This window comes from Bombus terrestris, chromosome 5 (assembly GCF_910591885.1).
Source record: "Bombus terrestris chromosome 5, iyBomTerr1.2, whole genome shotgun sequence".
Lineage (NCBI taxonomy): Eukaryota > Metazoa > Arthropoda > Insecta > Hymenoptera > Apidae > Bombus > Bombus terrestris.
The window spans coordinates 5,152,151-5,680,261 of NC_063273.1; the positions used below are offsets into that span (position 1 = coordinate 5,152,151).

At 42.0% G+C, this 528,111-nt stretch overlaps 52 protein-coding genes and 5 long non-coding RNA genes across 147 annotated transcripts; 31 read left to right on the forward strand and 26 right to left on the reverse strand.

Annotated features, from left to right (window-relative positions):
- Positions 1-3,922: 3,922 nt before the first annotated feature.
- LOC100643569 (nephrin) lies at positions 3,923-103,697 on the forward strand. Of its 4 annotated transcripts, none has more exons than XR_007224202.1 (15): positions 3,923-4,612; positions 8,537-8,753; positions 22,270-22,402; positions 33,276-33,481; positions 52,636-52,746; positions 58,218-58,445; positions 65,956-66,107; positions 72,918-73,059; positions 93,166-93,296; positions 98,615-98,774; positions 99,118-99,465; positions 100,988-101,254; positions 102,232-102,471; positions 103,112-103,220; positions 103,376-103,697. XR_007224202.1 is itself a non-coding variant. In XM_012308772.3 (15 exons), exons 2-15 carry the CDS (start codon positions 8,636-8,638, stop codon positions 103,454-103,456), a joined length of 2,430 nt encoding a protein of 809 aa, XP_012164162.1. In that variant the 5' UTR covers positions 3,925-4,612; positions 8,537-8,635; the 3' UTR covers positions 103,457-103,697. The 4 variants fall into 4 exon arrangements, 3 of the variants coding, with proteins under 3 accessions (XP_012164162.1, XP_048262153.1, XP_048262152.1); XM_012308772.3 differs by having other exon boundaries at positions 3,925-4,612; positions 103,108-103,220; XM_048406196.1 differs by lacking the exon at positions 8,537-8,753 and having other exon boundaries at positions 3,925-4,612; positions 103,108-103,220.
- A 6,833-nt stretch (positions 103,698-110,530) lies between these two features.
- On the forward strand, positions 110,531-115,072 carry LOC100643445 (translin-associated protein X). Of its 3 annotated transcripts, none has more exons than XM_012308769.3 (2): positions 110,531-110,690; positions 110,901-115,072. In XM_012308769.3, the coding sequence occupies exon 2, from the start codon at positions 110,962-110,964 to the stop codon at positions 111,718-111,720; it is 759 nt and encodes a 252-aa protein (XP_012164159.1). In that variant the 5' UTR covers positions 110,531-110,690; positions 110,901-110,961; the 3' UTR covers positions 111,721-115,072. The 3 variants fall into 3 exon arrangements, with proteins under 3 accessions (XP_012164159.1, XP_003395664.1, XP_048262160.1); XM_003395616.4 differs by having other exon boundaries at positions 110,534-110,690; positions 110,898-115,072; XM_048406203.1 differs by lacking the exon at positions 110,531-110,690 and having other exon boundaries at positions 110,714-115,072.
- Positions 111,787-113,719, reverse strand: LOC100643195 (aprataxin and PNK-like factor). Of its 3 annotated transcripts, none has more exons than XM_048406201.1 (5): positions 113,586-113,719; positions 113,245-113,319; positions 112,974-113,153; positions 112,409-112,905; positions 111,787-112,348 (listed from the first exon to the last, which is right to left on the reverse strand). In XM_048406201.1, the coding sequence occupies exons 1-5, from the start codon at positions 113,682-113,684 to the stop codon at positions 112,009-112,011; spliced, it is 1,191 nt and encodes a 396-aa protein (XP_048262158.1). In that variant the 5' UTR covers positions 113,685-113,719; the 3' UTR covers positions 111,787-112,008. The 3 variants fall into 3 exon arrangements, with proteins under 3 accessions (XP_048262158.1, XP_048262156.1, XP_048262159.1); XM_048406199.1 differs by having other exon boundaries at positions 112,974-113,159; XM_048406202.1 differs by lacking the exon at positions 112,974-113,153.
- A 1,753-nt stretch (positions 115,073-116,825) lies between the features above and the next one.
- LOC100643075 (WD repeat-containing protein 20) lies at positions 116,826-122,327 on the reverse strand. Of its 3 annotated transcripts, XM_048406197.1 has the most exons (6): positions 122,204-122,327; positions 121,764-122,143; positions 120,939-121,121; positions 118,985-120,373; positions 117,384-117,455; positions 116,826-117,112 (listed from the first exon to the last, which is right to left on the reverse strand). In XM_048406197.1, exons 2-6 carry the CDS (start codon positions 122,031-122,033, stop codon positions 117,041-117,043), a joined length of 1,986 nt encoding a protein of 661 aa, XP_048262154.1. In that variant the 5' UTR covers positions 122,034-122,143; positions 122,204-122,327; the 3' UTR covers positions 116,826-117,040. The 3 variants fall into 3 exon arrangements, with proteins under 3 accessions (XP_048262154.1, XP_003395662.1, XP_048262155.1); XM_003395614.4 differs by lacking the exon at positions 117,384-117,455 and having other exon boundaries at positions 121,764-122,287; XM_048406198.1 differs by lacking the exon at positions 116,826-117,112 and having other exon boundaries at positions 117,403-117,539; positions 121,764-122,287.
- Positions 122,328-123,662: 1,335 nt separating this feature from the next.
- On the forward strand, positions 123,663-126,366 carry LOC100642634 (U3 small nucleolar RNA-associated protein 25 homolog). Its single transcript, XM_003395610.4, has one exon. It carries the CDS (start codon positions 123,852-123,854, stop codon positions 126,129-126,131), a length of 2,280 nt encoding a protein of 759 aa, XP_003395658.2. The 5' UTR covers positions 123,663-123,851; the 3' UTR covers positions 126,132-126,366.
- On the reverse strand, positions 126,270-131,079 carry LOC105665757. 3 transcript variants are annotated; one of them, XR_007224039.1, is made up of 3 exons: positions 127,375-128,177; positions 127,122-127,301; positions 126,649-126,840 (listed from the first exon to the last, which is right to left on the reverse strand). XR_007224039.1 is itself a non-coding variant. In XM_012308755.3 (2 exons), the coding sequence occupies exons 1-2, from the start codon at positions 130,648-130,650 to the stop codon at positions 126,617-126,619; spliced, it is 1,356 nt and encodes a 451-aa protein (XP_012164145.2). In that variant the 5' UTR covers positions 130,651-131,079; the 3' UTR covers positions 126,270-126,616. The 3 variants fall into 3 exon arrangements, 1 of the variants encoding a protein (XP_012164145.2); XM_012308755.3 differs by lacking the exons at positions 127,122-127,301; positions 127,375-128,177 and adding an exon at positions 129,519-131,079 and having other exon boundaries at positions 126,270-126,840; XR_007224040.1 differs by having other exon boundaries at positions 127,252-129,512.
- Positions 131,080-131,254: 175 nt separating this feature from the next.
- LOC100649170 lies at positions 131,255-134,543 on the reverse strand. Its single transcript, XM_048405793.1, has 7 exons — positions 133,473-134,543; positions 133,184-133,390; positions 132,947-133,123; positions 132,772-132,876; positions 132,122-132,654; positions 131,775-132,036; positions 131,255-131,692 (listed from the first exon to the last, which is right to left on the reverse strand). Exons 1-7 carry the CDS (start codon positions 133,566-133,568, stop codon positions 131,288-131,290), a joined length of 1,785 nt encoding a protein of 594 aa, XP_048261750.1. The 5' UTR covers positions 133,569-134,543; the 3' UTR covers positions 131,255-131,287.
- A 159-nt stretch (positions 134,544-134,702) lies between these two features.
- LOC100642753 (transmembrane protein 192) lies at positions 134,703-136,588 on the forward strand. 4 transcript variants are annotated; one of them, XM_003395611.4, is made up of 4 exons: positions 134,703-134,978; positions 135,230-135,361; positions 135,451-135,847; positions 135,925-136,588. In XM_003395611.4, exons 1-4 carry the CDS (start codon positions 134,940-134,942, stop codon positions 136,167-136,169), a joined length of 813 nt encoding a protein of 270 aa, XP_003395659.2. In that variant the 5' UTR covers positions 134,703-134,939; the 3' UTR covers positions 136,170-136,588. The 4 variants fall into 4 exon arrangements, with proteins under 4 accessions (XP_003395659.2, XP_003395660.2, XP_012164150.2 ...); XM_003395612.4 differs by having other exon boundaries at positions 134,717-134,978; positions 135,148-135,361; XM_012308760.3 differs by having other exon boundaries at positions 134,717-134,973; positions 135,148-135,361.
- On the reverse strand, positions 136,556-142,349 carry LOC100642958. Of its 2 annotated transcripts, none has more exons than XM_003395613.4 (3): positions 142,088-142,349; positions 139,761-139,821; positions 136,556-138,635 (listed from the first exon to the last, which is right to left on the reverse strand). In XM_003395613.4, exons 1-3 carry the CDS (start codon positions 142,095-142,097, stop codon positions 138,347-138,349), a joined length of 360 nt encoding a protein of 119 aa, XP_003395661.1. In that variant the 5' UTR covers positions 142,098-142,349; the 3' UTR covers positions 136,556-138,346. The 2 variants fall into 2 exon arrangements, with proteins under 2 accessions (XP_003395661.1, XP_012164156.1); XM_012308766.3 differs by having other exon boundaries at positions 139,761-139,834.
- Positions 140,835-141,874, forward strand: LOC125385087. The gene is made up of 2 exons (XR_007224048.1): positions 140,835-141,415; positions 141,501-141,874. It is a non-coding gene; the product is annotated as an uncharacterized LOC125385087 (long non-coding RNA).
- Positions 142,350-149,870: 7,521 nt separating the features above from the next.
- On the reverse strand, positions 149,871-165,049 carry LOC100642449 (titin). Of its 3 annotated transcripts, XM_003395609.4 has the most exons (12): positions 164,728-165,049; positions 158,261-158,299; positions 157,384-157,608; positions 156,748-156,836; positions 156,297-156,589; positions 153,796-153,834; positions 153,660-153,704; positions 152,743-153,582; positions 152,355-152,424; positions 151,876-152,091; positions 151,547-151,790; positions 149,871-151,121 (listed from the first exon to the last, which is right to left on the reverse strand). In XM_003395609.4, exons 1-12 carry the CDS (start codon positions 164,800-164,802, stop codon positions 150,939-150,941), a joined length of 2,358 nt encoding a protein of 785 aa, XP_003395657.2. In that variant the 5' UTR covers positions 164,803-165,049; the 3' UTR covers positions 149,871-150,938. The 3 variants fall into 3 exon arrangements, with proteins under 3 accessions (XP_003395657.2, XP_012164144.2, XP_020718754.2); XM_012308754.3 differs by lacking the exon at positions 157,384-157,608; XM_020863095.2 differs by lacking the exons at positions 157,384-157,608; positions 158,261-158,299.
- Positions 165,050-166,861: 1,812 nt separating this feature from the next.
- On the forward strand, positions 166,862-168,662 carry LOC100642246 (ataxin-7-like protein 3). Its single transcript, XM_003395608.4, has 2 exons — positions 166,862-167,583; positions 167,772-168,662. Exons 1-2 carry the CDS (start codon positions 167,367-167,369, stop codon positions 168,542-168,544), a joined length of 990 nt encoding a protein of 329 aa, XP_003395656.1. The 5' UTR covers positions 166,862-167,366; the 3' UTR covers positions 168,545-168,662.
- A 203-nt stretch (positions 168,663-168,865) lies between these two features.
- LOC105665754 (replication stress response regulator SDE2) lies at positions 168,866-170,526 on the forward strand. The gene is made up of 2 exons (XM_048405797.1): positions 168,866-169,101; positions 169,197-170,526. Exons 1-2 carry the CDS (start codon positions 168,997-168,999, stop codon positions 169,752-169,754), a joined length of 663 nt encoding a protein of 220 aa, XP_048261754.1. The 5' UTR covers positions 168,866-168,996; the 3' UTR covers positions 169,755-170,526.
- Positions 170,329-171,125, reverse strand: LOC110119302. The gene is made up of 2 exons (XR_007224046.1): positions 170,710-171,125; positions 170,329-170,615 (listed from the first exon to the last, which is right to left on the reverse strand). It is a non-coding gene; the product is annotated as an uncharacterized LOC110119302 (long non-coding RNA).
- Positions 171,126-171,437: 312 nt separating this feature from the next.
- LOC100652073 lies at positions 171,438-176,544 on the forward strand. The gene is made up of 8 exons (XM_020863097.2): positions 171,438-171,682; positions 172,110-172,535; positions 172,619-173,328; positions 174,319-174,433; positions 174,907-175,082; positions 175,171-175,480; positions 175,553-175,824; positions 175,906-176,544. Exons 1-8 carry the CDS (start codon positions 171,625-171,627, stop codon positions 176,251-176,253), a joined length of 2,415 nt encoding a protein of 804 aa, XP_020718756.2. The 5' UTR covers positions 171,438-171,624; the 3' UTR covers positions 176,254-176,544.
- On the reverse strand, positions 176,340-185,418 carry LOC100648936. Its single transcript, XM_020863186.2, has 15 exons — positions 185,072-185,418; positions 184,714-185,012; positions 184,461-184,646; positions 184,117-184,402; positions 183,669-184,046; positions 182,057-183,592; positions 181,617-181,787; positions 179,426-179,982; positions 179,155-179,352; positions 178,911-179,075; positions 178,051-178,272; positions 177,723-177,986; positions 177,513-177,635; positions 177,250-177,394; positions 176,340-177,104 (listed from the first exon to the last, which is right to left on the reverse strand). Exons 1-15 carry the CDS (start codon positions 185,177-185,179, stop codon positions 176,655-176,657), a joined length of 5,088 nt encoding a protein of 1,695 aa, XP_020718845.1. The 5' UTR covers positions 185,180-185,418; the 3' UTR covers positions 176,340-176,654.
- On the forward strand, positions 181,119-181,904 carry LOC125385085 (ubiquinone biosynthesis monooxygenase COQ6, mitochondrial-like). Its single transcript, XM_048405798.1, has 3 exons — positions 181,119-181,383; positions 181,491-181,681; positions 181,763-181,904. Exons 1-3 carry the CDS (start codon positions 181,161-181,163, stop codon positions 181,763-181,765), a joined length of 417 nt encoding a protein of 138 aa, XP_048261755.1. The 5' UTR covers positions 181,119-181,160; the 3' UTR covers positions 181,766-181,904.
- A 389-nt stretch (positions 185,419-185,807) lies between the features above and the next one.
- Positions 185,808-187,163, forward strand: LOC105665756 (ubiquinone biosynthesis monooxygenase COQ6, mitochondrial). Its single transcript, XM_020863187.1, has 6 exons — positions 185,808-185,843; positions 185,996-186,103; positions 186,183-186,245; positions 186,323-186,633; positions 186,753-187,035; positions 187,119-187,163. The coding sequence occupies exons 1-6, from the start codon at positions 185,808-185,810 to the stop codon at positions 187,161-187,163; spliced, it is 846 nt and encodes a 281-aa protein (XP_020718846.1).
- Positions 187,164-187,452: 289 nt separating this feature from the next.
- Positions 187,453-190,185, forward strand: LOC100651953 (aarF domain-containing kinase 1). Its single transcript, XM_003395604.4, has 2 exons — positions 187,453-187,953; positions 188,044-190,185. The coding sequence occupies exon 2, from the start codon at positions 188,104-188,106 to the stop codon at positions 189,670-189,672; it is 1,569 nt and encodes a 522-aa protein (XP_003395652.1). The 5' UTR covers positions 187,453-187,953; positions 188,044-188,103; the 3' UTR covers positions 189,673-190,185.
- A 1,402-nt stretch (positions 190,186-191,587) lies between these two features.
- LOC105665753 lies at positions 191,588-197,307 on the forward strand. 7 transcript variants are annotated; one of them, XR_001098721.3, is made up of 5 exons: positions 191,588-191,745; positions 192,518-195,381; positions 195,492-195,584; positions 195,797-196,700; positions 196,776-197,307. It is a non-coding gene; the product is annotated as an uncharacterized LOC105665753 (long non-coding RNA). The 7 variants fall into 7 exon arrangements; XR_001098720.3 differs by having other exon boundaries at positions 192,518-195,584; XR_007224043.1 differs by having other exon boundaries at positions 195,492-196,700.
- On the forward strand, positions 191,752-192,560 carry LOC105665752. 2 transcript variants are annotated; one of them, XM_012308745.2, is made up of 2 exons: positions 191,752-192,129; positions 192,196-192,560. In XM_012308745.2, the coding sequence occupies exons 1-2, from the start codon at positions 191,884-191,886 to the stop codon at positions 192,289-192,291; spliced, it is 342 nt and encodes a 113-aa protein (XP_012164135.1). In that variant the 5' UTR covers positions 191,752-191,883; the 3' UTR covers positions 192,292-192,560. The 2 variants fall into 2 exon arrangements, with proteins under 2 accessions (XP_012164135.1, XP_020718959.1); XM_020863300.2 differs by having other exon boundaries at positions 191,752-192,560.
- Positions 197,308-198,404: 1,097 nt separating the features above from the next.
- On the reverse strand, positions 198,405-201,937 carry LOC100651757 (conserved oligomeric Golgi complex subunit 4). Its single transcript, XM_012308744.3, has 10 exons — positions 201,786-201,937; positions 201,500-201,697; positions 201,022-201,396; positions 200,749-200,957; positions 200,470-200,665; positions 200,123-200,370; positions 199,830-200,052; positions 199,490-199,756; positions 199,225-199,410; positions 198,405-199,158 (listed from the first exon to the last, which is right to left on the reverse strand). The coding sequence occupies exons 1-10, from the start codon at positions 201,855-201,857 to the stop codon at positions 198,901-198,903; spliced, it is 2,232 nt and encodes a 743-aa protein (XP_012164134.2). The 5' UTR covers positions 201,858-201,937; the 3' UTR covers positions 198,405-198,900.
- Positions 201,938-202,470: 533 nt separating this feature from the next.
- On the forward strand, positions 202,471-224,520 carry LOC100651127 (broad-complex core protein isoforms 1/2/3/4/5). 8 transcript variants are annotated; one of them, XR_007224038.1, is made up of 7 exons: positions 202,475-202,990; positions 203,152-203,346; positions 203,422-203,619; positions 203,710-204,220; positions 204,294-204,353; positions 219,271-221,954; positions 224,254-224,334. XR_007224038.1 is itself a non-coding variant. In XM_012308741.3 (6 exons), the coding sequence occupies exons 2-6, from the start codon at positions 203,161-203,163 to the stop codon at positions 215,354-215,356; spliced, it is 1,491 nt and encodes a 496-aa protein (XP_012164131.1). In that variant the 5' UTR covers positions 202,471-202,990; positions 203,152-203,160; the 3' UTR covers positions 215,357-216,842. The 8 variants fall into 8 exon arrangements, 7 of the variants coding, with proteins under 7 accessions (XP_012164131.1, XP_003395647.1, XP_012164132.1 ...); XM_012308741.3 differs by lacking the exons at positions 219,271-221,954; positions 224,254-224,334 and adding an exon at positions 214,821-216,842 and having other exon boundaries at positions 202,471-202,990; XM_003395599.4 differs by lacking the exons at positions 219,271-221,954; positions 224,254-224,334 and adding an exon at positions 212,622-213,814 and having other exon boundaries at positions 202,472-202,990.
- LOC100651561 (NEDD8) lies at positions 222,335-225,286 on the reverse strand. Its single transcript, XM_012308743.3, has 4 exons — positions 225,145-225,286; positions 225,050-225,067; positions 224,569-224,681; positions 222,335-224,060 (listed from the first exon to the last, which is right to left on the reverse strand). The coding sequence occupies exons 1-4, from the start codon at positions 225,160-225,162 to the stop codon at positions 223,976-223,978; spliced, it is 234 nt and encodes a 77-aa protein (XP_012164133.1). The 5' UTR covers positions 225,163-225,286; the 3' UTR covers positions 222,335-223,975.
- Positions 225,287-225,748: 462 nt separating this feature from the next.
- LOC105665751 (transcription and mRNA export factor ENY2) lies at positions 225,749-226,908 on the reverse strand. Its single transcript, XM_012308740.3, has 3 exons — positions 226,771-226,908; positions 226,028-226,665; positions 225,749-225,944 (listed from the first exon to the last, which is right to left on the reverse strand). Exons 1-2 carry the CDS (start codon positions 226,818-226,820, stop codon positions 226,437-226,439), a joined length of 279 nt encoding a protein of 92 aa, XP_012164130.1. The 5' UTR covers positions 226,821-226,908; the 3' UTR covers positions 225,749-225,944; positions 226,028-226,436.
- On the forward strand, positions 226,188-228,473 carry LOC100651321 (mitochondrial import inner membrane translocase subunit Tim21). 4 transcript variants are annotated; one of them, XM_012308735.2, is made up of 5 exons: positions 226,188-226,328; positions 227,482-227,686; positions 227,761-227,995; positions 228,070-228,169; positions 228,244-228,473. In XM_012308735.2, the coding sequence occupies exons 2-5, from the start codon at positions 227,485-227,487 to the stop codon at positions 228,376-228,378; spliced, it is 672 nt and encodes a 223-aa protein (XP_012164125.2). In that variant the 5' UTR covers positions 226,188-226,328; positions 227,482-227,484; the 3' UTR covers positions 228,379-228,473. The 4 variants fall into 4 exon arrangements, with proteins under 4 accessions (XP_012164125.2, XP_012164128.2, XP_012164126.2 ...); XM_012308738.2 differs by lacking the exon at positions 226,188-226,328 and adding an exon at positions 226,534-226,671; XM_012308736.2 differs by lacking the exon at positions 226,188-226,328 and adding an exon at positions 227,003-227,142.
- Positions 228,474-228,944: 471 nt separating this feature from the next.
- On the forward strand, positions 228,945-237,274 carry LOC100650808 (annulin). Of its 2 annotated transcripts, none has more exons than XM_003395595.4 (10): positions 228,945-229,653; positions 234,299-234,648; positions 234,737-234,869; positions 234,946-235,175; positions 235,256-235,569; positions 235,672-235,941; positions 236,053-236,132; positions 236,221-236,365; positions 236,452-236,758; positions 236,841-237,274. In XM_003395595.4, the coding sequence occupies exons 1-10, from the start codon at positions 229,521-229,523 to the stop codon at positions 237,144-237,146; spliced, it is 2,268 nt and encodes a 755-aa protein (XP_003395643.1). In that variant the 5' UTR covers positions 228,945-229,520; the 3' UTR covers positions 237,147-237,274. The 2 variants fall into 2 exon arrangements, with proteins under 2 accessions (XP_003395643.1, XP_003395644.1); XM_003395596.4 differs by lacking the exon at positions 228,945-229,653 and adding an exon at positions 233,778-234,002.
- On the reverse strand, positions 229,476-231,397 carry LOC125385086. Its single transcript, XR_007224047.1, has 2 exons — positions 229,821-231,397; positions 229,476-229,754 (listed from the first exon to the last, which is right to left on the reverse strand). It is a non-coding gene; the product is annotated as an uncharacterized LOC125385086 (long non-coding RNA).
- A 143-nt stretch (positions 237,275-237,417) lies between the features above and the next one.
- On the forward strand, positions 237,418-279,387 carry LOC100648418 (T-box transcription factor TBX20). Of its 2 annotated transcripts, none has more exons than XM_048405795.1 (6): positions 237,418-249,036; positions 255,948-256,341; positions 262,227-262,500; positions 268,646-268,813; positions 269,051-269,127; positions 278,118-279,387. In XM_048405795.1, the coding sequence occupies exons 1-6, from the start codon at positions 249,003-249,005 to the stop codon at positions 278,659-278,661; spliced, it is 1,491 nt and encodes a 496-aa protein (XP_048261752.1). In that variant the 5' UTR covers positions 237,418-249,002; the 3' UTR covers positions 278,662-279,387. The 2 variants fall into 2 exon arrangements, with proteins under 2 accessions (XP_048261752.1, XP_048261751.1); XM_048405794.1 differs by lacking the exon at positions 237,418-249,036 and adding an exon at positions 249,778-251,031.
- Positions 279,388-301,025: 21,638 nt separating this feature from the next.
- Positions 301,026-318,696, reverse strand: LOC100650682 (T-box protein H15). 2 transcript variants are annotated; one of them, XM_012308733.3, is made up of 6 exons: positions 317,327-318,696; positions 311,268-311,520; positions 309,429-309,702; positions 308,545-308,709; positions 302,477-302,553; positions 301,026-302,395 (listed from the first exon to the last, which is right to left on the reverse strand). In XM_012308733.3, the coding sequence occupies exons 1-6, from the start codon at positions 317,901-317,903 to the stop codon at positions 301,759-301,761; spliced, it is 1,983 nt and encodes a 660-aa protein (XP_012164123.1). In that variant the 5' UTR covers positions 317,904-318,696; the 3' UTR covers positions 301,026-301,758. The 2 variants fall into 2 exon arrangements, with proteins under 2 accessions (XP_012164123.1, XP_012164124.3); XM_012308734.3 differs by having other exon boundaries at positions 301,026-302,383; positions 317,327-318,693.
- Positions 318,697-340,446: 21,750 nt separating this feature from the next.
- LOC105665750 (cdc42 homolog) lies at positions 340,447-343,452 on the reverse strand. 3 transcript variants are annotated; one of them, XM_012308731.3, is made up of 5 exons: positions 343,183-343,452; positions 342,549-342,755; positions 342,373-342,482; positions 342,073-342,270; positions 340,447-341,988 (listed from the first exon to the last, which is right to left on the reverse strand). In XM_012308731.3, the coding sequence occupies exons 2-5, from the start codon at positions 342,724-342,726 to the stop codon at positions 341,899-341,901; spliced, it is 576 nt and encodes a 191-aa protein (XP_012164121.1). In that variant the 5' UTR covers positions 342,727-342,755; positions 343,183-343,452; the 3' UTR covers positions 340,447-341,898. The 3 variants fall into 3 exon arrangements, with proteins under 3 accessions (XP_012164121.1, XP_012164119.1, XP_048261720.1); XM_012308729.3 differs by having other exon boundaries at positions 343,179-343,448; XM_048405763.1 differs by lacking the exon at positions 343,183-343,452 and adding an exon at positions 342,914-343,009.
- Positions 343,453-343,614: 162 nt separating this feature from the next.
- LOC100650558 (AKT-interacting protein) lies at positions 343,615-345,934 on the reverse strand. The gene is made up of 7 exons (XM_012308728.3): positions 345,579-345,934; positions 345,302-345,483; positions 345,154-345,218; positions 344,803-344,903; positions 344,512-344,699; positions 344,254-344,422; positions 343,615-343,977 (listed from the first exon to the last, which is right to left on the reverse strand). The coding sequence occupies exons 1-7, from the start codon at positions 345,591-345,593 to the stop codon at positions 343,894-343,896; spliced, it is 804 nt and encodes a 267-aa protein (XP_012164118.1). The 5' UTR covers positions 345,594-345,934; the 3' UTR covers positions 343,615-343,893.
- A 6,620-nt stretch (positions 345,935-352,554) lies between these two features.
- Positions 352,555-356,988, forward strand: LOC100650438 (WD repeat and FYVE domain-containing protein 2). The gene is made up of 7 exons (XM_003395592.4): positions 352,555-353,187; positions 353,311-353,452; positions 353,528-353,733; positions 353,844-354,083; positions 354,170-354,308; positions 354,441-354,640; positions 354,727-356,988. The coding sequence occupies exons 1-7, from the start codon at positions 353,027-353,029 to the stop codon at positions 354,863-354,865; spliced, it is 1,227 nt and encodes a 408-aa protein (XP_003395640.1). The 5' UTR covers positions 352,555-353,026; the 3' UTR covers positions 354,866-356,988.
- A 243-nt stretch (positions 356,989-357,231) lies between these two features.
- Positions 357,232-371,407, forward strand: LOC100650199 (myosin-VIIa). 4 transcript variants are annotated; one of them, XM_003395590.4, is made up of 21 exons: positions 357,232-357,761; positions 359,881-359,927; positions 362,270-362,383; positions 362,553-362,699; positions 362,816-363,000; positions 363,118-363,239; positions 363,322-363,578; positions 363,653-363,818; positions 363,896-364,026; positions 364,155-367,307; positions 367,419-367,663; positions 367,732-368,092; positions 368,199-368,317; positions 368,400-368,796; positions 368,878-369,060; positions 369,161-369,362; positions 369,443-369,571; positions 369,682-369,778; positions 369,873-369,970; positions 370,080-370,249; positions 370,331-371,407. In XM_003395590.4, exons 2-21 carry the CDS (start codon positions 359,910-359,912, stop codon positions 370,535-370,537), a joined length of 6,501 nt encoding a protein of 2,166 aa, XP_003395638.1. In that variant the 5' UTR covers positions 357,232-357,761; positions 359,881-359,909; the 3' UTR covers positions 370,538-371,407. The 4 variants fall into 4 exon arrangements, with proteins under 4 accessions (XP_003395638.1, XP_012164117.1, XP_048262183.1 ...); XM_012308727.3 differs by having other exon boundaries at positions 357,232-357,423; XM_048406226.1 differs by lacking the exon at positions 359,881-359,927.
- Positions 371,029-377,118, reverse strand: LOC100650320 (suppressor of hairless protein). 3 transcript variants are annotated; one of them, XM_048406253.1, is made up of 2 exons: positions 376,986-377,118; positions 371,029-375,009 (listed from the first exon to the last, which is right to left on the reverse strand). In XM_048406253.1, exon 2 carries the CDS (start codon positions 374,902-374,904, stop codon positions 373,384-373,386), a length of 1,521 nt encoding a protein of 506 aa, XP_048262210.1. In that variant the 5' UTR covers positions 374,905-375,009; positions 376,986-377,118; the 3' UTR covers positions 371,029-373,383. The 3 variants fall into 3 exon arrangements, with proteins under 3 accessions (XP_048262210.1, XP_003395639.1, XP_048262209.1); XM_003395591.4 differs by lacking the exon at positions 376,986-377,118 and adding an exon at positions 376,160-376,749; XM_048406252.1 differs by lacking the exon at positions 376,986-377,118 and adding an exon at positions 376,105-376,129.
- Positions 377,119-377,349: 231 nt separating this feature from the next.
- LOC100648708 (DNA excision repair protein ERCC-5 homolog) lies at positions 377,350-382,612 on the forward strand. 4 transcript variants are annotated; one of them, XM_012308724.3, is made up of 10 exons: positions 377,350-377,492; positions 378,344-378,451; positions 378,562-378,737; positions 379,022-379,453; positions 379,528-379,744; positions 379,815-381,022; positions 381,116-381,214; positions 381,293-381,506; positions 381,582-381,818; positions 381,886-382,612. In XM_012308724.3, exons 2-10 carry the CDS (start codon positions 378,364-378,366, stop codon positions 382,527-382,529), a joined length of 3,315 nt encoding a protein of 1,104 aa, XP_012164114.2. In that variant the 5' UTR covers positions 377,350-377,492; positions 378,344-378,363; the 3' UTR covers positions 382,530-382,612. The 4 variants fall into 4 exon arrangements, with proteins under 4 accessions (XP_012164114.2, XP_048262206.1, XP_048262204.1 ...); XM_048406249.1 differs by lacking the exon at positions 377,350-377,492 and adding an exon at positions 377,719-378,086; XM_048406247.1 differs by lacking the exon at positions 377,350-377,492 and adding an exon at positions 377,719-378,082.
- Positions 382,613-382,747: 135 nt separating this feature from the next.
- Positions 382,748-387,759, reverse strand: LOC100650075 (glutathione hydrolase 1 proenzyme). Of its 2 annotated transcripts, none has more exons than XM_048406250.1 (11): positions 387,382-387,759; positions 385,694-385,847; positions 385,375-385,499; positions 385,147-385,286; positions 384,828-385,060; positions 384,582-384,742; positions 384,284-384,504; positions 383,770-383,965; positions 383,493-383,658; positions 383,271-383,417; positions 382,748-383,195 (listed from the first exon to the last, which is right to left on the reverse strand). In XM_048406250.1, exons 3-11 carry the CDS (start codon positions 385,449-385,451, stop codon positions 383,007-383,009), a joined length of 1,530 nt encoding a protein of 509 aa, XP_048262207.1. In that variant the 5' UTR covers positions 385,452-385,499; positions 385,694-385,847; positions 387,382-387,759; the 3' UTR covers positions 382,748-383,006. The 2 variants fall into 2 exon arrangements, with proteins under 2 accessions (XP_048262207.1, XP_003395637.2); XM_003395589.4 differs by lacking the exon at positions 387,382-387,759 and adding an exon at positions 387,007-387,115.
- A 1,186-nt stretch (positions 387,760-388,945) lies between these two features.
- Positions 388,946-390,673, forward strand: LOC105665749 (proteasome subunit alpha type-7-1). The gene is made up of 6 exons (XM_012308723.3): positions 388,946-389,189; positions 389,448-389,574; positions 389,663-389,776; positions 389,855-389,988; positions 390,063-390,245; positions 390,319-390,673. The coding sequence occupies exons 1-6, from the start codon at positions 389,088-389,090 to the stop codon at positions 390,406-390,408; spliced, it is 750 nt and encodes a 249-aa protein (XP_012164113.1). The 5' UTR covers positions 388,946-389,087; the 3' UTR covers positions 390,409-390,673.
- On the reverse strand, positions 390,481-391,363 carry LOC100649924 (ER membrane protein complex subunit 5). Its single transcript, XM_003395588.4, has 3 exons — positions 391,181-391,363; positions 391,017-391,069; positions 390,481-390,941 (listed from the first exon to the last, which is right to left on the reverse strand). Exons 1-3 carry the CDS (start codon positions 391,260-391,262, stop codon positions 390,765-390,767), a joined length of 312 nt encoding a protein of 103 aa, XP_003395636.1. The 5' UTR covers positions 391,263-391,363; the 3' UTR covers positions 390,481-390,764.
- Positions 391,364-391,560: 197 nt separating this feature from the next.
- On the forward strand, positions 391,561-409,315 carry LOC100649329 (inverted formin-2). Of its 6 annotated transcripts, XM_020863222.2 has the most exons (25): positions 398,586-398,686; positions 398,776-398,891; positions 399,411-399,570; positions 399,694-399,727; positions 401,524-401,665; positions 401,769-401,948; positions 402,066-402,461; positions 402,545-402,733; positions 402,846-402,907; positions 402,980-403,168; positions 403,264-403,435; positions 403,531-403,638; positions 403,716-403,786; positions 403,885-404,011; positions 404,135-404,387; positions 404,508-404,632; positions 404,700-404,841; positions 404,940-405,074; positions 405,196-405,346; positions 405,422-405,549; positions 405,634-405,759; positions 405,868-406,022; positions 406,120-406,477; positions 406,548-408,136; positions 408,210-409,315. In XM_020863222.2, the coding sequence occupies exons 1-25, from the start codon at positions 398,620-398,622 to the stop codon at positions 408,474-408,476; spliced, it is 5,442 nt and encodes a 1,813-aa protein (XP_020718881.2). In that variant the 5' UTR covers positions 398,586-398,619; the 3' UTR covers positions 408,477-409,315. The 6 variants fall into 6 exon arrangements, 3 of the variants coding, with proteins under 3 accessions (XP_020718881.2, XP_048262197.1, XP_048262196.1); XR_007224217.1 differs by lacking the exons at positions 399,411-399,570; positions 399,694-399,727; positions 401,524-401,665; ... (18 more) ...; positions 406,548-408,136; positions 408,210-409,315 and adding exons at positions 391,561-391,664; positions 391,733-391,890; positions 392,240-392,342; ... (7 more) ...; positions 393,823-393,928; positions 393,993-394,935; XR_007224215.1 differs by lacking the exons at positions 399,411-399,570; positions 399,694-399,727; positions 401,524-401,665; ... (18 more) ...; positions 406,548-408,136; positions 408,210-409,315 and adding exons at positions 391,733-391,890; positions 392,240-392,342; positions 392,441-392,551; ... (7 more) ...; positions 393,993-394,292; positions 394,382-394,935.
- Positions 408,688-415,398, reverse strand: LOC100649449 (ecdysone 20-monooxygenase). Of its 2 annotated transcripts, none has more exons than XM_048406251.1 (11): positions 415,222-415,398; positions 412,516-412,646; positions 411,907-412,053; positions 411,574-411,772; positions 411,163-411,350; positions 410,882-411,080; positions 410,638-410,800; positions 410,377-410,543; positions 410,214-410,292; positions 409,866-410,063; positions 408,688-409,785 (listed from the first exon to the last, which is right to left on the reverse strand). In XM_048406251.1, the coding sequence occupies exons 1-11, from the start codon at positions 415,257-415,259 to the stop codon at positions 409,678-409,680; spliced, it is 1,617 nt and encodes a 538-aa protein (XP_048262208.1). In that variant the 5' UTR covers positions 415,260-415,398; the 3' UTR covers positions 408,688-409,677. The 2 variants fall into 2 exon arrangements, with proteins under 2 accessions (XP_048262208.1, XP_012164110.1); XM_012308720.3 differs by lacking the exon at positions 415,222-415,398 and adding an exon at positions 413,297-413,412.
- Positions 415,399-415,855: 457 nt separating this feature from the next.
- LOC100648433 (uncharacterized aarF domain-containing protein kinase 2) lies at positions 415,856-418,720 on the reverse strand. Its single transcript, XM_048406261.1, is given in 10 exon segments — positions 415,856-416,177; positions 416,260-416,508; positions 416,511-416,807; positions 416,893-417,010; positions 417,097-417,208; positions 417,279-417,320; positions 417,495-417,570; positions 417,660-417,892; positions 417,948-418,355; positions 418,632-418,720. Coding segments are annotated over 9 exon segments (1,746 nt in total). The 5' UTR covers positions 418,324-418,355; positions 418,632-418,720; the 3' UTR covers positions 415,856-415,934.
- On the forward strand, positions 418,667-419,818 carry LOC100649209 (transmembrane protein 216). Its single transcript, XM_012308713.3, has one exon. It carries the CDS (start codon positions 419,301-419,303, stop codon positions 419,727-419,729), a length of 429 nt encoding a protein of 142 aa, XP_012164103.3. The 5' UTR covers positions 418,667-419,300; the 3' UTR covers positions 419,730-419,818.
- A 421-nt stretch (positions 419,819-420,239) lies between these two features.
- LOC100649089 (adenosine 3'-phospho 5'-phosphosulfate transporter 1) lies at positions 420,240-422,972 on the reverse strand. Its single transcript, XM_003395581.4, has 8 exons — positions 422,641-422,972; positions 422,260-422,468; positions 421,976-422,184; positions 421,293-421,517; positions 421,049-421,199; positions 420,764-420,975; positions 420,566-420,691; positions 420,240-420,490 (listed from the first exon to the last, which is right to left on the reverse strand). The coding sequence occupies exons 1-8, from the start codon at positions 422,670-422,672 to the stop codon at positions 420,332-420,334; spliced, it is 1,323 nt and encodes a 440-aa protein (XP_003395629.1). The 5' UTR covers positions 422,673-422,972; the 3' UTR covers positions 420,240-420,331.
- A 120-nt stretch (positions 422,973-423,092) lies between these two features.
- On the forward strand, positions 423,093-425,455 carry LOC100648317 (deoxynucleoside kinase). 2 transcript variants are annotated; one of them, XM_048406260.1, is made up of 5 exons: positions 423,093-423,542; positions 423,856-424,052; positions 424,138-424,387; positions 424,469-424,755; positions 424,917-425,455. In XM_048406260.1, the coding sequence occupies exons 1-4, from the start codon at positions 423,530-423,532 to the stop codon at positions 424,723-424,725; spliced, it is 717 nt and encodes a 238-aa protein (XP_048262217.1). In that variant the 5' UTR covers positions 423,093-423,529; the 3' UTR covers positions 424,726-424,755; positions 424,917-425,455. The 2 variants fall into 2 exon arrangements, with proteins under 2 accessions (XP_048262217.1, XP_020718888.2); XM_020863229.2 differs by having other exon boundaries at positions 424,469-424,751.
- Positions 425,395-427,804, reverse strand: LOC100648975 (protein immune deficiency). Of its 10 annotated transcripts, none has more exons than XM_012308705.3 (5): positions 427,669-427,804; positions 427,007-427,114; positions 426,261-426,667; positions 425,846-426,171; positions 425,395-425,760 (listed from the first exon to the last, which is right to left on the reverse strand). In XM_012308705.3, exons 3-5 carry the CDS (start codon positions 426,610-426,612, stop codon positions 425,620-425,622), a joined length of 819 nt encoding a protein of 272 aa, XP_012164095.2. In that variant the 5' UTR covers positions 426,613-426,667; positions 427,007-427,114; positions 427,669-427,804; the 3' UTR covers positions 425,395-425,619. The 10 variants fall into 10 exon arrangements, with proteins under 10 accessions (XP_012164095.2, XP_003395628.2, XP_012164094.2 ...); XM_003395580.4 differs by having other exon boundaries at positions 426,261-426,750; XM_012308704.3 differs by having other exon boundaries at positions 426,261-426,750; positions 426,939-427,114.
- Positions 427,805-427,949: 145 nt separating this feature from the next.
- LOC105665748 lies at positions 427,950-429,636 on the forward strand. Of its 2 annotated transcripts, XM_012308707.3 has the most exons (5): positions 427,950-428,194; positions 428,273-428,668; positions 428,762-428,946; positions 429,028-429,295; positions 429,396-429,636. In XM_012308707.3, the coding sequence occupies exons 1-5, from the start codon at positions 428,063-428,065 to the stop codon at positions 429,423-429,425; spliced, it is 1,011 nt and encodes a 336-aa protein (XP_012164097.1). In that variant the 5' UTR covers positions 427,950-428,062; the 3' UTR covers positions 429,426-429,636. The 2 variants fall into 2 exon arrangements, with proteins under 2 accessions (XP_012164097.1, XP_048262211.1); XM_048406254.1 differs by lacking the exon at positions 429,396-429,636 and having other exon boundaries at positions 429,028-429,366.
- Positions 429,478-433,642, forward strand: LOC100648202 (protein C1orf43 homolog). 3 transcript variants are annotated; one of them, XR_007224220.1, is made up of 5 exons: positions 429,478-429,636; positions 429,842-429,998; positions 430,066-430,285; positions 430,391-430,665; positions 433,402-433,642. XR_007224220.1 is itself a non-coding variant. In XM_012308708.3 (4 exons), exons 1-4 carry the CDS (start codon positions 429,478-429,480, stop codon positions 430,581-430,583), a joined length of 729 nt encoding a protein of 242 aa, XP_012164098.2. In that variant the 3' UTR covers positions 430,584-431,256. The 3 variants fall into 3 exon arrangements, 1 of the variants encoding a protein (XP_012164098.2); XR_007224219.1 differs by lacking the exon at positions 433,402-433,642 and adding an exon at positions 430,751-431,256; XM_012308708.3 differs by lacking the exon at positions 433,402-433,642 and having other exon boundaries at positions 430,391-431,256.
- On the reverse strand, positions 429,906-435,186 carry LOC100648746. 2 transcript variants are annotated; one of them, XM_020863224.2, is made up of 9 exons: positions 435,045-435,186; positions 434,883-434,951; positions 434,612-434,766; positions 434,330-434,527; positions 433,761-434,209; positions 431,482-433,663; positions 431,084-431,399; positions 430,738-430,934; positions 429,906-430,446 (listed from the first exon to the last, which is right to left on the reverse strand). In XM_020863224.2, the coding sequence occupies exons 1-8, from the start codon at positions 435,099-435,101 to the stop codon at positions 430,782-430,784; spliced, it is 3,579 nt and encodes a 1,192-aa protein (XP_020718883.2). In that variant the 5' UTR covers positions 435,102-435,186; the 3' UTR covers positions 429,906-430,446; positions 430,738-430,781. The 2 variants fall into 2 exon arrangements, with proteins under 2 accessions (XP_020718883.2, XP_020718882.2); XM_020863223.2 differs by lacking the exon at positions 429,906-430,446 and having other exon boundaries at positions 430,579-430,934.
- Positions 435,187-435,773: 587 nt separating this feature from the next.
- Positions 435,774-468,161, reverse strand: LOC100648629 (zinc finger protein 608). Of its 13 annotated transcripts, none has more exons than XM_048406231.1 (6): positions 467,852-468,161; positions 460,593-461,366; positions 446,731-450,386; positions 444,208-444,331; positions 441,014-444,151; positions 435,774-439,507 (listed from the first exon to the last, which is right to left on the reverse strand). In XM_048406231.1, the coding sequence occupies exons 3-6, from the start codon at positions 449,422-449,424 to the stop codon at positions 439,437-439,439; spliced, it is 6,027 nt and encodes a 2,008-aa protein (XP_048262188.1). In that variant the 5' UTR covers positions 449,425-450,386; positions 460,593-461,366; positions 467,852-468,161; the 3' UTR covers positions 435,774-439,436. The 13 variants fall into 13 exon arrangements, with proteins under 13 accessions (XP_048262188.1, XP_048262195.1, XP_048262185.1 ...); XM_048406238.1 differs by lacking the exons at positions 460,593-461,366; positions 467,852-468,161 and adding exons at positions 462,764-462,865; positions 462,944-463,012; XM_048406228.1 differs by lacking the exon at positions 467,852-468,161 and adding an exon at positions 462,224-462,408.
- Positions 468,162-468,342: 181 nt separating this feature from the next.
- Positions 468,343-469,969, forward strand: LOC100631066 (ribosomal protein S5a). 2 transcript variants are annotated; one of them, XM_012308701.3, is made up of 3 exons: positions 468,343-468,460; positions 469,118-469,490; positions 469,636-469,969. In XM_012308701.3, the coding sequence occupies exons 2-3, from the start codon at positions 469,125-469,127 to the stop codon at positions 469,918-469,920; spliced, it is 651 nt and encodes a 216-aa protein (XP_012164091.1). In that variant the 5' UTR covers positions 468,343-468,460; positions 469,118-469,124; the 3' UTR covers positions 469,921-469,969. The 2 variants fall into 2 exon arrangements, with proteins under 2 accessions (XP_012164091.1, XP_012164092.1); XM_012308702.3 differs by having other exon boundaries at positions 468,417-468,550.
- Positions 469,970-470,307: 338 nt separating this feature from the next.
- Positions 470,308-471,157, forward strand: LOC105665747 (NADH dehydrogenase [ubiquinone] 1 alpha subcomplex subunit 5). The gene is made up of 3 exons (XM_012308700.3): positions 470,308-470,418; positions 470,614-470,775; positions 470,890-471,157. The coding sequence occupies exons 1-3, from the start codon at positions 470,398-470,400 to the stop codon at positions 471,061-471,063; spliced, it is 357 nt and encodes a 118-aa protein (XP_012164090.1). The 5' UTR covers positions 470,308-470,397; the 3' UTR covers positions 471,064-471,157.
- LOC125385196 lies at positions 470,689-481,515 on the reverse strand. Its single transcript, XR_007224221.1, has 2 exons — positions 481,399-481,515; positions 470,689-474,167 (listed from the first exon to the last, which is right to left on the reverse strand). It is a non-coding gene; the product is annotated as an uncharacterized LOC125385196 (long non-coding RNA).
- Positions 472,030-484,375, forward strand: LOC105665746. 3 transcript variants are annotated; one of them, XM_012308697.3, is made up of 11 exons: positions 472,030-472,163; positions 477,222-477,575; positions 477,658-479,087; positions 479,188-479,374; positions 479,449-479,607; positions 479,720-481,329; positions 481,444-481,815; positions 481,928-482,056; positions 482,617-483,258; positions 483,339-484,130; positions 484,215-484,375. In XM_012308697.3, exons 2-9 carry the CDS (start codon positions 477,300-477,302, stop codon positions 482,810-482,812), a joined length of 4,359 nt encoding a protein of 1,452 aa, XP_012164087.2. In that variant the 5' UTR covers positions 472,030-472,163; positions 477,222-477,299; the 3' UTR covers positions 482,813-483,258; positions 483,339-484,130; positions 484,215-484,375. The 3 variants fall into 3 exon arrangements, with proteins under 3 accessions (XP_012164087.2, XP_012164089.2, XP_048262198.1); XM_012308699.3 differs by having other exon boundaries at positions 481,447-481,815; XM_048406241.1 differs by lacking the exon at positions 472,030-472,163 and adding an exon at positions 474,161-474,411.
- A 107-nt stretch (positions 484,376-484,482) lies between these two features.
- On the forward strand, positions 484,483-487,548 carry LOC100647843 (mutS protein homolog 5). The gene is made up of 7 exons (XM_020863170.2): positions 484,483-484,682; positions 484,793-484,994; positions 485,070-485,309; positions 485,386-485,524; positions 485,599-485,962; positions 486,021-486,233; positions 486,678-487,548. The coding sequence occupies exons 2-7, from the start codon at positions 484,889-484,891 to the stop codon at positions 486,798-486,800; spliced, it is 1,185 nt and encodes a 394-aa protein (XP_020718829.2). The 5' UTR covers positions 484,483-484,682; positions 484,793-484,888; the 3' UTR covers positions 486,801-487,548.
- Positions 487,176-501,832, forward strand: LOC100648161 (kinesin-like protein KIF2A). Of its 7 annotated transcripts, XM_048406245.1 has the most exons (13): positions 487,184-487,928; positions 490,579-490,673; positions 490,751-490,855; positions 491,497-491,637; positions 492,895-492,925; positions 493,860-494,268; positions 494,335-494,908; positions 494,978-495,227; positions 495,309-495,463; positions 495,547-495,753; positions 495,851-496,025; positions 498,347-498,439; positions 499,446-501,832. In XM_048406245.1, the coding sequence occupies exons 1-13, from the start codon at positions 487,862-487,864 to the stop codon at positions 499,595-499,597; spliced, it is 2,454 nt and encodes an 817-aa protein (XP_048262202.1). In that variant the 5' UTR covers positions 487,184-487,861; the 3' UTR covers positions 499,598-501,832. The 7 variants fall into 7 exon arrangements, with proteins under 7 accessions (XP_048262199.1, XP_048262200.1, XP_012164085.1 ...); XM_048406242.1 differs by lacking the exons at positions 498,347-498,439; positions 499,446-501,832 and adding an exon at positions 496,637-498,245 and having other exon boundaries at positions 487,176-487,928; XM_048406243.1 differs by lacking the exons at positions 498,347-498,439; positions 499,446-501,832 and adding an exon at positions 496,637-498,245 and having other exon boundaries at positions 487,176-487,928; positions 491,497-491,613.
- A 441-nt stretch (positions 501,833-502,273) lies between these two features.
- On the reverse strand, positions 502,274-504,809 carry LOC100648359 (protein adenylyltransferase Fic). 2 transcript variants are annotated; one of them, XM_012308694.3, is made up of 3 exons: positions 504,414-504,809; positions 503,421-504,315; positions 502,274-503,322 (listed from the first exon to the last, which is right to left on the reverse strand). In XM_012308694.3, the coding sequence occupies exons 1-3, from the start codon at positions 504,628-504,630 to the stop codon at positions 502,947-502,949; spliced, it is 1,488 nt and encodes a 495-aa protein (XP_012164084.2). In that variant the 5' UTR covers positions 504,631-504,809; the 3' UTR covers positions 502,274-502,946. The 2 variants fall into 2 exon arrangements, with proteins under 2 accessions (XP_012164084.2, XP_003395623.2); XM_003395575.4 differs by having other exon boundaries at positions 503,421-504,303; positions 504,414-504,807.
- Positions 504,810-528,111: the final 23,302 nt, after the last annotated feature.

Sequence of the window (528,111 nt, forward strand, 5' to 3'; positions counted from 1 at the left end):
TTTCCTTACAATCTATGTTTCTCGTTCCTCTCGAGTCGTGTGTATAGGTTACGCTTGGCCAGCATCCTAATAAACGACCAAATCACCGAATCATTCGATTCGATCATTTTCCTCGAACGATACAACAAACGACATAGATATCGGTCAGATCTTTCAACGTGGAAAACCGATCGGTGCACCTGCCGACTACGTTTTTTCTTTAAAGATATAAAGACGAAGGAAATCATTTTCGAAAGGCGACTAATTTGCTAATTCGTATTGATAAAATGCCATTCTCGTAGAGATTAGTGGAATTCGGAAGGTCGAATAATTGCACGCGGTGGAAATATCTCGTCAAGCTAGAATCGAATTCCAGGATTTCCTTGGATTTGGTCTTCTTCGTGGGATAACGCAGCCACCTGACAATGAAAAGTAATAGCTATCAGCAAACTGTCAACGCGAACCAAAGCTAGTGACGGTGTTGAGAAAGCATTCGATAGATTCTGGAAAGCTTCCGGCGTTAGTCTCTCCTTTTCTAGCTTCGTGCTCCGCAAAAATCCCCGCCGTTCTCCGCAACCCAGAGTTGCCCCTCTTTTTCTTCCATTCCCTTCCAAACCGAAAAGTGGACTGCCGTATCGAGCGTTTCCGACTCGCTGGCTTTACTTGCTTCCGGATTCCAATCGCTTTCCGCTTTACGAGAAGGACTTTGGAAACGTTTACGAAGTCGGCAGCTTCAGGGTAAATTTAGAGGACCTCGTCTCCTTTTCGTATAGATTTCTTCACAGAAATACTTCACATACGCCGTTAAAATTCAACCGATATCAAACTCGTCGTGCAATTTGCTTTACCAATCTCTTTTGCATCGCTCGTTTTCGATTACTTTTAATCTCTCATCTTTGTATCTTCATTACGTGCCGTAGTTCGACACGGTAAGCGAAAGCAAAAGCTTTGTAATCGTAGAACGATAAAGCTAACGTGCCGCTATTGTTATGCCATACGGTGTTTGCCATACAATCGTATGTTCGCATATGAATCTGTCTCGTGGGTGTTCTCTAAGGTGGCACGATATTCCACGCATAAGTTTAGCACGCATAAGCAAATGTTGTACGCATAATTACTCCCAACTATGAATATGTTACGGCAGAAGAGGCAGCGTTATGTTATCTCGTCTCTTTGGTTGGTCTAGCGTGGCATACCCCTACACCTATATGTACACCTATGTGTTTACTTACGTAAGTACGACGGACGATGACGGTACGTGTTATTCCATAACCGATCGATTAGCTCGTTTTACTCGTAATTTACTGTAGGCTAGCCTATGGAAGATACGAGTTACGTTCGTCGTTGTGTTCCTAAAAGACGAACGACGTCGCAGTCTTGCAAACAAAAAGGGTAATTCCATTTATGCAATGTACGATGCAGCCTCTAGACATCGATAGCTACGTCCTTGCTAAAACGTTCTCTCCTTTCGTTTCTTTTCATAAGCGAAGCACACAGCCAATAATATAAATGCGCGTGTCACGACGTTTTCTGGAAATATTTATAACTCTCGATAATTCTATGCCGCTTTTTCGTACCTTAAAAATTGCAAATGTGCATCGCATCACGATGGGAAGGTTATTCCGTGGGAATTTTTGCATCGCGAGGGCCATGCCAGCAAACATTTCCGCTTTCGCGAATCCTTTCTCGAATTTGAAACGTTCGAACGTATGCAACGCCTTCGATTCCGCATAAATTTGCTTCACATTTTCCTGATGCGGCATGCAACGGGATTATCATTTTGATTTAATGCAAATGTTCGGGACGTTTTTCGTTTTTTCAGTTTCGATGAAACGAATTTCACGAAATTTTGCAAATAAACTTCCCATTTCACGCAAATTATAATGCCTGGCCCACGGACTCAATGCAAAATTCTACGCGATCGTAATACCGCTAGCGAGTTCTCCTGTGCGTTACGATAAATAGCATGGGACTCGTTTCAAAGCGTGTTTCTTTCTCAGCGGATTAGCTTGTTCAACATCTCTTCCGTCGTGCAAAGCTTCGTTTTACGTCGTGACTCTTTTAATAAAAATACTAATTTTCATCCATTTCATTTTGATAGAAATATTAAATTCCATCCGTTTTAATATTCGTTCGTAACATTTTGCTGAAAAAACTAAGATAGCGCAATGTAAACTGTCTTTCACTAATATAAAGCATTATTCGCGTATACACGAATCTGATCAGAAACGCGATAGATCTACGTAATTATTACCAACTGTTGTCACGTGCTTCCGCCACACATCTATAATTATACCGTTCGATCAAACGGATATCGAACTTCAAATATCGCGATAATTAGATTGGCTCGGTGTCAAGACGTTTGGAATGATAATTTTCGGATGGCCCCAGATACATGTACGTACGTATTTACAAAACGATGTTTCGAGTCGCGAATGAACTTTCCCCGTTGATCCGATGAACACTGAAACTGCACGAATCACATTGCTGATCGGTTTATTTCAAAATCGTGACCGGAATTCCGGTTCTGTTAAATTGCAAACTCGACGATAGACTTACCCAACACGGTAGGGTACATGAATATTCTCACTCATGGCGACAAATATCTGCTTACCAGCTTCGATGAACTTCGCCTTCTTAAACGTTAACTTACGATACCAATTGTTGGACGTTCCTAGGAAACTAAGGATTCAAATAAAGAAGAGAACAGCAAAATCGCTAACGAACGACGAATACGAAACCTACGCGCGCAATTTTGCGATTCTTCCGCATGAAAGGGGAGCTTTTAACGCATTCAATGCATCGACTGCTCGTTTATGGCGATTTTCTCGCATTTATTAGCGTACGAATATGCCGTTCGAACAACGCTGCAAACGTTTCTCTGTTTGAACATAACGAGGTAAATTCTGCTGGACGCGATATTCGTTCCAAAACCGACAACATTTTTAAAGCTTATTAACGAATGTTGTAGCGTTTCAGGGGTTACAGATTAACATTGTTACATGGCACGCGTCATGCAATTACACCGCTAATACGACCGACGAAAAACGTTTGCAATAAAAAATTACCTCGTTTTCATGACGAATCGACGCCGGTTCGTACCCTACCCATTTGACACGCAGTAAGCTATTTACACATCGCCTCGTTACCAGTTACTGGATGTCGTTCGTCCACATACTTTTACCTCGGTTCGTTATATATGCGAATCAACGAAATTAGATCGTAACATCTACGTAACGCGTAACGTAACATATCCGATATAAACCGTAAGGTACGAACGATTCTGATTCGCATGGAAAAGCAACGACGAGACGAAACTCATCGATCGTGGTAACGATGTGCCGTTGAATCCCAAGAAATCTCGAATAATCCTACTACTTGATAAATGTATGCGTAAACGTATTCGGATGACTTTTTTTTCGAGAAAGAAAGTTCTCGCTTCTAATTCGCAGCCCCATTAAGTCCGATCAGCGCGATGCAATCAATATCGGTTAATTAATTACCGCGCGAAAGAGCCACAGTATCGAGTCTCAGGCTCATTAATATTGACTTTGTAGCATCCCGCGCTCGTATATCGCGCGCTTTTTCGACGTTCTTGCCCGGAACGGTGAATGGAAAAGCACGTTTTCCCAATCTCCCCGTGTCTTGGCTATCCCGTCATCCCCTCTCCGTGTCCAGTCCTCTCGTCTGACTCTCGCTCACGGTCTTCTCTTTATCTCTGGAACGGAGGTTGCGAGCTCGCACGAAGATTATCGAGCTTGCACGAAGCGGGGGTGTTGGAAAAGTGGGTTGTGTGGGTACAGGTCTGGACGTACGCTAGAGACTTGCCGGGCGAAGGGGGTGGTGGTTGGAGAGATGGGGGTGGAGAGACGGAGTGGGAAGGGGGTGAAGAACGGGGAGAGCGGCGGTAGGGTGAGTTTGGGGCGCAGGTTGGAACGAGAATGGTATCCGTGCGCGAAAGCTCATTGGCAGCATCCAGTGTCATCGCGGAGCTCGAGACGCGCGCTTCGTTTTTCGCGAGGGAGGTTTCAACGTTTCCTTCGATCGGTCTATTCGACGTATCGCGATTACCAACTCGGTTCGCGTCCCACAGTTTGGGTACAAACTCATCGACTATCGGGTCCTTGGTCGTTTCCTTTTCGAATGCCTGCCGCGAGTTGATATATTATTTTCGCTTAAAGATAACAACGGAAATTCGGTGATCGTTAGATTTTTTGTTTACGTGGATGCCGATCGTTGCAAGTGAACGCGCGATGTTCAAGTTTGTTGGTCCTTGGTGAAGTTTTTCACATTATCGGGAAGACGACGGAACAAAGTTGTGGACGAAATCATCGCGAGGATCGATGGAAGTAGTGCGCGAGAGTACGACAGGAACTCGAAAACGGCAGGGAATAGAGATGTCGATCGGAGTTTCGAGTGACTGAGTAACGCGAGCAAGTGGCCTTCGGACAACCGATGACAGCAGATAGTAGCACGTGTTCCCGGCGTACTTTGGCCAGGACTTGAATTCACCCTGAGAGAATTTCTTCAAGACGATGTTGTGAAAAGTGTGCAAACAGCCGTGCAACGCTCGGAATATAAATAACGTGGCTCCGTTGGGAAAGAAAGTCGAAGGATTACCACCGTGACCCGGGTAAGCCGACGTTTAGTTTCTCCGAAACATTCTGCGAGGCCGTTGTTCCCGCTATAATTTCCTCGTGGAACGTCGAGCGACGGTTTATCGAACGATAAATTTGCCCGCGGCTCCGTAGCTTATATTACAAATTCCATTCCCGATAACGCATCGATTTGACTGCAGAAATGTTTAGTAAAATCGACAAGGTAAACGAGGAAGATTCACGATAACGCGCTGGCTGACCTGTATTTCATATTATCCCACCGGGTAGCTACCGCTGGATACGATGCAAGCGTCGAATCAGAGGCGAACCTGTTATTTATCCCGATCAAAGCGACACAATAAAAAGATCAAAGATATCTACGTCGGATTGCGCGCAACCTTTCCCTTCGATCGTGAACCAAATGAAACCAACTATGTACTCGTTTTTGTACGATGCGTGCGACACCACATCCTTCCAGAGGCTATACGTATAGCTCGTTAAAATCGAAACCCGTATTTCTGATAATTTTTGAATCCCTTCGATTTCTCGTCGCCGGAGGCAGTTGGTCTTTTTTTTCGAAACGTTGACGAATGTCGACCATTTATCAGTACTGCGCTGGATCCTTGTCAACGAGCAGGACAGAAACGATATCGCGAATTACGCTTGCTCGATTTTATTTCTATTTTTGTTTGCGTCGATTGCGCAGCGTGGGTGTTGCCAATGAACGCAGTGAGAGATTCGTCGGTCGCTGGTCGATAAAAAATAATACGTTTCGGTCGGCGATGCGCGAAGCGACAATCATCGTACCACTTGTTCGTCGTTCGTTGAATAGCTCGGATACCTACGTTTCCCCCGACTTTCTCTTTGTCCGCTATCTATCGGAATGGTCCTGCTCGGGCACAGGTTCCGCGAAAAATACAAGACGATCCTTTAACGATATCGTTACGTAATACGCGGTTCGCTTCGCGTCTACATCTTTCCTCGTTCCTGTTTTCACCCAACAACGTTACTCGTTACGTTGTCGGTACAAAATTGCAACTAATTTCTCTTTTGCTTGTCACGAGTCGAGGTTGAGGTTTCGCAAACTTTGCGTCTATGTAAAAGTATTAATAAAGCAAGTTTGTCGAATACGCGTTTTGCACGACGTAAGTATCAGCATGGTAGGAACGGAGCACAAAATTGCACGGGAAAGAAGTTTGACTCTTAAAACGGGGTCTCTTCGGGAATGGCTTTATGGTGGCAAACTTGGAGAATGGAGTGCGCTTGATGAACGAAAGTACAAGTAACTGCCTATTTCAAACTTCCGAAATATGCTGCGTTGCACGGTTCTCGTCGTACAACCAAGGTTCACCCAAGGAAAAACGCAGTATGTAGTCTACATGTACTCGAGCGAATTAAGCTCTTCATTATAATTTACGATAGTTTGCATAGCCCTCACCCTCGCTAAATCGTCATAAACAACTGACCGAGTTGTTTACGAATAATTTCTATAGAATTCCTTTGACGTCGAAAACACTGGCGACGCGACAACAGCTTCGGCGACTCTTTCGAAGGTTAATTTCTCGGCTTTCGCAAAACTCTCTCGTTACGTCGCGTCGGACGCTTCGTTAGGAAACGAGAACCGATCGTTAGGAGGGCGAAGTCCAGCGCTGTCGGTTTTTCTTGAGATTTTCTAAACGAGATTAAAGACAAATTCGTTACGTTCGCGCTTCTAAATCGAAACGTTTCTTTTGGATCGGTCTCGAGAAAATTAGCCCCGCCTTAAAAGCGTTAACTCGGATAATCGTCGCCTCTTTGACGTCGCGTCTTTGACGACGAACCTTCAGAAATCCCGCATCTATTCTACGACTTCTTTTTCGTATTCGAGCTCGACAGTGGTCACTTAACAGCTTTGCAAAGAGACGTAAATTATTATTCAGTCGATTGAACGACGCGACATATCGTAGTCACGATCGAACGCGAAACGATATCTGAGAAAGAAGTTTACGAAAAGAAGAGGTAGCGTGTTTCTCGAGAAAGTTCGAGCTGGAATCGTAACACGAATCAAGTGGACAATAAAGTCTCCCTATTTTGTCGAACATGCATTTCCAGTGGACAGATCCCGAGTCACGTATTTGGTGTACGATAGTTCAGCTCGGAAGTAGAGAGAAGTAACTTCGTGCGTCCGATGTGGAACACATCAGAAAGACAACTCCTCTTCCCGTTGGTGATACCAACACAGCCACGTTTCTCTCCTCTTACGTTTCCCCGAAGCATCCCGGGAGAAAGGGTGGACGAGTAAAAAGTACTTACAAAGTGTCGTAGACAGTGAACGTGTTCCGTAATGTCGGCCAAACGGTGGCAGTAGCAACAGCAGCAACGGCAGCAGTATACCGATAATGCCGATCACGGAAATCGAATTCGAGCCGACACACCGGTTGTTCGCCGTCCTTCCCGTTTCGTTGGTGAACGCGTGCCACGATTTAAACTATCGCTTCGTAAATCATAAACTCGAGTGTTCCAGAAATCCTCCAACCGTTTACGATCTATTTGCTCGCGAATATGTTTACGTAGCTTTAAATCCCGATCGCGTGGGTGAGCGTCGTTCAAAGCGTCCGCAGCTCATAGCTCGATATTACCTTCTGCGTGGTGGCTCTCTTTATACGATCGTTCGTGTGGCAACATATCGGCGATAAAACCAATCTTTATAAACTAGTATCGGTATCGATCTAGATCTCCTTTTCGCCAGAAAGAATCACGGTGAGCGCAATTTTTGCTCTTCCAAGCAATCGACTAAAGGGGAAAAAATTGATTCAGCCAGAGGAAACGCGTGAAAAATAAAAAAAAAAAAAAGATAAAATAGAAATCGCTTATTATTTGGTATCATCTTCGAATGTGATTTCAACGAATAGTGCCAACGGCGCCAAGTGACGATGTTATATGCACATACGATGTGCGTTAGTTGCGATATCACTTCGAAGGAAGAACGAAGTTATTCGAACGAACTGTGTAATTCGATCGCGGAAAATGATAAACGTTGGAGGAAAAGGAGTTTCGTTTACTAGCAACTTTCTCAGAGTTAAACGGAGCACGAGCATCGTTACCGACAGAAGTTCTAGCTACGATTTCAGATCGTCAAAAATAGTCCGATGGGATATTCCATTCGCATTTACCGAGCAAACACGAAAACGGTCAACGTTGAATCAGATAACGATCTGGAAGAAGTCGACGAGTAAAAACGAATCTTTGATCAAATCTTCCAACGTCGATGATGAGCAGCAGTCGATGGCTAACCAGCCGGAAGAAATTCGATTCGGTTATTTTCTTCGTTGCCACGTTCCGATTCTCATCGAAATCGCTTCTGTAACCGCGTCGTTATTAATTTCAACAGCATTTTAGATCTCTGGCTTTAAGGCCGATGTATAATTTATACTACACGACACGGATCGTCACGCGACGTTAACGTCGCGTATTAATCGCTGACGAATAGTGCGAACGGTCTCGTTTAGGCTGAATGCACACAAACGACGTTTTACAGCGCGATCCCACTGCGATCATACGTCTTTCTTTGTTTTCCCATTAAAAGAGACAGTTTCAGCTAAAAACAACGAAGACAGACATATGACGCAGCGAGGGCGCAGCGATAAAAGATCGTTCGTCTGCATGGGGCCTTAAAACGCATGTTTCAATGTCCTGTCATGCCGATGGATGCCATGTCATATCGGCTAGCTTGTTACTCATGAGAATGTTTATCGGAATTCAACCGTGTCGATTGCTCCAGCTGATTTACTTCTCGATGAAAGTCGCGCTGTAAAAAAGCGACGACACGTCACTGACCCGATTCCTATCTGTAACCTGGAAAGAAAACGATTATCTTTCTGTAAAAAGTATCTATTCTCTCGCGTTAGTCGAGATCGCCGTAAAGACCAATCCCCGTCGACGGGCAACGTCTAAATAACTTTATGGTATTTTGTTGATAGACAAGAGCGTCTGAGATCCCGCGAGCCTAGCTCGAAGTACAAGACGTTAACGTCGTTAGGATGGTTCGAGGGTGAAATTGTCAAGAGACGCTCATCAGTATGCTGTGGATATTGATCGCAGTGACGTGCATCGAGCTATCGACCTTTGCCAACGCACAGTCGAAAAAAACTACGTCTATGCAAGAAGATGCGAACAACACCGAACCAGATCATCCGAGTAAGTACTTTTCTTACTCTTCTTTAGTTTTATTTCGAGTTGTTTTGCGTCCGGAACACATAAAACGGGAACGTCGACTGTCGAGTAAACGTATCGTTGCCACTTTAAAGAAAACCGCGGTACTTGATTCGTAAATGTGTACCCGTATTTTCGATTTGCCAAACGAAACTCCGAAATAATGCTTACAGTGTCTCTCTTATAAGTGTACCAACATGTATACGTACGTACCACTCTCGTGTAGCAAGAAAAACAATTTGTTAAAATGGTTGCATGAACGTGCTTCGGCTGGACGATGTTCTCTTCTGCTCATCGTGCCACTGCATCGTGGCAAACGAACAGAGGGTACGTTACCGGGAAACAGAGAAACTACTCGCACAAATTACAGCGTGAAACTTTTTCTCTAATTTATTTGCGCATTTCCGTACAGCCGGCAAGGTATCAAAATTAACGTGTAATGGATACGTATCTCGAGACTGAATCCACCGGAACTCGTCATATCCGCAACTTTTTCCGATACGCGTGTGAAATCGTTGGCTTCGCTCGGCCAGCAAAATGTGTTTTCCCGAGAACGATCGAGTATATCGTAGGCGACGAAAATTGGAAGGATTAGGTTTAGATTCACAGAGACTCTCGTCGATCCTTGTAAGGCAAACGTTAAGGTTCCGCGATCGTGAGAGGAGCAAGGAGAAAGCACGTGGTAAGAGGGCCGCTGAATTGTGAGAGTTTGCAACGGGGATTTAACAGATTAGTCAGGGTCTATAGAGCGTGCACTTTATAAGTCCTGGATGAAACCAAACTAATTAGATATGTATGGTCGGAGCGTCGCTGTGGGACATATAATTAATGCGGTGCACCGGCTAAATGAGAAATTAATTACGATATGGAAATCAGAAGGATCCCACGGCCTGGTTTACCATCGTTACCTGGGGACTAGAGTCCCGACGGATCTACGTTTCTTTGACCCGGACGCACGTGCGGAACGTGAGCTGCAACGAGGCACGTGTTACCAGAACAGGACGATGCACATGTGCCGGGTAAAACTGTGATTCCACTCTTCTCGTTGAGAGGATACAGTTCGTCGATCGCGGAACGTACCGTCACGTCGCGTCGGGACGACTTCGATTCGCTTTCGTGCCACCTCCCAAACACGATCGCCCTTTACCTCCGACACGAGCGTGGGCGTATTGCCTTCTCTAGTCGACGAAATACTCGACTACTCGCCCGTCCCCTCTAGCCGCTAGTTGCTCCGTGATAGTAACCGCGTCTCGAAAAGAGGTTTCGACCAAAACGCGTTCCCCTAGATGGTTAAATATTAGGGTTAAGAGTTAAGGATCGAGTTAACTCTGTCGTTGAACCGAGGCCAACGAAACTACACAGTTTGCTCTACACCCTACACGATCTACGTGCCGGTTTCCATGAACTTGCTCCCTGTTAATCTCGTTGAAAACCGAAACCCACGGACATTCGCGTCTGTCCAGGATTAGTTTCCGAAATTTGGATTTCCGTTGGTTGGACAATGGCTTTGCCTGTCTAACTCCTACCTCGGAAAACAGCGAGCATCGATTCGATACATTAGCGCACGCTATTTAAACAATGCCCCTGTTGCCGAGGAATCTACATAGATAGGAAGATGCCTCTGATAATTAGAATATTCTGAAAGGTTGGTCGAGATGAACTTCTCGGTTATCCGTAGCCTCGTTGATTAACAAAGACCCAGAGTGTGTTGGTAGATTTTATAAAACGAACTTTGAGCCAATTAAACGAAGCACTCCGGATATTAACGAATTGAAAAGAACGTTTTCTCGTCGGTCCAAGCGTCGGGAAATTTTATCGCTTCATCGGAGAACCGATTAAATTTCCCCATGTTTCTTCTTCTTTCTGCTCGGACATCTTACTTTTCAAACAGTAATTCGCAAGAAAGGCTCGGTTTCTCCAAGGTTTGAATTTTGTTTAGTGGCAAATATCGGCGCAACGTGTACAACAAACGATTCGGAACGTTGTAGCTTGTCGGCTATCCTTTTGAAAGGAGTGCGAGCGGGGCACCGTGCCGAACGTGTCGGTTCCTCAACAGCGACCTTTGATTTCTAAAATTTCCGCGTCGGTATCGGCTACGCTAACGAGTTTACGAGTTTACTAAAGTATTTTCTTTAGTGGACTCAACAAAGAATTCTAGGATCTGAGAGACTTTTTAGTAGACTCGGGTATATTGGAACGCAATCTGCTTCCATGGTTATTGGATTTCAGTCTTCGCAAACAAACGAGAGTAACGCGTAAATTCGAGGCATGAGTGCGCGGTTAAAAATCGATTCCAGGATAAATATATCGAAGCAGCGATCGAAATTTTCCATGTAATCTACCAGCAGAGGATAAAAGCTCGTTTCCTCGCGTAAAACATTGTTTCTCTTAACCTTTTTAAACAGATAAAAAGAGCAACGGGCAAAGTAACGCGGACCGACGCATTTAAAGGTCTTACACTTTGTCCCTGGAACGCTTAGACGGGAGATGGTAGAAAAATCTACGGTAAATATACCTTTAAGTATCCTTTCAAAGGGTGGAGGGTGCTCGTTCGTCGAGAAGAGTTCGGTGCGAGGGGAAAAAAAAAGAAGCGAAATATCGCGGAAAAATTACCTTCCCAAAGGGACGCCCAAATAGAGAGAGTTTAGATAAAAATTTCCTACGTTTGTCACGGTCCTTCCTAATTAAAGGTTCCGAGATTAATGCCGGTAATTTTCCACCGCTCCGGGCAATCGATACCTTCTCGCTAGGACGTTCAGCAACGAATCTCCGTCCGATTTTCTAATGCCCATTTTCCAACTAATGGAAACTGATCTCGTATGGAACGCATACTTTTATGTATATCTTCGGACACGTCTCTCAAGTATCCTTGCAAAGATGTGCGTTAATTTAGCAAATTTTGACGTCGCGGCAAAAGAGGTTGCAGATTCGAATTTGCGAGTCTAGGGTTTTAGAAGAAACGAACGATATATCAGTTGGCGAGATTTTAAACCATTATGGAGTGTGTTCGGCGAACTACGTACTCATTTCGGATATAAGCTGCTTTCAGCCGCGAGCGCCTCTTCTTGCTAGCGCGGCGGCAGCGTATCGCGAGACTCAGCTGGTTACACGAAACAACGATCAAGCCGCTCTAACGAGTGTTTAAACTAAGCTTGTTAACCATCGCGAACGAACAAGAAGCGTCCAAGTGAAACGAACGCGCGTACTACACCCGTCGAAGCTTTACCCCCTCCAAAACCAGCTGTCATCCCTTCGAGTTTCTTTTACATCCGCGTTCGGTGCAAGTTCTTCGAACTTAACGCGTTGCCGGAGGAAAACCTAAATTGAACGGGAGGTACTACTTTCGTTCGCGAACCGGATATTAACATCATATTCGAAACAGCCACCCGTAACCCACTTAATCGAACGAAATTTGTTACTCGCGAAATTTTAATTTGTCCTCGTTAATTATCCTGTTGGCCATGTTAAAGGCAGCAAGTCGATAAGGGAGAACTGTCCCAAGAGCCGATATTTCGCTACAGCATGCTAAGCTTCTCTGCGACACGAACCTCGAAATGAACGTGAAATAATAATTACCTAATTACGTACTACTCACAGGGGTGTATTAAGAGGATTCCGCATTCTCACGGTACATGTAATCCCCGATGAAATTTACACGCGCTCTATCCAGAGTATCGGACCGATGAGAACGACTTTCCGATCCTGTTTCGCTCGAACAATTCACTCTTCCTCCTCTTCTCCCCTAACCCCTTTCTCTCTTTCCTTCTTTCTTTCTTACCGAACCGACAAAAGATTTGTACAAAAATTATACTGAATTTTTCACGCGTACGAACGTTGTATCACAACCTATTCGTATGTCGAACAATATGGTCGTATCCTCTTATAACTAAAATCAAGCACTTAAGCCAGAATCGATGAACACCACTGACCCGGTTTCCCAGAAAATGTGTTGCACCGTAGCTAGATGAATTCAGCAAGATCGTTTCGTATGAAAGAGATCAATTTCCGTTTCTGCAAATTGTTCGCGTGCCTTTCGTTTCTGCGACAGCCTCGATGAAAGACGTTCAAAAGTTCGTTTCTCTTATTCTTTTCCTCTTTCTTTTTCCTTCTTCTTGTATTAATGCAAGCGTAACACGTGTGCGATTGAATGTTAGAGCAATGCCGGCGATGCAAGATCTTTCGATCGTAATCAAACGAAAACATGTATGCGCCACACATTTCGCTGTATCGATTTTCCTTGTATTGTTACCTCTAAGGGACATACATTGCTGAGTTTAATAATGTTTCATTAAAGGCTCCAAAGGAAGGATGATATTAAAACTTGTACGCTATTAGAATTTCGGATTTAACCTCGACGCTGTAGCCGCGTTCTTTCTCTGGCTAATATTTTCCCCTTATTTTCAGAACAATTGCGTTTAAACGTAACGACCAATTTTTAAAACTGCAACGGAAATCTAACTATAATCAAAAGCCCACGAACGAAATTTCGGTTTTATATATTGCGCGTGTGTTTTAAAAAGTAATTGTTTTTACCATTTGGAGGAAAAATTTGAACTTTAATTTCCATTGTACTTACTCTGTCCGAAGAACGATAATCACGCAGCGTATCTTTACGATTTGAAACAGGAAATTACGCGCAGCTGTATGGTTATGTTTTGTATAGGTACCGCACATCTGCGGTTGATATCACAAAATCCTTTGGTCAATGAAAAGCCGTTATTAAATAATTATTATAATCATCAGCCACTAATATTACGCGAACATGCGTAAGTAGAGTAAATATGTGCATAGCTGTCGGTCGCTCGATACGATATCGAAATTATAATTTTACCATTCGTAGCGCAACAGACGTGCTGGTTCTTTTTCTTTCGAAAACTGGTCGATTCATCGCGGAGGAGATTTTGTTTCATTTCGTTTCGTTTTATATTTTCTTGATAACGTCGACCAACTTTACCATAGAACCAACTGGAAACGTGGTTCGTAAGTTACGGCGCGCAAGTTACGCGTAACCAAAATGCGAATTCGAGAGTAATGACGACGCAGTTGATCAAAGGAAGTAAACTAGTTAGTAATTAATCAAGTTGCACTCGTGAGCGAACCAAATATTCCAGGAGATTGGTTTTCTGCCATCAGTTTTCGTATCCTGTATCTCGAATTTTCCAAATCGTGTTAGCCTTACGTCTCTTATACTCCGTGCGTATGGTGTTCGTTAGCGTGGTCCAGTCAAAGCGTTGCTGACTTTGTGTATTGATAAAACTCGAAGCTTTTATTCGATATTTTTGGCGAAACGAGGTATCGTAATTTCTTTCGTTAACGTAGATTATCTTGGCATAGACGTTGCGCGAAATTTCCATAAACGCGCCATGATAACGAGAACACTGCCGTATTTCTACCGAAAGGCAAAACCGACCCGACTTAAAGTAAAACTTGTTACGCTATTGAAAACTTCGTTTTCCTTACGCTTCTCACTTTCTATATTCTACGTCGAATACCAGTCATTTGCATCAACTACGAATTCACTGAAACGCGTATACCAACAGTTTTGCTCGCGTTATCGTCCAAAATTCAAACACCTTTCGAACTCTTGTTCTGTCGCACGCTCTAATTGCTAATTTCGTTTTAAACGCTGTTATTCCAAACATACATAGCGGATTAACGCGACCTATTTTTGTCATATCCACGCAACTTTTCATCCAAACGTACGTCCGTTTCGAATATTTCCAATTAACCTGTGTTTTACGATAATTACGTTTCTTTCTACGTATCGTCAATTCGTCCGTTCACGCAACCGAATCTATCCATTCGCGTTCTCCGTTTGTTCCTATAACGTTTGAAAGTACGTACTTTACGGCAACGTACTTACGCTTTGCGAACCCTCGTACCGAGGAACATGGGTCGTTGAATGAATTTTAAGCGGGCATTTATCCAATTTAGAATAATTAAAGCAAAACTATCGGAAGCGGAATTTAACCTCGAGAAGGAAGGCTCGATGAGACGTAGGAGCTGGTAGCCGCGTTATAATATTATGTAGTTAACGTTTTCGCAAAGAAGCGCGCTTATCAGCCATAAAACAAGACGCTTACAAAGTGGACCAGTTGAAAATGGTAGAAGAGAAAAGTGGTGTAGGTTGACCGATGAATTCCCTCGAGGCGGTTGAAATTTTAATTAATCGGGAGTACGAAGCGCAAGACATTTTTATAAATTTATCTTTGCTTCTTCTTTTATTCAACCAATTTCTTCGCGGTTCTCCAGAATCAACACGATACTCGTATCGTCGCGCCGATCTTAAAACGTCTCACGATCGCACAACGCTTCGATTACGTTTATCCGACGTCTATGCCGAAATTCGTTGCGCTCACGTCTCTTAACGGAAAGCGATTATCGAACGCGATCGTACAAATAAATATCATTGGTATTAGCGAATTTCTAGGAAACTCGTAAAAACACTCGTTCTCTCTTCCCTCCTCCTATTTTATCTCGCATCGTTCCTTCTGCTTCGATCCTTTAAAAACGACATCGTCCATCGATAATCGATCTCAATTACGACGAGTCTGACGCTCGGAGAATCGAATCGGGCACCGAGAACGGTGAAGCAGCGTCGTCCGCTCCAAGGTATACCGGTTAACGACGTGGATGTCGACGTCGGGTCCGATAATCCGCAGTCAATTAGCACGGTAACCGATTTCCAACCACGATCACCGCGTCACTCCTCTGTACGCATCGAGACGTACGGTTTTCCATCCTCTGAACGCAAAATCCGCATTCTACTCTGTTCCTGCAGGTACACTGACCGGACACACCGACCACCGGATCCCCTACGACGTCCTCTTCGTCGATCCACGAATCCTGCTGAATACAGCATCGATGTTTACCCCGGCGGCTAAATCGTCTAGCTACTAGCATATACGGCAAATGCATCGGATGGATGCCACTTCCGATAAGGGTTCGATGCACCCTGCCTACAACGGTTACGACCTTTGCTCTAACGACAACGTCTAGTTCCGTCCACGGATATCTCGCCTCGATTACCACCGGAACCAGTATCCTTTCGTTCCACGATTCCCGTGAAACCTTCGAATTAGTGGCTTTTTCAATAGCTCGGTCTCAATTGCTTTCTTCTCCTGCCAAGAATACGTACGTCGTGTATTTTTCGTTCGAAGAGAAACGTCCAGTACAAACAACAAGCACGAAACGATAGAAGCTTTGACAATCGGCTACTACGTTTATAGCGTTATGTGCATCAGCGTTAATGAAATTCTGCTTATTACATCGATACTTTTTCGTTAACGCCATGAATACGCCCGGTCAATTACATTTTCGAACCAACTAATCATACTGTACGGATGAATAATTACAATCGCGTTGTGTTTAATCACCGTTCCATGATTTACGTTCGTTTCGGGTGAAACGAGGACAGAAATCTGAATCCAGACCGAATATATCGGGGAAAAAAGAAGATATTTGAAAACCGAGCATCGGTCTCGCTGTTGGCCAAATTTTCATTGGCTTAGCAGAGCTTCTGGCGCATGGATAATTTGCGTACGCAATATCCCTTACCAACGATCTGTGCTATCGTAACCCTATGAATTATTCTAACGGTATTCCGATATCGTTCGATACCGTACGTTATTATATCCTGTAATAAACAAGAACGTAACACCGACGGGAAAGAAGTTAAATCGCAACCACGGACGTTATCTCGTAGCCTTAGAAACGTAGAAGAATAAATTGAAGGTAAGACGAGGGAGTATCGTCGTCGAGTTGCAGTGGTAACGGGTCGAGACAGGCCAGACACCGTAAATCGCGGTAAGAGGTTTCTGGAGGGAAAAAAGTCGTGGCACGAGAGTTCCATTCCGATATGATTTTAAGACGAACCGCGTCTCTCGAGGAAGAACAAAAACGATGCAGTTCGGATACCTAGAAAGGGAGCCGAGGATACGGAAACGGAGAACAGAGAAAAGAGCGGAGGTCAATGGAAGAAAGATGAAAGAAAGAACGAAAGGAGAGATAGAGCGCTTTCGATTTCAAACTGAATAATGCACTCGGTGCCGTGATCTTTGCCATTTTCGCGAATACAATTTCTCTGTTGGAAACGGGACGGCGGGCTTCTTGGGAAAGTCTTCGTTCCTACGTCAATTACATCGATTCCTTTCTGTTTGTACTTTATAACCAATCTCGGAAATGTACACGCCTTTTCCTCTTTGCTCGAGTCACGGTTACTAAAAGAAAAAAGTGGAACGAGTCGACTGGGAGACGACGCGGCGGCTGGGGGGAAAAAATGAAACGGAACGAAGAGAGACGATGACGAGTCGATAACAAAGCAAAGACGAACTTCCATTTTAATAGCACCTAAGTTTGCGTGGAGATCGCAGCAAATCTCAAAGGTGGTGACAAAGAGCGAAATCGCGTGACCGGATATCTCGTTTAGTTTCATAGATCGCGGGTTGCGTTTGGGGCCGTAGGAAATCGCGAAACCGTAAGTGGCTTTCGTTATTCTTTATCCTGTAAACCAGGCAGTTAGTAAACAGCGAACTGGGCGGGAACATTCGAACGGCAAGCAGCTCTGGCGAGCGGCCAACATCTCGTTTGTCGATGGATTTGACGTTCGCTCGTGAGACATTTCTCATCGAGGCTGTCGTCGCGCCAACGTACAAGCATAGTTTTTTCTTTTTTTATTCGCGGACAAATCAAGATTAAGCAGGAAAGCGATAGATTTATCGACGCGGTCCGATCACAATTACTTGATTCTTTGTCAAACGTGTACGTACGTTCGTAAATCACGAGCGATTAAAACGAAAGCGAAATTGATCCGTGCCCGAAAAAAGAATACGAGCACTTTCCACTATAAACAACGTTATAAAATTAAGCTGCGTATACTCCAAGCATGTAGCGTTTACAGGCCCATGTCGTAAACTTGAATGTAAACAGCGAGTTTGTGTACACGCAACGCTTTACGGGTGCACTTTGTGCAGATTTCGATCCGTGTAAAATCAACGTCCCTCCAGCGTATGTAGCAAATTGAAGTCGCGTAACGCGGTTAAAAGGTGAGCACGTGGTAACGTTAGCCGCATACGATTGTTTGCGAATTACTCAGCCGTCAGCTTCGTTCTCCGTTCCACGAGAACACGCTACTATCCACAATGATCACCACCCGCCATTGTCCTCGTAATTCTCCTACCGTTTGACACGTTTCTATAGTATCAAAGCGATACTTTCAAGACTATTCTCTTTCCTGAATCGAAAATTTCGGATTTTCAACCTGCTCCCGTTTAGTCCAACGCGCCACGTAAATCACGCACCCGCATTTTTCGGTAAACGAACCATCGAGTCGCGTGAAAGGTCGCTGCCATCTCGATACCGTACACCTACGCTTAGAACCAGATGCGACAGAAAAAAGACAAAGGACCTCCTAACTTTACGATCGATTAAAAACCCATACCCGCTTCGCCATTACTTTCGACTGCCTTTTCCTAAGATGCTGCACGAAAAGAAGAAAGTCTCATCATTTTCAGCGATACGTTTCTCACTATTATTTAACGCTACTTACATTTGGTTTAAACAGGATCGCAACAGGCTGTCCCATTTACCATCCGAGCGTGAAAATATGCTGTGCGTTCTGGTACACTTTATAGCTGGCGAAATGTTTCAACGCTCGAGCGAAGATTCGCCGCGCATAATACCTGCTCATGGTTAAAATGGTACAAAAGAATTGCGTAAGCTTTTTCGCTAGTAAAGCAGGTCGATTTTCCGGAAAGAATCCAAACAAATACTCATTTTCCGCGGTAATTATTATATAACCGAGCTAACGTTGTTCGAAATTTCACGATACAATACAAGATATTTTGTTCGCAAAGTAATATTTTTCTTTTTTACCCGAGTTTGTTCAAAGGGAAAGTTTATCTTCTGCTCTTGAGCGTTCACCGTGTTTGTCGAGTATCGATGTTTTAATTTCCTTCTCCGCTAACGTTGACTCGTACCACTCGGTTCGTTCTTTCGTTCTTCGCAATTCGAATCATGGTCGATTACCTTTTGCTACTTTTCTTTGAAAAGTTTCCGCATCTCTCATTAAGAAGGACCCGGTGCATTAGAACTATCGAACGGTATTCGGCACTGCTAGCCGTCCATAGTCCTACATACTCCTTATACGAATGTTTGTTGAACCGATTCATCGTTTACGGCGCTAGGTTTTCCTTGTAGCCATCTTTCAAAACTTTCACTTCCCCTCGGCCGTTCCATTTTCCTTTCCTGCGGAATAAAGGCTCATAATGTATGGCGAGCCAGCTGCACCGAAACCTTTACGACCCGTTTTCCGCCGGCCCGGTATTCCATCTCGGCGACCGGACATAAAGAAGCAGAAAGATATTCTGCTTGGCCTATTCTTTTTGGCCAAGCTCGCTGCTGAGTAGAAGGTATTTGCTAAATACGGAATTTCGCCTTGGAAACGATTTCTCGTTTATATCTCAGCCTTCTTTTCCTTTGCCATCCAAATTACTTCCGGCCGAAAGGATCGACTGTCGTCATTCTCCCGCGCAAAAAGCATTACATTGCCGCGCAGCCGCATGCCGCCTCCTCTGCTCGCACCTTCACGACACTCTTCTACCGACAAAGAAAGCCAAAATTCGCGCGATATCGCTTCGTCTCACCCATAGTTCTGGCTCGTACTTTCGAAGGAAGCGATATTTTCCGTGGTCGTTCATGGGATAGAAAATAAAACGATTTCTAATTCGACTAACGCAAATTGACCGAAACACGGCTCTAGCTACGCTAAATTGCCGTGAAACTGAAAGGAAGGAAATCGCGTAGCAAAAATTTACTGAATACGGGACAGATTGGGTACCGAGGGGAGGAAAGGGTGGACGAAGTGAACGGAGAGGGGAGCAGGTTGCCTCAAAATTCTGGTCCGAGTTTAGCGTCGCAGTAATTATACTCATCAACAGAAGTGTCACAAGCAGACTCGCTTTATTATATGACCGCTTGACAGTGCCGCGCGACATCATTGTTTTCTAAAGAATTTAAATTAAATTCCGAGTCGGCAAAAGTCCCGGTACACAATACGACATTGCTTCACCTAATAGTTTTCGATCTACATTAATTAGTTCTCGTTATGCTGGCCAGCAACGAACACCAAACAGACAGAAATTCCTAATTAATCAGCCTCCCCATTATTGCATACTTTAAATTGATGAGTCCGTTTAACAGATATAATCGAACGAAATATACATATAATACATACATATGTACGTACGCTATGCACGCAATGGACGCGCGTTTCATCGATAAGCGAGGGTTAGAAGGTCATTCATATAAAGGCATTCGCGATATAGTCGACGTTACTCAGAAACGATCGACCCTCGGTCGTACGAGCGTTTGATCGGTTAACAATCTATGAAACAATTTCGACGACAATTTCAGAGCGTACATTTCTCTAACGTAGTTAATTGACCGAAGAGCTAATGCCGTGGTATTTCTTTCCCGATTAAAGCGGGTAAAACGAATTTCGACATTACCGCGTAACGATTTGCGGAAGCACGTACTTACTAGCAGAAAGTCGTTGTAATGCGGACGTAAATGCAATACGTGTTTCCGCGCCAAACGCATAGAGAGTCGGAACGTCCTCCCGTCGCGCGATACGACGACGAGTACCAAGGCGACATCGACTTAAATGAATTTCACCGACAAACTCCACGGTGATGTCGTCATTTTCTCGCGAAACTCATTTTACGCGACCGCAAGAGAATACTCCCGTTGAATTCGTACCGCATCGGAAGATTTCAACGACTCGGCTCCATCTCGTCCGTATCTTTTGTTCCATGATCGCGTTCGTTCCGATGCGATCAAGAAGATACACGAATGTTACGTGTTTCCGATGAAAGAATAGCAGCGGCATGATGCATTTCGATAAATAACACGGCAACGAGGATTCCTTGCGAAGCAGGATTTACTTACGAGGCCGATCATATTGGGTTGGCAACTAGATGATCGTCATTACCAACTAATGACAAAATCCGCAATCACTTACTTGCCAACCCAACAGATATTGACGAGTCACCGACGTTAACTTACGATTCGCATTTGAGCGATTAATGCGCCTGGCTAATTACGAGCTTAGAGAGGAAGAACGCATGAAAACTTGACGCGTTTCAGTCGAAGGTAAACCTTCTCGAGAGGCTCGGGAAGCTCGAAAAACCCGAAAAGCTCGAAAAGCTCGGAAAGCTCGGAAAGCTCGGAAAGCTCGGAGAGCTCGAAAAGCTCGAAAATCTAAAAAAGCCGTTCAAAAAACCGAATACGGAAGGATTATTCATGAACCTTGACGGCAACGACGCCGGGGCCAAGTTGCTCGATAAAAATCTGCATTATTACCGGAAGTGCTCGTCGTCGGTACGGACGAGGGACTGAACAGTGAGTGTCGTGAACCGTACTTAAGTACCCACTTTGCGTCGATCCGCCGACAACCGATTTGCTTTACCCGGGACCAACGTTTATTTATTGCTCGCGAACTTTTCGTCCATCGAAATACGTATATAGCTGTACGTTCTGTGTCCTGTGTATATCTACGTACACTGTATCTACATGTACGTCTATCGTATCGCCATATATTAACGCACTAGTCCGACATTTATACCCCTTTTGTTTCATCTCTTTTTCTCGGGTCAGTTCGGTGGCTTATTTACATGTACACAGGCTAAAAATGTTTTCGCTCGCAAAGAAACGAACATTTCGGTATCGGATTTGGTTTGCTTACGAAGCAAACGTTGCGATCTCGTTCGCCTGCTCGCGTACGAAATATTTCACGATTTAAAAAATAATTTATTTCACACGCGATTTTTCGCCGTCGGTTTAACGCCAAAAGAGATTTAATGAATCGTAGGTGCACGTGCAATTTCTAGCCGAGTGTTAAAGTATATTTCATGAGTCGCGAGAAACATAACGTTAGCCGCCTCGAATATGGTAAAGACCGAATACGTGAAACCGATAAATTATTTCCACCCTATTAACGTAACCGTCGATACTTTCCATTCCGTAGTAATGGATCACGGAGAATTTTCCTTTTTCGTGGAAAATATCCATAACTCCAAGCTCGCCATAATTCTTAATTTCGAAGGTGCTCGAGGCTCGTTCCCGGTGGTCCCGATAAAAGGTTTTTAAACGAAACGTCGATACGTTTCGTTTCGCGAACAAAAAGAAAAAAGAAGAGAAAGCTAACCAGAATTAATTACGAGTTTCCTCGCATAAAAGCATTATTACTGAAACTTTCGTTCGCGCGAGTCGTTTCTGTTCTGGTCCCAACTTCGAATCATTTCCCTTACTCCTTTCGCCATCTCCATGCACTCTCCGCTAACGTTCTCTACCGCATCCGTGTTTTCGCATTCACATCTATCTCTTTCTGAAATAATCGCGTCCTTTTTGTATTCGCGCCGTAATTAATAATTGTTCGTTGAAGTCGTTCGAAACTCGAACGCGCGACGAAAAGGTTTCAACGCGTTGTCACTGTGTGTTACAGTACCCATGGAGTCGATACAGGGAGTGGCAGGGCAGAAAGCAACTTTGCCCTGTAATATACAACCCCGTGAGCCCAACGACGCCGTCTCTATGGTACTCTGGTTTAAAGAGGACAGCGGCGAGCCTCTCTACAGGTAAGCCATCATTGTTATTTACGAGAGATATCGTTCAAATCTCCGCACCCCTCTGTTTGCAATATTTTTAGTAATACTATCGTTGCTATGCCACTTCGTAATCGCGATGCTCCGTAGAAAATTGTTTCTCGCTCGGATCTCGAATCCGATACATATTCCGATGGTAGACAACGTGTTTCTCAGATTCCTCGAGGCACCGTTGAAAAATGTTCTTCTCTCGACGTGGTTTAAGCTTTGATAGAAAGATAGATTTTTGCCGATTACGCGAAACAACGCGGATTCGCGGCAATTTCCATGATCGCGAAGTCGTCTAGCCGGGGATTTCCCAGCGATCCGGCACGCGCAAGACCAAAACGAAACTGGGATTTCGTTAAGCCACGAATCACCTTTGTCTTCCATTCTTTATATGCTAGTTCCATCGGCCACCGATTCCGTCCTCGTAAATATCGTCTTTATGGAGAGACCCATAAAACGAGGATAACAGGTATACCTCTTTGGTAACGAGTGCCGGAAGATGCGCCATCGCTTTCCAGGATCGCGCACACGTTCGAGCCTGCATTTTCCACGCTTCCATCTCTGCGTAATTTAATGCGTATTTTTTTTTCTTTTCTACACGGTTTTTTCGTGGAAATCCGTTTCGATGATATTCCGCGTGCGGAAGTCAGAGTTTCGATAAAACCGGAGAAAAGGGTTTCTTTGTTTGTTTAGAGCTATTACGAAATTCTAGGTGGAATTGCGGTCGCGTGACCGGCGAAACGGTAATTTCCAACTGAAACGTAGCGCGATCGAGCACTAAACAATCCCTGACGACTCAGAGCAGAGGCGCGAACGACGTTCCTTCGGAACGACCAGCAACGTAATACGTAGTAGCTTTCCGGCTTGGCATTATCGCGTCTCATAAAAAGTCTTATTTCACAGCGAGAAGAATACATAAAGCCGGTAGAAACTGCTTTTTATTCTCCCTGCGAACCGTTCAACCGCTCCGTTCGTATACTTGCTACTCGTACCGCTACTCGTACGCGTGATAAAAACTTTCGAAATGTCTTTCTCCGAAGCTGAAGCCGGCGCTGATATTCGACAGTCAAGAGAGCGAAATTCAATATTAATATTTAATTTCTGTCGCGGGTGGCAACGATGAACAGGAAATTTCAAGAAATACGAGCGGAATAAATTTTGCGCAGGATGAGACACGGTTTTGGATGCCATACCATGCACTACAGACGGAATCGAAATGAAATTCATACGAATTCGTATTCGGTTTACGAGGATATGAGTACGTCGCAAGAAATTCCTATAGAGACGATTTACGAGACACGCACGCTCCATTCCGATAGAGCGTCGCTAATTAGTTTGAGAGAGATAGAATTTCCGATCGTTTTGTTCCCAGACTTTGCGATACTTCGCGAGAAAGGAAGGATCAATGATATACGCTCCTTTCCGAGGCTCGAGGAGGCAATAACGTTGCACGGCTTGCTTCCTCCAGCGGATAGTACGAGTTTCAAGATGGCTGTCGATCAATCTCCTTGTTATCCATGCATTGGTACAGCTGTGTGTACATGCATAAATGGAGTTATACAGGATACGCGAGTACCATCGGAGCTACGAATAGCACCGTCTGCGCGATATACACTCGCATCAAGGCCTGTCACTAATTAATGTGTTCCACCCTCGTAAGGTAAATGAACGTCGCTTATGAAATGCAAATTCAAACGAACAGCTTAATTAGAAAGTATCCGAATTATTACGGCATTATTTCCAAGCTGGCAACCTTCACGCCATTTGAAAACAGGCGGAGATTGAAACGTTACGAAACGTCGTTAGTCTCTGCTCTTTCGCGGTCGTTAGATTGCGCAAGATTAAGTCATTCCGGCGTTTTCATAATTTTCGTGACGAGATATATCGCGTTCAAGCCGAACGCGCGTCTTTGCGTGCTGGACAGAAGTAACGATAAAGCGAAAAGCTTTGGTCGTTATAGCAACAACTTTTTAAAATTTTTACGTCCAGCAAGAAACGAGTTATTCCGAGCAGCAACGTCAACCACCTGCCCAGCTGATAATGGATAATACCGTGCTTATTAAACACGTGCCAGGATTAAAAAGAGGCTACTTTCGCATTCAGAAACGTAATGCTTTTCTCCCAGCTGTGGACTTCTACGGTGCAAAAATATACCGGTATAATCAGAGAAAAAGTTAATTGTCGGAGCACTGTTCGAAACACGGACACCGAGCCGCGCGAATCATCAAACTCGGAACGTGTGTACGTCGAGCGCGAGTGTAAGAGCGATGCACGTGCGAGAAGAGTCGGCTGCGAGCGGCGACGTGGCGACGCGTCGACGAAACGCTAGTGGAACTCGAGAAACTCGAGGAACCCTCGTCCGAAGATCAAACGTCATAACCAGTGTAATCGTACACTCGCCGTCAGACGCATCGACTAACCAGAGTGCGCCACTTGGCATTTCCGTTTAACCGTGTAGGATCGTTGACACGGACACAAACGCATGGTCTGATGCGATCCCTTAAACGCGCACGACGTGATATTACGCTGCCGTCGCTATTAAACTGCCTTCCATCCTTCACCTTCTCCTCCTCGTTCACGTTTCTCGTTCAACGTTCGCTTACCCACCGGCTTACCCGTTTTCCTTTCCATTTGTCTTCCTTACTGTGCTCGCTCGACCTCCTTCGTCACGCCGATCGCCCCCGTTCCTTTCTACCAATCACCGTCGCGTGAACCTTCTTCTTTCGTTAGGCTATGCAAAACTTTTCGCTATCCTTTCTGTTGTCTCTAAACAGTTTTCCGTAATCGCAACCTGACAGTTCTAATTCTAATGCGGCCGAATTCTCGTTCGATGGAGAACCAGGTAACGATTCAGCGATGGATGTCGCGAAAGCAGTCTTCGACTTAACAATCGATGAATATCGCCGTCTACACCGCTGCGATCGCTTAATCGATCGTATTCGTACATGCACAAGCACGAGACAACGCGAAACGGAGCAAGGATCATCAAACTCACATACAAACTTTAATTACTTCTCACGATGAATTGCCGGATTGTGCGGCAAACTTTGCGAATACGAACGCACACCTGCGAACGGTTTTCGGCCTCTACCCGGCCGATCGTGCTGACGTCAGGTGCTGCTCCGTCGAGTATCGTTGCGCGCTTGGTTCAACCGCAACCTCTTCGCCCTTCCAACCTCGACCGTCCGATTACGTATTTCCCAGCAAACTAATACTCTCCCTATCACGTATCGCGCTTCTTCCATCTGTATTTTTGGCTTGATCGTCATACTTTTGCGTTATACCGTTCTAAGATTAGTAGAGAAAAACGATCGTTTATACAGAACGGTAATGTCGGAACGAACGGATAAACGCGTCGTTAGGAATTTCGCGTCGGAAATAGAAAAACTCGGCAGACGCGTAACCAGGAGATGACGTTTAACCAGACGAGACGTCACAACGCAACGCGTTGAAACGTTCTCGATCGAGAAGTCGATTGACCTGTTTTCGTGCTGGCATTGTGGTCGACTTACGTGTACGACGTTACGTGTGTCGTGACAGGTCGGATGCACGTTTCACCGGCTCGAATTATCACACCATTGTCCATGCTGTGTTACACAACACACACCGTTGCTGCGGACTTCTCGTACGTGGAATGCGACGAACGAGCCGGCAAACCGTACCATCCGTTATTACGGCCTATTGTTACGGACTGTCCGCTTCGCGATTAACACTTATCACGCCGTTCACTGGCGTTTAACTAAAAACGCCAATGTCCCATGCTTCCTATTTTTCCCCGTTTCTCTCAAACACTGCCGCCCTTTTTCCCTTTCGAAGAAAGAACGGTTCACGAAGCTGTTTCTCGTCTATGAAACGTCGACTAACGGACAGACAGCTCCATTCAAACGATACCTTAAATCGCTCCCCGATTTTTCGACGTTCCGCGCATCAGACGTTACATCGGCCTATCGAATATCGATCGTAATCGGTTCGTCGATAGAATATTTCGAGTTCCGTCGAATCGCTGGCCATTTCGTCGGATCGTCTGACTATATTCGTACGATGACCACTGTCGGACACAATGATCGAGTAATCACCGCAGCCTAACCGCATACCGTTTCTCGACTACTGCGTCTAGGCTCTGGCCGACGAAACCAGTAGTAGCCTATTCGACGTGGCGATATTATCCGTTATCTTCTATCGGGAAACCATCCTCGTCCCGGATCACGATACGAAGAATAATTTTCGAATATAATGGGATTAATATCTGTTTGAAGGGGCGTCGACGAAGGCATCGATCGCAGAGCGTTCGACCAAAGACGTTTGGCTGAACGCAACCGCGTATGAAGCAAATAGGATCGAGTTACAGAGTTATCCGCGCCGCCTAACCACAATCGAACGTCGAGTGCGACCAAAACGATGGAGATTTAATGATAACTCGAAAGGATATCACCGCTGCACCAAAATTGCCGCTGATGATCACCGCCGTGGCCATTGATACATAAATGGTGAAATGATCCGATCACGGATCAACGACCTCGTTTATATTTTGTAGCCACGATATCACGCACAGTGTCGCTTTTATCTTGCGTACGCGTTCGTATCTAGATTTCCTGGTCTCGATAACGGATATCGTTGTACATACATATCTACTATGTTTGATGTCGGTGCCGATAAACCTCGTCTCTTGCTGCGGTCATTGACAATCGCTAATTCACTACGATCTAATAAACGCGAATTCGACTTTTCCTGATAAATATATCGCGGTCACGAATCGGTCGCCTCGTCAGCCTCTTGAAAAACGATCGTTCCAATTCTACAACGAATCAATGGATAAAAGAGTGAGTGCGCTTCGTTTTGCGTACGAGAGTATCGCCTTTTTTGAAATTTCTTTTTGCGGTTGTAACTCGCACACAGACTGGCCATGCGCATCTCGATCCAAAGCGTGCATACCTCGGGTTTACTATCGGTAATGTTGCATGTATATGTATACGTACGAGAGCGATATAAATAGCTGGCACCGCTTCAAACGCGTTGTTCCACGATCCAACAATTTCATCGCTACCGCTTTAACTCGTACGAGCCGATTGCCGGGGATAAGAGAAAAAAGTAAACGGTAGTCTGGTGCAAATCGCGAATATCGAGGAAATCGTGCGCGTCCTATCATCTAGTCACCTGCAATACGCAGCTCTTCGTCGGAGCTAAGCTCGGGATGATCACGTGCTCTTCAAACGTGACCATTCTTCTTGCTGAGTATTTTCGCGCATTGTTACGGACTGTCAAAAATTCCGTAATTAACGTAACGCCTTCTTTTAATTTCATTTCCCTCGCGTCATCGTTGCTGTGCCGTGTACGTCCGATAACGATCCAATTTCCTACGATGACTCGGAAGGGCTGACTTTCGAGGATGCGCCGTCGTGCTATTCCTCCACTTTTCTCTGCCACCGGTCATTTGCGATTTTTCTTTTTTCCTATCTCTCTCTCTCTCTCTCTCTCTCTGCTTGCCTGTCTTATCAAATTCGAATTAGTTCTTCCTACTATGCTGCTTTTCATTCGTCGCGCAAGACGCTGACAGGAATTAGCTATACGCGTCGATCGATTTTCTGCAATTCCGACCATCGAAGGAAAAATCGAGAAGTAAAAATACTTTTCGTGTGAAGTTAATTACTCGGTTTTACGAGTAATTATGGATAAGCAACACGATGATTACGTGTTTGCCACTGATCGCAAAGGGAAAAAGTTTGTTCAGCAAAATGGATTTTTGCCCTACGACCCGTTTCATTCTACCAGTTAATTAATTAGCGTATGATGGAACTTCCTTTCCATCTTTTGCCTAGCCTCCGCTCTGCGATCCAACCTCTTCATTTCCCCCTCTATCTCTCTCATTCACGCTCTGTCCCCTTATGTTTCGCCGAGCAGAAACTCGTCTCTCGGTAACTCATTAATTTGACGCTACTTTGCAGCGAGAGATTCATTCGAGGTTTCTCGCCTTTTCGAGATTTTAACGGAACCGCGATATCTTGCGTCTCAAAAATCGGTCGTCGAGCTTTCCAGCGACTACCTCGCAACCATTTCGGCTGCCGCTACTTTCTTGAAATGTTCTCGTCGATTATCGATCGTAACGGTATTACGGGAACGCTCCTAAAGATACGCGTATATACTTATACATATCTACGTCCAACTAATCACTATTTTCCAATTTCGAATAGCATTCGTCCGTCTACTTTCGGGAACCGCAGAATTATAGCAGACCTTTTTCTTTTATTTAAAATTGTTAAGGATAAGATCAACTCCGCGTCTCTTTCGCTATAAATAAACCTGTATGCACCGCACATATGTATTGGTAAGAGATGGACGTCGTTGCCGTCGACCACCTAAACACGATATGGTTTCCGGGATCCGTTAAGTAGAATTACTAAATTAGCAAATCGATACGTTGGAAATATCGACTATTTTCTCCGGACGCTTATCCACTCTTAAAATGAAGCTGTACGATATCCTCTTATGTGATATATTCCCTAATAATATCTTTCTTCTTTCTATTTCTTTCTTCTACTTTTCTTATCGTAGATATTTACTATTGTATTCTTTTATATACTTATTATTGGGTTCGATCCGTATATAATAATAATAAAGACGACGACAACGATGACGATGATAATAACGATTCTTGGCTCACGTATGGTCTCTGGTTTCAATTTTATGTTAAACATCTTAAAACCTTACAAATCCCTTTTGCTCGTTAAAACGACAGCAAGATCGAAGTATAAGAATGGAAGGATCGTAACGGGGTTAAAACGTGATTAAACACGCTGGAAACTGTGTCGACTGGATATCGAGCGCGATCGAGGATCGATCGATGTTTCGGTTTGAGAAAATACGATCGCGCGATCCAAGTAAGGCGAAACAAGGGAAACAACAAGGTACGAGGTAGCCAAGCCATCAACGCCAATTGCTATTCGTCGAGCTAGTCCGTTGGGGAAGAAGAGAAGCGAAAAACCGAACAAAAACCGCGTCGGTGGTGTGGACAACGAAGCCTTTTATCTGCTTACGCTTTATTTGCATTCGCGCGAACACGAAGGATCCGTCGCAGTATGTGAACTCACGTTTGGCTACATGGGCACGTATCCGTAAACGGGGAACCGAGCGATAAATGTAAAAATGTCGCAACCGCGTCACAGGATGTTCCTTTTGTTTTTGTCATCCATTTATGCATGAAGGCAGCCCCTGCTTAATCCACCCAGCTCTAGCTCTACTCGTTCAAACTGCGTCGTCGCTATACGTATGCATCGGTTCCTTTCATCGGTTCTGTAGGGCTGTTCTTCCCCCTCTCTCTACCCTTCCTCTCTACTACCCATTTTCCATGGCGTTCTCCGTCTTTCAACTTGTCACGAAATCGAGCGTGTTCGACGCTGATTTTCGCGCCTTGCACGCGCGATAGCGGCGAAACGAACCGCGAAATCCTGTCAAAATATGACATTTCCCCCTTCCTCCGCTCGAACCGCACTCGCACCGCGGAGATATAAATCGACCGAATCACCGCAACCATTTTTCTTCCCACTGCATAGCACGCCGCGTATATGAATAAGAAACCTCGAAACCTTCCTAAATTGTCTGCGATCGGTCCATCGCGTTCTCGATGCTTCCGCGAAACAGGACAATGCTCGTCATACATCTCACACTCCGTCATCAATTCTGATACAATAATCCTGCCAGTCACACTTGCATTTCTCGACGTCGTAAATACGGTACGCCATTATCTAGTACAGCCATTGTCGCCTCGATAAAAATCCGATTCCGTTGTTTTCGTTCGATGCCGCGTTACGATCGGTTCGTGTACAGGGTTATCGCGCTCAAGTATGTTCCGCGACACGGCGAAGCACTCGTTCTTCCTTGATGCAAAGATAAACGAAAAAACGATGAATCTGGACAATCGAACTTTACGAGAGGTATATAGCTTATGTATGTATATCTATATCGGAGTGGAATATGGGTTCACGCATCCGGGAGACATTTAATGTTCCCGAGAGGAACGAAGAGACGTTTCCCATGGTGAATGTCGTCGACCATCGTGTAATCGGATATTATATTCACCGATCGGATTGATATCTCTGTCCTATTATGCCGTGGCATGAATTCCATTTTGAAGAATGCCCGCCTGCGGTTTCACAGTGATATTTGAATAAAGACTGGGTAGAAGAGAGAGCGTAGGTGAGTGAAATCGGGCATCGACGCAAAGTGGCAGCTGGGAACGATACGGACTGATACCGCTATCGTCGCGCTGTACCAAGCGAGAATCGACGATTTCGGATACGGAAACCGACATCGAACCGGTAACCAGTCGCGCGCGAATCAAGAACACCAGTCAATGAGAGTAGCGCAACCTCGATTTCCATGCATATCGGGATTTTACATTCGCGTGGAAATGTTCTCAACTGTAGTTCACACGTTCCGGTCCGTTAATTAAGAATCTTTCCAAAAGCGCTTTAATCAAGAGATTCGTTTAACTTCGTCAAAAGTTACTGTTCGCCTTTTGTGAGCAGAAACGCCTTATTACGACGATAACATACTCACGAGTTTCTGTAGTATTTTCCGTACAAAGCGAGCATTTTTACGCGGTACGCGTTCCTTTAAATTTCCAGCCGGCAAAGTTGCCCGTGAAAGTAGGAGTCGAACGGATTTGCGGAGTAGCGCTTGCGAAAATTACTCGTGATCGTGCTTAATCCGGACTGTTATTCGAAATTCACTCGAATCACGGTTAAAGCTGCTCGCTTAAATTCATGAGAGGAACTTTGGCTGTCGTGGGACAACGATTCCGGCTTACGTCTAATCCCAATTAAAAATCATTTTATCACTGTTCCGCTTGTCGGTCGGTCGAACGATCTGCTTCCAGGGGACGAAAGTTAGTAACTCGGGCAAATTATATTTTCCGGTCGAGCGGAAACGGAAGAAAAGGAGAAAGGTGTCGGCCTAGAGGAAGAGTGGACCGGGTGCGGAAACGGGTACGAGGACAGGAACGAGAGGGACGGTTGAACGAAGAGAAAGAAATGTGCTGCCGCAGTGGCGACGCCGCGCCGTCTGCAATTACAATGCCTTAATTTTATGCGCGAAGTTAAGCTCCTTTTAAGAGTCCCGGGAGTGGTTAAGTCTCCTTCGTAGCCCTGTCTGCTGGCTCCCGTGCCCCTTCGGGTTTTGGCCCTCCCCTCCTTCTCCGTGGAGCACTCGTTTTACCGACACTAACGTATTCATGGGAAACGTTCTTTTAACTCGCGAGTCCGGCACGATCTTCCGACGAGTCGTGGCAATTATTTTAATTTGTTTAGAGACCATTCTCTTCTATCTCCGGCTTTTCTCCCTTCCTACCCGCCCGGAGAATTCTTCCGCGTATACCATCGTTCATTCTCGTCTTTGCCTTTTTTCATCCGATATAGTCCTCCTTTGTCCTTTTCTTCGATCGTTCCCCAGTTATTCCTCGTTTAAATGCTCGTTTTCCCCTCGACGCAACGACCTCTTCAGCAAGCTTATCGTATCGATCAACAGAGCGATCGTTATTCTATTAGAACCACTAGATCGTGTTCCATTTATCATCGAACTTTCCTAAAGCTCTCTGTGTATGATGAACAAAAGCAATTCCTCTCTTCTATTTTTTAATCGTGTTCTCCTCCTTTCTGTTGCGCGCGTGTTTCACTCCGCTCACATATACACCTGTCTCTTCTTCGGAATCGTACTTACATTCTTTTCCTTGCGTTTCAAAGCTAGAAAAAACGAAGAAATACGAAAGGGACACAGTCGCGACTACATTTCCATGCTCTGTATAGCGCGATATCCTTGTAACAGATTTCATCGACATTAAAGGTACGCGCAAAGAAACGAGCAGGTAATTAATAGGTTGTCACAAGTTGCGGAATCTTGATGCCTCTTTAATTTCTGGTAAATCAGCCGAGTTGGAAAGTAAACGAGCGACGCTGTTCGTGAGAGGCAAAGCGGCACGATGAGTCTGAGGTGGCTCCCTCGGGAAACTCTCTCCAGTCATCGTGCTCGTTAAAAACCAATCCAATTTGTCTTATGGCCGCGGACAAAGTACGCCAGATGAGAGCGCGCGACTGTCGAAACTTCCTAGGACGAGTCAACGGTGCTCGCGATCAACGGTTCTCTCGTTGATCGACCATGCGACGTCTTATCACTGAAACTCGCTAAAACTTTGGCGCTCGATTAGACTTACGCGAACATCGTTCGCCGGTCGCCGGGCCGCACCCGATAATCGACGGCTCGACGCGAAAACTTCGCCGACAGTCCGTAGCTGGTCGGCTTATCTACAGAGAAGAGAACGTTACGCGAACGCGGTTGTGATAGCTTCGCTACGAGCCACGCGATCGTAACGGTCGAAGCGTATTAAAAACACGCTGCCGCAGTGCCGCAGTGCAAAAAGAAACGCCTGAGATACGTCTCGTTTGTAAGTCGCTGCTGCCGCTGTCGCTGATCCACGGGAGGAACGCCTCCGTCGCGTCGACCATTTGAATCTCCGATTCTCCAACATATTCCCTAATGCCGTCTCGGAAAGCTCGATCACCGAAGTGCTTAAAAGGTTATCTGACTCTCTCGGTCGAGTGCACTTCTGTCGGCCTGTATTGAGTTTCAAGCTTGGGACTTGGAGAGTAAGCAAACTCCTCCTGCACTCGGACCTCCCGACTATGACGAATTGCGAAAGTTGAGTGAAAAATTGGTTCGAGCTAGATAAGACCGGCGCTACGTACACGTCATTCGTGAACTATGGCGCGTCATTCTCGCCCTGTTCCTATGATTTAGATTCTTATTACGCGAGTATCAAGCCGATTTCACCCCTAATATAAATAACCGAATTTATTCCGTGTTTTTTCAGCTACGACGCGAGAAACCGACAATTTGGCAAAGCAAAGCTGTGGAGCGCCCCTCATTTTTGGGGAGAGAGGGCGTCTTTCAGAGCAAGCCCGCCCGCTCAGCTGACTATTCGAGATCTGCGGGAAAGCGACCAGGCAGTTTACAGGTGCAGGGTGGATTTTCGTAACTCGCCAACCAGAAATCTCAAGGTCAACTTCACCGTCATCGGTAAGCCATTCAATGCTACAGCGCGCGATCTTCACGTCGACTCTCTGCGAGAAGCCCAAGGCGTAGACACGTTAAATAAGTTTCGATCGACGCGATGATACCGCTGGAAAATCAAGTCGAGAGAGACGCCACGTTAAAATTGCGTATCGTAAGCATCAAAATTTAAAAGCGTCACCCGGCCTGGCCTCTCTTTCTCGACGAACTTTGCCACTTCCACGCCAAACTACTTCGAAACTTATCACGATTCCTGGAAACTGCGATACCGGGGCGAATCGTGGTGAATCGAGAGCGCAAGGAAATCGCGACGACGATTGACGGTTAGTTTGAAACACGATCGAGAGGAACAACCGATCCTTCCGACAATCGGTCGCGCATTGAAAGGGAGCATTTGCACACGACTGTCGGTCCGGAGTGCGGTGATTTGCGGTCGATTAGTTCGCGCACTGATTCGTCGGTCCCTCGAACCGATCGGTCCAATTGCTTGTTCGTTCGTCACTCGAGTAGTTACAGCCAGATTTTATTTGTCGATCAAGGTTAATCAGCCTCTGGCGAACTCCGCTCGGTCTCGATTCCAGCGTGACCGTGCGAATCGATAGCGGTGAAACTTTTTCAAGAATATTCCTCGTTTCCACCGAACGCTTCTTAATCGAAATTTACCTATCCTGCTATCTTACGATCCTACTATCTAACGCTGGCGTACAATTTGCGCGTTCCATCGTTCGAGAAACGAAGAGAAAGTGTAAGAAACGACAGATGCTCTTATCAAGGAAAAGATCTCTCTTGATTGTAAAAAGGAGAAAGATGGAGAGACGTGTACGAAGAATGAAGACGGTGGCTAAAGAAATGCGCGAAATAATCGTTAGACAATTAGGTGGGAAAATGGACAAAGACGTGCAATTGGCGCAGCGTTCGACCGATGTACTCGACACGATGTTACGTACTACGGTTTCTCTGTTACGCTCGGGTTTCTTGATACTTTCTCAGAAGTCTAAGACAGGCCCAAAGGACGTCTCTCTTGTCTCTTAACAGGATCGAACCGGTATCGTGGCCCATTCTCCTCAAGGAGAGCGCGTTTCGTGCTGGGAACGCGGCTCGGAAGCCCAAACTCCTTTTAGGAAACCTCTAACCCAATTTACTCATCGATCGGCTATTAAACTGAGTTAAAGCGCGGACTGCCGATCCCGCTTGGTGGAGTACCCACGGAAACTTTAAGACGTTCCTGAAAATCTACCGAGACGTGGAACGGGAACAAAGGAAGGCTCGCCCTGTCCCACCGCTTTGACCTTTGTGATCGTGGTCGCGATAACGAGACCGTGTTCCGTCTGCCGTTCTTCGCGAACTTCCTCAAACACCATCGGTCGAAAATATCGCAAGAAGTTTCTTTCATACGAGCAAAACGCGACATAAGGCGAGACGCGTTTAATTCCGCACCGCGTCGCTTTCTATCTTCGCGAGACTTGGGAGAAGAAACGAAGAAAGTGATGTCCGTGAGAATCTTGAAACTTTCAAGGGTGTTTCGCGTAACGCGAAAATGCTTCTCGTACAAACGAGTAGCCGTCTTTGCTTCGGAGCGAAACGAACGCGAGCGAATTCCGAATTTATTCTCGAGACGATCGTAACGTTTCCGACCAGCTAGTCCAAAAAGAAGTTTGGAAAAATAGAAATTGTCCTGCCAGAAGACGGAAATTCGCAGCGAAGGTTAATACCCGAGTAAGTTTCGAGCTTATCCCGGTCGAGGATTCAGAGAGCGCTCGGTCTGCCTCGGAGGAAAGCAATCGAATAGACGGTAGATCTTGCAGTCGAGAGGCCATCGGTGTTGGACTGCCGCGGTGGTGGCTCGTTTTACGCCTCGACGCACCTGAACATCGGAGAAGATCGGTGCCCCGAGTTAATTCGAAATTACGAGAAACGTCCTCTATAGACGATAGAGTAAACGCAAATCAGCCAAAACGGAAGCTCCGAACGAACGAATTTCTGACTTTCCAATCTTGCTTTCCAAGCCGAAAAGAATACGAAGACAGAGAATATATTTCCGTAAATAACGCATAAACAGCGCCCGCTCGCCGTCTTTTTCCTTTCCAATTCACCGACCGACCTCCGTAGTCCCTGAATATTACCCATTCCCTTTCCATTAACTTTATTATTTATTTATTCTTTGTACAGCAAAGAATTCCCATTAGAGTACAAACAGAAAGCAAATAATACATAAAGGTCATACGCGCGAAAAGAGCAAGAAAATACGGAAAGTAGAAACTGAACAAGAAAAAGCTCGGTCAACAACTATTTACGAGACCTTGTAAATTTGTACTTTGAAAGAAAAAATAGAATTGGACGATGAATCGAAATCATTGCTGAAAGAATTCGCAGCATCGCATATCCGGTTAACAGGGTCAGACACAGACAAGTTCCGAGTGTATCTCTGTACCAGGAAAAGTTGCGAGAGCTTTAACGGCTTAATGGTTGTGTACAGGTTGATTAGATCGAGATGCTGCGGACAACGGATGGAAACGCTGGCAACAATCTCGAAAAGAAACAACAAATCCAAAGAGATTCTACGAGTTTCCAAAGATCTAAAGTTGAGCTTATTCACGACAGAATGGCAGAAAGTCGCGACCGGCGCAGCAAACCCACGGAAGTTGCGCGATAGCGGCTCTGTTTGGCTCTGTTTGGCTCTGTGAGGCGACCAAATAACTGTAGCGTATTCTAAACACGATCTGACCAAAACGCGATGCAGCAACCTCGGGGTATCAGAATTTATAAAGTTAGCCATGCATCGTCTAAGAGAGCCGACTGTACCAAACGCTTTTGCGAACGTAAGAGGCGAAGTTAAGGAGGGGCGTGAAATTAATCTTAGCGTCCGCCTTAATCGATCGGTCGCGATAGTCCGTCTTTGTTGTCGTTCCCACAGCAAAGATACTTCCGACTTAATATCGAGCGTGTTTGTTCATTTTGTAGCGTTCCTTTCATACGTACGTCTCGTAAGTGAAAATCGCGAATCCAAATCGAGTACTTCGCCGAGGAGGAGAATCGCCACTCGAAGGAACTGAGGTTGAACCGTGTTGGAAACTTGGGAAAGGAAGCTGCTGAAGCGTCGAGTCGGTGAACGTTAATCCGATTAGGATTTAGTTTAGATTTTGACAAGGAACTACCCACACTCTGCACTCTGCGCTCTGCATTTCAAGGATATCTAATCGCCGATTACGGATAAATTAATTTTGTCTTATCCCGATTTCCGCTCGGCCCACCACTATTCGTCGTCTGCTATCGGTTTAACCATCTCTAACCACGTATCGCCTTGGATATCTATTCCATCCGCTCTATCTATTCATCCGCCAACGTTAAATGCCACTCTATTCGTTATCTCCTCTTACACTACGCTTCCAATACTTCCGGGCTAACGATCTTCTATCTCTCTTCGTTTACGTTCAAAACTTTTCGCATCGTTGAGAACCAGATACTTAACCGCATGGTTATGCGCTTATTGAACGGCCGTCGAGCTTGCGCTCTGGCCACTCGTGCGTTCAGTTTCATCGTTCGCTGACAAAAATTCGTTGCCGACGCTCCACCGAATCGGTTTCACACCACGTCTCAACGACTCGTATCGAGACAAACCTACACTGTTAAAGCGCGTCGCGTCGGTCGTCTACTTTCTCTGCTAGACTATTAGGTGCTCTAATCTGTTTCTAGACGCATCGCATCGAAATCGCTGGAATCACGAACCATTGGGAAACGCGTTATTCACTGAAATAGACGCTTAATGCTGAATATCCCTCTTGTTGTTAAAGCCTCTTATCGGTGATTACCTATTAGCCTCATTGAACGAAGACCGATACGTTAAGCCTTTAGAGGATAGTAACGTAGGTCTCTTTGGAAAGAGATACGGTTCTCACAACGCGGCGTGGCGCGACGCGACACGACAACCTGACCATCGTCGCTGCAAGATCGTGTCATTACCAGACACGAGGTTTCCCCTGCTCTTTTTCCCCTTCTCTTTTATTCCGTCGAATGCCGTCTAATACTTCAGAGTCGATACCCGACGGCGAGCATCTCCGCTTAAGCCTCTTATCTGTAATTACTTAGAGACCCAAAAGACAGGAAAAGGAAAGGACTCGCTCCGACGAAATAAGCCCAGCATCAAACACTTTGGTTATAACCCGGAATTTACCAGCTTTCCCTCCATAGAAGCATCGACGTCCCGCCGTTCGGCCGAGTTGCCGCCGACTCGCAACTTTTTTCGCGAAAATTAAATATTCTACCGAAGAGAACGTTGCGTCTTCCTTGACGAAGAGGATTCCGGTCCCCTTTTGCCGGAGAAGAAATACGAACCTAAAGGACAGGCTTGCGAGAAAGATAAGGAGGAAATTATGCGTGAAATACGAACGTGAAACGCGACGAGCAAGGAAATCTGAAATTTCAGCGCGGAAACGGCCATACTTGTATTTCACCGTTAACGAATTCGAAGGAAAATTCAAAGAGACATCTTACGGTAGTTCGTGGGTCAAACGGTCTGACCGGTAGCCACGCCTTTTGTCTTGGATATTTTCCGTTTCCTTCGCTCTCCGATCTCTCCTTTAAACTACCTCTTTTCCCGAGACTGTTTCTCTTTTTGCTCGAATAACTGTCGCGACGCCTGCAAAGCAACATTCCTTGGAAAAAATTGTTACGCGAAGCTTTCCGCCGAATACGGTCTATTTTGGAAAATTGAAAAGATCTCTTCTCGCCACTCTGTAGTATGTAACTCGACGTCAGAATTGAATCGGTGCACCCTCGGTAAAATCTCATCTTATATCCCGGAAGATACGTTGAAAGGCGCGCGCGGCGCCAGGCGAACGAAGAAGGAGAAAGAAAGTCGAAGAGAGAGAAGAAAGAGCGGTTGGATTTCGATCTTGGCGAAATTTACCGCGGCTTAGCAACATCGTACCCGTAAGTTGAGAACCGTATTATATCGTGCATCGAAGATTTTTTCCCCGAGTACTTGTCGAATAATTTATCGTCCGACGAATAATGTATCGCTCGCGTAACTTTTCCTTATCCAGCGAATAGTTTCCGCTGTAGGTAATGGAAACGCATGTCCCGAAAGTGAACCGGAAGCGAAACGTACGCTGACGAAGGTCCGGCTCCCTTCTGCCCAAGAATTTCTGGAAAAATACAGGGAAGCGAACGAGTACGGGAGAGCAAACGAGGAATCTGACGTCATAAAGTTACTTTCGCGGACACCTATCTTTCAAAGACATCACGAATCGGATAAAAAGAATCTGGAAGGAATAACGACGTACAGTGCGATCGAACTTGGTGGAAGGTCGGTCGAACGCTCGATTTCTCTGGCCAACGAGAAGACCGAGAATGGACGTCGTTGGTGGATATATCGTTTGCTACGACGGTTGGATTTCTAATGGCGGAGTTCCAGAGTCGAGCGCGATAACGAAATACGTCTTACGACCGATTGGAAGAGCGTTGGTCGAAAAAATATAATTCAAGAATTCAGTGTGTGTTCGTTGTTCTCGTGTTACTTTTATCGTATACCGAAATTTTTGCTCTTTTTTTCTCTCGTTCGTTCTTCGGTAAAAGTTCGGTAGTGGCCGGAGGATAGTTACGAAAACACGATGGTACTCGTTAGCCGGAAGGACGACGTCTGCGGGAATTTTAAAGCATCCTGTTTTCGAAGGAAACTGCAGGATCGATTCTCGAGTTTGGTCCAGCGAACGAAGCGTCGACGAGCCACGATGCTGTTTCGATGACAACGAGAAGGAAAACCGACTTCCTTCTGCGATTCTCGTCCATTTTTTCTTCTTTTTTTTTATTTTCTAGTCGCTTAATTTTTCGGATGTCGCGGTGGATAGGATGAAATAACGAGAGAGAGGAAAAAAGAAGAAAAGGAGAACGAAAGAATGCTGTTAACCGAACGCTGGTCAGTAAATGGAACGGGGTGCGCTTTTGTTCTATCGCCACTGACAATGAGACACGCGATACGAGAGAACGTGGAAACGTTCCGGTAACGGAAAGCTTTGATATAGCGCGTAAAAAATTGTAGATCGATGAGACGACGCGTCATGAATCATACGGGAGTTTCACGGCGCCCAGCTCGTGCCCTTTCGATTCACGTCCGTTGACGTAAAGACAGATCCGTGGAACGACAGAGAGGAAACCGATGGAAAGATCCGCAGATGGTCCGGCTGCCATATTTTTCTACCTCAAAAGGCTCATTCGTCTTTACCGTCGTTCGCGGCAATTCCTTTCCAGCCGGAGAACGACCGTTCTCTTCTTCTTATCTTATGCAACACGCTAGTTGAAAAGAATTCCTGCCCCTATTCTCCGTTCCACGCGATTGCCGGCCGACCTTCGACGTTTGCTGCGGTAAAACAGACAAGAATTATTCCTCCGCGAAAGAACGGTGCAAAGGATCGTTTTCATCTATACCCGTTATCGAGCATCCGTCTTCTTACCCGCTGAGAATAGCAACGGTGGGTAGGATGTAAATTTGGTGACGTAATTTATAATATCCAATTCAGCCGGTGCTTCGAGCTCGTATCAGGCGAGTCGTCTTCCAACTATTGTCCGGTATCGAGACAGACGAAAAAAAATTGAAAACCTATCCTGTTTGGCGAAGTCGAGCGTTGCGTCCGGAATCGGAAAGCTGAAAGTAAGGATCCGAAGCAAGGATCGTCGATTCCCCGGGAATCATTGATTACAACTCGGAAAGAGATCCCGTGGAGTTTTGAGACTGTGTCCTCCAACGTCGAGAGAGCGCCGGGGATTATTCGAGTCACGCGTAGAATTCACCGTCGTTCCCGATATTCCTGCTCCTCTACCATATCCTCTGTCCGTTGGTGGCTCTCGAACGTATACCGTTTCGAGCACCTCGGCATTCTCTCCTCTGACGTGCCCGCGTCTCGCATTCCGTCTTCCTCAAAGACGCTCCCGTCCCTCCTTGAGCCAGTGAAGCCGAGATCAGACGTAATCAACATACGCGTGCTACTTCATAAATCGAATTTCAGGCCAATTTTCCGTGATTTTTTCGGCTATCGATCCATCATCCGAGTCCGGATCACCACTTCGGACACGATGCTCCGGGACCTCGCGATAAAACGGAGCAAAGCGTAATTTTCTTTCTATTCGTTGATCAGAGAGGCGTCGAAACAAGAGCAGCGAACAGTTGATTGGTAGTTGTGAAAAGCTCGTCGAACGGCTGGAAGGAAAGAACAACGGTTCACGATGCAACGGGTGCGCGCGCGAGCGCGCGCGCTAGTTAACGCATGCAGCAATGTACAGTCTCTTGAAACTCGTCGGCGCGGCGCGACGGTTCGCTTTTTCCGCTCCACAACCGAATTAATTAACGACGCACTTACCGCGTAGAGAATGCGACCTCGTTAAACGGGCGAAGCATACTTAGCCCTCGAGCCGATACTTTCGCACGGCAACGGAATAATTAATACAACGCTAGCAATTCGGACTTGCGTCCATTATCGCAAATCTGCCGGCAGAGTTTCTTGTCCTTGGTCGACTCTGCTTTTCCGATATTTCGTTTTCCGTAAGTGCTCCCATCGGAACGAACTTGCGCAGAGTGCCGTACAGGATTCTCGAAATCTGGATCAGGGCACAACTGGGCTAAAGACGAGAGCCAAGTTTTCATAAGAAACTCGATGGATAAGAAAGACGAAGCTAACGAGACCACGGAAAGAGAGAGCGCGGATATGACTGCTCGTCGTCCTTGATAGCACTCTACTCCTTCTCTCCTTACGATCTCTTGGTATCCGTTTGACGAACCGACCGCGTCGGAACACATTTGAGGGAGAAACCGAGCGCGAAAATCACGTTCCTTTCGCGAGGAAACCACGACCGTTTCACGATCGAAACGTTCGCGATTAAAAGAGTGAAAGCAATTTAGGGAAAAGCACGAGCATCGGCCCAGCTGCTTTCTTTTATCCAAGACACGCATGCTAAAATGGCAATAAGGAAAAAGGAATTTTTGCGATTCTGAAGCGCACGGGATTCCTTTGAAAGAGTTCAGGATTGGAAGGTACGTACGCGGCTCGCCTCGGAAAAGGGCTACGTTGCAAAGGGTTCCGCGAGAAATTACGAGAGAAACGGAACAAGTAAACGCGGAAAGACAGGGAAAAATACGTACTTATGAGTTCCCGAGGTACGTACGAATGGTAATTGCTCAGCGTCTCGTTATAGCTGTTCTTTCTCGTCGAAAAGGTAGACACGTCGTACTCGGTAGTTTACGATCGCAGAATGAAAACGCTCGCTAAGAGAAACGAAGGAGCACGCGGAGAACAACGTTGAGGGAAAATGAGTACCCGGAAAGAAGAAAGGAGAAAGGAGAAAGGAAAAGGGAAAAGAGAAGAGGGGAAAAAGGAACGAAGCGAAGCACGAATAAGAGAAGAAAGGGTCGTTTTGTGCGTAGTTCCTGGATCGTAACCGATAATAACGCCGTGCCTCGTATTTCAACGCGTTCCTCATCCGCGCTGTCCATTGTCGTGATCGTTTTATCGCGTCCACTTCACCGACGCGACGAGTTCCAAAGACTAATAAAAACTTTTCGGAGTCGTTGTTTCCTTCGATTTGATAATAGAAGAAAAGAGCACCGTGATCGGTCGATATTAAAATCATGTCGTGACGATAAAATCCGTCTTATGATGGAAATATAAAAAAAAAAGTATCTTGGACGCGAACGATGGTCGGTCTTTCGACGGATATGGATCTCGCAAAAATTCTCCGGAGAATTCTTAACAGCATCCCGAAACGATATTACGTATCTACTTAATACTACTGGCACAGCTGCTGCTTCTGCTGCTTCTGCTCCTTCTGCTCCTCATCTGGATCTATAGAGACTCAAACATTCGTCATATGGGAACGCCTTGACGGTTTCCATCATACCGGGCGCTTCGCGTTCTCGTCGTTATTTTTTCTTATTCCTCGAAAAACTGGAATGGTTATCTTTCTCAAACGTTGCCGTCTCTCCTATTTTCAATTTTAGATAGAGATTCTATCACAAAAGTCTTTCGACATTTTTCAAGCGTCGTCGGCTCAAAGCACAAAATCGACTGGCGTAAAGCGGCTGAACCGTTTGGTTCTTTTTCCGTAATAGGAGAAAGGCAGTCGCGTGTTCTCTGCCGCGACGTAAGGCGAGTGTAAGTACGCTACTGCGACACAGTATATGCTAGTTGTGCACGAGATCGAAATACGTTACGAAACAAACATCTTTGAAGTTGCACCGGTATTGCAACGACAACTCGATTTCAGAAACGTGTCGTCGGGTCGTTTCTCCCGGGGGGATATACCAGGATATTTTCCTACGATCTGAATACGATCTGCAACAGTTCCGATGCACTAGCCGACTCTCTGTCGAGAGTTTTACCAGATTCGTCGCTTTGTCAATCTTTTTGGTTACCAAGTTTTCTGGAAAGTTGGTGTTTCGCCATACCTTTGAAAGAGCATCCTCGTAGCCGTCGCCGGCCCGCGTCGAGTCGATTTCACCGGCGTATTGTCGCCTCGCGAGACTACTCCCCTACGACCCACGCGAGGCCATATTTTTCTCCATTTCAAACGAATACCGCCACGTTCTTGCTCCAGTTCTGTGCTCGATTTCCTTATTCTCCGATTCTTCCAGTTTCTTCTCCGATAACCAACTTCGTAAAAGCCGACCGTCTACGCCTACATAGACAGCGTAAACAGCCTCGAATTTTTACCACGCGCTCCACTCGGAGTTTGCGTACAACTTTCGGAAAATGTTGCCCCGGGACCTGAAGCGATCGTTGATGCCTTGGACGTCGCCTAACTCCGCCTAACGTCTCGAAAATGTCTCCTTTATCGGACGAACGAGCGTGAAATGACTTCCGTGGGGAAACGCAAAAATTTATCCACGAACAATTTCTGCGAAAGGGCAACGAGAATTATGTTCGCGCAACACACGCGTTCCTGATGAAGAATGGCAAATTTTACGAGCTCGTAAACGAGTCCGACGACCTCGTAACTCAACGCCGGCTCTGTTCCCGCTATTGCTTCTCGTATGCCTCCGTGCTACCGACTCAGGAATTCCCCCTTGACATTGTTTCTGTTCCTTTTTGGCTTGCGCGTCCTTCCGGTAATACGTTCCTCGTTAGTTTCCTATATTTCGTGAAAATTCTCTCAACACGTTGAATACCACGGGGGTCACCGGTGACCGGCACTCAACTTGTCGGTAACGCCGTAGAAGCTACCGATAACCGGTGTGTCAAGATTAGTACAAATACATCATTCGAACAAACGTTAGTAGTTATAAATTTTTCATTATTACCATCGTTACAACAATGGTGTGACGAAATTAATGCGGTATAATATTTCAACATTATATGTATCGGGTAATAAATAATTCACCGTGACACCACGGGCAATCTCTGTAAAACTAGCATGGCGTTCAACGTGTTAACCCTTCGTCAATTTTCAGGTTCCATACATCAAGGTTCGAAATGAAACAATCCCTCCATGTTTATCGGGCATTGGATACATCGTTAACGCGCATAATCGTCCGGATGAGTCCTCTCCGAGTTCGAAAGCCCCAAAGTACGAGGATCGCCTCCGAGATATTCAAACAACCGAATTAAACAAATTGCAGAGCTCGACCATTCGTTGCCCCGTTCGTTAGAACCATTCCTCCGGGATTACGCAAATATTTTCCCTCTACCTCATTGGTTTTTCTTTTCCTTCCACGGTCTTCCGGTCTCGACGTTCCCATTTGTTTTCGTACATCGAACTCGACTCTATGCGAGGTTCGTTCCTTTTATACGCGCGCGTTAGTTTCGCTCTACCCGGAACAGTAACGTCGACGTTAACGAGACAAACGAATACGTTGGCTTCTTCCTCGCTTTCCAAGCTGTTTCCCGCGTCGATATACGTATGTAAGTACACGTATTACGATTCAAAATCTGCTTATTGCTAGCTACAGGACTACAGTGTCGAACGTGTTTCACTTTTCCAACGAGTCGCGACTATCTCTTTTACTTTTCCACTTCTTTGAAAGATCGCTGTCGCAAGCTTCTAAAAATCATTTCGTAGATTCGGAGAGTATATAGATCATAGCAACGTTTCTGGTGGTAGATCCTATTTGCGGTAGAGAATTTATCGTCGTGCGAGAAACAGCGTGATTCTCCAACGCCGAGTAAATTCTGTTTTGGTTAAATCGCCGCGAAATCGAAAGCCGTCTCTCGATCCGACCAAACCTGTGGAGAATTCGCGTTACAGATAAGGAAGGCCGCGTTGTTTTCGCTAGCTCAGGCAAACGTTCGACCTATTTGCAAAATTTCCATCGTAAATTCGAGACGTTGCGAGGTGTCTTATTCCCACTCCAAACCGATCGTTGGCCACGCTCGTATCGACGTAGATCGAATATATCGGAGCAGAAGCAAATTTCGACATAATTTGACGCGACTTTGTCGAAAGACGATATCGCAAGACGAAACGAGATATTCGATGGAAGCGACTAACTGCGAAACCGCGAATCGCCGTCTATCCGATGTATCTCGATATCGCGCTGAATCGTTTAGCTTTAACGTCGCGTCAGTCGGATACGCCGCCTACAACTTCGGCTGTAACGGACTTTATTGTCTTGTAAACTTGTATCGTTGACATTTTTGCGGAAAGAAGCACGAACCGACCAACATCGATCACAAGGATAACCATAAAACTGATATTCGCGTTAATCGTTGCTATGAAATAAATCTGCGGATAATCCATAAAACGAACCGACCATTTAACGAAAGCTCTCCGTTCAATTTCCCTTTGGCATCGTTACTTTCAACCACAGAAAAGAGGAAGAGAAAGTGGATTTTTCGGTGTTTCGAATGGACGTGTTTCCGTATGGATATAAATCCGGTCGCTAAATCGGTGTGCAATATGCGGCTATTATCTACAGACGTTGCACGAATCGAGCCGCAAACGTTGCAACGTAGAGGCATTCTCCGCGAACGAAAAGCGGCGGCGTTCCTACGCTCGATATCGCTTTTGTTTTTTGCATCTGTGTCGAGAGCCTCTTCTGTCGGCTGTGCGAAGAAGAAAGGGAGGAAGAAAGAAAGGAAGAAAGAAAGAAAGAAAGAAAGAGAAAAAGTAGACGAAGCTCGCCGTCTTCGAAAGCGGAAGAAGCATTTCACGCGGGATTGAGAATTCAAAGCGGTCGGATAATCCGTTCGCCGTTCACCGGCATCTATTTTTTCTCGCTCTTCTCGCCACCCTCTCCTCGTTTCTCTTCTTTTTTGTCTCGTTTCGTTGATCGCACGATAGGAAGTTGCGCGGAATGCTGCTGCTTACGGATCGTGCTGGCTGAGAAATTCCCTCTAAAGAATCCACAAAGAAGAAACCGAAAGAACGTTCGAGGAAAAGTAATGCTTCGTAGCAGCTCTGTACGGACCAGCTACGCCAACTTCCGAGATCTCTACCGATCTCTTTCGAAAACGCTAAGAGAAAAGCCTGAGAGAACGGATCGGAACGCTATCCCTTTTCCGAAGAGCTTGGCCACCACTCGCTCCATGTATCCGTGGTAGCCGTGCGTCTTCCCTTCGATTTAAAGCTGCGGAACGCGCGTGTCGCGTTTGCAAAAATAAGAAGAATAAAGATAGAAACGCGCGATACCAAAGATTCCTTCTTGACCTGGGAAACGTCGGAATAATTTACGTGAACAAAGAAGGGCGCGCGCGTACAACGAATGGCGTGGGAACACGCTGCATGTTGCGCGAAACGTATCGTGCTTCGGGACCGGAAATTATCTCGATGAGACCGTACCTGGTTGCTAGGACAAGGGTAGCCATTACCTACGACAAGAAAAGCAAACGATCACGGGCTTCCGGACTTCCCCGGTGAAACGTTACGGACCGTCGTCGGTCTCTTTCGTTCTGGATACGAGCTCGAGGATTGCTTGTCAAACGTAAACGTTTGACGTTGCGACAAGAAAAATGGACGACGAAAGGCGGAAGGAAAACAAGAGGTATGAGAAACGAGAAGAAGTATCGAGAGCAGGGAGAAGAGGATAGAGAGCAGCGAGAAAAGCGATGAACTCTCGCACGGTATTTTTCGATTCGTCTTCCTCGGTCACGTTCATCTCGAGTCCGCGGCGTTCGTAAAACATCCAATTTCCGTAGAAGGTGCAAACCATAAAACGCCCATGGTGTTTCCATTCCGAGCCGGCAGAGAAAGACTCATGCAGGAATTTTTATCCCACGACTTTTATTTATATATACCGTCGCCTGACAAAAATGAACGTTCCAAAGTGAAGCTGCTTTTTAGAAGAGAACGCAACGGAAGCAGTGTATATATCCGCCGTTCCACGGACATTAGACAGAGTCGATTCATGTTCATTTCCGACGAGTTAATTACTTTCGCGGAAGTTGTCGGTCGGCAGAAGCAAGACAAACAAGATTGTCAGTGTCCTCGCATTGGATTTTTTTCTCGGTATCATTTTTTAATGACACGCCCCATGTATTAGCTGGTCCCAAAAGTTTCTTTCGTTTTATAAGGAAATAATAGATGCACGACGCTTCTTGTTGTATAATATTTTATACGAATTACGTACGATCCATTTTGTTCTAATGGAACAAAAATAATATAAAAGAAGAAACGTTGTGCATTTATTATTTCCTTATAAAACGAAAGAAATTTTTGGGACAACCTGATACGATACTCGTCCTTTTTGTCCACTGCTAAATTCCTCAACCGGCGATTGTCTCATTGCTTCAGCAGGAAAACAGGGAACATTGACGACACGTAAACGTAACGTATCTGGATGGAAGAAAGTGGAAATTCCAGAACAAAAAGACGTATGTATGTACGGACACAAAGGCGTGATGCAGTGGCGTTAAATAATTTGTCCAGCGAAATTGTACGGGTTCTTTGTCGGACTGGCTGCCTTACCGGCAAAATTATTAATTCTCGCACAGAAAGCGGAAGGTCGTTTCTCTTGCTTCGTATAAATTATTTCATCGGTGCGACATCGGCGTCGAGAAACGGACTTTTGTGACGCACACTCCTCCGTAACGAATGTACGACGGCCAACTTAACAAAGTACGACTGCAGAGGAAACTCTGGAAACGTAATTCGTCGCCAGACAGTCGGTGCAACGTTTTTTCGTCCAACGTGTACGCGAATCGCTCTCGTTCTCTGAACTCTCGACGCGCTTGTAAATAAGCTTCACAGACCTCTTTAATTAAAATATAGACCTGAATCGTCACTTCGCCGTCAGCCGAGACTCCGGTTACAAAAGTCAAAAATTTATGAATCGATGAACGTGAGAAAGAATGCCAACAATTTTCGAGCCGTGGTTGCGTTCTTTCAAACTCCCAGGTGAAACCTGAATACCCTGTTTGTAGGTCGCTAAAGCGACTGCGATCCTCCCTGCAGAATATAAGAATCCTTGCGTGGCGAATGTAAAGTGAACGACGAATACGATTACTCGTCGACGATGGACGTTTGTTGTCGCACGTTTGGGTCGCGCGTGTAGACTCGTCGCAAGTTATTGCTGAAAAATCCAACGGAAAGTAGAATTTCGGCGAACAGGAACGTTTCGAAGAATACACAAAGTGATACGTGCGGCGCATATACGAGCGTATATAGCATATAACGGGCACCATGACTGCGGCATGCTCGCATAAAAACAATATTGCTTCCACCTACGACAGAGGAATTTTCCTAAATTTTTAACGGTAATCGTTACGTGGCCGCCGTATGGTACGGTGGTGTGTTCCTCGACCAACCTCTATGGCTCGACCTAACACACGTCTGCCTACCTGCTACCGCTGCTAAACACTTGCGCTACCGAGTCCCGAGGATAGCGTACAAAGAGAACGCCGCCGCGAGAAATTCAATAGATTCGAGTCGTTCAAATACTTTCCATGTTCGTAAGCTTAGCACGCTTTCGGTCAAATGTAAAATATTCTTCGAGCTTCCGTGTTATCTGGCAATCTACCCTCGCTTGGCCGCCGACGATTTGCTTAACGTAACCAAATTGTATTCCCGACGGATTGGCATTTGTTTAAAGTGCCGCGGACAAGAAACGTGTGGCCCAGAATCGAGCGTCAAATTGAATTCATCAACCTTGAAAACGACCATCTGTCCACCCTCCGATAATGGATAATAGATAATAAACAAAAGCCATAACACGTATAAATATATTCGAAACTGATGATTGCTATTTTTACGACTCTTATTAACGGAGAGGCTATTTAAATCTCAGCACCGTGTTTTATCGCGAGTTCAAAAATTCCATGGCCAGGTTTATTCAGAGCGCTGCGTGCTTGTGACGCGCAACCGACGCGAAATTAAATAAAAATTGCCGAACCGTTCGACTCGAAACATTGCAAAATATTTGTAGGGACAAAAAAATTTGTCTCGATTACCATAACAGGTATCGAATCACGGTGTTATATATCGCTGACTCTCGCAACATTTGATCAATACACGACGAAGCCAAAAAAAAAAAGAGATGGTTACCAGGCGATGGCAACGCAATCGATAGAAATATCGTTCTTGATATATGACAGTGGCACGGTAATATTCGTAATTCTTAAAATATCGCGAGCATTACGTCACACTGTCGATAACTTTTCCAGGATAATACCGTTAATACGCTAATACACTAACTTGCGACCACATTATTTATCGGTGATTCGAATTTTCCACGACTGATCAAGGTGTGTATCGTTTATAAACTGCGAATCAGTAATTTCCGAGCATTTACGACCATCGATTCTCCCTTTTGTTTGCCGTATCGTAACTAATCGCGATAGATAATTGTCCGTGAAACGGAAAGAATTTGATATTTCCGAACATCGTACGATCGAAGGAAAATCGAACGAAGAAAGAAGATCAAAACTTTTTAGACAGCAAAATACCCGAATGAAAAAGAGGTAGAAAAAAGTCGCTGTAATTCAGATATATATAAAAAGTCAAAGAAACGTAACTTCGATGCGAGAACAAATGGCAAATTTAAATCTATAGGCACGTACCTGCCCACGAAGGGGAAAAGAGGAAGTACGTGGCCGAGCACGTCGCGGCCCGATAGCGTCGGAGAATATCCTGCAAATGGTGCATCCGGATCGTGGCAAGGAAGGTGATAGCTGCTCTCTGTCGGTTATACCTTTACCTATATCTATATCGATGTAGCTACACATAACGGTTTGCACGCAGCCTCCGTTGAAAACGTATAGCAGTATAGCCATATACATACACACGACTGAATATTCGCTCACACAGAGATGGACAAACACGCATGGGTAAACAAATGGTAGTCGGATGGTGTGGAACGACAGCTCGACGCGACGCGACGCGATGCGACGCTTCGACTATACGACGATGGCGCGCATCGTTTCGATGCACTCTCCGACCAAAAGAGACAAACCATCCTGGACGAATATAGGAACGAGACGAGGTGTTAGCGATACCAAAATCGACGAACGCATCGAACGTGACGAGATTGAAACTGCACTTTGAAATTCTCGCTTCTTCTCGAGCGTCGCGTGTCCAATCGCGGAACATCGAATCACCGTATACGATTCAAAGTGAAACGACAGTGGCGAGCATGGAATCGCTGGGTCGAGCCAGTCGCGAGTTTTAAGACTTTTTTATACTGTTCGCAGATTGCCCAAGGAAAAATGTACGAGAATCGGGAGAACATCGGCGATCCTTTGGGTATTTAGTCGTGGGATTAGCAGCGTAATTCGTCGTTTTTCTTATCTCTTGGAGGCCACGATGCGCGGTTTCAACGTAATTCCCCCGACACCGTGATATAAAAGTTTACGATCGAAATTCGCCAGAGGGTCTGTGCCGCGATATACACGGACGTAAAACCGAGAGCCGTTCCCCGTTTTATGGTACTCCACCGATACGATGAGATTCGGACGAATCATCGGCGTCTCGTGACTCGCGTCTTCCGGTTCCAGTCGACTAGAATTTGGGTAAAAGTTTTCCAGGTTGCTTGCGCGAACACAAGCTATGACCGAGCTTCGCATGCGTTATTTCCCCCTCGTTTTACCTTTACCTTTCGCCTTTCACCTTTCACCTTTCCTTCTTGACCCAGCTACCGCTAGCGCGGTGGCTAAGGCAAGGATTGGCGAAAGGATTCAGTCAAGAGCAAGCGAACATCTTATATCGCGACCGCGCGAACCGCGTCTAACCTTCCGCCTCTGCAAAACCAGCAACACACGAAACAGTGTAAATCGAGCTCTCCGGAGTTTTGCTTATTTACGCGCTGCTTTGCAGACAGCGGAAAGCCTTCTCAAGAGAACCGACTATGTTGCAATGTTACGAGAGAGCCGTGAGCAACATTCTTATAAGATTTCGTGGATAGAGAAAAATTTGCATCCAAGGACAAGAAATTACGATCCCGCGGAATACGATGTACAATTACGAGTTGTTTCACGGTAAATTATGGTTGCTAACCAATCTGCAAAACACGTAACGACTATTTTGCGAAAATATCACGTACATAGAGGAAAACATCTACCTCGTCTACGTTCACCTTACAAGCCACTTGTCGGTTAAGAAGTGCGAATACACCGATATCAAAAAATAGAAAATGTGGAGACCTACGAGAGATATTATAGGATTTGACAACTGGAGTTTGTTCGAAGAGCCAGATATTCCCTCGGAAAATTCAACATTCGATTCGAAACAATAAGGGCAGAATGCTGTTTTCCTGGGAGAACGAAACGGTTGGCGGAAGAACAATGGCCAGTGGAAGGAACACTACGCTTTAAGGAACGGCAAGACCAGCTAGAAGATGTCAAAGCGGCGAGTAAACGCGCTATAAAGGGTCGCGCTATGAATGCCGGTATTAGTGCCGCTAAGCCGCCGTCTTGGGCAGCCCGAATGTAATCTCGGTCGAGATTACGACGTACGTCTTTGGAGCACCTTTAAGAGATCGGCGACTCGTTCGCTTCTTTCTTCGCTTTAGAACTTTTGTACCGTGACTGGCTCGCATCCGCGCCGAAATGGTAATCGTTCCGAAAGAGAAGATGCAAAAAGGAAAACTCGTTGGTAATCGCTTCGCAAATTCAGCGACGCAGTTTTGCGATTGTAGTTCAATCTGGACGATTAGGAAGGTGTTTCTCGATCGTCGATAGGAAAAAATAGACGGACGGGTACAATTTGGAAACAACGACGTAGCGAAAAACGTTCCAAGCATCCATACCTGTCTGGGAAACAATCTACTTGGCACCGTGAAGAGACAAATATATACCCGTGCGCTGCCCACTACAATTAAAAGATGAAAGTGCAAAGAAGAGCATTTGTTCGTCGTTCGGAGGATGTTAGAAGAGTTCTTCCAAAACGCCTCGATTATTTTCATTGCGGAAAGAGTGAGATAGTTTCACAATTACGGCCTGCATAAAGGGAAGCAATTATCTCACTAAAAGTGACACTATGCAGCGGACAAACGCCGTAGCAAACAGGTAAAACGAACGAACTTTCGTTTGCACCTTCATTTTTTAATTTCACTAGATCGAGAAACCCACGAACAGCGTTCTCTCGCCTGTTATAAATCTACGATGTAAAGTGACACGTACGTGACAATCAGAACGCGACGTTCGCTGTGGCTACACGTGACGTCGACTCCCAGCGATGATTTATCGAGTTTATATTCGCAGAAGTCTTTTCCAGCGTTTTACAATAGCGAATCTCTCTACTCCTGACGTCGCGAATCTCGCTTCCTCTTCGTCTCGTTCCGTTGAAAAAAGGACAAAGACTCGGTTGTTCGGTGCCTGTTTGCAACAGAAGGACGGCGGAAAGCGTGGATGTACGCTTCGAGTTGACATGGTCGCGGCGATAGCCAGAGGCAATTTCCATCAAGTATCGAGCGAAATACGCCGTCAGGATGAAACTCGGCCTGTTTGCGTTTACTTGGGCTGTATCGAGGACCAAGTCGATCGACGGAAGAATCCTAGAGATAAAAGGAAGCGAGAGAGAAAAAGGTCCTCGCTTCGAGAGTCAGGTAGAAGTGATTTTCCTTGTCTCGTTCCACTGTGACGCGATCGCACGTTGTTCCATTTTCGTTTTACCCTTATTATCAGTCGCCTTTTTCCGACCCCTGGACCCTTCGATTCACCCAAATTATCTTCCAATTCGATTCTATCGGTCTAGGTTGAGAAAAGGGAACGCGTCGCCGCTCACCTGGTCTCCCTTTCTGTTCACAGTGCCGCCAGCGAAGCCGATAATCTACGACGCGAAGAGAAGAGACATGAGCAAACTTCTCGAGGCCTATCCCGAAGGAGCTGACCTGTTCCTTGTCTGCGAGGTTCACGGAGGTAAGCGTCGAGTGTAAATTTTTCGTGTGCGAGATTAACGACCGAACGGCTTCCGAAACAATCTTGCAAAACGGTGTATCCCTCTGTTTGCACTCTCGTGTCGGAGCTGTCATTTATTTCGCGAGAAAATAATCTGTCGCCATGTTCCGCCCCTGTGGATTAATTGGCCGGAACTCCGTTGACTAAAGTCCGCCTCCTTTCTAATACCAGGAATAATGGATCGCTGCCAGAAATTGCTTCCAGCCGATTAGAGGGATGAATTATTATAAGTGGCTGCGCATCGTTTATAAAAACCTGGCGGACAGTAACCGAGCATCCGTCATACTCGATCAAATTGCTCGACGACAGCGCTAAAACTGGGTTTCTTCTTCGAGAGGACTCGTTCCTTGGCAAAATTTAATAGAGAAATGGTACAACGTGCCGTCTCGTTTCGCGTTCATCGATACGTCAGTCATACGAATAGTCTCCCAGGGCCTGTTTCTCGAAAAAATAGCAACGGAGATAAAATACGACAGCGGAATATCAATGGGATACGTCCCGAGGTATGTAAGTCGCGTTAAGACGAAACCGCGACATGACGCGAGCGACGTCTACCATGAGAAGGGAAATCTGCACGTATATGTAATCGCGCGTAAAACGCAGCACGAAGGGTGACGAATGCGCAAACGTCTTTCGAATCTTGCGCGCCGGACGAAAAATCCTATTTCCTTGAACCGCGAGTATTCACTGGAGCGAAGCCAATTCCATTTACAGCCAGCATTCGCTTATTCGAAGAAAATACGAAGTGAAATAGGCGAAAAGTCCAAGGAGGAAGGAAAAGAAGAAGAAAGGAAAAAGAAGAGTCCAGCGCGATTTTTCCAAGATTCGTCGCCTGATAGGTGTCACGTTGCGCGACAAATTCTCTGGATCGACGCCAATTTTAATCTTCGACGCGGTACTCTCTTTCGCGGTACAGCCTCGTGTCTCGAGTTTGCAAACCCTTCTTAACTCATTCGACGATGCATCTATCGTTAGCGAAAAAGAAGTCCGTTTACATTATCGTCTCTTGGTTCGCGCAACGCTTCCAAACGTGAACGATCCAGAGACTAACCGTTACGAAATTATTCGAATTCGAGACTGTTTTTCTACCGAACGATTTCCGACGATAATGATGCAAGATGAAAATTGAAAAAAGCCCTCGAGCGGCGATATGCCAATCGCAAACGTATTATTAAACATTATTTAATCGAGGTAAATTTCCGAGAGACTCGCTATCGACATTGTTCTGCACATAAAAGTTCAGAAATATTCCATCGTTCGTGAAACCAAAATGTTTTAATTTCATTATACATTCGATATTACATCGAGCAATGGAATCTGAAAGATTAACGAGAAACTGCCTCTGCCGGAACTTTTTCCTTAATTCAACAACGAATTTTTTCGTTCTCTCTTCCCGTGCTCTTTCCTCTGGTCCTTGAGGAAGATTACACGACTTACAGCTCACAGCCAACCAGTCGTCGGGCCAGCCAACCGTTCACCCTGCAGTCCTTCGGACGAGCGATTTGTCACTCCAAGGAGAAAACGAATTTCCAACTTACTCTGAGAGTTTTCTCTTTCCATGTGCACGGACAGGTGACCCACGACTTCCGGAAGGTTCGCATTGTCGACCAAACTTCATGGTATCCGAACGAGATACGAGTAACCAACGAGAACTGTCAAACACCGGTCTATGCAGCGACTTACGACAAATTTATATTTTCTCCTTACTTCACGATCGTCCCTGAGTCACGGCAGTTCGCAACCACTGCCGCTGTTCCGACTCTCCTTTTGAAATTGCCAATTCCGTACAAAGAAGTTCGAAACTTACGTCTGCTTGATGGATTACGATCGAGCAAACCAATGCGCGAGTTGTTTATCGCTAAAGATAATAACGGCTCGAGTCCGCAAAGCGATTTAGCGCAAAGTATAATCCATATCAAGACCAACTGTACAAAAACCATGCGTACCAAAGGTGAACAGTCATAGATATATGATAAAGTACTCGCAGTGTGTTCAAAATTCAAGGTAAGAGTTTAACTTGGCATAAGACGTGAATAATCGTCGGGATCGTTTTCAACGGCAGATTTGGGTTCGCGATGGCAAGGTATTGCTGCCAAAGTAGCGATTATTATTTGGCTGCGAGCTTAAAACCAGTTGGATGAACTTGAACGAAATGTCGACCGACCGACCGACCGACCATCCTTTAAAGCTTACGACTTTTCTTCCACCCTGTGATTCCACGAATCGTGAAAACGAGGCAAAAACGAGCATTCACCGTGTCGAGAGAAATATTTACGAAAAACTTTTGTAGAATAGTTGAAATATTTTTTATAAGTGCTTCGCGAACAAAGGTGCATCCATAAAAAACCAGCGAGCCGTCGCGTCGCGTCGCGTCGTCGACCGTTGAGGTTCCAAAAATTCCAGCGGCTCTATTTCTACGAGTGTGTTTTCTCCGATGTACGTCATGGTCGTTGGTTAAAAGAGGATTCATGAAGTAAAGAAGATCGGAATTTCGGAATTTTATCAACTCGAGACCTAAGTTCCGTAGATTCTTTCTCAGACTTACCGCCTTTACCGTCTTTGATAAAACAACAGAAAATGGGAGGTCACTGCGCGACCGAACGTTCCTTTCTTCCAATTAAGGTCGGACATCGAGGGCGGTGGTGAAGCGCTGTTGCAAAGAGACGAGTATTCAAAAACTGAGACAAAATAGACACGAGTATAGTTCTCTATATGCAAACCGAAACTCTTCTATCATCCATGAAACAAAAAGAAACCCCGATAATCTCTTACAAATAAGGATTTTGATTTACTTTATCTCGTTTGGAGCGAGTTTTTGCTTCGGCAATTTACAATACACGCGAAATATGAAAAACAGGATCGTGACGATGCGCGATCGAGATGTTTAACACACCTTGGCGAGATGTCCATTGTGGCACGCATTGTTGTCGCACAATGTGTAGATACCACACGTATATACTATCTTCAGCCTTTGCCACGCATCACCTTCCTCGACTGCTGCGCGTTGCTTCGGCATTGTTAAAACGTCCGCACGAAAGTAATTCTACAGCAGGTCAGAGTAAAGTGTTTGTTTTAACGTGACTCGCGGCTAACGGTATTCCTTGCTTTAACCTCGCGGACCAACACTCGCGAATCCTGCAGTTTTTCTCTTTCATTGTTTGCTCGATCTTTACTTTCCCGGCGTTTTTAAAGTTCCTAGCGTTCCACTGCAAAGACGGGAAGGAAAATAAAATCAGTACAAACTATGAAATTTCCCGACGAATCGCGGCGGTAATTGATTTCCAGCAAATTCCGCCGGTGTGAATGGGACAGACTCGCTTAAGGACACTTATTCAGGCAAAAACGTTATCGAAAAGTCAAAAACCCAGCTTAAAGGGGCGGGGATCGATCGCTATTCGTAACAAGACTAATTACCGCGGAAAGGCTGCCTCGTTGACGAATCTTGAAACTTGAATCGTATAAATGGCATCGTTTAAGTGGCAGCTAAACTTAGCTGCGTTATTAGGAACCTCTCAACGTAACACCATGCGCTCTATTGTTCGTGAAACGTTCCAGTTTCAAGCTGCGTCCACGAGCAAACAGTCGCGCCAGGCTTTTCTGAAATTTCCAACTTTGCCTCTGTCGAGAATCAAAATTACAGAAAAATCAAGTATCAATGTATATCTAACGAAATTCGTACAGAGTAAACGAAACGATCGGGACTTGTCGGGGCTACAAATGTAGCGAATGCGGTCGAAAGCCACTAAAATTCGCCTTCTATTGTACTTCCTTCGCTGTCGCGTAGCATTATTACGAGCAAGTCGTACTCAGCTCGCGAATCTCGTGATATATACCTGTGTACCATCCATGATACCAGGTGGAAACCTGGAGAGCAATAAACATCCTTCTCCTCCTATCCCCAGAAATCCCCGGCCCCTTACTTCCACCTTTTCTAGTTCCGTTCTCGTAGAAGCAATGAAATAATTCCCCATCTCGCCTACCGGAAAGTCGAGAGCGTGTGACACTCACCCTCGATTTCTCCCTCCACCGGTTTCCTCCTTCAACTATACAAGCCACGATTTCTGTCACTGTTAGCTCTCCGGCCGCGTAATTCACCTTCGAAACGAACCGATCTATCCAGAGATACTTGTAGGTCCGCGATCGCGTTCGTCTTTACTACGTGTATACAGTAGGTATACATATTTTCGATCTAATCAAGGAAATACAGGAAGTACACCATCGTTTACGTGATAAAATACGCCGACTCTATCGCATCGGGATCCTTCTATACTCGCGATTCAAGGAGACAAATTTGCACGGATAATTAACTCGGAGAATTAGGTGACCATATAACCGGTACATCGAGACTATCGAGATCGCTAATGTTGTGGCCGAGTAAGACCCGTCGAGCGACGTGATTGACGACTAGCTCGGAGTCTCTGATACACATTCGTAAACATGGACACAGTTTCGATACGTCGTCTACTCGGATTAGTCGAGTTACTCGAATTGTCCTAACCAACGATCAACCTGCTTGTTACGAGTAAGCGATAGAGAACACTCCGTCAGATATGGATCAACGATATTGCGGGATTGCCAAGTAAAACATCAAACAGCGATAGATCAAGCATCGACGCCGTTAGATTCTCCCACGAGTGACGGAGCGTGTCCGAAGCTTTCTTACGCTACCAACAACCAGCTCTTGGTCGAGTATCCAACGGTCCATTTACCCTGCTCGGTCAGTGGTTACTAATAGTCACTTTCTCGAAAATCATTTCTATCGACTATTTCGCTACGGTAAACGTTTCTCAGAGTTTGCTTCCGGTTTCAACTACTTTCGTGTGTGATCATCCCGGATCAAGGCTAGAAAATGCCGTATCATTGAGGCTCAGTCGACGGGCTTTCCTTCGGCGATACCTTTTTAAAGTACAACCTACCCTGATGAAATTGCAACTGGGAAAAATTCTTACATTCGAGAAAAGAATTCTACCAGAGGTAAAAGAAGTTGCAGAGGGAATTCTAACAACTAGGAAACTTAACCTTCCGAAGAATCAAGAATTCCGGCAATAGGGAAAAAGCGTAACGACGACATAAATGAAATTTCAGCGATAAGACTGGGACGCAAAGACACCGGAATACCAACTAGATGTAAGAAACAACGGGAAAACTTTATACGACTAACGTGTAAAGTAACGATACGTTATCGATATCGTATATACGTCCTTCAGGGGAATAAGAATTATAAATTCTGTACGGAGGAACTCGACACATTGTGATTCTAATAATTCTCGAAATAGCTTGCGATACCTGAGATTTCCTATAAGATTTCCATGAATGTAATTTTGTTTGCATTTTCATTCGGTTGTCACGTTCGCTGATGACTAAAGCGGCATGCAAATGCATAAGTCACGTCATTTGTGTACGTTCTAAGATGACTTGTCTGTTCGATTTAGGTAAACCAAGACCCCGAGTCACGTGGTTTCTGGAGTCGCAGACAATCGATGCGCCGTCGGAGATTCGGGAGACCCAAGGGCCAGGAGGCGAAACCAACGTCGTAACCATAAGCAATGTGACGCTGAAGGGTCTCACGAGAAGTCACTACCACGCCAAACTGTTCTGCAAAGCAAGCAATACTCATTTAGCACCGCCACCCACTACTGCCGTTATCATCGAACTTCACAGTAAGTGGAATGACTCGAATTCCCCCATTCTCGTTAATTCTTTATCGCGATTCCTCCTATCCCTTCTTCCCGTTTTCGAAAGATCGAGTACGCACGTTTAGAATACCGGCGATAACTAAAAACATTATTCAAAAAATCGATGGTACGAACGAAATACCAGGGGATCGCAATTAAGACAATTAAGTCGTCTACAAAAGACAGAAGATTTCAATAACGTCGTTTTATCTGCCTAAAAGAACAGTAGGTAATTTGCCCCTTCGTTAGCCGCGAAAGCCAACCCAGTTATGTTAATGAAATGATTAATAATTAACGGCGCTAATTACCCGTGATGCAGGAAATCGCTTGGTTCGAAACTCGAGTGTTTGTCCCGTCGGCACAGAGGTTTCGTCGTGCCCATTCACCCGACGCGTACACGTCCAAGTATTCTCTCTCGCTCTATTTTTCTTTCTTTTTATCTTTTATTTCCTCTTTTACTTTTTTGCAAGTTCCACGCGCGCGGTCGCACATAGCATAAAAGCGAACAAAGTTCTTCGGACGAGAGGAACGAATATCGAGTGTTTGTGCGTGTATTTTTTTATCCGAATCGAGAAACGGTTGAACGTTTAACCATCGCGCGTCCAACTTCTCTACGACGGATTTTTTCCCATAAAATCTGACCGAAATGAACGAACTTCGAAAACGGCGATATCAATGGCAGCAGTTAGATTCGACGAGCTGAAATTGAAACATTTTTCAAACGATTATAACGGAAAGAGAGGTATGTGTAGTATGTTCGACAACCAACGGCCGCGCAACACTGGAAATCACGTTTGAAAGGCAATCAGGACTCTGATGTCATTAATAACGTTACTTCTGAAATCGCCTGGCAAACCGCTACGTGCGCCAGTACGAATCGGTATACCTGTAACCATGTCCAATTAAATTTTATGAAATGCGTACACATATGTATGTATACATTACAAGAGGAACCGTTTACCCAACACACGCGAATCATTGCTGCGCGTTTCGACGATAATCGAGAAGAAACGCGTATTCGCATCTTGGATGAAACAGAAAAACGTCATCGAATAAATACATCGTAATAATTGCCTCCTTTCGACGCAGCTGACCCGTTAGCGATTTGAATGGTCGAAAGGAACGACTTATTGCTTTCTGTTTATCGGGCGAAAACGTCGATGATATAGTGAATAGAAAAAATCAGACGAAAGCGAATTAATCCCAGCAAAGCGACCGATTGATAATCATCGAAAAAGAAGAGAAACACAAGCGACGATATATCCCGACGCTTCTTTGACGACCGATATTAAAGTCCCTACGAATCGTTTTACGATATCGACTTCGATTCGTTCTCCTTGATATTCGCGCGCTCTAAACCGCCAGCGGTTTCGAACCCAACTTTCATCAGGGGCCGATCAACGTTTTCTTTAAAATTCGCAATTGCCCTGGTATCCAAAAGGGTTTCTCGCGCGAAAAGAAGGGCAAGTTTCGACGCGACGCGACGCGGAACGTCCACGCTGACTCTTTTCGTATTCTCTGCGCGTATTAAGAGCTCCGGTAGTTCGTGATCCGATTAAAAACTCTCCGGTTGGTTCGGCGAACAGAACCGCGATTGCAGATGTCAGTCGATGCAGGAAATTAATATTAATAATTTCATAAGCACCGGGTTGCTGGCCGACTCGTCGGTACGCTCGAGATTCATCCCGCGAGAAACTTTTCCATCGGACAAACAACTTTAAATTAAATTGCGCGCCGCGGACGGTCTTACCGCTCGTCGGATACAAGAAGAAACCGAATCGAGTAATTCTGAGCGATGATGGTGTAAAAGACTCGCTTGGGAAATACGCGCTAGGGAAATACGCGCTAAATGAAAACCATCTTTAGACCATGGCGTCATAAATATCGTTAAAAATGGGAAATTCGACGAAACAGAGAAATCTTTCGTCGCCTTTCGCTTTCCATTTTCCTCTACGTTGTTTTACGTATAGATCCCTTAAATCGGTTTTCCCACGAGGAATACGTATCTATTATCCTATTACTCGAAGAATCGAGCTGAGCGAGACTGGATATTAACACTGATCGCCTCTTCAATACAACACTAACGCAACTCTTTAAACTCCACTCGCTAAACTTTCCATTATCCTACACCCTTCAATATCTTCATCCCCAGTCACACTTACGGACTACGCTTTAACGTTCACTTACGGACTCAACGAGTAATCGACTTGGCCACGACTCTCTTCAACTCTAACATCTAACCCTGGCAAACTCGAACACTTGCAAAGCACACTAACCAATTACTCAAAACTTTCAAAACTTTAATTGCTTGCACGCTCGTTTACAATTCTAGCACGTGCCCATTCTCGTCAGCGCCAAGTAACACGCCAACAATCGCCATTCACCCGAGTTATCCGTTAAAGCAGTCAGCAATTTGCAAAGAAACACGATACTAGATCGACTTTGCGATACTTGGCTCGTACACGGGATAGCAAACATCAAACCGCTTGTCGACTAAAGCGTAAGCAATAACAAAGTGGAATGGTTAATCGGACCAAGATTACCTTGCATTTTTCTTCCACGATGCCTAACGACCCAGCTGAATCGTTCGTACGGAGTTGGTAACTGGGATGCTCGATTATTCGTTGATTGGACTGAGTTAGATGAAGCACGCGGCGAATGATCGACAAGCACTCCGTTCAACTACTCGAAAGTCTAACGAGTTGAAGAGACGACTTGACGACAGACGTGGGCACGAATCGATCGTACCTTCGCCTCGCCTTGGTCGAACGCCTCGCGTTCACGTGTTTTCATCAGTGATAAGAAACGCGTAAACTTACGTAGAAACTTCACGCAAATATATATCTCACGAACTATTCTACAAGTACGGATATTCGAGCAAACGTCGCGTTAAGATTCGATACTAATAACATCGTTAGGAAGTTGCGCTATTAGCTAGAAATAAAATCAAAGAAACGAGATAAATTATTTCAAGATTGCATCCTTTGAACCAAGATTCACTGATTCAAGATTCGCTGATATATATACATACGTGCTATATGCATGCTATATAAAACCGTAGAAGAAACAGATACATACTCGGAAATTAGCTGCCTTCGATATGAATCGAACAACGGTTTTATTATTCTTTCGAGAGAAGGGCAGCTGAGATAAAAATGAAGTCTTTCTGCTTCCATTAATCTCAGACTAATTGGAGGCACGACCGATGAAGCGTACATCGGATAATTGGAGGATTCTTGATCGATACAGTTGAAATTCTAACGAGCCGAAGAGCTAGCCGGCATGCGTCTCTCTCCGACCAAAAATGCACCTGGCTCGGCCGAGTCTTTATCATTTGCATCGAATATATCTGCATATTTCGGAATTATCGGAATATCGTCATGTAAGATTCGAGGGTGACGGTCACATCTGGAGGTATACTCTCGCAAGTTCGACGTCCTTTTCCGATATACATACATATGTATATAGAATATACGTATATCTGATATATACATAAATCCGCAAGCACTGTGATAGTTTACCAATTTAACAAGTAACGAGTGACGCGAAGATGACACGAACGCTACGTGACCGCGACATGGCCAAAGATTTTCTCTCTGTGGTTCATTTTCATTAGCGCGTGGAATTGGGGAACGCCGCTCAAGAAAATTGCTCGACTTCGTTAACCAGTCGGGAAATCTCACGTTTCTACTTCTACGTCCAATGACAACAAAGAACTCACATTTGACAAAAGTCCACCGACCAATCCACCGTCATCGAGTTCCCGTTAATTAGTAAGAAAACTACCGAACCTCTCTTCGTTTGCTCGTTAGTCTTTCATAGGAAGGAATATCAACGAAAGCGATAAGAGTGAAGCAAGAATCGAGCTGCTAATCGATCACTCGGTTCGTGGTAATAATCGACCATCGATAATAATCAGACGTACGATTCAACTTTTCCTGCTCCGTCGTCTTCGGGCGCTCATCGAACGTTTGTTCGGCGATGCATAAAACAAAATAGAAGAAGATGAAGGACCGTCGTGTAAAAGCCGCGCGGGTAGAGATCGTTCGATTGTTCGTACCGCGTGACAGGAACGCGAGGAAAATTTTACTAAAAGAACGAAACTCGAGACGTGCGTAGACCCACGAAGTAGTGAATCTTGCAACCGCGAATCCTCGCAGATGTACCTTTGGATCGAGAGACAACTAAGAACAGGAGCGTTGCAAACGCTCGCAAAGATGAACGAACTTAATCAACTTTTAGCTCCTAATACCTTACCGAGCTCGCGGCAAGTTAATAACTTCCTGTTTTCGTACGATTATCATTGCGAAACGTGTATTTCCCCGATGAGTCAAAAGTATAACACGATCCAATTTCGGTTCCGCTACCGATTCGACGAGACGGTGAGAATAACAAAGTTTGCATCGATAGGAACGAAACTAAAACCTAACCCCTACCATTGATATTACGTTGGAACAGTCGCGCGAAACCAAGGAAAGTTTGGTTAATTTCGACAGAAAGGTTGAGTTTCGCGAAGTCGCAAATGCGATCGTATCGTATTTGGGCGTGGTCTGCTGGAAAAGCTTATTAAACAGACCCAGCGACTCGTTTAAGCGAAGAGCGAGAAGAGGTTAGCGGTAGCTTTGGTGAAAACGATACGAGTTGCGGTTTTGCCAAATTATGACAATAATATCACTTAAAATCGTGGCCGATCTGGCTAAAATTTCACTTAAGTCGACAATTCGCAGAATCGGCGCATACGGACCGTTCTTTAATGTTCGCTCGTTCCACAGCTAACCGACTTAATCGACAAACGAGCCATTTAAACTTCTCTCCAATTCCTTTTTCTCCTTTTTCGTTCCCCATGCCCTTCTTTTTTTTTCAACCTCTGCAAGGTTCCTCCTTAGCCCGACTCTGGCTTTTTCCCCAGCGTGAGACGCATTATTCCCTCGTCAGTAATAAGCCCGCGAACCGTGAAACATATTAAACGCATAAATACGCTGGCAAGACGTCGAAATAAACTGTCGCGGGCGGCTGGCGAAATTCCACATCCTTGTCTGTAGCCCGATTTCGTATTTCTCTCGTCCTGTCGCTGTACAAAGAGTTTTGAATGAATTTAAAGCGAGAATTACCGGAAACACGGTAGCCAAGAGGTAATGTCGAGAGAGGCGGCAAGAAAAATGTAAAGATTATCTCGTAGTTGAGGTGTGGGTATTAAAAAGCAGCGAGTCAAATTCAGAGGAGCCGTTCTCGGCTGCCCTTCCACCCGACGACATGAATTTTGATTTACAAATTAAACACTCCGCAGTTTTACCCACACTAATTTCCGTCTGTTTTTGTTTTCGTTCGCTCCTACGAGTTCTATTTACACAGACGTTCCTTTCTTACCTCTGTACGCCATTGCACAGAGTCCTACTCCATGCTCCACTCTTTTTACAACCTATTCCCGACACTTCTCATCGATCTTTGTTTCTGCCCTGTTCATTTCCAAAAACTTGCCTTGAAACGGCAATAGCGAAACATCGCGTCGTCATAAGGAATAATACTTTTCGATTCATCTTTTCCGCGATCTATTAACGCTTATCCTCCGTTTACGCGACAGTTTCCTTTGATCGTTGAAGAGGAGTTCCTCAACGGTGAAACATAATACGATATATCTGTGGTATCTTGACATGTTTAGAGTCGTGATAGACGAAAGGAAAAAAAAGCGAGCAATCGACAAAAGTCTTGGTTTAATTTCCGGCGAGACGAGCACGAGATGGGAAAACTTTTTGTTCGGACAGCGAACAAAGCTGGTGTTTCGAAACATACTGTCAGGATCAGTAAGTGCATCAAAATTGTGGACAGAGGCGAACAAAAAAGTTGTTGGTCGCGTAGCCTGACTCTGACACAGTTTTCAACTAGCTAGAGTGACGGTCCGGTTCTCTGCATAACGTGTCGTTTCCCCTTCCTTTTTCTCCGCTTTTTTTTGTTTACTGCACCGCTAAACGAAAATTTCGTCCGCCAAAATTGTCTCGTGCGCGGAAAATACGTAGAAATAAATTTTACGACCCGCAAACTAGCAAATAATCGCTTAAACGTCAACTACCGGAGATCTAGATTTTCTACGTAGCACTTGATCAACGCGAGTAGGTAAACGTTCGTTCAGCGAACGAAGCGTTCATTCGTGTTTAAGCGGTCGATGCGTTCAATTAGAAACTGTACGATACGGAGAAAAGGTCCGGTTTAAAGTAAGCGCTAGAACTGGATAAATGTAAAAAAGGAAGGGAACGAAAAAGAAAAATAACGGAAGAATGTGCTAGAAGAGAGAAGAAATAACGATGATTATTCAACCGGTCCGGAGCGTAGAGTCTGGTCGTACGGTAAATTTACGTCTCGAGGAAGTTTCTCTCAGGTCTTGCAGAAATCAGTGGAAAGTTGGAAAATCTTTGGCGGTGCCGCGATGCGCGGTCGCCTTCTACTGTATTTATCTCCGCGGGCTGTAAAGTCGAAGAAGTTGCAAAGCGATCAAAATCTTTCTAACGGCAAAACGAACCGTAGAGCTCGGTAACGAGCTGAAGGGAGAAAGTTTTGAAAGTCGGAAACGAAGATTCCACGATCGTTAATCGACTCGGTTAAAAGATTCAGCTTACCGACCGCGAACTTGCAGACGACGAGAACGCGTAGACACCAAGTAACGAACGCTTTAACGGCCGCGAACAATGGCAGATAATTACAGGCCGGTAACGAGGAATAGCTATGCTGCGCTGTGCCGTGCCACGCCGCACCACGCCACGCCGTTCCTGGTTTGCGTCAGCGCACGGTTTTCGAGCGTGCGGACCGAGCAGAACGTTTAATTAATGCTCGGTTATTTTCCCGTTTGCCAGCCGCGCGCGGTCGCAATCTCGTCATCTAATTAATAACAAGCCAAGACCTCGCTGTGAAAGGCATCTGTCAACTCGATCTACGATGAAACTCTCTGACGCCTGCAACGTTTTATTTCTCCTTCGGCCCACCGGTGAAACCGAGCTTCGCAATCAAGCAGAAATTTGTAATGTAATCGTTATTAATTACGCTAAAACGTTAAAACGCCATGTCCTATCTAGTCTCAAATGCGTTACTTTTTTTTTGTTTTTTTGAAACCGTTTTATTTCTCGATTCAATCGAGGGATAACGGGACGTGTACGAAACAGAAAGCGCTTAGGCGCGCGCTCGCGTCCCTGAAAATTGGCCTCTTCGAAATCTTTCGTAGAATGCTGTCCCGATAACCGAGTCGAAAAGTTTCGCAAATAACATTTTCTTTACGCTTACTCGACGCGCTCTTGTACGTTTCATTGTCCCGTTTCACTTCACGTACTGTACTTCTACAACTTCTTACTGTTTCCACTCTGTTTTTAAAGATAGAATGAAATCACGACGACGACTATCGCGTTCCAGAATTATCAAAGAAATTTTGCCACGTGTATCTTGTAAAATTTTCGACTTTTGTTCGTTAAGAATATCTTTTGATACTTTCTGTGTCTGCCGATAATTTCAGTGAAACCATTGAAAGTGGAAATTATGGGCAAAGACAAAATCCTATCAGCGGGGAAGAAATACGAAACAAGATGTCAGAGCACGGGATCGAAACCACCGGCTGTTTTAACCTGGTGGAAGGCTTCTAAACAACTCAAGAGGACCATTAAAAACGTGAGTAGAAGACAGATTATAATCTTTCAGATACAATTATAATATTATGCGCTCGAAATAAAACAAAACGTTGCGAATGGCGAAATAAACGGAACAGGAGAAAATCGTGGCAAGCTATGGTAATGGCGCGGAACGAAATGGAACGATTTTTGATATTCCCTCTGGGAGACGAAACGTTTCCATCGATCGATGCACACCTTGTCAACTTGCTTGCGAAATCGTTCTCTCGAACTTGAAAGAAATAAAAATAACGACATCTCGATAACGATATTCCGTACTAACGATACTAAGAAGGAGAATAAACTTTAGATGAGACAAGGCGTAAAAAGGTCTCTAAAAATAAAATCGTTTCTATCGTATCCCACGTTCTTCCTGCCTTTATTTTCATTTCCCTTACATTGCCTCCGTATATCTTGTTTCTACTTTCTCCGACACTTTGCTATCGTCAACCCTCCGTCGATCTTGCAGTTTCTATCGACGACCCAATTTATTATTTCTGCGCTCTGACTGCAACGCGATAAATACAAGCGCCATTTATAACAACGTTGAGAAAACCACGCTACCGCGAGGGAGAAAGAAAGCGAAAGATATGGCTCGAGCAATGGTATTTAATTGGTAATTCATAGACTAACGCGTTGGCTCGTTTAACGTTGCTTCACCCCTTTTAGCCGAGGTCATTACGATAGTCGACGACCATATCGGCATTGAATGTCATCGAGCAACAGTTGAAACGACGCCAACCCGATAGTCGTTTAACGACCATTATCGAACAAACGTGTTTTTCTATCAATCTTCCGCTAGAATAATCATCCTCCACTTATCGTTCGTGTGATCCACGATGACAACAAGATGACAAGATGGAGGAGGAAGGCAGATTTCGATCTCGAAGGGTCTGGGTTTGGTGAAACTTGTGTTTCTGGTTTTTCTCGTCTAAATAGAGGAACAAAGGAGGAGAAGGTTAGAAAAGTTCAAACAAGGGTAGATCGTTGCGGAAGTTGAGCCTGAAGGATCAAACGCGTAACGAGAAATCCTTTGGAAAGCTTACTCGACTCATGGCCGGCACTTCCGCTGAGATTAGACGACTCGTTGTCTCGATAGAATTAATCCCCAGGTCACATGATGGGTTGACTAAGTGGATTTCCGATAAAAAGTGTATCTAACGATATTACTTGGTCCCGCAGACAGCACAGTTAATCGAAGAGATTGAAACGTCAAACAATCCTGTATCTGGCGCTGGCTCGCTCGGCAATTTAATAACTTGAAACTATAGCCTATACGACTATAAAATGGAGCGACAAAACGACGGCCAAACTTTAGTTACCAAAAATCAATTATACCTCGTTCCGCGATGAAACATCGCTTGGGCAAAATTTCGCGCGAAATTAGCCACGAAACATCGTTTCGAAACGTTGGAAATTTCTTGGGTTGGCGAATAACGAACAGAACGCTCGACGCTGGTTTTCAACGAGGTAATCGATCCCGGTAGTTTCACCATATATTACACCGGAGATTCGTGACGATAGTTAGATATCATTGAAGATGGGCCATGGATACGCCTGAACACGATCGATTTTCATTAAGAAAATATCCGCTAAGTTACTCGGAGAACGGCGGCATTTTTCCCTGCAACTTTTCCGATCGCAAGTTAGATCCAATCGACAAGTTGCGAACCCCGCGCCATCGGGTAAGGGAAACTAAACTCTGTGAGCTCGCGTAATCCTAGTCAGAGGCGTACTTGTTCCCGGAAAGTGGCAAACAGTTGGACGGGACGTAATTGATGTTTAAGGGAAACGAATGTTTCTTCGGGTCTTGGTTTTAGGATGGATCATTGATTCGTTGGCCGTCGCTCTGAAAAGGCAGAAGCTCGCGTACGCGTGCTATTCGCCGAATAGGAAAACACCGACACAAAGAGGAATGGGAAGAGGAAAAGGAGAACAAAATACGGGAGTCACAATGCGGCAGCTACGGTGAAATGGTAGCCCGTGTGGCATGCCAACGACACGGCCGCCCACTCTCTGTACGTTTTATATTTTTCTACGAATTAATCTCTTTGTTCCCAATAAATTAGCATGATTTCAACTTTTCGCAATTCGATCGCTTCGAAACAGTCGTCTTTGTCTTCGACGTGCAACTATGCGATTGAAAATATAAAAATTACAGCGAAAATGCAAAGAGCTCGTACAGCCGATAAAGCTCCGCATAAAGATAGTTTACGTTATCGCCGGTAAAAGAGGAAAAACGTAAAGAAGGGAAAACGTAAAAAAAAGAAAAAGCTAGCTGCGATTTATTTTTCGCTTGCCATAAACGCGAGATGATCTCGTAAATTATAGTATAAAATAAATTGAGATACGTATTATTCTAATTAACGTGGTTATACTCGCTTCGAAATAAATGCTTCGGTCAGTTCGGTGCTTATTTTTATTGAACGAGATCTTTCGCTCAACCATAACCGGTGGTCCATGGTATACGTGAAAACGACAAAGCGCGTAACAATATACGAAAACTCGTTTGTTGTTTATCACGAAAAAAGTAAATGTTTATCGCGGTGCGGCAGTTAAAGATCAAATATTTTCTTCAAGCAATATCGTCTAGAATTTTTTAGATATTTGCTTGTTCTTTAAACGTGTAATATAACTATGCGAACAATCGTAATCAATATGATCGGCTGGCTGGTAGAGAACACACGGGTGTAGAGATTACTGCAATTAATTCGTTTTATGTAACTACAGTATTGTTAATAATTTTGTACGCTCGATAACGCTACCATGCTTTTCCCGTGATTGACCGTGCTTCGCGTCGCTGCGATTTATCTAAATTCCAATCAGATATCACATGGAGCGCGTTATATTTTTAATCGTTTCGCTGTATCTGCATCGAGATGATCGATGAAAACGGACTTTTGCGTTTTTTACTCGGCATAGCGGTCCGTGGTGTGAACGAATTACGGTAATGGTAGAAAATCACGTCGATTGTTCTTGACTATCGCGATATTAAAAGTTCCATCGACTTACCTTCCTTTGAAAGATCGCGCAGAGGATAATCTCTGTATAAGCGAACTCGTGCTTGTCGAAATATAGAGAAAACGAAATATTATGGAACGAAACAAAGAGAAATCTAAAGATTCGTCTAAGGAAAAATTATCCGTGTATGAAAGAGATTAGAGAAACTAGCTACTTAGGAACCACGTCCGATCACTTTTGTTCGACCATTTTTGGGAAACTTTGCAACAAAACTATACCCCGCAGCTGTATCTCGAAGACAGTTAACAACATAGTTTCGCCAGGCTTCTAAAAAATCAATAGCTAACGCGGTTGTCGTGCAATAAAAGTCGATGGAACGACAAAAATTCTGATTTTTTCGTTTGATAGGTTTTTCATCAATGTCCGAACGTCATTTTTCTTCTAGATCTTGTTCGTCTAATTTGTTCAGGCGTCGAGGAGAACGAGCGTTCTATCCCGATGAACAAATACCTTTTTCGGCAATTGCTCGTTCGCATCCGTAACTCGTAGTGACAAAAGCAGCAACGAAATAACCGTGAACTGTGTACGAATCGATCGACGAAAGCGTTGACGGGTCAGCTCGCACACGGAATATGTAAAGTTCGACTTGCCTCTTCGTCAAGAAGATAAGGATATTTGTAAAAAGTATAACGTTCGAAGTGGAAACGTTTAACGAGAGCGACGTAGGGACGTAAAGGGAATTTTAAAAATCAAACAAAGAAAAGGAAAATTATCCGCGAAAAACTGGAAAAAAGAGGAGACGACACAAAATATCGCGGCACAAGGGAACAAGGTGATTCACGTATTGTTTCGCATTTTGTTCGACACTGAACGCAGAAATTAATATCGAACGTCAGAGTAGCCATATTCATAGAAAATACAAGACTCCGATGATTTATCGTCACGTCAATGTTATCAGTACGCCTAGATTAATAGTTTCATGGATATGACAGACGGTTTGATAATAATTTACCGGGTGCATCCATGTAATTGCTATCGATCCATCTAGGAACATCTGGATTGATAGCAAAGCCATCAGTGACCGTCACTGAATCCACACGTATAATGATGTTCGAACAAATGTAACCTGGAAACGAACGTGTCGAAGCCGTGGACAATTCAATAGTCGTACGTGACCCGTTATTAGGGCGTGTCGCCAAAGATAATTAATAATACGTATCAAGAACTTCGATTCGGTTCAAAGATCCATAGCAAAATCATTAAGAGTGTAGTAGGAGAATGTAGACGCAAGGTTTAACGATCCTCCAAACGACGGGGGATAACTGTCGACGACTTACGAGGGCGTTTTGGCAGGCTGAAGCGAAACCGTTGGTCGTAGTGCTGCGTCGGCGAAAACGGAACGATATCTTTGTGTAGGCTGCTGTATTTCCGCCATTGAAACGTCCGCGACTCGAAAGCTCGTAACGCGAGCAGAAAGAGTGCTTCGAAAACATAGCAGCGGATCAAAGCGTTAACGAGCAGAATTTCCAGCGATTATGAATGACGATGACGTTTCCCGACCGTCTCCTTCTCTTCTCAAAGAGCTTTGGCGCTTTTGCTTACTCGAACTACGCCACGACTATTCGAATCGGAACCGATTTACGACGAGTTGTACGTCGAACGCCCAACTATCCAGAAGGTAGCGAAGGAAATCTCGACGAAAGCAGATACGTATCGCGTTTAATTGCCGCACCACTTTGTACCTGTCGAGAGAGCGAACTTGCCGAGAACGTTAGCAACCAAGTGCGCGGTGACCGGAGTGACACCACCTGATTCGTAGAATCCATTAGTCGAAACGAGGAAGATCGTTACACGTCGTACGTTCCGTTCGAGATGGTGACAACAAGAATAATAGCTAAGCTGCGACGATAATAGCCGGTGTCGCGTCACGTTACCTCGCCTCTCGTCTCCTCCTCTCGTCATGCCTCGCCTCGCCTAACTTTACGCCAGTACGCGATGCAATTCGCGAATCGTCACCTTGTAACTCTCGTTACCATTTGTCATTGGAAAGCCGCGCAAACCTAATTAATACTCCCGATTCAACGCCAACTCCTAACGAGATTTCAGCGTCCCTCTCCAAGATACGTTGTTGACTTTTCAAATATCTCAATCAGGCAAACGTCGAACGATAGAAAAGCAAGACAATGTACGAGAGAATATCGCGCTAAAAAATTACTGAAATGTTCATGCCGCTGTAGGAACGTAAATTGAATTAAATGTTGAAAGAACAGATATACTCCGTTAACGCACGACTGTATCGCGAAAAAACGGGAACGGTCGGGGAAAATGAAGCCACAAAGGAGCAAGGAAGCTGTGCTCGGAAAAGGAGAAGGAAAAACAGCAATCTACCTGGCGTCGCGTCGTTTTTGCGGCGAAACGAATGCAAGGGTGCATAGAAGAAGCGTTACTAGGTCATACGATCCAACTCGAGTCGACCGTGACCGTTTTATACTTGCCATGATATTTTATCACCTTTTTTTCGGAAACCCGTCAATCCAGTACCATTAGCAGACTAATTTTCATGGCACACAAAGAAAGGACGAAGATCGTAGACGGATTGAACGATCCGATAACGAATCGCAGATTTTTTCGCCCTCTTTCCCGCTATAGTAGCTGCACATTCACAAATCCCCGGAAGGCAGGGAACGCGACTAGATGCATCTCCGAGGACCGATTTTCGAGTAATACAACGACACAACTGGCTTTTCCCCGTGGATCTACGCTTTAAGCTTAAATTTGTCGCGTATTATTAGTTTCCTGGATTTTATCCAGGACTAGTTATTAAGCATAGAGTTTTATCGTGCAAGCGTACACCAGTTCGCGAAAATTTCTCCCGTGTTTCTATTCCCTCATCGCCTGCGGAAATTGTCAACGAAAATTATAGCGGAACTACCCTTTACTCTTCCTTCTTTATCTATTTTTCTTCTCCTCGGAGTTGTCCGAGTACCGTTTTCGTTATCACGAATCTATCAACTTTTCGAAGCAAGGAGAAGGAAAAAGGAAAAGAGTTAAAAAATATATTGCAACTAGGTGGATTACTCATTAACTAGGCAGATAAAAGTGTAAAGGACGCACACGCTAGCGGTTCTACCCTCGAAACTTACAAGCGAATGGCCATTCCAAAATTTCGCCGATATTACTCGCTATAAATCCGACGGGTAAACATTTTAGCTTGTGTTAAAAAATATATCGAATTTTTTTCTTTTTTTTTTTTTTTGTACAATCGCGAATTCACGTTGCTCGTTTTTGTCCGACGTGGCCCCTGTTCGTTTTGGTCGATACACCTCTCGTCTTGCCACCGATGCAACATTTGAATTTGAGATTTTCCAGATTTTCGAGTTTTTCGATGCCGCTCGTCTCACGTAGCGTCACGGTTCTTCCGTTCTTTTCTCTCTCGATTTCCGAGCGACAAACAAAACCATAGGAATCGATGTGGCTACTGACACTAGAAAGGAAATGATGCAAGATCGAGCAAGGACATCCTACAAAAGGGAGAAAAAGAACAAAAAGAAAAAAGACAATATTCCATCGAACGAATACGGTTGTCATGGAGATTTAATTCTGAAATTCAGCGCAATTCTAAAATTTCCATCGTCAGAGACCGCATTGTAATTATTAGGACGGATTTCTCAGAGTATAGCCAATATCGCGGTGATTCGAGACTTGGCTTGGCAAATTCTATCGCGACGTTCGCATAGAAAAGTTTTATTCGCCTTCCCGACTTCTACGTTACGTTACGTACGTTGCAGGAGGTTGATCGTTCGTTCGACTAGTTATCTATAAAATACGTCTATATCGGAATTCCGATCAGTTTCAGGAAGATGGAACAAGCGTCAGCGTGTTACAATGGACACCGTCGATCGAAGACGAAGGAAAATTTCTCGTGTGCAGGGCAACGAATCCAAAGTTACAAGACGCCGGCATCGAAGAACGATGGAAGCTAAAAGTACACTGTAAGTAGACCGGCGATTCTCTTGGTATTTTCCGTTACCGTTGAAATTACGAAACGTAAAGATTCCAGGCACACAAATAACAAATAACAAAGCATACCTTTGATCGTTTACGATTCAATTATTTCAATAAATTTGAAAAGCTCGTTATTCGAATTTTTAACCAGGACAAAAGAGGGTTCATGGTATACGATCGGAATTTAGAAGAAATTGATACCCGTACGGTGAGAGGTCTAGCTAGAACCAAGAAAGTTAAATGTCTCCGGCTTAGAGGGGTCCGTAAGATAGGTGACTTCTCGTCTAACAATCGTTTCTCGCGGAAACGTACCACCCCCGTTATTGTTTCGCCTCAAGTACTTTTGCTAAGATGTTAATTACATCAAAACAAGCGAAATATTTGTCGCGATATGTTTACGTTATACACCGTATAAATTGAACAAATTTATCTCGAGGAAAGTCTGCAAACGAATAAACCAAAATATGCATTAATCCATGTTCGCTACACGCGAGTATATTCCGTTGCGAGCTAACAAAGGCACAATATCGGTTCTCCTTGATTTGTCTCCTAATGGAATAATTGGACTCGTAGCAAGGATCTTCTAATGGTATGATTCTCAGTTAATTCGATTCCGATAGATTTCCCTGACGTACTGGCATACACGCAATCGCGAGAACGGCATTGGTATAGAGAGAGAGCCTTACTACGAAATTACATGCCAGCCAATCTGTCCTGCCAACGTTTACCTGCATAACGTAAGCCAGATACGAGCTATCGTTATCCGTTTATTTACGACTACGTGTCTGATCGGCCACTCGATGCATCCGCTATTATCCTTGTTTCCAGGATATACATACATATATGTGGGAATTTGGCATTAATAGGACGAATCATATGGCGTGTGGTTACGCGATATCTTTGCGAAACCTACACGACAATTTCGTTACGAACACACTTCACGTCGCCAGGCTTTCGCCTTCATTTCCATTTTGCATCGTCCGATTTTCAAATGTATTGGTTATTTATCAGCGACAACACCGACGAACAAACGATCGAATGAAACACGATAATTTCTCAATTGTCGGATAAAAAATGTATCCCACGATGGTACAACGAAATTATTTCACCATCAAAGAACGCGAAATTACGTTAAATTCTTACGTTCAACTCTGCTAATAAACCTTTGGTCGAGCCTCGGTGGAATCGATACGCCAATTCCAATAGCGACTTCCCAGTGGAATTCCTCACGGCGAAGAATCAATTCGGAGAATATGGAATGATGGTCACGATCGGAATAATCCTGTAATAACGTTACAAACTAGCGGTAGATTAAGGTTCGAATGCTTTCCATTTAGCAAAGACGTGCGCGCGTTATATCGAAAAAGTTAATGGCAGAAAACGTCCGGAATGTTGATAACAATTCTAGGAAAATTCCAGAAAGCTGGCCGCTATATTTGTTACGGTTCAACCACGTCGGTGTCTACCGGTAATAATCGACGTAACTCTGTAAACAGCTTTCGACTTATTTACGAGAGCATAGCCAACGATCCTATCGATGCTGGTTAGTTCTTTCAAACCGCGTAAACACCTGAATAAAATTTCACGTTCGCGGGAAATAAACGGAGGCTATTGGCCTTGGTAAATACGAATAAGAATTCGCGCATGCATATGTAAATATCGTTAGCGGCGCGGCAAGCCACCGCGCCGAAACAAAAAGAATCGTCGCGTAAATCGTTTCCATATTTTTGCATAATCCGCGCGCAGGAACGGGAACGGGAGATGTTCCTTGTAAAATCGAGCATTTCGTCGAGAAAATGGCTGGCCATTATTGTTATAAAGTGGCCCATAACTGTACAGTTTACCGTAGCTAACGATACAGAGACGTATCTATCAACGTCAACCTCGAGCTGTCAGTGGTAACGATACGTGCTTCATCAGACATAGCTCGCATCTCCACCCTACCGGTGGATTTCGCTGGTGACATCGTAACGATTGGAAAATCTCGTTACGGGTTATTCTCGAAAAGCGTGCGAGCGATGCGAAAAAAGACATCGATCGATTTAGGCTGCGATTAAACCAACCTTCAGTGCCGTTTCGATCAGTCAGGCCGGAGCACAATGATGCAGAAATCCAGCGTTTTCGATAATAATCGAAAGCAAGAGATATAAAGTCACGGTGAATTAGTTGGAAAATTCGCGACCGAAGAATCAACTCTGTCCATAAACTGGTATAAATCCGGAGAACGTTAAGAGAAAATCGTAATTGGCGGGAGGAGGTAAAGGAGAATGGGTCAATGGCATCGTTTGTGTCACGTGGTTAACGATCTGTTCGGTCACGCGAAAACCGTCGTCCCGAGTGGAATGCGAGGCATAGCGCGTGTTCATTTGCCGGAAAGCTATTTCCTGCCTTCCATTACCGGACGATGCTGTATCGCATATTTGTGTCCGTACGGAAGCGCGGGTACACGCGCACTCTCATGCACGCGAGCAATCGAATCTCCAACGCGATCGCGCCTCCGTACCACGGTAAACCTTGTGCATGCTACTATGCAAAGTACATATATACAAAACGCATATGCGTACACGCGACGAGAAATGTAAAGGCTTGCGCATAAAACGGATATCTACGTCAATATCCACTGTTTGTCTACTGATACGCGTTTCGGCAACGCGATCAGTCCGCTACTTCTCTGTCGTTCGTAGATCACCAGGGTCTTCGGAAATTCGCAACTTCCAGGGAAATTTGAGGAATATGGTGCAGAAAATTGCTAACATTGTCCGATTAATTTATCCGATACGTTCTCGAAGGCGTAGGAATTGTTTTTAATTCCAGTTGCTTTTAGTTTTTGTTGTTTTTAGCTTCCAAACCGATTATTCCGTTTGTATAAGTTTACGCAATTTCACGGCAGTCGAATACAACGTTCCCTCGATCGATCGTTTCCATCTGTAAAAAGAGACTCTATCGCAACAGGATCTCGTCGCAATCAGACGAAAAAATAGGCAAGAAAGAAAAATGACTTCCCGCTGCTCAATTACGAGGCGATAGCAGCGGTCTCTGTTAGTCCATTGTACCCGAAATTATTGCGCGCGATAAACGTTCGCCATTGATTTTACTTGCCAAAACTAATTACAATCTCACGGTTACATGCTTACGTATAGATACTCGGCTATCTCTGCATATCGTTCTATCCTTTACGACAGTCTCTTGCATTTTACCATTTTCGTACACTATTTTTCTTCCTTTTTTCAGATGTTTCATTAAACACCCGCTAGCTGCATTGGTTGTTGTAAAAACAATAAAACTCGTTATAAATAGTTATAATTGGCAAGTTGACGATTTAGAAAACGACTCGAACCAGTAACGAGTTCGACTAAACAACGTCGTATGGAACCTCGCAAACTAATAATAATTTTCGTTTCCTGTAGTAAACACGCTGTAGATGCAACGCTACTCACCAATTATGTCGCTCCTACTGGCGCAAAATAGACAAAGTTTTGAAACGCGTCTCTCGGAAATTGTGAACTCGGGTCAACAGCGCGACCCGTCTAGAGTGACAGAACCAACGTAGCACAGAGACGAGATATAAGCCATGTTGCATCTAATTAATATCTACGGCATAACTGCGTGACAAACCGAAACAAGAAACGGACGTTTGAATGCGTACTCCGAAAGGACATTCCTTGTCTTTGTTTATTGCGTTCTACTCGCTGCTTTGCCCTCTCTGTACGATATTGTTAAAATACATCAAACAGAGAAACTTGTCTTTCGCATATATTCTGTTCACTCGTGCTCGAAGAATGTGCATTGTAGTCGCAAGGGGGCTTCGCAAAAATAGAGGTACGTCGCTACACGAACGAATGCCGATTCAAAATTAATATTGTAAAGTTTAAAGTGCCTAGGCGCAGCAGGCCATCGCTAGTCAGCAACCTTATCGCTTTGCACTAAATGTACACTAAATCTATTATCGTAATAGAACATTGTTCGCTATGTTGCGTCTGCCACTTCGCTTTCGTTAACTTTATTATATCGGTGAACTTTGACAAAAGAGAGGGTCGAAAGTAAAATTAGTCTGCCCGAAGCAAACTTAAATATTTCGGGAAAAAGGAAACGAGTTTCTCGATAGAACTTCCTCTCTGACTGAAATACGATAGCATACGATAACGAAATCAAACGTCTGCCTATCGAAGGCAACATTTCGTTGAAAGCTCGATATGTATCTACGGCAGAGAAAGCACATAGTTTGTTATTCCGTTATATAACGCGATAAGTTCGTCGGAGTGTGCTTAACGACGCGACGTCCTACAACTTTGATTGGCTACGCAGACTTTGACGGTCGACAACTTTCGGTTTGCCGCCAATACCGGAGCTGCGTGTTGTTCAAACAAAGAGAGAGAAAGAGAGAGAGAGAATGATTCTGTGAGTGTTCCTTCCATAACTCGCGTACGCGACTATGTATATATATCGCGGGAATCAAGAATGAAATACGCGTCTGTGTTAGCGTTTATTCCAGTTGCCGTTATCCTGTTCGTTAGAGTTTCCCCTTGTTGGCGACGCAATAATAAACCGTCCTGTCGAAGGAATTTGCTAACTGGACATTGGTATACGTCAAACAGCAAACAGTTATGGGGACACGACACAACAGCCACCGAATATGTATGCGTATGTCGTCGAAGAGAGTTTCATCAAAGCGAATCGAATATGTGCTTTCTTCTTCGGCGGTAGTTTATGGAAAAACTTAAGCTCGTGTTACAGCCGCGTATCTAACAAACTTATCAAAAAGCTTCGTGCAAGGATGAAAGATCATTGCGTTGAAAATATATAAAGATATTTCTTCAACGTCATCTTAGTATGGAAATTATAAAATCGCCGGCCACTTTCTATCTGACTATCACAACACGACGTTCTTGTCTTGCGAGAATGAAACATCTAGCTACCTTTCGGGAAACTCGTTCCATGATCTGACTGATCCAACCGAGTTTATCATCTTTCGCGATATCGTGCACATCTCACGGATACAGCGGAAATGAGAAACAAGATTTTCTCGACCAGTTTTCGTCGTCCCGTCGAACCGGTTCATTTCCTGCGTTTGGAGGTCCTTTAATCATTTAATGCATCCTCTCTCTCTCTTTCTTTCTTTCTCCCATTTTTTACACGCAACGCGTTTGCACAAAGGTTACTAGTCGATTAACCGTGGCTTTACATTTCGATGTGAAATCTGAAACATCAGAAAATGTTAATTATTAACGTGTCCAAACGTACAGCCAAACGTTCGTAATTACGAATGTTTCGAGACAAGAGAAACAAAAAACTATCTACATTGCATAACGAAATTTACGAAGCACAACGTTGTTATCATCGTCATCGTTAATAATTATTCGACACGGCAGCCAATGTATCATCATTGTTTCGAATTAAGCTCGGCTTAAATATACCGACCATCGTACGAAGACGATTTACAAGCGATAATTAACGTGAGTTTAATTCTACTTTAAATATTAATCTTCATAGACGACCTCTATTATTGATCACAGATAAAAACTCAGGAAATGGGGAATGAATTTTCCAACCCGGCATTCTTTATCTCTATCTCTGCGTTGTATTTCATGCGCGTTACAGAAGATTTTTTCTTTTCTTACGATCGATTGCAATCAACGAGCGAAATACAAGCATCTGTAAAATTATGAAACAAACGAAACGGAAAGTACGTTGAAACGAAGATGGTAAAATGTACTTATCGATTGTATTTTTTTAGCGCCTTTCGCTTCACCGAGAATTTTTAATTCCATTTTACAATTATCCGATTCCTACGTACCACGTCGTGTTCGATGCTTCAGATCTTTTCTTCATTTATCCCGTTCTTCGTACATTTCTCGAGATCGTTATCACCTTTCGTTATTCAGGTTTAGCAACTTGCGAATATTCTCCACGATAAATCTGCCGATACAGATTATACGGAAATAGTAAAGTACATAAAATACATTACTAAAAGATATTTCATCCGAACAGCGATATTTGTGAACGATAACGAAATGGAAGTTGCATAATAAAGGTTCGTTCACTGCTGTCCATCGTATGTCATAGAAAATTAAATATCTATCAAACGACGAAAAGGAACAATTTATGCAAAAATGCAGCAATTAGCGCAATGGATATAACGTGTTTCGTCAAAAGACGTCTTTTACTCTTTGCGATACATTATTCCCGGTCGGCAACCATTTCGAATATTAAACAGAAAAAATTCGTACACGATCTGAACGCGGAGTAGTTGATAAAGTGATCGATGAATAAGCAAAAAGTTCGAGATGGGATCACGTCCAGTCGCAATCCGATCTTTCGATTCTTTTTAGTTGTGGGAAGCATCGGCTGATATCCAAATATCTGCTTTGCATATTTTTCTATCGACTCGGCCTCCGATAGAAATTTCCCAACAATGAATACCATCTCTGGCAGTGGAATCTCGAGAATGGAGACTACAAATGTATCGCGATACCTCGCATGTTTGCCGGGTTTTGGGTGTATGTAGAAAGAGTATATTTTTTTACGAAACATAGTGTGTCGCATACTTAATTTTCTTCCTCGCGACTATTAACGTTCGTTCAGGAAAAAAGTTCTATGCAGACGTTCGCTTAAATAAGTCGACCGCGGCGCCTCAATTTCCACGATTTTTACGCTATCGTAAGAGGCAAATACAACGTCTGACATTAGCAGCTCTTGCGCTTAAAATGAAAACTGCCTCGTACCTAGTGAATTTTTAATTCCATGATAAACATAATCTCGCACAACTGGTTTAAAAGTCAACGTTATGTGCGCGTTATATTCACGTTCCTCGACCGAAGCAATTTCCAGCTGCGTGTCCAGGATCCCCGAATCCCCGCCGATTGTCAAGCGGCCAAAGGCTATCCGAAAGTGTCGTCCCGCTTGAAAAGTAATTTCTGGCCGAGCCGGTCGGATATATTTCGGGTGTCGCGCGAAACCGTAAAAATTTAATGCTCGTCTAGCTCGAAATCCGTGAAAAAGAACTGTCGCTGTCACAAACCATTCCATTAAAACGAGAATAGTTGATACCGATGAATTTGAAAGCCGAAAACAAACACAAGAGAACACGAGAAGCAATCTCGACAACACGCGAGATTTCGACCGTGCGAATGAAAAATCCGATGCGACCGGTTGACGAGAAGCAGCGATTGTCGATGTCTAATTCAGCTGATAAACTACCGTGGCAAGAACACGACCAGATGGTAATCCGCCCAAGCTATCGTTATATTCCTCTAATCGAGGAATGCAAATTCAACTAGCTTGATAATCCAATGGTACGGCTACGATGACGCGACCGCGGTCTCGCGAAAATATTGCCCTGAAATTCGAACCGATCGCTACGGTCGCTCATCAATCACGTTTATCACGATCTCGCTCCGATTTTTCTTTCCCCTGGGCGGTTTTTCATTCCTTCTTGTCAACGCCACGTCGAACAAATACCGGCCGACAAGAAATCAATAAGCGGACAAACGACAAGAGGACGAGCAATAATATATTCGAAATGAAAACCTCAAACGAGAAACATTCGATCAACGAATTTTAGAGGCAAGCTTCGACGTACGACTTTTCGCTGCATCGCGATCGACCAGACGTCGATGTAGCGAAGCCCGTGGTTAAACGCGAAACCAAATTAAACTTCGGCTGCGTGATCATTTCTTTTATCGTTTCATTAGCGTGTTGTTCGAGTATTAGGTCATAGTCGGGTCCTTTGATTTTCCAACGTTTGGGAGAAAAGTTTCGAAAGAATACATAGATATAGTATTTAAGTATTAAACGCATTTTTTATACTTTTAAACATATAACGCGTTCCGGTCCAATTTTAATCTAAAACGTATAAGAAAAATTGATACGATACCGATTATTAATCTGTTCTGAAATGAAATGCCATTTGCATTGTGCTTATCAGCTAACCTATCATTTGCTCTAGATTGACGCAAATAAATTGAATTAAACGCGATCGAACGAAACCTCATTTAATCGACTGGTACGTAGGAAAGAGAATTCACTGACCCCGCTTTAACCGGTCAATTTCTGTATGAAAAAGTATTTTCGATGACCGCTTTAATAATCATCCAAACGAATTACGGTTCGATTATCTCGAAATGAACAAAGCGTTAGGCAACGATTCACGATCGATCGGATTCTCTAATTCCGCGATTCAGCCAAACAGAATTACGGTTCGCGGAACGAACGACTAAAGTTTATTGTAAAAGATGTGCAAATTCGGACGGAATCGTGCGCGTAAATACCGAGGTCGGCCATTTAGCCGAACGAAACGACGCAACGCGACGATTCGAATAGAGAGCGTCCAATCGGGCAAGTCGTAAGCAAACGTGACTCGTACCGGCATGCTACGCCGAATCCAACACAAACGTCCAACCTTCCAATTCCAATCCGAGAATCGACAACAAATCCAACGTTTTTTTCAACTACTGGGCTTTCTTCGTTCGAACATTTCGCCGAGATGAGAAAGAAAAAAAAACGAAATGAAAGATCTGTCGTCGCTCGAGAATGAGCGATAAAATTTCTTTGACATTTACCCAGCCCAAGAAGTGTGTACGTACGAGTCGTCGAGCGATTTCGACGATGAATTTGAGAATCGTAAAACAAGGCATCCACTGGAAAAGGGAAACTCCTGTAGATTCCTTTAATTTAATAAATTTCAGTTCGGAATCGGGAAAAACCGAAAGAGATAAAAAGTAAGAGCTCAAGGAGAAACGGTGGTGCGCCAAACAAAGGTGGCATTTTCTCTTAGGAAGACAAAGATTCCATCCGATCTTTATCGTTCTCTCCTGGTAACTTGCGTGTCGAAATGCCGGCTGCCACTACTTCAGCTATCGCGACTGCTAAATTGCGCGCGACGGTTAGCAACAACGATATAACGCGGTTATAAAATTGGGCGAGTGATGTCTAAACGAGATGCTTGACGAGTGAATCGACAGACACGCGAAAAAGCGAATATCGAACGAGATAGAAAATTACTGCGATTCTCGCGTATTATGGTGTCGATCGGCGCCGCTATTCGATACTTTAATTTGCAATCTGCTGACTGCTACGACTGCTGAATATTATACATTACATTACTCGTTGATTTACGTGAAGAAACTAGCAAGGCGATGATCATCGTGTGGAAATGAAGGAACGAAAAGGAATACAATCTTCGGTGTCTCTCATGATGCGACAGTGTGTTGAATTCCAAAGGCAATTTAAAGCATTTCTGATAAATATTTAACTCGACTCTGCACACCGAGCCATTTCGTTTCAAGTACGATTATCGCTAAAAACTCAAGCTAAAGTGTCTTTTAAAGGCGAAATTATGCGAGAACCATGCGCCTAGATTCTTAAGCTAAAACGTACAATTCTCCGTTTCTCTGAACAAAACCTGCCGCATTTGCAATGTTTCTGTCGTTTTATACTTATCTATAAAGCAAGTACATATACTACGAACGAGTCGTAGTATCCTTTACCAAATTGTTTGAATTGAATTGCTGAAACTACAGATGCCAAGACCAAAGAAATCTTAACAAGTGCAATACGAGTTCGCAGTATTACATATGGGATTCGCAAATTCAGAATTAACCAGCGAGAATAAATAGCGATGTAAGACCGTTTGAAGCTAAATGACTTGGGATTGCGAGGATAAAGATTCAACGATTCAAGCAGTTGAGGGCAATGAATAACGCTATAAATAATCTTAAACAGAAACGGCAAATCCGCCACGATTTTCCTTGATTCAAGAGATCCGTAGTAGCAAGGACATAATTGGATGTAATCGTGCTCAGTAATAGGCATACTCAAACTCAACTTATAAGCCACAAACCTAGTAAATCCATGCTACATCCTCTCAGCGAGCTGTTTATATTTTAACTGGTTGGCGAGTGATTTCGTCGATTAAATATTCGGGCTACTTTGCTTTCGATCACGGAAGAACGGTGTATTCACCTTGGAGAGATATCTGCTAATCACGGAGTAATCTTGGAACCGTCTGTCGCGTGGATGTGCGGTCAATATGCGTTACTAAACGTCGGGAGGTAAACAACGCATGTTGCAGAGTGTGCTCGAGCGCATCTCAGCATTTCCATACATATGCATGCGAATACGAGTATGCGCGCGTGTCCCTTGCATCGATGTACATACGCGGACGTCCACAGAGCAGGCAAGTAGCAGTGATGAATGAGGAAACGGAGCTGCTAGTCGGAGGGAGCAGCCATGCCGCTGACTATAGAGGGTTTCCGAACTCGCAAGGAGCTTCAGGGGTATAGCTGACGCGCGTCTCTTGAAATATATTACGACAGCCAAGCTGGGCGGTGGTTGTCAGCCACGACAAATTCCTTCGACATTCCTTGCTCCTTCCATCGGTACTTACCCCCTTCTCGGGTAGCCGTTCCTTTCTAAGTGCTCCCTCTTTCACCAGACTCTTTCCATTTTCTGTAAGGGATTAACCCAACGATCTGGACAGGAGTTATTGTGTTTCGGATCCAAAGCTGGCAACGAGCTGCTTCGTGCAGTTAAGATATACCTACTGTTATGTATTTCACTTAGAAAACTAAGATCTTTCTCCGGGAATTCCGACGATTTCGTGCATAAAGTTCTTTACTTATCATCCTGTTTATTTTTCTAGAATCGAACGGTGCGAACCCATTGTTTCTTGCTCTTCTTTCAACGCGTTAAATAGAATTAAACTCGAAGGTATTCGGCGTATGTGTTATCTAGATATACGACAAATACGACGAACGGAGGAGAAAACAGTAGATTTGCAACAGCTCGTTCAATCGACGCGTCCCGACGAAGGATGGATCCATCGACGAGATTTAAATGGATACGGAATAATTGTTTCAACCCGAGAAAATAGAATATTGCTCCCTATTTCTCCATCCTATCTTGGAAAAAAGAAGGACGATTCTGGAGCTGATTCCACTGATTTTGAAATTTTATTTTAAAACGCGTTAAACTATCTATCGTATAACTCGTGCTTAGTGCTATCCACGAATAAACAATCTCTGACTCGAATAACTGTGCACAAACATAACGTGGCTGATACGCGTGTTGGTTCACGAAAGAGTATTTCCCCTTTGAGATACGAAAGTGGAAGGGACAAGACATTCTAATGATGACAACGCGTAGAAATACGGCTCGTTAAAAGCATTGTCAGCATAATTAATGTACAGCGCATGATTTGATGCGACTTGCGCACAGGAACGACGATTATTAGCGATCTAATGCGTAATATTCGATTGTCGTGATTACTACTAGAATGTAAATGTTTTAGTGTAGATGCTTGTTACGCGTAGTTCGTACCCCCGTAAATCAATAGCCTCGATATCGTTAAAAGCGATGACGCGTGTACGAAGCGGCTACATTTTTAATTTGCGATAAAAAATGATGAACGAGATCAGCTCGCTTTAGGAAAAGATAAACGGTTACAGCAGAAAAACGTGCAAAAAAATTACATGCCAAATATATTGGCAAAAATATAGGATTATGAGCAACGACGATCCTCCTGTTGCTTGAAAAATATCGAAACTCTGAATAAAAATCGGAAGATACGGAAACTTTACGATACCTCTCGTATGTACTCGAAAGCGAAATTTCTAAGATTACACAAAAATATAAAAAGGCGTTTCACATATTATTATACGTATATCTAAATTACATGCAATTTCATCCTGCAGGCATTTATTTTCATTGTACGTTTATTACATATCTGTATTTCGTTGCATTTTTGATAAAATTCGATTCTCAAAAGCTTGAAACGAATACCCTGTGAAATCGTATTCGCGCAATGGTATATAAAACTTTTAAAAAATTTCGCAAAAATTGAGGAGCATATTATTAAGTGCAACACTGGAGACCGAAATGCTATATCTCACAACTTCTCCGTGGCTTCTTTCCCAGCTCGCATGTTAATTGCCTTAATTACTTGAGGGAGACTGCATTCTCTCTCGAGAAACTATAACGAATTCCGGGAAAACTCTTATGAATATTTACGAATAGTTTATTTGTGGACTGAATTTCGATCTTCTGCTAACGCCCGAATCAACTACTCTCCGGTTCTTCCTTTCTATTTCTGTCCCCCTCTCTCTGTCCCTCTTTCTCTGTCCCTTACGATATGTGTACCTCGAGCAAGATCTTTAAAGTTCTATTCGTTATTGGTCGTGTAGTCGATTTACATACTTGGAAATTCGTCGTTGAAAGTTTACGAGAGGATAACGATCTTATTCAATGGTTAGAAGTGAATGTATGGCAACTTCGGAGATCGTTTTCAGCGTGACGTTCTGCACCGAACTTGCGAGGATTGGTAATAAAAAAACATGGAGAGAATGAAACCTCGAAGAACTACCGGAAAGTCTGACAATTCCGACAGACGAAATCGGTCGATAAATTCGGTGAATGATGGATTATTCGATACAGCCAGTTCAACGAATATCCAGAGAGACAAAAGTCTATTTTACGATCGATGGAAGGTAAAGGAAACGCTACAAAAAATTGCGATACATCTATTATGGAGATCGCATGTGACAAATTCAATCATCTTATACGTGGATGTGTCTCGTACGTTTGAACTGGTCTTTCAAAGTACAAATCCGAGAATTCGATTTACGATTTCATCGTAGCCCAATATTTTTCATAAATAAACAATAAAACGTCACTGTATGGAAGTTCCCTCTGACCATTTTTCATTGTCTTCCGATTCATTCGTCCTAATAAATCTTCCGATTGAGAATTGTAAAGCCACCAACGTACACCATGGTAAATATCTCGATACTCTGTCGATTACGACTACAATACAATGGAACGTTAGCTCTGAATATCCCTGCCACGAACTTGGCTTGGTGGTCTCTTGGTTTTGTTTATAGTTGTTGCACCATGACGCTATAACTGTACGCCACTTTTGTTCACACACAGTCAGCAACGTCATTACGAATGCTTTTACGGAAATGCGTAAAATCGATCGATACGAGCTTCCCATATCCTCGGTCGTCCACCTCACCCCTTCTTTGTCTACACGCTTTATCACGTTCCGCCATTCACTTCCATCATCGAATGACGATCCTGTTGCCAGCCGCAAAGCGAAACAACCATCCCTGCTTTGACGTTGATCGAATTATTTACTCAACATGTTTTCAAGGTACTCTTCACGCTGGTTTCTGCGCTTCATTCCGTTCAAGGATTCTTTGCATCCAACGAAATGGGAAAAGACCGAAGGCATATGCGTAAAGCAGCTTTCCCAACAATTGAGCGGTTTCAAGGAAAAGACCAAAGAACGGATGAAAACTCATCGAGAACAGTCGAGAGATCGAAATAACAACACGGAAATTTAATAAACTGCAAATGTCAGTATATCTCGCGACAAGTATAAAACACGCCTGGCTGGCCGCACTTGAATAGGAGAGAAATTTGACAGGTGCTACAGTACCGGAAGTTCTCTTGTCGGGAAGTAACTTTACGGGACTTTCACGAGGCATCCGATGTAGCGTTTTACAAGCAATAAGAACGACTAGGTAGCTTTTAGGCTTGATACTACGATCTCAAGATGACTTCTTGATGTCTCTGCTCGTATCGCTCGTAAGTACCGTCCAAAGTGGTAAGTTTATTTTAGCTCAAGAATCTCTGCTGTCTAGTAGCGAGAGCAAGAGTTAGAGGCTACCGCAAAACGTATGCTATAAAAACTACAAGTTTTCTACATTCTTCATGCTCTTACAACTTGGTAAATTCCCCATTATCTGCTGACTAGATAATCCCGCGCGTAAATAATCGTTTCTAAAATCCGCTTTATTTAGCAACTGATTAAGGAGAAAGGCGATAAATCGAGCGCGTAAATTGTGCAGAAATATCGATAATGGTGTAAACAGAAATTAGAATTTAACGACAGCTACGTTGCTAGTAAGTTGTCCGAGGATCTTAGAAATACGTTTACATTGGTACTGCTTTTCCATCGTGATTAATTAATTAATTAATGCATAGTTCGTAAACGATATCTGTCGAATCGTTATCTGCACCAATGCGGCTCGTTGCAAATCTGCTACCTGGTTTGGCAATTTTGCGGTCCGAGCTTGCTCGTGCTTCGACTTCGTAGTATCGATATTGCGGTCGAGTGGCCAATTTACGAATACCTACGAATCTAGTGATTTACGACCGATAGTACCGAGGGCCAAAGCAGTAACCCAAACCAACGTAACTCGTCCAGATAATCCAACCTGCCGGACAAGAACTTACAGGAAGTGCTCAACTTTCGATGAACAAAAAGAAAACGGATTTAACAAGATCATTGCGATCCACCGGTTAGAATTTACTCTTATATCCAATCATAACGATCCACCAAAGGCAAACAGGAAAATTAACTATATTCTCCCGGGTATTATGTGTATAATCCAAATCCAATACGTCTTCGGCCTTCGAAATATAACTTGGAAAAATATTACCTGATCGTCGTTCGTTAACGTATTTGCTTACACGATTTACTCGCTTCTTCATCTCTTGTTCGAAAGTTACCCGATCATTCGTTCCAGCTTGCTTCTATCGTAACTTGTTACTTCTATAACAAGGAACGTTAATTAACTTCGTCTACGAGCAAGCTTCGTTAAAATCTGAACGAAACTAAAAATACAATCTTTCCCTCTGCAGCTCCATATTTGAATCTCTGAAATTCAGAATTCTTGAATTTACAAGTTTCGAATTTTCGAACATGCCAATTGCAAATTTAAAAAGTGTTGAGTTCACGGTTGAAACGTAATCATTTCAGCCGGTAACTGTACCGTAAAAGAAGAAATGTTGAAACCCCACGTTGACGTCGTCGAGGACGAGAATGCCGACTAGGAACGATAAATCGTGGCATTGTCTCCGTACGTTGAAAAGCCATTATCGAATCCCATTATTCGCACAGCTAAATGGCTTCGTTTCGGATCGTCCCGCTATCTGACGATTCGATACCTGCAAAATACCGCCGAGGAAATTTCGCGTTCCCTGAATCGTTAAGCTTCGCCGTTCACCCCGATCGACCAAACTCTAAATTCCGACTCTGTCAATTTCACGATATCGGCGGACATTAACGGCCTGCGTTCCTAGTGCAACCGAGATTCGAAATTTAATTAAAATTCATAGTATCGTTGCCGAGAACAGCAATATTTTCATTTTACAATCTTCTCAAATGAAAGAGCGCGATTCACGCTGCTTTCATTTCTCCCAATGACTGTTCAAGGTGGAGGCAATCTCTACGTCACGTCGGTACGTGTAGTCGAATCGAATTTCGTTAAAGAATTCCACTTAATTCGAGAATTCTAAAAACGCTACTAATTCGACAGATGTCGCACTGTGCTTGCGTAACTAATAGACGTGCCTAGACCAATTCCATACGTATTGCAAAGTTTCAAAAGTTTCATAGGAGGTTCTATGCGTGCCATGACCGATGAGATGACTGATGGCTCGGCCGTAACGAACCACGAAGCGTCAACAGGGAACCGGGCATCATTCTAGATATGTGGCGGCACTCGACAACAAATACCGTCACTCGACGCTAACTAATAACGGACAACGGTAGCGCGGTGGTTAGCGCCTTAGGTTACGAACGTTCGGGATCCGGCTTCAAATCCCGGCGCCCGTAATCCGATTTTTCTTCTACGCGTCAAAAATGGAAGAAAAACAGCAGTACCCCATCAACGACATCTACATCCAACAGTTACAACAATTATCATGGGCAACACATAACCACCTCAAATTGATGACCTCGACGTGAGGGTGATGATGCCCATACCTCACGACACCTCACTTCCGATCGACGCGCAAGCAGATGACACAGAATACGAGATGATGACCAAGCCAGGAGTGATGTGGCCACTGCAAAGTTCATGGGCATCACCCACCACCATCACGTCGGGACCCCCAACTTGAAGTGGTATATGTGTTGTTCGTGATAATTGTTGTAGCTGTTGGATGTAGATGTCGCTGATGGGGTATTGCTGTTTTTCTTCCATTTTTGATGCGTAGAAGAAAAATCGGACTACGGGCGCCGGGAATCGAACCCGAGTTCCGAACGTTCGTAACATAAGGCGCTAACCACCGCGCTACCGTGTCCGTTGCTTAGTTAGTGTCGAGTGAAGGTATTTGTTATCGAGTGCCGCCACAGATAGAAAAAGTAACGAGCGTAATGACCGATGCTTCGCGTCTATGTGCATATACGCAACTTCATTTATAATCCAAAACTCCGCGTTAATACTTTGATGAAACAACATCTTTTTAAAATCGGTGCATAAACTATGGTGCAATTTTCTACGAGTCTCGAGTTAGAAATTTACGGCTGAGACGGTCAGAAGACGACCCAATTAACCAAGACAACTACATGGATTACGTTGGTTTTTATGTACCGTACCGTAATGACGCGTTCCAAAAGCACTGGAGCCGTTAAAGCACGGCTTTAAAACCCATGCTTACATTGCACGCGAGTATCTTCTTTAACGCGTTGCATTTTGCTCGTGTACGTTACTCTCTATTCACCGTTCCGCCAGGTGGATTTTAATCGAATGTTGTTTAATTAATGCAGGAAGTCAAGTAGAACAGATGCGAACAAATACATATTTCAAGAAGATTCACCGGTGAAATCTCCTCGTTTGGCAGCCCGATTCAACTTGATACTTTCTGCCGATGACCTGCGATCCTTCCACTCGTCGACACTCGGCCGACACGTAATCTTCCCCTACGGGATAGAGTCTTAAGGAAAGACAGAATTTTTCTTTCTTTGCGAATCGATTCGATCCGATTCGAACCATTGAAACATTCTCCGTTTTCTTAAGATCATCTCGACGCAAAGAAATTCAATATCGTGCCTCGTTCTAATCGATCCGTAACCATCTAGGCTTCGACGCGATATTACAATTTATTTATTTATTTTTTTTTTTTCATCGAACGAAAACGAAAGAACCGTACCATACAAAATTACACTCGTTGTTATCAGTGGAATATCAGCAATTTCGTCGGCGGCTGGTTTCCACACGTTTTCCGAGGATCACGAGAGGATCCGTTGGATCTGCAGGACACGTAGTCTCGGTCTAGCTTTCATGGCCACGTACCCATTCCCGATCGGATAACGCGTGTTCCATCGAGCAGACTTTTCGAAAATTTCACAAAGCACACTAAGGCGCCAATATCAATCAGATTCATCGCGTGATGAGACAACCGAGCAACCAAGAGAATTCCGGTCGACGGTATCAAGTCCATCCATCGGCGAACGCTGCAGAATTCATATCGCGAAGTGACCTCTCGTACAGGCCGATAGTTCGGGACCAATCCGTGCCTGTCTGCCCGCGTCCTATCTCGCATTTTTGTTTTCTTCTTTCATTCGAGCGGTTGCTTCTTCTCATCTCTCGTTTCGTTATAGGTAAGGCGAGTGTAACATGCGAAACGTTACTCACGACTCTCGACATTTAGCAAAGGAAATAGAGGAAATGTAAATGCGTATGTACGTATAATATTCGCAATCGCAACAATTACAATACCCACGAAACTTTACAGAATAACTCGTCGCATCAACTGTTGCTAAACTTCTCCCTCCGAGAATTCGTCCAGGACGCTTCTTCGAGTCTCTCTCGATGACATTCGGCCCGTTGTTTATTCGGGAGGCTAAAAGAGCAAAACTGTGTCAGCCACGAATACATGCATGTAACCACGGTATATATCATTGGCACGATCGAAACTTTGGATCAAACACACGCGACGACCAGCAACTTTGTCTGCATTTCGTCCGATACATCGATTTGTCTACGATATGAACGATCTATTTCACTTCTTTGAAACGCGTTTACTACTCTCCGCGTTTCTTATGTCTCTTCTTCCCTTCTTCGACTTTACTTCTCTCGCTGCGAAATCCTATTTCCCTTCAGTTCCTTGCACATACTCTTTATCAGAACGTTTCGTCTGGCACCGGCTTTGATGAATCGAATCCGGCCAAGAGGAACCTTCGCAAACTCTGCAGGGTGTTAAGACGAATAATGACTACATTTCGAGTGCCAAGCTTGCCTCTGTGACAGCCGTTTGCAATAAACCATTGTCTTTACTTTCTCTCTCTCTCTCTCTCTCTCTCTCTCTCTCTTCCTTCTCTCGTTCTCTCTGCCTCGCATCTTCAATATCTAGCCAATAAAAACGAGAGAAGCGTAAAACGTGGCAAACTCTTGGCGTCGAAACTACCGAAGATGTCGTTGGTGGACGCATCTAAAGCCGCGCATGCAGCAACTCGTACGAAAACCACATCTCTGTATTCTTTCGATTGTACGTTATAATCCCTTTACAATCGTAGCTTGGATTAAAATTAAACCTCCGAGAATAGATCGATCCTGTCATTACGTAGGATCAAACAAATAAATACGAGTATTAATTTTGAAAAGAGAATGACAAGCGGGAATAACGGATTTCAATTTTACGCCATCAGTTTTCATAGTCTGTCGACAAAAATATGACGAAATATTTTTATCCGCAAAAATACGCATAATCGCGGCTTATCGTGTCACCCGGAATAACCAACCACCACGTTACATCTGTCTCGTATAAAATCAATGATATCGCAATAAAAATGTAACTTTTGTTATTTGATTCTCTGTAAAATCCCAAGGCTTCGTTATACTTGAAAATATACAGTCGCAACGACATCAGGTAACTTTTCGACAACGCTCGTTCACTCCAAGCAAGTAATTGAGAAGGGAGATAACAATTTCGGATTCCCTTCGTTTGTTCTCTAATTGCGCGTGTCATCAAAGGACGGTCACTGTCGTAGAGTTGACTTTTTTGCGCTCACGTAAACGAACCCTGCTCAATGAATTTCCGTAAGATACGTGTGCTTAATGAAAATTAACCCGAGACTGGCCTCGTAGTTCGTTTACGATAGAACCACGCGGGTTGAATTTGCGTAACAAGCAACGCGTTACGTACACCTGGCTGTGTTTTTTATGTTATCCAACTATACCTACATATACGTACGTACGTTCGTAGCGGATAAAAAAATTGTACGCGATTATAAGAATAATTCGAACTATTAGCTCTACCCCTGTGATCATTATGATTCGAGCTATAGTTGAGTGACGGCTCGTTCGGAGTAACCGCAACCAAATAGGTGCATTTGTTTAATGGGTACACGACCGATTCTCTCCGGGACTGTAGAGACACGGAACAAGATTCGCGGAACCAAGATTAGCGTAAACTTTAAATGCGTGGTTGTGCACACGTCGTTCGTAGAGGATGTCAGAGTTATATGCATCTGCACGTATTCTGTGAATCTGAAATCGTGCTGCTGGAGCTGCGACACTGAAGTACATATTGTGTCTCGCCGCGTGTATGCGTAAGGTAAATGCATGCGAAACAGCTTCCTACAAGCGCGCCGATCTACGATTTATTACATGACCGAATTACTGATCACGTGAAAGATATAAGACGTCGTCGGCTCGTTGCTTCTAGTCCCGTAGTTTCTTCCAATCGATATTAAACTTTCTCGTTGAACCGTTGGTATTCCTAAAAAAAGAATAAAATATTCACAAGATGCGCGTACATGAATTTTCGATAAATCATCGCCGAAGGAAGAAGATGAAAATGATCTTCTTTGATATTTACTACGTTCGTTACTGTCGTACCCTCGATATGCGCCCATCAACATGGTAGAACCGATTAAGCGCAGTATCGATGCATGCGGGGAATCGTGAGTCACGCAAAGTTCAATAACGGTTTTCATCGAGCTGGGAACTACGCGCGATAAAACGTTTCCCGTAATTCGAGTGTGACGTTATTAACTACGCGGTAGTTTCGAGTTTCGATTCCGCTCCGGCGCGACTCGATGTTCACTTGGACGTATTTCGCGTGAACGAAAATGCAAATTTCATTAAACGAGCCCCGCTAATGCCCGAATATTATTGCACTGTGGCTTCGATGAACTCTTGATTTATAAATACCATAGCGACAGATGCGCGACAAACGTAGATTTTCAGTTACCATGGTTGCGGTTGCGATCAATCGCTCTCTTCTTTCTTTGCGATGATCTCGAAAAAAGATAACCGTTCCAATTTTCGTTTCACTCTAACGTTCACGTTCCTGTTTTTTAGTTGCCCCTGTCGTCGCTCTGAAGATGGGCTCCTCGTTGAATCCAAAGAACATCAAGGAAGGCGACGACGTTTACTTCGAGTGCAACGTTAGGGCGAATCCTAGAGCTTACAGATTGACATGGTTTCACGAGGTACGTCCAAACAATCGTTGTTTCTCGTTCTTGCGTTATTACATCCGCGATATTCTCCAGAGAGGAAACCGAAAAAGCTAAGAAACTCGTGAACTTGACGACGGTCCGCCAAGACTTTGATTGTTCGCTCGAGAACGTACACTTCGAGCTGCGCTGCCGTGCCAAAAATAAAAACAAAGAGTCGAGAAATATTGTAAAAAAGCTATTCGATGAATCGACACGGAAGTGAAATTAAACCGATCGACAGAAAGTACTCTTCGCATTTGCTTTCTATGGTGTTGTCGTAAAAAGGCGATATGTATGCGAGAACGTAAAACAACGCAATAATTTTGTCGCGCAATAAAGTTTGTAAAATCGAGAGGATCGTGGTATAACGGAAGGCAAAAGAATGACCCGACCTACAGTTCGAATAGAAATGTCGGATACGTTGTTGGTCCTAGTTTGCATACGGAGTGACGCGTAAATTCGTAGCGACGCGACGCAACGTTACGTGTTAAAGCGTGTGTAAGTAACGCGTCGAGAGGAAACATGGCCGCAAGAAAGCGACGCGACGGCGCTTATGCGGCCTGGCCGTTCCTTTTCGTCTTGACTCGCGAAAAATATCCTGAAAAACTCGTGACTCGCACCTGGAAAGCTCGGGCGTTATCTCCGGTCACTCGAGGATCGTCGAGTTAAGCCTCTTAAGGGGGATTATGCTTTCCATCATTTTCTCTGCCGGGTCGGAGCTTTCCCAAGAGGTCGGCGAATCCTGGAAGCATCGTACTAAACCCCTCCCTTCCGACGACGGCATTTCGAGCTTGCGACGCCAGTTCCGGTGATCTCGCGCGAGCCTGTTTGCGTCGAACGTCGAGAACCACGCGGAATTAAACTAAATAGGAAAACTAACTGTGTCGGATCAACCAGTCACGCTAATCCTTGTCAAAGTCGACTGCACGATATTTCTCGAGTCGTTTTTTCTGCCGTTTCTCTGTTAAAGCAAAAGAAAGAGGAAAGAGAGGAAAAGAAACTCTCTGACGCGTGCGATATCGCGATCCTGTTCCGCTCGTCTAAAGAACAATTTTTTATTTGAAGAAGTAAGTTAAGAGAATCCGTGACCAGTATGAAAACAGAAATTTCTTAAAAATATACCAAATATTCGTTTTACTCGCGTGTAATTTCGAAACATGACGATACTCGAAGTAATACGACTTCCTAATTTAACGTTACGCGTGCGGTTCTCCCTTAATATTCTCGAACACTAATAGCAAGAATTACGATCGAATGAACTCGGATAATCGAAAGTTCGTGAAGTCGGATAACAGAGGGAAAAAGTTTTAATAATAGGACGTCTTTCCAAGGAATATGATTCAATGCTGGGTCGAAGAAGAAAGTAAGAGAAAAATTCGGTGAATAAGTAACAGAGTTTAAAAGTCTCGGAAAAGAGTTTTCGTCGGAGAAGAATACTCGCGAATGGCAATGATAATTTCAAACGTCTCGAAGCGTTCGGGCTCCGTATGTGCATTCGTGTGCACTCTGTCGAAATTATTGTAAATTTACGAGCTGCCGTTGTCACTTCCCGTCCATTCGGTAACCCTCCACCCTCGCACAGTCCGAAAACCAAACCAATAAATTGCCCACGAATCACCGGGCAGAACCGGTTTACCAATCCGTAAAAATGTTCGCGTAAAAACGTCCGTGCGATGAAAATTTCCCATCGAATGAACGACACGTATCTAGCATTGCCGCAAGTGTTATCAAAATTTCAGACTTTTCATCAAAATATTCGATGGACGCGACAAAAGCTTTTATCTGACGTCGAAAATACAAGCACGGTTATAAGCCCTCGTTGGAATTAACAACGCCTCGAGTTCCCAACGTAAAAGTGTGAATCAGCCATCTACATAAATACACCGCGCTTCTGCGAACAACGCTCGCGATCTGCAATCGATTTACGCTCATCTTTTCAAGAGGAAATTGAGAAAGAAGAGAGACGCGAAACCTGACTAGTTCGGATGTTGATCGGATGTGCGTGCTTCTCATTGTCAGTGATATGTTCAACGGCAGATCAGACCGAGCTGTGATGCGCGGCTGAAACTAAATCCGTCGGACGTGTTATACCAAGGCAAACCTTCCACCGATTTACCTATGCTACATTGCGGTGTGATGCTCGTATTATCGCAATGCTACGCGTTAAATGTCATTACGCGCACAATGTCACCGCACGTTACCGTGCTTGTTCCGCGATGACTTTTCATCGGTCGGTCGCAGTAACATCGCGTCGTGAAACGAACGATAGCGACGTTTCTAGACTTTCCTAAAGCCACATTTTGAAAATAACGTTAACCATGTTTTTTTTTTATTTACTACGTTCACAGTATACGCGAGTTTCACAGGTGTCAAACTCAACAATATTTGATCGTGTTTCATGTATATATGCATGCGTGTATGTATGTGTACAAATATGTAACTTCATAAAGTCGATCGGTATACTGCGTATCCTCGCTGGATCTAAATAACAAGGGCGCGATATACGCGATTTTTTAAAATCATTTCCATGTTTCTTAAACCCGAATTCTCTTAAATGGATTTGAAAAATTCCCATAGCATCGAAATCGATCGCGAACCCTTCATCGCGATATACGAATCTATATACGTAAAGGTGTATCACACGAGATGCTGTAAAATCCGATGGCTGTTTTAAATATTAGTACGTCGCAATTATCCTAGCTTGACTAGATCTGGATCGACGGATTACCGTTGTACCGTGTTCCGTTTCCGAAGAAATACTCAGTGCATCTGTATGCATACGTCGCAAAATTCTTTAAGATTAGTAAAGGTATCACCGAGAAAGGAATCAAAGGATGAGGAAAGCTTGCTTATGCTTTATGCATAATCTGACAGATAAGAATACGGTAGGTAAGTTGGCCGGAAGACGCACGTGCCGAGATATTCCACGAGAATAGGAGTTATCGCTCTTGTCTACCGCTTTTCTGGCATCCGTTTGTAATGCAAGGAAGCAAATGTATTCCTTGCTTGCCACGAATACGTATTATTGTTCTGACATGAATGCGAATATTTAACATCTAATGCAGTCACGTTACGTTATATGAAAATACAGGAATTCGAGGTAAAATGAAGGCATACCGTGAAGAAAGGAATTGTTTCGAATATGTACCTTGCAAACCAGCACGATACTTCTTTGCTCGTAAAGCAGCTTTACTATATTGTTTTTACGATGTTTCGACAAGGGATAAAAGGGAAACGTTACAAATATTGAACGTATATAAAGCGCGAGGTAGCATAAAACGTTGTGCGTTCGACGGTGCATACTCCGTTTCGATGCACAAACGCTTGTGATAACTGTTACGTGTAAAGGCATATTGCTTTCCAATTCAAGATAGTTTCGAGTTGTTCTTCCGCAAGTTCTTGCGTCGAAAGCGAGGCGTACAATTGGCACGTGCAAGTTTCCGCATATTCCTACGAAACCGAATGAAACGGGTACGTCGCTCGTCATATTACATTTCTGACAACGTCACACCGTCTTGGTCTTCTATCTCTGCCAACATCGTCTCGCATCTTTATTTGTTCTTCCAATCAAATCTTGAAAGTATGCTAATACGAAGATAAAGTCCCGGGTTACCCCAATTCTACGCGAATACGTTTCCACGCTGTTTGAATACATCCAAAGTTGTCGATCTAGTTGCCTTTTTATTCGCGTGAACTAAACACGATTAATGACGAGTTGCAATTCGGAACTTACAATTAGTTAAAACCGATAACAGGAACAAGCGTACACGCCGAATTAGTTTCGACGCTACTCGGATAGAGTATGTATTAATTCCAAGGTGATTTGCATGGAAACCTGTCAAATTTACAACCAGAGTTTACTACGCTTCGTCTCTCTCTCTCTCTCTCTCTCTCTCACTCTATCTCCCTTCTCCCTCTCTCTCACTCACTCTATCTCCCTTCTCCCTTTCTCTGCTGGAATGCCTTTGCTGGAATTTAGCAATGAGTAATAACGAGAAATACGATTTATCGGATACAGGAATTCAGAAAGTTTTTTCCTTAGGAAGGGGAAAAATCAATCGAGTCGAACGAGTTATGATTTTAGCGATGCTTCGTCGAAATATTCAAATAGTCTACTTGCCATGAGACATCCGTGGGTATATACAACATATACATATAAAGTTCCCGAGGCAACAGGAATAATCGAGTTTCCGAAATTTCCACCCATCTACGGCCTCCATTTTGCGTGACACGCCTTGGGCCGCAATCTGTGTGCAAAGCCTTTGCTAGAAAGTTAAGGGGAAATTATAATATCGCGCGTGGCCATGTGCATATATGTGTACATGTGTACGTGTGTGTATAAATACGTTTGCATAAACGAAGATTCGAAGAAGAGTACAGGACGAAGAGGTGCGAAAATCTGCCCGCTAGTGGGTGTATACAAGAGCGTATGATTCGTAGACGCGTGGTAGAGTGTATTCGTAAACCAGTGGTTAGAGATGAGTGTAACGACAAGAGGTTAGACAGAGAGAGAGGCGCGCGCGCCTGTTTCAACGAACGTAAAATAACGAGCAAGTACGAAAGGAGAATGAAGACGGAAAATAGTACCCGAGTAGTATAAATCGTAAATTCCCTTTGACCAAGTCCACGAAGCAAGCGACAATTTGCAAACAGAACTACGTTGTCTCGTTAGCAACGTTTTCTTCGGTCACGGCGAAGAAATTCAAAACGCGCAAGAACAAAGTTCAACGTGTTAAACTTTCTCCGTTACTTTGATCCTTGTGAACCTTCATCTTTCGTACGCAATCTGTAAACAGAGCGAGAAGAAATTGCTCGACTGTGGTGGGAAAGTACACGCGGAGCGGAGATTTAGCCAGCGTACGTATCGTATAGAATTTCGTTCCTATTTGAAAAACTCCCACATTCGCGAGAGATTTGGTAAGCAAAGTTCGAGCGAGTTTCGAGTGTGTTTTTGCTACGAGGTAAATTTTGAATCTTTCGCGCGTATGACAGGCTTTATGGTTGGATAGGAACCGGAGAATGTACCAAACACTGTACTAACTTTTCGAAGCTCCACCGACCACGTCGCTAACTTTTCCCTGTAACCGTGGCTGAGAAGACTTAACTATGTATGACATACGCAACAAACCGTGAACCGTCTATTCGTCGACTATCTGCTCCTCCTATCCTTTCTCGTCATTTCAATCTCTCTGAAACATTTTCGAAAAATCTCGTCGTTAAAGACGAAAGTAATGGATGCCGACTAAATCGAACGAAATCTCAACCGACGTAGCGATTCTTTGACGCAGGATATTCTCCCTTTGTTTATTCAGGAAGAAGAGCTCCATTACAACGTCACCGCCGGCATAGTACTCTCGGACCACTCTCTGGTACTTCAGAGTATAACTCGAGAATCCGCTGGAAGGTACACCTGCATGGCCGTCAATGTCGAGGGTCGTGCTAGTTCTAACGTAGTGAACCTCGAGGTTATGTGTAAGTATATTTTGCCGCTGTTACATTGCCCAATCATGAGCCAGAAAAAGATATTTTATCTGGCGAGAGTTTGGCGATAAAACTCGGCTGGTATACACATTTCTTTGCTAGTTGCCCGGATAAGTCAGCTTTTATTTTCCTTTATGTTAATGCACGCACTCTATTCCCTTCGAGATAAACGCAGCGCGAAATAAATATTTTACGCCAGTCTCGCAGTGATCCTTCGTTTTTATTAACGGGCAATATATCGCCGCAAGTGTAAGTGAACGGTGTAAAACGTGAACGGTGTAAAACACCTAAGATACATCGAGCATATTATTCATAGTTATTGTTTTTATTGCAGTCGCTCCTGTGTGCAAACACGTTTTAAACTCGGCTGGTTGGAGGTATCAGAACGCAACGCCACCACCCCTCAACGTTCCCGAAGAGGTCCACGGTGCCTTAAAGCACGAAACCATCAGCTTAGTTTGCGAGGTTGACGCAAGCCCAACCTCCGTTTCCTTCCACTGGACGTTTAACAGTAGCGGTGATCTCAGCGACATTCCGTCCACAAAGTATTCCAACGAAGGCACCTTGAGTAGACTCAATTATACCCCATCATCCGATATGGATTACGGAACATTGGGTTGTTGGGCTAGCAACATCGTGGGTCCCTCGAAACAACCATGCATCTACCAAGTGATCGCAGCAGGTTCGTCAGAACTCGTTTACCATTTGTCACATCGCGTCCACGCGTATACGCCGATCCTGTCGTAGATAACGTTTTGCTGGAAATTTTATACGCAGTCTCCGCTAGAATATACTCGTTTACGACGAGTGCGCAATGCACTGACATTCGAATTACAGTCGATGAAAAACATACTGATCGAAAACCGATCGGAACGATGGAAAAGCAGGTAAAATTACTGCCGAACTTAGCCGAGTTCACGAAATTAATTTAGTCCGTATCGCACCTGTAGAAAGATCGATAGAGAGGTCTGCTAAACTCGGTCAATAGTTCCCCGACGATTCAATTTTAACTCAACTTTAACGTGCACTGCTTGCGATAATTGGACGCATAATTTATTTTCGGTGGAGAAGCAACGTATTTCTTACGTTAGTAATTATCGGGTAATCTTTTATCATACGGCGACCAGTATACGCCCCGTGTGAAACAGCACGACTCGCTGGGTCCACCTCGCCGGCCGAGAGTAATTAAATCGTTAATTGTAACGATAATGCAAGGCGGTAAGTGGAAACGCCAACCTAGTCGCGTTCGAGCGTCGAGCATTTTCTTCCCCTGACTAAGTTGTTACGTTTGCCGAGAAACGGAAGCAAACGGCAACAATTATGATTCTGATACGAGTACGCGTAAATATACAATACATTGTACCTACATTATGTATATTAGATACATATAATATAACGTTACACGAAAGCTAACGATTTTCGAGGTAAATTATCGAAACAATTTGCGAATACTCGCTCTCGACCAAACAAAGCATGACGCGCGTTAGAAATATGCTCTTAAATAATTTACAAGGTGCGTACAAAGCTAGAAAATGAAAATGAAAACGCGTAAAAATAAAAATACGCTCAAAAAAGGTAAGGGTTTTAAAAACGCAGGAAATCTGCTTTATCGTGGCTCCTCTAATTTACACTGCTGCAAAGGATTATTTTCGTTGCGCGTTATACGGAGAAATAAAAAATGAACTACAACGACCGAACTGTCCGACGCCTGCGCAAGCTTTTTCAAACTCCTATTTGCATACAAGTGATCTCGTTAATGCAACACCATCGCCGATAATGACGATCGTGCGATATAATTTCATTGGTCGTGAAACGATGAAGCATCGCGTTCCTATTCTCGTTGCGAAATAAAATGAAGTTGCGCGAACCGCAACGCGACTATGCCACTGTTTTTCCCTTTCCATTGCCGTACCGCACCGCACCGGGTCGTGCAAAATTTTGCTGTATGCAGTAAACAATCCTCTGTCAACACACGTGCTCGTTCTTTTCAAATAAAAGACATTTATATATCCCGCTGTATATTTATATGTCCCCGCGGTAACTCATGTTGTTGCTATAATCGTATTCATCGTAAATACTCGTGATTTCATTCGAAACGTTAAGTTACGCGCGATCGTTCGTCTCGATACGTATAGTATCCTTTATCTATAAATATTATCTATAAATTGTACGTCGTATGATCGGAAATGATGTCTCGCCCGCAGGCAGACCGTACCCGTTGCAAAACTGCACGGCGTACAATCAGACCGGTTCACGGATCAGAATATCTTGCGTGGAAGGATACGACGGTGGTTTGCCGCAAAAATTTGTCGCGATTGTGGACAAGCAACGACTGGAATCGCCAAATCCTTACTGGGAGTTGGAACTTCGCAAGCCAACGACGGTCGCTCTTTACGCGGTCAATATGAAGGGCTCCAGTGATCCAGTGATCATGGAAGGAGAAGCTCTAAAAGGAGTGGCCAAGTTCACCGGTGCGTAAGTACCTCTAACGCGAATTGAACAGGTTATATGTACAAAGAGATAGGAACACAGCTATCGGTATCTGTTTTATAAGCCACGGGTGCTTCAAAGGATACGACTCGCCAAAACTTATCTCTCGTTCAGAGATGAACAGGTCTCTCTCACTATTGCCACGCATCCCACCAATCAAGATGTGTCCATTTACTATCCCTTTCCATTTGTTAATTAACGTGTACAAAGTTCGCTTGTTTACCAAACAAAAACTTTCCATTAGTTACGATCGAGACGTTTTCAAATTTAATCAATCTTAATATTCAATGGATGTAACACGGTCTTCGTAGAAAAAGGAAAGACATACGTGCATACATATATATGAGAAAGAGGGCGAAAACGAAGGAAAGAAAAATAAAATTCAGAATAGTAGTCAAATGAAAATTGGACACAGTTCTATTTTGCCATTTTCGCGTATCGTTTGGTAATACATTCGTTGTTTCCGCTCTACTATTCCGTTAGCTCGTTCAAAAGTGCCATATCACGAGTAAAGACCGTAAATAAAATATTCGCCAATTCTTTTATTTACATCCATTAATTCGTCGAAACGAACATTTAATTAATTACACAATTGCATACACGTACATAGTTTCGATGTACACCCACCAAATAAAATTACTCTTTAAATTTTATATTGACTTACAATTTATTTCCAGTAATGTATTTCCAATGATCATTTATCATTGCAAATAGTGTAATTAAGAATCGATCGATATAAGTAATTAAGAATTAATTCAGCTTTCACGAAAGAAACGCAATATAGGATTATTCCAAAATTAATAAATACGTACTTACGTCGTTGATGAAATTTTCATCCAACTGTGCATAATGAATATAAAAATGTACGTATGAAATTTGAGAAAGAGAACGAGAGAAAAGATAAAAGTAATTTAGCCACGTAGATACGTTGTAGGATTGAGGATGATTTGGTTTATAGGCGAATCGACATCTTCCGTGGATATGTCACCGATCCTGATTGGCCTAGGAGGTACCGCAACCGGTTTGGGTCTAATCGTGACCGGAGTATTAATGGCGCTTTGGAGGAAACACGCGGCCACTCCGGCAAAGCCAAAACCACCCCAACAACCAAGTATCGCGACTTTTGCTACCAAAGGCGAAGAGGAAGATGGGAATCCAGATCTCATACCAACTACAGCCTTGACCAATCATTTCACAGGTGAGTTACGTTATACGCTCTGTATACGCTTCTGTTTCGCATAAGTTGAAATTTAGAATACGCTTGAACATTCTGTCACACACACACACAAGATTAGTTTCTCTATCGCGCGAAATCTACAGGTGAATTCGAACGGAAAAACATATTCTATCTTTATTCACATTCGATGAGATCGGCGAAAAATAACCCACCATCTCATCTGGTAAATTTCTACTCAGACTGATGAAAGTGCTCCGTTTAAGCGAAGAATCGCAAATATATCGAGTCTCGTCCTAAACGACGACCATGGTTAACGATACTTTCAAGAAAATTGCTCGTGGAAAATGCGTACGTTACGTCGACCTATTCGACGTAGATGCATCGATTCAGAAATCGAATATTTGTTTTCGTGAATACTGCTGTACGAAAAATCCGCACAAACAATGGATACGACGTGGTTATCTTATGAAACGTCTTTCCCTTCGATCTCGTCAATTTGTCTCTCGTAAATGATCGCTGTACGTAATACACCGCTTTTCAAGTTTAAAAAGGGCTTGTCAAAAAAAAAAGAAGCCACATCCAATTATATCGATGATAGACTTTCGATAAACCAAATTACACCATAGTGTATAGAATGCTACGATGAAATTTTTCCAGATAGGAAGCTTCTACATTACGGTTCCTTACCACGGAGGCCACGACAGCTAGAAGGCCGAGAAATATCCCACGATGTTATAGAAGACTCAGATTATCCTCGAGCATCGCCGAACGTAAGTAACTTCATTTCTGCTTCGTCGTTTTTTAAAGGATGAAGCGTAATAACGCGAATAATCGTGTCTTTTGATTAGAAAGGCTCGTTCTATAAATCTATCGAACGTTGCCGTGAAAAACATTCAGTTAAAAAAAGGAATAACTCTGTTTGCAGACATTTTATAGTCTTCAGAGGCCACATCGATATTCGGAAACGGCAATCAGAAGCGCCGTGATCCAAGAAAGCTGCATCTAAAGATCGGCGAACAAAGGAAACAGTGTTGTAATTACAAGGAAAAGAGCATAGTCACGGACTTGACACTTGACACACTCCGAATAGGCTACGTTCTGTCGCAACACATGAAAATCAAAAAGACTAAAGCCATGCTTATGCAACATTGTACACGTTTAAGCGTACGAAGATATTTATTAGCTACTCGATAACAGTATGCCTTTGTAAATATTGTATATAAATAAAACACATCGATTTCGTGTTACGCGATTGCATTACGATACTTTCAACGGTCCTCGATCTCAGGTAAACGTTCTTAATGACTAAATATGTCAAATAAGAATTCGTAGATACGAAAATGAGAAACTTTGAACGCGATAAGAAGAATGAACGAGAAAACAGTGTTTCTATCAATTTGTTCTTACAGCTGACCCAAACTACGTCTTCCATAGGTAGATTTTTACGTAAAATACTCGCAAACTAAAAGGAAGAAGTCATTGGACTCGGATCGAGCTCTGGACTATTTCCGCAAGAGATTTAATGCACCCATGGACGTTAAATGCACTCTGCAAAAAGGGAATGGCGCTATCTCGTATAGTAGTCGAGAACAAAGCTCGAGAACGTATATCTTCGAAACAGACCAAAAGGTGATCGCATAAACTCTGCTCGGTTGCTGTTGAAATTTAGGTCAAGGAAAGGACGCGATTTATCGTGGCCCCGTTTCCAGATAATCTTTGTTTCAAGACGCGAGAAACTCAGATACCTAATGAGAATCTTCTTCTATCTGTTTTCTCTGTTTCACGTCGCAATCTTGGTGTCTTTTATCACGGCTAAATATATCGAACTGACCTAGTCAAGCAGATTACTTACGGTAGAAATCTCTTCGATCGAGCATATAATTTCTTGTAACGTTCTTTCCAACACCCTCGTAAGTAAAGATTTTCGAACGAGAATCTCAATAGCCTATTCTTCCATGCGAAATCCGAGAGTGGATATACGTATTGTACCTTTAGATACAAAAACCAACAAAAGCAAGCTTTCGCTAGAAAATTCCACGCTTTCGATTACCTTAACGTTTTAAAAACAATTTACCTTTATATTTCTGTAAAAAAAATAAATAATTAATACAAATTATACAAAATACAATTGCAATCATAATAAATCTCTCCTGGTTGATATTTGCCAGAAGTTGGTACTGATTAAAGAAAAAAAAAAAAGAAAGGTAATTTTAAATTGTTGAAATTTCATCATAATTTTTAATTTTATCTTACTAATATTATCTTTCGCGTAATTTTTATGTTTCGCGATACGCTCGATTTGATGCTTATCTCTGTTCGAATAATCCAACAGAAGGACAAAATGTACAGCACTATATTTGCCATTTTACCGAGAATTGTACCTTTATTCGTTATATGTAATGCTATATAGTGAATAGTGAGAATTAGAAATTATAACAAAATTTGTAGAACGTGAGTGCTGTGGCAATTTTAATTTTACACTAGTAAATGATGAAAATATGCACTCAGTGTAATCGGACAACCCGTGAATAGAATATTCATTCTATTTAGCAACTATAATTTAATACATATATGTAGCCATAAAATAGAAAATTCTCAAAGCAAATCGCGATGACTACATTATCATTTTGTTAATATTAATTAATCTTTAATATCGATAGGAAAAAAACAAAAAGAAAAGATAGAAAATTCATTTACACTAATAATTATTAATCTATGCATTCAGATCAATATGTTCGCAACACTAATAAAGTAATAGCGGTCCAATGTAACCATATATATGGCTAGTGATGAAGCTGCGTCAGATGATCCAGGAATAGAAACGTGCTTCCACGGTTCGGTGGAAGAAGATTGGGCATAATATAGGCGCAACACTATTTTAAAGACGCGATCATTGATCAACGCAACTCTAACTAGAAAACTAATTAAAAGAATCGCGATGAAAGACCGCAAGACATATCTTAAAACAAAAATAAAATAAATAATTATATATCAAATAAAAACTAAATATTTATGTTAAATAGTAATGAAACATTAACATTTATATATCTTTAAACGAAGGAAGAAACTTTAAAGGAACCAAAAAAGACTTTACTATGTATTACTCTAAGAAATTCTGACAATTCATAATAAAGATTGCTAAAGGCAATCGCGATGTCATAATTCGCAACACTAAAATATACGCGATTATCATTTTTTCGCAACTCTAATTCACAGACCGCGATTAGCCCAACATGACGATAGGCCGACGTGCACGTCAGCAAATAAACAAATCACAACTAATACTACTACAAATACTAAAAGCGAGTACAATGACAAAGTAGTAACGAGAATGACTTTCCATTCTCTGGATGATCCAGAAGATGGGAAGCCATTAGTAGTTGCCCTCTTGCGTGGCAGTTTGCCGGGCCTCTTCGGCTCATAGCCTCTTCTTTCTTCGAGCGCGATGCCCGCTGAAACTTACATCTAAGCTCGAGACTTTCTAAATCGCAAAACAAAAAATAACGTACAGAGGTGAAATAAAAACATAAATCGCGAAAGCTGATCCAAATACACATGGATAAACAACGATCATATAGAGATCGCTGTCCGTTCGCATGTGCATGCTCGAGCAATATTAACGTTCGTGCCGAAACCCAATCGCGATCACGACCGCGAAATTAAAAAAATCGATGGGCAAAGTCAAAGACGATGGCATGTTCCATTCGTGCCAGCTTCACCGTCGATTTTTCGAATGAAATTTCCTGAAACAGGTTGGACACGCGAAAACGCGCCTACCCGACCAGAGACTGTGCCAACCTGCCCGGCCCTACCTACTTATACTCAACAGGCATGCCAGAAAGTATGCTACCTGACCTACCTAGCCCTATATTTAAAAATGGCAAAACAGGCACACCAACACGCTCACTCCACGATTCTCACACGTAACACTCGGGCGCAAGGACCTACACTAGAGAGAACGTCCCGGGACGCCTCCGACACCCGAGTTTGGCACACAACATGCACACTCTAATATTACGTACCATTTTCCTGAAATCGACTGACAAAGGCTAGCGACCATTGCGTACAACACAATAAAAGTAAATCTCAGTTTTAATTAAAAATATTCATAATTCAAAGAATGTATCTATTTCTCAAAGAAATTATAGATGGTACGAAATTTGGTAGCATATATTATAATTTAACAAGAAAATTAATAATACTAACACCTGTGATTCGCCGTATTTAATAACGAATCTTTGTTTTTACAGATTGTAATTGAAATGATATTTGTGTGAATATATGTTTTATAACGACGCAATTCCACAGCCTAACCACACACACTATGTGGAAAGTGCGTCGTGCACGATACACTAACGCATCGTCAGTCGCTTACAAATTATTATAAAATCAATGATCATCGTACCCATTGCCTTTCTCTCACCCAAGTAGCACCTGGGCACGTGAGTGAGGTCCTGGCAATAAACACGGAAAGGGTAAAACCTGAAAATCCTAATTTAAAAAAAGGTATTAGTGCATCTATTTCGTCTTTAGCGGGCTGACCTTTCTTCATTTTGCATTTTCGTATTTTATCTCAATTATTAACACTCTATGCTCTACTTTATTAATTTAATAAATTACCAAAATGTCAATATTGAACTTATTTAAAATAAACAGTACAAATAGCATCGATGCAATATAATGATTCGTCCAAATAATTGACACTATGAATCATTGAAATCACATTACAAAAAAGACAAACTGATATTGAATAAGAAATTTATTTAATACTTGACTCAAAGTTAAATATTAATACAAACAATCTCAGGCAATCCCTTCGTCAAAGCACATTTTCGAAAGTATGAAAACAGTGTTCAAAACTTGCTTTGACTCCAAAATTTGCCTGTCGCGAAATTTCTTCTTGCACATAAAATTCAATACATTTTTTTACGGCAGGATTAAGCTTTAATATCTCTATATGTATATATTAAATCAATACCCAAATTAAAAAATGAAGGGCAAACAATTAAATCCTTTGAAATAATGTCATCAGAAAACAGAAGGTGAAATAAAAGAAACTTATTATTATCATTATCATTAGATATGCAATAATTGCAATGTTGAATGCAACGAAGTCGGAGGGTATCCGACTTCATTACTACGAAATATTTAATTAAGTCACTTCAGTTCTCAGTAAATATACATTTCAACTTTAAAAGTAATTATAGTGAGCATATCTTCAATCACAAAATTCAAATTAATTGTTAATATATCGTTTGTATTAGTTAGTTCCATTGTCGATATTATTAATATAAAATTTGTCAATATCATGCAATTGATATAAAAAAACGCGATGTGCAAGAAGACCTATCCTGAACTAATAAATAATACATAGAGCAAATGTTACTACTCATGGATATAACAAATATCCGCGGTCACTGTACTCGCAAAAAATTCAACGTAAATTACAACCAGTCACCCGTGTCGATTCGAACCTTTCGTCCTACGGCATGATTGAGTGACCGGAGGAACAAAAATGCATGCAACTCACGATTAAACGCGAAGAATGTTATTATGGATGTTGTGGCCCAAGCAAGTTACCGCGAAGCCTATTATCAAAGAAGAATCCTCGAATCCCGTAGAAGAACTTCAGACTGCAAGAAATCTGTAACAAAACACAAAATATTCTTCTCAATAATAGTGTTAATTATTTTAAAAGTTTGAAATAATAAAATATTGACCTCTATTATATAAAAAATTTTGCTGATAATATTCAATTCAAGAATGGACAGTTTAAACCTGTTTTTCAATCAGATTTTATTTTTTAATTAATAATAATTAATAATAAGCGAAAATAGCCAATATACAAAACAGATAAAATTAATCGAAATATCATGTGCAAAGATTCTTACATATTTTAAACTGAAGCACCGCTATACATCCTTCCCAGAGAAGAGGAAAAAGTTAAAGTTGTGAAAAATCTGGAACAAAATATATAAAATATAATTTGTTCTTAAAAACATATTATCGATTGTTAGGAAGTTTGATATAATGAAAAATAAAACAACTCCAAACTCTAGCCAAATTTGAAATTTTAATAACAAAATGAATTAAAATTTGAATAAAGTTTAATTACTACAGAAATTGTATATCCTAAATGTACATTGTAAAATCTTCATTAAATTATAATAAATTATTAAATAAAAACGTACATTAATTAAACGAAGTTAACAGTGGCGTGAGTTTGAGTGGTGAAATAATAACTACGCGTGTAAATATATACATATATATACAAATATATACATATTTATGTATATATACATATATATACAAATATATACATATTTATGTACTACGTAGTAGGAAAGGAACATCTGTCACGGAGTAATACACACACCTAATCGCTCCGATTTTCGTCGATGGAATGACCCCGCGCCAAAGTTCGGTTGGCAGAGAGTGGGGAGACTTAACAACAAATCGAGAGTGCACAAACAAGAGTCGTCAAATTTTTGGAAAGGATATGTTTTCAATACGTTAGACTGAAACACAACGCGGAGAATGGAAACACACAGGAGCTAATATATGTAATTTAGACGAACAAAATTAAAATAAAAGAAAACGAAATTATTTTTGCCGTAAAATCGAATGATTATCGAACTACATTTCGTTCATGATCATAGTTGAATGTATGACAAAAAGAGAAAAGAAAGCAAAAAGATAGGAAAGAGAAAAGAAGAGAACGAATAAAATTAAGAAGAGTGAAAACAATTTCACTCTAACAATACGTGATTTGTGCTTCTCGGTGTATGTATACAGTGACTTTGATCGGAAACTAACAACCGTCTATTTACATTCATATAAAAAAACGACAAATTACTATAAATTGTATTAGATTATGAATACAAAATGAACCAAATTAAGATTCTCACCATTTTGAAGCAATGACTTGGTGTTATATATTAAATTTTTCACATTTATGACGAGCTCTCGACAGTTGCTTTCTTTTTCAAGATGACGCCGCGCGAAATGGTGTAATTTTAAATTTTTATTTCAAAATTGACCATAAGAGTGCGCTTGGTTCAGGAACGTATCACGTTCTATTAGTAACCCGTTATTAGCCGGATTTTCTTGAAATTTATTTCAATATCCATTTATTTATATGGAAATACGATAAATCGCTATTAATTGTGTTAGAATATTGTAGACTAATCGTTTTATTACTAGCTGTATTTAGAGTATAGTTAATTGTTTCTCTCTAAATCATAACGATAAAAATACAAAAATTTTCGTAACCGGCCTCAAGTATTAGAATAACCACGAGAATTTTCACGAACGTGATGTGTCCGCAATATGTTAATATCTGTGCATATAAAACGATTCAAAGTAGGATTCTTACCATTTTGAAGTAATGACATGTCGATATGTATTAAATTTTCCACATTTCTAACGAAGACTCTTCAGTTACTTCCTCCTTTCAATATGACAACGCGCGAAATGGTATGATTTCAAAGTTTAATTCCTATTTCTGTCACCAGAGCGCAAATTACTCAGGTACGTATTATGTTCTATTAGTACCCTAATACTGCATTTTCTCGACATTTATTTTAATACAAAAATCTATAATTCATGAAAGAATTTTACCTTTGTACGTAAGTTATTCAATTCTTTCTGATAAATTATATATTATATTATAGTAAAATACAAGATTTGTAGTAGTATACATAAATATATCTTATCGATAAATAGTATTAATTTATGACGTAATTGGGATCGCGTTTCCCAAACATTAATGTTCTAAAATATTACTATATAAAAAGCGATAGAAATATTTTACATTTCCGAATACTGCTATTTGAAAAATGATATTAACCTAAGAACTGTGCAATCTGCCGGTCCAAAGCCTATTGCATATTGCAATCTGTACACATTTTGTACATACATATATACATATATAATCTTTTATTATATATTTTCCCAAACTTCTTCTTTCTTTCCTTAGGCAACAAATACATTAATTACACCCACCATTGAATATTGCGGGACAGTTGAACATCTCTTGTTAGATAACTCATCGACTAAAGTTAGGTGACTCCCAAAACGTGGAACACGAAAAAGCACTGAATGTCAGATCTATCTTGTACTTAATCAATGCTATTGTTATTACATATATAAATAGAGGACAATTCTATTCATTTGTAATTGTATTTATAATCTAACATAATAACATTGTATCAGTAAAAAAATTATATCACAAATCGAAGGTATATTAATGAAATTATAAAATATTTTAAAAACTACTTTGCATCATTCATATTATCAGTTTCTTATAAATCACTTTTGTTTATAATATTTACTAAATCCGTGTGATGCAATTTTAAATCAGAATGTACTTCATTAAACCAAACATACCGACAATTTTAGCAAAGAATATTAAAATTTTAATTTTCTTATTTTATGATTGGACAAAGAAGAGAAAATCGTGGACATTGCTGTACTAAGAAGATTAACGTCGATGATAAGAGAAAAGAGATCATGGATATTACAGAACAAAGCAGTGAAATTTTACAACAATTTCGAGTATATGCAACTAAATTAGATGACAAACATGATCGTTTTGAAAGAATTGTAAAATTTGGCAGAGATATTACTATAGAAAGTAAAAGAATAATTTTTCTTTTGCACACCATAGATAAAAAAAGCAAAGAGGAAAGTGTGCTACGTGAAGCTGATATGAGATTGCAAAAAGTTGCAAGAACCCTTTTTAAATCTATTGCGCATGAATTAGAAGATCAAGATCCATATCTCTATCTTAAAGCTTATCGTAACGGTTTGGAAGAATATGTAGAAGCTGTTACATTTTATCAGTATCTAAAATGTGATAATATGAAAAGTTGGTTAGAAATAGAAAAAACACTTACTTATAATAATCCTGAGATTAGTAATGTTAAAACCATACAGGTTTTAGTCAATCCGTATGAATATATCTTGGGCATTGCAGATCTGACTGGAGAACTAATGCGTCTGTGCATCAATAACTTGACAGCAGGAGACAGAACTAGTTGTTACCAAACACGCAATTTTGTTAGAGATATGTATACATGTTTTCTTGGTTGTACAAATACTTCAAATAGGTTAATGAATAGAAAGCTTTGCACACTTGAACAAAACCTCCACAAAATAGAAAATGTTTGCTATACGATTAAAGTAAGAGGTTCAGAAATACCAAAACACATACTTGTGGATCTAATTAATGAAGAATATGCAGACAGTGATGAAAATTATGCCTATTAAAAAACTTATAAACTTCAAAGAAAAACATAAATAATAACTTTGAAGATAACCATAAATATTCCATAATTATTTTTAAATAGTTTATTCAATATTGTTTTTATACATTTATAATAAATGTGACAATGTTTGTATCATTTTACTTAGTTATCGACTTTAATATTGTAAAAATATTTATAAAATATATCATTTCCATACTCTCATTTTTCTTATATTAATGTATATTTTTATATAGATATAAAGATTTTATATCTATAATCTTGGTCAGCTATATCATTTCTCAGCTCACTTTCAATTTTTGTCAGAGTACATTTCATCATCATCTGAACTTTCATCATTGCTAGAAGGCTCATACTCAGATTCATCAACAGATTCCTCAGCAGACTCCTCTACGGATGAATCCTCCATTCCACTTATAGTATCCAAAGATTTTTGTATCTGTGTTTGTTTAGAATTCTGCTTCTTACGCTTATTATTTGCAATATTTGTACCAATATGTTTGAACTTCATTTTATGCTGAGGGTTTTTACGATAGCATCGAGTGCCATAGGGACATTCTTCTCTATTATCAGGTATATCATAATCAGAATCTTCAGGATGGCAAAATTTATCTCTATGCTGTGAATTTTTCCTGCCAAAGGATTTTTTCATGAAACTCTATAATAAGAAAAAAAGAAACATATAAAATTACCTATAACATTCCTCTCCATATCTGCATTTATCTCTTCTGAAAACATTTCCTGTTGCATTAGCAGATATTTTTGATCTATGTACATTTTTTGAAACAGGGGATTGTATATCTTCTACCACCACTTTTTCATGGTCTTCGCTTATAGAGGGTAAATCTAAATTTTTTTTAAGGCTTAAAGTCTTTTCATTTACATAAGATTCACTATTCTCTTTATTCATATTTTGAACTTCATAAGCAGATCTCTCAATTGCAGATGACTGATCTATGTTGTGATAATCACATATTAATGTAGAATTTGCATCTTGTGCTTTATTTTCATTGTTATTATATGTTATATTATCTTCATTTGTAACACTTTCTTCAACATTTACTTTATTTACATTGTGATCATTATTTAATATTTTATGCAATGCATTGCATGAAGAACGTGAATTATCTCCTTCTCCTGAACAGAGTCTTTTATCACGTACACTATTAGAATCTAAATCTTCATTAACCTATAATGGGATTATTAAGAAATGTTAGAAAATTAATTTCTCTATCATTTAAGACATTAATTTAATACTTTTCGTTTCAACGTATAGTCCTCATTATTTTCCATTTTATCAGGTACTGATATAATTTTAAACCAACATTTATCCGGTACCAGAGTACAAACATCTCCAGGTTTTACCGGTACTGCAACACCCAATTTAAGAAGTTGCCATCGCGACGATTCGATAGACTTCATATAACATGGAGCAACCTGATACTAGAAAATAATTCCTATAGGACACTAATAAATGGTGCATTCGATGTATCTACATCATTATAAATAATCACGAATTCCTTCTTACCGGTGTTATTGTCATTTCATTGTCAGATGTTAAATTTATTATTGCGGCATATTTTATAATTCGATCATCATCACACTGAAATACAAATTATGCACACTAAATTTTCACAATTCACAGTAGTTTTAGATTGAAAAGATGCAAACGTTTTTAAATGTGGAGGGAATATATGAAAAAAAGCTTTCCCGTAATGAAACATACTCATCACACATACATAAGAATGTGTACATATATATGATATAAGTACATAATACATCTACAATTTTAAAATAGATAATCGACAATTCAGAAATAATTCAAGATTATTTTGTTATATTTTTCCTTTGCGTAATTAATATACTTACTCCAGTTTCAACATTTCGGCCAATGATGTTATTACCTATTTGTAAGTCCATTTTTTGCACCACGTCGTTATCTACTCGAAGTATTTGTAATTTTTTCATTTCTTCTATTTATTATATTTACAGAAAGTTTTCTGAGTATATTATGTATAAAATTTTTCATATTGTAAAATCAGTTACAAAATAAAATTTTGTTGCACTAGTAAAGACACGTTATACAAATGTTAAAAAAAGAAATGAAAACAGAAAAGAACAAATCGAACATAATCGTAGTCGGCTAAGCAGGTGGCGTCATAAAAAAAATTGATTGCCTGTAAACTTTTTACGAATCGTGTAAAAAAACAAAACTTAACTAGCTACGGTTTTGGAAATAATAATATTCATATGTATCGGGTAAATATGTTAGAAAGAAAAGTACACGACGGTAATAACAATTAAATTTTTTTCATTTATAATTACAAAGAATGTACACTTTTATAAATAAATGAAGTAAAATGCGAAAAGAATTAAAAATTTAATACGATTTAATCGTAAAATTTAATCGTAAAACTGCGTTGAAAAATGTTTCATAGAAAAGTCAACAAATAGGAAAAGATCGGACATTTTTATGTGCATCTGTACGGATGTAATCAGCCAGACTAGTTAACCAGTTCGCAATAAAATATTCCTTTGTATCGTTGTATCAATTATTATATTAATAATAATATTATGCAAATTGCAACTACAGATTTCTTCGATATAAAGGAATCTTATTCGCTTCATGAAACGAAAAATATTTTTGAATAATAGTAACTAATACATGAAAAATAAAACTTTAAAATAGAGCAATTCAAGAAATATATTTATGGTCGTCGAATAAAATAATTTTATAAGTTAACTAATAAATTCGATACTGCGATTTCTGGTCAGTACTAATCAAATAAAACATATTATTTATTGGACTCGTTATTTAGTTTACAATGTAGGAACATTATAAATCTCCGATTCGGTAAATCAAATATAGTTTAATATTTAACAGGCCAGCCTTCGTTAGTTTTCGGCTTAATAACGCATACCGATATGAAGAAATGTTCGATCAACAGTTTGAAAATTAATCATTCGCCTTAACACACGATATTAGCATAATTCTTACTTTCGTTACTTACAATTAGGTAATTAGTCAATGTCAGCATACGCATGTATCACAGTACACCTCGAAGAGCTTAAATGAAAAAGAGCAATGTTACATAGATATTTATTGTTTATCAAAAAGTAGACGGTATCAAGCGTTATGTAACTTTCAAATTTCAAGTAATACAACAAAAACTTGTCGATTCTTGCCTGGAATACCGACAATTATCACGAAAGCTGCGATGCTGTTATTATTGCAATAATACTTTTATGTTTATTAATTTAACATAAAAATATAGTTGTTATTGTTTTCTTTTGCACATGATATTAAAACATACCTTTCAAAACAGAATTACCTCTGTCTGTCCATTATTTTTATCTGCGTAAAAACAGAATTTATTAATATATACATAATACGCATTTGTATCGAGAATAATTCATTTACTTATAACATAAAATATGAATATGCATGAAAATATCCTTGGAAATACTTTTAATAATTTTACAAAAAAGATTTCAGAAAAGGTATACTATCGCCAAGACCAGTGATTCTCAATGACTCAAATATAAATTAAGTCTATAATATGTTTAACAATCATAAAATATTTATGACTATTTGAATGCATGCCATGACAGATATTATTGTCCAAGAAACACTGGTTCACACACAATTATCTAAATCATATAGTTTACTTATTAACTTTGTATGATAATGAATAAATACGTTTTATACAATTACGATTCTGTACTTCGTCTGCATCTCATCGCTAAATTAATAATATTTTGAAAGAAATGCCCATGATAGGTGAAAAAATGTGTCATCGTTCCCAAACTGTTTAAAAATTACAACAATACAAATCGTTTTTACATTTTGACGTTAATACTTTAACGTGTGTATATATATGTATATATATATATTTCTGTAATTATTTATTTTTATAAAGTAATAAATAGTATCGCCGTGTGGAATATGCAATATGAAATACTGTTTATCATTAGAATATTCAATAACTATTTGTTCATACATTTATAATTATTTGTTTACTGTGATAGACTTTCGTATCTGAGAACTATATAAAAATATTTATTTATTCGTTGTAAAAATGATTCATTGTTATGTTGTAATAATACATAAAATCTTTGTAAATAGAATTAAGAAATACAATACTTACGACAAGTTGTTTCAAAGACTCCATGCAGAGTTATAATCAAATAGAAATTTAAAACAACTATTCTAACAATATACAGGTTACTTTTTTAGTCGGATTTTTAATTAATTATTTACGACCAATGCTTTGTAGCTCTCAGATATAAAGTCATCTTTTACACTTCGTTTTCAACTGATCGTACATCGACGATGCACTCATTATAGATTTTCAATAAAGCGAACAAGTTTCTTAGAAACATATTCGTGTAACCACATTATAGAACAAATAAAAATTTTCTTTATTTAGCTTACAATCTTATTAAGGCAATTTAGTTATCGATAACCCGACTATATTCCTGAACTGCATTAACAAGAAGTGAAACATAAAGGAGGAACATTATAACATATCTTTTCAGTAAATATTTCTTAAAGTTAACGATATAAAAAAATAATATTTGGTATAATTAAATTTAAAAAATGAAATAACATAAATTCTGTTTTACATACTATCTAATTCGCTTTTTTCGTACATAATATTACTCAAGATAAAAACAATTAATCCCTAGTAACAATACACAAATTAAAATACTTTATATGTACATATTGCTCTGACTGATTACAATAGTTGCACTGCTTGTTAATCTAAGCCACAAGAAGCTAACTATTTAAAATCATGTTTCTAAATAATTACAAGTATATGTTGGTAATATAAAATTCTTTGACAATATACATAAGCATTTAGTATTAACACCATTCAATTCAAATTTATTTTCCTAAGCGGACCTTATTGGAATGATTTAGTACAGTATGTAAGATCAAACATACATATGTATACATATATACATGTACACACAATTTACTTATTACTTTCGCTGGGTTCTTTTATAAAATTTGTATAACATTATGAAATTTTAATATCTTCTCACGTTTAAAAAAAGAAAAAATTAAGAAGGAAGGGCAATTGGTATTCACTAGAAATAACTTACCAAATAAAAATGTATTTTTTAGCAATCAATTGTTAGATGCTCTTGGAATCACCCATTTTTCAAAGAATACTGGAATAATTTTCACTTGGCCATACATAATACAAGTGGCAATAGTGGATATATGGTTGAAACTGCATTTTTGAAGATTGCAACGTATGCATTAGTGGGACGTATTTTTCTTCGTGCTTTGAAGATGTGTTAATATCTGGTTCTGGCTATACTATGGTGCCTCCACCTTCCGTGGGACTGATCACGTGGAGAGCATTTCCAACCTGTCCTATTCCTGCCTGTAATTGAAAAATGCATAAAAATTTATTATCAAAAATAATTTTGATTTTTTTTACAAAAATTCTGCAAATGTTGGAAGCATTTGGAACACAGATATAATCTCTATAAGTGCATTAAAGAACAGTGCAATAATAGCGTAGAAGTATGATCAATGACAATTTAAAAATGCCTTAGCAAGGTACATTCTACCACACGAGCATATAAAAAACATAATATACTACTTTGTTTGATCAAGCAATAAACAAGTTGGAAACAAATTATTATACGTACCATGCGATAAACTCTGGGAAGACTCATCCATGATTCTCTTGCATCAGCCAAAGCATGGTACAGAACATTAATCTTTCCAATCAAAGTAAAAAATTAATGTCCCAACGGCTTAAGAAACAAGCACAAGCATCTTCCGATAAAACTATAAGACTGTCACTATAAAAGAAGCAATGCATACTATATGAAAATTATCACAAAAATTTTAACTGGTTAAACCACTATAACATAAAGGAGCATAGGGTATTTTGATGATAGAAATGCTTTATGCATAACACCAGGAAACTGAATCTGACATTTTAAATTCTCATATTTCAGAATAAATTACAACTAATGGAATTAAAATAAATTGTAAACATTTGTATAAACATATCTGATTCAATTTTTCTTCTGGAGCTTCTGCATTGCATTTTGTATAAAACTCAAGCAGGAAGCAAGCAGCAATATTTCATTCAAAGTTTTGCTTTATTGTACAACAAGGCAATTCATTGTTTTCAACAAAGGATTAAATGTCACATCATTATAATCCAGGACAATAGTTTAACTAAATAATTCATTGTTTTTCTATCATTTGCTAAGCTAAGCTCATAACACTTTACAGGAAAGAAAGAAGGGTTTAAGGGGCCTGCCCTGTTACAAAATCTTATGGGGGCGCAAACAATATTACTCTCAATGATGGAAATCAAATATAAATATATTCTAATTATAATCATACTAATATATTCTTTTAATATTTATATTGAATATATTTTGACCAGATGATCATTAGGCACAAATATAAATGCTGGTTTACACTATGAATGAACCTTATATTATTTATATTTATGATTTTCTTGATTTCTGTTATTCAATTAATATCAAAATTTTACAGAATAAATTTTGAAAAATTTCCTTAGAAATTCATATTTTTTATAATTGAAAAAATTGAAAAATATAAAGATAGAATGTGAAATCTTATATTTCATATATCATGCAATAAGAAAGACTAGAAATTTTGTTAAAATAGAATATAGATCGATATATTAAATTTTTCCATTCATAGTATCATCCATCCATGTATTTCTGTAATTGATATACAATACGGACTAAAAAATATTACTAAATCTTTAATGTATTCCAATGGCACCTTTTAATATAATGTATACTGCTTTGGATAAAATGTGAACTAGTATTTATGTTTGTAAATATAAGACAAGAAATACATTCATTCTGAAATAAAAATTTTGCATGTATATGTATGATGCCACAAGAACAATGTTTATTACAATACTAAAGATAAAAAATAACAAAATCATCCTTTCATATTTTTCACATTTAATAAAGTTATGTGTCCAAAAGAACATGTTTTGCCTGATATAATTCAACAATGATAACAGAAAAATTGTCCAAGGTATTATTGTGTTCAATAACAGTAATGATTTTAAGTTTTATCTCTATATACAAATCAGAATTCATTACTAAAAAATCCTACTTCACAAAATTGCAACAAAGATTGAAGATGAGTTACATCATAGATCGTTAGATCGCAGGGAATTAATGTTGGTGTAAGGATTGCTATGATGATGTGGCCTGTGCAGAGTGCTGCTGATGGTGAGAGGACCTACCATGTGACCAGGCCTTGCCCATGTGTAGACATATCCATCTTGACATGCTGTTACGAAGCAATCTTCCCTAAACACTAATTCAGTCAATCTCTCGTGTGCCAACTTCTTGCACACTAGTGGTTCTAGCACTGGGCACTCATCAAACCTAGGGCACCAGGCAGTCCCTATCAACCTCATAGGATCGTCCATCACAGAACTAACCTTTTTATTTGCACCTACTAAACTTCCACTGACACTGTTCAAATTACTATTTGTATTTAAATTAGTAGTAGCTTTATCACCACTACTGTTCTGTATTATTGTGCTATTAGATGCACCACTACCTCTCATAGTGAGGCTAAAGTTCCTTTTATGATTATCACCCTTACGATCACCAAAACCAAGGCCTGCTAACCTCTGTGTCAAGGAATTTACAGTTGACACTGCTGTATTTGTACTCATGCTATTATTACTACTTTCATTATTACCACTCGCGTTTTCTTTGTAATTAACATTATTCAGATTATTATGTTTAGAATTGTTCAAATGATGATTCGTTGTTGAACCATTCCCACTGTTGACTGTTGATGTAGGAAGAGTACTAGAACCTGCTGTAGATGGCCTTTGTTTTGCACACATTGGTTGTCTCAACACATCTTCTGTAATATCCCACAAACACAACTGTGTATCTTGCGACACACTACCTAACCTGTAGCATGTACCACCCGACACTCTTAATTCTGAACCACAAGAGTTTCTGTTTGAATGAATTCCTTGCGATGTTGTAGACAAACGGTTGGCCTTCTCATGATAATGATTATGATTATTATGTGGTAATGTTTCATCATCTGAACCACTGAAGTCTGGGTCATGATCTTCATAAGATGTAGTATAAGGATCAAAAGCTACTACGCTTACCCAGCTATGATGACCTTGACCTCGAGCCACCACTCTTTTTTCATGAAAGCTCCAAATTGTCACAAGATCATCTTCGCCGCCCACAACAACATATCTTCCATCTGGAGACCAACATACACATAAAAATCCACCAAAATAACTTCTAGCTGAACCCACTAACTCCATTGTATTATACTGAAATACTCGCAAGAATCCATCTTGGGAAACAACTGCTAAGTTTGAGCCACATGGGCTAAAGGCAAATTCATTTATACAACATCCTTCTGCACCTATTACCCATCTATATAATGGGTTTCTTGTAGATTTTGTTTTACAAGTATATATGGCATAACCATCCCCTGATTTAAAAGACTGATAGTTAGGGGCTGTGGTTCCACATAAAAGTTCTTCATTATATAAATATAGTTGCCCAGAACTGTGCGATACCAAGAAGAGATTGTTTGATCCAGGAACCCATTTTATACATGTTACTTTGCTTTTGTCAATCAATCTCTGAAACATTAAAAGATATATATCTTTTTATTTATTGAACAAATAATAAGTATAATCTTAAAAAATAGGCTATTGCAGCTATCTAATAAGTTAACAAAAAAATTACATAATTACTGATTAAATTTATTTACTTCCATCATAAAATCTAAATAAGACTTATAAAATTAAATATTATAATATGATTAGTAGTAATATCATATTACTACTAATAATCATTATTAATAATATGAATAGTAATAAATATATGTTACTACAACAAAGAGTATTATGAATCATTAAACTATCATACTAACATCTTTGTATATCATGTTACAACAAGATAAGACATTGATGTCACAGAGATTGGATAAAGTGGTAACAATCTTTATACAAATTTTTTGATAATAAAATATTATACAATCTATTTGTACCTATACACAATAAATGTATTCCCAAAATTTTAGGATTGTACCAGAGATATTTTACAATCTTCTTACATCTTCAAAAAATTTAGTTCAATATGTATATCAAAGTATATTCATACATCTATATGATTTTCTATTTTTTAACATAACAAATTACTTACATCTTCATTATATAATTTGCTGAGTTCTTTCTGTATTGGATCTATCAGTTGAATTTGACCTGTAGAAAAACCAACTAATAGCGGAGCACTATCTGCAGTTGCTGTTGTTTGATTAAAATTATGGCATGTTGGATTAGTTCCCTTATATAACTTCTTGTCCACTGGTTTATTTAAGTCCACAGCCTAAAATATTTTCATATAACATTGACTCATTGTAAATTTTAATAACATATTAAAATTAATATATTGTAAAAATATATTGTAATTAATAAATTTTATTTATTTTATTTGTCTATATAAAATCATTAATATTTCTCAGTTACATTTATTTAAAAGATATAAAATTTTATCAAATTTCAAAAATATTAATTTCTTGTATCTGCATATATCAAATATTTGCATCAGATTTATAAACATGGCTTATAGAATTGTTAAATATATTAACTAATATTTTGTCAATTAGTATACATCGTATGTATTAATAAAAAGTTAAAAGTTTAGCTAGTAAGACCTGAAGGAAGGAAGAGAAATATAGATAACATATATGTTATAATTTAAATGAAGTTAAATAAACAAGTTATCATTCTAAATAAAGTGACTGATGTATCTGTTGTTAAAATAATCACCTAATTAGAGATAAATTTAATAAATATAAGTTTACATGCAGTAATATACAAAGTAAAAGGATTCTCTATGTTAGGTGTGGTGATAGTGCAAAGATGGAGTCTTGATATGCGTTTTCGAGGTTAGGTTTCAATAAATCCACGCTCAATTAGATCTAAATATAATAACAAATATAATAACTATGGGGGAAGTTTAGATTACCTTTTTAACTCCTCGATAGACATAAACATAAAGCTCCTTGCCAAAATTGAAACACATTCGGTCTCCAAGTCCTTGTGTACCCGTAGGATCCGCTGGATCCGGTAAAGTTACGAAAGACACCCTAACGGATGCACTTCCTTGACCATTCGTGTAACCGACCCTATTTGGCCTTGAATACTCCGACAAAGTCATTAGTTTATAAGTTCCTTCCCGCGTGACAAACTGTGTTTTCAAGTCCTCCTTCCCTCCTCCATCCAACTGCACAGCCATCTTACCACCAGCGGTGCGACGGAGGAGCTCATCAGACACGAAAAAACCTGTGTTGGTTTCTGCCTTTCTATACGTCTGTCGATAATTTCTTCTTCGACAGCTTGTAAAAACTGTCAAACACCAACTATGCAGCTCCTTGTATTAAAAATCTTCCAAATATCAGAGCTTACCGGTTCTGCATGTAACCTTTGCTAAGGGCGCCCCAAGTACTATATCGAAACTGCCCGTCGTGCATTTATGATCCGCAGCTCATACTCTCAACCTCGTATAGAATAATTCCGTCCCCACCATACCCCTGATACTCCCTTTACCTCCATGTGATAAGCAATGTGTAACGTAAAAATGAATTCGTATATATTAAATAAGCAGCTTAATAAAGAAATTTCAAATATTTATTGTCGTAAACATTCAAATACTTAAAATAAAGATTTCAGATAAGAAAAGAAAAAATACATTTACGCATATTCTATTGAAAATATTAATAATATTGTGTGTTTGTGTATAATATTTTCAATATATTTTTAATGATATTAAAACAATAGAATCATACAGAATAATTTATAAAATAATAATATGACGTAATACCTAATACAATTGGATGTCTTGTACGGTCTATCAAAATATGTATAATTATTCTGAATATTTTTAAATCTTTGTAATTCAACGTTGCAATGAAGAAATTAAATAAAATTACAGAATACACGGCACTGTTAGCGCCGTGTTATTACTGCGCGCGCAGCATTGCCTGAATTCGTTGGTTCTGACAGCCTGTCAGGGACCGGATATTTTGTAAACAACCGAGCGAAGGGTTAATTAATTTTGCCCACTTTTTTCCACTTCCTCTGTTTCTTTGCTGGTTTAGCTTATCAAGAACACATATTCAATTATCATGGACTACTTTATACTACAGATATTAATCATGACCCAGATAACCAGTAATAAAAAGATGCTATAAGTATTTCTCTAATATGATAAGCTAATATTCATTTAAATATATTATCATATTATGAATTTAAAAATCTTATATATCATTAATTTTTCACAATTTGACAAATAACGACTTTTTAGATTCCTGATTCGTGTAGTTGTAGATAAGAAAAATAAAGATTACAAAATTCAATTAGGCATGATAATTTCATCTATTAAAATTATTAGTCACGTGATCTAGATACAGAGAATTTGCTTCAAATTTCTTCCGATTTTCCGAATGTTAATTGTAAATAAATTCAAATTCTGATACGTATATTATTTTATGCATATACAACTATTATTTCATAATATTTTGCTTAAAAACAACGGTTATAATTATGTGCTACATATAATAATTATTATATGTAGAATCTTACTACATATCTTTGTAATTTGTAAAATATTTATAACTAATTATAATAATATAATATACAATAATATTGGGAAACACATACATACACATTAGATATACATAAAAAGGACAAAATACTATTTTATTTTGAATATTGATATTTCTCCTATAGTACATACTTACAATATTGTAATAAGTGTTTCTCTAAACGAATAAATGATATAAAATCGTGATCGTGTATAATTAAAAATTGTAATACCAGTATATTTTATTATAAATTAAAATTTTATGTACTTGTTTTCTTTTTAATATATATTATTTTTTGATTTAGTTATATAATTTACATAATTATGAATATACATATTCATAACTCGAAACATAAATACATATTCGTACATCTGAAAATCATCGACAAAGACACGTGGGTGTATTTCACTTCATAACTTTTTTTTTTATTATTATGGATTGTTAATTAATGTACATAACATTTGATAATAATGGCACGTGGTAAAAGATCAATTCGCGGTGGGAAAAGGAAATTTCACCGGTCCGATGATCGTCCGAAACCCAAAAAGAGTAAATTTAACCTAAAAGAGGCTTCGTATGTCAAAGATCGTGACATTAAAAATAGGGAAATCGAGAAACGTAGGCAAATGTTGGAAGAAGAAAAGTTACAACAACGAGACATAGAAAGCGACAATTCTGGCGATGAACAAGAGAATCCATTGCAAAACTTATTATCCTCTTTTGTAAACACAACTAGTTTACAAATTACTGCTATTGAATCTAATTCAGAAAGTGATGATTTTAGTGATAAGGATGACGTTGAGGAGAGTAATGAAATTAGAGACAAGCTAACAATGGAATCTAACAATATGGATGAGGAGGCAGATTTACCAAGTGATAGTGATGAAATAAAAATGAAAGACGCTGATGAAGAAGATCCTGAAACTACTCAAGAAGATGCTGGTTATTTGAAGGATCCATTCTCAATTCATCTTCATGACGATTTAAGCGATAAACTTTATGAAGCAGTTTCTATTGTTCCACAAACTGTAGAAACACAAAAGATAATATGGCCTGTTTTAGGCAATCTTACATGTCAAATACCAAAATTTTTAGATGATGCTAAAGACACAATGAAAGAACCTAACGTTTCTGTTTTAGAATATAAACAGTTTGCTAAGTGTGGCACTGTTCCTCAATTAATTGATAATGTAAATTGGGATAAATTATATGTTAAGTCTCAAATTCATGGCAATCTTACTCAAGCAAATTATTCAAATACAAAGGATAATGCGAATACAACTCCATCATCTATGACTCCTTTACAAAGGGAGCTATTTTCAATAATAAATAATTATCAAGATTTATACTATCCTGAAAGGACTTTTTCTAATGCGGATCAAATAAGATTTGTGTACTGCTTACATATAATTAATCATGTGTTGAAAACACGAACGAAGATATTGCACCATAATGCAAAGATAACAAAATCAAAATGTGCAAACATGACAGAAATCCCAGATGAATATAGAGATCAAGGTTTAGTAAGACCAAAAATTTTAATAATCGTTCCTTTTAAGCATTCATGTCTAAAAATTGTTGAATTATTAATATCTATTTTAATTGGAGAAGATAAAGGTGGTTCTGTAATGAATAAGACAAGATTTATGGAAGATTTTAGTGGCAATGAATTAGCAATGTCAAAAAAAAATCCAAAACCTGAAGATTATGAATTGACATTTCAAGGAAATACGGATGATACTTTTAAAATAGGAATTGCTATTACGAAAAAGACTTTAAAATTATATTCAGAGTTTTACTCCTCTGACATAATAATTTCATCTCTACTAGGTTTAAGAATATTAATAGGTGCAGAAGGTGAAGCAGATAGAGATTATGATTTCTTAGCATCAATAGAATTATTGATTCTTGATCAAGCAGAATTGTTTTTAATGCAAAATTGGGATCATATGATACATATATTAAATCATTTGCATTTACAACCAAAAGATTCTCATGGAACAGATTTTTCTAGAGTAAGAAGTTGGTGTGTGAATGGATGGACTAAATACTATAGACAGACGTTAATATTTTCAAGCATTCATGTGCCTGAAATTTATGGAATATTTAATAAGAAATGTTACAATTATGCAGGGAAAGTAAAAATAATAAATCCTATTTCTCCTGGATCTATTTGTCAAGTAGCTGTACAAATTCCACAAGTGTTTCACAGATTTGACGCTTCAAGTCATTCTCAAGCCTTGGAATATAGAATGGAGTTCTTTATAACAAAGATACTTCCTCAGTATAAAGATAGAATAATGAATCATACATTGATTTTTATACCATCTTACTTTGATTTTGTGAAATTACGGAATTATTTTAAAAAAGAAGAATATAGTTTTGTGCAAATTTGTGAATATTCTAAAGATGCAAAAGTGGCAAGAGCAAGAGATATGTTCTTCCATAGTGATGCACATTTTCTCCTATATTCAGAAAGATTTCATTTTTTCCGTAGAATAAGAGTAAAAGGTATAAGGCATATTATATTTTACGCACCACCAATCTTTCCTCAGTTTTACGTAGAAATGTGTAACTTAATGCAGGAAGCTAATCAAAATCCACGTTCAGGTTCTGGAAGTAATATGACAATTACTATTTTATATTGTAAATATGATATTATGCAGCTTTCTGCAATTGTAGGAGCTGAAAGGGTAAATAAAATGTTTGGATCAGAAAAATCCATCCACATGCTTATGACTGGTGAATAGGAAATAAAAAGTACGTCAAATTCTTTTATATAATAGCATCGGTATCGGATGTTATCGATATTGTGACTGTTAATATTATTAAATATGTAAAAATGTATCATTAACGTTTGTAGTTTGCATTATTATTAACAGGAAACATTTTTATCTTCATCGTTTTGTTTAATTTCTTTATTATATTACTATACAATTTTTAAATGCATTGAAATAAATACAATCTTAATTACAATCATCCAAACGATTTTGTTCACAGAATTATTTTTACGTATCAATAGTATAATTCCGCAATATTACGATTATTCCAGCAAAGAAACAATTTGATCTAGAAAGTATTCGTTTAGCATTTTATAATTATTTGGATGTAAAGATTATTAAATCGTTTTTGTCGTTATTAACTAAATAATTGTTATATAAGCATTATAACAAATCTAAAAGTTTTGACAGTAAAATCTAATTCTTCTTTTAATTAATTTTAATATTCTAACATATTAATTAATGTTAGAATGCATTTTGGTCGATATTTCTTTGGTTTCTGTACTTGGACTAGTTTGTAAATCCTCGAGTGTTATTAGCGAGGGAGCAGTCGATGATTCAGCAATCTCTGTCAAGATAGTTAATAAATCCTTCTGTCGTGGAGTGGTTATGATTTCCGACATACTTCGTTCACTCGCCATGGTCGTTAATTTTGTCGTCATTTTTTCTGTCTGCGTATCTGAAAAAAGAAAAAGTAATTTTAGTTTTATCGCATCTAAATTAGCATTTACAGCGATCAGCGATTTCAAGATAACGAATTCCATATTGATAAGTCATGACAAGAGTATAATTACACGATATATTTACACGATAATTGGCTAGTTCATAATTCGAACAAAAAATCGGTTTTTAAAGTTTTTAAAACGAATAAATAACATCGCAGCGATTGGAGGATTTGAAATCTGTTTTTATCGTTCATAATAGAGCGATCGGTGATATAATTTGATAATTATGTATTACCACATTCTGATTTTGTATTTGACTTGCTAAAGACGTCTTTCGGATCCCACAAGAAGGTATAATACAACGATAGTAGGATAGCTGCCATGCTAACAAATATAACATAGGCAACCACCGTCAATACCCGTACCAACTTTTGTTTATGTTTTGGTTCGTAGAGCTTGTCTTTCCTTTCGTCTCCTGCAAATCGAATTTCATTGCCTGCTGGTTTATGTTCGCGATTTCCCAATGTACGACTAATGCTTGCCATTACGTTTTGAGCGCTCATTTTGCGCGGCAACTGCATTCTCGACGTGCTGATGCTTCAAGGAAATTCGTTTTATTCAATTTTCGATTGTGAGATCATTAAGTTTATAAATGAGTCTTATGTTTCAGTTTTGATATAAAATTTCAATATAACATTATAACATTTTAGTTTCTATAATATTAAGTCATCGTACAAAAATCGTAATTGTAATCATAGTAATTCGATGTAAAGTTTCGAGGGAAATATCAAAGAAAACATTGTTTTCATCGAATGTTACGTATTTATAACTTCGTTGATCATTAATATTTATGAACGCTCAGTAAACTTTATAAGTTTATTACTGTAAGCTTTGTAGCTTAAATATATCTTATGTGGAAGACTGTTACGCAGAATGCTTTTGCGTTCGACAGGTTACGTACATATGTTTGGCTGAATGTTTTCTACGATTTACCACCAATGTTTTTGTAATCCTCGCGTTATCAATATGAATTCGAATCCACTTTTGTTGATTTTCGAATTCCCCAATTTAGTAGACAGTTTGGTTTACTGATAGGGCGTTCCCGAGCGAATACTGCGAGTATCGGGAACAGTGGTAGGGAGGTGTTTAAACTTCACGATAATTTGTCAAGAGGGAGATAAATTTTCGAGAATGCAATATGTAGAGGGTTTATATTGACGTTTTCATTATTCTACAACTATTTCTGTCTCCTGACTATTGGATCAACGTTTCTCACAGATACAGCTGGTAAGGCACACTCGTCTAATGATATGTATCAACGAGTTTTCACTGCGCAAGTCTCAGAATCTTGACTCATTGTGCTTCGTTCTGCAAACTCCAAGGGCTGCTCGATTTTACGGAATTCATCGTGGAAAATGCCCTTAAACCGTATAATGGACACCGTCTCATTGTATTTCCAAAATTTATCCACACAAAACTATCTCGTATGTTTTTCGATAAATATACGTGCTTAACATATTATATATTGATCGAATCATTGTTTCTGTTTACGACTAGAGTAACATTTTGATTTTATTTATTTTAAGCCTTTTTTAAGTAAAAAATTCAAAAGCAATAATGCTTAATGTCAGAAACAATAAGAATCTGTCTGTTTCATCCATATTGTATAAAATAAGTAATATACCGAATTAAAAGAATGTTCGTTAAGACATAGGTATAGGTACTACATCGGTTTCGAATTGAAGTGCTTCTGTAGAAGTGACAAAGAAATGATTAAAAATGTTACATAATCATTTTACGTAAGACTGAGCTTATGTATTGCTTCAAAGTTAATACTTGCACGTACAGGTCACGCAAAATAGGATACATTGTCGTTCCATACAGGATGCTATTTACGTAAACGTAATCATTCCAATGGATATAATTCGAAAGTTACAAGTGTCAAGAATAGAAGCTGCTAATACAAGAGCCCATAAACTTTAGTCAAAGCTGATAGGGTTTTCGTTTCGAGAGTAAAGTGACTTTTACGACATTCTCGTTTTACATAAGAGGCGCGCCTTTATTTTAATAGCATTTAGTAGCATTGTTCTTCGATCTCGGATAAAGATAGTAGTACGATAGGTAATCATTATTCAACGGATATTTCATATACTTAAGAAGAAATAAAAAAGGGAAGAAAAGGAGTGGATATATCTTTCCTTTAGTTTGATTCGCGTATACCTTCGTTTAAATATTATACTTCAGCATGTTATTTGAGAAGATGAAATAAAATAAAGTTGTTTAAATCAAATAAAGATTAAACAAGTTTGTTCATAGGTGTAGTAAGATTTTTGTACTGATGCAACGTTAAAGAAGCCATAATGGATCGACCTGACCCTGTTCTGGTCATTACGTGAACAATACAGATAATCATCGTAGGTCAATTCACCGACTATCTTCTTTCTAAGGTTTTAATCATGACTTTTCATTGGAGTTATATATATGAAATATTTTTGTGCTTTGCCTTTACTGAAATATAATTGTATGTACCTAACTACGCACGCGTGTAAAAAATATATTTGTACAAAAAATAAATGATGATCACGTTCATCGCTTAAGTGAACAGCAAAATATGTGTAATGTCGCACATTTAATAAGGTGGCTTACAGGTGAGTCAAGTGGAAAAAAATCAAATTATAGAAAATTTATTTACCTTTGAACTTCGACGCAATGTTTGCCAGTTTTCCAGGTAATTTGTTGGACTGTTCAGGATATTTTAGACGATTTTCAAGTTCCAAATTACGAGAAGAATCTAGAGTTGTTTGTTTATTTAAATTAATTGCTTGTTTTATATTGTTGATATTATACGCACGATCTTCTCTGCTATTTTGAATATCAAAATTTTCTTTATCATTTATCGCCATAATTGTCATTATAGTATCTATAAATCTTCCATTGGACAAATATATTTCAGGATACTGGGGCGTTTCAACTTTCACGCTTTTTTTATTAAACGTTTCAGCCTCCGATTTAAAGCTTGATAGAACATTATTTTTATCTTCGTTTCGATTGGTAACTGTATTTTTCGTAAAATTGTGATTTAATGGAAAAATATTTTGAGGTGATTCAGAATAGTTTCTGGTATTTGTAAAATGATCATTATTCGTCTCATTTCCAAAAATAGTCGAAGAATCTAGTATCTGGAATGTACCATTATTACCGAACATACGATTCGTAATTTTAGATGAATCTTTTGTACCTCTTCCAATTAATTTTCTTGTTAAGTTCAGCGTCTTTCCTTTTTCGAATGAAGTATAATTAAAAAAATTAGATGTCCCATTTTCTAGAGAGGAATCTTGAACAAAAGAGTTCGGATTATTGATTCTATTTTTCCAAGATTCAATTAAAGAATTTGGTAATAGAAACAATGATTCGTTTAATTTTTCACGATGCTCTTTTACATGATCGTAATTATTGACAGGTTTTTCTATGTCAACAATAGGATCCAAGAACAAAACATTCGTAGCGTTAGTGTGTTGTGCGGGTTTGTTGGGGTCATCTTGCACAGTCATTTTATCGCCTTGTAAGTATTGTACTTCGGGTTCGGAAGATAATTGAACTGGTCTTCGTATAAGCCTTGGATTAGGTGGTTCCCAAAGAAATAAATAATACGCACTTAAGACAATGGCTACGAAACTTACAGAGAACATGTAAGCCATCACAGTGACTAATCGTATTATTTTTTTGGTCCTTCGATTTTCATAGATATCCGTCTCCTTTCTCGAGCTTTCACCACCGCCAGCTCCTTCTTGAGGAGCCCCATCACTGTTTTCTTCCTTGCTCATCGTAATTTGAATTTTATTTGTATTATTGTATTAAACAGCGATTGAGAATTTATACTTCCCAGTGGATTTCTATCAGTTTCATATCCATTTTCCTAATTTTTCTTTTTATCTCCATTTTTATTACAATTCTTCTTGCGTATCGTTGCCATCTTGTAGAAATATAAATTTACATTTCACAGTGGTTGTGGGGAAAAAGTTCACCGAATCAAACACATGTGCAACCAAACAAAAATGTATTAGGAAATCTTCCGTTAGTACTTTATATTTTTCAGTAATTTTTAATGTTTCATTTTAAGTACGTGAACGTAGACTCTGTAGCCGGTGTTTATTTCTCAATATATACGAATTATTTGATATTTTACTCTTACACCTTCTACTATGGTGGAAATGAGAAAAGGAAGGCAATGTATCGTAGGACACGCTTCGGTAGCGAAAGCACGTAAGACTGCAGTTCTGAATAAGCGTTCGTAGAAAAGCACCTTCCTTCGCCACGTGTTCGAACCACGCGCAAGCGTTCTTAAGTCGGTACGTATTGTACACGAGATTATTTTTTGCTTGCAATTTATTAGACGCTCGTTCAGTACTTCAGTAGTATCGAAAGATATTTTTATTGTAGTACGATGGACTTTGTATTTGATCAACATTTCCAAATATTTGTAAACTTAGATTTTGGATCATCCCAACTTTCATCATCCCAACCGGTAATGTCATCTTGCATTAACAAAGCTTCAGAGAATTCAGGATCTTCTTGTTCCTTTTTCGAAACTTCTTCCTTGTTTTGTTCGGATTGTAGCACTGATTTTTCTAATACTACTGTTTCTGACGATTTTGACTTTTTGTTTGTCCATGTATACATCAACCTTTCATTTTCTTCTATTTGATCGCGTGAAGTATTTTTACTGCAACGCGAAGATGATTGTTTCATATTATTACAGTTACATATTTCTAAAGAAGTATTTACAGCAACTGAATTTTTTTCAAACTGGCTGTTTTCAAAAGTTTTCACGCTACAAGCATCATCTCCAAGTTGCTTCGAAGGATTCTAAAAACATTTTAATCTTTGTAATTAGATTAAACGCGGTTTATAGCTATGATTATTTACGCAGGATAGAGAATCATTATACCTCAGGAAGCGAATTTGATCGCGACGACAAATTATGTGAATTCGATTCTCGAAATTGTCGTGAGTTTTCGTTGATTCGAGGATTTGCTACGTACGATAAATTTGGGACACATTGCTGACTGCTCAAAATTGTAAAAATTTGCGTCAACAAGTCATTTGAACCTTCGGAGCAAGGTATTGGAATCGTCGTTTGAATACTCTGTCGGGCAATCAACGAATTTAATGCCGGCATCAATGCCGGAGCATAAAGTAATACCGCAAGTCTGTCAAAAAGGAACCAAAATATCAAAGAATATCAAAGGAAAGAAATCAAAAATTTCATTTCTTATTTTAATGTTTATTCCATACCTCAACAATTGAATGGTAAAACTATTGGGATCTAACAAAGGATTCCACGTAGGAGATTGCACCATAGGAGTGTAAGCGGTATGAACGTTGCTACGTGGAGTTGGTATTTTCTTATGTATTTCTTTTTTCTGTCTCTGGATCATACGCGTAAATTGTCTGGATGAATCGTTTGTACAATGTGTTCCTTCATACGATAACTTCTTCGCATGATTGTTCCAATAGTTGCGATTGCCTTGAGGTGTTTGAACACGAATATCAAAATTATCTTTTCGATGAACATCCGTATTTTCGAAAAATTTAGTTCTTTTGAACATACACTTCTCCTCGCATTTGGTATTTTGTTGCTGACAATGAAGTGTAGATTGATCGGAAATATCGCTGTTAAACTTTGATCCCATTATAGGTCGAAATTCTGGTGTATATACAGCAGGTTTAGTCTGCGTATGATCTTCATGTTTAACATCGAAGTCAGTATAGTAGGACGTTTCCGGCTCATGTTTCTTGTCCAAGCTTTGGCATACTTCCATCGACGCCTTTATACATCGTTGATAATTATATTAGTTCCGAATGGTTTATAAAATAAAATTATGTATTTTGTAACATTTAATTAACTTTAGCGCGATAAAGAGCCTGTTATACGATCTTAATACCTTTCGTGTTTTAGGGGGACCGAAATGTTTCCTCGATTTACCAAAAATGATTTTCGAATGATCAGAATCATATTTATCTACAGCTTTATGAATCTCGCTATTTGCCTATAAAGAGATATATTAGTAATATAATATTTCAAATTATTAAACTTTTTATATATCTTGATACGCATACTTTAGAATTTGTTGTTTTGTATCTCGACGAATCAATCAATTGAGTTGAATCCTGTGGAAGTATCATAGCAATATTGTGCATCGAACAAACTGCTGTTGAATTGTTGTTAATTAGTATTCTTGATTGAAATGAGTCGCTATCAGGCTCCTTTATAGGATATATATCATTCTGTAAATTCTAAAAGAACATACAAGTGCAAACAATCATGTTTCAACTTGTTGAATTTTAGACGAATACCTGTGAAGATTTTCTGTATTTCTTCCAATCTGGATCATCAAAGGTTTCATTAATCGAATCTTTATCTTTTTTCATAGTGTGACGTTTCCTTCGTGATGAAACGCTAACTTGTTCTTGATTCTTTTTGTACTGATTTCTTGGAAGAGTTCCAAAAAAGTGTCCGTACTTTGTAAGGGAACGATGTTTCCAATTTACATCTGTTTGCGACTTTAAAAGAAGAATGAGATTAAACACGAACGAAAGAATATTAAGTTAAAAAAATTAGTAAAATGGTAGATGATGAAAATACCGATTGATGTACGGCATTGGTATTTCGTGTTATTATAGGGATTAATGTTTTCATTCTTGTTAATTCTCTTTCCATAATTAGATATCTTTCTTTCATTTGTCTGATATATTCCAATAAATATCGATTAGGTATATTCTCAGTATTACTAAAGCATAATTAACAAGTTATTTTATGTTTCCTCTTGACAATTCATTTCACTTAAGAAATTCAATTTCTTGTTTGTACTAACGTTCGGAAACATAAATTATTCGGCTGGCCATGGTCATTATCTTCGAGAAGAATAAAGTTTAAATCAAACAAGTGTCCATCGTTCCTTAAAGATGGTATATTTACTAATTCATTAAATGATATCCCATGTCCTTGATTTGCAAAAAGTCGTCGAATAAATTCATTACGTCTTTGATTACGTTGATTATCCATAAGTTCCAAAAATATTTGTCGTCCAAACATACTTGTTAATTTTGTGTAAAGAAATTCACAACAAATTTTGACGAATTTGTACTATAATTACAATTATTTTGTATAATCTTTCATATAGGTTGTGTTTTCCATTGTATGTTCATCTTTTTTGGGGCAGGGGGGGGGGGAGAATAGAATAAATTCTATTTGAGAAACTTGAATATCGATTTAAAATTGAGTCGTTACTACAAATTGCTATATTTGTATTTTTATTCATTCTATAAAATCGTCTCTCTAAAATGGTATCAATAAATTGACACTTGTGTTTAACACAGTGTTTTGCACAATATCTACTTTAATACAAATGCATATGACGTTTAACGAAATGATAGTACAAATGTATGAAGATTTATTCTCCGTATTTTTAAAATAAAGTTTGACGTTTCCTGTGTATATTTGTTCAGTATCTTCTGATGAATGTTAGCATGCATATAGAAATTTAGTATTCCGTATTTATTACTTGTTACTAGCGATTGTTTTATCACACCTTATTTTTACAAACTTTGTTTAACATTTTTTCGTTTGTATATTATTTTTTTACTTATTATTATTCTATCTATTTCCAATTTTGTATTTGAAAATAAACTAACATATTTATTAAAGAGACGCTTATTAATATAAGTACACTTTGTAAGCACAAGGTTATTACTGTGTTAAATAATATAAATCATAATTTTTGTCAATTTATTTTTTGATGTTTGTTATATCCACACATATAACTCTTGCCAAGTTTCACGTATATCGTATGTATATGCACTACAGCAGGCATTTTGATCTTACGTTTTACGTTATATGTTGCAACTATGATTTGTTGTACGTAAATTGAACGATACGTTGTAGAACCTAAATGATTTGTGGCATGTATCATTTTACGGCTTAAGGAATTCCGAGTATGTTTCTGGAAAACGTGCTATATATGATTAACGTTGTAAACAAAGATGTTGGTTTAGTCCTGGTAATGAGAAGTATATGTAATTTTCTTGTTTTGTATCATCTTTTTATGGTGGAATGGTCAGTCTTAACAGAGATTTAAATACGTCAGGTAGTGTGAGTATAATAGAAATTATATCACCCATTATATTATTGTCTTGTATTCGTTTTTATTGGTATTGATATAATATAAACATAACCTCTATCTTTATAATCTTTTGCCATTCATGTTTTGACTTATATAATTTATATTATATTAACATCATAATTATAATAAATATTACAGACTTCCTCAAAATGTGATTCTCATACATATTGACTAAAAATTTATTGAATGAAGCAATTACTTATAAATATACATTTATTAGGGAGCTGTATTTTTTGATTCGCCTTATAACATGGATGAAGAAGACCCTCATCTACACGTATTAACTTCTGAAGAAGTATATTTTAAAAAATTGGATACTATACCAATTGTGTCTGTTTCCCTTATATTTAGCGTAAGTGGCTACTTCTTTAAATTATTTAGAGGATTATATAAAAGAAATTGTTTATCATGCAAATACTATGTGTTTATTTCAAATTTTAGGTGTGTCTAGAAATTATTGGGATTATATTTATATCTGTGTGGCCTGAAGAAAAAAATAAATGTGATACATATTTTATATACTTGTATCTTCACTGTGCATACTGGCTGATAATTATGTTGACAGATCATTTTGTAAAAGCAAAGCATCATAAACTCCGTATTTATGGGTATCTTGATTTTTATCGATCTACATATCAACAGATAAGAACACCTCTTTTCATAGCGTCATTATGGATAACATGTTATCTATTATTGGCTGTGATTTTGCATCACACGCATAAAGTTAATTACGAACAATACTGTCATGCTTCGGAATGGTTCACTCCCCTAAATTACATAGTGTTGTTGACCACAGTAGAACTTACAATTATTATATCAGTTTATATACATTACATTAGTAAGTATACGAAAAATTATTGAAGAATTTATAATATATAGGAAGTTGTAAGACTATAAACATTGTTTTTCTTACAGAAAAAGTTTCGCGATTCAATCGATTACGTCCTCCAGCTGATGTTGCTAGAGAAGAATGGTCATCTTCTTTTACTCAAGATACATATGCCGGTAGCAGTGAAGTAGGTTGCTATCATAGGAGATCTAATTTGGAAGAATTGCTTGAAATGCAGGCTGATTTAATAAGATATTTAAGAGATCGTAATGATAAATTCGGTCATGCAATAATGTTGTTCGCAGCTCAACGTAGTTTGCCTGAAACATAGGGTTGTGACCTATATAAAATACAAGCTCAAAGTAAAGCTTTCTCATTTTTATTCGGGGACTATAATTGAAAGAAACATATTTATATTTTATGGAATTCAACTTGTTTTTATTGTTGATATCTCTTTCTTCTTTCTTTATATATATAGTTCTTTCATTATATATACAATATGTATTGAATACACTAATTTTTAATAGCAATCATAACCTGTTACATTTTTACTTGCATCTAAGGTGTGTACTATGTATTAATATTTAGAAGTTCTCATACACTTTTGCATTAATTTACATTAATTTGAATTGAAGTTATATTTTATATTGTTACGATTAAAAGAGATATCGTATAACAAGAAATCAAAAATAATTTCTGTGATAAAAAATGTATATCTCCAATTCAATAAAGTATATTTTTTTTTCAATATACAATTCTTATAATTCTAATTACACTTTACAGTTCTTATAATACGTATATGTTTGTATGATGTTTCTACAATTAGGCTAGCAATATCTTCAATACATAATGTTTATTTTCTAAGATTTTACTACAAACGTTATTATTACAGACTATTATATGATAACAGAAACAGTAATCGTCTGTTTATTTTGCATTCTTTGAAATATTGTTCCATTTTTTCATTATCAAGTTGAACAAATATATACTCTTGATTCGAAAACTAATTTTTAAAAATTAGAAAATAACATTATCGGGAAAAAGAGCGAGATTATATATTTTTTACATTGCGTGCTCGATTTATTATATTGAAGGAGTTCTTAATAATAGCGAGATTAACATATATGCCGAATATCTCTATTTATATACTTTTTTACATATGTATATGTGCATATTTCTATAAATGCCTAATTATACCTAATTTATCTCAATAAAAACTTGATGCAGTGTGCACGTGAAAACAAGAAAGATCATACTCGTGATTTGTTGGTCCGTATTTAACTCGAACCTTTAGTATTTTATAAGATACCGCGAAACAAGGTTCTCATAACGATTTTTTTTACTGTATAACTGCATTGTAAGGCTTCTTGTGGATAAACACCTTAGACGATGAGATGTATCGTATTAAAAAAGAAATCTATTTACAGAAAGTTTACGTGTGTTACGGCAGGCTTAGAGTCCTATGCTATCATATGTATGTATGTTTATGGTATATAAAATTATTTACTTATACATATGGAACACTCAAATATACAATGCTATAAAATGTAGAAGCTTGTACTTGATCAAGACGTACTACGTAGTTATGATTTCGACGTTTTTCTTGGAAATGAAAATATCCTATAAATGATTGCGTATTAAAATCAGTGCTAAAACCGAAGATTCTCGCTATTCAGGTTAGTACTATACCTCGTTCCTTGTTTTCTGAAAGTTTGTACTACACTTTTAGGCCAGCCATTTTTGCTGCGTATCTTCATACATCGGATACATCTCATAGTTACAAGAATGTATACCGATTGTTTTTTATTATTGTCTTATAGAAGAAGTTTTTCAGACTTCATGATAAACGCAAATCGAGATAATCTTCTCGAACTAATTAATTTTGAACATTGTGCCAAATTCTTCTAGTGTAATGAGCAATATAACCAAGTTTCGATTGATCGTTTTTACTTTTATAAATCTGTTGTTTGCAAAGTAGAAGTTTCCTTTTTACGAAGTAAAAACGAACGTGGAAACGTCGCGACGCTTCGGATGTAATTAAAGCGAGGCGCAATAACTTCGTTTCACATTTAAGGACTGAACCATCGCGCCAAGATTTTCCTCATGGCTATAAAGTTCTAACCAAATTTTCTAAGGGTAAGCAGTTGTTGATCAAGAATTTTGCTCCTAATTTTCGTATAATTTTGATCGCTTTTATTCAAAGCAACATTTCGCATTGCAAATGGTTGTTCAAAAATAATTCCCATAAATTTCATTTTGTAGAAATTAATAACCTTTATACCATAGAAATATGCTTGTTTAAAAAATAGTTTTCTCTTACATTTTAACATTGCTGTATTTTCTGTTCAATCGTGGTATTATCAGTATCGCAAAAAAGTATTTTTAATCTCACGCAACATTTTTCGGAAAATTTTGTAATTTGCCATTGCACTTAAAGAATCGACGCGCATCGCAAAGGCGCGGTGGTCCCAATCATACAACTGCTTTACGCGACCAATAATGATAGAATCACGCGTGCGTAGCTCCCACTACGTTTCCGGTTGCTGAGAGTTGCTCTTCGGCCTCCATCATTTTTAACTTTCTCACTACTTGAGCATGTTCTTCGAGTAGCCTCGCGAATTCTCCTCTTCTAGTTTCGGCTTCCACTTGCATTTGTTTAATTTTTTCTCGAGGTCCGCCTGGACTGTCCAGTGGAGTTTGAGGCGATGAATTCTGCGAGCTGTTTACATTCGATAAACCATCCAAATCCGAGTTCTCGCTTGATATCGAATGAGAATCGACGTCATCCACAATTAAACTGTAAATTAAAAAGAACATTGAAATCTACAATATCTCTTTTATCGACAACTTAACAATTAATATTTTTATCGACTATTGGTATGATTTTTAATTCGGGAGATGCACAGTCTTCGTCTTAATTTTAAGTAAAAAAAGGGAAACAATTAAGACATGAATTCGAGGCTCGATTCAAGCACGAGATATTTTCAGAAAAGATTATTGTGGTTGGATACATAGATATTACTATTCATCATGATTAATAGTAACGAAGTAATCGTAATGAGTAATGATAATCAAGACGTCAATTCTGTATTTTGAATTTCAATTTTCAGAGCGCAATTTGCTGGCAGAGAGGACGTGATTTTTATAGTTGGTCTAAACTATCGACGTTCTGCCCTGCAGCATTCTAGTGGCAACAATTGTCGCTTGCGTCAATGTTACGTCATTGGTACTGAAGCACGTAGTCTAGGCTATGGATAACGAATTGATTTTACGTAAAACACTGTATTAGAACCCTAAAAATATTTCAGTAATATCGAAGGAGGAAACGATATGTACGAGAATTTTTATTATTGAAACGAAAGTGTTGGTTTAATTATACCGGAAGAACATTCTGTTGAGGGGAAAAGGGGAAAGGAAGAGAGTCTACTCATTTGCGTCATGATCTATTATGCTGGCTGAATGCCGGCTGCGATATAGTGATCTTGATAGAAACATGGCAATTTTCGTAATATATGAATTATTATCGTTAATCTACAAATCATGAGATTTCGAAATTGGAAAAAGTATTTAAATAAATAGACTTGTTTGTTATTAGATTATAGGGTGATCAACGAAGCCAAAATCGACGTATTATTTGTATACTAAACTAAATTTATGTTTTTCATTCACATATCATTTTTTATTACTACAGGCTTTCGAGTACGCATTTAAAGATGTGTGCTTGATTCGATCGAGATAACTGAGTATATTCTTAAGTACACTGCGATCAAGGATTAACATTGACTCTACCGTTCTCCTATTTCCGTCACACGATACTTTATACGTATTTCTTTTTTGTTTCTTGCTTTTTATCGTACAATGTCGATAAAAATCAGTTGATTTTTGTAAGATTTTGATTTTATAAAGATTTACTATCGCTTACCTGAATGCACCGTAAATTTCTCTTCCTGATGCCATCGTCACTGCGATATCAGGCAACGACCCTGAAACAGAGTCCTATGTCTGTGACGCAAATTCATTAATTCCGAAGGAATATAGAAACACGTGAACGAGCAAAGATTTATGATAGGATAATTTTACGGATAACGTAATATGTAGTGACGTTGATTGGTTTTTAAAAATCATCCTATTTTTCTCATCGAGTGACAAATAACTAGGCTCACAGCTCTGACGCGATCATTGTATTCTTTATGTCGAGCTAAGAATATTATTAAATACTATTTAATTTTAAGACAGCATAGCACGGATAACGTTTCGTTCGCTTTGCCAGACAATGAGATTCTCGTACGTACAGAACACATATCGAAATCAGTAAATAATTTTTGAGCATTTTGGCAATTGAGTCAAGATGGTTGACTCGATTGTCCAAAGAAATATATAGTCGCGTTGCGTTTTATATCGTAGCACACTTTTCTGGCAAGGGCACGATGCGTAAAAGAAGCTTCATTTATTTCAAGACAACGGACATACATATCGGAAAGTACAACTATTCAGACTCGATATAGCATAAGACAATGCTTATCTTGGATCGCTTGTGGAAAAAGATTTTTCCCAGAACAGATTAAAACAGCTATAAACGATTCAATGATAGTTACTTTATTTGTGGTTTGTAATTCTTGTTTCCTGTTTGCGCGAAAAGAGCAAAACCAATTTTCGATCGAAACGAAATCAATTGTCTTCGCGTTGGACGAAAATATATTATCTAATATTAGCATTGACACGCTATCATCTACGTTTATCATTTATAAGGCCAACAATATGATTTCCAGTGATTTTCTTACGTAAATTGCATTGCATCGTTTTATTTAACGAAGATCGATTGGCATGCCATTGATGTATTGGTCGTTATCATCGATCATAGAGCAAACGATAAAGATCCTATAAAATATGCTTTCGTTCGAAGAAGTTGTTAGGTCAAAAAGAAATTGAATCTCTGGTAAAAAATATTATTCGTCATAATAAGCCAATAAATAGCCGACTATTTTCTGTGAACGACGTGTACAAATTTATCTGATGGAAGCGAACCAAATCGGGTGCATTTACACGTGTACGCTTCACACGTCATATCCTACGTTACGAACCACGCGAATTTCAATTATACTTTACTGAATGCATTTCGCCCTTGCTAGTAATAGCAGCGTTTAAAAGTTCGACGATGAGGTCAGAAAATGAAAGTGAATCGAGAGAGAGAAGGTGCATTATCTGCGATAGCTAATTGCTGAGAAATTGTGATTATCGACGGCTAGCGCGAATTCGCCAGAATAATCGATGATGTATAAGGAAGGTGGTATCCCGATCTGTCTAAAATAGAATCACGAACGCGAATACGACGAGATCGAAACCTTGGCCCCATAGAGCAAAGCTTACGTCTGTTTCGTTGATAAAATGATTAATTAAGCACCGCGTGAACTAAATATCTCCTGCTATTCAAGCATCGAGATCTTAACGAGCAATCACCTTGGAAACACATTTGACCAACGATGCTACATTGTGTGTGAAGGATGTTAATTACAGTAAAAAAGATGCGCGAAAAGAAAGTACCTATATGTAATATTTCGTTACTAAGTGTTACTAATTGTACGTTCGGTTATACGTATAGCCGTGAAACAGCTAAACACACAGCTTTACAAGCTATACAGAAGGAATTTTCTTTATTTGGTAGAAGCTGAGAATCGACCTTCGTAACCACACGGGAAGGAGGATCGAGCTCGAGCGAGGAGTGCTTCGCGACCTTAGACAATGCGACCTGCACACGAAATATCCACGAACCGTGACCACTTCTGCGAGCTAAACGCAAGAGAAACGAAGAAGGTAAGAAAGTCACGAGCCGACAGAGAGGAAAGTATCCTCTCGTATTATTACACCGGATAAACGTCAATGCCGTTTAGAACCAGTTGTAACGTTTCTACTCGAGATTCCTGTGTCGATCTCGAGCTGAACATTTCCATGGCGGTCTGTTAAAAGCACTTCGCTCTAATTGCATACCGGAATCTTTGACTCAAATGTACGCGTAAAATACACAAGTTAATACATAAATGTCTGGACCATGCCTGCACGAGCGTCAGTTTCGAATGTCAGCAATTTCTTTTCACTCTCTTTTTGTTTCTTCAAATAAATTTCAAACGAATGCGGACGAATTCTAGCGAGACGAAATGACTAGACAACGAACTTTTTATATTTTGCGAAGGCGGCATCTAACAACAGTAGGAAATTTTGATGCAAGACGAAGGGATAAATGTAATTACTTACCTCTGACCATCTGTGTTCGACAAGTTCCTACTGTATGAGCAACTTCTCACGTCTCTTCTTCCTCCTTTGAATAAAAGTTAAGGAAGAGTTTGGCAAATTTTCTATGCTTGATAACGAACAGTATGAGGGGAAAAGAACAAAAGATCCTTAAGCAAAAGAATACGTTTCAATAGATAGGGCAGTGAACGCATCCAAAGACACGACACGCCAGAAAGCACAACGTTCACTACTCGAGAGACTCGCGCAGACTGATCTGCTTGGCCTCTATCGCCGCGCTACAACCTCAACAGCAGGTTACCGCTTTACCGGAGAAGGGGGATGCAATCGACAAATTTTATTTCATGCTACCCCGCCTTTTCCTTCTTATATTCCTTCTTTTTTCAATACATTCAAAAAGCTTCCGTTTCCATTTCGTTCATAGATATGCTTATTACTGATCGAGTGCCAAGAGAATCAAGACAATGGAATACGCGCCGTTGATACTTTTACAAAATTACTAACCGTGAAACGATGTTTTGTCCCAAAATGTAGCAATTTTTCAATGAAAATTATGAAATCGACGTAATACACTTCTAAAATTGGCTGTATTTCTATTCTCGCGCGTCTCATTTTTAACTCCGTTCATCTATTTTTAAACGATCGATCGTTATTGTTGTTAAATGATTTCATAAAGCGTCGTCGAGTATTCGTGCACAGGCAATTAACAATTGTCCGTAATTGTTTTTCTTCGCGATTCTATTCGTTAATGGACCGTCGAAACAAAAGCCAGCGAAGGAGAAAGCAATTTATGATAGAAAATCGGATTGCGCTTGAGGGAACCGTACGAACGAGAAAAATCTTTTTAAAGTGACAAACTGGCGACAAAAGAAAGGTAACTGACTATATTCCAATCGATGTTTCTTAGAAGCGGATATTGACAGCTTATTTAACTAACAGATGAATCATTCGTAATGACGTTCATACTTCTCTCTGAATTTCGATTTATATCTTCTGCGTAATAAAATTGTATGTTGCACGTAAAACCAAAAAACAGGAAGATAGCTGAATTCACGGAAATCTCATTGAATCAGACGTCTAGAGGATATATATATTTATATAAGGAAATGAATATTTCACGAGCATTTTAGGGTTCTCTTTGAAATTGATTCATCTATTTGTTAATAAAAGCAATTTTTGCTCGTACAAAAGTTCAATAGTCGATGTTTCTATGAAGTGAATAACAAACTCTTAAATCGCTAGTTCTCGGTTATAATCCGGGTGTCCCGTTGTTAGTCGATGCACGTGATGCTACGTGCTAGTCGATGCTGTAAATGGATCGTCCATTAATATCACGTACAATGTATTCCGAACGAAAGGGAATCTTTGATTGGATGCCCGTGAGAAGTATCTGGGTGATAATGAGCGCGGATGCGCCAGGAACGCGAGCGATCTATGTCGGATTTCAGGGTCACCACGAGACGAAGACCATACAACTCTTCGAGGAGTCCAGTGGTAAATTATTTCGGTTGGTCGCTAATTTTGTCGCGGTATGCCATACCGCGCAGAGAGCGCGGTGGTTAACCATTGCTACGTAGAGCGAAACAGCTTACTCGTTGTCTGCGTCCTTCCACGCTTATCTCCCCGTTCTTTGCTTTCTTCTCCCGCACCCTCCTTTTCTATTTCTTTGTCTAGGTTTCTTTCAGGACATTTGCTGGACGATTGACTCCCTATTTTGGCTTGTTAAAGTTAGCTAATCAGTCAACATTTTCCTCTAGCTTGAGAAAAGCTTATAGTTTCAATGAGAGACGCGAATTGCCCTGGAAATGTGGAGATTTCTACAAGAAATGTATGTGACGTATCGCACAACAGATTATCAAAGACGTATTAACTTTCTAATGGAAATAACGTGAGCCCCCAAAAAAATTGATCCAAGCATAGCGAATTAATCGATAAAAGAGTTAATTACGTGACGAGGTAGAAAATAAATAACGCGGTGACTACCCAAACTGTACTTAAAACACGCTGTGAAATCGTGAGAAGTTATTAAACGCAAGTGCGTCAGCGATAGCAATCGTCGAACATACTTGTATGTGTGTGTCAAATCAGGAACGAAACGAGAAGAAATTGTAAGGTATTCGATAAAGATGAAAATGAACTGTCTCTGAGATAAGTATGTGCGTCAATACTGATACTGTATCTTATCGAGCTGTCCCGTTTTTGCATAGATCGTAATCTTTGATCGCTGCGAAAGTCATTGTTAATGATGCAAGAGACATATGCGTTAAGTCTTCGATAATTTTGTTCTCAGTGATATTTTGCTATTAAAGGAAGATAATCATTTTGACCATCGTTGAATATATACCTACCGTGGAATATATTTACATATTCCGTTTTTGCTTTATGATTTAATTACGTGCAAGAAAAGTCCGAATAATCTGATAACGAAAAGACTTTATTTTGAAGCATGTCAACGTCATTTTCCGTCAAGGTTAGTGTTAATACCTTGCCGAATTGTTTTATAGAAAACACATTTGTTTCTGTGTAAAGATCAATCGCAAACATCGTAGAGACGCGCATCTATCGATTTATTTAGAAGGAAAATTTTGAATTTCTACAATAAAAAAGCTCTGGCGTATTAGACAAACGAAAGGGGATTAAGACCTTGGCTACCAGACCTTGGATTCAGAACCTGAGTTAACGCATCAGACATTTGATATCGAGGTTAAATGTTCCTCTTCGGTAGGAAAGAAGAAGAAAAAACGAACAGTTTGTTTCTCTTAGCAAAAATTGCGAGGGCGTCGAGATTCCATGCATACTGATTCAAGTTGATAAATTCAAATTTTTTCATCCGGAATTCCATGCGTTCGTCTATTCTAATCACTGAAATTCGTTTTCTCTCGAATTAAATACTTCCTGGGCAAGTTTTACCAAAAATCGCAACTATGTTATAGTTATGTACCTTGAGCCGTAACGCAAGTGGAATGCTTGTGTTTTCTTTTTATTTCGGTCATCGGAGAAAACGAATGCAAGGAAAGTATTTACAGCGTTTATCGAGGCGCCAATGATTCAAGATCGTCTAAATATTTCGATGCGTAGATCACGATTAAGCTTACATCATAAATATTTTTCAACAAGAATAAGTTATATATGAAAATCTTTTCCGGCAGATTGGAACGTCCGGTCATGCCGCGACGTACGCTGAAAGTCTATAAGCTGCTGAAGAGTATTTTTGTCCGTGGATATTATCGATTGCATATACCCCTGATTCGTCCTCCCTTTCTCTTGCACATCGAACGTATAATTTGAACATATAGATTCTTCTCCTTATTTTATTTTCCGTCTATGTACGAGTTCTCCTATTCCAAAGCTGATAGACGTTTTATGCGTATCGTTTTAAGTTTACAAACATAGATCGCGTTTTGTTTCAACTTCACGCAGACTGACATAACATGACGTAAACAAAGTAGAGAAAATTATGCAAAGTAGGAGAAATCATGTTTTTTCACAAGTCTTAACACCTCTGTAAATATTTTGTTCTTAATAGCTTTAACAGAGGGCTACTTTGTAGATTTGCTTCTAGAAAGAAATTATCGATTCTATGTACATACAGGATTGCGAGACGAGAATCAAGATATTTTCAAGCGGATCTAAATCGATTTCGGTATAATTCACAGATCAAATCGTATTAGAGAGGAAGAGTTTGACACGGTGGAACACGAGGTCGGTTCACAGTTTGTAAATTCAACGATGAGTGACGTGTCTCAATTGTGATTCACTGCAATGCGTCACAGTGAATAGAGAATCTTATTCTTGGTTCATCGTGGCTTATTGTTCGCAGTCACCTACTTTCATTTGCCCAATTGTATCGTTTGCTTCGCGCAACACTCTATGAACTATGTGTCTGTATGTATTTTAAAGCAGGAAATTTCACTCGGTTCCCGCAGCGTTCGAGAAAACATTTATTTTTCACCTACGACACGTTCACATTCCTAAAAGCCTTTCTCATCCTCCTAGCGTATCTAATAAACAGATGGACTTTTTAAAAAACTACGCTATCATCGATTTGATGGAAAGTTCCTGCTCGTGATTGGCGGAATTTTACCAGTTTACTCCTATTTGACCGTATCACGTACTATAAATAGGTTTAAATAATCACGTGAGGCTTGCATACTGACGTAAACGTATGTAGTATTGTATAGAGTATTCATTTCCTAATATTAAACTGATCTTAAGCGTAATCGAGTTTATCGACGATAACTCGATGTAACCAAATAATCGGAACTACTTCGTTGTAATAAGGTAAGGGGGGGCAGAAGATATAGAAGAAAGTGATAAAGTTATCTCAAATTTACGTCTTCTCTACTTTGATTCAGGCTTTCTTACGCGAGAGCCTTTTAAATCTTTCGATTTTAAGCGCTGGTGTGAGAATTCAATGGCACTCGTTGTTTTGGCCTTGCTCTCAGAGAAATTGTAAATTTCGTAAATCGCCCACTTCGTTTAACGAGCTACGAAAGAACAGCTAAAAACACTCCGATTCTTTTTTTCCTTATGTTTCGCCAGATTTACGAGAAGTTACGAATACGCGGCTCTCGTTGATCGAACGAGTACCCGTAAAAATATCCTTTCGGAAGACACAATAAAACATGAAATAAAAAAATTTATCGCTGTTGATTACGGTAGAGTATAGCTTATGTCATTTGTTTATTGTTTACCTTTCACTTTTACGATTTGCCTTTATGTGACTCGGTGCTTACGCCACTGATTTCGCGTTAAAGAATCGGTAAAATAACGTAGACTTGTAAGAGGAAGGTTGGAGTAGTACGAAGTGAGATTACATGAACGAGAGAGGATGAGAGACCCAACTTCAACACCAAAATGGCGGAGACCTGGAGGGTTGAATGTGGCACGTGTTTGACAGCCTAACCCAGTGGCGTAACAATAAATTTACACCTTTTCAAGCGTTTGCTAATAACTATCTCATAACTCTGATTCGTGGCACGAAGATCAATCGATTTACGACGTTGCGAAATAAAATGGTTAAAAGTAGATAGTTGCTCGTACGTATGTAGTTTCTTATTCGATCGACCAACTTGGTTCACGCTGCCAAAAAGGAAAAAGAATAGGACATCGGAGTTTAAACTGAACGTTATTTTATCGATTGATGATCGAGTTAAACGGCCCCTCGTTCGTTCTAAATAAAATTTCGATAGATACAAAATAAGAATACAATCGCAATGGGATTCGGGTACAGATACAGATATGCGTCTCTTTTATTTGTTAAATATGCTTAGACTAGGAGAGCGAAAAATACTAACGAATAACCATTAGGATGTGGATAACATTTTTTTAATCAGTATGAACTAAGCATTCTATTTCGATATTCGGGATTATCGGGAAAATTCTTATCGCTGTTTTCTGAATTCTACGCCTCTGAAGCCCGACCACCCCCGCGTGCCACCCCAAGTACACCCCTAATGACGTCATAGGACAGTGGCGCCAACAACTCTGTACTGACGTCAGTCCTGTACATTGGGCAACTAAGTTTCCTTCGCGCTATGAATTCCACATTTTCCCCTTTCGTTTCGTACGAAAGGTGAAAGCAACAAACAATACTATCACGATATTGCGTCCCTTTCCCATTATCAGTTGATCTCTCGCGGTCTTTTTTATTTCATTTATTAGGAAACGAAGCGTCGCGCGCGCTTAGAATAGAGTAGAGTTTTACATATATCGTGCTATTATCGAGTCGGCGTAAAGCAGTACCTCTGTCATCGATTCATCATGACGACAGCAATGACGATCTCACTCGTCGCTAGTTATACGAGTTATAGTTGTAGTTATTTTACGTCAAACCAATTGGTTGGTTCAATTTATTTTTCAATTTAAACTATGGCGTTACATATCGGTACCAGAACCACAGGCCTTCTAATCTTTCGCATTGTTTCATAATCGCGATGAACCATCCATACAATAATCGATACGTGTTGTTCCTTACTTTTTTCACCATTTTTTCCATCTTTTACTTTTCTTTTTTTTTTGCCGATTTTCCGTTTCGTGAAATTCGGAGATTGTTGAATGGTGGAAGAGAAGGAGCCGTTGTACTCGTATATTTCACAAGAGAGCACGGTTCCATCGGTGAATCGACTTTTCTAAGGTCCCGTTTGTGCTTACGTTCGCGCCGCACTACTCACACAATTCATTGTCAATGTCGTACACACAGAACGGGGTGATACTACGAAGATGGCTGTTTAAAATCTTTCAGTTTTACGGATATAACTCGCTTTAGAAATATTAGTGCTGCATATATCATTTATCATGCGAGACGACGTAAATGCGCTGTTTATAAAGACTTCCATAAATATCCCTTGAATGTTTATTACGATTGACGTTTGCGTGATGGAGGAAGAAGAACAAAGATGTACATATTTAGTGGTGAAACGATCGAAATTCCTAAATATTTGAACGAGTAAGGGAAAATCAAGATATCCAATATTCCGAGAAAATTTATTAAAAGATCTTGACGTTTGCCATTGACGTCCCTTAATTGAAAAATAATGCGTTCAACCGCAACGTTTTCAATGTGTAACTGCGAATTTATGTATATGTATATATATATATATATCCATACATGCATATTTGTGCTTACGTTGCATCCCGCTTTCTCGACGATTCATTGCCGACGACGATTCAGTGATATGTATACACATCGTTCTTTGCGAACGGACGGACGCGAATCCCTCTTTTTATTGTCGCGACGATGACGTCAATTCTCTCTAATCTCGGCGCTCATTTCTGAAAATTATGATAGTACCGGTAGGCCAACGTACCGTCGACGGACGTTTAGGACGATCATCGGTTTCCTGATTACGACCCTCCTGCCTTGTACAAACGATTTTGCCTTGTCGCTTACGGTTTTTCGTTTTGAAAATCAACCAATCGATACAATTAATCGTATGGCATTTAATTCAACGTCATTCATCATTTGTATCTTAGTTAGAACGCTATGAATATTTTTTCTTTTAATTAAATACCATTTTTCCTTGATGTTTGACGTTTTGACGTGATTCTAGAGTCGCATATAAATATGATAACGTTCGGTTATCGTATCTTGCGTTCCGCTCTCTGGCTAGCGTTAATTCTGAAGAAATTATGATCCGCTATCATAATATTAACGAAGGTCGAGATATACGCGATTGTTCTTCCTATGAAAGCAACCTTATAATTGTGGCATTTATTTTTTTAACACCTATTAAATGAATAATAATATTGGAGATGAAGTTTAGGTAAAGATAAGGATAGGGAGGCGCAAACTAGTACTATAAACGTTGGCATTTAGTATAGGACTTGGAGTTACAAAAGAAAAGGTTCTGGCTTCGGAGCTTTATTATAAAGTAACGCTGCGAGGGTGCGGACTTGGACTTGTACTAGCGTACATTGTACTTATACTTACTTAAATATATTTCTATTATACATTCATCCACTGGTCCCTCCCTATTCTATTCCAAGTATAAAACAGATATAAAACGGTTTAACGAATTATCCTAATTCGCATACTTTGCTTTCGTACTCGTTTCATAATATTTAGAGACTGTATCGTTCTTCCATGCTTTCATTTCCTCTATTTTACACAATCAGGATTTACCGTAAAAATAACTTTGCCAATGTTCATATTCGACGTAGGACTTGAAGTTACAAAAAAGGACAGTTTTGAAGTTTCCACAGTCATAGATGATAGATGTACCTAGAAATGGACAGATGTGAATAAAGGGAAATGTGAAGGTGATAATAATATATCCTTGTCAAATACTCATTTGTTAATTTTTATTGCTATAGAGGTGTAATCGAAATAAATATTATGTGAATACACAGAGCGTGTTAGAAATACGAAAAGCACTGTGTGAATAAAGTGTAGGAACATCATGACAATTGATAGATATAGATATGTTGTTCGCCACATATTTTTCGTTTTCTCCGTAAAAAAAAAAAAACACGCTAAAAAGACTACCATTCGAAACATTGCGGTAATATTTTGCATAATTATTTAATTATTTAATTTTGCATAGTTATTATAAAATTCTGTCGACTTTCCATTTCCAGCATAACCGATATGAAATTAATAATTTCTTACATACTCGTTTTCATTCGCAATTGTAGTATACATTATTTATACGTTACGTAAGACCTAGGAAAGCATTCTCTGATATCGATTAAGTGAAATGTTAGAATAAGCGTATACAGGAAGATAAATTACAGGAAATAAATACGACGATATTATACAATAGTCTCTATACTCTATATAATTGGAACATTCACTAAGCAATTTCTTCGCCTGGAAAATAAATAATCATTTCCTTTTTCCTTTTCTTTTTCGTTACCTCGTTCCTCTGCTTTTCCTTTTTCTTTCTCGTATCTCTGCCGCTCTATTTGCATATCTGTATTTGCGATCTATACAATTAGATTTACGTGTAAGAATATAATACAAAATCGTTTGATGATGGACGTAATGTTAAATAAATATAATAATGTAAAGTTCATTGAGAGGGTCATTTTCATATGATATTTAACCATAAAGTCGTTGCTATAGACAAACCAACAAAAATCGACATTCATTCTCGATGCGGTGGTTCTGTCTCGACGGCAATAAACCATACGTACGCATTAACAATAGATGCAGATAGTTTGAAGCTGATAAAGGAGAAAAAAAGACTTAAAACGATTTAAATTGAACGACGTTTGACGATACCCGAAATTGACAAATGTTCATCCTATTCTTATACGCGATTTAATGAGATGCAATGGTAATACTCGGAACGCGACAATGATAGCATGTACCTAATGTTTGTAAGGAGGAGATGTAATTTCTGAGAAGTTTTTAAGCATCTTCTTCAGCCCATTCGAAACTCTCTTCTCCACCAGACGTTACTTCTTCGATGTTTGGCGATTCTTCGATGGCATTCCCGCTGGTTACAGGTTTGCTTTCCGCTCCTTCTGGTTCCTCGACGAAAGGATCTTGTGCCATCTCAAAACGTTCTTCTTCTTGCACATCATCATCGACCTTCGTAGAGAATAGCAAAAATAAGATATAATATTAATATTATATGTAGTATCGAGGAAAAACCGTTGAAACAGGCAGAAAGCAATAAAAGTGCTGACAGGCCGGGAGGGAGGGATAATTCCGATAGGCCATAATCCCGTAGATCTTTAGGACATTGGGAAATTAAAAAAGATGTACTTGACCATCTTGGATCAACGGCTGTAAAGCACGTGTACGTTCTAGTAATACCAAAAACTCTGGTATAAAAAGAACATCTTAGTGGAGAGAGTGGTCAGTAATCACTAATCAGTAATCACTAATCAGTAATCAGTAGTTGTAGTTACGACTGAGTTGTCACTAGTTGCGAGGAAGCTGCGAGTAGTTGCGGGTTAATTATTATTCATGAGCTGTCGAGACATTGTTAGTTATTGAAAATTGGTATTTACCCTCGTATCGTCATCTGTAACTGGATCACAGAGCCTTTCTTCCCTTTCTTGATCAGTGATATCGCTGGTTATCACATCGTCGTGAAAATGTTCGATGTCTTTCACTTCATCTGGATCGTCGAACGTAACATTCGCCAACTTTATCTCTGTTTCCTCTTGGTCACGAGCCTTCTCGAGTTCTTCCTCTATGATCATTCGCTCCTGTTCCTTCAACATAGCCGCTGTTCTAGCTTCTGTTATTTTCCTAATATACGAAATTATGCATCAATTACATCGTACGTGACTCACAATTCAAAAACACATATATTTTTCTAATGCATAAATTATACCTTTCTTCCTCAAGTATTCTTTCAGTTTCCAATCGATTAGCCTCGATTTTCGCCTCCTCGGCTTTTCTTTCAGCTTCGGCTTTCTCTTGTTCGACAATTTCGTCAAGATGCGCCAAACGTTCCTGCGCTACCTGCAATGCTTCCCATGCTTTCACCTCATCCGCTTCGAGTTTTGCTATTTCTTCCTCGGCAGCCTGTTTCTTCTCTTCCTCAGTCCTATAACAAATCATCGAAGGATCGCATGAAATATTTTCAGTGCTCGATTATAGCTTCATTATTAGATACCCGTGTCCCGCTAGCTCAATTACGATTTCACTTCGACAGAGATTGAAATTTTGGCTAGTATGTCGATTGCAAATCGATTACCAGGTTACCTGGCCGAGTTCAATGTTATGATGTTAATCGTTTCGCCAACAGTCACGCTTCTTACATAATATCGTAACTACCAATACGTGCCAATTTTACTAAAAACTACGCACCTTGCCTCCTCAACAGCTTTAACAAGGTATTCCTCTATTCTTTTAACCGCCTCTTCCTTGTCGTGTTTCACTGAAATTAAAATCTTCTTATTATCTGGTCGATCAAAATTTTCCTTCCTTAAAAATTCTAATTTTAAATCGACCAACTTTTATTTGTGCAACGTCTCGCGCACAATACATTACGGTACGTTTTCAAAGACCGAACAAAGGAATTATATACGATACAAAACGAATATCATGCAACATAAAATAGATTTGGGAATAATTGTACACTATAATAATAATCATAATCATCTGGTTACATTTTATACTCGCCAGCTGACTCGGTATGTCTACCTACAATTTTTTTAATCAATTCTTAGGCAACTTCTTTTTCGGATCAACATACCAACTTTGTTTGTCGCCTTCTTTTCGTCTGTTTCGTCCGACTCACTTACACCTTCTGTAGTTTGAGGTTCTGAACTTGCTTTCGGTATAGATTCTTGATTGGTTTCTAGCTCGGATATCGGTTGCGGCCCTTGAACTGCTTCTGATTCTGATTCTTGCAGGGCTTCCGTAACCGCTTGTATAGATTCCGCTGGATTTTCCGAGTTTAATTCCGGTTCTAACGATTTCGCAGGTTCTCCAAGTGGCTCAGGTTCCTTCACAGATTCCACTTCCTTCGTGGATTCGGATTCTTTCACGGGCTCTTTTATAGCTTCCAATTCCGGTTCTGATTGTTTCACGGGTTCTGCTTGCTCCGCAAGTTCTACTTCTTTCGCAAGTTCCACTTCCTTCACAGGTTCCGGCTCCTCCACAGACTCCGTTTCCGTCACAGGCTCTGGTTCCTTCAAAGGCTCCGGTTCCTTGGCAGGTTCCAGTTCCTTCGTAGGTTCCGGATCCTTCGCAGGTTCAGGTTCCTTCGCAGGTTTCGCTTCTTTCACAGGCTCCGGCTCTTTCATAGGTTTGACTTTTTTCGCGGATTTAGGTGCTTTTGCAGGTTCAGGTTGTTTGCTGAGTTCGGATTCTTGCAAGGGTTCAGGTTGTTTTGCAATTTCTGACGCAAATTCAGCCTCTTTTATAGTTTCCGGTTTAGATTGGATTTCGTTTACCGGTTCTGGCTCCTTTACAGATTGTAACGTCGAAGCTTTGGTTGCTTCGTCCTCTGTTCCCTTCGTTTCCGCTTTTCCTCGCTTAAATCCACGTTTCTTTTCTGGCTTTGATTCCGTTTCTTTATCTGTTTTAATTTCTACAAGACACATGGAACGATCACGATGTCATGTTTTTATGGAACATGAACACTTGGAATTTCAAGAAGAATCGTACCTTTCCTCAGCGTTGATTCATCCATATCAGGTTGCAACGCTCGCGCTAAAATTTGTCAAACTACGTGAACAAGGACAACGAAATAACATGTACAGGTTGCATTTATCGACGAAAGTTAGTGATAAATATTACTGACCCTTCCGTAATTCTCTTTCCGTCATCGGCACATCTGGCGCTATAGAATAATACGAAACGTAAATATTCAGTTAACGATCAAGATTCCTGCGAGGCTATATTTCTGTATCTGAAATAAACACGAGTGAAAACGCGGAGTAAAGCTGCGATTAAAACGTTAGCCAGGGCAATATTTGGGAAGTGTGTTACGATACAAAACGTATTTGTTAATTCACCATATCCTATCGACACGGATAGGATGCTTTACAAAGATAAAGCAAATTAATATTTACACATACGATGGTGTGCGACCAATGAATTAGAATATTAAAAAACTTTGAGTTCGAGAATATCGGCGATGAAATTATTTCTGCGATTTATGATATTTCCTCTTACGACGAAATATTACGACGTAATACGATTTGCAGAAACGATGAATCGGATTGTTGTCCTCGTTTTATCTCGGTTTTGCGTTTGTCTCCGATTATACATACATACGTGGTAACGATGATCGTAATACGATGGTCAATGAATAAAAACACACGGTTTATACTTAACATGTTTCAACTTGAGTAGCATTTGCTTCTCCGATGGGAATTTCACGTTCGTTTGTGTTACAAATTACATTTTCATTAGGATTATATTTAGATAGCGCTCTTAGCACGAAACGAACTCGTGCGAGACTCTTTCGTCCCTTTTGATGCAAGATTGTACGATACTGTGATATCGCTCTTGTCGTTACAGTGTCGTTACTGTTACTATTAAAATTAATGTTTCTTTTCAACAACCGAAAACCACTCAACTTCACTTCAGAAACAAAATGTCAGCCGGCCTAATTATTAGAAATGTAGGTAAAGCACGTAAGGAATCTTACCTCGAAGCAATGCATTCACTGCTAAGCCACTTCTTCTAATTTCCCGATTTTTGTGCAAGGGGAACAATTCACGGTGCTGTTTTAATCATCGATTATGCTTAATTTATTTGGACATTTTCTGGCAAGGTCGAACAGATTCAACGAGAAACGAAATAATGAACATCGTATTAACATCCAATATAATTACAGATTACTCGAATCGTGTGTAGAAATTTCTCAAAGAAATGAAATTTTGCTCGAACAGAACGATTACTCGTAACTGCTATTACGAAATTACTATCATTCATAGAAATCGAATTAAGTCAACATAGACGTGTCTAACTTTTAATGAAATACTCGACTATCAGTCTCGGGTTTTTACCTCGGGCAGAAATACTTTCGGTAAAGATTTTCACACGCGATCGATCTTAGAATAAAGAACATGTTGCGCGAGTCATCTTTGTATAGAAGCGGGAACGTGCGTTCCCAAATTAAAAGGCGGTAGTTTCGTAGATTTAAAAAGTGAAACGATATTTAACGCGAGCGTAGTCACTCCTCTGCGGGTGTCTCGTTTTCTTTCACTTCCTCCTCCTTCTTTTTGTTTTTTGTTGGATCTTCGTATAGCTCTGGAACTCGATCCCTCCATCCTTTGCCTGAAACGTTGAAAAAAGCCGAACTGGTTCTTCTCTGCCATTTTTACCCGCGTGTACGTGTCCCAGTCATCCGATTCTGCCTGATACTGAAGTTTGTCTTCGTGCAAAATCTTGCTTTCTTTTCGGTTTCCAGTTTCAAGCCGCGTATCGTCGTGATTGCCGTTTATTCCGTTAATGTACGCGATGATGATGAAGATGAACAAAGTAAGAAAAGAAAAACGTACGGAACCGTTTGATGCAGCATAGACGAGGAAAAAACAATGTTCTGTCTCACACCTTCGTCGCTACATACATGTTTCATTAGACACAATATACATATATATATATATATACTATATACTATAACAGAAATATACAGCCACGAACAAAATACGAGGAAAAAAAAAAGATAAAGAGGAAACTACGTAACGAACGAGGAAAAATATGCTAAAATATAAGAATAACACAGCACAGCAAAAATTGTCAGATAGAGCGGATCAATGGCAATCCATCCAAAAATGTGAAGAAAAAGTAGAAAACCGAGCGGGAAAGAAAAAACCAAAAAAACGTACACACAACGGCGTCATATGGCCGCTTTTATTTTCCAAAATGTTCTTTAAGATATATGTGATAACAGAGTGCGAGGGAGATTAATGCCAAATGACATTCTAATTCTTTTTCTTCTTTATCGACATCGGATAGCAAGAAATCGCTTTGCATTTATAATTGCACGTTATATTTCGAGAGAGATAATTAGTGTCATTCGCGCATTAAACTTTCCCGCTATAACGTACTACTACGTATTCCTATTGTTTCTACATGTTTCGTGTTCGAATTCAGTAAATTATTGATTGATTTGTACCGTCTGTTTCATATAGACGTCGATCGCAAAGGAAAGCTAGTGCACTCGAGAGTTTTTCTTTTCTCGAATCGTTATACGTGTCGTCCGTGTCCGATTGTCAATTATGGTGTTCGTAACCGTTGTTGCATTATGTATACATAATCGTGGCGTCGCGTCGGTATATCGAAATTACTCACAGGCGTTAGCCGCCGCCTCGCGGTTCTTGCTGTAGTAACTCAGAAAATTGACATCGTTTTTGACGTCCGAAGGACGTAAATCAGCAACCTTGAAGTAGGGTTTCCTGACCGATTGTGGCTTGCCGGCGACATATTTAACGCAAGCCAGATTACCGAAGTTACCTCGATCGGGTACATCATACCAGGAAATCGGCTCTATCGTGTCTTTCTTCGCGTTGTGCTTCCCAGAGATTAGTCGACGGACGTAATCCCCGCTGCCCATACGTTCTGGTATTATCTCTTCCGCGAAGTCGCTAAAAATTAAACGGTTCGTATTATCGTGCCGTCAAATGATATATTTCGGAGTATCGATCGCTACGCGATTCGATCGTCTAACAAATCGTGCTTAGAATCGTGCTCTAGAATTGCTTTCATTTTCGTTCTAACCGCATAAGAATCGCTGCTTAAATACCTTGCTACGGCTCGTGGAATGAAGACGTGAACTCGTCGAAGAAGAGAATCCACTCTCGCACGTATTTCCCTCGCCTCGTCGTCGAAGTACTGCGAAGAGAGACACGTAAAATATACGTCGAACGAAGGACCACTCTCTTACGAGAGGAATTATATATATATATATCTACTACGATTTGTTCGTTATTCGGTTAATCCAGTTGACCGACTCTATTGGATTAAATACTACATTCTGGAATGAAGAGACGCAACAAAGATACGATACGAGGCTATGAATTTCAGGTGTTAAGCATGCTCCGAGCGTAGTCCTCCAAACACGAAATTCGTACAGGCTGTTCGAAGAATTAACAATGCTCGCAGAGTCAAGTGCGACTCGTCAAGTATCGATCATAGGAGTGTAAAAGTTCTACATTTCTCGAGATGTCCATTAAAAAGACGACGCGATTCCGCCGAACAGGGATGCCAGATGTTGCGTGTCGAAGACGAGTTGAAATCGTGAAGAGACACGACGACGACAATGATCGGTGTAATACGATCGATGACATGGATGATGACTGGATGACGCTCATGCTAATGGCCACGAATGATGACGCTGTTTTGCTCTGAACAGATATCACGAGAAACGTGGCAGACTTACGATGTGATCCTTAGATTGAAGATACTTTTCCGTGTAGGATTCGGTCGACGGTCTTGTCAGGTTGCGTATCCTGTTGATCTCAGCTGCAAGGACGCTGGGACGTACGCGCGCATGAACTCTTATCGGTATCAGACTGCCGCCATGGTACACGGTATGGTACGGCAGATGGATTACAGTCACGAGCCGTTTATGAGCCACGTATGGCATGCGAGGAATGCTTCTCAACTAGAGGCACGAACTCTGCTTTACTAATACGTCGACTAATTGTTACGTTCCCAGCGGCATCAGCGACAATTAGCTTCTCACAAGCGTACTCTTCTTAAGCTCGCATTAGCTCCATTTAAGCGTACGATCTTTCTCATTCTCGCCTTCTTTCTCTCTCCCTTTCTCCCTTTTTCTTTTCTGATCCTCATTCGTTTCCATAAATTCGTTCAAGCGATTAGCAGCAGAGCGCAATAGGCAATCGATTAGATACATAATCACGATTACCGTGATCGCGACGTGCAGCAATGTTCCAGCTGTTTCGATGATAACTAGAGATAGTAAAGCATTTACCTGTGTGCGATCTTGCCAATTGTAAGAAGAATCGATGAACGCGTGCACGTTTCTATATTTTCCTTGATTTACGAAAATGAATAGCGATAGATGATGAGTTTTGTTAATCGAAGAGGAGCCAGTTCGGTCAAATTCTAGCGATCGACGTAACGATCGAATGATGGTTTAATAGTGCGGATGAAATAAGCAGAAAAGCGTCGTTTAACAAAATAAGAAGAAATCGCACTTGCCGCATTTCGCATTTGCAATTCAACACTTTCTGTGAACATTTTCGCAAGCGAGCTAGTTTCTTGTCCATTAGCGTCAATTCCATGCTACTTACCTGAAGAATCGTGGAGATGGGTAAGGTAATCGGCCGGTCCTGCGGTTCCGTTTCGGTTGTATTTATAAAGATGAATGTTTTGTGTTTCATTTAATCGATTTTCGACGATATCGGGCGCAATCCAGCAGCGGCAGGGGACGAGGAGTCACGTAGGAAGCAGAATAAATAGAAAGAAGAAGAACAACAGCCAGTTAGTAACGTTTGCAGTATAGTATCCTTTTCGGCACTCTCTTTTATGTTTCTCTTTATTTATTCCTTTATTTCCTTGTTTACACACGTGCGTATTATCAAATAGCGATCATCGGTCGAATCGATCATGTATTCTCTCGATAGAAAGCGATACGTAACGGGAAGAAGGAAAAGCAAGGAAAAGTGTACCTTTGACGGAAAAAAAGTAATGCTACGACAGTTGTAATGAATTCTCGATCATTTGTAACAAGTAATTTGGCCGATTGTCGCGTTGTGTGTCTATTGAGATGGGTTTAGGTGTTAGTCACAGTTAGCAATTTGATACACAAAAGTGAACGTTCGCATTATATTCGAATATAGTTGATATACTGACGAGTTATCTTTATAATTTTATTTTGATCGCAAAGATACTAATGCGTTCTCTTTCATTAATTCACACTATCATTGCACACGCTAGAAGAAACGAAACTATGCTTGCACGGATATAAAACTGTTGATTTGCTATGCGAAAGCAAAAGAAAAAACATTCCCACACGTACAATTGATAAGTAGAATGAATCGATAACTACGAAACAAATCCTACACGTTGGATCCATCGAACAAAGTCAATCAAATCAATTGCACGAAATAAGTAAAGCGGTACTTTTGAATTTATTATTTAAATCGAAACAAAGATTCACATAACCATCGTTACAATATTCAATTTGTCGTTTAACTATTAATGCAATGTATTTAACGGTGTTCTATAATTATCGCGTCTACGAAACATCTAAGTACAGCTACAAAATTCGTTTTCACAGTAATATAATATATGTAATACGTGTTGCCATAAATACCGTATAGCGGCGGTATTTAAACAATGCAAATAAAAGAAAAAACCTGAACCCCGTCTTCCTATCGAATTATATACTTCGTCCGAATTGATTCGCTTCGATGAAACTTCGAATAGATTCGAGTAAGTAATTAAAAACGTAAGTCGACGGTTCTTTCGTTTCACCAAAATCACCATATAACTTAGATGTTGAGGATGTAATTGAAATTCAATGTTAAATCATTCTTTGATCAAAATCGGTGAAACGAAAATATCGAAGGCCATCCGGTCGGGAATTTACACGCGGTAGGAGAAATGGCGGTAAGTGGTACCGCCAGGTAAACGACCGGAAGTGTGGGACTCGTAAGAGGAATGATAGCTTCCAGGACCGCCACCACTCGATGTCCTAGATGACCTCTCGGTCGAATACGATCCGTACGGTCCGCTCTCCCTCTTGACGACGTTCTCTTCGGTGTAGCTAGTCCTCTGCGGACGGCGGTTGTACGAGTACGGATCCGTAGAGGAGGAGGAACTCGATGAGCTGGTGTTGGTGTAGGCATAGCTGTACTGCTCTTGAGCAGCCCTCACCCCGGTTTCCGGATAGTCACGGACCACATAATGCCGAGGCGTCTACAGATTCGGGTTACACATGGTCAACAATGTGGAGAACAGGCATTTCCGGAGAACAGAACTTTTTCATTTTTTTACTAAAACATCTTGATCGCATATCGCACTTTTCTCTCTATATACCGTGTTTATCGCGTGTCTCGTGAGTCGCGAGGCAACGCGATCGAACAGCAAAAATGGATCAAACATTACGATTTCTTTTTTTCTTTTTTTGGAGCAATCATGGAAGTTCCCAAGTTAAAAAATTATAAGCTTCGCGAGCGGGTTCCATTGCATCTTAAATATTTGCAGTTTGATTCGTTGCGGGTAATTGATTTTTTAATTTTGATCGAATTTCGAATCAAACGTTTTGCGTAATCGTTCTGCCATTCCTGTATTTTACCCGTTTGAAAGTGAACTTTGGCTGGCTCTGTTCTCCGTTTTGGAATAACATGTACTGGAGAAAAGGACGTATCGCGTATCACGGTATAGTATTAATGGAATAAAAAATACAACCGGTACTTCGTCCGATTCATCTTGCCTCGTGTAGTTGAATCGTTATCATTGAAATATCGATTAAAACGCTTAAAACGAGACACGATCCATTAATCGTTGATCGTTGCCAATGTTACTTTTAAGAATTCAGACGAAGCGTTGGGTGGACTTTTTGGAGATTGAGAACGTTAAGATTTGGGTTATATTGTTTGAATCTACGATACAACTACGTATGTTAAAATGCGGAAGAAAAAAAGTAAAGGGATCGCTAAGATATTTTATGATAATACATATATCGATCTATCTGTAGACACACAACGTGCGGGCCAATTATAAACGTAGAGCGGTACACGTATGCATTAATAATGTCTCCTTGCCGAGATATTCAGGACACTCTAGAGTGCAACGTTGAGCAACTAAATTAGCCTTTGCCAAGAAACACATGGATAACGTAATGTAATAGTGTCTACGTTATGTTCGTATTCTTCGCTCATATGCACGAGTGCATCTCGGTGTCTCGTTTCAACTTTAGCTTTCGACCTAAAACTTTTGATCATACTCCCTTTCAACTTTGCTCACCTGCATCGATATTTAAGCTTAATAGAAAGTTTAATCTTCCAACTATCTGTAATACCGATATGAAATAAGTTCATGACCCAGACGACGATAGTACTATAGCACAAATGCATTCTTAATCGGTTTCCTCCTTCTTTCTACAAACAATATCACTGAGATACGATTATTATTGTATATTATAGAACAAGGTATTGTTCGACTCAAGGTCTTCAACTTAATGCGTTTAGATAAACATATCTTGAGTAATAATGAATCCAGTAAACACGCTTTTCGAAATCGAAACACTTTATTTGTTCGATGTGCATACAAAGTAAACGAACAAGAAAACGAAAAGTAAAGCAACGGTGGTATATGTATAAAGCAGCAATCCATAATTTCCATAGTCGTTCATGGTTATGGAAAACAAGATGTTTGTCTGTGTATATGTATATCTGTATAGACTAAAAAAGAAATAACACGAAAGTATCAGGTTCGTGCAAAATTTGTACAAAAGGGAAAGATTTGAGCTATTACGATTTGAGCTATATGTCGCTCTATGGAAATGTCAAGATAAAATTCAAAGAAAGAAGAGTAAAGACTAGTAAAAAAATGTCTAAACCGACCAAAATTAATCGTCCTAATATTCCATCACTGAATTAATTCCAAGTTCTACCAAGCAGGATATTAAAATATCTATCAGTCGTGTCGAATTCTTAGATTATTTTTTTACAAAACGATATCATTTGTTTCCAATCAAACGTCATTTACTCGCATCTCGTTGCTCGTGTTGTTAAAATCGGTACCAAGAAGGCGTTTGGAGTGCCATCAGTATCTTGGTACGACCACTAGCGGGAGGAACGATGTGTCTTTTAGTAGCTGGTTGTCTAGAAAGCACTCCTTTCTCGAAAACGTGACCCTTGGTTGCCAGTTCAGTCGCGGCGTCCAGGCTGACCTTTGACACCGCGCCACCATCCACCAACTGTCGAGTATGGTCTTCTTTCGCGGGATTTTTACCACGCACAACACCCTCCTTGTCCTTCAGGGTAACGTATTGATAAAATTCTTTCTTTGGATCTTGTTTCTTGCGACCCCAAACGGTGAATGGTTCTGGTACCAGGGATGGTCGTGGAACAAACGGCACTTTTTCCCACGGAAAGTAGTCCTGCTTCTGTAAATTTCATCAGGTTCGAGATGCGTTTAACTTCTGCCCCATTCGATCGCTTCCTTTTCTTATTCGACATCGTTTTCCCTTTCGTCGTCGAGCGTCGATCAAAAACTTTGTTCCTTTCGATATCTTCACTTCCACACCATTCTTCCGTATTATCGCTATGCTATGCGTATCGATCGTTGATATTATACTAGTAAAAGTCATGACATTTCCGTCTAAAAATCGTGCGTGTGTCATGACAGTTACTCTGGAGTATAAAGAGAGTATAAATATTATCTTCTTTCTCTTCCCCGCGATGATTCTTGACGCGATATTATTTTCTGCCACAGTATATGTTTCTTATCCTTGTGTAAAAATAGATCAAAGCATCGTGAATGGTATACAAGGAACGCAACATCTCGCGCCCCCATATTCGCCTCCGCACATTCCGAATCGTTGATGTCGATCGAGATTTTTTACGGCACAACCCCTCCTTATATCATCTCTACAAATACATTCATCCGTGCTGCAGGATTTTCTTTCACTTTAAATATTTTCGTGCGATCGCTTGTGCAACTTTCCATAAAAATGATTTTTATTCTCTCTCTGTTAATCATCACGAAAGTGTCACAAAAGACACGGTCTGTCTAAATTACCCCTCTTCCTATATGCGGAGGAATCGTTATTTTAAGATCTAAGTACAACGCAAGAAGAAGAGGATTCTCTTTTTCTCTGTCCATTTCGTTAGGCTGGAACGACGTTGGATAAAAATAGATATCAAGTTATATTACCGATTCTAATTGCGGACAGTTTGAGCAATAGTCACGAAACAATGAGAAACATGAACTGCTGCGACATAAAATCTGGGAAGCAAGTATGGTCACTAGAAATCATGTATGAATTTCCGTGACGAATTTTAACTTTTGTGGTGGGAGTCAACGTCGTTGGTTCGTCGGGAGTCTAAATTAGGGCAGAGTAACGCAACACCGATGCTCACAAATCCCCTCTACTGAAACGGAGAAAGACGGAAAATGTTTTAATAACATCTTCAACCATCGAAAGATGTTTCCTCGTTGGCGTGTTGTTTCGTCAACCTCTTTGTCATTGAAATCGTTCGAGATGCTCGAGTTAGAGGCCTCGGTGAAGATCTCTCGAACATAATTAGAATTACCGAGGAGTTAAGTATTTAGGTCAGCTTTTAACGGTACCATTGATGGATGCATGATCAACAATGGAACAGCTCAATAATCTAAACTGCCGAAGGAGTCACTACGACTATAACACGTTGTTACAACAAGATTTCACTAATATTTCTCGATAAATGATTCCTTCTGTTACTGATTCTGCCCAAACTTGTAACTCAGTTACATTTGTACAATTCGTTCATTTGCATTTTTATATATACTCTGTTCAGTTGGTTTCTGTCATATGATAGATTTGTCAGCCCATATACGTTTTCGTGTTCACGGATCCAAAATTTGCCGGGTCGTACGGCATCTAAGTTTAACGCGACGAAGTCCCGGAAAATGGCTGCACCGCTATGAATAGGCTTTTCTCTAATTTCCCTACTCGCGGATCACTTCGATTATATCAGTTTTCAATCTTTTTTATTTCAGAGTAAAAATAACCGTTGTAATGTAATAATTGTCAGTCTCAAGTAAAAGTTTACAAAGACTTTTGCGAATTTTATTATTTGTCTGCTCTGTGGATAAATCCTATTTCGGATCGAAAATATCTCTCATCTTGATTTAATATTTGAAGAATTGACACAAACAGGCACATGAAACAATAAGTACAATTGATACATAGCCGGTGAAACCCTGGTTACTATAGGGCGTAACATATACATACAAAACAGATTCAAAACGGGCACAACCAGGGTGTCTTGAAAACAAATCATTCAACAAGTAATTTTTTTCCGTCCGTTTAAATCGACGGGTAACTCGTGTCAGAGCTTATTTGATGCAGGTAAAATTAATTCCGTAAACTGGAAGTTATTACCGTGCAGTTATACGTTTAACTCTTTTTAACTGATATACTTGTCAAGTTTGCATATTAATTCAAGTGTGTAGGTTCTAATAACAATAATCGTGTAATTGACACGTATTAAATATTTATTTGATTTCTGGGAGACACCGAGTGCATGTTTCGAGGTTCAAAAAACTGTTAAACAATAACAGTAATAACAATGACAAAAGTGGTAACAACGAATGACAATATTGATCGGAATACAGTGTGGAAGTAGAGACTTCGAAATGCATCGAACTCGATCCGCCGACAGCAATAACGATTCGTTTAGATCGTATTTGTATCGTGGTTGATATCGTGCCTGTCGTTGATCGATTTCGCAAACGAACGGGTAATCAAGGAGTGTCGATCTTTCGATCGTTAAAGAGCCAATGTTTCGCAATTTCATCGATTTTGCAAATATAATATGTTGACAAACGTGAAACTGCCGCGCATACAAATATCTTCGAAAATTTGACAGAAATTTTCCGAGAAACAAAACGTTGACTCCGGATCGAAAAAAGTCCGAACAAGGGTGGTTCGGTTAAAGTGTTTCCGAGTTACACTCGACGCTCTTATTCGACGTTAGTGCCATCCAGCAAAACATTATTAAGACATACTTCATCCCGCTCTTTCAACAATCCCATATATACTGACCGTGATGCTGTAGGACGAAACGAGAGGCCGTGAGTAGGGTCGTCGGGTTGTATAGAAGTCGCTCTCGTACACCATTTTTCCTTTCAGTTCGTTTTTCTTTTCGGTTAAAAATTCGCTCGTTCGTCGGTGCTACGTGTACCTTTCGTTGAACTCTTGTCGACAAACGAATTGCTGCACGTACGGTTGCTATCTGTCGTAATCTGTTAACGTGCGCACCAGAGTGAAAGATCCACCACTGCAGCCACGATGAAGGTACGTACGATTCTATCCGTTCGCCGAGACTCTTCTTCAGCTTCTACTATGATCGTTCCACCCCACTTCGATCCATCTTTCTCTTTCCTTTGGTGCACGCACGAGAGGGAGCGAATTTTACGTATACGTATACGTACGTCGCCTCCTCTCGCGGTCACCACTTTGATTGCGTCATTTTCGGCACACGGCCTAATGCATCGAAAAAAATAGAATTGTGTTAAGGTTGCAGCTGACAACCCTCTTTTAATGTTCTCTTCCATGATTCTTTCTTTTCTTCTCTCTCTCTTATCCCCCCTTTCGTGTTACCTTTGCCAGATTTCTAATTTATTGACATTTAAACCTGCTAAAAATTTAAATGTCAATAAATTAAATAATACGCTTTAATGAAAAGTGAATGCCAATCTTTATTAGCAAACGAATAGACAAATAGAATTTATCTGCGTAAATCTACGCACTTCTTTCTTTTATCTGTCTTTGAACGACTCACAATATAAATTACATAAAAATTACTTTCAATTTTATGTTTATTTACTTAACAATGCGTTATATTATGTCAGATATTATTGGCAATTAGCCAATGTTTTGCGCTAAGTTCTGCAGTTGGATCAAATCCTAATCCTTTATTACAAAGAGCAACTTGTCTCTGTTTGTAACCTGTTTGGGTGGAATCTACGCTTTTGAATAAAGAGGCGAAAATACCCTCGTCTACGAAGTTCTCTAAAAATATAGCTAGTTCTTTCATTGGGAAGGTTTAGTGAAATGGCAAGCTAACATTTTTTAATATGTTACAAAATCATCACTCTGAATAGTGTCGTGAAAATTTTGCCTGGAGATCGTCGTTTATTAAAAATTTATTGCCAAAAGAAAGTTTACACAAAAGGTGTAAATAGTAATCGTTTTGCTTATTGATACTACCTGTATTGACAAGTAAAAGCGTGGATACCCCTTCAACTACATCCCGAGAAAAATCTAATCTTATCGAACCAAAACCTAATAAAATTAATGAGAAATTAGTTTGGATTAGATCCGAGTTAACTTAACAAAATTTCGATTATTCATACTCTCTTAAATGTTGTTCGTAAATAACGTCCAGAAAATTATAAATTTTCGTACAAACTTGCGTAAAACTCCCAACTAAGATCTTTACGACGCTACTCAGGATGATGACCTTGACAATATATTTAAAATGATCGAAATCCGAGGTGATCCCCTTTTTGTGAATATTTACTAAAGAAATGAAGAAAAAAAAACAAAAGAAAACCTGTATACCTGTTTTAGAAAGAAATGGTAATGGCGGAAATAGTTATTTTTGTAATCTGCCAAGTAGACGGCTGTACGGCATATCTTATAGAAATAGGACGAAATCTGTTCGCGTCATCGGAACTCGCAATAACCAAACGCAAGCTATTAAAAATACATTTATTCTCCTAAATAATAGTTGACATACATATGTATATTACTATGAAAGTTTTTAACATTTTTACTTATACATATACCTAATTATTATGCTATTATTACAACAAATTATTGAACATATAAATTTGCAATAAAATACTATTCCTATTGACTAAGGATAGAACCTTATCTCTATTATTACAGCTATTGAATTACACATTATCATATACATACGTATACGTATATTTATCTTTTCCTATATCATCCTCTAATATTCTTAAATAAAAAGTAATCAGAAAATATACAAATTATTAATTTTATTATTAGGATAAATGAATAAGAATCAGACTCTAAATTTAAATTTAAAGAAATACTTATCCATAAGAAAGGAAACTAAATATACATATAATGCTCTTGAAATAAGAAATAAGAGATTGTTTTACCTCGAGGATCATTCATGTTTACGATTAGATAGTGATCGATAATAATATTATCGATAGAATCGATAATATTGAGTACAATAGAAAAGTAACAAATAAGTCGTAGCATTACCACAAATTGTTTTCTCAACCTTAATATCACTAATTATAATTACATAGGTACATTTTTAACAAAAATCTAGAGTGAAGTTTTGATCGTACCATCCGTAGATAATACAGGTAAGGAATAATTCCATAGGCTTTCGTTTCGCATATATAGTCTACTATACTATATATATATATATATATGCTTATATGCATGCCAGTCACAACTCAGGTATTGCAGTAAGTTTTTATAAACCGTTTACTTGTCGAGAAATAATTTCTTCGTTGAAAAAAATGCGCATATTGATAACAATAAACCAACCATCATATTTAACTTGAAGCGTTTCAATTCGATTAGCGCATCTTAAACGAAAACTAAGAAATACATACACACGTTACGAAGCGGAGCTGTCACCATAGCACTGTAAACAGAACGAGATTGTATTGTATGATTACTCGACACTTAAAATGTCCGTGACTGAAGAGAGAATTCAAGAATTAAACAGACGATTTCTGGAATTTATGAGTAAAAACGAGAATGTGGAAGGTGCGACTAAAGAAATTTATGATGATCTCCTGGATGAGGTTTTAATGGGATTTGTTTTCGATGTACATCGAACTACAAAAACTGGTAGTTCTGATGTAGAAGAAGGCATACCTGATGACGAATCTTACGCTATTGTAGGTGAGTAAATGGCAAAGAAATATTAAGGATATCAATAACTAGACTTCAATAATCAGGTTATGTTTATTTACTACCAAAATGTTTATATTTGACAAATACTTTTAAGTACATTAAATTATGTTATAGTAGCTATTTTTACAATGATTATTGTATTTATATAATTTATCTAATTGTAAAATGTCTTAAAGATTCTCCAGGATTGGATGTTTTTGGACAACATCCTGTCAAGAAATCCCAAGAATGCAATTGCCCAAATTGTGATAGAGGAGTTGCAGCTTGTCGTTTTGCAACTCATTTAGAGAAATGTATGGGCATGGGACGAAATAGTTCAAGAATTGCATCAAGACGCATAGCAAATAATTCGAAAGATCTCAGTAACTTCAGTGGTGTTATAAGCGATGATGATGATGATGTTGATTGGAGCTTAAATAATGATAAGCGTAAACGCAGGAAAGATCGTAATGGTATAAAAAGAACAAAACAACAAAAAAGTAATCAAAGGAATGGGGAAACTGTAAGCGAACATATTCATAGCAGTAATGAGAATTCTCCATCAAATTACGAAAATATGTCCTTGGAAGATAAAAGGATTTTATTAACACAAATCTGTGGAGTAATATCAGAGCACACAAAAAAGTTATGTACAAGATCTATGCGGTGTCCACAACATACAGAAGATCAAAGGAAAGAAATGAGAGCAAATTTAGAATCTGGAAACAATATACAACCTAGTCAAGATAATCTTCATGTCGATGTAGACACCTATGAAGAAGGAGATGGACAAAATTTAAGAGAAGCATTAGCGCGTTGGGATCGTGAGGGATCAAGTCACTCGAGTCCAGCGGATTCAACATCTACCACATCTACATCTTCAATAAGTAGAAAACGAGAAACAAAATCAAAAGGAAAAGGCAAAGGTTCCAAACGCGATCGCGGTTCGCCCATTTCACAAGGAGATTAAAATTAGTTTGTTTAATTCATTTTTTAATTTTATGAATTTTCTAACAGGGAAAGTTATGTAACAATAATGTTCCTATGCATTGTATAAAGCTTTAATAATATATTATCCACCACAAAAATATCTATTAATTCTATCCAATGTTTGGTAGATTTTTAAGAACTTGTAATTTAAATACGTACATACAATAATGATTGCTATAATATGTAACCAATATATACACATATAATATAATGCTTCAATTTTGTTAAATGTTTCGTTATTTTGATACCAGGAGGCGCTACGTTTGAAATACCTGGAACATGAGTTATATTACCTATATTACTACTTACTAATTCATGGTGATAGGTACTGACGTACGCTATTTTTCATAAAAAATTACTCAGTTGACGCAAAGTTACTGTAAGTGTCTCAGTAGAATAATAAGCAATTTTAAGTTGCATTACAAAATAAATATGTTAAATATTCAGTTAAGTACCGCTTCTGGAATAAAACAGATTCTTACTACCAATACTCCTTTGAAGATTTATGAACTACATGAACAAATCGAAGGATTAGCAGTATGTATACGTATAGTATTAGTTGTTCTAACCTTAAAATAATTCGTTTAACGTCGAAAAAGAATTTTAATAATGATTAGTAAAACTTGTTGCAGGAAAACTTTTACATCGTATACAATGGGAGACTCGTGGATGAAAATGTTACTTGCCATGATGGTTATATTTCTATTATACCGCGATTGTTTGGCGGGAAAGGGGGATTTGGTTCCATGCTACGAGCAATTGGAGCGCAAATCGAAAAAACTACAAATCGTGAAGCTTGTAGAGATTTAAGTGGACGCAGACTTCGTGATATCAACGAAGAAAAAAGACTAAAAGCTTGGATCGAGAAACAAGGAAAACGAGAAGAAGAAGCAGCAGAACGTAAAAAGAAAAAATTAGAAAGACTTTGCACTGAACCTAGACACGAATTTAAAGATCAAACTTACGAACGCGAAAGATCGGTTCTTACAGAAAGAGTTGGAGATGCAGTTGAAGAAGGTTTCAAAGTTGCTACTTCTGGAATAAAAAGAAAATGTGACACAGAACTAAAACCAAATAAAAAGAAAATTTTGCTAGATCTTGATATTGATTCAGATGAATTAGATAGTTCTGATGAAGATGACGAAGGTAATAAAGATTCTGAAGCAAAAGATAATAGAAATAAGAAATAGTAACATAAGCAAGAAAACTAAATATAGCTGAAGAGCTTATAAATTAAAATACATTTTTAGTACTGTAATTTATTAATAAGCGATTTAAATTATTCATACAGAACTTCTCATGTATGCTAAAATTATTTGATATTTTTGTTCGATATGATAAAGTAATGTAATTCTTATAGTGTTAGATCATATGACCTGTTCAGAGGCTACATTGATAAACTCTGTATATATAAAAAAAATATTCATGATATTACAAATATTGCTCTTTAAATTGATATTAGAATTTACCATCATGTACTGTCATATTCTTCCAATAAGTGAACTTATGGAAGTAAGACAATTGTTTCTTGTAAATTGAATTATCATGTACTTATATAGGTAATAGATCATGTATTTAGGTAATGAAATTAACAAATTGTGGAGTTGATCAATTTGGCTGCTGAAAGGCTTATTTATTGACTAGAATATAGGAATAAAATTAATTTGTATACACATATTTTAAATGTTATATTGTACAAATATAAGCTTAATGTTTAAAATGTATAGACATAGGGTAACTTTGTTGACGTTTTTTTAAAACTCCTTTACTATAGGTTAAAATATCCTCCATGCAACTAATTCGTTAGATAGTTTTACTCCTATTGCAAATAAAGCTACTGATGTAATAAGCGACTTCAAAAAGTCATTTACAAGTACTTTATTGTATTTGCAATGTTGTAGCCATTTATAAAGATCTCTTATGTATCTTGACCCAATTAAATATAGATAATTATTTTCAGTATATTTGTCTTTAATTTGCTTATCTATTGTATGCATCAGAGCACCCAGGCAAACGTAATAATAAGATCTACACTTTTTGTTCGAAATATGCTGAAAATATGTAATTATTATCGATTTGTTCCATTTAGCTGTTTAAAATATATTTAAAAGATAAGGAACTAGATGTTTTGTAAATGAATCTCACATTTTTCCGAACTTTCTCTTTCTTAATGGACACTGTATCCGTTAACGTAGGCAATGATAATGTACAAATATTATGTTTCACAGCCATTTTCAATCTTTTTCGTTCCAAAATTTTATATATTTAATTACATCGTTATATAAGATTCAAAATTTTGTGTACAAACGAAACTAAAGAACATCGGAGCCGATGTTCTTCTGTTCAATACAAAATTCCTCGTATCAAAGAAGAATAAAAAATAAAAGATATATTTCAGACGCTTGATCTTTGGTATATGTATTGCTTTTCGCTCCTATTTATAGTACTGCATAAGGAAAAATATACTGTTGTAATAATGTCTATAAGGCAATTGTACATAATATATGTATATACACACACACATAAGTGCACTTATAAAATAAATTTAAAAAAATATCCTAAAATATATCCATTTTATATCTATAAATGTACATAATATACAAATTTATAAACCGCTTGGAATTAAACACAAACGTGTTCTTCTCTACTTCTCTCTCTGTCCCTCTAAAGCCATACTTGACTAATTTTTTCATGATTTATTTATGTCTTTTCGATTAAGCATAAATAATTTGTGTTTGAAAATTTAAATTAAACTGATAATTGAAATAGGAAAAGACATTTTTAATCATTCGAAGCCTGAGAAAGTTATTGTTTTATAAAGGAATAAAAAGAAGGAAGAATAATTATACTCGATAGATATTAAAATAGTGGGAGAAGCAGTTGACCATGGTTGTAGACAAACCATTTGCTATATAGTCGGCATCCTCAACTCGAACGTGATGGATGTCACTCTCTGAATCGCTCGTGAAGTACATATCAAAGCCACAATAATTCAGAAACTATACGTGAAATCTAATACTTTGGTTTTTCTCAACAACTGTTATCATTTTATGCGTTAAAATGATTAAGTTATTTGCTTTTAGCATTTTGCAAGCTATGATGCTTGTTGCAGTCGCTCGTAAGTTATTAATTGTCTTTTTAAATAATTTTGTAACACATTAGTCATACATTTAATTGATTGGAATTAGTTTTTTTTCATTATAAACTTTTATTAAACATTATAAGCTTTTATTTCTTCTATATGCTTCAAATACGGTTTTTATAATGTTAGATTTAAAAATCGATAATGAAAAATTGAACAATAGTCAAAGAATAGTAGTCATTACAGATTATTTATAATTGCTCAATGTGTTGTGTTTCTTTGGATAGCATGAAATTACAATGCTACGGAACGCATCACTGTATTTTAATTTCAACGAATATAACGAATAAAATACAAAGACATCAGTTTACGGCAAATTTATATTCTTATGATCGATCTACTGCAAGCATAAACTGTTAATAATTATTTCTTCTCATATATTAAAGACAACTTTCTTTTTTAGAATTTCAAGGACAATCGAATTGTGTGTCACTTTATGGTGTATCCGGTCAGTGCATCGGATTACGTCAATGTCCACAAATACTGAATATTCTTCAAACACGACCCCTTACACCACAAATAATAGATATATTAAGACAATTACAGTGCGGTTTCGATAGTCCTGACAACCCTCGAGTATGTTGCCCTATACAAAACGGAAATATCAATACAGCAACTCGGAGCAATGAATCTCGTATTGATGATAACACCGGAATAAATTCGAATTCTTGGCAACAAAATACCAACAATCAAAATCTACAATACGATATTTTTAACAATCCTTTGCTTCCTACTGAATGCGGCAAAGATTTAACTCAAAGGATCGTCGGTGGAGAACGCGCAGGTCTCGACGAATATCCATGGATGACACTCTTGGAATACCTTACATGTAAGAAGTTAAAAACAGATAGGATGCTCTAAAAGTAGTTAACGCAAACACGGAAATAATTAACATAAAATTATATTTTTCAGTAAATGGAATGTATACAGCTTGTGGTGGAGTCCTTATAAGTCAGCGTTATGTTCTAACGGCAGCTCATTGTGTCAAAGGCAAAGATATACCAAGTACATGGCGACTGCGAAGTGTCCGTTTAGGCGAATACAATACCGATACCAATCCTGATTGCATTAAGGACGATGAAAACAGCCAAATTTGCGCGGACGAAATCGTGTCGGTTGAAATCGAAGAACAAATTGCTCATGAGAATTACCGGCCACGATCAAGAGATCAGAAATATGATATCGCTCTGCTAAGATTGTCCCGTGATGTTACGTTTACCAATTATATAAAACCTATTTGTCTGCCACCAAATGCTTCTCTCGGACAAAGACTATCTGTTGCCGGCTGGGGAAAGACAGAGAACGGTTCATCGTCGAACATAAAGCTAAAACTTACGTTGCCTATAGTTGACGAAGTACAATGCCAGATGACTTATGGAAACGTAGGAGTGGCGTTGGGTTACGGGCAGATTTGTGCCGGTGGACAAAAGGGTAAAGATTCGTGTAGAGGAGATTCTGGTGGATCTTTAATGGCTGTAGAACGAGATCAGAATGGTAGCGCTAGATGGGTAGCTGTTGGTGTTGTTTCCTTTGGACCATCACCTTGCGGTATGCCTGGATGGCCTGGCGTTTATACCAGAGTAATTGATTTTGTACCTTGGATACTCAGCAAAATGAGACCTTGATATCTATATTGAAATTATTCGTCCAATCTCCATCTAATCTTTATACGTGTAAAATTGTAAACGCATACGCGCAACGATGAAAGGAAGGCGAATTAAAAGATATATAATATATATCATTTGTTAAATAATATGAAAGAAGATATAACATTCTTGATTTTATGAAAAAAAATTATTTTTGTTCTCTAGTGATAGGGTTACGTTACATCAATAATATAACTAATAACTATCGGTTTCAGAGGTTATCGATTCTCTAGGTCATACAAACATCATGCAAGATATACGTGTACAATTATTTTTATATTTTTCCTTAATAAACGAAGTGCATGTTATTTTTAAAACAGTATGCGGAAATTATCAAAGGCATGATTTGTCTACCGCGAAACTTATCGTCTTCTGTATGACGTAAAGCATGCAATGTTAGAATTGGAAATCCCTGAATTGTCTTAATAAGCCAACCCACAAAGTCAGAATGATGAAACTTACTCTCAGAAATACATTTTATGTATATATATATATATATGTGTGACTTATTTCAACATCAGCAAATATATAACGCAGAAGAAAATATATTTTTATTTCGATGCTTTACTTCATTATGAAATTATCAATAGGTCAATAAAGCTAATAGATATCTGTCGATACAATATAACGTTCCTATTAGTCGAGAACATTTTCCTTATAACCCCTTCCCTCTAGATATTTTTTCCAATCGAAAGGCTCTTCGGACTCAGCAGATGGCAGCAGTTAGTACGTTGAAGACTCTTCGCGCGAGTCCATTCTCTGCAAAAGTAATAAAAGTAAACAGATTTTGAAACTGGTTTGTCCGCTTCATTGCTGGTTTGAAAGATCTTAAGTACGACTTTATTATTTTTCTAAATATTGTTGTTTCTTGCTTTCAATCGGAAGAAGCGGAATAAGTAAAGGAATCGAGAAAGAATTTGTAACCGAATATTACCTGAGTTAAAAAAATACAAATCTTCAAACTAGTTTCAAGAAAAAGAAAAAGATAGCTTTGACGATAGCTTTGACGATAGTTTCGTAATCAACATGATTAATCATTTACTTTTAGTCGGAATTTTGGTTTTATGCGGAGTCAGTGCGCGTGAGTGGGATTTCCTAAATACTTACTCGCAATATAGCAATAATCCTCATACGATTACTAATTATTCTCAAGCATGTTAACAATCATGTTACAGATTTATCTCCATACAAAACTACTCTTATTCTTTTACATTTTTGTTTAACGAAAATTAATATATTAAGTGGTTATTGCGAAAAAAGAAATAATTTATATAGGCATTACTGCTGAAAAGTAAAAATTTTGTTCGATTGATATACGTATAACAAGCTTCTATTAACATATCACGCGCGTAATATCTCACTTGCATCTTATTTGTGATTGTGATCAGTACCGTATACAACAACTGGAGAGAGATACACTTATGAAACGTTACTCTGAATACTAATGACACGCGACGTTTCTTCTTTCGTAGTATTAATAACACTACATATACTTTGAACCTAATTCGATAATCCGAGCAATCCACTTCTGTAAACGATGGATTTTTTTTATAGAAGATATATGTACCACGCCACAGAATAAAACTGGTGTTTGCATCAATATACACAGTTGTCAACCAATTGTAGAGATTCTTAAACGACAAAAACCATTGTCACAGGAAACTTATGATTATTTGATCAGTTTACAATGCGGATTTGAGAATAAAGATCCCAAAGTGTGTTGCGAACAGGTAAACATTTTATGCAACCATTATGATCAACATTTGTGCTCTTCTGATATAAAGTGAAACGCGTTACGACAAAATATTACAATTTTAGCGTTCGTTAATAACTGAATCCACAACCACAACGACAACCACAACCACAACAGAAAATCCGTTGTTTACTCCCGATCCCCCAGACGTCACGAATCATCCGAATTTACCATTACTGGATCATAATTTGTGCGGCCCAATATCGCAAGAAAAGATTTTTGGTGGTAACAAAACACGCATATTTGATTTTCCATGGATGGTATTGCTCGCCTACAATACTGGGAAACAAATCCCAGAATTCAAATGCGGAGGATCGTTAATCAATAAACGATATGTACTCACCGCTGCTCATTGTATTACAATGCTACCGAGTGGTAAGTCGATCGTAAAATGTATTACTGATGAATTCATTTGGTTCAATATTTTATTCAGAATCAATATCTTAGATTTTACATTAATCGGAGTACGACTAGGAGAGCATAATTTGAATACTGAGCGCGACTGTGACAAAGACGAAGACGGTATCGAAATCGTTTGCGCTGAAAGATATCAAGATATCGGTATAGAAAGTACCCACTTTCACCCACAATATTCAAGAGCGAAATTACAAAATGACATTGGTTTACTACGACTGGATCAGGACGCCGATTTTAGACCACAAAATGTGCGGCCTATTTGTATGCCAATCGGATCAGCTGCAACTTTGACTAGAAAAAAAGTAAATGCGATAGTAAAACACGAGCATTTTTCCATGTCACTTCTCTTTTTTCTAATCGTAGATTCTTACGTTTTATGATAGGTAATAGTAACGGGTTGGGGCGCAACTGAACGTGGACCACACAGTCCGGATTTGCTGCAGGTTCAGTTACAACTAATAGCCACAGATAAATGTGCAGAAATGTATGAAAGACAGGCGCGAATTTGGTACAAGCAAATGTGCGCGGGCGGTAAAAGCGGTATGGATTCTTGTTCGGGAGATAGCGGTGGGCCACTTCAGGCTCCAGGAAATTATAGCCATAATTTAAAATTCATTCAATATGGAGTTGTCAGTTTTGGACCTCGCATGTGTGGTATGACAGGAACACCTGGAGTTTATACAAAGATTGTGTATTACCTAGATTGGATTTTAGATACTATCAGGGCATAAAATATACACACATAATATTGAAATTGTTGTTAATATTTTTGAAATTAAGAATTGATTTTTTAAACATCGAATAAAAATTAATCTGGTAATTTCAAAGCGCTTTATTTATAAATTCTTTTTCTGCTATAAATATTGTATTAAGATTATACATAAGTCTAATTATTTGTATCGTATAGTTCGTACCGTTTCAATCTGTTTCCTAATAACATTGAAATAAATTTTTACTGATTTTATTTTTTGTTTAAATAGAGTGTAAAATACGTGAAGAAATATAAAGATAAAGAAAAAAGACATATGTTTCCCGTACATGTTCCTCTTATATTATACATGTATGTAATCACTTTAAGGTTTTCAGTCACCATCTGATTACGATTAATTCCAATTAATAGTTGTCAAATTGCTTAATGAACACCTGATAACCTTCTCTCTGTATTATATTTGTTGCTCTGTGTCGCATTTTCATTCCGATCATCGTTAGAGATTAAACATTCATTATCACATAATTTATCGTTTTTATTTTTATCTTCGATCAGCTCTGCGGTTTCATTTATAGAGACTTTCAATTGACTACGATCTCCTTTTCTTTTCGAAAGTGAAACTTGAGATTTAGTTATCGACTTTTCAGATGATTGCGATATAGACGTATTAGATGAATTTAAAGACTGACTCGCTGATAAGAAAGTATGCGACGAACTAGTTGAGGATCCGGAATCCGATCTAGAAATGTTTTCGTAATTTATATACGAATTTACAGTATTCAATGCTTGTCTATATTGCTTTTTCTTTTTCTTTTGTTGCAACATTTTTGAACAACTAACATTCTGTTGTCCTTGTGTCAACGACTGATAACTCTACAAGGATATTGTCATAAGTGATTACTTCCTCGATATTTATAATTATTATTATTATTAGCAATAATAGTGGTAATAATAATAATGACAGTAGTTTATCTTAAATTCTCTCCTCCCAAAAAAAAAAAAAATAAATTTTATGCACCTGAGAATGACGTTCAAAAAGTGTTGGTATTTGTGTTACGCGATCCAGCATCATTTCCATCTGCAATCGATGACGTTCCTCTTGTTCACGCGCTTCATCGCGACGGAGTAAAGTTCGAATACTAAGATCTCTTTCGTGCTCGTGCCTTACAATTGAAATTTATGTAGTCATAACAATATAAAGAGTAATTTCTAATCTTTACTATCGCACAACACCCCATTGAAGAAAACAAGCAAATAAGTATTTATTTTTAAAAATCGCACCTCGCAGCAGATCTCAAAGCTCGCCATACTGGATTACGTCCAATCAAAGATTGTCTAATTTTTGCTGTTTGTTCTCGACGTCTTTCTTCCATTTTTTCCCTTATTTCACGTTCCAATTTTTCTCTATAATATAAATACAAGTGCAATCATTTTCTTCCCTTATAATATAAATCAAAGACACATATGTATTTGTTATATTATGTGTTATACCGTGATACTTGACATCTTAAAATTGCTGCTAAATTATTTCCTCGTATTGGCAAAATAGGCATCGTTGGTTTATGTGTTTCTAGTGGCGTTAAATTATTATCTGACAGTTGCGAAACATTCTTATCCTTAACGTCTTCGTTGCAATTTTTAACTGTGTTCTGTAAACGTGTGCACGCAGATTTAACGCGTTCTCGTCTAGCCATTGATGGCGGTAAAGACGATGACTTCATTAATTGCGCTGCTCTTAACTGTTTTTGTAACTGCCTGAAAATTGTGCTGCTTTTTAGTTAATCGAATATAGGACGAGAACTGTATATACTGTATTGACCTGTAATATTCGTCTTCGAGCATACGGTCGTATATTTCTGTGCTGAAAAGATTCTTTGGTACTGGTTTAGCCTTAAACTTCGTATTCATGTTAACACTTTTGCTACGAATTTCTGGGCTAGATCTTGCTAAAAATCGCCAAGCTCGACGATCACATTCGAGCCTAAAAGGACGTACCTGAGACATTAAATTTAACGCACTTTCTTCACGGATTATACGACTCCTAAAAGATAAATGCTCGTGATAACTGTAGATTTATTACTATACATAGAATTAAAGCCGAAATATATTCGATACTATGAATTATATTGGAAAATATTTCAAATAAAATTTCAATGCCTTCAAGAGGGACATATTTTAATGTTATTAATTATTCTCCACGTAGGCGTGTAAAGATCATGTGAAGATCAACTTTTTTTTTTAAATGAAATGAAAGACAAGGAAGAATGTAAAGTGGTACTTTTGTATTTGTTTTTCTTGTTTCTCATACAACAGCTTTTACAAAATAAACATTAAAATATCTCCAAAATTAAACAAACGAACTTCTCAACATACATAGATGTATACTTTTTTGTAGCGAATGTCCAAATGAATTGATTAATGTATTAAAAAATATGTGATTCTATTTAAAAAATATCGATGACCTTCACATGTCCTCACCTATGAAAAAACTAATACGTTATGTTCACCTATGAAAAAACTAATCATATCAAATTATGTCTCTCTTATATACTTGAAACATTTCTAAATATTATAGAAAACAAGTGAGATATTGCAAGTAATAAAGTTAGGTAGACCATCTTGTATATTGATAAAAACGAAAAGTATTATTATATATGAAAAACATAAATAAACACAAACCGTTCTTCCTTTTCAGCCAATAATTTGTCATAAAGTGGAATTTTTGACGTTAGCGGAATTGGTCTCACACGTCGTTTTCTACGCAGACTTTTCTTATTACTTTTTAAATTTTTACATTTTTGTTCCTCCATTCCAGTATGTGCCATATATTTTCCTGCTTCTTCTCTAAAGCATATAGTAGCGTATTATTAACTTCATGTGAATAAATGTTTAATTTGCTGTTACAGAAACTATAGTTCCTCACCGTACAGTAAAACTAAATGGCTTAGGTACGGTAGGGTGCCATTCCTTTGCAATATTGGCAGGCAAACTTCTTGTTTCTATACTGTCTGTATCACTTTCAATATTATCATTGCTACTTAATCTATTCCATGTGCTCCAATTTTTATTATTCAAATATATCTTTTTCTTACATACTGTTCCATTTTCTTCATATCTTCTACTACATTTGGAAATATCAATAATTACAGCCTTAATAAAATACAAGAAATTTGCTTCTACATAATTATATATACCTATTTGTCAAAAGATCCTGATCTTCTGAGAGTTCATTAAATTTACTAGAAAGAAAAAGTAAAGGACTAGGAGTTCGAGATTCTTCTAAGTAACACTTTTTGCCATTTAATGTTAAATCATTAATTTCATTCTTACTTTTAATCCTTAATTTTTTATTATATTTAGGTACAGAAAATTTAGGCACATTTGCATTTTCATGATCGATCAATGAATTTTGTAAATTTTTCAACAATAATTTTTGTTTCCTTTTTAAGTAATCAACTTTTTGCTTAAACTGCTCATTTGATAAATGATAAACTTGATCATAGTTTGGTATACTGTCCAAAAATTCTAAAAAGTTGTCCATAATTTCTGTAGGACTTGATATTCCAGATTCACTAATAAGTTGATCACCTTTCATAAGATTTATTTTATGTTTATTATAAAGATTATTATCTTCTTTATCTTTTTTAGATCCAATGCGTTCATAAGAAGGAATTGGTTGCCCACTGTAAGGATCTACTGGAACTTTTATACAAGAATTGTAAAAAGACATACCTCTGTGCTCTGTCATTGCCTATTATAACAAATAAATTTGTACTATTATATTTATGTTTAAGTCAAAATTAATAAATTTTATTTGATATACGATTGCTTATTTATTAATTTCTTTCTCTAACATTGAACAAAACATATTTTAAGTGTATACTAGTTTGTTGTATTCAAAAATTTAATTTTATTATTTAACTTTAATTTTAATATTTGAATGAATGAATCAATATAACTTATAAGACAAATTATTATTATATATATTTAAGATAAATTATTATAAATCATTTCTACAAACACACACACACATAAATAAACCTTAATACTTACCTTTGAATTTTATGATGGAATATTAACGATATTTATTTATTTAACTATACATAGGTTTAAAAATCAGAAATAAAAAATTGTAATTTAATTGTATATATTATTAATTTGTATTTATTATATAATACATTTGTTAAATTTCCTGAAATTTGAGTCTGGTTCTTTATAAGGTTCTAATCGGTTCACACAACAACTCCTGGAAAAGATCAATATAACCTCGTTATATTCATCACCATGGTGAATAAAATGTTACACTAATAAAGATCTTTTTACAATAATTAGTTAAAAATTAATAAAATTAAACGTATTAACATTTAAATTAGAAAAAATAAGTAATTTATTGTTTACAGAAATAATTGAAGTTGCTGTATGAATATATTAATAATTAAAATTATATAAATTTCAATCACACATTCTGAATTATACGAGTTTCATTTTATACGAATTTCAAAGAATTCATTTATATACATTTCAAACATTATACTATATCAGAAAAAATTATCATCATTTAAAATTTACTATTACTAAATATCAAATAATAGATTATTACTACTAAAATATATATGAATACTAAAACGTTTTGTTATGTCATTATTTGTCATAAAATGATACGAAGCGTTTTCATATGCATATTTCAATAAAATAAAGCATTACAAAATTTGTTAATATGACAAGTATTAAATGATCTGGATAAAACTATGTACCGAGATACTGATTAAAATAACACATTTAAATAATTAAAGAATTCAAATAATTCTATTAAAATAACTGTATAAATAAAATAATTTTATGGATTAAGTGAAATTGAAAAAGATTTGTATTTAATATATTTTTGATGTGATTTATTTTAAAGTAATTTCATTCTGCGTTATAAATTATATGTATTTAGAGTATATAAATAAAAGGAAAATGGCGACTTTTATGAAAACGGTAACATATTTTGATGTTTTATCATCAGCTTTAAAAAGATATAAATATGTTATTCCTAATGGATCAATGCTAGTGACGAGAAATTATTCTATCTCTGCCCAAAACCATGAAAATTATGATATTATTATTACTGGAGGTGGTATGGTTGGAACCACACTTGCATGTGCAATAGGTTAACTTTTTTACTTATTTATAATCATATATAACAATATTTTTAGTGTTTACTAAAGATTTGATAAATAACATACTTGATGAATGTTTCTTTACGTCTTGCAATAGCAAATAATAGGAAACTTGAATGTAAGAAGATTCTTTTGTTGGAAAGTGGTAAACAATTCGAATATAAATTTCAAGAAGAATATTCCAATCGTGTGGTTGCTTTAAATCAACAAACACGTACCTTACTTTCAAGCATAGGAGCTTGGCAACACATTGCAGCAACACGTTATTGTACTGTGCGAAAAATGCAGGTATTGAAACATTGATAATAGTAACAAACAACAGTTTCACAGTAATGTTCCAAATATTGCAATTAAATATGAAATTTGTAGTAGGTTTGGGATGCATGCTCTGATGCTATGATAGTATTTAATGAAGATTACTTGAATGAAGAAATTGCTTATATAGTTGAAAATGATCTATTATTACATGCAGTCAATAAACAGTTGATAAATAAAGAAAATGTAAACATAATTTATAACTCTAAAGTTGAAAATATTAAATTACCTAAAATACCAGAAGAAAATGCAGAAATACAATTAGAAGATGGAACAAAATATAAGGCTAAGTTATTGGTAAGTAAATAATACTCATAATTTAAATGGTTTAAATACTATACATTATAGTGAGTTATTACTCTCTCGTACAATACTTTCGACTCTATTAGTTAACATATCCAAACGTGTAGCAATATTGAAAGAACATCTTTTTAGTTCTGCAGCTAATTCATTCAATTGTTGATTATTATCAGTGGAAGTACTACTATAAAGTCGATTTAATCTAGAAGTATCCATTCCTATATTATATGCATTATATATTGATGTTCCTTTTGTTTTCACATTCTTATGTTTTCTTTCAATTACTAAGCGATAGATAGCTTTTATTAATTCTTGTGGTAAACGTTTCTCACGGGGGTCATTAGGACGAATATAAATTGCACAATAATGAGGTGGATGTAACAGAAGCGCACCCCGTCTGCATGCTTTCATTATAGCATTTGGTGCATGGTCTAAAAGTTTGGAAAATAACATGTGTTCCAAGTGTGCTACTAATTCTGCTCTGCGTACTAATCCATCCAATCCAGCACATCTTCTTAATTCTTGTATATCTGACACTGCAAGACCCATCATTAAATTTGCCAAAATTACTGTTACTAAAATGACAAAACTTAGAAACATGAAGTGCGCAGTACCAGAATATTCAATTGGTGCTTCTGTACTAATGAATATATCTTCAAATTCTAATTCTCCAGACATCATCACAATACTTTTCAACAAAGCAATTAATGGATATTTAAATGAATCATTTTTAAGTAATACATTGAAACCTAAAGAAAACCCTATTATAAGAAATATGTAGGCACCAAGAAATTTAAAAAAGTTAATTGATACTTGAGTAAACATTTGGATATAAAGGCCAAACATTGGAAATTTTCCAACCACCATCATTAATACTATCCAAATTAATAAAATACTCACAGCAGCTACATGATGTTGCCAACCATGACATTGCCATCCAGGACAATGTTTTGGCATATTTAATACAATACTTGATAGTAATACAACACTCCATTGAAGCCAATTTTCCCATCTTTTAATATAACTGCATATACCATGAGCCATTTGAAAAAGTTCTTTACCAGCTATTGTGATAGTAAATATTAGTACTGGCCAAAAAACTATTCCTCTGAATTTTTCAACTACAATATATGCCGTAAAAAATGCAACAAATATGGAATGGAATATCAAACTTAATAAGAAAAATTTGCGAATTCTTAACCATTTTAAATAAAGGAAACTCTCACACAGAGGATGTTTCAATATATGTCTTTGTCCAGATTCCACCAAACATAGCATCAAATTTGTTTCTCCTCTGCCACCTGACACTAATGGTCTAAAATCTAATCTTAATTCACAATCAACATCACCTAACTCATGATCATGTAAAGAAATTGCTTGATCCAAGCGTGAGATAAATCGTGGTAATACATCTGGAGTTCTGCGCACAATAAAACTTAATGCAGATATACCACCCTTTGTTCTAGCAGTGAGATCTGCTCCTTTTGACAGTAACATTATTACTGTTGGTGAATTTTCATTTAATGCTGCAATATGTAAAGGTGTATAACCAAATTTGTCTGCTTTGTTGACTAAAGCACCAGCCTATTATGATAAAGAAATTATGTAGTTATGGATAGTTACATATATTTTATGTAGTATTCTTAAAGAGTAAATGAACCTGTAATAAAATTTTCACCAATTCGATTCCTCTAGCAGATTTTGTAACTGCAGCATGTAATGGAGTACGGCCATCATTGTCTTCGATGTTAACTTTTGCTCCAATATTCAGAAGCACATCTAATGTTTCCATAGATTGAGACAAAACTGCTAAGTGCATTGGTGTTTGTCCCCTTGCATTTTTTGCTTCGCATTCTGCCCCAGCATCTAATAGCAACTTTGTACATTCAGCACTACCTTCTTCAGCTGCTAGATGTAATGGTGTAGATTTCATAGAACCAAACCGAAATCTCACATCTGCTCCATAAGTTAACAATAGTTTTGTGCACATAACAGAACCCAAACCAGCTGCTACATGCAATGGTGTTTCTGTGTAAACCTATTTAATTGTCATATCTAAATATTAAATATAAATAATTAGAAATATTTTAGTATTCATGAGTAAAAACCTGTGGGTTGTTAGGAGAGGCACCTGCTTCTAATAAAGCTTTGACACAATCTGCTGCATTATTTAATACAGCATAGTAAAGAGGGCTTTTTCCATGTATTCCAGCATTTACATCTGCTTGTGATTTTATTAAACATTTAACACAAGCAAGGTCTCCAGTAGCAGCAGCATAATGCAAAGGTGTATATTTTTTACCAAAATCCCATTCACATGGATTTGCTCCATGTTTCAGTAATTCTTCCAAAATTGTTAACGAAGCTGTACAAGCAGCTAAATGTAATGGTGTCCTATAAAATGAATGGATTCATATTTTGGAATTAGACTTTTCTATTATCTTTTACATACCTGCCATCACTATCTCTAGCTGAAATAATTGCATTTTTACTTTTTAGTAAAGCTTTGACCACATTTACATGACTTAAATAACAAGAAACTAGGAGACAAGTATTTGGCCATCTTAGGAAAAGTTGTAGTGCAGTTGTGTTTAAAGCTGCTTCATTTTCAATATTCAATAACGTATTTTGTATACATCTATATTAAACAGAGATTGAATTATATTTATTATAATTTTTATTATTGTGACTAATAATTAATGTACCCAGTTGAAAATGAAGATGTAGCAGTTTTTTGAATATTCACTGATAATTTGCTATCATCAATGTTTAAAAATTCATGTAAAACTTTATCCAAAATATCTCCATGCAAGGTAGGAATAACAGAAAGTGCATGCTTTCCTGCTGGAAGATCAGATAGAGCTAAAATAATTTCCTCTGTATTCCATGGTTGTTGATTTGTTATTTGTCTCTCTTTTATATGACATATAACAGGCTCAGAACTGTACTCAGAACTTATACTATCTTCTTCCATGTCATTCATCCAAATATCTTCACAATCATCCTAGAATTATTGACATTTAATAAATAGCAACCAAACTTATATTATCAATTCATACTTACTATATAATTATTAACAGTAGAAGATAACGACATGATATTTGATCCTTCTTGAAAATTATGATTGTTCAAAAATTTATTTAGTAATGGTTTGTTGTTTAAAATTGACATTTTGTTTTGAATATCTTTTTACTTTTCTGTTGACACTTAGTAAATAGTAGAACATTAATTATATTTTTGCTCCTAATTTTACTACATACAAAATTTATGCTATATATCTTCAGTTTCAAGCACTTAAAAACTATTTTCAGTTGCCAGTATGGTTTGAAACAGGACCACACATGTTCTTTGGTGTTTATAAAACAGAACTGGCATATATTTAGCTCTGACTACTTCTTAACATATATGTATAGCAAGATAAAGTTCTAAATTATTAGATTCTTTCTTTTACAACATTTCTTCTGTTAATATAAGTAGAAAATAAAATTTTTATTTTCATATAACTTCACTTTCAGAATATATTTCTGTGTATAATAGATAACATCATCCTTTGAAGACAAGATTGTACTTTGCATTTATTACATATAAATCAACAGATCAAGTTAAACAGTTTTTTCATTTCTTAAGCTGTTTTCAGGACTTATTTTTAATTTAACGTAAAACTATTATGCATATAAAAAATATACAATTTGTGATAAATAAATAAAAATGTACAAAAATATTATAATTTTATTGAAGGCAATTTTTTAGAAAACTAAATATAAAACACTTTAAAATTACATTTAGAATTCCTATTGAAATGCGGCACAGAACTGAAGTTATTTCCAGACATATTGTCAGTTTCTCGCTCCCTCTCTATATATACTTCCCCTTCCTATGATATGATGTTTGTGTTATCTCCATATAATATTACAAACTATAATTTAGTTATTCTTTATTATTGTAATATATTTCATTCACATCAAACCACAATAATATATGTTTCAGGTTGGAGCAGATGGTGTAAACTCATTAGTACGACAAACAATGGGTACACAATATGTGAAATGGGATTATAATCAAATGGGTATAGTTGCTACTGTTAAATTATCAGAGGTAAAAGTTCTATTATTATAAAATTTCTGTACTAGTTAATTATATTCTGAATTATGTATTAATTTTATTTTTGTTTCAGTCCACAGAAAATATTGTTGCATGGCAAAGATTTTTACCATCTGGACCAATAGCACTACTTCCAGTAATTACTTTTTGTTCTTATGAAGTAGTTAGAATCAATAAAAAAACATCACTAACTTGTCTTTCTGGGTTTTATAGTTAACAAATTGTCTTAGTTCTCTTGTATGGTCATTACCAACAGATGAAGCAAAAAGACTTTTGCAAGTTTCAGAAGAAGAATTTGTTGATAATTTAAATAATGCTTTATGGAAAATTTATCCAAAAGATGGTATAGTTGAAAGTGGTTTGCGAGCACTTCAACAATTACTTGAAAGTTTATCTTTACAAACTGGAGTAGTGAGACAATTACAACCATCGGTATCAGATATTTCAAAAGGATCTCGTGCAGCCTTTCCTTTGCAATTTGGTCATTCTGTATCTTATGCTCAAACAGGAACTGTTTTAGTAGGGCAAGTAAAAAGTCTATGTATATTTAAAATACATTTTAATATATATAATTATATATACTTCTAATACATATAATTATTATCTAATATATTATATATAATTTTGATACAAAATATTTCAGTGATGCAGCACATAGAGTCCATCCATTAGCTGGTCAAGGTGTAAATTTAGGTTTTGGAGATGTAACAGCCTTGGTTCAACTTCTTGCAGAAGCAGTTATAAATGGAATTTCTTTAGGGAACATAATGTATTTAAAGAAATATGAAACATTAAGACAACGATACAATGTTCCAATGATGCTTGCTATTGATGCACTGCATCGATTATACAAAGGAACTGCAGCTCCTATTGTACTAGCTAGAAGTTTGGGATTACAATTGACAAATGCTGTCCCAGTGATAAAGGTGAAACATAATACATTTGAAAATAGCAAAATTAAGTGTAATATGACACTTTATATTAAATCAAACTTCATTATCTGTTTTAGAGAGCATTGATAGAACATGCATCTGGACAAATAAAGAATCAGTGATACTAACAACCAATGTAAATATTTATTAATAGCAACATAGTATTATTATTTTTGTAATCAAACTTTTGATGGTAATTATATGTGATATATAAATAAAAAATTTGTTTAATGGAATTATAATCTTATATTTCATTTATGTTAGAAACCTGTGTAGTATATTACAAAATGAAAATACATATGTACATATATATGTATATATATACATGTATATATATTAATTATATATATACATGAATATATAACATTTTCAATATTTTTTGTGGTTAATTATAGTTATCACATGAATAAATTCTTTTACTTAGGATACCCCATATTTAACATAATTTTCCAGAAAATTGTACAAAAAATATAAGATTAATGATTTATAAAATTTATCAAAATGTAACTCCATCGATATGCAAACGTAAAAACATCGATGCTTAAAGAGAAATGATGATCAATGCAAATTGATTATTATTCCATGTGAGCATAGATTAACAACTTCAAAATGAAAACAGGTTATGATGTTACAGTCTCAGAAAAAACAAATAATTAGACAAATATACAAAATTAACCAAATACTTTTGAAGAAAAAATTAAAAAATTGAGATATTCTTAAATAAAATTTTTTAATACACAAATTCTGTTACACTTTTTACATGTACATAGTTTAGGTTACCATACAATCTTCGAAATTTCGGAACAATTTATAAGTCAGAAAGACACAAGTGGATTGCATAATTTTTATATTTGATTTCGCGTTACATAGTGATGTTTTATTGAGGAAAAAAGGACTTTAACTTACCGCAAAGTATGTAATTTCATTCTTGTAAAGGTTATAAATATTTACATAATTATTGTAATAAAATTGACAAATCTTTTTACCATTGTCTCATTTCAGATTCATCATATATAAAACTAAACAGAAAAATTTAAGTATTTGGCAAATTTTTAATTGATAATGTTTTTATCAAAAAGATTGCTAAAAGGTGCAGCTCTTGGAATAATTGGATTGGGAACGCTAGCATCCTTAAGAGCAAATGAATATGACTTGGGAGCTATAGGTATTGTACGATTAGGACGTGCTGCAGTTACTGTCTTTATAATTGGGAGGCATTATAGGAACGAATTGTATGGTAGTAATTTAGATCCAAATACTCAGGAATATCTTGACTTAAAATCAAAAGTACATAAATATGGAGCACAGAAACTCCTAGAACTTTGCTGTGCCAACAAAGGTGTTTATATAAAAGTAGGTCAACATATTGGCGCACTAGATTATTTATTGCCATCAGAATATGTTAATACAATGAGGGTGTTACATAGTTCAGCACCACAGTCCTCTTTTAAAGATATACTTACTGTCATTAAAGAAGATTTCAAGAAAGATCCATACGAAATATTTGAAAGTATTGATCCTGAACCTTTAGGCACTGCTAGTTTAGCACAAGTTCATAAAGCTATATTAAAAAATGGTGATATTGTTGCTGTTAAAATTCAACATCGATCAGTTAAAACAAACTCCTACGTAGATATAAAAACTATGTCAGCCTTAGTAAAATTAACATCATTAGTTTTCCCTGATTTTAAATTTGATTGGCTTGTTGATGAAACTAAGAAGAATATTCCTCGAGAGTTGGACTTCACTCAAGAGGGAAAAAATGCAGAAAAAATTCAAAATATATTTTCACATTATCATTGGTTAAAAATACCAAAAATACATTGGGAAATTTCATCACCACGAGTTCTAGCAATGGAATTTTTGGAAGGAGGACAAATTAATGATTTAAAATACATCCAAACCAGTAATTTAAATCCATATGAAGTTAGCAGTAAATTAGGTCGACTTTATAGCCACATGATATTCATTGTTGGTTTTGTACATTCAGACCCACATCCTGGTAACGTTTTAGTCAGAAAGAAAAATAATGAAGCAGAAATTATACTTCTAGATCATGGATTGTATGCAAACCTCTCAAATGAATTTCGATGGGAATATTCTAAACTTTGGTTAGCAATATTTGATGGCAATAAAGCTGCAATGCAAACACATTGTGCTAATTTAGGTGTTGCAGATTTGTATGGGTTATTAGCTTGTATGGTATCAGGACGATCTTGGAATACAATTATAACTGGTGTTCAGAAAACCAAATATGATATACAGGAAAAAGAGGAATTTCAAAAAGAAATACCAAATTTATTACCACAAATTAGCACTGTACTAGACAAAGTGAATAGACAAATGTTATTGATCCTTAAAACAAATGACCTTATGCGTTGTATCGAATATTCTCTCAACACAGAATCAAGAATGTCAGGAATGTTGGAAATGTCAAAATGTTGCATACAATCTGTATATGGAGAGAAACTGAAAACCTGCACGAATATATGGGAAAAGTGGAAAGTTTCTATATCTCAACAATGGGCACTCTTTAAATTATCATTATATTATATATACTTGGGAGCATTAAATTTTAATATACAAAATTCTGTTAATTCATTTATGAAAAACGAATTTTATACTTTTTAACATTGATTTTGTTCTAGGAAAAATTTGCTATGTATAATATAACATTTCTTTAAATATATTATGATTTGATTAATTTAAACAAATAATTTTAAAAAGTTGTATTTCTTTATAATATTTTTTTTCACTTTTCCATTTTCAACATTTCGCATTTTCATAAAAATAAAAATTAATTTATGATAAATAAGAACAATATTTATATTAAACAAGTGTGTATATTTTAGTAATTGCGCAAATTTATTGTGCCATATCTTGATTGTCGAATAGTCAAAGTTATCCCAATTAAAGAATAATATTAAATATTTATTACAAATATGTATGTATATACATATTATATACAATCATACATTTTTATTTTATTGTTATAATTTATCATATTTACGTATATCTTGCATGAGATGCGAAAACTTGTATATTTTGTTTCTCCTTCATTAGTGGAATAGAAGAAATAAATTATATCTGATCGATTATTGTATTTAATAATAAAATATGACAATAAATACGTTCGATCTTGAATCATGTTTTTAATGTATTGATAAGTTCCGAACATTAACTGCCATTAACTAAACCATATATATATATTAAATTTATGGGACCCAAAATGTTGAGAAATTATACGTAGATGTATTCTTAATTTAATTACGTCACAGAAGTAATTTATCATTAAAACTTGAATCAATTTTACGAAATACAAAATTTATTAAAAGTATAGAAATTCATTAATTTATATCTATATATAACAATGAATTAATATCGTTTGTTCATTAACTTTCAACAAAAATTAGTTTAAATGTGAAGATTTATTGTTTTCAATAATTTGTTGCAATTTCATTATACTCTATCTTTGATCACGATATAAAAATAGAATTAACGTTGTAACTGCAACTGACTAAACCATTTCTGAGAAAATTAAATGTGAACTTAAAATATATACATGTGTATACTTATATACCTAGCTATATACGTACGCGTGTATGTATCTCTCATGCGTCATTCAATAGTCACGATTCAAGAATGGTTCATTAAAACATAAAGAATACATATCTTTATTTTATATTTATTAAATAAATTGTATCAATTAAGAGAAAAATGAAATATGATAATCATTAATGTTATGGAATATGGTAAAAGATTCTGAAAAATTTCAATTTTTAAGAGCTTCTAGATTTAACGAAAGTAATTTTTAATTTTGTATCGTGAAATAAAACGTAAAATGGAAAGCATCTTATTACACTCATTGAGTATAATGTGGAACAGCGTAAAAGTTATTCCTGACAGTGTTGCTATGTATAGCAATTTCTATAAACATTTTTATATCAACGTTATTTTTTTTGTATTTGTAATGTCGCAATTTTATTTCATATTAGTGTTTCAAAAAAATAATTAAAAGTCAATAGATCTCGTTCATATATTTGATTTGAATGTAATTTAATACATTAATATTTTTACAAGATTTATGTTCCATATATACATTTATTTAATTATTATTCTCTGCTTATTTCATACGAATTTCATAGTCTACAGCCTATTTTATTTATTATGTATGTAACTTAAAATCATTGGAATAATGATTCTTGCATTAACATTAATGTACTTGCCAAATAATATGTGAAAAGATTTGGCAACATTGGAGAATATCTGCACCGGAAATGACGCTTGCAAACTGGGACACGTGATTGGTTAGAAATTAACCGCAGTACATCTTCATACGCTATTGATTATTTCCTATAAATGAAGAATTTTAATATAATGTACAAAATATATAAAATTTAGCATTAAAATTGTCACACATATATTTAAAAATTAAGTGAATTAAAGTATTTTTCAAAAATTTTAAGAATGTAAGATTAATATAAGATTTTATAAGGAACTATTTTCTATTGGTCGCGCGTATGACTACTACGTAAAGGCAAGCGTGGGGGTATATAAAGCGGCCATTACTGTGCAACGTAGGCATTTCCTTAGTCGTCTGCAAGCGGGGAGGACGTATCTTGCTCGATAGTTTCAATTCTTTTGTGTTTAGTTGTGTGTGAATCTCTTCTATTTTGTTCTACAACAAACACGAGCCAGATACAGGTTGGTGTACTTATTACTTATTCAATAATTAGGTGAAATAGTTGAGAAAGCTATAAGAAAACGTGAATATCGTATCAGTCGATACGACAAAGAGGACATTGCATCTCTACAAATTAAGAAAACTACGAAGCCATCATCATGGCGGGCACGAAGAAGAAACTTCGAGAAATTGACGCCAAAAGGCCAAGTGATACTGAACGATTAGTGACTTGGATTAGCAGAGTTCGCTGCAAAAAATTAATGTGTCGCCGAAATCGCAGACGCAATTTACGGATTGAAGCAATGCTGACGTGTGCTCTTTTCAAAGCTGAAAGTGAATTACGCATCCAGCAATCATTTAGAGCTTCAAAATGGCAGCAACTCAAAAAACAATTCTTGAAGAAGGTAAATTATACAAATTATGAACTGTGCAATGGTGAAGACATGGAGAATTCGGGATTGTGTCAACAGAAAAATCCCTGGAAAGAGCCATTGTGTCCTGAATTGAGCAGTTTAGACGATTTCATGTCTAAATTATCAGAAATAAAAGTACCGTTACAACGCTGAAGTAACGGGAAAAATGCAAGCAACCGGGTCGGGAAGACTTGGATGCTATGACTACTTTGACAAGAGGACTCCTCGCAACATTTTATCCACCAAATACATGTAGAGATTTCAACAACAACTATATGGAATCTCGAGCGATTATGGAGCACCGTGTATTACGTCGGTGCTGCAGGAATAGAAATCACATTACTATCCTGATGTATATCTGGATATTTTTTACTTGCAGTCTCACCGTTTGAGATGGCATTGGGACATTTGAGATGGGACATTCGGAGGGAGGTGGTGTTCGGAACGATGCTGAAGCGTACCGCACGATCGTGGACCGTTCTCTAGTCTCTACGCCTTTCATTGGTTTGGTTTGTAAACTGTATCGGGACCAACATATTCCCCTTTACAATTTTTTGTAGTAATATACGTAATAATGAGCGTTCGAAATATGTTCGAAGAATGTTTGACTCCATATTTTTTATTTTCAGAAATATGGCAATTTACAAAAGACTTTATGTATTTTGTATATCTTATAATTTAAAGAAAATTTGTATAGTATATTTTAACTTGTAGATTTAGTAGTACCATTTCAAATATTCGATCTATTATTCTGGACGTCAAGATTTTGTATATTTGTTTAATGTTAACAGTTTTGTAGACTTTAAGAAATAAAAAGAAATTAATAAAATTTTAAAAATGTTTACAGTTTTTCTACAATCTTCTAATTCACCAAATCCTTTTTTGACCAGCATACTACACATAACAAAATTCTGTCGTAGGCAAGAGATCCGCACATGTGTCCAGGCTGTTGGCCGTCATCGGCGACATTATTTGGCCTGTCTATGTATGAGATAAGGAGTGACGAGAGAGGATTGGTATGGGATAAACAAAGGGGGAAAAGTCTTTGATTTTAGAAAATCGTACATGAAGTTTTCTGGCTGACGATGGGTTGCACCCTGATCAAGTTGTACATAAACGTCTCATCACTCTGTGCTTCTGTATCTTGAACATCCAAGCATCAACTAATTCCAAAATCGTCTGACGCGTGATACACATAGGCTTATTGTGACAAACTACAGCAAATTGTAGCAAGTTTTATTTGGTGAGCTCTAATCCCTTTTGTTCATTACCTGTGCATATGTGTTTTCTCAGGTCCAGAAAAGTTTTTTCAACGCTTGTACCACCAAGTTGTATGTGAGTTACTCTGGCTTATCAATATGCCTCGTTCAAAGTTGAGCAAGCTGATTACTGTCACAGCTCTCTATCTTCCCATTTGAATTAAGATAATAAGAGCTTTTTGAGGTATGGAGTAAATTGAATGCATCTTTGTTGAATCTAGATGATCCAGAATGGCGAATTACTGCAAGTAGCACAACTAATCAAAATAATAGACATGCACATATATGAAATATGTTTAATATGGATAGGAAATTACTTTGAAATTTGACTTTGCAATAATAAAAACTTTGCAATAAATATGTCGGTTCGGAAGTCATATTACTAGATACTTATTTTCACAGATTTCAATATTCTCTTCACTTATCCATTGATTGATGTTAGAACAAATGAAGAACTTCACGTTATTAGATTAACAAATAGAATGTATTGTTCCCGACAAATGGTGTGCAGAAGAGTAATGGAAATAAAAGACTGGTTTATATTACAGTTCAAGTGACGCGAGAAAGTGCAATAATATTCATACAAATTGCGGATTGATGGATACTATGAAAAATACTGATTGTAGGAAAGCATTGATGGAAAATGAAGCCAAATATTTTAAAATTGAATCCCTAAGTATAGCATGTAGATAATATTTTGTGTGTCGATGGAGGACAAAATTATACACATTTCTTTTTCAATTCCAAGGAAATACATCATTGATGAGTCAGTTGTCAAAACATGATGGAAATAGCTTATTGTTAATTGAACAAGTTTGATATAATTACACAAGCTAAAGATTTAACTTAAAATTTGTTTGGAGAAATTTATTTTTACTTATACATGATGTCAAGTGCGGTATTAAGTATCATGCTTTTATAACTATTGTTTTAAATATTTTTGTGTTGAAATATTGTCGTTTGGGTGTCTGTTTTGTACTGCAGGAGTACCCGAAATCATTGTACTCGTCGTGTACAGCTAAACAACTACAGGCAGTTGATTCTATTCCTGGAATGCGTTGGATTCGTGTTTACATGGTACGTTAATTAGAATGATTTAGAGATGGGTTACTGGGGGTGTGAGTAATTATGTTTCAGCCAGTCTTGGATAGAGAACGCGTTTAATCAACGGTTAAAGGTCCGCTTAAAATACACATGCTCTGGTAGTTCCTAATTGGATTTGTTATAGATGTCGTATATTTTCTACTAAATCCGTTTTTGGGAGATATTGATTGAGATGAAAAAGGTCATATTTTTAAAGAGAGGGAGAGAGGTGGTATGCTTTGGATAAAGGTAACAATTTTATATGAAGGATGATTATTGTAAACATTGAATATAATTGGGGAAAATTGAGAAACTGGTGCAACTTGTTGTATTATGAGCTACAGACCTGGTGCTGTGTCTATCTCTTATCACTTTAATACAATGGATGAGACATTTGTATGGCATTTTTTGATAATGGAAAACGTGTTCGTGCTATATGTTTTGCATTCAATAACAGGAAATGGTTCTGCAATTTCAGTAATTCAAAGTATTTGCAGTACAATGATAAGTATAATACAATATAAATTTGCATTTTATCCGGCTACTGAAGGAAATACTTGTTTGACAATGGACAGATCATTGCTAAGAAAGGAAGAAACGAGCAGATTGTGTATCTATAATCTATTCAAAATTAAGATCATCGTTTCACGTTTAATATTTTAGATCTGCAAGAGGTGATTCATATATCATTGTGATGACTGTATACATTGAAGCTATTTGTCCTTGTTATTTTTTGTTATTTGTGAAAATATGTAGGATATATAATGGATAAATATAGGAAGGATACAAATGGTCTTAACTCTTCTGCGAAGGAGAAAGAAAAATAAAGGGTGATAAGGAAATGGTCATATCATACAAATAATTTCAATATAAAGTCATTTGAAGCATGGTAATGAGCATGGTAGTGTTAAATTCTTAGAAATATGTAATACCCAAATATGAAATTTGTATTATTTAAGTGTTTCAATATATTGGGTATTTCTGGGTCGACACTTATAATTTTTGCTTTAGGAAGTTGAAGAAAATTACATTTATGACATGAATTTTATAATAAGCCTCCTGCTCTATGGGAAAGCCATATTGTTGTGAAAGGCATCTAAACATGTATGTATGTATTGTTTAAATATTATTGCTTTTATTATATTCACAAAAAAAGAAATAATGTGATATTAATACAATGCGTCATAAAATGTTCAAATGCGTTGCGTTAAAATTTTTATGACAATTTTTATATTCATAAAAGTTTTGTCTTATGTTTTAATTACATAAGTACATGATAGTTGTAACAAATTTTTGTTCCATCGGTTTTCCGGCAGGTAAAAATCAAAATATAATCATTGAAGTCAAATGTTTTTCAAATTTAAAATTGCAAATTTAATATAATTATTTTACGGATTCATTACGCACATAAAATTCGCACGCAATTGCATTTGCATGCAATCCATTGATGCAAAAATATTCCAAATATATAGAATAATAGTAATAAATATAAACTTTTATTATAAAGTAAGGGTATTCAGATTGAAGGACAAATTACACGTGAATGTGTAAAAAATGATTAGTAAGTGGTTTTTGAATTGTGGAAATTATAAATATATCACAGAAAGTAATATTAAACGATCCAGAAAAGCATTTTCCAAATGGAAGGACAAAATGAATTACTATTTTACCTTGATTAACATTTCGATCAACGTTTTTTCATGGATAGATAAATGAAAAAATAATTCAGTATGTATTATTTTCAATTGAACGTTCAACAAATCTGTATATTGTGAAAATTTATGCATGTATGACAATTGGAATATTTAAAACTGTTATATTTCAAAGTAATCTCAGTGCCAATGAAATTGATTTATTAAAACTATATATGAATGTGAGTTCTTATATTCTGCTTCATTTTTTTTTTAATCATACTAAATCTTATAAAAAGAATCTGATTACAAGTTCATTTGTATGAACATTGAAACATGAAGTAAAACAACAACTATGGTATGTTGTAATCTTCACTATTTCGTCTAATTTGATGTCTTGGTTGTATGCAACTCCATGCACCATTGGATGAATAGCTTTCTATATTTTCTAACAAAGAAGAATAACATTATTTTAATATGAACTAAGAAATGACTTTGAAACAGATTTGAAATTAATAACTTAATTACAATCATTTATGCATTACAACAGTTGAAGATTTTGGATATGAAGATATACAACAGATATAAGGTAAGAATCATTTAACAATATATTTCTCCAATTAGAAAGAAAAAATTGAATCAGTAATTCATTTTTTAATTTCAGATTTATATAATATGCTTCAGATATACATTTTCAGAATATACTTGCTATATACTTATCATTAGTAAAATGTAAATATTTTTATAGAAAAGAGTATAAAATTCGACATGATTTCTTTCATGGCAAACAGAATATTGTAACATTTATTGCCAAAATTTTACAAAAGTTGCATTTTTCTTAAGGGTAGTACCATTCATAAATAGCAAGATCAATTTGACATATGAAAAGGATCTGTATTAGAATGCAACTTTTAAAGATTATCTATTACTTGGATAGTATAAGAGATAACTATATATAGACTAGAGGAACATCACAGAAGAAAAGGAAATATTTAATATTGTGTTCATTCAAGGATCAAATATCAATGATTGTAACAAATAATTGGGACGATTTAATTGGGATAACAACTTAATGTCTGGAAGATAATGAATCATAATGTATATTCATGAAATTTCAAAACCGTTATCTCGATTTCGTAAGATTTGAAAAAGGCCAGCTGTTAATGTAAAATTTAAAGGAAACCAACAACGCAGTACCAATCTAAAAAAGCTACCAACGTAAGATTTCATGCTATTCAAAAGAGGCTACCAATGCAGGATTTTGTACTATCCAGAGGAGGATGCCAACGCGGTATTTTCTGCTATCAAGAGGGAGCTACCAATGTGTGAATTCGTGCTATTCATAGGAGGCTATCAACGTAGGACTTCGTGCTGTCCAGAGGAGGCTATCAACGTAGGACTTCGTGCTGTCCAGAGGAGGCTATCAACGTGGGACTTCGTGCATTCCAGAAGAGGCTATCAACGTGGGACTTCGTGCATTCCAGAAGAGGCTATCAACGTGGGACTTCGTGCATTCCAGAAGAGGCTATCAACGTGGGACTTCGTGCATTCCAGAAGAGGCTATCAACGTGGGACTTCGTGCATTCCAGAAGAGGCTATCAACGTGGGACTTCGTGCATTCCAGAAGAGGCTATCAACGTGGGACTTCGTGCATTCCAGAAGAGGCTATCAACGTGGGACTTCGTGCTGTCCAGAGGAGGCTATCAACGCGGGACTTCGTGCATTCCAGAAGAGGCTATCAACGTGGGACTTCGTGCGATCCAGAGGAGGCTATCAACGTGGGACTTCGTGCATTCCAGAAGAGGCTATCAACGTGGGACTTCGTGCGATCCAGAGGAGGCTATCAACGTGGGACTTCGTGCATTCCAGAAGAGGCTATCAACGTGGGACTTCGTGCGATCCAGAGGAGGCTATCAACGTGGGACTTCGTGCGATCCAGAAGAGGCTATCAACGTGGGACTTCGTGCATTCCAGAAGAGGCTATCAACGTGGGACTTCGTGCGATCCAGAGGAGGCTATCAACGTGGGACTTTGTAGGACCACCAGGAGACTGCCAACGCGGGACTTTGTAGGACCAACAGGAAACTACCGACGCGGGACTTCGTGGGGTTCAAAGGAGGTTACAAATGTAGGATTTTGTGAAGATGCAGTAAGATGTATTGGCGCCAGACACATAAATATACTTTATGCGACTCACATTTAATTCAGTATAATACGTACATATAAACAGAGTAACAAACCAATAGAATCACGTCACTATAAAGGGTACCGATACCAATTTTTTGCAATTCAACTAAACAAGCAAATAACGAAGGTACCTATGTAAACCGCCAGTTTGTTACTGCTGACCACGATAACAATCAGTAAGAAAGTGATAGAAAAACATACATATTAAATATTAAGAAGTGTAAGATTTATTCTGTATGAAAACAAAAGCTGTGTGATTACATGATAATAACTTTACTAATAAAGAAAGTAAAGTATTGAAGTACTAATTTTATAACTCTAATAATCTAATAATAGTCTAATAGTTTAAAAATGCTCATAGATTGCACATACCTAATAAATTGTTAAGGATTGCCATATGTTTTAAAAATATCTGAAACTTGACTTTGATCATAAAATTTAAGCATTGTTAGTAGTATTACTAGTTATTAGTAATTGGTATTATTAGTTTATAGTAAAATAATTTGATAAAAATAAGATGTATTATATGTATTAATAATAATTAAGTAATACTAATAATGCTGTTTATTAATATTTATTATACCAATAAAATTAAACAAAAATTAAAGTTTCAATCTTTTTATATCCTCGGGACGAAAATCTATCCTCATAGAAGCAATACGTCGAACTTCCGCGGGTGTTAATCTCCATGCTATTGCATCTGCACCACAATAATCTGCTAGTTCTTCTACTTTTTCAACGCTTAATATGGTAGCTATTTGCGTTAATCGTGCAAATTTATCACGTACAGACCATGAGGTAACAGCGGCTAAGTAACTCGCTAGTGACCGTACTTCTTTATCAAGTATAAGACCTCCCGCCTAAAAAATTATTAATTATTAGGAAATAAATATTAAAATTAAAATAAAATCATAAAATATACATACTCTATTAAAAGTAGACTTTAATACAACTTTTTCTAAACGAGCTGTTACTTCAGCAGTAAGAAGACCAATTAAAGCATCATAATTAGATGCTGTTAAACTTCCTTTAAAACTTTGAAGTAAACCTTCTAAATTCATAATTAAAGTTTGTACGAAAGGTTCTTCTGTTTCATATCTTAATAAGTCATCCTATGGATATTAACGAATCGTTACAAGTTTTTTATGTAACTCATTTTAATTATTTCTTATGATTATATATTTTGTTTACCTCGTTTATATGATGATCCACTGATAAGAATGCATCGACCCAAGGTGTGACTCTCGGTTTGACAGCGCTTACTCGTAACTGTTCTAGACCATAATCATTAACCGCTCGCAAAATCGACATAACACCTTTTAAGCCGGATAAACAACTGTCGATTTTACCTCTTTCTTTACTTTGCATATTGGGAAATGTCGCATCTATTTCTGTACTAAGACTTTTACATAGCGTTTCGACATATTCGATACTTACGTCGGTGTTATTTAGATAAGCCTATGAATGAAATACGTAAAGCAAATTAACATATAAAATATGCAACAATTGTAAATTTTGTACTTAATACTACCAAAAACATTAGACGGGCGAGCTCCGTATCTGAAGTTTGTAGACGACCATGTTGTATACTTGTTTGAAGGGCACTGTAAGCTTGTGCCAAATCTAAGTATCCTGCTGGATAACCTTGTCGCAATCGATTTCGTAATCTATTTGCAAATTCCCCTTCTAATATTCCACAAGCCATATTAACTACAGCACAGACACCGTCTATACTCCAACTTGACATAGAACGCCTACACATGAAAATTTTGTATTTTAAGTTCGTACTTGAATTAAACATAAATTATAAAATTTTGTCAATACCTAATACATTTCTGTACTATAAAGAAAACATCATCAACCATACTAGATGTTTGTTGATCTTGATCTAAGGTATCCATTCCTAGTGCTTTATTTACACTTTCTTCGAGGAAATATCTTTCTAAAGCAAGATAAGCACCTAAAAGTTCTTGCATACCATGTGCTAAATCAGAATTGTTGATAATATTTTCGAATTCATTTATTAGATCTTTGTATTGTGCATCATTTGTTACACTAATTTCTACATCATTCTGGAATAAAAATATTACAATTTTATAGAACTTTGAAGTATTTAAAAATATTCACATATGTAGCATGTATGTAAGAGTATTTAAACACATTTAACTTACTTTAACCCTTCTTTTTAAGAATCTTATGTATAATTCTGCACGTGAATGCATTATAGTAATTTCTCCCAATAACAGATCAAACTCTTTGGGATCTGCTCTTTCAGAACTTGGTTTACGAACATGATCATTTACAATTTGTACTTTCTTAGATATAGATCGGTGTTTCATGAATTCTGTAATAATCTTTTTGACTTGTCTATTTAAAACATAAATTTTATATTTTTGAACGTACATACAATTTCCCTATATACATTATAAATATAAATACATGTAATATACCTGTCACATTCTTTTTGCAAAATAGAAATTGTTGTTAATAATCTTCCAGGACCATAATATGTTTCAATTATTGGTTGGTGTATCTCTACAATACGAGCAATTCCTTCAAATAGTAATGTCATAGTGTCAGAAAAAATAACTGACGCCCTTTTATCATTACTTTTTATTTCTAAAGCTGCTTTTAAATTTTTTTGAGCTGTTTCTTGCAACTAATGTTAGAAATACACAATTATGTAAAGTTTATAGTGTTTAAAAAATTATATAATTTATTACCTTTGTGCATAAATAACTACAAAACTTTTTAAGGCCTTCGGTATGCATCTCTAATAAAGGAAATATTTTGAAAAATCTTTCAACAGATGCAAGATCTTCTAATTTTACTGCTTCATCAAATTTATGTGTAACCACAGTTCTGAGTTGTAATGCAGCTTGTTGTAATGTAATTAGAGAACAACTGACACTAGTCTGATCCATTAAAATGTCTTCAGCTGTTCTTTCTAATAATTGTTGATCCATTGATAAATAACGATAAACATGTGCTGCACCTTGTTCATAATCTTCATTACACAATGCCATAGCTACTCCTTCACTACATAGTTGTAAATCAAGAATGTCATTAACACGTCTTTGACATTCGTATACTCTGCTCTATAATATAACAAGAAGTAATTAAACTTGATGCATTATATGATAAACAACTTAATAATGAAATTATTATCAGTAGTATAGTCAATGTTGCAGCTCAACTTACTCTTGCTAAATCCAATTGTCTTACTTTGGCACTTACATTTTCTGCTAGTTCATTAGTACGTCTAATCATATTACAGAACTTTTCTCCTTCTGTCCGTATTATAACAATATTAGGTAATACCTTACTTATACTTTGGAGCTTTGCTTCTACATGACATTGTTTTGAAAGTATATTTTCTAAACTTTTTTCTATCTTAACCTGTAATTAAGTAATTAATCTTTAAATACACCTGATTTTTAAAAATCCAAATGAAAAAATCAAATTTGGAAAGAAGATATGATGAAACCTCATCTTCTGATAATTTATTAAGTATATGTGTCAAATTGTCTTGATTTGGAGATAAATCCATGATACACATTATACTATTGCAGAATACGAGGTTTACATTACACCTAGAATAGTTTAAAATTCAACAATTTTATTAAACCGTGAAATTTATCATACTAGATAATAACATAAGGGAAAGACGATTCAACCGTATATATATATATATATATATATACCGCTACGTATATATGTATATATATGTATATATATATGTGGCTAAAAATTTATAATCTATCGTATTCAAAAAACATTTTATGACATATATGATGAATAATTGCAAAATTCAATAATGGCGGAATTTTTAAATTTACTTTATTTTGTAATCGGATAATTTTTATGATTATATTAACGAATAAAAGTTACATATTTTTAATAGTTATTTGTGTTTTGTAATTTTTGAGTTATTTATTCGTAGGTATATATTTTGTTGTTTTCAATGATACATATAATAAGTATGAAAAACTAATAGTAACAGTATTCAAATTTTGGTTGAGCTAGAAAATTGCATCTTTATAATCGGAACATCCTAAAAGAATTTTGCTAGATATTGATTAATTTTGAATACTTTTATAATGAAATACAAAGTATACTCGAACACATAAAAATTGTGATCAATCGTATTCATGAATATCAGTACAAATGAAAATTCACCAATGACAACGCCTTTAAGGTGTTCTACACATGCATCGAATCGTCCCACGCATCGCGCGTGGTTTCAGAAGGAAGTTGAGTTCTTTCCGCGCATCTTACGCGTTTTCCTGAAGGAAAATGGCTACCAGCTGTCATTTAATCGAAAAGTGTAACTTCTAAAGTGACAGAATTCTGTGAAAAATCGTTTAACGTGCATAAGATCGTCTGGCGCGATGCAATTACATAACGTTGAAATCATTTAGTTGAACGACGCCACTTTTCATCTACATGCGGAACCCGTGAAACCTCCTACAGTGCCATGAAATTTTATTCCACTTTACTGTTTACAGTTTTTATTTTTTGCAAAACGTATCAGGACTAACAAGTCAACGCTACTTCCACGCTTTTTAAATAATTTCATCACTTCAGTAGTCATTTTAGGATCGATACTGACAATTTAACTGTGTTACATATTAAAGACTACAAATTTTTGACCTGACTCATTATTTTTGGAGCTCGTTAATTGCAAATACGGTAAACCATTGTTTAAGAATATTAAATATGGAAATTACAATATGTAATGTAATTTATATTCTATGAGTTTTATGCAGATACTAATTTTTGTGATTATACACTTTTGTTAAAGTTGTCAATGTTTTTTTTTACATTTGGACAATACTGCTGTCTTATTTTAGAAAAGCAGCATGGGTTCGAGCCAACAGTTTTCTCTTAGGTGGAATAATTACTTAAAACATATTACTTGTGCTTTTGATACACTGAGAACAGAAGAGGATCTCGTTGATGTAACTTTAAGCTGCGAAGGAAAAAGAATAAGAGCACATAAAATGCTATTATCTGCATGTAGTACATATTTTAGAGATTTATTTAAGGTAAAGTAAAATTAGGAATTTAATAATTTATTACTGTTAACATATATTTTATAAATGATACTTATTCTATTTTAGGAAAATCCATGTCAGCATCCTGTTATAATATTTCGTAATGTAAAATTTGATGATTTGGCTGCATTGGTTGATTTTATGTATCAGGGTGAAGTAAATGTGGTTCAGGAACAATTAGCCAGTTTTTTAACAACTGCTGAACTGCTTGCTGTTCAGGGCCTTACCGATGGTACAGGAAAAGATAATGATAGTTTAGTAGAGGTATGTTTTTCAAAATCCTTAAAAATATGATTAGATATTTTCTGCTTAAATTAAAATAATACATTTGTATCACATTAAACTGTATTTCAGGATGACATAGAAATTCCTAATGAACCTGAAATTCAACTTCAAAATGCTTCTAGCAAAACAGCAGCAGATAAGAGAAATAAGTCACCTTCATCCCCAATGCCTTATCATGCTGTTGACTTACAACCTGATGCTCCACCAAGCAAAAGACGAAAATGTAGAGAAAATGCAAATACAAATGTGGATAAAACTATAAGTAATGCTTTATCTTCAAAAGATTCTGAAAATAAAACTTCAGAAAATCAATCAACGACTGGTTCGGATCCTGTTGAAATAATACCACTAATGCCAAATTTAAAGTTGGAAATGCCTGAATATTTAGTACAAGATGGAAGTAGCTGTAGTTATGAAGAACAAAGTTTGGGAGACAGTTCGCTAAATAAGATTGGTATAGAAGATACATCATCTAATACTCCTGATCATGATCAGAAACCTGATATCACTCAGACATTTTATTCGAGCAATCAGTCTACTTCAGATAGCTTGGATCTCAAACATCAAACAACTGATGTTGGTAAGATTTTTATTATTTTATTTTATCTTTAAAGTATAGAGGGATATGTTGCATAATCTTGTTTGTTAACTAGGGCACTTGCTTTCGAAACCTAGTACTTCTGGAGAAAGATTAACACAAGAAGCAGTGCAGGGTAAGTGTTTCCCTAATCAGTATTTACTTTACCTTACTATGACACACGATATAATGTTGTGCCATATCTTTTAATTTTTTAAAATAAATGTTAACAATTACCAGAACTGTATTAAGAAGTTATTTTCAATAAAACGTACATAACATAATAGAATCTGTAATTCCTAGTATTTTACAGGTACAACAATTTGAATCAAATATGATGATATTTGATATTTATATCGAAGATTTAATTAAGAGAAATGGCACTGCAAACTAACTTTAAGTTTTGTACCCATATATTGCTGATGCCAATGATTCCTAATTAATTTTAAAATGATATTTAATTATCGATAGATAGTGCATTTTATGTTTATAAACACGAAAAAAATAATTTTCGTTTCACCGAACTACGGTTATCCTACAATATATGTATCATTAATATATTATATAGAATTATTTGAATATGGGTACAAAATGGTTTTTATGCGTATTTTTACATATAACTTCTATTTATTTTAAATTATTCGGAATTTGGTGAATTATGCAGACTATATACATAGAAGAAAGGGGATTAATTTTATTATATACTTAATTTGAAAGAAAGTTGCGTGAACTTCTTATGACGTAAAGTGTAAAAATTTAATAGAATGTAGATACAGTTTTCTATTATCGTTACACATGAAAAATTTGTTGACAAAACACTGATAAAGTTAAAGCCATTAATAGTGGTTGCAGCAACCACTTATCAATTATCAAATTATCAATTCAAGATGAATAGGTTTTAGACAAAAAATTCCAGTTATTACTTATAAATTCGATTTTATGAAAAAAAGCAAGAAATTACAAATTTTATGAAAAAGTTTATTCGCATTAAAAATATTATAATTTATCGAATATCAGATTTTTTAGATCTTACGTTTAAAATAGTTTTTAACTTTTTTGTTTGTAAATTTATCATTTCAATAAAAACATCAGGATCGGGTTAACTAAAACGATCGTGTAGTAAAATATCGATGCAAATATCTTGGAATCATAAAAAAAAAAATGCATTTTCTATTGTGAAAAAATGTTACTTTATTTCCGTTAATCATTTAACTGTACTATAATATAAAATATGCATGGTTTTTGGATGTAAATGTATGGCATAGGCACTCGGGTGTAGGTTGAACTGTAGATATTAGTAAGCATTGCCAAGTGCTGTATGTGTGCCGACAATCATCAACATTCCCTTAATAACTCGTATAAAGCCACTACTGCGTTCCTTCCGAGCACTAACTGTAAGCATATTTCTGTGTATACACTAAAATATCTTTCAACGCTGGTATGAGGTAATTTCTTTGAATCCGCAGAACTGTACGCAGGACACGCACGCACGTGTGTGGTGCAAATACATACATATCTCACATGTTGATTTCACTTGCATGCAAAGTTAATCTTAAATTCATTAATTTCATCGTTGTCTCTATCGTTCACGTAGATATGATATATAAAAGTATGGATGAAAATTCAGAGAAAGAAAAAGACAAAAGATTATTACACGGTTCTGTGTATATTCCAATGCTATGAATTCGACGCATCGATTGAAATTCAGATTTGTAAATGAAATACTTATTTCGTTTTCCTTTATCTATGATTTTCGTATGATTTGTGAAATTTAATTCTATTGCTATTTAAGATTAACTTGCAAGCTTGTATATTCATCCTTCTTTTTTTTTTTTTTTTACAATAAAACTTCGTAGCCTTGTAAAAGAACTAATTTGAAGTAAGTAGCAATGGTGGTGGTGCTGGCGATAATGGCATGTAAATGATCCTTTTCTGTATCCGAACATCTTGTTATATACTCATTTCTTCTTTTTATATAATGTACCGTAAATTCCAAAAACTCAATGTGGGTGCGTGGGTATCCGATATTCAGGTCGAATCGATGAGCCTTTGAAACACGATAGGAATGGGAGCATTATGTTTATTTCACTGAACGTTCAATTATTTTGTCAATAAACTTTCATTTCTTATGTAGAAACGTCAAAGTCAATTGTTACAGCGCGATTATTTTCAGACATGATATAATTCGAATTGTTCCGCAAAGAATTTTTTAACGCGACCCGATCCGAAATACATTTGACCTGTTCAAAAGTCAATTTCGGCAGGTAGGTAAGCAAAGCTTCTTTGTGTTTATCGTTTGATCGTTAAAACAGGAGCATGAATTATTCGAACAAACGCGAATTTAATGTTTACCGATAGTTATACCTTTGCGTGCGGAAACAGGGTTTCTAGAAGAATTTTTGTATTGAAAATTCCGTTCGGAAACTGTAAACCGAAAAAGGAATAGGATCGTGTATACAATTCATGTAACAATATTTTAGGCGTGAAATAATCATGTAAATAACGATATAGACGATACAGGAGGATGTTTGTATGTTATTATTAATGCGCGGAAGGGCGATCGAACTGATGCTCTATATTAGAATTACGAGTGTTGTGTGTGTGTGCGTGGATTACTCTCCTTTGCTCGCGCTGTACGCGCTAAACTTTTTTATAACTGAGCGTGAAGCGATGTTAAATTGTAATCGTGTGCCGACCTTATTGCTCTCCAGCAAATTGGCGATAACATACTGAATCGAAGAATTATTTATCAAGACGATGAAGCGTCGGTCGATCGATCTTCAAACTTACAGTCGATTACCCAAGCGCAACACAATCGTTTATCGGAATTTTAATATATTGTTCTGTATATAAAAACGACCAGGCAGGCTTCAACTTGATACTTTCAAATCTTTAACGACATTGTCGTTTTACGTTCATGCAAATAAGAAATCTTGGAGCGCAGAGAGTAAACGTACACATGCCCGAACAGGGAGTACGATTTCCGAACGATGATCAGCAGAGGCACGTAACGAAGTTAAAAATGACAAAATAAAATAAAAGATATATTAAAAGAAATACATGTGAACGAACGGCTTTTTTGATGATCAAAGACAAAAAGAGAAAGATGATTGACGAAGGACTTGATTTTCGAATGGTTGAAGGAGCAGCATTCGCGATATACGTACTATATACGTATGTAAAATGTATCAAACGCACGTATGATACGTGATAGTTTCCAGACTGCGTTGCAAACGCAGGGAAAAAGAGGAGGGGAAGTAGGGAGGGGTGGTAGCAAGGAGAAAAAATTAAAAATGTAACGATTTTATTATCGAGGCGGGAAGCAATGAGAGAAATTCGATCGAGGAGTTCGAGAAGAGAAACACAAAACGAGAAGGAAAGACCGGTGATCGACAGATTCGGCTAGCACCTGGCAATGTTACATTTCCATCTAAATACACGCATACACGTACGAAAAATATATCATTGGTATTGGTATCGCTGATACTCTAGACTGGCTTTCACGGCTACGGGATTGGTTGGTGCTGGGATTGGTCGTTAAAGAAATTTGTTTACTAATGGTTGCCTGCATGTGCACATATACTTAAGAATTGACTAACCGAAGTGTTTGGCCAATGTGTTTTCTTCAGGAGGGATTACGTACGTATCTGGTCAGCCGCATAGCCTCAGCAAAGCAAACGGTCACGGAAAAGTATGTGTACACTGCAAGCAGCGCGGAATGGTCACATCACGTGGAAAACTCAGGCAGACGCGCTTCAAATGTTGGCCCTGCAATGCCTGTTTGTGCCGCTGGCCATGTTTCGTCGATTTTCACAAAATGCGCGCCATCCCGCACATCCCGCCCCCATAGCACCAACTCGCCCCCTCCGACTACCCTGAGTTAATATCGTTACTCGACTAATCACACACCCCTTGTGCTTTTCGACTTTCTCTGTATGTTACATCTACGACAAGGGAAAACGACGTGAATCGATAGTGAGAAACAACAAGGGAATAAACAGAAGAAGAGAAAAAGAGGAGAGAAAGAGGGAGAGAGAGAGAGAGAGAGAGAGAGAGAGAGAAAGCGAGAGAGGGTGAGAGGGAAAGGGAGAGGGAGAAAATGAGCATTAGAACGGGAACAACATTCTTTGTTGGTTTCTTTTCTCTTTTCTTTTTTCCTCTTTGGTCGATACCGAAAATGTTATATTTCGGCCAAGTTGTACGCATGTGTATTTATTAGCAAACGTATGATATTTTTTTTTTTTTACTCTTTTTCCTTCTGTTTCTGATGCGATCGCGAATAATTTTATTATCCTGCTTTCGTACGTTTACTCTCCACGTTAGTTTTCAACCGGTAATCTCTTTCGTGCCTTGTGATTGTCGGTTTTATTCCGCAAAATTATTGGGTGCGAAGCGCATTTCGCGTGTTCTCGATGTGGACGCGTGGTCGTTCTGCACGCAACCTTCTCGCCGAAACAGCTAGGAAATGCATAATACGTTTAGGTGATAGTGTTGCGTTTTCATTTTTGTTATTTTAATATAATGTACGCGCGCGCCCGTGTACGATTCAATCTATTCAACAATGAGAATACTTTAATCGTTTATTTTCTGGTCTTTCGACACAGAGGCTACTTCGTGAAAGAAGTAACAATGAACGTTCTCGTTCGAAACCTATCATACTCCGAACACGATCTTGCTTCGTTGCAAGTATTGTCCACCTGCCAACTATTTTTTACAATGTAACAACAATTTAGTGCTTATTTATAATTCATGTTAGTCGTAAATTATCAGTTAACTGACCGGTTATTATCCAAACAATGGATATTCCTTCAAACCGTTTGTATTTTATATTTAGTAACTTGACCGCGCTCGATGGCTTGATCGTCTCATATGCTCACACTAGCATAATAGAAGAAACGTTATTTAATTTAATTTTGACTCTATATTTACATAAGACTGCGACGAGTAAATTCGTTATCGATTTATATGATAATGCTCTACGGCTCTTTGTCGATGGTACTTAGATACAAATACTTGGTCACCTTCGTCGGAGTACCAATGTCAATTTCGTCCTTCTTTATTTTTTTTCCTTTTTTTCCTTTTACGAGGTACGCATATGTGGTGATATTTTATGCATGTATTGTTCTGTCATTTTTACCATCATTTTTATTTGTATCTTGGTACATTTCACGAAACATTCACATTGTAAGTCGAACGTCATTATATTTAATGATTTCGTTTCAATAATCACGGTCCAATTATATTCAACTTATAGATATGTGAAAAGTAAGCAGCTTACTCATTACGCGATAAGTCGACTAGTTGGTGAAAATAACTTGTTTAATCATACAGTTACATATACGTGAAATATCTGTGTCACGCGGTTACTATTATCGAGTCAGGAGTAACCATTTCGTTGGTACAAACTACGAGAGAAAAAGGCGTTTTATAAAAATCCTACGTTCATTATCGTTATCATTGTCATAACGTTCCGAAGATCTCGTATAATTAAGTTTGTTAATGGCTAAATAGTGTCGAATGAATGCTTTTTGTATTTGTATGTATCTGATGGATTTAATCATAAGGCGAATAACGATATAGTGTGCTTCCTAGTACGAGCACTTATAGACTGACATTCATCGTTGCACACATCGCTCATAGTATGAAGAACTGGTTGATTTAATCTTCCCGCTAGCATAGATTTTTAGAATCAAATTTGTCGATTTATACGGTTCACAAAGAGTCCGAATTCGCAAGTATAAAATGCCGTCCAATTAATTTCCTTTAAATACTCGTGTTATGTAAGGCGTTGGGTCGATAAAAAGCGCAACGTGAAACGTTGTAAAAGATTCGGTTCGAATGAACAACTTTAGAAGAAAGTTGTGAAACACATGCGAACTTTCTAATAAAAAGAATCGAAGCGATATTGTAATTGAAGACAGCTTATCCTCCTTAAAACCCACGTCACGCGAACGATCCTTTGAAATGCTAAGTAAACGCGCAGACGAAGATTGAGGAAGGAAAGGAAAATGAAATGAATTTCACGTTCCTTGATAAATGGAGTTATTACAACATTAGAAGTATATTATATGTATATCGTGTGGTTGGTAGTTTCGGTGTATTTCAATAGCCTGGGGCCTTGTCGGGCTTGTATCTCCTTTCGGTGGTGTCATATGCTCTCTGTCTCTCTATATGGTCTAATTAGATTTAATCTAATCAGCTTAAGCTTTCAATGCACATCGTGTGAACGACCGTGCCCGAAATCGCGAAGGAAAGTAAACGATCCATCGTTTTGAATATATCGTCGCGAATACTAAGAAAAAGTTCGTGGATCGTTGAAATTTCAAATGATCTGTGCATTCGCATCCATATCAGTGTTCGTGTTCGTGTTCGTGTTCGTGTTCGTGTTCGCGTTCGCGTTTGCGGTTACAGAGACGATAGGAAAGGAAAGATTTTTCGGTGTTTTCGTAAGAATTAAACCGCGTAACGACCGCGTAAGAAGCAGAGGTGAAAGGTACTGAACGGTATCGTGTCTCTTGTCGAGAACGCGATATCTAAGTTTGCATACGGCACATAGTGTGTTCTAGTTAATATAGAGGTGATCTTGTGTGTTTGTGTTTATTTGTAGAACGAGCAGGAGATACCGCAGGGGGCGGGGGTGGTAGCGCCGGTCCTGCAACCGCGGACCTCGTCTCGGACGATGACTACGGTCAGTCCACGGATACAGAATTATTGTTTCGCTGTAGAATTTGTTGGAAAGGTTTCAAGCATCCGATGTCGTTGACACTGCACAAGGACTTGCATACAGGGCAAACCAGGTGCCCGATTTGTCAGCGCATCTTCAGTCGAAGTTACGACATGAAGGCTCATTTGCTGCGCATCCACAAGTGCACGTTCAGTGTCGACGCTAAATTGAACTTTCGAAAGTGATCGCATAGTACTGCCTCGTGAGGAGACATTTATTTTTTATCGTTTTTATATTTTACTTTCGGATAGAAAGAACCGGCTGAACGATCGATATCGTCGTGGTATTGTTGATCGGTGACCATCGCGTGTCTCTGGAACAAATAAAACGTTTCTAACGCGATTGTTTTTAATGTGATTTATTATTTTTTTTATATATATACATGTATATATGTATGCATATATATATATATGGTTCTTTTCTGACTCAACAGTATCATATCGATTCTAAGCTGTTCTAATCTCCGGAATATTTTTTTCGTACTCTTATGCGTACCTCTTCTATTTATCGTTCGCATTAAATCTTGATATATTTAAACCTTTGAACAGACACGAGAGATTTCGGCAAGAATCGATTGGTTTATTGTCAATCGTTTTCTGTATTCGTGTTAAATAGACTGATGTCAGTAGACTCGAACAAAGTGCCATCAACGACAGATGACGCGAGAAAACGTAAAGTTCCTCAGAGAGAAAACGTATTTAGAAAATAAGCGATTCAAAGAATTAATTAATACTTTTTACTCGTGTCGCTATAAAGTAAGATTCGATCGATCTTAGTTTTTGTTTCCTATACTTTGTTTTATTTCGTAAACGATTATTTACTTGTTCGAAATACGAGAGAAATGCGACTGTTGTTGGTGCGATGCGCTATACCTATTCGTTTAATTTTTACAATTTAATACATCGTATCTATTTATAGCTGAAAGTTTTACGTTATTACAGGATGTTTGTATACGATTTACTAAAACAGTCTCGAAAGATATATTTCATATTTGAATCACTGTTAGAAAGTTGTAATAAAACTTTCCAAAAACTACATCCTTTGTTTCACTCGTTCAAAGATCATAAAGATAATTAATTAACGAAAGGACAACGTTGAAATCGATTGTTTAACATTCGGTTATTCGTATTACCGTAGCTATCGATACAGAAACGTTAACATTTTCAAGCTTCTTGTTGTTCCGGTACTCGAGAAAATCTTCTCTTTTCTCTTTAGCAACAGACGCTTTGTTAAACATGCTTGTGGGAATTTTTCAACTTACAGTGGCTATACAGCAGATATACTTTCGTGAGGCGAGTCACGCTCGAGAAGACGATGGTTATTTGCGATACGTGCCCTAAATCCTCTGCGAACACTCGCTTGCCTGTCTTTTAGCCGTCCGTTACGACGTATCCCCTTCGCGATCTTACTCCCTTGCTCCTATTTCTTTTCTTCCTTTTCGCGAGGCAAAAGTCACGATCGCTATTTTCAAGATATTCGGCGCGTCAAAATTCAACCAAGTTACTTCCATGATAGATTGACATTAGAAAAATAATACAGAGCAAGGGCAAGCAATGAACGAAACCGCAGAAAACATTAAAATCCCGTTTTCAAGATTCGAAACATGCAAAACAGTGAAATTTTATCACATAAGTACGAAGCTGTCTGTGTGTATGGGAACAATTTGGATTGTGTGCGCAGAATCTACGCACGATACAACGCCCATTGGGAATCATCATGAGCATCGACACGAGCTTCAGCAGCAGCAGTTGCAACAACAGGAGCAACGACCACAACAACAGCAACAGACCAGCCTCGGCTACGAGCGGATCAGACGTAGGCATAAGCCTCTTCATGATCGAAGTGGTCGTTGGGTATGCGACGTTTGCGGTCGTACTTATAATCGTGGTGATTCTTTGGCGCATCATCGTAGTATACATAGGGGTGACACAATTTGTCCGATCTGTCAGGCTGTTTTCGCTCGGAAGTATACGATGCGCTGTCACATGTTAAATGTTCATGGTATTAATGTTAAATAACACGAAACTTCACGCAACTAGAAATACATATGATATTTATAACAGTTGGATAACAAACTTTGTAAGAATTGTAAGGCTGGTTTTATATTATCATAGGCTGTGAATTTCACGTTTAATCTGGTACTTTGAATTCCACGCGAGGAAATACCGAAATCCATCCACTACTGTTTCGATATCAATCATTTGCATTCACTTCCTCTCTTTCGACTCTTACTTTCAATTCGCTTCCATATTTATTACACATATCACGATAGTTGGCAACGACCAAGCGTAAAACTGTATTATCACGTATGTGCATGGAATACCCATTATTCCGTAAAAAGTAATACGTATCCTGCACAGTATGGCTTAGGCCATGATCGCTGAATTTGTACATATCGTGTACATAATAATTGTGTAATCTATATACAAATTATGAAAATCCTCTGGCTATAATTTTATTACTTTATCGTTGAACAATTTTTCATGAACGCCCGATTGATTTTTTATACTTGTTATCTTTGTTCGAAACATACCAGAGATACCTTAATTAATCGATACTAGAGATAGAGAGAGGGAAACAAAAAATCGGCACGTTGCCTTTCATGCTCCTGAGTTCGATTCTTTTCCAAATATACAAATCATCTCATTGGAAATACGGAATATAAGATGGTAGATTTCTCTGTTTCTTACTAAGGAATTCTTATCATAGTTATAAATTTTGAACAAATTATTATGTAAAGATAAGTCATTGCATTATAGCTTGTAAATATTATAGAAGAATGTGTTTTGCGCAAAGAATTACTATACACCGTTATCGCTTTTTGTTTTGTACGTACATGCGTGGTCTGAAAAATAAAAGTATCGTATAAGATGTATCGTTTTTTGTTTTTTTTTTCTTTTGTTCTTTCATTTTTTTTTCTTTTCCTTTCTTTCCGTTGACAAGCGCTTGCGTTAACCGCGTCCACGAAAATGTAACCAATGACGACTCGTGATTATCGCCCGATATTCACAACATTATCATGAACCTAGTATCACAAATAGACGTATGTTCATCAAAAGGAATACATGATTGTCGGTTCACTGCACACAGCAGGCGTTTAACGAAAATTCACAGAAAAATCTAATTTCTTGTGTATCATATATAAGGTAAATGTGTGATCACCGTAATTACAAGATGCTTGTTTTGTGATTTTCAATTGCATTTCTAACTGCAACTGATCGATATACCTTGAAATAGGACTTCTGATATTCTTCTGCATGAATATTGAACATTTTTTGTACGTATATACATTGTTTGGTTGTCGTTCAAACGTTGTATTCACAATTCACAGTAGCATGATTGCTCCAAAAGTTTAAAGTTGCGTGTTTACCACCTCGTGGTTGCTCTTCCTTGTACAACTCATCGTGTGTGCTGCCTTTTCTTATCGTTCGTCTCCTCGAGCCGTTGATGCATAGATCGAGTGAATTGCAAGTAGGATAACGGAAAAGTAATTATAATTGAATAAGATAAAAAGGAAAAAGAGAGAGAGAGAGAGAGAGTGAGGAAGGAGGAGGTAGGGAGAGAGAAAGAGAGAAGGAAAATGGAAAAAAAAGAATAAAGGAAGGAAGGAAGCAAGGAAGAAAGGAAGGAAAGAAGGGAAGGTACAGGAAATGAACGAATTAGAGAAAACAGCGAAAAATCGCGTGCGATCGATATTTTCTAATGCTTATCGATGAGAATAGTATTGGTTGTGTAGAAGATCGTTCGCGCTTTAGCGACGATACGCAAAAAGATGAGAGAGCACGAGATTAAAGACCGATAGACGTAATAATCGTGAGTGTCAGATTGCACGCACAACGTGGGCGTACGTACTACCATGAACGTTTATATCTGATTTAGATTCTCGTACGGTGGTCATCGAACAGCCGTCGCATTCGTGCAAACTCTGCGGTAAAACATTTTGGAATCGGGACTCGATGTACAAACACATGAACATGCACAAAGGAACGACTCAATGTCCGGTATGTCATAAAGTGCTGAGCCGCACGACGCACATGAAGCGACATTTAAAAAATCGGCACGGTTGGCTGGGCGTCGGGACGACCGCCGCCGCCGCTGCAACTGCAGTCGCAAACGCCGCAGCAGCCGCCGCCGCAGCAGCCGCAGCCGCTGTTGGGTCTGCAACCCCAACTGGAACCGGAACCGCGTCCACCAACACCGTTCCCGGTGTTCCCATAGTCTCCACAGTTAGCGGCGCTTCAGCGGCGACCGATGTTACGACCACCCTGCCGACGCCCATTTCCGTCTCCTCCACCGCGATTGCCCATCAAAACGTCGGAAGCCCCACCGCTGGCCTCGAATCTAATGCTACTTATACTACTATACGCATTAGAGAAAGCAGCGTCGAAAGAATCACATCTAGTCCTATTCCTTAGTGTGAACATATCCTGCCGAATCCACTCACCCGTCGACGGAAAAGAGGATAAACGCGCGCGCGATTCTTCCACTCTTTCTGTCCCCTTCTCCTTTGAACCTATATCACACCTATTGTCATTGTCGTGTTTTTTCTTGACTCGTACACGTATAAACTATTCGAGTCGATATAGCACGCGTCAACTCTTCTACGAACATGTGCTTTCGATTATATTTTCTCTTTAGATTCTAACACGTAGGTATATTTATTTATATTTGCTTATATGATCCGATTTGTCGATCGAATCGTTCAAAAATGATTCGCGATCGAAAGATCGGAATATTTTTGCGTGAAAATTATTCCTGCTAAACGAGTAAGTAACGTATCGTAGCCACAAGCTAAGCATACCAAAAAGCTATTACGTTTTTACCTATAGCAGATTAGCATTCCGGTGTTGTTTGATTCATCGAGAAACGGGACATCAGGAGCGCCCTATTTTTCAAATTTAACACGGAAATTCGCTAGAAATGTATATATCATGAGATGTCACTCTAGTCGTCGACGGGAAGCCTATGTTAAAGACACCTGTCTTACATTTTACGTTATACCCTAGTCATTTGTACACATGCGTGTGTGTACGTCCATTTATGTACATCCATATATGCATATGAAAAAGGAGAAGGAGGAGGAGGTGGAGAGGGAAGGAGTAGAAGGCGAAGACGGAGGAAAAGAAAACGACGAAGATGAAGAAGAAGAAGAAGAAAGAGAAGATATCGCGTGCGTAATGACGAGGAAACCCTGTATTAACGTTTTTTATAACCAAAGACATGCAGTAGAACAGAAAGAAAAAGGCAAATTATTTTATCTAGTCAAATGAGTTCGGTACTTAATAGCGTGTAAGGAGGAATGTGCATCTTTCTTTGTACGATCGGCCGTGAATATGCAAATTTCGCAGAATCCTGAACGATTGGTCGATTATGAGACTGAACGAAAACGTGCGATCGTTTTCGAAGCTTCGATGTCTTTTCAGTTAAGTTTTTCCGCCTCGACGAAAGTTTCAGGATCGGCCGTTAGAAGCTTCTATCTTTATTTTCAATCATCTCGATCGATCTTGATGGTTTTCTTGTTCGCGAAACATCGCGTATGATCGCAAACCTTCCTCGAGGCAAGGAACGATTCGTACTCATGATGTTGCAACGTGTAAAATGTATTCGATCGTTGATTGGAAGTACAATTGAGTACTAGAGAAACGTGCCATTTTCGTTGCTCTTTCTTTTTCAAGTGGAGCAAACAAAAGCTTTATTTGTGTTTAGCGACCAAGCTGTTCTTCATTGACAGTAATTGGCATTATGTTGCTCATTTATTTGTCTGGGAGAATCCGTATGTTACTCCCGGACCAAAATTTCGCCATAATATATACGTTTATGATATTAAACATACTCATTACGCCGTACTATTTTAATTATAAGCACAGAGGCTTGCCGAATTCATATACGTGCACATATTCGCCTATCTACGAAAAATAGATAGAACTTTGTTTTCGTTTATACATTTATGACGATATGAATATAAGAGTTAATATCTTTACTTTATGTTATTTTTTGTTAATTTTATTATATTATGCTTATTGTTTGCTTGTTTCTTTTTCTTTTTAGTTTTAATTTGGTTTCGTTTTTCTATGTTAGAGTTTTATTTTAATCCAAAGAGTCGTAATATCGAAAGAAGCTTGGCTTCTGTTACGCGAGTTAATTCGATTCGAGTCGTTTACTTCTGTACGATTATAAAGAGGCTATTATTCGATTATATATACAGACAACATGCGATATGATCTCCTGTTCGCTGTATGCCAAAGTTCTTCAACACGTTGTAAATCGAGCATAGCGTTAAATCTATATTTTGCGGAACTTGATTGTGACGTGACTAAGTACAAATCGAAGCTAGTTGACAAATGTTAAAAAGGGAACAATTTAGCGCAATTGTCGTAAATTAATCACAACGTTGACTACGCCGCTGATTTTCGATGCTTGTACGATTCTGTTTTATTTAATTTCTATACCAAGATATTTATGAAGAAACACTATCTCTATCAACAGAAATGCGAACATCACAGTGGTAGTCAACGGGTGGGTCAACAGTTTAGTAACGTTCTTTTATTATGCGAAGAAGCAAATTTTCTTTATGCAAATTAATGATGCTTAAGTTATAATTTGCGATCGCATGCGTTTTATAGTTCTATATATACATATATATATATATAGTATATAATATATATGTATTTCGTGCTTATTATATTTTACTTCGCACAATTTGCACGTATACGTTTTATTGTGTAATTTCGAGTCGTCTTTTTTCAAAATTGACGATATTTTATTAGAGGAACAAATCAACGTTTGATGCGATATATTCCTTTCTAAGTTTCTTCTATCCCCCCCCCTCCGTGTTTTATTTATACTAATTTACTTTACAAATTAAAGAAAAGAAGCAGGAAATATATTGAAATGTACATGCGTTTACTTATACTTGTGTATGGATAGACGTCTACGTTCAATTTAAAGGAAACGAATGTGCACATTCCTCGGAAACCACAATACAAATAAGTACAAGATTGCCAATTATTACTTTAGAAAAATTGATATTTCTTTCTTTAGTTATTTATAAAAATAAGAAGTATCTATATATATATATATATATAAAAATATATAAATATACAAATACAAATATATAAATATAAATATATTAAAAAATATATATACAAATATTATAATATATCATTACACGATCTTATGTTTGGCTTATGCAAGTTAACAATGTAAGTAAAAAAAAGAAAAAAAAAAGAAAAAGAAAAAAAGAAATATGTGTGAATAAAGTTTCAAAATGTGAATGCTGCAGAGTTCTTTTTTCAAACATAATCGAAGGTTTCAAATTTCGATGTTGTTACGTTCTTATTAAACTTGTTACTTTAATACGAATCGATCTAGATGAGTAAGTATATAACGAGTTGTTACACTTTATACAATGCGTGTTGCACAAACGATAGATACAAGCTTCGCATTTTTTTATTATTCAAACTTAAACACGTACGATATTGTACAATAAATTTTTGCGATAGAACCAATGTCTGCAAAACATAAAACGCTCGACGAGTCAACATTATCAAGATCACCTATTGTGTTAACTAACGAGCTGAAGGTGACAGAATACGTTGCGTATGTTCAGCGATGTCTATTTATAAACGTAGTCTATGTAGGTATCAAGTACTGATATTCGTAAATGAATACGGAAAACTATCTAATTAATATCGTTTAATGATTCTGTTTTGAACACGGTATAATTAAATTATTACTTTTGGCGGTTGTCACTGTACCATGTTAAATTGTGCTTTAACGTTTTCACGCTTCTCACAGTTACTACGTTTCCTTTTTTTTCGTTTCTCAATTTTGACACACCAATACGACTTTATTAACATACTGCATATAATATTAGTGGCAATACGTTGATACATAAAGATCGCGGAATCACATCGAGTCGCATCGATGTAAGTTATTATTAGATAGAATGAAATGAAAAATATTTGTAGAACGAAGTAATGATTCGAAAGGGATCCTTGGTTGATATTGCAACTCGCAGAGCCGCATAAACCGGATAAAGCGATCGGTTTTCGTATTTACTGTGCGTATCGTGTTGTCGTATCGACGCGACGATGACGCGACCACGACCGATACGTACGAGTCGGCTCTGAGAACAAACGCGAATCAACGGAGGATTCGATATATGGTGATTTATCATTTCCGATTGGAAAGGCGGTACATCCAGCACAGGTAGAACAATGATCTAGTCTGTGTTACGTGTTACTGTCCCCTCAATTTGTTTATGAAATGTAATTGCCTAGAAAGCAATGAGGAATCGGCGGGTCACGTGGCTGTTAATGTGTTGCAGGGGGGGTGGGACGCAATCGGAAGCATGTTGGCGATACAACTGGTCAAGTGGTGATGCAGGGTCCAGGGCGTTTTTCGTGCAGACTCTGCGGAAGCGTTTACAAGCACCTTGCTTCGCTGACCCAGCACCTTGAAGTGCATCGCAACCAGACTACCTGCATCCTATGTCACACCACTCTCAGTCGTAGAACCGACCTGCGACGTCACATGCGTCTGAAACATAACATGCAATGGCAAAAAACGATCCAGAAGCAGCGCAGCTCGAAAAACGAATTGGACTCGTAAATTTTTTCGAACGCGTCGAGAAATATTGCTTCTCGCTCCGCCCTGGTCCCCCTATGTTTTTCTTCTTGTCTGTTCGCGCCAAGTAGGAACATCTTTCGATCAATTCCCTCGGTAATTTCTCCCTTTTCTGTTTCTTCTCTTTTGTTTTTAGCTTCAGCCGCTATTTTTCCTTTCCTTTGTCCGTCAGTCGTCGTTCATCGTCAATGTGTCAACGCTTTTCTCTTTACTCCGAGAAGTAACCCGCTTTTACTGAACCATCCTTTAAAATAACCCGATGTTTCGCCGTGTATTTTGTCATTCGTACACATTGAGGTGAATCATTTGGTTAGCGTGTTCTCCCTATGTACAGTATTAAAATCGGACAGGGGCAAGAATTGTAGAATCTTACGTTGCTTGCATAGTTCTTGGAATATTTTAACGTTCGCGTAACGTTTTATGATATTAACCGTTGCCATTAATTTTCGCGTGAAACAGAAAGTTTGAGGACAGTAACATGGGACTTAATTAATTTGTATTTATCATTCTCTAATCCCGATCTCATTCTTTCGAAACCTCTGCTACGGTATCTAAAAGCTGGACTGATACGAGGTTTTTTTTTTTACTGCAGAAAGCTAGGAGTACACGTTTTCTTCTTCGGGAAATAAATATCCACGGACTTCTTAATTCTCTGATTTCCGCAAGCTGATACATAATACTTACCCCTTTGCTATACTGGTAATATGCGTTTTCGACTTTCAGAGAAGCGAACAGTCACATGGCGCGTATGCTTTTATATTACTTTCGTTTCTAATCGCTATGCTTTTAGTGTAAAGCGATAAGAAATCGAAAGATTTAATTGCAATGTGTAACGTTATTAACGCGTCTCCGCTCTATAAAAATTCTAGTCAATACTGTACAGTACTTTAAGCCATTGTTAATACGTTTCTTTCTCTTATCGTATCTTCGCTTACACGATACAAACTTTTAAGTCGACAATGTTTCATACGGATCTCTGTTACGCGTCCGATTATTAACACGTTAGCGTTAAAAACCCTCGATAACAATTGTGTTCGCAGTGAAACACTACGAAATCGATGATAATACGGTTTCTTCGATAAGCGATGATTATCGACAGTGTGCAGACGAACTTGAAGTTGTGTACATTAGTCGACAGGCGATAGAATGTATGAAATACAAGATATCCATATCATCAATAGAAGAATTACGATATTTCGATGCGAGTAACAGGATGGTCGAGTCAAATGCGTTGCATTAGCGTGCAAGTAATGGCGTTCTTCGAGACTTTTAGATGCGTATTACTACAACTAAATGTTGCGACTCAGTAGAAGCTATACTTGTGAGCTGCCAACCGTTTTCTACCCGTAATGTACTCGAATCAGATGAAACATGCGGTACTCGTCGTAAAAATCGTTTTAAATAACAACCTCGATATTGATATTACACTGACTCTGTTTACACGTCTGTTATTCGCGTGCTCGAGTTTTCTTTTTCGATAAGGATGAACTAAGCTACTTTGAAGGATCGCATAGACAGTGCCTTACACACAATTATCTAGTTTTACATTTTACATATTAACTTTCCAGATGTTTACCACAGTTGAACGCGTATAAGAGAATATAAGAGAACTGAAAGTTTTATTCTTTTCGTCTGTGGCTTCGTGTAAACATTGTCTCTGTATAGAATTGAACGAAACGATTCGTTCACCGATAATCCATATGACGAGAATGTAATTTTCGATCGTTTGATACGGTTCGGATTGTGTCTCTTAACTCGTTCTTTCCTATTCGTTGTTTTCTTTCGCGATTTATGAAATCGAGAAGTGTCGCGTTACCATTCAAAAGTTCCAAACTTTACCGCTTAAGTGTCGTGCGTGTCGCTTTTTTATAAATTAGTTTTATCGATAATGCTAATTAACTTAAGTTATTTGATTATTCTACGCTATAAGCCTTACGGAAATTCTACTTAATCGCCGTGAGTAGATCATATCTAACGAAATTCTTAGAAATAAATAAAATTAAATAAAGGGTAATTACTCGATAATATTTTAGAACGATATGTTCAAGCTTGAATATAGTGAAACTATTGTACGTTAGATTTGTAATGCGACACAGTAAATCTTAATTAAAAAATAATGAACGTAAAGCGTCATAAATGCTCAGTCATTTCGATTACGTGTATCTGAATGGGAATTATAAGATGTGCTTCTTACTTTATCCTCGAATTGATTGATTCGCGAGATACAGGCATTCCGTTTCAACTATCGATACAAAATTATACGTAAAGAGAGATCGATTTGTCCGATGAAAGACATTGTTTATGCACGATGAAGCACTTAATCGTAGAGTTACGCGTAGTTCTAAACATAGATGTTCGCTGTTGAGAATCGCACCAAGTTTCAAGGTAAAGTCGAAGTTTTCGAGATATCTCGTAAACGATCGATCAGAATTTATGCCATTAACTAAATATTAAGTGAAACATGTACTTGATTGCAACGCGTTTTTCTTTTAGATATTAAGTAAGATGTTAGAGTGACAGCGTGAATTTATACGATGTATATCGCACGATAGTTAACGTGTTAACGATAGTTTACTAAATTGGTTCCACAACCAGCAATTGTCTTATCGTCACATCGATTAAATGATATTTAAGCAGCTGTCGTATTTTAAAGCACACGCGCGAAAAAGAACTAAATGCATTTATCAGAACGATGTGTTTGCAGTAACGAATTTCATTTAACAGGTCATGGGTAGCTTTCGCGAAAGGAACGATACACATAGATATCATGTTTAAGTGGAAACTTTATTTCATAAACCCATGGTTAACCATATATCGCGAACGCGGAACGCACCACGTACCTAGACGAACAAATGCAAACTATCTATAGATAACATGGTCAAGTAATAATTGCGCCGGTAGTAGCAAGCTTTTCATTTCGATTTAAAAACGTGTTACGTATATGTATTAATTGTGAGCTTGTGAGTTAAAAGTGACATAACAGTATGCTTTAAAATGTTATTACAGCAATGTAAATAAATCAATTTACAATGGAAGTTCCAGTGTTGATATCTTTCAGGAAAGTGATATGCATATATCAAATAGAAATTACGATGGAGGCAAAAATTTGCGAACAAACGTAGGTTCGATGCATTTCTCTTACGTACTAGATACATATTATGTATTTGATGCGTTCTAATAACATTCAACTCGATTTATGGTATTTATTTACAAGGAATTAAAGATATAAATGTGAACATAACAATTATCTTCTTTTAAATTTATTCTTAATTACGGTTCTGTTCTGCTTGTGGTGTGTGAACATACTCTTTCCTTTTGCTGCCTTTTCTTTTCTTTTTCTATTTTTTTCTTTTTTTTTTTTTTAATATAGTAGGAAAGTGGATATTTTGCTGTTTTACAGACAATACGCATTATGGTAAAAACCGACCAGTATACCGTGAAAAATATATGTTCCTGGGATTCTTGGAAATATCTCCGACAGCCGTACAACTAAAAATTCTTGATCAAATTTTGAGAATTTTTACATTTGATACTTAGTTAAGGATCTCAGATTATCCTTGTGATATCCATTATTTTACTCTATATACTAGTTCATGTAATAATAAGTAGACTCGTGAGATTCGAAATATCATTCGTTACGCGTATAGAAAACAAGTTCGTTAAAATCATTTATGTTACTATTTGACAATCGCGAAGTACTTCTGAAAGAATTAAAATTCGTCTCGAAATATTTATTGCGATATAATGTTATTGCAGCGTTAGTTATAGGAAGATATAAATTTATAGAGGCACACACAAGGATACCGGAATGGAGTTTGCATTCGCCAGGGTGGTTCTGTAATAAATGCGGTGTAACATTTACAACGCAGCCCGCTCTTCTACGGCATATTACATCGAGACACGAGGAGTCGCAGAGTTCTACCGCGTACTGCAACATTTGCCAACGATTTTTCAAAACAAAGTGGAGTCTGGCAACTCATAACAGCAAATATCATAGAAACTAATATCGATATGATACGAGCTCGAATTTTCGAACGAAATTTATTCAAATTCGGATCGGGTCTCGCTTCAATGGGGACTTCACAAACTTAGGAAAATTAGATTCATACTACAAATATTGTACGCGGATATTTTTCATAATAGATATAATTGAAAGATGATTACGATATTGGTTATGCAAGTATTAGGTTTCTATAACTAAATTACTTTTATTAATATTTATTTCAATTCTAAATGTAACCGTTCAATCAAAGAGAGATACAAAGACGATTACAAGTCCTTGCAAACACAGCGCAGCGAATGTAACATTAGAAAGCATCCTATTATATTTGTGGCTGATCTTATACAATCTGTAATATTCACACACACACACTCGCACATACATTCCAGAACAAGGAATGTCGTAATTATAAACCCCCTCTCAATGCGAGTACCAAATGCAGTACTGATCCACCTTGAACTTTATAATCTTGCGCCGTTTTTTCGTCATTCCTAAAAGATAACAAAAATTTTTACATTCACGATGCATTCACAGTCGTTAAATAATGAAAAACGTACACACACACACATACACGCAGCTATGAGTATTAATTAATACAGTTCTGATTTTAATGTAAATATAAGATATATTTGACAAGGGAAAATAAGAAGAAATGATGTTAAAATATCATAATTGATGGAACAGGAACCAGAAAACCAGGACAACTATACGACTCAGATTCAGTAAGGACTGTAGAAAGTCACTTTCCAGAGTATGTTCCATCAACACCGAAGAAGATGAATGCTACAAGAAGATGTAAAGTTTGCGCATCTAAGGGAATGCGGAAGGAATCTCGTTACTATTGCTCTTATTGTAATGTAGGGCTATGTGTTACACCATGCTTTAAGCAGTTTCATACTAAAAGCAATATCGAATGAAACATTAAAACATAATTTTCTCTTTAGCAAATTATCTTGTACAGTTGTGTATATTATTTCTATATTCAATTATGATACCTACATTTGCTTTCCAGAAAATATCAATCGCTGTTGTTGAGGCGGTATCCCTTCCTTTTCTTCCACTCTCTCCTTGATCCTTTCTACTTTATCTGTAGGTTCTATATCTATTTCAATCTATGAGAATAATGATATCTGTGATTGCTCTTAAACTTAAATACTATTTATCTATTAATCATACATATTAACGATGTATTTGTGAAACTTAATAGTAAACAACAATATGTGGAAGTAATAGTAAATAACAATGGAGGAAGAATATATCCGTTATTTGAAACAAACTCTAATTTGTGATAATACATTATTATTAATTACATCAAGTGTCAAATTTTCTAGTTTTAACTGACAACACGATTTTATTAGAACGATGATTTTACTGCTATAACTGTTCTTTTTTTTAAGTGTATATATAGATAAACTTTATGTTACATATTAAATCGCCGAATTGTATTTAAAATACATAAGATTATTTTGCGGTTACTTGCCTCCTTTCCGGTAAGAGTCTGAAACAAGGTTAGAATATATTTTCAGAACTTGTTATAAATGTCGTAGGTCCATCTCCGCCGGTCAATGTTCTTACCTTCACTTTGATCAACATTGTTTATGTTTTAAAAGACAATTTAATAAATAATCACTTTATGGTTACAAATTAAAAGCTATTGACATAAAGATGCACGTATGCGGTTTTCTGAACTTTGAATAAAATGTTCTACCTTCACCATATCTAGTGAGAAGTCTCTATACCTCCATCTAACGGTAATTCGGAAACGTATATATCGATAGCAGAAATGAGCAGGGAGATTGTCAATGAGCATGGAAGAAATTCAACCAAAAGTCCTCTCCACGAATTACCGCCTCTAGCGATCAAATAACCGAACTATACGCTCCTTTGCTTTTGAAGGTTGAAACGAGCATATATGAGGGCGGGAAAATGCGAGTTCGTACCGGGCCGTACGGAGTTGATTAAAAGCAGTTGCTTAGTGGCAATTCGAAAATGAGCACCAAAACGCTGCGCCATACCACATGCACGTCTAAGTTTTCGATCGTTATTTTCGTATGAGTGTTGTAACTCCATTAATCCTGCGACGAAATCAAATCACCGTAAAATGACTTAACTACATAAATTATTATACAGAAAATTACGAACTCGTTGTAAAACTGCACGATTATTGTAAATTTACAGATTGAATTGAATAAAACAATTTTATTTTGCAAATGAACAGAGTGTTTAATTATTTAAAATCCTTCCAACATCCACAATTTTCAAATTCTTTCCAAATGCGATAAAGAATGACCAAGAAGTCAAGAAGAAAAAATTAGTAAGATCGTTGCTATTGGTTACTATTGATTGTTGCTAGCTGCTCATGGTATCTGGATCATCTGTAATCGATACAAAGAAAGAACAATTTATTTGCAATGTGTAATTCACCTTTCAAACAATTTTTATATCTTTCGATATTTACCCTTCATTAATCGCCGCGCCGTTACGAATTTTGCTTCCCGCGTATAGTTTGGTCATTGTCCGCTAGAAGCTGCTTTGTCGAGATGCATTTTTTGGTTAACTTTTTTAACATTGTATCAATGATCTAGCTATCTATTTCAACTGATGTCTGTAGACAGTTTCCAAGCAACATTTATTATTTCTTATACTTTCTTAAATTAAAACAACCGTTTTTTTTTTTATATATAATTACATAAATAGTAAAATGTAATTAAATGCAAAATAGGTTTATATTTAGACAACCTTATAGTTAGACAACCAAGGTACTTCTATCAGTTTATATATAAATATAATTTATTTCTAAACTTAGCGTAAATTTATCAGATATTGCAATATGGCTATCGTATGACAGTGTAATGAATTTCTTATTGTTACATTTTTAATTTTTCTTCTTGAGCAATCAGTTGATTTTTTATTTTCTGTAGGAGTTCCTTTTTAACAGAGTCTGGAACAAGTGTTCTTGCTTTAGTTGTAACCATTGAAAGCAATTTATCATAAGTAATATCGTGACCATGTTCTTTTATTAAATCCTTGCAGATTAATTTTACTTGATCTCTCCATCCACATTCAACTAATCGACGACGTAGCAACTCTTTTAGCCTAAGAGTAAGGTTAATTATAAGTTTAAATAAGCCATCGGTGAATGCACTAAAGAATATAATACAAAATTTTGGACATATCATATATTTATAAATGAATATTTACCCGTCGCGATCTCCAACCATAACTAGCCTTTGATGTGGAGCAGTCTTCATTAAGACTTTTAATTTTATCTACTTTTCTATTAACGAAATTTTATAGCTTCTGTTACAACACGATCTTTAAAGAGAGCTTCACTGTTTACTCCTCTTAATATATAAGATAGGTTATGTTGTTTTGCCTTTTCGAGTTCATAACCTTGCTATTGTAACATTGTTTACATTTCTCAATTTCTCATATAGGTGATGAAATAATCAAACATGAGCATAGATTCTAAAAGTGTTGTTTAAAGTAACCTATCATTAAAATACCATTATTGATATTTACTCATAATTATTTCAATTTTTTACAAATCCAATATTTCTTATTAATCCATAGGTATGTAAAATAGGTAAAGAAAATGGATGATAAATTATTAAAAGACGGTTTCAAAATCTACTAGGACAATTGGTACAACGTTTGTGATAGTTTCAGAAATATTATTTTTACAACATGCAATGTATGTTAAATGTTATTTGATCATTGTGACGACTATAAATATCATTTTTGTATTTTATTTAAATACTTTTTAACCACTTTTATCGGTTACTTTGCATTATTACTATTGATAGAATTTTGTATAGAATTAGTCTGTACGGACAGCGTAGTTCAATACTTTGCAATAGTTATTGTTTATTTTTATTCCATTTGTACAAAGAGTATTTATCATCATTTTAGGAGATGGCATCAACACGAGTAATCAATTGCATTTTGTACAAAAGATTTGTAGCAGTCTGTAGTCTAAGAAATGTATACATTTTTTCTAATTTTAGTAATAATTCTAATTTTCGACAAAATGCATTATATTGTACAAAAAAATCAATTGCTAAAACAGATCATGTCGAACATGAAAATAAAATCCAAGTTGGATTTGCGGATGTAGGTAAATTTCCTATGTATATATGGACACATAAAGCATAAAAACCAATACCACCCTGAATATTGTTTTTATTACAGTTAAAGAAAATACAAAATCTATTGGATATTTAGGTGTAATAATTTGTGGTATAGGAATTACTGCTTTCATGTTTTATATGATTTTTGATGAATTATTTTCCAATAAAAGTCCAAACAGCGTATACAGTAAAGCATTGGATCGCTGCATCAAACATCCTAAAGTAACAGATGCCCTAGGAGAACCAATAAAAGCATATGGAGAAGAGAGCAGACGTGGACGTAGAAGTCACATAAGGTATAGTTATATTTGTACTTATTACTGTTTCTCTTTATAGTTAATATTATTATTAACTACATATAATATTTCAGTCATATTACCTTTGAAAAGGATGGAGTACGTCATATGAGAATGAAATTTTATATTCAAGGTATAAGGAGACGCGCAACTGTGAATTTAGAAGTACAAGAAGTAAGATATAATGTTTTTATATTTTGTAGACATTCAGTTTAAGATTAATTAAAAATGTAACTTTTATGTATTAGGATGAATCTGGCAATTATGTGTACAGATATTTATATGTACTTGTGGATGATATTTTGCAAACTATTATTAAAATAGAAGACAACAGAGAGCAAAAGAGGCGCTCCATTACCGAAGCAGAACTTGAATGGAATTAATATGTTAGATCTTCCTAATTAATATTTGGTACATTATGTATAGAAACTTTTGTAAAATTTGTGTCAAATAAATATAGTGATAGGTAAAAAAAAAAGTTTTATATTTATTTATAAATCATGAGCTGCATAATAGTCGCAAATAAATATTTTTACATATGTTATAACAAGTTCTTATGAAATAAAGAAGAAAATATGCTAATAACAATATTTCTCTTTAAAAGTAATAGTCTTTAAATAGATGTAACATTCAGGAAATTCGAGGAACGAAAGTTTACTTATGTGACTTCATCTTCCTGTAACGAGAATCGAGGTTCAAGCGAAATAAATAAAAATGAGTTACAATACCTTTAAGATAATGTTTATGTTATTACTAACAGAAAGGGTAAGTATAATTTAGAATGAATGAAAAAGAAAGAAAGAGGTAAATAGTACCTATGATGGTTAGGTAAAGATGCGAAGGGATCGTTAGCATTCATGACCATCTAAAAATTGATCGGAATCTGGGGAGAGATCATGTCGTCTGCATCATTTATGATGCCAACTGAGTCTCTGACAGTCCTTCATTTACTCGCGAGCAGATCGACAGAGCGCGTCGTCTATATCAGTCCGCGTTGGAGCTTAAATTGTGACGTGATATCATACAGTAACTCCTCGTTTAATTCCGAATCTTTTTCAAACTTATACCGATATTTGACAATTATTTCGATGTTAACAAATTGACATTTCATTACAGAGTTCTAACATACTCTCTTTAAATCGTGTACATATCTCGATGATTAAAATATAATTTAAAATTCTTTTAAATTTCTTAATTTTCATACGGAAGATTAATCTTTTCGTGGCAGTGAGTCAATAGCTGAAACAGAGTCCTCTGAATAAGTGATTGGTACCGCAAGATTCAAAATTCTGTTCGATTGTATCAGATGACCTGTTGTCGGTAATTATGTTTCGTAAAGATAATTCAACGTGAGGTGTACTGTAGAACGATCGAAGCGAAATCGCGTGTCGTAGTGGAATGACATGTAAATGTCATCAAAAGTATGGGAAATACTATGAACTTTTAAATTTGAAAGGCAGCCGAAAAAAGAAGACAATAATTAAATAAAATATATCGTATTTATTGCCGTACAAGATTGAAAAAAATGGGCAAGTTTTGTTCTTGTTTTTCACGATTTAGAGCAATTTTTAGACCCGAAACTGTTACGGACGGTCCCCTTAAGCCATTATGCACAAAACCGGAATGTCTTCCACGGCCACCTGCTGCATCTAGTTCTGGTAAGTTCCGAGCAACACTGTTTACAAGTTAAATGATTTCCAATTGGAACGATCGCTTCAAACTATAGATCAAACTACGTGTTTTCGAGAATTTCTGTAATCTAACGCGCGATGACAAATACATTTTAATACTTGTAAATCATTGTAAACATATATGGACAATATACCTTTTACTTTACACTTGAGGGAGTTAATCTGCGATAACCTCCTTGCGTGATTGATGACCTTGACGCGTGTAATTCACAGACAGAATCAATATTTTCCTATATATTAGATAAACGATATCAGAATCCTGTGATTTGGCACGTATGAGAAAAAAATGACATTTCTAGAAGAATATCGTTCTTCGTAGAATCTCGTTCTATTTTCTAAGTGAATTTACTGAGAATCGATTTATTCTATGCTCGAACAAATAGCAACGTGTTAACGCGATCTAGACAGAAACCGATGATTTATCGTGCTTCTATTATTATATCTAACGTAGTTATAACGGCGGAAACGAGCGCAGCTCAAAACAATCCTCGAAGGATTTCCAAAGTTTCTAGTCCTTGGCACGAGCGACGCTTTTCTTTTTGTATACATATTCTTAAGACCTATTTTAAGAAAGCACGTGTTGGCCAGCTAGTGTATCGAGGATGCTCTTCGATCTTCGATATGTGCGAAACGTGCTATCGATAGTTTCGATCATCGCTTATCATAATCGTCCGAGCTATACCGAAACGTTTGCTTTGAGTTCGTTACGGCGGTGATGTCATTAGCCGCTACATGTTTTTAGGCAACTGCGTAATTTCGAAAACTTCCTGTTACTACTTTTTCGATGTAACGGCGCAACTCGCGTTGCTTCTGTTTCGCCGGCTCGGTATGGTTTCAAGATCAAGGCGAAGATTTACGAGAGAATCTTGGAAGAAATATTTTTCAAAAGTTTAGTCAACAGATATGTTCGGTTGGAAATTAGCAAGCAAACAGAAATCGCGCGAACAACGTGAATTCCGTTCGGCGCTTGAAAATTTGGTCGATAGTACTTCACTAAAGAAAATAAACTCGTCTTGCCAGCCAGATGGGAAATCTCACTTTTCGCTTCTTTCGCGGCCAGTCGGCCCAAATCGAATTATTCGACGATGTACGTCTCGTTAGTCTTGTTACGCGTGCAGACTTTCGTCGTCACTATTTAGCTACTATCGTTTCGATTGCAATTCCTTCATCCGCCAATGTGCAACGTAAAACGGATGAAACGTCCCTCCTCTCCAGACTGTGGATATTTGCGAATCGATAAAAGGTAGAAACGAATGCGACATTACGACATGTGCTTAACGGCCTCGAGGTGTGACCACTGCCATGAATGAAAGTAAAATTACGTAAGTGGCACCCTGACCTCTGAATCATGACGTCAGCCCCAATTACGCACAGTTGTATTATTACCCGAGCTTTTTCCGAGATCGAAAGCAGACTCAACTATTTATGATTCATCTTCTTGGCATTTCTAATTGTGAGATAGCAAGTCATGTAACGCGAATACGATATTTTAACGCGAATTTATTCGCGCCAACGTTACTTCGATTGATATTAAAACCGATCAAACAAGTTATCTCTTCTTTTGGTAATATTTTTCAGCCGATTATTCTTACGCGATTACCTCGCGATCGCTAAGTTCGGATTAAAATTGCGCGCGATGTCGTCGTGCAGTAAATAAAAGCCAGTATTAACGCATAGTATTAACGAACGAACAGAGCAATTCGTTATACGATAAGCGTACCTTGGATGTTCGCCGTTTCTTCAAAATATGCGTCTTCCTGTCGCCTCGCGTTTGAGACTGCAATAATGCCATGTACAGTATATACCAAGAAGAATGTTAATCTTATGCGGATATCGTTGTTCGCATGAAACGAAAGGAAGTTGCTGTTGCACCAGGAACATGCATACCCGCTATTTATCGCCGTAGCTACTATGGCACGTGCTAAAACTCGTCACACAGGCTTTTGCTTAATTATTTACAGCCGCTTCTCTAACAAGTGTAACTTCGCTTCCTCTAGCGCTGATAGCTTTTTACGATATTTGCACCGATGGAAACTCAAATCCACGCGTTCTATGTGCTCGTCCTATCTTCGTTGAAAGTTAGTTTGACAGTATAATCGAATCAATTTTTATGGAAATTATGAATATTCCCGATCGTGGTAGCCTCGGATTCTCAGTATCGTACGAACGAAAAGAGATAAATCGTTCAGAGAATGAAAATTCTATTCTTATGTTGCATCAAATACATGACATCGCGCGTCATCATCAGTTGCTATGGATAATCTGCATTCTAGAACACTTATCTGTGTCTACTTAACTATATATATATATATATACATGTGCATAGCAGATTGCCTCGTGGCGTTATTTTTAATCGAAAACAATACCATTAGGTATGTAGATGCCATAATTTCTTGCCGCTTACCAACTCACCAAAATAGCATCGATTTCGTATGAAACCGGTTGAAGTAATCGTATGACGGCTGCACTATATAGAGATACTTTGAGTAATTTGATCGTTTAACACGATATTTCTTACGCGATCGGCTGTCCGGCTGTCGGGTTATTATATATTATGCGATAGATCAATATTTATTTCTAATTGATCCGGTATAACATTAAGTACGACGGTGTTAATAGAAAGGTAACTGAACCGAGGAATTTTCACTACCAAACTAACCGATCGTAAGTGGCAACGTAATCTTGAAGATTAAACTTTAGTAGATAAATAAATTTGTTCTTGCATCTGTGTTTGCCTAACGATTCCCCGTTATTACGTATAGGCAGCTTACGATTCTCCGACTTATGTACAGATACACACAAACACACACAACCACGTATACGTGCAAATTGCAAGGGAATAAGCAGGAATCTGTGAAACGATGAAAGAATAAAAAAATAATAAGAAAGGGGCGAAGAATTGGCGAAAGGAGGGAAACAGAGCGTAGAGGATCAAAGAAAATGAAATAAACGAACAATAAGGAAGAGTAATGTACATGACGAAAATGAAAAAACCTAAAGGCGTGAAGAGACGAACAACGTGTAGAGAAAACAGAGGTGAATTAACGTAATGACTGGCTGTACCAAAAATTTGTAAGAGTACGAATAAAGTAAAATTTATAAAAACTTGAAGGATGAAAAAGAAATGAAAAGAGGCGGAAAGGTTTGAAAAAGATGTTTCCGCGTATTACTTTAACACGTGCTTATCTAGCTTCTCGATGTATCTGTGATACATATTTGTCGATAGATACGTTGTTTCCGTACACATCCTTCCTTTTTCTATCTTGCAAAACTCTCCGAGTGAAACTTCTTAAAAGTTAGCCGCGTGACGGAAAACCGGTCGTAAAGATTGGTATTTGTCAATTTACTCTGTGAAACGTTTTCGCTTGGAATCGCGATTGTACGAGGACAAGCGAATCGCTAACAACGAAAATAGGTGATGGCCAATGCGAGCAAGTTGCGTTTCCACTTCTTTTCGCAATATGGGAATTAATTGCGTCGACAAGTTTCTTTGTCAAGGCTTGAATTTTAAATAGTCGCGGCTTTTGCAAACCGATTTAAGACGAAAACACGCGAGACGTCGATACTGATTGAACGTACCGATAGATTGTCGTAATTGGACGATACATGGAAACGAGACAATTATTGCCGCCAAAACTGGTAAACGTGTCAACGCCGGCGTAATGACTCTTTCGACGATCTGTAGTTTTTCACTGGCCTTGTCAATCTGCTCGAACGTACGGATTAGACGCTTTCCACGTACATCTTGATCACGTTCGACCATATAAAGATGTTGTTGGCGATCTTCGACATCCGTTTTCTTGGAATACGGCGCGACAGATTATCAGATATACAATTCGTTTCGTAATTACCAGAGTAAATTGTGAGAAATAATCGATAGGATGAAGAGTAGGTGACTCCGACTGGTACCTAGACTCATCGATGACGCCATGTATGGTTGCGTTCGTCGATGCAGAAAAGTCCTTGACGTATCTCCTAGAATATAGCAACCCACCCAACGTGTAGGGCGGCGCGGCGCGCGAAGCGGAGCACCTCGTCTCGCCGTTCCGTACCCGTGCAGTCATGTACAGTATACAGCATTGCAATTTCTTCCTTATTTCCAGAACGGGGAGCGATCGCTCACTCTCAGTGATTTCATAGAACTCTGAGCAGTCGAAGGACCGCGGCGCGAAATCCGCCGATGGATTCAGTCTTTCGTTCGTTTTCGAGGGACGAGTTTGCATTCCCGAGTCCTCGAAGGATGTTTTATAGATTTTACGATCGTTACCGGTCTTTCAATGATCGCCGTTCCAATCCCTTTCCATTCAGATTTTACTGTGAGTGCTCGCATGCTCGCGATCTCGTTTCTGTTTCGAACCTTTCGACGCGCGGTGTTCCTCCTATCGAAATCTCGCAAATAGTAAAAGACCAGGCAATTTTTAATTATTCCACTGGATCGTATTTTTATCGTCGTTGGCAATTCGCCATACGTACGAATTTACTTAAGTGTTTCAGGATGTTTGCAGAATCAGAAATATCGTTATGTAAAGCGCGTTTCGCACGTTGAAACCGTCGCGTCGCACGTAAACCAAGTTAAATTGGTAAAAAAATCGTATTCGTATTCTGCTCGCAGGGGAAGATTTTGGAGTTCCAGTGTTGACGATCGCAGATGTGGATCCGTGTATCGCGGAGAATGGAGTCAATCACAGAACATCCAGATACGACTTGATGACTAGACAGGACGACAAATCTAGGCTGGTCGTTAGACGGGGACAAGAATTTTACTTACACTTGACTTTGTCCAGAGATTACGAGCCAAGTATCGATGGTATGTCGATAATTTTCACGGTTGACGGAGTTGAGAGGCCGCTATACGGGCACGGAACCCTCGTTGCGACGGCTGTTCTTTATCCGGGAGAACCGTCCGAGGGTTCCTGGCATGCCACCATTGACGCTATTCAACACAATTTTATTCGATTGAAGGTAAGCGATCAAAGGCGTATCATCTTTCATTCGTTTTCCATTTTACGCGGTCGTAACACGAGCGATTCATCTTATGCCACTTTCTCAGATTGTTGCAGCTCCCGACGCGATAATAGGCAAGTGGAGGATAGATATCGACACCAAGAACAAGAATTTAGACGGAGCCGTTAGTTACACGGTGAAACAACCGTTTTATCTAATTTTCAATCCCTGGTGCGCAGGTAGGGAAACTCGATTTCGATGAAAGAGGCCAACCATGCGAATACGTGGGACAATGATTTTTTGAAAATTTTCCAGAGGACGCGGTGTACATGGAGGAGGAAGATCAGCGGCAGGAGTACGTGATGGCGGAGGATGGTTTGATATGGCGTGGAAGCTACAATCGTCTGAGACCAACGGTTTGGAAATATTCGCAATTCGAGCGAGACATATTAGATTGCGCGCTGCATCTGATGATTCAAGTTGGCAAAGTTCGAATACACGGCAGAAACGATCCTGTCGTTATATCTCGCATTCTGTCGGCAGCCGTGAGTACTCGAATCGACTTCGGTCTGATACCCTTTTTTGCTGTCGATCGCAAAACTCGAGGAAAGTCGCCGCGTTACAGGTAAATTCGCCGGATGACAATGGCGCGGTAATGGGTAACTGGTCCGATGATTTTGGAGGTGGCACACCACCGACCAAATGGTTGGGTTCGCAAAAGATCCTGCAACAATACTATAAGACGAAGAAACCGGTCAAGTATGGTCAATGCTGGGTATTCTCAGGAGTGTTGGCCACCGTTTGCCGTACCCTGGGACTACCTTGTCGCGTGGTAACCAATTATGCGAGCGCGCACGACACTCAGAGCAGCTTGACCGTCGACTATTTCGTCGATGCCGAGGGGAAAATTATGGAGGAGATGAACAGCGATTCGATATGGCAAGTATTACGTCTAAGTATACTCAGGTAGTTGCAGCGCGTATCGATCGTATACGTGCACGCGGTTCCATCATTTTTCACCGCGATCCGGTCATTTCGTAGGAATTTCCACGTGTGGAACGAGGTATGGATGACTAGAATGGACTTGTCGCCGGAATATTCTGGTTGGCAAGCGATCGATGCGACTCCTCAAGAATTGAGCGAAGACGCGTACCGTTGCGGACCGGCTTCCGTCGCCGCTGTGAAGAAAGGCGAGGTTCTCCGACCTTACGACAATGCCTTCCTGTTCGCCGAGGTCAACGCGGATAAAGTGTTTTGGCGTTACAATGGACCGACCCAACCTTTAAAGTTGATTCGAAAGGACGTGTACGGGTGAGTATTTCACGCGTTTCAGTCTTCCTTTAAGATCGATCGATTCGTCGTTTATTCCAGCAAAGAGAATAACGTCCAATTGTTTTACCTTCTTTTTTTTTCGATACCTAGCATCGGGCAATTTATTAGCACGAAAGCGATCGGTAGATGGGCGAGGGAAGATATCACTCATACCTACAAGTATCCAGAAAGTAAGAGATCCTTCGAAGAGCGAGCGAGCAGCGAGTCCTCGATTCTTGCTAAAGTCTTAACGCGCGGTTCCTTCTTTTCGTTTCACAGAGTCGGAAGAAGAACGGGCTGCCATGTTGAAGGCGTTGCGTCAAAGTCAGTCGTTGTTTAGTCGTTATTACCTCAACGAGGAGTTCAACGAAGTCATGTTTAACTTCGAGTTACGCGACGATATCGTGATCGGACAACCTTTCAGGTATTTCTTCGTTTGTTTCCTAGCTCCGTTTATCCGCTGTTTCGAATGTTCTCTCTCCTATACTCACGAGATGCGCCCTGTTACAGTGTCGTGTTGCTGATTAAAAATAGAAGCAATTACAACGAGTATGAGGTCTCGGTGATTTTAAGAGTAGAGACGGTTCTGTACACCGGACGGGTCGGCGACCCAGTGAAGAGATTAAATATCGATCGACTGGTGAGACCTGGAGTCCTCGAGGAAGTGCGTATGGATGTATCCTGGGAGGAATACGGACCTCGATTATTGAATCAGTGCGCATTCAATATTTCCTGCCTGGCGACCATCAAGGACACCAATTTCGAGTACTTTGCGCAAGACGACTTTCGCGTGAGGAAACCCGACATTAAAATCACGGTACGTAGGTGCTCTTTACGTTCTATCCTATCTACGTTTATCGCGTAATCGACAACGAAGTAAATTAAAATGGTTTCCGTAGTTGGAGAACGAGCCGGAAGTTGGCAAGACGTTAAACGCGACAGCGAAATTTCAAAATCCGCTACCCATCCCATTGAAGAAGTGTAGATTCTTGATCGAGGGGCCTGGAATGGACGAGCAGCTGAAATTGAAACTGTCGGATCAGGTAGAGGTGGACGCGTACGCGGAATGTTCGTTCTCTATGGTACCGAAATTCGAAGGCCGTGCCACGATCGCTGCGAAATTTTACTCGAAAGAGCTCGAGGACGTTGACGGTTTCGTCAATTTTATGGTAAAATCGATGAAAGCCGTTACAAACGGCGAGTAACGGCCAGACGAACTGAAATCGACGGCGTAAGTAGTCTGTATTCACGAGTCTTCCAGCGAGCTTCGTCTTTTTAACAAGTGTTCGTAATGTTTTGTACGAAATAAAAGTTTGAATATGCCGTATGCGGAGGTGGCGCGAGTCGAACATTTTCGTTCAGATACTATGCACGATCCTTTTCCTTCCGTGGCGTCTACATCGAGAACGTTTAGAGTAAACGTCAGAAACGAGAAGAAGCGGCAGGACGAATGGCATACCGGTTCGGAACAGGCTTCTACGTTAGGCCAATAAAAAATTCAATCGACAGAGAACTACCTGAGCAGCGTGGATAGCCGGGACTACCGACTACACGCGGCAGGCGATATTAACGAGCGGCGATCGAGAGAGTCGCTGTGTCGTGTGCGTGATTATTCGGAATAACAGACGGAGATATGGAAGAGGAGGAAGGAGAAGAAAAGGAGAAGAAACGGGACGGGGAAGAGAAACGATAGCGATGATGACGAGTGTTCACGAGCGCACGCATGACACTGACGCGAGTCATGCATCACCATCTAGGAAATTAACGTTGAAATATTATAGACGATGAATGGACCCGATAGCGAGCCAACTCGCCCGGGACCAAGTCCAGCTTCGACCACTTCCCTGCGAAAGAAACTGGCTGCTAGCCGACTCGACGGTAAAACCAATCGACCAAGTTCGTTGGACGGTACGTCGATCGATCGAAGTGGGAAAGCAGGGTGGGGTTCGATGACAGACATTAATTTACCATTATCTAAGGACGCGAAGAGTACGCGTGGATATACCGCGCGCGTGATTTCTCCAGCCTACGTAGCTACGACTCGCGAATCGCAATCGCGTGGAGACGAGGTAGTATTTTTATAACGGGTCCCCGTTTCGATTAAAAGAGACTAAAGAGGAAGAGGAACGGAACGATAAGCTGGTAGCAAGTGAAGACGAATACGAGGATCGTAGAAGGGGGGAAGAAAAATGATAAACGAAAACGTTGGAGTGGAAGAGAGCGAAGGGGGTGGCGGAGGGTGGCAAGGAAGCCGGCGGGAGACGAGCGAAGTGAAGAGGGAGGAAGAGAGAAAGGGAGAGGAAGAGAAGAAGAGAGGAAGAACGATATGGAAGATAGTAGTGAGATATGTCTAAATACATAACCGTGACACGTGATGGACGTGTTGCGGCCCCTGTCTACAGGGGTCTCGAAGAAGCCTACGGGGCCCGTACCGATCTCCATTTGGATCCACGGGATTCTGGACTTGGCACCCTGCTACGCGCCATGCATCAACACCCAAGATCCATCCCATTATACCTCATCAGAATAACAAACACGCCTTCCATGCTAAACCAACATTCTTTTGTTCCCATCGAATCCCAGGATCCATCAGAATCGCCGCGAACCATGCGCGTCAGTGACGTATATGTTTTCGTGTAGCCAACAGGCCATAGGGGGTCTTCTCTCAGGCCTACAAGAATCTCAGAAGATATCGTGAAATATCGTCGGAAGGCAGAACCGGCGGTTCCAGACCCTCCCGAAGCTTCTCTTCGCCTCTGCGTTTCCATAGTTCGCCGATTTTCTAGCGAACGAAACACGCTCGGTTTCGTTGGTCGTCGCGAGACAACCATTTTATTTCACGCGCGTACATACCTAAGATTATGGCTATTCGCTCGATTACGTTCGCTTTAGAAGGGTAAGAGATCGCCTTTTATCATCCCTCTTGAACGAACGTCTCGCTTTGACGACACGTTCCTAGATGGCAGCACGCTCTCGAATCGTCGAAGGGATGTATCGCGTAGCTCGAAATTGATGGCTCAGGGGAACGAAAAACTCGCACGATGATAAAATTTGATTGGCCAGAGGAAACGTTGAAATACGTAAAAATGTCGTATTTAGCGTGCAAGGCGAACGTAATAAATCGAACGCGCTAGGCATTCACGATCGCGTTGCGTATCGATGGTTTAGCAGCGATCGTAAACAATCATAATCGAGATCACACGAAATGCGAGTGACCGCGATAACGCGTAACGTGTACGCGGATTCGTTACGTTCCACGTTTGATCTACGAACCAGCGGCGCGTTGCACCGTTCGTAGAACGAACTGGAAAATCGAAAGAACGTCCGACGACCATGTACGCATGAAAACGAAAGAATAGCGGCTCTTTCGATTATTCGAGACGAGGAATCTCTGTTTTGCGATTCGACGCGCGCTAATCGATCGTCGAAAGTGGCCCGCGGGGCGACTCCTAGCTCGACCGCAACGGTGGACTTAATTTCGCTATTCGAAGCAACATTCGGAAGTGGCATGCATCCAGGCGCGTGCACGTGTACGTAATGTTTCCCGTCATCAGGAAAATTCTGTGCAGTAAAAGTCTCGAAACGGTTACTACCTTTCCTTTTACGTCTCTCGACCTTTATTCCTCGCGAATTCATTCCCGCGTGCAGGCAATAAAGACCACCGCTAATTCTCGGAAGGTATTTTTTTGAAAGGAACAGGACGAAGGATGAGTTGGTGGTGGAAACGGCAAACTAAAACGCGATACGAGAGGAAATTGGTTGGATCGGTGTGGCGTGGCTTTCGACCGGTCCATCTTTTAAAACGCGTTGCCGTGCATCTTTTCAATCGCGTTTCCGACTACTCGTCACGTCCCTTGACAGTTTACCGTTTACCTTTTTCTATTTACACGAGCATCCCCGGTGCGGTTCGGCATTGTCAGCGAACAAAGCTGCGTAACGACGAGAGGAAAGGTAATTCGTTCGATAGACAGACATCGGGCGAAACGTCGTCGTACAACGAAACAAGGAAGAAGCGGTGTTTCGTCGACGCGATTCCACTGGATCGCGAACGGAAAATTTCCGCTTCGACCAACGCGATCAGTCGCGAGAAATTAGTTTTCTCGTTGGAAACTGTGGTGAAACGAAAGCCGCGCGCGTGCTCGAGTTCTTCCCCTGTAACGTGGATCGTGTCGTATCGAATTCCAATCTAATTTGCATCGGAGGACGGAACGGTTGTTTACCCACGTATAAGCCCGAACAGTTGCGAGCGGCTGGCAGCGTATTTGCGCGAGGATTTCGTCGAGGCGGTAGAGAAAGGAGCGGCCAAATCGGCCACACCGCCTTCCTTCGTATACTGCTCGAGGTAGGGTGGTATCGAGGGATCGTAGGAGGGATTGCGAAGACGAGGCGAAGCAGGAAGGGACTGGAAAAAAGGGAGAGATACAGCGCGACTACCTTATTACGCATGCACCCTGTCTAACAAAAACGACTCGCTCGTTGACTGACTGACTGACTGACTAACTGACTGACGCCCCGTACCGCCGTTTCGCCGTGCGCGTTTATATTCCCGCGTTTCTACGAGATCAACGTGCAACTTGCTGGAAATGGAAATGTACGGTTGGTCGCGAAACGATGAAAAAGTCTGGCCGAATGAGCAGAGAATAGATAGGTTGGAAGAGTCGGTTGGAAAGGGCGGCGATTTATCGTGCCGAGGTAGATGATACTAGTTAGCGGTTTCGTAAGTGACGAGAATCGTTTGAAAGTCACGCGCTGAAAGGAGAACAGGGGTACGAACCGGTTTACGAAATTGAGCGAGTTCAAAGGGTATATTTATCCGGACAAAAAGTAGAGGACAAAGGATGGACTGGAATCGGGGGCAGGCAAATGGTATTTAATGCGCCGTGTGACTGACGCGCCGTACCGCGTTGCATCGGCGAGGAATCGCGTGTCAACGTTTAGTGGGAAGAACGACGACCGTTTAGGTTGGCGTTCGAAAAGAACAGACCGTGCCCGCGGGAATTCGCGGCCATTGTGTCGGCCATCTTTGATCGGCGACTATTACGTCGGCGGTTATGCTCGTGACGCGAAATGACAGGTTCTAGGGAACATTTGGCCGACGTTGGACATCGATCTTGGATTCCGCCACTTTCCGATACAATAGCGGCGGCAAGATCGGTAGGTGGACAACGGTCGAACCGCAACGTCGTTCGGATTCGTCGAAAAGGTTTCAGGATGCGAGCGAGCCGCGAAGCGGCGACGTCTATCGGTTCGGTGAAGCGGTTCGCGTGCCTCTCGTAATCGCTTGTCGTTCAAATTATGTAGCTCGATTCCGCAAAAATATTAGAAGACTGCGCTCGCCACATAATTTCCGCTAAATGGACGACATCTATTTAGAAAGTAGGCAATTTCCTTTCTCCGTGGTTCCGCTGCACCTTGTATCCTCTTTGCCTCTTGCCCCGAATCTTTGTCCCTGAATGCTATTTGTTCGTCACGAATTTGGAAATTATCGGTGATTTACGACGCGCGCGTTTCCTTCTTCTTCTTCTTCTTCTTCGCACGCACGCACGCACGCTGGCCAGATACGACGCTATAGAAGAACAGCACACAGGGACGCTAAAGATGCTCGTTAGCTTGTTGGAGATCGGTTTTGACCGTGAACAACGTGTATACGACAGCCCGTGATAGAAGCGGGCTTTTCCGATCGGGAAAAAAGAAAACGCGTTGCATTTTGCGAGCAAAGGCAGGCGACAGGAGGAGAATGGCTCTCCCTCGGGAGAGATCGCGGCTTTATACAGCCAGTTGACATCGAAATCCAGTGACGTATCTAATTGAGAGCAGTTTAACGGCGAGGGCGGATCAGTAGGATAAGCCGTAAGCCGACGAAGCCGCTGCACGAGATCACCCTAGGCTTATAACTGCCGGGGAATCTTCTTCGGACCTCTCTCTTCCAACTACCCTCCTGCATCGTGGTTCTGCTACGCCAAGGGTATTGCGGCTCGTGATACGACAGCCCTCTTGCCGTCCTTCCAGCAGACCAGCTCTCTTCTCCCCTTGCTGCCTCTCACCCTGCCCTCGCGTGCCCCCAGCTGCTACCCTCGCCTATCTACCAGAGAATCCGGCGTAAATAATGCCGATTATCCCCCCGGCAATTGTTTTATCGACCGAGCTGTCCCGCTCGAAGAGCAATCTCGAAAGAGGGTGGCCCCGTTCCGCGCCTCACCTCCGACCTTTCCCCGAATCCCATTCCACTGACCTTACACAGATTTACGAGTCGCTTCGCGGAGGGTGAAGACTCGAAAAGTAAATTTCCCCGCTCGTTCGCGTAACCTCTCGCTCCGAAGAACGGCAAGAAACTCGCGCAACGTCGAATCGGCCCGTTTCGGCGAACACGTCGCGTTCCATCGCCCGATCCTGCTCACAGACATCGCGCGTTCTCGCCAAGATGAGTTACCTGCCATCCCGTGGACGCGCGCGAGGAACAACTTCTCGTTCTGCCGCGTCTTCTAATGGAAACGACGAAAAAACGTACCGCGGAGTAATTCGACCGCCCCGTTCGAGATAACGGCGCGCGTTCAGCGCGGATACATCGCGCCGCGTAGATCGTGGATAACGAGCGCGTTTATAATTTTCGAAGGGTACCCTTTAATAGTTTCGGTTTGATCGAATCTGCGAGCTCCGCTTCCTTCGCGGCTTAATGTAATTCGCCGAGCCGTTCGCTTTTTGCCTGCTCGCCTCTTCCTCCCTCCCACCATCGGTTAATTATGAAATTATCCAGAAACAGCCACTCGCCCTCTCTCTCTGTCTCTCTGTCTCTCTCTCCTTCCTCTAGCCTCTTGAGGCAATATTTGAGCGCGAATTATGCCGGTACTCTCTTCGTCCTCCTCATTATCCCTTCCTACCCTTTTCCTTTCTCGCCATTAGCTGTCTCGTCCCACCCTCGTACGTCCGTCCCCCTCTTTCTTCGTTTCTTCCGCTTCCATTCACCTTACCACCCCGTCGTGTCTGCCGCCTTCTTCAGCCACCGGAGAAGCTTGATTCGGTTAACGGGTGCAGACGAACGCGACTCGCCTTCCATCCGTTCCGACTTGGTAACGTTCGCGCGACATCATCCGCTTATTTCGAGCGTGATTCGCAAACTCGATTAATATTCCCGCAACGACACGACGACGCGACGCGACGCGACGCTACTCTCCGGCCGTTTCCTCTCTCGCCAATTTTCCACCTTTGATCGCGATAGCTCGTGCCGATCGCAACGATACGCGCTCCTCTCGCCTCTTATCACGGTGATTTTGGTTAACGGGGGTGGAAGTGGGTCACGCGGCGGAAACGAGCGAAACAGAGACCGGAACGATCGTCCGTTGATTGCGGCGCGCGCGTCCACCCTTCTATTCGATCGCCGCGTCCCTCCCTTTCTTCGTCCGGTCGATCCCAACGACTGAATAAGTCTGGCCAATTAAAAAACTAATTTCGATTAGAGTCCCCGAGCGGCCATTCGGTATCGTGTAAGTACAAGCCGCGGGGCGCTCGTCGAGAGGGATGAAAAAAACTGGGGGAATCCGACGCTGCCGCGCCATTCGGAAGGGCTAAGAAAAAATAAGGAGGAACCGGGCAATTTGTGCCAGTTTTCACGGCGGAATTTTTACGAGCGACCGTTATCGGGAGCGGTAGCTAGGTAGGAAATATCCTTTAGCGGTGGCTCGCACGCGCACGCTTTTCTCTCGATTAATCCCATCTCGCTGCTCTTATTTTGGCCCGCCGCCGGGGAAAACGGAACGGCTGTCGCGACGCGATCGCCATTGCCGGTTTCAAACCCTTGGTAGGGAAGCGTGCGTGCGTGCGTGCGAGCGAGCTAGCGAGCGTGCCGTAAACACACGTTTCTAAAATACGTTTGGTTCCGCGACGGTGGTTTATCGAGCAAAAAATCCGCAGAATTTTCCACGATTCCCCAGGGGCCTCCCAGGCGAATCGCTCTACAGATATATTTATTTATGCACGTATTAGTATTTATGTAGGTGCGTACCTACAGGCCGTGGCACCCCGCGGCTCTCGAGGCGTGGATGCTTCAACCGGTATTTGTTATTCTAATGTCGCATTATATATTTGTTTGGGGGCGTGGGCGAGTAACCCGAAGTGTGAAACACGTTGTAACGCGTAGCTGGTCCTCCTGGAATTCCATCCTGTCGCTTCGGTTCCGGCTCGACGACCGCCGTCTCTTAACCAGCCAGCGGCTCTTCTCGGCGCTCCTACGCGCTGTACTCGAAAAACCTTATCGTCGATTCGACGAGACGAGATTTCTTCGACAAAAGAGGATGAAACAGCGGTGGCGGTTGCTCCTCGCGCGCCTGGACACCGCGGACAATTTATTCCCCTTATAATCCGTCGCTGATCTCCCTGTCGAGCTGAAGGAACGCGAGCCATCGGTTCTCGTTAAACGACCTTTCGTAAAGGCACGGAATACCGTGAAAATGGGCCAGTATCTCTGAACCAGAGATTCTTATCTTCGGGAATCCCGTACGAACGCGTCCTCGAAATTTACAACGCCAACGTTTCCTGCTTGTCCGGGCTTCTTTCTACCAACAAACTTACTACCGGTAGCGGCAATAAAATGCCGACTTCATTATGTTCGTCCGCCTGACCACGCGTAATTAATACTCATCTCGATATTAACTTTCAGCCGCTTTGGAAACCCGAGGACGGATTTGTCTCGTAATTCGCGGTTTATCGCCTCGCTGCGTCAAATAGCCGATGCGATTCACCGACCACCTTTGACATCCTAATTAACGAATTATACTCGCCAGGTTGGAATTCGTGGACGAACGTCCGCGCGTCGGAGAACTGGTTTCTACCACGCGTCACGTCGCCGCGTTACGCTTCGACGTGGCTTCGCTATCGACGCGGCTGCTGCATCGCTCCGTTTACGTACTCTCGCACACGTGCACGGTGTTACGCGTCCTCGTTAGCCGCGTCGTCGCGTAGACGAACCACCGTGAACTCGTATAACCATCGCGTAAAACCATCGACGCTTGCGCCTAATACGATCGCCCAAATTGGTAGCGCACGATAAACCAACGCCGAAACGATCTCGTATACGCGTACGCCGTAAGAAACAACGCGTCGACGCGTAATATACTTTAATTGTGGCTAAATTAAAACATCGAGCAGCGGTATCGATCGCGACAGCGACGTGCGTAATCGCGCTCGATATTTCATTCGCCGTGCACGGAACGTGGCCGCGAGAACGAAATACGTACTTGTCTAAAATCGGATAGATCTATTTCGCAGTAACGAAACGAACGTTTTACGTTCGCAGTTTTCGACGCACGACGCGGCTGCCTCGAGTGGGGTGTACAATAAAGAGTTTAGTACATCGTTAAATTATACGCCGTTTAGCCTGCCTCGTTCTCCGCGTCGGAAAGAGCAAAAGATTTATCGATTTAGTGGAGCCACCGCGATTCACGAAATGTCAGGAAGAGCGATAAACAAACACGCTCGAACCGGATGTAATCGCGTTTCCTCTTCGCGTTTCCTCCCTCTAGTCTCGAGATCTCAGCTTCGCCTCGTGATCCCGCCTACTTTCGATCGCGATGCGCATACGTTTCCGCGGTTTCCATACGTTTGCCTGGTTCCAGCGCGATACGTGGTCGGGCGTCGACGTGATCGCGTGCCGATAGCTTTCTCGCGATCGTTATCGCGGCTAACTCCGTCCGGTTTCTCGACCATCCGCGCTCGTCGCGTTATTACCACAGTAACACGGCCGTTTTCTCTAGGTCGTCGAGCCGTCGACGACCACGGCCAGCGATCTTCCATCCCGTACGAGTCTGCGCTAGCTATAGCTACGCGTGCCATCCTCCTGATCGAGTGGAATTTTCATGTTTGCTGTCGGGTATTTGGAGGTCGCGTTACCATCGGCAAAATTACTCGCACGGTACGATGGCTGGCGATTTCGTTACAGACTGTCGCGGTGTGTCGCTCGCAGCGTTCGCCATGCAAATTTGTCCACCGCGGCAGCCGTTCGATAATTGGCTGCGATTTGTTATTGGATAATTCCCGGTCACGGATCGACGTCGATACCTAACGGTAGCGGCTGGCCGATTAAAGAATCGATTTGAAAAAGATAGCGGTCGCGCGTCGATCGCTCGACCCTGCTGCACCTCTGCTGCCAATCGGACGAGTTAAAACGCTCGGAGAATCGCTATCGCTGCCAGCTACTAACAGAGAACACACCCACGAGAACGAGAATGTTTCTCAGCCGCATGAGTTATTCATGACGTACCTATATAGTTCTCCACTTTGTCACTTACACGCGTTCTAACGCCACGCATCTCTCTCTCTCTCTATCTATTTCCTGTTCTCTTCCTCGTTTCTATCTATTTACCTATTTATCTATTTATGTATTTATTTATTTATTTGTAGCCAGAGGTGAGGCTATTAGAATACACGTTTTGTTTCGCAGGGACCATCCGCTCCGATCTTTACCAGAATCTCTTCCCACCTCCTGTCGTTCTTCGTCTTTGTCCTTTTCCCTCGTCTCGCTACTTTCGAGCCCACGCATTGTAATCTCGTTGATGCGCGTTGCAGCGGGAAAAAAGGAACGCGGAGGAGGAATGTGTCGCGCGCGGCATGTGGCCGCATTATGTACGCTTAGCGTGCGCGCGATCGGAACTTGCGAAGAGCGCTAAGCGAGAAGTCCTCGCTATACGCGCGCCTACGGGCTTTTCGGCGATTCGTATCTGCTTTAATTTGAATAATCGTTGCTCGTTGCTACGGTTCGCCCGGAATCGTATCTCTCGCGCGGCTTTATCCCAACCGTGGCAGATGCTCGCACGAGTAAGTAAGTACGCGTTCGTCGTCGTCTGGACGCGACGGTTCGCTCGTCCCGATGCGAAAGCGCTCGAAAAGGCGGCCGACGACCGGAGAAGAGAGTGCCTCTGCTGCGTATACACACTCGCAGAGCGGTTTACGTTTTCCACGCCGGCAGATTCGATTCCCTACTTGGGGCATGGAAAAGCTGGCGCCGCGACGCACTCGACAGCCGACCGAGCCCTCGAGATCGCTCTCTTTCCCTCTCTCGGCTAACCGTGCGATCCGCTGTCCCTTTGGAGAGGCGCGTCTACGTCTCTTCTTCCTTTCCGCTTTCAACGTTTCGACCAAGCTGGTCCTCTTTGCTCTTCCCTCGACATCGTCTCCTCGTTATCGCAGCCACGAACAGTAATTTCGTTGTTATTATTAGGAACGCCCGAAGGGGCGAGGGAAAGAAACCGTGTGTTTACCCTCTCCAGAAGCCACTCGAGAAAGCCGAGAAGCTCGTGCCATGAAAGATTCTAGTTTATCCTTCGTTCACGACATTGCTGGATACGCTCTGCTCTGTTCCGTTGCGTGCGTAATTGCTGCGATTTCAACGACCGTGTTTGTCGGTTTTCCTTTCATCCATCGGTAACCCTCTTGTATCCGCTCGTAGCTCCGTTTAGCTCGAGTAGCTTCCAACGTCACTCTCGCGACGATGCTTCTCAAGACGATGTATCGCCTTGTCCAATTCGTTTATCGCATCGATCGCGTTAGAGAATTTCGCGCAACATTTGCAATTTGCATGGGCCGCGTCCTCGCAACGACGACGGCCCGTACGTCGGAGAGTCAGACGTGCCACCGAATTCGAGCGTATACAGCGTGGGTGGCCTGCCACCTCTACCGTCTCTACCTTCCTCCGCCAACGGTAACCACAACTACCAACGGCCAGGCGTGCAGCTCGCACAGCCTCTCCTCTCTTACGATGATGAATGACTTTCGTGTACTTCTCCGTTGCGTCGTACCGTGCGGCTCTCGGTCGCGATTCCACCCCGTGTCTTCGCACTCCATCTGCCACGTCCAGTCTCGTTCCTTCCTTCCTACCTTCCTTTCCCTTCGCGATTTTCCTTTCCTCGCTCTACCTTGATTTATGTACGTGTTTTTCCTTTTTCCGTGCGCTCGAGTTCGCCCGCCTGTCTCCCTCTCGCACCCTCTTGCCTCTCCGAGACGTCGACTTTTTTCTAGCTCCAAGGTAAGAAGGGCGAACGAGAAAGCACGGGATCCTCGCCGTCCTAGTTGAGACGTAGTCGTTCGATCGTAATCGCGCAGGTAGTTTACGTTCGAGGTTTGGTAAAATTCGGCCTGGTCGGAAGTTACGCGTATACACGAGAAACTCAGTTAAGTGGATACAGTCGTAGCCTGTTAAACGGCGAGTTTCACCACGGGTGACGAATTTGAAAGGAAACGGTGACACCTCGGAGCATCCGCAACCGCCTTAAAAACATTCGAATGCCAAAGCAAACGGGGGGTCCAGGACAGCTCGTTCCTGCGGTTCGTTCCAAGACTCCTCGAGCATGCCGTGTCTTTTCAGCTACCTGAAGAAGAGACGGGACGAAGGAGACGAGGAGAAGAGGAGAGGAGGAGAAAGAGAGAGAGAGAGAGAGACGGGTCTTCATATTTTATACGGGATGGGATCCTTTATGCGGTCGACTACGGGGGCACCCAGCGTGTCGAATAGAATTCAGGAGGCCGGTACACGATAGGTATTTTGACATGCCCGAGAAATTAGTATAATAAAGGGGGGACTAGGTAGACCGGCTAAGTGCCTAAACACACGCCGTAAATCTCCCCTCGGTGCTCTCGAAGATCCAACCAATGCGGTAAAACACGGTCTTCGCGATCGTGCGCTTCACGCTGCTGCTTCTCGGACACCGACAGCCCGGATCCTCTGACGTTTGATCGATCGAGATACGTCTACCGAATGCATCTAACGGTCTTTATCGCCACGATGCTTCTGTCCCTTTGTTAGCAGTAGCGTTGCACGCGCTTCCTCCTATCTCCTCCCCGCAGCTCGTTTTCATCTTTTTCATCGTTTCCACTCAACGGTGCCTTTGTTCCCCTTTGCTCTTTTGTCTTTTGCGAGAGATTCGATTCGGGGCGCAGTTCGTGAGAAAAGCGGAGACCATGGAACGATCGGAACTTTGGGAATCACTCGGATCGACGATATTCGCGAACGTTCGAAGAGTCTACCACGTTGGAGTCGAACGCGATACGTACAATGGGTCGTTGTACGTGCAAGGATGGCGGAACATCGCGATGCGACGAAAGATACAGGTAGGTAGAGAGGCTGAAACTTTCTTCGAAGCTGCTAAACGACTAAGCAAATTCTCACTGCGAGCGATCTCGACGCAACTGTGTACCTGGCAAGTCGATCCAACAGCGGAATACGCCTCTATTAGCAGCCGCTGTAGATACGCGTATATCGCGACGCCTGGGCCAACGTCAATGGCGTAAACGCCACGCGATTCGACGATTTTCCAAGTTTTCGTTGCGTAGCGCGTTGCGCGTCGCGACGAAAACGTAAAACGCGATACGCACGGTACAGATGGTCGAGGGCAAAGCGACGTCGTTCCATCTCTCCACTTTCGTCTGGTACTTCCGTCCGATTAATTGCACGGTCCAAGCTGTCGTCTCGTTCGGAATCTAGCGAAAAGAGCAAAAGGTTGCCGATATGGAGAAAACTGCGGCTGTTTGTAAGTCGCGACACGGCAGTATGTAAATCGTTTGGACGATCAGCGAAACGAGACAGATAGAGGGAAAGCTGGACGTGAAATGGTGCTACGCCAATGTATGTACAGCAGTGGTACATACGTAGATACGTACAAACGCCGGCCATCCGGTGCACGAGGGGTCGATCGATCTCTCTTTCGTCGTTGCGCGACCACCGTGCCGCTGCCACGCCGCCGCTTCGAGATACCTCCGCGATCGGTGGTAGAACGATGGTGGAGAGGTGGAGGTGATGGCGATGGTGGTGGTGGTGGTGGTGGTGGTGGTGTCGTCGTCGACGACGGTGGCGGCGGCGGCGGCGGCGGCTGTGCGACGGTGACGGCGCGTGGGGCGGTGGAGGTGGTAACGATACGGCGATGGTCGAAGGTATCGGCGGTGGTCGTGTCGGTGGTTAACGGAGGCGTGGCCTGGAACGAGGCGCCTCCGGTGCGCACCGCCCTTGTCCCGCGTTCCTACGTATCGTAGTTTCCCGTGTTTCCACGACTCGGCAACGTCACGTGACCGGGCGCTCGATCCCTCGAGTTCGGGCGACCGCCTCGACGGCTCGAGGAAGCCCCGAAAAGCAACGCCCAATAGGGGAGCCGTAGGACGCGCGGCTTCTCTTTCCTTGTCTCTCTCGGGCGCACCGGGTCGGCTTCGGTGTCGTTATCGGGGCTTCGCGAGCGGCCAGGCTCGAGCGTCGTTGCCGTGCGAGCGAAGTTGGTGGGGCGAGCGGTGCGCGTGGGAGGAGGAGCGGTGGCCCAGTGAAGTCCGGGAAGTCGAGCAGCGCAGACGCGTTCGTTTTGCGTTGTCTCGATCTTCGTCGTAAGTTTACCTTTCGAGCAGCAGCAGCGGCAGCATCCTCTCGCCAACGCCACCGACCGACCGATCGCGCGGACTACGTTCCGCGTCCTCGCGATTCGTTCCACTCTCGTTGCGCGTTTTCCTCGCGATCCTCGCCGATTCTCGCGTCGAGAAAGTCGATGGGAAGCGCGTGCCGGTGTTCGGCTTATCGTTGATCGTCGTTGTCGCGTTATTCGATGGTAACCGGGGTCCAGCTGGTACAACGGCAATCGGCAAACCGATAACGGGTCCGAGTAGTTTCAACGTTTATATCCGCGAGTGAGGCTTGGTGATTATCGTCCTGCGTATCGTGCGCTTCCTGTCGGCAACGGAGCAAAGTGTTTGCGTTCGGGTGGACGGAGAGAAAGAGCGAAGAAGAGAGACGGAAAGAGAGAAAGAGAGAGAGTGAGAGAGAGAGAGAGAGAGAGAGAGAGAGAGGAAGAGAGACGTTGAACGAGAAACAAAGGCAACACCGGACGCGAGAAGGAAGAGGCCGAGGGAAAAATCGGAATCAAAGTGTCGTCGACCGAGAAGGGATGCCTACAAAGGGGGAAAGGGGAAAAGCGACGGACTTCAGCATCGCGGCCATCATGGCGCCCAGGGGTCCGTCCTTCGGGCATTACCACCTGCAGGGCATTGGCAACGCCGCCGCTACCGCTAATACCAGCTTGGAATGTCCAACTGGCAAAGCATTCGTCGCCAGTTCTGCCCTCGATCACCGTGAGTTTTCCACGATTTTCTCTCTTCTTTCCGAAACGCCCTTCGCGCGGCTCGCGCCTTTGCGCACCTCCAACAACCTTCTGCTCCGTTTTCGCTTCCGCCCGCAAAACCGCAGGATTACGATCGTTGCGCGACGAGCAAACGTTACGCGTTCGTTAGCACGCGAATGGACGTGTTTTCTTCGAGTTTGCGCGTAATGGTATTCGATAAGAATCAGCGCGAGTTCTATAAACGCGCACGAGCGGATGGTTAAACATTTCGAAAAACCTGTCGGTCGGCCGTCGTCGTCGCGACCTCTGCACAGACCGATATTCTTGGAAATCGTGGAACTCGAGATCCGAACGAGCTGACTCTTACAGACAGAGATCCGCAGCGAGCAGTTTCCTATCCGACGGTGGTGCGCGAGTCGAGTTCCGACGAACCTCGACTGGTCGTTGCCAGAACGTGGTCGCGCGTGTATAGTCCGCGAACCGACGAGATATCGGGCAAAGACGAACAACGTTCGACGGGAATGTCGACGTTTCACACCTTACGTCTTACGCCAGGCGACGATAACTCGACGATAATTGAGTCGGTCGCGTCCACTTGGTTCCAACGATAAAACTGTCGTTGTTGGTCACTGGCCGTGTTTAGTTTGGCTAAGCGTCGCTCCACATCCATTAGCCAAGGCGTTGACTACCTTCGGTCGGTTCAATTACGATTTCGTGATCTATCAGAGGCGTGAAAATAGAATGTCGAGCGTCGGATCGAAAAACGCATTTGGCGGGTCAGATGATAATTAGCGTCCGAAATGGGAGCACTGGCGAGCAGAAAATAAGCGACTAATTGTTGCCAACGAGCCGCGCCGCGTAAATTTTACCTGTTCGCACGTAAATTAACGATCGTGACTATCTTTGCCCCGGTTGGTTAAAGCCTCGCGCGTACGATTCGCCTACGTTTTCTTCGAATTTCGCGTCGTTAAGAAAAAGGCGATACCAATTACATATTTACTCGGAAGCGATAAGCGAGGTGCTTGCCAGCGTGGACCAAGAGGAAAGAAAATTATCGGGTTGGACGAAGAATCCGCGTTAATTTTCAAACGAAAAAGTAGCATCGCGGACGAACGATTTTTCTACGAGGGAACGTAAATTGCTCCTGTTTTTGTCTCCGTGAACTCGTCCGGTGCTTTCAGCCGGTAATCACATTAGCACCGTTAACGACGCCATTACAGCTCCCGTAGCAATCTAGAGATTCTTAATCGTTCCCAAGAACAAGTTTTGCCACATAGAGTGGGCGAGGTGGAAAACATTAAATACGAACTGCAATTAGATTCATAGGACCTCTATCGCCGCCGTCCGTAATCATTGTTTCGCGAATACGTTCTACGTCTTGCAATGCTACCGGATAATGGAGAAAAAAAATTTGCATTAATAATACGCCGATGTAAAAGCGTGCTGTAGTAAAACGGCTACGTGAAATCGATTCAGGCTCGCGGCCATGTAGCGTGTTCGCTATCCAAAGGATATTTCAACGACTTAATAATGAAATTCGCCCAACGATAAACGTTAATGCCGGGTAATGGTGCTCGAATCTCTGTCCAAGTTCGTGTTCGATTCGACGTTCCAGTTATCTTGTCCGTGTCATCTCTTTCTCTCTCTCCCTCTTTCTCTCTGCCTCCTCCTCTCTCGCTCTCTCATCCCTTCTCTCTCTCTTTCTCTCTTTCCCGTATTCGTCGGTTTAGGTACCAGCCAGGAATCTAGAAGGAAGCGCGTCAACTCGTGTAACGCGATCGTTATTCGGCTCGTTCCGTCGATCCTTTTGAACAACATCCTTCGAACGGCTGGGTGGTGACAGGATTCTGGGTGGTCGACTGTCGGTCGTGGCAAAAGGAAGCTGACGTCAGTAGCTCGGTCATATTTCTTCTTGCCTTAAGATCATGGAACGTGGGACCACCTCTTGGCACGCTACGGCCAGAGTTTTAACTCCTTCCGTTGTCCGGAAAGCTTCCGGTAAGGCTTGCACCCTCACGGATCTTCTTTTCGATCCCCATCGGGCATCTACTCAAAACCGAGATTCTCTTCTTTTCTTTGTTGCTTTGCCCCCGATGTCCCTTTTCTTCCTCGTGCTTTCTTCTCTCTCTCCTCTGGTCGCGCTCTATTTTTCCCTTTCCTCTGCTTCCGGTTGTTTTCTGGTCGCGACGATACGTCCACTCCGCCTCTGTGTGTCGCTTGAAATTGCCAGGGCGGCGAACAAACGCGTCTCGCGAGTATCTTATATCCGATTCGTTCGGACGAGAGGAGTACACGCTGGAAATCAACGTCGAAGACGTATGGTCGTAACGCGTCGCGTGTGGTTATACAACGTAATTAATGCACACACGACACGGTCAGAACATAGCAGGTTGTTATTGCCTCCGTTTTATCGCGTACCTCGCCATTAGAGTGGCGGTCCGCGCTCCTCGCGACCACGTTGCTGGACCTTTCGAGAATTCTCCTTGCTCGAACGATGCTGGTGTTGGTGGTGTGGTGGCGGTGGTGTTGGTGGTGGTGGTGGTAGTGGTGGTGCGTTAATGATATCGACGATTCACCGCAATCTGTTCTTTTGTCGTGTCGAAAACAGAAGCGGGATAACGCGTGTGTGTGTGCACGCGCGATAAAGAGGGCGAGAGGCAGAGAACAGGAATTCGAGATGAAAACCGCGAATGCGTGATGTCGTGAAAGAACGTCGAGGTCGGAGCGCACGCAACACGCACGGTTGAGGTGTTAATTTTAACACCCGGCTTTCCCCGATGGTCGCCGTTGTCGAGCCGACTGGCTGTTTCGAAGCGACGCACGCGTTTCACGAAACCAGTCCCGCTCGATGGCTCAATAAGGAAATCGTGGAATTTTGTCGTCTGTTACGCGCGAATCGTTTGTACGACCTCGGCCCGCGGAGTATTCTTTTCACTCGTCCAGTCGATCGCAACACGCGCACGGCCCAGCCTTTAGAATCGCGTTATTGTTGGTCGGCCGACTCTGCCACGGATAGGGTTAAGGTAGAATGCAGGGGGAGCAGGGTATATGCGTGCGCGACAAGTGCCACGGCCTGCGTGAGTGCGTACATGCACGCAGATGCGATGATGATGCACGCAACCAGCGAGAAACGCACGCGATGCGCTGTTAACTTACCTTCCTTTTTAACGCGCTTCGTGGCCCTCTTCTTTCTCTCATCCACGCGTTTATCCGTTTCTCCGAAATGCCCCTTTCTATCTTTGCGTCGTTAAATTTCCGCCGATCGACGCCCATTCGCCTTTTTGCCGTTTCCGCGCTGTTTCCTCGCCTTTTCTGATCGTACGATGCCTCGTAACGAGTACCTCGCGTCTCGTCGCGTTTTATCTCCAATACGCGCCGATCCGTCTACGATTCGTCTTCCGTCGTCGCTAACGATCGTCGAATCGCCGCGAAAACGTTTACAGCGGAACGTTGGAAAGAAACGGTGAAAGTAATTGGCCTGGCGCTATATCTGTCAAATACGTCGTCGAAAATTTGACGAAAAACCGGTTTGGGCACGCGCGCTTGAGAAAACCTTCGCCCGTACAGCTTGGCCGGAGTATCGGAAACGATTCCAACGACGATGCCAAACGCTTCTAGAACGGTAACTAAGTTTTTAAATCGCAGACTTTTCCACTCCGTATCGACGACTCTCGACCGATGTTCTTAACGGGTCAGAACCGTTTCTCCTCGCTAATCCACCTCTATACACGTACGTACGTTACGTACGAGTTCCGCGACATCCTCTCGTCCGCTACATTTTGGCTTTACCTGCCGCCATAACTCGAATAGTTTCGCTTTCGTTTCGCTATTTCGCAGCAGCTGCTCTGCCTCTTCTTACGTCTCTCCGTGCTGCGAATATCGATGCGTCGAACAATACCGCGTGTTGCGTATCCGCGTTGCGTGTGTTGCACGATGTCGTGACGTTAAGCGACGTTCGAAAGTCGAATCGCTCGCCAGAGATCGGTTAAGGGAACTTCGTTGCCGACACTCGTTTCCGCTTTTTAATGGTAGCTTCTTTGCTACTTGCCCGGAAGTACGCGTTCCTTTTTTATTCCTCTCTTCGCTTTTCTCGCTCTCGAGACGCAGCGTTTCGATTGGAAAGATCAGGAATCGAACGGTTTCTCTCCGTGAGTCGAATTTCGCTCGATGTCGGTTCTTTGGCGAAAAGAAAGAGAAAGAGAAGGAGTGAAAGGGACGGAGGGGAGAGGCAGGAGAAGGATGAAGAGGGTTTCTCCTGCGAAGCGTGTTCGGTAATACTTTCTCGAGAGAAGCAATTTTTTCCCGCTCGCGACACGTGTGCGCCAAAGTGTGCGTAAACGCACGGGTATCACTCGCGGATCCAATTTGAGATACGACGCCGGAAGACGCATTGTTCGCGCGGAATAGTACAAATTAACAGATCGGTATCGTGACGGCTGCAATTAACATTGTGTACACTGGGCGCGGTGGATTGGCTTTCTTGAAATCTGACGGTTTAATTAGGCGCCACCTTCGCGGCAGATGCGCGCTCGCTTCGATTAATTACCTCTATACTCGGCTTCCCGTATCGTTTCGGTTCATCTCGCTCGTTTTAAATCGACACGCTCAATGGTAATCGCATGGCGACGAGAAACAGCGTTTCGCGACTATTTCCTTTTACTTTCGACTTGTTGTATTTGTCAGTTTCGAGGGAGACGACGTACGCGAGATGGCGAGTTTTCGTATCGCGCTAACGAGCCGCGCCTCCGAAACCACGTTTCTGTTTCGCCCGTTCCCACGTATTTCCACGGCCTCGTCGTATTTAATTTAACGTTGGCAAAGTCCAACTTTACCGGTTTGCCGTTGCGCTTTCCCCTTGTCTCGCCGTTAGGAAGCCGCGACCGAAGTAAAATTGAGCCGAAGCCAACGCGAGTACGAATGTTTCAGGGACGAGAACGTCACCGGTGAACATCGTGGCAACCGCGACCGTTGTGACGGACGAAGCGTTGCTCGCCGACGACGAGGTAGACAACTGCGAAGGCGAGAGCGAAGGGACGGAGAAATCGACTCAAGAAGAGGATGAAGAGGTGGACGTGGACGTGGAGGAGTGCAGCAGCATCGACGACGGGCCGGTTCACGGCGTGCCGGATGATTTGAGCACGACGACAGCCTCGACGAGAAATTGCCAGGACGGTTACAACGAGCACGAACGGAAACACCGACTCCGAACCAGTTGCAACTCCGACGAGCTCCGGGACGTCGAGTGTCATCTCGAAACGAAGGAACTGTGGGACAAATTTAACGACCTCGGCACGGAAATGATCATTACGAAAACGGGCAGGTAAGCAAAACGTATCGATCGTTTAGCTCGCGCGACCGAGAGCAGGAAGGTCGCGTGACGCGTGCAGGTGCAACGGAAGATAGTTGGGAATCGGGAATAGCCAACGAATCGGCAGATATTCGTCTCGCTTCGAAAATTAACTTCCATTTCGTGAGAGTCGCCGACTCGCGGCAGCGAGAGAGACAGCGAAAAAGAGAGAATGAGAGAGAGAGAGAGAGAGAAAAGAGAAGAGAGAGAGAGAGAGAGGAGGCGCCAGGAAGAAAACATTCGGCAATCTTCGTTACGTATCTTGGAAATTCGAAGGAATCGCGTTCCACTTAACCGCGCGTTACGGCTTCGATTTACTACGTGCGAACAAATTCGAAGCCATTGCCGAACCAAGCACGCGTTCGGCTAATAACGGGAAAATAAAATTTTTTTCGGCCGCAATTAGGCAACGTCACGCCGCGCCGTTACGGCTCCGGTCGACGGTCGTTAATTATCGCGGTAGAAACACTGGTAGCGCGTTTCGAACAAAAGCCAGTCTCTCTAGTTCGTAGCCCCGTAGTATACCGTTCCTGACGTTGTTGTCCGACGGATACCGGCAAATTGCGACAGCCCAAACAAAACGTCCGAACGAACGTACTCGAACTAATGGATTTCATTGACCGACGTTTTACGAGATATTTAAGGGAGTTTTCGGTGTAATTTATCGTGGCAATTTGTGCCTCTCTCCTGCTTCTCTGTGCATACGCGGTGCTCGCTCGCTCGCGCGCTCGCTTTCATTTTTATAGGTATGCTAATAAAGTCGAGGCCGCAGCTGCGCGCTCTAAGGATGCGTGACCACGTCGAAATTACGAGATGTTTGCGCGCATGGGAGACCCGTCTCTAACTCGTTGTCCCTTGTAAACCACCCTGCGCCACAGCCTCGTTTTCCACGTCATCGTCCGCGCCACCGTAAAAACTCGAAACCGTTCAAACGCGTTCGATTTTCCAAATCTGCGTCGCGTTAATTACGCGTACAGCGCTAATTAACGCGCGCGTGTCGCTCTCCGTCGCGTCGTGCTCATCGATCTCGAAATGTTTCGTCGATGCGAAACGAAACCAAGTAAATACGGTACGTGCGTTATCGTCGACGATACAGTTGGAAACACGCGACCGGTTTGTCGGTTAGCGCGAAGAAGAAAATCGAACGAGACGCAAACGGCTTCCGGAACGGGACGTACGCCGCTGTACGTAATTATAAATTATTACCCGATGAGAGTCGTGACAGGCGGAGCGTCCGATTCGCGTGCTGCGCCACGAAACGCGTCAGATCCGGCCGTTTACTATCCTCGATAGGAAAGTTGTTGGATTTTGAGGAGCGGAATCGTTCGAGACGTACTTTTGTCGAAACAATCGGTAATTCGAAATGCTTGGAAATTATCGCAGGGCGTGTCGTTGGCTCGTTGACTTTCTTTCTAGGCACGATCGATATATCAAGAACACGGCGATGCACGAATAGCGTCGTTAGCACGAGAAACTTGGCACGAAATCCCAGCTGAACGAAAACGTCAGTCTCTCGAGTGACAATACGAATTCGGACCAATCAGGTGGAATTGTCTGGCTCTACGGGGTGCCAGCACCATATACTCCTCTGATTCTTCCTCGAGGACTAGCACGGCTCACGGGGTCTCTTTTTTCCCACGTTGGCACCCGCCAGCGTTTCCTTTCTCCTTCCTTCTCTCCTTCTCCCTCTTCTCCTCTTTCTCTCCCTCTTTTTCTCTCGCCTTTCCCTTCGATTCTTTTTCTTCGGCTTGTCGTCGTTCTTCTCTAGACAACGCGACGGCCTCGATTTCAATATCGCGAACAAAGCCAATTTCGTGCGTGCAAAGTCGTTACCGGCCGCCGAACCAGAAGAAGAAAGCAGAAATATCGCAGGGCGCTCGCACGGCTCGGCTCGGCTCGGCTCGAGTCGAGTCCGGCGAACGAAGGCCTCGCACCTTCCACAGCGGCCGATCTTTTTCTCTCGTACCCTATAATCAACGAGTTTTCGCCGATCCTCGTTTCACCTGACCCGATAACAGACCCTTATCTTGCTCTCTTTATTTTGCTACGAACCGTGCACACACACCGTCGCCTCTTTACCGACGATGTCAATCGTCGAAAATAAAACGATCGGAGCCCGCGTTCGGTAGGGAAACGGGTTCGGTGAGTTTTGCGTACGCGAGCTGCCTCTTTTCGCAACGGTTCGTAAAGTCACGGCAGAGGTAGCGAAAATCGAACGGTTGTTCACAGTCGCGACGGGTGTATATTTTTCAAAGTTTAAGTAGGTAAGCGTGGACTGCGAAGCAACGCGCAGAATAGGAGGTGTGGACGAGCAGGTCAGCGGAGAGCGAGACAGGATACCGGCGGATAGAGGGTACTCGTCACGCGAACCCTTCATCAAGGTGCCAGCAACCTACATTATACACTCACACGTGCCTCGACCGGTAGGGTAAACGTGCACGTTACGCGAGAACGTGCACGGATCGCGAAACACGACACACGGAACAACCGAAGGAATGAAAAGACGATAGAGAAAACGCGAGAAAGAGGACAAGGATGGGGCAGAGTGTGAGAAAGAAAGAGGCAATGGGAACGGAAAGGAGCTGGTAAACGCGTCTATTTATCCCTGTTGCTCTCTCTTGTTCCCTCGGTTGCAACCAAAATTCCAGCCGATACGTGGCTGCGAAAAGAAGCGGCAAGAAACGTCCAATTCCACGCCTCGATATATCTGTCTATCTATTTCCTATCTATCTATCTATCTATCTATATATCTATCCATATATATATATAGATATATGTAAATCGCAGCCTGTAGGAATATAACGTACATAAGGCACACGGTATGGGAAAAAGGTCAAGAACGAGCTAATTATCGAACGATCGACTCGCTGCTCGGGATCGTCGAGCAGCTAGGTGCGACGCGGAAAGAGCCGGGACATAATTATAACAGGGACAACACCTGGCGGTGTTGCAAAGTCGTTAGCTCGGCAAACATTTAAGTAACTCGGATGGCCTTTCGGATCGCTATAATATCCAGTGCTTCCGTAATCCATTTGTAGCAGCCCTTCAGCCGGTGGTTCTGTCCTCGGGGCTGATGGCTTCTCCGACCACTCTCTCCACCCCTGAAACGCGTATACGACGCTACTCCCGCTACGGACTAGGGCAGACCAACCAACCAACCAGCCAGATGTACGTATGCGTACGTCTGCACGTATACACGCGTAACGCGTATTTCGAGGCTGTTGGGGTGCTTTGGGGTCGAGGTGTTCCTGCGATTATGGCCTCGTTAGCCACGGCCCATGGAGGGCTTGTTTGTTTCTGCCTAATTTGACAGGGAAATACGCGATGCAATGAGAGACAGCTATTTCCAAGAGGGTATAGTATAGTGGCCAGAGGGTAGAGAGCAAGAGAAACAGACAAACCATCTTTTTTCCTTCTGATCGTACGAATCGTTTCGTTTAATCGCGTCGCGCTTCGTTTCTCTATAATTTTCTTTTAATTCGCTCGCTAAACCTATTCGACGAAGAATGGCGCGTAAAATTAAATAAAAACATCAACGACGCGCTACTTTACGAACGGCCGACTGTTCGTAATTTAGGAAATCCGCACGCAAGGCGACCGTTTCGGAACGTAACAAATCAACGACCCGTGCCTCGTGATTCTCTATAAAGATAAGGGCAATCGTGTTCACGCGCCAGATATACAGGGCTTAGACGAGAAACGAGAAATAGGGACGCAACGAAGGATCAGGGGAACGCTGCATTGACTCTTACTATCGATACTTAATAGCCGTTTCCATGTATTTCTATTCCACCACCGAGTGCGGCACAAACTACCCTCCGGGGTGGTTACTTTTTTCTCCGTGATATATTACATCGGGATCGCTGCTTTGAAATGAGAAATTTGTACGGGAAGAGGGTGGCTGCGAACGATCGAAGGCGGCAAAACGGTGATCGCGTCTTCGTTCGTTTTCCTGGTCAAGTGGTCGATTCTTCGGTAGCGAGTCGCGTGCTCCGAATCTCCGAGCCTGAAAGTCCACCGGTAACCGTTGAAGAGACGTCTAACGAGATCCACTTTTGAGATGAACCGGACGAAAGAGTAGGATCTCGCGCGACCGTCCCGCATCGTTATCGTGATCGTTGCGAAGAATACATCGTAGTGGAAGAGGCATCGAGAAAGCTCGTTCATCGGTGAATCGATCTTTGCGGTTGGCGACTTTGAGGCAATTGCGGCGTTTGCGGTCTCCAGGCTCCGTCCGATCCACCGTCTTTCAACGAACGCGTACGATTTGTCGCATTCTCGTGGCTTTCGACGCGGTCCTTGTTAAATCGCCGATCGACTTTGAAAACGCTGCTCGTTGTTGCTGTTGCGTCTTTCAGCGGTTCCGTGTGAAAGGAGGACGCTTCGGTCGACGAGCAAAAAACGGGAAAGGATATTACAACGGGACGGTTCCGGAGAATCTCCAGCTTAGAATAGCGAGGATTCCGCAAATTTGACTGGACAAAAAGATTTGATAAGTCGTGCTGTGTCTCGCGAATATCGCCAACGAAAGCAGCAACACGACGTAGATCGTAGTGTTGATCAAACGGCAGGAGCACGAACTCGCCGATGGAAATACGCGTATTCCACGCCTGGCGATACTTCGAACTAGAATCGACGCGTCTTGGATACGTTGCCGAAGGCTGTCGGTTCCCGCAGAGATTGACCTGTATCTCGACGTTACTTCGCAGATAATTTCTTCCGTAGTTTGGATCTGTTTCTCCTCCTGCGTCTGTGTCGTTTCCTCTTGCTTGATTCGCGGAAGGCACGACGTATCGTCTGTGCTCTGGTCTCGCATCGTTCTTCCATCGTCCGATCTACCACGAGCGGCGATCGTCGGTGACGAATCCTCTTTCCATTTTCGCGCCGTTTTCGAGCAAACGTTCTGTATCGATTTCATCAGCTGATCGTCAGCGACCGGCGCTGCTTCCAACTCTTGATCGTTGGCGAAGATAGAAAACAAATCTTCTTGGCGGAGCCTGGATCGAATGCACGGCGGAAGTTCCTCCAAAATCGACATGACGTTTTCAACGCAGGTTCTTCGACATACTCTGTTCTGTGGATTGCACGGTCCCGGACACTCGGTGAATTGATCGGCACGTCGGGACGAATTCATCCTTTGCTCGTGCGAGGACCACGAATCCGGTAAAAATCCAAATGCGACCGCGCGGTTGTTCCTCGAGAAGCGTAACGAACGGTTTAGAAACGTCGGTGCACTTGGCCGCCGATCGAAGCTACGTCAACGAACACGCGCATCTGTCCGACGCGTGCGCCTCGACGCTGGAGGTGTTGAAAAGTTGACTGCATATAACGAGGTTCAAGGGTGACTCGCTCGTAACGAAGCTTGAAAGGCCTGCGGGCGCTCCTTTCAATCAAACCGACTAGTTAGACGCGCCTCTACGTTGCTTTCTAACTCGAGAACTCACCACACGCTTCCAACGAGAATCGGTCGTGCCAGGAACCTCCGGACGCGTCGTCGCTCTTTCCTCTGCGTGTTTTCACAACTTCACGAACGCGCGGTTCTCGTTGCGCAAACGCTTCGATACGGTTCGTCGATCATATACATTTTTTTTCTTGCTTTTTTTTTCTTTTTGGTATCCTTTTCGCCAACGGTCAGTTATTATCAGCGGTTCAGCAGCGGTTTTCCATTTAGTCGAGGTTAAACGTCGAATTTTCTATCGAACGAGATCGCAAGAACAAGAGAACGATCGGCAACTTCAGCGCAGTGCCTGTAACTATGTACATGGTTGCGATTAGGCGTGCGCACGGTTCTCTTTTCGAACGTCGATCATCGAGATAAGCAAAAAAAAACGTTCGTTCGTTTTTCTTTTATTTTTCAGACGAATGTTCCCGACCTGTCGCGTATCGTTCAGCGGATTAAAATCGGAAGGCAGGTACGCGGTGTTGATGGACATCGTGCCAGTGGACAACAAACGATACCGATACGCGTACCATCGTAGCTGTTGGTTGGTCGCGGGGAAAGCGGATCCACCGGCGCCGGCGCGGCTCTACGTTCACCCGGACTCACCGTTTACCGGGGATCAGCTACGAAAGCAGGTGGTCTCGTTCGAAAAGGTCAAGCTGACGAACAACGACATGGACAAGCACGGCCAGGTAAGAAAGTTCGCGAGCAACCGCGTGATCGCTGGTTCGTGCACCCTCGTAAAGCTGGTATGCACGTGGCTCAAATATCGATCTCGGGAGAACAATCTACCTCTGTGTTTTGACGAGCGCGCTTCGCATTTTTACGACTGTGAAATTCGAACGAAGTTCGTCGGGTTGGCGAGTCGGACCGGACCGGGAACGGGGCGGCCACGACGTTTGCTTCGGTCGACCAGATTCAGCGAGATCGAGCGGCGATCCAAACTAGCCAGACATTCGCGTTATTTATCGCTAAATTCACACATTCGCGGGTTTCTTCGAACGTGGTGAACCGGTGATCGGATCACGGGACGTGTGCGTACGTTGCTCGAGAATAAGACGGAAGATTTAACGAACGACCAGTGCCAACGACGTCGACAATGCTCACGGATTACAGTGTCATTTTTCACCGGTAGAATCGCGCAGTTTCGCTCTGCTTCGAGGCATCGAAAACGTCGTTGACGAGATTTCGGACGTTCGCGCGCACCGAAAATGGCCTCGTAAAACGGATACGCGACGTTACCGGGCACGTAGGCGTGGCGTTATCGTCAACACTGCTCGTTAATCGTGGGCGTCGAAGCTGCCAGCACGTGAAACGTAATATTCCGTCGTCGTCGTCGTCGTCGTCGTCGTCTTCGTCGTTCTTGTCATACTCGCGTAGATCGATCGCCGTGCTCCACAAATCTGTTTCCTTTTCGCTGTGTACCGGGAATCCAACGTGTACCGGGCGCCAATTGCAAACGGGTGGAAGAGACGAGACGTTGGAAATTTCGCGAGTCGATAAAAACAGCGATTCGGACAGGCGTCGGCGGCTAGGTGGTAGCAGAGCCGAGTGCGTTTCTTTCGAACTCGCAGAAATATCGTAAGCATAGGAGGTTAACATCGTAAAAAGTATAACTGTATGGCGAAAAGAGAGTAACGCGGGAAAAGAGCGTAGATCCGGGGAGAGGCGAGAGGCAAACGAGGGTCGCGCGAACCGTCCACTCGCGGACTGGCCATAATGTTACGAGCATTATAGGCGGTTGGTGGTAGTGTCTGTCGTAGGTGGTGTGTATAGTAGGCACGACGGCATGCCTATAAGCTAATAAATTGAATGGATGTTTGCCCGGAGCTTTTGTCATGATGATCACGAGTAGCCCACGCCTGGCCTGTTGAGCACCTTTTGAATCTCTCTCCGCCAGCCTGTTCCCGTCTCTCGCGCGCGCCTCCTCCACCTCGACAACCTCGCGCGCTCGCTTCCCGACACTTTCTTTCGCTTTCGTGCGCGCGTATACCTTCGCTGATCCGTGTTACGTTCCGGTTCGTACCGAAATGTTCCGTTCCGATCCTTATCTGTCCGCGATATCGCGCATCGACATTTCCAAGTTGGCGTACAGTCAGTATCCCTGAAAGCAGCACGACTACGTTTCCTTCTCGACAGCCTGGAACGATCAGTGTGGTTGCGCACCGGACGAACACACGTCTGCATCCATCTACACTAATTAGACGTTCGTTAACACCGACGTTTTACGGCAATGAACGATTCCGTTTTGCGACGTTCTCGCTATACTTGCGTATTTACCTGGCGGTCGTTTCATCCATTACACGTTCTGCACCGCGAATTCTTCCAGAGAGAAAGAGAGCGAGAGAGAGAGAGAGAGAGAGATTGCAAGCACGAATTCGACGGGGTGTCGTCGTTCTTCGAACACGCGTTACGCGCTGCGTTACGTACTCGTACATGCAGCGTCGTACTACCGCTGTGCCGCATTGTAGCGACACGTGCATCTCCAGAAATGCATTTTTCAGCGGAGACGCGCGTGTACGCGAGAAACCTTGGCGCATAAAGGATAGGCGTACGTAGGTGAATATACATGTAAAGCATGGTGGAGAGCAAGTGCGAAGGAAAGAAGCGGGCTAAAAGAAGGAAGGAAAGGAAGGAGGAAAGAAAGAAAGAAAGAAAGAAAGAAAGAAAGAAAGAGAAGGAAAAAAGGCTAGGCAGGCGAGTGTCGAGGAACAGACACACCGGTTAAAAGCAGTCGTGGTGAGCGGAGTCGAGCCAGGAGAGCCGGGAGAGCTGGGAGAGCCACGCAACGCCAGTCAACTCTCAACTCGACGACTCAAGTGGTAGGGAACATTCCTTCGCTACGGCCACTATTTCATCGTTTCGTATGACGCGATATTATAAGACCCCCGCCTGCGTGTTGGCTACTACACGGTGGTCCAAAAGCAAGCATCCACCTGCGACGACGAGTCGTCTTGTACGATACCTGTAGGGAGATACGTTGCCGCGCGCCTCTCCCGCTACTATTCCCCGATGCCTGGCTCTCCGGTCTACCGAACCACCGATATTTTTCTCCAGTTTAAATCTAAATTACCGTGGAAACGGTACACCGTGCGCTCCTACGCTCGGCAACTGCGACGATTTTTGGGACGACCGGCATGGCAAAGTCGAACAGAACGCGCAAAGAGATCGAGTTTCGACTTTGCTTCTCTCCTTCTCTTTTTCTCGGTTTTTATTTTTTCTCTTGTTTCTTTTTTCTCCGATCGAGGATCCGTGACTCGGACAAAAAACGGCAGCAAAAATCTGACCGTCGAATTCTTGCGTCTTGTCATCGTCGTCATGCGCGCTTTTGACATTTCCCTTCTAAATACGTAACGAACCGAAAGCGACACGGTTCCGTTCCGTTTCTACCGTGTGATCGACGTTAATACCATCGGGAGAAATATTTCGCGTCGCTACAACGATCACGAGAACGGGACGAGCATCGGCATCAAAAGATATTAATAATTTCTTAACACGGCGCGCTTTTAGCGCCGCGGATACCAGGAAGCTTTAGTCAGCCGTAATGTTGAGATTAAAAATGATTTATGATACATCGAATGAGGAGATAGCGAATATCCAATTGGAATTTATGATGTAATTGACTAAACGGCAGATATAATAGCAAGGCGCGACTAATACGAGTATATTCGATGAAACCGTAAAGCTCATTATCATCGACGTTGCTACTTTGTAACCGAGTAAATCGTTTTCATCTCTCTAATAAAATTAGACTAATCTTCCGATGTCTGGATCGGCAAGTCGCGTTATCGGGCTCGGATAAAAATAGGCAAAGTACGTTGCAAGACGTGCCGTACACGGTCCTTGCAAACCGACCATTCTCACGATCATGCGCGCAATGTCCTTTAGGCTGACGTCAGGTATTAAATTTCGTGCCTCTAAGTAGAAATCCAGCAAGCTGAGAGGGCTGACGAAGGAAAGACAGAAAGGGTCGATACGTTGAATTATTTTATTCGCGTCTCGTTGTCGTACGCGTGCGTACGCGTAATTCGTCCGGTCGGAAACTCTTTCAGAGAGAAGAAAATCGCGCGAAGAAAAATCGGAGGAGAAGAAGGGAAGCGGAAGGGAAGAAGAGGAACGACGCGTTTCGAAAGGATTGTCGAAAAGCAGGGAATTAGAAATCGGCATAAAATAGACGCGGTGCGTCGGTCGCGCGAGCACACACTGTTACGAAGAAATCGGTGTACGTTCGGTGGCATCCACACGAACAGTCGAGCGAACAGAGTAGAGCAAATTGGAGTTCTGACAGGTTGCAGTGGGGTGTCCCACTATCCAACGGTGCAGAGAAAACGGATAGGGGCACCCCGGGATCCCAGACACCTATAATCGTACGGGCATAAAGTTGCCCGCTTGGAAACCTACGGTTCGGTCCACGGGGCCGCGCCGCGCCGCCGTACTCGTTATCCGGACTCGAATTAAATTCGAGACCTTTTCCTTTTTCTCTGCTTCATCGAGAGAACACAATCTTGCACCCGAAGGAGACGGGAGGACGTCGCGCGGTGCGATATCGAGAATATAACGTTGCTCGTTTAACATTCGTCCTTGCACCATCGTGCGACGACGCGACGAATGAAAAATTTATAAGCTATTGCATAATCGTAAATCACAACGCCGCGCCGGGATATTAACAACGACCTCTCTCTGCCTTTGCAAATATATACACGCTTACACGAATCGCGTTCGTATTGTTTCCTTTATCGATGTCGCAACAGGCCGGATTCACGTTGAAATTCGAGCGAACAGACGTTCGCCTTAGGCAGAATGTTTTGTAAACGCGTTGCAATTTGACAATACGAGCGCCGATAATTCGGTAAAGCGGAAACATATCGATGCAACGTGGCTGTAAATAAATAGTCAGGTAAAGCAGCGTTGCGAAAGAGAAGGAAACGGTTCGTGGCCAACACGGGGATATTAATTTCATGGTATACCGTTGCGTTATAAAAATAAATTACGAGCGAGAAACGAGCCGTCCCGGCTGCCGGATTAAGTAACGAAATGTTCCGAGGACATTTCCATCGGAACCGACCGCGGCCGCGAGCCAGCGAGCGTCGATCGTTCCTTCTCAACCGACAGCTATCGGTCGTCGACGGGTATCGTGGTCGAGCGAGCCCGCGCAAGGAGAAAAACGACTATAAATCGCACATGTAATACCGCTATCAACGTACATTACATGGATGCCGCGTTGTTTGATAAATCGCTAGATGCAAATTGCGTGCGTCCGACGATGAGAGTGGATTGGATTCGGTTTCTCGAGTATACGCGATTAGCGTATAATCGGTGTGTACCGACTGCTATTTACCGCGACAATTTCCATTTATCGGAGTAACGTGAACGTAAGGGTACGTCGCGCATCCTTAAGAATCTCTGGTAACGACGATATCGCGCGACTAAACTTGCTATTCCGTCGGCCAGGAAATACTCGTAATCGTAAAGCGGAAGAGTTAACGCGACGTTAACGTATCGTCGGAGCGTAAAAAGGATTTTCTCGTCGCGTTCCGTGCAAACGCGACCCTCCACTGTCTACCAAAAATTAAGACGTTCGCTCGATCGTCGCACCGAACGACGCGACAACGCGCTTCGAGGACATCCTGTCGCCTAAACGAGGAATTTGGTTTTTCGCGCTGCCGGTGTCTGGCGTAGCCGCTGCGCTTCGCGTCGCGCCGCGCCGCGTCGGGTCGGGGAGTGTCTGGTGGCGCGTCAACGCGCGATGCCAGCCGCAGATATCCCAGATATATTTTCAACGATAATCTGGTCGCTAATAAAAATCCTGTTTAATATCGCATCCCCGTGCGTTCTACGATACCATAACGTTCCACGCTCTTATTGTTAACGAGAAACAGGGATACGATTTAAGCGCGTGCTTTTGCCGGGGCAGCTCGAAGCGAAACGGGGACATAGGAGAAAAGCAAAGGGAGCGAAGAGCGCGAGCGTAAAACGAACCGCGCGATTCGAGTCTACCGGCCACGAGACTATCGATTAGACGAGATCGAGGGAAAGCGGAATGCGCGTAAGCGTCCACGTAGGTCGAAAGAAGTCGTAGACGTACGTGGAAAATTCGAGCGAGCGTTTTGCGCGAACGTCGCGATTATGTCGAGCAACGTTGATGTATCTGGAGTAGAGCATTCCGCAGGCGCGGGTTTGCGCGATATCTACGCGAGGAACTTGTTTCATCGTGGCACATTGTTTGAGACAGGAAATCGATACGCAAGTTCTCCGGTTCCATCGGCTGTAACTCGGTGTTGCCGGGTTAATGTTAAAGTTGCTCGCACGGAAATGATAGACGCGTCGCTAAAAGTTGAAATTACAAGGTGCGCGGCGGATCGACCGGTGTACCGTTAACGTTAACGCTTGCTTCGACGCACGATGGAAATTTGGTGGCGGGGCTGGTTGGAAGGGACGAGCGCGCGAACGCGACTCCTAGCGATCTAATCGCGGTCTCGGTTGATTTAGATTCGTTGGAATTACCTCGAATCGGTACCTGTTGCGAAAGTCGTAGGTATCGCGAGGTCGATTAGAAAATGAAACGGCGTTCTGTGGACGTAGCGCGGGATTCTCGCGATATAATTTCCGCCCTGCTATCGGTTATTAGATAAGTGATAAGTGATAAAGTGGCGAGAAAGATGACGGGCAAACGCGTGGCCGTTTATAAAACTTACCGGCCGTCGTCGCCTATTAACGTTCGAAACGCAAACAGGATTTATACGACGCTTCCAGTTATTTCCGAGACGTTAATTAAGACTTTATAAATCATCGCGCGTATCCTCGCTGCTCTCAGCTCTTTTCCTCTTCTATTTTCAGATCGTTTTGAATTCGATGCACAGATATCAACCGAGGATACATTTGGTACGCTGTCGACAAACGGACGACAATAATCTTCGTATAACCGATCTTCAGAAGGAGGAGCACAAAACGTTCATATTCCCCGAAGCGATTTTCACCGCGGTGACTGCCTACCAGAATCAGTTGGTGAGTATACGTGGATACTAGTTACGTATACGAGCTTATACGCGAGACGTTCCTCGATTCGATCAGAAACTCGACTAATTTCGTAACACGCGTCGCTGCTCTCCGACAGCCGTAAAGCGCCACGGCGAACGCGGCCTACCTTTTTATCACGAAATTAGTCCAGTTTCTTCGCGGTTACGAACGCGCGATTCCAAATGAGAGTCGGTAATTACCCAGCGTGAACCGATAATGTTGCAGATAACCAAGCTGAAGATCGACAGCAATCCGTTCGCCAAAGGTTTCCGAGACTCGTCGAGACTGACGGATTTCGATCGGTAGGTAGAACACACGCACCGAACGTGTCGTACTTACGTTTGCCAATCCAGCATGGTGGATCGATTCGTTTCGCGCATATTTCGAGCCGCGGCCGTGCGGTACGGTGCCGTGCCGTGCGAGCGAAGCGATCATTACGCGCCATTATAACGTCGGCACCTTAATCATCGTGCCGGCCGAATTATCGCGCGATCTTTTAGATCTCGTTAAAAGTGGAAATTTATACAACGCTAAATGTCGAAGGAGAGGCGCGTTTGATCCAGAATAAGCGTGCTCACGGACGCTCGATTTCCAGTTATCCGTGATCATCTATCTACATGAACGACGACGCACCTGCACTCGCACTCGCACTCGCACTCGCACTCGCACTCGCACTCGCTCGCCTTCTCTCCTCTCCGCGTTTACGGCCGGGGCGGATACATGCGTGACAGAAAAGAACTTTTTCACCGGCCATGCGCCGCGTCAAAGGATTATCGTTAACAGCGACAAAGTAACGTTCCAATAACCGGCGTTACCATTAATCTTGACAGATGGACGCTACGTCGTTATCGGACATTACGTTCGTTGGCAAACAAACGATCTCGATTAATTGCAATTTCCTCGCTGTTCTGTCGTTCCCTTCCTTCGCCCCGCCATCCCCGCTCCGGTGTTTCCTCTCTTTCTTCGTGTACACGCACACTCTCGATATCCCTTTCGACGATTCCCCCCACAGCTCCGAAATTCCAGGATATTCCAGGAGAACTTTCCGACTTGGGAATGGACGCGTCGCGCCGTTACGCGACTGGAAAACTTCTCTCCGCGATTAAAACGATTATTCGGATCGTTTACGTTCGATTAACGAGTACGAACGACGCGACTACTTGCCTGAAACTACGCCCACCGAATCGTTAAACTCCGGCTCTACCGATATCCCGATCGCACTCGCGAAGGTTTTATGCAAATGGCTTACCGTGTGTATACCGTGTGTATACCGTGTGTACGACGCACTGGCGTGTGCGAGCAAACGTGTTAGGTGCAGACGCGCGTCAGTGTGTACCGGAGAATCGATAACGACTACTCAATAAAGTCGTCTTGTCTCCGGCAGCACGCTCCTTCCCAACGCTCGTGCTTTCGCCTCGCAAAAACGATATCGAGCCCTGAACGCACTCACTTAGCCGTACTTACATATTCATTTTTTCCTCGCCTTGGTTCGCATCGCATCGTATCGCGAGAGATCGCATCGGCAACGCGTCGCGGCCACCGTCTGCCAAACACCTGCTTCGGGGTTCGTGCAAACGATGCGATTAAATAATTTGTTCGCTCGTAATGGAGCAACGATTAAAAGATTTTAGGGTCGGGGAGAACGCGCCGATCTAATTAGAAGAGTCGTTACCGTTATTATCGCCGTGCAGATTTGCAGAGGGACGCGATCGAATCGTCAGCGTCGCGACCTTTCGGATCTCGAGGACGAGGTGGCAAGATGAGGTGGACGGGCCGCGGACGAGAATCGAAAACGCGGACAAAGCAGGGAGTTTGGAGCGACGAGTCACGAGAGAGCCGTATGCCTGACAGGAATTCTCGTTCTCTCGGGACCAGCGTACGGTCGGGCGCGGCGCAGCTCGCCGGTAATCACGTGCAAATCGGAGGCGTGTCGAGGCTCAACCGGAAAGTCCTTCTCTCCGCTAATGCGTTCGACGCGATCTTCGATGCGCTTCCGAGAATGGAAGGGCGTGTTTCGAGCGTTTGGAAATTTTTCGTAAACGTCAAACCGAAGAGACGGGATCAGCGAAACGTCGAACCTGTTGGACGACCGTGTCCCGTGGTGTCTTTCTCGAAACTCGCCGACTTATCGCCAATGCCACGAACGAATTCTCCGTGGGAGAAAGAGCGACGGACTCGTCGATCGACCACGCTTTAATGACACGGCAGTTTGGAGAGGACGATCGTTTGAAAATCACAGTCTGCTCTAACGCGACCCTCCTCAAATCAGCACCTGCCTAACCGAGATCACGAAAAATCTTGCCCCGTCATTCCATCGTTCGGCTCACCACCGTTTAGACTTTACCTTTCCTAACGCGATTGCGATAGCATCTCGGACGCGATCGAAATTGCCAATTTTCCGAGAAAACGTCCTTCCGTCGCGAACGTCGCGAGAAATGTCATCATCGTCGCCGTCGGCGGCGACCGAGCAAGCGCGATAAAATCGGCAAACGGTTGACGACATTCGCGTGATTTGGAATCGCGCACGAGCGCTCGACAAGAAAGAATTCGTGCGATACGAAAGAGAAAAACGCTGGTCTCGGCGCGGCGTGGCTCGGCGGTTCGCGGCAGTCGTGTTCGGCTGCACGGATGCGGCTCTGGCGGCGTCCAGAGTTAATGAGAGAGCGGCCGTACGGGGCAATACGGCGCATGCTCCCGCCCACTTCACGCCGCCGCTGATAGATAGATGCCCCTTCGGCCCTTTCGCCCCTCTCTCCTTCTCACACCCTCGGCCTCGTCCTCACCCTCGCTCTCACCTTCGTACTCTCTCCTTCGTCTCTTTCTCTCACCCTCGCTCTCATCCCTCGCTCTTCTCCCTTTTCCAATTCGTTCTTCCTCTTTCCTGCTTCCCTCCTGCCGCAAACCCCCGATCCTCTTTCTCCGTCGTCGCTGCCGCCGTCGCTGCCGCCGCCACCGCCACCACCACCATCATCGTGGCCGCGTTCGCATACGTGGCCGCAAAAACCTCCGAAATCGTTCTTATAAAGATATTACGGTAACTGTGAAAATTTAAGAACCATTTATAAAAACGTGGCTGTGCCGTGCCGAGTCTCGCCTCGTCCTCGGCTTCACCGCGCTGCCGCCTTTCGTCTCTTCTCGTCTCGTCTCGTCTCGCTCCGACTGACCTTGCCTCGCAGGTCCAAATTTACGGTCAGCTGCCGCGTGAAACTCGAAATTGCTCGAACGTCGGGGCATCGAGACGTTCGTGAAAAACGTTCGAACGGATAAACGCGAGACACCGATTCGCTGACCGGGGGAACGCGCCGTACCGCGGCAACCCGTACGTCTCGACGAGATTCGGGGAAACGTCGCGTGGAAAAGCGAAACGAGGAACGAGCGAGATTCGCTCGATGCACGGGAGAAACGAATCTCGGCGAAAGAACGGTCCTTTGTTCGTTTCCTCGTTCGTTGCCTCGGCTTTCGGCGCCGGATCCTCGACGAAAGGGGCGAAATCGGCGAACCGTTGATTCCTCGTCGTTTGCCGAAAGCGGAAAGCCGAAAGCCGAAAGTCGAAAAGAAGCGAAAAGGAGGAGGAGGAGGAGGAGGGGGAGGGTCGGTGGACGATGTCGGCGAGGATGCCAACGAAGGAGGAGAGAAGGGAAAGAGAGCGATTCCACGTTCTTCACTCTGCTGGTTCCGGAGGGCAAGGAGGGCAGGGCATTCATCTATATTAGCTTCGAGAGCGGACGGCCTGTCATTACCGCTGCCGCTCTGGCCTTCTTCTTCCTCTTTTTCCTCTGGCAAACTCTCCACTCTCCTTTTCTCTGTTTCGCGCGCGCTCGTCCCTCTCTTTCTCTCTTTTTCTCTCTCTGCCTCCCGGACGTCCTCGAGCGAGAGGAACATCACCCTGCCTCGTTCCTCCGTTTCGCGTCCACCGGCAGAACTAGCAGCATCAACCCTCGGCAACTTGGACAGCTCTAACCGATACCCAAAGTCCTCCATCGCTCTGGCCCATTAGCCGGCCGCATTACCAAACTGCCAGATGGGGACGGACGAAGACGGAAAGACGAACGTACGGCGCGAGAGCGACGCAGACGGAGCAAGAAAGGACCGGGGAAGCTTCGTTCGGTGGCCGAAGAACGCCGCGGAGCTAATAACCGTCGTTTAAAACGCGAAAACAAAGGTCTTGGCGTGCATCGTCGGGATTTTTGGGGGGGAGGTTTCGATGATGCCGATGGTGGCAGCGGTGTGGGTGTAACGGGAGCAAGAGGCGGTGTGAGAAATGGAAATGAGAACAGGAGAGGAGAGATCGGTGATAGAGAAAGACGAAGAAACGTGGAGTGGAGCGGTACGTACTAGCTGAGCCGACGCGTATATCGGCTGGCTATCCAACGCGTCAGGGTCATTACCGGATCATTACCTTCCATACCTACCGTGCGACGACGATGATGGGCGGCCGGCTTGCGAGCTCCGAGAGAGGAGTCGAAAGAGTGTCGGCCTCGCAGCGGTACGCGCGATCTTCGCTCGCTCGAAAGCGGCCGAGAGATCACTCACACTGGCGAGCTACTCGCCGTACGCGGCTTCCACGTACGATCGTCGGGCACGCACACGATCGCCGTTAAGGCTCGTACCTGTGACTCACACAGAACCGGCTCGATCGCGCGTCGGACCGCTCGGCGGCAGCCGGGTAAATTACAGGCTCGACCGTATTTTGCGTTGTTTTGTTGTTTTTCAACGCGCCGAAAGGAAATGAGCGAGCAAACGCGTCACGCCACCCCGAACCTGCTAATTTCTATTCATATTTTATGGCTATTAATTTCTTCACTGTTACACTCGCTCTTTCTCTGCCTATTTCTCCCTTTCTTTCTTCTCTTCCTCGCGCGCTCTACCCGTTTCGCCCCGACTTCTTTTCGAATCTTCTTACCCGTATTTCAGTGCGATCGCACGCTCGTTTCTCATTTACCCTTCTTCTTTTTCTCCCCATCTCCGTTCGTCTCTGGCTTCCCTCCTCTTCCCGTTCCTCTGCTTTTTCTCTCGCTTTTCCGACCACTCTCCGCGCACGCTTCGTCCTTTCACGCATTCCATTCGCCGTCTTTCTTCCCGTTTATATCCTGCGTATTCTCGTGCGTGCCGCGATCGATCCACCACGGATTTCGCGTCCCGACGTTTCGCGAGAATCGAGAAGGACCGAGATCCGAGAGATCGAGGACCGAGCTTCTCTCATCCACGTCATTTTCGTTCATGGGATGCGTGCGATAGTAACCGAGGCGAGTAGAGAAAAACAGAGAGAGAGGGAGAGAGAGAGAGAGGGAGAGTGAAAGAGAACGAAGCCGCGTTGCTCGATGAACTATCTTCGACCATCAGTGGGGTGTAACCTATTATTATCTACCACTTACCTAATGCCCTGTGTCAGCCTCGGGGTAGGCGGAGAATAACAGGCTCCCCGTTCGATGGAATCCCCTCCGCGCGCGCTCCGCTAATATCGCGAGCTCCGTTAAAACGCCGAAGCGTTTCACGCGGTATCAAAAGCACGCTCGCGTCAACCGGAAACGCTTCGATCGGCCGAGCGTCGTTTCGACCTTATCCTCGCGAGAGAGGTTGCGCTTGGAATCGCGCGAGAAACGATCACGTACTTTCTCTTACTCTGCGTACGCATACGCGCTTCGTAGGCCTTTGGTCGCGTCGCGACGATTCGCTCGGTCGACGGATAGCGGAGAGCGAAGGAAATCACCGAGGAAAGCTCGATGCACGGGAAACGATCGACCACGCTCGGCTACGTTTCCAGCGACGTTCTCGATCCGTTGGGTAAAACCGATCCGAGTATCGGATCGTTGTTTATAGATCGGCCATGTTCGAAGGGCGTAGCCGCGGTAGTCGTGGACACTTTAATGGGTAACAGCGGTGGCCTCTAATTAGAACGTTTCGAGCGTAACCGCGCCATTACGGGGAAAACGCAGACTCGTCAGATCGACGAGGAATATTTATTGCTCGGTGTAACAATTACAGGAGGGCCGGCATAGCACGAATAGTAATAGGCGACCGCCTCGGGCCGCTCTCCCGTCCTGGCCAACAACCGTAATTAGGGCTTTTATTGTCTGTACATAAGGAAGCTTTATGAAAACATTAAGGATATAATTCAAGGCCGGGAGGCTACAGCGCGTCGTGAATTGCAACCAGGGTTAATGCGTATAGAGATTCTCTGCTGCGTCATTTCCGCTTTGCGTACACAGGTGCAACGCTGGTAGTGCGCACGCGCGCGCGCCCGTGTCTACGTCTGTCGCTGCAACGCGACGTTCTGCTCCGGCGTGCCGCTCGCCTTCGCGGCGCAGACTTCGCCCCGGCGAACGCTCGCTAGTCGCGTTCCTCGTATACCGCGTGCGAGTGGAATCGGCGAGCTTCGGATTCGATCGTACGTGACGACTAATAGAGTTCGGCCGTTTGACAGCGATATTTCAAAGGAACGAGAAGAGGAATGGCCGTGGACGCGGCGCGGCGGTGTGTGGTCCCGCACGTTCGAGCGGACGGCGATTAGCCCCGGGCCCCCTTCTCCCTAATCCTTCGCCTTTTTCAGCCGGGACTCGTTTCGTCCATCCCTTCGCTCTTCCTTCTTTCTTCCTTCCTGCGTGCTTCCCTCTCTTCGTTCGTCTCCGCACCGTGCGTCTCGGTAGAACGCGCGTTTACGCTTGCGTGGCGCGGTGGCGGCTAAATGCTCGAGATTTCTCCCGTTCGAAAATCCCATTTCGTTGGCATCGTTCGTCCGATGGCGTTTCGCCGCGGTGGTCGACAATTCGCTACGGACCACAGTTTCCAGCTGATCCTACGAACGCCGCGTCCTTCGGTGTCGCGTTACGCGTTAAGAAGGCTATAGTCGGCTGGTAACCGAGACTCGCGAACCAACCGCTCGCCGGAGTCGTCGTCCCTCTTTCACCCTTCGCATCTCCTTCGCTTCGTTCTTTCGTTTCGCCCTTTTCCCCGCCCTTTCTTACAATTTATACACACACACGCACGACGCGTTCTTTTTCTCCTCTCTCTCTCTTCCGGTCTCTCTCGTTTGGACTCGCGTTGTCTCTCGACTCGGTTCGATCGCCGGTCGTGATGGAGCTGTCGCGTGACGGTCCAACCGGCGATTTAAAGCGGTCTACGCGAGTCGCTGGATGAACGACGGAGCAGATTGGACTCGTCAACGAGAGATCGAGGCAGCTTGCGCGGGATTAACGACACTCGATCGGATAGAGGGGAGGGAGAGAATCGTGTGGCTCGCAGGCGATTCAGAGCGAATGACGGGGCGCCGGACGAGAGAGCGTGAAAGACAATCTCCAGACGGTCCGAGGTTTGTCGGGCTTTCGAGGAACCACCGGATGATCGATAGGAGGTATCATCGTCGAGGAGGCCGCGGTGAAATTATCCGACGAACTGCCGCCCCGGTGTCGGGTTTTCTTTTGGCCACTCGACGGTTGCCCGAGCCTACCGAACCCGCGTGGCCCAGTCCATCGCCAGCGAGATCGTTTTCTTTCAGATCAACGCGGGTGGGTCGGACGCGTCGGGTGGCCGCCGAGCAACAGAGAGCCTTCTATTTCGAAAAGTTGGCCCTTGGATTTTCAGCATGGGAAATCTCTCTCTACTCGGAGGGAACGAGAAACGAAAAAGCCGGCTATCGGCCGATCGGAGCCAAGCTCGTCGTTGTCGTCCACGGCAGTCACAATGAGGTCTTAATCACGTCGAGATAGTCCCAACGATAATCGCACGATGTTTACGTACCACTCCCGCGTGTAATCACGAAAGTAGGAAATGACTATGCAACGTGCGCGCACGACTTCGCAATGATACTGACCATTAATTATCGCGAATATCACGCGAACGTCACGAAGAAGATGCCAGACATTTTGATCCGCGGCCAGCCAATAATTCGCTCGTTAGCGTCCTGCCAATACCGGCGACCGATCGTTTCCAACGTACAATCGGCCGTAATTAACCCTAATTAAGCTGGCGTCTAATGCACGAAATCATCCATCACGTTACCCCGCCGTGGCTCCAACTCCGCGAACGTCAATGAGAAACTGTCGCGTCGTCTTAATTATCCACGGACGCCGACCTTCCTCTTCCATCCGCTTATCTCGTTCGTCGTTTCTCTCTTTATCCGCGTGAAATCTCATCGATTCATTCCCCTCTAAATGCCACTTAATGCCGATAACGTCGATCGGTTAATCACGTGAACGCGTCTCGCTCCGTCTCGTTCTTTCTCGTCCTCGTTTTCCAGTCGCACGCTCTTCGCGTCTCCTTGCCGCGATCGCGAGACTTTTGTCTTCTCAGCGGCAAGGCACGGCATTTATTTAGAAGGATAGACTGCCATATAGTTGAGCCAATATTCGTTCGTTATACCTCGAAAATGACTTTTAACGATGCTTGAATCGGAGCCGAAGCTAAGGATAACGCGACAATGAGAAAGAGAGAGGGAGACAGAGACGCGTGTCATAAACCAACGGCCAAAACAAATTTCTTGGAAATGTCGACAAGAGCGGAAGAAAAGTGAACGTTATCGGCGACATCACGTTGCGTGGCAATCGGGTCGGAAAAGCTCGGATCGCTTCTGAAGAAGTCAACACGAGAAGTCGAAGGATTACGTAGGAAACGAGGTCACGCGTTAGGGTTAATCTCTGTAGTTGGAGGAGGATCATCAATAGCGTTATTCAAAACATTGAAAGGGAAAGGAAATACAATGATTTTTCTCCTATTTCTCAGCGTTAACATTCTCGAGCTACGAAGAACAAGATCGTGATTGTGATCTAGCATATGCGTAGGACACGAAAGTAGACAAGGTGACTACAAATCGATGGATCGTATATCGCGTTCGCTCAATTACCATATTATAGGTACTTAGATCGAAACGGGATCCGTACGACACCCGTATAAAAGAATTTCCAAAGCCCCTACGGAAGACGACTGAGAACGAAAGCAAACGTTTTGTTGGCGTTATTAACGCCGCATGTAATATGTTTCTGTGTAAGGTAACCTGCGAGTCACGCGCGCTATCGATCGACGACATGGGCCAATCCTCTGGCAAGCAAGGAAACGAAAGTATGGTTTTTTCACGACAGATATGCATCGCACGACGCTTGATCGCATTAAGATACATCTTATTATCGACTCGTCGCGATGAAAATCTGTTCAGATCTCCCAGCATCGGAGTAATTTTACGATCGCGAATAGCTCGAGACAGGATCGATTTCGACTTAAATACGAATTTGTTCGTCTTTGGAAAAATTTATTTTTCTCGGCTAATCCCTTCCACGTGTTGGTTTTCGGCTGTTTTCAGAGATCCGATGGAACTGATGGAGCAACAGCTGGTGAGGTGCGGTGTGGCGCCGGTCAGATTGTACGAGCATCTCGCGATGTCGTCTCCGGCCGCGGCAGCAGCAGCCGCAGCTGCGGCAGCGGCAGCCGCCGCCCTCGGTGCTCAGCAACATCAGCAACAACACCATCAACAGTCGCAGCAGCAGCAGCAGCAGCATCAACAACAACAACAGCAACAGCAGTCGCAGCATGAGAGCTCGGCTCACGCTTTGCCCCCGTGGATCGCTCCGTCGACGGCGCTCCTCTACGGAACCGTCGGCCAAACGCACCCTGGAACTAGGCCGGCGACCGGAACGACGTCTCCGTATCCGACCGCGGCGACTACCGCGTCTTTTCCCTACCCCGCGGCCCTGCCCTGGCCCTGGCAACCACCACCTCCCGTCGCCATGATATCGCGAAGATCTTCTCCTCCCAGCGCGACCGCCGCCTCCCTCAGGTACACCCCGTATCCTCCACCCGCAAGCACCCCACCGCCATTAAGAACCCGTCCATCCACCCCCAATTAGCGATCCACCTCGGACGCTTTTCCTTAACGATATCGACGCGTTCTGCCAGCCTACTCGTTCTGTTGGTCGCGTCAAAACGATTTGGACAGCCGATGGAAGGTGTGGTAAACGCGGTGCAGCCAAAGAAGAAATCCTCGAGCCAAGGTTTTGCGCGTTGATCGAGGAAACCGCTGCTCTGTTGCGACGCTCAGAAGCGTTCGCGTAGAGACGTTCTCGCGCGGATGATCGCATGTGCGGGTTTCGTCGATTTGTACAGAACGCTAGGCGTCACGCAGTTCGGTTTCTCGTTCTCTCGACGTGCGAGGAGGAAGCATCCCGAGATCGTCATCGCTTCGTCCAGTGTTATTTAAGTTAGCTTTAGAGAAACGACCTGTACTTGTTTGCTCTCTGTGTACGCGTAATATAACCGGTAGACTGTCCGTCTTTAAATTCGGGAAGCTGGAGGGTTCGCGTTGACTGTGCGCCGGAAAAATTCCCCCTTCCTTCCTTCCTCAATTCCGATCGATTTGTACATAAAATAAGCCGAGTCGAAATATACGCGAAAGGAAGAAAAGCGACGGAGAATGGACAAAGACTCGGCTATAGTTGTAATATATACCACGATAGTATTAACGCGTGTTTCCTCGAGACGGTGATCTTTGTACATAAAATCTTTTGTGGTAGCGAGTAGCGTAAAACGACGTATTCACGATGTAGCACGGATAGAAATAAACGAATTTTCATTAACACAGTTTCTTTCATTTTTCCGTTACCAGAGACGAGCCACGTCTCGTCTGTTTCCTTCGGAACGACGCGACCGCCGATACACCGCGAGACCGAAAGAACGAACGGATTTTCGTTGGTAAAAACGGATCGTCGGTGTCGAACAGGTCGGAGGAAATTCGTCACGAAGCGAATGCTGGACGGCGCGGCGCGCAGGCCGACCGTTTCCCGAGGCACGTCGTGGCCTGCTCATCGAGTGGCTCGTCACGCCAGCCAGGCTTCATCGCACCTCCAACTGCCGTGTAATTCCGTTATACCTATCTGAAATTAAATAAATTCATTTCACGGCCTGTCAACGAGCAATTATTTTTAGATGCAGCCACTTTAAGGCCGATTCGTTCCATGACTAACACCTCGCGACTCACGACTCACGGCCCACGACCCCTCGCCCGAACCCAGAAGCACGTCTCGTCTCGCGTATCGCGTATCCCTTGCCTGCCGCGTCCTACCACCGACACGAGAATCGCCACTCACCGGATCGCAAATAACCTTCCGATGCGTCGCTGTCGCTGTGTATCATCGCTATAATTTACGCGCACTCTATACATATATCGCCTCAAGGTACGTTTCCTTTCGAAACTTGAAGGCTGGCTGAGAGTAGCGGCCGGTAGTTTAGTGGAGTAGTAGGTACAGCCAAATTTTTTCGCTGTGGACGATTCGTCGAAAAACACGGTTATCGTCCTTGTTTTTCATTCGCAGCGATCCTGCAAAGCGAACGGTGTCGAGATTCGGCTACGCTTGTTACTCGACTCGACTACCGGCCGTGTCTCAAGCATCTTTAAGTATCATCGGTGATTAAACGCGAGATCGCGAGGAAACGCGTACGGAGGGAAAGAACGGAGCGGACTGCTGAAAGGAGCGTGGCTCGTGGGAAAGCAGATCTCGCTGTTCCGCGTAATCGAAGGAACATCCGGTGAGTGTGCAGCGGCGTATCGCGCGAAATCATCGGAGGACACGAAGTGTATCGTGTATCGGAGCGGCGCTGGAATCAACGCGTTCGAGCAGGAAGATAAGGAGCGAAAGAAGAAAAGAAAGGTTTCACCGGGGCGCGAAAGCGATCGTGTGTTGCGTCGTGATGGGTGGAGCGAGGTGAGAGAAACAGAGAGGCGGCTCCCAAGCTTGTAATTATGTTGATACGAATGATCTGCGGCTGGCCGCAAACCGACGAAGAGAAGAAGGGAAGAAGGGAGGAAGGGGCGAAGGAGAGAAGAGAAGAGCGAAAAGAAGAAGCGCGGCAGAAGATGGAGAGCACGGGGTGGCGGAGCACGAGTGGAACGGGAGGTGGAGGAAAAGAAGGAAGAGAAGGATGAGATGGGGGCGGGGAGATGAAGCCTCTAGCGGTGTTCACCGGCTGCTCTCTACGTGGCCGTTTATCCCGATCCTCGTCGCTCCTAAACGAAGGAACCCTGTTTCGCGGACCTTGCTTCTTCAACCACACGAACTCCAGACGGTTCTCTGCGTGTACCGACCATACGCGTTGCTCATCCCCACGCAACGAATAAACGGCCTTTAGGACCGTGGCGAAACCAGTTTAAGTAGTTAAGCGTAGATGTAATTGATTTCCATTTTACGAGGCTCTCGGGGAAGACGCTCCACCCGCCACTGCCATCACCACCACCACCATCACCACCACCACCACCACCACCAATACCACCTCCGAGTATGCTGCCACCGCTATTGCCGCCGCCGTCCTCATAACCACCCCCACTATCGCGGTCTCTCGTGAACCGAGTTTGGCTTTCTCCGTTCGTATCCTTCGAACGCATCGATGCGCGTTATGACGCGTACAGGATTCGATCTCGCCGAATAGAATCGATTTCCCACGCCTCGTACCGCCTCGGACATCGAACGTCGCAAAATTCTCGGCCCGGCGTTGTTCCATTTTCACGAGGTCGCGTCTCGATGCTCTTCTACTCTCGAGCGTAAACCGAAATTGGCCCGTTGCTGGCGCGCCATGGCCCGTACCACGATGTCGCCGTGATGAATTGGGCGAATGAATAATGAATGAGTCACGGGTGCACGAATCCAGGCAGCAGGCAAGCAGCCATCCAACCATTCAACCGGGCCGAGGACTAGCCCCGAGGATGTCACGGGACGTGGAAAGGATTTTAATGAAATTCAGTGACAGATGTCCGTCATTCGTAATTCTGCCTCGGATCCGTTCGAATCTTTAATTTACGCCAGCGAACTGCGCTCGCGCGCGCGTCCACGAAAACGCGATGCACAGAGACGGAGAGTCGATTACTCGCGTGGAAGCGTTCGGAACGCGAGATAAGCGAGTTGGTCGCGCGAGTCAGATCGAGATCGAACGAGCGATGGTAAAGGTTAACGTACCATTAGGGAGCACTGGCCTTCTTCCTTCGTCCATCAACGATCGACGATTAACGCGACGAAAGGGGCCATCTCGTCTACAGCCTCGCGTTTTCACCACGCAACCTCGGTGCACCGCTTTACTCGTCCTACGCCAGCGAGCAAGAGAAGAAAATTCCGAGGCACGACGAGTAGACGCGAAACGACGCGTCGCAAAAGAAGGAGCGGAAGAAAAAGAAAGGGGCGGCCGTTGCGCGCGGTAACGTAGCAGGGAACGAGAGAAAACGGAGAAAGAGGGTAAGAGAGAGAGAAAGAGAGGGACTCGCTGGAGAATATGTAAATTAGGAACTCCGTGTGAATGCGGAGATTTATGGCAGCCCGTACACATTTCTGGCCGCAATAAATATCAGTAAGTAGCGACGCGCGGGACCGTCCGGATCGAGTCCGACGCTCTTTCCAACGAGCTCGCGTATGAGCATACTGTCCCCCCTGCCTCTGTCCCTCTTCTCGCGCCCATTAATATCTCGACGATTTCTGAAAACTACGACGGTACGCGCGATGGTCGAACCGAGCTTTCTCCGAATCGACCCACGACTCGATCGAGAAAATTACGAGACCGAGCAAACGGCTACGCCAACGGGACGGTAGCAAACACCACGGGAGGAAGAGGAAAGGGAAAACCGGCGAGTCTCCGTGGGTGGCTACCGATTCCTTACCTTTTTCTTGGTTTCGCCGGCGTACGCGCCTTCCTTCGTCGACGCAAACCTATCGCGTTGCCTCTCTCACGCGCCTCCTATTGCTTCCTCGCGAGTTACGATCGTCCCCTCGTTTCGGCGTTTCCGTACTCGATCTCGTTCTCGATCTCGTTCTCGATCCCATTTCAACGGTCATTCATCGAACAGACAAAAGAGAGAGCACGTCGTAACGCGTTTCCTCTTCCTCGACAAATCTTCGATCGAGACGTTGGCCGATGACGAGGCGACGGGGGGAAAAATTGTAAGCAGTCGCGACTATCGATAGAAAGGTGGAAACGTTCGATTACAGCGTGGGCGTTAAGAGATTTCACCATGTTTCGATAAGATTTTATTGCTTCCATATTACCGTAAAGTTTACGAGCTACGATACCACCGAGTTCGTTCTACTCGGAATCATCGGGATGGATACGACGCGCGTCGCGTTGCGCTATAAAAGCGATCACGATTCGCGATCGATTACAAATTCACGGTTGTCCGATGCCGTGCAACGATCATCGTCGATCGAATTTGCTTCGACTTCGCCCAGTAAATTTACCGCGAGACGTGTATCACCGTTTTCGTGAATCGCCGCTCGAGTTTCGACGCCCATAGCCGTACACGAGTACACGCGATCTTTTCACCTTTTTTTCTCTCTTTTTTTTTTTTTTCTCCAACTGGTTAAGCATCTGCGAGTCGCGAAGAACAAAGGGAAGTCAGTTGTTCGCACGACCGATTAACACGACTCGCGATCACGACTTTGAAAAAAAAAACGTGTACCGGCTTCTTTCTACTTATCGCTCTACACGTTGTTTTTCAGCGAGTCCTATTTCGCCCGAAATTCGATCCGAAAGGAAACACGCGCGATCGGTCAACTGGAAGAAAAACACTCGCGATTCGGTGGACTCGCGCAAAAGCGTAAAAAGAGAGAAGGAAGGAGAGGCGAGAGCGGAGGCAGCACGAGTCGTCACGGGGGAGACGAAGGAAAAAAGAAGCGAGCCGGAGCTGGTTTTGGGAGGGAAGACGTCGCGGGGAACACGATCTCGAGATCGAGAAGCAGGGCGAGGGGGCGGTTATTATTTACAGCAGTCCGTAAGGCGTGTCACAATGGCATTGCGGGTTTCCTCTTGAAAGTCCGACAATACGAGCGGGATTTATGGAAGAAACTTTCAACGAAACCGTCAATGGCCCACCCTCGCCTACGAGAGATGGTTTACCTAGCATGGGAATGCCTACAAACATTTTCACCATAAATTCTCCTTTTTATCCGCTTCGGCCCTTATTTACAGTCGCTCTGACCTAATCCATCCCCACCAAGATGAATCGAGCCACGGATATCTTTTCTACCTGTTACGACCTACGACCTCGACGATGCTTCGTCACCGACTCCTCCTTATTAACCTTTCTCGTATTCACCTTTCCCTTTTCCCCATCTTTCCATCTCTTTTCCTCTATTTTCTTCGTTTCTTTGGGAAAAGTCGAAATTGCACGACTCGTAAAATTCGCGACTCGTGAAGGCCAAGTCTGAGCAACGGCGGTTTCGATTTCGCCGCTACAATTTTTGTCCGATTCGTCGAAATGAAATGGGAAGTTAATCCGACGATTCACGGGATACAACGCACGAGCCCCGTTCGTTGGTTCGTTTGCTCGGCGATATTAGCCTCTCGGAATCGAATCGATAAGGAAACTCACGTGGAAAAGGGAGGCCACCTACGCCGGTAATCCTTGCGGAAGTCCAACCCGGTAAGACGATCTTCTTTCGCTGGGGTTTCGAGAATAATCTCGGTCGTATCGTAGGCGTTTTACCACGACGCTGTGCGTCTTTCGTCGGATCTGTGAGATCGCCACCCGTGATTTAGATGGACAATTTAGATCGATGGACGCCGATCGATATCTTTCCATCGAGCGATCTCCCGCGCACCTCGCGTGACTGCTCTTCCGTCGCGCGCTGAGAAACACGTCGGAAGATATCGTGCCACGGAAATTGCTAGCCGCTCCTCTTTCAACGACCTCGTCGTTCCGCTAAAAGTCGAACTAAAAGTCAAACTAAAAGAACGATCGACGCCGGATCGTTTCTGCCAAGCTGTTCGTTTACGTGTACTCGTGTCCCGTAGCGCGAGAGCCGACGCGGAGTCGGACGAAGGAAGCTGCGCATTGTCGAGATCCTCGGGGATCGTTGGGGGATTGTTGGGACAACGCGCCTGCTGTGCCGAATGTTGACTCTTGACTGCGGTCAACGTGACAAAAACCGCCCCTCGATTCGACACGCATCCTGGGCGCCCCATCGACCCCCTGGGTGTTCCTCGCGACGATCCCAAGTTCGTTCGACTCGTTTCGTCCCCCCGAACTCCATCAACTTTAACCTAAATCGTCCGATTAGCGTTCTCGAGTGCGTTCGCTCGTGTAATTCGCGTCCCACCGCATCCTACGATTTCGTAGGATTCTTCGTCGAACGAAAGCTCGACCCTTCGGAACGGTGCTATCGATCACGGGAACGTGAAAAGAGATTCGTAGCTGGAGACGAGCGCTTCGGAGACACGACGCATCAGCGTTCTGGACTCGGTGAAACGTGACGGTGCCTAAATTTCGATGAAACGGGCACGTCCCTGCGGGTACCCATGATTTCTCCGAGCCGAGGCCAAACATCTTTTCAACGTTGGATAAAGCATAGGTCTTCTATTCAGTAACGAACCGTTAACTCGACGTAAATGGTCGGGACAACCCTGTCACGGGGCGCGTCTCGTTGTTGTCGCCCGGTAAGGAGGATCTCTATTTAAGAGTTTACATCCCGAAAATAGTCTTTTCATGGATAACTTCACGCCACGTTAACGGCATCGACGGGACTCTGCCTCTTTTCTGCCAAGGACAATGTCCATCTTTCGAGCTGTGAAAACGTTCGTTCAGGGCGTGTTCCCCGTCGATCTGCGAGATTCGCACATCGAATTGGAGACCGCCATCTTTCGTTGTTTTCCAGTTGTACCCAAACATTTGTCGCGCGTTGACCACAACAACGGATTCGTTGAATTATCCATGAATTTTAAATACGTAGAATAATTTGAGACGGTGCAAAATTTTTTTTTCTTTTTTGTTTAATTCCTTGCATTTTCAATTTGTCCAATTTGGACATTTGGAAGAATTTTTTAACTGTTTGACTATCATGTGGGTGACTACCCTCAGCAGGGTACCATCCTCGCGTTTGCTAGGTTATATCCTTTGTGAGGTCTGCTGAGTGTTTCCTTTTCAGTCTTCTTTCCATGTTTGAGGTGTTGATCGTTTCCGCAGCCAGCCGGTTTGGGTGTGTTGCCATTCTTACTTTGTATTTTTCTGCATATCTTTTAATTTCTTCCTTGACCGTTGATATTCCCAGGTCCCTCCGTGTGTCCTCGTTTCTAACGTACCATGGGGCCTCTACTATCGTTCTAAGAATTTTACCTCGTATTGTCTCCATTTTGCTTATATGGCTCATTGCTGCTGTCCCCCATAGTAGTATTCCGTACGTCCAGATTGGTTTTATGATCGTTTTGTATATTTTTAATTTATTTATTCTATGCTCAGTTTGGATTCTCGACTTGTTAGCCAATGCATTTGTCTCCTTGTTGTCTGTATTTTGTCTATTATTGATTTAGTATGCCGTTCCCATGTGAGTTGTGTATCTAAGTGGAGTCCTACGTATTTGACTCGCCTTGTTTGTGTTATATGTCGTTCAGGAGGATATTTGGCGGTATCTGTTTTCGCAGTGTGAATGTAATATGATTGCATTTATTGGAGTTTGCTTTTATTTGTTTATATTGCAGCCACTTTTCTATTTTTGTGATATGTTCTTGTGGTAATTTGACTACTGTTTCTGGGTTAGTGTGCCTGACTAGTAGAACTGTGTGGTCAGTATTTTGCTGAGACGGTGCAACATAACGACATTTTTAGATTCGTATCGTTTGACATGGCAAGTCCTACATTAAAAAACGATGGTAGCTACGAGCTTGTTCGAAACTCTCTTCGTCTATGTTTTCTAGGACGAAGACGCATCGTCGATCTTATTCTTTTGTTTGAACTTATTTGCAGAAAAATTAACCGCTCGTATATATCAAATCGATACTACGACTCGATGTTTCTTCTGCGTCTTTCCGCTCCTCTCCACCTTTTCTCGAAGTTACTTCGGAACTAACTTGCTTTACCCCGATCTGTTCGACGGAACGTGGCGCATACGCGGCACTGAAATACGTAAACTCCGTGGTCTCATTTCCGAACCTATCAAATCCTTGAAAACTTCCACTCCACGCGTCGTTGACTATAACCGTTAAGCTGGTTTCGCTGCCTTTATATAATTTTTGCAAATTCCATGTTTGTATCGTACTATACTCGACCGCGCTGCTGTAGGTCGAACAAAATTTCTAAAGTATCGTAACTCTGATCTGTAATGGGACGTTCTTCTCTCGTATATGAATAAATGAATTTTCGAATAGCAACCTCTGAAAACGCGAAAGCGGAAAACGCAAAGGTGTGTAGGGTCCGAGCGTGGGACAAGGAGAGAAAGCGAGAAGAGAAGGAGGTGGTTGGCGGTGGCGGTGGCCGCGGCTCGCGGTGGCGAGAACGCGCGCAAGAAGTGTAGTAATGTCCGCCAGCGGCCAAGCGGCAGACTATTACCGACGCATGAATATGAATGAGAGCAGGAGAGCGAAGAAAGAAGGGGACCAGGCGAAAGAGAAGCAACACGAAACCGAGCGGTGCGAACCAGAGAAAGAGACGTCGCGATCGGGCCTCTCCGCCGGCGGAGAACGCGTTCGCACAACAGAAACGAAAGGAGAAACGCGCGACCGTAGTACTTACCGCTCTTGGATGAACGAGATGGAAACAGTGGCGAGAAGGTGGAGAACGGGAGGAACGAAGAGAGTAGCCGAACGGACGGCCAGGGAGTAACTAAAGGGGCGCGGCGAGGCGAGGCGAGACCCAACCGGACCGAGAAGAAGGAGAAAAGGAGCTGGTGGAGAGAGCGCGCGAGGAACGGCATTCAATTAGTCTCCTAGTAATTAGCCGGGAAATCTTCGGCTTTGTCGGCAAGATCCTCTTCCGACGCGATAGCCGAGACCCGCCCGGACGGCGGCTCGAGACGAGGCAAGAGTCGAGGTAGTCGCAGAGCTCCATCGTAGTCCGGGTATCGCCACCTTCGAGCCTCATACTCCACACGAATTCAACGCGCTCGCGCGCACCCCGTCCGTAGCTTCGCGACACGGTCGTTTTAACGAAACTACTGGGAAGATACGGGCGATGGAAAACCAACGAGAGAGATTCGCGTAACCGGGGGTGGTCCGGAGGACACGGGTGGGCTCCTCGGTATCTCGTGTCGCTACGAACTTAAATATGCGGGGATCTCTTTCCTTGCGCGTTTCGTGTCGCAGAAATTCGACGGGCCTTGCTACTCGCTACACAGCCTTCGTCCCGCGTTCCGGCGTTGCCAGTAAATCACCGCTAAGGGCTGTTAAATAGCTTCCTTTCTCTCCCTCCGCTTCTCTGACTCTCCTTCCCCGTTGCGTCGAGGCGTGTTCGTGGCTGTGTGTGGCCTTTGCCTTTTTGGATAAAGCGATGACCGGTTCGGGGTTGTCCCTTTTCTCGGTCCACCACCAAAACCAACTCGAGACAGTAGAAACGTCGGAGCGCGAACTTCCTCGTGCCATGCACCCGCGTTTCCTGTTCGAACCGTGAAACGAGGCTCGAATCGCACCAAGACCGTGCTGAATCGCCTCCTCGAGAACGACGGAAACGAGTACAAGGGGAACCGCTGTGTCGTCTTACTCTCCGACCAGCGACACGTTGCGTATACTTTGCTTTTCGTCCGTGGTCGTGGAAAACGTTCCCACGAAAGCGGATTTTCCAATCTAGTAGGAAAGGTCTGGCTGTGCTACGTCGCGTTAACGAGCGAAACGCGTTACAGATGCGTGGCAATTTCGAATGATTAGCGAGGTTCGACGGGGTGGGTGAGAGGGCGCGTACGACCAATGGGCAAAGGGCGCGGTGTTCCGCCCGGGTTCCCATGGATTTGGATTACCACGCCGCATGCTCTTCCAATCCGACCGACTTTCCCGATTTTCGTGCAACTCGATACCCATGCGAAGGGTCGTGAAATCAAGATATATCGTTCTCGCAATCGTGATCGAAGGCGACCGCGACGACGAGGGAGGAACCTCGTTTCTCGAATCGGCCTGGCACTCTCGTTACCGATTTCGTCCAATCTGCGCTTTGCTGTTCGCGGGGCTCGCTCGTGTCACTGTTGCGGCAGTGCCATCCATGTTCGATCCAAACGGGGCTAATAAACATCGGGACGGACGTCCGATCGCGTTGCGGGTGTTTCGAGTATTTCTGGTGACTCGGGTACACGAGCCGCACGGCCGTCACCGGCACGTGCGTCGCGTCTCATTCCAGATGACACCGTTTTTATTGGCAGCGACGTCGTCGGTCCGCGATCGAGTCTCGCCACCAGTCCCAACCGCAAGGTTTTCCTCCGAGTCGCCCTTCTTTATCCGACTCTCCCTTTCGACGAATCTCTCGACGAATCTCTCGACGAATCTCTCGGTAGATCGACGACCCCGCGATTTCGAGACCGGCTATCGGGAAAACGGTGCCCGTGCACACGGTAGCCGAGCGACGCCGCGCTGGGCAGCTACCTCGGACCTTAATCCGATACGAAGTACGTGACTCTGCGGTTTCGTGTCCCTTCCGCAAATTGAATCACCGGCGGGCTACTATGTATCGATGTTTACGATCTGGAGACCGGTATCCCATCCCTTTGCACGACCTCCGCAAAAAGCTCGCTGCTCACCGCTGATCGCGATGCATTATTTAGCAACGCAATCCGACCGAAACGACGGCAACACGGATGGACGCGTCCGTTGCAAAACCTTCATCGTGAATCGCAGCGCTACGCGTTCTTTTTACGCGAGCAGATCGGAGATTGATTTGCCGGGGAGAATAGGCGCGCGTCTTTCTTTTCCTTCTTCCGAGCAGGTGTTATCTTCGACGCAACGTCCATTCGCGTTTAATTCGCAACAAGAGCTGTACGGCGATCGATCGAAATTCGTCGACCTGCCGCTGATTTCCACTGGATGCGTTTCTAATCCGACCTCGTGACACGTGTCGGGCCAAAGTCGACACGAGGACGGCGAATGGAGGGTGTCGACGAACACCCGACACTTGACTCTACTCGCCTGAAATTGCCACCCTTCGAAAAATACCTAGATCGAGCCGATTAACCAACCCTCCTTTCTCTGTCTCTCGCGCGTACACACAATACACACGCTCTCTCTCTTTCTCTCTTTCTCTCTCTCGTAAGAGAATCCTAAACGCGTCATCTTTGTCGGCTCTGGATGCGACATGAGATCAGGAATACGCGCGGATTGCAGAATGGCACGCGACCGAAAGAAAGAATCGCAGTTCTGTTCGCCGCGACCCTCGGGCTCGCAGCAATTTCGTAGAGTGGAGATGGTTTGGTCACGAGCGGACAAAGGCCAGCGGAAAAGGAGAAGCTCGTACGGCACAGCTGTCCGCGCGATCCCTCTTTTGCCAAGCTCTTCGAGATCGACGATTTCCTGTCAAAAGGCAAACGCCAACGAAAACGAGAACGCGTATGTCGTGCGCGACTCGGAGCTCGGCCGAGCGATTCGCGTACGAAAAGGGCGAAAGAAGTAGAGGAGGAGGAAGGGGATGAGAAGAAGAAAAAGGAAGGGGCGGAGGAACGGTAACGGACGAAGGCAGTGTTTTGGAGCGTCGATTTCGCGGATCGCGTTGGCGGTCGATTTCCATGGCCGTCCAACAGTCTGGCGTAAAAACGTACGCGTAATACGCAAAGAGGGAGGTCGTTACTTGCCGGCCGAGTAAGGCTCGGCCGGGCTTATTATTTCGGCCGTTAAGAAAATAAACAGAAGGCAGGAAAACACGCGAGGGCCGGGCGCGCAGCCACCGACGGAAATTATAGGCGGTCGAGCCAAATGGCTTGAAAAATGCTCAACCACAAATCAAGGTGCCGGTTCGTTCGGCGTGGGAGCCATCTGTCGGTTCATCGCCGTTTCTCTATATCGCCCTTCGTCCTCCTCCGTCTACGCCTACCTACTCGTATACGCTTCTATACGAACACGCGTAACATATACTTTTTCTCATTTTCCAGGGACCCGGCATCGAACCGTCGTCACAGGCGTGTTACTTCCATTCGCCCTCTCCCGCCTTCCGCCCGATCTCGTCACGTCCCTCTTGCCTTCCCACGGCTTCCGCTTTCCACGTTCCCTTACCGACCGCACAATTCCATCGCGAACCGGTCCGATTTTCCGCGACACGACGCAGCGCGAACGGCTAAGTATAGTCTGGAACGGGCTGCTGGCTGCGCGCGGTACAACGCTCAACGTCCTCCCATTGAGTATCGCCTGGAATCATTCACGACGCATAAACATCTCGTATTACACGCACGGAACTGTTTGGCGGAGAGCGAAGCGACGAGAACGGCGCGCGGAGCGAAACGGAGAGCCTCGGGCCGGGCAAACAGCGGAGTCATGGTCGCGCGGCAGCGGATTGCCATATAACGACCGTGTTGCATAGTCATCCACAGGCCGCAGCACCCCCTGTAATCCTGCTGAATCGGGGAACACCTTGCGTCACTGTCCACACGCAAGATCGTTACGTACTAATTAACGTTTCGATATGGTGCCGTGTCGAAGTCTCTCGCTGCCTCCAATCAAGCTAATTGCGTTGCAATCGTTTTGTTTCGCGACTCGTTCCCCCCACTTCTCTCGTGCTTTTCTTTTTTCTTTCTTCCTGCTTTTCTTCCCGTTTTTATTCGCGTCGCGTTTTCTCTTTCTCTCGCACTCGCCCTCTCCCTGCCTTCCCTTTTTTGCTTTTTAAACAGCCGAATCTCGAACATCGACGAGTCTGGCGTCCAATCGTCTACGGTTTTCATCCGTTATCCGTCGATTACCGCGCGAGCCTGCGCGCTCTCAGGCGAAATTTCAACGCGTCGAATGTTACGTCTGTCCGTGGGGACCGACACTAAACTTTCTGTTTACGTACAAACGCATTTTTTGTATTTACGCGCCGCCTAAACGGGAAGCAGAACTCTGCTCGTTTAACGTGCCTCAAGCGACACCGCATCCACCGCTCTTCCTTCGTCGGATAGGTTCGTCGATCGAGAGGCGAACGCGAGTGGATTCGTCGCGCGAGTGTCGGCGCTAATCTCTGTATCTGTGGCAACGCGCGATCGGTCGACGAGAAACGACTCGGGTCGAATCGGATCGGCTAAATCGTCGAGTAGATCGAGCGAACGCGTGCGAATCTCGGCGAAAGGGGACAAAGGTGGAAGAGGAGATTGCCTGAAAGCGGCGAAGGGGTTAAAGAGCGGTGAGTCGGGCGATCGGTGGATCGTCGCCGGAGGCAACGACTCCCCTTCGTACGCGGCGCAGCGAACGAGGAGAGATAAAAGAGCGAGACGCGCATGTACGATGACACGTACACGCCCACAGGGTCCGCAAACAACCCCGTGAAAGAGATCGTTCGCCTAGGCGGGATGACACGGGGGGTCTCTCTCGTCTCGCACGCGCCGACAAATTGTTTGGGCCGAGTCGGTTAGTCGCGCGCGCGGCACAATGGAACGCCACTTGCCAAGATCCCAGCTACGCCTCCTCCCTCGTTACATTACATTACATTACATTACGTTACATTACATTTATCTCTCATCCGTAAGCTTTTATCCCTCGGTCACCCTTCGCGCCCCTCCAACCTATCCGGCAACGGGCTTTTGTCGCTATGGTAACACCGCATCTCGCCACGTGACCGTCAACGGTCGACCTTTTCCTTCTCGTTGCTTCTTTCCGTCGCCAACGCGCACCCCGTCAATGCGCACAGCATCTCGTCGTTAACTATTCAACGCGGAGCAGCTCGCGCCGCTTTCTAACTATCGCGTCGATCGCGGTAACGGCCCCGTGGAAAGCGATACGACGCGATTCGTTTCTGATTTTCGGAAAGTCGGTCGTTGGCTCTCCGTAACGCCGTGCGGCTAGAATTCTTTCGTTCGGTTTATGACGATCCGTGTCGCGATCGCCCGGCAAAATCTGCAATTACTTTGGAAGAACGATCCGCTTCTCGCTCCCTCGACCTCCCTCTCGGTCTTCTTTTTGCGAATAACGCCGTCGGACCCTGTAATTCGCGCGGCTTTTAAATTGCCCGCGGCAGCTTTGCCGAACGTTTAGGCAGCTGCCGTGATTCGATCGGCTCGAGTCGCGCCGACACGCTTCTCGACTTTTTCTCGGTTTCGCGATCCGGTCGCGGCCACCTTCGAACCACGCTCGAACTCGATCATCCATGCTGTACACTCGATCGTCGCTGTTCCAGAGGTGAATATTCTCAGTGAGTGGCCCCCGCTTCCAACCACCTCAATTATACCTCGCTTAGGAAATAAGGGTTATTCACTTCGGGGACTCGGGAATCGCGACTCTCCTAGGAAGCGACACCGGCACGCTCCGCGAACGATCCTGCTCGTTAACGCTAATTTTCACCCAGCGATTCTTCGAACTTACATTCCGAAACGAATATGTGGCGGCACTCGACGAGCCAAATACCACCACTCGACACTAAGTAGTGTCCGACGACGACAGCGCAGTGGTTAGCGCCTTAGTTACGAACGTTTGATAACCGGGTTCGAATCCCAGCGACCGGAGTCCGATTTTTCTTCTACGCAACAAAATTAGGAGGAAAATCAGCAGTAACCCAGCAGCGACATCTACAGCCCCTAGCAACAATTACTCCGGACGACAGCCCGCAACAACTATCACAGACATGTATCACCACCTCAAATACCTCCTACGTTCTTTCTCGATTCTTTTCTTCGGTAATCATTACCATTATCATCGTTATTCTAAATGTCAGGTTGCGAGATATTTAATCTAACTTGAATCTTTCGAAACGTTGCTCCAACGTTGTCAACAAATCCTTGAAATCCTTTGAGTTCGTCAAACCGTGCATCTTCGGAATTCTCAAACGTACGAAATTTCAAACTTCTTTAGTTCATTGGGTAGACCGCAGTTAAAACATCGGTTAATCTGATCTTGGCAATGGTAACGAATAGATTCTGCAGATCGCATCGGAATTGATATGATTAGAAGAATCGGTGACCATGGATTTAGAGTGCGGAGTATGTACGTTGAATCTGTTCGTTATGCGGCCTTGGTTATTATATTTCTTCAATCTATCCATCGGTTGTCCGATCTTGAAAGAAAGAAAACTCAAAATTCCGCGTTGGATCCTTTGAAGTGGCAGTTTATGTTTACGCGGGACTGGCGACCAGATCATCGAGAAGCGCTGAAGGCGTGGTCGCGAAGGAGCAAAAGCACAGGTACACAGCGAGGCATTAGAATTTTGAAATATATCAGAGGATCTTAAGAGGGAAAGCAGAACTTTGTTATCCGATACGTTAATGTTGTTAATATGCTCGGCGAAGGAGAAGGTAGAATTTTATTGCACTCCAAGATCATACACTGAACTAATTTCAGACAGAGTGCAGCTGGCTGGCTAGTGAGTAAGGAAAACGAGCTGGATTCGTACAGCGGGTAAATCTCACAGCGTGGCACATATTTAGGTATATTAAGCTACGTTCGATCAAGTATGCACCACTTATTCAGTCTGTCAAGGTCGGACTGAAGATCAAGAGCGCCAGAAAGGGATGAAATGGCCTTATAAATCTTAAGGTCGTCTGTAGTAGAGTAAGAATCGATTCTTACGATGTACATGGTAGTTGAACATCGCCGATGAACATCAATAAGAGCAACAACGGGCCAAGGTGAGATCCCTGGGGAACGCCGAAGGATACACGCATTGTTCGAGATAGGCTGTGTGTTTCTTGACGTGGCTCGTTGATTTTGTCCGTTTAAATAGGAATTTAAACACCTTAGGAGAATCGTTAGCTTAGGAAATTATTCCTAATTGGAAGGAAGGAACGCGTGGACCGCTCGGTTCAACGAGAGGGCGAACGTAACGACGCGTAGTCTCCCGATATCTCCGACATCTCGAGCACCGAATGCCGGTGGTGGGTATGCCCTTTGACCCCGAAATTCCACGGACTCCGCTTCCTCTAACCTCTGCGAGTTTCTCCCACTGGACGCGTCGTGGATTCTCGTCTGGCGTGCATCGTGGGCGGATCTTGCCGCGGTACAAAGACCGCTCGGCATCTTTTCCGAGGATTAGTTTTCGTTGCCGTCGTCGATTCGCGCGCTCTCTCTCTTTCCTCGTTAACAGCGTTGGCGGTGATAATGATTCTGCAAAGTATCGTCGGCGTCATCTGGACGAGCGCTTAACGTCGCGAGAGAGCGAGCGAGCGAAAACCCGTTCGACGAATCGAGAAGTTCGATCGTGATCGTGTAGTTGCTCGCTCTCGCTTTCGAACGGTCGTTTCGCGACGTAGCTATCGAGAGATTCGCCAGGAAACGCTCGGCCCATCCGTTCTTTCGTTTACCGGCCTCTTTAAGATCCTTATCCGAGGCGATAAAGTTACCGGTGGACACGCGTGGCTACACTCGTCACGAAGGGTGTATGGTTTTTACGACGACACGGCTACCGACTATTTAGATTCCGAACACTTGTAGATGGTAGCGGGATAGCGTCAGGTAGACCGATAACTCGGCTAATTATCGAAACGCTCCACCAGCCTTTCCGTCCCTGCTCTTTCCGGGACACCAACAAAATTTCGGCCACAGCATCGAGTCGACAACCTCCTCTTCTCTCCACCCTCCCATTCGTTCCGCGTAAAACGCTTCTCTAATATCGAACGAAGTCCGCGTATCTCGCATCAAGAGACATCGTGGTAACTCTCTGGGTCGTGCAAAGGGGGAATATATCGTCGATACGGAGAGCGCGAATCCCACGGAGAATTTAGCACGACGATGGAAAGACGACATACAATCGTCGATGATCCGTCTCGTCGCTCTTCTCTTTGCTCGATTGGCGCGTCGCGTCGTGGTCGCGCATCAGTGTCGCGGATGTGCGCGAACGCGACGAAGACGAGCGACGGACGGATAGCTGGACGTTCGTTGGGTAGTTTGGCGGTGAGGAAAGAGAGTTCGACGGGAAGAGGAGGAAGAGAGGAGAGTGGCGCGAGGGGGTAAGCGGGCGGATATGTCCGAGGTAATCGAGGCTAGGGGTCATCCGGGTCGCAAGAGTCACGAGTCACGAGCGAGCGGCCGCGAACAATGCCGAGAGACCCGTCTTCGTCTGCTTCTTCTCTCTTTCTTCGTCCGCTTTCCTTTACTACCCTCCTTCCGCTCTATCTCGTTCCTGCCTCCCCCTCTTCGTCTCCTTCGCCATCTTCTTCTTCTTCTTCCTCTTCTTGTTCATCTTGTTCATCTTCCACTTGTTCGTCATGTCGATACGAGTTTTCTCGCTCGCCGATCTCCGCTTTGATTCTCTTTCTTCGATTCGATTCCACCTTCCGAAGGTGGAACAAACCACGCGTCGCCTCCGTGCTTATTAGATTCGATCCGAGCAACAGATTAACATTGAAACGAACGTTATTTATGACACGGTATCGTTACCGAGCGGTCTAGCGATGATGACCCGCGATACTCGTTTCGCTAGCGAGACTCATCCCGAGCACGGGCTCTCCTCTTCCTTTCTTCTTTTCGGGATTCTTTTCGGGAATGGAACTCGTACCGAGAGGAAAGACGCTTGGGAGACGACGCGCACACGGTGCATACCGTTGCGACGTTGATCGCCGCTGGATACGGTCGGAAAACGATCAGGTGGTCGAAGGAGACGAGGACGCAGCTAGCGGAGTAAGATAATCGAACGGACCGAGAGGAAGAGATACGGAGAGAGGTCTCCCACGCCACGAACCTCGACGGGGCAATCGAAGACGAATTAACGTTGCGTGATGCGCGTTGATTTGGCTCGATAGCGAAACAACGGACACGATTACGTACATCCGATCGACGATGCGGAGAGGTGCGCGCACGGAGGTTACCGCTGAACCTCGAGGCTCGGCTGCGTGTCCTCGCGACGCGATGTGCCGCGCACGAAACGCCACGGAAACGCCAGGGAAACGCCACGGTGCTCGAGCAGCCTCTGCGTTTAACCGGCGTGTCGATCGTGCCAATTTACTCTTCGCTCCGACGTGCTTTCTCTCCCGTGAACCCGTTCTGGGAGTTTTACTCGCCAACGAGAGGAAAGGAATCCGAGTCGAGAGTCGAAACGCGGACAGAGGTGTTGTTCGCTGGAAGAAGGAATCGCCGTGGAGCTACCCGTGATTGGGCTTCTCTGTAGCATCGTCGTCGTCGTCGTTGTTGGCATCGAGCATTCCGCTCCAACTACAACGGTCAATTAAGTATGTACGAGCGTCGAGTGGAGAATAAACGTAGGGTGAAAATCGCTCGAAACGCAAAAAAGAAAACTCGATTTTTTCGCGTGCGGAGAGATACGCGCGAGCAAGCAAACTCAGCGGCGAGTTCGAGAGTTCGACACCGGAGATCGTCCGAGAGCGAGGAGAGTCCGTGTCGAGCGACGCTCGTGGGCCCGTGAATTATCGGGTTCCTGTTAGTTGCGTGCCGAGTCTCGCACACCTCGGGCGAACGGCTCGTCTCCTCGCGACAAGACAATTGCCGCGCTTCCTGATATAGTTTGCCGCCTTTCCAACTGTAACGAGCGGAAATTCTCGAACCGCGCCGCTCTTTCCTCCTCACGAAAGCCCTCGCGTTCCCGTTCTCGTTCGGCTCGATCGTTTTATCGGCGAATCGCGGCTGTTCGCGCGACTCGCTTGTAACGGATTTGGCAACGCGATGCCGAGCGAAAATCGCCGCCGGGGATAAACGCTTTAATTTAATTAAGTTTTTTCGGATTTACGGCCGGATAATTACGGGGCAGCGCGTCCTCGTTCGTGCACGGTTCGCCTCTTGTCGAGACGCTTTACAACGCACCGAGCAAATAAATTAACCCCGAATACGGGAGTGGAGCTGGTCGAACGAGGGACCAGCCAAACGCGGGAATAATATTTCGATTTGAGAGAAATAACCGAGGTCTAATCTGTTATTCCCCCTCCGAGCGTGACGCAGCTCCCCTCGCGCGTTTACCAACGATACGTGACAGCTTATTTCCCAAAAGAAATGCCACGGTGCTCCCCTCTGTAGCGCGTTCGCTGCCTGCCCGCTAATAAAGTTACGTTCGACTTCATTTGCCTGTTACCTTGCCACTCGCTCGAATTAGACGAGAAAACGGAGAAACGAAGAACTCGTCCTGTTAACGTGGCGCATTTTCTTGGCGCGTGTGGACCAGCGTATCGAGGCTGGAAAGGGAGAGGGTGGACGAAGATTCGGAGAATACGTATATCGGCCGCATCGACGCGCGAGACAACTCGACTCCGCTTTGCTTCACTCGCTCGCTTTCTAGCCAAGCTACAATAGGATCGATATCCCGCTGGGGGATAAACCCCGTAATCCCCTGGCATCTGTAGACCACCTGCAGTCGAGCGTTTCGTCACGGATTCGTCGTCGTGCATTTTCCTCAGTGACACCCAAATCGGAGTCGATTCCAAATATTTAGACAAGCCTAACCGCGAAACGATGCCTATTGTCGTCGATCGATCCGATTGACTTTGACGTTTGCTTTTTTCAAAAATCCTTCGGAGTTCTCTAATGTGTCGTGCACCGAAAGACCAGTTCGATCGCGATCGATCACGACTAAAGTCAAGAGGTCTTTCTGTTGTGCGTAAACCGGTCGTTGAAAAGTCGAAGAAAAACATCAGCCCGGCTCGACCGACTACCGGACCTTTTTTGACGACAGGGATGAAATCGCGATGAATCGCAACGAGTCGCAGGAATTTCATCGGCCGACCCAACTTCTCGTAGCCGAGTTCGATCGGTAAGGCGGGGACGGGAAACGAAGAATCTCGTTAGTTCGGACTTAAGCGACATTCGAGCTAGGGGCCTGGAGAAGGGCCGTCTGCCGGAGAGTGGCGTGCCACCCAACCAAGAACCACGGGACAAAAGAAAACCGAATCCTCGAAGGGCGAAATACGAGCCGGCGCTGCTTCCTCTCTCTCTCTTTGTCCCTTTCTCGCCTTCTTCGCGGTTCGCGCGTTCCTCTCGGACAGAGGCAGCTCTATTCGCTCGCTCGTACGTTCGTTCGCGTGCACGACCTACCGCGCGACGTTCGCCAATCTCGCCAACGGATATAAGCATGTAGCTCGATCGTTGAAAGATTGAGAGCGGATCTTGACATCGAATCGAAGAGAACGCACAGAAGATTGAATTTCGACGGGAGCACCGGGGTAATTTTGCCACGATCGGAGGAGAACGTGCAGCGGGGACTTTGCTATCGGGGATGGCGAATACACCCCAGGCCCCGTATCCCCGGCACGGTCGTTGGCAGCGCATTGGCAAATTAATTCGATGAATTAATAGGCGCTTCGGCGAGCGCGCAGCGCAGCACGCTGGCAACGAGCGGCCAATTCGGAGGCACGGGCTGCCCGAGCCAGCTACCGCACTGTTCCGGAGCCACCCACGCGAAACGATGCCCTGTGGTTCGCACCTACGTGCAACCGCGCGTACCTACGCTACCGCCGCTTTTCGAGAGCCAATCGATACCGGTGCCATCCTCGCCACCGCCATTTTATTTCGCGGCAAGCCCTTTTTTACCCCTACTGCCGCCGCCGCCGCCGCCGACACCACCGCCAAACCTCGACCGCGGCAATTTTTAGACGGAAACGGAATCTAACGATCGCTTCGACCATCGCCCTCCGACTCTCTCCCTCCACTTCCCTTCGCGATCCCACTTTTTCCCAACGATAACTGCGTTTCGTCCAACGCGGAGCGATGGATTCGTTCAGATACACGTCTCTCTTCCAACATCCGCCGTTGAGTGAAAGAGACGGAACGTGCATCGTTCAGAGTCGTGGAAAAAGCGCGAGGAAAAGCTGAAAGGCGAAGAAAAGGAGAGAGGGTAAGAAGCAGGAGACGAAGGTGGAGAAGGACGGTCCGCGGCAGGCAGCGTAATCTAAACGAGCGATCGGGATCCGATCGAGATCTGATAATCGAGTTGTTGGCACCTGTGGCAGCGGACATAATTAATGTCGGCTAGGTGCTACCGGCTGCCCCTCTCCCCGTCCTAGTCCCGCTCGTTAATTCCCGGCGGGACATTACCGAGCAAATTAGGCGAGCCAAGTCTCCTTCTCTCGCTCGTTTCTCCGTCATCGTCGGCGACGCGCGCGCTTTTGCCTTTTCTTCGTTCCCTCGTTGTCTTCGTTAGACACGCACACTGGTACGCGTTTTTCGCCGGCTTTCGGTCCCGAAACACGCGGAATGAAGTGGCCAAGAATCGGTCAGGAAGTGGGCGTTCCACCGCGTCGACTTGCGAGAGCCAGTAGAAAAGGAAGAAGAAGAAGGACAAAAACGAGAGCAAAAAACAAGAATGAGAACGAGTAAAGTGAAAAGAGAAAAATACGCTATACGGCTATCATCGTCTACGTTGCTCTTTCTCTTTTACAGATTTTCCCTCTTCCTCTCTCTCTCTCTCTCTTTCTCGATTCTGTCCTCTTTCGCCTCGCTTTCCTCGTTTCCACGAGGAGAATCGACGATTCGACGCGTTCGTTGATCTCGAACGTTCGTCTCGAACCGTACGAGCAGATTGTTGTTAAAAGCGTGCGCGACTAGCGTTAAGGAATGAAAAGTAAAAGGAAAAATGGCGAATTCGAGATGCGATACGGTCGAAGGATACGATAGGATAGGAAAAACTCGGTGAAGAATGTTCGGCGGTGTTTCTTGTCCCGAACAAGCAAAGCCGTCTCTCTCTCTATGGCTGAAGAAGAGGGTGAGCGTCCGAGCAGAGCCGTTAATGTTTTGTGTATTCAAATAAAGAGCGTCGATGCGCGCATTCGCACGCAACCGGCCTCGACCTGTGTCGGCCAGAGTCGAGCCGACTCGTTCAACGGTTAATGGCTTTATAATGCCTTCGTTTCGCATTAAAACGCCACAACGGTGCTCGCCTCCGATTCGCGGCGATATGTATGCCGCCTCCTCTTGCCAGAAAGATTTCTCGCCCGGACGCCTTTCTTTTCCGCACCTCCCGAACAGGCAGATCGACCGACGATAATCTCTCGTGCTAGTCGAGTCGTTTTCTTCGGCGATCCCGTGGATTCAAATTTCCAAGGCGCGTCGTCGAGAGGTTCGAGGGACAAATCCGGCGCTTTGTCCGGCCATCCTACGATCTCCGGTACTCGGTTAACCGAGGGAATTGAAATCGCCTATCCTGCGCAATCCGTCGGATTCCCCCTCGATGTCCGCGCGTGCCGCCAGTATCTCGACGGTCTGGCGACCATCTCTCGACGAACCAGGAAACCGAGGAAAAATTCCGTTTTCACCGGAAGGGAGGAGTTGAACGGTACAACTCGTGTGTCATTACCGAGGCGACGGATCGATACTTCGGTAGACGCGGTGCTACGTGGCAATTCGTCGTTGCCACGCTTTGGAGCGAAGAAACCGGGTCCGGATGGAGATAGGAGCGGAACGAATAAGTAGCTGCTGGTTGATAGTTGGTAGTTGGTAGTTGCTGCTGTAGGCTTGGTACAAGAGTTTATTAGGGTTTATTTACAAGGGAACAGCTTGCACAGCGATATTTTATGCATCTTCACAACACAAGCATCAACGATATAACGCTCTATGCTAACGCTAATCGCCGATACCGGCGACAATGAATCGTCGCTTAAGCTATTTTGCGTGGAAAAGACGCAGAGCGCGTTCTCTTCGGACACGAACGCGCAACGTTCCGCTCTGCGTTTCTCCACGTCGAGTACGGAGTTGGAACATAAATAACGATAACGATAACGATAAGTCGTGATACGAAATATACAACTTATGTTACACGAACGAAGTCGATATTACCTAGGTCTCGTGAATTCGTACGTATATATGTATAGCTATATACAGTAAAGGTCGTCATACGATTGATCGCTTAAGAATGCACATACGTGCGGCCAGGGGATCCAACAACGACCGTACCGTATATACAGTGCTTCGTCTTCGTCTTCGTTTTCGTCTACGTCTTCGTCTTCTTCTTCTTCCTCTTCTTTTTCTTCCGCTTCTTCCCGTTACGTTGCTCCGATCGAAAACGCGAATTCTGCGACGACGTGGTTGTTGCCAGTGACGATTCCCGGTGAGGATCAGACACACGGAAGAAACGACGAGAAGCGTGGCAGCGGGTCTCGTGCGGGGAGAAGTCGAGTGGTCCCGAGGTCGTGGAAGAGTGCGCGCGCGCGCGCTATACGGCGGCGCCGAGGGGAGGACGTCGACTACGACGGCGACATATCCTGGGCGTCTCTTCCGAGACTGTCTGTCGGAGAAGGTGTCGCTCTTCGCGAGGGCGAGGGAGAAAGCGATGGCCCGACCGGGGTGGAGGACTTGGGGGCGGTGGCCACGTGGTACGGAGAGAAACGATGGTGCGCCAAAGCCAAGGCCGATGGATAGAGAGGCCGAGGAGCCGCTGGCCCCGTGCTCGGACTCTGCGTGCTGGAGCCTGCCAGTTGCTGTTGTTGTTGTTGTTGTTGCTGCTGCTGTTGCTGATGATGCGCGGCCGCGAACAGCGTCGGCCCGATCGACGAAGCCCACCACAGATGGCCGAGCTGTTGCTGTTGTTGTTGCTGCTGGTGTTGCTGCTGCTGTTGCTGCTGATGGCTGGTGCCGGCGGACGAGGCGCCGGGGTAGACGAGAGCCGCGGGCCCGACCAGCTGAGCGTACGGGCTGACCGCGACCGCCGCCGCGGCCCGGAGCAGCATCTGCGACCGCGCCGCCCACAGCGCCTTCTCCTCCAGGCTGAGGTTACCCACCGCTCCGGCCTGAAGTTGATCCATCTCGAACGGAAGCCGATGGGGAAACCTCAACGATTGCTGCTCGGCCAGCATCGACTCCATCGTCTCCCTGAAAGGGAAGCTGCTCGATTACGCGCGTATTCGCTCTCGCGGTGATTAGAGTTCATCGCGCCGCGTCCGTAAACACGTTCCTAAGATTTACCTCTCGAAATCGGTCAGACGAGACGAGTCCCGAAACCCCTTAGCGAACGGATTGCTGTCGATCTTGAGCTTTGTGATCTGAAACAGAAAAGTCAATCTTGGTCGTCGATTTTCGTCAGCCGCCGTCGATTTCCCCATCTCGTTACCTACGACGACTTTTCTCCAGTCGGAAGTTACGTCATCGTCGGCCGCCAACGACGCGTATCGGAAAACGGTCGACCGTTTCGAAACGGTTCGTTCCATCGATCGAGAATCAACGGCTCGTAAAATTAGAAGAAGCCGGGAAAAACGACGCGGCGTTGCATTCCAGATAGGAGAAGGTACAGAACCGGGGAACGAAGGATCACGGTGACAGCGAGAACGAGGCGCGGTCATTCGGGTTCGCGATCTTTCGAAATTCGCTGGAGAAAGTTGCCAGCTAGAAATCTACCCCAATTGGCTTTCGCGAGGGCAGCGTTCGGTCGTTTCGCGTTACCGTCGCCATCCGGCCACCCACGATGCGGACGGAGCAGGTGGCATCGGTCAAAGTCGAATTAGCTCGGGGTGACGAGATTCTTCCCGTCTCATACTTCCGTAAACCTTCGACGGACGAAAGATTCCTCTTCCCCGCACCTTTGTCGTATCCAAATACCGAAACGATCGGTCGCGTTCGAAAAAGGAAAACGGTACGATTTCGCGGGGCGGCCGACTTGTTTTCTCGCTTTCGACGAAAAAAACCGTCCTTCGACTCGTCCTCGTTCGTTTCTCTCCGAAAATCCCTCGGAAGGGAAGGTCGAGATGGAAAGGTTAGAAGAGAGAGAGAGAGAGAGAGAGAGAGGGAGAGGCGGGATGTAAGAGAGAGCAAGCAACTGCGCGTGTTTGTGAGCGAGAGAGAGAAAGAGAGAGAGACAGAGAGGGAAAGAGAGAGAGAGGGAGAGGGAGGGAGAGAGAGGGTCGGGAGCTAGAGTCGGTGTCGAGTGGGTGGTCCAATTACCCTACGGTTTCGCGCTCAGGAGCAGCACGTGCAGCCTGGTAATAAGACTCTTTCGTTCAAAGCCGAGGCTAAGCCGCGCTAAGCCCGGAGCTGCCTCGGTTTTAGTTACGATTCCGCTGACATCATTAGCCAAACATCTGGCCCACCTCCGCCGTCAGCGTCGTCCTCGTCGTCTAGCTACTTACTTGGACCGCGCGCGTCGTTCCGCTTCGGTCTGCGCGCGGCGTCGTTCTCTTTCGGCTGTGTTCGTTTTACGATCAGCCGGCCAGCTATAGTTCACTCGCCTCGCGACCATACGCCTATCTTTGAAATCGACCAGCACGGCCGCTACTTTGCGCGAACCGTTCGCTTTGATATCGTGCAGCTCCTTTTGCCGGATTCGAACCGGTGACGGACTGGACTCGCCGCCACGCGTCTATCGCGTCGGCGGTCTCGCGACGAGCACCGATTAATTTAGCAACTCGACGCGCACGCGGCTACGCCTTCTCCTTTCAGGCAAATCGAGAGGCGCGCGCCGCGCGGCCACCGCTTTTCGCCTGCGTCCGTCTATCGACACCGACACCGAACGCCAGTTTCCAAGGAATGCGAGGCCACGAAGATTTCGCGCTTTATCCGGATGAAAAACGAAATTCGCTGGTCGATCGTACGCGCGGCTATCCCAGCAAACGGTGATCAAGTTATACGATTTCACTGACACGATCCGACCAAACGGTTGGACCACTTCCCAGACCGATTTACAGCGTCCACGGTGGACGCGCGGCGAGTGCTACGCCATGATATATTTCCTCGCTCTCTCGATGCCAAACCATCGTCGGAACGTATAAATCGTAGCAGCCAGCGGCGCACTCTCCTGCCAGATATTTTACTCTATATCGGCCGGGATAGCGGGAATCGCGAAAAAAATACCGGAGATTTTTGTCGTCGCCGGTATCGGTCGATGCGCGAGCGAAGGTCGTTGTCCTCTGGTTTCGTCGGATCGCCGTGCGATTCTGCAGGACCGACTCGCGAATTCGCCGCTGCCAACGACAGGCCGACGCGATCGACGATGCACGAAACAAAGTCCACGGCGATCCGTCACGCGATATTCGCGAGCGTAAACCTCGTACTCGGCTGGGCTAAAGAAGGAAAGAAAGGGGCGCGGTTTTCAGGACACGAAGTACATAATTTTCAACGAAAGCTGAACAAAGGCGCGGTTCGATCGTAGTCGGTAGCTCGAGGACCGATCGAACAACGTTTGTTCATCGAACGACAGGTAGCCAATTACGTCCAGCTGCGAAGCGCCGATGAAAATTGAGAGAGAATTTGCGAACGCGGTGAGCGGGCTTGCGTTTCTCTCTGTTGGGACCGATCGGTTCTTCGGACTCGGGGGAGTTTCGACCGTTTCCATTCACGAACCGCTAGTCGCGAAAGAAAGCGATTCGATCTGCTAACGCCAGCACCGATCGATCGTCCAACCATATGAATTTTTTCGCGTTTCGACCGAAGAGAAAGAGAGGGAGAGTAAGAGAGACGTAGAGGAGTATTCCCTCGCTACATGGTCCGATTCTGCTTCGGTCGCTCCCTCCACAGAAGCTCCGCAAAATGAAGCCGTAGGTAATTGAAAGGGATGCTTTCGCACCCGGTCCGCTACTAATAATAGATTTAATAGAGACGCGCTCATCGAAGAAGGGGTCCCGCGCTCGCTCGGCTTGGAAGCTCGGCGCGCACCACGGCCGCTATTTAGTGCCGGTTGCGCGCTGTCATGCTCCCTAAACTTACTATTTCTTTCGCTCTCTCTCTCTCTTTCTCTTTTTTTCTGTTCCTGGCGTTCTCTGTCTTCTTCACGGCGCGGCGTCTCGTCGAGAATTCGCGTTGTCGCGAACAAACTTCGCGAACGAAGCGAAATGTTCGTGGTTTGGCGTTCGACGCGCGCACGACGAAATCGAAGCGTGGCCGTGTGTGTCCCGGTGGCCGTAAGTAAGTACACGCGTGTGTGCCAACCGACCAGCCGCCAACGCGTACAGCCGCCGTGTGTGGTTTCCAGAGGGGCCTCCTCCTCTTCCTCTCTCCCGCCTCTGTCTCATTTGAACGCGATTATTTATGTTTTCTTTCGTTCGTGCATGCCGACGCCGACGCCTGCAGCCACTAAAACCATCGACTGCTTCTTCTTCTTCTTCTTCTTCTTCTTCTTCCTCTTCTTCCTCTTCTTCCTCCTCCTCCTTCGTCTCTTTCTTTTCTTTCATCTCCTCTTCATCTCCTTCGCTGTTTCCTCCTCTTCTCCACCTTCTTCTGCTTCTGCTTTTGCACCCGCTCTACCTTGTTCCGCGACGCGCTCGGCCCCGTCTTCTTTTTACGTTAGCGCGTCCTTACTTCTCGCTTCGTTCCCTCTCCTTCTTCGTTTCGTTTCTCTCCGCTTCTTCGCTTTTTTCACGGTTTTTCTCGGAATTCACGAAACGTGAAACGACTTAGCAGGCAGTTGCCCCCCGTTTCAGCGTCGAGCAGCTAATTAGCCAAAGTATAGAGGCACAAGGTATAAAAAGATAGCGACGCGCGATTTATTACCACGAGAATTTTCCACTGCGATGATCGCGATCACGATTACTCCGCAATTATTACGAGGCACCGCGTTGAAACCGCGTTTATCTTAAAACACCTTCCGGCGATACGTCATCGTTTTTCTCGATTATCTCTACAAACTCCGAAATCGTTAAACGAAACACGACGAATACGTTTAACTCGCGTCTCTCTTCGAGTCCTATTCTCCGGTAGAGTTTCTTACGCTTCCAACGAACGTTATCTCTCGAGCCAACGTCGTTATCTTCGTCATGACATCGAACGAAATCGGAGAACCGCAGCCGATTCGAGCCGATAATTCCAATGGTGGTCGAGCAGGGAAACCTCCGAATAGTGCGTGGAACGTGGCAGCCTGCCCGTAGCTATACGGTAGTAAGTATTTACATGCTTATGTATCTACGCATCTATTCCAGAAGCGTAAACGTCGACTTTGGATAACGACGGCCCGTCCACGACGACCACCACGAGCGGGACGATTAGGAGCGGAACAGAACATGGGTCGCGGAGAGCGGGGCGGTCGAGTCCCGAGCGAAAGAGAAGAGGCAGCGAACGAGAGAAAGCGAGGAGACATCAGCTGGCGATAAGGAGCCGGCAGAACGGATGGAGAGGAATACCAACGGCGAGCGTGGCCAGAGGGAAGAAGAACGGCAGTTAGGTTATGAATTATGACGCGTGCGAGCGAGAAAGACGAATCGAGTCGGTGTTAGAGGTCGTTACGAGAAAGAGTCGGCTTGGAAAGACAAGAGGAAGACAAAAACCGTCCGCAACGATACGTAGTTCGTACACGGGAAGTGGCTGGCAGGGAAAAAAAAGTTGGTCCCTGCTAAACGAGCCTACCCCTCGACGATGACGAGCACGAGAAGAGCAACGGAGCCAGCGAACAAGACGAAAGACAACACCGAGAGCACGATAACGACGACCGACCGACCGACCGATGGGAGAGCCGCGAACCGCGACGAATCAATTTCGAGACAGCGCGGCGCGACGGCCGGCTAAACGAGCCAATGTCTCTACGCCACGGAAATCCTCTTGTCCTCGCTCCACCGCTTCGCTTTTTTTCTCGTGACACGCGATCGGAAGTATCGAGCGGCGGTCGCGACCGCGAATCTCCGCCTTCGCTTTTGCCTTCGTCGTTGCGGCTGTGACGGTGAAAAGCGCGGTCGAATACGGCGATAACGACCAGAAGCGAGGACAAAGCACGCCGGAGATAGGAAAAAGAGAGTTACGAAGAAGAGCGTGCGTGGCCGAGGAGAACAGTGGGAACGGACGTTGGAAATTGGACGTAGGAGGGGGAAGGGGACGGAAGGAAAGGAAAGGAAAGGAAAGGAAAGGGAAGGAGAGCCGGGTCGAGGTAATTGCCGGGGCATCTCTTCGCACCTCATCATCGTCATCAACGGCTCCGACGTTCTCGTGGTTGTCGCGGACGACGAGGGTGGGTCGTCCAACGCGGACCACCCGTTAGCGCTTTGAAGCCGCTCGATTGCCTCGGTTTCATCCTTCTCTCTCTCTCTCTCTCTCTCTCTTCGTCGAAACGACCGCAGCTCTCGCGGATCTTGCACTTTTCTTCCTTTATTAGAGACAAACTACGCGGAGATGCGCGAATCTAAGGAATCGCAGAACGTACGGTTCGCGACTTTGCTCCGTCTTTCGTCTGGCGCGTTGTTCGAAGACCGCGTTGCTCCAACAACTACGACAACGATAACGACAACGACGATTCTGGTTAGTTTGGAAGGAACAGAAACAGGCGGAGGATTCCGATCGCGTTGTTCGAAGAGAAATGGAAGAGGAGAGAATAGACGTCGCGCGTCTTTCCTGGCTCGAAAATCGGATCTCGCGTCGTGCCGCGGGCATCGCGACGCCCGTGGAATGCGAACGACCGCGAGTCAGACCACACACCAGGCGGTCGCTGCTAAACGACTATCGTAAAATACGATTGCGCTGTCGCCCTTCTCGCGCTCCGAACCAAGGAATCCGTAGTTGGACGCGCGCAAGAAGAATCGTCGCGAGGTTAAATGTACGACCGGTCTCCGGCTAAGTCGTCGCGTTCCAACGCGAGCGTCCGCTAACAATTCAAAGCGGAAAACCACCGCCTGGAGTCACTGGAACGTCCCGCGCTCACCGTTAATTTAAATGTCGCGCAGCCAAGTCGAAAATTCGCGATGGCGACCGAATCCGCTGACTGCGAGAAGAAAATGTGGCAGCCCGGGGGTAGGACAATTTGTACGTTTCAATCGGTAGAGAGGAAACGATTATCCGAAGCGAAGGGCCGAGCGACGAGCAGGCGAGAGAGGAAGAGAGCGAGAGAGAGAGAGAGAGAGAGCACCGTTCCCGGGGGCACGTGGAAGACGCGCGATGCGTCACGGCGTGGCGCGGCAGGGCAGATCTCGACCGACGCGTCGAGGATCGCGTGAGAAAAAAGCGAAAAGAGCCAAGGAGAGAAAGCAAGGATAAAAGAGGGAAAAAAGTAGGAGAAAGGGAACTGGAGAAGGAAGGTGGAACGAATAAAAGCGTGTAACGGTAGCGAGAAACAAAGCGAGACTTACGAGTTGATTCTGATAGGCGGTGACAGCGGTGAATATCGCCTCTGGGAATATGAAGGTCTTGTGAGGTTCCTTTTCGAGGTCTGTTATCGGCTTGGCGGTGCCCGACTCCGGTCGCTTCACCAGGTGAATCCTCGGTTGATATTTGTGCATCGAGTTCAACACCAGCTGGAAATCGTTACGAGTCGGTCAGAAGATTCGCAGCGCGTGGTATCTTTATCGACGCGTTTGAAAATAAACGATCGTACCGCGTTTAAATCGAACGAGAGTCTGTTACCACTACCATCGCGTAATCTTCGCGAACGTTGCGTCTCACCCCCCTCGACTGGCATCGATTCGACCGTATTCGGTGCACCGATTCGTCGCGTTTCTCGACTTCGCCCCGGTCCGTCCCGTTCTTCGTCTCTCGACCTTCTTCGATTCGTCTATCGCCTCGGGAAACGATAGATGGACGATACGAGAGGATCTCGACGGGAGAAAAAGCGTATGAATTAGGAGCACTTTGCTGGTCCCGAACGTTCCCCGCTTACCATTCAAAAGAATCACTTTGCCTTCGTCCGGCACCGTGTAACATCCTGAATACAAAATGAGTACCGTGAAGAACCGTAGCCACGATCGGGGTTCCTATTTACGTCAGTCATCCGATGAATTAAGGAGTCCGCTGCTGGCTGCCGCTGCCGCTGTCGTTGTCGGAGAGAAATCGAATACCAGGCCACGATACTGCCACGAACCCACCGACCGAAACGACGCGTTAGATGCGTTCTCGTTCTCCCGCGAATCGGACGAAACGAATCGAAACGAATCGAAACAAATCGAAACGAATCGCAAACGAAAACAAATACCGATCGACCAAACTACGAGCTTGAGCTTGCCGCAAAGTTACTCACGTGGCCGTGCCTATCCATGTCGTTGTTGGTAAGCTTCACTTTTTCGAACGAGACGACTTGCTTTCGAAGCTGCTCGCCCGTAAAAGGTGAGTCCGGGTGCACGTAGAGACGAGCGGGCGCCGGAGGATCGGCCTTCCCAGCTACCAGCCAAGAGCTCCTGTGATACGCGTATCGATACCTCTTGTTATCCACAGGAACGATGTCCATCAGAACCGCGTATCGACTATCCGCCTTCAATCCGTTGAACGACACTCTGCACGTTGGAAACATTCTCCTGTGAAATAAACGATAGCTGAGCAACAGACAGAGAGAGAGGGAGAGAGAGAGGATTATCGGTGGTCGAAAACCGTCCACGCCGATTTCAGGGTTAACGCGCCAACACCGAAGCGGACACCGAGGTGGTGGCAGGTTCGCTGGGTACCAGAAGAACCAGCAGGCAGAGGGGGCGGAGGGTCAGAATCGAGGGGGCAGAGGATGAAGCCTGGCGTGAATGTTTTGCCTCGGAGGCCAAACATTAATACCGTGTCGGGCCCCCCGCTGCTCGACCACTAAAACGCGGGGACACCCGCCGATCTTATCTACGTCTTCTCCTCGGTCCTTGTCGACTCGGTATGCATTCATCCCGCCAGCGCCACGAGCGTGAGTAATGCTTTTATTTATCAACCCGTCCTTTGTTAATGAATTGAACTCGCCTCGCGAGAGAAGCTAGCCTCTTCGATTCCACCTTCTGCCTACCCCCTGTACACGACCTCCTCACCCACGATCGAACCTCTAACCCCCGACTTCCTCTCATCCCGGGACGTCGCTTTTCCTTCCCAGACCCGCTCCCACGCCCTCCACCCTGTTTCTCGCGTCGATCGAAACCACGGCGACGATTCTTTCGTCGACGGGTCGCCGTCGTCGTTAAAACTTCTCGAAAAGCTTGGCAAATTTCCTCCTTCGAAAACGTTCACGCCCACTTGGCGAACGCAACACCCGAGCTGCTGCTTGAAAACGCCGGTGCCGCGCTTCGAAGACAGGGGTCTAAGGACACGGTCGTGCGAGAAGGGAGAATTTTCTGGCCGAGAGGAACTAAGGGGAAGGTCTCTCGAGTTTTGTCCTTTAAGTCTCTGCAAATAACGGGAAACGAGGGAGAGAGGGTAAAGACCGGGATACGACGTAGGAGGCGGAGGCGGAGGCGGAGGCGGAAGCAGTGGCAAAGGCGGAGGAGGCAAAGGCGGAGGAGGCAAAGGCGGAGGAGGCAAAGGCGGAGGTAGAGGCGGAGGCAGAGACAGAGACGGAGACAGAGACAGAGGAGCGGTGGCGAAGGCGGTGGAGGGTGGCGTGGTAGAAAGTCGACCGGGTGAGGGACGATAAGTTGACGCGGGTGGAGGTTGCGACGAGCAACATCGCGGCGCAGATCTAATTACCAACGCGCGAGTAAACGCGCAGTAGGGTAGTGGAACCCCTTTGGGAGTCAACGAACAACGAGAAGGAGCGAGAGCAGCAACAGCAGCAGCACGGATGTTGCCGTCGTGGCGGGCAATTAGGCGCGCGTCCGCCGCGTCGCGTCGCTCTCGTCCTTTCTCCGGTATTCGCCTCCCTTCCCATCGTCCTCTTCTTCTCGCCGTCTCTCGATAACGTCGTCTCGACGTTTGCCGACTGTTCGATCGCGTTCTTCGTCCAATTTTACTCGCCCGCCAATTCGTCACGTACCGTAGATCGGCGATAATCGTAATCGAGGGGAACCATTTAATCAAGTCCGCTTACACGCTGCGCGCCCGACATCGTCTTTACGCGAATATTTGAATTGGTTTTCCATTCGCCCTCTCCAGAGACGCAAATCGGGGGGAACCTTACCTGCCAGTTTTCGTGATGATCATCTCGGTGCCTAGTTCGTTGAATTTATCCCATAAGTCTTTCGTCTCAAGGTGACACACCACGTGCCTAAGCTCTTCGCAGTTGGACCGTTCCTGAAGGAGAGGATTCACGGGTGAAGCTGCTTTGCCGCTGGTGCTTCCGGCGTCATCCGTCTCTGGATCGTCTTCCGCGACCATCGCCTCCTGAATCGGTGGAGCGCCTCGGACCACTCCAGAAACGCTCGGTTCCCTTTCTGAAAAGCACGCGAGGGATAATGAAGATGTAGGTTTAAAGTATGCCACGGATCGAAAGAGAGGATGAAATTACCGCGACAACAGGAAAGGGAAAACCGATCGAATCGTTTGTCGATGAAAGAAACGCGTGTATCGAGATACCGCGCACGGGTCGCGCTAATAAAAAGGCGTTAGCTACGGCGACGGATAATTGATTAATCGGTTGCATCGTGGCTATCGGCAACAGGCATATAGAAACCTCGACTCGGATGCGGATAATCTCGCGCCTCTCCCTCCGTGTACATGGAAAGGTTCCCAGCTGCAGCGTGGGTCACGAACAACCACGAACACGTTTTGCGGCTAAAGCAGGCACCGCGAAAGAAAATTGCCGTTATCCCAAGTAGTAATTCGTAGCTAATGTCTTGTGACGCGATGCGACGAGGTGGGGTAAGGCGCGGAATGATGCGAACCGCCACGAGGCATCCACCGTCTGTTGTTGCGAGAACCGTGTTCCGCGACACAATGACACTCATTCTCTCGATAATTAGTAGTCGTCTCGATCGTCGGTTTCGCAGTTGCGTAAACGCAATCACGCGACCCACTCGATCGGTCGACCGAATTCTCGAGCCGAGCGTCGCAACCAACCAACGTATCGACGAACCAGCCAACCATCCATACCACGAATAACCCGAAAGCGACAGCAGATCGCAATCTACCGCGCGCTCGTTCCTATAATTAATCGATAGTTTGCGATTTTCAAGGATCGTTCGTTCCGTGTTTTGCACGACGCCGATAGGCTCTAGACCGGCGTAATCGAACGCGCGCGGCTCATTCTCCCACTTTTTCTCTCTTCCTCTCTTCGTCTCCCTCGGCATTCGTTAGAGCGTCTTCCCGGCCGAGACAATAACGACGCCGCGGTAGCGGCTGCTAAAGGATAATTATCCACTTACGACGGAGGTTACTTTAGTTTAACGTTATTATCCCGACCAATGCCGACCAAGTGGCAGCGGTTCGTGAAATTACAATCTTTCCGGCCAAGGTAAAACGGCGACGAACGCTCTTGTTTGCCCTCGCGCACAGATACCTCTCTCTCGCATCGGTTTTCAATTTGTCTCTTGCCGATTGCAATTTCGGAAATTGGATAGCGTGCCATCGCCTAAAACGGCGCGCGTAAACGCGTTCGATCCCGAGGGGTCGTTCGATCGCAAACCGCTCGTTACGATCAAGCTGTAGGACGTCCGAAATTCGTTAGGTCGCGGCTGGGCGATGAAATTCTCGCGCGAGTTTTTTCAACGATAGCCGCCATCGAACGCGGCTCCTCCGCCATTCCCTCCGTCTTTGAAACAACCGTGCAGAGTTAGGGACGCTCGCTCGTCCAAGAGCTTTCGAGAGGCAAGAAACGCGTGGTAACGCGGTAGAAGAAACCCCCCACGGACGAGTGTTGGCGAAATCCGTTCCGAACGATCCGTGATGGGACGAGAGAAACGCGTCCGCGAGTTCCACTCGGAGTGTTTCATTCGTTCGGCCGTTTTTTCCAATCGATCGAACGACGACCGAACGCAAATCAAATCGAGTATCACCGACTAACAAACAATTCCTCTCGATCGGCCGAACGATTAACTTCCGACACTCGATAAATTCGAGTTATCGCGAATAAATTAACAATAAACACTATCCGCTCTGCCAACTATTTTCGCAGCAGATTTTCTACGTCGATAACTTTACAACCGTGTATTTCACTTAACGCGGCACGCTTAAAAATTACTTTCACTCGTTAAACTGATTCTCCTCGCTCTCAAGGGAGAGAAAAACCAATCGTTGCGTCTCTTGTCCCTCTCTCTCTCTCTCTCTCTCTCTCTTTCTCTCTCTCTCCCTCTCTGTCTATTTTCATTTTCCCCTCTCTCCCGTTTATGCTTGCCCGGTTTTTGCAAATCAACGAGTTTCTTTATCGTAGCATCGCGAAGGAACGAGCGACCGAGCTTGACGCGACAAAAATCAGCGACACTTCCGGCGTGGCAGGGATCGGGAGGGTCGCTCGAGTCGCAGGGAAAGCCGGTGATTTTCCACCGTGGTCGCAACATCGACGATCCGACATTCCCAGGCTAAAGTCGGAGCGGCACTCGAGTTGCACGCAGGGCAAAAAGACGCGACACGAGGGCACGAGGGCAGCGACGGTGGCGGAAGTGGCGTAGGCGGTAGCGAAGGTGTCGTCGCGCGAAACGCGAATAACTGTTTAAACGGGAATTTTCGCGAGGCCGTAGCCTCGGCTAATTGGCCGGTCAGAGAAGGTTGGCGCGATGTGTGGTCTGTCATCCGCGTATTTTTATTCGACACGGCGAACGGCGGTGTTAAACGACTGACGAAACGGATGACGAGTCGCCAGAACGGTTCGTGGCTGCGTGTCTGCCGACTGAGCACGAGTTTCGTTCGAGTTTACGAGCGACCTCGTCAAGTGAGTTACGGTTGCGAGTGCACGGCGCACCAGTGCCGCCGGATCAAAGACGCAAAGGAGGACAGATTGAAACGCGTCCCACTGCTAATGTCCTCCCACGAGATCTACGAGAACTTCAGCTCTTCCCGCCTTCTTCTTCGTTCGCGCGTCACGAGCTTCTCGCCTCGCTTTCCACCACGTCGTTTTAGGCTCGGTCCAGACGACCGACGTTCTACCGTACGACACCGTTTCGGTGGCGTTGGTAGAACAGAGAAACCAGGTATTTGTTTCAAAGTCGTCTATTTCGCGAAAGAAGCACACGTACACACGTACCTCCTTGTCCTTTCAACTCGTTGCCGCTGCAGCGATTTGCCGCAAACCGCTGGCTCGCATCGAGCCTTAAACTTGCCTCGCGACTCGCGACCCAGACACTTCTCTTTCCATATTTCTACGTTACGCCACGATTTTCTTCGCGGATCGCCGATTTCGTATTCCGCCGGCTATTTTTAATCGATCGCACCGCTCGATTCGATCAAGGTGCGGAGTCTCGAAATCGATCGCGCTGTCTTTCTTTGTCCTTCGTTACGAAAGCTCTCGCGATCAACGTGACGCGATTGCTTAACAAACAAGCAAGTTCGCGTATCGACAACGATAATCGACGGGTTTTCTCTCTTATCGGTCGTTCGGCCGCCGCGAATCCACGAAATCTACAAATTGCTCTCTGATCTTCTCGATTATCGAAAACGCGAGTCACAATAGGAGATCTCATCGAAAAGCGAGCTATCGCGACAGCGTTCGATTCTCGGCGTTTCTTCAAAAACTCGCGTATCTCGGTTTTCTCGAGTGTAGTCAGCCTGTTACGCGCTATCTGATCGAGAGAGAGAAAGAGAGAAAGAGAGAAAGAGAGAGAGAGAGAGAGAGAGACTCGGAGCAATCGATCAATCTGTCGACAGGTAATTAAAAGAAGCATTTTGTTTGTTCGCGAAACATAAATTAATCCGGTTGTAACGAAGTACGTGCTCTTTGGATCATGTCCGACGGAATTCCCACGCGACCTTCTATCCTTCGAAACTCTCGTTTCTATCGCAACGCGAAGCAATTTCGTCACCCGGCAGACAAGTTTTCTCCTCGTATTTTGCAAACAACGTGCTTCACACACGCAGACTCGTCTCGAGACAGCGCCAACGGAACACCGAAACGATTCGGCAAGATCGACACCGCGTCACCGACAGCCTGTCAGTTAACGTGGTCGCTAAACAACTCGAATCAACGACGCGACGTTGATCGAAACGAAAATCACCGTAATTTCTCCGTGCTTTCTAGCTTTGCCCCTGACTACAGCTACGCATAACGATCAAAAGGTTTTAGTCGAGCAACGACGTGCGATGCAATATTCCGGCTGAACGAACCGTATCGCCTCGTTTCGCCGACCGTATCGTCCGTTCGTTTCGAACGGACCACGCGTTTGCGAACCGATCGTCGATAGATTACAGGGTAGATCGACACGCAGAGACACGGTATACATCTTGAATCGTTAACGTGTGCTATAAAATGGGCCGCGAGGATTTCCCCGGAATCGTCTCCAACACCGTATTCGTTGCAAATTATTGGAATTGACATCTTCTGCGTTTGTCCGACTAAAAATCATCCGCGTAGCGGTGGAACGCGATAATCGTTCTCCCTTATCGATATCGCTTATCACTTATCATCTATCGTGGCAAGAAATCTCGTTTGTCGCAAACTTGGGACACAAAGAGCTCCGATTCTTGGAAAGAGGAAAGAAAAAGAAAAAAAGAACACGGGGAAAATAGAGTGCGATATCGTAACTACCGGCGCAACGGTAGCCCTGGCGATTGCCCGAACGGTAAACCGATTCAAGTGGGCGTCCACCAAATTGCAGATGGTTCGACGCGTATAAAACGTCTATCTGCCGCGTGATTTTCGCTCCGAGATTCGACATTTACGCGTCACAGACGACGAGTCGTCTGGATCCCATCTGGAAATCGATCGTTGACTATCGTTGTCCGATGTGTTTGGTCGTGAAGAGACAACAAAATCCGGACGATCGTCATGGATCGAGGCTGGCGTTCGCCGAGCGATGGCTGCGGGGGTCCAAGTAGGCGTTCAAGCAGGCATGCAAGCTCGTTGCTCGAGCAAGTCACTGATTACTTTTATACGGATGACGTTGGCATCGAGTCGTACACGTCGGCGACAACGGTCTATCGTTCGTCGCTCGATAAGCGGCATCGTGTCGTTCGTCTCGTTACTTCGCAAAACGAAACGCTTTCAAACGGTTGAACGAAATTCATCGGCGAACGGACATGCAGGGACACGCTACCTCGGAAACGCGAGTCTCCGAGAGGCATAATTCGTCGCCGGTTAACGAGTCACGAGGTTCCTGAGTTTGGGATTAGCGATTTATTCGAACTAGGTGGCTGGCGAACATGAAAGGAGAAGGAGGGGAAGGAGGAGGAGGAAGAGGAGGAGAGTATTCGCGCGTGTCCAACACACGTGCACGCACACGAGAGTTTGGTCGATTCATCGCACCGTTTACCCAAGTTTATTTGGGAACGACGGTCCGTTTCCGTGGGTGAATTGCACCGTGGCCAACCGTAAATTTCGACCGCGTAGAATCTTCGTGGGCGATTATTCGCCGCGGGCGTCCAAGATACGCGATGATGAAACCAAACACCGTCGAGTCTCGTTCGGACGTCTGGCTGAGCAAAGCAGCCACGATCGTTTCCAGAATTCCGATGAGACACCTCACCTGGCTGCGCGAAACGGCCGTTTCTCGCCTGGCGAATTAACGCGCGCCCGAGCACAAACCCGGCTACATGCCGGTTCATTCACAATCTTCGCCGCTAAATAATTCATTAACCACGCACCAGCGCGCCGTCGTTCTCTACTTTTCTTCTTTTTTTCTTATCTCCCCGCTTTCCCTCCTTCCTTCCCTCTTACTTTGCCACTCTCTGCCTCTCTGCCACGACAGGTAACCTTTCAAAAATAACGCCCTTCGCGATTAAGACAAACGCTACTCGTCTCGACGGCGATCGTAGTCGTGGTCAACATCGTGGTCGCCGTTCTCGCTCGCGTTAGTCGCAGGTTGCTCGAAGAAACCGACAACAACCAACCGGCCACGAATAACCGATAACCGATAGCCGATAACCAACGATCGATAGGATCGCTCTTTCGTTGGTCGCCTTTTTTGCTCGCCGAGAAAAACGACGGAGAACCGTGGTTTCATTATTAACGTACGTACGTATATGGAACGCGAAGAAAAACGATTTCATTGCCCGAACCGAAGCTTAGAAAAAACTGCGGTGAGTGGCTCGACCCGATAACGAGACAGCTACGATCGGATTTCTACGTCGAGAATGAGGAAGGAAAGAGCTCACCGTGTTGATGCAATTTCCCTCCGCCGACGGCCTGTTGCTGCAACTGTCGATTATGATGAGATTGTTGCAGCTGAGGCTGAGTTTGTTGCTGAACCGATTGCTGTTGCTGCTGCTGCTGCTGCAATGGCGAGGTCTGCGATTGCTGTTGCGTCTGTTGCTGCTGCTGTTGTTGCTGCTGCTGCTGCCTAGAATCTCGGGCCATGATGGCCGCGATGCTAAAGTCGGTGGCGCATTGGCGATTCGAGTTGCAGTTGTTGTTGAGATTGTTCAAGAGGCTGCTGTTCGGCGAAGGGCTGGAACTCTCGTCGCCGTCGTCGCGCGTGCAGCCGGGTGACAAACCGGTGGAAACCGCGGAGGCGGCGGCACCCTCGGTCTGCATTTTTCTTCCAAGAAACAGATGTCGAGATTCCTCGTCGTCCTCCTCGCTGCCGGCACCGCAGCCGCCTCCTCCTCCTCCGCCTCCGCCTCCACCGCCGCAGCCGCCACCGCCACTGCCACCGCCACCTCCACCACCGAACGAAGACAGCGTCAATCCGTTTCTCTTCCTGCCGCTGAGACCTCGCGACTCCAGCAACATCACCTCACGCTCTGCGTCTCGAACCTCGCTCGTCTGTCAACTATTATCGAGAGAAGATCGGTCTTTGGTTCGCTCCGGAAACAGTCGTTACCTGCCCGCCGATCCACCCAACAGAAATTTTCCACATTCTCCCGGGCGGCGATGCGACGATCGCGTCGCCTCGCCTGCGTCCCAGCGATCGAACGTTCGAATCTTTCGATCGAGCGCCAACAATCGACGATCGTTTTTGACGGAGAGAAACCGCGCCTCGCGAGGGTCGTCGACTCGCGCGACTCGGTGCTCGCAGACCGGGGTTAAGTCGATCGTCGAAGTGCGCGACGAGGCGCGCGCATCGCCACGGTCACCAGGATGCGTCGAGTCTCCAGGTGTGAAAAACGGCGGGCAAACTGTTCCGACACACTTTTCGCGGAACGACAACAACAACAACAACGACGACAACGACAACGACGACAACGACAACGACGACAACGACAACGACGATAACGACGACGACGACGACGACGACGACGATGACGACGACGACGACAACGACACTAGTCCGAACAGGCGAAGAAGAGAGAGGTCGAGGGTGATTTTAGTTTGGATTTCAATTTGAGTAGAACGTGTCGCACGATATCGACGACTTGTATCGAGTCTCGGAGCGTGGAGAACGCGGTCGAGTCGAGCGGAGAGCGCGGACAGAGCGAGAAACGAGAGAGCGACCGGTTGCCCGACAGACTGACCCGCGCCACCGGCGGCCGGCTTCTCGTTTCGGCCCCCACCCCCGGCGCTTCGCGGCTCGCTCGAGCTCGATCGTCCGCGACGCGCGCGGCGAGACACGGGGTGGCGGGAGAGAACGCGCGCCACTCGACTCTCTCGGGGTGTGAGACGACGATGGGGCGGCCTGTTCAACAGGGAGAAAAGGCGACCCTAGCTCGGTAGGCGGTTCCCTCGAGCGAAGCTCCGCCCGAGCGATCAGCACCCGGCTCCGCCCGTGGTCTCTCTCCTCCTAGGAATTCGCCGAGAGGTTTGCGACCACCTTATTAACGCTTCCGTCCTTCTTCTTCGTGTCGAGCTGCACGAGCGCGCGCGCGATCGCCAACCGGCAGCCAGCTGTCTTTCCACGCGCGTACACCCGCGAACCGCGTTTTCTCCTCTTCTCGCGCGCTCTCTCCGCTCCTCCGCTTCCCCTTTCGACGCTTTCCCTTCCTTTCCCTTGGTTGCCGCGTCGTTGAAACGTTACCGATCGCGTTACCAGCCTCCTCGTGGCGACGATCGTCACGAGTATAGTACCACGCCGGTGATGCCAACGGTGCTCGTAATGGTCCTCTGGTAGAGTCGTTTGTAGCGGTGATAGTAGGATTCTATGTAGCTACGACGATGGAGGCAGCAGCGACGGTGGCGGTGGCTGCGATGGTGGTGGTAGTAGTGGTGGTGGTGATGGTGGTGGTGGTGATGGTGGTGGTGGTGGTGGTGGCGGTGGTGGTGGGTGGCGGATCCGGCGGCGGCGGTGGCGGCGGCGGCGACAGCGACAGAGATGGTGGTGGTCGTCGCGAACCGTACCTACGTGCCTCCCTCCTCTTTTGCGGTTCTTCGTTGTTCCTCTTACCTCGACCGATCGTTCCTCCTTGTTCAGCTGCCGAGCCGTTTCGTTCGATCGTCCTCTTTTCTCCCGTCCAGGTTGGTACTTTCGGCACGGTCGGCCTCCCGTTTCTCCTCGAGCTCCGAATGCCCTCTCGCGCGAGCTCCGTGCGGACGAGTAAGCGAGGAGGGTGGTACGGCATTATGGTTCGGTACGCGGCATCTAGCCACAACAGCTGCCATTTTTTCTTACGAGAGGGGGCAATTGCTGACAGGGACCACCGTTTTCCTCTCTTCGTTCTGCCATTCCCCGTTCCCTCTCTTTCCGCCACCGCTCTTCTTCTCCCTTTCTCTCCTCCCCCGTGGCTCCCTAGTTCTTTGCGCGGTTCCGTCGAGTCCTGCAATTTATCGTTTTACTGGCGGAGCTTTAAACGCGAGCGACCGGTAACGCCGGTGGGTGGTTAGCTGCTCCTCGGTCGGAGCTCGCTAACCGCGGTAACCTAGCCGGCTGGTTAGGTACACCGTTGTTTCGTCGCTCGTCCTTCCACGGTCCTGTGGACGATGATTCTACACGGGGTCGATCGCCGTTGGGCGGAAGCGCCTTGGAAAACTCATCGGCCATCCGTAATTCATCCGCTATGCCTGCGGCGACATGTCGCACGTTCCGACTGGAAGCGCGAAGAAGGCCGCCTCGTCGATACCCAACTATCGCGACAATCCTACCGAATGTCGGGTTAAACGGATTCGACGAGACGAGGATCGGTGCGAGATGCGCGCGGCTAACGAAGACGCGGCGCGTTTGAAAATAAGAAGCTGCTGCAAAAGAACGAAGCTACGCTCCGGGTGGTGGAAAGGGAGCAGATTGCTCCGGATATTATTATAATAAAGCAGGAAATTGCCTTGCTCGCTAAATACGTAGGTAGCGATACGTGTATCGCGCGCGATATCATCGGCGGATTATTGTAATTATACGGTTTAACGTGTAGAAAAAACGGGCCGCGATATCATTACGAGTTAGAAATTTCACGCGATTCAATTCCGTTATTATCCGCGAAAGATAAATATTATAATTCTGGAGCGAACCGCGGCAACGGTGAGATGGTGCCATCGGTTCTGCGATCGAACGAAACCGTGCTTCCTCCGCCGATTTTCCTCCTCCTCCTCTCTCTCTCTCTCTCTCTTATCCGTGAAATCTTTTCGTTACGCTAAAAAATACGACGTTCGTCGTATTCTTATCTCGGCGTAGAGCGGTCGGGCGGTCGGGCGGTCGAGCGGTCGCTCAGCGAAGCGAGAAATCGGCCATCGACGGACGGTTGTTTCTAATTACCGTTGTTCGTAACACGCGATCTCGCTCGTAACGCGGTGCACGGCACAAATACGTTAATTGCCCCAGGAATCGGTACGCTCTGGCAGACGCGCGATAATTAAACGTAACGACTTCGTTAGGCGAATCCCGATGTGGCGGCGTCTCCACTGGTTATTACGCGGCGGAGGCTGGCAACGCTCGCGTTACACTCGACCGTCCTTTTTCCTCAAGATCGAAGAAATAGAGATCGAGCGGCGACGACGCGTCGTTTTGTTACCGCTTCGACGACTCAAAGCAGAGCAGAAGCTGTTACGATATCGTTTCCGGTCGTTTCGAGCCTTCCTTTTTCTAGACGAACGTCTCGCGGTTGTTCACGCCCAAGCGGCTACGATCCACGTTATGATCAGGTGAATCCGTTTGATACTCACGATCCAACGAAAACCACTTCAAAGGATCTCGCGTCAAAGCAGAAACTGCTTTCGACCGACCTAACTTTATGTATGTATCTTTAAATTCGTTCGACCGGTACGCCCTCTGACTCTTTATTGCCGCGAGTGCGCCTTGCGTCGAGATATATTTAGTCGTCAAAAGCACGGGCCAACTATCGATGATACCGACGATGACCGACTCCCTGACGAACGAGCGGACAAACGAACGAACGAACGATCGTTCGAATGACGGAGCTACGCGTGCAGATCGAATGGTTCCTTGCGAGCGAAAATTTCGCGCATTTTCATCGTCGTTAGCGGGACTTGGACAAATAGATGGGCCATCGACGGACCTCCCGAGAGATCGAGCGACATTGCCGCTCGGTCTCCGCGCGGTTGCTTCTCCAACTGCCGGTTCGTTTGGGGAGAACTCGTAATCTGCTTAGTCTGACGCTGATCCGGACAAATCGCCGCGCGGTTACGCGGCACTTATTCTCGTCTCTCGATGCTCGCGACGCGAGCACTCTCTCCGGTTCTACGTTTTGTCGTACGAATCTGATCTGATCGATGATGGTGCCGATCCGACTCGTCACGATCCCAAGATGCCGGTCCTTTTCTTCGACGAATTCATCTCGGAGAGACGCGAGCCGTGCATTTGCGTCGCTCGAAATCAAGGGAAAAAGGGGAGGAGGAGCTTGTGCATGCGAGTTACGCTAGAGATGGTTTACGCGTAATTTGGGAGGCACGTGAAAAGATCTCGTGAAAAGAGTACCGCGGCTACCGGACCTCACGACCCTGTAAAATGCTCGTAGAAAGACAGAGGTTAATTAAAACTCGGTCTGTTCTCGAAGCCCCGCCAATTTTCTTGGAGGATATCGCTTGAAACCACTTAATCGCTCGACCGCAAAAGTGCCACCAATCTGCCGGCTACATCGAGCGTAGCTACAGGGCCGAGATTCCTTCGAGATTCCCGAAAGCGCGACGAGGAAGAGGCGGAAGAAAACGGACACAGTCGAAAGGAACAAAAGGATCGCAGTTGCTAGCCAGAATCCCGTCGAATAATCCTAAAATCAATCGGCAGACAAGAACCTCCATTAGACGGTGGTTTGCCAAATCCGGATTCGTCTCGGAACTAACAGACCTTTCTTAACGGATTTTCCGCGTTGCTCTCCGAGCAACGATATACTACGTACGTTGTGCCATGTATGCAGATGCCTATGTAGTAGGTAGGAGGAAACTGAAACGGATAACATCTCCTGGACAGTGAGATTAGATTAGACAGAGATTAGACGAACTCGATTTAATTTTCACAATGGTCGCTGTCGTCGGGTTTGTTGCGCGAAAATCGTCGAGATTCGTGCGAAAAATCGCTTGGAATCGGCGGTGCGATGGAAGCTCGTAAACGAAACGGAGCGAAGCCGAATGGAAAAGAAGGAACCGTGGCCGCGGAGGCCGTTGCGCTATCCCTCGGGACGAATATGATGTAAATAAATGATGAGCTGCCCCTAAGGGAGTGGATATTAGAGTGGGGGTAAGAAGTGTTATGAAACATAATTAGCGGCCGCCGCCACTGACTCGCGATGATTACAGGGCGGTGAGCAAAGGTCCTGGCGCTGGAGGAGGGAGCCGATGCGGGATAGATTTCCTGGCTGGCTACGAGCTACCTTCTTACTTACCTTCCTAACGCGTTCGCGTCCCTCCGCACGCGCGCGCGCAACTTCAAAACCGTGCATGTGGTCACCGACCGCACACTCATGCGCCGCCGTACCCTAACCCATACGTTCGGCTTCCACTTACCCAGAGTACGAGCACCAGTACTCTACCTATTGAACTACACCCACCCGTTCTCGCCTATTCCCTTCGACGCGACGTTCGCTACTCGCACGACAGCTAAATACGAGTCACCGTCAGATTTCCACGTACAACGTTAACCGCCTACGTGACAACCTACACTCTGCATCTTGCAATTCTATCTCCTTCGTACCGATTTTCCGCACTTTGCCGACCAAACTTCGCTCCTCCCTTTATTCGTTGCGATCGTTTCGCGCGGCATCGCGGACCTCCGCTCGTCGTTTCTTCCTTCGTCGGTATCCTTCTCGATAACTTTATCCCGTCGGCATCGTATCCGGCGGAAATCTTCATCCGTCTTCCCACCGTTTTCCATCGATATCGCGAGCGAAAGAGAATCGACCAAAACGGAAAGAAGGTTAAAGAGATTCGAGAGGGCGGCGAAGCTCCGTGAAATCGTTCCTCTTCGACGTCTCGTTTATTCGGCAAAGTACGCTTGCAAATTTTTACGGTGCATGGCTTGCTTAAGGAGCCTTCGTCCCGAGTAAAAGGTACTTATACCTTATGGCTACCGAACGACGACAACGACGACGACTGTAAGTGCTTCTCATTCTAGAAATTTTTCCTACCTTCGACGCCGCGAGGTTAACTCGTCGCGTTCGACAAGAAGACCCATGAAACTTTTACGTGTATCGAACGCGCGCTATTTACGGTTAGAATGCGATTCCCGAAGTAGAATCGCGATCCGCTCGAGCGGATCTCGCTCGGTACAATCTCGTCGCGACGATCGGTTCTTTCGAGAGCAGTACGTTCGAAAAACGAAAGAAGAAGAGAAGAAAGGAAGAAGAAAAGGAGGAAGGAAAGGAGAGCAGAGAGGAGAGAAAGACGCGACACGATGGAGAACGAGAGGGTAAAGTCGAAGGCGTTGTTCGTATAAAGGGTACCGTGACCGTTTGGTATGCCGGGCAACGCGACAACATGCTGCGTTATCAGAATTATTGCTGGAGCTCGCGTTTCTCCAACCAATACGAAGTTAATGCGGCGCGTTAACATTCGTGGGGTGCGCTCGAAAGCTCGCATCCCCGCAAGCTGTGGCCGGACTATCCCGTTTCAAAGGCTGGCCTGCCCTCCTGCTACCCTCTTCCACGTGCCTTCCGCTTTGCTCTGCTTCTCCTTCGACCCACCCCCGTCCCTCCTCTCACCCTGCATATTGCTTTCGCGCACGTACGCATATGTCGCCGAATATCCTTCGTAAGGGGTAGAGACTCGGGTCCAGAGAGCTCGGCTGCTTCGCCGACGAGCCATTGTGCCTTCCAAGTAGCTGTATCACGTGCTTTATATGGCCGAATAAACTTTGGAAACCGTACGTATTGGAATTGTTCCACGGAATTCGTTAGAAAAGTCGGGACATGGGTGCGGATGCGACATTGTTCAAGAGACGAGAAAAACAAAACGGTAACGGAACGGGACAACGAGACGAGCGTTCGAAAGCGGAGAGTCGAGCTCGGTTCTACTCGACTCCATTCGACTCGACCCACTTTCCTGTGTTTAGCTTTGGCCTGAGAAAGTTCGCGCCGACTATTCCTTCGCTCCTACGAATCGAATAACGAATACATTTTTCTTCCAACGATATCGATTCCGATATCGCCGCTATAAATGCCAGAAATATTACGCATCGGCCTAATAACGATCGTAATAAACTTACGAGCTACTTTATGGGATAACCGCTACTGCATGGTTTCAGCTGTTCGTACAGATGACGCGGCTCGTAAAAATTTCGTCGATAGGAGTCGAGTCGTCTTCCATCGTCTCTTTTCTAAGCTTGCATGGGTCGATCGAAATTTTTCGTCAGCCGTATCGCTCACGGAACACGGCTTCGATACTCGAGTTTTCAGCCAACTGCCTTAACTCGTACCTACGTAATATCGCGTTGATTCTACGATTATAGATCGACTCTCGATGGCTCGGCGATTCGATGGCTTAAAATTCGATAAACCAAAGGAAGATGAAATCGCGTGGTTCGTGATACTCCGTTTCGGAGGGTGCGTTAAACTGCTTCGCTTATTAGCGGAGATTTTTCTCTCGCTTCGTCCCTTGCGCAAAGAGGATCCCGGCGCGTCATCGGCGGTGCGCCGACAGTGTGTCACGCCGTGAAGAATCTATTGTTTTGACGTGACCGATTTCGACTCGTGACCGAGATTAAACTGTTTACGGTTAAAACTGCTGCGAATTATACGCATCCGATTTAATCCTTGATTTACGAGCGAGGGAACGCGACAGAGGGGGAAACAACCCGACTGATCTCGATCCTGGTCCCGATCCCGATCCCCGTGAAAAATCGAATCGTGGACGGAGCCCGAGTCGAATGCACCCTTGACTCGTGCCACCATGGACCCACCACTTTCACGACCTTTTCGCCAACGTGACGCACCCGTGCAAACGTCAGCCTTATCTCTTCGTTCGTATTTTACGTTCCAACGACCTCCTCTTTCGCTTCGCACGTTTTCAACTACCGCGTAACCCGACAGCGATTACACGATATTCGAAAGAATTCTCTAGAAGCATGGAAAAAACATTCGCAGTACGTTTTAAGCGATTTGTACACTCGGCGTGTTGTAAAGGCTACGAGATGTCTCGCGTTGCACATCGACGGATACGTTTACCGCGCGAGCACGCGAGCAATAGCGATAAGTCGTTCAACGCGATAGCGAACGCGATTCGATGCCAATAAATCTTTCGATAGCGAGATTTACGATTGGAGAGGCGCGAGGAGAGAAGGGAAGGAAAGAGGAGAGGAGAAGAGAGGAGAGGAGAGGAGAGGAGAGAAAGCAAGAAGCGGGAACGAAGAGGGAGCCGTGAAGAATTTAATGAAATCGCTGTCGCGATTTTTTCTAGCGCGGTGCCTCTGATCCACGGATTAGAGATGGGATCGACGTCCATGCAAAATCGAAACTTTACGATGTTCGTACCAAGTACGTGTTCCTTCTCGAACTGCACTTTTATCGCGTGTAAGTACACGCGCCGCTTGTTTCCCTGTCGTGATAACATCGTTAAAAAATTCTCTGCCACCTCGATTCGCGACTATTTTAGCTTTTTTAAATCCGCCCACCGATTACCATCGATACCATGTACCGATATGTACTTACCTATTTACAAGGTGGACGAAAAATCGGCACAATACGTTCGACCGGTATTTAGGGACGCGCGTCGCGAAATCGCTCGCTCTTACCGTTCCAAATCGCTTTCGACGTCGGAAAGAGCAGCTGGCGAAGAAGTTTGTAGGTCGATAACGTGTATCCTTTGAATATCTCGCGGTACCGGCCGTATCACGTCCACGTTAAACGCAAAGTCGAGTTAAGAAAGTGCGCTGGGAGACCACCTAAAGTAAATTGATTCAAATTAGTTCCCAATAGCATGTAATAACGCGGGTTCCCGCGGCGTCTCTATACCCTCCCATTTCGCCTTAGATACGTCATTATATCGGTCGCCGCCTAATACTTAGGTCGATAGGTGATATAACGTCAGAATTATTGGCTGCATACCGGGTGAACCATCACGCGCGGCGTACGCAGTGCCACGTAACGTTCCAGAAATTGCACGCGATGAATCGGTCAAGACAAACGTCGAGATTAAACGCGACCAACGTTCGCCTTCTTCTTCATATTTCTCTTCCTCGATTTCTGCTCTTGCGTTCCCCCGAGAACAACGTTTTCTAGCAACGTGAAGTTCGATCGACGCGTCGCAGCGTTCGCGCGTCGGCAATTCCAAGCTCAACGACCGTCGTCGATCGACGTTTCGTTCTACTCGATGAATAATAGAAGTAATTATCGAACGGTCGAAAGGAATCGAGTTGCATACGAGTTCCGAGACATGGACCGTGAGCACGGTGCCGAGAAAGGCAAATTAGTGTTTTCGTTACGGTGAACGGTCGAGTGTTTTCCTGGCTCCACGGGGCCCGGCAAGTGTTTCGTATCCACTCGACCTATCCCAGTCGTAAGCCTCTTCAAATATCACGAATACCCTCGACGTCGTCGCCCGAAAAAGGTTTCCTCGTGGCGGCACAGCAGCCGCGACGATTATACGGTAGCACCGAAAACAACATTAACGCGTAACTACTTGAAAAAACTACGTTCGAACGCTGACAAACGATGACGCGTCCATTCTCCGCGTCGTCGTCGGCGTCTCGAAGAACGCAAGATATTTTAGCTCGTTTTTCGATGGAAAACTATCCTGACGAGTCGATGGGTGCCCTACTCCTTCGGCTCCCGGCAACATAGCGGACGAATAAAAGACGAGCTTTCGGAAAAATGGAACGTTGGACAAATGACGAAGACAACGTTTGCGAATGAATATGGTTCGAGAACATGCGTTTCGCGACAAGAGATCGACTCAGTTTTCTCGTTACGAATCGGTAGGAAACGATAGCGACGGATATCGTGGAAATGATGGTTTCGCGAGTGCTCCTTTTACTCGGTAGTCAGCGGTGCTATAGCTCGAGGACGTCCTCCGGTAGTCATCGGTGCGCTAAGCCTAGCAGTTACGTCGTTAATCGCGATCGGCGCTCGATGATCGGCTTCTCTGAGAAACGATATTTTTAATCTTCGCAGACGTCGTGCGTCGCATCGCATCGATTGCGCGCCGCGGAAAACCGTTCAAGAGAAGGGAAAAGAACAGCGTGACAAACTACAACGATGCTCGGATAACGTGGCTCGGCCGTCGTTGGCAAATCACGCGTCCTTCGGGAGACTCGCGACGATCGTCGGACAAGGCAGAGCCTTTTTTCCATCGATACCGCGTGGTCGTTATCGACTGCGTGGATCGTGGACTCTGTTCGCTTCGCCGATCATCCTTCCATTCTCCGGCTCTGGCTGGAGACTGGTAGCGAAAGAGTTTCCAGCGCGGACGAATCTGTTCGTTCGGAGTGCTCGTGATCGAAAGGACACGGGATCGTATAGGTGGGCAAGGTACGAGCGAACGAGCAAGCGACCGAAAACGAAGGCGCGAGAAGGAGAAAAAGAAAGAAGATAGAGTTCGCGTAGAAGCAGGTAGAGCGATTCGATAGCTAGACAGGCAGGTAAAGGAGGCGAGCGCGCGGGTGAGTGCGAAAGAGAAAGAAAACGAGAGGGAGCGGTCTCGCGCGCTAAGGAGGGTGGGCTGACGAGTGGCAGGTTGTACCCGGAATACCCACCGCGGTGCTTCGCTCAGTGGGGTCTCCTCTCTTATTCTAAATGCTGGCGAGCCGAGAAGAGGACCGAGCTGATGTTATCTTCACCGCTGGAGAGGGATAAAAGCTTAAAGGCTGCAGCCAACTACGATGATACCACCGGTATACGAGAGTGTCAGAAGACACTCGAAGCCTCGAAGAAGGCCTGCAACGTATGCTCGGTACGAATGGACACGAAGAAGGGTGGAGAAGGGTGGTGACTCGACTCCTCGGCTCGACTCCGCGGAAGAGGGAGAAAGAGAGGAAGAGGATGATGGGTAGAGAGATTGGAATGCGGTGACCGGCAGGCTGCGAAGAAGCCTTCCACGCGGCGCGCTCGAACCAGACGGGCCAAGAAAGAAAACGATTGGAACGAATGGCCTAACCTTATGTTAGCCGGCTAACACCGGGGGACACTGACGTGCCCCCCGCGGAGGAACGCGCCAGCCGCGCATACATCCATCGGATCTCGCACCTATACGAAATACGGGCCGCGATCCTACCGGTATCCGTATCCGTATCCATACGCGTACCCGTATCTCGCCTTTCGGACCACCCTCTCGCGCCCCTCGCAACTCTCCACCTTCCACTTCGAGGCCAGCGAGCCGCTATTTCACCAACAATGGAACCTCTGTCTATCCGGCGAACCATGTACGTTCTCGTCACATCGAACCGAGCCAAGCCGAGTTGAACCGAGCCGAGCCGAGCTGTGAAGATAGATCGCGAGAAAGCTCCATTAACGAGACATCCGTCGTTAGTCGTACACGCGTCGACGTAATCGATTCGGTCGGCCAGCTATCCTCCGACAGATATATTAGGAGGCAACGCGGATCGATCTATCGCTCCCCTCCTCGTCCTTCTCGATCGATACGCCGATCGACTGGTCGCCCGTTTCGAACAGAGGATCGAATAGAGGATCGATGGAGCATTAAGATGCGATTCGCGGAGCGAAAAACGAGCAGCTACAAATAGCCGATGCTAAGAATCGGCGGAGGCGGTAGATAACGAGGATGATGACAGCAACGATGATTTAATGCCGCGCGTAACTTAATGACCGAGTTGGGCCCGAGGGCCTCGACGTTATTCTTCCGAACCATTCACAACACTCGCCGACCCTGCGCTCATCCGGCGACCCCCCGCGGATTCCGCACGGAGCTTAACCCCAACGTGCCAATTCATTTCCTCTCCTGCCGGCATTAGCCTTGCTTTATGGTAGCATTTACAATTATAATCGGCCCGTTCGCTGCCGATAACAAAACAACGCGGAACGAGAGACACCGCCACTCTCCTACCATCTTCGCATCTTTGCTCCTTTTACCGTCTCTTTCCCTTCTCAACGCTCGTTCCGTTTCCTTCCGTTTCGTTTCAGCCGCGCTTTTCCATCGTGTACACGTTGCCGTTGTTGCGATCATCGTCGTCGTCGTCGTCGTCGTCGTCATCAAAAAAAGCTTCGAGCGATTCGAATCCGATTGTGACAAGCTATGCCGACAACCTACGCGTCCCTCTTCAACGACGGGGAAGGGAAGAAAAGGAGAAACTCTCGGAGATTCGACGCGTATGTCAGCTCTAGCGTGTGAAAAGATTTCGGGCAGCAGGTGTCTTCCAACTCCGACAGATGAAAATCTCGCCTAGGTATTTATCGCTCCAAGACCCAGGCCACGCCTATGTTTCGCTGCTCACAAATCTATCGACCAACGACAGACTATGTATCGGAGGATATTCGTCGGGAATCGAGCATTAGACGAACGTCGCTCTCCTTGGCAAAGAATTTAACGGGAAAAGGAGAGAGGGAAAAAAGAGCGGTGCCGCCGACGCACGACCGTTCGGCGATGATACTGCTAACGAGAACGAGTGCGTGAATTAGTTCGTTCGACGTACCAACGACATCCAACAAATATTTTCTTTTCCTCTCTCTCGAGATTCGCCAAACGATCGAATAAAACGCTCCATGTTTTTTCTCGCTCTGGCGTTCGTGTCAACGGTCGAAAAAAGGAGAAAGGAACGAAAGCCGAGCGTGAGTGAATCGCGAAACGAGCGAATCGAATCGCCGTACCCAATCTCGCATTGTATACGAGCTACGGACCTGGCTCATTTGTCCCGTTAATAATTATAAGAAGGTGTGACTCTGCCTGGCTCGCTACACCTACGGACAAGCATATTTATGAATCTCGGGCTGCTAGCGCGATCCGCTGGTAAAACGTTCCCAACCGGCAAACGGACGAGCCTTTGCCGATCGCAACTAGAGTCGACGATCGTTGTATGGACGGGACATCCGACCAATTTGTACGTTCTCGCAAATCGTTTTCGGAACGTATTCGAGACAATTTTCCGCTCGAAGGATCGGTCGAGGACAAGGAACGACGGGAGAAGAAAGAAGACGAACGTGGTTGACAAGTTTGAAACGAGTTGAAAGTTGGGAACCTTCGGAGCGTAGGTAGGCGCGTATAGAAGCCTGAAACCACGGGGGGCGACGTAAACTAACCGCCGGTTAATTATTGTCCTTTCGCACGGCGGGCCCGGAATCGCAGGTCCGCGCGCGTCTGCGTGCACCAGGGAAGGGGAGGAAAAAGTAGAAAAGGAAGGAAGGACCCGCGTAACGCGACGGTCAATCGGTGCTACCGAACGAATGAAACGAAACGGAACGGAATGGAATGAAATGGAACGGAAGTGGGGACGAGGGGCGGTGTAGGAAGATCTGCCGGTGGAGAGAGCAAAAAGGTCTACCGGGGGTCGGGGACCAGAGAGAGAGAGGGGGCCGAGAACTCCCGAGGGCCTGCTAAGGACCAGAACTACCGTGGTAGCATTCAATTAGCCTCGCGGCATGTGAAATATTATTGTCTGGCTCGTTTCATACACTCGATTTTTAAAAGGGGAGAAAGAAAGGCATTACGCCGACCTCCTAACATATTTCACTACTGAATCATTCCCCCTTTCCTCTTTCACGCTTCTACTTCTCGAACCCGATCTCCCTCCCATCGCCCTCTGCCTCTCTGTCTCCTATCTTTCGCATGGCTTTTCATACCTCTTCGCCAGCTCGCACACGCTTTTCGACCCCGAACACTTCCGACGCGATTCTCGTTCTCCAGCGATCGTCTCCAGCCCGTTAGTTCCTCGTTTTTCCACCAATCTCTTTCTCTCGGCCTTGTCGCGGAATTAACAGGCTGGCCTGCCAGCGATCACGCTCGCTACTCCGGTAAACGAGCTTTCCTTCGATCCATCGGTGCGTCGCAGTTCCGTCGTCGCACCTATCGTCGCTCATGCTTTCGCCATCGCGCCAGCCTTCTGCCAATGAACGAACGTTCCTTCCGTTGTAGTGCGCGTCCGAAGCTCGTTACGACGTCGGAACAAACGGATCGTCGAGGGAATTCCAAGCGGTATCGGTCACGGGAGGATTTCTTTAACGCATTCACGATAATTGAAACGATCGCGATTCCCTCGGATGGAAGCGATCCAAACAAAACTAAAAGCCTTTAGTCACGAACCGTTTAATTACTCGAATAATCATAAGCGTTGATGATACGGATATGTTTATTCTCCAGAAGACCGTCTTGGTCATCGATTACGCCGCATGAAGTACAGTCGCTAGAAACGTCAACTTCCGTCAATCGATCGATCGGGTAACCGAGATGGATTAATAAAATATCGGCTAGACGCTCGTAATTTCGACGAACGACGACTGTTCGCGTTCGTCGAGACGCGGTCGAAACCGCAGACTCTCGTCCCAACAGTCAAGCAGAAATACCCACGTATCGATGTGTCCTCGGTTACGCGTTTCGTTCAGCAAATTAAGAGCAGTTTCGACGACCCAACGACGCTTTTCTTCGTTTTATATAAATACAAAGACGGAACGTACGAACGAGCGTGAAACTTGTCGCTCGTTTAAAGGAGCGTTCAGACGGTCAATATTGTTGTCAATATTTAAGGTTCTCAATATTATCGTACGTAAGAGATCCTCTAGACGATCAATATATACTGTCAATACAATATCGAGAACCCTGAAATATTGACAATAATATTGACAATAATACGAACAGCCTGAACGCTCCTTAACATTTTCCTGACATGATGGATCAGTGGTGGAGAGTCGAGAGCATCGAAACGTATTATGGACACGGAGAAGAATCCATTACAAACAATCGTGTTCCAAAACGATTTTTGAACGACTTTCCAATGCTACGCGTTTCGACGAGAAGAAGTTTCCACGAATTTATTGGAAAAACGAGAAACGCCAAAGGGTGGCAAGAGGGAAAAGATATTCGAGAACGATCGCGAGCGATAGCCAAATGCGAAGGGTGAATCGAAATTGGTAGAAACAGCGAAGCACGCGAGAAACTCGCGACAGGAACAGCGTTGCCGTCGAATTGTCTGGCTGATTTCCTGCTTCGAGTCGTCCCTTCGGAGATTCCCAGGGGATAGTGGGAGGTTAGGGATGAGCCGGTTGTGAACGGTGCCTGGAAAACCGAATAGCGGAAGGGGTTTGCTTTGGGGGTTGGGAGTGCTGATGGTGGTCGAGCGAGAAGAGAAGAGAGCAGAGGAGAGGAGAGAAGAAGAGATGAAACGAGAAGAGAAGAGAAGAGAAGAGAAGAGAAGAGAAGAGAAGAGAAGCGAAGTGAAGAGAAGAGAAGCGAAGTGAAGGGTGTGGGTGCTGTGGTCGAGAGAGGAAAAGGATGAGGAAGAGGGGGCAAACGATGGTAGAAATCGAGCGAGAGGGGGAGAAAGAGAGAGAGAGAGACAGAGAGAGCGCGGCGGAGCGTGTAATTGAGTCCCGTGCGCGATCGCTACTTTATCGACCCCCTTATGCCTACCCCGTTCCCTCCATCGCATCCAACCCCTTATTCTCTGTTTCTCTCTATCGTAGATCGGCACCTCTCTCTCGAAACCAACCTACCACCTTCGAACTTTATCTTTCAGCTCTCCACTCTACTCTACCGTCTCATTCTGACGAATCTTTTGTCTTTTTTGCGCAACGATCTCCGACCCTCGTTTCTAAACGAACAACCGAAAAACATCGACTAGCTATAGGATCGGGATAGCGACGACGACGACGACGAGAAAAAATCAGGAAAGAAGGGGAGTTTCAACGTTTCGAGAACGAATGAAAACGAGTTATCGGCCTGTTCCCGGATTTCGTTGTGAAAATGTTCCGGCGTCGTCGAAACGATTATTTTTACAAAGGTTTTTATGAAAGTTGGTGCCGTGACGATGGCGAGCGTCCGCGAAACACAGACCTCAGCTATTTCGAGCGAATCGGAAAATTTATGCGACCGAACTCGATTTAGACGTAAACGTTCGATTCGACCGATTGCCAGAGAGAGGAAACTGTCGTTTCAGTAACATTATCGCCAACGATTCGACTGACAAGATTCGCGCGCACCACCCGTTCGCACTAAGTAGTCGCATCAATCTTCGATGTGATTTCGTGCTAGGTAAATTATATATCTATGAAAAGCAAGTATATCGAGCAGCGAGGGTCCCGCTGAGACTCGTCGGAGCAGCTTTATTTAACCCTGACCAATTCACACTAAAGATGAATCTACTTCCACGATCGCCATCAAGCATCCGTGTCAGACGGATACGCGCCGCAAAATCCATACATACGAACGTCACGGATAGGCATATATCAATCTGCGCTAGACATATATCGGCTCATTCGAAAAAATATTTGACGAGAGCGTACACTTCGTTTTCTACCTAAGCGTCTTTGCTTGGACTCCAAGGGATAGGACAAAGCAACGTACGACGAACAACGGCGCTCCTTTTTTTTTGTCTTCCGTTTCGCCAAGACTTTTCAACTAGGCGACGTGAGAAGGAAAGCTCTTCTCATCTTCGTTGCGGTCGTCCGAAGAAGAAGAAAGTTCGTTTTACGAGTTCACCGTAATTACCGGAACAACGATTCGTCGTGGATAGAAATTTATAGTTATCGTTATCGGATTTGCGTTACGCGAACCTCGATTACCCGCCACCGGTGCTGCTTTCAACGGAGGCCATGTACTCACGAACAATTAACTAATTTTTGCGTAATTGCACCTTGCCGGCGTACGAAGCTATTTCTCATTTCCCGCGGAGCAATTACGGTGAAACCATGATGATTATTTCGAGGCTTTCGCTCGGCGAACGATCGATCCTCGAAACAGTCATTAACCGATTGGAAGCGTACGTGCCCGCCACGGGAGTCGGGAACCAAAGGGTTGTAGCTATTTGTAACAAAATTAAATTGATCCCGGCGAGGTTGGAGATCGACGCGTTACGGATCGGCTCTCGTCGCCTCCCTCTACCACGTGCTCCCTGCTCGTTCCGCATCGCATCGCATCGCATCGCGTCTCGTCCCATCACGTCTCGTTCCATGTCCGTTCGATCCTCGTACAATTGCGCGCGTGGAAAGCACCGAGGACGGACTTTGTCGTTCTATCGAACCGACCTGAAAGGACGAGAAAATTAAGGCGGGCAGACGGTTCTATCTAAGAGGGAAAGGAACAACGATCTCTGTGAGAAAGAAGAAGAAGAAAGGAATTAAACCCTTCGGTCTCGCGAGGATCTCTCTTAAGGTGGCCGAGCCACGTAATAGAGAAATGATTTGATTAAAATGTAAAGAAGGTCCGGACCTTCTGTTTGCGCATTTCACGGTTCGCCTGTAAAAAGCACGGGGCCAGCCGTTAGACAGATGGCAGTCGCTGCACTCAATGGCCTGAGAAATTGGATCGCGTTTTAACTCCCTTACGTTTTCAGCTCCGAGCTACGGATACCGAGCTTCCAGCCGCGACCTCTGCACTTCTTACGTGCCACCACCACCGGGCCCAACTCGATTCCGTCCTAGAACGAACCGCGAAAACTACAAACGAACGCTCAACGCCATCAGCGCTCTTCCCATCCCTTCTTTCCTTTCGCTCGTTCGCTGTGTCAATGGACACAATTTTGCCACGGCCGTCATCTGGACAAATTGCTAAAAGAAGAAACGCGAAGCATCGATCGAACCGCGAACGCGAGTCGAACACGCACGTTTTAATCGCACGCAAACCAACCACGACCAATCGCTTTTAAGATGACGAGATCGAACGTCCTCCGGGAACAGTAATCGTTCTCTCTTAAAAAAACGCATCACGTTCCCGATTGGCGACCTCGTTCTGCAATTTGCTACCCTCTCCGATCTTTCGATTCTATTTCTCTCGACGTTTCTTTTCCACGTTCAGGTAACAACCAAGATTGATTACCTTTTAATTATCGTCTGGTTCGATTAACGGCCGATCTGTCGATACCGATACAATACGTCCGTCGTTCGCGTTTGTTCCCTCTTTCTGTTTCCATCTTGCGACTTTTGGTAAATTCGAATTAGGTATACGGCTACGTTCGATCGCAATCGGAATGATTCGTACAAGCAAGAGGTGGAAATTCGACGAGTAAAATCAAAGTGTCGGGCGACATAAGCAGCAAACTTTAGACGGTCGGTAGCTCGAAGAGCGCAGCTGTGGTCAGAATTATTCCTTCGGAATACGATCGCTCAACCTAGCGGTGGTTCAGTGTCGTCGTACCATGTCTGTACGATCTGTCGGTTTTAATGGTTTGTCGACGATCGAAACGTAGCTGCCCTTCGCACATCAGCTTCCGATCGAGCGACAACACCGCTTCTTCTTCGTTCCCTTCGTCCGAAAGACGGGACTGGGCGTGAAAGCAAACAGAAGGGTGAAACGAAGGGAAAGGAAGGAGGAAGAAGATGAGCGAGCAGCGTGGGTGGACAATCCGGGTTCTCTCGAGAGCAGAAGGTGATACGGAGGCCACGGAGGCACGGTCGAGCGATCGTGCTCGAGAATAGGAGGGATGAAGCAGACTTTGGTGGGAGCGCGATTCTATCCAGAGCGGGGATAGCTGTCGCGGTGGGGATGCCGATGAACACCGCGGTGAGTGACGCAGGAGGGGTGCCAAAGGAGTCGAGGAACAAACCTGGTGGCAGCAATCACCATGAGTGGGCGACGCGCGCTTCTCTTCTCTACGTTTCTCCGATCTTCTCTTCTTTTCTCTTCTCTTCTCTTCACCTCTTCACCTCTTCACCCATCTTTTCCTTTCCTCTCTTTTCCTCTTTTGGGTTATCAGTCTGACGAACCACTCGCCGACCTTTTCCCTTCGAATCCCTCTCGCTCGCTGTTTCTCTCGCTTCCTCCTACTTCCCCTATTTCCTACCCTCTTACCCTTTTCCACTTCCTCTGGATCTCCGTCAGTGCTCGGTTCGCGTACGTGTTCGTATCCGTGTCCGTGTCCCTTGCACGCAACCGCATCATCGGACAGCTCGCATCGTGAGGGTTGAGAAACTTTATCACTGGCCATTCCCCTTCCTCTATACACTTAAGTACTTATTTAGCACGATCACGACCTTACGATTCTTGCCGCCAAACAAATTCGTAATGTAATTCGAATCGATGAGTATCGGGCGTAGTTACGAGTTTAAGAAAACAGAGACGAGATTACGAGTGGACCGCGCGTTCCAGTCGCGGAAAACGTAACAACGCCGCTTAAGTTAAATGTCTACTCAAAGTTTTACCATATGACGCTACCGATCGAGTAAGCTCGCTCACGAGGGTCTGGTAACGATGGCGTAGGGGACGCAATGTTGCCTCTGCGACATGCGGTACCGTCGTATAGACGGAGACCAAACAATTTGTATTAAAATGAGCGAGCTACCCTCGCAACGGCGAGCGATTTTATAAAAACGATTTTTTAAAAAAAGCAACGACCGCTACCAGCGGGCTAAACGGATACAAATCCAATCTTTGTCTTTCTCTCTTTTTCTCCGTTCCCCTCTATCGAAACACCATGTAATTCGCAACCTCTCATTTTGTTTTATCTCGCGGAAATAAAGAGCGCGTACAGAAGTATCGTTTCAAACGCAGTGCGAAAGTTAGCGACGTGAGTAGGAGGTCTCGAGTGCTGGATGATCTATTGGAACATCGATGAGCCTGGCGTAACGGTAAGCGACAGCTACGTACATACGTTTATAATATGCACCGAAGACGAATGATCTCTTATCGATCGTGGCAAAGAAAAGCGGTTTGACTTTCCACCGTTTACAGTCGCGTGTCATTTACAAGGCTTACCACGAGCGATCCTTGTCCTCGCGAGAAAAACCAGACGCGATACAAAATGATTCGTCTGGTTTCAGCGACGGCGGTCGTTTGCTCTCCCTCGCTCCTCGATCCATCGAGATCGGACTCATCGAGGTATGCTTGCCCCCCGTGGTTCGCTTCCATCGAAAATCCAGATCTGATTGGTGACGACTACGACGACCAGTTCGTTGTCAACCGGACATGTTAAACGAGTACGGGTCCCTTGTTAAAGATAGAAGAGAAAAGAGTCGAAACGCGATGCGCGCGTGTACGCGCGCGATCACCAACGGTGATCAATCACCTTCAAACTGTGCTCGTACAATGCGTGTCGTGCCACCAGAATCTGGCCGCTTGAGAGAGCTATTGTTGCCACCCACGTTGTCTCTCGACTTCTGCTTACCGCTCTCTCTAACGACCACGACCGTCTCTCGTTTGCCAAAACCCCAAAAGATCCAATACTCCTGATTGCTGCACCCTCCTCTCTCCGCATCCTTCGCAAACCCAATACGTATAGAGGTGCTTCTTTTTTTTCGACCGGCTATCGACTATTCCTTTCTGCCTCTACGATCTAACCACTCGATAATGCTTTTAAGCGGTTTCCAACTAATGTAATCGGCCATCGTACCTGGTCCGCGATGCTCGTAAATCGCGTTGATACGACCGATCGAAAATCTCAACTTCCAATAAACTGATATAAATACGTGGAAAACGCTCCCGTGAGACTTACCCTTCTCCGTTTGATACGACTAGTTTCTAGAGAGAGATAATCCTGTTAGAATGGAGAATCGCGAATCGGAAACCGAATTTTCAAGATTTCCGCCGATCAGCTTTCAAGGAAAAGAACGGCCATCGTAAAGGTAGAAACGAATACGCGTTATCGGATCGATCGGATCGCGACGAGAAAAGGAAGAAACCGTGCGCAACGTCGTTTATACCCCTCTGCAATCATCTCGTATTCGATATCCAAAAAGAAAAAACGGAAAAGAAACTAAAAAGTTTCCCTCGGAAAGCAAGCGATCCAAACAGATAACACAGACGCGTAATCTCGATGCTACTGCAGCTAGAAACAGCCGTTGCCGACGTATCAAAATATTCGAGCTCTGCATAATTTCTCGTGATAAGTGACAGGCTAAAAGCTGTCCCTAAGTCGAATCGACCGAATGTCTGGTTTAGTTTAAAACTAGATCTTAGACGTTGATTCTTTTGAGAGCAACATTGTCCGTCGGTTAGGAAGAAGAGTAAGAGACACGTGCCACTTATCCACCGTGTTATCGTACGACTCATGGCTGACTATAGATACCAGAAGCTGAACACTCGAGTATGTATATACGTCGGGATGATTTTCGGCTGCGTATGTACGCATACACGCGTATCGCGATCGTTGCGTTCGTCTCTTGAGTCGGCTTTTCGTCCGTTTTTAAGCGAGCCGTGGAGATTTTTCAAGATCGCTCGGCACCGCGCTATTAACTAACTGCGCCATTAAAAGCGTTATATCTTCCTATCTTTGTTTATTACTTCAACGAAACGAAACATTTCTTATTTGGATTCAAGGAGCAACATTTTTTACGATGTAAGACAACACCGTCCCTTACTGTACGTGCGAACCCCTAGCACACGTTGTTTCTTGCTTCGCGGAAAATGGACCGACGTTGCACTTTCTCTTTTTCTTCTCTTTTAAATAGTCGTGAATCCCCCGTAGAGGGTTTAGAAAAGGAAAAGTAACTAAAGGAGAAACTTAGAGATGCTTTTGACGAGTTCTACTCTCTCGACGTTCTATGAGGCCCAGCATGGTGAATGACAGGTTTGTGAAGTTATGAAGTTACGTTTAGTAGTGGCGGAAGGTGAGTCCGTGCGTAGAATCGTCGGGTTATTCTTCTATCTTTACAGAGTGTATCATTTTATGCAGATGAGTATCTTCATTTCGCGTGGTTCTTTCTTCTCTGAACTTAATAATACCGCATTGAATGTGAAAAACGGTTCACGATAATCACAAAATGATACGATTAGTAACAACCAATATTATTAACGATAACCTACGTTATTTTTCTTCTACCAGACCAGTATGTATATACGACGAATTAACACTCATCCGTATCGAAGAAGATATCGAACGAAACGGTATACTAAAAAGGTCGATGGTATCTCAACAGAGAGAAATATCTTCTCAATGACTACGAAATATGTAGATCTCGCGGTTTTATTCGGCTTAACGATGACACGAAACATGCAACGGTACAGAGCGATATAAAGAGAGAAGGGAAGCGATTCCGGCACCGACACAGATGAGCAGATACGCCTAAAACTGAGTTGCGCCAATGTGCGGCTCGAAAAATGATTACCATCGTGCGGTCAATTTGTTTTATTAACAATGCGTGCCTCGTATTGCATAAACTTGTACGTGTTTACCTTGTTCCAGGTGTTTTGGAGTTACGTATACGGCCAACCGATCATCGAATCTTATTCATCGATTCAATTGGGTTGCAATTAATCGACCAACAAAATTCAGAAGGGAAACGCGCATATGCCGCCTGTCAGAATTCGCTTTCTCATGGATGCGAGAATCGATTTGAAATGATTAGCGATAATGTCAAGGGAGTTCAGAGGCACGTCCGTGATGAGTCCGTGACTGGCGTACCTTCTGTGCCGACGTGGTTAAGTTGCTCCAGTACGCCAATACGTAACCACGAATCCACCTAATTGAAGTAACCACAAGGCGCAACGCGCTACGTTATACGGCAATGCAATCGAGCCAGGCAAAGGTAGACAGACCTGCCACAGGTACAGAAAGAGGATGAAGGAGAGAGAGAGAGAAGGAGAAATAAAAGGAGAGAGAGAGAAAATGGGAGGACCCGGTTCGAAGAAGACGCGAGGACGAAGGGAGAAAAGTCCCAATAATCCATGATGGATAAGTAATATTAGTACTATACGTCCACGGTACGATTTTCTCTCCGTTAGGTCGACGAATAACCATCTGCCGCTTGTCTTTCGACGTCTAGTATTTCCATTTAAACGTAGCATTTCGAGCTTCGAACAGTACGGAATGCTAAGCGCACTCAACGATTCTTTACTCTTAAAGTGGAAATCACATATGAATAATAATATCAAATAACGAATAACGAAAAAAAAAAATACTTTCGATTTAAAAAATACAGAACAAACGGGAAAATAATTTGTTATGCATAGTATAAATATATTTATATAGATATTTTATAATGCAATTGCGTCTACATATCGTGACACGTATAATGCTAATAAATGCCACCTCTTAACTGGATACAGAATGTAAAAATCGATCGATGATCTCTTTATAATGCTCACTCATGCACCGTCCCACACATAATATCATGGTCGATCGAATTCCTTGAAAAACTTTTCGATCGCACAAAAATTCATTATACTTTAGAAATCTGTCTCACATGTATCCAGTTCACGTATTGTATAAGAAGTTTTTAGAAAAAACAATAGGCATTGATTTTTTATTTATCAAACAATATAATATTCGTTGAAATAAATAATACGTAAAGACGCAATTTTGCTGGGAAATAAGCTCAATGCTTTCGACCAGCTATGATCTTCGTCCATACAATCGTACATGTATGTGTTTTCATGAAAAGTTATATGTATACATGTATAACTATTTTTTACAAGAGCTTTATACCGCGTTTGATATACTGCAGCCAATATTACTAGCAAATTTATTCATTGAAATCTTATAAAATATAAATGCCTGTTATTACTAACCTCTTGTTCGTCGTTTTAATACATCGTATCAGTGTGCATCTGTAACGCTGATATGTACAAAATTAGATGTAGAAAGTTTTGCCAAACCAAATGCGCTCCTACAAAAACAATTTGCGTGATTTAGCTGCCTAATTTCGAAAATGTACCAAAAATGAATATGTCAAAGGAAAATAATATTTCCATGTCTTTCGTCACATGCGATCAGAGGTGTCTAAATAATATACATACATAGCTTTGATATATTGTACGTTTATACATTCATTGCGAAATCTCTGACTTAGATCTCACTACAAACGTGTAATTTCATTCTGTATACTGAAAACTAATGCTTTGTTTTATTTTTTTCAAAATCCTTCTGATTCTTTATATATTCCTGAAAATGCTTTGTTCTACGTTATACCTCGCCTTATCGATAAATGAATAAAACTCGAAAAATAATAATCAATAGCACCAATTATTCTAATAAAAATATCAAAGCAATTTTAAACAACATAATTAGTTTTCAAGGTAAAGCTTGAGTAACCAAAAAATATTCGTGCAATATATATTACGAAATATATTTGCTATTAGATGAAATTGATAAATCCCATGAAACTAATCAAGTTTTTAGTCAATATTTCACGTTGCATGGAATGTGGCCGACATTATGATATGATACTGATGAAAAAATTGGATCGAAATTGTCGCGTTGTAATATTAGCGGCTGTTGATTAATTTCAAAAGATTAATATTTTTTTTTTGAGAAGGAACCATATACGCACGGCCTCGAATTTTCTAACAGTGCTTTATACTACGCATGAAATTTGCCGCTCGTTATTATTACGTGTAACTTTGTTTCACTTCTGAATACACACTCCTTTTAAAACTGTTACTCTTTTTACAAGAGTGTACACTTCCTCTTCTTTACTGGTTCTGGGGGTTCCAATGCAGCTAAAATAGCTTCATCAAATACATTTTTCAAACCTTTCTGCAACATTGAAAACTCTCTTATTATTACCAAAAGATTACAACAGCGTGAATATGTCTGCCTATTTAACAGATGCATACTTACTTGCGTAAGGGCACTACATTCTACATATTTTACTGCTTTTAATTCCTTGGCAAGTTTTTCTCCTTGCTCTGCTGATATCGGTTTTTGCTTATTTTTTGCCAATTTTTCGATAGTGGCAACGTCATCTCTCAGATCAATTTGAGTACCAACCAACAAAAACGGAGTTCTTGGACAGTGATGCGTTATCTCAGGTACCCACTAAAGTAAAATGTGTATATGATTGACATTTCTTTTCTTTGTTGTATAATACATTTCATTTCAATAGTATCCTAATGATAAATAAATTGGATTAAACATAACCTTCTCTTTAACATTTTCAAACGATGATGGTGACACTACTGAAAAACAAACAAGAAATACATCTGTTTGTGGATAACTCAGAGGCCTAAGTCTATCATAATCCTCCTGGCCTGTAACATAACATAGTATTTATATGCTATATTTCTAAATAAATCTTAATATTATTAGAAATTTACCAGCAGTATCAAACAATCCCAATGTATATGGATCACCACCGATCATTACTGTCACTGCATAGTTGTCAAAAACAGTAGGTACATATTCGGATGGAAATTTATTGGTTGTATATGATATCAAAAGACAAGTTTTACCCACAGCTCCATCCCCTACCACAACACATTTTATTGTCTGCATGCTGATATTTCTTGTATTATCTAAAATAGCTGTATTAAATACATATTAAAGTTAATACAACAAACGAATCACACGACACTTCTGGGAATATTGTGTACAATATGTCAATTCGACTTTAATAACAATAAACAAAATACAAATCATTATTAAAATTCTTTAACGCTTTATTAGTAATTGATAAATTCACCTAAATTGTTTATATTTGACGTTATATGAAATATACGAATTTAATGAAACCTCTCGGATGAATCACACACAAAGTCGGCCTGTCCTTAACCTTCAAACATATAACCGAATTCCAATATAAAAACTAAATTATATTAAATTACTTCCTATTACTCTTCACAACAGTAACTATTACTTTCTATATTTACATTTTGTAATACCTATAACATGAACTTATAAAAGGAAAATCGTGTTAACTTATCGAACGTAAAAGTAAAGACGATTACCTACGATTGTACGTCTGTCATTAAAGGTTAAAATCGTAACTCATAATCTTAAATCACAATGAACAATTATACAACTTGAAATATATTGGTAAACGTAAAAAAGTATAAATACAACATCTAGCACTTCAACGCCATCAAGCGCAATATATCCCACCGCACTTTATATTTATCACGAAATATGCATTTCTTTTAACGATCGTTCATTCACAACTGCTTGTTGCACACGTCTAGCACCCGTTACACATGATCATGAATATAAAAATATCTAATATTACAGTTCATGACAATATAAAAGCAGATAATATATTTGATAATAATAAAATTACTATTAAATATTGTTTCTTATATGACTTAAAAAATTTACAATTAAAAAAAAATACTAGAATCACTATCATAACAAAGCACTAGTTGGTACTAGATCAATACATAAAAAGTGTCTGATTGTAAATTGTTGCTCCGTCCAAATGTTTATTTTAAGAAATATTAGCACTACATTTAATAATAAATCAACAATTGTATATTCTTACTTCAGTTAAATATAAGAGTATTATAAACGGTTATTATAACAATTTTATACATACATGTTGAACATAAGTAAAAAATAATTTTCATTTTTGCTAATATAAAAATACATAAAAATTTACAATTCTCTTATCTCCTAAGGACTGCAGCTTTTAGTTTTGTTATTACATTTTGTATACAGTATAATTACTTATTATCTTGCTTCGGGTTTAGAGAATGGTTGTAATGATCCGGGTTGTACCCACGATAATCCAACTGCTTTATTTTCTTCTTCTTCCTGTATTCCATCACATTATAATCATAATTAATGAAAAAGTAGATCAAAACATTGTAAGTTATTTTCATTAAGCTTCAAATAATATGTTAGTATCTAAATTAATATCTAATACAATAAATACATAATAAATATTTAATATGATATTAATCTACATTAATAGCTAAATATCTGGGAAAAAATATCTCTATGGTTTACATTTGGAAGTTTCAAGCAGTAACACGTATAAATGAAAACGATTTTAGTAATTAAAAAATATTTAGATATATATTTCTTTACCTTAGGTTCATAGATTTCTCTCTTAATGGAATTATGAAGCTCATCGACATATGGACTAAAAGTAATATAGTGAGGATCATCCACCATAGGTGAACTATAGACTTTGTTTAAGCTTTCTCTCACACATTTTCTTACGCGATCTCGAAATGTTTCGAAATTATTCTCTAATCTGTAATACAAACATAATATGCGTAAAATTTAAATATTAACTGACAACTACAACATTCATTGATCAAATATTTTTTCCTAAATACTTACAAATTAGACGCTTCATGATTTACAGAATTCATTTTAATATCTACTTTTGTGAAAATTTTTGTTATAAATTGTACCAATTGCCAAATTCGATTACTTTTTCTCCACTCAGGAAACCCCCATGATGTATATAGTTCTCCAGATTCAGAATCAATCAAAGGATGAAAAACTGGAGTTTGAAATGTGACTTTCTACAATTTGTTCAGTACACAATAACAATTAAGTACACAAACATTAAACAAATCGAGACAATTTTATAACTAAATTCTAATGTATTAGGAAGTACAGTCTTACAGGACATCCTCCATCTGGAAAATTTTGTGGTAGCGTAATATTAAATCTGAAGATTCCTCCTTGATATATTCCTTGCCTCACAAATTGTACTCCAAACCATACTAAAACAAAATGCATTTATTACAGTTTGATAAATGTCCAGGAATGTCTAATAAATGTGTACAAGAAAATGTGGCAAACAATAAATCATGCACATATTTACATGTAAACCATTATACAAGACCAAGTCAGGATAAGCAAGACCTAAGAATCAATTCATATTTGACTTAAATAACTTGAATGCAATTTTTCTCATACATAAGATGCATTGAAAAAAAAAGAAAATAATATTTGGTTGCTCATACTACTTACACAAGGAATTTTGGGCAGATGGTATGACATAAATACCCTTCAGATCTTGCGCACATAGCATATTACTGTTTAAAAAGTAATAACAAAAGAACTAAGAGATTTTCATTCACTGCAGACATTTATACATTGATTTGCAAAATTAACTTACTATTCTGATAAAATATTGTATTCCTGTAAGTATATGATATATTCTTTGTTAGTTTGTGACACAGTTGGCCTATCAATCATTTTCACAGACATGCTCAATTGAGAATCTCCATTTGTATTTAAAGGTAATAATTTCCTGAATGAACCTTGTCTTTTTAGGTTATCGTTCTTATTACCATCATCCTAATATCATATAAAATTAGTTATTATTTTCAAATGTTTCTATTTATCTTCCAGATTAGAAGGAAACATTTAATTACTCTTATTTTGTTTATTACCTTTGTTCCTGACATACTGATGTAATTAAGAGAAAAAGAGTAGGATTATGTCTCAAATATAATCAACGTTTAAGATTTTAAATAATAAAAATATGTTCCATTATTTCACAAATATTATCAGGTAACTGGCTATTCTGTTGTATTTCCGATTACCATCATCTTCTCCTAAATATTCCATCTCACGCTATATGTGAACAACCATAAACGAAGGAAGACATAGATCTTACATGATTAACTAATATATCAACTAATGCTCTTTATTTTATTTTTTATTATCTAATCTAAAATAAGAATAAATATCTTCTTATCAGTTCTACAGAATATTAGGTCTATACTGTATCATTAATTAAGGACAGGATAGATCTGACATTACATAGGTCTTCGTATCTCAGGTTCTGAAATACCGACCTGGAAAAAATCAGTGTTTCTTACGCCCTCTGCGATTTATTGTGGCCAACATAGGAATTAATATTCAACTGAATAATCGAGATCATCGAAGGCAATAAAGTCAATGCATACATAAGTATACAGCTACAGTACTCAATGATTCAATACACATGTATATAGCTATAGAAAAATCTTCATTTGTCAAACTGAATCTACAATATTTCACTTTAAAGGAACAATGTAAATTCGACTTTATATTCTCAAAAGAAGCTCTGTCACCCTAATCAGAGCTACTAGCAGCGAGATTCCTTGGTTGAAATAGACATGCATTTGTTGGAATCCGAACTAACTAACATAATATAAGACATATGTTAACCAAAAAAGGGATAGTGAACTAGGGGACAGAGCTTGATCTCAGAGTGTGTTCAGTTCAAAGAACATGTAGTAACTTGGCTTGTGTATATATATACGTGTATAATAATAATTGTATTATTATTTTAATATACTAAATACATCTATACTTTTTCTTTTACACCTATACATTTGATTGATTAATCCCAGTTATGGATCCAGAGTAGGTGTAAAGAAGGTAGAGATAAAAAAGAAAAAGAGAAAGAGACTCTATAACGAACAATTGAGAGCACAATCACGTGTAGCGAAAAGATCAAAGACCAGAGTTTCAAAAAAAGTATTTCAAAAGGAATCATGGATTCAGAATAGTATTTCCCCTAGTTATCTGTAGAGAACTTCAATAACTAATTATTTTAACTATGCGCGATGATCACAAATCGCAGCACTACGAAATTAATTTAAAATTAACGCCATTTTAACTCAACTTAAGATAAAACAAACCGCAACAAATTCAAATTTTACTCTTTAATAAATTCTAATAATTATTAACAATAGAAAATACTGAGTACAATCGTGACATCTTATACTTCACAACAGTAAGGCAAACGAGATCGTCTTTTCATCGCAACACTAATCCAAACCGAAGTGAATACTTTCTCGCAACTCTAATTGTTAACGCGAAATTTAGATTCGCTACTGTAATTCAAACCGTAATTAATCACTCGCAACTCTAATTGAAAAACCGCGATTAGCCCAATATGACGATGGGCCGACATGTACGTCGGCAAACAAACAAATCACAACTAATACTACTACAAATACTAAAAGCGAGTACAGTGACAAAGTAGTAACGAGAATGACTTTCCATCCTCTGGATGATCCAGAAGATGAAAAGCCATTAGTAGTTGCCCTCTTGCATGACAATTTGCCGGGCCTCTTCGGCTCGTAGCCTTTTCTTTCTTCGGGCGCGATGCCCGCTGAAACTTACATCTAAGCTCGAGACTTTCTAAATCGCAAAACAAAAAATAACGTACAAAGGTGAAATAAAAACATAAATCGCGAAAGCTGATCCAAACACACATGGATGAACAACGATCATATAGAGATCGCTGTCCGTTCGCATGTGCATGCTCGAGTAATATTAACGTTCGTGTCGAAACCCAATCGCGATCACGACCGCGAAATTCAAAAAATCGATGGGCAAAACCAAAGACGATGGCATGTTCCATTCGTGCCAGCTTCACCGTCGATTTTTCGAATGAAATTTCCTGAAACAGGTTGGACACGCGAAAACGCGCCTACCCGACCAGAGACTGTGCCAACCTGCCCGGCCCTACCTACTTATACTGAACAGGCACGCCAGAAAGTATGCTACCTGTCCTACCTAGCCCTATATTTAAAAATGGCAAAACAGGCACACCAACACGCTCACTCCACGATTCTCACACATAACACTCGGGCGCAAGGACCTACACTAGAGAGAACGTCCCGGGACGCCTCCGACACCCGAGTTTGGCACACAACATGCACACTCTAATATTACGTACCATTTTCCTGAAATCGACTGACGAAGGCTAGCGACCATTGCGTACAACACAATAAAAGTAAATCTCAGTTTTAATTAAAAATATTCATAATTCAAAGAGTGTATCTATTTCTCAAAAAATTATAAATTGTACGAAATTTGGTACCATTTATTATAATTTAATAATAAAATTAATAATACTAATACCTGTGATTCGCCGTATTTAATAACGAATCTTTGTTTTTTCAGGTTGTAATTGAAATAATATTTGTGTGAATATATGTTTTATTATTTAAATTTATAGCAAAAGGAATAAATACAAAAACGACGCAATTCCACAGCCTAACCACACACACTATGTAGAAAGTACGTCGTGCACGATACACTAATGCATCGTCAGTCGCTTACAAATTATTATAAAATCAGTGATCATCGTACCCATTGCCTTTCTCTCACCCAAGTAGCACCTGGGCACGTGAGTGAGGTCCTGGCAATAAACACGGAAAGGGTAAAACCTGAAAATCCTAATTTAAAAAAAGGTATTAGTGCATCTATTTCGTCTTTAGCGGGCTGACCTTTTTTCATTTTGCATTTTCGTATTTTATCTCAATTATTAACACTCTATGCTCTACTTTATTAATTTAATAAATTACCAAAATGTCAATATTGAACTTATTTATAGTAAACAGTACAAATAGCACCAATGCTATATAATGATTCGTTCAAATAATTGACACTATGAATTATTGAAATTACATTACAAAAAGACAAACTGACACTGAATAAGAAATTTATTTAATACTTGACTCAAAGTTAAATATTAATACAAACACCCTCAGGCAATCCCTTCGTCAAAGCACATATTCGAAAATATGAAAGCAATGTTCAAAACTTGTTGCTTTGATTCCAAAATTTGCCTGTCGCGAAATTTCTTCTTGCACATAAAATTCAATACATTTTTGACGGCAGGATTGAGCTTTAATATCTCTATATTTATATTTTAAATCAATACCGAAACTCGAAAATGAAGGGCGAACAATTAAATCCTTTGGAATAATGTCATCAGAAAACAGAAGGTGAAATAAAAGTGACTTATTATTATCATTATCATTAGATATGCAATAATAGCAATTTTTAACGCAACGAAGTCGGAGGGTATCCAACTTCAGTACTACGATATATTTAATTACACATTCCAACTTCAAAAGTAATTATAGTGAACATATCTTCAATCACAAAATTCAAATGAATTGTTAATATATCGTATTTGTATCAGTTAAAACGCGATGTGCAAGAAGACCTGTCCTGAACTAATAAATAATACACAGAAGAAATGTTACTACTCACGCATATAATAAATATCCGCGGTCACTGTACTCGCAAAAAGTTCTACGTAAATTACAACCAATCACCCGTGTCGATTTGGACCTTTCGTCCTACGACATGATTGAGTGACCGGAGGAACAAAAATACATGCGACTTACGATATGATGTGAAGGATGTGGTCATCGATGCTGTGGCACACCAGGGAAAGTCATGGTGTAGATCATCATCAAGGAGGGGCCATATAATGCCATAGAAAAAAACTGTAACAAAACATAGGATATTATAATTTGTACTTAAGGAAAATGTTAATTATTTGAAAAATTTGAAATAGTAAAATATTGATCTCTATTAAAATTATAATGCCAATATTCAATTCAAGAATGACAAATTTAGGAATAAAATTAAGTACAGATTACAAAATTACTTACATTCTTGGCTTTTGAAGCACCACTAGGTCCTTTTCAGCAAACACGAAGAAAAGGAAGGAATGATAAACCTTCAAATGAAGTATGAACTGTTATATGAAACAGTTTATGAAAACTTTGAACTAATGATAATAAAAAAGTTAAATTGCTAGTAAACTCTAATTATTACAACAAGTGGAATTTTGATATTAAAGTTTAAAGTTAGACCTTAATTTTTAATCAATAATAATTAAAGCAAAATACAAAAAATAAAATTAAGTGGAATACGATATGCACAGACTCCTACATGCTTAGTTTTCAAGCACCACTGCATCCTTCCAAAAACACAAGAAAAGCTGGAAGTTGTGAAATACCTGAGAGAAAACAAGTAAAATATTGTAATTTATTCTTAAAAATATACTATTCATTATTTAAAAAGCCAATGAAAAATAAAACTCTATTCAAACTTGAAATTTTAATAACAACAGAAATCGAAATTCTGTTAAAATCTAATTATTATAAAAATTCAAACGCCAAAATTACAATTTTTAAACTAAAAATGACGAAAATTTAATCATTTTTGAAACATAATAAACATTTTTATTATGTGTTTCAATATTACGATTTTAACATTGTGTAAATTGTAAAAATATAAAAATATTATGTCAATAAAAATTGATAATTGTTCATTTAAAATACGAATAATAAAACAATTTAGCATACTTGCATTCTCAAGTCCCAGGAGAAGCTGTATCCTCTTGCGAAACCTGCGACTCTATTACCGAAAGCGAATGTTTAAAATGATGTATAAAGAAAGAGAAAAAAAGGGCTATTAACGCGTCCGTAGTTAACAATCGGCGAATACACTGACTCTAATTTCGCGTACAACTATAGTAATTAAATTTGTAATTATTAAGAGCTATTGTGCTCTAAAAAAATACAAATGTTATTACGCAGCAAACACTGACTCTACCGACCGCATTGCGCGCGAACGCAAACATTCTCTGAAAACAGATTGTATTAGCAAGGAGATACAGAGATGGGAGGGGGGTGAGAGTTTGTTTTGGAGATATCGCTGCTTCTAGAAGCTTATATATACATGTAGTATTTCAAACACTGTTTATGTATTGTAAGATATTTTCTAACATATTTCCAAATATAAAATATAAAATCAGCTCTACAAGAAGAATTCAATTGTGAATGTTCGTCATCGGAGTTTGAAATATGGCTTTTACTAATATATTACGTTGCACTTTATGAAGATTCGACAATACTTCTAATAAATTAGACTTTTTTAACTAAATATGCCTGAAGTGATTATAGCGTATATACATATAATCCTGCTCGTGTCTCAACAAGTTTTATTCGTGATAAATCATCTTCTAATAACAATTAAATAATTCGTATAATTTGCTACATATTGACATGAAAACATTAATTACTTAATAATATGTGCAATTATTGATGTCGATCTATATAACCGAAATATTTTTTAAAAATGATTTCTATAACCTCTTTTTCTTTCATTTTAACATTTTCAAAAGATTATGCGACTATTTATAAAATAATGTTATTACATATCGATCGTAAGCTGTGTAACAATTATGTAACAAATATTAATTACCATTGATCCAACAAAAAGGAAAAATAAACATATACATGTATTTGCTTTGATATAATAGCTCAATTATTACCAAATCTGCATGAAAAATCAACGAATTGTATTAATCACCTATGGCGTCCATTATTCCGTAAATCCCCATTCTTTCGATCACGTATCGATAATCTGTACAGAAGGAAATCAACAATTTCAAATAAACGTATGACAAAACCAATAATTTACAATGTCAGAACAAATTATAATAAAATAAACCAATAATAGAGTCCAAATTCTATTTCAAAGGTCGATAATATGAGATATAGATAACGCTAACCGTCAGATATGCAGTCAACAAGAAAAGTACAGAAAAAGTTTTGGAAAACTACTTAATCTTACTCAAATGATGATTAATAAGTTATTAAATAAGAACGTACTATTTAAATGAAGCAGATAGAAGTGTAGAAATAACGATAAAATTGGAATGAAAGTACTAATAATTACGTGATTTCAACAGAGAATCCCACCCCGCGCCAAACGTTCTCCACAAATTACGAGCGATGCAATATTCTTGGCCAATAGAAATGCTCGATTTGACTTTACAATATTTTTCACCAATAGAGACGCCTGATTTGATTTTGTAATATTCTGCGTCAATAGAAGCGCCCGATTTTCCTGTGTACAAGCGCGCGCTAATTCAATCAATTCAAACAGTCAAATTAATGAAATTAATGAATAGGAAATATATTTTTAAGGCAATGTCCATTAACAGTAATAAAATTATGTTCTTGATGAAAAGTTTTTATATGTGAAAATGCTATAACGGTATATTATTTAATTATTCATACTATTATTAATAAATATATTTGAATAATTCAAATATTTCAATAAATGGAAGAGAATGAAACAGTTTTATGAATGCCTTTATTAAAAATAAATGTCATTCTTAAAAATGATTAATAATTAGCAATTTAAAATAGTCTTTGAGAATTGATATATATCTATAATAAAAAAGAAATTTCTTTAATTGAAAATAATTTATTATCATTGTTTAAGTCGTAATTAATTGATGTGTAAATTATAAAATCTTTATTTTGTAACACATGCAAAGATTATTTTCTGCAACGATGGTTTTAATAATTAGTCAAACCAGTAAGTACCTATTTGTGCCAATTCTATACTATATATTAATTGATACAGTTGCATGTGATACAAAAATGGTAATGGATTCAAGCGTCCACCAAAACATGGGGCATGAAAAAGCATTGCATGTCACGTCCATACTATATTTACTTCGTCTATGGCTGCATCTTGTCTAAGAAATAACGTTTACCAACAATAGAAGCCGATAAATATCAATAAGAACTTTAAGTAATCAAGCACTGGTTATTCAAAGAATTATTCGAAAATTATTTTTGTAAAAACATTGGAAAATTTTCGTCTCGCAACATAATTATTTAATAAAAAGAAAGTAATCCGAAAAATAATTGATTTGCTGTGTCTGCAAGGAAGTTGGTAACAAAGCTCTGCTATAGATAATAGTCCTGTTAGAGAGATCAATTGGTCATCATTTTTTGTTTACATTCTTAACATAAATCGTGTGTGCATACATTTCTATTACATAATGCACGCAAATAGAAACTTCCACGAAAGTTGTAACAGTCGATAAAGAGGAACTCGAAAAGGAAGGAAAGAAAAATTCACGAGGAATAACACGAATAGCGCCGATAGGTTCTCCACAATCTGTTAAAAAATCCGACTTTCCGTCTTCATAACGCATATAAACTCTGATTATCATTGAAGTCTGACAACTGTCAAATGACAAGTCTGCTTCAAATATTACGTTTTAAAGATTGAAATGGCAGCAGAGATAAAGCCCGCACCGGGAGTAAATCATGATAAATTCAGCACAAGCCGAAAACCTATACTTTTATCGAAATTAGAAGGATGTAATGACGATGTTAATGCGGCTATCATTATACCGCGGGAAGATGGTGTAATTAGTGTTTGCGATGACAGGTAGATGAGTATTATATTCGAGTTGTAATATTAAAATTGAATTTCTTGATTGTTTGTTACAATAATTAGTCGAAAATTTGTCTTCTTCAGCTATTCATGTTCTTAAGGAAATGTCTTTTACAGGACTGTTAGAGTTTGGTTGAAACGAGATTCTGGCCAATATTGGCCAAGTGTCTGTCAATATATGGCTGCTGGTGCAACATCAATGCATTATTGTGTACAAACTAGACAATTATTTGTTGGTTTGGAGAATGGAACTATAAATGTATGTATTAAAAGAATTTTCTATGAAAAATTATCAATTTCTTTCTTTATTTCAATGCACTTTCGTTATTTTAAGGAATTCATTTTGGAGCAAGATTATAATCAAATGACTGCCATGCGTGAATATGCTGCACATCAAGCAAGAGTTACAGGTGTTATATTTGCATCAAATTGCGAATGGGTTTTAAGTATAGGTCGAGATAAGATGTTTCAATTACATTGTTCAGAAACAGGACAAAAATTAGGATCATATCAAACTGATGCATGGTATACCGCTCTGCAGTATCCTTTTGTGAGAAATAATTTCTAATGGATTTCTTAATTATTAGATATGTATATTACATTGAAAGAAGTTTTCTTTAAAACTACACACATCTCCTTAACTTATTCAGATTTGACGCGCAATCAAAACATGCCTTTGTTGGTGATTATTCTGGACAAATAGCAATGTTGAAGTTAGATACTAATGGTGTTACACTAATCACTACTTTAAAGGCACATACAGGAAGCATTCATACATTAGCATGGGATTTTGAAAAGCAGCTTCTGTTTTCTGGAAGTTTTGATCAAAGTATCATAGTATGGGATATTGGAGGTCGGCAAGGTACAGCCTATGAACTCCAAGGACATCAGTAAGTTATTCAGCCTACTAAGAAATTCTTTTCAAATTAGTTTCCAGTTTACATTTTTTGTAATCTCAATTAAACATATTTTACAGCAACAAAGTAACGGCACTGTGTTATGCAAGCGCAGAGCGTGTGTTGTTGTCCGGAGGGGAAGATGGTGTAATAGTATGCTGGGATATGGCTGCAAATAGAAAAGAAACTGCAGCCTGGATAGAATCCGATACGTGCCAAGTATGTTATTGTAAAATTATAATTAACTTGATTCTGAAATTTAAGGCTATAACCAGTTTGGTTTTTTATGCTAATTATGATCCTACATTAAACAACATTTTATTATATATGTAAATATTATGATAAATATAGGCTTGTGGAAGACCATTCTTTTGGAATATTAAAGCTATGATGGATCAACGACAATTAGGTCTAAGACAGCATCATTGCCGTCATTGTGGTCGTGCATTATGCGCACGATGTACATCTCAACGAATACCAATACCAGCAATGGGTTTTGAATTTGAAGTTAGAGTGTGCGATCAGTGTCATATTCAACTTAAAGCTGCGAAGTAAGTAGGGATAATGAGATTAGATTTATCACTAAAATTGACGAACAAGGTGGATGTTTAAATGATATTATGCATCTGTTACATAGCCAAACATCTCTAGCATCGTTCCATGACGCAAAGCATAATGTCGTTGGAATGGATCTTGATGCTCCTAGGCGACGATTATTAACTATCGGTCAAGATCGTCTTATTAAGATTTGGGATATTTCTGCACTTCTTCAGTGAACTTCCAACTATATTTATCTACAAATAACAAAATTAATCAAATCGTAAGGCATAACAGAAAACTACTGTCTTATTTCAATGTAAAAGTATAATATCCAGAGCCTATTTTTACGATTATGAAATCATTTTAAAATCCGTTTATTTGATGATAAAGACAATTACGTTTCTACTTATTACAATTTGCTTCTTGCATAAGAAAATCCTGGATTCGTGAAATATTCTGCAACACCAAAATAGGATATCTATATAACTGCGAAAAAAATATATATATATATATATACTTGCAAGTACTCTTCCAACAGAGAAAAAGTAACTCCATAACTTATTCAGCAAATGGTAGAAAATAGTATATTTTTTAATCTTATTTAGTGCAATCATATCTACAAACGACCAAAGCACTAATCAATAGATTTGGATTTTTAATCAAATTCATTACAAAAAGTAATGTTACTGTTTCATTACACGTTTAATGCAGTAACTATAAATAAATTATTTTTATTTTAAATGAACAAAGTATGATTATTCAAAAATACATTATATCAGGTGAAGTTGTAAGAAATTTTACATTTTGAAGTACAAAATTAAGCTGAATTACATTTCCATCTGATCGATATATACTCGAAAATTTTTAACACTTCTTGGTCTATATCAAATTTTTCATTAGTATGTATAGTGTGAAATTATATTAATAACCTAATATACAGATTGACAATTTTGAGGAATTACTCTAAACTGCGTATTCATTTAAACAATAGTAATTCGTTAAAACATTGTCGATGACTGTCAATGTTGTTCCTAGTCGTTTCTTTTTTTCTTTTGTTGCATTCCTAATTATTTATATTATAGTTTCTTACAAGCAATTATACGAGGTGCTTTATCCCGAAACCTGATTTGTCTCTAGACATTCATTATGATTCTCCAAACACTTAAACTAGGTACAGGTTATGCAAATATACTAATTATATAATAATGATAATACTACTACTAATACTAATAATTAGATTTATGCATACTATTACAGAAATGATGAAAAATAAAAATTTGATTAAACAATATATGATCAAAGTTATAGGTATGTTACAAATTCTGCAAACAAGTATGTATAATTAAAATGGGAAACAAATCTTCTCTTTATAGACTATTTAATTTGTTTAATGAAATTTGTGTTTGTAATTATTCAATCATTCCATTTAATAACAGGATGCATACCTTGTACCTGGATGCAATTTCCATTATCAGATTAGCATAATATTGATTTCTCTATTGTAATAAGTGATAAAAGCATTTGAGGAAGGAAAAATTATATTTATTGTAGAAGTACGTTAAAAATCAAGCAGTGTACTCGTACGAATACAATTCGGGCAAACGTATGGCATTAAATACGCCTTTTCCTTTGATCTACTATTATGTCGTATATTTTTATCATGTATGGATTCATACAGGAAATTATTTAATATTATTGTTTTATACAGAATTAGACATATATTTTCGAATCAGTTTCTATATGCTACGCGTGAAATATACTTTGCTATATAATTAATACTATTACAATGTCCACGCGCGAAGTGTTGATCATACATGTATATGTATATTTATCAAGAAGCAATACTCCAAATGTATATTATAGGATCTACCATTGCTTCGTTACATCGAGTGATAATAGCTTTTTAATCTTAGAAAATAATTTGCTGTATTCGTGATGCATTGTCGTCCATTGGAAGACATCGATCGACTACGTGACGTATGAGCGATCGATATCAAAATTGTTACTTAGCAATGAATGTGTCGTTACTGTTAAGATAAACAACATCAATAACAACGCAACGTGGTACATTGTTATAGTTTTCGTACAGAATTGATTGCAATACTCGTGAAAAATATATCGTTGGAGAGAAAGTGCCGTTCTCGTTACGTAAAAAAGATCGTGTTTATATATAGGAACGATTTTATGAAACTGTTAATTTGCAACGAGTATAACATTGTCGATGTTGTTATTGTTGCAGAAGTTTTCAGTACTTTGCATATTAATGTATATGTTAAAAGTTACAGAAATTACATTTTATGTATGTATATCATTCATGTGAAATTCATATGAAATGAAAATATATTTTCAATGTAAACGATTCGTTTGTCCTTATGTCATGTATCTAACGTATTATTCGAACTGATGAATCAATCGAAGAAACTAAGGGAAGAAAATTGGAATTCAAATTGCACGATCGAATGTTAATTCGTTTTTGCCGCCATTCCGCAGCCGAAGCTGCAAAGAGGAAGTGAACTTCTCGGTCGGTAAAGGGAACATCGTTCCGAGGAGGGGAATCGCAACGCAACAGGTTGCAGATACGCAGCAGGTATACCTTATAGCAAATGACGTCACGATGAGTCCGAGATAAAGGAAGTATCGAGGAAGATTCGGAGATCTTTAAAAAGAAAGCTACAATTAAAGAGCTGTCGAGAAGACAGTATTCGGTAAACATAGGGTAGAGTGATTGGCAACGTATGGCGATTGGTGGGATTTCACGTAGCCGAAGTCAAAGCCGATCGTGGTTTAGCCAAAGGTAGTTTTTCCACCTCTTTCAGTTGCTTCCACCTGGCACACCCGATTCGAACCGAAGCTCTCCGAGTGGACGAGTTAACGTGCCGGTCACCGCTGTGGCCTATTCTCTCAAACAATTACTGTTGCTTTTCGTGTCCCAGTTTATAGTGCGGTACGTGATCTTTCTTTTTTTCATGTTCATCGGTTTTTTCAAACGCTAAGCTTCGACGAGCTTCTCTAGTCACGTCGGACATGAAAAGCGCGCTTCACGTCGTATTCGAAGTGCAGTGCAGTGCCTCTTAATGGAGTGTGCCGACATCGTGTAGTCACTTTCGTCGTGTTTCTCGTTACTCGCATAAGGTACGTTCGAATTTATTCGTTTACTGAGAAACATCTTTTGCACGAGATCAACGTCCATTTTCCGCAAGTAGATAATATTCGATTCGGAATGACAAAATTGTTCTGGCAGATATTTCACAGATCGGAAACGAAACTCTTAAGTTACTGCCGAGTCGCGTCCGTTTTTACCTCTAGATCAGACGATTACGATAGACGTTATATGTATGTACATAATTTTATTACCGCGTTATTACAGCCTTTGAAACGGACGTTGATATCTACCGAGTTCTCAAATATCAAGTTAACTACCATCGCCATTTATTTTTCAAACTTCACACGAATATCAAGTATTCGTCTTTGTAAATGAATTTTTTACGTAAAGAATAGTGTCAGAAGGATCAAAAGAAGAATAGAATACCAATGATTCCGCATAATTACGGTCCATACGTGTAAGTGTACAGAACGAGTGTTAAAATACGACATGTAATAAGTAAATGAGATAAGACTTGGATTCAGATAAAAAAAAAAGTAATATTTCACGTCTTGAATCTTGAGATGTTTACCAAAAGATCGCGTACTCTACACTTACATCTGATTAATCCGGACCGAATCATTTTCTCCACTATCGGCAGAGTTTCAAACTCGCGTGCACTCTTTCGCGGGAAAGAACGTAAATTTGTGTTGAATCGGTGTAAAGAAACGCATAAAGGAAAACGTTGTTCATTTTCGGAGATCGTGTGGACGTTCGTTTCGTTGCATGAAATCAGAAGACAATCGCAGAATACAAAGAGAATTGGAATAGAACGAAGATGCACACGTGGAAAACGATCGTGACGTAAGAAATAAATCTTTGAACGAGTGCGATTACGAGTAAAAAAACTATGGAAGTAGGATTTTAGTGGTGTCGTTAGGAAATGCAAATCAAAGTTATTTGTTCTGTAACGTGTTGGAATAGAAAGCATTAGTTTTGCTGGTTTTTAATCGAATCGCAACGGTTCGTAACGTAGCACATAGAAACGCGTGTCGTTCGATCGCCCATTAAAGTCTCCCGTAGGCGGTGCATACATCCTCCGTTCTGTTCTCCTGATATTTTCAAAGTCAACGACTGCGACGTCTTTCCACGTGTGTCGTCTCTCAAGTTCAAGGGTATATATCGCTTTCCGGACCTTTTTCCCTACTTATCAGGTCGCGGTGTATTTTATCGCATTCTTAATTTAACACGACGTTACAAATATTTGGACTTTCCTCGATTTCTAAAACGAGTCGGACGTCGATGATTCGTCGTAATGAGAGAAGAGAAGAAAAGAAAGAAATACGAAAAAGTAAAGAATGCCGAACGGTTCGTCGACCCGAAAGTTATTCGTGCGAGCATAATAGAAGCAAATTCATCCGTGTCGTCTTTTGACGAACGAAATCGATGCTAGTGACGTGTAAATTGCAATTTCTTTGCATTCGATCGAGTTTCTTCGAGTTTATAACTTATAAGGTTCAACTCTCTTCGGTTTAATCTGACGCCCGATACGGCTTCATAAGAGTCTAACGCGATTCCATTCGAGTCGACTCGTTCTCGATTAATTTTCTTTGGTAAGTCGTATCGTTGTGAACAAGAGCTGCAAATCGACGGAGTTACTCGGTAAGAGAAGGGAGATCGATCTCATGGTAAGAATCCTCGATGGATGTTCTCGAAAGGTGTACGGCTGAGTGGTAGCAGCAGAAACTGCCTAACCCACTTTTGCGAACAGGTTTATGCTTGTGCTGCTTCTACTGTAACGGTGATCAGCCGGACATCATCATCGCACGCTGGAACGATTTTTCTCCGTATAGATTCGCATAAGGGACTTCGATTCGATTATCAGCACGTAGAGTCAGTCCGCTGCAGTAGTCGTTCTTTCCGTTCGTTCGTCCAATTCAGTTCTCGGAATTTCATACTTTTTTTGCTGATGTTTGCTCACCCGTCTTATTATCAACGATGTTATCTATCCGCTAATATCTATGCTCGAGATGCTCCCCTTTTCGTTTTGCTGCACGACTGCGCCAGCACAGCAAAAAAAGAAAAGAAAAGAAAGAAAAATTGAAGGAAAAAATGAGCACATAAAAGAAGAGAGAACGAGAGAAAGAAGAAAGTTTTGTTTTCTTTCAGGCGGAGTGCCGACAACGACGATTTGAGAGATGGTCATCGTCACGCGGGTAAGTATCATCGTAATAGGTTTTCATTTCGCGCATCTTCTTCTTTGTCCTGGATGATTAGTAGTAAATCAGTGTGTCAAACACGCAACACCGAAGAATGCGAAAAACCTACGATGATCCAGCGTTCGCGCGTAATGTTACCGCTTTCTTCATCGCGTTCTTCGAAGACGGTCAGTAGGAATCTGTGACAAGTGAAAATGACGGAGATCGACCACCATCTTCAGATTCTTTCCTCGCATGAAAAATCATGCGCGGAGCGAACACGTCCAAGTAACTCTCGAAGTAAATCTGTGTGTTACTGGTTGGTTTGATTGTCGGCAGATCAACGGAGAGTCTTAGGAACCGGAGATGGAAAATTTACCCGTTCGTTTAGCGATATTCAACGATCGCGAATAAAAAGCGAATCTATGGTTCCCTGTAATTTCCGAAAAGGTTCGCTCAAGCGCGATACATAGATATATCCGGAAAAGGGGAATACGTGCTTGAAACGAGATCGCTTCCCGCGTCTTTCCGTCACGTTCGTTGCCGTGGATAATCTCTTGTTCGCAAAGAACAGAGGCCGCGTTTCGACCTGATCGATTGGAGAAAAAAGTCGATGTCGCTGCATCGTCGACGATGCTCAGTCGACGCAGCCGCGACGTGGGATGAGACGAATAGTCGGTTAATTAGGCATAGTTAACGGTCCTTCGTCACTTGGCGTATGCCCTGAACAGCGGCTTAGCATTTCACGCGAGCAAACCAGCCGTCGTATAACGGGACGCGAATCGTTTTGCCGGACACGCGTTTGTACCCTCGATCGTAATTCCATTCCTTCCCTGTGGCGGACGCGCACGCGTCCATATACTATCGCGTTATACAGGCTCGTCTTCTACCACGGCAAGCGGCCCGCGAACGAACGAACCTTTTTCGAATTTCCCGTGTCGTTCGATCCTAACCTCGAAGGGGAATCCATGTTCGGATACCGTCAGAGAGATACGCGACTGCGAATTGTTCACGCGAGAGTACGAGACGGGAAGAACGCAAGTCAGGCTTTTTCATAGACTCGGCCGGCCGAAAGTAAAACCGACTGGCAAAGCCAAATTGAACGGAGACTGGCTTCGTGGTAACGAGCGGACGAGCTCTTCCGATGTGGTTCCGGTGAGGTGAACAATCGGAACGTATACGAATATCAGGCACAGTCTGTGCGTTCGTATAGTCGTATCCGTAAAGCGTAGGCTAACTTAGAGGTTCTCAAATTACCTTTCGGTTGGAACGAACATGGTTTTCGTTTCCAACGTTCGAACGACGTCGATCGATCGGATTGCTTCTAAGAGAAAATATACCGATTCCGACTTTTCGCTGTGGCAGATACCTCGCAAGAAATGAACGTTCTCGCGATATTGTAGGAAGCCGCGGTTTGAGAATAACTGCGCGACCATCGTACAAACGCACCAAAACGGATGCATGGATGCACGAACCAACGATGTAAACGATTATACGCGGAACCGTGGAAGCGCCGCACGAGTTTCGTGAAAATTTGGTGCACGTGCGCAATCACCGCCAATCTCGATCAACGATATTTATCCGATCGTTGGCGACGGTTTATGCGTAGGAGCGCGAACCAAACGAAAGGACCGAAAAAAGCTTTTTCGGCCGACGACACGCTCGATGAATTCGCCTGTACGGAATCAACGTCGCGTGACTCGCGAAAACTTCGTCGTTCGCTGAAGCGCCGAAGCGTTCAAGACGAAAGCTCGAAGTGCGATCGATCGCATCGCATCGAACTATGCGTAAAATTGCGTCGCTGGAAGCCGGAACGATACGCGTTTACTCGGCTAATTATATTATCGGTGGTTATGCGAGCCAGCGGAAGAAGGGAGCGAGGAAAAATCTATCGAGTTCCAAGGAAACGAGAAATTGTACATAGTACGTGCGTACGCTACTCGATCGAATCGATTCGTTGGCCGAGGATAGAGGATGTGGTGTACTTTCGAGTGTCCATCAAAAAAGGAGACGCACTATTTTCATCTGTAATGGCCGCCCCTTTTACATTATACTTGCTATATATACGGTCGTACTCGGTTATATTCGTAGAATTCACGACGACAGATGCGTCGCGCGTGATGTTTTCGAAACTCGATCCCTCGCGATCGCGAACATGAGCCCGGGTTAATTGTATAAAGCGAGAAGAAAGAAAAAGAGAAAGAGGAAAAGAAGAAGACGCGCGTCTATCGACGTTCGAATGTTAAGACGCGAGCAATTTTATCGGTTGTTGTTAGAACGTGTGCTCGTAAGCGTCGATATTCCCGCGGCATGTCCGAAACAAAAGAAGGAAATTACCGGTGAACGAAATCACGTTGCAGGGAGATTACATATGGATCGAACCAATCTCAGGAAGAGAATTTGACGTTGCGATCGGAGCACGAGTAATTTCCGCGGAAGGCAGACGCATTCAAGTGAAAGACGACGATAACAAGGTAATCGTTACCTACTTTCCGCATTCACCAAATTTCTCGACTCGACTCGACGTGCCGTCGAAAAGTTGTTGTCCGTTTCTCTTGCCTATCGGCAAATTATAAGTACGATATCGATGTTGAGAAAGTGTTTGAACTCGTCTCGCCAATGAAATCATTCGGGAATTTCCAGGAACAATGGCTGACTCCGGAAAGGCGAATAAAGGCGATGCATGCCACTTCTGTGCAAGGTGTAGAAGACATGATCAGCTTAGGAGACCTCCATGAAGCTGGTATTCTAAGGAATTTGTTGATTCGCTACAACGAGAATCTCATATATGTACGTAAACGAGTGTTGGTAGGCGATAGTCTCTCGAAGGTCTATCGCTTTTACGTAAACCTTGTTTTACGGCCTAATGCGACTATAATTTCATTTAAGCTATCGTTTTTGCGCAGACCTATACGGGTTCCATTCTAGTCGCCGTGAATCCGTATCAAATATTACCAATTTATACCGCTGAACAAATCAAACTGTACAAGGATCGTAAAATCGGAGAGCTACCGCCACACATATTTGCCATCGGAGATAATAGTTACGCGCATATGAATCGATACGGTCAAGATCAGTGCATAGTGATCAGGTATCAACCATCGCTTTATTTCTTCTTCCGTGAAATATTTCGAGCGGCTCTCTCCTCTTCTTCTATATTTTTCTATTTAGACATGATTTGTCAAATGCACGAATGTTTGTGTCTTAGCGGGGAAAGCGGAGCCGGCAAAACGGAAAGTACAAAACTAATTTTGCAATATTTGGCAGCGATTAGTGGCAAGCATTCTTGGATCGAACAGCAAATTTTGGAAGCAAATCCCATCTTGGAAGGTAAACGGCTCTCTCGATCGTCGCGTCGCGATAGACAAAGACACAGACGTTATTCACCTTATCTATGGTTTCGCGTTCATAGCGTTCGGCAATGCCAAGACGGTACGAAACGACAATTCGTCTCGCTTTGGAAAATACATCGACATTCATTTCAACGAGCAAGGGGTGATAGAAGGAGCAAAAATCGAGCAATATCTTTTGGAGAAATCGCGAATAGTCTCGCAAAGCCTGGACGAGAGAAATTATCATGTATTCTATTGTATGCTGGCTGGTCTTTCGAAAGAAGAGAAGTTGAAACTGGAACTGGAAGATGCCTCTTCGTACAAGTATCTAACGGGGGTAATATTTTCATTTCGTTCAAGCGTTATAGTATCGAATGTTGTGAATCTAGAATCGAAGGTTTTTCTTCTCAGGGTGGTAGTATCACGTGCGAGGGGCGGGACGATGCCGCGGAGTTTGCCGACATTAGATCAGCCATGAAAGTTTTGCTGTTTTCCGACATGGAAATATGGGAGATACTTAAGCTGTTGGCTGCCCTATTGCACATGGGAAACGTCAAATACAGAGCCACCGTCGTAGGTAAGCAGCGTAATTCGTATAACGTTAAAGCGTTTCGCTTGTCTTCCTAATTTAAATACGTACGATCTACTTTCTAGATAATTTGGACGCTACTGAAATTCCTGAACAGACAAATGTGCAGAGGGTAGCGCACTTACTGGGTGTACCCGTTCAATCTTTGATAGACGCTCTAACTCGAAAAACGATATTCGCTCACGGTGAGACTGTTGTAAGTAAGGAATAATTCGCGTTACGTTCCTATACAGACGGGACGATAAATACGAAGTGTCACACTGCGACAATTACAGTAAAAAATACTTTCCTCTTGTTGAGCCGAATTGTAACGTGTGCACGCAGGTGTCTACGTTGTCCAGGGACCAATCGGTGGATATCAGAGACGCGTTCGTCAAGGGAATATACGGACGATTGTTCGTACATATCGTGAAAAAGATAAACGAAGCGATCTATAGGCCCAAGAACATGTCCAGAAGCGCCATAGGTGTATTGGATATATTCGGCTTTGAAAATTTCAGTCACAATAGCTTCGAGCAGTTTTGCATCAACTATGCCAATGAAAATCTGCAACAATTTTTCGTGCAACATATCTTTAAGCTGGAACAAGAAGAATACAATCACGAAGGTATCAACTGGCAGCATATCGAGTTCGTCGACAATCAGGATGCGCTCGATTTGATAGCTATCAAGCAGTTGAACATTATGGCCTTGATAGACGAAGAATCAAAGTTTCCGAAGGGTACGGATCAGACCATGTTAGCTAAGATACACAAAACGCACGGCAGTCATCGAAATTATTTAAAACCAAAATCAGACATCAATACGTCGTTCGGCCTTAATCACTTCGCCGGTGTCGTGTTCTACGATACCAGAAGCTTCCTCGAGAAGAACAGGGACACGTTTAGCGCCGATTTATTGCAGCTGATTCACATATCGTCGAATAAATTTTTGCAAGCCTGTTTCGCCGAGGACATCGGTATGGGATCAGAGACTAGGAAACGAGCACCTACTCTGTCCACTCAGTTCAAGAAATCCTTGGACTCCCTGATGAAAACATTGTGCAGTTGCCAACCTTTCTTCATCAGATGTATCAAACCAAACGAGTACAAGAAACCGATGATGTTCGACAGAGGACTTTGTTGTCGACAATTGAGATACTCCGGTATGATGGAAACGATTCGAATTCGTAGAGCTGGTTATCCTATCAGACATTCCTTCCCGGAATTCGTGGAGAGATATCGGTTTCTCATTCCGGGTATACCTCCGGCGCATAAGGTCGACTGCCATGCGGTTACATCCAAAATCTGTCACATAGTATTGGGAAGATCGGATTATCAACTCGGGCATACAAAAGTGTTTCTCAAAGACGCTCACGACTTGTTCTTGGAGCAGGAACGCGATCGCGTTTTAACGCGGAAGATTCTAATCCTACAACGTAACATACGTGGCTGGGTTTACAGAAGAAGATTCCTTCGCATGAGAGCAGCCGCAACTGTCGTCGAAAAGTACTGGAGGGGCTACGCGCAACGACAACGATACAAACGTATGCGTATCGGCTACATGCGACTTCAAGCGCTGATCAGATCGCGAGTGTTATCGCACAGATTCAGGCATCTCAGGGGACACATAGTCGCTCTTCAAGCCCGAGCCAGGGGCTACCTGGTACGGAAAATGTACCAAAAGAAATTGTGGGCGATCGTGAAGATACAAGCTCACGTTCGAAGATTGATCGCGCAAAGACGCTACAAAAAGATCAAGTATGAGTATCGGTTGCACGTCGAAGCGTTGAGGCTTCGAAAGAAAGAAGAGCGGGAGTTGAAGGACCAAGGAAATAAACGGGCGAAAGAAATTGCCGAGCAGAACTATAGAGAACGAATGCAAGAATTGGAAAGAAAAGAGATAGAGATGGAACTGGAAGACCGGCGCAGAATGGAGATTAAGAAGAATCTAATAAACGATGCAGCCAAAAAACAAGACGAACCGGTCGACGATAGTAAATTGGTCGAGGCGATGTTTGATTTTCTACCGGATTCGAGCAGCGAGGCTCCAACACCTGCTAGGGAAACCTCTGTGTTCAATGATCTACCTGCGCCAAAGGCAGACCAACAGGAGATCATTAGCCCCGTTCAAACGGCATCGGAGGACGAGGAAGATTTATCGGAATTCAAGTTTCAAAAATTCGCGGCAACTTACTTTCAAGGGAATATTACGCATCAGTATTCGAGGAAGCCTCTGAAACACCCGTTGCTGCCTTTGCACACTCAAGGAGATCAGCTGGCTGCCCAAGCACTTTGGATCACGATACTTCGTTTTACCGGAGACTTACCCGAGCCTAGATTTCACACGATGGACAGAGATACGACCTCGGTCATGTCGAAAGTCACAGCGACTCTTGGTCGTAATTTTATACGAAGCAAAGAGTTCCAAGAAGCGCAAATGATGGGCGTCGATCCGGAAACGTTTCTCAGACAAAAGCCACGATCGATAAGACATAAGTTGGTCTCGTTAACGCTGAAACGAAAAAACAAATTGGGCGAGGATGTCAGGCGGAAACTACAAGAGGACGAATACACGGCGGATAGTTATCAGTCCTGGCTGGAAGCGAGACCTACCTCGAACCTCGAGAAGCTTCATTTCATTATCGGCCATGGAATATTGCGTGCGGAATTAAGAGACGAGATATACTGTCAAATATGCAAACAACTGACCAACAACCCATCCAAGTCGTCGCACGCTCGCGGTTGGATCTTACTATCGCTCTGCGTCGGATGTTTCGCTCCGTCCGAGAAATTCGTCAATTACTTGCGAGCATTCATCAGGGAGGGACCACCCGGATATGCGCCGTACTGCGAGGATCGGCTCAAGAGAACGTTCAACAACGGTACGCGAAACCAACCGCCAAGCTGGTTGGAGCTTCAAGCGACCAAATCCAAGAAACCAATTATGTTGCCGATCACGTTTATGGATGGTAACACCAAAACGCTGCTCGCTGATTCCGCCACCACCGCCAGAGAACTGTGCAATCAGCTCTCCGATAAGATATCGTTACGCGATCAGTTCGGATTTTCTCTTTATATCGCGTTGTTTGATAAAGTCTCGTCGCTCGGCAGCGGCGGTGACCACGTGATGGATGCCATCTCGCAGTGTGAGCAATACGCCAAGGAACAAGGTGCTCAAGAACGGAATGCTCCGTGGAGATTGTTCTTCAGAAAGGAGATATTCGCACCTTGGCATGAACCGACCGAAGATCAAGTCGCTACCAATTTAATTTATCAACAGGTGGTTAGGGGAGTAAAATTCGGCGAATATCGTTGCGATAAAGAAGAAGATTTAGCGATGATCGCTGCCCAACAATATTACATCGAATATCACACCGACATGAACGTCGACAGACTTTACACTCTTTTGCCGAATTACATACCGGATTATTGCCTGACCGGTATCGATAAAGCGATCGACAGATGGGGACATCTGGTTCTACAGGCATATAAAAAGGTGACCGTACTTACATTACGATATTGAAACTTATTTCGACGCTCGCATTTCATTTCGCTGTATACGTTTCTTCTATCGACGACAATGACGAAACGATTTTTCTTCTTGCAGAGTTATTATTTAAAGGAGAAGGTACCTGCTTTGCGGGTTAAAGAGGATATCGTCGGTTATGCAAAGTTCAAGTGGCCATTACTCTTTTCTCGCTTCTACGAAGCGTACAGAAATTCCGGGCCGAATTTGCCGAAGAACGACGTTATCATAGCCGTGAATTGGACCGGAGTGTACGTCGTAGACGATCAAGAACAAGTACTTCTCGAATTGTCGTTTCCCGAAATCACCACCGTGTCTAGTCAAAAGTACGTACCCTTTACGATCGTCTCTTTTCCACTCTTATTTTATCTGTCGATTCTATCGTAACTTTCAGAACGAATAAAATGTTCACGCAAACGTTCAACTTGTCAACGGTGCGAGGAGAGGAATTCACTTTTCAAAGCCCTAACGCCGAAGACATTCGCGATCTGGTGGTATACTTTTTAGAAGGTTTGAAGAAACGTAGTAAATATGTTATCGCTTTGCAAGATTACAAGGCACCAGGCGAAGGTTCGTCGTTCTTGACCTTCCAAAAGGGGGATCTTATTATTCTGGAGGACGAGAGTACCGGTGAAACTGTCCTTAATTCGGGATGGTGCATCGGCACTTGCGAAAGAACCGGAGAAAAAGGCGATTTTCCAGCCGAGACAGTATACGTTTTGCCCTCGCTAACGAAACCACCAAACGATATTTTAGTAAGGCTAACGCGTGTCTTTTCCGCGCGACCTCTTTGTTTTTCTCATTATCTATTCTTTCTTTTATATGAATTAAACGAATCTCGTCAATCGATCCCTCTTTCAGTCCCTATTCAGCATCGAAGGAACGGAAAATGGCCGCAAATTATATCCACAGCAAGTAAACGGAGTAGAATCCCGTGACAAACCTCATACCCTATTAGAATACGCTATTGATCACTTCCGGTAAATGACGCTTGTCCGTAAATACGCAATGAATCTTTCACGTTGTGAATTATAATAGAGAGATGTTTCACGCTCGTTACAGAACACCGCCAAAGAGGACTATGTCAAAGGCGTTGACCCTAACAACAGCGCGACGCGGACACACCGACGAATTGTGGCATCATTCCAGAGATCCTATTAAACAACCTCTCTTAAAAAAGTTGATATCGAAAGAAGAATTAGCCGAGGAAGCGTGTTTCGCTTTTAACGCGATCTTGAAATACATGGGTGATTTGCCAACGAAAAGACCGCGTATCGGCAACGAGTATACGGATCTTATTTTTGACGGACCATTGAAAAACGAAATTCTTCGAGACGAAATTTATTGTCAAATCATGAAACAACTAACCGATAATCGAAATAGACTGAGCGAAGAACGTGGTTGGGAATTGATGTGGCTTGCCACCGGCCTCTTCACTTGCAGCCAAAGTCTTTTAAAAGTAAAATATCGTCTCTACATAATATATTCGTGAATGTATTCGTTCAATTTACATGTGTTTCCATGTAATGTTCTTTACCAGGAATTGACTCTGTTTTTACGCACGAGACGGCATCCCATATCTCAGGATTCTTTACAAAGGCTACAAAAAACCTTACGTAACGGTCAACGAAAGTATCCTCCACACCAAGTGGAAGTAGAAGCTATACAGCACAAAACAACGCAAATATTTCACAAAGTTTACTTTCCTGACGACACGGACGAAGTGCGTATGCTTTAAGTGACTATTTTATTTCAATTTTATCTATTTCAAGAACAGTTATCAAACCTGCGGCGATCATTCTCGAATTTATTTCTATACATAGGCGTTCGAAGTGGATTCGTCAACGAGAGCTAAAGATTTTTGTCAAAATATAGCGCAAAGACTGAACTTACGCTCTGCAGAAGGATTCAGTCTGTTTGTGAAGATTGCCGATAAAGTCATCTCGGTTCCAGAAGGGGATTTCTTCTTCGATTTTGTACGACATTTGACGGATTGGATAAGAAAAGCTCGACCCTCTCGCGATGGTACATATTCGTTATAATTTTTTGGTAATCATAAATGTAACACAAAGAAACGTAATAAGATTTTCATATATTTTACTTAGGTGTATCGCCTCAATTTACGTATCAAGTATTTTTCATGAAGAAATTGTGGACCAACACTGTCCCTGGTAAAGATAGAAACGCAGACCTCATTTTCCACTTTCACCAGGAGCTTCCTAAATTATTAAGAGGTAAAAGTTGCGTTCCAACACTTTTAAAGCATTTTGTCGTATCGCAAATTATTACCCGGCTTGATCATTTTACACAATTATACTATTTACGTATGTATCTCTCCTTATAGGTTACCATAAATGTACCAAGGAAGAAGCATCCAGATTAGCAGCACTAGTGTACAGAGTTCGTTTTGGTGAAAGCAAGCAGGAACTTCAAGCTATTCCGTAAGTGGAATACACGTTATAATTTGTTATAGCACGTAGTTACGTATAAGCTTATATTTAGAAGAACAATGTAGTAACGTAAGATTTTCCCTAGGCAAATGTTAAGAGAACTTATACCTGGAGATTTAGTAAAGGTACAAAGTTCTAACGATTGGAAGAGATCGATAATAGCAGCGTACAATCAGGATGCTGGTAAGATATTGTTTCAATCGTGTTTGAGCGCACAGTCAATACTTGTTTACTTTTTCTCTATATGTTACATGCAATTGCAAAGTAGATAGATAAATTAATTCCTCCGTAGGTATGAGTCCAGAAGATGCCAAAATAACGTTTTTGAAAATAGTTTATCGATGGCCAACCTTTGGTTCAGCCTTTTTCGAAGTCAAACAAAGCACAGAACCAAATTATCCAGAATTATTGTTAATCGCTATAAATAAGCACGGTGTAAGTCTTATACATCCACAAACGAAAGTAAGTGAACACATTTGTCTTATCTATAATTGTTTAGAAGTTATACCTAAAAATGTTACCTGTGAACATTTGTATTCGTAGGATATACTAGTAACGCATCCATTTACAAGAATCTCAAATTGGTCATCGGGTAATACCTATTTTCATATGACGATTGGAAATTTAGTCAGAGGTTCGAAACTATTGTGCGAAACTTCACTCGGATACAAAATGGATGATCTATTAACTTCATATATTTCGTTAATGCTCACAAATATGAATAAACAACGCACGATACGGATAAAGTAAAAGCGATTCTACTCGACCATGTCGTTTTGTGATCGCTATTCGTAAAATTAAACATACGCGAAATGAGAGAATCAGTAAAGTGAAATATAAAAAAAGAAGAAATACCAGGTAATTTAACAATTGTGATTAAAAACGATCGACATGGATCCGGTCTATGTTGTTTATAGAAGATTTATTTAAATAGCAATTCTTTCCGATATAACAATGATTTCTGTAACTATAGACACTCGCGAAAAATACAATTTTTTTACACAAAGAATATTGATAAGCACAATAGCAAACTTCATACAATAACAAATGTTTCATACATGTGTTCTCTTTATACATTTTTTATTATATACATATCCAATATATATATATATATTACACATACATATGTACGTGTATATGTATATATATATATATACTCTATATTCTTATATCCATTGTCGTTCAATTGTTGCAACGACTGAGAGCGTAAAGGGAATCATAGTGCACGTGTACACAAGTAATTAGTTTAAAAGATTGTATATGATTTATTTACAAATAAGATTCTCATATAGTTTTGTAAAATATTGTTTTAATTCGTAAGTGAGAGAAAGAAAGTGTGCGTGTGTATGTGAGAGAGAAATACAATGAAAGAACTTCAGGTTCAAACGTAGTTTGACAAATTGGGATATGATCCAAAACAGTTCCACGTTTGCGAAAAGTTATTGAAAAATTGGCAACTTAACTTAATGTAACGCTTGAACGTAACTTAAAATAGTTTTCCAATGTAATGAATTGTAATGATTACTCAATGATTATCCGTCCACTGATACGTATAAGGATGTAATTATTATTAACTCGCAATTTATTACTGTGAATAAAGATAATCGTATTCTTCAGGTACTTGGTGCAAATTTTAATCGTGGGTAAATTCCCATGGTATACATGTATACCGACATTCCTCTTTTACAATGGATCTCTTCAGGAAGACAATTCTCAAAGCGATTTTATCTCGCTTCCTGTTGCAGATAATTATATTCGATGGTATCTAGAAAAGAGCCTGTATCGCTTCGACCAACTCGAGGAGTCAAAAAACGAATTGTTTCTAGCTAATAATTTTTAGTTTTTATATCAACAAATTTCGTTGCTTTGGCCGAAACGTATTATCGTGTTTCGCATACAATAATATTATATTGGTATTTCAAACAATTTCGATGAAACGTAAAACGATTTGCCCATTCTTTCGAGATGCAACTACTTTTTCAAAGTATACCTCAGCTTCGCACCGCAACAGTTATGTACATACAATTGTCTCTATTATCGAATCTTGGGATTTGGAAATAACGTGTAGGTCATGAAGTAAAGACTTTATTATATAAATCTGACCAATTTATTGTAAAACATAGAGAGACATAAAAACGTATATATTTAGATTTTTCTTTTGTGTCATCCATTTAAAATGCACCGTTACATATCGTATTTTCGCGCGAATAAGCATATTGTCTTCTCTGTGGATGATATCAAGAATTTCGTTAGAAAACTCGAGATATCGATAATCAGTGAGATTAATAGGAAGCGTGCACAATAGTTTACGTCTACGTTAAAAAAGCAATCGAAGGTTTCATTGACGAAATAATATAACAATTATGAAAATAAATAATCGTCGATAAAATAAAATAGCGATAGTTGGTTAGCGCACGAAATCAATCGAAATAGCAAATTAAAATTTCGGCAGGATACTAACGATTTTATTCAATCGGATTAAATCTAGAATAATTTCTAAGTCGCACATAAAGTTTCATAAAATTCTAAAATGTCTGCGTACATTACGTATCACGAGAAAAATACGATTATAATGTTCAATTTTGCATTAATGCATATGCTATGTATGTACGTTTGAAATATTCATGATATAAAAGAAAGAAACTGAATGGATGGAAATTTTCAATTGGTTTTTAAAAGATGAATTAGTCTTTCGAATATATGCATCGCATATGCAGCTCGTATCTTGGCCGATATTCGCAAGTCATTTATATTTCTTGATAAATAAAAATGAATGCCTTTAAAAATTATTTGATGCTACATTTTTATAAATGTAAAAAGTATCAGCAAGAACATTCTGAAAACTACGTTTTTATATACAATGTGTATTGCGATAATTGTGGTAGAAATTCGGTCAATTTTAAACCAAATATAGATTCCTTCGGTAACAAGATCTGATCTTTCGAAGAACGAATCTGCAATAATCGATGAGAAATGTACAACCACTTCCAATGATCGATATGCAATTGTACGGTCCAAGCCGTTAAGTCTCGATGGCTAATCTAATACAACGGAGAGATTTAATAGCGTGGTTTGTTTCGTCGTTTAATGAGCGAACAAATTTTCGAGTTTATTCTCCCCTCCCCATCATATTCCTTTTACCAAGTAATAGCTAAATATATTCACATTCGTAAAAAGCTCTTAATTCTAAGGTCGCTATAAATTCTAATCCCTGTGTGTAATTCTGTATCAACACTTAAAGCTAGGTACCTACGTATTTATGAACATAGGGAAACGATTCTCGGTACCGCACACTGTACATATTCAACGTAGCGTCGTAACGCAATAAAACGCAACGTAATGCGACACAACGCAACGCAACGAAATGGTTGCTACGTGCTGTTTTTTGTATTGTCTAAACTTGTTGCCACATTGTCGACTCGGAGCAATAGGTCTTTCGCTGCGTAGGTAGTCACTGAGTTAACATCGTCGCCGATTGGCTCGTTGTTATCGATAGAAACAACTGGAATATCGTTCGAAGAATGAACGGAAACAACAGCGTTCGTCTCACTGACTCGTAAACTTTGGTGATGCGCACTGTAATTGTCTAGGAAACATCAGAGACCCGATTGAGGGGGTTGATGGGTGTTCCAAGGTACGTCCGCGATCGCCGGTGGCATGTTCGGTTGATTGTGCATGCCGCGTGGTGCTCTCATAATTTCGTCTGCTGGCGGACAATGAGGCCGCGGACCAGGTTCTGGAGTATAGGTAAACGTCAGACCGGTCGCGTAAATGATACCATCGTTGCGAACCAACGAGACAGGCACCTGAGTCGGTTGCCGCACCCAGAGCCATTCACCCCTAAATTGCGATATATCTGGTACCACGCAAAGCATGCTTTCCTGACACCTATACATAGTTTCCGCTTCCACGTCACCGAACCATACCTGAAGATTAGGCGTAAAATTATCTCCTGTCAATTCGAGCATTGCCACGTCCCCGCCACCATTCAAATGCAAGCTATGGACCAATGGTACCGGCGTTACCGGCGATCTAACCGGGCCCATGCCTTCGAAGAATTGATACTCTGCCTTATCGGTGCTGATTATCGTCCAACAGGCACCGTCGTTTATCATCTCTTTATTTGCCTCCTTCGGGCAAGGAGTAGCTTGAAATTGGATAATACGTTCTTGAGACAAACAGAGGTACATGTGGTCCGTGTCTTTCATATAGAAAGCGCATTTATGCAGTTGCGAAACTGGATCGTCCGCCTCTAGACTGGCCATTTGCTTGTCCACTTTCCGAATTACTAAACGTGGAAGAGCCATTCCTGTTACCGAACATACCAATTTCACTGTACTGCCGTAATGTACGTAGCCGTCTCGAACCTGAAACTCTTCCGATTCGCTTTCATTATCGTCCAACAGGTGTATGGTGAACGCACCCCACTGCGTCGAACTGGCATGAAAATTTCCGTTTTCCACATGAAGATAACGCGTGCTAACCGTTTGAGAACGTAACCGATTAAACAGCGCAACTTTTGTTCCGCTCGCTATACACAAATCGGCGTTTTTCAACGATTGTTTCTTCTTCGACGGCTTCGAGATCACTTTGATTCTTTTACTATGAAACACACCGATATCGTGTCCGCTACCGTAAAACATTTTCACCGAGAGCATAAAGTGCTTCCTCTTATCCGAATCCGAAATATAAAGTGTCTTTGCCGCGCAATACTGTTTACCATTGTTCAAATCCAGTTGTTGCATGTCTTGATCGGAATTCCCGATTCCGATAAATGCGCAAAGCTGAGCGGACTGCTCGCTCTCTCCTTCACGAAGCATCTGCTCTTGCCGCATTCTCCACCCATCACCGAACAAATAGATACACGGTGGAGGACAGAAGAATCTTTTTTCATTGCCGTACGACTTTTGCGCAACCTTTGCATGAAGAATTACAATAACCATGTCGCTTCTATCGCGCAAATAACGTTCCATTGCTTCGCGTGTCAACCTTTGATCTTGATGATCCGGTCTATAGACACCGGATCCAAATCGGGGGTAAACCGACATGACCGAAGTCGGTGAAGGAGGAGATTGCATTCCATGTGCCATCGTCGGCAAACCAAACTGGTGTGGCATATTTAATCTTCGCTTCGATTCTCTCGACTATACAACAGAGTTGTTAGGTTGCTTGCAGACTATCCTTGTCATCTATGCATGTCATAATTGCCACTGCCTCTTTACCTGAAATACATTTCATCATGGCCAATTATAACTAATATTGTTTTTCACACTCGATATCGTTCTTATTTTTTCAAATATTCTCTTGTCAAGTAGATATTAGAGAGACACAAATATATCATTAAATCAAATTGAAATAAATATACATAAATGGGATCATAATTTGTTATTGCAGATATTCAAATCTATACATATTACCCTAATTGTAAAAAACAGTTGTCTTTTTAACTATATATCTTTGAATAGACATAGATGCATAGGATTCTATTCGTGTAAGACTAGAGTGTGGGAAAGATTTTTGTTTTTCTCAATGCAAGATATAATTAACGTAAGGTATCTTTCTTTAAACGAGCTCCTAAGAATTGCTAGTCTTAGTACAGGAAAGAGGAAATGTACATATATACTGTGGGAACCAAGCTGAGCTCATTTTTCCTGCATGAATTAAATCACCCTTGTTCATCGTGTCTATACAATCATATCCATGTACTTCTAACTATAAAGATGTTCTCTGATTAATTTTACATATACTAAGGTAACTTCTCTAAATCTTCTTAATTTTCAAACACAATATTGGTTACAAAGTACAATATTGCTCATCCATGTTACATATTACTATGTATTTTACACAGAACCAACAAAATAATATTCTAGGAAAAGCAAAAAGCTTGTACTTCCTAATAAAATTTGTGATACCAATTGTCTGACACAAACTACATATACTCACAGCTCTTAATTAAATGCATCATGAATAGAATTACAAATACATTCTTCTGTGTGAAATCAACGAACTAAACTTTATGTATTGCGGTACATTGTAATAATAGAACTTATATTAGTACATAAATAACAACCTGATCTAAACTTTATGCGTGTTGTAATGTTTATAGATGTAAAATTATATATAACGTTATAAGAAGAAAGATATTCTTACTAAAAGATACTTTCTGAATATGAAGAATTTATATTCCATAATAATAGAAATTGATCATTGTAGATTGTTTTAATTTCATAGATAGATTGATAAATGTTGAAAGTAACAAGCTTATATAATTGTTTTAATAAAGAATTATTCAACTACTAAAAATATCTTCTATTTACCTTCTTGATGCAAAGATTACACCGAACAAAAACAGGTTACGTTTTGGGGGCTCACCTCATTTTTCGTAATATGTTCAATGGAAACATAAATCCCAGTGCATTTTTTAAAATGATCGGTTATTCACAAATGTCACACTGTTCTTTGATTCTTCAACATTCGCAAATCCTTTTGCGTCCTCGTCACCTATTCTCCCTAATCCATTCAAAAAACACCTGTTCACTTTCCGAATTTTCCGAACAGTCTTACCAACCCTTAGAAATGATTTAGCCGCGCGCGCGTCACTTTAAATCCAAAATACAAACATACTGTTTCAAAACACTGTTTGAATACGTTCTGTGGTTTCCTTCTTATATTTAGGTTTTCTGCAATCTTGTCACTTCCAGGCTAATAGCGACTGATAAACACACACATTTCGACAAATCTACTAGAAAATATACAACCTACCCGGACGGTGTTCGCCGAGTAACTAAGTTCGAAACGACAACGTAGAGTTATTACTACCCGCGTAAGTGGCTCTAACAGGTACGTATTTATAGAGGGATCCATGAGCCTCTCGATATAAAACCGATCACTGCCATTCGTGTAAATATTTCAATCATTTCCTTCTTCTTTTATCGTCTAATACTGAGTATAAAACGAAAATTTTTAAGATAGAAATTTTCAAAGAAGTATCGAATAACGAAAAGAAAAGATACAATTAGATATACTGTTCTATTACAATTTACCAAAATATTTTATAAAATTATACGTTATATCTTTCTGAATAGGAAGTATTATATAATTTTTAAGTTGTGTAAGAAATATTGATAACGGTCACACACGTTAATACTTATAAAATCGAAATGAAAGCGTAAGAATTTTTAGGGGTTTGAATAGTTACGTTACTGAGCTGCTGATTCTATTGTTTTACTGTTGTACAATGGCCTGGTCGACCCAAGCGCCTCCAGTTTCCCCTCTTGTTCCCCACCTGACGTGAGTTGCTCCCCTCTACTCCATAGATACCGTGGAATTGCTGCCGCAAAAGGATGTTGGGGTTACCCTGGGGGGCGTGGGAAAAACCTGCTGTGGGAAAGAGTGGGTGGCCTCTACCTCACTTCACTTCTCTTATGATGACGATACGATATATACATCATGTCTACAAGTGTGTATATACCCATGGACTAGACGAGTTACACACTACTGTACTTCACATATTACGTTACGAGTACTTGTATTCGAATCACACGAACGGCCAATAGCCTGGTACTGCGTAATATAGGACGAGTGCGCGTGGATAGACAAATTAACGTTCTATATAAGCTCACCTTTTATTCCATCGAAAGTCGAGTTCTTGGACGGCTAAAAAATTTACATGAATTTTAGACCGGCGAACTTTATCGATGAAAACGTATGTTACACAAGATTAGTTTTTGCGTATTACAAACATGACTTACTTATTTTCTGTGTATACATAAACATTTTTCGAAAATTTTGCCATTTTTCTCAATGAAAAACTTTATTCTGTTATTAAACTCACATATTTCAAAACCATAATATGTTTATATTAATACAATATTTTCTATTTTATACATAAAACTTGTATGAACAAATTTCATAATTTTAATATATGAACAAATAATTCGGCAAGATTACATCTCTTATCTTTAAAGCATGAATGTAAGGAGTTGGTAAATACATAATAATATGATGAAAATAAAATACCATTAATGATATTCAGAAAATCTGGTGAATTACCAATTTTCTCACGATAATAATATGATTAAAATATACAATTCTGACAATCTCTGCTTATTTTTTTTAAACATATTACACCATACAATCTAAATGCGCGTCTAATGTGTAAGTATATATAAGCACATTGTTTTTGTAATCAGCTGACACCAGTGCGGTGTCTGTAAGAATAAGTTTTGCGCGTCAAGATACTAATATCATATCAAAAACATATAATTTAATGTTTTAACATTAATATAAATACACGTATGTACGTGTGTATGTAAAATATACGCACGTAAATTTATTTTTTACAAATAATAAATAGTTTCATGTTATTTTTTATCCTCCTATATTTTCATAATGTATTTGGGATTTAGGTTATAAATTGTTAAAAATATATTTGGTCCTTATGCTTTTATTATATCTTTCAATATATATACAATTTTGCATGGTAAATTATAAAATATACTATGATGCATTGTAGTAAAGGTATCTATTAAAGTCATTAAATGTATTACTTTTTAGAGACTTGTTAAGTTGTAATAATGGGTGTTTATGGCCTTTGGCGTTTACTTGATGCAACAGGAAAACAAGTACCCCTGGAAACATTAGAGGGAAAGATCTTAGCTATTGGTATATCCTAAAAATTTGTATTTGTACATTTATTATGTTAATAATTGCACATAAATTTATTTGTAAATCAATTATCTTTATATAAACAATAAAATTTTGTGATTTTTTAGATATATCAATCTGGATACATCAAGTGCTACAAGGGTATCAGGACCGCTTTGGCAATCCTAAACCTAATGCTCATCTTATTGGCTTATTTCATAGAATATGTAAATTATTGTATTATAAAATTAAACCAGTTTTCGTTTTTGATGGAGGTGTGCCAATGCTTAAGAAGAACACAATTGTAAATATATTTTTTATTATACTTTCATTTTTTAAAGTATAAACTTTAAGAATGTGTACTTTATAACTAAAATATCAACTATAGATCTTTATATAATATAATTTAGCTGGTTTCGTTTAACTTTCTAATTGTCTAAACTATTATACATCCTAATATTAGGTACGTTGCATGCATGTTTAATGAAACTGTACTTTTATCTTGATTATAATATTGTCTGTACATAATTAGTTTGCTGTGGGAACCAGGTAGTGAGAAAAGAGGTTCTTATTCTTTTGTGTTCACAGGCTTTACGCAGGAAACAGAAATCTATGGCCAAGAATAAAGCCCAACAGATGAGGACAGAATTAATAAATAATTTGATAAAACACTCTACAATAAAGGCAGTTCTTAATACAGAGAAGCAAGTTACTACGAATGGCTCTTCTGAAGTAGTTATAAATTTGCAAAATAAGCAAACTGTGAATGATATGTACAAATTGCCAAATATGCCAAGCACTAGTAAAGCAGAATCAAGTCATAGTGATGATTGTAATTCTGATTCATCTGATGAACCAAGTCCAAAAAAGCAAACAAAATGGACTGGCAATATTCATAGCGTGGATGTAACTAGCGCCGAATTTAAAACTTTACCAGCTGATGTGCGTTATGAAATTCTAACAGATCTCAAAGAAACAAGAAAACAAAGTTCATGGGGCCGTTTGCATGAAATGCCTGAAGTACATGCTCATTTTGAGGATTATATGTATAAACATTTAATTTTGTCGTTTATCTGAAACATGTTTTTATTTAGGAATCAAATGAATTTTCTGGTTTCCAAATGAAACGTTTATTAAAACGTCGATTAGTACAACAAAGTTTAGAATCTGCAGAGAAAGAAATGGGTGGAAAAACGCTTACGTTGGACGAGCTAGATAAATTATTAAAAGAACAGGGAATACCGACGAACGTTCAAAATTATACTTATCGTATCGCTGCGGACAATACAACTAGATTAATATATATTAGTGGTACGTAATAACCTTCTACTATACAAGCCGAAACTGATCATTTCTTAATTCTTTATGCTTTATATTGTAGATAAGAATGCGTATCTAAAAGACAACGATGATGTTAATTCAGATAGCAAGAGCATACAGCACGAAAATAGAATGGATGAAGCCACTGCTGGACCCAGTAAAGATATAAAAATCTGTGATGATATAAATGAATATGAACTTGATGATTGTGACAGTGATACTGATATAACAGATATGATTAATTTTAAATTTAGACGAGAAACAGATAGCGAAATAGAATCGGAAGTAGAATCCAATGAGTCGCGAGTATTACCAAAAAAATATTTCAAACAAAACATTACGAATCCTGCATTAACGTATATGTTAGAATATAGTGGATTAACGGAAAAACAGATCCTTACCCTTCTTGAGCAAAATAACAGAGAAACTTACAAAGATGTCGAAAATATGTCAAGAATATCACAACAAATCGATTCATTCAAAACAATACAGCCTTGTGAAAGTAAAAATAATTCATTAAATACGAAGCATTCTTCAATATCTGAGAATGGCAAAGAAGATACGAAACATAATTATACAAATACTATAAAATCAATCGATGTATCGAAGCCGGATTTAGCTGAATCAAATACTGAGACAAACATTAATATCTCTCCTACTAGAATTGCAAACATTTCAGATAAAGCGCAAGTTGAATCAAAAAATGCAGTAACGGTTAATTCAATAGACTCAATGTCAGATTCGGACGATTTCATAGAAATAGAAGATATTCCGATACCAGATATGGATACTATTACTAATAAATATGTTCCACAAGGTATCGAAATAACATTTAGGTCTGATGAAAAAGTAGTGGATGATATGTTTGCCGACGTATTTGAAACACACAATAGCGAGTTGAATACAGATATACATCCTACACAATCGGCGGAAATATTTCATTATGATCAAGAAATATCAAGAAACGAACGCACTTTCAAAGTAGATTCAAAGGAAGATCAAATTAAAGATAAACAGCTGCTTAATTTAAAAGAAGTTGATAATCTTAATGTACAGACCACTATCGATATCGACCCGAATACTTTAAACACGAATATACCATTAGAAGAAAATCAAATGAAAGATAGCATCGAAAATTTGACCAATTCTGTAAATGATAATGTAGAAGCTGCAAATATCAAAGACAATATAAATGTTAACATGCTGACTGATCATACAAAAAGAATAAGCCCTATACCTACGAACGAAGAGGAATTGTTATCGTTACAAGTACGTACATATATCAGATTAGATATACATATACGGGTAATGGATACACGGAAGTATTTTTGGAATATTTAGTATATTTTAGTATAATTGCAGACACAATTAGAGGACAAACAAACAGAACTAATGGCAAATATTGGTAAATTAGAAAGACAAGGTATCGATATTTCTGACCAAATACGAATCGAAGCACAGGTATCACCATGTAAATTTAGTAAATTCTTTGCAGTGTTGTTTATTTAACATAACATCAATGAAATTATTTATTTGTAGGAACTATTACGATTATTCGGAATACCATATGTTATAGCACCTATGGAAGCAGAGGCGCAATGCGCATACTTGGAACAAATTCATCTCATCGATGGTACGATTACAGATGATTCAGATATTTGGTTATTTGGTGGACAATGCGTTTACAAAAATTTTTTTGATAACAATAAAAAGGTTCTTGAATTTCGATCCTGTGATATACAACACTATTTCAGTAAGCCTATTGTACTTTCACTATAAAAAGAAACGCATCCGTGTACAAATTATAAAATATTTATCTCTTTCTTAGAATTAACGCGAAACGAAATGATACGGCTTGCTCTCTTGGTTGGTAGCGATTATACAACAGGTTTAACTGGTATTGGACCTGTTACTGCGTTAGAAATATTAGCAGCCTTCCCTTCAGAAGGCGACGATTTATTGCAAGGTTTAACAAACTTTTCTTCTTGGATCGAAAATGGTAAAACCGCTGGTCCTGGAAAAGCGAATTTGCGAACTAAATTACAGAATTTACAAATTCAAAAAGGTACAAGTATATGATACCCATTATTGTTACACACTGTTCATATGATACATTGTTGTTTTACGTACAGGTTTCCCGAGTCAAGCTGTTGTACAAGCGTATCTTTCGCCTAAAGTGGATGAATCAAAAGAGACTTTCACGTGGGGTAAACCTAATATTATACTTCTAGCCGATTACGTAAAGCAAAAATTTGGTTGGGATAAAAATAAGTATAATAAAATTATCGAACCGGTATTGAAAAGATTACAAGAAAAACAAAGTCAACAGAAAATAAATGCATATTTTAAATTACAAACTATTCCGAAATCAATTGAAATGAATTTAAGTAAACGAGTTCAGAAGGCTGTGCAAAAATTAAGTAATGAAAATAAGGAAGATTCCATAAGTGTAGAAAGCATGCAACAACCAATAAAGAAAAAGAAATCTTCGGTTGAAAATCGAAAAAAAGGAGGAGAGTTGAAAAATGAACGAGCTTTAGTTGATAATGCTAAACCTAAAGTTTTTACTGTTTCTGCTTGTAACGAGAAAAATGTTGATGAATACATACCACAAAGAGAAAGTGATAAAGCAAATGCCTTAAAAAAAAAATTACACGCGATCGAAGTAATTCGGAAGTCGAAACAAGGATTATACAAGACGAAAAAGATAAAGCGTTGTGTAAGGAAAGTAAAGGAAAAAGCTGAACTTTCAGAAAGTGATAGTGGTAGTTCGTAGTATTATTTAATGTAAATTAATGCAACTAATGTAAATTAATGAACGATACATGTACATTTTTTAAAATAAATTATTATTTTATACGATGTCTGTTACGTTCTTTAAAAATATGTAAAAATTAGCATTATTAAATGTACGCGTGTGATTGTTTAGTATCTAATAAAACTTATGTTATTTCTTATATAACATATATCAGATGCTTATATCTGTTGAGAATCTTAAAAAGGTCAATTAAAAATTTATTTCGTCGCAAATATAAAACATTTTTGCGTTATATGTAGTTTATCGATACTTTTTGAGATACTATATGACAGAAAAGGAGAGCTTGGCAAAGATATTTCTGTATAATCATACCGAAACATTTTCCTGTTATCCCTTATCTCTAACTTACTATAAGTGCGTGGGCACGTGTGTGTATGTGTGTGATGTGCGTGCTCGCACTTATTTATCAATGAATATTCTATCATAAATAATCATTTAAAAGCCAGCAGTTCTTCCTTCCCTGCGAAAGTCTGAGCTAGCAATTATTTCTCCGTTTTGTTTGGATATAGCTGTAATTGCACTTCCAATTCCTGAGTAAGTTGAAACATTGTGTCCAATGCTCCATAAATAATTTAACACGTCCGGAGAAAATCCTTTCTCATTTTGAACAACCATTGGTAAGAGCTGGAGTGTCATAAAAAGCGTTATTGATAGTTGGAAATGCGCAATATTGAATGACGAATCGACGTTGAGCTTTACCTGATGATGAATTCTAAGCGCATCAATAGCTTGTTTTACGTTATACCCTGACCAAAGATTTAATACCATTGCTATTGCAACTGCAGAGGTGATTTTAGTTCCGCCTGCAGCACCAATTACTAAACGAACTTCTCCATTCTTGTCTACCTTTACGAACAAGAAAGAAAAACAATAAGATGAGAATACTCGATATTTATCTCTTAATTCATAAAGTACACTTACAACGATGGTTGGACTCATAGAACTCATAGGTCTTTTTCCAGGCCTAATGAAATTCGCTGGCGAAGGTGGTAAGTCGAAACCATTAGTTATGTTTGGAGAACTAAAATCGTCCATTTCATCGTTAAAAATTATCCCAGTCGATCTTGAACGTCTCATCGCGCCAAAGCTATCGAATTGATATATAGAATTAAAAGATATGTCTTTTATCCTATTCATAAGTGTAGGTGTGCTTTTGAAAATTGCATTTAAAAGTAGAAAGCTTACAAAATCAACATACACTTGATTTATCGTGGATGTGACTGATACAGCCGATCCGTCTGGAGCTAAGACAGAAACGTGAGATGTCCCTGAATCCTCTGGTGTGGTCATAACAGCACCATAATATTTCGGATCATTGTTTGTTTTATTAATTGTAATTTTATTTCGAATACTGCTGGCATAGTCGATGGATGTCAGATTATCAAGCACGGAAGCTGAAAGGATTATTGCTTAAAATAAGGCATAAAATAAAAATAAAATAAAAATTGTAAAAATTGTAAAATAAAGAAAAAACATAGGAATGTTATCGCATGTTAATGATAAGATTTTAAACTTGTCAACGAAAATTTCTCGTTTCAAATATCGTATGTTTATTAATTCCGACACATTTGATTCTAAATTTGCGCTTATCGCATCTTCTTATCTAAAATGATTTAAAATAAAGTTCTGACGGTATATCATAAAGTACAATTGCTCTTCATTGCGTATGATTATTGCGGCTGACAATTAGATAATGTAAACTGCCAACTCACTGATATCGACGAATTCAGGATCAGCCAATTCGCTTCTTTTAGCATAAGCCCATTTAAACGTTTCGATTATAGTTTGCCACATAATTCTGTTGTCGGGGTGAGGAACCACGCCGTGAAGAACGTTCATAATAAAAGTTAGGATCGCACCTGAACCCGGTGGTGGTGCGGTATACATCGTTAAGTTCCCGATCGTTGATTTTATCGGTTTCATCCATTTTACTCTATAATAAGTATATCATTCGCAAATTCGTTGCCAATTTTTCCCCACTGAGCATGTACATCGAGGGTCCAAACAAACCTGTATTTTTGCAAATCCTCCTTCTTGATGATACCGTTGAAAGTTTTGATTTCTTCGACTAGGCTATCAGCTATAGTTCCGTTATAAAATATATGGGGTCCGTGACTTGCGATCAACTTTAACGTCTCTGCCAAACGCGGCCTCTTTATTCTATCATTTACCTAAAAAAAGCGAAATTTTATAACGACCAATGTTTTAATCGGAGATTGTGGAAGAAAAACAAGCGTGATAAATGATAAATGACACCTTCCATGTTGAATTGGTAATAGGATTTATGAGGATTTCCGCCAAAGACTTTTCTGCTCTTATTAACGGCTCTTTACTGATCAAATACGAGGCCAGGTATTTAGTTACGCGAGATCCAGTGGCGCACAAAGAAATAGTAGGCTCAAATAAATCGGGCCATGGCAATTTTCCGTATTTTTGATGAGCTTCCCAATATCCGAGTAGTTCGCCCGGCACAGCAATTGCTAATCCACCTTTTTCGTTTACACGATCAGATTAATGTATCTACAATATGTTTGCAAGTAATAACGATATGTAATAAAAAGATCAGACAGCTTACCGAATAGCGCTAAATTAGGGTTGCTTTGAAACATATCCTCGTGCGCGTCAGATGGAGCAGTTTCCCGCGCATCCAGATAATTGGCAGTTTTGGTAGTAGAGTCCCAAATGGTCATTAAAAATCCACCGCCCAGCCCCATGCTTCGATGAATCGAAGAATGCAACGTTATAAGACAGGGGTCCGAAGACTAAAGATCACGCGTACATGTATAATCCAAGTTTAATTTACCTATGTAATGATGCAACGCCCTCGCACAAGAGGGATGCTATAGCCGCATCGACAGCAGAACCACCTCTCATCAACATACCGGCACCTATCTGAGCGCATTCTTGTCCGTTCGTAGACACTGCACCCTTACAAACAGAAAACATGAGTTCAAATCGACGTCAGAGATCGCTTCGATCGCGATTAGTAAATATGATAATTGACGTTCCTTTCTCCGAACGAAAGTATGTAAATCGAGCGACACTTTCGTAAGTAAGCGAATGAAAAAGTTGGACAAATCAACGAGCGAGCGTAACATCGTTTATCTTACATCATACTTTACCTTTGTATATACTCCGAAATGCGAAGTATCACTTTCGTTTTCTGAATTCTTAATTTCTGTACCAGCAACGAGTAAAACGATTATTATCGTTACTACCACAGTTAGAACTACAGCGATGCTCACCCCAAATGTTACAGCCCTCTTTCTGCTTAGTCTGCACGAAAAGGAATTGTCTTCTTAATCTTGCAAAATAATTCGGAGAGAAAATATTTCGATGATAACATCTTTATTGGTTCAAATAAGTTATTTGCCTTTATTTTCGAATCTCAATAGAAACAGATCGCGTTTGTCTCTTATTTTAAATATGCGGAAGAAGGATGCACGATTACTTCGAGTGCTGATATCGACCGTTTCGATCGAATCAGCAAAACAAAATTCGTCTAATGCAGAAATACATACTTACATGTGTGATCGAGTGATTATATACATGTACATATACCCTTTTACAATAACAAACTTCGTAAAGATAATAAAAATATCTATGAATGCTTCTTTTTTACGTTGAATATCAACGAATGGTATTAATTATTTCGCGTTATCTGTTCGATAATAACAAAAGTAAAAAGAATCAATATGAAATCCGATTAAAAAATTTTATTTTATTTTTCCATATTATCGAATGTACTACTAATGAACGTTACTATGATCACTAGTGGTACACGTGAAGTAGTACATACACACATATTTCAGCTTATTGATACATACATACATGTATGTAATATTATATATATAAATATATATATAATATGTATATTATATGTATAGTATTATTCCTTCAACTATTTTAACGATGATGGAACAAAGTTTGAAAATGTAAAATCATTTAAAAAATTAACGAAATATAATACGGCCACATCTGATAGAATCTCGATAAGAAATGTAAATATTCTTTAAAACTCACATATTCGCGCAATTGCTTCATCATTAAGATTTGGTTCATGAAACTTGAGTACGGTATTACATACTAATTCACACATACATCGTGTAATGCGCGAAGAACATCACTATATAATTATTTAAGATAAACATTCGAAATGAATAACACTTGAGAATGATTTTTTTTTTAATTTGTCAAAGCTGTAAAAAAATTAAATTCCTGTCAGTTTCCATCGAGGCAACTCCTCCGTGTTAAAAACGATCTAAGGACTACATACGTAAGTACACGAGTAATTTTCATCGAGGACAAATGTTAAAACTCGGACACTGATTTCACAATAGTTAACGGACATTTGCATAAGAAAGATTTTACCAAAAAGAAATCGTTAGACAGGGATAATAAATGAAGTGTAAAAAATAAAACATATTTTACCAACCCGATCATATTACGTGAACAAACACGGCATAAGAGAGCTCTCAACCTTGACTGAACGTTTCACCAAGCCGATCGTCGCCTTTTGTACTAGCTGTGATACAGATTCTATTTATTCATCCCCACTACTACCAATACATTCACAAAGTGGTATCCTATTATTTTACTTAAAAATCTATCTTAAAAATTTATTTTACTTAAAAAGCCTCCAAAGTTGTTAATATCTTTTTTAATATACAGTACCCCAAGCGACAAAACGTTTCATTAATTAATGTTATAAATCTTTCTTTAATACCTGTTGCATTACCTTCGGAACACTTGTGTTGTTTTTAAAAAATTTGCCTCATTTGTTGTATTTTTCTCGATACCGCGTACATACCTTTTTTATTTGTTCTCCAACATATGATGGTTTTCTAAGAACGCAACTTATTGCAGCGGTAGATACATGCATACTCATATACTGCTCCACTCATTTCGTAAGTTTTTAAAAGTCTAGGAACGATAGCTTGACGGTTTTTACAAGAACGCGACATGATATTATTTTTTGTAAGTTTTTCTTAATGGAAAGACAGGGTCGTAATTCTACGTGTTAAGCGAGCAACAGTATTGACTACAATATTTTTTTCTTTCTCTCTTGAAAGCAAATGTAAGTTTCTTACATTTTTGAAAAAACAAGCAATTACAAACAATGTGTTATGCAAATGTGTTATGTCACCATCGATATATGTATGCAAAAACCGGTAGAAAATGATCATGGACATAGCAATAACGGAATGAAGCATAAACCACTACTTTAGACTTAGGCGAGGGGAATGAAGTTTGTTGCAGTGGGGGGAGGGAAACACGATCATGTGGTACTTCGGTGCAGCATTGCTGATTGGTTTTAGCGCAAATGCGCGAAATTTCAAGATGAGACCTTTAGTTTACAATTATACATATACGATAGAACATTTTCCATAAAACAGGGATACAAAGTGTTTTTTTATATATCTGTGTACCGACATGTTAATGGTGCTCTATTAATACATATCATCGAGATGTAAGAATTTTATAGATATAAAATATTTTTATTGTTTTTGTTTGGTATCTAATTTTGCAACTGCCATGGGCATAGACAATTATGCAATAAATTCAATAAATTATTATTTAATGAGATTATATAAAAACAGAGATAACTAGAAGATTATCTTTCATTTTTCTGCACATAACAAGGCATTATGATTCATATTCAACATGATTCAGCGAATTTTACAACAGTTATCATCGAGCGATTAAATGTTAGTCACAGATTTAGAATGAAATATTAAAAATTTTATTATGAAATGTTAATCTAATTACCTAAATATCGAAACTTCGATAAATTGTGCAACTATATAAATTGAATCGTCAATATCAATAGCATAAGGAGATTAAGATACATTTAAACAAAATTTTTTTTTATTGATTTTATCATCAATTACATTTATTGACGTGACGCTTGATACTCGTTGATGCGTCGCTTACATTGATCTGTCGTATATTTGTTGAGGTATTAATTGCTTGTTTTGTGATATAATCTAAATATCACTGTTAAGCGTGCTTTGCTTAGACATATGACTTTTTAACTTCGAAAATAATTCACCCCCAATAAAATTGCTTAGAACTTCATTAGTTAGGCCGGTAACTGGAAATTTCTTACCCATATATGTACTGCTACTTTTGCATAACGTATTTCTAATAGTTTTTTCATATATATGGCAAACTGTTATGACATTATTAGATGAATATGTCAATTCACCTAACTCACTTTTACTCGATAAGAATAAGATTGCGCTTGCGTGGTCATAACCAATCGCCAATACGGCACCAAAGTACCACGTGACCATTGTTCCCTTTTCCCCGGAAATGGCTTCAACCCCGCAACCGCCCTGTTTCAACCCGTTATTCCTATTGTCGAAAGAAATACGTTCCGCTGTATTACCCTCTATCGGTAAGAAATGGAATCAAGCCTCTGAATGAGTAGCGAATGTAGCGATCAGTTCGAAAAACGGCGAAGTCATTTCGTGGACGAAGTAAGTGAGGTGTATTTTTAAAAAGTTTGAAATAATGACAGCAAGGTACGATAGAGCTATCACGGTATTTTCACCAGATGGGCATTTACTACAAGTGGAATATGCTCAAGAAGCCGTGAGAAAAGGTTCTTCTGCGGTACGGTGATATATTTTGTCTAACCTCTTTTGTGTTTGCGGTTAAATTGTTCAACTTTCTGTATATCTTTTGCATTAAGTATATCTCTCTCTCTATATGAAATTTTGCATAATAATATTTAAATACGTTTAAATATTTATAGTTAATAAATTGAATTGAAAGTAAATTGAAATACTTTTCATGTGTATGATGTATGTCTTTATGCTTTGTAATGTATATCTTTTTAAAAGGAAAATATTTTAAATTGATTTATATCAGGTTGGCGTTCGTGGTAACGACGTAGTCGTTTTAGGTGTTGAAAAGAAATCCATTGCGAAACTTCAAGAAGAACGGACAGTTCGTAAGATATGTCTCTTAGATGAGCATGTTGTAATGGCATTTGCAGGTTCGTTTATAGATAGATCTTTTAAATATTTGTAGTATGATCTACAAACATACTATATTCTAATGTATATCTTTTTTTATGTTCTAAGGTTTAACAGCAGATGCAAGAGTACTAATTAATCGAGCACAAGTTGAATGTCAGAGTCACAGATTAACTGTAGAAGATCCAGTTACACTGGAATATATAACTAGGTACATTGCAGGTAAATAAACATATTTTATTTGTTACATTTCAATTGTGTCTATGCTTATAAGACAAATAACTTGATCATTGCTCTTAGGTTTGAAACAGAAATATACACAAAGTAATGGTAGAAGACCATTTGGAATATCATGCCTGTTAGCTGGTTTTGATTATGATGGTGTTCCACACTTATATCAAACAGAACCATCAGGCATTTATTATGAGTGGAAGGTATGTCTCCTGCATAAAGACTATCCTTGTTAATTGCAAAAGAAAAAAGAAAAAATATTAATTTCTTTTTAAAGGCAAACGCGACAGGTCGAAATGCTAAAACAGTTCATGAATTTTTGCAAAAATATTATACACCAGAAGAAGTAGCGACAGAAAAAGGAACGATAAAATTGGCTATTAGAGCTTTACTAGAAGTTGTACAATCAGGAAGAAAAAATTTAGAAATCGCCGTAATGCGACGCGGTCAACCTCTACAGGTATATAAACTTTAAAATTCTTTTTTCTATCTTTTCTTTGAACAGTTCATTTCGCATATTTTTTATGCTGTAGATGCTAGATTTAGATACCATTGGAGAATATGTTACTGAAATTGAAAGAGAAAAAGAAGCAGAAGCTGAAAAGAAGAAGCAAAAGAAGTGATATCTTTACATGAAATTACATTTATTCTTCGTTCATTGGTATTTTGCATAAAATAAATATAAAATACATGAATAAGAAAACACAAAGTTTTAATATTTATTTCATTTGTATTCTATTGTTACATCTATTAGAAACAATATGTACATTCACACATTTAAATATGTGATTTAAAATTCATATTATATTACCACAAATATCTTTTTGTATTTGTTATACATGTAATAAAATTAAGATCAAATAATAAATAATTACTTACATTACACAATTCCATACATTACAATATACTACTTATTGAATGATTATATTATTGTGCCTCCTCCAAAAATTAATAATAAAAACAAGATTCACTGCATGCATTAAGAAGATAAAGATCTTCCACGATGACTGAATATTTGAAATGATGGAAGATTTCTTAATGTTTCCCATGATTTGTTTTCTAAATCAACCACTGCTCGAATTTCCTTAAAATCACCGGCAATATACATTACTCCATACATAACCATAAATAAACTGATAATGCCTTGTATTAAAATCTGTAATAAAAACGTATCACCATACTTTTTATATGCACATAATGCCAGAATTTGTAAATCTAATTTTATACATACATCAATTGGTAAGGTAATGAATTCCTGTTCAGTTATCCGTAAATACGAACGATCTGTGAATTGCATTTCACAAAGACAATTTAAGATACAAACAATTTAACCTAACACATATTAAGGAAAAGTAATTCGATCGAAAAATTCTTAATTATAATTGCAGTACGTACGTTGGGCAGCTGAATATGCTGTATGTAATATTGACAATAGTCCCATCAACGTTATAAATTTGTGTAAAGCTGTTGCAGGCATTTTAGTATTATAAATTATAACGAATTATTAATTTCTGTCAATAACTTAATACCAACAACAGTAATCCTTATACTCATGTCGTCTCAACTGTACCAAACAAGGCTTGTTTTCACTAGTTTTCAAACATACAAGAAAGAAAATAATACGAGTTACCTATATCTATAAATAGTCTTTTTTTATATTATACAGCTTTTCTAATTGTATTGTATTATATTTTTAAGAAATCTATTTAAGTAGAAGTAGTTTACTTAGTTTTTAATATGTTGCAAGTACAAATTGATCATTTATTAATCCATCTACTGACTATAATGTGGATTTCTACTATAAATGAATATACTGCCACCAGAGGACGTATTCATGTACAATTGTATTCATGGTAAATAGTCTAATGAACTGATCAAGGTAGTATATGCAAAGGTTGATCGCTCTCTTTGTCTATCTACATACACATTTAAAATGTTTGTTTATAGTTGATAATCGTCCTAACAATACTAAGAATCATGGATTATGAATTTAAACTAAAAACTGATACAGATCGAACGAAAGTCGAAGATCTTTTTGAATTCGAAGGATGTAAAGTTGGAAGAGGAACTTATGGGCATGTCTATAAAGCTCGCAGAAAGGAAGGGTTAGTGTTTCTAACCTAACATAGAAGATTGCGTAGCATTTATTACTATTATATTTTACATGAATAAGAATAATCTTTAATTTTTCATAAATTGTATAAATCTATAGGAAATATCTTTTTGTTATTAGAAGATTGTAGCTTTTACCTCAATGTTTAAATAAAACTAATTCCTATACATGTTTTGTATGGTTTCTAGAATTATCTACATATAATATACACAATGATTTATTTTAATTACTCTAGACATTAAGTACATTACATAAAATATTTATACAAGGTGTGAATTCTTTTCATTTTGTCCTTTTCACTTTCTCTGATTATAATGCGTATATACTTGACATTTGAATAGAGTACCAGATAGCGAATTAAAATCTCGGCCAGACACAAAGGATTTTGGCCTAAAGCAGATTGAAGGTACAGGTCTTTCAATGTCTGCATGTCGAGAAATTGCAGTAAGTATCGATTCTTTTTTTTATATGTACACTCTAGCATTATATGTAATAATAATAATAATTTTATTACAAATATTTTGATATGCTCCTTTCTACAGTTACTTAGGGAACTAAAACATGTAAATGTGATTACGTTAATTAGAGTTTTTCTATCACACATTGATCGCAAAGTATGGTTACTATTTGACTTTGCTGAACATGATCTATGGGTATGTTCATGTTTATTACAAATACTTCCTTTCTTGTAGAATACTAATAGTTTCTTATTTTAATCCATAGCATATAATAAAGTTTCATAGAGCAGCAAAGGCTAATAAAAAACCTGTTATGGTACCAAAGGGTATGGTAAAATCTTTATTATATCAAATTCTAGATGGTATTCATTATTTACATTCCAATTGGGTGCTTCACAGAGACTTGGTAATTTATTATTATTTGTAAACACTATACATATATGTGTAATACTTTATGTATGATTAACTTGATATATTATAATTTAGAAACCAGCAAATATCTTAGTAATGGGAGAAGGAAATGAAAGGGGACGTGTAAAAATTGCAGACATGGGTTTTGCTAGATTATTCAATGCCCCATTAAAGCCTCTTGCAGACTTGGATCCAGTTGTAGTGACATTTTGGTATAGAGCACCAGAATTGCTTTTAGGTGCTAGACATTACACAAAAGCTATAGGTATTTTGTATATATTTAAAAATTAAAATTAGCTATTCGTGCACAGTTGCTTCCAAGTATTTTTATTCTATTATTTCAGATATCTGGGCAATTGGGTGTATATTTGCAGAGCTTTTAACTTCTGAACCTATATTTCATTGTAGACAAGAAGATATTAAGACTAGCAATCCGTATCATCATGATCAATTAGATAGGTAAAAATTTTGTTTGATATATTACTATGTTCATAACATAGAAAATAACACAGAAAGAAACAAATTTCTTTGATGTTCAGGATATTCAATGTGATGGGATTTCCTTTGGAAAAGGATTGGGAAGATATTAAGAAAATGCCAGAACACCCTACATTATTGAAAGACTTTAAAAGATCAAAGTTAGTATTTTTGTAAAAGTAGTTGTCTTACAGAAAAATTAAAATTTGTAACTTAATTTTAATTTAAATATAAATCTTTTTACAGCTATGCAAATTGTTCTCTTACAAAATATATGGATCGACATAAAATTAAACCCGATAGTAAAGCGTTTAATCTGGTGAGGCTAAGTAAAATATTTTAAGCCTTAACCATTTTTCCGAATAATAATATTGATTTAAATATTTCAGCTTCAAAAACTGTTAATGATGGATCCAAATAAACGAATAACTTCCGAACATTCTATGCAAGATGCTTACTTCCAAGAAGAACCATTGCCAACGCAAGAGTATGTTTGTAACGATTTATGTGATGTTGTGTCAATCATATCGATCGATTACTGGTAAATCTAGAGTCAATCTAATTAAATAATGTTGTAGTATATTTGCCGGTTGCCCTATTCCTTATCCGAAACGGGAATTCTTAACGGACGATGATACAGAGGAAAAGACTGAAAACAAAGCACGGCAAAATCAACAACAAACTGTGAGTGTATACAGATTTATTCGTGTAATTGGGTTCCCTTCTTACGAATTTCGTAAAATTTTAGCAGCAAAATCAACAACAACAAGGGAATGGCGATCATAATCATGGACAAAACGCAAAGCGAGTGAGACTCAATGGTCCTCACGGGGCTCCAGAATTTCATCAACATCAGAGTCACGCAATGACCCATCAACAGCCTCCAGGGATGGTTTATTCTACAGCACAACCAACGCAACCGTCAAATTTTCATCAACGTTTTTAAACGATTTCGTTTGAACGATTGATAGAGCAATTAAATTATCAGTTTACTGATTTAATCAATTTCTGTATCAATGAACAGACCAGCGACTCCTGTATATTCACAGTATGATAATATAACTTTATTTATATATTGTATACATGTACATGTCTTACAAACTACTTTTTAGACTTTACATGCATTTCAAATTTCAGAAATATCACATTTACGACACGTTAGTAATATTACTGAAAACAATATATCGATTTCTTGCCCCTAATAAGCGACATCAGTACATTTTTGGTAATTTCAAGAATGTAGACATCTGAGAAATCATACAGCTCCTAAATATCCTTGCGTTTACTTTACGTTTAACTGCTAATCAAACGAACAAACGAAATATTATATTGGTAGGATAAGGGAAGAATAAATGGTAGCCAAAATCAACCCGAAAAAGGTAGAGTTTGAAAAGGGAGACGAATGAAATGAGAAAAGAATGCAAATTGGAAAGTACATGTGGAGTCTTCATCCAGAGGATGACGAAGACGAGTGATGTTGAATTGAGCGAAGGGAAAGTACGCATGCGCGGTAAATCATTCCGCAGCAAGGTGGCGGTCCGTCGTGCCGCGCGCTCCTGAAACGCAGTTTCCGTGAATCGGTGCTTGACGAAAAAAGTGTGCGTGAACCGCGTGTTACTGCGATCGAGATGCCGATCAAACTACGGTCCATTTATTCGCCAGTCAGCTCGTTGTTTAAATGAAAATAAAAGGTGAGAAACATCTTACATATCGAACTATGTACGCGACTTTTCTTTCCTACTATTCCACGTTTTGTCAAGTTCCATTAATCTAGAAGATGAGCACCTGTCAAATCTGGTCGCGTTCCCTTTTTTTTTTTTTAGCGAGGAACACTGTTCTCGATGAAACTTGCTTGATTCGTTAGTATTGGTTCAAAATAATTATTATCCGGGTATTTTTTACTTTTTCCAATTTATAAAAGTGGTCTGTTGTTTTGACAAATTCAATAGCGCACGCGTTATTTCCAGTTTCGAACGAATACGAGTATTGCACAATACTAAAAAATCTCTTGCGTAATAAATAACGAAAGAATTCTAATCGTGTTGTATAACATTTTAAAAAGTGATGCAGTATTATTTGTCGATTTCTCACTTCGATTTCTCATACAGTAAATGAACACTCGATAATGTTTTTCAAGCGTTGGTGATGAAACATAATGTTTCTTAGATTTTGGTCGGTAGCTGCAAACCGTAAACAGAGATATTTTGCATAGCTGCTAATATTGCGTAATTAAAAGCCATAAAATAGGTATTTTCCCTTAAAAGCACATTTTTCGTAACAAGGAAAAAAAAACTATAGAAGTTGAGATTTTCAATTTTAAAAATCAAGAAACATTATAAATACAAAAGTAAAAGTAGTGGAGGGGGAGGGGGCGATCCTGACCACTATAATCCAACAACCAGTTGAGGGCCATGACCACGTTGCGACAAGGTAACCGCAATTAACTCGGATCGATGTATTAACCGAACGATTCGAAATTCTAACTGTTTCCGAATCGTGTTGAACAACCATAGCAAATATGTTAATACAGTTAAGACGATACACGGTACATATACGTACATATATGTATATTTAACGCGAATTAATCAAAACGTGCTATCCACCAAACGCGATTCGTCGTAGACATATGTAAATGTTTATGTTTCCTGAGAATTTTGTTATTATATTCGTGACAAAAAGCAAAAGACAGAAAAATTCAAGGAAAGATAGGCATTTTGTTTCGCACAAGGACGTTCAGAGTATTCTATTCTAACTTTCACACGAAGACAAACATGACGAAACTAGCAATCTCGTATCCTCATATCTTAGTACGAAGATCAGTACAAAAGATGTTCGAGACTTTGTATCAGAAACGTTACCCTAAGTATCCGTACCCTGAAATGAAATAAAAGGACGCTGATCAGATAATAGAACGATGCATCGATCATCGATAATTCCATTGGTCTCTTCGTAGCTTGTTACCAGAAGATTCAGGATAGCCCTATGGTGCGGGTCTATACATGGAGATGGTCTCTGTTCGATATACGTTTTCTTTAAAGGAATAAGTAATCAAGGTACGATTCGGAAATATCGCCGTAGATCGCACACTTGTTTCTGGAGCTAATATCAAAATGCCGAACAATGATAGTTGGAACAGCGAAGTGCCATTCCCGTCTATAGCTGTAAAGATCTATAGAAAAATCTATCTTGTCAAAACGTGAACGCGTCCACGCGGACCTACAGACCGCGATCTTCCGTGAATTCGAATCGCGAACATGACGTGATCGCGATTCGCATGGAATTCTCTTTTCGGTGACGAACGTCCGAGAAACGACATTGGCGATGGTCGAAACTTCTTTTGTCGGTAGTGAAAGACGTGGGAAGAGAGGAGAGCAGATTGTCGGTGAACAGTGAACACACACTTAACTTCGCGCTGTCGTACGCGAAAGAGAACGAGAACAAGAATGAGAGACAGAGAAGAGAGGCGAGGTCAACAAGGTACCCGATATGGTATCCCACGTCCGTCGAGAGTGCTATTTCATGTATATGTATGCCTAAATATACACGATACACACATAAATTCGTACACGCGTTCGTAAGATCGTCTCTGCTTGCCTCTAAGTATTAGGAATCGTCACAACTGAATTACTAAATGTAATATTATACACGGCTTTGCGATTGCTTTTATCGCCGTTCCTTTTCGTTCGACCAAATTTCATCGATCTTTGGTTAGGTCATTTGGTATATTCGTCATATCTTCGTATAGGAACGCCTGTAAGGCGATACGTTCGACGGATCGGTTTTCGAGCGATATCCTCACCCGAAAGATTCATTTTGGTAAGGCACCATAGAGGACGAAGCTCAACATCGAAGCGTATCTTTCTTTTCATTCTTTCTTTTTCTTTTTTTTTTTTTCTTGTGTCAATGTATCGGATCGCGCGGCCTTCCTAAGATGGCCAGTGCCACCGTAAATGCAGACACGCAAGTGCGAACTTGGAGGTCGTCGGTAGGAACGATTGCAGGAAGCACCGATGACTTAGTACGGCTGCAGCAAGGCGTACCAGCATGAATCATTTCTACCAGCTTCTACTGCGCTGCCGATATATTCGGAAACGTACTCGCGAATCTCCCTTATTTACGATTAGTAGTCTATTGGTTCTCGTCGTTTGAAACAAGTATCGTCTGCATCGGTGTTCGAGAGCAATCGTAACGCGTTATTCGAAATTACATATGCACTGCAATTTTCAGATCTTTCGTCACGAGCGAAAGTCAATGTATCGACGAGAAATTTGCTCTTAGCTCTATCGACGCGATCGATATAGAACGATTCATCCAGTATTTACTTATACGTATATATAATACGTACTCCTTAATCGTGGCCCTTAATAATATTCAAGAATCTATTTTTAAACGTGACTAGAGGTATGCGCATGCATACGGTGACGCAATCCTATGGTCTTTCCCCTATATTTCCCTCTCTCCCTTTCCCCTCTTCTTTCTCTCTCTCCCTTTCACTCTTACTCTTTCGCGCCTCTTCACCCCTCTTTTTCTTTCCGCTGCTTTCCTCCTTCTCTCTCTCTCTTTCTCTCCCCTTCCACTGTACGATTGTCTCTCTTTCTTTTCTCGTGTCCTCCAACGTAAGCAAGTATTTACACTTATGTATTCTTCGACGACGTACATATTTCTACATTCACGGTCTTGCGAAGCGGGAGACTTCATTTTTCGTACAGCGACACTACCTTCCTTCATTTCGATCTTGCTTATTCTCGCTCCTCCATTCATCCAACACAGCATACCGAATGAATATCGAAATCTCCAACGAAATAACTTCGATATGCTTTAAAAATCGAAAATAAAGTCCTCGACAGTCGTCACTTACCAGATTCTTCCCTTTTCTATCGGAGTTCGATAATTGGACTATAAGTTGCGGCCTCGTACGAGACACGCATAAAGAAGAGCGTGTCACGTTGACGCTCGATCTAGACCTCGTTCTAATTCAACTTGGTTTTATCTTGTTTATTTTGTTAATAGAAATTGAAGCGTTTCCGTGGAGTCGTAGAGTGGCGAGATGTTTTCAGAGGATGATCGGTAACGTTAAACTTCAAGCTTCATTGAAATCTCGTTAGATCGTCGAACCGTAAATCCGTAACAAGTATGACGATATATCAACTCGTGATTCGCAAATTATGGTAAAAGAAGTTGACTGGCCGTTACGAAACGCTATTAGACACGGTATATTAGATTCTTCCTTCTGTGTAACGTAATTACATTTATGCGCTACTTTGTTAGTTTATCGAGTTATCGCGTAATTAAATGACGGTAACTTTTGAAACTCGATCAAAAGTGTTTTCGTTTGTTTCAGATTCGGAGCAGAAGGTTTCTCAAATGCAGCCGATATGGATTCCCACGTTGGTCTCGACTATATCGTGGATAATCCCGATTACTGCGTCAAGCTCGCCACGGGTAAAATTATTCAATGTTCTCGATAGCTCGAATGTCAGATAACCAGCTCCGATTGCATCCTATTAATCGCATATCTCGTTGAATTTCAGCCTTGGACACAGCGTGTCCCTCGGTTAAGAAGCAAGTGGTAGAATTGCTTTCGGCGCTGTGTGTTTACAGCCAGGATGGAAGACAGAGAGCTATCGATACTCTTCACGCGTATCAGGTGATCGAACTTGAGTAACAAATTCGAGCATGGATCGGTTCGTTCGTTCGTTCGCAGAGTAGTGAAGTATTACCTCAAAGAACCGCAATTTTTATCGCGTTGGTATTAGGTAGCGTTTAAATGCAAGGTTGTCGTATCTGTTCGATGCAGACACAAAGAACGCAAAGTGGCGTGCTAAGTTTGCGTAAAAATCACAGTTCAAGGTCTCTCTCCGGCAAACAAAGGACAATAGATATAGTTGCTTGGAATCTCCGTTCGCGAGAATCACCAGGCCTACGGCTACGCTATTGCACGCTACACAAACGGTGATTCTATGCGACACGTTTTCTTATCGGAAGCCAATTCGTTCTTTATATCGCATCGCAAACAAATTTTGAAAGTCGCAACGCCGAAGTTGGTGTTCGCGCGAGCGCACTCGTCACAAACGCGAACGAGAACATTTAACGTCTTTTACGTTTCTTTTTTCTTTTGCATCTTCGTTTCGATAGCGGAAAAATAACGATCGGTGACACGTTGCAGAAAAGGAAAAATGAACGATATCGATTACGAATCGTGGTGGAAGAGTTGCAGAACGCCACTGCCGAAGATTATCGGACCGCACTATTGGCATTCATAAACTGTTTAGTCATCTCTACGCCAGTGCTGAAGGATCGCATAAGAATTCGCAACGAGTTCATCGGTTAGTAGGCAGATGTTGAAATTTTCCAATCGCTTTTATATCGTTGACGATGTCTAGAATAGATGTATCTGAGAGGAGAGAAACGAGCAATATAACCTAACACGTGATTTATCTCGGTTGCAGGTTTGAAGCTCCTTCCGATTTTGAACGAGCTGCGGTGAGTACAGTACGACGACCTGGATTTATGACATTAACTGATTAACACCTTAACATCGTTGAATAATAAATAATAATGAACGTTACGAAAGGGCGCTTTATTGTACCCACACCTTCTCATTTGCACTTAATGCATCGTTAATATCGCGCATGCATCGAGCGTCGCATCGTACGCAACTAGCCAGAATTATTAAACGATTCCATCGAGGATTGGTTGACTAACGAAGCAGGAATACATTCAGCCTATGCGATGTACGACAGTTGCATGCACTAATCCAATCATCGTGTTCGCATTTCCGTTCTCCCTCTCTCGTTTTCAGGTGATCACATTTCCACCTATTCTCGTTTATGCATCCATACGTACGATCATCGCGTCATACCGCGATATCTTTCGCTTCGCTGTCGTGCGCAAGCGAAACAGAAGTAAGACGAACTGGACGAAACTATGATTGGAACTACAATTATTTGCGTCGAATCGCGAACTCGCAGTTTTGTCCTTTCTGTTTAGCCCTCTACAGGAATAGTACGATCTGTCATTCCTCCGCGGGATGACGGACGAACAAACTATTCTTGATCGAGCAAAACCAATCACGTGGAAGCTGCTTTAAATATCGATCGAGAAAATCACCGGTCAGGATTTACGATAAAAGAAATCGTGACCGACACGTCCGATATCGTCAACGTTTCGTCGGAACGAAATCGTGCTTCAACTTCCCTACAAATTCTTGTCGATCTTTCGATTCGTTAAGTCGTGTCCGTAACAAGAACGTTAGAACGATGCGACTACGATGCGTGAAAGTTAGCGGTTTATCGATCGCGCGTATCTACGTATTCGGAAATCGTTCAATTTAGTTCGTCCCGTTGTCTGTTCCTGTCTTTTTCGCCGAATTCCTCGCAGAATTCACCGTTCTACTCGTATCGGAACGGCGCGCGATCCAAAACGCAGAGAAGGTGAAAATGAAGGAAAGATAGAGAACGAGGAAGGCGAGGAGAAGATGGAAATCGCGTGCGAAAGCGAAAGAACGTTCGCGCAAAACGGAGAGGAGCAAGGGAAAAAAGAAGAACCGAAATACGTGGCTCGAAGGGAGAGAGAAAAGACCGAATTAACTCTCCGCGAGTATGCTCGAGCCGCGATGAGATGTAGCTATAGCTGGTACCAACGGACTCGGCTGGAACGCCGCCGCGCCGTGATACCTCTCATTCGTTTGAATATTTATACTCGTTGCATGCTCGTCGAGATCGTTCGAAATCTCATAATTCGTCGTCGTCTCGCGTTTTCTTTCGCCTTTTACATGTCGCGTACGGCCTTCGTCGAGATACACGCATTTAGTTACGCGTTCACTACGAGCGAAACAATTTAACGAACCTGTTATCGCAGTTTCGACGATACACGTACGATATGTAGTGTTTAGTGCGAAGTGATATTCTAAATTTTATCTTTTGATTCGAGACGATTCTTTGCGTTTAAAAGTTAGTCCTCTGGATGATCGTAAATACAGTAACCATATCGCACCTATGTCAGGAGCGTAAAGCGTAAGGTACGATAAATCGGTTGCTCCGTGTGCGTCAGCTCGCTTTGTTTCGCATAAAAAATCGGCGAAACGAAAGAGAGTAGGAGAAATAGGATCGAATCGCGAAAGCAAGAAAACCAGAGAGAAGGAAAAATCGGTAGGATAAAGAAATAGAAATTGTAGAGAAAACAGGCTCGTGTCGAGCGAGACGAAAATAGAGCGAAGAGCTCGACGTAAGGGCTTAAAACGTACCCGGATCAGGAAGGTGACGCGATTGTTCTTGCAGGAAAAGCCACGCACCGGATCTGAGAGTGCAACTCGATGTTTTCGACGACCAACGAGAAACCGACGAGGAATTATCGAATCACGGACCACCTGGAATCGATCTTTCTTCCCATGTGGATGTCTTTTACGCGATCTTTGGACAAGTAAGAACTCGATATCGTTAGACGAAACTTTGCAGACGTTCTGTTTGCTCTTCGCGTTATTAGATACGATCGATAACTTCTGTTCCGCGTCCACTTTATCTAGATCGCTGATACACCGCAAGAAATACCATTCTTGAGTATTCTCCAGCATCTGTTACGGCTGGATCCGAAAGATGCTGCTAGCGATCTAGCATGGGATACGGCAGAGACGTTGGTTCATAGAGCCACGCTGTTGGAGAATCGAGAAGACGCTACCAAATTGTTGCGCTCACCTAGTCTTCAGGTAATGACTTGCCTTACAATTCCATTCCCATCGAATTTCCTCCTATAATGGTTCCGTCTATTTCGCTTTTACCATCCGTTTACCAACTAAGAAATGAACGAGTAATTCATTTTCCAGACGAATCTCTGTTGTCACTGTCGAGGTACCGACCAGACGTGCGGAGCCTCCCGAAAAGCGTCGTTATCGGTGAACAATTCAACGACGCCTCTGCCACCTTTACCGCCTCCTCCTCCACCTCCTGTACCCGTTGATCCGTCAGGTACAAGCTCGCCGACACAAAATCGCGTTTTACCACCACCTCCGCCTCCACCGCTTCTTACCGGCAACGTTACGTACGCCGATGCATCGATGGATCCACCGCCAATGCCGCCGCCGTTGCACGCATTACCGGTCACACGAGTACCCACCCCCGAGCCGCAGAATAATCACGCGAGACTACTGCCACAACAGGAAATACCCACCCCCAAGGCAAAAATGAAAACCATCAATTGGAACAAGATACCAAATCACAAGGTTCGCTTCTTTGCTCAACGATCTATCGATCTCCGCCGCGCCCATCGATATCGTTTTATCATTTTGGACACCATGATTCCTAGGTGATTGGGAAGCGCAACATTTGGTCTCTGGTTGCCGATGAGCATCAGAATTCCCCCATGGCGGATATAGATTGGGCAGAGATGGAAGGGCTGTTTTGTCAACAAGTGCCGCCGGTATTACCAGCAGCCTCGTGCTCCTCCTACGGGGCAAACTCCGATGCCGAGAGACGACGTAGGGAACCGACCGAGGTACTACGTATTTACGTATTTGCTATGTAACTACCTAGATTTTTGCGCCAGTCACTCGATCCGCATCGCCAGATGAATTTCCTTTCACGAATTTCTTTCCAATTTATTTCAGATCGCGCTTCTCGATGGCAAGAGGAGTTTGAACGTTAATATATTTCTAAAACAGTTTCGAAGGTAAGTGATCTATCGCGATCTTCTATCCGAGACGTAGAGATACAGATCGAAAACGTTGCCGATGATTTCCAGTTCGAACGAAGATATTATTCGGCTTATAAAGGACGGCAGTCACGACGAGATCGGGGCGGAGAAGTTGCGCGGCCTTCTAAAAATTTTACCGGAGGTCGACGAACTGGAAATGCTCAAGAGCTTCGACGGGGACAAGTCGAAGCTCGGAAATGCCGAGAAATTCTTTCTGCAACTGATTCAAGTACCAAAGTAAGTATCTTCGACGTAGTTTCTTATCACGTGTATTATAATAGATGGGGGAAAAATTGAAATGGAAATAAAATTCGCCCGGTGTGCCTTGCCAGTTACAAACTACGCATAGAATGCATGCTGCTGAAGGAAGAATTCGCCGCTAATATGAGCTATTTAGAACCAAGCATCAATTCGATGATCCTAGCTGGTGAAGACTTAATGACGAACAAGCCACTTCAAGAGGTGTTGTACATGGTTCTGGTGGCCGGAAACTTCCTCAATTCGGTACGAAAATAGAACGAAACCACTGGCGTTCGTTGGAAAATTGACGCGCGCAAATGCGAACACGTAACTAAAATTATCGTCGTCTATGTACGTAGGGTGGTTACGCTGGGAACGCCGCCGGAGTAAAGTTATCCTCTTTGCAAAAAATAACTGAAATTCGGGCGAATAAACCAGGAATGAACCTTATACATTACGTAGCTCTGGTAACGTATATTCCTCGTGTTTCTTCGTTTACGCGTATCGTTTCTAGTTTATGTTCGAACGTTTCGTGCACCCGTAGCAAGCCGAAAGGAAGAGGAAGGATTTGCTGGATTTCGCAAAGGGTATGACCACTCTGGAAGCCGCTACGAAGTAAGTCCTTCGCGAAAATAATCTACTCGATTTAAACAACAGCTAAAACGTTCTCTCTTTTATCCTTTGTCGTGTGTGTGTGTGTTGGTGGTACACAGGACCACAACGGAGCAATTAAACAACGAATTTAACGCACTCGACACAAAGATCAAAAAGATCAAGGCACAGATTAATTTTCCTTCGACGGAAACCGACATACAGGAACAGATGGCACAATTTTTGCAGGTACCGCGTCTTTAATGATTACTTGGTTGTTGGTAAAACAAAGAAAAAGGAAAAAGGAGGAAAACGTTAGAAAATCATCGAACGTGTCAAGAAAGTCTGATTAAACTCGCGCTTTTGTCGTAGATAGCGGAACGAGAAATGAGTCAATTGAAACGAGACATGGAAGAACTCGAAACGTTAAGGCGATCGCTCGCCGAATTTTTCTGCGAAGACAGCAACACTTTCAAGATCGAGGAATGCCTCAAGATATTCCATCAATTTTGCCAAAAGTTTAATCAGGCTGTCGCAGAAAACGAGAGACGTAGAATTCAAGAGGAACAGATATTGGCAAGGCGCAAACAACGAGAAGAACAACTTTTGGCTAGAAAACGATTACGTACGTCATATAAATATGTATAATCTTTGTCCCCTTTTCTTTTCGTCAAGCCGTACATTAGCCTTTCTCTTCGATCGTTACTTCGTATCACAATCGCGTCGTTTTACCCAAATGTTACAGTGACCAATAACCAACAACAAATCGAGGCGCCAACCTCTGAATCTGAATGCAATTTAATTGGTTACGATCCTTTCGATCTTGCTAGCGGTTTACCTCAAAGGAATTACGGTCGTCCCGACGTTAAGGTATACGTTTCTCAGCTACTCCTACGAATCAACGAAAATAACCATGTTCAACTTCTGCCCGATTTAGATCAAAAGACTGCAAAACGGAGCTGTCACTTCCGACGAAGATGTCTCGATAACCGGGTCGCCTAATATTCGACGACGTTTAGGTTCTTGTTCCGGCGGAATCGTCGACCAGCAATCTACCAAAGAAGAAACTTACTCGCCAGGTATTCCAACTTTATTCCTCGATCACGCGCGTTACCTTTCCATCGGACGCCACTTATCCTTCTTCGCTATTGTTCCGCGTCTTCTTTCACGTTCACAGATGTTACCCCGAACGGTACCCTTCGTCGTCGAAGAAGTCGAATACCCTGCGAGGATGACGACGGTAATTTAATGGACTTCTTAAGGACGTCGGGTCAAGACGGCACTCGTGAGAGAAAATCGTGGGGTAGCTTAGGTATAACCAAATCGTTCGCTCTTCTTTTACTTTAAGAAATTTGTTCTTCGTTTGTCTAAAAATAGTAGTAGTAATAACAATAATAGTAATAATAATCTTTTTCCCTTATCAACGAGCGCAGATCGGTCGTGGGCAAGAAGAGCACGCGGCCAGTCTCGCAGAAGCGATCTATTAAACGCAGATTTCTCGATCGATCGCGAAAGGCCAAGTTCTCCGTCACCTTTACTCGAGAGCAAACCTTTCTTGCAAGAGGAAGAAACGAAACCGGCAGGGTAAGCAACGTTCCTAATGAATCAATCGTGATACGTGTGCTCTGTAAATATGCGTTTACGTCGAATCGTAAATAGGAAAGCATGGCGGCAGAAGATCGAGGCATGGTTATCGGAGAACGAGAAGGAAGACCGTGCAGGCGAAGAGCTGCAGAAAAAAGCAAGACAGTTGCACCATGCGAATCGACGCTCCTACGAAGACTCTGGTAAATATCGAGTACATGTGTACACACGTACTAGCATATATGTACATTGCGAAACGTTTTAAACCCCGTTGACTTAATGCGTAGAGAGCGAAGGCAAGACGAATATTCAAATCGAAGCTGGTTCCACCCACGATACGTACTCGGAAGTTTACGACTGGCGTCCGTCCGTTGAGAAGACAGATGTGATGCGCACGATGGAAGCTATCGAAGGTTATTCTTTCCTTGATATTGCACAGACCATCTTTACCATTTCTACCAAATTTCTTCCTAGTTTATAATTACGAATTGAATTCGAATACGAACTTGTTTTCGTTGCAGAAGCCGAGACGCATCCATCGCAGAAGGATAAGTCTCCTTGGCGAAAGTCGAGCCTAAACGTACCAAATAGTATGGAAGAGACTGACCCGCGTTATTCTCGCAGGCTAAGATCACGACTGAGCGCGGAAAACGTGTTAACATCCAGCACTTTGCAGGTTGATACATTTATTCGATCATCGAGTACCGATTCCCCTCTTGTCAACAAAAAGAAACGATTGCAAGTTTTGTCTTCTGCTTCTCTTCTTATTGCAGTCGATCAAAGAGGAGGAGAGGAAGAAGAATAAGACCACCGACGTCGTGAATTCAAACCCTCAAGACGAGTTAACGATTTATCTAAGACAACCTTACGGCGATTCTCAAACCGCTGGATCACGGAGATTTTCGAAACTGAAGAAAGGCGCTGACGAAGAGAAGATCACCGATAAGATCGAGATCGATTCTGATAATATAGAAACACCTCCAGCAACTAGAAAGTTATTCAGCCCACCGAAAGAGGTGAAGCCAGTTGAGAAAGAACCGTGTAAAAGAGAACGTTGCAGCAGCTCTTTTCAAAGCAGAGACTTTAAGAATCCAATGTCGAAAAATGTAAATAACACAGACTTCGGAATAGGTAAGTGGTGTAAAGCGTTACGGTTTCTAGTAATTTCGTTACGGTTGTCATTATCGCTGATCCGTTTCAGGCAATTTTGATCGTTACTCGGCGGCAAGGAGAACACGAAGATACAAAAAAAATCAAGACTCGTCAGAGAAAGACTCGAAACAAGAGTCGATGGTCGATGCCGAGTCATTGGAAGCGAAACCAGCTGACCGTCCGCACTCTTTGCCACTGTCGGAAGAAGAAGGACACGGCGAGGATTCTGTGCCATCCGTTTGGCAAGAGAAATCGAAACGGCAGGCGGAATCCTCGAGTTCGTTCGATATCGACACTGCATTGGCAGAGATCGCTCGTTCCGGTGAAGATCTTCAACGATTGTCGCGACCATTGGTGCACCGAACCTCGAGGCTGCCGGTCAGTCAACCGTCAGCCGTCGTCGCCGTAACCAACACCGTTCTAAGTCCGGTGATGCAAGAATCTCGACCTCGAGAATCCTCGTTGACCGTTCTCGCGGAAAGAGCTGTAACTAGCCGCGAACGACAGAGGACCATGATCGATCCTAGTCAGGTAAAAGAGGCGATCAGACTGACCAACAATCCGCCGAGTCAGGTGAACGAATGTCAAAACGTCTCAACGTGTCGATCACGAAAGCAATCTCGATCTTTTGGTAAAAACGAATCCACCAACGATGAAATCGATCTAGCCATTACCGATTCAAATCGTTGCCAAGAAAACGCAGATCCCGACGTCGAGATTTACCACGACAAACGAGCCGAATCGACGCTGCGAAACCAAAGCAAGGTACAATCCGTACGATCCAACACGGAGGGTTCGGTCTTTCATCCTAGATTCGTGCCACCTGATATAAATGTCACCACTTCTACTCCCTCCTCTTTTTCTTTGTTGCCCGCTTCCGGGAAAGCTCGAGATCAAGAGATGAACGACGAAGGTTTCGAGGAAACGCAGAGTCTAGTTTCCGAAACCCTCAGTCAAGAAACGTCCTCCGGAAATTACGAGACGGATACCCACGATTCGACGCGATGCTCTCCAGCCGAATTACGCTATTCTGGAACCGATAATCATCCTCCCGTTCACACCACCATCGACCACATCCAGGTAACCGAACATGATCCGAGCAAATCGATCGGAGATGCGACGTTAAAAACAATGTCGTCGCCGTCACCGCCGATCTCGAAAGGGTTCGAGAAACGAGCGGGCTCGATGAAACACACCAGCGAGAAGTCTAGCTTCCTTCCTAAACGAACAAACGCCTTAAAGCGGGACGTTTCAGTGAGAAAAGCGGCGGAGTCGATGCAACGAAATTCAAATCTGACGTTCCAATCGAACAACGGTCAGACGAGGAACGAGGTAGAACGTTCGGGATCGAGAAGCAGTCTTCGTAGTTCGCGAAGTTCCTTAAATAGCGCCACGTCGGTGAACACCGTACGAAATTTAGTTCCGAATCACGCGCCTCTTCGTACTTACACGTCAGCGATTTGCGCGTTAACCAACGATTTGCGAAAAAGTCCGTCACATAGTCCGTTGCCGCCGAAGAGCAACGAAAAACGTCGAACGAATCCACGCGCGACGGTCACTAGAATACCAGCGAGCAGAAGCAGTAGCAGCGGAAGCAGCGTGGGCCCAACCGCGAGAACCGCTCGCAAATCTCTCGGGGTAAGTATTCAGCTAGCCAGCTATCTTCTAATTTTGATGACAGCTTATGCAAAATAAATTGTCGTGTTTTCAGTCAACCACCGATGTGCAAAAAGCAAACAAAGGACGAGCGCTTTTCTCGCGTAGTAGCAGCAGCGGAAGCGGCAGTAGCATGCGTCCACAGTCTTTGCCATTAAATCGTGTAAACGTCGAAAAGGTGCCATCGTCCATCGCTAAAAGTAAGTTGATTCACCCAAGAACCGGAACCAGAAACCACAGTTTTATGAGACCGACAGCCGCAAGTGTGAACAAAGGTTCCATTCCGAATCTACCCAGAAGCATCAAAGGTTTGGTCAAGTAATAATTCTGTAGAAAAGGAAAAAGATTCGCTCAATACCGATTAACACGCATCGATAGCCGTTGGCGATGCCCTACATATGCTTTCTTGGAACACAAACATTATCTTTAAACACTCGTCAGAGTTTCCTCGTGGAGTTTAAATCGTTCGCTTTGACATAGAACATCGAAGTCATGTCGAGATCGTTCGTGGATGACGACATAGTCACCTTAAATTCATTATATATCAGTTCATTCAGAAGCATATACATATATCGAAGACAATGGCACTCGTTTGAAAGATATTAGATTACAGTATGAAATTACAATGTTTCAATGTGAAAGATTGGAAGATCGTGGAAAGTTAAACGATGACCTAATATTTATGGTATCCCTTCGGGTATTAAATAAAATACAATTGCTGCGATGTGAAAAATTCAGAGGTACGAGGACTATTGTAAAATACCCTGTACGTATGTCGCCAACCGTTATGTAAAAATTTCCGGAGATACAATATGCATATATGACATTACGCTTTACAGAAACTTACTAAAACATCGCGAAAACAGTGTTTGCTGAATTATATAAGTTATTCGCATCGCGTGAAATGCAATTATCTTAATCTGGATTTGAACAGTTAAGTTCCGAGTAAGTTAACGAGATAATGCAAAAAATAACTTATATGTACGCGAGTTTGTAGCCATCGTATACACTAGCTAATGTATCGAATAATTACTTTCAGTCTTTTCGAATTCAATTACATACACGCATGTATCATAGGAAATCACTAATAATCGATTAACTCGCACAGTACACACGCGAGTGTCGTTGATAACAAAAAAGAAATAAATATGTATTATGTAACTATGTTGAAAAAAGAGATTTTAATACCGACTGAAAACGGCAACGTCCTATATTCGCGCTATATTCGGAATCGTCTTATTCTTACACAGGATGCACAACGATATAGCGAAAATTCGTAAGTAGTTGAAAACAATTAGATGGTTAAAGAATAAGACGATTCCAAAGTACACGCGATGAAATGTAAAAAGCTATTATGATGTATCCGTATACTGTAACGATAAGTATTCCGAATTAGACGAACAAAAATTATTTACAACAAATAAATCATTCTACGAATAGGCTACGAACATAAAATAACGATCGAAGCCAACGATGCAAGATTTCGGTAATATATAAACAAGCATTCGGTTCATTATATTTTCTTAAGATCGATCACGGAAGCCAAGGGAGACCGGACCCTTTGGCGCGAGAATAAATTCAAATTGCAGATCAAGCTCTTCGTCCGCGATGATCTCGAACTCCCGTACGATCTGCGACAAAATTAAATAATTGAACGTACAACGATGCAACACCAAACGCGTTTCAAAATGTATCGCGCATAAAAACGAACCTTTGCCAAAATAAGCTGCAACGCGAGATCCACGAATCGCTTGCCCGGGCATATCCTTCTTCCAGTTCCAAAAGGCGCAACCAATAACGGTGAATGAGGATTGATAGACGTTAGCCATCTATCAGGCAAATATCTTCCGGCATCTTTAAAATTCTCTTCGTCCATGCCAGCTATCCAAGTGTGTAACAGGACCGTTGTCTAGAAGAAAAACGATGATTAAACGATGATCGAACGACGAGAAAGAAAAAGAGAAGCGAAAGAGAAGAAAATAAAAAGAAGAAAAAAGAGATAACCCTAAAGAACTGGTTTCTGATTAACACAAACAGAAGCACCACAGCCGTTACTCACTCCAGTAGTAAGATGATAACCACTTAGTTCGATGGGTTCGTCCAAAATGCGAGCGATACAGGTTGTCGTTGGAATCATTCTAAATGCGAAACGACATAATGCAGCCACACGTTAAGACACGTTAGAATCTTTTTAGAAAAGAAATGCATCGCGCGTTACGCACCGGAATGATTCGGTGATACATGCGCGCAGATACTTGGCGCGCCGTAAATCATCGATCGTCAAATCGCAGCCAGGCGGTGCCAATGAATAGGTCTCTTCGTAAAGTTTAGCTTGTACATCTGGATTACGGCCGATCAAATAGAATAGAAACACCAAGGTGTTTCCTAACTGTGCACAACCATGAGACGGTAAGCATGCAAAAATGAGAGACTATTGTAAAGACGAACTGCATCAAAATGCAGTAAAAAGATAACGTTCTCACCGTGTGTATACCAGCCGCTATGAAGTCAACGATAGCCGCCTTCTTATCGCATATATCGAGACTCTTTTGCTTTAAAATAGATTGAAAAACAGCCTCGACCGACTCGTCTCTAGCATCGTTTCGCTTCTCCAATATAGTGGCTTCGACGATCTCCGAAATGATACTGAAAACCAGCGATCTGTATAAGGCCTATCGAATTTTCAATTTATTCGCACGATACCGTCACGAACCAGCCAATACGTACTTGTATATCTCGTCCTCGCTTTCTATCAGTTGTTTGTACGCGGAAGTTGGTAATAATTTCCACAGCGGTAATCCGTAAAAGGCGTCCCGCGAGGCCGTAAAGTGTATCCTGACGGCTTCCGCTAATCTCGTAGCGAGCTCGCTGCTGGAATCTGGCTTTAAGAAACCCAAATGTCGACCCAAGATCAAAGTACAGGTGCCTAGACCGAAGCGAATACAGAATCCAAGTGAAAGATCACGTTACGTGTGTGATAACCACTACCGCGGTAAAGTATATCTTACTTTCGAGTCCCATTTTGTAGGCAAGCTCCTCGAAACCTATTACTTCATATCCCGTCCTTCGTCGACGAATCAACTCGATGAATGAATCTGCGGCGATGTTCAAAGCCGGGAAGAAGCCAAGAACGGTATTAGCACCCGTCAGTTCTGACGTAAGAGCTAACCGAAGATCGTGCCATGTTTGTCCCTGTCTATCGAATTATTCGTTCGTTTAAATCTAAATTAATAGCAACCTTCTCGTTTCTCCTACCAATGCTTTAAGCTTATAGATATTTTACGACTGTAGACGCTTCTACGAAGAACTTTATCCTTCCCCCCCTTTTTTTTTTATTACGTATGTGTACACACACAGAGGAAGTTCGTCGTTAAAAAAATCAAAAAAAAAAAAAGGAAGGAGATAAAGAAGATACTCACTCGTTGACCAAACCGAGATTCGTGTAACGATCCCGACGAGTTCGTCGATAATAGGATATGACCTCTTGTGGGGGTCGAAGTGGATACTTGGAATTTCGGCGGAGAATAGCTTCGATATCCTGACGAGAGAATACAGAGATCACAGGAAAATTCCATAATGCTTCCTCTTTACACAACGGTCCATATCGTTTGTTCAAATCTATTCTTGAATCAGAAACGATCAGCTATGTTAAAATGTGTAGGTATAGGAAATCGGAATCGGTTGTTCGCTACAACATTCGATGTTTCTTATCGTAACGAAAGCGACGAATATACCAGGGCCAAATTTCTTACCTTTGTAAGCATCGTGAACCTTGCTCAGCTTATAGTAGCCGATACAAGAAAAGATCCATCTGGTTCCGAGAATCGGTAAAGGATACGGTCCCGGTACTTTGGTTACCGCTTCGCGCTTCTTATCGTGCTTCTCCTCGCCGGATGGTACTGTGAACAGATGGCACAAAAACATAAACGATGGCGCGGAAAGAAAGCGATTTTCTCGAAACGTTCGAATCGATCTATGTACTATAGAGCGTATCAAGCAGCGAGCAATAATTTCTCAAGCAAGCAACAGGATCGCGTCGAACCACGAGGTTTAAAGTTAGAAAGGGGATTGTGATTGTATGCTGTACGCAAACGCGCAGCGCTTCGAATCGAAGGTCGCCCATACACGAAATATCATTTTCCTTCGACCTTTCAAATTTATACATAGCTATATATTCGAACACGACGTCGCGTGGAAAAAAGAAATTAGACATTATTCTATAATACGATGGCAATTACGTACGTGCACATTCTTCGTACTTTTTCTACTTGATTAGCGCGATTAACGATCCGTGTAAACGTACAAATTGATTTTCATAACGCGAACCCGATTAAAGGGTTATTATTATCAGAGAAACTTACCATTGCTTTTTTGAGACGTGCCGCTCCAAAACCACCAAGCTGGCCGATAGCTAGTAGCGAAGACCAATATCGTCAAAAGAGCTACCGCGATTACTTCGAACCAAGCGCTCGAGAGTAACATCTCGACACTCCTGTAAAAGCAGGAACAAAATCGCCCACTTGCGAATAATGTCGTTCGATCGCGACTATTCGAATGGGAAAGCAAATATTTGGAAGCTTGGTTATCATGTTACGAGATACCGATCTTTGAGCGAGAAGTACATATTGCGTACTTATTATCTCGCGGGCTCTCGAATCTTTAACCCGACGCGACACAACGTGACGTGACGCGACTTGACAAACAATTATTATTCTTATAGACGTTCGTTATCTCGACGATAAAGGGATATATCGAGAAAACAGTCGCAAACTCGACACGCGCATACCAAACGCTATGTATCGCGGTTATTTATATATTTTCATGTGACATCGGCTGCCGCGGCCGAAAAATTCGAATCGACGAACTGTAACCACGAGGTATAACGATCAACCGTGTCGCGTAAAACACGAGTAGGTATGTATACAGTTGAGACCCGGTGTAAAACTGTTCGATCCTAGATAGGTAGGGGGTTCGTTCGACCGGTCTATGGAGAACGATCGCGAAACAGGAAACTGATAGAGAGAGAGTTTGTTACGCTTCGAGAGAATATAGGAGAAGCGAAGCGCGTGTTAGTACCGCTCGCGGAAGGAACGCGGATCGCGATAAATCCAACTAGTCGTTGGCAAAAAAAAAATGACGCACCACCGCTGCTTCGAGTCCATTCGAAGTTGACTGACTGTCCCAGTGTTATTTACGGACCGGCGGTTTCTTCTATTTGCAGTGGGCTGATAACACGTGTCGTCACGATGACCCTGCTCTCTCTTTCACTCGCTAATCTCAAAGCTGTTACACGGATCGGAGAGAAAATGCCTAAATACCCGTCCCACCGATGTGATGTGAATGATACGATACATGATGACACGCTCGTCGGTTTGTGTACGTTTCACGTAACCAAGACCTGTTGTCATTGCGAAATGCGTAACTTGCCATGCTCGTATTATTAAAATTTTCGAAATACATAGTAAGGTCGAACAAATACGGCAGATTATTTTAGAAAAAAAAGAGAGAGAAGAAAAGAAAAGAAAAGAAAACACGGGATTCTTACATTTCGTTGGTGCACGAGTACTGTTGCGGCTAATTAAATCTAACATCGAATCGAAATGTCTAACATCGTCACTTTGTTACAGGTTTCCTCGCTACACGTTCCCCCGTGTTCTTCTAATTTTATACATACCTACTCTGAACGTTCTAAGATCGACGAGAAACACGTAACAAACCGATTAATGACAAAAATTATATAACATCGCATCGAACGATACGTATATTGCTTTGATTAATAACCAAATTTCTTATCGCGCCGTATGTATACGTATAGCGTATCGGTCGCGCGGGCAAAGGGGTGATCTAACTATTAAATTTACAATTTTACGGTCTATCTACAAACTATAAACGAAACTATGCTACAATTGGCTTGTTAACACTTCGAATTCGAGTATTTTATTATTTTATTCTGTCGTAACGTCTATTTGCGTAAATCGATGGCAGAGCAACTAAATAAATTCCATGGAAAAACTAAACTGGATAAGACGAAATGAAAGAAATGAACAATTTAAAAGAGACGGATAACGATCAAATCGATTTCAGCCCGTTTGCTTTATTACATTCAAATAACGATCATTGATCTAATCTAGGAAATACGAGTATAAACCAATTATTCGTTCCCACGGTATAAGCGCTGATCTACCACTAGAACCACATGCTCACACGATGCGATTCACACTATTTATTTTAAATACGTGTACTGTCTCGCTTTAAATGGATTTTGTTCACATAAATATGAAGCAGAGGCAAAAAGACGATATACAACGAGTGTTTCAATGACCCGCTAGTGCCCGGATAATCGACGGATTTGTTTAAATTCGCATATTCGTGTCACGGGTAATGATCAACCAGTGGATAAAAACAAGACGTTCTTGTACTTACGAAGGGTGCGCGTAGTCTGAAGTACAGTTAAAAAGAGACGCCAAACGTCGCGTCGTGTCGTCGTCGTTGAGATGATTGTGATGGTGGCGGTAGCGGTAGTAGTGGTGGTGGTAATGGTGATTGTGGTGGTGGTAACGGTGGTAGTGGTGGTGATGGTGGTAATGATGGTAATGGTGATAATGGTGATGGACTATGGTGATTTTGCTACTCCCAATGAGATTAACCGTAACCGTGACAACGTTGACGAAATGAAAAGCAATTCATCATATTGATAAATCTATTTTCCTACGATAAAAAAGGTGGCAGGCAAATTCTCGTCTTACATTTTATAAGATCAGATGTATAAATCGTTTTAAGGCGGCGAGAGACGAGAAAACTAAGAAATATCGTCAAATTTGCTAAAGTATATGCAATAATATGTATATTTAAAGATGTAAGACGTGTAACAAAAATGTTATAGTTTAGTTTACGTTTTTATACAAACAGAGATACAATTGGAAAAATCATTTACGATATTTACAATCGATGTTATTGCAAAGATCTCCAATGATCGGACAAAAGTAGAAATTTTTCGCAAATACGAGATACATACGAAAGGTATAAAAAAAGTAATCCGAAGAGAGCAACATGTACGGAACACTTACCCATATATATATGTGTGTACGTACGCATATACACACATACGGGTGGTATATCGTTGTACGAAAGGTAGTCGACCAACCAGGAAGTGATCACGAGCAACTGGTCACTCGCCGGAATTCTGTCCGTTGCGATTACACGCAATTTCTGTGTAGTCTGCTTTAAAATTGGAATTCCTCTCGGGATTCGTATAATGACATGTTATTAAAACGGGAATTTTCACGTGCGGGACTTTATTCAGTGACGAAGATCGTCGCGTGTGTATTCGATAAAACAAATTCCTTCCAAATTCTTCCTTCGTAGCTTTACTCTTCCAATCCTTTGTGTTATATGCGTATAACATACAATCCTGTCCTTTATGTTATATAATTTTTCAAAAACGGAACAATGCGAACGCGCAAACGCGTTTTACAATCGCAAAGTAACAGGTTCTTTCGGGATTAGGATTCCAGAACCTCTTTTGATCGTCTTGACAACAGATGATACGTTTCTTTCGTTTCCTAAATTTCCCGACGTGTTTTCGTACTCGAAACGATATTTCACAATTTAATCGTCGTACAACGCTGTACTTGTAAAAATGAACGGCACAACCTCCGTGAAGATATCGATATTTGGATCCAGACTGCGACCGAGGCCTTCGATCACTACCATACTGAGAATCACGCTGCTGAAGGTTCCGTCTTGCTTCACACGATGCCGAACCATCGCGGAAAACAATTCAGTCACAACGGTACTCACGTCTACCTGTAACATTTTCAAACGTTCCTCTGAAAGGGTTTTGATCGATTTCGACCATTATTTCTCGCGTTATACGCTCGTGTCTTTGAAAATGTTTGAAGATTACATTGACTCTACTTCGAAGATGCGAGTTTACGATATCTTTCATTGTATTCTTAAAACCGTCTGGGTCGGGGGATACGCGCGAACTATGTTCCAGAATGTATTCCGCTGCCATTTCACCCTGAAATAAATAAATGAAGAAGTGAATGGAAAAAAAGTAAAGGTATAAAAAGAGGGTAAAAGTAAGAAATATATGTAGGTACGTTTCCCATGAGCACCGATCGGAAGACATTCTTAAGATTTTGTCGACAGCGGTCGTTCAGAGACACTACCAAACCACAATCGAGTATGACCAAGCGTGGATAAGTCGGTAAGTACTTCCGATCAATAAATTTCCAAAACCAAGCGCTAATCTTTCCAATAGGTTCGCGACTTGTCTGTACCAAGATATTACCAGGATGCAAATCACAGTGAATGAAGTTGTCTTTAAACACCTGCCATTTTCCCGATAACTTTCATTGTAATTAATTAAGAAGTCCATGAGAATTACTCGACACGATACCAATCGTGTTGACAGACCGCACTATACCATTTTTAAAATCGTTTTAATCCCTATCTTAGCCAGCTTTCCTTGCAATGTTGTATCGTGATCTTCGAGATAATCGGAAATTGGAAAACCTTCGTGAAAACTTTCCACGAGAACTTCGCGTTGAGTAAAATCTGTGTAGGGCCGGGGGAATATGACATCCTTTTTCCTCGAAAAATTTTTCGAAAACTGAATCAAATTCTGTGCTTCCAAATTCATGTCAACCTTTACAAAACAGTTACTGTATAAGGAAAAATATTTTAAATAGCTCTATAAGATCTAAGCAATTAAACTTGAACGTAAAGCTTGCTTGATTTTCCATTATTTGTGAAAATTCATCGATGCAATCGTTAAGACTGAGCCATTGCAATTGGGGCACGATATATGTCGCGCATTTGCAAATCCCTCTCATTATGCAAAGATCTCTTCTAAATTAAACGAATTAAAGAAAAACGATCCAGAGATTCAGGAAGATTGGTTATTATTTTCCATTACACCATGGTATATCTCATACCTTAGTTGTCCTTTAATTCCAGGATGTAAAATTTTAACCGCTACTGGTTGTAGCTTCCGACTTACATATGCATTAACGTTCTTATCTGTTTCGTCAATATTCAACGTTTTCTCTGAAATTATTTTATATCGTGTGAATGTTTACAATTCGATATAGTAAAACTAATTTTTTCGTATATTTACCAATGAAATTGATTAACGAGCCAAATTTTAAGTATTCGATAACTGCAACAAGATTCACGACATATTATACATTTATATATATACGTATTAAGAACTACGGAAGCATTAGAGCTTTTATTTTTCGTGTGACTGGAAATTTCGTTGAAGTTTGACCAGAGGCACGTGTAGCAATGTGTTAGATAAGATAAAAGAAAGGATCGTACTTAAATGGCTTACTTTGAATAAATGCAGGTATTTGAGGTTTTCGCGTTACATCCACTCGAGCATTCAAATCTACCCATGCCTTATACACCTGCCGGTTAGACAGATTCATCAAATCGAATGAACGGACAAAATACAATCTATCAATCAAACTCGATCGATCCAATTTCATTGTTATACCTGAGCACAACACCCTGATCCGATAGGCATCTCGTGTTCGAATTTTACGAATATATTCCTCCAATTCGAGCCGTATATGGCTTTAAGCAATTGCTTTGTATAAATCCAAGAATGTGCGGAAGCGTTATGTTGCAATAATGACAGCGTACGACAAACATCTTCAGGAAACAAATCTTTTCTTGTTGACGCCCATTGACCGAATTTTATAAAAATTGGCCCGAGAAATTCGATACCTGCAATTGTAACCTGCGATCGATATATGTTTTCCTTTGACTAACGAATAATTACCTTTCCGGAGGATTATCGGAAACACGTGTCCATGTGTAAAACGTGTGATCAAATATATGACAGTCAATCCAGTAAGAATAGAACCTATCACAAGAATTCTTGCCACGATTAAGATTATATCAAAAAAACTTTCGTATTCCGTATTCTTTGCCAACAGATCGTTTTCATAAATTTGCGTTCGATGCTGAGGCTTGTAAGACAAGATGAGAACAGCTTTAACCACTCGCTTCGAACTTTCAAAATTGCTAACGTTTCTTGCTATTGATCGATGAAATCGTATCGGGGTTACATATTTTTTTCTTTGCCACTTTTCTCCAAGATTTTGAAGGAATTTGTTGAAACGAAATGCTCTTGAAAAGTTCGAATAGAAAGCCATCGCAGATCATTCATCGCACTCGGATGGTGGCTCTGTCATAATAGATTACCCATCGATTACTTCTATAAACTTTTTGATAAACATTTTTTGAATTAATCCATTCTTTCATAGTCTTTAGGGGTTCATTCAAATTATATATTTCGATAAAGATATCGTTTTAGACATAACAACTTCTATTTGTAAAGGTTAAAATACATATTAACATTCAATATTATATACTGAAGTCATGTTAATGTACCTCCGAAATCTATACATGCATGTTAAAGTACATACATATGTTATTCAAATTTTGTAATCAAATTACGTACATTTCTTGTTTCCTCATTTGGTAGCACTGCTCGGTATATTCACGATATGTGAATCACGAGTCGGTTGTTATTCCTTTCGTGAAAGTGGGTGTCTGCTAAACTTTTCTTCGATATATAAGCTTTCTTAACTGAAATACTAAATGTATAGTCAAGGAAACGTAACGAAAGATAAAAGCTTAAAAAAAAAACAGTGGAAATGATTACTACACTACTTTACTTCTAAAAAATTCGGTTGTATTTATACCTTCTTAACCAAACTTGATCTTTATGATCTTCGTTTTATGTATTTATGATCAGTAGTTAACTAAAAACACCTTCTATCGACAATTCGCTAGAATAATCTACAAACGTTATTCTAGATCTGAATATTCATATATGCACGCATGTTGTGACATATTCAAAAATAAAATCGGAAGGTAACCTCCAATGACATCGTCTTTGTAGCATAGAAAACTAAGAATGAATTTTTAAAGTTAAAAAGGAAGAATATAAAAGATATTCAATAAATGAACGGAAAAAGCATTGTATATACTTAATCGAGAAGGTACGAATTATAATGGATATGGACCAACATTTTTCATAATTAGGTACATTAAAACAGAATGAGTTAATATTAGATAGAACTTAATAAGCATAAGGTTTCTCACAGTGTTAAAGAGTCATTGTAGAATGCCTACAATAGCCAGTTCATCTTTAACATACGAAATTCTTATGTATCTAAACTCGTTTTATTTTGGTATGTTTGCTATATGTGAACTGGGTATGGGCTTTTTTAAAGCTGCGAATCTACCTTCACCTGGCACAAATACAACATTGGCAGAGTTTGCGCTTTTGTTCTTACTTATAATCACAGAAGGAGCCAGAATTTATTTTGGAAGGAAAGGGAATTTGACAGAACATGGATTACCAATTCTTATCGGAGTTATTTTAACTGTACCCAGCTCCTTGGCAACGTTATACTTTCTAATTTGGCAAAATTATGTGCTCAGACTAGAAGTGATTCTTTGTAGCATACAATTGGTACTTCTAGCATCTGAGTTAATCATTTCTATCTTGTGCCTCATTGCTATTTACAAACCTTCATCTCCAGAAGAATAAACAACCTCATTAGTACTTAAGAGTTTTAATTGATTGCATCATATTGTATGTTTCTGGATATTAATAAAAATTAAAAATGATCTAATCTATGAATGAGTATGCTTTTAATCTCCAATTTTAATATCCTACAAAATTCCTGTATATAAATGAACTTTGTAGACAATAAATCGTACAATCAATATGTTTTTTATTAATACTTTTCTTGTAAAAATGACATTTTTTGTCTATAATAAAATAAATATTTCTTAAATAAATAATGCATTTTTCTGTCTAATTATTTTTAATATGTATATACGTATATATATATATGTATATATATATATATATATATGTATGTATGTATGTGTATTTAAAAGTACTCTACTTAAAAGTACATTAGTACATTATCAAATAACAGATTTGAAAACTGGATGTTTAAAAATAATTGATTGTTTCCTCCAGTGCTTGTAAAATATATATGAAAAATGTCAAAATAGTATAATCAATATGAATTAATCACTGTTTTTTAACTATATCTAGCAAAACTTATGTACATTTAAAAAAGAAATGTACAAAATTTAATGAAATTTGTACCTATGCCTTTTTGTTTCCATAATTAACTTTTATACTATTTGCGCAGCCCTACGTCTTCTTATTGCACGTAATCGATTGCTACAATACATTCGTAAGAATACCGAACCAAATACTAGTAGAATGCCAATGATACCAATGACTGTCACACGATGATGATATACCAAACAAGATAATAATATAGCCAAACCCTGAAAAAGGAAGAAAACGATACCTCTTAAGCTTGTTTATCTTATTAATAGCAATATATTTAACAAAATAATTACCTGTCTTATAGTCATCATAATGACAAACGTCACTGGACCAAATTTAGAAATTGTATAAAAGATATACAATTGACCGCTTGCTGAACAAATTGATATAAGTGAGCAATCCACAATGAACCTAGGATACTGTGTAATAATAAGAATATTAAAGTTATATCAGAGATTGTTGCTATCATTACCGTAATTAATTAAAATTACCTTTGTCATAAAGGAAAATATAAGAGGGAAACTTGATTGTTGAAATAAAGACATTGCAGTTAATAAACAAGAGAACATATTAACTACACACATCATTTGCACACTCGTTACCCCATACTCATCAAATAATGCACTTTGCCAGGTACTTGTAAAACTATCTAATAATAAATAGCCTCCTAAGAGAATAATACCAGATATAGTTGTAGCTCCATCTAAAAGCATTGAAACAATAATTAGAGAAAAGAAAGATTAGTAGATTTACACTAAATGACAAAAAACACTCACCGCCTTTGTAATCTGAACTATTTAACATGAACAATGTCATTCCAATAGAAATGAATACAGCTGTAACATATTCATAATATTCATATGTGGTATGTGAAACTACTTTTCCCATTATCATTACTGGGATTATTTTCGAAGCTTTTGCCAATACCTGAAATGTACATACCATATTTAATTAGACGTAATTACCAAACAAAATTCTCGAACCAAGAAATAAAAAACAAAATGTTAAACGGATGAATACCTGTGTTGGGAAACTAACATACTTTAGAGCTTCATATTGACACCAACTGCTCATGATATTTGATAAGGAGCTAAATGCATACTTATAAAGAGGTGCTTTGTGTTGTGGTTGTCTTTGAATTATTAAATACAACCCTGACATTAAGAATGCAAGAATTCGATTTACAAATACTAGAAATTGTGAATCTTGGAAATGATCCTTGTTGCCAGCAACGTCTTCATATTCCTGAAAAATTAAATGTTTTCATAAAAGATTTTTAATGATTGTATAATATTAAACTAGACTATTCATACTTATAACATATTATGAATTTTGCAACCTACATTTTAAACGTCATCTCGAAACAGTATTAAAAGTCTATATTCAAGAAAATAGAATTGCAAATTTAAAAATCTTTGCTTCACAGAAACCTTGGATATCCTAAAAGTAGTGACTAGCAATGACCAAACTCTAAGTTAAGAATGTTTTTTAGTACATGATGGGCATTATCCCATATTAACATGTACTTGAAAATTGTTAATGTTGTTATTTCACATTTGTCCAAATGTATAATTTCTCAAAGATAATTCATTGTAAAACATTCCTTGCTTCGAGTTTCATAAATTTCTTTATCAATGTATGGTATGTATGCATATGTGTGTATGTGTGTGTGTGTGTGTGTATTTTTATATAACAGATTATACCTGCGTCATTATTTTTTCTTGTAAGTAACCCCATGTTAAATAACTAATTTGCAACCCAAAAAAACAATATAGGAGTAACAAAGCATCTTGTGTAAAAGTACGTTGGCTATGATTCGATGGCGTAGATGTATAAGAAGATGAATCCAGTAATCCTGTTTCATACTGACCCACAAAACATAAATGTACTAGTTTGGGTATGCACCCTTTGCCTGTTTAAAAGCATCACAATTTTAAATAAAAGTTCATAAATTCTTTTCATTTGATTAATATATCCTATCACTTACCTCCCCTTTGGATATATTTGGTATGACGAACATATTTGTATATGAGGCAACCTGGCAATAATACAGTAGCATAACTCAATAAATTTAAGCATAATTTAATAATCCAATTATAGGAGGAAGTTTTTAAAAAATTTTCTCCAGTATTCACAAAAGACTTAATAATTTCACTAGCTCCAAATATAAGGCTTACTGAAAGTAGTAACAATATGCTACAAAAAAAATTATATTAATAAGTCAAAAATATCATCCAAGGATTTTATTTATTTGTACTATATTTTTTAGAAGAGAGAAGAAAAGAAAGAAGAAAAGAAATAAAAAGGGAATCATAATGTTAATGTATGGCAGTTTCATTATTTCAACAATTTCGTATTTAAAACTTACCATATTATAGCATCGCCCAAAAAATTTCGCATTGTTCCAATTATAATAGAATTTCAGTAAAAATAAATGATTATGAATTAACTGGTTGTTTCATAATTTTGTTTTTCAACATCAAATATTTATGATTACCCTACATATACTACATGTTGTGCGTACGTTTAATATACAATGTTATTTAAATCATTTTAAGAAATTAATTATTTAGAAGCAAGATATAGAATTCATCAAAAATCCGTAAGAAAAAATACAATATAATATTCTGACTAATAATTGAAAGGTATCTAAAAATATTTCGTTAAATCATCATTTAAAATGTAAGTCACTTGCATTTTCCTAACAACCAACTGATATAACAAACTCATATCTGTTGATAGAAAAACTATATGTATACACATGTACATGTATATACATATATCATGGCCATCGATGTATATATGCCTTATAAATACATACGTTAGTTTGATTATTCCATTTTTTTATTCAACAACTTTGATTATTTACTACATGCTTTTATTAACTTATAAATGCAAAATTCCAAATCTTATTTTATTTTGTATACATGTTAATAATAGAGTATATTTATTTCCCCTAGCTTATAATAAATATTTCAGTTTAACAGTTTTCACTGTTTCAGATACATTTTTTTTGTAATAAAAATAATACAACTGCATATCCGTGTATATAATGAAATAATACTTTAACTTGCGCAATATAGCATTTAATTCATTATAGTGCACGTAATAGTAAAGTTTGAACCAATCTTTAATACAACTACGTAATGGTTATGCGGTAAATGAAAATATAAAATGCTCGAGGATTAAAAATATAAATAAAACCTTTATTCTTCTATAATGTAATAACATAAATTGATTAAAAAAATTACTCAATCATGACTTCATTAGGTAAGTATTAATTTCATAAAAGACAACCAAAGATAATTTGAAGAATGACAAATTATAGAGCTACTATTTCTATCTACATGTGCGTCGCTCTTTAAAAGAACTTACCAGTAAAAGAGCTGAACAGAAAATTTACGCGGGAAATTTCTCAAACAATGTTTCAATGTCACTGCGACATAGTAGTTACGTGTAATCATATTAAATATAAATACGATATTTTTAATAATTAGTACTTCATATATTTCATATAAAAATAAAACAATTCATTACTACAACATCATTACTACAAGATAACGCATTTTTGTATTTTCTTAAGGCAAATCTTTGTTTCTACTAATAAAAATGACTACTTCTGTTTGCAAATTGTATAAGAGACCATTTACAGTATGCATAGAGGGTAATATAGGAAGTGGTAAGACAACATTCTTAAGTCATTTTAAACAATTTAACAATACAACCGTTTTACAAGAACCAGTAGAACTTTGGAGAAATGTTGCTGGAACAAATTTATTGGTAAGATTATTTATTGAATATAGATTTATTGTTATTCATATAAAAATATATGTAACATTGATAAATATTCGCTTAAAATATTTAGGAATTAATGTACACAAATCCTAAACGCTATAGTTTCTTATTCCAATCCTATGTACAATTAACAATGCTGCAACTTCATACTTACGAATCTGGAATGCCTTATAAAATTATGGAAAGATCAGTATTTAGCTCGAGGTGCTTTATAGAAAATATGAAACGTTCTAAACTATTACAAGATGTGGAAGTAGTGGTCTTAGAAGATTGGTATGACTGGTGTATGCAGAATGCTAATATAGTAACGGATTTAATAAGTATGTTATCATAAAGGCATAACATAAATTATATGTTTCTTATTGATAATAATATTAGTTATTATTTTTATAATATTGCAGTTTATTTGAGGACATCACCGGATGTTGTATATCAGAGAATGAAAACAAGAGCGAGGAAAGAAGAAAATTGTGTATCATTAGAATATTTACAGCAAATTCATAATATTCACGATGAGTGGCTTTATCATCAGACACTATTTAGTGTATCAGCACCAGTTTTAATAATAGATGGAAATAAAAGTTTACAAGAAATGGTTGCACAATTTGAAAATTGCAAAGATTTAATTTTTGGTAAAAAAGGGGAAAAAAGAAATTAGGAAAGAAAAAAAAATATGTTACAAATGTATGTATGTATTATTTGAAAACATTTTTTGTATTTCTTATTTATATTACTTCTTTGAATTGCTTATATATATTAATTATACATTAATCGCATATATTTTCTATTTGTATATGTACTAGAAATATAATATAATCATTTTAAGTACCTGTATATCTGTATGTACAGAGAGAGAAAGGAAAAGAGATAAAGTGAATCATTTTATAATGGTTATACAATATGGCATAATTGTACATTTAATATATATATTAAATAATTACATTTAAGAAAAAGATGGATTTCTGAACACTAAACAGTGAAAGATTATACATAGTTGCTAATGCAAAACTGCAGTTATCTTAAGCAAAGCAGCAATCGGCGGATGATAAGCTACGCTTTCGTGGGCAAATGGATATCCTAAGAATAAGATATTTGGTCCTGGAAAATATATATCTACATAACCGTGTCTGTTGCGACTCACGGTACTATCCGTGACTTTGTCCTCAGCTTTCCTTGCCCATGAAACGCCCACTTATGCTGCTTTATAGTGATATTTGCATTAATTGTATGTTGTTCTACGATAACTACATGCATAATTAAGATTAATGTTATTATAAGATTAGAAGATTATATTATAGGATTGTATTACGATAAATATTATATTGAATTCGTTAGAATTTATTTATTAAAACGATTCTTTAATACAATATACATTACAGATAAAAACAGCAGTTAACTTTTTACTCTAGTTATTATAATTAATATAAGTTGGATACAACTAAAAATAATTTTCGTTTCCGACTAATAAATATGATAATTACTTGTGAAATATATTCGATTAAAAAATAAATTGTTCAAAGATTTACTGTTACAAAGATACAGTTAAAAAGCGTTATGTCGACTGGCTGCGAGCAGCAGCTAATCGTATTGCACAATCGTATTCTTTACAAATCCATAAAATGTTTATCAAATTACCAATATCTGCATTTTTTGTATTAGCTTGTTTCCAGTCCAGAAATATTTGATAAATTACCTAGAAATATGGTCATTAGTACAGAAACTTGCAATGATACAGATAAGAATATAAACAAGAAATAGTATATCGGAATCAAATTTACTTCACTTATGCCCCTAAATTTGTAATTTTCTTCAAATTGTTCAATTTGACCGTCCGAATATAACAATTTTCTAGCAACATCTTTCCAACCATGTCCAATATAAGTTTTAATTATAAATATATCATCTAGATTAATTTCGTCAGTACAAGTACGTAAACGTTCTACTTCTGCTGGCATTTGTCGAATATTTTTTGTCCATGTTTCTTCTGATGCATGAGAATTATTCTTAGCAAATTGATTAATATTACAAATGTAACTAGTTTTAGAGCCAATTTTTACACCGTTTGAATTAATTATATTGTAATTCACTACATGTGTTCCTTGTGCTATAAAGTAAAACATGATCGCTTTAATACAAACAAATTTAACAAATTTGATTTTTTCCAAGTTTAAAGAGTGAATAATACTTGCGTACAATGTTTGCGTTGTTTCGATTTTGTTTTCGTTTTAATATTTGGTTTTCTACGTTCTTTTGCATCATCTTGGGAACCTTTCGTATCATTCAGATCTTGTTTTTCGGTAGAAGACTTGGCATTCGTAATAGGTACTGCGTCGTCTTTTTCCGGGGACGTTACGTTCTTTAATTCCAATTGCGGTTCTGTAGTAATTGGAACAGATTCGAATTTGGTCGTCTTCGTTTCATCACCGTTTATTGTATTTGGTTCTAAATTGTGAGTATATCCTTCGATCGGTATTCGTGGTGGATCAGGTTTCGCATCGGTTGTTAACATATGAAAACGATGAGATAAATTTGAAAGTATTGGCATTTTCCTCGAAATTCAAATGCCGTTCAAAAGAAGTATCTCTTCGCTATCTTTTTTTCTATGATAGAAGTATCATAATATAAATTTTATATTTTCATTACCATCATATTTAATGAATACTACATTTTCTGATAAAGTAATCTACGAAATAAATATATTTTATAAATATAAAGTCAATTCGAAAAAAGAAAAATATGGACGTAACAAATTACATATATCCATTTGTTAATTTCTTTATTACATAATTATACAACTTTTATAATCGCATATATTTCAATTCTTTATATTATACCGATATAAAGATCAATTCGATGGAATGGATTATTTACCTTATTTTAATTAAAATATCAGATATTTAACAATATTTTCTTTGCATATTCTTCATTCGTATCCTTACCTTTCCTTTTGGATATTGAGTTAAGGAAATTTTCCCCCAAAAATCGTTATTTTTAATAAAATTTGTATTTCCTTATTATTCATGCATTATGTTCTGAACCGACGATATCTAGACACCAAAATTTATAAAAATAGTTACAAACAAAAAACATTAATTAGAAATATTAATGATATGAATATGAATATGATTCTTAATAACCTTAAGATAATCTGGGTTTTCCAGAAGTGAAAGTTCGTCGCAATGATGTTATCGCGAGTAGTAGTTATCAGTACACAAAACTTAAATAGCCGAATTTGAAATAGACAAAGATTTCCTCTCATTGTTTGTAACATTATTTTAATTGCTTAATTTATGCTAATTCATTCTCATGGAACTTGATATAAATGCAGTATGAATCATTTCAGAAACACATTGTCCGTAATAAAAGTGTAACATTTCAAATAACGTTTATTACTTATAAATATCCAAAAGCAATAAAAGCGCGAAAGTTTTAAAAGAATTATGTTTCATATTAAAAGCAGCATTCTCTTTTTGCTAATTGCAATACAATTGAATAATGTAAAATATTTTGAAACAAAATATTTACATGCGTATAGGATCCACATTTCAGATAAATTTCCTTGTTTAAAATATTTAAATTAATTTAGTCCTGCAAGACTTACACTATCTCGATTCCTGTACGTTTTTCAACTTGAATATCCTTTTTTTATTTCACAAAAAGTTATATGCGTTCATTTGTATTCATGATATTATCACTTCTAAATAAAATTTATTAGCGGGCACACTGTTATTTCGTTGTTAACCTCTTGACTGTCATGAAGCTACTCAACAGGTGGTATGGTTTACTTGACACTACTTGACACAAACGTATCGTTAGGATATGACGTAAATGTATAATTTTATTATGTACGAGATTTAATATATTTTTACTTGCAATAAAATTTTTCCTTTCTCTCCAATTATAATTTATTTTATTTAAGTAAAATTTTCTTATATTTTCTTTAATACATAATACAATAAAAGTATCTCTTTTTAAATTGACTTATTATTAAAAATATGAATCCGGAAAATATTTTAAAAAATTATGTATTATCCCAATACACCATGGAAAAGTTAATAGTAATTAAAGAGAAATTGAAACAAGATATAATTCAAGCTGATCCTTTATGGCAAATAGTAACTAGGAAGGTTAGTATTAATAGTTGTATTAGGAAATATAATTATATTTAAGGAAAATAATATTGAAGTTTGCATTATCTCACTTAGAAAGGAGTAACAGATATAGATGTAGAAGAAGCTTTAAACGAAAGCAATAATGATTGTAATGATATTTTATCCAACACTTCGGATCAATTTTCATCTACTCAGTTTTATTTTACACAACTTGATAAGCTCTGCGATAAAAATATTAAACAGGAGTGTGTACCAAAACTTGATATCACAGAATATCTTTTTGAAGAATTGGAATGTGCTAATGGAAAATTGGATTTAAATCAATTAGAGAATTTAACAGATGCAGAATTTCAAGAAATAGTCTGTGATTTACAAAAGAAACTAACTATGCTGGGTACATATAATCTATGTTGTTCTTTGAATAATATGACTTTGGAACAACGAGTTAAATACGCAGAAACATTTTATACCCATTTATTATTACCAAAGGTGAAGTTTGAATGATATTAATCTATAATGAATTAGACTGCTTCTATAAATTTTTTCACGAACATGGCTAATAATGTTTGAATATCATTGCAGATTATTGCTTTGAAAGAACCTTCCAGATTACTTTTATCTGCTTTGATAGAGAGCACTCAGAAATTTCCAGATGATATTCAGAAGTTTATTTTTATTCCCCTTTTAAACCTTGATTTAACAGACACAACAATTATTGATGCTATAGTAAATACTTTTGAGCCTGAAAGACGTATTGTTCTTATTACGTAGGTACTAATCTTATTATTAATCAATTAAACTGCAAAAGAATCTAAAGTGTTAGCAATTGAGCGGTATCATTTTTACAGAGAATATTTATCACATGTGAAAGAACTCAAATCATGGCATCTTTCTTTCCTACGTACTTTGATTAATACTAAGACAGATATTACCACAAATGACAAACTTATACAGTTATTATTTGAGAAAACGGTTGACTTTGCCAAGGATAAAAATTTTGGGAAGCTTGTATTATCACTTATAAAATCAAATATTAAATTTTCAGATGAACAAAAACAATCATTATGGGAAATAGCAAATACTAATCAAACATTGTATAAAAAACCTATTCAAAATGTACTAAAATCTATATAACTTATGTAAATACTACAAACCACAAATTATAATAAATTTTATTTTCTCTATAATTATATTTATTCTCCAATCTAAAAATTAGGGGTATAGGAGATGTAAAATCAAAATATGAAACGCGTGCGCATAAGAGTTAACATTTTTATACAAGTACGAATGGGAAAAACATGACGGAAGAACTTTCCGGTGTGACAATCGTTATTTTTATTGCGGCTGGAGTACTAACAATATTATTACTGTTTATATTTGCAAAACGACAAATTATGAGATTTGCATTACGATCACGCCGTGGCCCTCATATCCCTATCGGGCATGATGCACGAAAGGTACGAGAAATTGTAGAGGTTAAGTTTATTTACATCTACAAATATGTATATATATTACATTTACATTGAAAATTAATGCTTGTTTTTAGTTAAAAACAAAATATTTTAATTATGCTATACAATTATTCACTATTTTGAACACATGTGTCTATATGCACATATACATATATACATATCAAAACACAGTATATTTTCAATCTTTTAGTCACTGAAGAAAGAGATTGAAAGACGAATAGAAGTAATACCAAGAATTCAATACGAGCCACAACTTATTAGCGATCCAAGATTTATTTTAACTCCTCGAGGACAGGTTTCACCTCATTACTACAGATTAAAAGCTGTAGATGATGTTAAGACCTTGGGTATAATTATATTTATTATGGTAAACAGACTCTTTATGTTCAGACTCATTTTCAATCTTTTTTGTAGAAGCTGAAATTACTAAATATGATAATTGCTTAAAAAGACATCCATCTGAAAATTTACGTGCATATTTACTTGCCATATTGGCAACGCCATTAAATGGAAGTGGACAACGATTAATTCATCAGTTCTGCGATTTATATGAACATGCACGACATGATCCGACTGAATTTGGTGATGAGGAATATCAAGTATATACCCGTTTATTCCTTAAGTTAATGGACGCGTAAGTATGATTCTTTTAAATTATGGAATGTAAATTTAAGGTTTGTAGTATGTTGTGCTATAATATAATGAGACAAAAACATGGTGTCCTTAAATGTTCCCATAGGGCTCGTTTATTAAAATCATATCCAAGCAGTAGGAAATCTAGTCCAAGTCGCACCCCTATAAAAAAAAACATTGAAACGAAACGGAATATATTAGAACCCAAGATGAAATTACTGGAAGATCAAACATTGACTGGATCACGTCCGAATACATTAACCGTGATGATGTTGGATAATAGCGAAACATCTGTTTAGCATTATGAAAGTCGTCACATACAACACATGTGACGATATGTTTATTCAGAATTGTCAGTCTTTACATTACATGGGATTGAAAGTAAGTGAAATACATTTTCAACTTTTGTTTTAATGGTATTTCACAAATATGTTGCTCTCTTTAACTTCATACCTTAAATTTGCAGTAACGGACATGTTTTTTGTTCCAACTTGCGGTTAAATATCGATGTCCGTTTTAATCGATAAATATTTACTCCATACATTTTTATAATATGAATTATGTCTTAAAGAAATTAATGCCCGATGAAACGTATATTTATATGTATCAGAAATATGATTCATCCTCATATAATTTAACCATTCCATCATCTGAAAGAGGTATATTATATCTTTAATAGACTGTTAATTCTAGAATAACTATATAACTTCTAATGAAGAAAAAAAATATTAAATTGTTAAATTATCATTCGGACGCTAGTTGGATCGTTTTGTATAGAAATAAAAGTAATCGTGAATACCTGTGGAATTGCATGTTTCCAATTCTCTCTATCGGAAAGAAGTGTTAGAGCTTGAGGAAATAATTTTATTCTGACATTTTCCGATTTAATCACTAGATCTCGTTTCATTAAAATGGAGTCTATGCCAGACAAGCTTATCACAGAGATAAATAAAACATTACAATAGAATTGTATTTTGTTATTATGATTTTGTGATGAGTCCATTAAAAATCCTTGAACTTGTGTCATAAGCTCCAGAATCCAATTTGAACTGGATCTTTCGAATTGCATATTGGCTTGTAGTTTTTGTATAATTTCGAAAAAATATGTTTGCACACTTTAATAAAAAATATTAAGACGCGTGATTATTCACATGTTTGATGTATCAGAAAGATTACAATAATGACCAAGAATGTTACCTTAACGTAGAAGCGAAAGTTTCACCGATGATTTCGTTCAACCACTTTAAGGAGGCTTCGGAATTTGACTTTTTTAAAGACAATTCGGCTCTAATCGCGATCGCATTCTTTAATTTACTGGCCATTGATTCCCACCACGTTTTAGGAGATGTAGTTCTTTCTAAATGCTCCACTGGTAATTCCAAAGCTGCCGTGAAACAAGGGTAGAAACGGTCGCACGTTAAATCTATTTTGTCCAAAAGTTCTTCCAGCATGGTAGAAAGCAGTGTAGAGTTAGCATGGCATATTTCTGGATTTCTTAATGCCTGAGCATATGAATACATGATACAATGAAACGGTTGTATCGAATCTTCGTTCATTTTTTTAATTGCACATTCTAAAGTAGTTTCTAAGAACCGTTTAATGATATTTGGTTGTACAGCTTGACACAAGTACTCGAGATTTGAATACAATATCGGGTGTTCATTGTCTTTCCAAATGAAATCTTCTGCATCGTTTACAGATTTATACGTCAATAGATAATCTTCTATAAAAGATTTAGCAGATAAAGATACCGTCGCATGATGACACGCGATAGAAAGAGTATATTGCTTTGCTTCGGCTGATAGGTGAAAAGTATCCTTCAAAAAACTCCAATTTACATTAGGTAATGGTTTCGGATATTTATGAGCGAATATTCGTAGGCATTCCGTAACAATACAATGATTATTCGAATCAAACTTATTAGTTTTCCTCAAATATTCACCGACCGCTCTGATTACGCTTTTGTCTGGTAAATATTTAAAATTTTGCGGCTCCCCTTGAGGCCAGTTGTACATGCCGGATCGGAAGCTATTTACTTCTTCTATCACGAAGGAAATTAAAAGGTTTCCGGCTGCTGACAAAGTCATTTTATTTATATTTTGAAGCATTTGGATCCAACAAATACCAGGTATATACGGAAGCACGTCCTCTGGCTTTTTTACCGTGTCGGTTGGAATTTTCGCATACGTAGCTGGTAGTACGAGATTATATCTAAATTCTACTGGTAATATTTTCAAGGATAATTGTTCGAGACGGTACGAAGCTAGAGCTTTAAGCGCAGCTTTGATTACCTTTACATCATTACATGTCGTGTATTTCCACAACTTCGATACGATATCGTCGATTAATTGATGGTCGTGTTCTTCGAGGCATTGAGAAGGTGCATAGAATGCAACATCAGCAAGTAGTTCGCACAAGCTTTCTAAAACAATAGACCGCTTTTCTTTTTCCATTTTTGGGGATAGCACTCTCCATGTCGAACAAATGTCTATTACGGATGCTTTGTAAAGAGCAGAAATACATCCAAGCGCGAGTGCGCTTGCGGTTCCGCCGTTCGTATCCGTCGAACGATTTAATATCTGTAATATCAATGGTACCAATTTTTCCCCATGTTCAGGATAATTTTCACAAATATATTTCATAGCTCTTGCACAAGTTGCATCCGAATACCAGGAGAGATCGCTTTCCATTACTTTGATTATTGCGGCAAAGAGAAATCTGTAACATCTCGGTTCTTTTTTCAATGCTTTCAAATATAATTCGATTATAAAATATTTCAGTTGCTTGTCACCGTTTAACAACCCGTTCAAGGTATGATTAACGATTGGGACATTTTCTTTCGTAATCATAAGCTCAGGCATTACCAGTAACAAACATTTTGATTCTATACTGCTTTTACATTTGGTTAATTTATGCAATACCAATGAGAGCACGTGCGATCCAAAATTTGTCCTTTCTCTGCTAACATCAACGAGTATATTACAGCACAGTTGAACTATTTGTGGCTCGTTTGACTGTAGAAGGAGACCAGATATCAATAGTTTACATTTATCTTTTAAGTAAGTTGGTACACATGATACGTTGTTCAACCATGATAGAATATCATTTTGGTTCCAGATATTCAAGCAATGCACCAGCTCCGTGTAGAATTGTATGTATGGGTCGGAATTAGTAAACACTGTAAAAAATTTATTTGAGAATATCGTTTCATTATTGCACGTTAATTTCGTTCTTGTAAACATCTCGCTGGCTAAATCTCTCGCCATGTCTAGTGCCTCAGAACACAATACGGATGGATATGCAATCCATTTTAGAATAGATGCTATCAAAGTGTAGAAAAATATATCATTGTAAGACATTTTCTTTGCTATCATCGTACCTATAATGTGATAAATTTATCATAAAAAGCATATTTTGAAAAATCGGTAAAAATCGAAAATTCTTATAAATAGTGGAAAATACCGGAAAATACTTACATATTTGCAAAGTAGTATACAAATAAATAGCTGGACATAAAGTAATTACTTCTGCCATTAATGTTAGCACAAGATTCCCAATATAGTTATCACAGTGGTCTATGATAAACAACATAACATGAAAATTTGGTGTTGGATCAGAACCTTGCTTTAGTAATTGTATAACTAAGGATACAATCATCGGCAACAAAGCTGTACAATATTCTCTGTTTCCTTCTGATGCAGCTTTTTCTGCAAGCTCTAAGATTCTATAGTTTGTATTTATACAACAATGGATTTCCGCTGTGCACATCCAAAGTAAAATTTCTGTCTGTACATATGTACTGTGTCTCGATCTAATTAACAATTGCCAAATTTGTTGCATACAGTAATCCAACGAATCTGATGAAGGATTGCATAAAACATACAAAAATACTGGTCGTAACATTTTCACGCCATTTTCTCTAATTCTGAAATTTGGAGAAATTGAATATACATACATATATATATATGGATATAAGAGTGTGCATAATTATAGATGTATATGATGTATGTATATATAACATTTGTATATACATTTTTATACATACCGAACATCCTGATGATTCAGAATAAATGTCATCTGACTTAATATAGTCTGCCAGCTATGTTTATCTTGAGTTAAAATGGTAATAAAAGGGTGTTGTGGCATATGTAATGTAAACGGATATATATTTTCTTTTGCTGTATCGCGTTTTAAATCTAATATTAGTAAATGGCTTATGGTTGTAGTAGCAACCATATAATTTCTAAAACATGTGACATAGAACGATATTAAGGAACAGTAAAGATAGATAAAGAATATCTTTCATGGATTAAATGAATTTCTGTACTTTATAGAAGAGATACTGGAGATGAAAGTAGCTAGAGCCTCGTTAATGTCCCATAATCCATTTTCAACCAGAGCAGTTAGGGCTTGACAGGCAGATATGCTGAGCGTGACATTTGTACTATCTCGTTTTGTTAATAGCAACTTAAACTCGGGTATCTGTATAAATTGATGAACGGAATGAACAGAATTAGATTAATATTTCCTCTCTGATTAACGCAAAAGTAAAAACGATGTATTGGATCATATAGTAATCGAACGAATACGTGTTTTACCTTGGAAATATGGTCCGTTTGTCGATCGCATTTCTTTTTCTTAATGGATTCGAAAAGTTTCGACGTTGCCTGTGTAGAAAAATACATAATACAGTTGGAATAGAATACCAAGTGAAAAATATAAACGTTTAATTGCGATATATGAAAAAGGGAGTAACTCACGTGCGATATTAATACAGGATTCGTCGATTCTAATTTATATTCTATTTCATCCATCATGTAGACGTAATATTTCAATAATTGTCCTATATATTAATTGTCATTCAATTCAGCCAGTGATCCGGTACTCTCTATCACGGTAATGCGTAGACAAAATAAAACTTGGGCCGTGAGTGTACGAAGCGAAATATTTAGGTTATAGAACATAACCTTGTGCGTGCATCGTTAAAAATATATTGAGATCTGTAACGGTACACTGTTAATATACACTGTTCATCGTTCATCGTAAAAATTATGAAAATAAGAGTAACGTATTTGTACGAAGAATATAGTATATATATATATATAGGTTTATGGAGAAAAATGGGAAAAGTAACGATTACTTCTTTGTTACACGAAGGATAATACGAAACTAAAGTGTACCCATAAACCCATGGACGTATTCCCTTTTACCGCTAGGTCATACAGAGGTTCTCAAATAATGTTAAACGTTATATTACAATTTTGTTTGACAATGTGTGAGTAAAAGCAAATAGATAAAATTGTAAAAATACCATTTGACAGGAAGATATACAGCAATGATTCATATACGAATACTAACAGGATAGAACGAAAGAAGGAGGAAAGAAAATTGTACGAAAAGTCGGTTGAATCGATAACAAGGGGGAACTTCGAAAAGACGCGAACTCGTTAAAGGACGATAGTGTACCGATCGAGGATACTGTATAATAGTAAGATTTTTCAATATATTTATTCGTATGGACAAGTTGGAGCATAGTGCACAATATAATTAATATATAGTAGTCTGAGGAAGGGGTCAGATTACATTCTGGAGTTTGAACACAATATCTTACAATTTAACGACAAGATGCCTGCGTTTTTGTATTTGCTTCTGTACGTAATGTTACTCGTATATTCATATATTCGAAGTGTATAATATATAAAGCGTAACGACTCACTATTTTTATCATTCTAAAAAAATGGAGACAAGAATACGGGTCCTTGTTTATTACGTTACGTTAATATGTCAGTCCATCTTATGTTGTCATTTAATTTATTCGTTTGAGGATTTTCGCAATGGATTATGCAACATCGTGGCAAATACGTAGTACTCGCTAGAATATATCCTTAGTCGGAGATTGTCTCCAATTATTAATTACAACGTTTGTATCTCGTTTGCGTTGAGAGGAAGTATCAACAAGTTCGACATCGATCGGCGCAGTGCCGATCTTTACGCGGGAGATCGAAACGATAACCGATCGAACGTAGGAAGGAGCCGGTTTCAACGAAAACAGGAGAAAAGTTTAAAACGTAATCGTTGAGCGTAATACGTGATAAATTTATTGCCTGCAAAATGGGGGTTTTTCGTCAGTACGATTCGAACGGACAACGTAAGAAACGTGTTGCACGAGGAATTTGCGATACGCGAACTTGTATAGTGTATTCGACCATTGGAGACAGCTCCTTTTCTCGCGCAATTAGCGATTAACAATCTATATTAAATTTTCGTTTAAAAGCAAATACACTTTACAGCCTATACAATTCATACAAGTTGATTTTGCATCACTCTTTTGTTCTCTTAGTATTTTTCTTTTCTTTTTTTTTCACTTTTTTCCATTTAATCGTTTTTTTTAATATCCTCTACTCGAATTTAAATTTGTGGAGAGCGCAGGGCAGGTCCAGGTACTTAGGCTATCTGTATATTTTCATAAAAATTCGTCAAGATCTTCGGCTTTTCCTTACTATGATTCGCGTATCGTTCTTCTCTGTTTTTTTCTTTTTATTTTTTATAAAAATCACAGCACAGCACCAGCATTTTTACTTTAAAGCCCGCCCGATTCTCCTTCGAACGCGTCTCATTAAAACTGAGACGATTCCCCGCGCGTTTCTCCGCCGTTCTCACTCTCCTTCTCTCTCCCTCTTTCATTCATTCACGCACACACTCGCAGACAATACTTTCTCTCTCGATCTTTTTCTCCCTTACGTATTCCGCTAAATGAATATCGCCGTTATTATGTTCGAATGAAAAAAAAACACGCCTTATTCTCTTTTCTTTTATTTGGCATTTGCAACACTACGTACGGCACGATAAAACTAATTTCGAATCCTTGGCAACGAGATTTACCAATTGTCTGTACAACGTTCTTATTTTTTTTTTTATAGACGGTATAATAATAAAGTAATAGAACCGATAATTATTAATGAATAATTGTAATAAAAGGTACAATGATAATCGTTACTGCACTAATGTTAGGTAGCCGCCGGGAGATTATACGTGTACGTATCACTGTGGTGTATATGTACGCGTATATATATACTATACATATCTAATAGTTTTTCCTCGTTTAGTCTTATACGTTTTGCTCGCTTGTTCTGTCTTTCTCTCTCTCTCTCTTTCTCTCTTTCTCCACACACGCACTCTTATGTCCATATTCGTATCACACACACACACACACACACGCACTCATGTTCTCGGTCTATTGTACTCACGCAACGTTAACTACATTATTTTTAGTAAACAAATAGCATTCTAGCAAATTCAATGTACAATCACTTATCGTCACGTTAACGTTATTTAGAATTATCGTGATTTATTATACGTTTATACCTCCTAGCCGACACGTATTTCCTTCGTATTTATTTGATATCGTATAACCAACGTCCACGCACATTCTACTCGATAGGTAGGTAATCAAATCGTCTAAAAAACGTGTCTTTCGCGAATCACGTAATTTCTCTAGAAAAATGTCGAGTCTGTTGTTCAACAATCTTTTTCCTTTTTACAATAAAATACAACGATCTACAATTTCACCATTATAGACAAAGTTCTCAATCGAACATTCGCACGTACGCGTTATACACAACGAGTTACGGAAAATATGCGACGCACATAAAGTGCATAAGCACGCGCAGTAAAGTTCCCGCTTTTCACTCTCGCACATTCGTATCTCTACGTTACTAAGTGCAATAAAAATGTTGCCTGAACTTGAATCGACGCAGTTCGAGGCACACAGTCTGTTACATCGGAGAAAAATCGGGCAATTGGTTCGCGGTACGGCCGTAGTAACTTCCATCGTCTTTCCTATGCGTAAGATGCCCAATGAGTCTACGACAGTCCTCGGTCCTCGGTCTAACGCAACGGGGTCTCATTACGCGCACGCTTGCCTCGTGTCCTTTCTCTCCTCTCTTCACTCTCCTCGTACTTTGCCCTTCGCGGGCAACGATTCCTCACTATTTTGGGATCGCCGAATTTCGTTAAGCATTTCCAGTAAGCAGATACAATGCTGAGTCGAACCGTTTCGAGCCATTCTTTTCATATGCGACACCTGTTCCTTGCGAGCAAACAGCATCCGAAGTCTCGTTTATGAGTTGGTCGCACGAATACTGCTCATATTCCCATACGTTGTTTCGCAATGCCTGCGTCACTGTCGTTTTCATCATCGCCGTCGCCGTTAACAGCATCCAAGGAAAGATTAATAGGTAAGAAACTTGTATAAAAATCTAGAAAATGTTTGTTTTTCGTTTGAACTGGAAGATCAATGGTACGTGAATTGAGACTTCTTCATCGCGTTCGTTTCAACCATATCTTGGAGGAAGAATTTTATTAAAATTTGGAATAAATTGTGCGTAGAGTCTATGCTGAATCTATTCGTTTTCTCCACGCAATGTTGAATTTTTGGCATTTTTCTTGTACGAAAAGTCCCAAAAACATAAGGTGCGTACGATAGGACGCTGAAATCTCAGTCGTAAATCCGTCGTTTCTCGGTATTCGATCGATTCTGAAACTAGTTGGTACACCCAGCAATGGATCGCGTTTGAGTCGACCGTCATAGTACGTATAGATGATTTCTTCCTTGGAAATGGAACGGCGACACAATTCGGAAGGCAGGCGCGCTTTTTCACAGAAGTAACAAAGACGACAGAGACAAAGAGAAGGCTTGTGAACAGTGTATGTCGTCAGCATTGTCGTCGGCGTTACCGTCAGCATCAGCGTCAGCGGTAGCAGTAGCAACCATACACGATGACCGGATGATCGTCGCGAGTCCAGATGCTTCTCGGCGAAGGTGTTAAATGGTGAATGATAACGATGACATCGGCCTTAACAGGCAGATGCACTGCTGCTGCTGCTGCTGTTGACGAGTTGACAAACAGATCGAGAGTTGGTACATTCTCCGATGGAGTATCTCTCTGGTCGCGTTAACGAAGAAGAGGTAGCAGAGCCGAATTAGCGGTATTGCTGGGACGATCCTAAGGTTGCCTGCCAGCGGTAGCAGAGTGCGGATGTCCTGCTGCGGTTGCGCCGCTAACCGGCGGTGGATGATGAGACGTGTGGTGAGTTTGTGCGGAGGTGGGTCCGGTTGTTCCGGCTGCTAGTACGGGACCGGGGGCCGCGGGTCACTTGGGCGGGAATGGCGAGATCACCGATGCGGCTACCGCGGCGGCCTGCTGACTCGCCAGCATCGCCGCTGCAACACACACACACACATAGATACCGAGGCTCGTTAATTTATTTTTTCTCTTTTTCGAGAAACGTCTTTCGTCGTTCGTCGACCGACCGATCGACCGATCGTCGACCATCGACCGTCCAATTAATCGTAACTTATCGAAAAGAATCATGTAAAATTTTCTGCCGAATCGAATCCACTCTCGCCGCCGGTTTACAATTTCCGAAAGGAAAAAGTTTTACCTTTTTCTTTGTTTTTGTCATTTCGCGTTCTTATCTTATTCATAACGCGCATTCCACGATCCTCCGACCGGGAGACCGACGACGACGACGAAATTCTCCGATAGCCTTTCGCGTTTGCTGCTGTTCCTTCGTTCGTTTCGGCCACAAGTTTTCAGCGATTTCGCATCACTCCGCAGCCCAAGTATAGCGAGCGAACGATCACCGAAGACAAATTAGGTTGGAAAAGTGATATCGGAGGCCGAGGTATACACAGAACATCGTACGTCGAAACTAATTGCCGGGACAGGAGAGCATAAGCGGGAGTAAGGATAAGAACGAGGAACATACGAGCAGCCAAAGAAGATATAATAGGGTTGAATGGCGCGTTTGTCTTTGTCGGTACGCTTAACGAAATTGATGCGCGTCTCTCAATCGTCTTCGCGATATATAAATTCCGAGAAAAGTGTGCGGGTGGGGGACGTTGTAACAAGTTTTGTGTAACTTTATCGAAGTATACGAAGAAATAAACAGAGAGAGAGAGAGAGAGAGAGAGAGAGAGAAAGAGAGAGAGAGGGAGAGAAAGAGAGAGGTAAAAGACGCAAAGGGAAAAATAAGAAACAACCGCGATAATAATTAAAACAGGGTCGCTTGTCCTATTAGTCGTCCACGGGCGTTTGTCACAAGTCAAAATAGTATTTCTAAAAAGCGAAAAGAAATCGCTTTATATCCGAAATTCAAAGAGTTTGATATTCGATCATCGCCAGCTATAGATTTTCGCAACGGGTCACATGCCCGCGCCAATACGACGATCGCGGTCAATGATTATCACAGTGTGAACTATACATTCGTAACTGCGCCTCCAAGCGTCTCCTGATTGAACTCTTTAGTCCAACGCTCTTAACGTATATTTAATACAAGCACAAGTCGCAGTAAAAAACATTCGTTCGTCTAGTACCCGGCCGTGTTCACGGTGAACAACACGACGCGTCGCGATTATCGTGCTATTCCCGTACGAATCGATCGAGTTACTCATACGCGTGTTTCATAACGAATAGCTAGGTACTAAGCGTATCGGTTCGCGAGACTCGTGCCCCGATCTACGAACAGCGAGGGGGTAACGACACGAGTCTCTCGAACATATCGGAGAGGACAACGTTCCGTTATCTAAAGAAGGAAGAACGAGGATCGAAGATCGGGACGGGATCGTGGTTGTGGCGACGATCTTGGTCGTAGTCGACAGCGGCGGCGACAGTGGTCGGTTCGGCTCGAACCGCGACTTATTGTCAGGGTCTGACGAGAGGCTTACCTCCGTAAGGGGCGGGATATTGTCCGGTCAATAGGGGATAGCCTAGGCCAACGTGCGTGTGATGATGCGTATGCACGTGCCGCTGGGGCGGGGGTGATCTATTGTCCTTGGTCAATGTTCCGGTACCAGCGTCGACCGGTGGCGGTTGTTGCTGCTGAGACTGTTGCCCTCCCGATTGACTTTGCTGCTTCGTTTGGGCTTGCTGGGCTTGCGATTGCGGTGGACCTGGTCCGGCGACCGAACTAGGCGGTCCGCTCGGTGGTCGTGAAGGCGTCGGCCCTGCTGACGAAGGACTGGCAGAAGCCGCGGACGTTTTCGGGGTAGGCGATTTGAGCGCACGCTCCTGAAGCTCGTGTATCTTGTGCGCCGAATAATACTGATTGGCATGGTGTTGAAGCAGATCGAGGGCTTTGCCACCGGGCGGTCTACTGAGATCCTCCGGCGCGTGATACCTCGGTAGTTGATGAAGATACGGGTTGCCGGAATACGGTCCGGGAACCAGCATCGGGCTGAGCCCGCGATACATCGGATGACCAGGGTCAAATGGCAACGCGCTGTAGTGTTGCGGTTGCATGTAACCCGGATGGATGTAGGCGTACTGCGACGTGGGCGGTGGCGGTGGTCCTTGCGTTTCCATTGTTGGCTTCACGCCCTCCTGCTTGTTCTTGGAATCGTCGTTCTTTCCCAAGTCTTGCGGCTTCTCCTGCTTCGGTTGATGCTTTGGACTCGGAGGAGGTGGCTTCGCCTGTTGACTCTGCTTGCTCGCCTCCTCCTTTCGCCTCTGGTCGCCCGGATACAGGTAATACCTTCGATCATCTTGTATCGGTGCTGACGGTGGCGGTGGAGGTGCCGCCCTCTGACTCTGTCCACCATGGTACACGTGATACGGGCTCATTTGACTCTTCATCTCGATACTCTCCTTCAATATTTGATGATTCTCGTGCTGCTTGTCCTTCAAGCTAGGCTGCTGCTGTTGCTGTTGCTGCGTCTGCGGCTCCTGCTTGATCTTTGCCTTCTGTTCGTGCATCTCTTGCTCTTGCGCCTGCTGTTGTTGCTGCTGCTGTTGCTGCTGTTGCTGCGATACCGGCTGCGGTGGCTGATACGGATAACCGGGAGGCATGTAACCGCCATAGCCACCGTAATAGTGCGGCTGTTGCTGTGGTTGCGGCACCGATTGACTCAATTCCTTCTTCTCCTTCTCCGCTACAACACTCTGTAGGCTTGCCAGCGTTGGCATCTGCGGTATGTTGAGCGGCTTCATCTCTTGCTTCGGAGTCAAATCGCTTGGTTTTTGGTCGACCGGCTTGCTCTCGGGAACACTCGGGACGAGGTAAGGCGGTTGGCCGTAGTACGGGTACATGTTGAAATGAGGCGGTAGATGCGCGCTGGCGGCCGCTTTTCCGTCCTTCTCCTGACTCTGTTTCGACTTGTCGGCCGGCTCCGCCTCGAGCACCGGTGCCGCGTCATCGGAAATGTCCGAGTAGGCCGGACTCTGAACGTCTTCTCGCGCCGCGTCGACGATCGGTGCTTCCAACGGTGACGGATGAGGGCTACCGCCAGGCGATTTTCTCGACTTTTTCTTGTATCCCTGAGGTTTCGACGACGTCCTCGGGTCTTTGTTTTTATCCTGGTCGGGCATCAGAGCCGCGGTAGGTTTAACTTTAAATTGTGGCATTTTCGCGTGCAACGACACGCTCTGATAGGGCTGCAAATGTGGTTGCACACCCTGTCCAGGGTGACCAGTCTGCGTAGGAGGAGCCGCCTGTAAGCCCGTCGCTTGCTGCGATACTTGGCTGGACAAACTTTGAAGTGCCGGATGCTGGCTCGCGATACCCTGCAACCCGCCCGACTGCGACGGTTGTTGTTGCTGTTGCAATCCAACTTGCTGCACCACGTGAGCTTGCGTCGGCTGACCCAATTGCGCCGATAGCGAATGCTGCACGGACAGCTGGTGAGCGGTCGACAGTTGTTGCTGCTGCTGCTGTTGTATAGACGACTGCAGTTGTTGACTGGATTGAAGCTGTTGCTGCTGTGGTGGAGGTAGTGGTCCCGGCTGACCGGGCTGCAACGATTGTTGACTTTGCTGTAAAAGGGGATTCTGTTGCTGCGAATGCTGTGACATTTGGGACGGCTGGGGCGGCTGAGGAATATTTAACGGAGCCGGAATGTTTGCACTCGGGTGCGGCGAAGGTACCGATCTCGGCGACTGACTAGCTCGAGGACTCGGACTTTGAGGCGAGTTCGAACTGCCCAGCTGGTTCGTCTGCTGCTGCTGTTGTTGCGCGGACTGTTGCTGTTGCCTCGCCGAAGTGGGTATCGTCGACGACGGTGCGGGCAGATCCTCCTGTCCGAATCTCAGCACACCTGGCTTCACGATGCTTTTACTGCTTTCCGAGGATAGCACGGACGTAGGTGGAGGTTCTATACTTGGAGAAGCAACGCGCGGAGGAGGTGGTGGTGTTTCCGGCGGTAGACCTGTCGTAGCAGGGCTAGCCGGCCGGAGTGGTGTTCCCTCGGGCTTGTCCGCCGGCGATTTGACCGGCGTCGCCGGACTCGGTGCCTCGATATTGCTCTCGTCGTTCTCGGACATGCTGGTGATACCTTCCTTGGTATCATCGTCGTCCGCCGAACCATGCGCGTGACTCTGATGATACTTGAGCCCGTTTATGTGTTTGTACTTTTTGTTACAGTTCGGTTCCGGACATTCCAGCAACACTGGACTAGCCGGTGGCGAACCGCTCGGCGGTGTGGGTGGCGGAGCGCGCCTCTTATTTTTATCTTCTTCCTCAGGACCTCGAGATTTCCTTTTGGCCGCTGGATCCGGTCGAGGTGGAACAAAGGCTGCCGGACTCGGACTTGCTGCTGGCGAACCTTGCGCACCACGGCGTCCCTTCGCGCCCCCATTTCGCAATTTACTGTGCACCGAACTCCTCGTTTCCGTGAAGTTACTCAGGTCGTTTCCCGGAGTCGCGTTCGCGGCGGCTCTCCCCCTCTTGCCACGACCCTTCGGTGTTCTTGCATCGAGATCACTGGTCGGAGAGTCGCAGAATCTCGGTGGCGCCCAATCATGACGAGTGCAATCTAGCAAGGTACCAACGTACGTTTTCCCCCGCCATGTTACGTTCACCACCAGCACACCTGTAACGCGAATTAGTCGAATTCTCGTCCAATTTTCAAACGAACGAAAAATTTACCTCCTTCCGTTTCGTGCCAGACTATCCCTTCGAGAGTCACCGACGTCCCAGGCTCGCAAGGTCCCAGACATTCTGGCTCTGTGATGGTCCCCACGCTGGTACCGACACACACATCGGACATGTCCTGCAACGCAACATCCTCCTTTACTCGTAGGTACATCGATCGTTCGTCACACGCAAATTTCGTGGCTGACACGTTTTACAATTATAGTCCGTCCCCGCTCTACCCACCCGCTGTTCTATAATTCGATTTAATTAATAGCCGACTACTTTGACGCGTGAACGAATCTAGAAACGCGATGATCGTAAACGACCGTAGACATCGTTGGAAATGTCATTGCGAGTGTTACTAGTTTCTACCCGAACGGACGTTCGTTTCCAAACGTTCCGGGAAAAAGCACAGAAGATGCTTTCTTCGAGCCAGAGAAGAAAGAGAAACAGAGAAAACAAAGAAGACAGCGGAATTCCGTTCCATGAGTTGTTACGATAGACACAAGGGGACCGGTTGAACCTGATTCTATTGAAATTTCTTCGGACGTACATCCCGTTATCCCCTTCCCCCCTTGGCCGTCATTTCTGCTTCTTTTCGATCTCACTTTTACTAACGAGAGAGGGAGGAGTAAAGAATAGAACGGAAGAGAGCAGAGGACGATTTCGCAGAGTGCGAGCACAAATTACTCTGTTTGCCGCATACACGGCTGGACTATACGTGCAATCGCCGCTCCTGAGACGTAAGTATGACGCGTGTCTGTTTATACATGTACTCCAGCTGATAACCGTGTCTCGTCCGAGTTGCCTTGTCACGCGACGCATTTTGTATCGCATTATGTTCATTACGATAACAATAATTTACGCGAGCTGCGCTTTCTTCGATCAATCGATTACTCTCGATCAGCTTCCCTTCAATCACGCGCCATCTACACCGACGGCAAATATCTTCCACACGGAGAAATCAGGAACACCTAGAGATGCTATCGAGTCTTTCGATCGTTGGTTAAGTAACGACCGATAGGAATTCGCATTTGACGAACCTTACGACCATCCAATGACACTTACACACACTCTCTCTCTTTTTCTCTTCTGTACCCATCATTCTACTCTCCGTTCTATGTGTCCGTTCATTCATCTGACCGTCTCCCTGGTCGTTAACCCACCTACTCTATCTCGACTAACGCGTATATTGTTTTCTCTGGTATATGCTTCATAACAGCCTGATGAGTATGAGCAGTATGAGACGATATAGGGAAGCATACCGCGTGTACTTTCCCGCTGGAACAGCTAGTCGACCTACAGGGAATTTTCAGGCTTTACAATCGGTACTTTCGACGCGATGGAGACGACCGAATGGCAAAGTATGGAAATATTAGCAACGTTGGCTCGCGCTATAAAAGTTACCACTTTCGTAAGATCGTGGTTTTCTCCTGGCGGGAAAACAACATTCTACGGTGATGTTTGCGTTTAACGCGAAAATACTATCTCTGTTCTTCCTACTACTGTGTTCTGGTTAGCGCGGTTTCGACAATCTTGGCCGGACCACTGCTCGAGTTTTTTTACCTCTGACATCTCTCGCTCCCCTCTCTCTTTCTCTCAATTGATCGAATGTTTAACACCCGTTTAGATTGACCGGACGTTCTACTATACGACCATACACGTACTTACATCTCAAAACATCGATGCATACTGTAATATTGATTCACACGTACGGCTTTCGCGCCATCTGTCAGCACGTTACGGCGAGTTTCGCGTACAACGAGAACACGTTCCTCGCGAATCAACGATTACGTTTTCCCGATCCACTCGGGCACGTTTAAGCGTCACGGATTAAACCGAGAGGAGAGTTCTACGCAACGTTTTCGATCACAGATCGACTTCCAATTGGAAAACAAGGTTGTTGATATCGCGAGATATTTTTTGGAACAGAAAGAATCGAATCGATCGATAAGCGATTAGAAGAACGAAAACGAGAAAAGCAATTCGAACGAACGGATTGCGTCGTTTCGTTGTCACTCGTATTTGTCCCTCCCCCCCTCTCTCTTTGTATACATATATACATAAATATATATTCGTTCGCGTACTCTCGGGGGTGGAGACCGCAGAGTATTGATTTCACCCCTTTTGCGTACCCCTAGCCGTTTCCGTTCCCCAATCGAACAATTAGGTTCCCTAATCATCGAACCGAGATACGAAATCGCGATGAGCGTCGCGCTCTTGCTGATCCCCGCTGTCAGCGCGGGCAACATGGATCAGAGGATGAGAAAAGCTCTGAAAGTTTGGAGAAGGTTTGAAAATGTTTGCGATGTTTCTGTCGACGGAGGACAAAGTGGACAACGCGAAGGGAATCAAACTCGAGATAAGAGAATAAAAGAGAGGGGTAGGAAAGAGAGAGAGAAAGAGAGAGAAAGAAAAAGAGAGAGGAGAGGAGAGGAGAGGAGAAAAGATCGGACGAACAAGCGCGCAAGTGCACGCGGGTGCACTTGCGCGCTCGTTGAGCACTCGCAAGGAATTTGTCGCGAAGGGGGTTACCTTTGGTTCGGAAGCGGAAGTCTTCAGTTTCTTCGGAGGTGGAGGACTGGTCGCGGTATCCATGGCGTCGTCGGGCGTCGTAGTGATCGGAGGTCCGGTACCGGGTACCGTGGCGAGTTTGGTCTGTTCGGGTTTGGCAGCCGGACCAGCGGCCGTCGCGCTGGCCGGACTCGGAGGTGGGCACGGCGCCGCAGCGGAACTGGTCGGTTGACCAGGCCCCTGGGACACCGAAAATCCCGTCCGCGAACTCGGCGGCGGTCCCTGATTTTGTTGAGGGGCGGTCGCGGCTGCCGGCGGTCCCTGAGATTGCGCGACCGCGCCAGCCGCGGCACCGGCTCCAACCCCGACGACACCGGCGCCCAACCCTGGTCCAGGTCCCGGACCCGGCCCCGGCCCGTTCGACGTCTGACCCTGTCCGCCGCCGCCACCACCGCCGCCACTGCTACCGCCGCCAACGCTGCCACCGCTGGATCCGCCACTGCCACCGCCACTGCCGCCACCACCTCCAAGTCTTGCAGTTCCGTTCATTTCCGATTTGCTCTGTTGATTGACTGTGTGATTAGTTTGTGGCTTCTCGTGCTTGTCCCGTGCTTTGTCTCGACGATGTCCGCTCGATCCTCTTTTTGACCCGGCGGTCGAAGAAGATGCGCTTCCAGTTCCACCGGCGGAACCTCCGGAATGACTCGTTTTCGATTTGTTCGACGAAGACGACGACGACGAAGACGACGAGGACGACGACGAGGACGACGACGAAGATGATGATGACGATGACTGACCGCCGGTACTATTGCCACCACCGACACCTCCACTACCGCCGGTACCTCCGCCGCCGGATCCGGGCCCGGTGACGGTACCAGTTCCGCCGACACCGACGCCACAGCCGCCGGCACTACCGCCACCGACACCGGTACCGTTGCCGCTACCAGCACCGCCACCGCCGCTACAACCACCACCACCACCACCACTACTGCCACCGACACCGACACCTCCACTACCGCCGGCACCGGTTCCGGTCCCACCGGTTCCACCCGCGGCGCAGTCCGAGTTTTGAGCGTTCTGAACGACGATCGAAGTCGAGCCGATCGACGATGAGGAACTCGTGCCCCCCGACCGATCGGACACCGACGAACCACTCGAGGACAGGGTACCGGCACCTCCGTTCCCACTATCCTGCGACGATATCGTTCCATTTATTTCATTCGACTTGACGATCTCGTGTTTCGCCTCACTGCTCTTCGTACCCGGTTTCGTACGTTTGATCTTCATTTTCAGTCCTTTGTCGACGGTGGCCGAGTGTTCAACGGCCATTTTGCCCGGATTACCAGAGTTTCCGTGCGCTACGTTAACGCTACCTACCACCAAGGCGTTATTCTGTTTTGAAGCGGTGCCCGCGACGATCGTTGGGCAACCGTTCGCGTTCCCGGTACCGTTGCTACCGACGCTATTCACGATACTTGCGTTCCCGTTAGCGGGACTGTTCGATCGTCCGGTCGAGTTTAACACGCAGGACGCGGACACAGACGACAAGGCGGACGACGATACGGTCGATGAGGATAAACAAGAGGATGACGACGACGACGACGACGATAATGACGAAGATAACGACGAAGAAGAAGAGACGGAAGAAGTCGAAGAAGAAGACGACGACGACGACGACGACGAGTTTGACGATTGACCACAACCGTTCGGACTTGCTGTCGTAGCTACGATCAAGTTTGACGAGCTTAAACCGTTCGCTGTGCTTTGCAGTTGATGATGATGATGATGATGATGATGATTCGTGGTATTCGATGCCGATGCTGCCGAGGCAGGCGTAGAAGCCATGCCTGTCCCTGAGCTCAATTTCTCGTCCCTCGTCTTCTCAATGTCCGCATCAAGGTCGATTATCAAATCTCCTATTCCGATGTCCCATTCGTTGTCGTCGTATTCGAAGTTATTGGTCGCATTCGTCGCGGCCGGATCCAGCTCATCGGTGTTTGCAGCCACCGTGCTTGCTTTAGACTCGCGCTGTTGTCCCGATGACGACGACGACGACGACGACGACGATCTCTCTCGACCTTGATGGTGATGATGGTGATGATGATGATGGTGATGATGGTGATGATGATGGTGATGTCGGTGCTCCCGATGATCTCTTCCTGCTAGCCCGCGTTCCCGTTTTCTCGACGAGTGTTCACCACCGCCTCCGCCTCCTCCTCCCCCTCCTCCTCCTCCTCCCCCTCCGACGTTGCCACCAACGATATGTCCGCCGTTGTGTTTGCCACCGCCGATGCTGTTAGCACCGTTGCCACCGTTGTGCTGCCCGTTGTTGTTGTTTCCGCACTCGATCGCACAACAGCTTTTCCCGTGGCTGCTGTCCACGTGGCACCCACACCCGTTGACACTACCGTTATCGTGGCTGTTGCTACGATGATTAAAGTGGTTGCCGTTGTTATTGATATTGTTGTTGTTATTGTTGTTGCGGCTGTTATTATTTTTGATGATACTGTTATTGTTGTTGCCGGCACCGTTGTTGTTACCGTGGTGACTGTTTTTGATAACGTAATTGCCGTTATTCGCGCCGCTGTTGTTGTTGTTATTGTTGACGTTGCCGATGCCGTAATTTACGCTGTTGCCACCACCACCACCGATGAACGGAGATGGTCCTTTGCGGTTTACGTTAGGGAGGCGACCGCCTAGTGGCGTGGTCGCCATGCCCTTTGAAACGTTACCCCGGTGCCCGCCAGCCTGATCACCAACTGCCCGCCTGTTCTCACCGATTCCAAACAATGGCACCACGCGCAACACGCGTCAATTTTACCCCGACCACCGCCCGCAAGACGCGCCACGTTCATCGAACACATCACTTACCGTCTCGCGGCTGCCCTCCACACACCGATATTACCGATTCTTTCGATATATCCGCCTCTCGATCTCTTCGCCGTTCTCCCTTTCTCCCTTATATTTCTCACGCTCTCTCTTTCTCTCTGATTCCCTAGCTTGGCGACCGGTGCAATTTCCTCTCTACCTCCTTTTTTTGTTCGCTCTATGACACTGTTACGATACCTCGTTTACCGATTTTTACCAATTCGCGCGATCTCGTCATGGGAGGCGGCCCAACCTTTCTTCTCTTTTTCTCCTTGCGTTATCCCCTTCTTTCCATTTCCCCCCTTCTTCGGCCGAACCTTCTATCTTTGATTCCTCTTTTTCTTCCCCTCCTTCTTCGACCCGTTATCAGTGCACCGTATTCCCTTATCGTTGATCCCTTCTCTCCAGCCACCACCACCACCACCACCACCTCCTCTTCTTCTTCTTCTTCCTCCTCCGTATTTTTCTTCTCTTTCTCCGTTGTTTCAAAGACACGGGTTGTTCCGGTAGGAATTGCTCTTCACTGTTCTTTGATGTATCGTATCCCGGTGTCCGATGTTCGTCGTTGTCGTCGTCGTCGTCTATCGGTGTTTTTACGTCCCTTTATCTCGCATGTCGCGTCGAACGATCGCTCGTCTCCTTTATGTTTCCGCGTGGTATTTTTCTATAAAATCGATCCCGCTCAATTAGACACTCCGCACAAATCTTCCTTTGATCCTTTTACGAAGAGCGAATTCCGACCGTGATTTTTCTTTCCAACTCGCCGCTAAAACGGTGATCGTACTTCCATCGTTTGCCAAAATTTCGATCTGTAATAAAAAAACAAATACGATTCTTTGAAGCGTGTACTGGCCACGGTGCGTAGATATATCCGTTCCTTTCACGATTTCCTCGCTCGCTGCGCGTCTATTTATCGCTCTCTTTCAACGTATCCTTCGCGAACGAACCGTTTGGGAAATCGCCAATTGACCGGTGTTCGACGGACCGTTCTTCTCGCGTCGATACACCGGTAAAAGTTCATGAAAACGCGGACAATACGAATCGACGCGTGTCGCGTCGGAAACGCGATAGGATGAGTGAAAGGAGATGGATTGGAGAAAGGAAAAGAGAAAGAAGGCGACGTGCAAAGTAACTTTCCTACTCGTCATCGTTTCCACGGTTCTTATCGACTCGTTGTCAACGACGTCGGCGCGCGTTCCGTACTTCCGATCGTCCTTCCATGCCCGCAAATTGATATTCCCACTTAGAGAGGAATTCGTGTCAGGGAACGATTAATTTTACCGGCGGCATTTGGCGCCGATCCAATCATCATCCTCGGCCCCTTGCTTCCCTCTCTCTCTCTCTTTCTCTCTCTCTCTCTCTCTGTCTCTCTCGGTCAATGTTGGAGACGATTAACCGCATGAGAATCACCGAGGTATTTGCAAACCCCTATCTTCTCCCCACGTTACGCGTCCTCTACTTTCTCCTTTTCCACGCCAATCAGTCGCCGTTCGTGGAAACTACAAGGATTGTGATCGCGAAGCGGAAAAATCTCGGAAGGACAACGACGAACAGACGCTGATACGTGAAAGATCGATCGTGATAATCGATTCGCGCTGATACGCAATCGGTATTTTTTGATAATTTAGAGAGATCGATGATAGAGAGACGCGCAGCCAGGCGAACTAAATCTACAAAGTACATATACGCGCATCGTCTATATATCTGACAGACTTCGGGTCGGTTAAATTTTTCATGGGATAGATACTGTATGACTTTAGACAGGAAAACTACTGTGACGATGAGAAACGCATGTCACGGGTACCGCTAGAGAAAAGGGATCAAAGTTTTTCAAGTTGGAAACGAAGCACGATAGTGCGTCGAATGTTCTCATTCGCAACGCTCGAGTAAGCCGTTACTCGACGATCTCTAACGTCGAATTTGAGCGTTGAAGCGTCGACGAACGCGTTTCCTTGGTCGTTCATTCGTTACTTCCGTTTCGATCGCTCTGGTCTTCCGCTCCTTACCGTTCACATTTCCCTCAAACTAGCAATAAGTAGTACGAACCCACCAGAACGGCCTTTCGTTCCTGCTAGTTCGATTGTTCCCCAATCGCCTCGTCTCTATCGAACCACTACCAGCGATTCTTCTCCGCCGTCGGACAACGACAACGACGTCCATTCTTGTAACAGACAGAACGAATCGCGGGCTGGTTCTCACCAAGTACGAGCAACATAGTCGATGGAATTCTCGTGCGCGTGTCGCTTTCTCGTAAAAAGCGTACGAACTCGTTTAGTTACGATTTCAACGAACGTTTCCTCGTACCTCGAGTCGAAGAACCGTGTAATCTCGCGAATGAGAAATCTTCGTTCGTGTATTCGTCGTATTGTTTCGTCGCATGAAATCATCCCTTAACGATGTCGTTCCTCTTTTTCTGCTAATTTGCTCGTTTTAAGATGTTCGTTCTAACGAATATCAAGTCGCGAAATTCGTTCAACTCCATTGATCTGGTCGGTCAATGATCCGCTGGTAAGTTTCCGCGATAAAGCTACGCGATTCGAGATAACGATTCGCGATATCTACCAGGTAAAGGCATAAAACGCGATATGAAACGCGACGGTCGTTGGCAGCAAATTGGAGCGATCAATTACGACAGCGCACGGCGATCTATTAAATTGCTCGTCGCGCGTATCGTTTTGTTAGCTGATCGTCACGTTTCTTAAATCTGCTGTCGTCTAAACCATGTACCATAACGTACGGGTAAATCGAATTGTACAAAGCCTTCGAAACTGTTATCCCCGTCTCTAAAAAATGCTAACGGCATTGCTACCACCATTCGTAATTATAGTCGATAGATGATACGTTTGTCACAACACTCTTTGGCGAAACGATAAGTAAATACTACTACCAGGCCCGTCTGTCTCCAGTTCGAAGGAAACCATCCGACGACGAGATTGGTAGTCGGAATGGCAACGACAACAGCCATTTCCACCGGATCCCTTTCTCTTCGTACTTCGACTTGCCACGAAACCGCCTAATAACTTTCCTATTCGATTCTTCGACGAGTAGAGCAACGGCAACGGCAACTTCGGTCGAACGATCATCGTCGTCGACGTATCCTTTGACTGCATCGGCTCTGACCGTCTGCCTCTCACTGAATCGACTGCTTCCCCTTCCCAATCGTACACCTCTATGCACGCCACTACAGGCATCGCTACCACCATTGCCACCGCCGCTACCACCACCTCCACCGCTGCCGTTGCCACCACCACCGCTAATGCCGCCGCAGCTATCCAATAATACCACTATTCCAATAACTTGTCACAAATTATTACTACTATTAGGTTTTCTGTCATACTTGGTCGACCGATCGATTTTATCGAATTTTCTATACTTATCGTGCATTCTATATTTACGCTTATTCTCCGGTTTCTCGTCTTCCTTTTTCCTTCCCACTATTCATCGCTTCTACGTTTTCCTGCGCCTTTAACATCTTTCAGGCTACTTTTAATTATATATAGAAGAAAGCCTACCTTACCGATTACGGTGATTTTCAAATATGTCAATAAGATCAACATTCTGAATTACATTTTTCTATGCTTATAACCGCCGCTCGGCTTTAGTTTGCCACGTATTTGTAAAAATGTTTGTGCCGTTTTTTATCACGCCGTGGATTAGATTTGGATTAGTTGTACGCACGGACATGCATAATAATATTATAGATGTATTCGTACCACGATGCGTTCATGCGTCTCGCGCTTCAATCTGTAACTACAGGGAGATAAGAAAGGAATTCATCTTAGCTTAGCTATGCACGTATAATATCATCGTATTCGTGTATAAAGCTAATTCAGGCCTGATCCACGCTCAGATAAAAAATAGCAAAAGATATTTTTATGAATATCTCGGAAAGTAAAGCCGAACGAAAGTAAATCCCACTAACAACATATCTGAAGATCATTGAAATCGATGAGGTGGACGCTCTTCTGTACATATAATTTCCTAGAAACGTCGCGATATACGTACAGAAGTGATTTACTTTTTTGTATCCTTGGACATTGAAAATGCAGATTAAAAGTCAAAGAGATTGTAAATACGTTTCTTTCCTCTACTCTTAATTATGCAACGATACTACCAGCAACCAGTGCTCCTGTGTTCGTTCGTCCGTGTAAATTTTGGAAACACAAGGTCGTGACGATCTTTTTACGACGGAGCGAGTCGATGACCGTAACAACAATAGCAACAACAGCAGCAGCACCCAGTATACTTGAATATACAATGAGCGAGACAAACACGCCTGAGTGGCATCTTGTAATCGGTTAGAAGGGAACTTTGAAAGAGAGAGATCACTGCGCTTGCGTAATAAACCAGTTCCGCGACATTATACGTTAACCACTACATAAGTATGTGATTTGTCAATGATGAGAAATGTGATTTCTACAAAATATGTTTGTCTTGTGAAACATTCTAAAAGTAACCAAACACGAAATTAGACCTTGATCTATTACAACATATTGATCAAACTCTTTTTACAGATGTAGGACTATCGAGTTTCGAGTTTATAAACAAACACAGCGTCGAGTAAAATGAATTAAATCGATAATGACGATATATTCGAAACGTGTATTTTCTTTTATATTTTCCGTCTTGCAAGGTCAATTTCACAACTAACCATCGTTACGAATAACGAAGAACGAAAAAGTGCGAAAAGATAGACGGGCAAGCAGGGAGAAAAAGGAAAGAAAAAAAAAAAGAAAAATGAAGACACGGCATAGAACAATGACGTAGAACAAAGCGGTTTGACGTTTCTGTAGGATGCACTTATTACGTGTGTCCCATATCGTCTCTCTAGATCTAATATTTGAAGAGCTAGATTTTCTCGGTAAAGGAAAATGATGACTCCCAATGTCAATCTTGTGGACATTCGAGACAAACGGCTTTCCTTGATTAGTATCAATTTTTAAACGCTTCGTTGTCCGAGTTTGTTCGAAAACTACAAAAGGGTTAGTTGAAAGAAAAGTATAGTATGAACGTTGTTACACATGGGCGGAGAGGCAATATTTATGGCTAATAAATATTAGTACCAATGTCCAATAGCATTGCCTGAAAAATAGTTCGACAACGGAATCTATATGACTCGTACGCGTTTGACGTTTATCGAGTCAAGGAAAGCAAACAGCTATGAAACAGGCGAAGAACTGCACGAGGAGAAGGGCTGATGACTACGTGACGTTTTAGCCCGAAAGTCTGCCACGCTACAGTGAATCAGGGCGAGCCGAGGTAAGACGAAATGCACCGAGAGAGACAGATAAAGAAGAAACGACAAAGACGAAGAATCACGCTACCATCGCTTCGCTCTACCAGTCACTTGCTCGTTTCCAAAAACTCGCCAATATCATCGACCATACCGCACCGTTGCTGGTGGATCCTTTGGAAAAACGCCAATCTTTTATCGCTTTCTGCTTCCCTCTTTCCTTTTCCGTTCTCCTTGCACGTCGCTAAAGATATGCTACAATCGACGATTAAGCTAAATCGATCGTTCTTTGATCGTTCTACCTCTCGAGAAAGATTCTTAATTTATTACTTATTTTCTATCACCAAGTTCACACAAAATAATTTGCCAGCAGTCAATGATAACAAAAACTTTTACAACGTGTCCCGAAATTTTGATCGTAATCGTTTAAAGTAAAAAGCTTTTATCAAATGCGATTTGCACGATGTACCTCTTTTAATACAGTCTTGTTTTTATATGCCAATAAGCTAGAAGATTGTCGAGAGTAATCTCGTTTCTTTCATATAAAATAACCAACGAGATATACCGATACGCGTATTTATTAATCAACGCGACGGAAAGACCAGAATATGTTTTCTAGAAATTATCTTATTTGATTATAACCACTGATTCATTATATACGAAGCGTTAATGTTATTCCTCGCTGTCCTTGATCGTTTCGTCGTAGCAATTACTTCCTCTCGTCTACATCAATAAATAAAATCGTTCCGTGTAATATTTGTATACCGTTCGCGTATCTGCGTATATTCTAAGCACTCCGATAACGAAACGTCGTCGCAATAGTCGAAACCCATAAAAATAATATTCGTAAAAGAGATACGAGCTAATCGATGTTCGTGATGGTAATTTGCGTTATTTGGGGCAGACGGTAAAAGAAATTATTCTTTCGATCGTCCACAAAAACCAAACCGTTTGATTTAACAACTGCGCAACTTTCGCTGTACGTTCAAACGATCGCTGTTAGCACTTAGTTGATTAGTCCTGTTTGGCCATATTTACAGTATCTATGTTTTCCTGCAAAAAAAAAAAAAAAAAGAAAAGAAAAGAACCAGCGAATACCTGCACCTTTATCGTACCAACAATATTGAAATTTTAACGTTTTCACAATTTGTTTCGCGTTACGCGCGACAACGAGCTGACAAGGCAGAACAGTTATTTTCAAAATAATTTGTTTTTCTGCGGTCATTTGGTCGCCACGCCGCGCTAAACACAAACAGCAGCTTATATTTAATGCGTTCAACATAGTTTTCTTAGATTTTCTGTATGAGTAATAAAGCACATAATGAGCTAAAGTTGAAGTGACTCGTGAGAGTTGCTTCAGACCGTCTCTTCCTCTTTAGACTTATTAATGGAACCATCTGTTATCCTCCTGAAACTAATCAACTTGTACGCACCTATAAGACCACTATGATCAACGCAACCATTTCTTTCATATAGATATTGCTCAAATTTCTTCATCTTGTATCCAGTTAACCGTATATGCAATGTCGCGAACATATGTGGCAACGCTTTGGACATTTTCTATGATTTTATCAATACATCCAAATCTCGCATTTACAGAATCTTGCAGGTAATGCCTGCAGAACACGTCTCTCCTTCCATCCTTTTTTCTCATCATCTCTTATCTTCTTATGTCTTTTACATCTGCTGTTTCTTACTTTTTCTTTCTACTTCTTGTTGTTGAACTGGCGTTCTTTATATACTTTACACTGACTATTACGGTACATTACTGGGGATTCATTTCCGTACATATACGAAGTAAATAAATACAATAAAATATAGATATAAAATATTATGCTCCAAAACTTAACTTTCTTGGAACAAATTGAACGAAAAAAACTTCACAAACTATAAGCGCATTAGGAATCGACTTGTCATATTAATAAGTAAAATAAATGTTAAAAAGCTTTGAAGGACACGAGCGCGATAGAAAACACAAATACGCTACTGCCAAAAAACTGAGATATATGTGATCCCTATATGTAATATACATGTAGCTAATATACATACATGACGTGAATACTGTAACTTGGCTGGTTACGCTTCGTAATTAGTACATATGTGGTCATCGTGGAACGTTGTAAGAGCCACAAGCAGCCCTGTGCTGGCATCGTTAACATATCCATACGAGTTTCATTGCCATCGACATACACATGCACGTGCCATACTATGCGACTCAACTTCCGTTTCACGATACATATTGCCATTTCCCTTTATTTCCATCTTTCCAATCAATCTTTCCTGCAACCCTTCCGTTTTACTCCAATCTATTCTGTTTTATCGTGTTATTATTCATTTAATCGTAAATCTCTATTTTGTAGAACAAAAAAAACAAGAATGGGGAAAACTAAGAGACTACGACCGTATCGTCGATATACCGTCTTTCAAAACAATACTGAAAATAGCACCGATGACAAATTCTTATCTATTCGACGTATCCGACACGGCAACCTGACGAAGTATGTACATAATTATTGCGCATAAGAATCGAACGAAATGTATACAACGCGATACCGTTCCAATAGCTTCGACTGTAAAACTGCACAAACAAGAAAATCACGTTTCTATGTGCGCTATCGTGTTATTCGTATGAGAGGAAAGGACAGCCCGATCGGGAAGCTAAGGAGATACCAGAAAGAGCTAAAGAGCAAAGGTAAAGAAGAAGCGCAGGGGATGGTACTATATCTTGTGAACGAAAAAAGATATTATATGGTTAAAGGGAAAAACAAGGAGATGATATGTACGAGTAGTAGTAAACGAGCATAAACGAGAAGAGATGCAAGCCCTATGTGTGCGCGCGCGCGCCTGTGTGTGTGTGCGAGCGCACACGTTTTGTATATGTATACACATATAAAGGTAGGAAGAAACGGAGGATGGGAAAGGGGGGCAAAGGAGAAGAAACAACATCTCCTAACTCGCTTGCTCGCACGCACGCACGGTCGATCGTTCCTGCTGGCAGCCATTTTGTGCTTGCCCGTAGACCCGACATTCTACCCTGGGAAAGTATTGCCCGTAATTCGCTTTACCCCACGCGTTTCTTCGTACAATTACGCCTTTTTAGTTTATGAAAAAGGCATCAACTAAAAGAAAACACGTGAGAATACATGTACCTTGTCCCATAATGTAAACTTCTTAATATACCGTTGCGTTTAAACGATCGAATGATTTGTACATCGGGACAATACTATATCAGATGTCGTTCTGTAGTTCATCCAGTACAGTTTTGATCAAAAGTTTGCTTATGGCCGCCTTTAGCGTCGATTCTACTTCGCTTTTTACCGCTTTAATTAGCAATAACATATCGATATTAAGAAAAAGTGATTTTTTTTCAAACAAAGGTTATCTTTAAGAACACGACAGCCGTTTGATGACCCGTCGTCTAAGGTCAGCCATTTAATCAATACCGAAGATTATACCAATGTACCATACTTCTCGCTAATTAAAATGAACTTTATACTTGTCATTGTTTCTCGATCGTTTATAAGCAACGCGATATTTTGTTATTTCTAAAGAGGGAGAGTGTCTTTATCGTTATCTGCGAAAATTATAAATCTAGATCGAATGACGAAAATATCCAGCGAAATATCAGATGACACGATGTTGTTGTAAATTCGGTAGTTGTAATTAAATAGAAAAAACAGAAAGAAAATTAAATGGTGCAAAGCACAGTGTTACGTATAATAGCTAATCGGAGAACATTCCGAACTTATCGAATAGAATATGCATACTCTAAAAACCATTTATAAATTCAAATATAAAATGCACTACCTCCTTGTTTCAGAAATGTACCTATATTGTATTCCCCAGTAAGCAAATGCGACTGACGAGCAGGTTGTCATAAAAAATGCATCGGATAAACAAGTTAAAAATAAACTAAAGCGAGTAATTAAACGCATTGAATGAACCGTGAAAACACGAGTGACACGTGGACGATTGCGAGCATTGATTTTTTTATTTCATAACGATGATTTAACTCGCTCATTAGCAACGCTTCGAGGTTTGTAACAACGATGTCTATCGACGATAATTGCTAATTATGTAGTCTTTGCAAGAATCTTTTCAACTCCCAGTATTTTTCTTCCCTTTGTCCCCTCTATACTGTCACATGATGGTCAAATGAACGAATTGCAATTACATACGTCGTTTTACTCGAAAACCTCACTGTTGCCATTAGCAAGAACCCGTTAGCGAGAGCCGTTACGAGATAAATGGAAGTATGTAATTGCTACGGCAACTTATCCATTAAAGATCACCGATTAATTATACTTTATATAGTATTATATTGCACATATACAATCATAGAAGATAGAATATAGTGGCACGCGGTAGAATTCAACGACATCCTTTCTAATCGCTAGCTCAACGACTCTTCGAAAAATAAAACAGTGAAACGGTGTGTAATGGGGGACAGATAGCTCTTGGATGAACCGTGATCGGTATTTGTATGAAAAACATCGCTATGACGGTACGTTATCGTATCGATCCATCTCAACGATCAATCTTAACAAAAACTATCGTTTCGAATAAACTCGTCTCGCTTTCATAAAATGAATGTCTAAGTTTTTGATATCGCAACAAAGATATACGTTAAATTCGTCGTATTATTACGTAAAACAAAACAAGGTCATTGTTTATCTTTTAACTTGTGTTTACGTATCAAGCAGCTTACACTAATACCTAAATTACTCAGCCAAAAGAAAATAATCACAGACCTAACAGTGTTTATTCGAAAGTTTGTTAGAAAGATACAATAGGACATCTATTTACGGAATATAGAAACTTTTTGTTTGCTTCCGTTTATTTATCTATGTCCTTCGTAACGAAAAGTTGATCAAAGACAAATTTATTCTCTTTCTTTGTATTTTATATGCGAATTTTGAGATCAGATTTCATTTTTTACATTGATATACAGGGGATAGGATCCGTTGAAACATAGGATCTTCTGTTAATTAAATTGTGTTTAAATAGAAAATGGATTTGTAAAATGAGTGTGAAATTTCGAAAACCAATTGAGCCACTTGTAAAGACGACCTAGTAAACTCTCGAATTAAAGACGCAAAGACGAGGCCGCATCCATTATGATCGTAATCGATCGTAAGCCACCGTGTCGCATCGTTGCATGACACCGTGTGCTTTGTGATAATAGTATTGCGCGAAACATTACTTTACACCTAACCATATCAAAAACGCCGAAAACGATCGAAAGTAGTCAGAATGTACATCATGCGTGTACAAATAAGCCATGAATCCAATTCAATACGATACCGATTCTGAAGAAGACCTAAAGAAATGCTACTGCTGCGATTCGAAATTGAAGAACGTGCGTACGTGCGTGTAACACGCATGTATGTAAGTATATGTATGTATGTATGTATGTATGTATGTATACGTCGCGTACCGGCTTTGCTCTGGCTTGCAACAACTCCACGCAAGTTGCACACACTCGAAAGTAAGTATACACGCGAGTACGCACACGCGCTATGCCACGCCACTATACCATACGACATGAGACGAGGCGAGACGAAACAAGACGAGATGCGATGAGACGAAACGGGACGAAACGGAACGACACGGGACGAGACGAGACAAGACGAGACGAGACGAAGCGATACGACACAATGCGACACATCACGCATCAGCAAGTGGTGAATACATACGCGCCCGATAAAAATGTGTACACGACGTACGAATAAAAAATACAACGTTGTATAAATCGATGGAAATACTTTTACAAGCTTCTTACCATCGTGCGCTTGTATCGAAGACTGGACAAATTCGCGTTGATCGTTTCAAAAATCCATTCTTTCTTTTCTTTTGTTTCATCGATGTTGTCTCGTGTTATCGTTCATACGAATTCATCGAAAGTGGTGTATCCCAATAGGTAATCCAATTTGAAGAAAGATGATTAATTTTCCAGTATTGTCGAGTGTCTCGTGGCGCGTAGAAAATTCACCTCGCGACCTCGTTCCCACGCATAAACGCGAACACACTAGGGACGAATCACTCAACCAGATCTCGATACGTTTAAATACACAGGCGGTCGCGTTCGCGCACGCTCGCACAGACACATAGATACTCTCTGTAGTACGCACTTTGCATCGTGTACAGTGTACAGTGTACAGGCTCGATTATCCATGCGACGCTACGCGCGTTCCTCTTCTTTTTCGGTAGTAGCGTTAACTAACCGATGCGTGTGCCCCGTCCACCTTCACTCTCGCTCACTTGTTTCACCTTGCATCTCCTTTTCTATTTTCTTTCTCTTTTTCCACTGATGTTACTATATTCTTCTATTAAGATCCTCTTTAACACATAGCAATCTAAGAAGCTAACACATAGCGATAGTGCACTACTTTTCGTCACACACGATAAACACGTACACACGACGAAGGAACGAACATACGTAGCACTTTCCCGAAGTCCGAGGACGCGTACATCGTACGCGAGTCCCCTTTACGCGACCAACATTCGCAGGCCCCAATAGATTCGATAACTGCCTTCTCCTCCTCTTCTTTCACTTCTGGACAGACAAAAAGATACCGTGTAGCTAAAAATTACAAAACTGGCATCGTCGTGTTCGATCAACCAGCCATACTTGCGATGGTTAGGATATGTCTGGGCGACATTCGCTACAAACAGAATACACAAAACACAACGAACGGGATGTTAATACCAACACAGAACGAACATGCCCGTGCGCATTCGTTCGTTTGTCGTTTGCTCGCGTGCTCACCCTGCTACACACGCAAGAACAGACATAGAGATGGAGTTATCGAGAAAGATAGAAACATCAGGATGAAAAAGGGAAAGGAAGGAAAAGAACAGAGCATCCATGAGAGCGAGAATGAAAGAATATAATACGTGCATAAGTTTGCGTGCGTGTCGTACGTTTTTGTATACGTGTATATATGCGTGTGTATGCGCGCGGTCGCGCACGTTCTTGTGTTTAGTATACGTGTGCCTGTATATATACGTGTACGTGTAAAAGAGAGAAGTTGCACGCAGCACCCTGTGCGTCTTTATCTGGCAGCTATCGAGGATACGATTATCATGCGCACTCTCTCTTTCTTCGTTTCCACTCAATGCCTCCGTGTTTCTCAGTGGCTGCGTACGTGAACGTCTACCGGTCTTCAACTGCTCCGGATCGGTGCTATTCGTTTCGATCGCGCACTCTCACAAACAAACACACATACCGACCGTAGACTCGTGTATACATTGAGAGACGAAGCAGAGCTCCTTCTTCGTCGTCGTCGTTTCGTTCGGCCGACGCCGCGCGAGAAATATACACACTTTCTTTTCCAAATATCCAGTTTTTCCTCCACTTGAGCACTTTCCAATCTTATCGATAATATCCCAACATACTGTAATTGCACGTACCTCTTCTGTTTACTCGAAAAATCCCGGTTTTCTGGCCTGCGATCAGTAAAGAAAAAACGCAGACACCGCACCTCCCTTGTCAGAAAGCACTCACGGCAGACCGCAACACATGGCTACGGGCCTCCACCAAGATCGGCTATCCTCGACTCTATTCGACAAACTTCGGATAGGACCGTATCTATCGCTTCAGTTGCCCTTCTCTTCCCTTACGAACGAGGAACCAATGCTTTTTTTCATTATCTCACCATACAAATAATTTCTAACAGATTAAAAAATTTCACTTCGTTTTATACTTTACGAGCGTTATTTGCGGTAAAAGTTGTATCGATCTGCAGGATATCTTTCATGTTTATATATATAGGCTTGCTAATTTCCGATTAATATTGCATCGATAAATATTACGTTGTACCGTTTGATTTTTATCAATTCATATTGTATTTTAATATGTATATTGTCATTTTATTCATTACTAAGTACGTAATTTTCTTCTTTTTCTTAATCAAAAGTAACACGCTCTGAGTGCTTGAAACAAAAAGTTACCTTAAGAAATGTAGATAGTTTTTTCTTGTTCGAAGATGCATCGAGGGTTTTAACTGCATACAAGCAGATGTGAATATGCGGCGAGAAAAAAAAGGAAGAAAACTAAAGCAACAGAAAAGAAAAAGAAAATGAAAAATAAGGAAAGGGGCGCCTGGTCGTTGATTTCCGGTGCTGGCCAACCGTTAGAAGCAGGGCGAGGGTTCTGCACAGGCGTCCTCCGTCGTCTTCTACCGAAGGCCGTGTGGTGTCACGGTGAGCGTGGCAAAACCCGGAAAGAAGAAAAGAAGCCGAAGGAGCGTGGAGAAGTACGAAGGAACACGAAGGAGCCCGAAGGAGCTAGATACCCTCCTCCTACTCTTCCTTCTCCTCCTCCTTTACCTCCTATTCCTTCTCCTCACCATCTTCTCCTGGTTTTCCTCGTCAAAAGCAGCCCTGATTGTTAGCAGTGTACATACATATATATGTACATCGAAACAAAAATCTCTCTCTCCCTGTCTTTCTCCCTTCTTAGTACTCCTTTTATATGTAATCTCAACGTATTTTCTTACATGAGCCTTTCATACATATTACTCGATAAGAAAATTCAACTTCAGATAAGTCGAATCAAACTTGTTCGATGCAGCCATTACATTCTTCCAAAAAATGGTTTTACAAAAGATTTTATTATTATCGTAAATTTCATAGAACAATTATACTATTTTCTTTTACTTTTTTTTTAAGTGCATCTTCATTGTTGATATTTATACGATACTTTGTATAACGTATGCGATAAACCGATCGAATCAACTTGTATATGCATTGACTTTGATCCTTGACAGTTTCGTAATATATGTTCTTCAAGATCCCATCCATAGCTGGTACAGAACATTTTGTTTCTCTCCATTGCTCCATTGCTCTTCTTTCTTCCCTATTGTCTCTCCTCGTCAGAACTTCCCCACTCAGCATCGACACCACGTCACTTTACTTTTTCTGCTCCCCCCTTCTATATATCCACACACACGTGCATAGTGCATACTCAAGTTCGCTCATTCGGTTGGTTCTTCTCGAGTACCATCTCTTTCTCGTCGACGATTCTTAGTTCCCATAATGAACCGTACGACGTGGATCGTGGCTAAGAGTAAACGAACGTAGCAGTTCCATTAATGATAGCTTTAAAGGAACTTGACCTTTTCAAGCTACCAGACAAATCTACCACCAAAATTCATTTCGTAATATTATTCTTCTATGAGTAATTATGCTGTTCACGAAAACCCACCCTTACTTTATTCTTCTTTTTGCTATTCTTTCAATCTCATTATACCCATGTTTGAAACATTTCGAGTCTTAAATCATTTACGTGACAGTTACAGACATCTAATTGTAATTCGATTTGATCGATTAAAAAGGAAGAAAAAAGAAAACTACTACTTGTTCGTATTTCGATTTTATTATGCATAGTGTTATTAAAATGTCACGATATTTCCGAGCATTATTACAAATACAAAAATTTACAACATAATTTGTTCAAACTCTCAAAACGATCGATGATTCTTTCACTATATCACGGTAAATAATATATCTACGTATAATTACTTACTGAGTTTGAAGCAATAATAAAAAAGGTAAAAACGAGCTATGGGGTAAATCTTAATGCCTCTTTTTTACGATATACTGATCCTGTTCATTGCAGGTATATATATGTATATATATATCCTTGCTTACAGCATTTACAGATTAATTTTTCTCAGAAGAAACAAAGTATCAGAATAATAATAACAAATGACAATATCTTTTTAGATAAAAGTTTTCATTAAGCTTCCAAGCAATTGTATTCAATTCCTTCCTTTCCCCTTTCTCTTCCCCCTCTTTCGTATCTAACCTCTCAACAGTTAGTCCTTCGTAAAAGTGTCAATGATTGAATGCTACACAACGAAACGAAGAAATCATCGTAAATCGAACGAAATTATGTTACTTCGTAAAATAGGATTTATTCCGTTGTTACATATTTGTATTCGATAGAGAAGAGACGTTTGAAACACAGTGACATTGCTACTTTCGATAAGCGAAACCAATATCAACATCGCAAGAGTGGTCGATGATGACTTATGAAATGCACTTCTGAAAAACAATTTTTTTTTTTCGAACATCGAAGTTTGCTTGAAGTAAGGCAAATTTTCTCAGAGGATTCCCAATGTAGATCTTAGCTCGATATTTTTTTCCAGTTTTTTCTCCTTACTATTCTCGTCTTTTTCTGCAATCGATTCGCGAGAAATCTTTACGACACAAGGACAACGGTTTGAAGTAAAATAGGAAAAAAATGAAAAGAGGGGAATTAGAAAGGACGACAATGTTCACTGTCCCAAGTTTGGTATGTCCGAGCCACGAGCGAAAAGCAACGTTGTCAACGAATCGATATCCGGATGGGCGTGGCGTTGTCGATCCTCGCGGATGCTATAATGTAGAATTTCTCGATGCGATCGTTTCCATTCGAAAAATTTAGTCTCTCGTAAACTCGATTCGATTCGACTCAAATCGACGTTGCATTGATTTGGTTACACCGCGTCCGGGTTTCGTTGAACCATTACCAAAGCTACGCTTATCTTACTGTCGTACGTTTCTTTTTTTTTTTACTTTCTACAACATTAACTAGGAGCGTAGTGTCATCGCTATCTTGTTCCAACTTCAACATTCATTTAATAACCTTTTCCATCTGTCTCGTTCTCCAGTCCCTTTTCAGTATTTTCTACAATCATTAAACTATAAAAAACGTTGAATCTTGCGTTTCTCGAAATCTATTTTAGCATGATAAAAAATATCGAGATCAACTGCTTCAAATATAACGCATTCGCTAATTGAATTACGGTTAATTTTGTTAATATCCAAATTAATATGAATTATTTATCTTTACAACAAATACTTAAAATCGTGTATAAACATGATAGGACTTGAAATTGCAATTTGCTTGGTGTAGAAGAGATTCGATGCAAGTTTAGCGTGAGTGGGGCGTTGCAGAAGCAGAAGTAGAAGCAGAAGCCTGGTTGAAACGTCGGAGAGCAGATCGGACAGGACTGACAGTGGATGCGTGTGCGGAGAAGTGGATGGGAGAAAGGACGCGCGAACGAAAGGTAATAGGCAAGGGGAATGTAAAGGAAAAGGGAGCGTGGAGTATGAAGCATAGAAGAAAGAGAGGGGAGAACTAGGGGAGAAAAAGATAGGGGACAGTACTACGCGAGAAGAGTATTCGCAGCATGTGGTCTTGTCAACCCCCTCGCGCGCACGGTTCTCTTTCACTCATCTTTCTCACTCCCTCGCGTGTCCTTTGTGCTCGTATCTTCCATCTACTTCACACACCGATTTCGTAGTTTCATTGCCGTTACACCAGTTAAATTCCCCCTAGGTTCGAAGTTTAGTTTCTACCTCGTCTATCCGCTTTGTAAATACTAATTGCTCTATACAAATCACCGAAACCCACTTAACGTTTTTTCTTTCGTGTGCGAAATTATAGGTAAATATCTACCTATCCTTCCTTTCTTATTCTTCGCGTATTTTTCTGGTTTTTTTAGTTTGTTACACTTACGGCATAATTACTCTAAGTTATGGAAATTTTTACACGTCCTTACTCAATAAATCAATTGACAAATTGCTCCATAATTCTTGCTTTAGGACAAATTACCTCGTCGAATCTGCAGAGAGTAGAGACATAAACTACCTGGTTCGTCATACGACTACATAGGATGAAATGGTTGTTCATCCGTACTTGGCACATTTTGTCCTATTTGCCTTTTTCCAACATTCCATATACCCTTGTCCCCTAATAAATTTCCTTCTTCTCTGTGAAATCCATTTACAACTTTACCTTAAACCTTCTCTTCACAAATCATTTCATATAATACTAATGAATGTACACAAGTGTGCACTGTGTACGCATGCGCATACACATACACGCTTGAAAGCAAATTAAAGCTCCCTCCGCTTCCCTTCGTTGTTCTGTGTATTATATTAGTACATTTTATGGCACAAGTTTGTTGCGGTAATAAAAGATAACGGTAAACGAAAGGTTAACGTTGCCAACGAATAGATGGTCAATTCTATACATCGAGGAAATGAAGAAGAACAATTACAGAATATCTATAAAATAGTCGATACAGCAGGTAGGAAATCTGTAGCTACGTCACTGAACGACTACCCTCTAGCGGTTCGGTAAGTTGCTAGGATACACCCCATGTTCGAACCCTCCCACGATTCGGCTATCGGTGCCCTTCTACTTTTCACCGCGTTGCTTCCATTCAAAGAAAAACACCAGCTGAATTAGATGCAGATCCAAACCGAGCTAAATTCCACGTCATTCTGATTTATTGTCGATAGTCCCTCGATTTTGAATTTATCCTGTTAACTGTATATTAACAAACAAATTTACGAACTTTATGACTTTAATGAACAAATACGTTTCACTAATGACGGGAACCTTCCTTAATGACAGAACCTTTAAAGCTAGATCAAATCTTAGAACAAACAGATTTAGAAACCTAACTTCCAATACGAATTTATTCTTAAATCGTAGTGGTAAATTCAACTATTCGACGACAATCTGTTCTCATTCTTGTTTCTTTCCTTTTATTTTGCTTTACTGTAATATTGATATTGTTATTAACATGACATTGCAAATTATTCGCGATACTTATTTCCTCTACCAAACCAATTCATTTATCATTCAAGTATAAAATTGTAACTATCTTTACGAATACTTTTATTGAATTGCAATGGTCACAATATTTTTGCAATATATGAAATAATTGATATAATATTTAAATTTTCGTACTTAGCTGTTCTTACCGCTCGCCCCCTTCATTCTCGCCCGCCCTCTCACACTCTCTCTCTCTCTCTCTCTCTCTCTCTCTCTGATACATTAATTGCTTGTTTTCACAAGTACAATGTCGTATATCTTACTACCTGGGTAACTATATACTTTGTAAGAACATGGATAGGTCGCGCAATACATTTATCTGATATACATAATTCTTGGAGAAATGAGATTCATTTACTGTCGACGCGTAGTATCATGTCCAAAGATAAATTAGAGACAAATATAAAAATACAAATAACACTTACCGTTTCCTTCTAAAGACCGGAAGTTGTTCCAGATTTTTTAGTAGTGACATCTTTCGTAGTTGACGCGAACTTATCTATTCGACATGTACCGGTTTACTCGCGGTAACCGGTACTAACCCCAAACATGAAACCAAACACTTGATCGTACACTATTATCGAACTGTTTCACATCCACACATTTAAACAATTATGACAACTGAATAGAATATCACAAAAATTCACTAATAATATGTTATTTAAGTAGAATTACTCATAAATAGACGGACAAAATGGCAACTCACGAACCAATCGTCTCTGCTTGTGCGTTTACCAGTACTGCTGTAAACACTTGGTAGTCAAATTAACGACTATAATATTGAAAACTTGTCATGCTTCTTCATTACAACAAAAAATTAATCGATCAAGGAAACGATGGAAATTAATTACATATGACAGTAGTCCATATTATATCATAAATATATATAATATGGAAATTAAAGATAGTTATGTTGTATGTTGAAATTGACTAGGGTATGTGAAATCCGGCAGTCACAGGTCGAAGCGCCACTAGTGTCATGGTCTTTTCCTGTTCACGCTCACTCCAGAGAAGACGTGAACGAAATTTGCATGGTAAGGGATTCGAAGATTCGATAACTTTACCTGTTCAGTTGTGTTGAAAAAAGTGATATCATTATATTGGCAACGTACAAACGATAATCGGTGATTAAAAACGTATAATACGTTTTACTATTTACCAGTTAAATATGTTTCGATTCGTGCACGCGACCACATGGCCACATGTCTTCGTGTTATTCGTATACAAGTTTTTATATCAACAAAGTGTGGTGCTTCATAGATAACAACGAGAGGACGTTGGAAACATTTAATTTCAAAGAAATTGCGTTGAACGTCTATATCGTTTCAACTACTCCGCGCTGTTACAATTTCTGTCAAACTTTACTAGTTATACAACTAAGCAATGTTTATACATATTTCTTTCTCTTTTTTTTTGTTTTCTTTCTTTTTTTCCCTCATTTCTATCAATGTATCGCATTCATTGACATTTAACAAAAATAAACAGCGTTTGCAATATTTGAATCCGTTAAATGGAATATTTTTCAAATTTTCAATTTTTATATTCATTTTGCAGAATAATGAATATATTCTCCCTGTGATTTATCCACATAGTGCTAAAAATTGGCGATCTATGATTTTGCATTATTAATATACAATTTATATAAATAACACATATATAAGAAGTTTTTAACGATAACTTTTATTTTACAGATAAATCATGGCTGACATGGAAACATATGACGATATAGTGGTACCTACCACTACAACTTTGCCAGTGGCACTTTCTGCTGAATTGCCAGAAATTAAATTATTTGGTCGTTGGAATTGCGATGATGTACAGGTGAACGATATGTCATTACAAGATTATATCGCTGTAAAAGAGAAAAATGCAAAATATCTACCACATTCTGCTGGACGTTATGCTGCGAAACGTTTTCGGAAAGCTCAATGTCCCATAGTTGAACGCCTTACAAATTCTTTAATGATGCACGGAAGAAATAATGGCAAAAAGTTAATGGCAGTAAGAATTGTAAAACATGCCTTTGAAATAATTCACCTGTTAACGGGTGATAATCCTTTACAGGTAATGCATATATTATAGTCATTTTTTTTGTAACTAACTATGGTCATTCTATTTTATATATGTACATATATATATGAATAAGTAAAATTAGAATGAAAATACGTTTACACACGTTTATCTTTACGTTTATTACGTTTGTATGAAGGTTCTTGTGACGGCTATCATTAACTCAGGACCAAGAGAAGATTCCACGCGTATTGGTCGTGCTGGTACAGTTAGAAGACAAGCGGTGGATGTTTCTCCGCTACGACGAGTAAATCAGGCTATTTGGTTATTATGTACCGGTGCTAGGGAAGCCGCATTCCGTAATATTAAGACAATTGCCGAATGTTTGGCGGATGAACTCATCAATGCTGCCAAAGGTTCGTCTAATTCTTACGCGATTAAAAAGAAAGACGAACTTGAACGTGTTGCTAAATCTAACAGATAAACATGTTTATTTGTGAAAACATAAAATAAATGATATATCTTTAAAGTGATTCTTGTTCTATATGTTTTCCGTTCTTTTCTTTCGTATACTACACGTATAAGGATACATCATGGTAAAAAAAAGATGGAATTGTTATTCGAATAACCATTATTTGATCTTTAATTTCATAATTTTGTACGTTAACGAAATAACGAGCGAATTCTGTTGGAAGGCTAACGCAAAAGTGAACAAAATCAACAGGGAATGATTCGATTAAGATGAATGGGAGATGAACGATATTTAGAAATTGCATGATTCTTTAATTTGAACATACCAAGCATAGTTGACAATTTATTGTCGAGATGGCGATGTTGTAGCGATGCAGTGTTACCACTACAGAAAATATATCGTATTGTATAATTTAGAGGTTGAGTCAAATCGGAAGTTGATCGCGTAATTGGTTTTTATTTCAGAGAAATAGGTCGTACATGTACGATCATGTCAGGATTATTGAAAAAGGTAACGTCTCTGTGTATAACATAATATAATTAGTAACTTGCTAAAATAATTGTATAATATCTCTTTCATTCTTGAAATGATTCCGTCATTTCGTTCAAAACATAACCATACCGATAACGTAACGGTATGATTATAATAAACATTCCAAACCTTTTTTTCATGTTCTGTTCAATAACAATATCTTTTTATTCATAGTCAACAAACTTAACTGGACTCGCTGTATCTGTAAATCCTCGTGTGGAACTTCGTACATTGTATGACAGAATTTTACGGCTCGTGAGTCAGTTGCCACAAGACTATATTTACAGGAAATCTGTCGAAAGTTTGGTTAAGGAAAGGAACGATATTATATTACAGGTTATTTCTCACTTAAGGATTCTTAAATACTAGATCAGATGAAAACGATATTTGGACGATATTTTTATTTCGAATCGAATTACCGATATAATATGTACATATCTGACGTTGCAGAATGAAAGCATTCCTGTTATAGAGGAAAAGATAAACCAGGGACAAGTCGAGGAACTAATAATTCAGGCGAAGAACGAACTGAACTTGGTACAGGATATGCTTGAGCGCAAGCCATGGGAAAAATTGATGGAAAATGCTCCTCCGCATCAGTGGACTTGGCCCCCTCACAAATAATTTTAATTACCTTTCAAATATTTGTACATAGTACTAAGCGAATAGCTTATCGGTTAATGTAATAGAATCATAGATTAAATTATACTTCCACGTAGCAACGCATTGTCAACGATCGTGTTTATTGTTGATAGCAAGTACGTATTCCCTAAAGCAAATAGTTGCTAATATTGACATGCGTAAAGATACGAGGTATTGAGATAAAGGATCGCAGAAGGAAGAAAATCGGATGATATATCACGATTCAAACATTTAGCGGAAAAAGGTGGCGAAATGTTGAACAGCTACGTCTAATTGTTGGAACTTTAGAAGAAACGTCACATGACACATTCATATAGAAGGAATACGTTGAAAGGAATGCGGCAAGGATGAGATAGGTAGGGGAAGGGACAATGCTATGCGTCACATGGTTAGGTGAAAAGGATGGAGAGATAGTAGGCAGGTTGGTAGATAGATGAAAGACGAGCGATGGTAGGAGAACGGTTTTAACCAGTGTTCACAGGGGTGGGGATTCGAGGGCCGCCGTCGCCGCCGCCACCGTCGCTCAGTTCCGATTTCGCGTCGCGTTCGAGGATAAGGACCGCGCGGATCGCACTCTCTTTTGAGTCGTCTTACCATCTAAACGCACCGTGCAGTTCGACGATTTCGCTCTTTGTTTTCTTCTTCTCCTTTTCTCTTCTTTCCTCCTTTCTCTTTTTCCTCTTTTCCCATTTTTGCAACTATTTTCCCTCCTCTCCCTCATTTTGATCCTTCTCTCATCCTTACTTTATATCTTGTTCTTCCTGCTGCCATACCTACTTTCTCATTCGCTTTCTCGTCAGCCGATTTTCGTTTATCCTTAATCGTTGCCTAATGCCACGCTTAATCTCGTGGCAGACGTTCGCATACCAAAAGTACGATTATAGTCTCGCGAATTCGACATTTGAAATTTAACTAGTCGTCGGGGAAATTGCGCGTGTGCCACAGCGTACGATAACAGTCGATCTCTAGGAAGAGAGAAGTCGTATCGCACGGAAATACTCGCGACAGTGAATAATATCGTACAATTCGACTTTTACGTGTTGTTTGCTGTTTATTCCACGCTACCGCTAACTCTAATTAAGGCAAGTATATATGTACATGTAAATGTAATAACACTGAGAAAATGGTCGAGAAATGTGTATTTATCGCAATCGTAGGATCGATAAATTTTCAATTCTTATATTGACGAATAGGAGTGTATTGCTTCCAGTTTTTCGTACGATGACAGGATTTTAAAGAACAGGAGCCATGAAATTACTTCGAAATCGGTTAAAAAAATGAACGTTGTACGAATTTGCATCCTGACTGCTTAAGAATCGATGGCCTCCTTTCGAACGCAAAGACCTTTCGCGCGACGCGACGCAACAGAAATTTTAAAAGGCCGTGTATTCGAAATGGCCAAGAAACACGGTGGGAGCATCATTCAGGAGATAAATGTACACGACAGATTCTAAGATGAGGAACAATACTCGTGGAAAAAACCGTGTCCCTGTTCCCGTTCACGAATACAATGCGTGTAATTTCGTTGATTGCCACGAAACGAAAGCGGTAGAGATATTAGCATCGGTCGAACAAACAGCGAAAACAATCTCGCGAGAGATTTGTCTTTGCTGATTTCTCGAACGATTCTCGAATCGCCGATCGTGGAAAGAATCCGTACGATCGCGGTCGGTTGTTGTCGCGAAAGATGGGAGAAATACGGGAAGAATAGGCAAAATCGGAAGAAGATTAACGCGCCGTGACGTTGCCCCGTTAGATGCTTCCCGCTCGATGTGCCTTTACCGAGAGACCACTAGCTTTGTTTACTCTTTAACGATTCCTGCAACGCGACGTTTTCTCTTTCTCGTATCCGTTTTCCTCTTTTTTTTCAATCCATAAGCGCGACGGAGCTTTTGGAAAAAATCGAAACACGAGGAATCATTAAATCACGAAGCTTAAATTTTTGTTCTGCGACGCAGGTGAGAGGGATTGCAAATGCGCGTTGGTCGTTTTTCGCGCTAGCCATTCTGGCTTAAATTTCCGCTTAGGTTACAGCTTAGACGCGATTAAAACGCGTGCAAGTCGAGTCAGAATATCGATCCGCTTCGCTGGGGACGTTTCGCCGCTTGATTTTTCCTTACCGATACACTTTATCAGGGTGTCACATGCAACAACAGTTCAGGTCCGGACGTGGTACTACGTAAAGATAATGCGATACAGAGCTATCCAAGGTTAATCGACGGCGTTTTCTTGCGTGTTCTACGAACGAGAAAGCCGTGCGCTGAAACGGTTGATCGGCGCGTAGGAAAGTTTCAAAGAAGGAAATTTGGTTTGCGCGCGCCCTATATGATGTCAAGTTTGTTCGCGCAGCCGCAGCTGCATCGAATCGTAAGCAAGCGTATACTTGGCTACTTTGTGTATACGTCTATGGTAGCGCGTTAAGCGTAGTTTTCATTTGTTGCCCATTAACGAAGCTTTCGCTCGGTAGTTTCCAATTAACGAGACGGTATCTCACGAACAACGAATCTCGAGTCGTAAAGCGACGGTCGTATTACTCTCCTCGCTTCCTTGAGAAAAGCGGTTCACTTCTCGCACGGAGGACTGTCGGATCTTCCATCCTTTCTCTTCTAACACTCGTAGTTTCTTCAATGCGCGGATGATTACGGTTCGTTTCGCTTCGTTTCATTTCGCTTCCCATCCGTTTCGTTTCTTTCGATTCCGTTCGACTAGACGCACAGTTTCACACCGTCTTCTTTCCTCGATCAACATCGTTGGCAGGCTCATCGCTAATGGAGCCGTTCCTTTTTCTTCTTTCCTTTCTTCTCTTTCAACGAAGGATATATTTAAAAGAGCCGTGTCGGAATATCAAATAAAATCATTCGGATCTTGAACGCATCGCTGTTCCTTCTTTGCGCAAACACAGCTTTCACTTCTCGCTGGTTCTTGCCATTTGCCCTTCAGCGTCGAGGACGTCACAATCCTCGTTGAATTATCGCGGCTGGATATGCCATTCTTCATCAGTCAGTGGATTATGGATTATGAGTAGCATTCGTAGTAACTCTATCTTCGTTAAAGTCGATATGTAGAATCTCCTTCGCGGACGACATCTGTTGGGGAAAGAAAAGTATGGCGAAATTTGACCGACTCCGCGTACATATTTGCTTTCGAGGAATCGTGGATCCGCGCAACGCGCGCAGGAAGTTTCGCAACGAACGCTTCATCTCACGAAAGAATCGCACGTATGGGCGGGCGCGCGATTGACCTGGATTTTCGATGCTAGTTTCCCGGTAATGCGACAGCAGTCAAAGTACCGCGCGCAGCAATAACAGAGAGAATCGTGGTTCGAATGAGGTCAGTAGTCGAAAGTTGACGAGAGAATAACGATAGGTACGACGACGATTACGATGGCAATAGCGATGACAGCGCTGTGGTGATGGCCACAAGGGCAAACAGCGAGTTAAGTCGAAGCTAAGAAAGGCAAAAAGACAAAATAGACGTATATTGCTTATATATTATATACTTGTTAGTAGACTCGCGCTGCACGAGAAAGAAATGCTCGGAAAAAGTGGTGGTACGGGAGAGTGAGCGATCGAAGGGCCTCCCCGGGCGCCGAATATTCCGCGAACTCCGAACATCGAATCGGCCGCATCGTTCCCTCCATTACCGATCGCATTTATCTCTGCTTCGTGTCCGAAATGTTCCGTGCTCTCTTTCATTCTCGCATCGATACTGCCCCTTCTCTCTCTCTTCCTTCTCTCTTTTATTAACCGGAATGTAACTATACATATACTTAGCTCTCTCTTTACCGGTACACATTGCTCGACGGCTGCCACCACCAACACCGTCATATAGATAACGCACACACGTAGTTCCCTCCCTTCTCTTTTCTCCGCCTTTCGCTCAATCGCTCTGCGAACCTTGCTACGTAGCTTTCCTTCCGCATACCAAAATTCCTGGGAAACGATGCTGAGAAAATAATTCCGAACGATGCCGCTTCTTTTTTTCGCTTTTGCGGCGTTCTTTCTTTTCTGGTTTCGTTTGGCTCGTTCGTTCGATCGAATCTCCGATCCACCGAGATTTTACGCTCCTGCTAGCCAACACGCATGCGCACAGGTGCGGCGAACGGAATAGGTGCGGCACAGTGCACTTGTGCGACTCTGACTGACCCAGATGCCTCGCGAATAAAACCCATCCGTACTCGTTCTCGATATCCTGCCGTTCTCTTCTATCTTTCTCCGACTCCCGTCCTCTTCCTACCTTTTCTTGTCTCCTTCTGCCTGCAAACTTCCCACTAGGACCAAACCTCAGCCCTCCTCTCCTTTTCGTTTTAGCTCGCGCCCAGATCCAACAACCGCGAGATAATCGCTGTTTCCAAAAAGGAAGAGCTACGCGCTCGTACTCGTTGCTGCCGTTGTCGTCGTTTGTCATTTGCGTTTGATGCGTCAAACGATCCGGTCGGGCATATGCTTTGTCTAGGCGATTTTTGCGCGGGAACGCAACTCCGAACTAGAAACGTAGAACGAAAGAGCAAATGGCAAGACCCACAACGATCGGGCAGTTAAACGATAACCGGTTATGCGTTTCGTTCGCTCTCCTTCCGTGGAACTCGCCTTCGTTCCTGGATAGTGTTCGGCGCTTTTGCTTTCCCTTCTCTTTGTCCTCTATATTTCTTTCCGTCGTTCGTCGTTTTTCTGATCGATCTCGTCTTACGACGCTAACGCCAGTGCCCGATAAGCGAGCGCGAAATGACGAAAACGGATGACGAGCAACGGTCGTTGTAAGAAATTTTGCCGCGAAACGACGGAAGAGGAAGTGGCACGTACGAGCAAATACGGAAATCGTACACGGTCTATTACGGTGCCGCGTAATACATACGGCATTCGAACCGTTACGAGAGAAATCGAGGCGAAGGTCCGACGCGCAACATCGGTCTAGAGCCTGGGATCATGCAACTATTCGGCCAACGACTCACGTCCCGTGAAGCGAGCCAACGATCCACGACTAATCGCCGCTCTGTACCCGCTGTACGGTAGACTTTGCCGTGTCAGAGTCGAAACGACCGCTTCTCTCCTTTTTTCCATTTGTCCTCCCGTCGTTTTTCCCCTTTTCTTCTTGCGCTTGTTCCGTTGCATTGATTCGGCTAGGAATAGGCCACCAGTGCAACACGACATCGACATCGATTCGTGTTTTGTCCTACCGCGGCAACTGACGGCATTCTCCCGCCATTCTTCCCCTTCTCCGGACTGGTTTATCAACTTTCGGATTCCTTCCGCGGATTCTTCCGTTTACGTTCTCATCGATCGAATTTCGGTCATGAAACGCGTTCTCGACTTCGAAAGCAAAGAGAGAATGCGCAAGATGAGAACAGGCTGACAGTTATCGCTTGTCCGCTCTCACCGGATATACTGGATCGAACTTGTCCTGGAAGACTCTCTTTTTCACACGTGGACCGCGACCTCGATCCGATTTCATCTACGGCGTACTTCAATTTCTCTTTCTCTCTCTCTCTCTCTCTCTCTCTTGCTGTCTTTTTCTTCTTCACCTTCCATACATACATCGATGCAGGAACGCTCTTACCCGATTTTCCGATTACTACCTATCGGACTAATTGGGCTATTGGCGGCAATCGCTCCGGCGATAGACAAGCGACCAGCCGAAGGTCGAGGAAGCGTTACGGCAAAGATGACGACGACGAAGATGCCTCTCGGCACAGCTTTCTCCTCGCTTTTACGCAACAACGTCGGGAACGTTACTCGAAAGATCGAATACTCGTTTAGGGGAAAAGCAGTAGGCGTGTAAATTTACTCGCCGTGATCGTATTTATCGTCGCGTCTATTCGAGCGTGGCGCGATTACTTGAGACCGAGCCAGTCGATTTTTCGAAGAAGACGAGCAACGCGCACGCAGTATATCCCGCCGGCCGTCGATTTATCGAGACTCCTGCACTAATTCGAACCCGTTAGGCAAAACCGTTACCGCTGGTATCGAGCACGGTTGGTCTTCTCTTCGGTTCGCTCAGTTCGTCTCCACGAACGAGAAGCATTTCGTTGGCTCGACCAACGTTGTGCCAAGTAGAACGAAATACGAATGGAAAGCAAGAAAGGCAGGGAAGGCAGACGAGGCAGAATAAAGCGAGGATGATGAAATTACAAAGAATTTTAGGTAGCGCCGAATGCACGGACGATGGAGGATCGGTCGCGGTTCTCGTAGCTGCAGCGAGGACGCCGCAGGGTCGTCGAGATGGGCAACAATGGGAGCAGTTCTCGAGATCAGCAGGCTGCGTCCGTGTGTTCGAACGGGCTGACAGTGCCGGATGGAGCAAATCGGGGTTGGTCTCAGTCCTTCCCTCGGGAATTAACGAGACATCGGTCGCAGCCAACCGCTGCGCGCAAGGTCCTCCCCGAGCCACCGAATCAGAGGTTACGCGCCACCGACAACGGAAGTATCATACAGAACGGTGGAACGATCAGTGGTCGCAGAGCACCGACGTTCGCGTCATCTCGCGACCTCACCAAGGTGAAACTCGTCGTTAATTAGTAGAAAACGAACGCGACCTAGAAAATCATGCATCATTGCCTTGACCGTCTTTCTGTTGCAGCGTACCAACGATCCTTCGTTTCGGGAGAGAAGCGGTTCCGCATCGAACCTCGTCCAACCCTGTTCCAGAAGGATCGATCGGCACTGCTGTCGCTATCGAGCCGATTCGAGTCGGCCAGATGCGAACACCAGTGCCGGTAATCTGAAGAAGTTTGGCAGCGAGCCTGATCTTCGTTGTTCTCCGGATCTGGTCTATCCTCCGACCCCGGGCCGCTCCGATTTATCGAGCAACTCGATCGACAGGCAAGAGACAGTTCCGCCATCATCCAGCTGTTACCGCTATGGCAAGGAATCCAAAGAACGACTCGAAAGCGCATACAAACCTAGGAAAAAGTACAAAGCTCCTGCTCCGCCGGCATCTCCCGCCTCTCCTACTCTCCACGGAGACTCCTCGCGAGATGTCGACTCCCGTTTCTATCCGCACGCGCATTTCCATTCCCATCCTCATTCTCATGCTCATCAATTCGAACACCATCACCATCGTTCTCAAGTTCAACCGCCTCCACGAAGATCCCGCCTGTTTAAAACTCGCGCCGAATCGAAGAAAGCCCAAATCACCTGGCAGCTGTCACCGTCGTCCAACTGTGATCGCGAACGATCCCGACCCACGCAACGAGACACGCCCAGCCATTGGAACGGCGCCTCTCGTCCTTCTCGGACGACGCAGCATTCCGACAACGACGAGGTCGTTGCGGATGCAGTGCCTGTTAACCGGCACGATCGCGATCGCCCGAACGTCGACGAACATCGCCACCATCGTTCCAGGCTGTCCGATCACGGAAAGAACACGCTTCAAAGAAGCATCAGTAGCCCAGAGTTTCAGGCGGAGTTGATTCGAGTGGCTAAGAGAGTCCGTGACAAGTTAGATTCCAACGGAACTGCGTTCGATGAATCCACGCATGATCGTCGGGGCGACCGTTTCGACACGGAAACGGTCGGCCTTGCCGATCAACGATCGAGTCGTCGACGTAACGAGATCGAAGATGTGCGAGAGAATCGCGACGACGGTAAGGAGCGGGATCAACGCGGTCGATCCTCGGATTCAGCCAACGTTATCGAAACGGGCAATCGCGAAACAGAAGGAGGCGTCGACCGCGATGCGATCGCTAAATCGAATCGACGTCGTCGAACCTACGAAAGTCCGGCATCGAGGGATCGGCCAGCGAACGACGCGGTTGATGTTGTCAATAGTTTCAAGTCGACCGAAGGGCGACCGTGGCAACATCAGCAGCAAAATTCGGATCCCGGCAGCAGACGAGACGATGACCGTCGATCGAAGATCGTTTCGGCGAAACAACCGCCCGATCAAAAGTGGCCAGACGTCGCAATAGCCGAGAAATCCGAAGCGCGATCGCTAGGCAACGAGTACGTGGGAGAAACGGGCAACTCCGCCCCGAACGAACGATCGGAGGATCGAGAACACAATCAATCGTAAGTTGCTTTTCGCGACTCGTTTACGGTTCCAACGGTCGATGGTTTCCTCTTTCGATAACGTATGCGATAACTTACACCTGTCTTCGTTGCCTGTTAGATTTGCCTCGACGACGCCAAAGACCTTTTACTTCGGCATGAACGAGGGTTCGGCTGCAGAGTCTCGAGCCCACCAGGACCAGGATATCGAGGGAAAGTTCGAGTCCGAGGTCAAGTTTCTGCATCGCGATCAAGCAGACGGCCGACCTTCCTTCGTCACGGATACGACTGATGACATGGACGATAATGTGAGTCGTCGATCGCTCGATCTGCTCTTTTTCTTCTCGTTCGTTTCACGAACCGACCGGCGAAACATTTTCAGGAAAGAAACGTGGTGGAAAATATCTCGCTGAAGCTGCGTCCCACCTTGCCGAAGAAGCAGTTGGAAATTCCGCGATTTTCGCCATCTGCTGCGTGGAGATTGCTTTCGACATTGGAAACACCGGGCCCGAGTATGAGCACCGCCAGCGAAGAAATCCCGGTTCGTAGCCGTAACGTTTTTGTTCGTTGATCGATCGTCACCTTCCCCGTTTCGATCCGGTTCGATTCCGGTTGAAACCGCGAATGTCGTCGGGCGTTCGTTTCTCTTTTAGGTGCTGTTCGAGGAGCGAATAGAGCGGCTCTCGAGGCCACCACCACCTTTCCCGCTGTCTTTGGGACCTCGCAGTTGGCACGACAAGTCCGGGGACTCCGGGATATCCGGGGATGCCGGTGCCGGCAACGAAGACTCGTTCGACGTTAGTACGATCAACAGGATGAAAACGACCGTGACGAGGCCGACTTGGACGCCGCAACAGGATTTGGGAGAGGAGTCGAGCAGCGACGCCGGCGTCGATTCGCCGCCGCCTTTATCCACTCCGTTGAAATATCATTCTCCGCGAGCGCACGTCTTCTCCCTTTCCTTACCCAGAGACGAAGCCAGGACGACGACGTGTCTCTACGCCCCGGAAACCAAGGCCAGGGAGGCATCTGCGTTCAATTCGCTTCAGAAGCTGAAGAGATCGGTTTCGGGAGCTTTCGGTATAGGCTCTCACGAACATCAGAGAAAATGTACTCGCGACGTTCTCGACGATAACTGGTTGTTATCGACCAGCGCGCCAACCTCGTTGCAGCACAATCGCGGCCGCATCGAAGCGGCGCGGATTTCGCCCTCGATTTGGCAGCCGTTTCCGTATCGAGATCGCGTCGCTCGACGCATTCAACGGTCGCGCGATAGCGACGATGACGATAACGACGACGACGTCGATGACGAAGACGAAGACAACAACGACGGCGATAATGGCATTGATGATGATTTGACAGAAGACGTCGACGACGAACGAGACTCGCGAATCAATCAGGCGATGGACCGCGATGCTAAAGTCAAAGAAAATGATTTTCCAGTTATCCTGAAGCCTCCGTCTTTTTCGTATCTTATGCCTGGCGGTCACGTTATGTATCTACCGGAGACTAACGAAACGGAACATCGAGCGCAGCATTTAAGGAGTAGAAAAATCGGTTCTACCGATTACACGGAAACCAGCACGATCAATCGCGAGCAAAATAGCGAGGAACAAGGTGAATGTCAGGCTGAAATCGCGCCATTTCGATTAAACGCGTACAAGAATGCCGATCGAAACAGCAACATCGACGTGGACAACGACGATAACAAGGAAGACCGAGTCGAGGAGGCGCACGAGCGCGAGGAAGAGGACGAAGAGGAGGAGGAAATAGAAGAAGATGACGACAACGAGTACGAGGACGAAGACGAGGACAAGGTCGGCAACGTATCGAAACGACGATGTAAAAGATTGAAAAGTCGCATTGGCGGCAACGATTGCAGAGGTCTTAACGAGCTTTCGACTTGTTCCGAACCACGCGAGAACGTCAGTCAGCCGAAGCAAAGGAGAACGTTCTTGTCTTCTGCGAACGACGACCAAGAATCGCGGACCTCCAACTTCGACGCGATCGGAGAATCGAAACCGCAAAGGAAGAATAATTCGAGAAGCAGAAGGTTCACTTTTCAGTCGACGGTTAGACAGATAGAAAGACGTCGATTGGCCGAGAAGCTATCGAGGGAAGCCGAAGCGAAAGAACGGCAAAGAAAGGGCGAACTCGAAGCGATGCGCAAAGTGGAGGAAGAGTTTCAACGAAAACGCGCGAAAGAAAAAGCGAGTATCAGACAACAGTTGCGTCTTTTCAAAGAAATGGAAGAGAATTTCAAGTAAGTATGTACCCGACTCTGGGCTGAAAACGACGAGTCAACATGCCTTGCATACGCAACTATACATACCTATCGTGCTACAACTCGATATCTCGAGATCGTTCGTTGTTGCAGTAGCCTGCCGACCCCCGACTGGGATGGTTCGCAATTGTCTCGTGCCGATCCGGACGGCGCTCCTTCCTCCACCGCATCCTCTCCTACTTCGTTGCCAACTGGGAACTCGTCCACGATAGCACCTGGCAAACGTTCTATCGGTGACTCGGATTCGACTAAACAACTTCGTGCCGAGCGAAAAGACTATCGACCAAAGTATTACGATTGGTCACCGGATACCTGTAATCATTTAGACAATCACAGACAAACAACTGTTCATCCAAAGATAGTTTGCGACATTCCGAAAAGTTCGCACGTTTTCGTCGACGCTAACGTCCAACCTGGCAAGCCACCAATTGCGTCCAATTCTACTCCAAAGTCGGACAATTATAGGTAAGCCTGATTTGTTGAAACAATATACCTTTCTTCCTCTTTCTCTCTCTCTCTCTCTCTCTCTCCTTCCCTCTCCTTCTGTTTCATTCGAGACGTTACGTTTCTCTCGTAGGAAAGATTTCGCGCACGGCACCGTGGCAACTAAAACCTCTTTCGCGAGTAGCGACAGCGAACTGTCCCAATCGAACACGAGGCCGCATTCCAGGCAAAACAGAATCAAGAGCAAACCCCATCGACCTAGGTAGGTTCGAGCATACGGAATCTCGATTTGCTGGTGAACCGAAAGCTTAGAAAATAAAAACGCTTTCTTCGCCGTTTGCGTCCAATCGCGTTGGTATCGATCTTTTATATGGACTCTGTAGCATACGGTACTTATACGGTACCTATGCTTACGATTCTTAACGGGACGCTGTTTCGTTCGTGTTCCATTCACGATCGTTGATCGTTTCGTGGAATTTTTAAGCTGGGCATGATATAGAAATAATCCTAACGCCTCTAGTCATCTAACAACGCTTCATTAGAGCTAAGTTAATATCGTGCATGAATCCGCGACAGCAGAGTCTAGCGAATCGACGACTCGTTTCGAAGAAAGAGCGTTCGAACGATCGATCGATATACATGTATTTTTTCGAATTCTACTGTACCGCGTTAAACAACGGCCAAACGAGTCGATTCGCAACCCGAAACCAGAAAAACTCTTAACCGAAGACACGAATCGTCGAATCGCTCGAATTTTTTCGTCAAACGCCAAGAGCGAGACAGTTGGAACGAAGACAAACAGCGAACGAACGTTGAGAGCAGGTCCGGTAGTCCAGTACGAAGCGTGGCCGCAGCAACCGCATCCGAGGAAGATTTGTCGCTGCTGGTAGAATCAACGAGACATCCAAGGAATCCTACCCACGATTTTATACTAACCGGAGTGCAACCGTTTTCGAAGCGAAAAACATACAAGCCGATTTCCTTCAATCCTCGTCCACCTCCGCCCATTCCGAGCTAATCTCCCGTTTTTTAACCAACATTTTTCGTGACAATATCGAGAATATGTTGCGAAACATATCATTTTCTACGTTTACTACGATTCTATATATATTGTTATTATGTATATAACGCGGTGTATATATGTAATATATAATCGAATAAAATATTATCTTGTTTTTACAACGTGCTTTCCGATTTCGAATGTGGCGGCGGTTACAATCGAGTTTAGTCGAACTCGTCGCGCATGCGCAGAAAACTAATCGCAACTACAACCGATCGAACCATATCTCGTTCTGTCTGTTGCTCAAATCCGTTTATATTTCCTACTATGATGGATTATTCTGATGAAACAGAACGATCCAACGACGTTGACTCGTCGACGTCGAATCGTCGACATATACTCAACTGTTTGTCCAGCGTAGGATCTAAAACTATCCGTAAGTCGACACCGTCGAGCGCACTCATGTATGTACTGATTGATTTATATCATCGTATTTTCCTATTCTTTACACGCTTTCTCATATTTTTCTAATCTCTATCTAAAGACGTAGCGAATTCGAATCTTTGATATCGGATAGCAGCGACGAAGAAGAAAAAGCAACGATCGACCAGCTGGAGAAAGCAACGCGATCGAAAACCGGTAAAGACACAGCCGATCCCCCCCCTCCGGCTGACACAGCCATTTTCGAAGACACGGACGAGGCACGTCTCACTGAAATTTTTATTTTACCTTCTCTTCCTTTTTCGAAAATGTCGTATCAAACAAACCGTCTTGTCTTCCGTCTTTCGTCTTTCTTTCCTTAGATAATTTTATCGATGATTTGGAACAACAGTCATCTTGGCGCCGCTTACTATAACATCGTTACGTCCGAACTATTCATTTTGGAAGACACGATGGACGACGTTGAACGTTTCGACGTTACGAATGCTCTGTATAGGCAATGTTTGCCGCGTTACGTGATTACGAACGCTGCTGCACCCGCTGCTTTTACCAATGCTATAAAAAAGATATTGACGACGGAAGCATCGAACGAGGAAACGAATTCGTTCGATTCGCGAAGTACCGTGTGTAACGCCGTGTTGAAAGTAACCTGCAAAAAGGAGCATAACTACGAACGGTGTTCTCACAGGGTGAGATGTCTTCGACTCGACTCGGAGCCGAAGAACGTCAATAACGTGGACAGACTGACCTTTTTGAATACTATACTCAATTTTAAATGTTGCGCGATGATACACGCGTTGGGTTCGCTCTTGTTGTTCATTGACAAACACTGGAACAACATCGCGTTGGATCCATCAGGAAAACCGTCCTTCGTATCGCTTAATTACCTCAACCTGTAAGTCGAAATCACTTTCCTTCCATTCTCCCATCATCCGCAATTTTTTCCATTCTATTCGGTTTTATATTTTTGCCGGACAAGCCGAGATTTGGTCATAATGGACGAAGACACTTACAAGGCGCTGAATATCGTCCAAGCCAGGGATCACCCAAGCCTTTTTAAATTTGGCAAGACAAGTACAACGATGAAAGGAATCAGTTTATTCTCGTTACTGAATCGTTATTGCCATTCCAGACCGGGAGTTCAATTCCTGTGGTAACTTCTAGAGTATCTACTGTTAGCTGTGTATGTCCGCGGGAGACACCTAGTTGTCCTATTGTTTTTGTTTCTATCTGTAACCACAGGAAGACGCTACATCATCCGACGCGAAACATCGCCGTATTAGAGCAACGATTAAACGCTGTCGAATTTTTTCTGAATTCGAAGAACCATAGCGTTGTCGAGAATTTATCGTCTTGCTTAAGGCACGTATATCGTTTGACCAACACCGTGCTTGCCTGTTGTTCCGGACCGCAAGCCAAGCCATCCAATTGGTATAAATTGCACAAGGTTCGATTCTTTGTTCCTATTCCTTTAGTTGCTGAATCCAGTTATAAACGATATACGAACGATCCTTGGGCCTTGCTCGTTCAGTCAAACGGTTTCATTTGCCTTTTCAGACCATTTCGCACGTAATTTGTATCGCGGACATATGCGAAGAATACGCAGGACGAATAGAACTGTTTAGGCAAATAGCCGAAAGTATCACAAGCGAGATGCAATACGTTAAGTACTTTATCGAATACATAGTGGATTTTGGCGAGAGCAGACGCGAAGGCAAGCTCGTGGTTAAACCGAATGTCGACCCCTTGCTGGACGAACGTGCGTGCAAGATTTATCTTGATTGTTCCTACGAATTGTCAATCGTAATCGTAATCGGAGCCTCTTGATTCACAGTGAATCATGTGCGACGTACTTTGCCTGAACTGCTCACGCAAATGGGAGAGAAAGATATGCGAGAGCATCTTCCATCTTCTGTCACCGGTTGTAACATGCTATATTTGCCAAACATTGGCTACGTTTTAGCGATAAACGAGTGGAATCCGACTCCGCCGACGGAAGATGCTACTTACCCTGGTTTGGAATTCAAATTCAGCATTAATCAAGTGCATTATTACAAAAGTGCTTCGGCGAAAGGTCGGTGTTTCATTGTTTCGCTTTTACGAACCAAGCTTTTACACTTGTTTGTTCTTATTCGGCTGGTTTATTCTAGAATTAGACGAGACCGTGGGTGACATCATATTGAAAATAGCTGTTCGGCAGAATCATATCGTACAAAAGTTAATACGATACATAAAGAAACACACAGGAACAATTTTACGCACGATTCAACTGTGCGCCGAATTGGACATGTAAGTACCCGTAATCGCAACCAAAGGTCGTACAAACAATTCGATGGTTAACACGCACTGCTCGATCGTTATAGTTTATTGGTGTTTTACAAAGTGGCGCGCGATTATAACTATGTCAGACCAAACGTGACCGAGTCAAAGATCATAAATGTGGTCGAAGGACGGCATCCGCTAATGGAATGCGCGACGACGTTCGTGCCAAACGACATACGTTCGGGGGAAGGTGCAAGTTTAATCAAAGTTTTAACAGGGCCAAATTCTTGCGGCAAAAGCGTATACCTAAAACAGATTGGACTCGTAGTGTTCATGGCTCATATAGGTTGTTACGTTCCTGCAAGAACCGCGACGATAGGAACGATATCTCGTGTTCTGACTCAAATGTCGAACACAGAAAGCATCGGACTGAACGCGAGTTCGTTTCTACAGAACCTTCGGCAGGTAGGCAAGCGGTGTACGTTTGCCTGGACCGAATCGAAAAAACGAGTTTACATTTCAGATAAACGTGGCTCTACGCGCATCTACATCAGATTCGATCGTAATATCGGACGAATTAGACAGAGGAACGTCCGAAATTAGCGGATTGTCGCTGGTTGCAGCCGTACTGAACACGTTCGCCGAAAGAGGTTCGGACTGTCCTCACGTGTTTGCCGCGACGCACGCGTATAACGTACTTGCGTTACTGCCTCAAACTCCTGTAATCGAGACTCAGGTGAGAGAAAACATCTTTGTCGATAGTTTGTACTTGTGTACCCTTTCTCTTCCCTTTCCTCCTCTCTCCCTTTCCATTTTTTCCTTTCTTTGGAATATAGACGTTCGAATGCGTGATCGACCAAGATGAATCACTGGCTTTTCTCTACCGTCTGATCAACGGTAGCACAAAGCGCAGTTTCGCGCATTACGTAGCGAGAATCGCGGAACTGGAAGAAGACGTTGTTAAGCGAGGATTGTTGGTAATTAAGCATGATTAACTTAACGATTGTTTGGTAGGATACGAATCATTTAGTAATATACTTATAATTCGATCAATCGCAGGTATTCCAGAAGATAAAACAACACGATTTACCATCGAGTATTCATTGTCGTATCGATAGGTAAAATAGTTCCTACGCGCAGCATCGTAAAATATGTAACTATCGAGAGTGTTTGATTTTAGAATGAAACGTATCGTCGATCGATTCAAAGGGGACAACGATTTAGATTTGGAGGAACTAAAAACATTAGTGCGGCAAGCTGTGTTTCCGAAATAATCGCAGGCACCTCGATTCGAATAAAGTAGTCGTCTGCTACGAAGACCAATCGTTACAGTGACAAATAAATAAAACATCTTTGTATTTTATACGTAAACGAATGAAAATAAAACGAGTTGAATTTCGAGATAAAATTAAGATATCTGGTCTTCCGCAACAGCAGGCCACCGATATTTATCGCTACGTTTCAATTTCACGTCCGGAGTCTGGTTTTTATCTCCGACCTGATCGTGTTTAAATATTTTCAAGTGGTTACGATCAGGCGGAGAAAATGGCTGACGGAGCGATGTCTGAAATTGCCAATAGATGGAGAGAGAATGCAGCTGCTCGAAAAGAAGTACGTGCACAGTAACAGATGTCGCGGCGGTAATGGTCGACCGAGAGTTGGCGCTCGCAGTCTTTCCGTTGTCAATAACGGACACTGGCAGTATCCCGGCACAAAATCCCGGAAACATCTCGTTCGTGAAATTCAACGAATCTTCGAATGTAATTTCGAGTCGTTGCGTTTTCGTTTTGGCGTAGTTAAAAATTCGCGGAAAGAGAGCGTGCTGTCGCGCGGGTTACACGAGCTACCGTTTAAACGAGAATTCGCAAAACGGGCGTGCCTTGGACACAATCGGCGACGTCCCTGACGTGAAAATACACAACGGCAAGAGGTGGTGGACAACGACAGCGAGACTGCGACTGCGGTTAAGATTGCGACAAAGAGAAGAACGAACAGCAGCGAGGATAAAGCACGGGGACACCGTGTACCAGCAAAATAGGGCAGAAAAACGATAACAGCAGCGGTAGCAGCAACGGTGACGGAAAGGGAAAAGTACGAATTACGACGGTGGAGAGGAACGCAGCACAGCCGCGTGATTTTGAACGCGAACGCTGGCGTAACTGTCAACGGTCGGATTTCGAAGTCTCGTAAACTATACGGTCTTCGTAAGGCTTCTGTTGCTCGAGAATCGCTGCGTTTTTCTCGCGTCAACATCATCGACGTCGCGTCGTATCGTCGTCGTCGTCTTCTCCATCGTTGTCGTGTTCGATCCGGTGAAAAACCGGCCGACTTACGAGCATAGCCACGGCGTGAGAACACGACTAAATGACCATGGACCACGGCATGTACAACATTGAGACCGGCAACAGTATAAATATCAAGAGGACAGACGGTGAGTAACGTATCTTGCCAAATTATTTTTAGACATTTTCAGACAGCCGATCGCGTGCGCGATGCCTCGCACTTTCGTTATCTACTGCCAACGAAAATCGAACACCGCTTGACCCGCTTCCCCTTTTTTGTTTTCTATTCTTTTCCCGTATACAACGAATATGCGAGACACTTCTATCATCGTTTATCGTCGTTGTCGTCGTCGTCGTCGTCATCGTGTAACCGTTTTCGCCGCTCCGCGCCGCGCACACGTTTTTACCGTGAAACACCGATTCGTCGTGATTCGCACGTTGGTACAGCGATCAACTATTCCCACGGAGACGAAAATCGTTGATAGTACGTTGATACAAGTGAATCTAGCAAACGAACCGGATAACTTACCCTTACTCGTGCAGCCGCTGCACGCCGCATGTCGCGCATCGTATATTACGTCGCATCCTCCTGTTGGCCAACTACATATATCGATATACATACGTCGCCTACTCACGTAGATGGGCATTGGGCATCGCGCTGCACATACACGATAGCTACCGAGAAACGAGCGAATAGTCGCGATACGCTAGTCTATATAAGTGCAAGTTCTTGCCCTTGCGTTCCGACTGCTGACCTTTTCACGCTATATTTGTTTTCTTTTTTCCTTTTTTAAACTTGCTTCGAGTACGGGGTTAGTCACGTCGCGCCGCGCCGGTGTGAACCAATACGACAGACCACGCGGTTGTCGTATCTTTCGTTCGGTCGCCGATCCTCTAGTTCCTTCCCATGCGACAACGATCGCCTCTCGATACCAGCGATTCCGCTGCTGGCAGATGAACGGATATCCTTTCACCGCGAACGCGGTAGACTCCTCTCGTCCGATGTAACTCGTAATGCAACGAGACCAGAACAAGAGATGCCGTCGTCTCTTTCGAATCGTTAATTGCATCCCTCCTTACGCATTCTGAATGCTTTGCAACTCTACAGCTGTCCCTAGACATATGTTCACCACGATGCATCGGTTCTTCGTGAATCCTTCCGCGACACGGTGCTTCCTCGATCGAATGCAATCGACGTTTTCAAGGAATACTCTGGTCGCGAGAAGGTTGGTTTACGCCAAACCAACAACGCGCTATTTTATTTACTCGCGCTCTCTCGGTGAATGAGTCAGATCGTTCGCCAAGAAAGGAGAGTCGGTTGGCCGCATCGCAGCGGCCAGAAACGATCGTTGGTCGTTACGTTCGATCGAGGAATACGCGATCGGGAACGACGATCGACGTCGCAGCAGTGTCCGCCGAGAACGGTTAGCGATAGTTGGAAAAGCGCCCGTACAGTTGCAGGAAGAAAGCGGATCGGTGACCCAATCTCGGCCACGGTAATAATATTTATAGCTTGCACCCGTCCATATAAATAGGAATACGCGTACGACTATACACGCGACAAGAATCTTCGATCTTCGATTCGTTGTGATTCTCGCGCGGTTCGCCAATTTCCCAAAGGCAAATTCGATTATCTTCAATCGTGATCCAACATTACGACTCGTTACGAGTCGTTAAGAGTATTACACGCTGTCTACAGGTATTTAACGGATACCGTGTAGGATGTATTCGCGATGGAAACGCAGCTCGACGCAGCATGGCGATGCAACAAGTGGCCAGGTCTCCCGTCGTCGCGTATATTATATGTATGTTAGCGACGACGCATTTTCGAGGCAACATAATGGCACATAGTCGTCGCTATTTAGTCTTACGATAATTTATGACTGGGTCGAGGGCTCAATAAGAACCGACCTCGGCAGGCGACTTGAAGTTGCCGAACAATACGGTGCTGATGATACGGTGTTTAGAGGATGCATCAGGGTATTATTATTATTGTTATGTAATTTAGGAGATCGTTTTATCGCCGGTATTACCAAAGAATAGAGACATCGTTGAAACTTCAAAGAATCTGGTCGCAAAGTGGGAAAGACAGCGACACCTTTTGATATTAAACGGACTGTGAGGAACGGCGCGTTACTTTCTTACCCCAGAATCATCGGCATGGAGCGATATAACGACTTTGCCTTTGGCGTGATTTGTCTTTAACGGGTATATACCTCGCAACTACTCGCGAGTCGACGAGTCAACGAATGACTGGCGTTTGGCGCCGAAATAGGCCGTTTGGTCGCGGTGCAGACCTTGCCCGAAATTCGAAATCGAAATGAAAAGCGAATAGAACGACGACGCGTGGTCGATTCGCAGCGAATCGCGCACACGTGGGCGCTGCATCCTTATAAGGACGCCTGTCGCGAGATTCTTACGCCTCGCCGAACCTTACCTTTTATCCGCTCTTACGTCATCTATGAACACGTTACCTCGCTGGATATCTCCGCGAGTCTGGAGATCGACGCGTCCTCGATCGAATAACCATGCGAAACGAGAAGAAACGATTTCCCTCGCCTTAATCGATTTAAAACATCGCGAGTTTAAAGCTCGTGATCACGCGTACACGAGCATCGTCCCGAAACAGAGGAAAACCGCATTCTTCGTTTCTTACTCTCCGTTTAACGCTGCAGACCGATACTCGAATTCAATTCGATCGACTTGCGCGTCCTTCGTACGAATCCCTCGTTACGATTCCCTTTAGCGGAAAGTTTCTCGAATTGCCGACAAACTACGCTGAATTCGTGTTTGTTTCAGGTCGTGTCCACTCGGCAGTCGTTTCCGGTATTAATTGGGAACAGCGTACCGTCACCGTAGAATGGTTCGAAAGAGGAGAGACCAAAGGGAAAGAGGTACTTGACGCGAGAACGACCGAGACATAAAGTGCGCGCGAGTTTTCTAACGTTTTCATTTTCTGTTTCGCTTTTAGGTCGAGATGGACGCGATCGTCGCCTTAAATCCCGACCTGACGAATCAAAAGACCATGGAACCACCTTCGCAGATCAACAATCACGTGTTGATTTCCAAAGCAAGGGTACGTATCGCGCGATCCTTCGATCTATCAAGCGCTCTTTTCTCTTTCAAACAGCGCGCGACAACCACGGAAGACGAACCATCAGTTAGAAGAAAAGAAACGACGAAATCGCGTTTCCATCGTGTACACGATGGAATTACGTCGCACGTGATCGAGCAATTTCAATTTCCGTGTACGTAGTGTTTTTAGGCAACCTCTCATCCGCGTTCGTTGTTTCGGTGAGAGACACGTGTCGTAGCTTTGGCGCGGCTCGCGTCGAATCGCTACCGATCGAGCATGCGACCACGTTCAACGTCGCAACTTTCGCGTCGTTCCTCCTACTAACACGATTACATCTTTTTTTCCTCCATGGACGCTGCTCATTATCACGGATTTGGGTCTGCGATGGATCATCACCGATATCGGGTCTCTCCCGTCCGAAACCGATCGCATCCCCCAATACGACCTCGCATCGTCGTGTCATCGTCCCGCGTTCCCGCAATCTCTACCGGCACCACTTCTTCTCGACGATTCACGCTCGTCGATCCTCCTCCGCCCCCTCCTAATATCGTCGCGGTCGTAGTTTCTCTTCGAATCGTATCTGGTTCGAATTACGTGTCCGATTCAAATCGCGCGCGCCATCAAATTCGAACGAAAAGCAGGATTCTTCGGGCGAAGAGGACGAGGGGGTGGATGAGTCGGAGAACCAAGAGGAGGGCTCCCTTGGACGACACGGCGGTCATACCGCAAGAAACGGCCTTGCATCCGCAACGCTTCCTGTACGAGTCGTTACTGCTCTTTCGGTAAACGCGCGAAACCCACGCTCCTTTCCTCCCACCCTGATACTCCTTTGTATTTCGTTTATCCTTAAAACACACGCACTTACACGTAAACGCTCGGCTTTACTTTGTTTTATCTTCCTTCTCTCTTTGCCGTAAAGCTAGATTTACATCGGCCCAGTAGCATTGCAGTCCACTAGTTCAGTCCAGCGCTGGATCGTAACTGTATTAATAAGACAAACAGTATTTCGATTCCAGTACAACGTCGTTATCCCAGCGAGCAATTCAGTTCAACTCCTGGCGTTTATTCCCACCATCGAGAACGCAATATTCCAACGTTACTGGAATCGCGTAGACGACTCGATAACCAGTGCTGGCTGAAGCGTAGTACAATGCATTCATTGCCACGACGATTTACCAACGATTTTCCAGTTCTTCGTCTGTTTAAAGGAGACTGGAATACCGTAGACATGAACCGATTTTCAGTTAAAGAACTGGGACGTAATCGCTTGATCCAGTAACTGGATTGATGTAAACTCAGCTTTAACGTCAGCGTTTTTCTCTCCCTCCCCATTTATTTTCCATTCCCTTCTCTCTATGCTACTTTGCCACGTTTCGAGGATCGATCGCACTCGATACACTGCGCCACCTTTGTCGCCAACAACCACGCGCCTGATACCGGTTTCCTCGCCTTATTTTGCGTTTCCTTCTTTTTAAGCTCGTTTCTCGTCGGAACATTGCGATTCGTTCTAAAACGACGTTGTCGTCGTCGTCCCACGCACGCTTCCTATCATTTCCTCGCTTCTCGCGTACTCGCATTACCGTGCTTTTCGTTCGATCGAACGCCGGACGTCGAACAACGAGTTTGACGTGCATCAAATTGCGATGTCTCATCCCGCTTTCTTTTCTACCACGTTCGTTCGATTTACGTTTCCTTTGCTTTTTACCGCGAAACATCGATTCTGTTCCGTGTACGGCGTTGTACGTATGCACGTACGTACGGAATTACGTTCTATCGATTACGATTCGTACATTTTGCACTCGCTTTTCCGTCAACGTTTTTTAGACGACGTATCGTACCCACGCTCGACTATCGACCAACGTTTTATTTAACATACCATCTCCTTTCATTGCATTTATTTATTTACTTATCTTTCTTATTATTGGTTATTTTCGAACACCATCGAATTACAGAATATTAAACTGTATATAATACTTGAATAACTCGTATTGAAATTTTCTTTGACGACGTTACGTTATGTTTTCTGTTTCTTTTTTCAGCATTCAACCAAGCCGTCGATTCCAGTAAAAGGTATGTCGTACGCGAGCAAACATTACATACGTATAATGGTTTGCACAAATAAGAAAAGTCGCGTTATCGTTTGTTAATCCGACGAATCGATCGAGTTGATGTCGCGCGAACGCAAAAGTCGTTTAATTTGCACGATTGGTCAACGGCGATCGATGTAACGTTCTCACGCGCGTATCGTCGTGTTGCGATCGTTTCGCGCCGCGTTTACTATGTTGTGGTCACTAACTCTGGACGGATCGATTTGCCAAGCGATGGCGAATGAAATACGCGTGGTGTAACAGCGATGTCAGCGTCATGTAAAAGAAGCACCACCAGTGGCAACGAGCGGCGGTGCGCGAGTGTTCACGCTCCAAACTATCGATGCTCTTGCGCCGTATGCAAAGGCACGCAAGGGCAAGGACCTCGACGGACGATGCGCTACGTATTAAACGAACAGAGTATATAATCGGGTCGTGCGATTCGAGCCTACGTTTCTTCCATTCTTGTACACTCTCGTCTACTTTCTCTTCCTCTCTCTCTCTCTCCCTCTCCCTCTTTCTCACTCATTCACAGACACACACACGTCTTTCCTTCCTTCCTTCCTCGTTTCTTCCTTCCTTTCTTTCCGTCTATTCTTTCTGTCGATTCTACGAATTCACCTCGTTCACCGCGGTCATCGCCATGAGGTTCGATCCGTTGGGCTACTGTTTCGGAAGAAAAAATAAGATCAACGGCACCGAGGATGGGAAGACCGAGGAATTGGTTGAAGCCATCTCGGAGCAGGTCTCGGCACACGGTAACACACACACGCGCGATTCTCTCGATACACGCGATCGCGTCTGAATTTTGTTTATTTTCCCGCGAGAGTCGGTCCACCGAGCAGACTGCGCGAACACGTTCGTTCAATTCGACCCCGAAACTTGAACACATCACGCGACTGATGTATACTTTGCAGCGGGTTCCAACAGACAATTGTCGCGACAAACGGGTCGGCCAACCAATATAATGCCACCCGGTGTCACTGTGAATGGGCACGGTGATTCCGTGGCTGGATTAACGAGTCGCCGGGAATTGGAGAACATCCCACCGACACCTACGTCAACGGCCGCTTCCTTCAATACCTCCATGGCAGCGCAAGCCAAGCAAAAGCAACAACAGCTACAGTCTCAGCAGCAGCAGCAACAACAACAGGTACAAGCGGATAACGGGCGAGTTAGACGGTCGAACGTGGTGAAAGAGGTCGAGAGGCTGAAGAAGAACCGCGAGGAAAGAAGACAGAGACAAGCGGAGTTGAAGGAGGAGAAGGAAGCTCTGATGAACTTGGATCCTGGTAATCCGAATTGGGAATTTCTCGCTATGATAAGGTCAGTCCCGATTCTTTCTTTTCTCGCGTGATACTATTCAAGATGTTGACGTCTTTCCGTCGACAGGGAATACCAGAACAGCATCGAGTTCAGGCCCCTTCGAGAAACGGATAGCGTGGAAGACCATCAAATTACAGTGTGCGTCAGAAAGCGCCCGTTGAACAAGAAGGAGATCGCGCGCAAAGAGGTAGATGTGATCAGCGTGCCTAGCAAAGATCAGATGGTGGTTCACGAGCCAAAAGCCAAAGTCGATCTAACCAAATACTTGGAGAACCAAATCTTTCGATTCGATTACGCGTTCGATGAAACTTGCAACAACGAGATCGTCTACAAGTACACTGCTAAACCTCTGGTGCAAACCATTTTCGAAGGTGGGATGGCCACGTGTTTCGCTTACGGTCAAACGGGAAGCGGTAAAACGCATACCATGGGAGGTGATTTTAACGGAAAGACACAGGATTGCAAAAGAGGCATATACGCGATGGTAGCTAAGGATGTGTTTAAATGCCTCAAGCTTGTTAAGTATCGTCCGTTGAATCTGGTCATTTCCGCGAGCTTTTTCGAAATCTACTCTGGCAAGGTGTTCGATCTATTGAAGGACAAAGAGAAGCTGCGCGTTCTAGAAGATGGCAAGCAACAGGTACGCTTATACGCGTTTACTTGTTCTCTTTTTCCGTTTAGCTTGTTCCTATCTTTTCCCGTCCCATAGGTGCAAATACTCGGATTAACGGAAAAGGTGGTGGAGACTTGCGACGAAGTGTTGAAGTTGATACAGCACGGAAACAGTGCCAGAACGAGTGGTCAAACCAGTGCAAATTCCAACTCGTCACGATCCCATGCCGTTTTCCAAATCACAGCACGGATACCTGGTACGCTCAAGGTTCATGGAAAATTTTCTCTGATCGATCTTGCTGGTAACGAGAGGGGAGCAGACACGTCTTCCGCCAACAGACAAACCCGTGAGTTTCGCGTAATTTCCTCTATCTGTGGATGAAGGTCCACCGGTGAAACGCGTGCAAAGATCGTCGCGTTGTTCACAGGTATGGAGGGTGCCGAGATCAACAAGTCACTGTTGGCGTTAAAAGAATGTATCCGCGCGTTGAGTCGCAAAGGAACGCACCTGCCATTCAGAGCCAGCAAGTTGACGCAAGTATTAAGGGACAGCTTCATCGGTGAAAAGTCGAAAACTTGCATGGTAACAGATTTGCGTTTCTCGCGTAGCGGATCGATTTAAACGAACCGCGCACCTCCTTACCACTGCTCTTCCCTTGTTCGCAGATAGCTATGATCAGTCCGGGAATGAGTTCCTGCGAACATTCGTTGAACACGCTCAGATATGCGGATCGAGTGAAGGAATTGGCCGCGACTGATCCAACGGAAATGAAAGCTTCCCCGACGGACGACGAACGGGAATTAAAGATCGAGGAACAGTCGAACAACAGTGTATTGTCGGATAGCGATTTGGCACAGCTTCGGTCTCTGAACGTAAGACAAAAAATAGAATTTCCGCGTCAGCTCGGGCTTCCGAGTTTCGAGACGGACCGGTTCTTCCACTTACTCGGTCGACTCTTTTTTTTAACAGGAGGGTGAGATTTCACAAGACCTTTACACGTTCCACGAAGCTGTATCCGCACTGCAAATGTTGGAGGAGGAAGTCCTAGACACGCACAAAATGGTCATGGACCATACGACCAGATTCCTGGATGGCGCGCGTAATGTGTTCAGTACGACTCACGAAGTAGATTATGACCAAGAAGGTAAGACGGCGTTTCCGCGTTTGTTTCAACTGACTCCGAACCCTTGTATTCGAGCGTGTCTTCGCTCTCCCGGCCGCGTCCGCGCACACACACTCGCAAATGCACGCACACACGCATTTACGTACGCATGTACGCACGCGTAATCGTTTCTATTTTCAGAATTTTTCAACTTCAGTTTACGCCTCTTGTTCCGACATGCAAATGTTTCTCTTCTCTTTTGCATGCGTAATATCTTTCCTCTCTATACTTCCGTTCGTTTCGTTTCTTAAGCGGATCGATCTTTTCTGCTTTGTTTATAATTTTGCGTTTTCTTTTTTATTTTTGTTTTTTTTTTTGTTTTTGTTTTTTGTTTTTTCTTTCCTTTTAATTCTCGATTTCTTAACGATTTTTCGATGACACGATAACGCATGCCTGTTCGCCTCGTCGCGTCCGTCTGTCCAAAAAGCTATACTACGAGCGCTGCCGTACTTTTGTTTTCGGTCTCTCGTTCGTACCCGTTTATCGATCGGACAATGTCTCGATACCCCGCGACAGAACCTAATACGGTGAAACACGAGGAGCAAAAAGGCTGGGGCACCAAGCGTTATTGTGTATGTGGAATTTTGCGACAGATTCACGCGGTAAAGATAAGGCAAAGGCAAGCTGCCCGTTAGAACCGAACTTAGAGGACGAGAGGACAACGACGACGACGACGACGACAACGTCAACGACAACGATGATGATGGCTGTGCCAGTAGACAACGATAACCGCGACTCTGCCGGTGGTGACGCGTGGTCCAACCTAAATAAACTCGTCGATACAACGACAAAGAATTCATTAAAATCTCCTTGGAAGGACGAGGTCGAATGTCAAAACGACATGAGTTCGTGCGATAGCGACTACGAATCGTTGAACGTTACTCGAACGACACGCGTCGCGGCGAACACGGCCGGTATCGATTCACGTGTATCGCGCATCGAAAATGTTTCGAAGAACAGTTTGCACGCGTATTCCGTTGCATACAGCAACAACTGGGCTCGGACAGTGAACCGTGCGCAACGATACAAACGGTCTGCCGGTGAGAAAAAGAGCGTACAAAAATATCATTGGTCTGGCACTTTCAATCGAGACGGCGTCAAAAAATATTCTTCGCCTCTCGGTGAGAAAACGAGCGATGCCAAGACGCGTCGTTTCGGCGAGATGAACGTCGTGGCCGACTCTAATTATAATTACAACTTGGATGCCTTCGACGATGAAAAGACAGCAAAGAAGACGAAACTGTTCGACGGCGATAAATTCAACTTGGACGATGATGAAAGCGGCGACAGCAACGAGGACGCGACACGTTGGCCGGATCGTCGATCGTTCGCGAATCTTTGCAAACGCGATACAACGCGATTTAATATGTCACGGCGGAATTGGCTGACTCGCGAACACGGGCAGGAAGATCATCGTTATCAACGAGACGAGTCTATCGAACAAGGCAATCTAAACGTAAATTCGCCAAAACGAAGTCAACGAAACGACCACAAAGAAGAGAACAAGCGACCCACCCTCGATGAAACACGACGCTCTTCCGAATCCTCGTACCGCGTCGACGATGACGACAGTCGATCGACCATCATCGATCGCTATGAGATCACTCTCTCCACCGTCTACGTTCGTAAATCTCGTACGCCGATCGACGATCGATCCACCTTCAAATTTTTTAATCTTCTTTTGTCGTTTTTTAAAAATGTTATCCTCTTTATCTTCTTACCCAGCCTGTACATGATCTTTTTCATTTACGTGAAAAGAACGGAGGAGCCATAAGTTATTTGTTTTCGCGCACGTTTATCCGTTATAAGGGACCAACGATGTTTCTTCTTCCGTTTATTTCTCCTTATTTTTCTTTTTATACATTCCTATCGATGATATCGTCACTTTTACGCTTTAACGTGAAGCTTTTAACGTTGCAATCGAAGGAGCGAGAGACCGGTTTGTAGTAGAAATCAACCGATCAGATGAACCGATATTTCATTCGCGGATACTAGACAAACCGCTGGCAACGAGTACGTTTGTTTTTACAAGCCGAGTCAGCGAAATTTTGTTCGGCCGAGAACGAAATCGATACGGAAGCGAATTTCTTAAAATCTAAGGAAATATGTATACACGTAATATGTACATATAGGAACAAGAAACGAGGCATACGCGTTGTCATTGGGCGCGTTCGGCGCCCAAAAATCATTGTTTTTTAGCTATGTGTAAAAGAATACAAAGGCTCGAACAGCAGCTGCAACAACAACAACAACAACAGCAACAACAATGACACGTTTGAACGTAACGTCACAAACCCTTGCAGATTTGAGACGGAAAAGAACAAAGTTTGAGTCGCCCAACCTGAGGAGGTTCTATTTACGTAGACGTCTGATAGAGAGAAAACAGTTTTCCGACGGTACGAAATTATTCGATTCAAAATCATATATAAAGTCGCCTGTCAAAAGTTGCTTACTTTAATACCGCACCAGAGATATACATATGTACTAATTACGCGTTCAGGGGTCACGATTCGCGAAGGCATCATTACCGCATCGACATTTACATCTACATCACCGACGTCTCCGATAAGTAATGCTTGCTTTTAAGCCGCGATTTTCCATAAATCTATCGCAATATATATGTATAATACAAATACGTATCGGCAGTAGTACCTAAGCGTAAACGACACTAAGCCGAGCACGGAACTGAACGGAACGCACTGGATCGAGAAACTACTGCGCCAGTAAATACAATCGGATACAGAGCAACGTGTATTTTTTTCTTCCGTTCATCGAACTGGTAAGCCGCGATATCGATTTACGCGTCGATTCTACTCTATCCTCTCTATTCTTCCTTCTGTTATCTGGCCCTATCTTCTCCGATTAACGAATCTCCGTGTATCTTTGAAAATATCGCGATAGTAACCGAGCGTTTGATTCTAGCGCGAAAATTCCTCTACATGTACAATACACATTAAGCTGTTAATAAATATTAGTTTTATGGAATCTTGATATAACGGCATTGTTTTCTTCGTATTAACTACTTACTATTATGGCCTGTGATACAAATGGACTAATACGCGGCACGCCTCGCTCGATAAGATATACATAACGAAATCTGTACGTGGATTTTTGCATTTTCCGAGTAACCGGAACGCTTTCAATACACGCTAACGTAATCGATCGAGATCGATTCGTAGCGTGGCCTAATTTGCCTGAAAATTTCCAGACGATCGTTATGTTTCGCCGATCGTTTCGAAACGCATGAAACGTGTTTACGTTTGCGTCCCGTCGCTACGGCAAATTCATACCGAGTCGTGCTTACGTTCATTCGCAAACTCACCAGATCCTTTTCCGTTTGCTATTATTTGCAAAAGGGCAAATCACTGAAATCGACCACTGAAAACGTGTTGTTTGTTGCAGAATATGCCCAAAACTGGGAACAGCTATTGGTGCAGCAGCGTGATATCTTGAACGCCGCAATCGATCAAGTCAGTCAGTTTCGTGGACAATTGTTGCAAGAAGAACAGATCAGCCAGAAGATGACGCGAACTCGTAACTCACGATATAATTAACGTGGATTAGTTTACGCGCGCGCGCCACAAAGAGAGAGAGAGGGTGAAGAGAGAGGGGAAGAGAGAAACGCGAGTGAATGAAGGAACGAATGAGTAAGCGAGCGAGTGGATGAGCGAGAGAGAAAGACAGAAAGACGAGGGCACGAAGAAGCATCTTACGATTACGATAACGATAAGGTGATGGTGGTAGCGGTGGTGGTGGTGGTGGATGGCAGTGGGTGAGGATGGCGTAATCAAAGGAAAGAAAATACCAGTAAACCGTCTAAGCGTTCGAATACCATTGATTTTCCGAGCATCGCTGTTACCATGTTTCGTCGCATCAGCTTTCCGTTCGCGTTCCTTTAACTGCAAACGAATCCGTTTAACGATACCGAAGTTCCTTTTCCTCTCCTCTTCGGTTTGCGATCGATCATCGATGATTCGAAAGCACGAGAACCTCGACAATGAACCGGCGATATCGAGTAACAAAATGAACTGTGGCCGACAGACGATCATCGTCCGTCCATACTCTTTCGCAAAATCGTTTACCGTATTTCCTCTCCTCTTTTTGCCCATCTTTCTCCCTCTGCTTCTCTCCTCTTTTCCGATCGCTAGCTTTTTCTTCTAATTGTTCATGATGACACGCAGCATCACGCACCTAAATCATAGCACGTATCGGCGTACGTACAGAATCGACCGTGCCCCGCGCGCGCTTTATTTTACTCGTAACTAACGTCCCCTTACCATTCATTTTGAACGATGCTGTTGCGTTCGTTGGACGATAAATCCGCACATACTCAGACCACTGGATGCGATTAAATCGACAATCGTATGTACGTACGTACGAATCGATAACGGAAAACCTAATGAATCAATGCACGCGCGTCTACGATTATCCAAGATGAGCTGTTTTGTGTTACCTCTATGCGTCTAAAAGAAGAGAAACACGCTAAACAAGATATCCTTTAAGGACAGCATATCCTTCTCTTCCTTCTAACAAACTTTTCGATTCGTTTCTCACCGAGATACTTTAGACAAGGATTCTCGGTTGATCGCCTAATTTATATTGCCAAACTTTAATTGCCTGATTTCAGATGAATCGAATTTTAGAAGAAATATATAAATGTACATCTGTTAAAAGAGTACTTTCTCTTTCCGTCGAAAAGTTGGAATAAATAAAAAAAAGAAGAGTTCTTATACTGCATACGCGTGTTCGTCTAAATCTCTCGTGTATTTGTACGGTCGTGGTTCGTTAAACGCGTATTTTCAACATTGACTTTGCTAGATCGTTTAATCGTAATCGTCCCTGTCTTAATGAAAAAATCTCAGTTTATTTAAAGAATCCCACGTTTCGACAGAAATTGTAAGTTAACTCGTCTATGGTCAGCGATCGCGATAACTTTAGCCACCCTTGCGATTAGTATACGCGTTTCGCGAAATAATTTTACAATGTAAGTACCAAGTTTCGCGCAACGTTAATTCCTGCGTATACCATAGTCTCAACAATTACTAAATTTCGGGATGTCAAGTTGACGCGATTTCAAAAGGTATACCATTTCGTCGTTCGCTTTTGAATACTCTTTTTTTTTACAATTTTGCCTGTTTTTATTTATTTTCTTTTTTTTTTAATTTGACAATCTTAAAATCCATGTAACAGTTTCTATCTTACTTGCCGTCGTTTGGTTTCGTTCCTACCGTTTTCAAATTTTACGGAGAAGCGGATCTTCACGGACACGCTTCGCGAACCTACGAATGCATGCGCGCGTCTTTTCTTGCCAAAACGACAATGTCCAGCGCGTTTTGCGATCGATCCGATTTTTATGGATTCAATCGAAAGTGGGACCGAGTACGACATAGCAGGCAAGCAGGAACGAAGAGAGAACGAATGTGCATGTGCACGAGCGAGTGTATGCGTGTATGTATGATGCTATTGAGCGAATGAGCGAACGCGAGAAGATAGAGGGAAGAACGAATGTGTGTGAAATCAATAGGTCGTCAACTTACGTTGTTGGCTAAATATGATTTTTATAGAAATGTATTTATATAGATAAAACTACATCGTTATATCGCATTGAAAAAAGGAGAGATTTGCACGTTTAGCGTAAAGATTTTGTTCACTCGTGATACATATTTGGATCGAACACGCTTAAAAACGATGGGAATTATCTCTGTATCGTTTCTTTCGCCAACAAAGCGTCAATAATGTCTTATTAGACGTAAAAAAATTAAAGTTTCGTAGCAATCGAGCGTTCAATACTTCTTTGCCTTATTATTAATCGCACTATAGAATCGAATAGCGAGATAAGAAAGAAAACGTTCGAATCGGCGGATTGGATACTTTGATACGATAGTGGGAGGAACATCGTTACGATCGGCATAAAACGTATCAGGCTACAACGGTGATACTCTACTTTTTATAAAAAGAGAGAGAAAAACCTGCCGACGAAATTAAACAAAGGATTGAACAGAGACAATGATACAAATGATACGCTATTTGTCTTAATCTTTCACTTTCTTTGTCATATGCGTATCAAACGAAATACCCAACCCAGTTGTTTGATAAATAAACTATATATATATATGTATATTTATAATCGACTTAAAGCTAGCCGATCAAATGGCAAGTTCGTTTATCGTACTGACTACATTAATTGTTTTTGCGTAGATGATGGTAAAAAGAATATATCAACGTAAAGATTTAGAAAATAATGGATTTATTAAAAATCGCGTACGTATTTACGTCGTATCGCAAGTAGCTCGTCCAGCGAGTAGCGATTACGCATCTGACCTTAAACTTATACGCAACGTTTCCAACATACATTCCATATAGATGTTTAAAACTCGCCTAATTAAATATTAACTTACGTATATTCCTAAATTAGATCACAGTCTTTGATTGGGTTTCACACGATTTTCCGTTTTTCGACTGTCTTGGCGCATACGATAAAAAGCAAGAGAAATTACAAATGGAAGCATACCGGATCGTGTGGGGTAAAATGCGTCGGTAATCGCGAACGCATGTACGTCAACGGATCGTTGAGGAAAACAAATCAAGAAAAGATCTAGTTAACGAAGAGGAAATTGTGTGTGCGGCCATGTACACTTAATGACATAGGTAACAAAACTGTAGAAACGGGCTGAATGTTCAATTCGTTACATGGGAACAAAAGGTAAAAGGAGGACAAACATTCGCAATTCCAGGAATAAGTTGGAGGCTCGCAAAACCGAGTTTCCGACTTAAATACAAAGAACGTTGTTGCAGACGGAACAGAGGTAAACGAATAGTTTAGCGAATTCAGATCTTTGGTTTAACGAACGTTAACGATACTTGGAAACGTGTAGCGTAAATTGGAAAAGCTGACCGAGGCTATTAGCCAGTGTCAAAGGCATTGGTAACGCTATCTGTCGCCATGTCATCCTCCAAAACGATAGTATCGCGTCGTTCGGTGAACAAGGTATCTTGACTAAGCGCGGGAACCTGCCTAGAGAATTCGCTGGTTGCCCACAAGAACAGGTCCAACGTTTGTTCCGTGCATTCCGCTATGAATCGAACAAACGGTCGGACATCGCCGGTATTCGCTATTTGAAGATTCTCATAATACGTGTGTCGATGCTGCTTGTGGATAATAACCGGAGGATAACCAGCTTGCATAAGAATCATATTCATAAGCAAACGAGATGTTCTACCATTACCATCAGAAAACGGATGTATATGTACCAACTTGTAATGCGCTAGAGCGGCGTATCTAGAATAGAAGAAAGTAAACAACGATTATTTGCGAAATATTCGGTCAGATGGTATGGTGTAGAATGGAAATGAGCGAGGAAACAAGTAGTTATATACCTGACTGGATGCATTCGAATAGCTCTTTCGCTGTTTAACCATAGCGCGAATTCTTCCATAAGATAATGGATATCTCCTGGACCAGGAGGTACATGACCACCAACGTACACTTGAGTACGTCGAAATTGACCACCTCGAACGGGATCCACGTGTCCTAAAACACGCATATGAATTTCTAATATATCCTTAATGGAAATCGATCCCATCCTGTTGACCAAGGTCGCGTTGATGTATTTCATTGCAGCGTCCAAGCCGAGAATCTCGTTGTGCTCATCGATGCTTTTACCAGCAACAGCGGTACGCGTTTCAACGATCGCCCGGGTCTGAGCTAAATTCATTGTGTTCCCCTCGATGCCAACTGTATGATAAATATGCTGAAAATAAGCCTCCTTCTTTGCTCGTATCAAGGCGGCATTGTTATCAGGAATCGTGGACAGTGTGTTTCTTTTTTCGTCTATGCGTCGGAGCATTCTCCGATCCAACTCTTCAACTACTCGAGCCGTTCTTTGACTGTTTATCAGTGCACCTTCGTGGTTCGGTTGAAAACTCAATGCACGCACATAATATTCGTTTGCTTTGATAACATCGTTCTGCGTGTGCTCCAAAAACTCGCCGTAATGATTCAAGATATCTGGGTGGCGGGGTGCTAAAGCCACGGCATGCTGAAACAATTTGATCGCTTTCTTTTGTTTGCCCGACAATTTCATCTCCAATGCCAGATACAGCGAGGTTAAAGCTTCCGCGGTGGATGTCGCGCTATTCTCAATTTCCAATTGATGACGTAGCTCAGTCCTTGGCAACGCTAAATCCAAGGTACCTTCGTCGTAAACGTTTAACTCACCTTCCGTCGGAAGCGGTATAAATACATGACGATAGTCGTGATCTGAAAGAATAACTGCCATAACTGTCAGTTCTCAGGTTAAACAGTCCACGAAAGGGTCTATTAGTTGGCACAAATCGTGCAAGTTCCACGGAAACATGGGACAAACTTACCCGGTAAATATTTCAGGAAACCACGAATGTACTGAGACAGTAAGGTGCCGATGACAGCAACAGCGATTCCTGATACGAAAACGAAAAGCACGACTAGGCGATTCGCCGTCATGCTCATAGCGACATTTGCATTCTGCTTTTCGGTTCTTCTATCTTTTACGTATCCAAGCTTCTCGTCGTAGAACGCGTAACACAACTTTTCACGCGACAGCAGCATCGTGTTTTTACCAAATGCTCGACCAAATAATATCCCTTTCGATAGACAGCGAGTCGCAACATACTCTCAAATTTTTCCCAACGCGTTTTACTCCTTGATCCGCACCAGGGACAAAACGACGCGTTGCTTCGTTCGACATCTCGAACATGTGTTACTTTTCGATTGGTCTAGTTTTCAACGCAACCAATCGATTCTCTCTCTCTCTCTCTCTCTCACTTTCTCGCAGATGTCACTAGCATCGATCGTAACAAGTCTGGAAGGTAGCGCCCTCGTATCAAAGCACGTATTCGCAAGATACCGCGCTTAGGAATTCAAAATAGCGCTATTTGGTTTTCGATCGACTCGCTACAATCTACTCGAGTATAAAACGCAATAGGGAACTCGTACATTTTATAAAATCGAATAGAAGATGCGTTACGCACTTTCATTTGGACGTATCTTAAAGGGAAGAAAATTTGACGAGACGTGCTTGCAATAATCGAAAGAGAATCGAGAACCATACGAGATAAGACGAAACGAGGTAAAGAAAGGGTAAACGATGCGAGACAAAAGATGGTAATAACGTGACAAGATGAAATGAGACGAGTCGAGCGTTAAGAGCAAGAGCGTCGAGGCTAGGCGAAAGGATGTATGGCTAGTTGGGAGACAGTGCAAGTCAGGATCTGGCGAAAGAGGAGGTGGGGGAATGATGCGAATGAACAAGAAGGCGAGGTAAGTCAGTCGATGCAAGCGAATAATAGCCGAAACGACCCTGAAACCGAGGCCATCGTTGTTCGTTGGCCCGAACAACACGCAAGCAGCACATTCGTTTCTCTTTATGTTCAGTTCGCGGGCTTCGATCTCGCGCATCGCATTACCTGCAAACGCAATCATTGCGGTGAATATCTACGGTCCAGTCACCGAAAACATGTAAATCAACGCGTCATTAGCTTTATCTTCTTCTCTTTAATAATTCTGAAACAAATTATCGTCTCATATACATACATACATGTAATTTTTATGCGTGTACTTTTACGCATCTCGCTGTAGCGAACGTCGGTAAAGCATCGGACAAACTTTGGATGTAGTTTACTGTTTCTGCGTCAGATGGCGCTACATACGAGCTTAATGTTTCGAGTTTCGATCGTTCGCGGAAAACACATTCATTTCGTGCGTTAGTTTTTACCGTTGACGGTTCAGATAGTAAGCTTTCGTTCGGTAAACTTAATCACGAAAAACTATAAACTGGGCAAACTTCCTTCCATCGTTCATGGGTGCGTCTGACAACACGAACGCACAGATCGGTGTTCCGTTTTTCCTTCTCGTAAAGTTTACATAAACATCGTAAGTTTTAGCTATCCTCGAACAGCAGCAGTCGAACGAAAGGAGACGCCAAACAGAAAGCAGACGCTACAATACACACAGAAACGTTCTTTTCTCCCCTAGAAGTTGTTCGTAGCAGCGACCGGTTCTGCTCTAATTGCGTTTCCCGCGAGTACTCGGAACCCTTCGTTCTTCCGTTATGGTTCCCTATTTTTCAATCGAATCGACCAACTAAATAAACTACGACGGAGTATAATCCTGAAACGCGAAAAAGTAATCGCCTTTCGTTAATATACATCGACATTAATAAATATATATATAGAACACAGACAGGTCTCTTTTGGTCACATTTGATTGGTCGGTCCGTCGTCGACAGGCAACATATACATATATATATATATAGTGTGTATAAGCTACGAGCAGGCTTATGCGATTTCGCATCGCCCTTGGTCCGTACGCTCGATTCATCATCGTCGCGTCCAGTCCAAGATTAGACGCTTTTGGTTTCCACGAACGGAAGACATTCGTGATTCTTTTTCGAAAAATTACTCGTAGCAAACGTTGCTTTTGTTATATCTTTTTTTTCCCCTACAACTACTAGGTTAGAAGTTGTCATAATCGAACGAAATTGTACATAGTCGATTGTAAGAGATCGAAACCAGACGACACATGGACGACGAAAAATCTTTTCGCACGAGCTAGCCAAGCGTGTTCGAACTCGAACGCGACACGAGATTCGAAGCGAATGGTAAGCGGAAATACCCATGCGTCGGAGATTCGTGCGTAGCCATTTTTCACTCGCCGTTGCTGCAAAAAGAAGCAGCATAGGTAGCGCGTTTCTACACGCTCGATGGGTCTACATTCTACATTTTCATAGAGCGACAAATCGGATTGCGAGAACGTCGTGGAGCGAATCGTTTAGAATCGAAATTCTGCCAAAGTAAAAATAGAGCACGGGAAAAAAGATAGGAAACGGTAAGGAGATTAAAAAGAGACGGCGGCGGAGTTGATACACTTATCCCAGTTATCTTCTTCAAAGAGAACCGGACGCGAGAGAGCAGGGATGTCGCGCAGCATGTGTATATACACGGCCGTTCACGAAACGAGAGTCTATTTCTTCGACGAGGTCGAAATCTCCTCCTCGCTCATCGTGCACGTGCACTTGGTTAACCCGCACGACGACGATTAGTATTTTTTCGCCGGAGTGGTCAAATCCAAAAGTGTCTTCTGGTATAAATACGTTTACGTTTCGAAAACCTGATAACTTTTAGCGAAGCTTTAGCGTAAAGCGGCGATGTTCGTTCGACCGGAAAACCGACCGAGAGTCTCGAAATGCGAGAGTTTCGATCGGTGGTTCGTATCGATAGGACGAACGAAAAAACGAAGTAGTCGAGATCGAGACAATGCAACGTCACTGTTAGCAGCAATGCCGTGATGCCAAAGTATGGTATAAGTAGAAAATTGCATAGGTTTGTATCGCGATCGGCCTCGTTTCACGTTATCGTAATAAAATCGAAATCGGGAATCTTGGTTAGATCGGCTAGATGGGGAAAATATGGTTCTACCTTTTATCTTTATCGAAAAAGCATAAAAGCCAGTGCGGCCTATGCGGGTAAGCGACGTAGAGGCGCGTAAACCTCGCGCGCGGTCGTCCTTCCTCGAGAGCTCGGTTCTCCTTTTACGGCGTGGAAGGTCGAAACGGAAAAAAGCGGTTCGTGGAAGGCGTCTATGCTCGATCCTCGCTCGACTGCCGGGATAGTCGGCCACTTTGTCGGCGAGTTTATTATTCGTAACGGAGAATTCGAAAGAGGATCGACTGGATTATCGTGAACGCCCTCCGATCCTCTCCCGTTTCCCGCCGTTTCCCTTCGGCCGCCGCGCAGCTCCACCTTCCTTCTTTCTTGACCCTGCGGCACCCTTCCCCTACCCTCCCTCATCTATCTTTTTCCCTTTATCCTGGCCCCGGCATTCACCGATTTCGCCGTTGCCGCCAACGCTGTCGCAACAACAGCAACCGCGTTCGAATTGCAACGATGAGCGGCGATCGATTCGGAACCGCGCCGACGAACCATCGAATCGAAAGGCACGCGCGCGCATGACCTTTCTCAATCGCGAACGTATCGATTTTTCTTTGACGGGCATCTCGATCGACACAGCGCCGCGCGTTCTTCTTTCTCGTTTGGACCTCGACGCTCCCGGAACCTGGTTAATCCACGAGACCAGCCAAAGGAGAAAAACATTCGCTCGTAAATTACGAGCGGAGCAACTGCGAGCTTTGCATTCCGCGGGCCGTCCGATCGACCGACAAGCGTCGAAATAAGCGACAGCATATTATTAGTCGATATTAACCGTTGGATATTAAGCGTGTCGATCGGTGTCCTCGTACGTCTCGCGCTCGTATCTCGAAGGTCGCAAAGAAAAAGGAAAGATTTTCCTAGTCGTTTCCGAAGCGACAGATGCAGGATTTCCCAACCTTCTCCTAAACGTCCTCGGCTGAAAATCATCGTTCCTTTTATGCGTCAGGCAGCTCCCGGTCTCGTATTCTTCTTCCACGTCTTTCGGGTGTCACGAAATCGGACATGGCACGGCTATTGAAACTCGAGATCCTCGCGAGACGGTCGTCTATTCAAAGCGCGCAACGTTCCGTGCTGCGTCTCGACTCTCTCTTTCTTCCTCTCGATAAGGTTGAAACGTCTTTTAAAAAGAAGCAGGGACTGAGAATCTCGATCCGAGGATCGAAAAAAAGAGCGTCCTTTCTGCGCGCGGTATTCAACTTACTCGTTCAGACGTTCGCTGCGAGGGAGACTGGTTACCTACCTGCGGCCGGATAAGCTGCTGGACCGATCGACAGGGCCACGAAAATCCTGCCTCGCGAGTAGACCATCGACGATGGTCGACGTGGAAAATAAATTTCTCCAGGCTGCTGAAATACAACGTTCAGGCAGTGAATAGAGAAAGAGCGTCAGTTTGTTCGTTTTCTCAGGGAAACGACGATCGGACCAACGTCCGTGCGAGCACGTTGACGCACGGGGAAACTCCTCTTCCTTCTTTGTCGGTCGTCCTTTTGCGCATCGCGGCTGCATGCGTATATAGCGTATACCGTGTTTTCGAGTCGCGAGGAAACTCCCCGCTACGATCGGATAAATATAACTGGCGCGAATTCTCGAAGCGAACGGCCGCGAATCGTCCGGAGTTTCGTCACGTCGCGTCGCATCGAGATACCACGTCCTGCACAGTTTTCACGGTCTCGTGGGTGCCGATGGAAATTCGTTTGCGAGCTCCTCCGATTACCCAGCTTCTCGAGTGACCCACTTTTCGAACACGTGGCGTTCGCTTTACGATCGTCTTTACTAGGCTGAAAAAACGCGCGTCTCGACGTTACGATGCCTCTCGAGCTTGCCTCGCAGCTACGGAACACAGGGGTACCATTGTACTTGGACGGCAGCTGCGTCGCAACCGTTTCAACGTGGCTTTATTTAACGATCCCGAAAACCGGGACGGTAACTCGCTGCCACGCCGCCGATTCTATCGATCACGTTGCGCCGTGATTTCAATCGCGCGATAACGTCTCTCCTTCCCTTTCCGATACTCGATCGAGCAGAGGGCGGATTAAGTCTTCTTTCCTTCGCCTTTGCCGCCTATCTTTTCGCTTCGAATACGACGACGACGACGACGATGATGATGATGTTTTCGTCCGAGACTCGGGTAGTTTTGATTGTCGAGTCGTTCGGCTGTGCCTACCAATAATCGGATCGAAATCGTGCCAAGGATTTCGTCGTGTTCCTTCAGACAAATTAATCGGCGCGAAGTACCGTTAATCCAAAACTGATTCTCGTTGCGACGATCCCTTTACGCTTCTGCAATTAAACTTGCAACCCATAAAGTACCGGCAGCCCCTTCGGTTCTCCTCTCAAAGATTCAGCCCATTCTAGTTACGTTCGGTCCTGTGTATCCCACTCTTTCGCGGAAGTGCCGTATCGCTTTGGGTCTTCCATCTTTAATCCTCGTTCCACTCTACACAGACCTCCGTCTTTCTTTTTCGTTTCTTTCCATAAAGGTAAATGTCCATTGGGTGAGAATCGCGATAAATCAGGAATACGCGATAAATGGTAAACTCGGTTGCCAAAACGAAACGGAACGAAACGAAAGACGCGTGGTTCCGAAGCTATGTAGGTGTTTACAACGTGACCCGAACATTTCGTCCGGAGATTCTAGAAATAGCGGTGTATTTTCCCTCGGAGGGAATCGAACTCGCGACCTTACGAGTTACACCTCGACCGCACCCCATTATATTTTTAGATGGTAAATCGAAAGTCGGTGCGCTACCCGTTCTCGCTGTTCGACTCGATATACGCGAATGTAAAGTTGGAAATGGCGCGAGCGCGCGATCCTCGTGTCATTTCCATGCCAACGTCTCTCTCTGCTTCGTCAGCGTACGTGCAGATGCGACGTCGAATACGCGCGTTCGATTCGTCGCTCGTGGTCGTTGCGTGTACTTGCACGTTTTACGTTCAGAAAGCGGCAACGAATGGTATTGCACGCACACGCGCGCCGAAAATGGTTGACGTCCGCCATCCACCAGTGTTTGCGGTTTCGCCGTCTGCCAAGCACAATTTTGCATTCGCCGTAGCGGCAGGTATAACTGCCGAGGACGAAGCCTATTTCGTAGAACCAGTTCCGTCGGAGAAGCCTCGAGATTTACGATCGTTCGGGACCCCCTTTCGGATCGTGGCGGCCGAGCCGCACCGACGCGACGCGCGGATTCTCGTGCCTTCCCATCGCTTTGCCATGTTTCTCACCGCGTCGATATTTCCCCTCTATCCGCGACAAAATTACCTTCTCTCGACTTTGCTTCGTTCCATCTCGCGTACCGCGATCCCCCTACCCCCAGCCTACAGAAACCATAATCTTTCTTCGAACGTATACAGATTCGAGTCAAAGTGATCGATCGGCATCACGCGATCCTGCGTCGCTGTTGCTTCGAATTTCAAACGGCGTTATCACTGCCGATAGAGACGTAAACGTATGAACGGTACTTTTGTAGTTACAGCGATCGTAATTTTATCTATTTTCTTTTACCGACGTTTTTGTCCGCCTTATGCAAAAATTAATGAAACCATATACCACACATACCTACTACTTTATTCGATTACCTATCTGTGTATGTGTCTGCCTGCCTGCCTGTCTGCCTGCTTAGCTTGCCTACCTTTCTGTCCGTTTGCCTCCCTATTTACCTACCTGCCTACCTACTTACCTTTCTATCTACCCACCTACCTACCAACCAACTTACCTGTCCGTCCGATTGTCCGTTTACCTGCACGTCCGTTTGCTCGCTTTTTCGAACGCGCCGTATTTCTTCAAGGATACGACGCTACGCACGCGGAAAAAGTAGCCGTTCCATCTCGCGGTATAAAATTCGATCGTCCGTCGATATCGTCGTCTTTCGAGTATCTTGTATCTCTGTCGAGGACAGGAAACGAGTGGCAAACGCGTTTTACAAAGTTGTTGGAGCAAATCGTTGCGAGTGAAAATTGAACGCGAACGCAAAACAGGATATAACGTAAGAAGATGTAATAACGGGAAATGTCTCGTTAGATGGATATCTCGACGAAACGATTAAATATACTGGTATTTAACGCGAAAATAAGGCGAGTAGGAGCGCGGCAATGAGAAACACGACCGCCATCTGAGTGATTTTTTTTTTTTTTTTTTTTTCATTTTCCAGGTCACAGTTTACGACTCGCTCGTACGACATAAAAGCGTTCGACCAATTGATTCGTCGTGTTGCAAGTAACAACACGTAGGTATTTTCCCAGTGTCTCGTAGCTTTTGTTTTATTTTTGTTTTCGTTCGTCTGCGGGCTGCGCCGGCCTACGATCTACAGCGATCCATACAATAGAAGAAGTAATCAGCATGAAAGTAGAGAAAGTAAACTATGCCCGAAGTGTTGGAAGGAGAACAGAAGTTGATCTCGTCGCGGTACTTTTCGTTCGTGATAAGTTTATCGATACGATTAATTCCTGTCGCAGAAGCGGACGATGTTTAATACGGAAGAGTAAAAGACCGAGAAATTTGGTATTTGTCCCCGGATCTAAAAAGTTTAAGATCCGAGAACAAAGCAAAGCGGGTACCGCAAAATGTAGGAATTTGCGCTATGTAGCTTTCGGATTATGTATATGACGATGATAAGAAGGCGCCCGGATGATAGAACAGTACTCTAAGTGAGGTCTTACCGGAGTACGATACAACAGCCTAAGAATATGGGCATTCTTAAAGAACTTGGACGCTCTAAAGATAAATCCAAGAGTCTTAAGCTCGGTACTAGTAATCTTACCTTCGAATACTCGGTTTACAAGCAAACACAATCGGTGATACCGTTTAACTAATTAACGATTGCCAATAATTAGATCGTTCGAGTGACTCTTGCGCGATCTTCCCAACATCTGTTGTGTGCCGTATAATTCGTGCGCGATGCTTTCGTATTTCGTCCCTTTCCAGTTATCCACTCGGCTCGAATCGCTAGAATCGTCGGCTTTCACCGAGATTGCTACGAACTCGAGCCTCGCCCGGCTACGGTTGCACAACAAACTCCATCACCTGGTTCCCATAATTGCCATGCGTGCGCGCGCGCGCATTTCGATCCGATCGACCCGAGAGTTTCCGAAACACGAAACAACCAGAATTTAAAGGGGTCCCTGGTCGGAAGACCGCAACAGCGGGGCCAAGTTTGCCTCATCTGTGCGGTGAACCGCTAACCGGAACGAAACTCTCGCGGTCCCCGACGATGCTCTGCTGCTGCTTCGTGGGAAGAGCGTAGCCTCGAGAGCGGGTGATTGTAACTCCTCGTATCCAAAAACGATCGCGTCTCCGCCTTTTCCGGGTTCTTCTTGGCGCCTCTCTGTCCATCCACGCACCATGGAATATTCGTGTTCGAACTCTACGACGGAACGCGTTACGATTACGTACGTAAAGACCGAGTATTTGCTATATCGGCTCGCGACACGGCCTTGCCAAAGATACCTGGGCAGAACAGACGATGCCGAATTATACTATATACCGCGTGCTATACACGCATACGCAGAGCCGTAGATCAACAGTTAAAGGAGGGCAGAGGAGTTTTGCCTCATTGATTTGGCAACGAGGTCCTTCCATTTATGTAATAAGGACAGAGAGGACTCGAGAAGAGCGAATCGCATCGAGTGTCCGAGTATCTCGAGAGCTGGTAGTATAGCGAAATCAGAGTGTACAATTACGAGACTATAAAACCTATATAAAACTATATTACGAGCTGGAAAGTGCCAGCAACACGTGTCTCGTTTCGTACAAGTTGAGAATGCGAAATATCGTTCACGGTTCGAGAGAATATCGCGGTGATTCGCGACGTTTGGTATTTTTGCGAGGAGGAACGTACTCGTACGTTATCTCTCTCTCTCTCTCTCTCTTTCTCCCCCCTCCTCTTTCTTTTTCTCCTTCTCTCTTCCTTTCTTTCTCTGCATTTTTCGTTTCACGTTTCGCCCACTACGTATGTACATAATACGTACGTACATATGTTTTTGCTCTCGGTGACGGATACGTTTAGACGGTCTCGAAGGAGCAAGGACCGCGCAGGCATCAACCTCTCGAGTCTCTTGATCTCGGTGATCGAACGACGTGTTTCGTAAACGCGCGACGGTGTCTGGTCGTAGGAAAAATCGCGTCTCCTCATTCTTGGGCGCAACGAACGAACCGCGTGACGTTAAACGATCCGTCGACGCGGCTGGTTATCGCGCGCGACTACGGAACCTCCGTTTGGCCGATCCGCCGTATCGGGTTCGCGTCGTCGCGCACCATCTTTTCCTTATCTTTCCACGAATTAAATCGAGAACGCAGATGCAACGCGGCGATTCTACGTCGTTTCGAGTCTCGAGAACGCAGCTCCTCTTCTTGGAAGGTGTCGACGTTGTTTCTCCGTTTTCCTCGACCTCCGACGCTCTCTCGTCCCGTCCTTTTCTTCGTATCGTTCCATCCATCTCTCCGTGTCCGTGTCCGTGGCTCGCTCCTTTATCCCGCGACGAACGCGCGTGCGCTCGCAATCATCCGTCGAAAGAGAGCGCGCGCTAACCTCGCTCTGCTGCTTCGACGACACCGAGCAAACGCGACACGAAACGAGACGAAAGAAGAAGAGAAAAAGAGAAAAAGGGAAAGGGGAAAAAGGAAAGAGAGAGAGAGAGAGAGAGAAGGAGACGTACCGAGAAAGATAAATTCGAGAGTCAGAGAAAGAAGTGTAGAACGAGGATGGTACTCCCAGCCGAATCCTGCAGGGAGATTATGGTAATGACGACAGACGTTTTAAGGCCGTAAAAATAATACGTACGGCGGTGTTTCTCCCGCTATATAGCTACCGGGTACTTTGGTCCCTCACGTGTAAGCTGATTCATTCGACCGCGGTAAAAAACGGCATGACTCAAAAAATAAAAGCGAGGCGAGTCTAGGTACGCTGCATCGTGCAACGCCTCTGGCATCGACCGCCAACGTTCGACGGTCGGACGATCAAACGTTTTCCGCGAACGCGTTTCCCATTCCACCGCGTTTCGGTACGAGCGAACTTTTCGTCAACGTTTTACCCCCGTGCAGTGTCATCGTCGATTCTCGTTTCTCATCGCACGCGCGAATCGGTGACTCTATTAATAACCAAGCTCCGCGTGAATCGCTCGCCGAACCGTAATGACGTCCCCGAGGACCTCGTTTATTCGCAGCACACATAGAAGGTTAACGAATCTCTTTACCGCTACGCGCCCTTGGTGAATCGCTGTGCCACGCCACACGCCGCGTCGCGCGGAATGTCAAGTATACGAATATCGAGAATCTCTCGATTCGGGAATGCTGCCACGCTATATGTACGTGCGTAATCTGTATTTGCCTCGACGAAAATCTAACGACGTCCCTCTCGATTTTAACAACTGCGATCATACGGTTATCCGTAGAAAGTTGTTCGCCTCGTCCGATCGTCCATCTTTAATGATAAACTCGTGGCATCGTTCCGTTCCGTTTTACGGAATTCGGTAAGAACACAGACGGGATAATAGAAACAGGCTAGAAACGCGTTATCGCGTTTGAAACGAATTTCGATCGACGCTACTACCTTCGCTTGGAACGGAATCGTCGACATTAGCATACAATTGCCAGAGGTTTTCCCAGTGCGGCTGATTCTTAGTCATACCGTTTCGGTTCGTTTGCTCTTTTCTTCGTTGTGGTTTTTCGCGCGTTCCTCTCGCGTCTCCACGGCCGTTCTCCGCTTGCTCGATGCCAGAGAGACGGTCTCGCAGCTCCGTGTGCCATCTATTCGACACACAGGCTCGATATCCAAGGATTTCGCGTTAAACGTTAAACGGACGAGTTTCACCGACCTTGACCATACCGCCGTCACATCCCGTCGTCTCGCTAACCGGTCAAAAAACGGAGGAAACATCCTTTCATCGGTCGATAATCTCGCGGTAGACGGGTTTCGTTCGTTCGAACGAACGAATTTCACGGGTTTGCCTATCGATAGGCGAGGGCGGAGAGGGAAACTGAAAACGGCAAAGTCGCGTTCGAGGTTTCGATACGCGACGCGCAACGTGCTTCCAACGAGATCGCAGCATCGGTTACGCAGCTGGCAAGGTCAGAGACCCGCGATCTGGTTGGTAAACCATGTGTACCGACCGCCCTCGCACTCTTCTTTCTTTCTCTCTCACTCTGTCTCTTTCTCTTCTCCCTGTTTTCTTCTCGCATGCATTTAAACGCACTCGCTCTGTCTCCGTTTGTGTGTGTGTGTGCGTGGTAGGTAGCTACGTCGTGTTTTCCAACAACGGGACGACTGGTTCGCCAACGAAGCGAGAAACGCATCACGGAACGGACGCGATCGAACGATCGAATTCGGCCGCGGATGTCGCCCTGAACGCGACGCGCGCGGGCTTGGAACCTCGAGCTCGTTCGTTCACGTATGTCGTTAAATATCGGAATTGACATCGTTTGACCCGTCTTCCCGTTGCTGCCCTCGGTTCTCGACTCCTGGCTCTCGCGACTCTCCGGCTCTCGACTCTCGATTCGTAGACTCTGACTCACGTCAGGGTCGTCGGTACGAGGTCAACGACAAACCAACTTCTTTGCTTGGCAGTGCGCGCGATCGCCGCGTCTTGCTTCGCCTCGGTTCGCCTCGCCCCGGCTTGCCTCGACTCGTCTCACCTCGCCGCACCGCGCTTTGCGTTTCTTCCCTCGCTATCTCACCTACTACACGCTTCGAATTTTTTCTTTCTTTTTTCATTTACGACGCGTCACGTCTCCTCGCGATACTCCGTCGACGCAGTAATTTCCGTGTTTAAACGCATTACCAGCGCTGCGCGTTTCAAATACCATACGTCGTTCCCCTCGACTCGGTTTCGAAATTACGCGCTCGACGCGTTTCCCGTGTAAACACGATACCACGCGCTCGCTACTATCTGCAAGGACCCAGCGATTTACCTTCGATCGAGCTCGCGCCTGGATTCTCTCTTTCTAGAATAGAATCGTAATTACACAAACCTACGTATGTGTAAGTACTTCCTCGTTCTCTTTTCGCTTCTCGTTCGACCCTGTAAACGGTTCCGTGTTTGATATCGTGCCAGGGATTCGCAACGACTCGATCGCTCGCCTCGGTCGTGCTCCATCGACGCATCGCCCCGCGGCTCGAATTTAATTCGCAACCGGACCATCGCGTAGGAACACGCGAGACGACCAAGGTGTGGGCGATTAAACCAGATACCAGTCAGTCAGTCAGTCACTCAGTCAGTCAGCCATAACCTAGTCCTAGTCAGTCGGCTAGCTGACTAGCTAACCAACCAACCGATCGACCGACCGACCGACCGACCAACCAGTTAGCCAACCAGCCAGCCAGCCAGCCAACCAGCCAAGCGTTGTTTTCAGGCAAGGCACCGAGGCTGCCCCCTGAACCGGATCGCGGCATTAACCTCCGCCAGAGTTGTATATCGCTCTACGTCCCTGCCTCTCTGCCTTCCGCACCACTACCACTATCAACCGTCTACCCTACCATTACCACCGTGACCGTCACCCTCCTGCGCGTCTCGCACTTCCCACCCGTCTTCGCTCAACCTCTCTCCTCTTCCTCCTCCTCTTCCTCCTTCGCCTACTCTTCGGCGTCCACCTCGTCGATGATTCTTACCATCTGTTCGCGACTCGACATCCTAACTCCTCTCGCCAATTTTCCACAAGTTGGTTCCATTTATCCGTACCATCGCGCAAAAACCTTTTCCTCGACCGCGATATCATTTTCATCGCGAACCAAACATACGCTACGTACGTGTTCTCTTCCGTTTTGTCTTTCGAGGTAAGATGTGTTGCATCGCGTGTTTGCGACACGACTTTTCCTTGTCAAGATGTAAAATCAACGAAGACACCTAGAGAAAACAGAACCAGCTACGTCGCTAGATCGATGAGTAGATAGGTAGAAGATAGGCAGATAGGTAGATTGGTAGATAGATAGATGGGTAGGTAGGTAGGTAGGTAGCTAGGTAGGTAGGTAGGTAGGTAGGTAGGTAGGTAGGTAGGTAGGTAGCCAGACAGACAAGCAGGGTAGTAGAAAGAATCGAACAGCGGGTTGCAGTGGCGGTGGCAGTGGCGACGGCGGGGCTCTCTCTGGTAAAGGTCGAGTCATTTCGTCGCGTCGCGTCTCCTGGATCGATATGTTCAAGGACTCGACCATCGTCGAACGCTGCTCTTTTCCTGTTCGATACGCGCGCAGACCGTCTCACGGCAAAACGAAACGTTCGGGATAACGCAAAACGAAGACGAAGATGGCGAGTAACCGAGAAAGATCGGTGCAGCAGGATCGATGGAAAACTGGGTGCATGCGAAAAGCTACACGTTCGTTACGCGGTAAACGTGGCCGTGGCAAAGGCCGACGGGGGGCGCCTTTGGTGAGGCACGGTTGGTCACGATGCGCCACAGAAAGAGAGACAGGCGAACGAAAATAGGGTGGAATGAGAGGAAACGAAGCGCGGCAGACGGGTGGAGAAGAGGGAAGAGCGTAGGACAAGATGGGTTGGGACGGAACGAGACGAAACGAGACGAGCGAACGAACCGAGGTAAGCAGAGGCCGCGTTACGAGCAGAGCCCGGACTCGGGATAGAGCGAGGCCAAGGGAGTCGAGACGAATCGCTGCGAAACACGGCGCAGGACGAAGCGGAGGTAGGGGCAGGAGATTCGCCTGGAGAATGGGTCGACGAAATGCAGGCTAGCGGAGCAAAGAGGGACAAACTCGGTAAAGCGTGTTCGGCAAAGGAAGCGAGGGAAGCTGCCGATGAGAGCGAGCGGACCGATCTGCGATTATCCTATCGTCTCTCCGTACGCGCGCGCGTACGCACGCACACAGCGTAGCGTTGCGCGTACACCGCGATATTCCGCGTCAGCGATTGCATCCGCGGAAACATCAAAAGCGAACCGAACGTTCGATCGTGTCGGTCGGCTGTGCACCGCGTACTCTCAAGATTACACGGATGCGCCGAACCGATTCTATGTACCAATTCTATGTAGCACGACTCGTTGGCGCAGCTGGATCATGATCAAACACGCGAGAATTTCGTTCGCTGTTACATAGCAGGCAAAGTCGAACACTGACGCGATATTTGTCCAAGCCAAACGCATGCGAGTGAACGGTTCTTTTTCGCTCATCGGTGTTCATTAACTGATGCAACTCGATTTCAGTTTAGATAGCACGTAAGCGTTTACCGTGTTCGGCTATACACATTTCATTCTCTGCTTTCGCTCCTCGCGTCCGCAGCCTTTCTTTTCCTTGCAATTTGCGAAATATTATCGGAATCATACGCGCTCGAACGTTGGTCGCTTCGCAGATCGAGGACAGGCGGGTAGTACATCTATGCAAATAACGACGACGGACGAAGCGAAAAGAAAGAAACTTGATTAGTAAGAAGGAAGAAAGGAAGCAAGGAAGGAAGGAAGGAAGGAAGAAAGGAAGGAAGAAAGGAAGGAAGGAAGGTAGAAGAGAAAGAAGAGCAAAACAAGGGGAAAGAAACCGGTTCTAGGTAGAAACTTTCGAAGCGCGCACGTTGGTTCTCAGTCGCACGTAGCACCGACAATGTTTTCAATGATTATTCGAACAATAAAATTTCCAAAGTGGCGATGGGCAACGAAAGAACAACGACCGAACGGAGGCGGAATATAGAGAGGAAGAGAGGCGAGGTAAAGGTGATTCGGTGGGGTTGGAACGCGTCGCAAACTGCCAACTACCGTGCAAAGAGGACTGATCGCTCGTGAACTTTGGCCTTGCGCTCGAGGGGGGCAAGGCCATTGACAACACCGAGCTTCGTGCAACTTTGTCTCTCTTTTATGTGTGCGAATGTCTGTGTAGCGATTCTATCGGCATCGCGGCTGCTACCGCCGCCCGCTACCACCCACGATCGTCGCCGTCGCCGTTTCACGTTCGAAATACGGTATATAAATACGGTATATAAATACAGTATGTAAATACAGCGAATCTCCGCCACAGTTTTGCGAACGTGTTTTATGCATCGAGCGTTTTTCCAGTGACCCTAGTACAACGCGCGTCTGGGTCACAGTCTGGTCTGGTTCAGTGGACCGTGTACTTACTTTCCGCGTTACCACGCTTTTCCACGCGCACTCGCACGCTAAACATAGATTCGATCTCGGTAAAAATATATATATCACGTTCGACGACAAAATTCGGTTCGATGGAATGTACGCGCGTCCGTCGCGATTCCGATCGATCGGACTGGCGTGACGCGACGATCCTACCACGACGACAATATTTTAGCGAGCTCGAAACTCTGCTCGATTCTCCGCGTAGAACGTATCACGCTTCACGATCGGCTAGGCAATGCACGGTGCGAGGCGCAGGGCTTTGGGATGGTTGGCCGCGCGTGAGCGTACCGTGCGGTCACGCGACACCTCGCCTCGTCCACCTTTGTTGCGTCCGATACACGCTATACGCGCTTCACCCTCCGCTCTATACCTCTAGTCTGTATACTTGCCCTTTTCATTTTCTTCTAGCTATGCCGCTCGATACGCTTCCGGTCTGCTCCGTAGTAATTCCTATATTACATAATTCGAACGCATTCGATTCGCAGCGAAAACAGGGCAGCTCGGCCGACTGTTTCCGATTTGTGGTTACACGCCATGATTTTACCGGAGTTACACGAGTCAGAATGCGTTCGCATACACCTGTAAGCCGATTCTTTTTCACGCGTGTTGTTTCACCGTAGCTTCCGACTCGTGTCGCCTATATACCGTTTGCTTGGTACCCGTGACGAACCCTTCGTCATGGTTTTCCTCCGTTCGGACAACTAACCTCTGCTTGCCGCAACCGATCACGGACGGTCTCTCGCCATACGATCTTCTCTTCTCCTCGGAGATCCGATCTATCCGCTCTGCTCCTCTCGACCGGCGATTCCGATCGCCAGGCTTGTAATTACATCGTAATTTATGCGCTTGTACGTATACGCGAGCCCTGGGCCTTTGCACCACCTTTCCCTCCTACTCTTCTTCGCTCTTCCGCCTGCTCGACTCCGCCAATCCTCCTCTCCTTTCTCTCCTTTCATCTCATACACCTTTCGCACGGCCACGCGTACTATAGCTACAGCGGTTATCCTGTTCTCTCTGCGTTTTACGTTCCCTTGTTACGAACGAAATGCGCAGAACAGCCACGGATACGGTATAAGTTGTCGAAATTAAATACGTAATCGCGATCATAGCAGCCAAGTCTCGTCGGTTACAACGATTCTTCCAAGAATAAACGATTTTGGCGAACGAACAGGTTTTCCCCGTGCTCGAGTAGTCACGAGCTTCTTAACGATCCTAGAACATCGTGCGATGGTAGACGGAGACGACGCGTCTGCTCTCTCGCTCAACCGCCGATAAGATACGAACGAAAGGCTCGCGAAATCGCCAGGGCTCGCCGTCGTTGATTCGCCGATCGATTCGCGATTGCAATTGCGCGTAATACCGGCGGTTATATTCGACCATATCTCTGTCGAAATATCTGTGGCAACCGTCCACTTGTCCGTTAGCTTTCGGAAATCTGGCCACTTTGCCATAACCAGATACATACATACGTGTGTATGTACAGATATAAACAGATATATACATATATCCACTATTTACACACGTATTTTGTGTACATAAGAAAACGCAAGGCTTGGAACGTTGAAGTGGTCGTCTGGTTTTCCTCACTGTAGGTTCTGGCAAGAGAAAGCGAAGAGATCGAGTCTTCGATCGCCGAGGAAGAAACCTACAAACCAAAGCGCCAACGACAGTATGCATCGGGATTCGAAATATTTTTCCGTAAAGACGGAGGCTGAATGCAGCGGCCAACGAGCTGAACGCGATCTTACACGATCGACACGCGGTCGGCCGTGCGTGCAAACGGCAAACAAACGAAGCAAACGCAGCTGGCAAATGAACGCTGTCACGGCATACACGTGGCATTGCGAAGTGCTAATGCACCGAGGTCACCAGGAAGCCGCTATCTAAGGCACACGCGGTTGCGAGACTCCGATATCGTTCGCGCGCTCTTTCTTTGTAACGAACAGCTGGTCGAGCTGAGTCAGTAGTACGGCCTTGATTGCGCCGTAGCGGAAGATCGGAGTTTGCTTTCGGTGTGACTACTCGCAACTGCCGTCCGATGCGTGCACGTGTTTCTCTACTACGTCCTCTACTACATCGAGAGAAGGAGATGTCGTCACGCGATGGATCGTTCCGCGCAGAACCTCGCCACGTTCTCCACAGTTTCGCAAGATCGAATCAATTTTTCTTATCGTCGTGCTATCACTGCGCCACCGTCCGCCATTTTCCGCCGCATATGTATATGCGTATTATTTAATTTATCTCTCGACGATAATTCGATCGACGGCACAGCGTCTAACGTGAACGGTCGAACCTTCTGCGTTTAGACACGACGCAAGCCAGCCTCGCTGCTGATGCGATATTTTGCAATCAGCCTCGCTGTTAAACGACCTAACCTAATTGCGCCGTACACTTTACTTTACCAATACACTGTAGCACGAGCGTAGCAGTTGTTCGACGACCGGCAATCCGAATCGCCGATAGCGTGGAAACGTTGCTTGCGTCTCGATCGTTAGCCTTCTCCTCTTCGCGTCTCGTTCCCGATGAAGTTGTTTAGCTTCCCGTTGCGACGCAACGCGTAACACGATCCACGCGAATCGCAGATAAGACCTTCCGAGGAGATTATCTCGGACGCACGCGTTCCGACGATGCATGACCCGCGGTTATTCATCGAATGATTTCGATTCCTCGTTCTTAGTCTGCAGGTCGTGCTACGCAGAAAAACGATGAAAATTCATAGATCAAAGGAAACGGCACAGCGATTGAAATCCGAGACAAACGAGAAGTAGGAATTTAGCGTGACGCAGCGATGGACGGGGAACGCGCGTTGATTAACGTTAGACACTGGCTTATCCTTGGCTGCAACGAAACGAACGGACGGCATGTCCTATTCTTCCGAACGAAAAAGAAAACATAAACTCTACTCGTGTTCGTATCGCGGCACACCAGGCGAAAGACCTAAAAACCCAGATAATGCGTACAACGTCCGCGTTCAAGAAGACAATAACGATCGAAATGATTCACGGTAGTCGCGATAAAGTCGGACGAACACCGTAACTGCGTCTTGTACTTTGCCCTTGCCGTCAAAAGCAAACGTCATTGCAACGACGAAGCACTCTCGTTCCCTGCTTTCTCATCGTTCTCTACAATTTACACGGCGCGTCTACACGCGCCCGCACGCTACTCGCTTCGAATATGTACATACTTTCCTCCGTTCTTTTCCTTTCCTGTTTTCTTTTTCTTTTCTTTTTTCTATCAGTAACCTCGATAAACAAATACACGACGGAAAAGGGAACATTTTCGTTCGAAAAACCGTGTGAACCGAGGCCCGTTTCGTCGACGCTTTCCAAGTTGTCACGATTCCGTTATTCGTGCCCATCCTGTTTTCGTACTTTCTTCGCTACTTCGTTATCGCCCGATCGCGATCCAGGGAGGAAGATAGCCACGAAACGAGATACATAACAAAATCGGTCCGCAGACGTCCGGCCGATGTTTGTCGTTGCGTAACCACGATAACGACAGCTATCGTTCAGGGGTTGAAGTTCTTCATCGACGAAAGCAATCGTAAGAACAGGTAGTGGTGGTGGTGGTGCTATTGCCGATACTGGCGAGAAATCGAACGAAAGAGATCGGCATTGAAAGATGTCTACGGATTCGCAAAGTCGATTTCGACATCAGAGTCCAACGAGTTTTCTATTAAAATTACTCGTGCTTTCGTAATTCCTATTCGCTATTCGCTTTCGCTACTTGCTCGCTCGCGGAGCGACAAACGGAAACGAATGCCGTTACCGTTCCTTCGGCTTCGATTCCAATTGCATATTGCCTGTCGACGACGCAGCGTCGAGAACGTCCAAAGAGCCTCGAGGATTCCTTCGACTCGTTCACGCGTTCGTGACGATCGTGTTGGAAGTACGGATTATACGTACGATCTCGTCGAGGTCTCATCGCGTATAAGGCTTTCTCGAGTGACTACGTCGCAGCGCAGCAGCGCAACGGCGCGCGGCGCGATCGTGAATCGTGAATCACCGTACGTGAGTCATTGCGTGTGCCACCGTGCCGCGACGAACGCCTCGAGTATCGTGGAAATCGTGCGCGCTTCGACTCCCAGCGCGATCATTGATTTTCGTTTCGTGGAAAACCTTGGAACATGGTCGCGTAACGCGCCGATTCGGTTAGTCGCGCGAATCGAAAGCGAAAGGGAAAGAAACTGTACTCGCCGTGTTCCACGCGGTCATGGTTCGACCGATCGAAAGGAAGAATCCGACCGTATGCGGCTAGCGTGAATGCTCGTACCTTCTTCCAATAACGCTTGTGCAAATCGCTTTCGTCCTCCGACTACTTGTTTTCGTTTCCGTTGCGTCGCTCTCGCTTTCCTCGAGCGCGAGTTACGGTACGTTCCAGTCCCAGTTCGTTATACGTATGTATTACTCGTTCGTTCTTGATAGCCAAGTTTGATCGTGTGTCGCGAGCACCGGCTGCCGATCAACGCGCTCTCCAAGCGTCCTCCGGCGAAAGCTATCGGTTCCGGTCTGCCGTTTGCCGTCTGCTGTTCGCTCCGCTCGCCGTCTGCTAACCCCACGGATCTCGTTTCTCTTTCACGTTAACAGCCATTAGCCGCAGCCGCAGCCGCAACCTTAGCCTCGGCCGATGAACGATCGTTTCGTCCGACACCCACGCTCTCATCCCCAAACCGCACCCGGTCCAGCGCATCCCATCGCATTCGAGGCGATTGAAACTAATTTTTCTTCCAAAGTTTCGTTCGGATCGCTTCGACGTGATCGACGAATCGAAGAAAAGAGAGAACGACAAAAAAAAAGAAGAAAGATAAGATTTTACATAGACGAAGATTCGCGTGCAATGGCAGTGTCACGTGGTTTCGCATGCAAAAGGGAAACCGCTAGAGGTGGAACGAGTGAAGGGGCCGCCGCCGCTGCCGCCGCCACCGCCGCCGCCGCCTCCACCACCACCACCACGGCAACGGTGCCAGCTTCCTGCTATCGGTGCAGGAAGGATGGCGCGCGGCGGCACGGTGCTACGGAGGGGCATGTGGGGTGGATGGATGGCGGGACACGGCGGAGGGGAAAGCAGCGCGAAAAAGCCTCGAGGCTAGCCGGGTGGCATGGCCTCGACTTCTCTCTTCAGAGACCTTCGAATCGTTTCCGCTCAAAGGCAAGACGCGCTCGGTTTCGTGGGTGCCTGCCTGCTGCTCGGACAACGCGTGTGGTCGTTACTTTTCCTCAAAATACGTCCACAGAGAAACGGTTTCTCGCGTCTCGAAAAAAATCCTGGAAAATCGATCGATTCGTTCTACTACATTTATATGTATCCGATAGCGATCGTTATTCGATCGAAAGCGACCGAGTAATTCTTTCTTCCAAACGATCGATCAGGCTTCCGACTCGTTGGTTGGTTTACATTTACATAGCTTCGAACGATCTCGAACCGAGGAACGTTACTCGCGTCCCGGAATCGATTTGACGTATTAGAACGGACGCGACGTTACGACCGAAAAAGTTAGGTACATATACCGCGAGCGTGCACGAACGCCTACTATCCATCAATTATTCTCCTTCGATAGTCGGTATATAGCCTGTTTCTATAAATCAAAGTTATCCGAGTGTTTACATTACTTTCTTGTTTCGCGATTACTAATGGCGCAATAAGAGCATGTCGAACAAATCGACGATAAAATACTCTCGTCAGGGAGCTCGTCGTTGGTTCGCGATATCCAACAGCCGAGAGGAAGTTGTTGTCGGCTCGGCGCGAGCTGCGCTTTCCTTTCTCGCGTTCGCGCGATCGTCGTTGCGCCAATCGAAAGTATAATAATTGCGAATCTCGCGACCCATGCGATTCTTCCCTCTCCTATGTAATCTTAGCTAATCTGGCAGAATTTGAGCATAGTTCGCGTACGAGGAACGTATCTTTATATTTAATACAACAGTAGATACGTGTACGATGCACGCGGTCGAACGTCCGATCTTTTATTCGCCGAGACTAGAATAAGTGGGTCGCACCATGCAAACTCCGGCCCGGAGTCGCTCATGCATCACGCCGCGCGAGTTAATGTCGCAAGCTCTGACTAACCGACGCGATTTTTCTTCGCGAAACTAGTCGCTCTATCGGCACTCGGTTATCAACGTGATACGTTGCAACACCGGGTACACCCACGCTTTGGTTCGAACCGACTCGTCGTCACGCGACCCAATCCGATGCGACGCGATGCAATTTGCTTCGGCTTGGTTCCGTTTCGCTAACGTTAAGAAAATTAGCAACGTAGCGACACGCGTCGCTACTCTGCTCGTCGCGCTTCAAGATCCGATGGAAGAATATCAGAGAAACACGATGTGAAAGCGTCCGATCGAAACGACGAGGAAAGCGAGACGAGACGAAACGTAGCACGATGTGCACAGTGCAATCACCTAACGAAAGGCGGAAAACAAAGAAAAGATCGAACGGCAAGGATGGGAACGAGAACGAAGAACGAGCCAAGTCGGGTTTACGACGTCCGACTTAAAACCGTCCGAGTGATTCATAGCGTTCACCGCGTACCGCGTCGCTTCAACGAGATCGTTTCCCATTGGGCGACCGGTTTTGGCAGCAGTCTACGATACACGTGTTTCCAATAAGCTTTTATCGACGAATAAATCAGTCGCGACTTTATCGCGAGATTATGATGTTTACGCGCGTCGATTCGACCTCGCCGTCGTCGTGGTCGTCGTCGTTGTCGTCGTCGTCGTCATCGTTGTTGTCATCTCCATGATCGCCCTGCTCGCTATCCGGCTGATCTTTCTTACGTCAATCGCTTTTCGTTCTCGCCATTCCCTTTTCCGATAACGTTATCCTTGATCGTTAATCGCCGTTGCTTCGTTTCCGACTCGAACGAGCGCAAAGTAGCGCTTTTTTTGCACAGCGAAAACACAGCACCAGGAAGTCCTCATGTCGCGTTATCCTTCGCTGGACCGTTGGCTCGGGCTGATATGTATTTGGTGTTTAGCGACTCGCATCTTGAGTCGCGAACAAAGCGACAGCCAAACCGGCTAGCGAGAAAACGAAAACTCATGGTTGTCGGTGTTGTGCGAGTTGCGCACGCGAATCACGACCTCGAGAGCGTTCCACGAACGGGGATCGTTGTTCGCGAGAGGAAATGCCGAGTCGCGTTCAACTCAACCGCGAGATTCGAACTCAGGACCTTGGACTAACCATTGACCTCGATAGCTATACGCTACCTCGCGGTATGCAGCCAGCAGCCAGCAGCATCCTCTACCCGCAGCGCGATTCGTTCGCGTTCGATCTATCCTTCTCTCCTTTCGCCTCTCCCCCATATTATTTCTTTCTTCTTTTTATTTCATTTCTTTCTTTTCTGCCATCTTCCATCTATCGATTTTATTTCTGCAACAAAAGTAAACGATTCTTCTCTTTCAAAGAACCGTCCGCCTTCTCCACCTCCTCCTCCTCCTCCTCATCCTCTTTCTCCTCGTCGTCGTCGATAACCGTGTACGTATCATCGGTCTCATCGGTCGATCCTCGCAAACTGACCCGCGCTACGTTTACGCCAAGTCCAATCGCGATCGTAATCCAGGAAAAAGAAACGGGAGCAACGATTTCAGTTCGTTGATCGAACCGATTACGTCGTAAATCACCTGTCTTATCTCGGGCCGATATTTCTTACCTGTGTACATAGTACATAATATGTGCACCGATCGAGACGATTCTATTTTATCGTGGTTCGAATTCCCGTTACAACGTGACGAAGGAAAAGCAGCAGCAGGATGTAAGTTGAGTCGAAGGTGAAACGCAACTAGTTACGTACACGTAACGATGATTTCGCATGCGACGTTTTATTTGTTCCCAAGATCAGACGCGGCTCCTCGTCTTTTCTCTCTTCTTCCAGTCATATACGATAGGAAGAAAAGCGTGAAAAACTGATAGATAATGGTTGCCGACGCCGATGCAACACACCATGAGTACGATTTGCGCGATGTAAACAGTAGAATATGGCTGTTGGCAAGCCTGTTCGCACGAGTGGGTGCAACGCCACCACAGACCTTGAGCGATTATTTTACCACTCGCAACTCGGTTCGGTCGATTCGTTTGGCTCCCTCTCTCTTTCCCTCTTTCTTCTTTCCATATGCTGGAGTTGAGGGAGGAGAGAGAGAGAAAGAGAAAGACAGATCGTCGCGCATTTCGTTTTGGTTCTATACGATACCGTGTCGCTGTACGTTAAACAGCGTCGAAGCATACGCGTTACCTCGAGAAATATAAAACATAAATAAATATGTATGTCACAGCATACTTGTGAACGACCATCTATCTAATAATCTAGTTTTCGATCCAAGTTGGAGGGGATTTGCAACGAGCGAAAAAAAACAATCGCGGACTGGAATACGAAACGGCGAGATTCTTCGAAGACCTGGACGAATCATTATCAAGTCGACTAGCACGATATCAACGAAATAGAAAGGCGTTCGATGCTAATGCAACCGTGCAATGTTAATGATTGCTACATTACGACGTTCTTCATCCACCGACAAACAACTATTAATAATTTTACTGCGCGTTATTATCTAC

What these genes read in the sequence shown, in the direction of transcription:
- LOC100643569 (XM_012308772.3), top strand. Translation starts at nt 8,636, where the DNA reads ATGCTGTGGATATTGATCGCAGTGACGTGCATCGAGCTATCGACCTTT. An exon ending in CACCGAACCAGATCATCCGA is followed by an intron (nt 8,754 to 22,269) that starts GTAAGTACTTTT and finishes TGTGTGTTACAG; the next exon opens with TACCCATGGAGTCGATACAG. An exon ending in TGTCTGCGAGGTTCACGGAG is followed by an intron (nt 52,747 to 58,217) that starts GTAAGCGTCGAG and finishes TGTTCGATTTAG; the next exon opens with GTAAACCAAGACCCCGAGTC.
- LOC100643445 (XM_048406203.1), top strand. Translation starts at nt 110,884, where the DNA reads ATGATTGGACAAAGAAGAGAAAATCGTGGACATTGCTGTACTAAGAAG.
- LOC100643195 (XM_048406199.1), bottom strand. Translation starts at nt 113,684, where the DNA reads ATGAAAAAATTACAAATACTTCGAGTAGATAACGACGTGGTGCAAAAA. An exon ending in ATGAAATGACAATAACACCG is followed by an intron (nt 113,160 to 113,244) that starts GTAAGAAGGAAT and finishes ATTATTTTCTAG; the next exon opens with TATCAGGTTGCTCCATGTTA. An exon ending in ACTATACGTTGAAACGAAAA is followed by an intron (nt 112,906 to 112,973) that starts GTATTAAATTAA and finishes ATCCCATTATAG; the next exon opens with GTTAATGAAGATTTAGATTC.
- LOC100643075 (XM_048406197.1), bottom strand. Translation starts at nt 122,033, where the DNA reads ATGGCTGTGCAGTTGGATGGAGGAGGGAAGGAGGACTTGAAAACACAG. An exon ending in GGGCAAGGCCTGGTCACATG is followed by an intron (nt 117,456 to 118,984) that starts GTAGGTCCTCTC and finishes TTGATTGGAAAG; the next exon opens with ATTAATGTTCTGTACCATGC. An exon ending in TTCCCAGAGTTTATCGCATG is followed by an intron (nt 117,113 to 117,383) that starts GTACGTATAATA and finishes TTTCAATTACAG; the next exon opens with GCAGGAATAGGACAGGTTGG.
- LOC100642634 (XM_003395610.4), top strand. Translation starts at nt 123,852, where the DNA reads ATGGCACGTGGTAAAAGATCAATTCGCGGTGGGAAAAGGAAATTTCAC.
- LOC105665757 (XM_012308755.3), bottom strand. Translation starts at nt 130,650, where the DNA reads ATGAGCAAGGAAGAAAACAGTGATGGGGCTCCTCAAGAAGGAGCTGGC. An exon ending in CATTGCGTCGAAGTTCAAAG is followed by an intron (nt 126,841 to 129,518) that starts GTAAATAAATTT and finishes TTCTTTTTTCAG; the next exon opens with ATACGCAGACAGAAAAAATG.
- LOC100649170 (XM_048405793.1), bottom strand. Translation starts at nt 133,568, where the DNA reads ATGAAAGAAAGATATCTAATTATGGAAAGAGAATTAACAAGAATGAAA. An exon ending in CCAATGCCGTACATCAATCG is followed by an intron (nt 133,391 to 133,472) that starts GTATTTTCATCA and finishes CTTCTTTTAAAG; the next exon opens with TCGCAAACAGATGTAAATTG. An exon ending in GTCCCCCTAAAACACGAAAG is followed by an intron (nt 132,655 to 132,771) that starts GTATTAAGATCG and finishes CGATGTATAAAG; the next exon opens with GCGTCGATGGAAGTATGCCA.
- LOC100642753 (XM_003395611.4), top strand. Translation starts at nt 134,940, where the DNA reads ATGGTCAGTCTTAACAGAGATTTAAATACGTCAGGTAGT. An exon ending in ATTTAAATACGTCAGGTAGT is followed by an intron (nt 134,979 to 135,229) that starts GTGAGTATAATA and finishes TACATTTATTAG; the next exon opens with GGAGCTGTATTTTTTGATTC. An exon ending in CTGTTTCCCTTATATTTAGC is followed by an intron (nt 135,362 to 135,450) that starts GTAAGTGGCTAC and finishes TTCAAATTTTAG; the next exon opens with GTGTGTCTAGAAATTATTGG.
- LOC100642958 (XM_003395613.4), bottom strand. An exon ending in GAAATTTACGGTGCATTCAG is followed by an intron (nt 138,636 to 139,760) that starts GTAAGCGATAGT and finishes TTTAATTTACAG; the next exon opens with TTTAATTGTGGATGACGTCG.
- LOC100642449 (XM_003395609.4), bottom strand. Translation starts at nt 164,802, where the DNA reads ATGGTGTACGAGAGCGACTTCTATACAACCCGACGACCCTACTCACGG. An exon ending in TGAATCAACGCTGAGGAAAG is followed by an intron (nt 153,583 to 153,659) that starts GTACGATTCTTC and finishes TGTGTCTTGTAG; the next exon opens with AAATTAAAACAGATAAAGAA. An exon ending in AGAATACTTGAGGAAGAAAG is followed by an intron (nt 151,791 to 151,875) that starts GTATAATTTATG and finishes TTCGTATATTAG; the next exon opens with GAAAATAACAGAAGCTAGAA.
- LOC100642246 (XM_003395608.4), top strand. Translation starts at nt 167,367, where the DNA reads ATGTCCGTGACTGAAGAGAGAATTCAAGAATTAAACAGACGATTTCTG. An exon ending in CGAATCTTACGCTATTGTAG is followed by an intron (nt 167,584 to 167,771) that starts GTGAGTAAATGG and finishes AATGTCTTAAAG; the next exon opens with ATTCTCCAGGATTGGATGTT.
- LOC105665754 (XM_048405797.1), top strand. Translation starts at nt 168,997, where the DNA reads ATGTTAAATATTCAGTTAAGTACCGCTTCTGGAATAAAACAGATTCTT. An exon ending in AACAAATCGAAGGATTAGCA is followed by an intron (nt 169,102 to 169,196) that starts GTATGTATACGT and finishes AACTTGTTGCAG; the next exon opens with GAAAACTTTTACATCGTATA.
- LOC100652073 (XM_020863097.2), top strand. Translation starts at nt 171,625, where the DNA reads ATGATTAAGTTATTTGCTTTTAGCATTTTGCAAGCTATGATGCTTGTT. An exon ending in GATGCTTGTTGCAGTCGCTC is followed by an intron (nt 171,683 to 172,109) that starts GTAAGTTATTAA and finishes TTTCTTTTTTAG; the next exon opens with AATTTCAAGGACAATCGAAT. An exon ending in TACTCAGCAAAATGAGACCT is followed by an intron (nt 173,329 to 174,318) that starts TGATATCTATAT and finishes TCTTCAAACTAG; the next exon opens with TTTCAAGAAAAAGAAAAAGA.
- LOC125385085 (XM_048405798.1), top strand. Translation starts at nt 181,161, where the DNA reads ATGTATTTAGAGTATATAAATAAAAGGAAAATGGCGACTTTTATGAAA. An exon ending in CACACTTGCATGTGCAATAG is followed by an intron (nt 181,384 to 181,490) that starts GTTAACTTTTTT and finishes GTCTTGCAATAG; the next exon opens with CAAATAATAGGAAACTTGAA.
- LOC100648936 (XM_020863186.2), bottom strand. Translation starts at nt 185,179, where the DNA reads ATGTCAATTTTAAACAACAAACCATTACTAAATAAATTTTTGAACAAT. An exon ending in ACATCTTCATTTTCAACTGG is followed by an intron (nt 184,647 to 184,713) that starts GTACATTAATTA and finishes TGTTTAATATAG; the next exon opens with ATGTATACAAAATACGTTAT. An exon ending in TGGTGAAAATTTTATTACAG is followed by an intron (nt 183,593 to 183,668) that starts GTTCATTTACTC and finishes TTATCATAATAG; the next exon opens with GCTGGTGCTTTAGTCAACAA.
- LOC105665756 (XM_020863187.1), top strand. Translation starts at nt 185,808, where the DNA reads ATGCGGCACAGAACTGAAGTTATTTCCAGACATATT. An exon ending in AAGTTATTTCCAGACATATT is followed by an intron (nt 185,844 to 185,995) that starts GTCAGTTTCTCG and finishes TATATGTTTCAG; the next exon opens with GTTGGAGCAGATGGTGTAAA. An exon ending in CTACTGTTAAATTATCAGAG is followed by an intron (nt 186,104 to 186,182) that starts GTAAAAGTTCTA and finishes TTTTTGTTTCAG; the next exon opens with TCCACAGAAAATATTGTTGC.
- LOC100651953 (XM_003395604.4), top strand. Translation starts at nt 188,104, where the DNA reads ATGTTTTTATCAAAAAGATTGCTAAAAGGTGCAGCTCTTGGAATAATT.
- LOC105665752 (XM_020863300.2), top strand. Translation starts at nt 191,884, where the DNA reads ATGGCGGGCACGAAGAAGAAACTTCGAGAAATTGACGCCAAAAGGCCA.
- LOC100651757 (XM_012308744.3), bottom strand. Translation starts at nt 201,857, where the DNA reads ATGTGTATCATGGATTTATCTCCAAATCAAGACAATTTGACACATATA. An exon ending in TCTTAAAAAGAAGGGTTAAA is followed by an intron (nt 200,371 to 200,469) that starts GTAAGTTAAATG and finishes TTTTTATTCCAG; the next exon opens with AATGATGTAGAAATTAGTGT. An exon ending in TGGATCATCATATAAACGAG is followed by an intron (nt 199,411 to 199,489) that starts GTAAACAAAATA and finishes TAATATCCATAG; the next exon opens with GATGACTTATTAAGATATGA.
- LOC100651127 (XM_012308741.3), top strand. Translation starts at nt 203,161, where the DNA reads ATGGGTTCGAGCCAACAGTTTTCTCTTAGGTGGAATAATTACTTAAAA. An exon ending in ATAATGATAGTTTAGTAGAG is followed by an intron (nt 203,620 to 203,709) that starts GTATGTTTTTCA and finishes ACTGTATTTCAG; the next exon opens with GATGACATAGAAATTCCTAA. An exon ending in ACATCAAACAACTGATGTTG is followed by an intron (nt 204,221 to 204,293) that starts GTAAGATTTTTA and finishes TTTGTTAACTAG; the next exon opens with GGCACTTGCTTTCGAAACCT.
- LOC100651561 (XM_012308743.3), bottom strand. An exon ending in ATATTTTCTGGAAAGCAAAT is followed by an intron (nt 224,061 to 224,568) that starts GTAGGTATCATA and finishes GTTATCTTTTAG; the next exon opens with GAATGACGAAAAAACGGCGC.
- LOC105665751 (XM_012308740.3), bottom strand. Translation starts at nt 226,820, where the DNA reads ATGAAGACTGCTCCACATCAAAGGCTAGTTATGGTTGGAGATCGCGAC. An exon ending in ATGGTTGGAGATCGCGACGG is followed by an intron (nt 226,666 to 226,770) that starts GTAAATATTCAT and finishes CCTTACTCTTAG; the next exon opens with GCTAAAAGAGTTGCTACGTC.
- LOC100651321 (XM_012308735.2), top strand. Translation starts at nt 227,485, where the DNA reads ATGGCATCAACACGAGTAATCAATTGCATTTTGTACAAAAGATTTGTA. An exon ending in GGACGTAGAAGTCACATAAG is followed by an intron (nt 227,996 to 228,069) that starts GTATAGTTATAT and finishes ATAATATTTCAG; the next exon opens with TCATATTACCTTTGAAAAGG. An exon ending in TGAATTTAGAAGTACAAGAA is followed by an intron (nt 228,170 to 228,243) that starts GTAAGATATAAT and finishes TTTATGTATTAG; the next exon opens with GATGAATCTGGCAATTATGT.
- LOC100650808 (XM_003395596.4), top strand. Translation starts at nt 233,867, where the DNA reads ATGGATTCAGTCTTTCGTTCGTTTTCGAGGGACGAGTTTGCATTCCCG. An exon ending in TTTCAATCCCTGGTGCGCAG is followed by an intron (nt 234,870 to 234,945) that starts GTAGGGAAACTC and finishes AAAATTTTCCAG; the next exon opens with AGGACGCGGTGTACATGGAG. An exon ending in ATGAACAGCGATTCGATATG is followed by an intron (nt 235,570 to 235,671) that starts GCAAGTATTACG and finishes GTCATTTCGTAG; the next exon opens with GAATTTCCACGTGTGGAACG.
- LOC100648418 (XM_048405794.1), top strand. Translation starts at nt 250,848, where the DNA reads ATGCCTACAAAGGGGGAAAGGGGAAAAGCGACGGACTTCAGCATCGCG. An exon ending in ATCATTACGAAAACGGGCAG is followed by an intron (nt 256,342 to 262,226) that starts GTAAGCAAAACG and finishes TTTATTTTTCAG; the next exon opens with ACGAATGTTCCCGACCTGTC. An exon ending in ACATGGACAAGCACGGCCAG is followed by an intron (nt 262,501 to 268,645) that starts GTAAGAAAGTTC and finishes TTCTATTTTCAG; the next exon opens with ATCGTTTTGAATTCGATGCA.
- LOC100650682 (XM_012308733.3), bottom strand. Translation starts at nt 317,903, where the DNA reads ATGTTGCTGGAGTCGCGAGGTCTCAGCGGCAGGAAGAGAAACGGATTG. An exon ending in AGGGAAATTGCATCAACACG is followed by an intron (nt 311,521 to 317,326) that starts GTGAGCTCTTTC and finishes CGTGCTTTTCAG; the next exon opens with AAAGGGAACCGAGCGTTTCT. An exon ending in ATCATCACGAAAACTGGCAG is followed by an intron (nt 309,703 to 311,267) that starts GTAAGGTTCCCC and finishes TTTATTTCACAG; the next exon opens with GAGAATGTTTCCAACGTGCA.
- LOC105665750 (XM_012308731.3), bottom strand. Translation starts at nt 342,726, where the DNA reads ATGCAGACAATAAAATGTGTTGTGGTAGGGGATGGAGCTGTGGGTAAA. An exon ending in TTGAAAATGTTAAAGAGAAG is followed by an intron (nt 342,271 to 342,372) that starts GTTATGTTTAAT and finishes ATTTTACTTTAG; the next exon opens with TGGGTACCTGAGATAACGCA. An exon ending in AATGTAGTGCCCTTACGCAA is followed by an intron (nt 341,989 to 342,072) that starts GTAAGTATGCAT and finishes TCAATGTTGCAG; the next exon opens with AAAGGTTTGAAAAATGTATT.
- LOC100650558 (XM_012308728.3), bottom strand. An exon ending in TACAATATTTTATCAGAATA is followed by an intron (nt 345,219 to 345,301) that starts GTAAGTTAATTT and finishes CTTTTTAAACAG; the next exon opens with TAATATGCTATGTGCGCAAG. An exon ending in GAGAAATCTATGAACCTAAG is followed by an intron (nt 343,978 to 344,253) that starts GTAAAGAAATAT and finishes GATGGAATACAG; the next exon opens with GAAGAAGAAGAAAATAAAGC.
- LOC100650438 (XM_003395592.4), top strand. Translation starts at nt 353,027, where the DNA reads ATGGCAGCAGAGATAAAGCCCGCACCGGGAGTAAATCATGATAAATTC. An exon ending in GCATGGTATACCGCTCTGCA is followed by an intron (nt 353,734 to 353,843) that starts GTATCCTTTTGT and finishes TAACTTATTCAG; the next exon opens with ATTTGACGCGCAATCAAAAC. An exon ending in TATGAACTCCAAGGACATCA is followed by an intron (nt 354,084 to 354,169) that starts GTAAGTTATTCA and finishes CATATTTTACAG; the next exon opens with CAACAAAGTAACGGCACTGT.
- LOC100650199 (XM_012308726.3), top strand. Translation starts at nt 362,149, where the DNA reads ATGTTAAGACGCGAGCAATTTTATCGGTTGTTGTTAGAACGTGTGCTC. An exon ending in AGCAAATCCCATCTTGGAAG is followed by an intron (nt 363,240 to 363,321) that starts GTAAACGGCTCT and finishes TCGCGTTCATAG; the next exon opens with CGTTCGGCAATGCCAAGACG. An exon ending in CGTACAAGTATCTAACGGGG is followed by an intron (nt 363,579 to 363,652) that starts GTAATATTTTCA and finishes TTTTCTTCTCAG; the next exon opens with GGTGGTAGTATCACGTGCGA.
- LOC100650320 (XM_048406253.1), bottom strand. Translation starts at nt 374,904, where the DNA reads ATGCCACACCAGTTTGGTTTGCCGACGATGGCACATGGAATGCAATCT.
- LOC100648708 (XM_012308724.3), top strand. Translation starts at nt 378,364, where the DNA reads ATGGGTGTTTATGGCCTTTGGCGTTTACTTGATGCAACAGGAAAACAA. An exon ending in TGCTTAAGAAGAACACAATT is followed by an intron (nt 378,738 to 379,021) that starts GTAAATATATTT and finishes TTGTGTTCACAG; the next exon opens with GCTTTACGCAGGAAACAGAA. An exon ending in GAATTTACAAATTCAAAAAG is followed by an intron (nt 381,819 to 381,885) that starts GTACAAGTATAT and finishes TTTTACGTACAG; the next exon opens with GTTTCCCGAGTCAAGCTGTT.
- LOC100650075 (XM_003395589.4), bottom strand. An exon ending in ATTTCGGAGTATATACAAAG is followed by an intron (nt 385,500 to 385,693) that starts GTAAAGTATGAT and finishes TCTGTTTGTAAG; the next exon opens with GGTGCAGTGTCTACGAACGG. An exon ending in GGCGTTGCATCATTACATAG is followed by an intron (nt 385,287 to 385,374) that starts GTAAATTAAACT and finishes GATTCATCGAAG; the next exon opens with CATGGGGCTGGGCGGTGGAT.
- LOC105665749 (XM_012308723.3), top strand. Translation starts at nt 389,088, where the DNA reads ATGACAGCAAGGTACGATAGAGCTATCACGGTATTTTCACCAGATGGG. An exon ending in TGAGAAAAGGTTCTTCTGCG is followed by an intron (nt 389,190 to 389,447) that starts GTACGGTGATAT and finishes GATTTATATCAG; the next exon opens with GTTGGCGTTCGTGGTAACGA. An exon ending in GACGCGGTCAACCTCTACAG is followed by an intron (nt 390,246 to 390,318) that starts GTATATAAACTT and finishes TTTATGCTGTAG; the next exon opens with ATGCTAGATTTAGATACCAT.
- LOC100649924 (XM_003395588.4), bottom strand. Translation starts at nt 391,262, where the DNA reads ATGCCTGCAACAGCTTTACACAAATTTATAACGTTGATGGGACTATTG. An exon ending in AGCATATTCAGCTGCCCAAC is followed by an intron (nt 391,070 to 391,180) that starts GTACGTACTGCA and finishes TGCAATTCACAG; the next exon opens with ATCGTTCGTATTTACGGATA. An exon ending in TCATTACCTTACCAATTGAT is followed by an intron (nt 390,942 to 391,016) that starts GTATGTATAAAA and finishes TTTTTATTACAG; the next exon opens with ATTTTAATACAAGGCATTAT.
- LOC100649329 (XM_020863222.2), top strand. Translation starts at nt 398,620, where the DNA reads ATGGATTCCCACGTTGGTCTCGACTATATCGTGGATAATCCCGATTAC. An exon ending in GACGTAGGGAACCGACCGAG is followed by an intron (nt 402,734 to 402,845) that starts GTACTACGTATT and finishes AATTTATTTCAG; the next exon opens with ATCGCGCTTCTCGATGGCAA. An exon ending in CACGATGGAAGCTATCGAAG is followed by an intron (nt 405,760 to 405,867) that starts GTTATTCTTTCC and finishes TTTTCGTTGCAG; the next exon opens with AAGCCGAGACGCATCCATCG.
- LOC100649449 (XM_048406251.1), bottom strand. Translation starts at nt 415,259, where the DNA reads ATGTGTGTATATGCGTACGTACACACATATATATATGG. An exon ending in CTACAAAATGGGACTCGAAA is followed by an intron (nt 411,081 to 411,162) that starts GTAAGATATACT and finishes GCTTCGGTCTAG; the next exon opens with GCACCTGTACTTTGATCTTG. An exon ending in GTTATCATCTTACTACTGGA is followed by an intron (nt 410,064 to 410,213) that starts GTGAGTAACGGC and finishes TTTTTCTTCTAG; the next exon opens with ACAACGGTCCTGTTACACAC.
- LOC100649209 (XM_012308713.3), top strand. Translation starts at nt 419,301, where the DNA reads ATGCCTACAATAGCCAGTTCATCTTTAACATACGAAATTCTTATGTAT.
- LOC100649089 (XM_003395581.4), bottom strand. Translation starts at nt 422,672, where the DNA reads ATGCGAAATTTTTTGGGCGATGCTATAATATG. An exon ending in TAGTTCAGATTACAAAGGCG is followed by an intron (nt 420,976 to 421,048) that starts GTGAGTGTTTTT and finishes CAATGCTTTTAG; the next exon opens with ATGGAGCTACAACTATATCT. An exon ending in TATTTTCCTTTATGACAAAG is followed by an intron (nt 420,692 to 420,763) that starts GTAATTTTAATT and finishes ATTATTACACAG; the next exon opens with TATCCTAGGTTCATTGTGGA.
- LOC100648317 (XM_048406260.1), top strand. An exon ending in TTGCTGGAACAAATTTATTG is followed by an intron (nt 424,053 to 424,137) that starts GTAAGATTATTT and finishes TAAAATATTTAG; the next exon opens with GAATTAATGTACACAAATCC. An exon ending in TATAGTAACGGATTTAATAA is followed by an intron (nt 424,388 to 424,468) that starts GTATGTTATCAT and finishes ATAATATTGCAG; the next exon opens with TTTATTTGAGGACATCACCG.
- LOC100648975 (XM_012308705.3), bottom strand. Translation starts at nt 426,612, where the DNA reads ATGCCAATACTTTCAAATTTATCTCATCGTTTTCATATGTTAACAACC. An exon ending in ATCGAAACAACGCAAACATT is followed by an intron (nt 426,172 to 426,260) that starts GTACGCAAGTAT and finishes TTTACTTTATAG; the next exon opens with CACAAGGAACACATGTAGTG. An exon ending in AATTTAGGGGCATAAGTGAA is followed by an intron (nt 425,761 to 425,845) that starts GTAAATTTGATT and finishes CCATATTTCTAG; the next exon opens with GTAATTTATCAAATATTTCT.
- LOC105665748 (XM_012308707.3), top strand. Translation starts at nt 428,063, where the DNA reads ATGAATCCGGAAAATATTTTAAAAAATTATGTATTATCCCAATACACC. An exon ending in GGCAAATAGTAACTAGGAAG is followed by an intron (nt 428,195 to 428,272) that starts GTTAGTATTAAT and finishes TATCTCACTTAG; the next exon opens with AAAGGAGTAACAGATATAGA. An exon ending in AGACGTATTGTTCTTATTAC is followed by an intron (nt 428,947 to 429,027) that starts GTAGGTACTAAT and finishes TCATTTTTACAG; the next exon opens with AGAATATTTATCACATGTGA.
- LOC100648202 (XM_012308708.3), top strand. Translation starts at nt 429,478, where the DNA reads ATGACGGAAGAACTTTCCGGTGTGACAATCGTTATTTTTATTGCGGCT. An exon ending in AGATGATGTTAAGACCTTGG is followed by an intron (nt 429,999 to 430,065) that starts GTATAATTATAT and finishes TCTTTTTTGTAG; the next exon opens with AAGCTGAAATTACTAAATAT. An exon ending in TTCCTTAAGTTAATGGACGC is followed by an intron (nt 430,286 to 430,390) that starts GTAAGTATGATT and finishes ATGTTCCCATAG; the next exon opens with GGCTCGTTTATTAAAATCAT.
- LOC100648746 (XM_020863224.2), bottom strand. Translation starts at nt 435,101, where the DNA reads ATGATGGATGAAATAGAATATAAATTAGAATCGACGAATCCTGTATTA. An exon ending in CTGAATCATCAGGATGTTCG is followed by an intron (nt 434,210 to 434,329) that starts GTATGTATAAAA and finishes TCCAAATTTCAG; the next exon opens with AATTAGAGAAAATGGCGTGA. An exon ending in GGAAACATGCAATTCCACAG is followed by an intron (nt 430,935 to 431,083) that starts GTATTCACGATT and finishes TACCTCTTTCAG; the next exon opens with ATGATGGAATGGTTAAATTA.
- LOC100648629 (XM_048406232.1), bottom strand. Translation starts at nt 449,424, where the DNA reads ATGGCGACCACGCCACTAGGCGGTCGCCTCCCTAACGTAAACCGCAAA. An exon ending in CTGGCACGAAACGGAAGGAG is followed by an intron (nt 444,152 to 444,207) that starts GTAAATTTTTCG and finishes TTCGCGTTACAG; the next exon opens with GTGTGCTGGTGGTGAACGTA. An exon ending in ATATCCCGCCCCTTACGGAG is followed by an intron (nt 439,508 to 441,013) that starts GTAAGCCTCTCG and finishes TGTGTGTTGCAG; the next exon opens with CGGCGATGCTGGCGAGTCAG.
- LOC100631066 (XM_012308701.3), top strand. Translation starts at nt 469,125, where the DNA reads ATGGCTGACATGGAAACATATGACGATATAGTGGTACCTACCACTACA. An exon ending in CGGGTGATAATCCTTTACAG is followed by an intron (nt 469,491 to 469,635) that starts GTAATGCATATA and finishes GTTTGTATGAAG; the next exon opens with GTTCTTGTGACGGCTATCAT.
- LOC105665747 (XM_012308700.3), top strand. Translation starts at nt 470,398, where the DNA reads ATGTCAGGATTATTGAAAAAG. An exon ending in TGTCAGGATTATTGAAAAAG is followed by an intron (nt 470,419 to 470,613) that starts GTAACGTCTCTG and finishes TTTTATTCATAG; the next exon opens with TCAACAAACTTAACTGGACT. An exon ending in GGAACGATATTATATTACAG is followed by an intron (nt 470,776 to 470,889) that starts GTTATTTCTCAC and finishes CTGACGTTGCAG; the next exon opens with AATGAAAGCATTCCTGTTAT.
- LOC105665746 (XM_012308697.3), top strand. Translation starts at nt 477,300, where the DNA reads ATGGGCAACAATGGGAGCAGTTCTCGAGATCAGCAGGCTGCGTCCGTG. An exon ending in CATCTCGCGACCTCACCAAG is followed by an intron (nt 477,576 to 477,657) that starts GTGAAACTCGTC and finishes TTTCTGTTGCAG; the next exon opens with CGTACCAACGATCCTTCGTT. An exon ending in CCGCCAGCGAAGAAATCCCG is followed by an intron (nt 479,608 to 479,719) that starts GTTCGTAGCCGT and finishes TTTCTCTTTTAG; the next exon opens with GTGCTGTTCGAGGAGCGAAT.
- LOC100647843 (XM_020863170.2), top strand. Translation starts at nt 484,889, where the DNA reads ATGCAATACGTTAAGTACTTTATCGAATACATAGTGGATTTTGGCGAG. An exon ending in CTGTGCGCCGAATTGGACAT is followed by an intron (nt 485,525 to 485,598) that starts GTAAGTACCCGT and finishes CGATCGTTATAG; the next exon opens with TTTATTGGTGTTTTACAAAG. An exon ending in TTCTACAGAACCTTCGGCAG is followed by an intron (nt 485,963 to 486,020) that starts GTAGGCAAGCGG and finishes TTTACATTTCAG; the next exon opens with ATAAACGTGGCTCTACGCGC.
- LOC100648161 (XM_048406242.1), top strand. Translation starts at nt 487,862, where the DNA reads ATGACCATGGACCACGGCATGTACAACATTGAGACCGGCAACAGTATA. An exon ending in TAGAAGATGGCAAGCAACAG is followed by an intron (nt 494,909 to 494,977) that starts GTACGCTTATAC and finishes CCCGTCCCATAG; the next exon opens with GTGCAAATACTCGGATTAAC. An exon ending in AGTAGATTATGACCAAGAAG is followed by an intron (nt 496,026 to 496,636) that starts GTAAGACGGCGT and finishes ATTTTGCGACAG; the next exon opens with ATTCACGCGGTAAAGATAAG.
- LOC100648359 (XM_012308694.3), bottom strand. Translation starts at nt 504,630, where the DNA reads ATGCTGCTGTCGCGTGAAAAGTTGTGTTACGCGTTCTACGACGAGAAG. An exon ending in TTTCCTGAAATATTTACCGG is followed by an intron (nt 504,316 to 504,413) that starts GTAAGTTTGTCC and finishes CAGTTATGGCAG; the next exon opens with TTATTCTTTCAGATCACGAC. An exon ending in ATTCGAATGCATCCAGTCAG is followed by an intron (nt 503,323 to 503,420) that starts GTATATAACTAC and finishes CTTCTATTCTAG; the next exon opens with ATACGCCGCTCTAGCGCATT.